The sequence below is a fragment of the Homo sapiens genome, chromosome 9, assembly GCF_000001405.40.
Source record: "Homo sapiens chromosome 9, GRCh38.p14 Primary Assembly".
Classification (NCBI taxonomy): Eukaryota; Metazoa; Chordata; class Mammalia; order Primates; family Hominidae; genus Homo; species Homo sapiens.
Genome location: NC_000009.12, coordinates 77,162,376 through 77,711,655, shown reverse-complemented (window position 1 = coordinate 77,711,655; position 549,280 = coordinate 77,162,376). Strand labels below are relative to the sequence as shown.

General features: G+C 39.3%; 2 protein-coding genes, 3 long non-coding RNA genes and 2 pseudogenes across 9 annotated transcripts, besides 17 other annotated features; 3 read left to right on the top strand and 4 right to left on the bottom strand.

The window, feature by feature from the left end:
• Positions 1,922 to 1,971: an enhancer, noted in NCBI's record as "active region_28484". NCBI's record gives its function as "activates an Ori minimal core promoter by ATAC-STARR-seq in GM12878 lymphoblastoid cells {active_cell/tissue: GM12878}" and the evidence as "EXISTENCE:reporter gene assay evidence [ECO:0000049][PMID:35858748]".
• Positions 3,629 to 3,923: an enhancer, noted in NCBI's record as "tiled region #6496; HepG2 Activating non-DNase unmatched - State 9:DNaseU". NCBI's record gives its function as "activates a minimal TATA promoter and a strong SV40 promoter by Sharpr-MPRA in HepG2 cells {active_cell/tissue: HepG2}" and the evidence as "EXISTENCE:reporter gene assay evidence [ECO:0000049][PMID:27701403]".
• On the top strand, positions 63,334 to 288,577 carry GNA14 (G protein subunit alpha 14). Of its 2 annotated transcripts, NM_004297.4 has the most exons (7): positions 63,334 to 63,986; positions 182,403 to 182,587; positions 277,134 to 277,288; positions 280,207 to 280,335; positions 282,620 to 282,749; positions 285,941 to 286,094; positions 287,487 to 288,577. In NM_004297.4, the coding sequence occupies exons 1-7, from the start codon at positions 63,863 to 63,865 to the stop codon at positions 287,675 to 287,677; spliced, it is 1,068 nt and encodes a 355-aa protein (NP_004288.1). In that variant the 5' UTR covers positions 63,334 to 63,862; the 3' UTR covers positions 287,678 to 288,577. The 2 variants fall into 2 exon arrangements, with proteins under 2 accessions (NP_004288.1, XP_047280066.1); XM_047424110.1 differs by lacking the exons at positions 63,334 to 63,986; positions 182,403 to 182,587 and adding an exon at positions 258,978 to 264,352.
• Positions 76,347 to 76,453, top strand: RNU6-1303P (RNA, U6 small nuclear 1303, pseudogene; annotated as a pseudogene).
• Positions 123,266 to 124,171: an enhancer, noted in NCBI's record as "H3K27ac-H3K4me1 hESC enhancer chr9:80202401-80203306 (GRCh37/hg19 assembly coordinates)". NCBI's record gives its function as "activates a minimal SCP1, AML or CMV promoter by ChIP-STARR-seq in naive H9 embryonic stem cells {active_cell/tissue: H9 hESC(naive)}" and the evidence as "EXISTENCE:reporter gene assay evidence [ECO:0000049][PMID:30033119]".
• Positions 125,500 to 126,391: an enhancer, noted in NCBI's record as "OCT4-NANOG-H3K27ac hESC enhancer chr9:80200181-80201072 (GRCh37/hg19 assembly coordinates)". NCBI's record gives its function as "activates a minimal SCP1, AML or CMV promoter by ChIP-STARR-seq in primed H9 embryonic stem cells {active_cell/tissue: H9 hESC(primed)}" and the evidence as "EXISTENCE:reporter gene assay evidence [ECO:0000049][PMID:30033119]".
• On the bottom strand, positions 130,730 to 131,492 carry NUTF2P3 (nuclear transport factor 2 pseudogene 3; annotated as a pseudogene).
• Positions 135,576 to 135,776: a silencer, noted in NCBI's record as "peak7272 fragment used in MPRA reporter construct". NCBI's record gives its function as "represses an SCP1 promoter by STARR-seq MPRAs in K562 erythroleukemia cells {active_cell/tissue: K562}" and the evidence as "EXISTENCE:reporter gene assay evidence [ECO:0000049][PMID:32103011]".
• Positions 176,890 to 177,402: an enhancer, noted in NCBI's record as "OCT4-NANOG-H3K27ac-H3K4me1 hESC enhancer chr9:80149170-80149682 (GRCh37/hg19 assembly coordinates)". NCBI's record gives its function as "activates a minimal SCP1, AML or CMV promoter by ChIP-STARR-seq in naive H9 embryonic stem cells {active_cell/tissue: H9 hESC(naive)}" and the evidence as "EXISTENCE:reporter gene assay evidence [ECO:0000049][PMID:30033119]".
• Positions 184,894 to 264,007, bottom strand: GNA14-AS1 (GNA14 antisense RNA 1). Its single transcript, NR_121184.1, has 5 exons — positions 263,975 to 264,007; positions 255,134 to 255,361; positions 194,112 to 194,213; positions 193,557 to 193,634; positions 184,894 to 185,155 (listed from the first exon to the last, which is right to left on the bottom strand). It is a non-coding gene; the product is annotated as a GNA14 antisense RNA 1 (long non-coding RNA).
• On the bottom strand, positions 242,786 to 254,573 carry LOC124902185 (uncharacterized). The gene is made up of 2 exons (XR_007061598.1): positions 254,491 to 254,573; positions 242,786 to 243,081 (listed from the first exon to the last, which is right to left on the bottom strand). It is a non-coding gene; the product is annotated as an uncharacterized LOC124902185 (long non-coding RNA).
• Positions 256,143 to 256,262: an enhancer, noted in NCBI's record as "active region_28483". NCBI's record gives its function as "activates an Ori minimal core promoter by ATAC-STARR-seq in GM12878 lymphoblastoid cells {active_cell/tissue: GM12878}" and the evidence as "EXISTENCE:reporter gene assay evidence [ECO:0000049][PMID:35858748]".
• VPS13A (vacuolar protein sorting 13 homolog A) lies at positions 290,119 to 534,122 on the bottom strand. Of its 4 annotated transcripts, NM_033305.3 has the most exons (72): positions 533,852 to 534,122; positions 511,668 to 511,711; positions 510,249 to 510,291; positions 506,248 to 506,343; positions 505,577 to 505,678; positions 502,124 to 502,233; positions 500,981 to 501,040; positions 498,628 to 498,687; positions 498,342 to 498,422; positions 497,270 to 497,327; positions 491,575 to 491,702; positions 491,273 to 491,379; positions 490,300 to 490,471; positions 485,668 to 485,730; positions 485,058 to 485,190; positions 484,171 to 484,265; positions 483,392 to 483,534; positions 473,465 to 473,654; positions 473,270 to 473,384; positions 464,261 to 464,397; positions 461,427 to 461,559; positions 459,304 to 459,421; positions 451,432 to 451,570; positions 438,292 to 438,376; positions 436,004 to 436,158; positions 435,435 to 435,591; positions 431,418 to 431,497; positions 429,730 to 429,789; positions 429,382 to 429,535; positions 428,185 to 428,301; positions 428,006 to 428,109; positions 418,148 to 418,315; positions 415,810 to 416,114; positions 408,594 to 408,741; positions 403,558 to 403,711; positions 397,537 to 397,664; positions 396,992 to 397,161; positions 396,186 to 396,403; positions 395,250 to 395,482; positions 393,958 to 394,050; positions 393,065 to 393,421; positions 391,983 to 392,084; positions 390,329 to 390,487; positions 389,910 to 390,165; positions 388,429 to 388,589; positions 379,543 to 379,646; positions 374,119 to 374,401; positions 371,745 to 372,140; positions 371,374 to 371,478; positions 371,106 to 371,252; positions 367,375 to 367,503; positions 366,514 to 366,647; positions 360,210 to 360,339; positions 358,015 to 358,247; positions 354,789 to 354,942; positions 353,818 to 353,964; positions 353,218 to 353,299; positions 352,254 to 352,323; positions 351,015 to 351,120; positions 346,083 to 346,196; positions 344,784 to 344,929; positions 343,520 to 343,601; positions 342,244 to 342,357; positions 341,324 to 341,399; positions 341,078 to 341,241; positions 340,721 to 340,766; positions 340,507 to 340,630; positions 329,569 to 329,680; positions 308,335 to 308,420; positions 305,669 to 305,792; positions 304,049 to 304,123; positions 290,119 to 295,700 (listed from the first exon to the last, which is right to left on the bottom strand). In NM_033305.3, exons 1-72 carry the CDS (start codon positions 533,949 to 533,951, stop codon positions 295,650 to 295,652), a joined length of 9,525 nt encoding a protein of 3,174 aa, NP_150648.2. In that variant the 5' UTR covers positions 533,952 to 534,122; the 3' UTR covers positions 290,119 to 295,649. The 4 variants fall into 4 exon arrangements, with proteins under 4 accessions (NP_150648.2, NP_001018047.1, NP_056001.1 ...); NM_001018037.2 differs by lacking the exon at positions 428,185 to 428,301; NM_015186.4 differs by lacking the exons at positions 290,119 to 295,700; positions 304,049 to 304,123; positions 305,669 to 305,792; positions 308,335 to 308,420 and adding an exon at positions 326,465 to 327,071.
• Positions 419,629 to 419,923: a silencer, noted in NCBI's record as "tiled region #5552; HepG2 Repressive non-DNase unmatched - State 15:Elon". NCBI's record gives its function as "represses a minimal TATA promoter and a strong SV40 promoter by Sharpr-MPRA in HepG2 cells {active_cell/tissue: HepG2}" and the evidence as "EXISTENCE:reporter gene assay evidence [ECO:0000049][PMID:27701403]".
• Positions 442,504 to 443,503: an enhancer, noted in NCBI's record as "H3K27ac-H3K4me1 hESC enhancer chr9:79883069-79884068 (GRCh37/hg19 assembly coordinates)". NCBI's record gives its function as "activates a minimal SCP1, AML or CMV promoter by ChIP-STARR-seq in primed H9 embryonic stem cells {active_cell/tissue: H9 hESC(primed)}" and the evidence as "EXISTENCE:reporter gene assay evidence [ECO:0000049][PMID:30033119]".
• Positions 443,504 to 444,504: an enhancer, noted in NCBI's record as "H3K27ac-H3K4me1 hESC enhancer chr9:79882068-79883068 (GRCh37/hg19 assembly coordinates)". NCBI's record gives its function as "activates a minimal SCP1, AML or CMV promoter by ChIP-STARR-seq in primed H9 embryonic stem cells {active_cell/tissue: H9 hESC(primed)}" and the evidence as "EXISTENCE:reporter gene assay evidence [ECO:0000049][PMID:30033119]".
• Positions 532,957 to 533,126: a silencer, noted in NCBI's record as "fragment chr9:79793446-79793615 (GRCh37/hg19 assembly coordinates)". NCBI's record gives its function as "represses an EF-1alpha promoter that drives an FKBP-Casp9 reporter gene in an ReSE screen in K562 erythroleukemia cells {active_cell/tissue: K562}" and the evidence as "EXISTENCE:reporter gene assay evidence [ECO:0000049][PMID:32094911]".
• On the top strand, positions 533,739 to 534,900 carry VPS13A-AS1 (VPS13A antisense RNA 1). The gene is made up of 2 exons (NR_026668.2): positions 533,739 to 534,029; positions 534,750 to 534,900. It is a non-coding gene; the product is annotated as a VPS13A antisense RNA 1 (long non-coding RNA).
• Positions 534,109 to 534,403: an enhancer, noted in NCBI's record as "tiled region #12012; K562 Activating DNase matched - State 4:PromP". NCBI's record gives its function as "activates a minimal TATA promoter and a strong SV40 promoter by Sharpr-MPRA in K562 cells {active_cell/tissue: K562}" and the evidence as "EXISTENCE:reporter gene assay evidence [ECO:0000049][PMID:27701403]".
• Positions 534,109 to 534,403: a silencer, noted in NCBI's record as "tiled region #12012; HepG2 Repressive DNase unmatched - State 1:Tss". NCBI's record gives its function as "represses a minimal TATA promoter and a strong SV40 promoter by Sharpr-MPRA in HepG2 cells {active_cell/tissue: HepG2}" and the evidence as "EXISTENCE:reporter gene assay evidence [ECO:0000049][PMID:27701403]".
• Positions 534,109 to 534,494: a biological region, named in NCBI's record as "Sharpr-MPRA regulatory region 12012".
• Positions 534,165 to 534,494: a silencer, noted in NCBI's record as "silent region_19965". NCBI's record gives its function as "represses an Ori minimal core promoter by ATAC-STARR-seq in GM12878 lymphoblastoid cells {active_cell/tissue: GM12878}" and the evidence as "EXISTENCE:reporter gene assay evidence [ECO:0000049][PMID:35858748]".
• Positions 540,289 to 540,583: a silencer, noted in NCBI's record as "tiled region #10899; K562 Repressive non-DNase unmatched - State 23:Low". NCBI's record gives its function as "represses a minimal TATA promoter and a strong SV40 promoter by Sharpr-MPRA in K562 cells {active_cell/tissue: K562}" and the evidence as "EXISTENCE:reporter gene assay evidence [ECO:0000049][PMID:27701403]".
• Positions 540,289 to 540,583: an enhancer, noted in NCBI's record as "tiled region #10899; HepG2 Activating DNase matched - State 8:EnhW". NCBI's record gives its function as "activates a minimal TATA promoter and a strong SV40 promoter by Sharpr-MPRA in HepG2 cells {active_cell/tissue: HepG2}" and the evidence as "EXISTENCE:reporter gene assay evidence [ECO:0000049][PMID:27701403]".

The following is a 549,280-nucleotide window of genomic DNA, read 5'->3' as shown; positions in this document are numbered from 1 at the left end:
CCCCAGTAGCTGGGACTACAGGCATGCACCACCTCACCCAACTAATAGTAACTTTTAATTGTTGAAGAAAAGTGACTTAGACATTTTTATTTTACTTTCATCTGTTAAGAGGGACCCTGTACTCCCTTCCTCCACCTGCCCAGCACTGTCTATTGACTCCCAGGATGAGCATCCACACCAGCCCTGAGTAATTGATTCCAGATGCTCAGATCGGCTGCCTCCTGGGAGACACCCATGGACTTTTGTTCTTGCTCCTCAGGCCAGAGGATGGTGCTGACATAGAGGCAGAAAGGAAAGAGGAAAGAATCTTCCATCAGAGAATTGGCACATATGGTGACATTTAATCATTGGGAGAAAATCAGAGAAGAGAGAACATATATTTAAAACTATCACAAAAGTAAAGGAGCATTTTCTGGGCCATGTTCTGAGAAAGAGCATCTGCCTTCAGAGAAGGAGGGGGAGGGGAGGAGGGGAAGGGGAAGGGAGAGGAGGGGAAGGGGAAGGAGGAGGGGGAGGAGAAAGAGTAGGAGGGGGAGAAGGAAGGGGAGGGGAACAAGGGGGACAGGGAGGAGGAGGGGGGATGGGGAGGGGAAGGAGGAGGGGGAGGGGAGAGGGAGGAGGAGGAGGAGGGAGAAGAAGGAAGAAGAAAAACTTTCTCCAATTTTTTATGGCTGGTAAAAGATGTCCTTAGGAAAAATAAGGAGACTATGTTGCAAAGCTTCATGAAACGAGACTTTAGAAACAGCTCTTTAGAATGAGAAGCTCTCTGCCAATGCAAAAAAAAACTATTAGGACACTATTTTGTTAGTACTAATGTCTGAATATATTGTTCTAAAATATGCTGGAATGTACTGAAATTGTATTTAACTGTCTAATTTATTAACTAAGTTCTTTGACTAGATGGTGAAGGAATGACTTTTTGAGTGGGGATTGCATGTTTGCATATTTTGAGATGGTCCACAACTAAATAAAATTGTATTCAAACCCAAATGCTGCCCTCGAGAGAAACTATTTTCCTAGATCCTAACCTATTGGGATTTTATCAGAGCCTAATCAACCTATGGGAAAGGAAATACCCAACTGCAGCTCTCTCTAGCTTTCCCCATGGGAGAAGGGAAATACCAAATACCAGTCTCCTCCAGCCGTCTTGTCCCATGTAAGGCAGGAAAAAACTGAGAGCCACTTGTGAAATTCACAGCCCAGGGGCACAGGCTCATTACAAGACTGAGGCTTAATCACAGGACTGTAGAATATTTTCCCTCCCTCAGACCTTACCACTAATTACTGAAGGCCTATTTACTGGATTTCTCTTCATCCACTACATCATATCCAGCTTTAAAAATTACAAGGCATACTAAAAGGCAAAACAAAACAAACAAACAAAAAAAACGCAGTTTGAAGAGACATAGCAAGCATCAGATCCAGAATCATATATGGCAGGGATGCTGGAATTCTTACAGCAGGAATTTAAAACATTTATTATTAATATGCTAAGGGCTCTAATGGAAAAAGTAGACAACCTGCAAGAACAAATGGGCAATGAAAGCATAAAGGAAGAAATTCTAAGAAAAAAGAAAAGGAATAATAGAAATCAAAAACACTGTAATAGAAATTAAGTATGCCTTTGATGGCTTCGTTAGTAGACTGGACATGGCTGAGGAAAGAATCTTTAAGCCTGAAGATATGTCAGTAGAAACTTCCAAAACTGAAAAGCAGAGAGAGAAGAAAAAAAAAAAAAACACTAAAAAACAAAACAAAGGGTTTCATTTTGGGGTGATAAAAATCCTTAAACTCAGATAGTAGTGACTTCTGCTTTCTGGTCTGGCATATAAGGAGCTTGGCAGTTACAACTCCACCCTAAGAAGAACTAAAAAGCGGAACAAACTGAAAAACCAATAACTCTTCTTAGATCCCTCAGAGAAGTGAAGTCACAGGGTAAACCATTGTCCTCAAACTGGAGAGACAGGCAAATACAGAGAATCACTACTTATGGAAGCAGAAACCCAGGAGAAAAAGCCTCTACCAAAACCAGTGCCAGGATGCAAAAACCTAAACAGTAATTGATGCATTTTGGAAGGTTCAATGTGTACAACTCTGAGAGTTGAAACTCCAGACTACCCAGTCATGGGAGACACTCATACTTTGGCGAGTTTTAATTCCAGGAGCTCAAGCAGGCTCTCACAGTGATTATCAGGGGAAAATCCCCTCATGCTTCTGGTAGAAGGAGGGGGAAATGAAGCATTTTGAAATATGCCAGACCATCCTGTTTGTCTTAACAAGGCCTGTCCTCAAGAGAAACTTTTTTTTTTTTTTTGAGACGAAGTCTTGCTCTGTCACCCAGGCTGGAGTGCAGTGGCGCGATCTCGGCTTACTGCAAGCTCCGCCTCCCAGGTTCACGCCATTCTCCTGCCTCAGCCTCCTGAGTAGCTGGGACTACAGGCACCCACCACCATGCCCGGCTAATTTTTTGTGTGTGTGTGTATGTTTAGTAGAGGCAAGGTTTCACCGTGTTAGCCAGGATGGTCTCGATCTCCTGACCTCGTGATCCACCCAACTCAGCCTCCCAAAGTGTTGGGATTACAGGTGTGAGCCATCACGCCCAACCAAGAGAAACTTTTTATCAGAGCCTAAACTATTCAGATTTTACCAGAGTCTAACCAACCTGGAGAAAGGGAAATACCTAACTGCAGCACACACTGGCCATCCTGTCCTGCTGAAGGACGGGAAGAAGATTGAGAAGCATGTGTAAAGTTCAGAGTCCAGAGGTACAGACTCTCTGTAAGACTGACACTTAATCATAGGAACATAAAAAGCCTCCTTTTCCCCCATGTTACTAAAGGCCTCTATGCAGCAGTTCCTTTCATCTACTGCATCATGAACAGATATCAAGAAAAAAATTACAAGGCATACTAGAAGGAAAAAAACACACAGTATGAAGTGACAGAGCAAGCAAGATGAGACTCAAATATGTCAGGGATGTTGGAATTTTCAGAGTAGAAATTTAAAACAACTATGACTAATATGCTAAGGGCTCTAGTGGATACACAGTAGAGAATGTGTGAGAACAGATGGGAAATGTAGGCACAGAGACTGAAATTCCAAGAAAGCATGAAAAGAAAATGATAGAGATAAAAAACACTTTAACAGAAATAAAGAATGCCTTTGAGTAGTAGGCTAGACATAGACGAGGAAAAAGATGCAGAGTTTGAGAATATCTCAATAGAAACTTCTGAAACTGAAAAGAAAAAAAAAAGACTAAGAAAAAAAGAACAGAATATCCTAGAACTGTGGGGCAACTACAAAAGTTATAATAGGTATAATGGGGATACCACAAGGAGAATAAAGAGAGAAAGAAATAGAAGAAGTTTTTGAAGTAATGAATGATACTTCCCCATTTTCTGCAAATTAATGTTAGACACCAAACCACAGATCTAACAAGCTCAGAGAACACCAAGCAGGATGAATGCCAAAAAACACCCCACAACTACACATATACATATGATATTCAAACTGTGAAAAATCAAAGGTAAAGAAAAAATCTTGAAAGAATCTAGAGGAAAAAAAAGATGTTACCTACAGAGTAGCAATAATTGTCCCTTAGTCTGAATCTTCTGCAGAATGACTTGTGTTTCATAAATAGCTCAAGACTTTCAAAAGCAGATACTTGAAATCATGAGTTCTCCAAGAAATAGATGTGTTTTGAGAAAATAAATGATGTGGACAGCAAACTATGCGAAGCACATTCTTTAAGCATTAGTGCAGTCGAGTGATGATGAAACACCAAATGGACCAAGTGCACACTGACTTCTACCTATTGGCTTCCTGCCCCACCATGACACAGGCCTTGCTTTCAGCTAAGCCTGCAAGCTGCTCTTGTAACCCTAACCTTCCTGATGTCAATTATCCAGTAAAATAATACTCAAGTGGATATCAAAATTAATACCTTCCTTTCGTGGACATATTGTTTCTACCCTGTATTGTCTCTCGGAATCAGTCATCCTGAATACAAATATTAAAGATTTTGTTCCTCAGTCATTCCCCTAGTTCACACAGCCAACAATCTAACTCTTTGGCAGGGAAATCTTAGCCCAGTGAACTAAATTTTTCCAAATTTCTCCACTTCCTACTGAGCAGAAAGTTGGAATTTTTATGATTGCAAATTTTGCACTGAACATGTGTTCAACAAATGCGACTCAAATATCAACTTCCCAAACCGAGTTCTATCTAGGGGGCATATGAAGGTTGGGGAAAAGGTAAAAGGAGCCTGGGACATACTTACGGTGATGGCAAGGGGTCATTCTTCATCCTAACTCCTCTGTTTTCTAAAGAAAGCCAGCCAGCATAGACAGAGAACCCCTACATAGCACTGGGGAATTAGGGGGTGGAAAGCAGAAAGACCACTGGGGAACCTGGAAACTAGACGTAGATATGTTTGTTTCCTGTCCAAAACAAATCTTTTCCCATATTTGTTTCACATAGATTATATCTTCAAAGGCATGATCCTCTCCTCTTGTGAATGCAAAATTTAGGAAGATTAAATGTGTTTGTGGTTAAAATTGTTTCTTATAACCAATTCTGAGGCATTTAGAAAACTTGAGGGAACTCTGTGATCCCTTGAGTCCACAGATAGCAGAATAGACCCTCTGGGATGAACCAAGGGTTCTTGTGAGTTTTAGGAACAGACCTTATGTCATATATCACTTTTCTCTGCCAGCCAAGCTGGTACAAATCCTACATATGACTTTGCATCATGATAACAGGAAGAAGTCACATTTCTGGCAAATTCAGTTATACAGAACACAGTCTCAAATTTAAAAGAAAAATCACTGAAGCCATAAGACAAATCACAAAGGAAATGCACTAAAGCTTGAGTTTTTAGGGTTCTCAATCCTATTGACTCTTACTCTACATACAATCTAACATGCCTAATTGCATGGTGAAGAACTTTGACTGCTGTCACGCCATGCAAGATTGGATTCCTGGCTTTGCTTCTAATTAATCACCAACCAGGGTAAGTATGTGCAGCCTCTCTAAACCTCTACTTAACTGTAAAATGGGGATGATCATGGTGCCAACATCTTAAGATCAAATGAGATATAAGAAAAGACGTGTTTAGTACAGTGTGTGGCCCATGGTAATTGCTTAATAAATATTTCCAGTTATTATTATAGCTAAAGAAATGGAGAAGAAAAATTATAAAAGAACTAAAAGGCCACAGCAGACTGAGGCATTTATTACTGCAGGAGTATCCTCTCATAGTCCTGTGATCACTGATGTAATTAATGTATTGGCACAAAAGATGATAATCAGCTTCCATGAGGAGAATCAGGGTTATTAAGAAAAACTTAGATGATCCTCAAGACAACTTTTTTAAGATGATAGAAATGTTAGAAAATTTCTTCAATGTATTATTTTTCTTATCAAAAAATAAACTCAATTATAATAAAATAAAACATCCTTGAAGTTTAATAAAAATCTACTTAATTAGGTATTTGTTTCTGGGAAGATGGAATATCCAACTTTTTCCCTATTCTCAACAAGGACAACTAAAAACACTGCACCTTATATACAGAATAAACAGAAGAATCTGAGAGGTGGAGAGAAAGCAGACTGCCTAGACGTCAGGCCCTGAGAAATGATGCAGTGCTGAATTCCCTGAATTTCTTTTTGCTCCATATAACCCAGGCTTGGAGCTAAAGAAGCTGGCAACCCAGAAACACCAACCCAGATTTTAAAAGCCCTAACAAAAGTTGGTTCTCTCTAGCTAAAGGACCAAGAAAGGGGAAGCTAGCAAACTTTAGACAGTAACTTCTCTACTTCAGCCAAACACCCTAGACAAACTGTGGCCCAGCTCCCACTCATGCCAGCAGATGTCAAGTGGGAATCCCAGATTTCCACCCTCATGAGGCTGTGATGAGGTGCCCCAACATCCCTGGTAAGGTGGCATCAGAGAGGCCAAGTAGGGAGCTAAGACTCTTATCCTTGCTGGCTGGTAATAAGTCCTTTCCAACCCTCACAAGTTCAGTGGAAAGCACATGGTGGGTTTAGACCGCCATCTCCACCCAGAGTAACAAAATGCCACTCCCTCTCCCTGCAAAGGAGGTATCAGAGGAGGAACCCTGGAGAGTCGGGACTTTCATTGTTGTCCAACAGTAATGAGGATACACCCAACAGATTGTCAGTTATGATCATATGGGGAGTCAGAATTCCCACTTTTGACCAGCAGTAAAGAGAAGTCTGCATCCTTGGGTGTCAACAAAGGAGCAGCAGAGAACCTGGACTTCTACCTGCGCCTGGAAGGAGAAGATGGTACCTCCTTACCCTGACAGAGTTGTGTGGGATCCAGTTAACACTGATTTAGATAAGATCCAAAGTTGCCTAGCAAAATATGAACCTGTCCAGATTACACTTAAAAATCATTCACAGTTCATGTCCTTTGCAGGGACATGGATGAAGCTGGAAACCATCATTCTCAGCAAACTAACACAGGAACAGAAAACCAAACACTGCATGGTCTCACTCATAAGTGGGAGTTGAACAATAAGAACACATGGACACAGGGAGGGGAACATCACACATCAGGGCCTGTTGGGGGCTAGGGGGCTAGGGGAGGGAGAACATTAGGAGAAATGCCTAATGTAGATGACAGGCTGATGGGTGCAGCAAACCACCATGGCACATACATACATATGTAAAAAATCTGCACGTTCTCCACATGTATCCCAGAACTTAAAGTATAATAATAATAATAATAATAATAATAAAGAAATGGTCAAAGCAAGAAAAGAACTAAAAAAAAAAAGCACTCATCATGCTAAGAACTAGGAAGATACCAAAATAATTAAAAAATAACAATCAAAAAATGCGAACACCAAGATGCTAGAGATATTATGATCATCTGACAACAATTTTATTTTATCTATTTTTTGGGGGGTGCTTTCATGTGTTTTAAATTTTAAGTTCCAGGACACATGTGCAGGATGTGCAGGTTTGTTACATAGGTAAATGTGTGCCATGGTGGTTTGCTGCACCTATCAACCCATCACCTACGTATTAAGCCTCGCATGCATTTGCTATTTATCCTGATGCTCTCCTTCCCCCTACTCCTCCAACAGGCCCCGGTGTGTGTTGTTACTCTCACTGTGTCCATGTGTCTGACTAAAATTTTAAAGCAATAAAAACGAAAATGCTCAGTGAGCAATTATGAACCTGCTTGAAACGAATGAAAAGATCAAGTCTCAGGAATAAAATTAAATGTCTTAGTAAATAAATATAAAATATATGGAACAAATAAAAATTTTACAACTGAAAACTATGAGAAATGAACTAAATAATGTAATGGACGAACTCAACAGCAGAATTAAAGGGGTGGAGGAAAGAATAAAGGAACTGGAAGAAAGAGCAATGGTAATAACCAATCTGAACAACAAAAAGAAGACAGACTGGAAAAAAAAGAACAGAGCCTCAAGGGCCTATGGGGATATACAAAAGACCTAACATTTATGTCATTAAAGTCCTAGAAGGAGAGGAGAAAGAGAGTGGGACTGAAAAAGTATTCAAAGAAATAATGGGTGAAAACTTCCCATGTTTGGAAACAGACATAATCATACAGATTAAAGAAGTTCAGTGAACCCCAAAAATGACAAACCCAAAGAAACATATGCCAAGACACATCATAACTAAACTTCTAAAAACTAAAGACAGAGAAAATCTTGAAAACAGCCAAAGAGCTCCCCCTCCCCTCCCCTCTCCCTCTCCCGTCTCCCTCTCCCTCGTCTCCCTCATCTCCCTCTCCGTCTCCCTCTCCCTCTCCCTCACTTTGCACGGTCCTCGTCTCCCCTTTGCACGGTCTCCCTCTGATGCCTAGCCGAGACTGGACTGTACTGCCGCCATCTTGGCTCACTGCAGCCTCCCTGCCTGATTCTCCTGCCTCAGCCTGCGGAGTGCCTGGGATTGCAGGCGGGCGCCGCCACACCTGACTGGCTTTTGATTTTTTGGTGGAGACGGGGTTTCGCCTTGTTGGCCGGGCTGGTCTCCAGCTCCTGACCGCGAGTGGTCTGCCAGCCTCGGCCTCCCGAGGTGCCGGGATTGCAGATGGAGTCTCGCTCACTCAGTGCTCAATGTTGCCCAGGCTGGAGTGCAGTGTCGTGATCTCCGATCGCTACAACCTCCACCTCCCAGCCACCTGCCTTGGCCTCCGAAAGTGCTGAGATTGCAGCCTCTGCCCGCCACCACCCCGTATAGGAAGTGAGGAGCGTCTCTGCCTGGCCGCCCATCGTCTGGGATGTGAGGAGCCCCTCTGCCTGGCCGCCCAATCCGGGAAGTGAGGAGCGCCTCTTCCCGGCCGCCACCCAGTCTAGGAAGTGAGGAGGGTCTCTGCCTGGCTGCCCATCGTCTGGGATGTGAGGAGCCCCTCTGCCTGGCCGCCCAGTCTGGGAAGTGAGGAGCGCCTCTTCCTGGCCGTCATCCCATCTAGGAAGTGAGGAGCGTCTCTGCCCGGCCGCCCATCATCTGGGATGTGGGGAGCACCTCTGCCCCGCCACCCCATCTGAGATGTGAAGAGTGCCTCTGCCCGGCCGTGACCCCGTCTGGGAACTTAGGAGTGTCTCTGCCTGGCCGCCACCCCGTCTGGGAGGTGAGGAGCGTCTCTGACTGGCCATCCCATCTGAGAAGTGAGGAGCCCCTCCGCCCGGCAGCCACCCCGTCTGGGAAGTGAGGAGCGTCTCCGCCCGGCAGCCACCCCGTCCGGGAGATTGGGGGCAGCCCCCGCCCGGCCAGCCGCCCCGTCCGGGAGCTGGGGGGCAGTCCCCGCCCGGCCAGCCGCCCCGTCCGGGAGCTGGGGGGCAGTCCCCACCCGGCTGCCGCCCCATCTGGGAGGTGGGGGGCGCCTCTGCCCTGCCGCCCGGTCTGGGAAGTGGGGAACCCCTCTGCCCGGCTGCCACCCCGTCTGGGAGGTGGGGGGCCCCTCTGCCCGGCAGCACCGACTGGGAAGTGAGGAGGCCCTCTGCCCGGCCACCACCCCGTCTGGGAGGTGTACCCAGCTGCTCACTGAGAACGGGCCATGATGACAATGGCAGTTTTGTCGAATAGAAAAGGGGGAAATGTGGGGAAAAGAAAGAGAGATCAGATTGTTATTGTGTCTGTGTAGAAAGAAGTAGACATAGGAGACTCCATTTTGTTCTGTACTAGGAAAAATTCTTCTGCCTTGGGATGCTGTTAATCTATAACCTTACCCCCAACCCCGTGCTCTCTGAAACATGTGCTGCGTCCACTAAGGGTTAAATGGATTAAGGGCGGTGCAAGTTGTGCTTTGTTAAACAGATGCTTAAAGGCAGCATACTGGTTAAGAGTCATCACCACTCCCTAATCTCAACTACCCAGGTACACAAACACTGCGGAAGGCAGCAGGACCCTCTGCCTAGGAAAACCAGAGACATTTGTTCACATGTTTATCTTCTGACCTTCCCTCCACTATTGTCCTATGACCCTGCCAAATCCCCCTCTCCAAGAAACACCCAAGAATGATCAATAAATACTAAAAAAAAAAAAAAACAAAAAACTGCCAAAGAAAAATGATACCTTACCTATAGGGGAAAAACACTTATATTGACCCTGGATTTCTCATCAGAAACCATGGAAGCCAGAGAGAATTAGCACATTATTTTTCAATTGCCAAAGTAAATGTCAATTCAGAATCCTGTATCCAGTGAAAATATCCTTTAGGAATGAAGGCAAAATTCAGACATTCTCAGATGAGGAAACACTAAGAGTGTCCATCAGCAACAGACCTGCCCGAAAATAATGTATAAAGGACGTTGTCTAGACAGAAAGAATGTCAAAGAGAAGGTTTAAAAGAAGGAATCTTGGGACATCAGGAAGAAAGAAAGAATATGGTAAGCAAAAAATAGAAATAAATAAAATACTTTTCTTCACCACTTCAGGTTTTTAATGTTTCTTTGATGGTGAAGCAAAAATTATAACATTGTTTCATCTTGGTTCTAAATGGATCTAGAGGAAATATTTAAGATAACTGTATTTTAAATGAGGAAGAGTAAAGGGATATAATGGAAGGTATGGTTTCTATACTTCATTCAAACTGTAAACTGACAACATCAATAGAATGGGATAAATTATACACACACACCCGCACACACCCACACACATACACACACACACACACAGACACACATCCACACATAGACACACACACACATCCACACACACAAACAGTGCCACCTACAGCAACCACTGAAAAAGCTATTCAAAGAGATATACTAAAAAACACTATAGACAAATAAAAATGTAATTCTAAAACATGCTCAAGTAATCCATAAGAATGCAAAGGAAAGTCCAGGTCCAGTGGCTCATGCCTGTAATCCCAGCACTTTGGGAGGCTGAGGCAGGCAGATCACTTGAGGTCACAAGTTTGACACCAGTCTGGCCAACATGGTGAAATCCCATCTCTACTAAAAATACAAAAATTAGCCAGGCATGGTGATGGGCACCTGAAATTCCAGCTACTGGGGAGGCTGAGGCAGGGGAATCAATTGAACCCGGGAGGCAGAGATTGCAGTGAGCTGAGATCACACCACTGCACTCCAGCCTGGGTGACAAAGCGAGACTCCATCAAAAAAAAGAATGCAGAGAAATAAAAACCAAAGAGAATAAACAGAAAACAAACAAACAATAAATGGCACACTTAAACCCTAACATATCAATAATTATATTAAATGTAAATAGTCTAAATATACCAAGGAAAAAAACAGATACTGGCAGAGTGGATTAAAAAGCATGACCCAACCATATATTCTCTACAAGAAACACATTTCAAACATAATGATGTAGACAAGTTAAAAGTTAAAAGATGGAAAAAGATACACTATGCAAACATTAATCAGAGGAAAGCAGGAGTAACTGTATTAACATTAGACTAAGTAGACTTCACAGCAAAGAAAATTACTATAGACATATAGGGACACAATATAATGATAAAGGCACAGTTCGCTAAGAAGACATAGCAGTCCTAAATGTGTATGTACCAAACAAACTGCAAAATATGTGAGGCAAAAACAGAACTGAAAGGAGAAATGGGCAAATCTGCAAGTATAACTGGAGATATCAAAAACCTTCTCTCAACAATTGGTACAAAAACTAGACAGAAAATCGGCCGGGCATGGTGGCTCACGCCTGTCACTTGAGGTCAGGAGTTCAAGACCAGCCTGGCCAACACAATGAAACCGTCTCCACTGAAAATACAAAAATTAGCTGGGCATGGTGGTGCGTGCCTGCAATCCCAGCTTCTCGAAGGCTGAGGCAGGAGAATCGCTTTGAGACAGGAAAATCACCTTAATCCAGAAGGCAGAGGTTGCGGTGAGCCAAGATTGCGCCATTACACTCTAGCCTGGGTAACAGAGCAGCGTCAAGACTCTGTCTCAAAACAAAAAAAAAAACAAAACTAGACAAAAAATCAGCTAAGATGTATAAGAAATCAACAATACCTATCAACAATAGGATCTTAACAGTTTAACATTTATAGAATATTTCACCCAATGACAGTAGAACACATTCTTTTCCAAGTATCTACAGAATATATACCAAGATAGACCATATTCTGGGCAACAAAACAAATCTCAACACATTTAAAAGAACCAAAATCACATAGAGTGCATTCTTGAACTGCAATGGAATCAAAATAGAAATCAATAACAGAAAGTAACAGGAAAACTTCTAGGAAATTAATGAGCGTACTTCTAAATAATCCATGGGTCAAAGGGGAAGCCACAAAGAAAATTTCAAAATACATTGCATTGAGTGAAAATAGAAATATAGCCTATCGAAATGCATGAGTTCTGAAAGTAAAATTCGTAACATTAAACACATACCTTAGAAAACAGGAAAAGTCTCAAGTCAATGATTTAACCTTCCACCTTAAGTGCTGAGGAGTAAAAAAGAGCCAAAGAAACCCAAAGTAAGCAGAAGGATGGAAATAATGATGATTAAAAGCAGAAAAAAATTAAATTGAAGATAGAAACACAAGAGAGAAAAATCAACGAAACAAAGAACTGGTTCCCTGAAAAGACTAATAAAATCAACAAACCTGCAACCAGGATAAGCTAGACAGTAATATTAGACATAAATAAATAAATAAGAATTTAAAAAAAAAAATCAAACCTCTAGCAAAACAAAAGAGAGAGAGAGAGAACGAGAAGACAGAGATTACCAATATCAGGGGTGAGACTGGGAATATCACTACAGACATCAAAATATAATAAGGCAGAGGAGGGGTGGAACCAGATGGCCAAATAGAAGGCTCCACTGATCATCCCTCTACACAAGAACACCAAATTTAACAACTATCTACATTTTTAAAAAGCCTTCTTAAGAACAACAACAAAAAAATCAGGTGGGCACTCACATCACCTGATTTTAACTTCATATCACTGAAAAAGGCACTGAATGGGGGAGGAAAGACAGTCTTGAATTGCCAATGTCACTCCTCCCTTACCCCCTGGTAGCAGCCATGTGGCATGGAGAATCTGTGCACTTGGGAGAGGGAGAGCATGGCAATTGTGAGACTTGGCATTGAACTCAGTGCTGCCCTGTCACAGTGGAAAGCAAAATCAGGCTAAACTCAGCTGATGCCCGCCCAGAGGGAGCATTTACACCAGCCCTAGCCAGAGGAGAACTGCCCACTCCAACAGTTGGAACTTGAGTTTCGGCAAGCCTCACCACCATGGGCTAAAGCGCTCTGGGTCCCTAAATAAACTTAAAACGCAGTTTAGGCCTTTTAAGGAGTACTGCAACTCCTAGGCAAGTGCTGGTGCTGAGTTGGGCTTGGAGACAGTGAACTTGGAGGGCCATACAATTTACTGAGACACAAGCTGGGGCAGCTAAGGGAGTGCTTGTGCCACTCCTCCCACAGCCCCAGGCAGCACAGCTTGTGGTTCTAAAATGGACCCCTTCCTTCTGCTTGAGAAGAGAAGAGGGACAAAGAGGTCTTCGTCTTGCATCATAGATACCAGCTCAGCCACAGTAGGATAGGGCACCAGGCAGAGTAATGAAGACCCCATTCCAGGCCCTAGCTCCCAGATGACATTTCTAGACATATCTAGGGCCAGAGGGAACCTGCTGCCTTGAAGGGAAGGACCCAGTCCTAGAAGGATCCATCACTTACTGACTAAAGAGCCCTTAGGCCTGGAGAAATCTACCTGGTGTTCTATTCTGGTGTGGCTGAGATGGCACTCAAACCATGAGATGTGATTCCCAGGTAGTACACCGTGGGCCTTGGGTGGGACTCTTGAGACATGCTGACTTCAAGTGAGATTCAGAGCATTCCCAGTTGTGGTGGCTATGATGAGAGACTCCTTCTGCTTGAGAAAAGCAGAGAGAAAGAAAAGGAGACTTTGTCTTGCACTCTAGCTACCACGTCAGCCACAGGGAAGTAGAGCAGCAAGTGGGCTCTTGGAGGTTTCCAATTCCAGGCCTTGGCTCTTGAACATGATTTCTGGACCTGCCCAGGGCCAGAGGGAAGCCCACTGCCCTGAAAGTAAGTCCCAGGCCTGGCAGCATTCGCCACAAGCTAACTGAAGAGCCTTTGGGAGTTTAACTGAACATTGTTGGTAGCTTGGCAGTACTACTCCCTGTGGGCCTACGGTGGTGGTGGCTACAGGGTGAGGCTCCTCTACCTGTAGAAAAGGGAGGAAAGAGTGGGAAAGACTGCATCTCATGGTTTGAGTGCCATCTCAGCCACAGTAGAATGGAATAGCAGGTAGATTTCTAAGGTTGTTGACTCCAGTTCCTGGATCCTGGATAACATCTCCGGACCTGCCTGTTGGCCTGTGAGAACTTGCTGCCCTGAAAGGAAGAACACAAGCCTGGCTGACTTCACCACCTGCTGACTGTAGAGCCCTAGGGCCTTGAGCAAACCTAGGCAGTAGCCAGGTAGTGCTTTAGTGGGCCTTGGGCAAGACCCAGTGCTGTGCTGGCTTCAAGTCTGACCCAGCACATTCCCAGTGGTGGTGGCCATGGGGTGCTTTTCTCACCCCATCCCCAGCTCCAAGCAGCACAGCACAAAGAGACTGTATTTGTTTGGGAGAAAGTAAGGGAAGAGAACAAGAGTCTCTGCCTGGTAATCCAGAGAATTCTTCCAGATCTTATCCAAGACCACAAAGACAGTGCCTCTACAAGTCTGCAAGAACCACAGTGTTACTAGGCTTGAGGTGCCCCTTAATACACATATAGCTTACATCAAAACCTAAGTCCTTTCAAATACCTGACAAACATTCCCAAGAAGGATGGATACAAACAAGCCCAGACTGTGAAGATTACAATAAATAGCTAACTTGTCAATGTCTAGACACCAACAAACATCCTCAAGCATCACTATCATCCAGGAAAACATGACATCACCAAATGAACTAAACAAGTCACCAGGGACCAATCCTGGAGAAACAGAGATATGTGATCTTTCAGACACAGAATTCAAAATAGCCGTTTTGAGGAAACTCAGAGAAAGAAATTCAAGATCACACAGAGAAGAAATGCAGAATTCCATCAGATAAATTTAACAAAGAAACTGACATTATTAAAAAGAATCAAGCAGAAATTCTGGACTTGAAAAATGCAGTAGAGATATTGAAAAATGCATCAGAATATCTTAGTAGCATAATTGATCAAGCAGAAGAAAGAATAAGTGAGCTTCAAGACAGGCTATTTGAAAATACATAGAGAGAGGAGACAAAAGAATAAAGAATAGAAAAGAATGGAGCATGCCTGCAAGATTTCGAAAAAGCATAAAAGGGGGCAAATCTAAGAGTTATTGGCCTTAAAGTGAGGTAGAAAAAAAAGATAGGAATACAAAGTTTATTAATAATGGAGAACTTGCAAAACCTAGAGAAAGATATCAATATCCAAGCACAAACAGTTTTACACTAAGCAGATTTAACCCAAAGAAGACTACCTCAAGGCATTTAATAATCAAACTCCCAAAGGTCAAAGATAAAGAAAGAATCCTAAAAGCATCAAGAGAAAAGAAGCACATAACATACAATGGAGCTCCAATATGCCTGGCGGCAGACTTTTTAGAGAAAACCTCACAGGCCAGGAGAGAATGGAATGACATATTTAAAGTTCTGAAAGAAGAAAACTTTTACCCTAGAATAGTATATCTGGCAAAAATATCCATCAAACATGAAGGAGAAATAAAGACTTTCCTAGACAAACAGAAGCTGAGGGATTTCATCAATACCAGTCCTACAAGAAATGCAAATGGAGGTACTTCAATCAAAAAGGAAAGGACATTAAGAGCAATAGGAAATCATCTGAAGGTATAAAACTCACTGGTGATAGTAAGTACACAGAAAAACAGAATATCATAATACTGTAACTGTGGTGTGTAAACTACTGTTATCTTAAGTAGAAAGACTAAAAGATGAAACAATAAAAAATAATAACTACAAAAACTTTTCAAGACATAGACGATGCAATAAGATATAACTAAAAACAACAAAAAGTTTCTAAAGTAGGGGGGATGAAGTTAAAGTGTAGTTTTTACCAATTTTCTTTTTGCTTGTTTGTTTATGCAAGCAGTGTTAAGTTTTTATCAGCTTAAAAATAATGGGTTATAAAATAGTATTTGCAATCCTAATAGTAACCTCAAATCAAAAAACATACAATAGATACACAAAAAATAAAAAGCAAGAAACTAAGTCATACCACCAGAGAAAATCCCCTTCACTAAAAGGAAGACAGGAAGGAAGAAAAGAAGGAAGAGAAGACCATGAAACAACCAGAAAATAAATAACAAAATAGCAGAAGTAAGCCCTTACTTTTCGATAATAATATTGAATGTAAATGGACTAAACTCTCCAATCAAAGAGAGATTTGCTGAATGGATTTTTTTTTTAAAAGGACTCAGTGATTTATTGTCTAAAAGAAACACACTGCACTCATAATGACACCGACAGACTGTAAGTAAAGGGATAGAAAAGCTATTCAATGCCAATGGAAACAAAAAAAAGAGTAGGAGTAGTTATATGAGACAAAATAGATTTCAAGAAAAAAACTATAAGAAGAGACAAAGAAGGTCATATAATGATAAAGGGGTCAATTCAGCAAGAGGATATAATTGTAAATATATATGTACCCAACACTGGAGCACCCAGATATAGAAAGCAAATGTTACTACAGCTAAAGACTGAAAAGCCTTTCCTCTAAGATCTAGAACATGACAAAGATGCACACTGTCACCGCTGTTATTCAACATAGTACTGGAAGTTTCAGTAAAGAAAAGCCCCAGACCCAATGGCTTCACAGCTGAATTTACCAAACCTTTAAATGAGAACTAACACAAATTCTACTCAAACTATTCTGAAAAATATAGGGGGAGGGAATACTCCCAAACTCATTCTATGAGGCCAGTATTATCCTGATACCAAAACCAGAAAAAGATACATCTAAAAAAGAAAACTACAGGCCAATATCTCTGATGAATATTGATGAAAAATTCTCAATGAAACATCAGCAAACTAAATTCACAACACATGAAAAAGATCATTCATCATGACCAAGTGGGACTAATTCCTGGGATGCAAAGACAATTCAACATATGCAAAGCAATCTGATATATCATCTCAACAAAATGAAGGACAAAAACCTTATGATCATCTCAAATGATACTGAAAAAGCATTTGATAAAATTCAACATCCTTTCATAATAAAAAAACACTGTCAGAAACTGAATATAGAAGAAATTACCTCAACATAATAAATGCCATATGTGACACATCCACAGCTAGCATCATAATGAGAGATCAACACTGAAAGGCTTACCTCTAAGATTTGTATTAAGATAAAGATGTCCATTTTCACCAATGTTATTCAACATAGTGCTGGAAGTTCTAGCTAAAGCAATCAGACAAGAGAAAAAAATAAAGGACATTAGAATTGGAAAGGAAGAAGTAAGATTATCCTTGTTCAAAGATACTATGTTGGAAAAATATAAAGACTCCACAAAAAACTATTAGAACTGATCAAAAAATTCAGTAAAGTTGCAGGATCAACATACAAAAATCAGTAGCATTTTTATATGCCAATAGCAACAATCTGAAAAAGAAATCAAGAAAGTAATCCCACTTACACTAGCTACAAATAAAATACCTACGAATTAACTTAACCAAAGGAGCAAAAGATCTCTACGATGAAAACTATAAAACATTGATGCAAAAAATTGAAGAAGACACAAAAAATGAAAAGATATTTCATATTCATGGATTGGAAGAATCAATTTTGTTAAAATGTCAATACCACTCAACCAATCTACAGATTCAATGCAATTTCAAGTACCAATGACATTCTTCACAGAAATAGACAAAAACAACAGTAAAATTTATGTGGAACCACAAAAGACCCAGAAGAACCAAAGCCCTCCTAAGCAAAAAGAACAAAACTGTAGGAATCATATTACCTGACTTTAAATTACACTACTGGGCTGTAGTAACCAAAACAGCATGATACTGGCATAAAAATAGGTACATAGACCAGTGGAACAGAAGATATAACCCAGAAATAAACCCATACATCTACAATACACTCATTTTTGACAAATGTGTTAAGAACATAGCACCTTTTATTGAATAAAGGGCAGTTTCTTCAACAAATGGTGCTGGGAAAACTGGGTATCCATATGCAGAAGAATTAAAGTAGACCTCTATCTCTCATCATATACAAAAAGCTAATCAAAACAGATTAAAGACTTAAATCTAAGTCCTCAAACTATGAAGTTACTAAATGAAAACACTGGGGAACCTCAGGACATTGGAGTGGACAAAGATTTCTTGAGTAGTACCCCATAAGCACAGGTCACCAAAGCAAAAATGGAAAAATGGGATCACATCAAGTTAAAAAGCTTCTGCACAGCAAAGGAAACAATCAACAAAGTGAAGAGACAACCCACAGAACGGGCGAAAATATTTGCAAACTATCCGTCTGCCAGGGTATTAATAACCAGAATATATAAGAAGCTCAAACAAGTCTATAGGAAACAATCTAGTAATCTCATTTTTTTAATGGGCAAAAAATGTGAGTAGACATTTCTCAAAAGAAGACATACAAATGGCAAACAGATATATGAAAGGTGCTCAGCATCATTGATCATCAGGTCAAAACTACAATGAGACAGCATCTCACCCCAGTTCAAATGTCTTTTATCCAAAAGATAGGCAATAATAAATGCTGACAAGGATGTGGAGAAAAGAGAACCTTCATACACTGTTGGTAGGAATGTAAATTAGTACAACCACCATGGAGAACAGTTTGGAGGTTCCTCAAAAAACTAAAAATACGGTACCATATGATCCAGCAATTCTACTCCTAGGTATATACCCAAAGGAAAGAAAATCAGTATATGGAAGAGATCTGCACTCCCATGTTTATTGCAGCACTATTCACAATAACTAAGATTTGGAAGCAACCTAAGTGCCCATCAATAGATGAATGGATAAAGAAAATGCAGTACATATACACAACGGGGTACTATTCCGCCATAAAAAAGAATAAGATTCTGTCATTTGCAACCTCATGGTTGGAACTGGAAGTTATCATGTTAAGCAAAATAAGCCAGGCACAGAAAAACAAACTTCACTGATTCTCACTTACTTGTGAAAGCTAAAAATTAAAACAATTGAACTCATGGAGACAGAGAGTAGAATGATGGTTACCATAGTCTAGGAAGGGTAGTGGGGGTGGGTGGGAGGGAAGTGGGGATGGTTAATGGGTACAAAATAACAGTTAGAAAGACTGAATAAGTTCTAGTATTTTCTAGCACAACAGAGTGACTATAGTCAAAAATAATTTAATTGTTTATTTCAAAATAACTAAAGAAGCGTAATTGGATTGTTTGTAACATAAGGATAAATGCTTGAGGTGAAGGATACCCCATTAGTCCTGATGTGATTATTATGCATTGCATGCTTGTATCAAAATATTTCATGTAACTCATATATACATCATATTTGGTTTGGCTCTGTGTCCCCATCCAAATCTCATCTTGTAGCTCCCATAATTCCCATGGGTTGTAGGAGGGACCTGGTGGAAGATAATTGAATCACAGGGGTTGGTGTTTCCCATCTGTTCTCGTGATAGTGAGTAAGTCTCATGAGATCTGATGGTTTTAAAAACAAGAAATTCCCTGCATGAGCTCTCTTTTTGCCTCCTGCCATCCATGTAAGAGCTGACTTGCTCCTCCTTGCCTTCCACCATGGTTGTGAGGCCTCTTCAGCCATGTGGAATTGTTAAGTCCATTAAACCTCTCTTTCTTTTGTAAATTGCCCAATCTAAGGGATGTCTTTATCAGCAGTATGAAAATGGACTAATACAGTAAATCGGTAGCAGTAGAGTGGGGCACTGCTGTGGATACCCAAAGATGTGAAAGCAATTTTGGAACTGGGTAACAGGCAGGGGTTGGAAGAGTTTGGAGGCTTGGAAGAAGAAAAGAAAATGTGGGACAGTTTGGAACTTCCTAGAGACTTGTTGAATGGCTTTGCCCAAAATACTGATAGCAATATGGACAATAAGGTCCAGGCTGAGGTGGTCTCAGATGGAATTGAGAAACTTGTTGGGAACTGGAGCAAAGATGACTCTTATTATGTTTTAGCAAAGAGATTGGCAGCATTTTGTCCCTGCCCTAGAGATTTGTGGAACTTTGAACTTGAGAGAGATGATTTACGGTATCTGATGGAAGAAATTTCTAAGCAGCAAAGCATTCAAGAGGTGACTTGGGGCCAGGCATGGTGGCTCACACGTGTAATCCCAGCACTTTGGAAGGCCGAGGTGGGAGGATCATGAGGTCAGGAGATCGAGACCATCCTGGCTAACACAGTGAAACCCCATCTCTACAAAAAACACACACAAAAAAATTAGCCGGGCGCAGTGGTGGGTGTCCGTAATCCCAGCTACTCGGGAGGCTGAGGCAGGAGAATGGCGTGAACCCAGGAGGTGGAGCTTGCAGTGAGCTGAGATCACGCCACTGCACTCCAGCCTGGGCAACAGAGCGAGACTCTGTCTCAAAAAAAAAATAAATAAATAAAATAAAAATAAAAAAAAAAAGAGGTAACTTGAGTCTTTTTAAAGGCATTCAGTTTTATAAGGGAAGTGGAGCATAAACGTTCAGAAAATTTGCAGTCTGACAATGTGATAGAAAAGAAAATCCCATTTTCTGAGGAGAAATTCAAGCTGTGTGCAGAAATTTGCATAAGTAATAAGGAGTAGAATGTTAATCCCCAAGACAATGGGGAAAATGTCTCCAGGGCCATGTCAGAGGTCTTCACAGTAGCCCCTCCCATCACAGGCCCAAAAGTCTAGAAGGAAAAAAAGATTTCATGGGCCAGGTCCAGGGTCCTCGTGCTGTGTGCAGTGTAGGGACTTGGTGACCTACATCCCAGCCACTCCAGCTGTGGCTGAAAGGGGCCAATGTAGACCTTGGGCTATGGCTTCAGAGGGTGCAAGCCCCAAGCCTTGGCAGCTTCCACATGTGTTAAGCCTGTGAATGCACAGAAGTCAAGAACTGGGGTTTGGGAACCTACACCTAGATTTCAGAGGATGTATGAAAACGCCTGGATGCCCAGGCAGAGGTTTGCTGCAGGGAAAGGGCCCTCATGGAGAACCTCTGCTAGGGCAGTGCAGGAGGGAAATGTGGAATTTGAGCCCCCATACAGAGTCCCTACTGGGGCACCACCTAGTGGAGCTGTGAGAAGAGGACCACCGTCTCCAGACCCCAGAATGGTAGATCCGCTGACAGCTTGCCCCATGTGCCCAGAAAAGCCACAGACACTCAACACCAGTCCATAAAGGCAGCCAGGAAAGAGGCTGTATCCTGCAAAGCCACAGGGGCAGAGCTGCCCAAGACCATGGGAGCCCACCTCTTGCATCAGCATGACCTGGATGTGAGACATGGAGTCAAAGGAGATCATTTAGAAGCTTTAAGATTTGATTACCCTGCTGGATTTTGGACTTGCATGGGGCCTTGTAGCCCCTTTGTTTTGGCCAATTTCTCCCATTTGGAATGCCTGTATTTATCCAATGCCTGTACGCTCATTGTATGTAGGAAGTAACTAACTTGCTTTTGATTTTACAGGCTCATAGGCGGAAGGGACTTGCCTTGTCTCAGATGAGACTTTTGACTGTGGACTTTTGAGTTAATGCTGAAATGAGTTAAGACTCTGGGGGACTGTGAGAAAGGCATGATTGGTTTTGAAATGTGAAGACACGTGATTTGTGAGGGGCCAAGGGTGGAATTATATGGTTTGGCTCTGTGTCCACACCCAAGTTTCATTTTGTAGCTCCCATACAATTCCCACATGTTGTGGGAGGGACCCAGTGGGAGATAATTGAATCATGGAGGCGGGTCTTTCCCATGCTTTTCTCATGATAGTGAATAAGTCCCACAAGATCTGATGGTTTCTGAAATGAGAGTTTCCCCTGCACAAGCTGTCTCTTTGCTGGCTGCCATCCATGTAAGACATGACTTCCTCCTCCTTGCCTTCCACTATGATTGTCAGGCCTCCCCAGCCATGTGGAACTATAAGTCCATTAAACCTCTCTTTTCTAAATTGCCCAGTCTCAGGTATGTCTTTATCAGCAGTGTAAAAATGGACTAATAAAATACACTTACTACATACCCACAAAAATTAAAAATAAAAAAATTATTTAAACATACACACACACATAAAATAAGGCAATACTTTGAATAATGCTACACATATAAATTCGACCTCTTAGATAAAATGGATCACTTTCTCAAGAACCACAAATTACCACCACTCATTCAATACAAAACAGAGAATTTAAATAGCTCTATAACTAGTAAGGAAATTGAAATTCATAATTTAAAAACTCTCTAAAAAATATCTCACCCCAGATTGTTTCACTGGGCAATTCTCCATATATTTAAGGAGGAATTAACCCAATTCTTTACAATCTCTTGCAGAAAACAGAAGAGCATGTCCCAATTCAATATAAGAAGGTATTATTACCTTGATACTAAAATCAAAGACAGCACAAAAAAGAAAACTACAGAACAATAACCTTCATGAATATAAATGCAAAAATTCTTAATGAAATACTGGTAAATGGAAATCAGCAATATTTTAAAAAATCATTCATTATGACCCAGTAATGATCCCAGTTTATTCCAGGGACACAAACTAGATTCATTATTTAGAAGTCAATCAGTCTAATATACCCTATTTATAGGTTAAAAAAGAAAAATTACCAGCTCATATCAATAAATTCAATAAAAGCACTTGACAAAATTGAGGATTCACTCATGATAACAGCTCTCAGACAAATAAGAAGAGAGGACAATTTCCTCAACTTGATAAAAAGTAGCTATAGGGCTGGCACGGTAGCTCACACCTGTAATCCCAGCACTTTGGGAGGCCGAGGTGGGTGGATCACGAGGTCAAGAGATTGAGACCATCCTGGCCAACATGCCGAAACCCCGTCTCTACTAAAAATACAAAAATTAGCTGGGCGTGGTGGCACACGCCTGTAGTCCCAGCTACTCGGGAGGCTGAGGCAGGAGAATCACTTGAACCTGGGAGGTATAGGTTGCAGTGAGCCAAAATCGTGCCATTGCACTCCAGCCTGGCAACAGAGCAAGACTCCATCTAAAAAAAAAAATAGCTGTAAAAACCTACAGCTAATATTTTACCTGCCCTCGAACATTGGGAAAAAAGCAAAGATGTCCACTCTTACCACTTTTACTCAACATATCCTGGAAGCTGGGTGTGGTGGCTCTTGCCTATCATATTAGCACTTTGGAAGGCCAAAGTGGGCAGATTGCTTGAGCTCAGGAGTTCAAGATAAGCCTGGGCAACATGGCAAAAACCAATCTCTATAAAAAATATAAAAATTAGCCAGGCATGGTGGCCTGCGCCTGTAGTCCCAGCTACTTGGGAGGCTGAGGTGGGAGGTGGTTTGAGCTTGGGAGGTGGAAGTTGCAGTGAACTGAGATCTCGCCACTGTACTCCAGCCTGGGTGACAAAGGTAGACACTGTCTCAAACAAAACATAGTACTGGAAATTTTAACCAATGCATTGCAAAAAGGAAATAGACAATAAAGTAAAAAAGAGGTATACAGACAATAAATTAAAAAAGAAAACTGTCAATATTTGCAGATGATATCATTTCTATGTATCCCAAAGTATCTACCAAAAACCTCATAGAACTAATTAGTTCACTGAATTCTCAGTATTTGAAAGTCAACAGGGGGGTGGAGCCAAGATGGCCGAATAGGAACAGCTCCAGTCTACAGCTCCCAGCATGAGCGATGCAGAAGACGATGCATTTCCAACTGAGGTACCAGGTTCATCTCACTGGGGAGTGTCGGAAAGTGGGTGCAGGACAGTGGGTGCAGCGCACCGAGCGTGAGCTGAAGCAGGGCAAGGCATTGCCTCACCCAGGAAGTGCAAGGGGTCAGGGAATTCCCTTTCCTTGTCAAAGAAAGGGGTGACAGACAGAACCTGGAAAATCGGGTCACTCCCACCTTAATATTGCGCTTTTCCAACAGTCTTACAAACAGCACATCAGGAGATTATATCCCACGCCTGGCTCAGAGGGTCCTATGACCACAGAGCCTCGCTCACTGCTAGCACAGCAGTCTGAGATCAAACTGCAAGGTGGCAGCAAGGTTGGGGGAGGGGTGCCCGCCATTGCCGAGGCTTGAGTAGGTAAACAAAGCAGCCGCAGCCGGGAAGCTCGAACTGGGTGGAGCCCACCGCAGCTCAAGGAGACCTGCCTGCCTCTGTAGACTCCACCTCTGGGGGCAGGACATTGCCAAACAAAAGGCAGCAGAATCCTCTGCAGACTTAAATGTCTCTGTCTGACAGCTTTGAAGAGAGTAGTGGTTCTCCCAGCACGCAGCTGGAGATCTGAGAATGGACAGACTGCCTCCTCAAGTGGGTCCCTGACCCCCAAGTAGCCTAGCAAGACTAATAAAGAAGAAAAGAGGGAAGAATCAAATAGATGCAATAAAAAATGATAAAGGGGATATCACCACCTATCCCACAGAAATACAAACTACCATCAGAGAATGCTATAAACACCTCTATGCAAATAAACTAGAAAATCTAGAAGAAATGGATAAATTCCTCAACACATACACCCTCCCAAGACTAAACCAGGAAGAAGTTGAATCTCTGAATAGACCAATAACAGGCTTTGAAATTGAGGCAATAATTAATAGCTTACCAACCAAAAAAAGTCCAGGACCAGATGGATTCACAGCCGAATTCTACCAGAGGTATAAGGAGGAGCTGGTACCATTCCTTCTGAAACTATTCCCATCAATAGAAAAAGAGGGAATCCTCTCTAACTCATTTTACGAGGCCAGCATCATCCTGATACCAAAGCCTGGCAGAGACACAACAAAAAAAGAGAATTTTAGACTAATATCCCTGATGAACATCAGTGCAAAAATCCTCAATAAAATACTGGCAAACCGAATCCAGCAACACATCAAAAAGCTTATCCACCATGATCAAGTGGGTTTCATCCCTGGGATGCAAGGCTGGTTCAACATACGCAAATCAATAAACATAATCCAGCATATAAACAGAACCAATGACAAAAACCATATGATTATCTCAATAGATGCAGAAAAGTCCTTTGACAAAATTCAACAACCCTTCATGCTAAAAACTCTAAATAAGGTATTGATGGGATGTATCTCAAAATAATAAGAGCTATCTATGACAAACCCACAGCCAATATCATACCGAATGGGCAAAAACTGGAAGCATTCCCTTTGAAAACTGGCACAAGACAGGGATGCCCTCTCTCACCACTCCTATTCAACATAGTGTTGGAAGTTCTGGCCAGGGCAATCAGGCAGGAGAAGGAAATAAAGGGTATTCAATTAGGAAAAGAGGAAGTCAAATTGTCCCTGTTTGCAGATGACATGATTGTATATCTAGAAAACCCCATCGTCTTAGCCCAAAATCTCCTTAAGCTGATAGGCAACTTCAGCAAAGTCTCAGGATACAAAATCAATGTACAAAAATCACAAGCATTCTTATACACCAATAACAGACAAACAGAGAGCCAAATTGTGAGTGAACTTCCATTCACAATTGCTTCAAAGAGAATAAAATACCTAGGAATCCAACTTACAAGGGATGTGAAGGACCTCTTCAAGGAGAACTAAAAACCATTGCTCAATGAAATAAAAGAGGATACAAACAAATGGAAGAATGTTCCATGCTCATGGGTAGGAAGAATCAATATCATGAAAATAACCATACTGCCCAAGGTGATTTATAGATTCAATGCCATCCCCATCAAGCTACCAATGGCATTCTTCACAGAATTGGAAAAAACTACTTTAAAGTTCATATGGAACCAAAAAAGATCCCATATTGCCAAGTCAATCCTAACCCAAAAGAACAAAGCTGGAGGCATCATGCTACCTGACTTCAAACTATACTACAAGGCTACAGTAACCAAAAGAGCATGGTACTGGTACCAAAACACAGATATAGAGCAATGGAACAGAATAGAGCCTTCAGAAATAATGCCACACATCTACAACCATCTGATCTTTGACAAACCTGACAAAAACAAGAAATGGGGAAAGGATTCCCTATTTAATAAATGGTGCTGGGAAAACTGGCTAGCCATATGTAGAAAGCTGAAACTGGATCCCTTCCTTAAACCTTACACAAAAAGTAATTCAAGATGGATTAAAGACTTACATGTTAGACCTAAAACCATAAAAACCCTAGAAGAAAACCTAGGCAATACCATTCAGGACATAGGCATGGGCAAGGACTTCATGTCTAAAACACCAAAAGCAATGGCGACAAAAGCCAAAATTGACAAATGGGATCTAATTAAACTAAAGAGCTTCTGCACAGCAAAAGAAACAACCATCAGAGTGAACAGGCAGCCCACAGAATGGGAGAAAATTTTTACAATCTACTCATCTGACAAAGGGCTAATATCCAGAATCTACAATGAACTCCAACAAATTTACAAGAAAAAAACAACCCCATCAAAAAGTGGGTGAAGGATATGAACAGACACTTCTCAAAAGAAGACATTTATGCAGCCAAAAGACATATGAAAAAATGCTCATCATCACTGGCCATCAGAGAAATGCAAATCAAAACCACAATGAGATACCATCTCACACCAGTTAGAATGGCGATCATTAAAAAGTCAGGAAACAACAGGTGCTGGAGAGGAGGTGGAGAAATAGGAACACTTTTACACTGTTGGTGGGACTGTAAACTAGTTCAACCATTGTGGAAGTCAGTGTGGCGATTCCTCAGGGATCTAGAGCTAGAAATACCATTTGACCCAGCAATCCCATTACTGGGTATATACCCAAAGGATTATAAATCATGCTGCCATACAGACACATGCACACGTATGTTTATTGTGGCACTATTCACAATAGCAAAGACTTGGAACGAAGCCAAATGTCCAAAAATGATAGACTGGATTAAGAAAATGTGGCACATATACACCATGGAATACTATACAGCCATAAAAAATGATGAGTTCCTGTCCTTTTAGGGGCATGGATGAAGCTGGAAACCATCATTCTCAGCAAATTATCACAAGGACAAAAAACGAAACACTGCATGTTGTCACTCATAGGTGGGAATTGAACAGTGAGAACACATGGACACAGGAAGGGGAACATCACACACCAGGGCCTGTTGTGGGGTTGGGGGAGGGGGGAGGGATAGCATTAGGAGATATACCTAATGTTAAATGACGAGTTACTGGGTGCAGCACACCAACATGGCACATATATACATAAGTAACAAACCTGCACGTTGTGCACATGTACCCTAAAACTTAAAGTATAATAAAAAAAAAGAAAGTCAACAGTATTTCTATATACTAGCAATGGACACCAACATTTAAAATACCACTTATAATTGAGAGACAGAAAGAAAACTATTTAGGTGTAAACCTAACAAAAAATGTGCCGGACTTATATGCAGGAAACTACAAAATTCTGGTAAAAGAAATAAAAGAAGATCTAAATAAACGGAGAGACATACAACATTCATAAGTTGGAAGACTTAACATAGTAAAGATGTCAATTCTTCTGAAAGTGATATGCAGATTTAACATAATTCCTATCAAAATTCTAGTTAAACTTTTTGGGTAGATATAAAGATTATTCTATATGGATTGACAAAATAGCAAAGAAAAGGCAAAGAAAATGAAATAGCTTAAATAATTTTGAAAAAGAAAAAATAAAAATAAAGAATCAGTCTACCAGATTTCAAGACTTATCATACAGTTGCAGTAATTAAGATTACATGTTATTCGTGAAGGAACAGACACATAGATCAATGGAACAGAGTAGAAAATCCAGAAATAGACCCACACAAATGCACACCACTAATTTTTTACAAAGATGCAAAAGAAATTCAATGAAGGAAAGATAGTCTTTTCAACAAATGGTGCTGAAGCAATTGGCTATCCATAGGCAAAAAAATAAACCCCCACCTATAAGTCTCATACCTTATACTAAAATTAACTCGAAATGAACCACAGACTTACACGTAAAACTATGAAATGTTTCAAAAATAACACAGGATAAAATCTGCAAGATCTCTACAAAGACTTCTTAAGCTTGACACCCAAAAACATGACCCATTAAAGAAAAAATTGATAAATTCGACTTCATCAAGTCTTCACTTTCAGAAAGATTATGTTAAGGAGATGAAAAGACTGGGAGAAAATATTTACAAGCAACATATCTCACAAAGTATCTAGAATGTTTTTAAAATCTCAAAACTCAACAGTAAAAATGCAAACAAAAATCCTATTAGCAAATGGCCAAAAGACATTGTTATGGTTTGTTTGTATTGCCACCCAAATCTCATCTTAAATTGTAGCTCCCGTAATACCCACGTGTCGTGGGAGGAACCTGATAGGAGGTAATTGAATCATGCAGGCAGGTTTTCCTGTCCTGTTCCCATGATAGTTAATAAGTCTCATGAGATCTGATGGTTTTATAAAGGGCAGTTCCCCTGCACACGCTCTCTGGTCTGCCACCATGTAAGATGTGCCTTTGCTCCTCCTTGCCTTCTGCCATGATTGTGAGGCCTCTCAAGCCATCTGGAACTGTGAGTCCGTTAAACCTCTTTTTCTTTTTCTATTTCTTTTCTGGTTTTTTTTTTGTTTGTTTTTGTCTTTTTTTGTTGTTTTTTTTTTTTTTGAGACAGAGTTTTGCTCTTGTTGCCCAGGCTGGAGTGCAATGGTGCAATCTCAGCTCACTGCCACATTTGCCTCCCAGGTTCAAGCAATTCTCCTGCCTCAGCCTCCTGAGTAGCTGGGATTACAGGTGCCCGTCCCCACATCCAGCTAATTTTTTTGTATTTTTAGTAGAGACGGGGTTTCACCATGTTGGCCAGGCTGGTCTTAAACTCCTGACCTCACGTGATCCACCTGCCTCGGCCTCCCAAATTGCTGGATTACAGGCCTGAGCCACCATTCCCAGCCTAAACCTCTTTTTCTTAACAAATTACGCAGTCTCAGGAATTTGTTCATAGCAGTATGAAAATGGACTAATACAGACATGAAGAGATATTTCACCAAAGAAGATTTATAGGACACAAAATAAACATGTGAAAAGATGCTCAACTTCAATAGCTATTAGGGAAATGCAAATTAAAATCACAATGAGACAGCACTCTACAGCCATTAGAATGGCTAAAATAAAAAAATTGCAGCCGGGCGCGGTGGCTCACGCCTGTAATCCCAGCACTTTGGGAGGCCGAGGCGGGCGGATCACGAGGTCAGGAGATCGAGACCATCCCGACTAAAACGGTGAAACCCCGTCTCTACTAAAAATACAAAAAATTAGCCGGGCGTAGTGGCGGGCGCCTGTAGTCCCAGCTACTTGGGAGGCTGAGGCAGGAGAATGGCGTGAACCCGGGAGGCGGAGCTTGCAGTGAGCCGAGATCCCGCCACTGCACTCCAGCCTGGGCGACAGAGCGAGACTCCGTCTCAAAAAAAAAAAAAAAAAAAAAAAATTGCCAACTCCGAAGGCTAGGGGAAATGTGGAGGAACTGGAACACTCCTACATTGCTGGTGGCAATGTAAAATGGTACAGCAGCCAATCTGGAAGACAGTTTGGCAATTCCTTAGAAAACTAAACATGTAACTACCATACTACCCAGAAATTGCACTCCTGAGCATTTATCCTAGAGAAATGAAAATGTAGGTTCACACAAAAATGTGTTGATAGTAGGTTTATATTATTAGAATGCTTTATAAGATGTTTATAGCAGCTTTATTTGTAAAAGCCCCAAACTGGAAACAACTCAATGTCTCTTCTTATGAGTGAATGGTTAAACAAACTGTGGTATAACCATACCATGGGATATCAATCAGCAATAAGAAGGAATGAACTGCTAATATATGCAACAAACTGGATGAAACCCCTGAAAATTATGCTGAGTGAAAAAAGCCAATCTCAAAAGGTTACATATGGTATGATTCCACTTATGCTGCTCTCTGTGAGAACAGCTTTGTGATTGCCAGGGGTTACCAAGAGAGTAGGAGTGGCAGGTAGCAGATGTAACCTTAGAAAGGCAACATGAGGGAACCTTAAGGTGATGGATGTATTCTGTGTCTAGACTGTGTCAATGTCAGTATCCAGGTTGTGATATTGTACTAGAAATGTGCAAGAAGTTACCACTGGGGAAAACTGCATAAAAGGTACAGGGGATTTATTTGTAGTCTTTTTTCTTTTTCTTTTTTGAAATGGAGTCTCACTCTGTCGCCCACACTGGAGTGCAGTGGCGTGATCTTGGCTCACTGCAACCTCTGCCTCCTGAGTTCAAGCGATTCTCCTGTCTCAGCCTCTTGAGTAGTTGGGATTACAGGCAAGCACTACCACCTCCGGCTAAGTTTTGCATTTTTAGTAGAGACAAGGTTTCACTATGTTGGTCAGGCTGGTCTCGAACCCCTGACCTCAGGTGACCCGGCCACCTCGGCCTCCCAAAGTGCTGGGATTACAGGCATGAGCCACCATGCTTGGCGTCTTTATTTCTTAGAACTGTGGGTGAATCTGATTATTTCAAAATAAAAATTTTATTAAAAATACTGATTTTTTTGAGAGCCTCTTGATAATTCAAGGCAGTGCTGTCCAATAGACATGGTCACAGATTGAACCTTTATACTTTCTAGCTAGCAAAGTCAAAATAAAAAGGTGAAATTATAATTATACTGTTTAGCCCAATATATCCAAAAAATTATCTCAACATGAAACCAGTATAAAAATTATTAGTGAGATATTTTACATTCTGTCTTAGCTCAGGGTGGTATAACAAAAATACCATAAACTGGGTGGTTTAAACAGCAAACATTTATTTCTTACACTTCTGGAGGCTAAGAAGTCCAAGATCAAGGTGCCAGCAGATTCTGTGTCTGGTGAGGGCTCTCTCCCTGGTTTGCAGAAGGCCAGCTCCTTGCTGTGCCTTCACACGGCAAAGCGACCACATTCTAGTCTTTTTCTCTTCTTATAAGGACACTAATCCCAGCATGGTGGCTCCACCATCTAAACCCAATCACCTCCCAAAAGCCACACTTCCTTTTTGAGGTATTATGGGTATTATGGGACAGTATTCAACATATGAATTTTGACGGGATACTAACATGCAGTCCAGAACAACTTTTTGTTTGCCGTACAAAATCATCGACATCTGCTGTGTACTTTATACTTGCTGCACATCTCTATTTGGACTAGCTAAATGTGAAGTGTGGCTAGTAGTTACTATGTTGGGCAGTGCAGCTTAAAGGGATGCATTTGTGTTATGGGGAAGTTTCATCATCTCTGCAAATCAGGATGCCAAAAGAGCAAGCTGTTATAGAACCTGGAAAATCCCCAGAAATATTTCTCCTTGCCATGGGGGCTTGAGTGGGAAGGAGGAAAAAAAACGGATCTCAGCTGTCTAAGGAAGAACAGGCATCCTCGACTTAAATTTTCCTCTCAGAATTTCTACCGTGGGAGCAGTGGCCTGGGGGTTGCATTATTACTCAACCTATAAACTAAGTACATCTTCCAAGAACATTTATTTTTTTCACCCTGGTCTAAATCCAGTGGGTCTTCATTACTGGGCAAAAAGATTTTTTAAATCCTTCACAGGGTAAGAGAATTCATAAAGGGGCATCTTTACCCTCAAAGCCATCATTTTGATTTTTGATACCTAGGGAAAGGTACCATTACGCTTGCTCTCTTCAGTGGCCCCCATCTGATAGGAGAGGGCAAGGATCTCCTTTTGTTGCAGCGGCCTCCCCAGAGTGACTATGTTTCTGCAACCACAGTTGTGAATTTGTTCAAATGTCTTTTCCCAGGCAGGGAAGTGCTGCTCGCTGGCATAGAGGTGAGATGAACAGAGCACTTGCTCTGATTCATAGCTGTCCAATTGCAGAGGCATGAAGTTGTCTTAGAGCCCAGGGCAAAGGTGGCTCTTGCACAAACCTGACCATTTTGATCCAGTGGTACATCAGGTCCTATCTTCAGCAGACAAAGTGCATAAAAGAGCTGCCACCTTTGATTACGGTCTTTCTGAGTGTCAGGGATGGACTCCTGATGTATCAGTCACGTATTTAACAGACTGACCCTCAGGATAAAGTGCTGCTTCTAATGTCTTTTCATTATAGTCTAAGCTACTGTGTGGAGTGTCAATGCATTACTTTAGAGACTGCTGAAAAAGAACTCCTTTCATAGAATTCTAGGAGATAACGTGACATAGTGGATAAGACCACAGAAGGACTTTACAGCCCAAATGCCTTGGTTTGATTCCAGGCATTGCGATCTTGGCCAGTTATTTATTTATTTAGAGACTGAATTTTGCTCTTGTCTCCCGGGCTGGAGTGTGACAGCGTGATCTCGGCTCACTGCAACCTCTGCCTCCTGGGTTCAAATGATTCTCCTGCTTCAGCCTCCCAAGTAGCTGGGACTACAGGCACCCCACCACCACACCCAGCTGATTTTTCCATTTTTAGTATAGGTGGGGTTTCATCATGTTGGCCAGGCTGGTCTCGAACTCCTGACCTCAGGTGATCCACCTGCCTCGGCCTCCCAAATTGCTGGGGTTACAGGCGTGAGCCACCATGCCCAGCCTTAGCAAGCTATTTAATGTCTCTCTCCCTCAGTAACTTCATCTGTAAAATGGGCATAATAATAGCACTACCTCATAAGGTTGTTCTGAGCACTAAATGACTTGATATATTAAAGTACTTGGAATGGTGCCATGGCACACAATGAAGACTATATTGGCTAAGATTTTATTATATACTCAGAGTAGGGCAGAGGAAGTGACATTTTCCCATGTTTCCCAATCTCCTGCCTTACCCAACAGCCATTGCTTAGTGATCATTTCTGTCACTATCACTAGAAGAAAATCTAGTCCAGGAAATACTTGCTCTGTCTTACCGCATGCAAGTCAGAGTAAGATATCTTAAGACTTGGGGACAAGCAGAGAGAGCCATCATCTGGTGGGTGGATTTCTGGGGCTGATCCAAAAGGCACGTCTTAAGACAAAGCCAAATTCAATATTGTGACCATTTTATGTAAATGTCTACTCATTGTAAAGGGCTTGCCAGAGAGGAAGATTTCAGGTAGCCATCAGTTAGACAGGCACTGGCATGATCTGCTGGGAGAAGAGAGGAGCAGAGCCAGAGAATCTCTGCACCCATGAGCTGCTGCCTGCTCTACCATTCCTTTGTGTACCCTGAACCTTGGGAGGAGTGGTGGATGCACCTTAAGGTGACCCCCAACTGGGCATACCTTTGGAGAACCCCCTTACCTTAAATGCTGATAAAACCCATGGCTTGCTTCTAACCAACAGAATATAGCAAGAGTGAAGGGATGTCACTCCCAGGATTATGTTACTGTTCTGCTGGTTTTGAAGAAGTTAAGTGGCATATTGTGGGCCACCTGGCAAAGAATTATGAGCAGATTCTAGATACTGAGAGCGGGCTCTATCCAAAAGTAAGTGAAAAGCCAGGGCCCACAGTCATATAGCTTCAAGGAAATAAACTTTTTCCAGAATGAGCTTGAAAGCAGATTTTTTTCCCCTAATCAAGCCTCCAGAGGAGAACCAGACCTGCTGACATCCTTGATTTTCAGCTTTATAAGCCTCTGAGCAACACTTTGGAAGGCCAAGGCAGGCAGATCACCTGAGGTCAGGAGTTGGAGACCAGCCCGGCCAACGTGGTGAAACCCCATGTCTACTGAAATAAAAAATTAGCCAGGCATGATGGCATGTGCCTGTAATCCCAGTTACTTGGGAGGCTGCAGCAGGAGAATTGCATGAGCTCAGGAGGCGGAGGTTGTAGTGAGCCGAGGTCGCTCCATTACACTCCAGCCTGGGCGACAAGAGGGAAACTCTAACTCAAACAAACAGACAAAAAGACTCTAAGCAAAAGACCCAATTAAGCAATGTCCTGATCCCCAGAAACCGTGAGCTAATAAATCTGTTCTCTTAAAGCACTAGTATGTGGTAATTTGTTGCACAGCAATAGAAAACAAATACAGATGGGGATGGAATTAAGATAAATCAAAACACAGAATCTACATGGATTCCAGGGGCTACAGCCTCACATGTTACCAGTTTTAAAGCCCATAGAAAAGGTTAATCTTCCTCTCTCACTAGAGTCCCCCAGTAAAAGTCTCACTGCTTCTCTCTGGTTTTGATCCGGTCACATTCTCATCCGTAAACCAGTGGTATAGGCCAATGTAATGTGGTACCTGACTGGCAAAGGCTGAATCACATGCCCACTACAGAGCTGGAAGTAGAATTAACTCCACTTGAAACGCAAAGACTGAGAGTGAGGGAGGAGGCATTCCCTGGGGGAAGCGATGGTAGACTGTTTTCAAAGATGAAGGGGAAATATTCCTCTCCAGCTCCCCTGCAATGTGACTTTGCTGCTCCTCCCATTCAAAGGTAGAGTTTATTTTCCCTCCCCTTTTATCTGGGCTGGTCTTGTAAGTTGCTGGGTTAATCCAGGTTGTCTGAGAAACAGTTGCCAAGGCAAGACTAAACGTGCAAGGATTTTATTAGACCCTGTGTGAAAGAAACTAAGAGGCAAATTTGTGAGAGCCAGGCTACACACGGTGGCTAATGCCTGGAATCCCAGTACTTTGGGAGGCTGAGGCAGGTGGATCACTCAGCACTTTGGGAGGCTGAGGCAGGTGGATCACTTGAGGCCAGGAGTTCGAGACCAGCCTGGCCAACATGGCAAAACCCTGTCTCTACTAAAAATACAAAAATTACCTGGCGTGCACCTGTAATCACAGCTACTGGGGAGGCTGAGGTAGGAGAATCACTTGAACCCAGGAGGTGGAGGTTGCGGTGAGCCGAGATCACGCCACTGCACTCCAGCTTATATAACAGAGTGAGGCTCTGTCACAAAAAAACAAAAACAAAAACAAAAACAAAAAACACAAAGAAAAAGAAAAAAATGGAGACTCATCAGGCCATGATGCAAGTTTGATCCTGAGCGAAGGCGAGAGAAAGGAAAAGAAAGTTGGGCAGAAGTGTCTAAGAAAAATTTACCAAAACCGTTGGGGAAGCCTTGAGCCAAAATTGGCCAAAAAAGGAGTCCCATGCCTCCCAGGAAAAGATCTACCTCAGTATCCAGTCTGTGGCCTCCGCACAAACTTAAGAATGAACTTCAAAGCACAGTAGCTGGGACCCTCAATCAACTACATGTCCTGTAGTGGGAGGTCTGTGAGATGCATTCTATCGGCCACCATACTTGCTTTGATCAACAAAATGCAGCAGAAGTGAAGTTACATGATTTCCAAGGTGTGTCCTTAAGAGAATTTATGGCTCCACTTTTCTTCTCTTGGAATGCTCACCTGAACTGCCATTCAAGGAAGCTGGTGTAGCTGCTAAAGATGCCATGCCATGTGGATAGGCATTGAGGCCACCCAGCCAATAGCCAACACCAACTGTAGATGTGTGACTGAGGCTGTCTTGTGTCTTTAAGCCCAGCTGAATGCAACCATGTGAGTGAACCCAGGCAAAGTCAGCAGAGGAATCACCCAACCAAACCACAGAATCATGAGAAATAATAGTCATTTTTTTAAACCACTAAGTTTTGGGGCAATTTCTTATGTAGCAATAGTTAATTGAGACAAAAATAGAGGTGGTCATTACTTAGATGTCCCAACCTCAGTCCATGGCCAATATGGCACTACTGCGTATAAATACTAACAAAGAGAATCAGCAGTGCAAGAAGGGACAAGGCCTTGTTTTTGACAGCAGCACTAAGAAACTTTAGAGAGAAAAGCCTGGTCAGCCTTAAGAATCTGGGGATAGGCTACGTCTATCATTCTTTCAATGGGCCCATACTAGGTTTATCTAGAGCCATGGTTCTCAACTTTGCATACATATTGGGAACATCTTGAAAACACACTGAGGAAATCAGCCTGGGCTGTGGCCTGGTCATTCAGGTGTTTTAAATCTTCCCAAAATAATTTTAAAAGTGCTGCCAAGGTTGAGAACCACTAACTTAAATGCTTCTTTGACCTTTTTATATTTTCTACCAACTCATCTTTTGAGACTAAGTGACAGCCAATATGTGGGATCTCAGAGACCTTGTTGACATCTACTGACCTGCTCCTTACTCCTTCTCTGCCACTCTGAGGGTGCTGCCAAGGCTTCTTTCTTGGTCCCCACTTCTTGCTGTGAACATTGAACAAAATTTCCTTCCTTCATTATCCAAGGGCCCTGCGTGGATGCCTGTATTGATTGGCTTGAGTGTTGATCCACTTTAGGTGGCATTTAAAAAAAGGCCACGTTCACTCCATGTGGGAATTTGGTGATCAATCACACAATCAAATGAAATATGATGCCCCCTTCTGTGGCCAGTCTTGATTTTTTCGACCTTAGGCAAATCACCTCACTTTTCTTAGTTGCAGTTTCTTCACCTCTAAAATAAAAAGCACTGTATCATTCTGTAATTCCACTAGTTTCCTATATTTATCATCTGGTATCTTTTATTTGGTACTTGTTTTAGTTTCTATGATAGAAAAGAAAACAATATTAAAATGCCAATTTGCTTGGCTTTATGGGAATAGCAGACAATGAAAAGCTATTCGTATGAAAATTCTATATGGATATTAAACATATTCCTGTTTGGATTTATTGTCAACCTCAGTGAACAAGTGGCAATTTAAAATGTTTGTTCAGTGCCAGGAGAAGATATGGAAACATAATCATGTGGAAAGTTTGTTTGAAACACTCTGTTCTCAGAATCCCTCCACTGTCGATTTGCAAATAATTTCACTCCCGAAAGAGCCATGGGTCTATATTCTTATGCCTATTTATCTACATCGAAAGCAGCTTTCGTTTAGCTCATTGAAACATGTAATCCCAGGGGATAAACAACACGGTACATGTTAAGTATCTATAGTGTTTTCAAGAAGTCATGCTCACATGGAAACATACTAGAGAGTAAGTAATGAAGTGTAAGTATGAATGGTCTCTCTGGAAAGATCCACTATACTGAATAGTTTCTGATTGTCATCAAGTGGCGGAGAGCGCTGTTATTCAATGATATCAAATATTTCAAACTTCCTAGCTCCCATCCTCCCCTACCCCCCGCCCACCCCGATGCCACTCCTCAAATCTTTGGCTGAGCAACTATGCTGCAACAAACTTTTTTTTTTATTATTTATTTTTGAGACAGAGTTTCCCTCTTGTTGCCCAGGCTGGAGTGCAATGGCGTGATCTCGGCTCACTGCAACCTCCACCTCCCGGGTTCAAGCCATTCTCCAGCCTCAGCCTCCCCAGTAGCTGGAACTACAGGGGTGCGCCACCACGCCCGGCTAATTTTGTATTTTTAGTAGAGACAGGGCTTCACCATGTTGGTCAGGCTGGTCTCGAACTCCTGACCTCAAGTGATCCACCCGCCTTAGCCTCCCAAAGTGCTGAGATTATAGGCGTGAGCCACCACGCCCGGCCATAAGCTTTCTTTATTCAGTAACTAGTGAGTGGCTTGCATCTGAGAGGCTTCCCTATTGGTGGACACTGGCTGGGTCTTTCTGCCCTCTTCTGGGTCACTAAGGTAGATACTTTAAAAAAAAGATAGCTCCTGAATTTCTCTGTTCAAGTCCATTTTTTCTCCTGGCTCAGCTCACTCTCTCTCAGAGGATGCTACATTGCTATTGCTGGCAGCAGTGAGGCAAGGAAAGACTGAAGGCATGCACAGGAAACGAGCTTGTCCTCAAAAAACCGAAATGTCTGAAAATCAACACACAGAGGAATGAAAATGCTGATGCTGAAAGGGTCAAGTGGGTTTCTCAACCCTGGCAAATAACTATATAGGGTTAAAGAGTTTCTGGTGCATTTTGGCAGGGGGTTTCACTCCTTAAATGTGTTTGGTGGTTGAAGTTCAAGAAAGAATGGTTGAAACATAGTCCAAATAGTCATTGTCAAGTTTATGTAACAGGAAAAAAGGACCAGCTGAGATCCGTCTATGAAGTGTAATTGGAAATCTGCTGAGAGAGAGAGAGAGAGAGAGAGAGAACTGTATTGCCAAATATGGGGAGAGTTAAGACAGTTTTTACTTTCTGCCAAATAGTATCTGTTACATTCTGTAAATCCAAGTCTCCATTATGAAAGAAAAAAAAAAAAGAACCAGTACATTTAAATGTACACTGCAGGGGAAACTTTCCAGTGATTTCCAATTCAGCTAGTCTTTGAAGTACTGGAGAAAACTCTGAGGGTCTTCAATGTAGGCAGAGGCTGGACAAAGTGTTCAATTAAAAAAGGCCTTAGAACACAATTTTATCCAGACTGGGTACCCAGAGCCATGAGCTCAGGTGACCCACAAGTCTGCAGTCTGGCTTCCAGATGAAAACACTAGACAAGTGAACTGAGTTTTAAAAACTGGTAGGCATTGGGGTGGGGAAGGGGGTTTTATCATTCCATCCCCTTAGTCTCTAGTTACCCACAAGGAAAGCCTTTGATAAAGTAGTTGCAGCAGACACAACGAATAACTGCTTCACCAAGACATGTATTTCAGAAAACAAGACATTTCTATTTTCAGTAAGCAGTCTTTACTGTACATACAATAACTAACACATTGTCAAAGAATTAGCCATGTTTTTAAGCCCAAGCTTTTGGGATCAGATAGGTCTGAATTTGATCCCCAGCAATACAACCTCCTAGGTAGCTGTGTAATGTTGACCAAGTGCTATAATGCCTTGGAGCCTCAGTTTCTTCATCTGTAGAATGAGATAATTAATAACACTTATATAACAGTATTGTTGGGAGAATTAAATACAGTTCTCCTTCGGTGTCCTTAAGAGTTTGGTTCTAGGACTGCTCCCCCACCCCCACCCCATGGATACCAAGATCTATAGATGCCCGAGTCCCTGATATAAAATGGTGTAGTATTTTCATATCACCTATGGGCATTCTCTTGTATACTTTCAAATCATCTCTAGATTATTTATAACCCCTAATACAATGTAAATTCTCTCTAAATAGTTGTTATTCTGTTTTTTCTTTTATTTCTATTACTTTTATTGTTGTATTGTTATTTATTTTTCAAATAATTTCCATCTGCAATGGATTGAATCCATCAACGTGGAACCCTTAGATACAGAGGGCTGACTGTAATATAATGCATGTAAAGATGTTAGTGTCACGACTGGCACATTGTTGATATTAAATAAGAGTTATCTGTGTTTTCTCTTAACATGAGAAGGTAGAGTTACAAAATAGAGAACAGTAATGGTTTTTTAGAACAGTCCTATGCTTTGTGTTTTTTAGAAGAGTTTTGTTGAGGTATCATTTACATAGCATAAAATTTACTTGCTGAAAGTGCACAGTTCAGTTGTTTTTAGCATTTACTGCACTTAGCATTTACAGAGTTGTACAACCATCACCATAATCTAATCTTAGAAAATTTGATCACTCCCCAAAGAAACCCATATCTATTAAATGTCATTTCTCATTCTCCCACCCCCAGCCCCTGGCAAGCATGAATCTACTTTCTGTCCCTCTGGATTTGCTGATTCTGGACTTTTCATGTAAATGGAATCATACGATATGTGGTCTTTTGTGACTGGTGCTACACCTACTCCTCAACTTATTTTTACATGAAAAATACAAAGTGGAAATCAAAAGGATTCTCTGTTAGATTATCTCATAGGTTGAATTTTAAAGGATTCACACAGGATTTGAGAAGGGAATGGTTAAATGCCAGACGACTTTTCAGCAGCCATTAAGCAAATAAATCATGCAGTTTGATTACATTAATGCATAACAGCTTTTCCTTGTTCATTTATTTTCTCTGGATCCCATTCTCAGTATTCGGCTCCATCATGAAAAAGCTCCTTCCAGCCCTGAGAGTATCCTTGACTCTGGCCAAGGCCTGACACGTGTTTCTACAGCAAAGCCTGTGGTTGCACTGCATGGGCCCCTCTTTGAGGCTGTGCACCTAGTAGGGATGCAGGAGACCTGGTCCAGCCTTCTGCCACCAGCCTTAGGTGTTGAGGGAATCAAAGGAGATCACAAATCTGAAGAGTTCTGGAAAATCCTCATATGTCAGTCAGGATTCTTGGGGTCAAGTGTGCCAGAGCACAATTGTCTCACTCAAGTTTCCAATGGGAAACAGATTGCTCTCACATGGATTAACCAAGGAGAGTGCAATCAAGGGATTACTTTTTTTTTTTTAAGTGTGGGAAAATCAGAACCACCCTTAAACCATGCCTATTACCTGGGTCCCACTCTAGCTACCTTCCTCACTGAGAGCGAGAAGTCATAGGGTCAATGGGATAAAGACCATGCTTCAAACACCCATGCCTTCAACTTTCCTGTCCACCTCCAGGGTTCATTCCCTGGTTCCTGAGGGTGGAGGGCACCACAAGTGTGTGACTCCCCTGCACCCTGACTCCAGGGCAGAGGATGGACAAGGGATGCTGTCTGTAAAGAATGTGCAGACTGTGAGCCCCCATGGTGCAGGATGGAGCTGGAGTGGAATGAGCAGGTGGGTAAGCCAAGGGCTTAGGAGCCTCCATTTATACTCTTGCTTTGGGCCTACCAACCTTAGGGGTGGACCTAGATGAGATAATGGTAAACTAAGAAGAGATGGTACAGTACCCCAGGCTAGCAATACAGGAGCAGTTATCAACCTGGAGCCTGAAGCGCCGAGGAAAGAGGGTAGCTTCCAGAACCTAGCTATAAGAGCAGACCACCAACATGTGCTCCAGTCTTTGGTTCAGGACCAGAACCAACCCCAGAGGAGCCACAAGGAGGGAGCCAGAGTTATTCAGGCCTCCTTCATTCTTCTCCAGCTCATTGAAATCTTGACAGAGATCTCCAGTGGCCAATCCTAACCAGAAGCATGAGGGCAAAGGAATATAGGAAAGCACTCCACAAAGGCCAACTCCCACAAAGCGTAGGGGAGGAGTGGAGCCTGGATCTGGAGCATTAAATACAAAGCATCAACCACTCCATTCAAAAAAGGAAATTTATTATATGAATGCAGGAGCTAAGTCATCATTTGTCCAGGAGCCAAAATGTACATCAGCACTGAAAAAACCATTGGTACCAACTCTTTCTGGATGTTTAGCTTCACTCTCTGTCTCTTTCTCTCCTTCCCTCTCTCCCGACTAAGTTTCTCTCCTTGACCAAACTCTACTCAGACTTCCCTGAACTCTCTTCTCAACTAAGCCCTGATTTTAGGCTTCTGTGTTTATCTCTGCATTGTCCAATTTTAGCAAGAGTCCTGCTAAGTCATTTTAACCAGAATCCCCCACCCTCTATATCTGAACAGGCTCCTCATCCCCCACCACCCACTAGGTGATGTGTGAGCACCCTGACCTGTCTTCAGCAAGAATCCTGTTAAGTCAGTTCAGCAAGAATGCCTCCTTACCCCTGATGTTTCCTCTTAGTAAGTTTCCATCCACTGACCCTCTACCCTTTTCTTTGGCTATAAATCCCCACTTTTCCTTGTTGAATTCTCAGTTGAGCCCAATCTCTCTCCCCAACTGCAGAACCCCCTGCAGTGGTCCCTACACTTATAGTGATGGCCCTGAATAGTATGCCTTACCATTTTTCCTTTAACATTCCCTCCCCAAGTCAGATGTTTGCATTTCTTATGTCCAATGATGAAATGCATTTTCCTCTCAGCTCCTAAATTGACATATTGCAGTTCTAGGTCATTCCAAGGACTGACACCTTTGCCTTGGTCGCAACTCCAAATTCTTGGAAAAGGGAAACTGCTTACCTCAGTCTGTATCAAGTGCTTACTCCTAATGCAGTCACCTCTGTTCAGGAATGTGGGATCTCATAGTCCAAATAGGGCTGAATGTGGATCCCGTGATGTTTCAAATCTACCATGCTGCTTACATCTCAGTTCACTAAAGAAGCAGTATATATGACCTATAAACGTAGGGAAACAGGTACAGCTTACATATAATCAACTCACACAAATTAAAACAACTAGATACCACTTTCCACCAAATAGGTTGGTAAAGATTTTAAAGTCTGATAGTGCCCAGGGCCAGTGGCAGGGGTGGGAGAGATCACACGTGACTCAAGAAGTGTAAATTGGTTCAACCTTTCAGGAGGGCGACCTGGCAACATTTTTCAGAAATTTAAATGTAAATACTACCTCACTTATCAGTTCAGCAAACAGGACTATACCTAGAGGAAATAATCAGTCAAATATATAAAAATATATGTACAGGTTTTAACTTCCATGTTTATTTTAGAAATAACCAACAATGGACTTTTTAAAAAAATTTTGTTGCAGTTAATAGAGTAAAATAATATACAGCTGTAAGAATGATTACGTTATATTTGGGTGTTGGGTACACTAGAAGCCCAATCCCCACCATTATACAACACAGCCATGTAGCAAACATGCCCATGTACCTGCTAATCTAAAATGTTTTTTTAAAATCATCCATTAACAAAGGATTATGTTAATATATATTTAATATAGAAAGACATCTACAACATATCATTGAGAAAATCTAATTTAAAAGTTTTTTGAATAAATCATTCTGCTTTTCTTTCCTTTTAAAAAGTGGTTTTGTTTTTGTTTTGAGATGGAGTCTCGCTCTGTCGCCCAGGCTAGAGTGCAGTGGCGCAGTCTTGGCTCACTACAACCTCCACCTACCGGGTTCAATCAATTCTCCTACCACAGCCTCCCGAGTAGCTGGGATTTTTTAATTAAAATTAGCCTGGCTAATTTTCGCATTTTTAGTAGAGATGGAGTGTTGTCATTTTGGCCAAGCTGGTCTCAAACTCCTAGCCTCAAGTGATCCGCCCGCCTCGGCCTCCCAAACTGCTGGGATTACAGGCATGAGCCACAGTGCATGGCCAAAAGTGTTTCTTATTGTAGTAACATACACACACACACACACACACACACACACACACACACACACACAAAACTTAAGATTTGCCATTGTAACTACTTTTCTTTGTACAATTCAATGGCATTAATTACATTCATAATGTTGTGCAACTATCATTCTATTTCCAAAACTTTTTCATGTTAGACAGAAACTCTGTACTCATTAAACAATAACTCTGCATTTCTCTCTCTCCCCAACCCAACCTATGGTAACCTCTAATGTACTTTCTTCCTCTATGAATTTGCCTATTTTAGGTATTTCATATATGTGAAATCATGTAATATTTGTCCTTCTGTGTAGTGTCTGGCTTATTTCATTTAGAATAATATTTTCAAGGTTCATCCGTGTTGTAACATGTATCAGTCAGGGTTCTTCAGGCAGACAGACCAATAGTAGGTAGGTAGGTAGACAGATAGATAGATATAGATGATAGATAGATAGATTGATCGATCGATAAAGTCCATGATAGGCCTTCTGTTAAGCTGGAGAACCAGTAGCATGACTCAGTCCAAGTCTGAAAGCCTCAGAACCAGGGAAGCTGCTGATACAAGTCTCAGAGTCCAAAGGCCAGAGAACTGATGTCCAAGGGCAGGAAAAGAAGGGTGTCTCAGCTTCAGAAGAGAGAGAGAACAAATTCACCCCTCCTCTGCCTTTTTGTTCTATCTGGGCCACGAGCTGATTAATTGGTGACTGCCCACACTGAGGGCAGATCTTCCTTACTTAGCCTCCTGATGCAAATGCCAGTCTCTTGGAAACATTCTCACAGACACATCCCAAAATAATGCTTTACCAGCTATCTGAGTATCCCTTAATCCAGTCAAGTTGACACCTAAAGTTAACCATTATATAACATACATCAGAACTTCACTCCTTTTTATGGCAGAATAATATTCCATTGTATGGATAGACCACATTTTGTTTATCCCTTCATTTTTTGATGGTCACTTGGGTTGTTTCCCTCTTTTGGCTATTGTGAATAATGCAGCAATGAACACTGGTGTACACATAACCATTTGAGCTCCTGCTTTCAATTATTTGGGGTAAACACCTAGGAATGGAATTGCTGGGTCATGTGGCAATTCTATGTTCAACTTTTTGAGGAACTGCTAAATTGTTTTCCGTAGCAGTTGCTCTGTTTTACATCCTCACCAGCAATGTATGAGGGCTCCAATTTCTCCACATCCTTGCCAACCCTTGTCATTTTCCTTTAATATTTTTATATATTTTTTAATATAGCCATATTAGTAGATGTAAAGTGATATTTCATTGAGGTTTTTACTTACATTTCCCTAATGACTAATAATGTTGAGCACTATTTTTTGTGTGCTTATTGGCAATTTATATATTTTCTTTGGAGAAATGCTTATTCAAGTCCTTTGTCCATTTTTAAATCTTAATTGGGTTGTTTGCCTTTTTGTTGCTGGGTTGCAGGAGTTTTTTTAAATATATTCTGGATATTAAACTCATCAGACCTATTATTTACAAATATTTTCTCCCATTCTGTAGGTTGCCTTTCACTTTCTTAATAGTGTCCTTTAATGCACAAAAGCCTTCAGTTTTGATGAAGTCCCATTTATCTATGTTCTTTTGCTATCACAGCTAAGAGATCACTGCCTAATCCAGGCCATGAAGGTTTACCCTTATGCTTTCTTCTAGAATTTTATAGTTTAAGTCCCCCTATTTAAGTCATTAACTCATTTTGATTTAATTTTTATATGTAGTTGTGAAGTAAGCCTAGTTTTCACCATTTTAAATGGTTTTATAAGTGCCTACATAATATACTCAGTTTTGCCTCTTGACACATGCGGTCTAAAATATTTATCATCTGGCCCCTTACAGGAAAACTTTGCCAATCTCTGTGGCCAGGTGCAGTCCTTGCAAATAGAGTGCTTAATAAATGTTTAACAGATAGATTCATTCAGCAAATATTTATGAACCTTCTACTGAATACAAGGCACTTACCAAAGTATTATGGGGAGAGGCAGAGGTTTCAAAATTAAATGAGAACTCATTAAAGCCCTTATTGAACTTACTACATCTAAGCAGCAATTAATTATACCTAGCTGAAAAGAAGCCAAATATTGAGGATTGAAAATTCTTCTGTACAAAAGGTCAGTCTTGAATAGTGACAAAAACTGAGACATAAGAACTATCTCAATTCTTTTCAGAGTAAGATGCATAATAAATTTGGAAAGATGCATGCCATGATGTGCACACACATGCACACAAACACATCTCCTTTTCTTTGGTCAATTCTAAAGAAATGAATAGAGATCATGAGCCACTAACGGCAACAGCAACTGCTGTCACAGGAGCAGGAAAAGCATTTGCAACATAGAGTGAGTTTTCGTTCACCCCTTTTTGCTAATACAGGTTGGCTTGCATAGGCAGCAAGGAGTGTTCACGATCTGTGGATCCAAGAATTTAAATTAAAATGCTCTTGCGGCAAGAATCTGTCATCCTCATGACAGACCTCCAGAAGAGACCCAGTTGTCCCTGTTTACAAATGGAGAAGGAATACTTTTTATATTTCAGCCTCTCTTAGTGGAAAAAATTATAAAACAATGCAAAATTGAGACAGAATCTCAATTTTTCTCTCTTTTTACTTTGGACTCTGTATGAGTGGCTCCCCAAAATCTCTGTCAAGAAATTCCCCCCTTTTTTTAAAGACAGAATCTTGCTCTGCGATCAAGGCTGGAGTGCAGTGGCACAATCATAGCTCACTGCAGCCTCGACCTCCTAGGCTCTAGTGATCCCCCCACCTCAGTCTCCTGAGTAGCTAGGACTACAGGTGTGTGCCACCACACCCAGCTAATTTTTAAAAAAGTTTTATTTTTGTAGAAATGGGGATCTCACTATGTTGCCCAGGCTGGTCTCAAACTCCTGGCCTCAAGCAATCCTTCCTCCCACCTCGGCCTCCCAAAGTGCTAGGTTTATAGGCATGAGCCACCACACCTACCCAAGAAATCCTTTGGATAGTGTATCAGTTGGGGATTGAGTCTGACTACAAGGAACAGATACTGAATTCAACAATAACTTAAACTGAAGGCTTCATTTTACCTGTGTAAGTGAGGTCTGGACGTAGGCAGTTGGGAGCTTCTTTGGACTCCTTCTGTACAGCTATCCTCAGCGTGTGGTTTGATGCTTCAGGGTCACAAAAAGCTCGTCCATCTCCACATGTCTATGTACCAAGAAGAAGGAAGGGGAAGGGCAAAACTCTCACATGCACCTGAATCACCTGAGAATCTCGTTAAAATGCAGATTCTGATTCAATAAATCTGCAGTTTTGTATTTCTAAGGTCTGCTGACCACACTTTGAAGAGTAGTGCCAGGTGCATCTGTGCTGTTTTCTAGAACCTCCCCCACCCCGTGACCTTTATTTCCAACTTATTAGCTAGACTCTGTCACATGGCACCTCCTAATTCAAAAAAGATTGAAAATGTAGCTTTGTAGTTAAATACAAATTGGGGACTTCTAAGTTGGGAAAAAGAGAAAATGGATATTGTATCCTAAGAGTGTTTGCTGCAAGTAACCATTTGATTTGGAAAACACAGTGCCGGACACCCATCCTCTAGTTACTGTCTTAAATTGGTACTTGACAAACTCTCACCTGCACCTGAATCACCTGAGAATCTCGTTAAAATGCAGATTTTGAGTTAATAAACCTGCAGTTTTATATTTCTAAGGTCTGCTGACCACACTTTGAATAGTAAATACTTCAATCACTGGATCTTCTAATCAATCAGAAAAGAAATCAGCTGATTTGTTTTTGATAACCCCCCGCCCCCCACCCTTTTTTTTTTTTTTTTTTTTTTTTTTTTTTTTTTTTTTGAGACAGAGTCTTGTTCTGTTGCCCATGCTGGAGTGCAGTGGCGTGCTCTCGGCTCACTGCAACCTCCACCTCCCAGGTTCAAGCGATTCTCCTGCCTCAGCCTCCCGAGCAGCTAGGATTACAAGCGTGTGCCACCATGCCCGGCTAATTTTTGTATTTTTAGTAGAGATGGGGTTTCACCATGTTGGCCAAGCTGGTCTGGAACTCCTGACCTCAGGTGATCCACCTCAGCCTTCCAAAGTGCTGGGATTACAGGCATGAGCCACTGCACCTGGCCTTTGATACATCTTAATGTGTGATTTTAAATTTTAATCACATGGTAAAATAAAGAGCCCAAATAACCCTTAATATTCTTGTAAATATTTAAAAACTGGAATCAAATACTGAAAAACCATCAAATAAATAGAAACTGTGGGATATTGTACAAGTGGCCTGAATGTGTCAAAAAAAAAAATCAATGGCATGAGAAACAACAAAAGGCAGGAGGACTGTTCTAGATTAGACTGAGAACCAAATCCAGTGCACAAACCCTGATCATATCCTAGATTAAAATAATAAACAGCCATAAAAAATATTTTTGAGACAACTTGGTGTATTTGAATATGGATTGTACGTTATATTATGGAATTTTACATTTCTCAGTGTAATAATAATATCGTGTGTTTATAAGAGAATGCACTTATTTTAGGCAGTGTTGGTTGAATTATTTAGAGGAGAAGAGCCGTGATGTTTGCAACTTACTTTCAAATCATTTAGTGAATTCATATTTTCAGAGAGTAAAAAGATAAAGCAGATATGGGGGAAAGTTAACAACTGGTGAATCTAGGTAAAGAGTTTACAACTGTTCATTATATCATTATTGCAAATTATCCGTATGTTTGAAAAACCTCCAAATAAAAAGTAGGGAAAACCTTCATCATAGAGTTACAGCACATAGAGCTGAGAAACTGATTTTTTCTTTATTTTTTTAGAAGTATTTTGAGAAATGACCGTTACCGAGGAAGAGTGTTACACACGAGCATACTCATTAATAAAATGTCTCTAATAGAGAAAATACTCTCTATTGCAGAGAGCTCCCCTTCTCCATGATCCCTAAGCCTGTGGGGCACATCACAGCACTATTAGGCTGTGTCCTTTTAAGTGTATTGATAGACCCATCTCCCTGACAGGACTGGAAGTTCCATCAGAAAAGAGTTCAAGTCCTACCCATCTCTCTGACCCCAGCTGCAGATTCTAATAAACATTTGTGAAAGATGGAAAGAAGGTATGATTGATAGACAGCAGTTGCCAGGGTAGTTTGGAAGACAGCCTTAAAACCAAACTCAGTATTTGAAACCAGAAATAATCCTGGACTTGGTTGCATGCCACCGGAGAAGAGCTTGTGCCCGCCTGGCCGGCTCAGCTGCTTTTATGCTCAGTGGGGTCATTAAACTTGTCAGACTTGTTTGCACTGGCAAGCAGGTCATTGGAGCCAGTTCCTCATAAGGCACTTAGCGACTTCAGGGTCCCATTGCAGTGCATTACACACAAAATGAGCAAAAAGCCAAAGAAAATAAAGACAGTGGCCAGAGGGAAACTACGTCACTCTTTTAAATAATCATCCAAACAGAAACAAAAATCACTGACACTGAAAAGCCATCTTTTAGTTTAATTATGTAATCATTCACCAAGATCTCTTTGCTCTCCAAATTTTACCAAGCAAGCACTAGAATGTTCGACCTTATTAGCAGGATCCTTATTTCTTCTATTTTTTTCAGATTCAACTAAATAATCTTGATACAGGTACAGGTTTTTCTGACAAGTTGGCTCTCAATAATCAACTGATGCCATATCAAAGAGAGACAGCTTATAAAAAGAACAGGTTCAGGAGAACTTTAACATAAAGATTCTTCTATGTCCTCACAAAATTTGGTAAGTTTGCTGCATCTAAATAGTTTATGAATACAAGCATTTTTAAAAAAAAAAACCTATTTGACCACAGATCCTTAAGTAGTAACTGAAGACACAATCAAGATCATCTGGGAAGGAAAGACGATTTGGCAGAATGTCAGACCAAAACAGGATCCCCACGTTGCTGAAAAGACCCATTTGCTCATTTATATTAAGTGTAACTACTGCCTGGTCCATGTTCAGCTTATTCTTGTGACAAACTAGGAAGAATCTGATGGCCATTTACCATTATCCTTTCTTGCAGAAGTTGATAAAGTAGGTATTGAAATATCAGGGCACTGTAAAATAATCATAACTAGACCTCAAGGTATTATATTTTTCCTATCACTAACACTTACTTCTTCATTTCTCATAGGTGAGGTTCATTAGCCATGGTTTTTATGTTTTTTTTTTTTTTTGAGATGGAGTCTCCCTCTGTTGCTCAGGCTGGAGAGTGCAATGGCACAATCTCGGCTCACTGCAGCCTCCACCTCTGGTGTTCAAGCGATTCTCCTGCCTCAGCCTCCTGAGTACCTGGGATTACAGGCACCCACCACCATGCCTGGCTAATTTTGTATTTTTAATAGAGACGGGGTTTCACCATGTTGGCCAGGCTGGTCTCGAACTCCTGACCTCAGGTGATCCACCCGCCTTGGCCTCCCAAAATGCTGGGATTACAAGCGTGAGCCACATGCCTAGCCTAAGCCATGATTCTTTTGATTGCAAGTGACAGAAACTCAATCTACACTGGCTTAAACAAACAAGGAAATTTCTTGGCTCAGTTAACTGGGAATATGGGGTTCATATCAGGGGACCAAATCAGGACATGACTGTCTTCCTCACTCTGCTTCTCTTTGCTTGTATCTTTGCTGGTGCCACACTCAGGTAGAACTGTTCCATGTATTTGCAAAGATGACCATGAGCAGCCCCAGGTTATTTTATATTTTAAACTAGACATCCTAAAGAAAGGAGGACACAGGCTGGGCGCGGTGGCTCACGCCTGTAATCCCAGCACTTTGGGAGGCCGAGGCAGGTAATCACCTGAGGTCGGGAGTTCGAGACCACCTGACCAACATGGAGAAACCCCATCTCTATTAAAAATACAAGTTAGCCGGGCATGGTGGTGCATGCCTGTAATCCCAGCTACTCGGGAGGCTGAGGCAGGAGAATCACTTGAACCGGGAGGCACACAGGCAGAGTGTTATCTGCTGATGAGGGCATCAGCATCACCTGGGAATTTCTAGAAATGCAAAACTTTGGGCCCTACCTAGGGTAACCAAACATCTGTGCTTGCCAGGGGGGCTGGGCTTCTGATGCTAAAACTGAAAAAATCCTAGGTAAACTGAGATTTGTTGGTCACCACGGGCTGCAGACCTGCTGACTCAGAATCTCTGGAGTCCAGCTCAGAAATCCGTGCTTTGACCAGCTTTTCAGGTGATTCTCAGACATCATTTCCGAGTTCTTGTTTTAGAGGAGAACACAGTTCAAGCAAAGGCTTGGAGCAAGGAGAGTTGTCTTAAACCGCTCAGCCTTGCTCCTCATTCTCGACAGCTGCCTCCTGGTTTCCTGTTGCAGTGGGAAACAAAACTAGGGCAGTGGGTGTCTTGTAGTGGAGGCCTCTGCCTCTGGTTGGGTGAAGAGGGCAGAGGGATGAGAAAATTCTGCTGCTACTTTTCACCTCAGTTTATCTGCCTCAGCCCCCACGACAGCCTGGGGGTGGGGGAGAGACTACCTTGGAGGAGAGTGTCGAGAGAGAGAGGATGGGAGGAAGGGAGCAAAAATGGAGCAGCCTTCGGGCCTTGCTCAGCCTGTTTGTCCCCAGCCTGTTGTTTGCCCTGCTGCTTTGAGGCAGAACTCAATTCCTTCAGCATCATAGAAACAACATTATAAGCAACCTTAAGGCCATGCCTCCCCTTTTGTGATAGGTTGACTTCAACCCAGTGTTGGGACTCAGAAACTGATACCCCAAAATATGGTGCTTTGTACACGCTCAACTGAAAAAGGAGCCTCAAGCTCTCTCTGACCACCACCCCGTCCCCCACCGTTTTCCCAAAGCATAGGATTCTCTGAAGTTCCTTATCTGCTTCAAGTCCAGGTTGAACAAAGAAGAAAACAATTACCCTTGGTCCCTTCCCAGAGTTTTCGTTAACTGAACCCATCTCACAGGAAGGAAAACTAAAGTCTGTCAACAAACCTGAACGGACTTCTGTCACAAACCATTGTCCACTCTGTGGGCCCAACAGACTTTGTCCCAGACCATTATATGTTCTTCAAGCCCATTAAGTTCTCCCTGATAATCATTTATTGCCCCTCAATGGAATTCCTGTTCTCTCCCTTCTCATAATCTGTTTTGTCAGGACCCAAGCCCCCATTCTTTCTATAACCTCAAGCTAGGATATAAGCTTCTGGACCCCATTAGGGAATGAGGTCTTCATTCTAAAGGTGCCCATGTCACATAAAACTATGATCAAATGAATTTACATGACTTTTCTCCAATTAATCTGCCTTTTGTGAGCTGATTTTTCAGTGAAACTTCAGAAGCGGAGGGGAAGTTCCCTTGGTCTCAACAACAGAAAGAAAAAACTTGCTTTTCCTCTCTCCACATTCTTCTTAAGAATCTCAAGTTGGCTTAGTCCAGGGTTCCTCAACCTCAGCACTACCGACATTTAGGGCTGGACAACCCTTGGTTGTGTGTGTGTGTGTGTGCGGTGGGGAGTTGTCCTATGCGTTGTAGGATGTTTAGCAACAACCCTGGCCTCTACTCCTTAAATGCCAGCAGCACTCTCTTCCCTAGTTGTAAAAACCAAAAATGTCTCCAGGTGTTGCCGAATATCCCCTGAGGGGCGTTTGAGACCCACTGCCAAACTTCCCTGCCTGCAGGAGAAAGAGTATGGCTCTACTTGCCCAGCACAAAGGGTTTTTAAGACTTTGTTTTGGGTGTAATATTTTCAGGCCAATAACCTCCGATGTGCAATATATGTTACTTTATGTTTTACATCCAAACGGAATTTCCTTCCCAAGACTCCTTTCCCAAACAAGTCAGTGGAGGGTAAACTCTGTCAAATCAGATCTTTCTCAGTCAATTCATGGTCTTGTATGACTTTACTTTTCCCTAAGCTCCAAGGGAAGGAAGAGGGTGGAGGGCTGAGTGAGATGTGGCCCAGGGTTGTCATCTGTCTATGCTGGTTTCTACATGTGGTCCTTCTTTTAACTGCTCTTGGTTCATTGCATCTTTTCGCTATGGCATCTACTAAGAGGCCCCAATTCCTTTCCATTTCTAAGTACTGTGTTTCACCCTTCTGTGCCCTACTAAGTCCCCACAGGCTTGCCTCAAAGCCTTTGCCGCTCCGCTGCCTACCCCTCTCCCTCTCTCACGGGAGCTATGTCAACATATTAGATGGTCCCCGGCTGGGCCCCAGAGCCTTAGGAAGTTAGTTTTCCTTCCCCTACTTGTTCCAAATTGCAACTGTGTTCTGCTCTTGTCAGTTCTATTCTATGCCATTCCATTCCTTTCATACCACAATAAATCTCTTGACTTGCTCAGGCCAATAGGATGACCCCTGGCCACATATGACTGTCAAGCACCTGAAATGTGACTCGCCAAAAGGAGATGGCTGATGGCATAAAATACACGCTGGAGCTGGATTTTTATTTATTTTTATTTTTATTTTTTGAGACGGAGTTTCACTCTTGTTGCCCAGGCTGGAGTGCAATGGCACAATCTTGGCTCACCGCAACCTCCGCCTCCCAGGTTCAAGCAATTCTCCTGCTTCAGCCTCCCGAGTAGCTGGGATTACAGGCATGTGCCACCGCGCCTGGCTAATTTTGTATTTTTAGTAGAGACAGGGTTTCTCCATATTGGTCAGCCTGGTCTCAAACTCCCGACCTCAGGTGATCTGCCCATCTCGGCCTCCCAAAGTGCTGGGATTACAGGCATGAGCCACTAAAGCCAGCCAGAGTTGGATGTTTAATATAAATAGAAGATTCATTAGAAGTGTTAATTTTGTTGTTGTGGTTTGGAGACAGGGTCTTGCTTTGTCCCCAGGTTGGAATGCAGTGGCATGATCCTGGCTCACTGCAGCCTTGACCTCCCAGGTTTAAACATCCTCTTGCTTCAGCCTCCTGAGTAGCTGTGACTACAGGCACACTGCACCATGCCTGGCTAATTTTTGTATTTTTTTTTTTTGTAGAGACAGGGTTTCACCATGTTGCCCAGGCTGGTCTTGAACTCCTGGGCTCATGCAGTCTGCCCACCTTGGCCTCCCAAAGCGAGGGGATTACAGGCGTGTGCCACTGAACATGACCAGGAATATTAATTTTGAACAAATAATAATATTTGGGATATATTGGGTTAAATAAAATAGATTTAAAATAGATTGCTAAAATTAATTTCACCCTTCAGGGGCGAACATACCATCCCAGCCTGGTCAGAGTATTCTTTTCCCTTGGCCATAATGAATCAGTTCAAGGAGGGAGCTTTGTTAATTACGGTCAGTCTTAGAATTTTTGCTTGAATGTTGGGAAGGGGAAGTTATCTTTCTACGGAGGTTGCCAGCAGATATGAATAAGCATGGAGCTTCTGGCAGCCATCTTGCCGTCAGGCTGGGAGAGACCCACCTGAGATGTGAGTTCAGAGGAAAGCCCACCCAAAACACGGAGAGAGATGGCTTCCCTATTAGTCCATGAGACAGGAAATGGAAGTTGCTAGTCTTTTACAGCTTCCCTGTTAATCCATGAGACAGGAAATGGAAGTTGCTAGTCTTTTATGGCTTCCCTGTTAATCCATGAGACAGGAAATGGAAGTTGCTAGTCTTTTACAGCTTCCCTATTAATCCATGATACAGGAAATGGAAGTTGCTAGTCTTCTAAGGCCTGGACTTGGGAACAGACACAGCATCATTTCCACTATAGTCCATCAGCCAAAACAGCCACATAGCTTGCCCAGTTTCAAGAGGAGGAAACATATGCCTCACCTCAAAAAGGAAGGAGTATCCAAGAATTTCTGGCCATCTTTAATCCACCACAATGACATAAAAAGGTGGGGCAAGTGGACTTCTATGTGTCTAATGGGCCATCAAGGGGTGACTCAGACACTTACGAAGATAGAAGGCAACTGTGTGTGTGTACTTTTCAGCTCTACGTTTCCAACTGGCATTTACTAAGCTTATAGATTTTAAAATCATAAAAGAAAATTTTGAATGTCTATAGTGTTTAGGAGAGGAGAGCTTGGAGTATCCTCTGATGTGTGCTTCATTCATAATGACCTTTTAAAAACTGCTTATTTGACTCACACACTTAAAACCAACAAACCAACATTTATTTCCAACAGGACTCAATGGGCCCAGACAGGCCATGCTAGGTGTCGATGCACTTTTCTTCCCCTGCTGGGAAGCCTCAGAACATGATTTCCGGCTGTTGTCGCTCCTGGACAGTCGGAATTATTCCAAATGACTGCACAGTGTGGACTCTTCCTTCTTCTCCCACGGTACAGTGGAATCATGAATGTATTCCTTGTGTTGAAAATGAAGTTTTTGGGCCGGGCGCGGCGGCTCACGCCTGTAATCCCAGCACTTTGGGAGGCCGAGGCGGGCGGATCATGAGGTCAGGAGATCGAGACCATCCTGGCTAACATGGTGAAACCCCGTCTCTACTAAAAAATACAAAAAAAATTAGCCGGGCGTGGTGGTGGGCACCTGTAGTCCCAGCTACTCGGGAGGCTGAGGCAGGAGAATGGCGTGAACCCGGGAGGCGGAGCTTCCAGTGAGCCGAGTTCACGCCACTGCATTCCAGCCTGGGCGACAGAGCGAGACTCCGTCTCAAAAAAAAAAACCAGAAAATGAAGTTTTTGATGTGATGATAAGAGTAATACAAAAATAATACTACCTATACCTACTGAGTGTTGACTAGCTCCGGGCAAGGAGATAGAGGCTTTAGATATATACACTCTATCTTGTAATCTTCACAATTACCCATTTATTAATTCAAAAATGTCTATGGAGCACTAGAGGGGTGCCTTCCTTTTTTTTTTTTTTTTTTTTTTTTGGAAACAGAGTCTCACCCTGTCGCCCAGGCTGGAGTACAATGGTGTGATCTCGGCTCACTGCAACCTCCACCTCCTGGGTTCAAGCGATTCTCCTGCCTCAGCCTCCTGAGTAGCTGGGATTACAGGCATGTGCTACCATACCTGGCTAATTTTTTGTATCTTTAGTAGAGAAGGGGTTTCACCATGTTGGCCATGCTGGTCTCAAACTCCTGACCTCGTGATCCGCCTGCCTCGGCCTCCCAAACTGCTGAGATTACAGGCGTGAGCCACTGTGCTTGGCCAAGGGGTACCTTCTGAAATCTCTTGAGCACATGGATTCTGCAGAGCTTAAAACCAAGACCATCCCTGAACTTCTCAGTCCCAAGAACCAATAAATTCCATTTTTAACTTAAGTCAGTTTATACTCAGTCTCTGTTACTTGCAATCAATGTATCCTGGGAAACCCAGGCAGAGTCTTATCCCCACAAACCAGGGTTGTCAGGGATTTTTTTTCCTGGCTATTATATAATATAGTGTAAAACAGATAAATAGAAAAATCACAAATCCCATATTAGTAACTTTTCTGAGACTTAACTTACTGTTGAGAATTGGTCCTGAACAGTTTGGTGGTACAATTTTAGGATCATGTGGCCTCCCCTGATCTAGGCCCTAGGGATACAGTTGTCAATAACATAATCACAGTCCTTCCTCTAATGAAAATTACCTTATTTTTCTGGTGGAGGATGATAAAGAAAGAAGGAGGAAAACAAGAGGAATCAGATAGTGACAAACGCTACAATGAAAATACAGAAGTATTTTCTGGATAATAATATCGATTTGATGAGGAATGACTACTTTAGGCCAAGTGGTCAGGGGAGCCCACACCTGGGAAGTCACCAATAAGTCACATTTATGTTGAGACCTACATGACAAATAAAAACCAAACATTTCACCATCTAGAGAAAGTGTGATTCAGGCAGCCAAGCAGGTAGTGTAAAGGTCCTGAGGGGTATTCAAAGAAAAAAGGTTCAAGTGTGATTGGAGTGCCTTTGAATGAGAGGGAGAGTATTGGGATATGAAGCTAGACAGGTAGGCAACAGCCCTATCATGTATGGCCTCACAGTCTAGAATAAGGAGGGTTTTGTTTTTAATTCTCTGATGAAATCTATAGGATAATTTTTTTTAATTTTAATTTTAATTTTTGGAGACAGGGTCTTGCTCTGTTACCCAGGCTGGAGTGCAGTGGTGTGATCACAGCTCACTGCAGCCTTGATCTCCCGGGCTCAAGTGATCCTCCCACCTCAGCCTCCAGAGTAGCTGGAACTACAGGTGCACATCAGCACACCTGGCTAATTAAAAAAAAAAATTTGGAAGAGACACGTTCTCACATATCACCCAGGCTGGCCTCGAACTCCTGGGCTAAAGGGATCCTCCTGCCTCAGCCTCCTAAAATGCTGGGATTACAGATGCTTGGCCTATAGGTGAATTTTAATCTAGGTAATTATGGGCTGTGTTTGGGGATTTTCAAAGCTCATTCTGGCTGTCCTGTCCTGTGATGGGTAGATTTTAGAGGGTCAAAACAAAAATATTGTTTTAGTCCAGGTCAGACATGCTGGTGGCTTTTTCAGAAGTGGTGGCAGCAAAAACAGGAATGAACATACCTGAGAAGCCACATATGACATAGCAAGAGACAACTGAGGAACCCTCAAAACTAAAATGTGTATTACATCCCCAGAGTTGCTCAGTGCAAAAGCTGCATGCAGTGGTTCCAAAATAAATTCAGGATGCTGTTTAAAGGAAAAGTCCATAATTGCTAGATGAGGTGGGGAGGTGAGGTAGAGAGGCAATTGATTAGATGTTGAGAGGCAATTGATTAGATTGCTGAGATGGAAAAGCAAGCAGAAAGATAAGTTTTAGAAAACAAATGCAGAGTTTTGCTTTGCACTTGTTCATTGAGGTGTCCATTAGACATCTAAGGCAACATGTCAAAAAGATAATTGAAGTTAGGGTTAAAGTTAAGATTTGAAATTGAGGGAAGAAGTCATTATTAAGTGATATTGTTTATCATGGAAGAGTAAATGTCTGAACACACCTAAGAGTCTGTAACACTGAGAGGTGATATGTCCTATCAGACATCAAAACATTCCAGAAAACCCCTGCTTTAAGATAGTATTAAGGCCAGGCATGGTGGCTCACGCCTCTAATCCCAGCACTTTGGGAGGCCGAGGCGGGCAGATCACCTGAGGTCAGGAGGTCAAGACCAGCCTGGCCAACATGGTGAAACCCCGTCTCTACTAAAAATATATATTAAACAAAAACTAGGCGGGCATGGTGGTAGACGCCTGTAATCCCAGCTACTCGGGCGGCTGAGGCAGGAGAATTGCTTGAACCCAGGAGACGGAGGTTGCAGTGAGCCCACACAGTGCCACTGCACTCCAGCCTCGGCGACAGAGTGAGACTCTGTCTCAAAAAAAAAAAAAAAAAAGCAAGCTAGTATTGATAGAAGACCAGATAATACCTCAGTGGCACTGTATAGGCTCAAGGAAATGTATCTCAGTCAGTATGAAAATGTAATATATGGCAAAAATTGAAATTTAATTCATCAGGAAAAAGGATGGAATGTTCAATAAATGATGTTGGCACAACTGGTTACCCATCTGGAAGAAAATAAAATTTGTTTTATACGTTCTATAAAAATGAACAGATTAAGTAATTAAATGTGAAAAACAAAATAATAAAGGTGCTTGCGGCCGGGAGCGGTAGCTCACACCTGTAATCCCAGCATTTTGGGAGGCCAAGGCGGGTGGATCACCTGAGGTTGGGGGTTCAAGACCAGCCTGACCAACATGAAGAAACTCCGTCTCTACTAAAAATACAAAAAATTAGACGGGCGTGGTGGTGCATGCCTGTAATCCCAGCTACTCGGAAGGCTGAGGCAGGAGAATTGCTTGAACCTGGGAGGTGGAGGTTATGGTGAGCCGAGATCGTGCCACTGCACTCCAGCCTGGGCAATAAGAATGAAACTTCGTCTCAAAAAATAAGTGCTTTCAAGAAAATCTATGATACTGCTTGTACAACCTAGAAATAGGGAGATCTTCTTTTAAAGACTGAAACTCTTGAAGCGATGCAAGAAAATAGAGGTATTTGGATACGTAAAAAATCTTTTATCTGGCAAAGATTTCATTAAAAATGATAAAGGACAAACAATATATTGGAAAGTCTGTAATTCAGATGACAAACAGTTGATTTGTAATGTTGAAGATCTCTTTCAGATTGTCAAGAAAAAGACAAATGATCCAATTTTTAAAATGAGCAAAGGATATGAATAGACAATTCATGGGGTAGCGTATACAAATGCTGACAAGCACATGAAGAGATGAACAAATTCATAGGTAGTCAGGGGAATGCAAAGTAAAGAAACACTTTATTGTTATTTTATTTTCTTCAGGCTGCCAAAAGTAATGAGCGAAAATATTTATTGCTGGTGGGGATATAGGGAGATGGGTGCTCATATTTGTGGCAGAAATGGGATTGCTTCAGTCTTTTGGAAGGGAATCTGGCCACATCTATTAAAATGAAAAATGTATTTATCCTTCAACCCAGCAGTCTCTTTCCTGGGAATCTATCTTACAGAAATAAAAACGCTAGCATATGAGGATTTATGTACAAAGATGCTTTTAGAGCTTTGTTTTTAGTGGCCCCAAACTGGAAACAAAAATGAGTACCTTTCAAAGGGAAAAGTTGAATAATATATGGTCCTTTCACATCATCTAGTATTATGTAGTCATTAAAAAGAATAAATCAGAGGTAAAACTGTTTACTTAGATTTCACAAAGTATTCTTGGATGAGAAAAACAAAATATAGAGTTCGTGTAATGTAGCTTCGTTTTAAAACTAATGATGACAAACTTACTCTGTGTATATTTACACGTCTATGAAATTATTTACTCTTATATAGGATTATCAGAGCACAAAGAAGTGAAGAATACATCCTAGGTTATTAACATGGGATCATTCAAGAAGAGAGTGATGTAAATGGAGGGGGAAATTTAAGCAAAAAGGAAAAGAAAACAAGCCAAATAATCACCTCCAAACTTCACATTTTAAAGAGTTTGATTTCTTCTTGAGATTCCCCAACTTCAATGAAAAGTCACATTCAAAAACAAACAATATCAATTCCTGCCTACTCACAGTCATGTGTGTTTGAAGGCAGACTTCATTGTCTATCATCCCAGCGTTTTCGGTAACAGTTATATAATAAACAATTTCTGGTCTTCAGACAGAGAATATTGTAGAGCAACATGTTGACATGTTGATTGCCTTAAAAAAAATAGATGTTGAGTGCAAGCAACCACTAGCATCAGTATTACACATCCATCTAAATATCCATCAGTTGGGAACAATAGATACTGGGGACTCCAATAGTGGGGAGTGGGGGCAGGGGAAAGGGGTGAAAAACTACCTATTAGTTACTGTGTTCACTAATGGGGTGACAGGTTCAATTAAAGGCCAAACCTCAGCATCACAAAATATACCCATGTAACTAACGTGCACATGTACCCACTGAATCTAAAATTTTTTTAAAAACAATCAATCAATCAATCATTATCCATCATTGCTCCATCAACTCTCACCTACCAAACTAGAGCCAATGGGTGGGATGGGGAGTAGAAGTGACGGGGAAGAAGGATTGAAAACATTTTAGAGAACACATTGAACTCAAACTGAAAAAAAAAGAACATATTGGATTCAGAAAAATGAATTAGAAAATTTGGAATCATTTACACTAACACATTCAGGAGATGGACAAGCAGACTCCCACTGATGACTGAGCTGCTTAAGAGTTGATACACGTACAATTAAAACTAAAGTTTTTCTCACTGAACTCTGGGTATTTGGCTTAAAAATAAAATAAAACTAAAGATGTGGTGGCTTATGCCTGTAATCCCAGTACTTCAGGAGGCTGAGGCAGGGGGACTCTATGAGGCCAGGAGTTCAAGACCAGCCCGGGTAATATAGTGAGACCCTGCGTTTACAAAATATAAGAATAAAAAAATAGCTGGACATGGTGGCATGGGCTTGTAGTCCTAGCTATTTGGGAGGCTGAGGTGGGAGAACTGCTTGAGCCTAGGAGTTCAAGGCTGCAGTGAGCCATAATCACGCCATTGCACTCCAGCTTGAGTGACAGACACTCTGGCTCTTAAAAAAAAAAAAGTTAAAAAACATTTTATTAAATAATAATACATACAGCAACCTTGATATTGGCTCTTTATATTTTATTCTTAAGAAAAAATATTGGCCACACCCTAGGAATGTGTCACAACTGCAGTTTGAAAAATGCTGACATAGAGCAGCAAAGGTACATTAGTATTAGTGCTTTGTGAACTTCCTCAAGGTCCTATTTTTACTCTATGTTACTTGTTAAGTTCAGAGACAATACACTTGTGAAAGTGAACTGCATCTTTCCAGCCCTCTATTTGCACATTTCCTTGGCATTCTGAATTAGAAACAGGGCAGTCATTCTCTCTAAGGGGGCCAGTGGCAGGTGAGGGCAGCTCATATATACAAGTTCTTCCTAAGTTATACATTCATTTGTTTTGTACTTGCTTATTGGTTTTCACTGTCTTCCACCACAAGAACCTTCTTTTCTTGCATCTCAGACTAATTCTTCTTGGTTTCAGTATTTAAGGTTAGTCAACTGAAACTTGCTAATTTAGGAATACCAGGATAAGTAAGAAAAACTCTTTACCTGTGAGTAACTCATAGATTAGAAGAAACAGACGGGTGTAATAGAGTGAGATGTTGACAGTGTTCCAGCAGTAGGGAAAGATGGATGTAACTGACAAGGGCTGGAGTTGCTTCCTCAGAAGAGATGTAATTGAAAAAGAAATTACCTAATTTTGCCTAGGGTAAGAGATGGTATTCCTGGAAGATGGAACAGCATGCACCGAGGCATGGAGGCAGGAGGTAGGGAGAACAGAAAATTCCATTTGTCTAGAGTTCCAGGAGAGTGATGGAAGATGAGGCTGCTGTGCATATCTGTAGGCCTGGGGAGCGCCCTCAGGTGACTCTGTGCTCTCACTGTTCTCTGGAAGGAAGCAGGAAGGGGTAGGTTCAGATTTCAGGGTCTCAGTTTTACTTCTTTCTACTAGACTATAGCTCTACCGAAAGTCTGGAATTGTCTTATTACCTGAATCCTCACTGCCTGGTACAGGGGCTGGTATGGACCTAGTGGACATTCAGAGGGATATCAGACAATTAGCTCACCCCTGTAGCCCCACACTTGGTGGATATCTGAAACTCAGGTCCAGTCTGCGCTCTCGTCTTCAAGATGAATAAAATAAAATTGCAGCTTTTTTGAAATAACTTAGGAAAATAAATATTCTCTTTTATTGAGAACTCTTCTCAAAACTACCCCTTCCTGGAAAGATGTTTCCAATGAATTAATATCTTAAAATTATTATCATTTTACCTTCCAGATTCTACAGATAAGGAAAACAGAGATGAATAAAACATAGAAGTATAAAAATGATTGACTTGTGATATCCCAGTTTTCTGTTTCTTACCAGTGGCTGATGCTCAATAACAACTTTAGGTTTTTGATTATTTTTAAATAAATTTATTTTGGATAAGTGTGAATGTCATCAAAGAAATAATGCATGTTAGAGTTGGGTGATCCTTTTGAGCTTATTCTGGCTTATCCCTCTCATCTTATAGTTAAGGAAAGTGGAGCCTAAATAATTTTATGCAAGCTGCCCCAAATTTTTTCTTTCTTTTTTTTTTTTTTTGAGACGGAGTTTGGCTCTTGTTGCCCAGGCTGGAGTGCAATGGTGTGATCTTGGCTCACCACAACCTCTGCCTTCCGGATTCAAGCAATTCTCCTGCCTCAGCCTCCCGAGTAGCTGGGATTACAGGCATGTGCCACCACACCCAACTAATTTTGTATTTTTAGTAGAGATGGGGTTTCTCCATGTTGGTCAGGCTGGCTGGTCTCGAACTCCCAACCTCAGGTGATCTGCCCGCCTCGGCCTCCCAAAGTGCTGGGATTACAGACGTGAGCCACTGCACCCAGCCCAAATTTTCTAATGAACAATGAAAATCAACCAAACAGCCATGACTCACAGCAAGCTACCTTTTTGATGTGTGTCCCTTCAGTCTCTTAAAAATGTGTATGCGTATTCTTATACTAAAATCTTATCATACTCTTTATATTTTTGGATCTTGCCTTTTTCATTCAATATATTTTGAGGATTTTCTCCAAATTTATTCACATGTTTACTACTCGCATATCCACATATTTAATGGCTCCAAAACATCTCATTGTATGGATAAACCATGATTTAAGTGATCTCTTCCCTGTTGTTAGGTATTTAGGTTGTGAGTTTTTGTTGTTGTATTGGCAATAAAACCTTTGCATCAGTCATGAGGCTTCTTTCTAGTTATTTCTTAAGGGAGAAATTACTGGTTTGGCCGAAGGGGACGGACATGTTTAAGGCTTCAGATATATACTGCCAAGCTGACTAGCCCAGGAAAGTTGTACAGATTTGCCCTAATCAATATGTTTCATAACTGTTTTTGAAATCTTGCCAACTTTAAACCTAATAGGTCAGTATCAGTAATTCCCGTTAACGTAAGAGTTCAAATTTGCCCTAGTTTTAATCATTTAAAAATTTTTTATAATTTTTAAATGATAACAATTATGATGCAACCATGACTTTGAGAAGCCAAGAGATCTTATTCTCAAATTGTAAATGAATCCGTAAGAGCTAAGAGAGAAGAAACAGGCTATTAAATGGCCAAAGATCAAATCTGAAATGTCCAGGAGTTTTCCTGTAGGGGTCACTGTTACTGTCAATTTATGCCTGCAAGAAAACTAAAATAGTCACACATTAAAGCATGTATGCACATTTTTAATGTCTGATTCCTCTACATTTCTTAAACTGTAAAATAATAAGAACATGCAGCCAGATAGCATCGCGATACCAACTTCTTTATATAATGACACGTACCATTCCACTCAATGTGCTCCTCAGTTTGAATTTATAAAATATATGCTACTCAAATGAAAGGCACTTATGCCTGCTCTTAGTAGAGGAAGCGCTAGCTAATTGCCTAACGCCCCATTAGCATATGGCCTATACTGACTTGAGAAGGAAAGAACGTTCATTGCTGTGGCCAATAGGATCCCCTCTCCCCACCTTCCCTTTTCTGCATCAAAATCTACACAGACAAAAGTCAGATGTTGTAATATGCATTTTATCGTGTCACTTAAGTACTAAGAGGTGCTTTTAAAGTTTTTATTAATGCTGCTCAAACTTGACCCCGACGGTCCAGGATACAGGCCAAGGTGTCAGTGCGGACACAATCGCAAGGCGGCTGTTAGGCTTCAGGGCTGGGCAGGAAACTTGCCAGGTGCTACTAGGAACGTATCAGCCCTTTCTACAAAGCAGGTGTCTTTCCCATCATAAAATGCAAAGCAATCAGCCGTTCCCTTTCTCCCCAGCCCCCTCGTCCGGAGACCGAGAGGATATTTACCCTGGGCTCTTGCAGTTCTCTTATAACTGAACCCAGCGGCGGCTCCTTCTCCGAGCTCAGAGCCAGCAGGCTCAGGCCCAGCCACACTTTACAGGCAAATTGCCGAGCTGACCAAGGGCTTTGGCCAAGCCCGAGCTGGGCCGGGGCGTCCGGGAAGCGGAAGGAGCCAGTCTAGGAAATCCGGGTGTGCGTGGTGGTGAAGCTGGTGGGCAAGCTTCCACTTCAGGTCCGGGGCTTTGTGTCCCGCAACAGACGCTTGGCGCCGCTCCTCTTCCAGCCTGCTGCCGCCTTCTCCGAGCGAGTGAGTTGGCGAAACTCACTCACCTGTCGGAACCCGGTGCCTGGCGGCCAGACGCGCAGATTACAGCAAACCTTGGCCGGGACGCCCCAGCCAGGGAGGCAAGTGTGGGAGCTGCTCCTAGAGGTGCCAGCTCCCACCCCCAGCTCCGCGCCCCCTGCTCGTCCCCTTTCACTTCCAGGCGCCTTCGGCTTGGGGTGCCCAGAAGGGCAAGTCCAGCAGACGCCAGGGCTGCAGGTTCAAGATGCTCCGCCTCCTCCTGCCACTTAGAGCCACAAACGCTAGCGGGAACCTTTCCACTCAGTCTTAGTCTGCGGTCACTGCTGAGGTTTTCAGAACTTTCCAGGCAAAGGCCAGCCAGGTCCTTTGCCTCCAACCCACTCCGCGCCTACCTCCCGCCTGGGGACACCCCTAGGCCCAGGAGATCCTACTCTCCCCCGAGCACCGACGTTCCAACTCGTCTGCGCCCCCGACTGCTGTCCGGCTCCTGTGCCAAGGGGCGCGCGCATCTTCCCGGGGCCAGCAACGCTCCCAACTTCTCGACTCGCCCTCCTCCTCCCCAGAGCGAGAGTGGGGCGGGCTGAGCCCGGATCCGGGGTGCACTCGAGCGTTCCCAGCGCTCGGCATTCACCCCGCCTCAGAGCCGACTTTCGAAGGGGGATTGAGCCTCGGAGGTCCAGGCGTCTTACTCCAAAGCTCAAGTCGGCCCCCGTCTTTTCTTTCCACACCCCTGTGCCCGTCGCATGCTGGCCGGGTGAGCGGCCGGGCCGAGGATTCGGGTGCCCGGGGCCGCGTCGCCCCGTCGGGTACTGAGCTGAGCGCACCATGGCCGGCTGCTGCTGCCTGTCCGCGGAGGAGAAGGAGTCGCAGCGCATCAGCGCGGAGATCGAGCGACAGCTTCGTCGGGACAAGAAGGACGCGCGCCGTGAGCTTAAGCTGCTGCTGCTGGGTGAGTGGCTGCGTCTCCGACTCCAGTGAGCCGGGCGTTTTTCTTCCGAGCCCTCCCGGCCTCTCCACTGGCACCCGCGCGGCCCTGGAGCCCAGCGGGGTGCAGGGCGGCTTCGTCCTTCTCCCCCTCGGAGCTCACGGATGCCAGCAACTTGGGGCCTTAGGTGCCTGTTCTTTCCATCTCTGGCTGGGCGACTTGCAAAAGCAACACCTTCCCCTGCCCCAAAACAGGATAGGGACCTGTAACACTTAACCTCTTGACCGCTGTACCTTATGTGTTCCGGTGTGCCCCTCTCCTCAAAACCCCGTCCACTCCTCCGCCCGCAGCACACCCAGCTTGGGGTCTGTGGTGACCCACATCTTGGGTTCAGCGCTAGCTCTGACCCGTACGCTTTCAGTTCTAGATGAAGCATCTTGAGAATTTACCATGTGCCAGATCGTGCTAAGTTCTTAAGGGCATCACCACCTGGTGATGCGGGCAGGTGATATCGCTATTCTAGAGAATTAAAACATGGAGGCCTGGAGAACTGACCAACTTGCCCTGATTGAGAAAAGGCAAAGCCGATGCTAGGTCAGCTGTGGGGGTGAAGCCCATGCCGTTGCTGCTCCTCTGACCGTGAGCTCCTATGCCTGCCTCCCATGGGGGTCCCTCAGGCCTTTGTGTTTGCAGCGGACCCAAACCTCCCTTGCCCAGCTTGACTCAGTGTGTCCACGTCCTAGGATTCAGCTTGGCTGCCCTGGTGCCTCTGGCAGGTCTTCATCCAGCTCTTTTGGTGTCTCTGCAAAGGTCTGGGTAGGACATCCACTTTCAAACACAGAAAGAACACAGTTTAAGGTTTGCCCAAGTTATGCCATGAGGCAAGGATCCCATCTCAGACTTTCTAGAACGCTGTCAACACATTTGCTGTTTGAGGAATATTTTACCTTTTCTACCTTTCAGACCATGATATCAGCTGTCAATTTTTTTCTAGATAGCCACAAAGATTTCAACTTTTTTTCTTTCACCCCTTTTGAACAGGAATCTTCTCTTATACCATCTATTTATTCATCTTTATTCCTTGTATAGGAATCACCCTCCCAGAAAGCTTCAAGGAAAGAAAAAGTTGATCTAGTTAGTGTAATATAGAGAAGGCTCTCAGCCAGTATGGCCTTCAGACCTGGGCGGAAGAACCCCCTTATCCTTATCCCCTGGGTTTAAAGGGCCCAGTCTGGCCTTCTGGGGGTTGGGGGGGGGTGTGCCCCTCCCCACAGAGCTGGAAGTCTGTAGGTCCAAAGGGGCTTGCTACCCAGAGACCATGCTGCCCCCTCCCTCCCAAGACCTGGATGGAATGAATACCCAGCCCAAAGGGACCCATACCAGCTTCTAAGGCCTGAGCCCTAGAAAAGAAGGCAGACCTGATCCCTGGAGAGCTCACAAAGGGGCAGCTGTTTGCTGGGGCGTAAAAGTGCTTGGAAATGTGGGCTGGGTAGGAGTGGAGGGAGTCCCCGTGGGTGCCCAAGAGGCCCCCCTAGGAGAGAGGGAGCTTGGGTGGGGAAGGGAAGGGGCTCTGTTCATTGGCCAGGTCTGCTATTTCTGTGTCTGACCCATAACTTTGAAAAGTCTGAAAATTCTAAATTGTCCCTGGCCTTCTAGGCTGTTATAAAGCTACCTTTGTCAAGGGAGGAGGAATACGTGAGAATTTGCTAGCTTGATTAACACTAGAAAATAACTATGGGTGCGGGGCTTTGTACTTTTGCCCTGAACCCCACAAACCAGAGGGGTTTAGTTGCGTATGTAACTTTTTTCTTTATAAGGGCAGGCTGAACCCTATTTCATTTTGCAATGCTTTGATTTGTGTCAATGTATGAAGTACAGTGTCCAGAATATACCAGGAGCTTGACAAATGCTGGCTCTTTGTATGAAAAATTGTGTAGTCAGCTGAGCTGTACTGTATTGGTAATAAGCCTGTTTGATGTAAAATTCTCGCATTTACCCACAAACTAGGGGAGAAATGTTTGTAGGTAAATTGTTTGCTCTGAAAGTCACATTAATCAGGGTGACCCGAGGGTCTTCTTTATCTTCCCAGGCCATTGCTCCAACCCTCCTCCTACCACCTTGAGGCACTGTCTGACCTCTGGAAACTCCCATTTTCATCTTGCGGAGTTGTGACTAGCATATCCCCTTAGTGAAAACTTTCCTGTGAAAAATAGTTTCTAAACCACACAGAGCCGTTCAGAACTCCAAGGATGGACTTCAAAACCTCTGATTTATTTCAATCTGTAAAGTCCTGGGGCATAGCTCCATTTCTTCTCAAGGAAGAGCCAATGACTCAGAAGTGACAGGAATTAGGGGAGGATGTGCACCATTTTGTCTGAAGTCATGCAATTCGAGTGAAAAATTCACCCATCTCTCTAGTGGGTAGATTAGAGCATCCACTGCTCAGGTGCCTCAGTTAAAAACCTCACTTTGCAAATGGGAGTTTGGAATCCTTTTGTGGAGTATGGGATGACCCCCAAAGACACCATCTCTTTCACAATGAAGCATGCTTTTGCAAAAAAATGATGTGAGGATGTTTCTGAAGTGCAGTATCCTGTTTCTGCTTAATAAAAGCACAGGTCAGTGTCTACTAGGGAAAGATAAAAGCTGTTGTTTGGTTAAGGCTAATAATTGCAAGATGTTGGTGTGACACTTTCTCATCAGAAAGAGATGGAGAAAATAAAGGAGATGGTTGAATTTAGTAGAAAGAAATTTCTTATCAGTTCCTTGCATAAAAGTAGGACAAAAAAGTTCTGATAAGAACATTGGTGAGTACTGATCAGCATAGGGAGAAAGTGTCAGGACAATAGCTATTAAATAAGGGAAAATGATGTTTTATTGATTTTCCTGTTAAATGCAGATTGGTGAAGTGTGGCTTGTTAATTGGGTTGAGTGTTTTAATTCTGGATGCAGACCTTACCTTGGAGCTCTCTGGAAGGAAGAGGAATTGAGCATTTAACAGATATGGCTGAATTAGTTTGCTAGGGCTGCCATAACAAAATACCACAGACTGGGAGGCTTCAACAAAGGAAATTAATTTTCTCACAGTTATGGAGCTGGAAGTCCAAGAGCAAGGTGTTGGCTTGGCAGGTTTGGTTTTTCCGGAGGCCTCTCTCCTTGGCTTGCAGACAGCTGCCTTCTCACTGTGGCCTCACATGGCCTTTCTTCTGGGCATGCACATTCCTGTGTCTTTTTTTTTTTTTTTTTTTTTTTTTTTGACACTCTTTAGGTTGGAGTTCAGTAATACAGTCACGGCTTCCTACGGCCTTGACCTCCTGGGCTCAAGCATCCTCCCACCTCAGCCTCCCTAGTAGTTGGGACTATAGGCGTGAGCCACCATGCTGGGCTTATTTTTATTTTTCTTGGTTTTTGTTGCCTAGGCTGGTCTCAAATGATCGCTGGGCTCAAACGATCCCTCTGCCTCAACCTCCCAAAGTGTCGGGATTACAGGCATGAGCCACTGTGTCGTGCCACTTCCTCTTCTTATAAGGATACCAGTTCCTATTTTATTAGGGCCCCACTCATTTTATCCTAATCACCTCTTTAAAGACATTATCTTCAAATACAGTTACATTCTGAGGTACTAGTGGTTGGGATTTCAACATAAAAACTTTGGCGGGAGGACTAAATTCAGCCAGAAACACTGGTGTAGAGATGAAAAATGTAGATTCTTAGCCCAGTCTGCCTGGGTTTGAACCCTAGCCCTACAGTGTCTTAGCTGTGGACTAAATTCTCTGGGCTTTGGATGGCAGTGAGTGCTCAGTATCAGCTATCATCACTCTGTTTTTTGAGTATTTTCAGGCCCTAGAGAGGTGTCATTTTCCATTTTAGTTGACCAACTGTGGGTTGCATAGAAGTTTGTATAAACTGTTGTGGTAGTGCTTTAACAGAAATGTTTTACTTTGAGTTTCCCTTAGTGTTTTCTGAGCCATAAACTGATTTAAAATTCCTCTTCCTGCTTACACCAAAAAGTTGAAAATCTGGTCCCAAAAAGTTTTATTGGATTGGTTATAACAAAATCCCATTTCAGAATTAGCCATCATGTTCCTGGGCAGGAAGTCCATTCCAGAAAATGGTGCAAATAGTGTGAGTTTTAAGGTAGAAAGTGACAACACCGATTGGGTGCGGTGGCTCACCCATGTAATCGCAGCACTTTGGGAGGCTGAGGCGGGCGGATCACCTGAGGTCAGGAGTTCAAGACCAGCCTGACAAACATGGAGAAACACTGTCTCTACTAAAAATACAAAATTAGCCGGGTGTGGTGGCACATGCTTGTAATCCCAGCTTCTCAGGAGGTTGAGGCAAGATAATCGCTTGAACCTGGGAGGTGGAGGTTGCAGTGAGCTGAGATAGCACCATTGCACTCCAGCCTGGGTGACAAGAGTGAAACTCTGTCTCAAAAAAAAAAAAAAAATGACAACACCTTCCCACTCTGAAGAAGAAAAGGAATGAAATGGTAAATATGCCCACGTTCCTTTATCTGAGCTTAGTTCAATGCAACAGCCTTTTCCAAGGTGCCAGCCACAGTGCAGGGATTCCTTCCCAAGGGCTGAGTTGGAGAAGGACAGTTCACAAATAGCTGTTATGAGGAAGATGGTCATAAAAGCTTAACAGAGATTAAGAGGTAGAACAGGCAGAGCGTAAAGGGGGAGCCTCTGGAGGAGGCATCATCTGAGTGGGCCTTGAACTATGGTGAGGGTAAGATGCAAACAATTGTCTGCGCATGGGGGCTTGGGTGAGACATGCACAAACTCTCCTCACCATCTAGGGAAATTTCTGAGGACAGTAAATGGTGTTCTTAGGATCTGGGATCATATGAAGGATCCCTTGGGGACCAGATTTCATTGAGTTTTGTGTTTGATTTTATTTTTGTTTGTTTGTTTTTTGAGACAGAGTCATGCTCTGTTGCTCAGGCTGGAGTGTAATGGCACGATCATGGCTCACTGCAACCTCTGCCTCCCAGGTTCAAGTGATTCTCCTGCCTCAGCCTCACAAGTAGCTGGAATTACAGGCATCCACTACCACGCCCAGCTAATTTTCATATATTTTTTAGTAGAGACAGGGTTTCACCATGTTGGCCAGGCTGGTCTCAAACTCCTGACCTCAAGTGATCTGCCTGCCTCAGCCTCCCAAAGTGCTGGGATTACATGCATGAGCCACCGTACCTGGCCTGTGTTTTATTTTAACCAGTTATGTGAGTATTGTGTTCACTCTAAAATAGACATTAAAATAAAAATGCTTGCTTTTTTGCCATAATATGCTTCAGAAAGGAGGATTGTGTGGTTTTGTCTGTGGCTTCTGTTCATCCTGGCTGGAGCAAACCAATCTCACTAGATAGTTTGCTTCCATCTATAACACAGCAGTTCCTGAGGCCTTTCAAGAGGCAAATGCACGTACCTCTTCTTCTGTCTACCCTTAAATGAATACAGAACCTTTTGAAATACTGGACTTTTACCCTCTGTACCTTTTGCAAATCATCTTTATTGAATACAGTAAGTCACCAGGCTTAAGTGTACACTTTGAGTTTTGACAAATGTATGATCACAATCTATAAACACTTCCATCATCCTGGAAAGTTCCCTGTGCCTTTGCAGTCAATCTCCTGCTCCAAATCTTTTTTTTTGTTTGTTTACTTTTTATTTGGAACCGATTTAAAATTTACAAAGAATTTGCAAGAATAAGAATAGCACAAACAACATAGGTATGCCCTTTTCCCTTGGCAGTGTTTGAGGGTAAGTTAAATGTATTGTGGCCTTTTTTTCCCTAAACTCTTAAGCGTGTTTTTCTAAAAATAGGGATAATCTCTTACATAAGCGCAGTACACTTATGAAAGGTCTGTACATTTCACTTTGATGCAATATTTGTGTCCAATCTATTATCCATATCCCAGTTTTGTTGGTTCACCCAATAACGTCCTTAGTGGTGTTCCCCCACCTCCAGTACAGGGTCCAGAGGAGGCTCAGGGATTGCATTTGGTTCTCATATCCTTTTAGTTTCTTTAATCTGGAACTTTTCCACAAAGTCATTGCTTCTACGACACTGAATTTTTGAAAAATACAGTCCCCTCTCCCTTTTTTTTTAACAGACGGTTTCTCATTTGGGATTTAACTGGTGATTTTCTTACGATTAGCGATCCCCACTGTGCTTTTCTGGCTGGAACACTGGATACGTGCTGTTGTGTCCTTCTCGGGGGTGGCATCTGGAGGCACACCATGTCCATCTGCTCCTCTGTGGTGGTGATAACTCTGATGGCCTGGTTAAGATATTGTCTGTTTTATCCACTGTATCATAATTTTGTGGAGAGACACTTTATAAGGCTAGTAAATACCCTGCTTCTTATCAAGATTTAGGAGTCATTGATGGTTTCCAGTTGATCCAATCTATAACATGGTATCTGCAGAATGATTTTCCAACTCCAGCACTCTCCACATTTACCAGTTGGCATTTGACATTCTACTGCAACAGCCTTACCTTTGCCCTTCCTTCCTTCCTTCCTTCCTTCCTTCCTTCCTTCCTTCCTTCCTTCCTTCCTTCCTTCCTTCCTTCCTTCCTTCCCCCCCCTCCCCTCCCCTCCCCTCCCCTCCCCTCCCCTCCTTCCTTCCTTCCCATGCAAATTCGTGAATACCTAGGTTTTTTTCCCTCAATGATTTTTTACTTCATTACTGTTCTTAATCATTTTGGTGCTCAAATCATACCCGACTTGTGCAATGAGATCCCCTTCAAGCTGGCTCCTGTGTCACTGTGACATGCCTCTGTCTGTTGTTTTTTTTTTTTTTTTTTTTTGAGCATTTTATTGTTTTCTGGCATAACATGCCCCAGGCTCGTCTTGTACCAATTCTTCCCCAGCTGGGGAAGAAATCAGCTGTTTCTCAGAGGGGCTCTGCTTCCTTTTATTGGAGAACTGGATCTTTTAAAAAAAATCTTTAAGCCACTTGAAACAAAGATATCAAGTCCCTAATTCAGATCAATTACTAGTACAGTATCCAAGTACCTAAAGAATCAAGGTGCTAAGTCATGTCATTAGAGGATGAAATTTTTGAGGCTTTAATAAGTCTTAAGCTGTGGGCAGATATAAAGTGGAAAAATCTGACAGTGGAGTTTGGCAAAAAGCAATGCAAATAAAGTCTTAATCTTCAAATGGTCTTTTTTTCTTTTTCTTTTTAAAAGATGCCTTCTAGTCTGTCATCTTTTGCTTTCTCATTTCCCATGATACTTAAACCACAAAGGGAAAAATACCACTGTAACAACTCCCATGTGTAGGGCTATATGAAGGGAGTTCATGATATTGGGAAGTCAGAGAGGGATTTTCAGTGAATTATTGGAGCAAAGCTATGATGATACTAAAGATGGTTGAAATTCAAAGAGGAGACAATCATTTATCGGAAGGACTGTCACCAGGGCATCTCATGGAATTCAAAGAGGATTTGAATAATAAATGAGAAAGAGCAAGTGCCAGGGCAGTTGGGTTAGGGGACTCAAGGCACAGCCATCAACAGGACTTGACCCCATCCCCTTCCAAGCTTGAGAGCCCTCTCTGCAGACCTTTATAGCCAGGTTGTGGCATCAGGGTGCACTCCTGGATCAATCAGTTCTGGCCAGGGGACATGTATCATGGACATGACTGTCACCTGAGTGCAGATGGCCGGGGACTGGGATCCCTGTGAGCCAGGTAGCCACAGCTACAACTACTGTTAGAGGAAGAAAATATACTAGCGGAAATCCAAGGGCTCTAAAGTTGGAAGGGACCACAAAAGCCTCTGCAAGAGCCCTCACATTCATTATGAAGATTGGCTCTCTGCTGATGGGTAAATTAGCCATGCTGGCCAAGATTCTTGATTGTTGACCATGTAAGCAGAGTAATAATTTATTAGAGTGGAAGCAGGAAATAGAATTAATGGAAATTGGAGAGGAGGCTCCGCAAAAGGGCAGGATTTAAGGGACTCTGGACATAGCAAATGCTAGTACCAGACAAGACTGTCAAGGACACAGTCAGTGGACTCCACCACCCTGCCAGTCGCTGCTGCTGCTGCTGCTAGACACTTATATTCACAGCAGAGCTGCAAATCACCTGTGACCATCTTCTGCACCCTGGTGTCACTTTTCAAAACCTCCATCTGTCTGATTGTGCTCATCTACCAGGTTGTTGGGGGGAGGCAGTGTGACACAGCGGTTAGCATGTTCTTTGGAGCCAGCCTTGCTGGGTTTAAAATATAGGCTTTTCCACTGATAAGCTGTGTGCATCCTGGAATGTACATTAGTTTCTTCATCTGTTAAAGGGGAATAACAACCCAATGAGGCACGTACTATTATGAGGATTAAATGAGTTGTCATTTTTAGAGCGTTTAGAATAGTGCCTGGCACATAGTCAGTGCTATTTATTTTAGGTGCTTGTTAAATAAAATTCTGCCAGCCTTAGCTTTCTACCATAGGGAAAGGGGGTGGGCTGCTGCCTCCTACCTTTCTTGAAACTCTTCCCCCAGAAGGTAAGTGCTCAGATGCTGGGCAGCGCCAAATTACAAAGATCTACAACAAAAATGTGATATTTTCCATAAAATAACTTTTCCTAAATGGATTGGTAAAGGCAAACTCAAAAACTAAAATGTAAGCTTTCAGACAGTGGAATCATGAAAAGAAAAGGAGGCAGATGTCTTTAAATATTAAGGTGTATTTAATATTGCTCTAGTTAATTTCTTGAATTTGTTTTTTAAAATCATGCCTTTATTCTACAGGGCTATGAAAATTTCACACATGTATCCTATTATCCCAGGAAATTGCCACAGCCCATCTGCCAGCATTGTCTCTGGTGTTAAACATTTGCCAAATCTCACCACTTCTTCCCCTATCCAAAGCTGCAATTCACCTGCGTTATTGCAGTGTCCTCTTGATTTCCCATCTCCCACATTTGCCCTTCTTTGGTCCATTTAAAAACTTAGATTTATATTATTACCTTACTTAAATTCAGTGTCTTTTACTTACACTTGGAATAAATGCCAAATGCTTTCCTACCTCTCGGAATGTACACAGGGTCATTCTCCCACTGGTTTGCTGGGCTGAAGCCAAACTCACCTTTGTGTTTTTCAAACACAACATTTGTTACCTCTGGGTCTTTAAGCTTGCTTTTTTTCCTGCCTGGAACATTCTTTTCTGTTCCCCACTCTTGTTCCACATACATGGCTGTTTCTTCCTTATCTTCACGTCTCAGCTCAAAAGTTCATCTCTTGACAAGGCCTTTCCAGATCACACTACCTGAAATTATCCTTGCACCATTTACTCTTAGTTGCCTGGTTCTATAACTTGGCTTTATTTCTTCATAGCTGTTATCTTGGAATTGACCTGATATTCTTATTTGCTTACTTGTTGACTTGTCTGCCCCCAAATAGATTGCAAGCTCTGTGAGAGTGGGGCTGTGCTATCTTGTTCCTGTATCCTGGCACCTGAACCAGTTTTGTGCCTGGTGCAATGTTTTAATAATGACTGGATGGTACAGTGTGAGCACTGAAAGCCAGAATGATACTTGACCAATCTGAAATGAGATAGGCTAGTTGACTATCAAATATGAAATATTCTTCCATGAATACATGTTGATATACCCATGTTACAGATAGAACAAGCAAGTGCTCATGATTATTCAGAGAGAGAGTCGTTAATTACTTCACTATAAGACTACATTTGATATTTAATATATTGATCTTCCAGTATTTTTTCAGAATAAACTTTTGCATATAAAACCAGAGAGTAGCAATAAAAGCTAAAGTTTTCTAGAATATGAACACAAAAGAAAAGTATTACCTATGTGATATGCCTGCTCCTGGTACTCTCTGTATTAACAACAAAAACAATTTTTCTTTTCATGGTTTACTAAAGCCTTGGCCTCCTGGGCTCAAGCAATCCTTCCACCTCAGCCTGCCGAGTAGCTGGGACTACAGGCATGCTACCACACCCGGCTAGGTTTTAAATATTTCTTTGGAGATGGGGTCTTGCTATTGCCCAGGCTGGTTTTGAACTCCTGGCCTCAAGCGATCCTCCTACCTCAGCCTTCAGAGTCATTGGAATCACAGGCATGAGCCACTGCACCCAGCTCAACAACTTTAACAATAGAATAGATAACAAGTTAAAATATACTTTTTAATTTAAGAAAATTATAGGGTTGCTGATAAGATATAGAAATTCCTTCCATATGTGGTTTGAATTGTGCAAAATTTAAATTTTCTCTGAAGTTGATGGGTGAGATGAGGTCAACATCTTCTCAATGGCCACTGCAGGTTTTAGGGCCAGATCTCTGTTTTTTTCCCTTTTCAGTGTGTGCTTCTTAGGTTTAAAGAGTCTATTATAACGAGAGTCAAGGTAAAGGAGACAGTGATATTCTTGGAATTGTGGAACAAAAAAGGAAATTAATAGCAAAGAACAGTGAAAAGTGGTAAGACTTTGGAAGCTGAAAGTTCAAGCCAGCAGAAATCTGATTAGTTCATGACCCAGTACCTCTTAATGGAAACTATTTTTTTCTTCAAGAAGTTAGTACTCCAGGAGCTGTAAACATCACCAGTAAATGTATGTTTTACCTTGGCAAGAATCGTTTCAAAAAGTAGCAAATGTTCATGTTTGCATAGATCCTTGTACTTGCATGTACTCTTCAAAAAACTGTGCTCCTAAAAACTGCAATGATCTTATGGCTAATAACCATTAGGTAGTTATGCTTCTATTAATGGACTTAGGAGTGCTGAGGAACCATATTCTAGTAAGAGCCATCATATATCAGTCTTCTCGTTGAAAATTCACTCTCCATGGAACATTGGCTTGTGCTGCGGTTTGAATGTTTGTCTCTTTCAAATCTCATGTTGAAAATTTGATCCCCAGTGTTGGAGGTGGGACCTGCTGCGAGGTGTTTAGGTCGTCGGGTCAGATCCCTCAAGAATAGATTAGTGCCCTCCCTTGGGAGTGAGTTCTCACTGTATTCTTGAGAGAGCTGGTTGTTCAGAAGAGCCTGGCACTTCCCCACCTCTCTTGCTTCCTCTCTTACCACATTATCTCTACACACACCAGCTCTCCTTCACCTTCCCCCAAGAGTGGAAGCAGCCCAAGGCCCTCATCAGATGCAGATGCCTAGTTTTGAGCTTTCTAGCCATGAGATTCATGAGCCAAATAAACCTCTTTTCTTTATAAATTACCCAGCCTCAGGTATTCCTTTATAACACAGAATGGATTAAGATGGCTGATATTTCCATCCAAAGAGTAATACTCCTGTTGTCAAGTTTGCTTTTTAAAAATTGACTGACAAATTCTAATATTTTGTGCTTTTTTAATGAATGAGAGAAAAAAGTAAAATGTATGTTTTATTGTTTTGCCTGAAAGCCATCTTCTGTATTGATGATCAGTTGTCAGTTATTATTAGATGGATTATCCATGCCATTTCTCTCTTGAATCTGCCATAAATAAGACCTTCCTTTCTGAGTAACCCATCCCAGAATATTTGCTTCTGTTGCTCAGCTACTGTGTAATTGAAAAATATGTTAATTATATTACTAATAAAAATCAAATGAAGGTGATTAATCTTTTGTAGAATTATCTTCTAATCCATTTAGTGGTAAGCCATTAGTAGTCTTCATCAACACCACTCAAAATGCACCTGTGTTTAGAAACCTTTATAGCAATTTAACATTGCTGTGGCATCAAAGAGTATTTTTATTGAAGACTGATACATTTATGAAATACAACTGATGGAAAATTTTAAAAATTGGTTCCTTCCTACAGTGTTTGAGAAACACAAGTACAAACTTTGATCCTATGGATGGGGTGGCAAAGGTCCAGAGGAGTGAAGGGACTCAGCAGATGTCACGGGGCCAGGTGATTAGTAGCTAATTGGCAGAAGGGCCCAGAGTTAGTCTGAGTCTTCATGTTGAATTTCCTAGTTTCTAAGGCAACATTGATTATGAGATATGCCATTGATTTGAAAACAGCCTTTCAGAAAAGCAAATGCCACCATAGTAAATATACACATCAATGCAAAGGCATTTCACCCTCAAAAATGTTAATTTATATGGACATAAGCCTTGGACTCAAGGATATAGGTAATTTACTTTTCTCTCTTTTTTCCTTACCAGATAGTACAAATTTAAAACAAAGCAAAACTATTCAAATACTATGTCAAAACTAGTTATTGACATAGTATTTGATTTTATGAAATCAATTTAAGTGCTAAAATTAGACTAGAAAAGAAACCTCTGTGTATTGCCATCAGCCCACTGGTTTCTGTTTCAAGTGGTCTTATATGCGATCTTGAAAATAGTTACTTCTTGGAATAGCATGCTGTCATTTATACAGAAGGCTTAAAAACATAATAGTGACCATGCACTCACTTCAGCAGCACATATACTAAAATTGGAGTGATACACAGAAGATTAGCATGGCCCCTATGCAAGGATGACATGCAGATTCATGAAGCATTCCATATTTTTTGATTTTTGGGACTCAGGGAAAATGGTGGGGGAGGGGGTGAAGGCTAGAAGACTACACGTTGGGTCCAGTGTACACTGTTTGGGTGATGGGTGCGCCAGAACCTCAGAAATCACCACTTCAGAACTTACTTGGGTAACCAAACACCACCTGTTCCCCAAAAAAACCTATTGAAATAAATGAAATAATAATAGTGACCAAACGTGTGTGGGAACTCCAATGTATGATATTATATGCTCCAATGTCTGAATAACTGTGGATTGACTACATCCTGGCAATTTGATGAGTGTTGAAGAGTTTCACATGAGACCTTGAACTCCATGAGATCTCTGCTCACTATTGAACCCACAATGCTAAGTGCAGAACTTAGCTCAAATACTGGTTGAATGAAGATATGTCTCTCTCTTTATAGTGGTTTACATGAAATACCAGCTGAGTAGTATAAAGAATTCCTTACAGTAGCTGAAAGTCTTTTTTGTTTGTGATTGTCTAAGAAGGTTCATAAAAGGAACACAGGCCTGGGCTGGGCCTTGAAGAAAGGAAAATTGGAGAATTCCAGAATTGATTTTTTTTGGATAAGTGGTATAAGGATATGAAAATTGAGCCTGGATTCCAGGAATAAGATGAGATTTGGAAAATAATACTTCTCGTATTCTGCCTGCCTGCCTGCCTTTTTGCCTCCTCCCTCCCTCCCTCTGTCCCTCACTCCCTTCCTTCCTTCCTTCCTTCCTTCCCTCCTTCCTTTCCTTTCCTTTCGCTTCCTTCCTTCCTTTTTTTTTTTTTTTTTCTTTTTGAGACAGGGTCTCACTCTGTTGCCTAGGCTGGAGTGCAGTGGTGTGATCAACTTCTGTCTCAAACTTCTGGGTTCAAGGGATCCTCTCACTTCAGCCTCCTGAGTAGCTGGGACTGCAGGTGCATCAGTATGCCCAGCTTATTTATTTATTTATTGTAGATACAAGGTGTCCCTGTGTTGCCCAGGCTGGTCTTGAACTCCTGCTCTCAAGCAATCCTCCTGCCTCAGCCTCCCATAGCACAGAAGATTATAGGCATGAACCAGCCCATTTTCTTGTATTTTCATAAAGACTTTTCCTAGTAACTATACATGGTAAGATTTTGATATGTAACCAAAACTACAGTTGAGAAATTTGTAAATTGTTCTTTTCTGTTGCTTTACTTTGAAACAGTTGGCTCACCAGAATCGAGTCTTTTTTTATTCTTTTTCTGTCATACCTAATGCTAATAATGGAAAAGGCAATATTAAAGCAGTGACGTTTATACATTCAGTCATTATTCTGGGTACTTTAATCAGTGATTTCATTTATTTCTCACCATGTTTGAGGTAGAGGTAGTATCCTCTCCATTCTACAGATGGGAAAATTGAGGCCTATCCTATGGCAAGATTGACTGGCCAGAGTGGGGCCAGGGTTTGAATCCAGGTGGTCTGATGCCAGAGCCTTGGTTCTTAATCACAGTTCTGCTTTTGCCTCCTAGAGCCAGACAGCTCACCAAAATCTACCCCATGGGGGCAAATATCTGCTGTGCCCGCTTCTTGCCATCCTCTCTGCCACCCCCATCTCTATCTGAATTGCTAAATTTATCTATCATTCCCTAGCCCCAAATTCACTATTCACTCTGCCAGCCAGAGTGACCTTTTAAAAATGTAAATTGGATTGTTGTTTTTCTGCTTAGAACATTTCTATGTCTTGGGTGCAAATTTAAATCTGTGCATGGCCTGTGAGACCCTTTATCTGTCCCCTAATGACCCTCTGCCATTATTCCCCATGATTACTTAGTTCTGGCCACAGAACCATATTTTAGAATCTTCAACGGGCCAGACTCATCCTTCTTAGGCCTCTGCACATGCCAATCTGTCTGCCTACAACACTCTTTTCTGCTGGTCTTCTAGTGAACTGATACTCATTTTGAGAATGCATCTTAAATATCTCTTCCTCCTGGAAGCCTTTGCTGACACCCCAGTCCAAATTAAGTTCCTCAGAATATTTCTCCCATAGCACCTTCTACATTTCTTTTTAAAAATAGTGCTTTTCCTAGTTTGAAATTGTACTTATCATCCTCCTTCTCCGCTAGCCTCTAAATTTTATGAGTGTAGAGACTATTGTAACATGAGAATCCTCAGCAACTTGTATAGTGCCTGGGTGTTTCATAACATTTGCTAAATGGAGAAATACATTACTTTTACAGGATCTTTGGGGTATTTTTCTGTCTGGAAACCTCTGTGGCTGGTGGCACCTTTGCCTGAGTTTTGCTAAGGCCCATTGAGCTTGTTTTGCTCACTTGGCCTGGCAAGCTGTGCTTGGCTCACATTACCAGCCTGAGTCCCACACCTGCCAAGGGAGAGTCAGGCATGGAATAGTGAGGGGTGTGTGAGCGAGCATGGGGTCCGGCCACTGTGCAGAGTCAGACATGCCTTTTGCTGTAGCAGGGTGGGCAGCTCCAGGTGCCAGCAAAGGCACCGGCTCTCTGTGAGGCTGCGGCCAGACCAGGCACGCCACAAGCAGCTTCCACTGCTGGCACTGGGGAACATGGTGGCATCCAGAAGCTTGGAGACTCCAGGAACCTTAGGGCCCCAAAGGGAGTCACAGCCCTGGCTTAGGGGACGCCTAGGTCTGGGGTCCTCAAAGGGCCACAGCTCTTCTCTCCTCTTTGTCCACAATGTGGCAAGCAAGGGGCATATTTCAGCCCTGTTTGTGTTACAGCTCTTTTAGCCCCTACAGGGCCACAGAGGGGAGGAAGTGTGCACCGATTGGTCCATGGGTGGCCATGGGTAGGCCTGGAAAAGGCACCACAAGTTCCCACTCTGGTCCATGGGACTGGCAGCCCAGCCAACAGCCTTCAGGCCCTCACTAGGGACCCACCTCCTGTCCAGGAGCCTGTCTGCCTCCAGCTGCTGTTCATGGCACCCATGGCACCCAGGATGCCCATGTGCCAAGAGGTGCCTGTGGCCCAGCACCAAGCTTCCCTCAGTGCCCCCCTTGGCTTCCCATGGCCCCAACTTTGCTCTGAGATTGGAGTGGGTGCCAACAGCAGGGAGAAGCCAGGCAGCAGAAGCAGGCACTTCCAAGCCTGCAAGGGCAGTGGGGGCCTTCCTGGGCTGCCAAGGGTATAGGGGTGCCTGGGTCTGCAGCTGTGGTTTTGGCAGCTGCAGCGGTGGCCAGCAGGGTAGGGCTCCTGCCTGCTCCTGAGCCCTGAGAGCACAGGGATGCCTGGGTCTGCAGCTGCAGTTTGGGCGGCTGCTGCAGCACCCAGGCAGCTTCCACCCCAACTCAGAAGGGGCGAGGATCCTGCTTGTGCCTGCCTCTTACCAGCTCCATGGAACATGCAGCCCCAGCCACGCTTTCCTGCTGCAGCCGGCATGATGGCAGCGGCTGCTCCAGATGGCCCGCCACTGCCATCATTACCATTTAGTATCAACATTATTGCATAAAGAAAGAATACTTGAACTTCAAATAGTAGAAGGGCCTAATGGAAGATAACACTTTAAATTGAATAAACTTAAATGTATGATGAACTCATGCTCATTATGTGTTTTTGTTTTATTTTACTTTTTGCTAATGAAAACTTCACTAGATACTGACATTGTACTGTGGGCCAATGTTCTAGAGCCACTGATTTATTGTATGCATCTTATGTGCTTCCTAAACTTTCAGATTTTCTTTATGCACATATGTGAATAGATGCTCTTGATGGTTTTTTACTTTTTTTTTTTTTTTTTTTTTACATAAAAAGTGGCATATTTGTGGCAGAGACTGCTAGCAGTCTCCTGAATACAGATTCTCTGTAATACAAGATGTTTTATCTGGGCACATGGATACCCAGCTAAATACTATAGTTCTTAGCTTAGCTGCTGCTAATTGTGGCCATGTGATGATGGGATGTAAACTGAAGTGATGTAGCAATTTCTGAGTGATGACCTGAAAAGGAAAGGAGGCTTTCTTCCCTTCTAGAGGAAGATGTAACCTGACGGTAGGAGCTGCAGCAGCCATATTTTACCATAAGATGGAAGTAAGGTGTTAAGGGTGAAAAAGCAACATGATAGGAAGGGTCTATGACTCTGAGACCATGAAGGTGTCATATTAGCCTTGAACTATAAATGATTAGACCCTTTTTAAATGGCAGCTAACCTGATATCCTAACTAATAAAATAATATACGCTGTTTTGCTCTTAGCCTCTTGATACTCAACAATATATCTGGGAATTCTTTCCAAATTTTTTGCAATCCTAAGGCAGAAAAAAATAGACTCTAATGTTGGGGGAAGGGTATAGGATGATGCTGTGGGCCAGCTGGTGAGCAGTGCTCTGTTGATGTCTCTCATCCTCCCATCTTCATCAGTACTGTAAGGGGATACAACTGTTTTCTCTGCTGCTGAGTTTTCAAATATTTGATAGGGTCTTTCTGTGTGCAAAGAGACATTTGTAGCTGCATGTTTTAGTTGATACTGACTTTATTAGAGCGGAATATAAGCTAAAAAAAACTAGTTTTTCTAAGGCTTTAATGCTCATTTTAATTTTTATAAATCTAGTTTTTTGCATATAAAAATTAAAGGGATGTTTCTTAATCCTTTGATTAGGTTTCAATTTACTGTTTGCTTCACTTATTAATTCAGTTAATTAAATTATTACATTTTCTTTAAACATTTTTAAACCTATTTACACATTTTAAAAACCCAAGTATCCTCAAATATTTCAAACCTCCGAAAAAGCTGTCAAGCAAAATCTAAGCAGTTAAGTGATTCTGGTAGATCGATTAAATAAATCTTACTCTCTTGGCCAGGCATGGTGGCTCATGTCTGTAGTCCTAGCACTTGAGGAGGCCAGGACGGGAGGATTGCTGGAGACCAGGAGTCTGAGACCAGTTTGGGAAGCATGGAGAAACCGCATCTCTACAAAAAGTGTAAAAATTAGCTGGGCATGGTAGCACACATTTGTAGTCCCAGCTACTCGGGAGGCTGAAGTGGGAGGATAACTTGAGCCCAGGAAGTTGAAGCTGCAATGAGCCTCGACATATTGCTAATCAAGCCACTGCACTCCAACCTAGGTGACAGAGTAAAACTCTGTCAAAAAAAAAAAAAACAAAAAACAAACCCCACAAAACCATACTCTCTTAATTCTAAACATTCTAATATTGTTTCTAAATGTAATCAAATCAAATAATCACATTTATTACTGTTAAATCATAAACTAATCACAACTCTGATAGATTATTTAATATCAGATTTAAATACCATAAATAAGGACAAGATTTTAAAAATTCAGTGCTGACTCATGTTTACTTATTTTAAAGTTTGTCTTGAGAGTATTCTTTTTTTTATACTTTAAGTTCTGGGATACATGTGCAGAACGTGCAGGTTTGTTACATAGGTATACACGTGCCATGGTGGTTTGCTGCACCCATCAACCCGTCATCTACATTAGGTATTTCTTCTAATGCTATCACTTCCTTAGCTCCCTACCCCCTGACAGAACCCGGTATGTGATGTTCCCCTCACTGTGTCCATGTGTTATCATTATTCAGTTCCCACTTATGAGTGAGAACATGCGATGTTTGGTTTTCTGTTCTTGTGTTAGTTTGCTGAGAATGATGGTTTCCAGCTTCATCCATGTCCCTGCAAAGGACATAAACTGATCCTTTTTATGGCTACATAGTATTCCATGGTGTATATGTACCACATTTTCTTTATCCAGTCTATCATTGGTGGGCATTTGGGTTGGTTCCAAGTCTTTGCTGTTGTGAATAGTTGCTGCAATAAACATACATGTGCATGTGTCTTTATAGTAGAATGATTTATAATCCTTTGGGTATATACCCAGTAATGGGATTGCTGGGTCAAATGGTATTTGTGGTTTTAGACCCTTGAGGAGTCGCTACACTGTCTTCCACAATGGTTGAACTAATTTACACTCCCAACAACAGTGTAAAAGCGTTCCTATTTCTCCACATCCTCTCTAGCATCTGTTGTTTCCTGACTTTTTAATGATCGCCATTCTAACTGGCGTGAGAGGGTATCTCATTGTGGTTTTGATTTGCATTTCTCTAATGACCAGTGGTGATGAGCTTTTTTTCACATGTTTGTTGGCCACATAAATACCTTGAGAGGTGTCTGTTCATATCCTGTGGCCACTTTTTGATGGGGTTTTTTTTTCTTGTAAATTCGTTTAAATTCCTTGTAGATTCTGGATATGAACCCTTTGTCAGATGGATAGATTGCAAAAATTTTCTCCCATTCTGTAGGTTGCCTGTTCACTCTGATGATAGTTTCTTTTGTTGTGCAGAAGCTCTTTAGTTTAATTTGATCCCATTTGTCAATTTTGGCTTTTGTTGCCATTGCTTTTGGTGCTTTAGTCATGAAGTCTTTGCCTATGTCTGTGTCCTACATGGTATTGCCTAGGTTTTCTTCTAGGGTTTTTATGGTTTTAGGTCTTATGTTTAAGTCTATAATCCATCTTGAGTTAATTTTTGTGTAAGGGGTAAGGAAGGGGTCCAGTTTCAGTTTTCTGCATATGGCTAGCCAGTTTTCCCAACACTATTTATTAAATATGGAATTCTTTCCCCATTGCTTGTTTTTGTCGGGTTGGTCAAGGATCAGATGGCTCTAGATGTGTAGTGTTAGTCCTGAGGCTTCTGTTCTGTTCCATTGATCTATATATCTGTTTTGGTACCAGTACCATGCTGTTTTGGTTACTGTAGCCTTGTAGTATAGTTTGAAGTCAGGTAGTATGCTGCCTCCAGCTTTGTTCTTTTTGCTTAGGATTGTATTGGCTATATGGGCTCTTTTTTGCTTCCATGTGAAATTTAAAGTAGTTTTTTCTAATTCTGTGAAGAAAGTCAATGGTAGCTTGATGGGGATAGCATTGAATCTATAAATTACTTTGAGCAGTATGACCATTTTCACATTATTGGTTCTATCCGTGAGCATGAAATGTCCTTCCATTTGTTTGTGTCCTCTCTTATTTCCTTGAGCAGTGGTTTGTAGTTCTCTTGAAGAGGTCCTTCACATCCCTTAAAAGTTGGATTCCTAGGTATTTTATTCTCTTTGTAGCAATTGTGAATGGGAGTTCACTCATGATTTGGTTTTCTGTGTGTCTATTATTGGTATATAGGAATGCTTGTGATTTTTGCACATTGATTTTGTATCCTGAGACTTTGCTGAAGTTGCTTATCAGCTTAAGGAGATTTTGGGCTGAGGCACTGGGGTTTTCTAAATATAAAATCATGTCATCTGCAAACAGGGCCAATTTGACTTCCTGTCTTCCTATTTGAATACCCTTTTTTTCTTTCTCTTGCCTGATTGCTCTGGCTAGATCTTCCAATACTATGTTGAATAGGGGTGGTGAGAGAGGGTATCCTTGTCTTGGCCAGTTTTCAAAAGGAATGCTTCCAGCTTTTGCCCATTCAGTATGATATTGGCTGTGGGTTTGTCATAAATAGCTCTTATTATTTTGAGATACGTTCCATCAATACCTAGTTTATTGAGAGTTTTTAGCATGAATGGGTGTTGAGTTTTATTGAAGGCCTTTTCTGCATCTATTGAGATAATCGTGGTTTTTGGGCGTTGGTTCTGTTTACGTGATGGATTACATTTATTAATTTGCGTATGTTGAACCAGCCTGGCATCCCAGGGATGAAGCTGACTTGATTGTGGTGGATAAGCTTTTTGATGTGCTGCTGGATTCAGTTTGCCAGTATTTTATTGAGGATTTTCGCATTGATGTTCATCAGGTGCCTGAATTTCAGGTGGCCTGAAATTTTCTTTTTTTGTTGTGTCTCTGCCAGGTTTTGGTATCAGGATAATGCTGGCCACCTAAAACGAGGTAGGGAAGAGTCCCTCTTTTTCTGTTGTTTGGAATAGTTTCAGAAGGAATGGTACCAGCTCCTTTTTGTACCTCTGGTAGAATTTGGCTGTGAATCCATCTGTTCCTGGCCTTTTTTTGGTTCATAGGCTATTAATTACTGCCTCAATTTCAGAACCTGTTATTAGTCTATTCAGGGATTCACCTTCTTCCTGGTTTAGTCTTGGGAGGGTGTATGTGTCCAGGAATTTATGAATTTCTTCTAGATTTTCTAGTTTATTTATGTAAAGGTGTTTATAGTATTCTCTGATGGTAGTTTGTATTTCTGTGGGATCAGTAGTGATATCCTCTTTATCATTTTTGTGTGTCTATTTGAGTCTTCTCTCTTTTCTTCTTTATTTGTCTTGTTAGTGGTCTATCTATTTTGTTAATCTTTTCAGAAAACCAGCTCCTGCGTTCATTGATTTTTTAAAGGGTTGTTCGTGTCTCTATCTTCTTCAGTTCTGCTCTGATCTTAGCTGTTTCTTGTCTTCTGCTAGCTTTTCAGTTTGTTAGCTCTTGCTTCTCTAGTTCTTTTCATTGTGATGTTAGGGTGTTGATTTTAGATCTTTCCCACTTTCTCCTGTGGGCATTTAGTGCTATAAATTTACTTCTAAACACTGCTTTAGCTGTATCCCAGAGATTCTGGTACATTGTGTGTACTCATTGCTTTCAAATAACTTATTTATTTCTGCTTTAATTTCATTATTTACCTAGTAGTCATTCAGGAGCAGGTTGTTCAGTTTCCTTGCAGTTTTATGATTTTGAGTGAGTTTCTTAATCCTGAGTTCTAATTTGATTGCACTGTGGTCTGAGAGACTGTTTGTTATTATTTCAGTTCTTTTGCATTTGCTGAGGAGGTGTTTTACTTCCAATGATGCGGTCAATTTTAAACTAAGTGCAATGTGGTGCCGAGAAGAATGTATATTCTGTTGATTTGGGGTGGAGAGTTCTGTAGATGTCTATTAGGTCCGCTTTGTCCAGGGCTGAGTTCAAGTCCTGAATATCCTTGTTAATTTTCTGTCTCATTGATCTAATATTGACAATGGGGTGTTAAAGTCTCCCACTATTATTGTGTGGGAGTCTAAGTCTCTTTGTAGGTCTCTAAGAACTTGCTTTGTGAATCTGGGTGCTCCTCTATTGGGTGCATATATATTTAGGATAGTTAGCTCTTCTTTTTGCATTGATCCCTTTACCATTATGTAATGCCCTTATTTGTCTCTTTTGATCTTCGTTGATTTAAAGTCTGTTTTATCAGAGACTAGGATTGCAAACCCTGCTTCTTTTTTTTTTTCTTTCCATTTGCTTGGTAAATATTCCTCCATCCCTTTATTTTGAGCCTATGTGTGTCTTTGCACATGAGATGGGTCTCCTGAATACAGCACACCAAGGGGTCTTGGCTCTTTATCCAATTGGTCAGTCTGTGTCTTTTAATTGGGGCATTTAGCCCATTTACATTTAAGGTTAATATTGTTATGTGTGAATTTTATCCTGTCATTATGATGCTAGCTGGTTATTTTGCACATTAGTTGATTCAGTTTCTTAATAGTGTCGTTATTCTTTACAATTTGATATGTTTTTGCAGTGGTTGGTACTGGTTTTTCCTTTCCATATTTAGTGCTTCCTTCAGGAGCTCTTCTAAGGCAGGCCTGGTGGTGACAGAATCTCTCAGCATTTGCTTGTCTGTAAAGGATTTTATTTCTCCTTTGCTTATGAAGCTTAGTTTGGCTGGATATGAAATTCTGGGTTGAAAATTCTTTTCTTTAAAAATGTTGAATATTGGTCCCCACTCTCTTTTGGCTTATAGAGTTTCTGCTGAAAGATCAGCTGTTAGTCTGATGGGCTTCCCTTTGTGGGTAACCCGACCTTTCTCTCTGGCTGCCCTTAACATTTTTTTCTTCATTTCAACCTGACAACTATCTGTCTTGGGGTTGCTCTTCTTGAGTATCTTTGTTGTGTTCTCTGTATTTCCTGAATTTGAATGTTGGCCTGTCTTGCTAGGTGGGGGAAGTTCTCCTGGATAATATCCTGAAGACTGTTTTCCAATTTGGTTCCATTCTCCCCGTCACTTTTAGGTACACCAATCAAATGTAGGTTTGGTCTTTTCACATAGTCTCATATTTCTTGGAGGCTTTATTCATTCCTTTTCATTCTTTTTTTGTCTTCATGCTTTATTTCGTTAAGTTGATCTTCAATCTCTGATACCCTTTCTTCTGCTTGATCGATTCCGCTATTGATACTTGTGTATGCTTCACGAAGTTCTTGTTCTGTGTTCTTCAGCTCCATCAGGTCATTTATGTTCTTCTCTAAACTGTTTATTCTAGTTAGCAATTCGTATAGCCTTTTTTTCAAGGTTCTTAGGTTCTTTGCATTGGGTTAGGACTTGCTCTTTTAGCTCGGAGGAGTTTGTTATTACCCACCTTCTGAAGCCTACTTCGGTCAATTCGTCAAATTCATTCTCCATCCAATTTTGTTCCCTTGCTGGCAAGGAGTTGTGATCCTTTGGAAGAGAAGAGTCATTCTGGTTTTTGGAATTTTCAGCCTTTTTGTGCTGATTTTTCCTCATCTTCATGAATTTATGTACCTTTGGTCTTTGATGTTGGTGACCTTTGGATGGGGTTTCTGAGTGGACATGCTATTCCTTTCTGTTTGTTAGTTTTCTTTCTAACAGTCAGGCCCCTCTGCTGCAGGTCTGCTGGAGTTTGCTGGAGGTCCACTCCAGACCCAGTTTGCCTGGGTATCACCAGCGGAGGCGGCAGAACATCAAAGATTGCAGCTTCTTCTTTCCTCTGGAAGCTTCTTCCCAGAGGGGCATCTGCTAGATGCCAGCTGGAGCTCTCCTGTATGAGGTGTCTGTCGACCCCCGCTGGGAGGTGTCTCCCAGTCAAGAGGCATGGGAGTCAGGGACCCACTTGAGGAGGCAGTCTGTCTCTTAGCAGAGCTGGAGCATTGTGCTGGGAGATCTGCTGTCCTCTTCAGAGCTGGCAGGCAGGAACATTTAAGTTTGCTGAAGCTGCACCCACAGCTGCCCCTTCCCCCAGGTGCTCTGTCCCAGGGAGATGGGAGTTTTACCTATAAGCCCCTGACTGGTGCTTCTGCCTTTCTTTCAGAGATGCCCTGTCCAGAGAGGAGGAATCTAGACAGGCAGTCTGGCCACAGCGGCTTTGCAGTGCTGTGGGGGGATCTGCTCTGTTGGAACTTCCCTGCTGCTTTGTTTACACTGTGAGGGGGAAACCCTCTACTCAAACCTCAGTAATGGCGGATGCCCCTCCCTCCCAGCAAGCTTGAGTGTCCCAGGTCGACCTCAGACTGCTGTGCTAGTGGCGAGAATTTCAAGCCAGTGGAACGTAGCTTGCTGGGCCCCATGAGGGTGGGATCCTCTGAGTTAGACCACTTGGCTCCCTGGCTTCAGCCCCTTTTCCAGGGGAGTGAACGGTTCTGTGCCGCTGGCGTTCCAGGCACCACTGGGGTATGGAAAAAAACTCCTGCATTTAGCTCAGTGTCTGCCCAAACAGCAGCCCAGTTTTGTGCTTCAAATCCATGGCGCTGGTGGTGTAGGCACCCGAGGGAATCTCCTGGTCTGCGGGTTCCGAAGACCGTCGGAAAAGTGTAGTATTGGGGCCAGAATGCACCGTTCCTCATGGCACAGTCCCTCAGGGCTTCCCTTGGCTAGGGTAGGGAGTTCCCCAACTCCTTGCTTCCCAGGTGAGGCAACGCCCCACCCTGCTTTGGCTCACTCTCCGTGCGTTGCACCCACTCTAACCAATCCCAATGAGATGAGCCAGGTACCTTAGTTTGAAATGCAGAAATCACCTGCCTTCTGCATTGATCTCACTGGGAGCTGCAGACAGGAGCTGTTCCTATTCAGCCATCTTGCCAGCCACTGTGAGAGTATTATTAATATGTGTTTGATTTACTTATTCTTATTCTTTCTCCTTTATGGGGCTTACAAAAATTCAACCCAATTAGGAAGAGATTTACAATCTCAGCCCAAGATTTAGGATGATTCTTCAAGTTCACACATTTTCTTACAGCCCAAAGTGTCACTTATTTTTTTTATTCCAGTTTTTACCATTTCAAATTTTTTTTTCTTTTTCTTTCCTTTTTTTTTTTTTTTTTTTTTTTTTTTTTTTTTTTTTGAGACAGCGTCTCACTCTTTTGCCCATGCTGGAGTGCAGTGGTGCCATCTTGGTTCACTGCAACCTCTGCCTCCCCGGGTTCAAGCAATTCTTCTGCCCTCAGCCTCCTGAGTAGCTGGAACTACAGGCGCATGCCACCACACCTGGCTAATTTTTCTATTTTTAGTAGAGTCAGGGTTTCACCATGTTGGCCAGGCTGGTCTTAAACTACTGACCTCAGGTGATCCGCTCATCTTGGCCTCCCAAAGTGCTGGGATTACAGTCATGAGCCACCTGTGCCCCACCTGAAACTGAAAAAAAAATTTTTCTTTTTTTTTTTTTTTGAGACAGAGTCTCACTCTGTCACCCAGGATGGAGTGTAGTGGTTCTATCTCAGCTCACTGTAAGCTCTGCCTCCTGGGTTCACACCATTCTCCTGCCTCAGCCTCCCAAGCATTTGGGACTACAGGCACCCGCCACCACGCCTGGCTATTTTTCTTTTTTTTGTATTTTTAGTAGAGACGGGGTTTTCACCATGTTAGCCAGGATGGTCTCAATCTCCTGACTTCGTGATCTGCCTGCCTCAGCCTCCCAAAGTGCTGGGATTACAGGCATGAATGTTTTTGTATTTTTAGTAGAGACGAGGTTTCAACATTTTAGCCAGGATGATCTCGATCTCCTGACTCTGTGATCCGCCCAACTCGGCCTCCCAAAGTGCTGGGATTACAAGCATGAGCCACCCTGCCTGGCCGAAAAAAATTTCTTTAATCATCTAATTTAGTGATTCAATTCTGTACCCACACCCATCTACAATGGCAACTGGTTTCTTCATTGTCTAACTTGTGTTGAAGGGGTTCTACACTTTCTAAGTTCTTTTAGCTGCCTCACGACCAATATTTCTTATTCTTTTGCTGTTCCTTAAATTTGAAGAAGAAAATTAGATCTCAGTTTCAAGAGGTGAGAGATATGAGCTCATTTCTTCTTGTTGTTGTTGTTAATTTCAAAGACTGTGTGCACATGAGGTCATTTCTTAAAGCTTGTCCATATTCTGATTTGCATGTTCTGTATTCAAACTCATCAGTCTAATATTGTTTACACAAGTTTCTTTTCTTTCATTTAAACATTTAAGCTATTTAAGAGTAAATTAGGCCTGGCGCAGTGGCTTGTGCCTGTAATCCCAGAACTTTGGGATGCTGAGGTGGGAGAATTGCTTGAGGCAAGGGATTCAAGATTGCGGTGAGCTATGATCATGCCATTGCACTCCAGCCTGGGCAACAGAGTGAGACCCTGTCTTAATAAAAAGAAAATGAATTAACGAACAATATGAAATAGAGCAAATGAAATATAAAGCACTAGTCATAAACAATAGGCCTATCAAAAACTCCACCAGCTGGCAGCCTTCAAAACAAATATTTGTGTTTAAATGCGGCTTCTTTGTTCTAAAATGCCTAAAAGTCGACGAAATCATCCCTTTTAATATCTCTCTGCTTTTTATTTGTTGATATGGAATTGTAGATGGTCTACAGGTAGCTCATGTGTCAGAAAACTGCTTGAGCTTCCCCTAACCATCTTCAAATTGCCATTGGTTTAGGGTAATGATGAAGTCTCTCTCTTACCTAATAATTTAATTTGTGTCTATATTAACGGGTGGGGCAGGTGGAGGAAATGAGAAAGAGGTTTTGGTTTGTTTTACGTAAGCCAACCAGGATAAGAGTGGACACTAAACATAGGGTCTATCAATTAGGCATGGTCTGGTGAAGCCAATTTATTCTGTGTGTGTGCACTTGCATGCACACTTACCCATACACACCACCAGATAATTTGAAATTAGCACTTAAATGGCCATTTGAATTTGTTATTAGGCTAATCAAACCTATTCTATCTACAATGTAATTATATCTTGGTGCAAACCAGAAAATGACCAAAAATTTATCCAAAAAAATTATCTTCATTTGTTTAAAGTGTTCATTTTGAGCATCTGAAATTTCTGTTTAAAGTCATCTTTGCTGGGTGCAGTGACTCGCACCTGTAATCACAGCACGTTGGGAGGCTGAGGCAGGCAGATTGCTTGAGTCCAGGAGTTTGAGACCAGCCTGGTCAACGTGGCAAAACTCCATCTCTACAAAAAGTATAAAAATTGACTGAACATGGTGGCATGCTCCTGTGGTCCCAGCTACATGGGAAGCTGAGGTGGGAGGGTCACTTGAGCCTGGGAGGTGGAGACTGCAGTGAGCTGAGATCGTGCCACTGTACTCCAGCCTGGGTGATAGGAGTGAGACCCTGTCTCAAAATAAATAAATAAAAAATAAAGTCATTTTAAAAAATTTTATTTAAAGAGAATCATGTTGGCCAAACAGAAAGGGATTTTTTTTTTTTTTTTTTTTTTTTTGAGACAAGATTCTCCCTCTGTTGCCCAGGCTGGAGTGCAGTGGTGTGATCTTGGCTCACTGCAACCTCCACCTCGCGCGTTCAAACAAATTCTCCTGCCTCAGCCTCCAGAGTAGCTGGGACTACAGGTGTGCACCACCATGTCTGGTTAATTTTTGTATTTTTAGTAGAGACAGGGTTTCGCCATGCTGGCCAGGCTGGTCTCGAACTCCTGACCTCGTGATCCACCTGCCTCGACCTCCCAAGGTGCTGGGATTACAGGCACGAGCCACCACGCCCAGCAATGGATTTGTTTCTAATTATTAGGATGATTAGGAAAACTTAATATGTTAATTATATTATGATATTTGCTAGAGCTCTAATTAGAAATATTGTTTCTAATTTGTATTTTGTCCGGAATTCTAAGCATTCCTTATTATACTTGCTGCATCATCTGTTTGATGAATTGCTTTTCCCTTTAATACTTTTAAACTTTCAATCACCTGAAAAAGCTGGATGTTATCTAAAGCCTTGTGGATGAGTTGCCAGAAATCTTTGGTATAAATCCCAGTATGGCTTCTAATGTGCATGGTGACCTTCAACAAGTCACAGAGTCACAGAGGCTCCTCATCAGTAAAATGAAAAGGCTGGATTTGGCAATCTCTAAATCCTTCCAGCCCTGAGTTTCCGTGTTAACTCTTCAACAATAGTGGAAAGCTTAGTTACCTTGATCATTCAAGGCAGATAGACTCTGTGTGTGTGTGTGTGCACGTGTGTGTGTGTGCACACACACGTAATGTGCCTCCAGTGTAACTGAGGAAATAATATCTAGTTGCTGTTTGACTTGGTGACAAACGGTAGAAATAGATTTCTTTATATTTCTTTGTTCTCTGTGTTTGAATTTTTATGTAGCAAGAGGCTTTACATGTGCAGTAATTCCAGTGTATCAAAACAGGTTTGTCAGGGACAGAAATGAATTGGTAGTCTGACTGGTACTTCTAATTGCAGAATTATCTAGTAGCATAAAAATGGCTCATGGACTGACACATTTGTCACTAGCTAAAAATTTAGCTTCAATTCAATGTACTTTAAAATATAGGAGCATTTAATAGTAACAATAGCAATAACATTATGTAGTGCTGACTATAGGCCAGACACCATTCTGAGGGTTTTATATCTATCAGTTCATTTCATCCTTGCAAGTTGTTGTGGTATGCACTATACTTTGTCCATTTTACTGATGAGGAAACTGAGCTAAAGAAAGATGAAATGAGCTGCCCCATATCACACAGTACTAAATGCGGAGCTGGGTTCCAGGGATTTCTTGCTCTTACTGTTCCCTACTGCTGCCCTTGGTAAATATCTCATTCGGCCAGGCATGGTGGCTCATACCTGTAATCCCAGCACTTTGGGAGGCTGAGCAGGGTGGATCACTTGAGATCAGGAGTTTGAGACCAGCCTGGCTAACATGCTGAAATCTTGTCTATACTAAAAATACAAAATTAGCTGGATGACACGCGCCTGTAGTCTCAGCTACTCAGGAGGCTGAGGCAGGACAATCACTTGAACCCAGGAGGCGGAGGTTGCAGTGAACTGAGATTGCTCCATTGCACTCCAGCCTGGGCAAAAAGAGCGAAACTCTGTCTCAAAACAAACAAAACAAACTCGTTATAGGAATGCCTGGCTGGGTTGACGTCTGAGTGGAGGCAAGGGTCTGGTATGTGCTCTTGTATCTTCTCTTACAGTTCAGTGGAACTTTGAACAAGTCATGTAATCTCTCCAAACCAGGGCTGTCCAATGGAAATAGAATGTGAGATGCAAATGTGAGCCACACATGTAATTTTAAACTTCCCAGTAGCCATATTTGAATAAAGTAAAATGAAATATGTAAAATTATTGTTAATATATGTCTTAAGTATATTATTTAAATATATTCAAGGCCGGGCGCGGTGGCTCACGCCTGTAATCCCAGCACTTTGGGAGGCCGAGGCGGGCGGATCACGAGGTCAGGAGATCGAGACCATCCCGGCTAAAACGGTGAAACCCCGTCTCTACTAAAAATACAAAAAATTAGCCGGGCGTAGTGGCGGGCGCCTGTAGTCCCAGGTACTTGGGAGGCTGAGGCAGGAGAATGGCGTGAACCCGGGAGGCGGAGCTTGCAGTGAGCCGAGATCCCGCCACTGCACTCCAGCCTGGGCGACAGAGCGAGACTCCGTCTCAAAAAAAAAAAAAAAAAAAAAAAAAAAAAAATATATATATATATATATATATATATATATATATATATATTCAAATGTAATCATCCAGCATATAATCAACAATGAAAATTTTCAGTGAGATACCTTATATTCATTCACTATCCACATTTTAAGTACACAATGGCTCCACGTAACTACTGGGTACCATATTAGACAGCACAGCACCGAACCCTGGAGAGCTACTGTAAAATGAGACCATAGCAATGGATCATCACTAAAACCTTAGATCTGAAATTCTAGAAATCTATCATGAGAAGCACCTGTGCTCCTTAAGTAGTTTACCTTTATGAGATCACTTGTTTCTTACCTGCTTCAGTAGCACGGAGAAAACATTTTAAGATACTAATTCAACAATGAAATGATCCTTTAAGAATCACAAAGGCAAAGCAGTGTCAAGAGAATGTGTGCTATGAGAGAAGATTTTCAGAAAGCAGCCATGCTTTAGTGGGTTTTGTTGTTGTTGTTGTTTTTTAAATCAATTAGTCCTTCAAATATCTGAGAGCTTTCTGTGGGCTAGGTCCTATTCTAGGCCTCAGGTACTTAGAAGAGAACAAAGGCCCTGGTCTTATGGTGTCTTTACTGTGATTTAACAGTAAATAGACATGAAGGATGCCTTTGGGTTAGGTAAGTACTATGAATAAAGCAGAGTAAGAGATTAGAGAGTGGAGGCTGGAGACCTGGGAACTGGTGGGCCTAATTTTGCCAGGAGTAATTCTCTGAAGGGTGACAATGGAGGGGAGACTGGATTAAGAGATGGTATAAACTATATGAAGACCCAGGGAACAATGTACCAGGAAGTGACTGGGCATTCTAGGCTGGGGAGACAGCCTGAGGTGGAAATGGGCTTGGTGGGTTTGAGGAAGAACAGGAACGCATTGTGTTTGGAGTTGAGCAAGAGAGAGAGTGATAGGCAGCATGGCTGGGAAGTAGGAGTTTGGATTTTAATTTAAGTGTTAGGGGAGGCCAAGAAGAGTCATGATTGGCGTGGAGAAGTGATTTGATGGTCTTTTTAAAAAGAAAGCTCTGATTGCTGGACAGATAACATGTGGTAATGGTGGAGGCAGGAAGACCAGTTGAGATGTTATGGAATGTCCAGGTGACCTGTCATGGTGACTTGGACTAGCATAAAAGTGAAGGGGGTTGATCAAATTGGTTAGATTTGATATACGTTCTGAAGGTAGAGTTGATTGGATGTATTGGTAGATGGCCCAGGAGTATGCAAGGATGTCATCAGGATGACTCCCAGGTTTTTGGCTCAGGCAACTGGGTCCTTGGTAGTGTCACTTACTGAGATGGGTGAGAGAGGTTGGAGAATGGATTTGGTGGAGTGAGGGGGTGGAGGTAGACAGTCAACAAACAGTTCTGTTTTTAGACATTTTCAGGTTGCTACATCTTTATAATTGTGAATATCCCATTCACAATTATAACCACATTGTGGCTAGAGGCCGAGCGCAGTGGCTCACGCCTGTAATCCCAACACTTTGGGAGGCCAAGGTGGGTGGATTGTGAGATCAGGAGATCGAGACCATCCTGGCTAACATGGTGAAACCCTGTCTCTACTAAAAATACAAAAAAATTAACCGGTCGTGGTGGTGGGTGCCTGTAGTCCCAGCGACTCAGGAGGCTGAAGCAGGAGAATGGCGTGAACCCGGGAGGCGGAGCTTGCAGTGAGCCAAGATCGTGCCACCACACTCCAGCCTGGGCGACAGAGTGAGACTCTGCCTCAAAAATAAAAAATAAAATAAAAATTGTGGCTAGAGGGATTTAACATCTTTATCTAACACATTTGGAGAAGGGACTTTGCCCTAACACAGAGAGCTGGAGGTGGAGTTATTGTTTCATCAAGGCATGGACTCAGGATAAGGATGAGGCCTTTTTGATGCTTTTCTTTGGATAGTGATGTTAGTGACAGAAGCAGGAATTATGACGTAGAGTAAATAAAAACTTTACTGCTAAGAGGTCCTGTTTCTGTGCTTAGGAAAGAGCTGTTTCCAAAGTTTGTAATCACCTGCTGAGCATCAGCATGCCTGTACCTCGTGTGTAATACTGAAATATTCCTATGTCTCTTGGTAAATACCCACTGCCCCTGAGTGCCCCCATCTTCCTGCTGCTGACTTAGCCATCAGAGCCTTGCTTCTGGTGGTACTCCTGACCTCCCTCTACTCAGCACATAATAAGTAGTGCCTTGCACAGCAGTTAGCTTCCTTGGCTTCGTTCCAGCCATTACAGTGGAACAGTATCCGTTCTGATTAGTCAGTGCCCATGCCATGCCATTAGCATTGCCAAATCTTTTGAGTATCACCAATGGTTCTACCCATGGGTAGGGTCACGCCTAAGCAATGTGAAGTTGGAAAGAGTAATCTTAATGAACCAGCCACTTCCAAATAGTCAAGAATGTTGATGTCCTTGATCTCTTGAATGAATTTTAGGTTTCCATTCTGCTTTACCATTCTGTGAATACTGCACAATGTGTGCTATGGTAGCCAGTGTCTGGGTTGACAAGGCCTCTCATGGTTTACTTGTATCCCAACATAAATGCGATAGATTGGGCATTCCTCATCCTATCCTATTGCAAAGAACTCTGAGATTTCAGACAAACCCTGCATGTATAGCATGAACTGTGGGTGAAGACCAAGATATGAAGTATTTCAGTGACCATAATGCAACAACAACAACAACAACAAAAATCTTGCTCTTTCCCTTTGACTCTATGTTATCTACTTTGGGATTTCTCCAAAAAAAAAACCCCAAAAAACAAAAAAACAAAAACCAAAAGAACTGATGATTCTGTTGGACTTGGAAGGTTCGCATGCAAAGTGAAGTGTTGGATATGGTAAAATTCTTCACTGATTATTTAAACGTGTGTGTGTGTGTGTGTGTGTGTGTGTGTGTGTGTGTGTGTGTGTGTGTATTTCATTTTCAACCACCAGCAGTGGGTTGGGATGGTCTAAGTACAGAAATGTGTATGATGATAAACATGTTGATGAAAAGACAAAAAGCTTTTGGTCTTGGGTGGGGAGGAGTGTGAGTTTGGACCCTGCTTGGTCATTCTGCTCTGATGGAGGTTCCCATCTCCTTGGTGATCTGCAGCAGAAGGAAGTACATGCTGAATGTTGGGTAAGGGGAGAGCAGAAAGTGCTGTCTCCTGCAGTCTGAGCTTGAACAAGTTTTTCTGGAGGTGATGGGAACTCCTCAGGACTTTGCCAAATAGGTGGCACTGACCTGATCAGAAGAAAGAAGGTGTTTCAGATATTCCATATTGTAAATAAATGTCCCTGACTATTGGTTTACCTTTAGTGGCTAAAAAAAAAAGCATTGTCTCCTGAAACCCCAATTTGGGATAATTTCTGGGAGGCACTAGGAGAGTCTCTTCTCTGAGAAATTGATGGCTAATTTGGAGACTGAAGGAATCAAGTGGCTGGTTAGTTACATTTCTTCCTGTGTAAAAGCTCCATGACAGTGCTGCTGTTACATTTGTTTCAACAACTAAACCATGTGCCTTGATTCCACAGGCAATGGAGAACTTTCTCTCTGTGCCAAGAACTGTGGGTAAAGAGAAAAGCAAGACTGACAAACATAAGTGGATTTTCAGTGAAATTAGACTTTTAAACCCCCTGGTCTTTCCAAGTTCATAACCCTTTAGGAGGCAAGCTGGCTTCTACTGCCTTAAATATGTTTGGCATTTACAGTAAATTATGACTGTGGGAGTATTTGCAATCTACCACCCCTGACGATTTCTTTGAGGAAAAGATTCTTTCTCACTGGGTCAGCCCGTGGGCTCTTCATGGGGAGAATCTAGGCAGTGGATGATGCAGAGAGAATGCTAATGAACTGAGGGAAGCCAAGTTGATCTATTAATATAATACACAGCTGAAGTGGGGAAGAAGGAAGGCAGAACAGCCATGAGACTGCATGGCAGGGAGCTTTTTTGGAGGGAGTGTTGAGACTAGGAGAGTTTCGGGGAGCATTTTCTCTCTGTGTGGAAGATATTAGGAGGGTCAGGGATAAAGAGAATATTTTGAGGATGCATTGTGAAAACGAAGAATCCATCTCCTTGTTGGCGTTTCATAGACTGAGAAAGGATTGGAGAATTAAGTACATGTTCATTGCCTCACTGTGCTTATTTGAATTAATACAGTGGCAAAATTATGCAGCATGGGGCCCCAGGATTTATTGAGAAAACACTGAAAACACTAAAATGGGGTACTGTCAGATACCCCAAAAACTTGAGGATCCAGGGTGGTTAGGCTGACCCTGTGTGACAGAGACAATGAGATGGAAGGAGTATGTGTCTAGTTTTGGTCACTGGGATGTGGGTGGAAGTGATATGTACCATTTCTGGGACTGGCCTATAATAAATCTCCTATTCTCAGTCCTCTTTGTCTCTGTCTAGAGTCATCTTTGAGGCCTTTGGTTAGAGAAGGCAGAGCTACAAGAGAAAAATGCCTGTGCTCTGAATCGCTGCATGGAGGAAAGCTGGCCAACCATGAACATGTACATTGAACTCCATGTACAGGAGGGAAAAATAAGTTTTAATTGTGTTAAATCACTGAGATCTTGGGAATTATTTGTTACTGCAACAGAGCCCAGCATATTCTGACTAATACATTCTATTTCCAAACAAGAAGTATAGTGGTAACCTCTCTGCCACTCTGACTAACTACACTACTAGCTGCTGTTTCTTCCCTTACATTTGGGAGAAACAGCTGCTAATCCTTAATGAACATGTTCCTCTCATTTCCAACAGGAGTAAAACTTTGGCAAGGAAGAGGAGAGAAAGTAGTGGGAGCCACTTAGTGGTAAATCATTAGCACATCGCACATTATGGTGGGATTTTCCTGCATCAGTTCATGTTCCACAAGATTAGCTCATGAATAAATGAGTCTTTTTAAAAACCACTTTATTGATTGACATGTATGATTGACGCATAGAAAGCTGTACATATTTAACAAATACAACTTAACAAGTTTGGAGAAAAGTAGATACCTGTGTAACCATTATCACCATCAAGGCCAAAAACATTCTTCCCCTCCCCAAATTTCCTCCTGCCCCTTTTGTTATTATTAGAGATAACACACTTAAGATCTACGCTGTTAGCAAATTTTAAGGATACAATGTATTATTGTTAGTTATAGGCACCATGCCGTATAGTCTCCAGAATTTATTTATCTTGCATAACTGAAACTTCGTATCCTTTAACTGTCATTTCTTTATTTCCCCATTGTCCTACTCCCTGGCAACTGCCATTCTACTCTCTGCTTCCAAGAGTTTGAACTCTTTTAGATTCTACATCTAAGTGTGATCACAAATTTAGTGTTAAGTTTGTGAGTGTAGAGAAGCATATTATGGAATAAAAGTTTTGTGTGTCTCTTAAAATTTATATGTTAAAACTTTAATTCTCAATGTGATAGTATTTGGAGGTGGGGCCTTTAGGAGGTAAATAGGTTAGATAACGTCATGGAGATGGGGCCCTGGTCCAATGGAATGAGTGTCTTTCTCTGTCTGGCTTATTTCACTTAGCATAACGTTCTCCAAGTCCATCCAGTTGTGCAAAATGGCAGGATTTCCTTCTTTTTAAAGGCTGAATAATATTCCATGTGTGTTTATGTCACATTTTCTTTATCCATTCATCTGTCAATGGACATTTATCCATAACTTGGCTATTACGAATAATGCTGCAATGGGAGCATTATACGTGGAGTGCAGGGATCTCATTCAGATCCTGCTTTCATTTCCTTTGGATAAATACCCAGAAGTTGGATTTCTGGATCTTATACTTGTTCTATTTTTAAATTTTTTAACTGCCAAGTCCAATATTTTTTAATATTTTGAGAAACCTCCATACTGTTTTCCACAAAGACTATACAAATTTACATTCCCATGAACAGTGTACTAGATTTCCCTTTTCTCCACATCCTCATCAATACTTGTCATCTTTTTTTTTTTTTTAAATAATAGCCATTGTAACAGGTATGAGGTAATATCTCACTGTGGTTTGATTTGCATTCTTTTGATGATTAGTGATATTGAGCAGGAGTGAACTTTGTCTTTCTTTTGCTCTTGTGTCTTTGTTTACATTTTAGGTTTTAGTATTTGCTTTTTGTTTTTATTTACTTATTTAAACGTTTTGCCTGATTGTAGACTCACAGAGCATGAGAGCCCTGAGAGAAGTGTTTGGCCTGACAAGATACAGATTAAGTTTGGAGCTACTTTCCCTGCAGGCTTGGTAGGAATGATGTCTGGAAAAGGATCTTAGAGGAGAACTTTTCCCATGCCTGTGGCACCTTGGCTACCTTGTAGCTTTAATGTTTGGTGAGGACTTTGATTTTAGTTCTTTGAGTGGGTGTAATCTTACTTTTTCTTTCTTGTCAGAGGCAAAATAGTGGATTGGGTTAGAGCTTAGTTTTTGGTGTCTACTTTCCAGCTGCTACTCACTGTTTGACCCTTGATGAGTAACTTAATTTCTTTGGGACTACATTTATTTCCTTATTTGTAAAACCAAATAATAGATGTAGATCTTTAGCCTAGTTTCTAGTATATTATAACCACTCAATAATAACTATTTTATCAATATTGTTATTATTAGTGACAATATTATTATTTCCTGTCTAGTTTCTTTGATGTTAATGCTTCTTAAATTGTGCATTGCTTTTGGGTCTTAGTACTTTACATTTTGGGGGCAACTGAAGTTTAGGAACTTCTAGATCATGAGAGCACTCAGAGTGTATTTGTGTCCACAATGGTAAGTCAGTGTAGAAACCCAAAAGCTAAATGTATTTTGGCTCACTCAGAATAGCCTCTTCCATTTTTAACTTCAGCATCAGGGTATGGTGGGTGCGAGAATGGGAAGTTACTCAAACCCACCAACAGCAGAAAAATGAGTTATTTTCATTGCCTTGGCTTTGCTTCTTTCTTTTTCTCTGATGATCATACGTGTAAGAAAAAGGCTGGAAAGGGGACAATACAAAGGGAGGAGATTTAAAGCTATTGTCTGAACTCTCTGCTTTCCACCTTCATGGCTATTGTTGGGAGGTAATTCCTTATGGGCATCTCATGTTTCTTGTGTCTTGCAAGTGAGGCTCTAAATGTTCTTCTTAGGGACTCTCCTTTCAAAGATGTTGGGATAGCAAACAGTCTTGGAAGACAGAGGCAATGTCTTTCTCCAGAGTAAAGGACAGACATGCTTACTGCCCACTATAAAAGATTTAGTTTCCTATGTTCAGAGTTCCCCTCCTGTAACACAAGCATTGAGCATTCAGGCATCCATCTGGGCCTGCCCATGTAGCTCCCTTGGGATGCTGGAGCAGGAGAACTGATGCAAATATGTAGATACTCATGTTACTTTCTATGCAATGAATAATAAAGCCCTCTGTCTCATGCCTTCTACCAGCATCTATAGCATGCTAACATGGGAGCTTGCAAGTAAGGTAAAATCTCCAACCCTTCTTAGTTCTTGATAGCCACTATCTTGGCTACCAGTCTTCTAGCTGCCTTAAAACCACTTGAGAATAGGGTAATGTAAAACAAATGTAACTAGAATGAAGCTCAGACTAGATCCAGTCTCAGAGTGTGTCCTTACCTACTTACTTCCTATCTTTCTACCCCTCCTCCTTTCCTATTCATTCTGCATTATTAAAACCCCAATTTGGCAAGGACAAAATCATCTTTGAAGTGCAAGGGAGGAGAAAAACTTAAGGAGTGAAACCAGAGTCCCCTTTCACACAAATGAGAGAGGAAAAGTTGCTGACATTCATTTGTTAATCCTCTCTGTCCCATTATAAGCAAGATCCAGTCTTCTTACATCTTACAGATATTTGCAATAGGTGATTCTTGTTCTTCTCTGTTCTAGTCTGTAATATTATAACAGAAATATGTATCAGAAATAGCTTATTTGGTTGCTATCATTTGATCAAACTCATAGATATTGGCATTAATATATAAATGGCTTATTTAGCTTTAAGTTTGTGAGTGTAGAGACGCATATTATGGAATAAAAGTTTGTATCTCTCTTAAAATTTATATGTTAAAACTCTAATTCTCAATGTGATGATATTTGGAAGTGGGGCCTTTAGGAGGTAAATAGGTTAGATGAAGTCATGGAGATGAGGCCATGGTCCAATGGAATTAGTGCTCTTATAAAAAGAGACAACAGAGATTTTGCCTCTGTCTCTTCAACATTTAAGGTGTAGGGGCAGAAGGAACTTTCCACCCCATGAAGATTTAATAATTTGATTCTGTAAAACAAACTGACAATAGACAGATTAACAAGAGAAAAGGCAAACATATTTGTTAATGTGCAAGCACACAGGAGCCACACAAAATAGGAAACTCAAAAGGACCAGAAGGCTAAAGTTTAACTATTCTATAGGGGAGAGGGAGGTGGGGGATGTAGGTAATTTTAGAGGAAGAATACATGATTTTTAGGGGAAATAAATGAACCCAAAGAACAGACAACAGCTTAGGACAAAGTTCCTCTGGGAAGGTGAGGGGTGGAACTAAACTGTAAACAAAGTTTGTGTTATTATTCAGATAAAGCCTCTCAGGTAATAAAAGTTGTTTTGGAGCAGCCTCCAGAAGAATAGGTAGTAGCCAGTCTGGGTGTGGTGTTGACTTTTAATATCTTCTGCAGTGATTAATCTTCCCTGGTTGTTTGATGAGCTTCCTAAAGAGGTGGATCAAGACAATTGCAATCCTTCTGGAAAATCTTCCCTTGGTCAGATACATGAACCTCCCTGCATTTCAAAAAGGAAAGAGGTGGTGGCGGGCTGGATCAGGAGAAGATCAGAGAGAGACTTTGATTCTGAGGCTTTTAAATCACATTTGTTCAAAGCGCTCAGCATGCCAAAGGGCCATATTTTGAGGATTTTTTTCTGAACCCCAACAGAGGATACAGCAATAAGGCGTGATGGCTGCCTGAAAAATCAGGATGTGTTTTCTCCCCAGGAATCAAATCAACCAGCACCTTGATCTTGGACTTCTCAGCCTCCAAACTGTGGGAAATAAATTTCTATTGTCTAAGCCACCTAGACTGGTATTTTGTTAGGAGTATTTTACTTTGGTACCAAGGATGGTGTGCTGCCATAAGCAAATATCTAAAAATGTGGAAGTGGCTTTGAAACTGGATAATGGGTAGAGCATGGAAGAGTTTTGAGGTGTGTGCTAGAAATATGGATGTTAAAGGCAATTTTGGTGAGGGCTTAGAAAGAAAGGGGAGAGCTGGAGAGAAAACCACCATCTTTGTAGAGAATACTTAAGTAATCATGAATGCAATGCTGGTAGAAATATGGACATTAAAAGCGGTTCTGGTGAGGTCTCAGAAGGAAATGAGAAACAGGTTATTAGAAACTGGAGGAAACTGCTACTTTATTATAAAGTGACAGAGCACTAGATTGCATTGTGTTTGTGTTCCAGTGCAGGCAGTGAAGTTGATATTTAGCTGAGGAAATGTCTAAGCAAAGTATTGAAGGAGTACCTTGGTTCTTCCTGACTGCTTCTAGTAAAATGGAGAAAAGAGAAATGAATTTAAGAAGGAATTCCTATGCAAAAAGGAACCAGAACTTGAAGATTTGGCAAATTCTTAGGCTATCCATATTGCAAAGAATGAGAAAGATTATTCTGAAAAGAACACTAAGGGTGTGGCTGAACACTATTTGATAAGGAGATAGTATGGATGTGAATGAAGGATTTGATCAGCTATTTCAACAGAAGCCGGGAATGGGGATGGGATTATACCAAGAGAAATGTTGCCAGCTGGGACTAAAGGGGGCAGAAATAAACAGGAGTGACTGAAAGAAGGATGTTGGGCCATCGCCAAGGTGCTATGGGGAAATTAAAGTAACAAAATTAGAAAAAATTATTAAAAAGCAAAAAAAAAAAAAAACAGGATATTGGGCTTCGTACATTGTCAGGATAGGATGATGGGGCCATTTGGCTGTGAACATGCTTTATCTTTCAAGAAAAGGGAAGAATAATCCCAAAGGCAATTTGGAGAGCATCAGAGCTGCCACTCTTACCACAGGTCAAGGGGGCAGGGCTGGTTCCTCATCTGTTTCAAAGGGTTGGGTGGCCATTCTAGTTTTTGCTGGCCAGGATGCCTCTGCCCATGACTTCATTCTCCCTTAGAGAATCACATGGGGTGGGCCTTTCCAGAGAGCCAGGAGACTGGGCTCTCACAGGGAAGAACTCATTCCAGATTTAACTCCAAAGTCTCATCTAAATACCATCTAAATTAGGTATAGGTGATACTCAAGGTACGATTCATCCTGAAGCAAAATTCCTCTCCATCTGTGAACCTGTGAAATCAAATTATGCACATTCAAAATCCATTGATGATGCAGGCATAGGTTATATAGATATTCTCATTCTAAAAGGGAGAAATCAGAAAAAAGAGATGACATGTTCCAAGCAAGTCCAAAACCTAGCAAGGAAAATTCGATTAGATGCTAAGGCTTAAGAATAATCTTCTTTGGTTCAGTACTCTGCCTTCTGTCCCCATTAAGGTAGCAGCATCATGCCCTTGGCTCTGGGGCCGTCTTGCCCCCAAGGCTTTTTGTGAGAGCCCCACCACCTTTGCATTCAAGATGGACATGAATTTTGGGAGCCCAGAGGAAGAATATTATGGCCTGAATGTTCCCCCTACCCCAAATTCAGATGTTTTGAAGCCTTAACCCTCAATGTAATGTTAGGAGATGGGGCCTTTAGGAAGTAATTAGGGTTAAGTGAGGTCAGGAGGGTGCGGTCCCAGTCCAATGAGATTAGCACCCTTATGAGAAAAGACACTAGAGTTTTTTTTTCTCTCTCTCCACCATGTGAGGACACAGTAAGAAGGCCAGTGCCTGCAAGCCAGGAATCAGGCCCTAACCAGGAACTAAATTGTTGGCGAAAATCTTGATCTTGGACTTACTAGCCTTCAGAACTGTGAGAAATAAATTTCTGTTGTTAAGCCACCCAGCCCTAAGAAACAAATACAGAGCAGCAAGTAGGTATGAAAAGACATTCAGCACTTAAAGAAGTTTGCAAAGTTCTTAGAGTTGGTTTCCTTGGAAACCTTGTTGGTATTACAGCCTTTCTTTATTGCACCGATGTTCAAGTGTGTGAGATGCAGATGAAGGTTATCTGCAGAGGACACATATAATGTTAGACCTAGCATGCCCTCCTTGAGAACCTTACTACAGCCACTCCAACTCCCATACACACTTGAATCTTCTGACTCAAACAGTGGTTCCATCAAGCCTCTCTTCCTGTGTACTGACTTATGGTGGCTTCTTCTTTTAGGATTCATCAGCAATCACTTATTCTGATTTCTTACATATGCCTTCTCAGCATGTCACTTGGCATCTCTCGTCTGTGTGAGCCAGTGATTAACTTGAAATTCTCTTACTCTAATTCTGTGGTAACTGTTCTATTTATTATTACAGACTGTTGAAGCTCCCAGAAAATCTCCAATCATTTTGTGCAAATCCATTATTTTACAGATAAGAAGAGAAAAATGTCTTAATCAGCTTGGGCTGCTGTAACAGAATACCGTAGACTGGGTGGCTTAAATAACAAGCGTTTATTTCTCATAGTTTCAGAGGCTGGGAAGTCTGAGATCAGAGTGCCACCATATTCGGGTTCTGGTGAGGGCCCTCTCCCTGGCTTGCATTGCCTGCATTTTACTGTGTCCCCACTTGGCAGAGAGAAATTCTGGTGTCTCTTCCTGTTCTTATAATAAGATAAATCCCAACCTGGCGTCTGCATCCTCATGACCTCATCTAAACCTAATTACCTCCCAAAGGCCTCACCATCTTATATCATTGCACTATGGGTTAGGGTTTCAACACATGACCTTTGGGAGGGACATAAACATTCCGCTCATAACAGAGAGCTTAAGGAGGTTGAAGATGTTGAGGCTTACACCTTTTTTTCCTTTCACAACAATCCACAAAACTGCTTCCCCAGGAACCCCAAATAAGGAAACCCTTTACAACCCATTTGGTGGCAGCATTCTGAAAGAATTCCCTTCTGAGCCTTTGATAAGTTGCACTGAGCATTACCAGTATGCATGAGACATAGCATCTAAACACAGATTTCAGTTTTTATATTCCTTTTACTTCTTTTAGTGATAATGGCCATTCACTTCCTGAAAAGAGAGGGCTATGAATATTAAGAAGAATCCAAGAGGGTGAGATTCTGGTTTTGTATAATCATAGGAAAATATTCATTAACTAATTCCAAAAATAACAACCAACTTAATGAGTTTGTAGGGAGAAATGTTGCTTGACTTTAAGGAGATTTGGAAATACTTACACTTAAAAGATGAGAAAGAAGGAGTAAGAATGAGGCTTCTTTTCCTAGTAACTGGAAACATAACCTTCTTAGAATTTATTTTTTGGTAGGAGATGGCTTTTTTCTTTCCCTTTTGGAAAACAATAACTTTTAATTGCTGATAATTTCTCCTGGGTCAAGGCTTTAAAAGGACAGAATAGTTTTCTTCCTTCTGCTAGAGTAATAAAGCACTTAAAATGTTTCTGTTTCATTTCACGGCTGCCCACTGAAGAATCTAGTCCATCTTGTTCTGGTAAACATTTCCTGAACCACTTCATTGTTTGAGTTTTTTCCCTCCATTAACAGGAAAGGGAGATATCTCTCAACAGAATATATGAAACTTATCAGGAATTACCCTCTGCCAATGGATAGTCTCTTACCTAGTTTTGTTTTGGAGTGGAAAAATAATGCTGCTTATAATAGGATCTTAGAACTCGAAAGGAATTTAGAAATCATAGAATTCAACTTCATAATTTCAAGCTGAGGTAACTGAGACTAAGGGGCGAAACTTGCTAACTAGAAAAGATTCAGTACTAGAACTAAAGTTCTTTGGCTTTCAGCTCAGTGCTGTTTCTGGCCTATAATACTGGTCTCCTTTCTAGTTGGATAGGTCTTTGTCGGCTATATTTCTCTTTCTGTGCCTGGCTTATTTCACTTAACATAAGGTCCTCCTGGCTCATCCATGTTGTCACAGATGACAGGATTTCCTTCTTTTTAAAGACTGAGTAGTATTTCACTGTGTTAATGAACCACATTTTCTTTATCCTTTCACATGAAAGTCTTATGACCTGGTTTAGAGGAGGGTCAGGAAATCTTTCCTGGGTTGTATGACCTGTTTGGGGGAGAAAAGTGGGAGGAAGGTGAGAGTGACCTTCCTGCCTCTGTCATTTTCTCAAATGCCAATGTGCCATATTGTAGGATAGCACATCCTGAACCCCATCACCGGGGTGGCTGGGATGTCATCTCTGTATAGAAATCTTATTCCAAGCACTTACGTGTTGAAGTAAAGAGCCCATGTTTGCATCTTTCCACCCAAGGATTGGTCATCTCTGGTCAAGACCTGAGGTCCAGGATGAGCTCTTTCCCACAGAAACTTTGACAAATGTGTGGACAATAAAGAAGCACTGCTTCCCTCATTCACCATAGCTCAGCTGGATTTATAGATTTAAATCTTTTAACGAAAAAGTTCATGTTGAGGTATTTAGATACTTTTTAGAGGGTTAAATACCAAGTTACAGTGACATTTAAACCGAGTGTCTAGAACATGAAGGCAAAGAGTCTGCTATTCGGAGGTAAATTTTATCAGTGTTTGAAAGGTGAAGCATTTGCTCATGAAATGTTGAATGAATTTCTGTGACATGGCACGAGGGTGGTAAGAAAAAGTGGAAACTCAAAGATGTATTTTTGCTTCATCCACCAGAGGACTGGAATGTTGGGGGATGCTGAATCAGTGAGCAAAGCAGAAAGAATGATAGAATCATTGGTAGCATCTTCGGGGTTTACGTAGTGCTTTTGTCTAGTTTGGTCCTTGCAACAACCCCATAGGTGGTCAGGTATTGTTTCTGTTCTACATGTGCAGAAACCCAGATACATTGAGCCAATGGTGGAGCCATGACTTGATCTCAGGCCTCTGGGCTCTGGATTATGTGATTTTGCTTCCATGTCATTCTGCTTCTTTGGTAAGGACTGAAAGGTGGATGGTCAGGATTACCAGGTGCTTAGCAATGAGAAGCCAGCCAGAGGAATTTATCTTACTGTGTTTTCAGACAGTATCCATGGAAATGTGGACTTGAGTGATGAGCCTGTCCATTGCTCATGTGGCCAGGTTCACTTAGAGGATTAGTGACAGCATGTGTAAGGAACGTGACCAACACTGAATCCCACCCTACTCTGCTGACTTCAGACTTCCACTTAGGGCTTTACCAAAGTGAGAGAGACTAAACTTCAGCCTTTGATGCTTGACATTTTTATAGGTTCTGGAAACCTCTATCTCTACCGGATAGTTGATTTTCTCTAAATACAAAGCACAGGACTGTCAGTCTGTGAGACCTTGTCTTATTTGGCTGTGGTTTTGGGTGTAGCAGAACAGAGCATTGCAAATTTGTTGACTGAAGTGTTTTTAGCAGCAGAGAAGGATGAAAGAGGAACACCTGGGCAGGAGCTCAAGCAATGGCATCTCAGCCGAAATAGCTCTGAAGTCTTATATTTACAAAAATTTGTGGGAATTTTACATTATGCTGTAAAATATTTATTACCATATTAAAAGTAATGTTCCAGATTAATTGCAATGAGTGATAGTGACTCTCTAGACTTTTCTCAGAGGTGTTTTTTTTTTTTTTTTTTTTTTTTTGTTTTTTTTTTTTGAGATGGAGTCTTACTCTGTCTCCCAGGCTGGAGTGCAGTGGTGCAATCTTGGCTCACTGCAAGCTCCACCTCCCAGGTTCACACCATTCTCCCGCCTCAGCCTCCCGCCACCACGCCTGGCTAATTATTTTTTGTATTTTTAGTGGAGACGGGGTTTCACCATGTTAGCCAGGATAGTCTCAATCTCCTGACCTCGTGATCTGCCCTCCTCGGCCTCCCAAAGTGCTGGGATTACAGGCGTGAGCCACTGTGCCCGGCCTCTCAGAGGTTTTGACTCCCGTGACACATTGCTGGCTGCCCTTGGATTCCTCTTCTCAGTTTAAGAATTTCTGATTCTTAACTCGTCTCAGTTTAAGAATGCTCTTCCTAAACTCACTTGATTTTCATTCCATTTCCTCTTTCAGGAGAGCTACCTACTCCTGCAAATGATGTCTCTTTCTATGTAGAGTAGAAAGAATAGAATTTCTATTGTTACACAAATATGCATTGTTTTCCCAATATGAAAATACTGGAACTCTTCATTCCTAAAACATGTAAGGTCAGAGAGCTTTATTCTAAAGCTTTATTCAAAGTTCCAGGCTTACCCTGGAACTTGAGCTCCTCCTGACCCTTGATGCCAGATAAAATGTGTGGTTGGGGGGTTTGCATCAGTGGCTCTTAGGCATTTACAGCCATCAGACCAAACATTTCACACACAAAAGCTATCACAATGGCTAAGAGAAAGGGCATTGGTTTTGGAACAGTAGGAGATGATCTCTGGTTTTAATATAAACATAATTGTTCATGAAAGAAGAATATGAGTACACCCATGCAGCAGTCATCATTTTGAGCCAGCCAACTGTGTGAAGAGCTTTGTGGGCCAAACTTTGGGAGCCACTAATTTGTTGGAAGCCTGGTACAACCAGATGTTTGCCCTACTTTAATGAAGACAAAAAAGAGTTGGCAGCAAGGAAATGTAATCTAGGGCATTTATGAGTTGGGTGGCAGATTAAATGTGTACAGTACAGGCTACATACTTTGTGGGGCCAGTGCAAAATGAAAATGTAGGGTCCTTGGGCAAAAGTTATAGAGAATTTCAAGACAGTAACAGCAGAGCATTAAACAAAGCACAGGGCCTTTCAAAGCATGAAGCCCTGTGCAATTGCACAGATCACATGCCCATGAGGCCGGCCCTGATAAAGTTTCTTAAATTGGGAAAGTTGTGGGTGTAGTTTGAGTGTGAAGGAAAAAAAAAACAAAACCATTAATACAAAGGTAATAAATGAGAAAAAAGGAAAGGCGAATCCCATGAGGAACAAGGTTGCTTTGTAAGTGAAGTGTGGAAAAGCCATGGTCTATGCTGGAGAGGAGGAGAGAGGAGAATGCTACAGGCTGGAGAGAATGACCCAGAGATCTGATGTTACAAACCAGGTCTCTCCCAGGGGTGGGTCGGGAGGGCTAGTGGGTAATATTCTAGTTGACAGAATAACATCCATATAAGGCACAAAATTGATTGGTTAAATAATTGTAGGATTCTGTTTTACACCGTTCATTGAAACCCATTGGTAGTTGCATTTGCTATGCGGTCAGAAAATGGTGAACAAGTTATTACTATTTGTTTTGTTCGTCTTGGGAAAAGAATTTAGTCTATAGTGTGGAGGAGTTTCAGAGAATTCACCTCTGAATTCATGGATAGTGATTCCAATGTCTTTTTAAAAGATGGAAACTTGAACCTCAGTGAAATATAAAGGCTATGAGCATAATTCAAGCTTTACGGCAGTCAGCAATCAAACACAGTACTCATTTATTCATTCTGGCAATATCATTCATGGTGCAAAAGGCCAGTTTCAAATATAAACAGGACCAGGCAGGGAAGACGTATGTGTGAGGACAATGAGGACCAATGGTGACTAAGGCAAGCCAGAGAGAATGGGGCCTGTTGAAAAATGCTCAGAATCAAATAATTGTAAAACATGATGCAGGACTGAGCACAGTCTGTCTGGAGATTAGGTTTAATTGGCTATCAGTTTGCATCCCCTGATAGATGAGTCACTGGGAAAAAGCAGACCCATTGGTGGCCCTGGAAAGCATTGAAGTAAAACATTGTTACCAAGAGTGGAGGGCTTAAGAGACAAACAGTATCATCCAATGAATGAAACCCTTCCAACTAAGAGCCCGGCACCAGTGGGCTTCCGTCAGATGGGACTGCCCACTGCCCGGGACCTATGTTGTCCCAGACAACAAGGTAGCTTATGTATTCTTTCTCCAATAGGCCAGTTTGGTGAGCTACGAGGGTTTAATGACTAATTAGGAAATTATTTTACTGCTCTTCCTAAACTCACTTGATTTTCATTCCATTTCCTGTTTCAGGAGAGCTACCTACTCCTGCAAATGATGTCTCTTTCTATGCAGAGTAGAAAGAATAGAATTTCTATTGTTACACAAATATGCATTGTTTTCCCAATATGAAAATACTGGAACTCTTCATTCCTAAAACATATAAGGTCAGAGAGCTTTATTCAAATAACGTGTGTTCTATTAGCGTAAATGAGGTTTATATCTGTGAACGCTGATGTTAGTGTCTGATTAATCTTGAGTAAAAGATTCTTTCTTTCACTTCTCTTTCCTAGCCAAAGAACACTAGATCTTTTTGCTCCTTAGTTCAGCTAAATCTCGGTTTTTGTGTCACGACCAGGAAAAGTTAGGCACACAGACACATTGAAGGGTGAGGGGAATGGAATTTATTGGGCAAAAGGAAAAAAGAAAACAAAAAAACAAAAACAACAACAAAAAAACGTCTCAGCAAAGCAAGAGGGGTTCCTGCCAAGGGCTCCCACCTCACAGATTGAATACCAGGCCACCACACACGAGCTGAAGAGCCCACGCTCCTCCCCCTGCACAAGGCGCGAACTTCCCGTAGCTCCACCTTCTTTTTTCCCAGTGCGCAGGCGCATCGGAGATTCTCGGACGACCCTTTCCTTATCCGCCTCCTGTGTCTATCATTTTCTTCACTCCTAATCTGTTTATTGCTTTGTTTTGTTTTTGAGATGGAGTTTCACTGTTGTTGCCTGGGCTGGAGTGCAATGGCGCGATCTTGGCGCACTGCAACCTCCGCCTCCCGGGTTCAAGCGATTCTCCTGCCTCAGCCTCCCCAGTAGCTGGGATTACAAGCACACGCCACCATGCCCTGCTAATTTTTGTTTTTTTTAGTAGAGACAGGGTTTTGCCATGTTGGCCAGGCTGGTCTCGAACTCCTGACCTCAGATGATCCAACCACATCGGCCTCCCAAAGTGCTGGGATTACAGGCGTGAGCCACTGCGTCCGGCCCTAATCTGTTTTTCACACTCTCATTCCTCATCTTGCTCTCTGGTCTACCCTGAGTTTCTTAAAGGAAACTGACCGAGTATGGTTTTGCCAACGCCGGGGTGCCATGTGACACACATTAGAGAGTTTGTATCTTTTGGGCCTGTGCAGGAAAGACTGGAGACTACAAGTTTCCCACCTGTGCCAAGGAGAATACTCATTCATACCTGTGTACGCCAGGTAGCAGTTAAAGGAGAAATCAATTGCTCTCACAGTTTCACAAGAAAAAATGGTTTAAAAAATTGTCTTTACTGATGAAAGCTCTTTCTTGAACTCTATTGTCAAAATAGGGACGTGACCGTCTTTAAAAATAGCTGGTTTGGGAAAAAAATTACTGGTGCGAATTGCACGGAAGAAAAGGGGTGTACTTTGGCTTTCCTCTCTCCTTTAACTGCACTATCAGAATCAAATCTGGGCTTCCAATACATTTTTAACCAGAGAGTTGTGAAAAGGCCCTCAAACAAGGACATTCATGCTGTTTATAGCTGGCTTTTGTTATTATTATTAATTTATTTTAGTTGACAAACAAAAATCAATATATGGTGTACAAATGATGTTTTAAAGTATGTATGCATTGTGGAATGGCTAAATCAAGCTAATTATACATGCAGATCACTGACTTTTAATAGAAAAAGGAAATATTGTTACCTTGCTTTTAAAATTGAGATACTTTATGATGTCAGTGCATACTCTATAGTTACAATTTTTTGTTTTGCTAGATTTTAAAATTTAATTGTCATTATTCCTGTCACTAGCCACCTCATCCTGGGAGACGGACACCTATAATCTTAAACCTCAATGTAACTTGGTGTGATGGAGAACGGAAGGGATGTCTCACTAGGAGAAATGCCATAGATTGAAGGAGGCCCGACGGCATGTCAGCGCGCTGCCCAGCACACCCTCCCAATGCATCTGTACTTGACCAAGCCATTCCCGGAAGCAGATCATGGCAGGCTCCCCGGGGCTGGCATATGCTTATCCTAAATTACAAAACTGGCATTTGCCTCTACTCAGCCCTGTTTTCTGTATGACTATCAAATTGTTTACTGACAAAGTCACAATGAGCTTTCATACTCCCTTTGTGGGAACTGGAAAAAGGTTACTGCTCAGAATAAATCCACTGGGCCGGGTTCAGTCCTCATTTACTACCCTCTGTGTAGCAGGAACGGCCCATTATCCCTTACAGGGATGCTCAGAATCCCAGCAGAGGGGCCTTGCCATTCTCCTTCCCCCTATTCAAAAATTCTCCGTTCTGTGGCTTTTTCTTCCAGGGTCTTTATTTTACCGAATGACCTAATAACTTGATGAATAAATTCAAACAACAAAGATGTTAATAGCAGTGCTTGTTCCAGCTATGCTATTATATTGCCAATGTTGTCATCATCGTCTAGAGTACTGTTTCCTTACTTTACATCTGGTAACAATCTCATCCATTTTGCCAAACTGAACTCTAATATCAATTACTCTGAAAAATTTCCTGACCCTTCCAAGTGAGTAAGTTATTTCCCTCTCTGAATGCTTGTAGTAGAGTGTTTATATATTTTCATATTTCTTACATTGCTTAATAAATATTTACATGTCAGTCTCCCCTGATGTCCTGTAACCCTTTGAGATCAGAGGCAGTGGTGTTCTTGTTTATATCTCCAGCTCATGGTTTATTATTTAGACATAATAGGTGCTCAACAAATAAATAATGACTGGATCATGGTATTGAATGAACTGGTCAATCAAACTTAGTACTTACCATGGTGTTTTTCCCTTAATTGGGGGCTCCTAAAGACGACTCTTTAAAGCAGCTGATTGGAGTGTAGACAGCTGGAAGGACAGCACCCTCTTGGCTCTTTTCCCAGAAACCAGCTGCTATTTTGCCTTCCAGTCAGGGTTAGATCAGGAATTACTAAGAACTCTGTGAAGAATGGCTTGGCCCTAGTTCCCTGCTTTTTACTTGAGTTTCCGGAGCATTGGGAATCTCCACATATATGCCAGTAAATCCTCTGGTTTTCTGGATTTGAGGGAAAGTTGCGTCTTATGTTTTCTCTGATGTGTTCATGAGCAGAGGGCACTGTCTTTGAGGCAGAATACCAGGTGCTGTAATAGATACAAAGGAGTACCCCAAACCTGCTCTGAGGAGGTAATTTATAACTGGAGAGAGAAATGTGTAACGTGATAAACTACATGAGGGGTCAGAAATCACTGCAGACTTTGGTGATTAGAGAAGTCTTCATGGGAGTGGATTTGGAGCTGGACCTGGAATGATAAATTGGATTTCTATTTGTTCATTCAATTGACAAATATTTGTCTAGTGTACCCCATTCTTCCCTAGGTATGGGAATACAAAGAGTGCTCACTCAGAAGTATACTAGTGTGAGCTCCAAACTTTTTGGGTGATAGAACCCCTAAAAGTAATAGAGTTCTTTGCCCAGCCCCATAACTTACTGCCAAATTAGCACAAAAAGTCTAAATGGACTAAGGAACATACCAGCAAGGTTTTAGTATAGATGAAAGGAAAGAGGTTCCATATGTTGACAAAAAAGTTTTTTGCTTTTTCTGTTGTTGTTTTTGAGACGGAGACTTGCTCTGTTGCCCAGGCTGGAATGCAGTGGAATAATCTCTGCTCACTGCAACCTCCACCTCCCAGGTTCAAGCTATTCTCCTGTCTCAGCATGCACCACCACGCCCAGCTAATTTTTGTATTTTTTTTATGGAGATGGGGTTTCACCATGTTGGCCAGGCTGGTCTCGAACTCCTGACCTCAAGTGATCTCGCCTCAGCCTCCCAAAGTGCTGGGATGGATTATAGGCGTTAGCCACCATGCCCGGCCTAAAAGTTTTTTAATAGAAAATTTTACTGGAGAAATTTTATGGGAGAGTTTTATCAAATAGCTTATTTTTCTGTCTTCTTGGAAAAGATTCTATTCATTTAGTGCAAAAGTAATTGCGGGTTTTGCCACTTTTTTTAAAGTATGGCAAAAACCGCAATTACTTTTGCACCAACCTAATACCAAGACGAGCACTGAAGATAGAACCATAGGCAAGACCGATATTTTAAAAGCTTATTGAAGAAAATGGGTCAGAAAAAGAATCATTTGAATTGGGGCAGAAGCTGTTCATCAAGTTCCTCAACATGATTGAGCATGGTGTCTGGTTTTGTTTTCAAAACTCAGTTTTGTCTTTAACGTTATACTGTGTCCACTCAAGGCTGATGAATTACAGCCCTTTTTGCTAAATTTGTTCATCATTTCTCCAGAGACTCAGGCTATGAGACGAAAAGGGTTTTACATGGTACAAATGCAACATCTCTAGAAGGAACTAAAAGGGCAAGACGTTTGGTTTGTCAGAGCAGTTCTGATGGGTCAAGTTAGGTCCTGAGGAATGTTGTTTGTTGGGAGTGCTGCCAATAGCTGTAACATTGTTCAACAAACTCCACCAGGCTTGACATTCAAGACTTGAAATAAGATAGTAAAATGCCCAAGTTTCTGTGAACCCAGAAAATCTAAGACAGGTCTCAGTTAATTTAGAAAGTTTATTTTGCCAAGCTTGAGGATGTGTACCCATGACACAGCCTCAGGAGGTCCTGTTGACATGTGCCCAAGGTGTCAGAGCACAGTTTGGTTTTATACATTCTAGGGAGACATGAGACATCAATCAACAAATGTAAGGTGAACACTGGTTCCGTCTGGAAAGGTGTGACAACTCGAAGCAAAGGTGGGACAGTTTGAAGTGGGGAGGGGCTTCCAGGTCATAGGTAGACAAAACACAAATGGTTGCATTCTTCTGAGTTTCTGATTAGCCTCTCCAAATGAGGCAATCAGATATGCATTTATCTCAGTGAGCAGAGGGGTGACTGAATAGAATGGGAGGCAGCTTGGCCCTAAGCAGTTCCCAGCTTGACTTTTCCCTATAGCTGAGAGATTTGGGGGCCCAAGATTTATTTTCTTTTCACACTTCCTTTTTCTCCTTTTTGGATCATTTTGGGATCGGTATAATCTCTTCTTCCTATTCCTTTCCCCGCATGTCGCCACCTGACATATGCCCCCAACAAGCATATAGTCTATGCCATATCACACCACAGCATCAGAGGCACTTATTATGGGATGCAGGAGGGAGGTGTAGGCGAGGAGGCGTAGGGTACAGCAAGAACCTTTGTTAAAAGGGAGTTTTTGTGATTTCTCAGACCTGTTTCTAATCCTAGGTAAAACAACAAAAATCAGTTGTGCAATACAATGTTATATGCAACAAGTTTCTTTTCAGAAACAAAAAAAATCACTGTAAAACACTGTCATCCTTTGAAAGTTGTTATAATCAGCTCAATGAACATGGCTTAATTTCAGTCACTCAGAAAATTATATCTTTTTGTTAATCTCAATATTTACGTTTCTGCTTGATGCAGTCAATGACATTTGTTTATTGACCTCTATAAATGATGAGCTTAGGTGTAACTGGCATTCAGAGAGAAGGCTGTCATATTGCAGAAAAATATGAAGTGGCCTTTATTTTTATGTTCAGAAGCATGTGTGATGCCAGATGTTTTTTATACGCAGTGCACTTAGAAATGCATTTGTGAACTCTAGACCTGCAGGGGAGATACCAGCTCCCTCCCTGCAGGTCTGAGGGAGCCCCAGTGTGCCATCTCTATTCTCCTTATCCTGGGAGACAAATGTAGCCCTGTGCTTGGGCAATCTTCCAAAGGACTCATATCTTGTTTTTGCTTTTAAAAAAAATTAGCCCAGTCCATGAAGAGGTGCTTGTTTTTTGAAAACATCCCTAACTGCCTTGAGTGCGTCTTATCTCTCTCTCTCTTGAGAGAATACAATGGTTGCAATTTGAATTCTGCTATGGTAAAATTCATTTCCTGCCTGTGGTGCTGCCCAGATTTACTTTATCCTATTCACATGCCTGTCAAGTGATAGCGTGGGTTAGTTGAGAGTAGCAGGAAGGGAAAGGAAATGAGAAGCGCAATGTTTTATAATCACACAATCAGCATCTTGCTTCGAGAACAACAGTTCGGAAGGGAGTAGTATGATGGGCTGGATAAAAACGGGCTTTGAGGCCAAAACCCACTGGTGCCCCTTCCTAACTCTGTGGGAAGGGCTCAGAGAAGTTAAATAACCTCCGGTTTCCTCTTCTACAGGATGAGGTGTGTGTATGTTGCACTCAGCACAGCAGCCCTCAATAAATGGTGGTTCTCAGTATTCACAAAGAGCTGGAAAGAAATATTGAAGGCATTTGTCATGAAGAATCATCTTCTGTGCTCACGAAGCTATGATGGCCTCTTTGGTGTTGAGCAGGCACATTCCCATTTATAATTTATCCACCTAGTCTCCTCAATTCCTTGATGACCTAAGCCAAGGAATAAATCCAAACATTAACTTAACAAATATTCACCAAGCATCAGCTCTGTACTGCTGGACTGTGCCAAGTGATGTGGAGAATGCAAATATAAAAGATGTGGCAACAGCAGCAAATAGTCTAAGATGAGCTTGAGACATGGCAAACAGCTCCACCCTATAGCATTCTGTAACCAGTGCCAAGCAAGGGGTGGAAAGTGCGACTGTTTGGAAGTGGTCAGAGATGGTTTCTTGTAAAAGGTGAAATGAGCGAGGCAACAGGAAAGGCTTCATTTAATTCCCCACATTTTACACAAAATACTGCTCACTTATTTCCTGTTCCCAAGGGCCCACAGTGTTCCTAGACAACATGAGTCTCTCCTTGCTTGAAACAAAAACAGGTGTTTAGAGTGAGCATGGACTTATTCAATGTGGGCTGCTCTCCCATGCACACGGAGAAGGCCCTATCATTGCCCAGAAACTTGAGCAAATCTGGTAGGGCCAAGGCCAAGTCTAATGTCTTCCACTCTAAGAAAGAGTTTCTAGTTATAAACTCAGGAGAGGGCTTCTCATTATGCTTGATAAATCCTTCAAGTCCTTTCACCTTTTAGAGACAACAGCCAAACCATTACACTTTCAAATTGAGCGTGGGGCCCCTTTCACAATGGAGAGAGACTAGGAAAAAGGACATTTTTCCAACTGACAAGCTTGATAGCTTCGAGTGTCACCTCAGCTCAAGTTCTTCAGAACTCAGCAGACTACCTGTAAATACTTGACACTTTGGGTGTAAAACTCATTTTGATTTGTTTTTGGTGCTTGTTCTATTTAGGGCCAGCTGGAGACCACAGCAGTAGATAGTTCATGGAAACTTGCCTTTTCCTTCCACACTCGGAGCCGATGTGGAGTGGCTGGAGAGTGCTGGTGGGCTTTTGAAGTGTCTGCCCTGGCAGAAAAGGCAGAGGCAGACCTGGTCTCCATCTTGACTAGAAATGCTGACTATCTGGAAAAACAAGAGCCTAGATTTAAAGAATGGGCCTGCCCCAGCCTCTGAATTCCCAGTTCTATACTCAAGACTTTTTGACTCTGTTGCTCCACTGTGTTGCTGCTGACTTATTTCCTTATCCCTGTAACTGTTTTCAATTTATTCACTCTGTGCCACGATGGAGTTTCACCCCTCCCTGCCCAGCCATATCACCTCCCCTATGCTACAGAGAATCCAGCAGATGAGGCCTTGCTTGTGAACTGGCTTCTTAGATTCTGATACATTAGGCAAAAAGGAAGCAGTTCTACAAAGCACTTTCTAAATGGTGAACCATTCATTGTACAATATAAGGCAGCTCCAGTATGATCAGACTCTCGTGTGCTCACTAGGAGGGAAGAGTAAAAAGAACACTTTCAAGCAAGCTTTTAAAACTACATGCACATTTGACTTCTACTTGTTTTTCTTTCAGCCTTGCTCTGCATTGCCAATGTGTCCTTGGACAGCATAGCTGAAAAGGAGAATGTGTTGGAAAGACAGCGATGGTGATTCTTTGCAGGATGTGTTGTGACAGCCCTGATCAGAGCTTAGATGGTGCAAATTGACAGGTTGCTGTCAGGCTCCAAGCTCACAGCAGCTGGCTGCCCTGCCCCCAGGAGGCCTTGCATCTCCTTCAGCCTTCAAAAGTCAGGGGCGGTGGCTCACACCTGTAATTCCAGCACTTTGGGAGGCTGAGGTGAGTGGATCACCTGAGATCAGGAGTTCGAGACCAGCCTGGCCAACATGATGAAACCTCATCTCTACTAAAAATATAAAATTAGCCTGGCGTGGTAGTGCACGCCTGTAATCCCAGTTACTTGGGAGGCTTGAACCTGGGAGGTAGAGGTTGCAGTGAGCCAAGATCACACCACTGCACTCCAGCCTGGACAATAGAGTGAGACTCCGTTTCAAAAAAAAAAAGGAATGTTAGGGAGGGTATTTTGATCATGCAGACTACAGCTTCAGCTTTTACCTCTGTAATTGGAGGTAATAACACTGCCTTGCTACTCATGGTTCTTGTGTGATTCTAAGGGAATAACATCTCTGACAACACACAGAACAAAATTAAGTGCTAACCAAGTGTAGAGTTATAACACATCTCTTATTAGAGTATCAAGAATTGTTTTTCCTGCATATGAATCTAGGACAAAGTTTGAAATTGAGCATTAGGCTATTATAAGTGCAACTCCTTCTCCCCCACAGTAGACCTTCCCCCTGCCCTCTACCCCAGCTCCCTTAATGCCTTTTTCTAGGAATAATTGATCATTGAAACAGCCCAGCCCAGGAAGAAAAGCCTGCATACTTTGTGAGCTGTGACTTTCCCATGATTACATACCTGTTTTTTTGTTCAGTTAAAAGTGTTAATCAAATGCCTGCTTGTATTTGGTGCTAAACCAGGCACAGTCCAGTTATGAGTTCTGTGTCAAGTGGTTTGTCCTTCAGGAAGGGCAATAAAGCAAGAAGATAAAGGATCCTACAGCAAGGAGACCAGTGACATATGGAGCTAAAAAAGAGGAAGGAAAAGTACTTATAACACAGAAAAATCAAGAAAGAATTTATGAAGGGTTGAAGATCTGTAAGAATTAGATCAGAGATTACAAACTCGAATGTTTAGAGAGGAAGCAGGGAATAACTTCATGAGTCATTCAGGCTGGTGTGGTGCTATAGGGAGTGGTGGTGACTGGGGTAAACTGGAGAAAGCTTGTCTCCCCCAAAGGGGTGGCCACTACCCCGGCAAATTTAATGTTACTCCCTGGGAACATAGACCCAAAGGGACCAGATCTTACACAGATCTTTTATACTATGAGAATCTAGAAATCTACTTTTCAGTGAAATCTGCCAATTTCTGACAACTAATAAAAGCAAGCCTTATCTCTTAGAGCAAGTTAACATGGTCATTCACTGTCCTTCACTTATGCCATCAGGGTTAACACATGCGCGTGTAAGCACACACACACACCACACAATTACACAGTTATTAGTTCACAACCTCCTACTTAGATGTTAGGAATGGATTCAAGCACCCCAGGCTGACAGAAGAAAGTGCTGGACATGGCCAGGCACGGTGGCTCACGCCTGTAATCCCAGAACTTTGGGAGGCTGAGGCGGGCGGATCACGAGGTCAGGAGATCGAGACCACTGTGAAACCCCGTCTCTATTAAAAATACAAAAAATTAGCCGAGCATGGTGGTGGGCGCCTGTAGTCCCAGCTACTTGGGAGGCTGAGGCAGGAGAATGGCATGAACCCGGGAAGCGGAGCTTGCAGTGAGCTGAGATCGCGCCACTGCACTCCAGCCTAGGTGACAGAGCGAGACTCCATCTCAAAAAAAAAAAAAACCAAAAAACAAAAAACGGTGCTGGACATGAACAAGAAACTCAAGTGGTTCACAGAGAGCTAGGCTGTTGGGTGCATGAGAAGTATTATGGGAAATCTATCTAGAAAGCAGGTCAGAGGATCTTGAGTGCCAGACGGGATGTTTAAAATTATCCTGTTAGAATGGAGAGCTGATAAAGGTTTTTGAGCAGGGAGTGGATTTACCAGATAGAACAATAATCTGGACTAATCTAAGAGACATGTTTGATCAAAGAGAGCCACGCACTATGCTACCATATGACATACTACTGTACTGAATGTTTTCCATAAACTATGCTTCTCACCCTAACAAACCAAGGTAGAGGTAGGTATTGTTAATTATCTTCATTTGACGCCTGAGGAAATTGAGTCTAATGGGAGTCCCCTAGGATCATACAGCTAGAGAGGGAGGGACCAGAATTTGAGTCTAGGGACATTTGATTCTAAGGCCTGGATAGTTGGCCCCTCTGGTGCCCAGATTTAAAAGAGGGAGAGAGAATGAGAGAAAAATCTATTCTTTTTTAAAAATCCTAGTACTCTATCTTCCTGTAACTTCACACCAGATACTCAAAGATTTGTGGACAAGGATGGAGCCTTCAACTCAACCAGGACAACTTGATATTAAGAAGCAATTTGATGTAGGCTGGGTGTGGTGGCTCATGCCTGTAATCCCAGCACTTTGGGAGGCCTATGTAGTAGGGAAAACACCTGCTGTAGGAAGGGTATGATCAGGATGATTCTACTCGGAAACAGCGTGTGATCGTCCTGAAAATGCAGTATTTCAGTGCACTGTCTGCCTTCCTGGAGGGCAAGAGGAAATTAACCTGGACATTCACTGTCTATCACTAAAAATGAGATGACTTTAAGTTTGCCGAGTCTTTCAAGGTTGTGACCCGTGGTTCTTTATTCCTATAGAAGAACGTGGAATCTTTTGCCCCCCAAAAGAGGTCTGTTGTATTATTTATGCTCTGGCCTGTGGTAATAGCAATTTTAAAATAAAAATATGTCTAATGTGTGTGACATGTCATCCTTACCTATTTGGATGCTTGGCCTGTGCTTTTCTAAGGGTTTAAGAGCCACTTCAATTCTAGAATTTCTTAATTCTCTGAAAATTTGCTCATGTGTGGGATGCTTATATTAATAAGTAATAGTATCTTCCTAATAACTTTGTCATAATCTTATTTTTTTTTTTTAATGTGTGACCTAAGTATTACCTTTGTTTGTCCCATGAGTGAACGGGTCTTCAAAAAGGTTACTTCTCTTGCCCTGTGCTACACTACATCTGCCCTTCATTCTGAAGCAGACACTGGTTCACATGGCTTGGACAAGAGTGAGCAGATGTGGGGGACAGCAGGAAAGAATACAAGAAATCAGGGCTGTCCTGGAATATGTGGGACACCTGGTAGCCATGCCATGCCATTTTCCCAGCAGATAAGCAAAGAGGAAGAATAATTCTGTGGCACATAGAAAATGTGAAATTATGCTCACCACGTATGTCTGTAGGTTGATTGTGCTGGTTTTGTTGTGAATCTTACCTGTACTCCCTCAAGAATGTGAACACATCAGTCCCCTTCAGTGCAAAGCCCTAGCCTAGAAACTTAATTTTACAGGAGGAAATTTCTTAGGACTTGATCACAAAGGTTAGGAAAATGATGGGGAGTTTTGCTGAGCTTAAAACTGACTTGGGGCCGGGTGCGGTGGCTCATGCCTGTAATCCCAGCACTTTGGGAGGCCGAGGGGGGTGGATCACTGAAGTCAGGACTTCAAGACCAGCCTGGCCAATGTGGTTGATACCCCATCTCTACTAAAAATGCAAAAATTAGCTGGACGTGGTGGCAGGCACCTGTAGTTCCAGTTACTCGGGAGGCTGAGGCAGGAGAATCACTTGAACCTGGGAGGCCGAGGTTGCAGTGAGCCGATATTGCGCCACTGCACTCCAGCCTGGGTGACAGAGCAAGACTCTATCTCAAAACAAAACAAAAACCTGACTTTGTACTGGTTTCCTTATCCTTTTAGGGGAGAAGAGGCATTGATTTTACTCATATTTGATGTTTCCCTGATTATAAAAGACGTAGTTTATAGTGTGTTGTTTTAGGAAGTCAAGGTCTTGGTATGGAAGGCAGTGACTCTGGATGGTCATAATTAAAATCCAGTGTTGCCATCCAAATGACAATGTGCTTTTGCAGGCAACTCTGGCTATCATGGTTGCTTTAGGCAACCTGCGGTTTACCCACTGTGTACTGACTACAGGCCATAGCCCGAGGGTGGAGGAAAAAGGCAATATCCAGCTACTCTCAGAGGTTTCTCCACCCTGGATGAGCAAACAACCCTCTCCCCTTTCAACAAACACAGTACCTGTAAAGACAGGGCTGACTCATACGATGGCTTTTGAGAATGAAATATAAGTGATATCTGAACCCTAAGGTGATATATTAAACAAAGAGTGTTCTCCGCTCTTCCAGGAACCATGACTTCCAAAAACAAACAAACAAAAAAACAAAACAAAAAAAGAAAACCGAGCTCACTCCATTTTGCATGAATAAAATTTCTAGGTCAAAGTCAAAGGAATTGGTAACACTGACAGTTTGGTTGACGCAGAAAGTCAAATAGCTTCCTCCTTAAGAGGCTCTGGGAAATGAAGTGGCCTGGCCCATCAGAGCTAGAAATGACCCTGCAAGTGAGCATTTATTTCCTTGTCAGGCCAGTTTGGCTTGCAAGAAATGCACCTGTGAAAACCAATGCCAGGTTTTGGTAAACTGGTCCTAAAAGTTACTGAGCTATAATAGATTCCTGGGGCATACAAAAGTGCTGTGATTCCAAGTTTGATTTTTAAAAATACATTGAAGGGTCTGTATGAAATGGAATATAAATAAAGATGGCTTTGAATGCTAATGTCTAAAGCAAACAAACAGTTCTTTTTAGCTGTGCTGGCCCATGGCTTTTAAAAATGTGGCTAGCATGTGAACCCCCAATGTGTCCCAGGCACTTTTAGACAGTGGCAAAAGCAGGTTCCTTCTTTTGAAGAATTTTCTGCGACTGCATGTGTTCAGAGCAACACAGTAAGCACCCAGTATATATTTGTGGAACAGAGAAAGCTGTTAATTCTCTCTGGGAACATCAGAAGGACTTCCTGGGGCTAAGGTGACCTCTGACTCAGATTCAGGTTTGACAGTAGGAGAGTGTCACCTGACAAAGAAGGGGGATTAGCAACTTTTATGCTATGTGTGCTAACCTGCCTTCTAACTTAGATTTTTATATGAAATATATTTTCCTGCTTCCTTGCTCCTCTCTGTTCAGTCTTATCCCTGCTTCTATATCCTCTGATTAAAGGCTTTAAACTTTCCTTCTCTTCTCACCCCGTGACTCATTCAGCTGTCAGACACTTCCTAAGCATCTGCTCTCCAGGCTTCCTTGCTCCTGGGGAAAGCATTGTGCTAAATGTGAAATTCCTGCAGATTTCCTTAGTCATTCTCCATCAGGATCAAGAAATCACCAAGTCCTGCTTGTTACTTTCACATTCTTCATTCAAAATACAGTGCTGAAAAACAGGAAGTATTTTATCAATTAATGTTCTGTGGTTGCAAGCAACAGACACTGGCTAACTGAAGGAAGAAAAGGAGTTCACTGAAGGGGTGTCAGGGTGTGGTGGATGGAGTGATAGCCCCCCAAAGATGTCCCCCTCTGAATCCCTGAAAACTGTGAATATGTTACTTGACATGGCAAAAGGGACTTTGCAGATGGGATTAGGATCTTGAAATCGGGAGAGTGTTCTTGACTATTCAGGTAGAACCAATGTAATACAAGGGTCCTTATAATAAGGGATGCAGGAGGGCCAGAGTCAGAGAAGACGATGTGATGACTGAAGCAGACATCACTGAGACAGGAATTTGAAGTCACTGCTGGCTTTGAAGATAGAGGAAGGGGCCAAAGCCAAGGAAGGCAGATGGCCTTTAGTAGCCAGAAAAAGGCATGGAATGAAGCCTCCCTTAGAGCCTCCAGAAGGAACAGAGCCCTCCAACCCCTAGGTTTTAGGATTTTTGAAATCCAGAACTATGAGAGAATAAATTCGTGTGTGTATACGTGTGCTTGTGTGCATGTGTTTCAATTGCAGTGAAATTCACTGAATAAAAGCAACCATTTTAAAGCAAACAATTCAGCGGCATTTAGTACATTCACAGTACTATGCAAACACTCTATCTAGGACCAAAACATTTTCATCAGCCCAGAAAGAAACTCCATACATACTAGGCATTCGCTCCCCATCCCTTTGTCCCACCTCCCCCAGATAACCACCAATCTGTGTTCTTTCATACTACGGATATTTCATAGAAATCCAATCTTATGTGACTTTTGCGTCTTCTGGCTTCTTTTGCTTGGCAAATATTTTAAAGTTCACCCATGTTGTAGCATGTGCCAGTACCTCATTCCTTTTATGGCTGAATAATATTCCATTGTATATAAATACCACAATAACTTTAGCTATTCATCAACTGATAGATATTTGGGCTGTTTCTACATTTTGGCTATTGTGAATAGTGCTGCTATGAACATGTGAGTATAGATACTAATATGAGTTCCTGCTTTCAGTATTGGGGGTATATATGCTTAGAAGTGGAATTGCTGGGTCATGTGGTAATTCTATGTTTAACTTTTTGAGAAACTGCCAAACTATTTTCCATAACAGCTGAACCATTTTACATTCCCACCAAATAACTGGAATGCATAAGGTTTCCAATTCTCCACATCCTCATCAACACTTGTTCTTTTCTTTTCTTTTTTTTTTAAGTATAGCTATCCAAATGATAACAGGAGCTAGAAAGAAATTATTTAGTCAGATAGTGAAGGTAAGAGAGTCCTTAGTAAGATTTTCCTTTAATAAAAAGCAGCCCCCAAATCATTTATTTTCTATTAAAAAAAAAAAAAAAACCAGCCTGTAAAATCGAGCTGCAGACATATAGGTAAGCAAGTTGGAAGCTTGCACGGGTGAATGCCTGCAGCTGTGCCAATAGGAAAGTGCTACCTGGGGGACCAGGCGTGTTCAACATGGAGGTTCCATCTTCCTTTTTCGGTCAACTACGGGTACCGTAAAGGAACAGGCAACATGGCGCTGGCCAGGTAGAGAACCTATCTGCATAATAAAAGGTTAGGGTGGGGTGGCCAGCTTCTTCACGCACTATGTAAATGACACACCTGGTCCAACCAATTTTTGGGCCCTATGTAAATCAGACACCGCCGCCTCAAGCTCATCTGTGCACTTTGCCACGGACTAGAAGGCCCACTTGGCCGCCCCTCTGTGTGCAGGAGAGAGAGCTGTTCTCTTTCTTTCGCCTATTAAGCCTCTGCTCTTAAACTTACTTCTTGAGTGTCCGTGTCCTTGATTCCCTTGGTGTGGGACAACAAACCTCGGGTATTTACCCCAGACAACTATGCCACTTTATTAGTGGGAGTGAAGTAGCACCTCACTCTGAATTGTATTTTCATTTCTCTAATGACTAATGATGTCAAGCATTTTTTCATATGCTTGTTGACTATATATCTTTATTGAGGAAATTTCCATTTTTTGACCTTTTTTAAAAAATTGGGCTGGTTATCTTTTTGTTGTTGTGAGAGATCTTTATATAGTATGGATATGTATGAAAAAAGAGCTCTTTATATATTTTGGATGCTAGACCCCTAATTGGTGCTCTTTTAAGCCACTGAGTTTGTGGTAATTTGTTATAACCAATTTGTGGGAAGGATGCTCTGGGGTTCTGGATGCCAGGGGTAAGTGATGTATCTGTTCCAGTTTCTTTCAATTCTTGTGTCCTGATTTCAGAGGGGAGCGCGGCTGTTGTAGCCTGGGGAGTGTTTGGCGAACACTCAGGTCAGAACAAGGCAAGCCACTTGATTGTTAGCACCACTAAGACTGCCTGGAAAATAAATAGAAATACTGTTACAGACAGAAGGGCAAACATTCTGGGAAGGCAAAAACAATAATACATTACAGGCATAAGAAGGTAATACTAAATAATAATAAATGAAATCTAACAACATAAAGGTCTAAAAACCTCCCGCAGCCCAAGAGGGAATTCTGGAATTATAAATGAGGAAGATGTAGCAGGGGACAAGCACCAATAAAAACATTTAGGGGATTTATTGGATAGACGTCACAGGCAATATTAGTAGAGGTATACTATCTGAGAAAAGGGAGGTGAGAATCCTGTGCTGCTCTGTGCTGGTCATACCACACTTTAGGTGAGGAATTCCACTTTGTGCTCCATACCTACAGAGGCATATAGGCAAAGCAGGTCACATTCAGAGATGAGAGCCAGGAGGCTGGAATCATGCCATTGGAGTAATGGTCAGAGAAATGGTCACAAGGGTGTTGGGGGAAGTCCAGTTATGGGGAGCTACCCAGGAAAAGCATGGTAAAGAAAGGTAAGGTTTGTTATGCAGCTTTAAGTTGTGCCTTCTTCATTGATAAGAGACTATAGTGAGTCATCCTTCTCTTCCTGGTACCGAGAGGGAGACACCCTTACAAATGGAGATTTTCTTTGTAGATATAAATTTCCCTTACAAAAGGAAACTTCAACTCTGTGTTTGGAACTTCTGTGTCTGTAGTTTCTCAAAATAATCAGCTCAAAATAATTCTTATGCCTAAAAGGAATATTTTGGGATGGGATATTCTGGTCTCCTATGGTCATATTTTGGGGTGGCATATTCTGGTCTCATACGCACTCTTCCCTCTTTAAGATTCTGTGATCCCTCTGTCAGAGGCGTGTGAACCAGAACAACTCCATCTTGAATAGGAGCTGGGTGAAATGAGGCTGAAACCTACTGGGCTGCATTTCCAGATGGTTCGGCATTCTAAGTCACAGAATGAGATAGGAGATTGGCACAAGATACAGGTCATAAAGACCTTGCTGATAAAACAAGTTGCAGTAAAGAAGCCGGCTAAATCCCACCAAAACCAAGATAGCCATGAGTGACCTCTGATTGTCCTCATGGCTACACTCCCACCGGCTCCATGACAGTTTACAAATGCCATGGCAACATCAGGAAGTTACCCTATATGGTCTGAAAAGGGGAGGCATGGATAACTCACCCCTTATTTAGTATATAATCAAGAAATAACCATAAAAATTGGCAACCAGCAGCCCTTGAGTCTGCTCTGTCTATGGAGTAGCCATTCTTTCATTCCTTTACTTTCTTAATAAACTTGCTTTCACTTTACTCTACGGACTCACCCTGAATTCTTTCTTGCATGAGATCCAAGAACCCTTTCCTGGGGTCTGGATCTGGACCACTTTCCTGTAACACCTCCCTGCCCCTTGGCATCATCTGAGTTTGGGCTTGCTGGCTCTTCCTGCTACCACTTCAGCTGAAATATTGGTTGGGGTGGTGGGGGGTGGGGGGTAAGTCACAGGACTGGAGACAGGATGGGTTGGGAGGGTAGAGGCTAGGGATGTTTATTCTCTGGTGAAAGGAAAGGCAAGCTAGTGGTATAGAACAGTGGTCTCCAAACTTTGATTGCACACCCCATCAGTAAAATAATGTTTGCATATGTACTCTTCAAATTGGGGATTATTACTTTAAAATCATAAGCATATACTATTTTCAGATGCAATATACTATCAAGGTCATCATTAAAGATGACTATAAGCCTATATTCCAAATAATCTTTATTATCATTTTGAACTGCTAGACCACCTTTGAATGGTAGAGGTAGATTCTTAATGTTACCTTTCGCAGTTTCTTGGCACTGTTTAGGCAGTAAACTGAATGGGAATGAACAAGTGAGTCCACTGCTGTCTACTGCTCTGAGTTGCAGAATTTTATTTTTGCCCTTGTCTCAGTATTCCTTTTCACACATTCTCTGTTGGGAGGTCATCTGACAGACCAAGTGAGGTTAGCTGTGTTTGTTGAGATTTTATATTTTTAGACAAATATAACCTAAAATTCAGATACTTTATTCCTGCAGATCAATGGAGCATCGTGTTTGTCCCTTGGGTGACATCTTTTGGGTCCACTAGTGGAGGAGTAGGACCTTGCTACTCCAGCAGTGGTCCTCCGAGCTGAGGCAATGGCTTTGGCTGGGGGTGTGTTAGAAATGCTGACTTGCAGACCACACCCCAGATGTACTGAGTCAGACTCTGCATTTTTAACAAGATCCCCAGGTGGTATGCACAGAAAAGTTTTAGAAACATTAGTTTAGGGGCTGATCAAGGATTTTTTGGAGTGGGGGAGTCGGTTAGAGGGCTGAAAGCTTGGAGAAGAGATGATGGGGATCTCATCTCAAGCTTGTAGACACAGGAGTTAGGCTGTTCAGTGTCTCTCACACATACACTCAGAAGTAGGTCAGTAAAGAGTCAAACAGAAATCATCTGAAAAGAGTTTTAAAAAGTCCCAACCTCTTAATCAAGGAGAACATAAAACGAGTAAAATTCCAAACAGTTTTACTGGAACTTCATGAACTTCCAGAGAAATCCTTTGTTTTGGAATCTAGAGTCAGAGGAGTCCAGATTCCTTGAATTGGGGTTTTCTGTTGCCAGAGCTTTTCCACATTTCCCAGCTGCTTGCTATTTATCTGCCTTTTTAGCTGAAGCTCTCATGACCTCGGGTGTAAATTTAATGCTTTCTTGTCTTCCTTGATTGTTTTCTTCTCTGTTCCCAGCCCCTTATATCCGAACTCAGTCTTTAATGTCTGGCTTGCATTTCCTGATCAGATTCACAAAACAAAGACTGCGTTATCTCATTTGTTGGGGGAGAATTAGCCCAATTAGAGATAGGGTGAAGTTCTTGTGCCTATCCCAAGACCTCTGAGCTTTGCACCAGTGAGTGCTGCTGGGAAGTGTCTGAGCACTGCCTTCTGTTATATTTGCAGTTTGACCGACAATTTCAGATGCTAGCACTGCATTCATCACTGGGGATCTTGATTTAACATAGCTGGGTACAGGTGTGAAAATCAAGCCTTGCCAGTCAGAGTGAGGTTTCCATTAATCAGTCAATGGTTTTTGAGTGTCTCCTGAAGACTTCCCAGTTCCCTGAGCAGAGAAAGATGAGCAAGACCAGGCCCTTGACTTTACAGAGCTCAATGTCTTGTGGCAAATACAGATATACAGACCTATGTTAGGCAAGCACAGATACGTAGGCAACAACAGGAGGTGTTGCACAATGTATCTGTGATTGCCTGCTATCAGTCTGTATATCAGACCGATGACAGGAGGTGTCAAGTCATATGACTGGAACAAATGATTAAATCTTGTGGCAGCTGGGATGAGGGAGTGAAGGGGGTTGTGTTTGAAAAGTTCAGAAATATTTATCTGGTGGACTGGAGAGAAGTGAAAAAAATTCAGATAGATATAACCACTTATGCAAAATGGGCATGCAAATTGTCGTTGAGTGATGGCAAACTGTAAGTTCAAAGTAATGGACAAGATCTCAGGGGAGGCAGGTGGACAGCAGTTAAGGAGATTGGACTCTATCCTGGCGGTCAGTGTTTCTCAAGCAGGGTTTACCTGCCTGGTGGAAAGCAGTAGGGGAGGGGGAGAGGTTGGTAAAGTTGTAGAGGATAGGGATGAAGGTGGAAGGCTAGTGAGTTACACCACAGAAAGGAAAGCACACCACTGAGGGCCCACTGAAGTTGTGAACTTATAACTGAGTAGCAGCACAAACCTAAAATATTCTGCAGTTCCTTTGGGGTTTTCTTGTGCCAAGTGGGATCAATCCAGGATTGGAAGCGTTCTTGCCTTGGGTGGACAAATACTGGGAGGTGAAAGTAAAGTGTTGCTGAAAGGGCATTACAATGATAGGACACATGATCCAGGTTGTGGATGAAAGAAAATGAAAATGGAGAAAAAATAATTTGTGAAACAATGGAGGCTCCAAGGAGCCCAGGGTGTTTATGAGCTTCAGGGAGCTGGATTGAGCTGAAGTTGTGATTGAAGAGAAGGGTGTTACAATTTAAGAGTTGAGAATAGGAAGCTTCCTGTTGATGTCACGGTTCTGAGGTTCCAGATTTTTCATGCACCTCTTCCTCTGTGAATCAAGCTTGGCCCGTCCTCCCTGTATTTATTTAAGGTGGCAGAGGAGAGCCACCAACAGATGAAGTTGGATGATGAGAGATGATGAGAAGCATCCACAGGAATGTGGACTGGATGATTGTTTCTTCTGGGCATTCAGCTACCCTGGGTCCTAAGGATTCTGTGACTGGGCCAAACTTGAGATACAACTTCAGTGACCTGCCTTGTTTATCAAGCATTTACTTCCTAAAAGGATCCGATTGGGGTAATTTTACCAATGTCCGAACCAGAGTCTTTTGCACCAAAATTCCCTTGAAAGTTGACCTCCCTTATGTCCGGCCACTGTGTAGTTGTCTCGGACTTGGATCTGAATCCAGGGCAATCATGTGTGGCAGAAAACATGTCATAGCAGTTTGGATGTGCCAGGTACATTGACTCACGTTATCTTTACAACCACATGATGTAGGTACTATGGTTATCTTCATTTTACATATGAGGAAACCAGGGCACAGAGAGGTTAGAAGATTTGCCCATAGCTAGGAAATGGTGGTGCCAGGAGGTCTGGCTATGGACTCTATGCTGTCAACCTGTTAGCTCCCTCTGAAAAGAACTGATTCCAAACATAATTCTTACAAGATGGCAGCAAGCTTCATGGTTTCCTCTTGCAGCCTGTCTCAGCCTAGCACATAACTAAGGTTTCATGTGGTCCCGGTAAATGGGACTCCTTCCACTCCCACATCTCCCTGCCCGTAAACACACCCTGCAAAAAGTCTATGAGAACTGCAGATAGATCTAGTTATCTTTAGGGTGACCAAGTCATTTATAATTCAAACTGAGATAGTCTGAGTAAAGGTGGGTACTATTGTGTGTGTGTGTGTGTGTGTGTGTGTGTGTGTGTGCCTTTATTGTATCTTTAAGCATTGAAACTTCTGAAGAAATCAATGGGCAGTGAGGCAGCTGCTTTTTCCTTCACTTCTTTGGGTTACTAGAGCAACTCGTCAGTAGATTCTTTTAAAAGATTACCTTTTGTATTACTTGCATGCACATGTATTACTGAGGCATGCACTGGTACAATACAGACTTCTCTCATCAGGTGCAACTAGTCTAGCATCCAAACATCATGCACAACACCTTGGTGGCAGCAGCACACTGTGCACACTCCCATCGTGGCCCTGCTCATTTGTGTATGATATTTGGAGCATCTGGAGGAGTACGAATAGTATTGGGAAGAGGTGTGAGGAGGAAACAGTGTGAGTGCCTGGCTGAGAGGAGGTCAGCCGAAGTGAGCAGGGCAAGCCTGAACATGTCATTGGTGCAAACCCAAGCTTCACTGATATTCTTTAATAGGAACATCTGGTGGAACCCGATGATGGGGTCTTCATCTACCTTAAGCTCACCCACAACCATGCTGATGATGCAGCTATCTGGTGTGGGCTAATTGTCCTGTGCCTGTGATGCTGTACTGGATTTTCTGGAACAGAAGGCTAGACAACTTCTCCACAATGGCAGCTTTCCCCTGTCATTGCTGTCCTTCCCACCTAAGGCATGACGCGTCAATGTAAATTGTACCTATTCGGGTTGTATCTTTATCAAATAACTGGTAGTAATGTTGAATGAAGCTGGATTCAGTTTGCTTCCAAATCAGCTTATCTCCCATTCTGGAGCATCACCTGGCCTTGCAGAGACCCAAGGGGCTGGCACTATGGCGGCAGTGGCAGCAACAACCCAGTGTGGTTTGTGACCCAAGTGGGCACTATTGAGAGTTATGCTTGCATAATGGGCACAAACTAGGACTGTTCTAGACAAACCAGGACATACAGTCACCCTGGTTATGTGCTATATATTAAATGAGAGTGGAAGGAAGCTACAAGTGGGCCGGGAATATTTCCAACCCACCTAAAAATTGCCAGAAGAAGGCAAAAATTCCCAAAACCCTGGCTCATAATAGGTTCTTAATAGATTTTGAATGAATAAATGACTAGATTCAAGTGTGCTCCCAAGAGGAATGTGGAGAAGGATAGAAATGAATCAACTAGCAAGGGGATTGGTGGCAAGGAAGGGGCATCACTGGAAAGTGTAAAAACTCACTCTTACAATAGCAGTAATTTCTGTCCAAGCACTTCACAATTGAACAAATTAGGACTTGCCATTGACTTAAATAAATGAGTCAGCAGACCTAAGGGAAACGAAATCGATCCCATTTTTGCATCTTGGTGAGACTGTCGTTGAAATGTCTATATGGGGGGAAATGTAGAGTCTATTTGGCATGCCTATAGAAAGTAACCTTAAATGGCTGAAGGAAGAACAATGGGTCTGTGAAAAGCCCAAGACCAGGGACTTGCAGACATCAAGATTTCCTTTGAATTTGCAAAGTTAACATCACTTTATAAAACTGGAGCAACTAGATTTTGGGGAAATTAAAAGAATGTGCCTCAAGGTCATTGACTGATCATGAAACCAGAACCAGTATCAGCTCGGACAAGCAGCTGGTCTCTGGTTCCAAATCTTTGTCTATTGTTGGGGAAGGGCAGGACTTGAGGCAACCCCTTCCCTACACATACGCGCCCTGCAGAGAGCATTTATTCCCAGTAGCCTGTGGGTATGGGTGTTTGTTGGCAATGTCTTCTCATCTGAAGACAGTTGTCAACTCCACCTGCTCTGCTCCTTCACATTCAGTTGTGCCCAGCCTTAGAGTGAAGGCCCCTTATTTGTTCCCAGTGCCTGAGGGCCAGTCACATGCTCCAGTATTCCAACTTTATAGGTGTGACATAGGGTGGGACTGATGCCCTAGATCTCAGAGATCCTGGGTAGAGACATCCTCATCCCATCTCGGGCAGCTCACTGCCAGCCTCCCATGGCTAAATGGCCTGGAGAATAGAGCAGAGGCAGTGGCCCAGCAGTTGCCCAGATGTCATAGCCAGCATCACCTTATAGTCCGAGATAAGGGCCACAGCATTGGTTAGGCCCACAAGTCTGTGTTTTGGATGCCCATCAAGTGGAAGGCCTTATCATTAATGAAGACTGGATCTCAGTATTCTAGGTGCACTTACAGTCTCTGCCCCTCTTACCCAGCTGGTTCATTCCCTTTTCCAGTAATGAATCCTCTTTGTATTTGAAGCCTACCTCTTCATAGGGACAAAATTTGTGCGGAAATGAGGTTTCAACCAAACTACAATATGGGAAGTATGAGGTTAAGGTTTTAAGTGGGATAAATGTTTCAAGGACAGTCTCTAAACCAAGGCTATGAAAAGATTTGCATGAAAATATTTTCTGTATCTTCATTCAATTTTTTAAATTTTATGAGTTTTAAGACATATGGTGCTCATCTATATCTCAAGGTTGTAGCAACCTGTGACTAAACATGTCCTTTTCTAGTTCCAGATTGATATTTTTCAATATTGTATCTATTCCAATAGTTGACTCATATTGGAAGCACAATATCAAACAAGCTCTAAACAAGTTTTTCAAGCAATATAAAACTGTCATTGGCCCTAGATATAATAGAGTTTTCTAGAGTTATGTGAGAGACTGAAATCACAGGGCCACTGATGCAGGGCAGGCCCAATGATCCTCAGATAAAAGGCAAGCAAGACTTAATCTTTTAGTTTGTTTGTTTTTGTTTTGTTTGAGACGGAGTCTCACTCCATCACCAGGCTGGAGTGTAATGGCACGATCTCGGCTCACTACAACCTCCGCATACCAGGTTCAAGCGATTCTCCTGCCTCAGCCTTCTGAGTAGCTGGGACTACGGGTGTGTGCCACCACGCCCAGCTAATTTTTGTATTTTTTTAGTAGAGACGGAGTTTCACCATTTCACCATGTTGGCTAGGATGGTCTCGATCTCTTGACCTCGTGATCTGCCCGCCTCAGCCTCCCAAGGTGCTAGTATTACAGGCATGAGCCACCGCGCCTGGCCAAGACTTAATCTTGTTGCCATGATCATTCATGGTTTCACTCCACGACCCTTGACCTATTGTCTGTGGGTTCTGATGATGAGTATCTTCATACTGCAGTAATACTAACTCTTAAATGGTGAGATAGGAGTATTTATGATTTCTTTGTTCACTTCCTTAAAAAAAAACATGACTACTGGGAGAAGAAGTTTTGAGGCCATTTGATGGGAAGAGCAATTCCAAAGTACCTCCTGCAACTCCTTCTGTCATCCTCCTTCTCGATTCTACAGAGCCCTCATTGAAAGTGGTCAGTAAACAGGAAGATTCTCAGAGTGTTTAATCTGCAGATGGGGAATATCAGAAGTTTAAGGAGGCTGTGCTAAAATGATTCTCCATGTGTTGATGGTAAACTGTCTCTTGAAAGTCTCTTTGGTGAACAGAAGTCATGTCTCACTGATGACAGTGCTAGAGGGAGGGCTGCCCCACCCTTGTAGGATGATCAGATGTGTTTGTTTTTGAAAGCATCTTGACCTGAATCCACTAAGACTTGAGTTTATGAGACCCACTTGTTAAATATCGATATAGATGGAGGATAAAGCCAGTTCTGAGAGCTGAACTCTATTTTATTGTTATACTAACCAAATTGGTAAAGCTCTGAACTTTCATTTAGGGGAACATAGGATTGATCTGGAATTCATTCTTTAGAATGTACAGTATGTAAGAAAATACAGGGCAGTAACTTACTCTCCTTTCCCCCAAAGCAGTAAATTCAGGTGTCCAAGCTCATTTAGCTTGGTTGTAAGTAAAATGAATTCTTGAGTAATTTTAATTTGGGATGAGAGACTTTTTTCCCCACAAACTCTTCTGTGGATCTGCATATTAGCAAGCACCTCTGGTGTCTAGCCTAAAGCCCTTAATTTTTAATTGCTTGCAGAAAATAGGAGTATAACTGTTTCAAAGGGTGTTTCCATGTGTTTTATTAGATTTCTGTGCATGCACATACTACTACCTCATGGAAAATGCTAGAGGTTAGCAAGGAAGAGGCATAAATTTCTGAGCTATTTGCTGATAAGGTGGGGTTCAAATATTTGACATTTTCAGGTTAGCATATGAGGCTCATATTTTCATAATGTCGTATGTCATTTACCCTGGAAAATATTTGCTGTGTTTCTGATAACACTCATAAATTGGGAAAGGTGTATAGCATTCTTTTTTTTTTTAACCTTTTAACCGTTTGTTACCAAGTCATTGCTGGATGAATCATGGAACATAGAGCATCTCCGTAAAATTTGAGGAAATGAGTATAGGTTTTCAGACCTAAAATAATAAATTACTGACTGGGCAACTTAATTGTGATAATGATGTAAGGAATGTGGAGGGAAAGGTGGGAAACATTAACCTCTTGGCCATATCTAATCATTAGAGTTCCCTGACACCATGTTAACCCATTTTTTATGAAGCTACACAAATGCATCAACTGAAACTCTTCAGTGGTAGTATTGTTATATAGCATAAGATGAAGATGTTACTCTTGAAATAGGCTTTTCCTCAAAAAAGTCACTCTATCTTCTTAGAAAAACAAAACTATAAACACTATGCTTTCGATTTTTTAGATGGGATGTAAAAATTTAGATGTTTTTAAAAATTATTCAGTATTCGGTACACTATCATCAGCTAAAAATAAAAATATGTGGATTTATCAAGAGCTCAAGTCATAACTATCTTTATTTTTGCCCTATCCGATCACTGGACAAACAGCAAATTACCCTCTCTTTCAACGTCTTTCTCTTCTCCCTGACCCTCCCTCACCATATCCCTCAATCTCTCTCCCTTAACAAGCCATGATATTGAACTGAAAATCCATAGGAATATAGTTCTATGATTAGCAGTATATTTATGTCTCTTAATTTAAAAACATGCAACCATAGAAGATTTTATATGTTAATATTATAAACAATAATAAATGCTCACCATGGTTACTAATAAATTCATTGCAACAACATTTCAGCACCATGGATAGCACCAGCGGTGCAGCTTCTACCCCCTTCTCCTGAAACCCCTTTTTGGTCATGCCACCTCTGGTCTGGTGAGGAGGTTTAGGGATGGCTGTGTTGACACAAAATGGCAGTTCTTATACTTGTCTTCTTGTTAAAATCACATGAAGAACTTCAAATATCCCCAAGTTCAGCCCCCGACAACTCAATCAATTAAATCAGAATATCTGAGGTGGGTCTTAGGCACTAATACTTTTTAAAGGTTTTCAGACTTAAAACCAATAGAAAATGGTAATTTGTAGGAGATGAGATGGATTTACGTCTAAAATAGAACTTGTCAACCTTAACTGCCTTTAAGAATTACCCAGCTTGTTTAAAAACAAAATCATTGTCTGGGCCTGTCTTCAGACATTATAACTCAATTGGCCTGAAATAGGAGACCGATATCAGTAGTTTAAAAAAAATCTTCAAGTAATTTTTAATTTACAAGCGTTAATAAACATTTACTATCAAGTAAGACCTGGAAGTAAATTTTTTTCATGTGGAAAGTTTAGGTAAATTTGATATCTCAATAAGAACCTTTCATTCTAGAAGGAAGTAATGTGTAATGTCTAGTTTTCTTTCTTTTTTTTGAGATGGAGTTTCACTCTTGTTGCCCAGGCTGGAGTGCAGTGGCGCGATCTCAGCTCACTGCAACGTCCGCCTTCCAGGTTCAAGCTGTTCTCCTGCCTCCGCTTCTGAGTAGCTGGGATTACAGGCATGTGCCACCATGCTCGGCTAATAATGTCTAGTTTTCATGACATTGGAGTTGAAATTGAGAAACTTGTATTCTAGCCAGATATGAAGTCAAATGGGGCCATACCAGCTACCTTCCGCTCCTTGTCTGGGTCAAAGCCCCAACTCTGGAAACTGAGTAAGGGTATGAAGCGTGAAATCATTATCTTGTGTCTCCAGCTGTACTTAGCAATTTCAAACTATCCTCTAGAAAAGTTTCCTTGGCAACCTTATTTACTTCCCCCCTACAGGGTAGACATCTGGCTGATTTACTCTTCTACAGAAAGTTGGGTGTGAGGCAGCTAACAGTTAGTGCTCGCCAAGTTTTCCCACTTCCCTTGCACTTATTTTAGAGCCATGTGACTCCAAGGAGAGAGTGTCATCTGGGACAAGGCACATAAGACTCCCCTGTTTCTCTTCTTTTGTTGTAGCAATGTTGGAGGCCACATGTCACAGATAGCATAGCTGCAGCATGGAGGAAGGTTGCCTGCCTGACTGAGTGCAAATAAGCAAGAAAAATATTATATTAAGCTACTGAGATTCCAGAGCTTGCCTGATGTGATGGCTACTGTTAATTATACCTAATGAGCCTCTCAAAGATGAACAAATATTCCTGACAGTGTCAGTTGATGAGAATCCTTGTTTCTACCCATTTTAAGTGAAAAAAGAAATGTATTTACATTAATCCTCATATTCCTACACATTTAAAATGCAAGGAGAAACAGTATATGTAATATATGAATTTCAAGTTGCAGAAATATTTTTTATTCCATTGGTCATCATTAGCTATAAACTACTGTCTGTATTTAATCACCCCTCCAGACCCATGGCAGTCCGGGAAGGAAGGAAACACAAATCTTGATTGCATTTGAAATTACCACACAAACAACTTCTTTAATTTTGAAGTAAACCACTGAAAGTAATGATCTCTCTAGACTTTACTTTGCCTTTTTCTTCACACTTGAAATACCGTCAAGGTGCAGCTTGATTGTCCTGTTGCTGAGACTGCTTTCAGTGTCATGCTCTTGCTTATATTCAGTGGCAGCTTGCCTCACTGTGTTTCCTGTAGGTCCTCTCTCTTTTTTGCTTAATTTTAATTTTAGAGACAGGCTCTTGCTATGTTGCCCAGGCTGGTCTTGAACTCCTGGCCTCAAGCGATCCTTTCTCCTCAACTTCCCACAGTACTGGAATTACAGATGCATGGCATGATACCCATATCTTTTTTTAAACATAAATTTTGTTGTGGCTATTTGAGGTTTACAAAGTGAGGTTATGGGGTGTATAGAGATACATAGATACTTGTAGATACATATGAATAATACAATGGTTACTCTTTTTCTAAGCTCCTTATATGCCACCTTCTCTCCTGACCCTCTTCTTCTCTAAGGTGGAGTTAGTCACATGCCAACACTAAAGTTTCCCCCAACCTCTGGTCTAATAACCACAGAGAAGCAGACAGAAGTTATAAAAACAAAGGGTAGTGCTTAAGCAGTACAAAAGTCTAATTGCGTTTGGCCACTGTCTTTGAACTTTGTGATGATTCTTGACCCTTGTCTAGCATCCTAGTCCATGGTTAGAGATTTTGGTGCAAGATTTCCCCTCAGTGTATTGCTCATCCTTTGCCTTCCCTCCTTCCACTGTCACACCATCATGAAGCCTGCAGATGCCCTGGAGAAAATTAGCCAGCTTATCTCTTGAGCGCAGATCAGTTGTGTCCTAGTGGAAGCTGAAACCTAGATTTTTATTTATTTATTTATTTATTATTTTTAAATTTTTATTTATTTATTTTTTTGAGACGGAATGTCACTTTGTTGCCCAGGCTGGAGTGCAGTGGTGCAGTCTCGGCTCACTGCAACCTCCGCCTCCTGGGTTCAAGCGATTCTCCTGCCTCAGCTTCCTGAGTAGCTGGGATTACAGGTGCCTGCCACCATGTCTGGCTAATTTTTGTATTTTTAGTAGAGACAGGGTTTCACTATGTTGGCCAGGCTGGTCTCAAACTCCTGACCTCGGGTGATCCACCTGCCTCAGCCTCCCAGAGTGTTAGGATTACACGCGTGAGCCACCGCACCCTGCCTGAAACCTAGATCTTTACTTTTAATGCTCCCCTCTCCTGCAACCCAACATCTTTGATGCAGAAAAATTAACAGATTATTCTCTGAAAGCATTCAAGGATTGATAAAAGTAACTTTCAAGCAGAGTATTAAAGTGACCTATAATCTCATTTTAGCTGAGGTAATATCACTAAATATTTAGCGTCGACAGTATATTGTTGGCTTATTAGTCATAGTTTATTTCTGCAAATCCTAATCAGCTAGTTCTATTGACCTGTGCTATCTACCTGTAATATTATCTCCATGAAGCCACAATGGAACATTTAGTAAATTATTGCTATAACTCATTAAACTATAACCCCAAAGCATTCAGAGCATCCTAATTGGATCTGGCCTGACCTGATTTAAAAATGTACAGAGTCCCCAGGAGGCACACAGACACCAAGTTTTTGCAAGATTTTCAAGGCATAGGATGATGTTTAGGCTCATTATTGCTTAATATATTTAATTTCTTTGATAGACTTGATTACCTTGGCTAATTCAAACTAATTTGTTGTATTTGTTGCTAGTTAATTTTAGTTTCTAATTGCAGATTGTGAGTCTGACATAAATATTTTTAAAAACTGGATCACAGGTCACAGATCAGTTTATTACACATTGAAACAAAGCTTCTCTTCTAAAATACCTTTTGGGGCCAATTTGGAATTTGTGTCTTTTTATGTATTCTATAAAACTATGATGGATATATGATATTTCCTTTCATTTTATGAAAGAAAGGAGAAAAAAGAAATGTCTAAAGGTAGGACTGACCCAAGAAAGGAAGAATGGAAGATTTGTCTGGATAAGTTTTTGGATATTATTTCTCAGTCTACATAATTCCATTGATGCATTTTATAATTCTTCTTCCCTACGTGTTAGGTCTCTGTTTCTTTCCTTAGATCTTTTCTTGGAAAACACTTTTGTTGTCACTGTGATTGCCCTTCTTTTAGTTCCTTATAACTCACAGGCCAAAAAATCATCCACTGTCAATAAAGACAAACTTGTAATTTGCAAGATTACTTGACTTTTCTTCTTAACCTGGGAATTTTTCATGGGCCTTTCTATTCACCCTGTTCAGAGTTCTCCCCAAATCCTTGGTCTCAGCCACCACTCTCTTTCAGTTGCTCCTCAATTGAAATCGCTAGAAACCAACATTTACACAATGTAAATACACTGAAGTGAAAACACAGATTCTCTTATGAGCAGCCAGTTGGTGGAAAAAAAAAGATGAAATTAATTTTAGTAATATATGTTTATTTAACCCAATATATCAAAAAAATTATCATTTCAACATACACTTAATATAAAAATTAATGAGATATTTTACACTCTTAAAAATAATAAGTCCTTAAATGCCTGTGTATTCACAGCACTTAACCTTTTTTTTTTTTTTTGAAGGCAGAGGTTTGCTCTTGTTGCCCAGGCTGGAGTCAAGCGATTCTCCTGCCTCAGCCTCTCGAGTAGCTGGTATTACAGGCATATGCCACCAAGCTTGGCTAATTTTGTATTTTTAGTAGAGACAGGGTTTCTCCATGTTGGTCAGGCTGGTCTTGAACTCCTGACCTCATGTGATCTGCCCGCCTCGGCTTCCCAAAGCACTTCCCTTTTTAATGATAAGTTTTTGAAATCTGGTGTGTATTTACAGTACTTCCCAAACCAAACTAGCCACATTTCAAGTGCTCAACAGCCACATGTGGTTAGTAGGCACCATATTGGATGACATAGTCTTAGAGCATTGATTTAAGATATTCTTCCATACACTACAAATAAGACCCTCTTAAATCCCACTTATCCCAAAATATCTTCAAGATTTCCTCTGTCAAAATTTAACTCCAACCCCTCCACAGTACTTAGAAAAATTCCTCTTATTGAGAACTTATCTCAGCCTTACTTGTGTTCAAATATTTATATATTTATCTGTCTCAGAGATTATGAACTCATAGAAGGTACATATTATCCTTTGCTCATCTTTGAACAATAGCATAAGAGTGTGGAGGAAAATTGGATTTTGACAGATAACTGACTCAGGTTTAAATGCTACTACTAGCACCATGCAGTTGTGGTAGCTATACAATTCTAGCCCATTTTTTGAACCTCAGTTTTCTCATCTATAAAATAATACCTCTATCATAGAGTACATGAGCATTAAGTAAGGTATGCCTAGCACTTAGTTGGGTCTCAGTAAATAACTTATTATATTGAATGTAAAAGGGCAATTTACTCTATTAAATATGCACATAGATTATAAGTTGTACTCTTATTTCAGAAACATTAAAATTTGAGAGCTCAGATATTTCCAGTGGGAATGTAAAATGATACATCGACTTTAGAAAACACTGTGGTAATTCCACAAAAGGTTAAACATGGAGCTACCATACGACCCAGCAAGGTTACTCCTAGGTATACACCTAAAGAATTGAAACATATATCCACACAAAACTTGTACATGAATGTGCATAGCAGCATTATCCATAGTAGCCAAAGAGTGGAAACAACCCAAATGTCTATAATCTGATGAAAAAATAAACAAAATGTGTGGAATAGCCATAATAGAATATTATTTGGCAATAAAAAATGAAGTACTGATGCACGCTACCAGATAAATAAACCTAAAAAAATTATGTGAATAAAGGAAGCCAGTTATGCATGCAAAAAACACATATATTGCATGATTCCACATATGAAATGCCCAGAATAGGCAAATCTAAAGAGACAAAGTAGATTAGTGTTGCCTGGGCTGCAGTGGTGGGGGCAAGGAGTCACTGCTAATGGGTAAAAAGTTTCTTTTGGGGTTTCTTTCTTTAAAACATGATAAGATGTTCTAAAATGAGATTGTGGTGATGCTTGCACAACTCAGTAAATATATTAAAAACCATTGAATTGTACACATTAAATGGGTAAACTTGATAGTATGTTGATTATATTTCAATAAAGCTGTTAAAATTGGGGGAAATGGTGTTAGAATTAAGTTAATATATATTTATTTGTTTAGTTTAAAGTTAACTTCCTCCAACAAACAATAATGACAAAAATTAATCGAAATACAATTCTTGGTCCTAAAATGTGTGGACATTTTCGCTTCCATGATTTTTGCGTGGTGGCTCATGCCTGTAATCCCAGCACTTTGGGAGGCCGAGGCAAGCGGATCACGAGGTCAAGAGTTCGAGATCAGACTGACCAACACAGTGAAACCCCGTCTCTACTAAAAATACAAAAATTAGCCAGACATGGTGGCACACGCCTGTAATCCCAGCTGTTGGGGAGGCTGAGGCAGGAGAATTGCTTGAAACTGGAAGGCAGAGGTTGCAGTGAGCCAAGATTGTGCCACAGCACTCCTGCCTGGGTGAAAGAGCGAAACTCCGTCTTAAAAAAAAAAAAAAGAAAGAAAGGAAAAGAAAAACATATCCCTACTACCCTCCTCCAAGAGGAGATGGCTCTCTCTTTCACTTTACAGGGGCAGACACAGCCCCTGAAATATTGAACCCGGGGGAGAAACCAAAGCCCCCACATAGCCTGGGCTCTTTCTTCTTTCCACCTTAATTCCTCCCTGGAGCAGCCCCTGTTGGTGGAACTCACTATACCGAGTGGTCTCCTGTGGAGTTGTCTCCCTCTGACCGTTTTGTAAGCTCCTGGGGAGCAGGAGCTGTGTCCATCTTGTTCACAGCCATTTCACAGTTCCCAACACATAGTAGGTCCTCGGGAAACTTGTTGGGCAGGACAGTTCTGGCCCCTCCAGCACTGGAGAGGAGTAGCTGCAGCACATCCAGCAGTATTTTCCTTCTTGAGTTACCAAGTTTGGCCAAATGCCAATGATCTCTCTGCCTATACTGCTGTGCTAATAGGACTGCATCCCCCTGCCCCCCTTGCTAGTTACCATGTCACAACCAGGATCAAGGGAAGAGCATGCTTGAAACATATATTAATAGCAAGAGTAAGTTCAACACACCTTCTGCGGGGAGGGAACCTTTTTTTCCCAACCCCATTTAAAAAAAAAAAAGGCAAAAGAGATTCATGAGGCTGGAGATTCAGTTTAAAATGCATCTGGGGTGGCGGAGCTCTTTAACAGAATAAGAGAAGGCACATATGGGACTTGGGTTTCTCATCAAAGCTGGGCTAAATAGAAAGCTCTTTCTGCCTGGGCATTGAAAAACTTGTCTGATTTGGAGATCCACCTGAAAATATCGAGTAGCAGAGACACCTGCTGATCTCAGACGTGGCATGACAGTCTCTTTCCAAATTGCATCCCATTAGGGGTTTCTGAAGTGCGACTTTACTGTCTCAATTGTATCTTTGCTCCCTCCACAAGACCAGCTGAAGGGGGTTTGCTGAAGGCAGCCCCATCTCCTCTGCAGCCTGCTCCTCAGCTCTGTGGTTGATGAGCAGGACTAACCCAGGGAGTGCCCCCCTGTAAATTCCGAGAGACTTCACCATCCCTGTACCACCTTGTGCACCCAGGAAAGCCCAGTCAGCCTTTCCTCCTCAGGTTAACTGTTGTGAGGGGCTCTGCCGTCCCCACCAGCAGATTCCATGCCACAGATTTGCCAGATCCGAATTTGCATTTCTGAATCAAAATTTGGATTTAACTTGTATACTTTTTTACCTGGGTAACTTTTTTAATAGTTAACATTCTTTCTTTCTTTCTTTCTTTTTTTTTTTTTTGAGATGGAGTCTCTCTCTGTCACCCAGGCTGGAGTGCAGTGGCATGATCCCTGCTCACTGCAACCTCCACCTCCTGGGTTCAAATGATTCTCCTACCTCAGCCTCCCGAGTAGCTGGGATTACAGGCATGTGCCACCACCCCTGGCTAATTTTGTATTTTTAGTAGAGGGAGATTCTACATTCCCACTGGAAATATCTGAGCCCCCAAATTTTTGGTTTCACCATGTTGGCCAAGCTGGTCTTGAACTCCTGACCTCAAGTGATCCCCCCACCTCGGCCTCACAAAGTGCTGGGATTACAGGTATGAGCCACTGCCCCTGGCCAGTTAACATTCTTTAAGCAGTATTTGAGCTATGCTAGGTGAGCCAGGACCTGCTCTGGGAGCTGCAGGTAAAGTGATAAACAAGAAAGACTACTCTGTCTCAGGGAGCTTACCACCCACCCCACCTCTTTCTTTCTAGTCTTCCTTCCTCCTCCTCTTCCTCCCTACCTCTGTAAAACAAATTATTTAGAATCTTTTGGGCCAAACATAGGCAAGTCAATAAATATCATTTTAGAACAAGATACGGTGAACATTATCACAAACTTTTGCTGGCCATAATGGAATACTTGTTTTTTTGTTTTTGAGACGGAGTCTCTCTCTGTCACCCAGGCTGGAGTACAGTGGTGCAATCTTGGCTCACTGCAACCTCCGCCTCCTGGGCTCAAGCGATTCTCCTGTCTCAGCCTCCTGAGTAGCTGGGACTACAGGCGTGCACCACCACGCCTGGCTAATTTTTGAATTTTTAGTAGAGACGGGGTTTTGCCATGTTGGCCAGGCTGGTCTTGAACTCCTGACCTCAGGTGATCCATCCACCTCGGCCTCCCAAAGTGCTGGGATTACAGGCGTGAGCCACCACACCCAGCCGGAATATCTTTACCCTGGAAAACTGCCCCACAAGCATTTTTTTTAAAACTTGTGGAAGAAAATGGTGACTAGTTAGAATTAACTGTAATTATTTGTAGCTCTCATCTTATTTTGCCTGCTATACTGCATACTGAGAATGAATTCAGGATTCAAATTCACTCCAGGATGATAGTTAAAGTTAGTTCTTTATTGGAAGTTCACAGCAGAGGAGACTGATAAGGGTTAGAATTTACCTAAAGAGGTTATGGCTGTAGAGTATCTTATATTGATATGTCATTAAAAAACCTTGGAACATGAATCATGTTAGTGAAAATTTGCATTTTTGTGAACATGGAAATTGAAAATTGGAGTAGGTCAATAATCTTGCTTCCTAAAGACTAGGTAAAATGTAAATATATGGGAGCAATACATTTTATATTAAGTGTACCTCTGGATTTGCATAACAGATTTAGATATATAATGTATTTCTACTTGCTGATTTGTTTGGCAGGATCATCTCTAAATAATAAATATGCAGTATGTTTGAGAACAGATACTGGGCCCAGGCACATGACTTGTGTTATCAGTTAGTACACATGAAGGTTATTCCAAGGGCAGTATTTTTGGGAAAATAGAGCTTTGGGGCCCTGGGTATATGGCAAATACAAATAATTATTATTATTTTTAATTAGCGTAGCATTTGAGACTATTGAAGTTCACTCTCCTGAGATTCAAATTTTGGCCACAGTTGAAAAGCAGAGAGATATACTGGTCAGTTAGTTTATAAATTAACAATTCCAGGACCCAAAGTGAGTTATGTTCTGGGATCATAAAAGACATTTCATAAAAGGGTGAGGGTAGATTAAAACTTCCAAATATTACTTAAAACTCTAGGACTTAGAGTTGTATTGTCATTCCTGTTGGTGGTTGTACAAACTTATAATATTTAGTGGACATATTGAAGCCTTTCAAACTCTTCTAGCTGGATTTATTTATTTGTTCTTTAAAGATTAATTTGAATATTCTCTTGTCCTGTTGATGGGAGACAACACTGGCATATCCACTCTGAAGGGCAGTTTGGTGTTGTGTATGAACATTTCAAAAGCACAGGCAATTCCATGACTTAAGATCTACCTTTAAGAAGCACTCCTGGTTGGGTGCAGTGGCTCACGCCTATAATCCCTGCACTTTGGGAGGCTGAGGCGGGCAGATCACTTGAGGCCAGGGGTTTGAGACCAGCTTGACCAACATGGCGAGACCCTGTTTCTACTAAAAATACAAAAATTAGCCAGGCATGGTGGCACACGCCTGTAATCCCAGCTACTCAGGAGGCTGAGGCTCAAGAATTGCCTGAACCTGGGAGGCAGAGGTTGCAGTGAGCCAAGACTGCACCACCACACTCCAGTCTGGGTGACAGAGTGAGACCCTGTCTCAGAAAAAAAAAAAAAAAAAAAAAAAAAGAAGCACTCCCACTTGTGGACAAGGATTTATGCTTAACTGGGTTTCTCAACCTCAACCTCAGCACCGGTGATATTTGGGGCCAGCCAGTTCTTTGCTTTGAGAGACTGTCCTGTGCATTGCCAGATGTTTAACAGCAACCCTGGCCTCCACTCAGTGCCAGTTACCCCTCTAAGTTGTGGCCAGAGTGTTTCTTTGCCAGATAGCATCCCATTGAGAACAACTGATGTATAGTAGTGTCCACTGTGGCACTTTTTTTCTTCTGATTTCAGATGAACTGTAAGAAGCCTAAATGCCCATTATTTGGAGCAGACTCATTCAATAGAAATACAATGTTAGCCACATCAGTAATTTCATATTTTCTAATCGTTGCATTTAAAAAGTAAAAAGTGCTGGGCACGGTGGCTCACGCCTCTAATCCCAGCACTTTGAGAGGCCAAGGCAGAAGGATCACTCGAGGCAGGGAGTTTGAGACCAGCCTGGCCAACATAGTGAAATCCCATCTCTACTAAGAATGCAAAAATTAGGCAGGCATGGCGGCGCATGCCTGTAATCCCAGCTACTTGGGAGGCTGAGGCACAAGAATCACTTGAACCCAGGAGGCAGAGGTTGCAGTGAGCCGAGATTGTGCCACTGCACTCCAGACTGGGCAACAGAGTGAGACTCTGTCTCAAAAATAAAGTTTAAAAAAAGGTAAAAAGAAACAGGTGAAATTGATTTAAATATATTTTATTTGACCCAATATATGAAACATATTATTGCTTCAACATGTAATCAATATAAAACATTATTAATAAGGCATTTTACATTATTTTCCCCCTAGTATTAAGTTTTCAAAATCTGGTCTGTATTTTACACTCTGGCACATCTCAATTCATACCAGTCTCATTCAAATACTCAGTAACCACGTTTAGCTGGTGGCTACTATACTGGACAGCAGAGATTTACAGGAATGGCATTTTAAAAGAAATACTTTGATTCAGAAGAAATACTTTCAAGTACTACATGTATACAAATGCCATATAGTAGTTGAAAGTAATAAAACAGAGAACTACAACATGGAAAGCACTCAGAGGCATACTGTTAAGTGAAAACAGCAGCAGAACAATATGCACAGTAGGAAACATGTTAAAATTATTTTGAAAAATGAAATGTATTTGTATTTTCATAGATGTGTATATTCACCAGTATATCTGTGAATACGTATGTATGTAAATGAACAGAATGAGTCCTGGAAGAACGCCCCTGGACTGGAAGCAGGGCAGGTGGCCAAAGAAGGATTTAATTGTAATATCTTAACTTTTTTTTTTTTTAATAGACAGATTCTTGCTTCGTCACCCAGGCTGGAGTGCAGTGGTACAATCTCAGCTCACTGCAATCTCTGCCTCTTGGGTTCAAGCGATTCTCACGCCTCAGCCTCCCAAGTAGCTGGGATTACAGGCACACACCACCATGCCCAGCTAATATTTGTATTTTTAGTAGAGACAGGGTTTTGTCATATTGGCCAGGCTGGTCTTGAACTCCTGACGTCAAGTGATCTGCCCGCCTCCGCCTCCCAAAGGGAGGACTGGGACTCCAAGCATGAGCCACCATGCCCAGCCATAATATTTTAACTTTTTAAATAAAAAGAAATGTATTCATATATAACTTGTATAATAAATGCTTTTAAAAAGTGAGCTCATTAGGTCTAGCCATCCTGGTAGTCTCTGGGTATCAATGGTTCTCATCCTGGGCAGTGCCTCAGAACCACCAGGGAAGCTTTTTTAAAGTATGCAGCCTGACACTGCACTCCAGCCTGGGCGACAGAGAGATCCCTTGTCTCTTAAAAATAAGTTTTTTTTTTTTTTTTTTAAATTGTGCTGCCTGGACTTTTCTGCAGATCAATTGAATCAAAATCTCTGGAGACTTCCATCTTAAGCTCTTCAGATGATTCCAAAGTGTGGCCAGGATTGAGAACCACATGTGGAGAAAGGAATAGACTGTGTCCTTCAAACAATTACCAGTAGACTCCCAAAGAGAATTTGATAAGGATCCGGTGGAAGGTCCTTTGAGGCATATTATCTGGTGAGAGTTTTCTGTTGTTGACTAAGGGAAGATCCATATTTTAAAGTTAAAATAGATCAAACGAGCTGAGGGATGGAGTCGACATCTTTTTGCAAAAATGGTGGTGTACCAGACAAGACTTCCTAATCCATTGCCATCCAACTTTATGACAAGTTTAGTCAAGAGAGCTTGTAAAAGTAGTGCTGGTCTTCTGGATAAACTCTGACAAACAAACATGTAATGCTTCAAGACCCCAAATTGCGCTCCATAGGAAGTTGTCTAACAGGGAGTCCAAAAAAGGATTCTAGACTTAAAAAGTTATTCTCTTAGATTCTTGGGTTCATTGTTACCATTTGAAAGCATGAGATTAACTGTCCTTGGTATTTAGAAAGCAACACTTCAATTGAACTGAAAGGAAAAAAAAATCTTGTTTAAAAAAACAGCAGCCCAGTTTCTCCTATTTCTATGTTCTGCTTGAATTCATGGCAATTACAGTGTTAGTGCCATCTGAGGTGAAGCCAACATAATTTTCTTTTACATGATAAGCCCTATGAAGAATCAGGCATATTTTATACTTGACCTAGGGTCAATATTGGTTCGGAATGCAGTTCTCTTACATTTCTCCATCATTGACCTCTGTACTTAAAAATGAAACAAATCAGTGTTTGGCAAGACTTACAGCCATTATCTGTGTTTTCCTAAGCTTTGAAAATAACCAGAAATTGCCTGATTCAGTGAATGCTTCATTCATTTGTCCTGGAGTTTAAAGACCCACTCTCTTGTCACCATGGAAACAGATTCAGATCCTAAGGCAAAAGATTCAGTACCTCCCTCCTAATGATAATATACAGCATGAGCTCTGAAGAGAAAAATGGATCTGCCTTAGGTTTCATTGTTGAGCTGATGGTGTTCCCTGGCTTGATGAATCTCTTTCTCATTTGGTTTTAGCTCCTGGGTTTACATTTGCTGTGCAGCAGTGCATGGTGAGGGGTTTTGAGCCTTTAATCCCCTGCCACTGAATTACATTTGTGTGAACAACACAAATGCCAGACTGGTTTTATACAGACTCTAAAGTTGCTGGAAATTTAATAACGGGTACCTATGTTTGCTCCCAGAAATTGAGAAATCTGATATTGGGATCTAATGCTGGCTGGGGCTGGAATAAACTAATGAAGACCTATAGGAGGCCCCATGATCTGAAGATGATCTATTCAGGAAAAGACCACTTACAGTGAGTTGGCTTGGAATGGGACCCAGCATTTCATAGTAAATACTAGGGATCAGGGTAGAGGATGACTTAATTGGAATTTCATTTTGAAAAATAAAACAAAATTTTAAACATAAAGTTATTTGATCTTACATGTTCAAACTTTTAGGTTATCATATCAAGAAGGTTGAAAATACAGGCTAAATCAAGTATGAAACAAGTATTAATTTTTTTGTTGTAAATTTTCCAGCAAAATTCAGTAACTAATAGGTGCTTTCCAGCCCATGGGACTTTTACCACGTATGAATAGACCCATTTTCAATCATTGAAACCACTTCCTCTTTACCACATAGATTACTGAATCAGCCTCCCTTTTTCATCACATAGATTACTGGATCAGCCTCCCATTTTCATGTTACTTTCTACTTCCTAAAATAAATCCCCTACTCTAGCTTGGTGGCTCTCCTTCATGTCCCTTTCCTGCCCCATACATGATCATTTTTTTGGGTTCTGTCCCTGTAAGTGTTCTCCAAATACCCTCCTTGCTCTCAATCCTCATTCCTCATCTACGTTAGCTGTTCCATCCCTGTTAAGACGTTGCAGACGCTACTTTCTTTCTCCCCAGACTTTCCATAGCACTGAGCTGTTCTGCTCAAACATGATCATACACTGCTTCCTAACTTTATTTAAATCACAGATGATTATATGCTTTGCTGACTCATATAATTTCCATGAGAGAAGGGCTGGTATATCTTCAGGCCTCGAGTACAAAGGCATTCATGCTACCCATCTGAGTATCCCATTGTTAAGATGTGTGAAAGTGATTCCTGAGTTTTCTTAATCCGTATTGTGAACCTATCATATTCCTTTCAGACTTTGACACTTCAAAGAAAGTCAGTGGTAGATTTTTTGGGCTTTATCCCCAAAAAGGGAGAAAGTGAAGTGAAGCAAAAGAGGAGAGATTTCCTAAGACCGTTTTTAATACCTTATTTGACTGGTAGAAACTAGATGGCCAGGAAAAGAGGAAATGGAGATTTTGTGTGTTGATGTAGTAATTAGTCAGCTGAAGGAAAATGTCATCAATTTCTAGCTTCCTAGGTTTTGCACTAACTAACAAAATTTACCCTCTTAGCCATTTTTAAGTGTATAATTCAGTGGCATCAAGTGCATTTACAGTGTTGTGAAACCATCACTACTGTCCATTTCCAGAAATTTTTTTGTCATTCCAAGGAGCAACTCATTAAATCCATTAAATAAGAACTCTCCATTCCCCTCATATAATATTTGCCCTTTTGTGTCTGGCTTATTTCATTTAGCAAATATTTTCAAGGTTCATCCATACTGTAGCATCTGTGAGCATTTCCTTCCTTTTTAAGGCTGGATGAAATTCTATTGTATGTATATACCACATTGTGCTTATCTAGTCATCTGTTAATGGATAAAAACAATGAAACTATGAAACCCTGACATTACTTGCATGGCATTTTATAGTGGCTTTTCTGATTCTCACTCTTCTTCTTTTTTAAAATATTTCTTATCCTTTATTCGGCCTCTAAAGATGGATTTGTTCATTTGAGGGAACAAATTAGTTTGATTGGTTTGGGAAGGTATTTTGACCCACAGAATGGGATAGATTAAAACCAGGTGTGATAGATAAACTTAGCCACACGCCATCCTTATTTCCTGGTTCAGCCTTGTAGGGGTCTGTAGAGGTCTAGAGGGGACAATTTAATGCATTTTAATAGGTACCTGGTGACACCTTAATTGTGAAGCCTGATTCAATTCCTATATAAAAGCCTTTTAAAAAATTCTGACCTAAGTTAGTGTTTGTAGTGAAAACACTGGGACTGTTCAAACATTTGAGAATTATGATTATGGCCAAGAGACTTGTCTGAAGAGGACGGTCTTATGTGGTCTACATTTCCATTTAGCTAGATGTCAGCTAGAAAAGTGAAGCTTAAGAAGTCAGGAGGAATGGGTCTATTCTTTTGAAAAAAGTTAAGGAGACTTTTGTTTGGATGAAAATATAAAGGACTCTTTTTTTTTTCCACCATTCCCTTAACTTGGAGGAAATAGAAAATAAGTAACTCCTCATTTAAGGCATAAGGTGAGGCATTAGGCATTGTCTTTCTGCAAAGTTCTGTGCTTTGGCTACTCAAGATAGAAAGGAAGCTAGCTGAATCCATTGTTGAAGTAGCTGTTGGAACCAGGGTAAGGTGATATTACCTTGAATAAAATTGGTGAGGAAAGTTAAAACATCCTCCCTTTAAGACAGGGGAGCAGGCTAGGCACAGTGTCTCACACCTGTAATCCCAGCATTTTGGGAGGCCAAGGCAGGCAAACTGCCTGAGCTCAGGAGTTCAAGACCAGCCTGGGCAACATGGGAAAACCCAATCTCTACAAAAAAAACCAACCAAACAAACAAACAAAAAACAACATAATTAGCCAGGCACCTGTGTCGTGCACCTGTGGTCCCAGCTACCTGGGAGGCTGAGGTGGGAGGATCACTTAAGCCTGGGAGGCAGAGGCTGCAGTGAGCTGAGATCGTGCCACTGCACTCCAGCCTTGGTGACAGAGTAAGACTCCACCTCAAAAAAAAAAAAAAAAAAAAGACTGGAGAGGAAAAAAAATTAATTAAACTATTAAGTAATTAATTTTGTCTTAAGTAGTTTATTTCTGCTTTAACGTATAAAACTTATATACTTTCCTTAAATATAGTGTGGCTTATTGTTACTTATATTCATAGAGTTTTTAAAAAACGAAAGTGTGAAAAATTTATAGCCCTTTCCCAGTAATTCGCAAACCTGAATAATTGAATAACCATGGAAATTTCTAGGGGCAAGCTCTGGCATCACATAGTTTTTTTAAAGCTCGCTAGGTAATTCTCATGGGTAGCCATGGGTGAGGATTACATACCTAATATTTTGAGAATCAACTTCTGGTCTAAAGCCAATGGTGTATGTCGCATAACAAGGGTATACTCACCACCGCCTGGTTGAAGTATTTTCTATCTGTAGGTTTAGCTCAACAGTTTATAAGCTGAGCTTGAAAATGTGAACCTATTAAGCCATGACTGCACCTCCAAAGAAAAGGATGGAAGGACCATTTGTTTATGTGGCACTATTCATTAGGTAAATTGGGAAAGGGGAATGCACATATATCAGGTTGTTTCTTAAATGGTGCTTTCTTTGTGAATAAACCTGAAGGGGAGAAATGGCCAAGGAAATTGTTTTTGTTGGACTAACCACTTCTTTCACTTTACCAAGCTCAGATCTAAAGAACATCTTCCCTTAATGCCAGCTTGCACATATTTGCACACCCATGCTTGCCATCACTCTGTGACATGCACTTTCTTTTCTGCATGCCCTGTGGTAAGCTGTGCCCTTCTCCTGGAGCATGCCCTCTTCATCTTCTCCATCAAAGTGTCAGGGTGTAGACACCCTGGCCCTTCTTCCCTATGTCCTCTGGCCCAGAAGGGATGCCCCGTCCTTTGTCTTCAGCTCCCCCAGTCCTTTATCTCACTTGCACCTTTATTGTCTGAGCTTCCCCATATTTGGCAAGCACAGTGAGCTACTTCCCAGCCAGAGCCCTCCCAGGAGCTGTGCTGGTTGTCAAAGGTGGAGCTTGGGACCAAGCTCCAAGGAGATGCCTCTGGGAAGTTGGTCTCCTTCTGAGCAGTTGGACTTTGAACAGTTAATTGATGGGAATCAGGAAGCAAGAGGCATTTCTTAATAGTAATAAGAAATTTGTGGTGTCACAGGTAAGAATCCAGAGAAAAGATAGGTCCTCTGGTTTATGTCAAAGTGGTGAGAGCAACAGGCTTTAAATCATCCTCAAAAGGAAGATGCTCAAAAGGAAGAGGAAAAACAAAGCCAGCCAACGATGGAGAAGACCTAAATATTTAGCCCCATCCTGCTTAGGTTCTCAGGAGGAGGTTTTTTGTTTGTTTGTTTTTTGTTTTTTTTTTTGTTTTTTGTTTTTTAACACCTTTTTTCAGTAATGGTACTTGCTAGAAGAGATACAACTCTGAATCAGGTGTTTCGAAATTGCTTCTTTAGAATACGGAAGTAAACAAAGGCAGTAGCAGTCTTTCTTGGAAAATCATTATTATCTGTCATACTTTTTCAGAGGCTTCTTCTGACTTTATACAGAAGGCAGGCCCCAGTCTCTACCCCACCCTAGCCTTTTATGGGAAGAATGGCACACAGTGACACATGGGTCCAAGGTGTCTTCATCATACCTAATGGAGAACCTCATCTGGTTTCTACCATTCCCTAGATACATTTTCTAGAAGTGATTTTGCTGTCATTGTGGTTAGATGTACGATCTGGGAGCCCCGTAAATCTCCCTCCTTTAGAAGTCTGGCTTTGCTGTGTCATATGGGGTGTCTGAGCAGCTGGGTATACAGATCTAAGACTACTACTCAAACTTTGAAATGCTTTAAAAGAGTGATTTTCAAAAATGTATGTATATTATTATGAAAAATCTTCAAAATAAAGGTTTGAAGCAATAGTATAATGAACTCCCCCTCTCTGCCATCTAAACTTAGTAACTGTCAACATTTTGCCATATTTGCTTATCTATTTGTCTGTCTGTCTGTCTATCTATCTATCTGATCTATCTGTTCTGTTTTGCTGGACAATGTGAAAGTGCAGATTTCATGGCAAGGCACCTCCAAATGCTTCTTTGTTAAGAACCCTTCTATATGAGCAAAATACATTGTCACATCTAAGAATATTAATAACATTTCCATTATATATTTTCTGATCTATATTTAAATATCCTCTATTGTCTTAAGAATTATTTTTTAAATATGTTTATGTTTTCCAACTGAATCCCCAGAAAGCTGGGAGACTGAGACAGATTTCAGAGGACAGGGTCCCATTTGTAAAAATGGGGCTGGGGTTCTTCCAGGGTTGTGGTTCTAAATGGCTATGAGGCCTGAGGAAAGGCTCATTTAGCCATTCTGAACTTGTTGGCAAAATGAAGGGGTTGGGTAAGATAATCCCTAAGGGCTGCTCAGATTCCCTCTTTAAAAATATGGTCATAAATAGCTAATATAAAAACATTATGCGAATGATCCCGTTTTTTGAGAAAGTGTCTTTTTCCTCTTCATTCTTGATTAGGGATTGTCTAGTCATGAATGCTAAAGGTTACTTAATCTTCTATGGTGTCATTTGCTCCCATGAAGTAATCATCTATTAACCACCGCACTCCTTGTTCCACTGGAGCAGAACAGCTTTACACTTAGCTTTCTTCCTTATAGCATTTATTCAGACCATCTCTTGTTTTTCTATCATATTTTTGTTAGTTATTGAAAAGATAGTTTCATACTCTGCCAGAAAGTTTCCCAAGCGTGGGCCATTCATATCCCCAGCTAACCAGTATGTTGTTCTTAATGAAATATTGTTCGAGTAATCAGAATGAGAGTGCACAGCAAAATGTCTGTACTTGTCCTAGAACATAAAAATACTGGAAAAAGCAAGGTGGTCTTCACTGATTTCACTGCATTCTGGTTACTTTCCCACTGGATCATAATTGCTCGTAGGAATAATAAATTTGGGATATGTGTCTGGCTCTGGCAATTCACCATAGCCTCACGGAGTCAGCTGCTTCTCTCTCCTAATCTTTTTCTTTCCATTTTCCTCTCTTGTCCCTTTCTCTTTCTCCCATTCTCCCTTCTTTCTCATTCACTTATTCATTAATTCATTTATTCCGTATATGCATGTAGTGCATGCCTCCTTGGTGTCAGCCCAGGGCAAGGCTGCTGTGGAGGGGCACCCTTAGACCCCCGGGTTTGTTCTTATTTTGGCCATAGTTCACTTCAAAATGAAGGGCTGCAAGAAGGTCATTGCCTGGCTGAGAATGATTTCTTCTTAACCGTGGTAACCCATGCTGTGTGGGGTGGAAAAATGTCTTTTCTTGTATAAATGTGTTTCCTGTTTGTACTGATTTTGTAACTTCTAAATGTAAAATTATTAGTATCTTTAAAGTGCCAGAGGCTCTCAAAGAAGTTGTCCCCAAAAAGAAAGTGCATCCTCCCCAAACGGCTGAAGTTGTACCTGCCAAAGATACATTCTTAACTGTGCCTTAACTCTAACCCCATGCTAGGTTACCATGATTAAGAAGAAAAGGGGCTGTGGGATGTGTGTGTGTCTGGGGGTGGTGGTAGGGCACATTAGTGAGTGGCACAAGGCAATTTCCAAGCAAGCTTCTGATTTGGGAAACCTGGGGTTGATTAGGAGTGAGAGAGGAGGGGGAGAACTCTGAGCACACAGTTGTGAGTGGCCTGGGCTGTGAGGAAGAGGAAAGCTGGGTTCTGGGACTTGCTGACTCAAACATGGAGACGTATTGTGATGCCCTGGTGGTGGCCTGGAATGATTCAGCTTTATAATGAATGCATTTTATTCCTTTCTAAAACATTTGATCCAGTAAGTTGAAACTCAAAAAGCCTTTTCCAGGTTCAGTGGTCAGGAATGGATTGCTTTCATCAGTATCATGTCATGGCCCCTCTTTTTCCCTCATGATCTCTGCCCCCACCCCATTAGCATCTACCTCCATATATCTGCCATGATGTGTTTGAATTCACTCTCCATATCTTTTGTAGATATGCAACTGTGAACGCATTTTATGTGTGCTTTATTTTTATTATTTGAAATGGAGTCTCACATTGTCGCCCAGACTGTAGTGCAATGGAGGGATCTTGGCTCACTGCAACCTCCGCCTCCTGAGTTCAAGCGATTCTCCCATCTCAGCCTCCTGAGTAGCTGGGACTACAGGCACCCACCATCATGCCCGGCTAATTTTTGTATTTTTGTAGAGATGGGGTTTCACCATGTTGGCCAAGCTGATTTTGAACTCCTGACCTCAGGTGATCTGCCCACCTCGGCCTCCCAAACTGTTGAGATTACAGGCATGAGCCACTGTGCCCGGCCTTATGTGTGCTTTCAAATAAATGTTGAAGCAAATGGTATTATGAGACTCATTAGGCAACCTATATTCAGGTATTTATTTTTTCACTCAGCACTGCTTTCTAAGATCCATCTATGCTGTTATGCTATAGATTCAGTACACTCCTTTTCATTGCTGTAAAATATTTCCTCCAACAAATACACATTTTGTTCAGGCATTTGGGCAACACCCAGTTATTCACGGTTACTAATGGTGCAGTGGACATCGTCGTGCATGTTACCTTGTGGAAATGAGGCCATGCCACTTTTTTCTCCAACTCTTTAGTTTTGACATTTTTTAAACCTGCAGGAAAGTTGAAAGAACACAACAATCATCTGCTTGCCTTTTACCTAAATTATCCAAGAATGTAATCTTACCATATATGCTTTTTCTCTAGATAGACACACACTCAGGCATATATGTGGGGATGTTTTTCTTTTTTTGTGATTGGGTCTCACTCTGTCACCCAGGTTGGAGTGCAGTGGTGCAGTCTCGGTTCATTGCAACTTAGGCCTCCCAGGCTCAAGCGTTACTCCCACCTTAGCCTCATGAGTAGCTGGGAATGGCCCATGCCACCACGCCCAGCTAATTTTTTGTACTTTTGGTAGAGACCGAGTTTCGCCATGTTGGTCAGGCTGGTTTTGAACTCCTGAGCTCAAATGATCCACCCGCCTCAGCCTCCCAAAGTGCTGGGATTACAGGCATGAGTCACTGTACCCAGCCATGTGTGTTTATTTTTTACTGAAACTTTTAAAGTGTTAGACTTTACTCCCTAAGTATTCCTTCACTGATTTGCTGATAATCATTCTCTTATGTAACCACAATAAAATTATCATATCTAATAAAACCACAGTAATTCCATAGTATCATCTAATAACCAATCTAAAATGTGCATATTTTCATTTTAAAAAAAAATACTGCCAAATTCTCTTCAAAGCATCTGCACTAACTTATTGTTCCAACGGCAATGCATGGAACTTTCTGTTTCCTCACACATCCACCAACGTTTTGTTATCTGACTTTAGTTTTTGCTAGTCAGATGGAGGAAAAGTATCATTTTTACATTTGCATTTAAAAAAAGAAAACTCAGCCACAAAAACATGCAATTCTAGCACAGGATTTTGTCTTTAATTGTCACAGTAGAAATGAGATCCCCATTTGGCTTCCAGCACAGGGTAATAAACTCCATGTCTGTGAGCAATTTGGAGCAGACAGGAGATGTTTTTCTGAAGATTTAGAAAGGAATTACAGTGCAGCTCAGTTCTTCATTTTTATAAACATAGACCTTTGTCAGAGAATGTTTTGACACAGTTATCTTGGGGATCCAAAATTGTTTGGATGAAGTATTAATAGTATTTTTAAATTTATATAAAGTGGATGACTTTAGTATCAAAATAGCCAACAGAATATGAATCCCTCGCATTGAAAATGAGAGGAAACAGAACAGACAGCATCCCTGTTCTTGCTAACAGTCAAACTGATACTAAAACTTTAAAAAAACTTTTAACAAAAATTCTTAGGTTTGAACTTTGACAACTAATAGGCATGACATGCTCATAACCAAGAGGGGATAGAATTGTGTTTACTTTCTTGTGCATAAATAATGAAACACTGTTCGCCTACCACCCAGTGATTACCACCATTAAGTTTTGGTGACTATAATTCCAACTTACAGATGTGTGTATATGTGTGTGCAAGCTTAAAAATAATCCAAATCATCTTCACCTGAAAGTAACAGAGACACTTTTAAAGGCTTGCTGTGGGCTGAGCACTGGCTGAGTGCTTGCAGTGTTACCATTCCCGTTTCCCAGATGAGGCCAATTGAGAGCCTGTTCATGGTGAGGCAGCAGGTAAGTGGCAGACTTGGAATTTGAGCACAGGTACCCCTCTTAACCTTTACTGTACTCCCTCCTGGCCTAGTAGGTTTTATTCATTACTTTCTCATTTACTGTACTGTAGACGGCATTTCATGTCAGTAAATATTCATCTGCATTGATTTTCTCAGCCATATATTTCCATTGTGGAGAGTCAACATAACTAATTGGTCTCCTATCACTACGCATTTATTTTTTTTCTCATTTTTGTTATTGTGGATCACACTGTGATTACTTTCCCATTACATAGGTATTTGGCCACTTGTCCAATGATTTCTTTAGATTATATATCCTAGAATTGGAATTTTTGGGTGACATAACATCCCACTTTGAATGATGGTGATGCAAGCTGTCATATAATTCTTCATCTTGCTGTGCACACAAATAAGTGGGAATGGGTGTCTGTTTTCTCATATGCCCATTAACACTGGATTTTTTTTGTCAATTTGCCCCTCTTGCAAACAAAATATGGTATGGCATGATTTTCATTTGCACTCCATGATAATGAGGCCAAATAGTTTTCATATGCCTACTTGTATTCTCTTCTTGTGAATTGCCTTTATGTACTTTCCCTGCTTTTTTTTTCTATTGGTGCTGTTTTAAAAAAAACTGATCATTGAAGTTTTTTGCATATAAATCATTGACTCACCTGGGATTGATTTTGATGTGCCATATAGGTCTGATCTTGTTTCCATGTGGTTAAGATCTAGTCCCAGCACTACTCTGAGATGCCATTTATGAAGATGGTAGGTGTAGTGTAGTGCCTGCCACACATGGTTTCTCCATAAACATTCCTTCCCTTACTCTCTCCCTGTCTCTTGCATAGTCTTAGGGAGAGGTACTAAGGAAGGAGCCCGGGTATATCCAAGAACTGGGCTGGGGGAGTAGAAAAGAACAAGGCTAATTATTGAGATTTCACCCTTCCATGAATGATCAATATTTATGAAGCTCCTCTGAGAGACATATGAGAATAATTAGCTTCCATAAGGCTAGTTTGGGACTTTGATGTGCCTTTTTTCCTGGGATGTGTTTTTCCAGCAGGTCATGTCACCATTAGGTAAATGGAGTGATCCTCATTCATATTGTCATGATGATGCAGTAGATGCAGTTTTCAGAAAACCCTCATTGAGTTATGTTCACTTTTCTCCTGGCAGCCTGCAGTACAGTGTTCTGTTGGTTGGCACAGTTTCTGCTGCTTAACGCTGGATGGAAAATAAGTTAGAATCTGATAGTTATGGGCATTTCAATTAAGATGCTTAATAGCACTAATTGTATTTGGCTATAAGAACCCAAAAATGCTTGGGCATTAAAAAGAAACTAAGGTGAAATAATAATGATATTAAAATTTATCCTTGTTTCTCTGATGTTGTGAAGGCTACAACGGTAGGTCCTTCTGGAAGAGGTTGCCCTTGCTCCCTTGCTGAGTGAATTGGGTCTTTGGTAACATTTGTTTCCTTTATTATGTCAGAGTAATCATTCTTGGTGAGGTGATCTTGAAATTCTTAAAAGAGCAGAATGCAATTGTTATAAATAATATATCATAACAAAAATGAGAATCAAATTCACCAGTTGGTGTAACTTGGGACATATCACAGAATGTAGGACCAAGAAAAGTTTCAGTTTTCAATTCTGTTAGGAAAGCTCATCAGCAAATCCATTCTTTCCAGAAACCAAAGCTATAAAAACCCAAGAAATGCTCGGAGCATGTTATCTCTCATTATTTTCATTTCCAGATTATTTTCTCAGATTTGTTCATCTCTCAGCCTCTCAAAGCCTCCACTGTCCTTCACTTTTCACCACCAACTCCCCACCAAAAGAAAAACCAAACAAATAATCCCCCAGAATCTGGATATTATAGATTCAATTTTATTTTAGAACTTTTGGGAATAATTGATTGTTTGTGTTGAATTTCTTTCTTTCTTTTTCTTTTTTTTTTTTTTTTTTTTGAGATGGAGTTTCTCTCCTGCTGCAAAGGCTTGATCTTGGCTCACTGCAACCTCTGCCTCCCGGGTTCAAGTGATTCTCCTGCCTCAGCCTCCCAAATAGCTGGGATTACCAGTGCCCACCACCACACCTGGCTAATTTTGGTATTTTTAATAGAGACAGGATTTCACCACGTTGGCCAGGCTGGTCTCGAACTCCTGACCTCAGGTGATCCGCCTGACTCGGCCTCCCAAAGTACTGGGATTACAGGCATGAGCTACCGCGCCTGGCCAAATTTCTTTATATTAAGGCTGTATTTGCAAATACTGGCCTTCTAAAATCACTGAAGATGATTTCTACCAAATGAGCCATGAAGAATGAAAAGGATTTTTTTTTAAAAAAAGCAAAGAACATGGCCCTAACTCTTTTTCTTATTGTTTCTTGTTGCCCAAAGATGCTGCTCAGATCTAGTAGGAGAATAATCCTTCCTATTTTTCACTATATTTCTTCCTAGGGGCTGGAATTGACCAGACTTTAGGAGCAGGGAAGGGTCCCATGAAAGAGGGCTTCAGCTTCAGTCTGGAGGCAGCTTCAGAACTTGATGACCTAGTGATTTGGGGTCACTTGAAGGGGGGGTGGGTGAGTGTCTGCGCATGTATATGATGAGGTCCTGCTTTTTCTAGTCCCTTGACTAGTTTTGTGCCTGCTGCAAGATGTACTTCATGGTGGCCAAGGGGCAGGCTGGCGTGGATGGGGATGAGTTTATGCCAGTGGTTGACCACATAAAGGAAGTCTAAAGACCCTGCTTATCTGCAGGACAGAGTTTGAGTTGTCAGCATTAGTAGATGAGTAGAAATTGAAGATTCAAAATTTGAAAAAGGATGAGGAGGGAGAGGAGGAAAAGAACAGCTAAAGAATGTATAATATATCAAACTGTGTCAAAGCATGCTAGCCAAAGATGCTTGATTTGCATTGCTTGTTGATTTGCAGGCACATACATTCTGTATAAAGTATAATGAAAATTTTCAGCTAATCTGCCAAAAAGGTTGAAAATTTTCCCTTTCAACCTATGATGGAAAACAATTCAGCAATGTATGTTTTGAGGGCAGGGGTAGGGGAAGACCAAGCAGACTGCCTGAAGATATTCCTCATCAGGAAAATCAGAGTTGTATTTTCAATTCCATACTGAATTTAAAACAGGAACTGGGCCCACAATAGCATAACAGTAAGGAAAAATCTGATGTCTGATTTTGAGACCTAGCGTAGCTAAATTTCCAGTGTGTGAGAGTGAATACGAAGGTGACCATCTTAATTTGCACACTTTACCCTGTGAATAATTTTGTTGCCCCTGTGGACAACCTGACCTTAACAAAGCCTTGTCAAGCCCATCTCATTTCCACCTCCCATTTGATTCTCTTTGAACTTCCATGTGTAAACAATGGTTGGATTATAGAATAGATAAAGTGAGATTTAACAGCTGCTTTGAAGATAGTTTAAATGTACTTTTAATTAGTATTGTTGAATTGATTTCATGCTGTAGCTCCTAACTTGACTGTATTTTATGATAATGAGTGTGTTTTGAACCTAGATGTGCACTGCGATGGTATTTCAGGGTGGATATTGATATGTATGTGACCACATGACATTACTCCCAATTGTCCTGGGTATTATATCTGCTCCAGAAACTGGCTAACTCAGAGGAATCTTAGCACCTTTAGCTAATAATATGTACCAATTGTACATGCTTGCAAAGTTTCTTTCACTTCTTAAAAACTCTGGGTGAAGGTGAAGGCTTTCTCTGTATTTAGTCTACCATTCTTTTAGCAAACAAATCGAAGTGAGATCTTTCTTTACTGAGTAGATCTATACCAAAATATACCGAGGCTGAAAGAGCATATCCTGGATAAAAGTTGGAAATGAGAAAATATTGCCATTGATAGTTACTGCTTCAACCCCTGAGTGCATGTTGAGCCAGGGAGGCACCGTACATTTGCAGGGCACAGACAGGGTTACCAATGGAAACCCCTGGCTGGTGTTCCCTTCTCTCTACCCCCTCCCACCCACAGTGCAAAAGACTTTATGTGCACCCTGGCTAGAACATCCAGGCTTTGTCAACACCCCCTTGCAAACATCTGTCCCCTGGCTACCTTCAGATTTAGTGACATGTACACCAGTGACATGTTCACCCCCAAGACGATGGACTGGGGAGGGCCCATGCAAGCCCTAGAAGTGGGTTTGGGATCATTTGGGTGGAGAAAATTATAGAGTCCCAAGCGCTTGCAACGAGGATGTGAAGCTGGGGAGAGGACATGGGCTACAAATAGGCACGGTCCCTTGGGCCTGTGTCCTCATTGCTCCCTTGGGTGGGGAGAAGATGAAAGAGGGCCGAAATGAGGTCCTCCAAAGTTGGGGCTCTTTTCCCCAACTCTTAGGGTGGCGCCAAGAGCCCCAGAATAGGAGAGCCATTGTAGGACATTGTCCCACTGGGCCTTTCATTTTCTGCCAGCAAGCATTTGAATGTCTGTTCTGTGCAGATTGTCAGGCTAGGTGTTGTGGGAGGATACAAAATACAAAGCTATTTTTAATCTAGTTGTGGGGGAGACCAAAGCTGGACTGAGAAACATTTCAAAACAACTGAATAATAAGGGAAAATGGCTGGCCCTTCAGTGACAAGTGCGGGAATTTTGGGTGACATGGAGTCAAGTGATAGTTCTAGCTTGAAAAGGAGGGCTGGTTTCAGGGCCACAGGGTGTTAGAATTCATGGAGTTCATGGGTGGCAAACTTAAGCTTTCAGAGCTCCAACAGGTACCGTAAATGTGCGAATGGATCTGGTATCAGACCACAAGGATGAGGGAGAGCACTTGGGAGGGCTTGTGTTGAACTAGAGACTACATGTCCTATCGAAAGACTTTCTTGGCTGGGCACGGTGGCTCACGCCTGTAATCCCGGCACTTTGGGAGGCCGAGGTGGGCGGGATCATAAGGTCAGGAGATCAAGACCATCCTGGCCAACATGGTGAAACCCTGTCTCTGCTAAAAATCCAAAAATTAGCTGGGTGTGGTGGCACGTGCCTGTAATCCCAGCTACTCGGGAGGCTGAGGCAATCGCTTGAACCCAGGAGACGGAGGTTGCAGTGGGCCTAGATTGTGCCATTGCACTCCAGCCTGGCAATAGAGCAAGACTCTGTCTTAGAAAAAAAAAGAAAAAAAAAAAGAAAGGCTTTCTCATTAAATAGTAAAGAGTTGAACCACGTACTTACCATATTAAATGGGAAGGGATCTCTGGGTCCACACTTCTGGGGTGGTTGAGGAAGAAGTTAAAGTGATGCTGCCACATGGGTGCAGAAGCTTAATAATATGATCGTTTATGCACATTTACTCCTAATCAAACAACTTGGTTAAAGAAGTTGCTGCATGTAGAAAATAATGTGAGGGGAAAAGTTGTAAAGAAGAAGCTCTTTAACATACTGCTTAACACTGGATGGCGGGTAAGACAAATGAGAACAATGAAGAGACCCTTTCATGTTAGAGGCTAAAAAAATTTGCTATATGTGGAAAATGTGCATGAATCCCTATTATTCTTTTCATTTCTGTAAAAGTCCTCCTAGAGGAACTTTATTATGTCCAATTTAAGAGTGTTGACCCTGTGATCACTGCTCCCAAACAGGCCCTGTGCTGGGTTGAATCGTGCGCCCCCACTCCAATTCGTGATGAATTTGGAACCTGTGAATGTGACCTTATTTGGAAATAGGGTCTCTGTAGATGTAATCAAGTCAAGCTGTGCTCATAGTGGATTTGAGTGGGCCCCAAATTAATTGTGGCTGGTGTCTTTAAGAAGACTGAAAATGGGACACAGACACACCAGAGTAAAGAGGACCATGTGAAGGCAAAGGCACAGGTTGGAGTTACACTGCCACAAGCAAAGAACATCAAGCATTGCCCACAACCACCAGGAGCTGGGAGAGGAGCATGGAGCAGAGTCCCTCTCAGCAGCTCCGTGAGAGGATGTGTTTCCTGGGTTTTAAGCCAGCCAGTATGAGGTACTTTGTTACAGCAGCCTAAGAAACTGATTCAGGCACCTTTTCCAACTTTCTCCTTATTAATAGAAATGCCACTAAGTTCACCAATGTCTCAAAGATTATGATTCCCATCTCCGACCTTGTCTTCCAAATGCATTGAGTTTTCCAAACCATTGCATTTGCTTCTTCCTCTCCATTTCCGCAGGTATCACCCTTATCACTTATCATAATAATGAATGTTTGAATACTGCTTTCTACAATTAATGTGATTTTCATTCTCACAACAAATGATGATGTGTTATACTCATTTATATTATACTCATTTACTTGATGTATTATACTTATTTATTTATTAATTATACTCATTTACTTGATGAGGAAGCTGAGGGTCAAAGGGTTTAAGTAATTTGTTTAAGGTCATCCAGTTAACTAGCATGCTAGAAATCTGGGATTCCAGCAAGGATAGGCTCTTTAGTGCCAAGAAAAAAAATAATAAATCCAAAAGGGACTGCCTTGTTGTAAGTATTGTGCCATCCTGCCTTTTCCATCATTTTAATGAAAAAACCACAGGACACATCTGTATCACTGGGGTAAAATGAAAGGAAGCTGCAGATTGTTCTCTTTTGCTTCCTTACGCCTTGGAGGCATAACTTTCGTTATTACGACAGCAAAGGCATCCCACTAATTGATAGAACAAAAATAGAGCTAATTTTACCTCTTTTTTTCTTGTAACAACGGAATTCCTTTTTATATATTTAATTACAGCCTTTGAAGATACATCAAATAGGATTTTGGTGGAAAGATATTTTTCCCCTAAGTAGGTCACTGGAGATATAATTAACACAGATAATAGCTATCTCATCTACAGATTGCATTTTAGTTGAAATGACCTTTTTCACTGTGTTTCCCCACTGTCTGAAACAAAGCAGACAGTTGGGTTATGTTGTTCGCTGGTTTTATAGCAAGGGCAAAAAGTACATCCTCCCAATGTAAGAAACACATCTAACTCCCACAATTTTCTTACTGAAAATCTGAGTTATTTTTTAAGATAGAGGTTGTATGAAAAGGAAAAGCTGGTTGCTTATGGATTTTCTTATAAAGCCTCCCCCACACCCAATAAGACAGAGTTATATGTAGGATGACCATATACATTATTGTCTGGACCAGGATACTCTGGAGAATGCAAAGGATGCTATCGATAATTACCTCAGGACAGTGGTTATAAACCGAGGCTGCCCTGGGCAACCAGAAGATATGGTCATCCTGGCTATTTTAACCCATCCTGGAGAGAGGAATCCAGCCTGTTTTTGAATACATCTCCCCACAAATAGAGAGACATCTTGATGAGTGGGGCTGGAGGTGATTACTCGTCATGAATCATTAGGTTGCCCCTTGGAAATTAAATGTAGATATTTAAGGAACTTTTTTTGGCTACCAGTAAGAGATACATTGAAAAATTCTCACCCAAATGTTTTGGTCTTAGTCATGGAGAGTTTGGGGCTCAAAGGGCTTTTGGCCTAGAGGCAAGAAATCTGGGGGATTGACCTTTCCCACAGGAGTGTAAACTCAAGCCTAGATAGTGCCCAGCTAGGCGATCAATGGATGCTTACTAAAGAATGATTGGAATGACTCTAAGCACATCCTGATTCACAGCTGTGCGCCAGAAAAGAAATTTTTCTCTTTCAGAGAGAGATGTCATAATGAAGACCTCTTGATGAGAACTCAAAAAGTTGAGTAGGCACAAACTTATTTGTTGATTTGGACACCGAGAGGAGATTTACAAGGGGAGGGTATATTTCATTTATATTGGGAGAGGCCGCTCTGAATTAAATGCTAAGAAAAAGCCCAAGGCTATATGGTGATTAGATAAGGAGTGCGGATTAGATAATTCTTTTTTTTTTTTTTTTTTTTTTTTGAGATGGAGCTCGCTCTGTCACCCAGGCTGGAGTGCAGTGGCATGATCTCGGCTCACTGCAACCTCTGCCTCCCTGGTTCAAGTGATTCTCCTGCCTCAGCCTCCCATGTAACTGGGATTACAGGCACCCGCCACCACGCCCGGCTATTTTTTGTATATTTAGTTAGAGACGGGGTTTCGCTGTGTTGGCCAGGCTGGTCTCGAACTCCTGACCTCAGGTGATCCACCTGCCTCGGCCTCCTGAAGTGTGTGTTAGATAATTCTTAAATTATTCAGACATTTCTTGAGCATTTACTCTTACAGCTGGTGTTGTCAGGTGCTGGGGTTCAAAAGGGAGAAGATAGTTGCTGATTGCAGGGAACTCATAGACTAATGAGAAGACATATAAAGATCATGGCAAATGCAACGATAATGGTATGTAAAGATATAGTAGTAACAGGGAGAAGAGAATGAGACCTTCTTCTTGGAACCTTAGGAGAATTTATGGGAAAAGTAATGCGGAACAGTGTGAGGATGAGTTGGACACTCTGACCAGGGAATCAGCAGGTCTACAGGGATAGATAAAAGAAGGTGAAAATGGTAAGGCCTGTTTTAAGTGGTTGATGTTATGTTTCCAATATCCTGCTGTTACTGAGTTTTAAGTAGTTGATGTTATGTTTCCAATATCCTGCTGTTACTTTGACCACGCATTCATAAACTGGACCTTTCAAGAGCAAATTTGCATATTTTCTTTCACAGTGGTGGGCTAAAAAATAATGTATACCTATTTGCATATATATTTCCATCTGAATTTCATATTCTGACAGAATTCTGAGAAGGACTTCAAGAGAATGACTTCTTAGCTTTCCAAGGTGAACGGTAGTGCATTATATTTTTAAAGACCTACAGTATTGGAATTCCCATGTTTTCATTTTTAACTTGATTCTGTATTTAATTGCACTGGTAGCTCCTCTTATTTAACTAGCATTTGTTTTAAATTTATCTTTAGAAGTGGAGGAGGAAAGGATAGGAAGGTGGTTTAGGTACTGTAGTTACTGGTGTTTCAGCAAAATGTTGTAGTGCTTCAAGATGGTTCCTTCATCTTTGTGCCTGCCTTATTGAGGCTTAAGGATTTTAAGTCTATTGTCTCTTTTTAGAGCTTCTTTTTTTTCCTTTAAGTAATTTTTGTCTTTACCCTTTCTTTTTCAACATAAGCAAAACCAAACTTTTGGACAATCATAATTGTGCAAGGAGAAATTCTGACTTCAGGCTCATTCTTGTGTTAACTGCTGTAGTGTTAGATTACTTCTCATACTCTTTTTAAAGGCTGAGAGTCCAAAGTCTTATCACGGCCCTGGTGTTGTGATTTCTTGGTGAATGTTTCTGCAAGAATGAGGAAAATGTTAATTTTCAGAAGCAGCAGTGAGTTTTAGAGATTCTAAAACCATTAATGAATATGCTTACAATTTGCCTTTTTAAGAAAGTAAAACAATTATGAGTCATTCTCTTAGAGATGACAGTGAGCTCATGAACCCATGAACCTTCTTTTTTTTTTTTTTTTTTTTGAGATGCAGTGACGTGATCTTGGCTCACTACAACCTCTGCCTCCAGGTTCAAGTGATTCTCGTGCTTTAGCCTCCTTAGTAGCTGGGTCTACAGGCACATGCTACCATGCCTGGCTAATTTTTGTATTTTTAGTAGATACAGGGTTTCTCCATGTTGGCCAGGCTGGTCTTGAACTCCTGACCTCAAGTGATCTGCCTGCCTTGGCCTCCCAAAGTGCTGGGATTACAGGCGTGAGACACCATGCCCAACCTACTGACCCTTCTTACAAATGAAATGAGTTGTACTTCTAAGAGAATCACTAATATTTTATCTACAAGCCACAGAGTTTATTTGAAGAGATTTTTTTTCCTTTATACTTTGTGTGGTTTGTTTTTAGGGAAAAGTAATTGATGTCGAGAGGGTTTTCCAAAACAGAATTTTGTCCCTAATAAGCATTTGATTCTTAAGATTCTCTGTATTTTGTTACATTTCTGGAATCTTATACATATGAGCTATTGACATAAAATGAGCACAATTGTGTAACTCTTTATGGGAGCAACAGTTATAATGTTTTGGCACATCTCAAAGATGTCTAGATTATGTGACTACATACAGAAGATTAAATCAATGCCAATCATTTCCTAAAGTAAGGCATTTAACAGTAAGAGAAATATTTGTATTGATTTTTTTAGGAATACCATATTTATAATAAGTTATACAAATTTGATTGTATGAATAGCTCAAATTAGAGTAAAAATTAGCCTTGTAGCCTCACTGCATTTGAACTTTTAAATGCACTTATGGGAAGGAGGCAAGATGACCAACTAGATGCAGCTAGTACACACCTCTTCCATGGAGAGGAACCAAAATAGCAAGTAGATATTCACACTTTAAATACATCGTGGAAGAGAGAACACTGGCATTCAACAGAGAAGTGACGGGAAGCACCAAAAGCAAAGAAGGAGAGGGAAGCAAGGTAGCCTGCTTGGCCAGGATTGGCTGGGAGCTGGAAGAAGCTCCCAAACATGGGGAAAAGGTAAATGAGTGATCCCCTCAGGGCTCCACATTCCTGCAAGGGATTTCTACCAGCGAGAGGCGCTTAACCCTTGCAGGCCTTGAGACTCTCATAGAGAGCTACCTAGAGATTGTGCAGTGACATTGCTCCAAAGGGAGCTCATGCTTAGTCCCACGGGCTCCTGAGACCTGAGCAGCTACAATATGGCACCATTCTGAGAGCTCAACTGGCAAAGGACTGCATTCCCTGGAGCTGATGCCACTGCAGCTGTGGTAGACCAAAGAGGAACAGAGGAGGTCAGGCCCTTTCACACATCTTGAGGACAAATCCCACTGCAGCTGCAGCTGTTGTGGGACTAAGACGTGAGAAACCCATAAGCCCCACAGCTGCCTGCCTATGCCGTTCCCATTGAGAATGACCCTGCCCTCCCTGGTGGCATGCCCACAGTGGGCACCAGCCTGAAAGCACAATCCTCAAAGGACTATGTCCTGCCCTTAGGCCAACACCACTTCTGCTGCTGCCAGGCCAAGAAGGAAGAGGAGAGGCCAGGCACTATCACATGCCCCAAAGACAAATAGCATTGCTGCTGCTGCAGGCTTCTGTGGGACCAAGGTGCCAGCAAACTGTGAGTTTCACAGTTCCCTAAGCAGCTCCCACTGAGTGGCCTCATCCTCTTTGGAGGCAGGCCTGAAGTGCACTGCTGCCCCCACCTGAACATTGTGCCAGTGGCCTGTGGACTGGTTGGCCTCTGCCTGTCAGCACCATCACCTGAACTCACTACCAGAGGCCCTGAGGACACGTCCACCAACCTAGTTCCCTTCCCCCATTACTTCAGCCTGCCATCAGGGGCCTGGGATCAGCGAACACAGTCCAACACCATTGACATTTGAGCACTCCTCCCAGGGTCTGAGGTTGGGCTCACCCAACCTGCTGATACCACCACAGCTGGCACCCACCTGCACAAGCCACCTGAAGGCCAGGGGACTGGCACTCCTAGACTTTTGCAGACACCAGGAACAACAGCATGGACCATTTGGGTCCCACTGGGCTGCCCCATCACTGCTACTGCCATTGCCCACATCATACCTGCTGCCCAGTGGTCTGAGAACCTGCCCACATGCCTGGCCCACTGCTGCCACCACCAGCATGTGAGCAAGCCAACTGGAAGCCCTAGAATTGGCAAACCTAGACCCACTAACACCAGAGCCAACATATACTGTGGGTTTAAGTACAGGCATGTTCAGCTCACTGCTCCCACCACTAAGGCCTGCAGACTGGCCATCTGGCATCTTAGTCCCCAGTAAAACTTCACCACAGACTTACTAATAACTGCACCCTAAGCCACTGAGGAAATCACAGACACCATTGACACTGTTTACAGCTGAAGAAATCATATAAGGACTAACTGCATGCACCCAAAATCAAAGCCATAGTGCCATATATATATATCTCGTCACAAAAAAGTAGATGTACATATCTTATATCTTCAGGAAAAAGTCCTCCCCTATGAAAACAAATTCAAAAACTTGGACTGTTACACCAGATATCAACGTAAAAACACAGGAAACAGGAAAAAGCAAGGTAATAGGACACCTCCAAAGGAACACAATAATTCTCCAGAAACAGATCCCAATCAAAGAGAAATTCACAAAATCTCAAAGATTTCAAAATACTGATTTTAAAGAAGCTCAGTGAGATACAAGAGAATTCTGAAAAACAGAGGAGGAGAAAAACAATTCAGGATATGAATGAGAAATTTCCCAAAAAGAGATACTTTTAAAAAGAATAAAACAGAGATTCTGGAATTAGAGAGTTTATTAAATGAAATATGAAATACGTTTGAAAGCTTTAACAGTAGACTTGCTCAAGTAGAAGAAAGAATCTCAACTTGAATACAGATCTTTTAATGTAATCAAATCAGACAAAAATAAAGAAAAAAAGAAAAAAGAAAGTGCAAAGCCTTTGTGACATTTGGGACAACATACATAAAGCAACCAAAATTTAAATTATCAGTGTCCTCAAGGATAGAGAGAGAATGAAAATGTTAGAAAACATATTTAATGAAATAATAGATGAAAACTTTCCATGTTTAGAAAAGACTTAGACATCCAGATACAGGGGGCTCAAAGATGCTCAAACAGATACAATGCAAAAAGGTCTTCTCCACAGCATATTATAGTCAAACTGTCTAAAGTTAATGACAATGAGAGGATTCTAACAACAGCACAAGAAAAGTTTATAGTCACCTATAAAGGAACCCCTATCTGACTAACAGCAGACTTCTCATTAGAAACCTTACAGGCCAGAAAAGAATGGGATGGCATGTGAAAAGTACTGAATGAAAAAAGGTTGCACCCAAGGATACTATATCCAGCAAAATTACTCTTCATAAATAAAGAAAAAATAAAGTATTTCTCAGACAAGCAAATGCTGAGAGAATTTATGACCACTAGACCGGCTGGCCCTACAAGAAAGGCACAAAGAAGTCCTAAACCTGGAAGTGAAGTGAAAGGACAACATTTACCACCATGAAAACACACGAGAATATAAAACCCATTGGTTAACCAAACACACAAATGAGGAAGAGAAAGGACTCAAGTGATACTACTACATAAAATTACCAAACCACAATGACAAACAAGAGAAAAAGAAATGAACAAAGGAACCAGAAAACAACTAACTTTATGACAAAAACAAAACTTCACATATCAATAATAACCTTGAATATAAACGGATTAAATCATCCACTTAAAAGATGTAGATTGGATGAATGAATAAAGGAACATGATCTAACTATATGCTGCCTACAAGAAACCCACTTTACTTGCAAAGATACACATAAACTCACAATAAAGGGATAGAAAAAGATATTACATGCAAGCAGAAACCAAAAGCAAGCAGGAGTAACTATACTTATGTCAGGTAAAACAGACTTCAAAAGACAAAAAATGTCAGTGTGTAATAATAAGAGGATCAATCCAGCAAGAGGAAATAACAACTTTAAATATATATGCTCCCAAAACTGGAGCACTCAGATTCATAAGCAAATATTACTGTATCTAAAGAGAGAGATAGACTCCAGTACAATAATAGTAGGGGACTTCAACACTCCACTCTCGTCGTTAGACAGACCATGAAGACAGAAAATCAACAAAGAAACATTGGATTCAATCTGGACTTTAGACCAAATTGACCAAACAGACATTTAGAAAACATTTTATCCAGCAACTATAGAATATACATTCTTCTTATCAGCACATGGAACATTCTTTATAATAGACCATGTTTTAGGCCACAAAACAAGCCTCAACACATTTTAAAAAATCAAAATTATACTGTTATTTTCTCAGACCACAATGGAATAAAACTAGGGATCAATACCAAGAGGAACTTTGGAAACTATAAAAAATACATGGAAATTAAACAACATACTACTGAATCATTATTTGGTCAATGAAGAAATTAAGATGGAAATTTAAAACATTTTTGAAACAAATGAAAATGGAAACACAATCTACCAAAACCTGTGGGATACAGAGAAGGGAGTGTTCAGAGGGAAGTTTATAGCAATAAATGTCTACATCAACAACAAATAGCCTAATGATGCATCCCAAGGAACTAAAATACAAGAACAAACCAAACCCAACATTAGTAAAAGGAAAGAAATAATAAAGATCAGAGCAAAACTAAATGAAGCAGAGACTAAAAAAAGTACAAAAGATCAATGAAATGAAAAGTTGGTTATTTGAAAAGATAAACAAAATTGATAAACCACTAGCTAGACTAACCAAGAAGAGAGAAAACCCAAATAAACATAATCAGAAATCAAAAAGGAGACAGAAGTACAAAAGATCATCAGAGATTATTATGAACAACTATACACTGATAAGCTGAAAACCTAGAGGAAATGGATAAATTCCTGTAAATATACAACCAACCAACCAAGCTTGAATCAGGAAGAAATAGAAAACCTAAACCAATCAATTACAACTACTGGGATTGAATCAGTAATAAAAATGTCTCCCAACAAAGAAAAAGCAGGACCAAATGGATTCACAGCCAAACTCTACCAAATGTATAATGAAGAACTAATACCAATCTTCCTGAAACTATTCCAAAAGATTGAAGAGGAGGGAACTCTCCCTAACTCATTCTACAAGGTCAGCATTACCCTGATACCAAAACCAGGCAAGGACACAACAGAAAAAGAAAACAACAGGCGAATATCCCTGATGAACATAGGTGCAAAAAGTCTTCGACTAAATACTAGCAAACCAAATCCAACAGCACATCATGAACATAATGCACCATGACCAACTAGAATTTATACCAGGGATACAAGAATGGTCCAACATATGCAAATCAATAAACGTGATATATCACATCAATAGAATGAAGAACAAAAACTATGTTATTACCTCCATAAATGGAGAAAGAGCATTTGACAAAATTCAACATACCTTCATGATAAAAACTCAACAAACTAGAAATAGAAGGAACATACATACCTTGAAATAATAAAGCTATGAAAACCTCACAGCTGACATCATACTGAACTGGGACAAGGTGAAGCTCTTTCTTCTAAGGTATGGAACAAGACAAGGATGCCCACTTTCACCACTCCTATTCAACATAGTACTGGAAGTCCTAGCCAGAGCAGTCAGGCAAAAGAGAGAAATCAAAGGCATCCAAATTGGAAAAGAGGAAGTCAAATTGTACCTCTTTGTGGGTGATATAAGCTTATTTTTTCCTGAGTGTGCCTGAAGGAGACACATTTTATTAGACATTTGAAATGTTATAATCTATAAACAAGATATGATTTCATACCTAGGAAAACCTAAAGACCACCAAAATAAACTCCTAGATTTGATAAATACATTCCCTAAAGTTATAGGACACAAAATCAACATACAAAAATTAGTACCATATCTATACACCAATTGTGAACCAGCTGAAAAAGAAATCAAGAAAGCAATGCTATTTACAATAGCTATAAAGAAATAAAATACCTAGGAATAAATTTAATCAGTGAGGTGAAAGATCTCTGCAAGGAAAACTACAAAATGCTACTGAAATAAATTGAAAAGGAAACAAATGGAATTAGACATCCATGCTCATGGATTGGAAGAATTAACATAATTAAAATGACCATATTTCCAAAAGTAATCCACAGGTTTAATGCAATCCTTATCAGAATACCAACATCATATTTCACGGCATGAGAAAAAAAAATCCCAAGTTTCATGTGGAAGCAAAAAAGAGCCTGAATAGCCAAAGCAAAGCAATCCTGAGCAAAAAGAACAGGTCAGAAGCGATGCCTCACACCTGTAATCCCAACATGTTTGGAGGCCAAGGCAGGAGGATCACTTGAGGTCAGGATTTCAAGACCACCCTGGACAACACAGTGAAATGCTGTCTCTATAAAAAAATTTTAAAAAATTAGCTGGGTGTGGTGGCACACACCTGTAGTCCCAGCTACTTGGGAGACTGAGACAGGAGGATCACTTGAGCCCAGGAATTTGTGGCTGCAGTAAGCTAAGATTGTACCTCTGCACTCTGGGCTGGGCAACAGAATGAAACCTTGTCTCTTTAAGGGAAAAAAAAAAAAAAGAAGCTTCTGTACAGCAAAGGAAATAGTCAACAGAGTGAATAAAACAACTTGTTGAATGGGAGAAAATATTTGCAAACTATTGATCAACAAGGGATTAATATCCAGAATATACAAGGAACTCAAATAACTCAACAACTTAAATAATGCCATTAAAAAGTGGGCTAAGAATATGAATATGAATGTTTTTAAAAGAAGGCATACAAATGGCCAACAGGTATGTGAAAAAATGTTCAACATCACTGATTGTCAGGAAATGCAAATCAAAACCATAGTGAGATACTACCATTCCCTAGTTAGAATAGCTACTACTAAAAGACAAAAAATGACATGCTGGCAAGGATGCAGAGAAAAGGGAACTCATACACTGTTGGTGGGAATGTAAACTAATATAACCACTATGGAAAACAGTATGGAGAATTCTCCAACAACTCAAAATAGATTACCATACAATCCAGCAATCTACTACTAGGTATTAATCCAAAGAAAAAAGAAATCTGTATATCACAGGAATACCTGCGCTTGCATGTTTATCACAGCCCTATTCACAATAGCAAAGATAAGGAATCAACCTAAGTGTCCATTGATGGACAGATGGATAAAGAAAGTGTGGTATATATACATAGTGGGATACTATTCAGCCATAGAAAAAGAACGAAATCATGTCATTTGCAGCAACATGGATGTAAATGGAGGTCATTATGTTAAGTGGGATAAGCCAGGCAAAACAAGGCAGGTACTGCATGTTCTCACTCATAGGTGGGAGATAAAACACTTGGTCTTGTGGAGCCGAGAATAGAATAATAAATACCAAAGGCCAGGAAGGGGGTGTGGTTGGGAGGGGAGGATGAAGGGAGGTTGATTAGTGGGTACAAGCATACAGTTAGATAGAAGAAATAAGCTCAATATTTGATAGCAAAGTAGAGTGACCATAATTAGCAACAGTGTATTGTATACTCAAAGTAGCTAGAAGAGAGGACTTGAAATGTTACTGACACAGAGACATGATAAATACTCAAGGTGATGGATACCCCAAATACCCTGGCTTGATTTTATGCATGTAACAGATATTCATAGGTACCCCATAAATATGTAAAATACTTTGTATCCATAAAAAAGATGCATGCAGATGTAAAAAAAAATGCACATATGGCAAATAGGAGAAATATATTATTTTTGATATCTCAAATTAGAAAAATAATTATTCAAAAATTCTCTGTGATTAAAACTTGTTAGCATGACCCATTGACTTTGTCTGATATAAGAGGTACTCTCACAAATCAAGTTAGGACTTGAAAATTCTTTATCAAAATGAGACCCAAAGATGATAGAAAGTAGCAGGAAATATTTGGAATTGCTGCTCTTCTTGGTTAGGCAATAAAGATGGTTTTGCAGATTAACGAATCAAGAGACTAATAAGGCAGGGCACGGTGTCTTACACCTGTAATCCAGCACTTTGGGAGGTCAAGGTGGGCAGATAGCTTGAGACCAGAAGTTCGAGACCAGCCTGGCCAACGTGGTGAAACCCCGTCTCTACTAAAAATACAAAAATTAGCCAGGTGTGGTGGCGCATGCTTGTAATCCCAGCTGCTTGGGAGGCTGAGGCAGAAGAATTGCTTGAACCTGGGAAGCGGAGGTTGCAGTAAACCAAGATCGTGTGACTGCACTCCAGCCTGCGCGACAGAGCGAGACTCTTGTCTCTCTCACACACACACAAAAAAAACCTAACAAAAATAATACAACATATTTTGAATTCTGCTCCGTTGTTCTGCTGTTGTTTTTTAATCTTAAACTGTGTATTGAGCCTCGTCACTTAGTTTCTTTCAACTCTCCTTTTTTATTTTGAAAGCCTTGTATTAATCTCTTTTGTTGAGACAGCAGCCATGAACCCTGTCTCCAATTGTTTCCAGTTCTCTGTTGCCTAGAATTATTGCTACTTCTCCTTTTATGGTGAAAAATAGCACCTCCTCTATTTGCGAGAACAGAAGCTGGGAGAGTGACCTGGCTGTGATGGTGATGTAGGGGCTGGACAGAAACTAGCAGGAGTAACTTGAAGAAGTGAATCTTATCGGCACTTTAAAAATGTTTTCCCCCGGAAATTGAAAAACAGAGCTCCAGAGGGGTATTTTATTCATGCAGAAATAAAATTGGAACTTGCTTGGAAAAAAAAAAAAAACAAAACAACTAAACTGAATGTAATGCAATAGCTTGAGCATTCCAGTCCCAGGCATATTCTATTAGCACAGGTTCCCCTTTGAAGGGCCCCAGAGAAGTGTTTCCCAACCAGCCTGTGGACCGGGTGCATCCAAACCCCTGGAATACTGGTGAAAAATGTATATTTTCAAATCTGTCAAAATTATTAGACCTGACAAGGGGCCCAAGAATCTGCATTTTTAATGAGCATCGTCTCCCTCATTGGATGCTGTCCTGCACTTAGGTAGGGAGTCATTTGGAATTTCTCTCAGCATTAGCTGATTCTCTCATAAATCAGTATCTTTTTTGTTTTTTGTTTTTGTTTTCCTAGACAGAGTCTCGCATGTCGCCCAGGCTGGAGTGCAATGGCGCGATCTCGGCTCAGCTCAGTGCAACCTCTGCCTCCCGGGTTCATGCCATTCTCCTGCCTCAGCCTCACGAGTAGCTGGGACTACAGGCGCCCGCCACCACACCCGGCTAATTTTTTGTATTTTTAGTAGAGACGGGGTTTCACCGTGTTAGCCAGGATGGTCTTGATCTCCTGACTTCGTGATCCTCCCGCCTCCGCCTCCGCCTCCCAAAGTGCTGGGATTACAGGCGTGAGCCACCGCACCCAGCCCATAAATCAGTATTTTAAACAAGCCCCAGGGTTGCAGTACACACAGGTGCAGAAACTCCTGCTGCATGGGTAGCTACTGCCCAAGGTCAGCCATGAGTTCTCTGGGGCCAAGCAGAGTGCCCCCAAGGGCCTGGCACCGTCCTCTGGGCAGGCCTCTTTGCTGCTGAGAAACGCTCCTTCCTAAAGATTACAAAAGGAATTTTCTTAAGTCCTTTATCCCCCCATTAAAAAGCCCTGAAATGGAACCTGAGCCTCCCAGTGTGCTGGCACCTGGCCTCAAGTGTCTTCATCAGAGCGCCTGCTCACTGGTGAGGTTGCTTTGCATACACAACAGACTCATCCACTCTGAGCGGGAAATCCACCTCCTTGTTGCTTTTCAAAACAGAAGCCATCCTGACTGTCTACAGCCAATAAACACCCATTCATGAATATTTTATTAGGCTCTTACTCTGCTCTTTTAGGCTCCAAAGATATCAGGAAACGAGAAAAAAAAAGATCCCTGTCCTTAGAGAGCCAACCTGCTGGTCACATCCGTTATGCGCATGTCTGTCTTCCGCCTGTTGGGCACATAGATGATTTAGACAGCATGAGCAACATCCAGAACTGTGTGCTCATTCTTGTTCTGACTTCTTTTGTTCTATTTACATTGTCTCATGCAAAACTGAGCTACAAACAGTGGCTTCTCACGATGGTTTCAGAACACATCACAATTGGGAGATGGTGCTTCCTATCTGGGAAGCTTTATCAGCCTGCTTTGGCTCTCTGGGAGGCAGTCTTTCTGAATTTTATGTAAACATTAGAACAATTGGCTTTCTGTTTTGATGTCCTTGGACTATCACTTGGGAAAGATTTATGTTGCTTTGGCCTCTGTTTCCTCCTGGCTCCTAAAGGCCTTTTGTACTTATATGAGTTTCAATCCTTGGTTATTTTGTATTGGGATGAGGTTCATGGGTAGAATTTCGGAAGACTCGAGAGAGAAGAGTGGAGGAATCTCCTTTAAAGATGAAAAGTAAACGGGTAAATTTCACATAAGAAATGATAATTCATGTGTATTATTTTCCAAAATGTGGTTCCCAGATCACTGGTGATAGACAGGATGTTTTTATTTGAAATATTGCTGAAGTCATTTGTTATATTTAGTTTGATCGTGGCAAATAATACTGGTCTTTCACTTGTGACAGGTTTTTTCATTACAAGTTTATTGAAATAATAAAGCTAAATATTAAATAATCACACAGGTGACATATGCGTATGAGAAAAATCACAAGGTTGGTACACAGATAATTGAGGTTTGGGAAATGCTAGTTGAGTGGAAGGCCAGGAGCAAGCGTCTTGTAGGAAAACTCCCAACCTGCAAGGTCAAAGGCTCACAGCTGTCACTCACAGTAAACAGGAAGCTTGTGGAGGTGAGCTTTATAGAAAAGAAATTATCTGTATGTGCCAACTAGCAAGGTCTCTATGTTCAAGTTAACCAGTAATTGAGTGTCCGCCCTGGAAAAGGAAATATCTCAAGTTTAGGGGGAGAGGGGAGGCAGAGGATCCAAGGCAAAGCTGTATAGCAGGAGATTTGGGAGATTATGGGAGTCTTAGACCAGGAGCAGTTTTATCCCCTGCTGAGAGGTCAGAGAGGATCCACGCAGAGAAAGGGACGTTAAGTCTTCTAGTGAATGTATTACTGGCCAGGGTGCCTTCCCCAGAAGCTTGCCGCTGATTTTATGACAAAGGACAGTTGCAGTTGGATGATGGTGAGCAACTATCTCAAATATATCAGGCGCCAGGCCAGCCATGGTGGCTCACGCCTGTAATCCTTGCATTTTGAGAGGCTGAGGCAGGAGGATGGCCTGAGCTCAGAAGTTTGAGACCAGCCTGGGCAACATGGCGAAACCCTGTCTCTACTAAAAATACAAAAATTAGCCAGGTGTGGTGGCACACGCCTCTAATCCCAGCTACTGGGGAGGCTGAGGCACGAGAATTGCTTGAACCCAGAGGCGGAGGTTACATGCAGTGAGCTGAGATCATGTCACTGCACTCCAGTCTGAGCAACAGAGCAAGACTCTGTCTCCAAAATATATATATATGGTGCTGAAAGTTTAAAAGTACTTATTACCATTGTTGGATTTTATTTTCAAATATGAAAACAGAAAAACTAAATGGAGAAGAGCCGTTTCCCCTAATTATATTTGAAACAGAGTCTAGAGACGGAATTGTAATTTTATTCTCTCTTTTACTCTGTGACTTTTTGGATTGGGTCCAGGATTGCAAGCCCTCTGGACTGTGACCCCTCCACCCCTAGCCTCATTACATCTAAGTGAATCCCTTTGGAACCAGACACCAAAATTCACCTTTCAGTTAAAAGACCTCCCACTCCTTGTAAACCAAAAAGCTGCTGCCAGGGTGAGGGTTCCTGTTGTCTTCACTGTGTGTAGCCGTTCAGGCTGCAGAGGACCCTCCACCAGCACATGCATTTTGTGGGGGTGCGGGTGAGAAATTCCTCACAAAGAGATAAAAAAACAAGGCAGAGCGGACGCATGCTACTGAAACAAACCACATATTCTAATAGGTAGTTAGGTAGGATGTAGGATCTAAGTCACCGAGTCCTCCAGTCACCAATAATTTTCACTCTAAAAATCATACCCTTTGGATTTTTCTTTTGCTTTTTGTGAATAAATGAACAGTCATATACTTGATGTCTGAGTGTTGAGTTTCTGTTTAGAACAAGTGAGGAAACTCAACTGAGATCCTTAGCTTGAGTTAAACTGGTCCCTGTGGTCCTGGTCACTGCTGTCATTATAAGACAGATTGATGCCATCATCTACCTTCCCCTGCATTCACCTGCTGCTGGGACCATCTTATTTATAGCAGATCTCTGCAGGCTGAAAGCTAAAGTTCCAGGGATTGAAATCTCTGTACCAGGTGAAGACTGCACGTAAGCTGATGGGAGCGATGGATGAGACCATGTACTTGGGGGAAATAAGCAGTGTAAAAACCAGCTCATAACTAGGGGTGCTATCCTGGGACGTGCATACACCAACATAAACCTGCATTTGGACCCAGGCCACGACACTTCCAAACTGAGTGACCTTGGACAACCAATTTAATCTTTCTGATTTTCCATTTCCCTTCTGGAAAAAAAAAATACACTAGCTGGGTGATGCTGAGGCTTAAATGAGAGTGGAGGATCTCCGCAAGGTGAGTCTCTTTGCTCTCTCAGCCCTCGGTGCTGTGTGTCTTTCAGTCTCTCTTCTTTGCCTTTACTCTGCCCTCTTTTGCTCCGCATTTGGTTTTTTAATTCTTTGAACAACCACAATTTAAAACTAAAGAATATTTTAAAATATGGGTATTTATTGAATACATCTATATCTTCTCTTGTATGAACCCTTAAAATCACTTCTAACGTTTTCTTTTTGAAATACTCCATGTCTGAAATAAAAAATGGGTGGCTTTTAAAAAATGTTTGTGTGTTTGGGGCTGGTGGTGGGGTTAGCTTTAACTATTAATAACATTGTAAGTGAATGGCTCTTATTAGCAAAAAGATTCTCTTAGTGTAGATTTTTGGGTGTGTCTTGAGTGATTTTTCTGGCTTCAGGACCAAAACCACAGCCTGTCTTGAGGTGATTACATAATCTCTGCATTCACATCAGCTTCACAATGTGTAAATGTAGCCATATTAATGTTCGCTTGGGGTAATCTAGCACTGGATTGTAGCTCAACTCTGCCGGGTGGAATAAGAGACCGACGTGGCAGTATCATAGTCACATGCAGGGACTCCAAGATGCTGCAGGAGTAGAGAGCTAATCTGACTTGGGACTTTGAATCAAGCTTGGACAGTATAAGGTCTTTCTACAGGTCCTCACTTCTCATATAGGGTTTGTGCAGCCAAGAGTCATTATGAAATGGTGGCTCCCAGGGGCACGTGGTCTCATCACAGTTTATCCTTGTTCAATTCATGTCTCGTTTTTCTGAGGTTGTCCATGATATAAGACCTATGGGGGAAAGCTGCTGACTTCTCATGTTTGTTCCATTCAATCCTTCATTGACCATTTCTTTGGGTGCTTTCTATAAAGCAGGCACATTGTTCGTGGTGCCCAAATGTGTGAATCTCGGGCCCTGCCTTTACTGGATGAAAGGTATGGTGAGAGATATATTTGCAAGCAAGCATTTAGGCGATGTGCTGCTTCTGGGTATCCAAGGCACTTTGAGGGCCTAAAGCAGGCAGGGCTAACTGTTGGTGGCATGCAGGGGAAGGAAATCCTTTCTAGGATATGTGATGTCTGTGGTGAACATTGAAGGCCAAGGCATTGACACCTGACTTCCAGCCCCAATTCTGCATCTGCACCCAACCTTGGCTTGTCCCCTGACTAATTACCAGTTTTCTGGTCTCTGAGATGGGAGGACAGTGTCTACCTATCCTGTCTCTGGAGGCTGAAACAAGGCCAGTGAGACTGTGTGTGAGGACACTCCCCCATCTGGGGGTTCTCCCATGTGCCCCAGCAGCCTGAGCCTGCAAGACAGTGGGTTGGCTGAGGTTTGAGGTTCAGTGTGTGACTGTGAACTTTGTGTTTGTCCCCTTTAGATCAGACCAAGACATTTTTCTCTAATAATTGAGTTGGTCATTGTAGTTCAATTCTGAGTAAATCCCAGTTCTTTCTCTTGCCGACTGGGAGCTTGCAGAGATTATTTAACCAATTAGAATCTTAGGTTTCTTATCTGTAAAATGAAGATGATAATTGTATTCGTCTGTTTTCACATTGCTATGAAGAAATCCCTGAGACTGGGTAATTTATAAAGAAAAGAGGTTGAATTGGCTCACGTTTCCACAAGCTGTACAGGAAGCATGATGCTGACATCTGCTCGGCTTCTGGGGAGGCCTCAGGAAACTTACAATCATGGTGGAAGGTAAAGGGGGAGCAGGAACTTCATGTGGCCAGAGCAGGAGCAAGAGAGAGTGAGGAGGGAGGGGTGCCATACACTTTTAAACAACCAGATCTTGCAAGAACTCTCATGAGAACAGCACCAAGGTGAGGGTGCTAAACCATTCATGAGAAACCACCCCCATGATCGAGTCATCTCCCACCAGGCCCCACCTCCAACACTGGGGATTACAATTCAATGTGAGATTTGGGTAGGGACACAGGTCTGACCTGTATCAGCAATAGCATATATTTCATCAAGTGTGTGTGGTTGTGAGGAGCCATGAATAGGACACATCATGTTCCAAACATGGTAAAGGGGTGCCATATGATAAATTATCTTTATCAAAGAAAATATTAGCAAATATTTTAATTGTTGTCTAAATTGCTATCACTTATACTGCAACTTTTACTACCTTTTCAAATAAACTCTCAATCTAATATGAATGTAGAGTTTTGATGTCATTTTTCACATATGTTGTATCTGGACCTCTAATGCACATTTAAGAACAATAGGGATGGCTTCATACTGTAACACGTTCCTTGGCCGCCATGTGCAAGTGTTGTGAGTTTTGAGGACCTCCTGAACTGCGTGTTGAGACATGAAAAGAAGCAAGCACATAGACATTTGGCACCTCTGGGAAATGGTGCTTTCTTGTGCAGGGATGAAGAATATTTGTGTATCTGAAAGGAAGGAGTTGACTGATTCATGAGCCTTTTTCTCTCCTCCAAGTGTTCCTATGGCTCAAACCCTCCCTGCACCCTGACGCAGCCCTATCACTGCCACTGCCATCTTCGCAGTGACAAAGCTTTCAAATGCTTAGGTCTTTCAGACATGGTTGCCTGTTTTTCAAGGACTTAGGGCAAGGATGTGGGGAAGCATTTCCCTGGACTGAGGATGGCACTTGCGTGAGGCTTGGGCTGGCACTGCTCTGTAACCGAAAACTGCATAACCATTTGGCAGTCCCTTCCAAATCCAACCCATCAGCCTATTAATTGGGATGTGGATTAATACTGCCAGGAGGTCCTCTGTTTCTTCGTGTGTTCCTTTGGAAGTCTGCTGACAGCGTTTTCCACTTGTTTTGTCTTATAGGAACTGGTGAAAGTGGGAAAAGCACCTTTATCAAGCAGATGAGAATTATCCATGGGTCTGGTTACAGCGACGAAGACAGAAAGGGGTTCACGAAGCTGGTTTACCAAAACATATTCACCGCCATGCAAGCCATGATCAGAGCGATGGACACGCTAAGGATACAGTATGTGTGTGAACAGAATAAGGTAACGTGCTTAGGGAGTGCTTGCCCTATTTGTGAATGTATGCCTGCCCACTCTGGTTAGCACAAAGATTCCCTCAGTGCTTTGGTCAGATGCCAGAAGAAGCTCTTGTTCCCTGGGGTGTGGGGATCACTGAGAGGAGTTTAAGGAATTTAGTTAGCCCCCGGTCTTCTTTCTGCAGGACTTCTCTCATGGTGGTAGCGTGAGGCTACCCAGTGTGCAGGGATTCCAAAGTTTGGGCTGTTATTTAGGTTCCTTATTTCCGGCGCTGAGAAAAGGAAGTCATACATTTTCTCTTTCCGCTAAGAGACCCAGTTAATTTCTTCATTGGAGCAATGGGGACATTGGGTTTACAGTGGCCAGCGTTTCAAGAATTCCCAGTCTCAGGAAATGTTTTCACTAATTGCTGCAGACTACTCAGAGAATTCAGTGGGTTTTGTTTGTTTGTTCTGGGAGTTCACCCTTCTTGGGAACTAAGTGATGGCTCGTGAGCACAATGCTAATGGCCCAGCCAGCAATGTGCTCCCATAAAGTGCTGGTGTCAAGCTGCCATTTGCTTTCCCCTCACCACCAGTTACTTAAAATACAAATCTGCTGAAAACCAGAGGAAAATAATGAGGCGGGAAAGAGAGAGGAAGAGGAAGTAAAATTTTATATGGTATATTGGAATGCAAATCCAGAGGAGAATAATACTATGTCTGAGTTCATTAAGCAACTAGATTAGAAATAAGAGTTTATTTAAAATAATTGATACCAAATTACAACATGACATGATGATAAAGAGAAAAATTCTGTGTCAGATGGGTCTCTCGTGGATCTGTGAAGAAGGAATTTAGCTAGTAAAATGCCAGAATTGCATGGGCTTTAGTATGGACCCCTAAGGACAACTTTATTATGAACTTGTGGCACCTATACTCATATATATATGATTAAAAAAAGTTTTAAAGCAATCAGTTTAAATTTCTATGGGATTACATAGGAAAACACAGTAGGCACCAAATTTCAGACTTGCCTTTACCTCATCTCTACAATCTATGTCTTTACTATCATTTCCTTGCAGTCCTGAAGAAATGAAGGAACACATCTTGCCTACAATTTCACCCTGTAACAGAGTCATGCTAAAACTTGCGTGGGGTGGGCTGGGCACGGTGGCTTATGCCTGTAATCCCAGCACTTTGGGAGGCCAAGGCAGGGGGATCACCTGAGGTCAGGAGTTCGAGACCAGCCTGGCCAACATAGTGAAACCCCGTCTCTACTAAAATTGCAAAACATTAGCTGGGTGTGGTGGCAGGCACCTGTAATACCACCTACTAGGGAAGCTGAGGCAGGAGAATCACTTGAACCTGGGAGGTGGAGGTTGCAGTAAGCCAAGATTGTACCATTGCACTCCAGCCTGGGCAACAAGAGCGAAACTCCGTCTCAAAAAACAAAACAAAACAAAAAAATTGTGTGGGGTGAATTAGCCTACAGCAAGGGTATCCAATCTTTTGGCTTTCCTGGGCCACATTGGAAGAATTGTTTTGAGCCACACATTAAACACACTAACGCTAACAATAGCTGATGAGCTTAAAAAAAATTGCAAAAAATCTCATTCTGTTTTAAGAAAGCTTATGAATTTGCATTGGGCTGCATTTAAAACTGTCCTGGGCTGCACTGTGGCCCACGGGCCATGGGTTGGACAAGCTTGGCCTATGGTATATCTGGTGTGAAGTAAGGTGAGAGGCACACACTGAGCCACTAGGAGATTCTAGAAGTGACTGAGATGATTCCTTTATACATTGCTGTATCTTTTTGAAAAGGTACAGTTCTTTTTTTACTTACCCTTTCTAATGTACTCTAAAAATTAGGCTTTCTGTGGAGATTTAAGATGACTTCAGTGAAGAGGCAGGAATGTTCTTGGGGGGTGATTTCAGTTCATCTGTTTTTCCCCTGTTGTAAAATACATTTTGTTTACCAGTCATGGTGAGGTGACTGGGCAAAGCTTGGAATTCAAGGATGGGTTTGTAAACAGACCCACTGAGGAGAAAAGGCTCCTGTGTAAGCCACTTCTGCTTACGTTGGCAGCAGCGTTTGTAAAACCTAATCAGCTTAGTTATCAAAGCTTCTAGGTTTTTGCTTTTGTTTTGTTTTTCCTCATGAGCTTCTAGAGTACTCAGTTTATATTTTAAACAAAGTGGTTTTATGTGGTTTGACATCTACCACTGTCTCCTTTTCTCTTGACCTTAATTATTTTGTCTAGGCCATCTCCGTTTGCCCCCTAATCTGTGTTAGTTTCCTAGGGCTGTTATAACAAAGTACTTAAGATTGGATGGCCTAAGACAGAATTTATTGTTTTTACAGTTTGTCATGCTAAAGGGCCAAAACCAAGGTTGATTGGTTCTAACTGGAGGCTCTGAGAGAATCTGTTGTCGGCTTCTTCCCCAGCTTCTGGTGGTGGCTGGAAATCCTTGCCGTCCGTTGGCTTGTAGATGCTTGCCTCCAGCCTCTGCCTCTGCCTTCGCCTGGCTTCTTCCCTGTGTCTGCGTGTCCACAGCACTGTCCTCTCTGGTTCTGTGTCCAAATTTCCCTTTTCTTACAAGGACACCAGTCGCTGGATTAGGGTCGACCCTAATCCGGTATGACCTTATCTTGCTTGCATCTACAGAGACTCTCTTTCCAAATAAGGTTTCACTCTGAAGTTTTGGGTCAGCATGAGCTTTGGGGGAACACAATTCAACCCCTCTGGCTCCCCAAGATTCATGTCCATCCCATGTACAACATACATCTACTCCATCCCGACATCCCTAAAAGTCAACCCATTCCAGCATCAACTCTAAGACCCAATTCTAATCCAAATATCAACTCAAAAAGTCCCAAATCAGGCCAGGCACAGTGGGTTGTGCCTGTAACCCAGTACTTTGGGAGGCCGAGGCAGGCAGCCATCTCTTGAGCCCAGGGTTTTGAGATCAGCCTGGGTAACATGGTGAAACCCCATCTCCAAAAAAAAAAAAAAAAATACAAAAATTAGCCGGGTGTGATGGTGCACACTTGTAATCCCAGCTACTTGGGAGGCTGAGGTGGGAGGATCCATTGAGTCTGTGAGGTGGAGGTTGCAGTGAGCTCAGATGGTGCCTCTGCACTCCAGCCAGGGGACAAAGTGAAACTCCGTTTTTTTTTTTTTTTAAAAAAAGTCCCAAATCTCATTGTCTAAATTAGGTATGGGTGAGATTCTGGGTACAAACCATCCTGGGGCACGGCCGGGTGCGGTGGCTCACGCCTGTAATCCCAGTACTTTGGGAGGCCGAGGCAGGCATATTACAAGGTCAGGAGATCGAGATCATCCTGGCTAACGCGGTGAAACCCCGTCTCTACTAAAAATAAAAAAAATTAGCCGGGCGTGTTGGCGGGTACCTGTAGTCCCAGCTACTCGGGAGGCTGAGGTAGGAGAATGGCGTGAACCTGGGAGGCAGAGCTTGCAGTGAGCGGAGATCATGCCACTGCACTCCAGCCTGGGCAACAGAGCGAGACTCCATCTCAAAAAAAAAAAAAAAAGAACAAACCATCCCTGGGCAGGATTCTTCTCCATCCATGACTGTGAAACTAGGATACAAGTCCATTGTACCTCCCGTCTCCTCCTCTCTTGCCATGTCTGGCTCAAGTATCTCAATTCCTGTTGCATAAACTTTCTCAAACTGACACCTGGGATGAACTGAATGCTAAAATGGCTTAAGGAGAGGCAGAAGGTCGAATGGAAAGAACCCTGGATTGGCTCTAAAAAATCTGGGCTTTGCTCATGGTTCTACTGTGGGTCTAGGGCTGGAGTCTGCAAACTTTTCTGTAAAGGGCCAGGGAGTCAATATTTGTGGGCTATATGGTCTCTGTTGGAACTACCCAGTTCTGCTGTTGTAGTGCAGAAAGCAGACATAGGCAATATCTAATAAGTAAACGAATAAGTGTGGCTCAATTATAAACTCTACGTACAGAATGTATAATAAGAATAGTAAGTTAAGAATACAGTTGAGAATAGTAAGAACTATTTTTGACTCATGGGCCATGTAAAAAATCCACAGTCCATGAGTGGATTTAATCAGTTGGTGTACTTTGCTGACCCTGGTCCTGGGGAAGCCGTACCATCTCTGTTTTTCCATTTTCTTACCTGTTAAATGAGACATGCTCTGTCTACTTCATAAGCCACTATGAGCAAAAGGAAGTGATTTACAAATTAAATGACCCTCGAGAAACACAAGGTTATTATTGGGGCAGGTTCAAAAATCAGAAATAAGCTCATTTTTTTTATTACTTGTTTAGGTCATTTTCATCAATTTCTTCTCTATCATTTTCCTGTGGCTGTTATTTCTAATAATTTTTTCTCAGAGCTAGTCTTGATTCCAAACATGAAACTGTGACAAAGTACCATGCTTAGGTCATAAAATGATAAACTGATTAGTGATTCAGTCGTATTCAGTGATGGTTTAGGAGGCATGCTATATGTTATCTTCTTTACAAAGTATCGTATGACTTGAAACAATTGGTTAGTTATGTCAGGGAAGAATAAAACTTCAGCTTTTATTTTCACAGTGGTGCAGTCTTCTCATTACTTATTGCTGAGTATTTATTTCTCTATTATCTGCTGTTTTTTCTGTTTGTTTCTGTTTCTTTCAGAGCTGGGAACATTTTCTTATGTATGTAGAAGAGAATTTAAAGTGGTTTTAGAGGGTTTTATTTTAAATGTTAGTGAGATTATTGCTCAGCTAGGCTGTTGAAAGTCTTTGCCTATTACTTGACAGGCCACTTATTAAAGGAAATTTATCGGAAATTTAGTTCCGCATTTGTTTTTTAACTAACATGTTTTTTCAATTAAGATACAGCCTTGAAGATTTTTTCTTATACCTTGCCTGCTTATTTTATTAAAAAGAAATGATTCATATGTATTTGCTCACTCTGTTGATAAACCTTAATTTTTATGAATGTCTCTCAAGAGTGTTTTATGGGAGCAATTTGAATTTATGACTTCTTGAATAAATATTACAAAGGCATTTGCTCAGTGGCAGGGTTCCTAAGTCTGAGTTAGCTTATAACTCATGTTTACTTGTGATGATTTCACAGAAGCCAGAAAAGCATCATAATTTTTGCTGTTTGCAGTCTCTTGAACTTGGGAAGTTCTCATTCTAGGCCTGTCCTACAGTGAAGGAAAAAAATATGAACCCCTTAAAGGTTCTGCAGAATCTGCTTGCATGATGTAGATACAGAATTTCCCAAGGGCAAAGGTCAGCCCTACCTGACATCTCAAAAACACGTTAGTTCCATGTTCAGTCATCTTGAGAAAAAAAGAAGGCCTACAGGCTCTTCACAGCTGACCCTAGCTCCTTCGCTGCCCCTCTGCTCTGCTTAGAGGAGCGCCAAACTACACTGGGGTCATGTTGTATTTGCACGGGACTTAAATTTAATTGTAAGGGCAATCATGACAAGAACCAAAACAGATTTTTTAAAGAAGATTTAATAGTTGATATGGTTTGGATGTGTGCCTGTGCCCAAATCTCATGTTGAATTGTAATCCCCAGTGTTGGAGGTGGGGCCTGTTGGGAGGTGATTGGATCCTGAGGGTGGTTTCTCATGAATGGTTTAGCACCATCCGGTTGGTGCTGTCCTCATGACAGTGAGTGAGTTCTCGTGAATTCTGGTTGTTTGAAAGCGTGTGGCACCTCCTCCCTCCCCAGCCTTGTTCCTGCTCTGGCCATGTGATGTGCCTGCTCCCCCTTCACCTTCGGCCATGATTGTAAGTTTCCTGAGGCCTCCCCAGAAGCCGAGCAGATGCCAGCACCCTGCTTCCTGTACAGCCTCCAGAACCATGAGCCAATTAAACGTATTTTCTTTATAAATTGCCCAGTGTCAGGTATTTCTGTTTAGCAATGCAAGAATGGACAAATACAATAATTAAACGGTAAGGGGATTATTTTGCCTGCCATTCCACTCCAAGTATCTAATTTAGAAGGCAATGTTTCTAGAAGTGTGAGGACTGGATTTGTCTTCAGAAAGCATTTTACTCTTCCATTAGAAGCTTTTGCTGCATTCAAAATCCAGTTGAGTCTATGCACTTGAGCTGTCCAGTCAACCACCACTCTTAAAAGGTTGAATGTTTTTATTTGAATCGACTCACAAGGCCTCTGCGAATTTTGTTTGAAGTTTTTGCAGGTCCTACACTTGGGTAAGTGGATGCCTTTATCACTCAGTCCCTTGGAGTTCCTCCTCTTCCTACTGCTGGGTTTATCAGGCACTAGAACATCCCAAACAATGATTCTCAGTCTTGGTTGCACATTGGAATCACCTGTGGGGCTGCTACGCCAATGCCAAGAGTATCACCCCCACAGGCTCAGAGTTAATGCTCTGGAAGGCAGCCAGAGCATGTGGATTGAGTTTTAGGTCCCTCCCAGGTGATTCTGATTGGGCAGCCAGGGTCGAGAACCACTGATAAATATGTGTCTTAACATAATTTGAAGGGGTTCAATTTGGATTCTGCTTTTCTGTCAACCTTTCCATAGCAGGAAGGGAGATTTCTGGTAATCTTTTCCATGGAGTGACCTAATTAATCTCCACCCAAAGGTAAATGGTGCGGGCAGCATTGACAGTGTCTGTTGTGTTCAGCCGAACTGGGCTGCCTTGGTTAGATTAGCCTTGACAGAATCTCCAGGTGACAAACACAGCAAATGCTGTTTGTTTCCTTTGAGTCTTTCAGGAACAGAGCACAGCCTCATGCCCAGAGTTCCAGCTCTGAGATGCGGATGGGGGCAGAGGAAGAAGCTGCAGCGCATTCTCTCAAGGTCTCATCAATGGCGCCTTCTTGCCTGCCTTCTCCTACTGTTGCTACATAGAAAGCGTAATTTCCTTCTGATGGATAAGACAATCAGAGATGCAGATTGTATTAATAACAGGTTGAAAGCGTAGGCTTTGTTTATAATAAAAATAGCATATGGGCCATGCCTGTAATCCCAGCACTTTGGGGGGCCGAGGCAGGAAGATCGCCTGAGGTCAGGAATTCGAGACCAGCCTGGCCAACATGGTGAAGCCCTGTCTCTATTAAAAATATATATAAAAATTAGCCGGGCGTGGTGGCGCATGCCTGTAGTCCCAGCTACTCTGGAGGCTGAGGCAGGAGAATCGCTTGAATCTGGGAGACAGAGGTTGCAGTGAGCCAAGATCGCGCCATTGCACCCCAGCCTGGGTGACAGAGTGAGACTCCATCTCAAAAAAAATATGTACCATATGATTTTGCTTGTGAGTAAATAAAGACATTATATTAGGAAATTAGTTTGTATTTTTACTAATCATTAATACATATTTTGATTTACTGAGATAATTCATCAAGTATAAAACATAAGCATCAAACATCTAACTTCATATTTAAGCAATCAAGTGTAGTATTTTGGGGGCGGGATCATAGGAGAGTATATTTCTAACACCAGAAAGCCCTTCGATAAGGTCTCACATTTATGCATAAATAACTCCTCCAGCTCCACTTTCCATTCTCAGAAAGTGGAAGGCTGAATTTCCAGGAGAATTTCTTAAGGATGCCTGTGAAGAAATCAGTCAGAGTTCAGTGAAAATGGTTAATTTCTGTCACTTTTTTATTGGAGAGTTTTTCGGGGCTGGGAGTATTTTAAGAGCCTCTTATGTTCTACTTTTTAAAACATCTGTTTAAATAAATTTTTCTGTCCCACTTCCTCATCCAATTTGAAAAATTCAGATTCTGCACGAACCTTTGGGAACACAGAGGCCAATGTTCCAACTTTGGCCGTAGCCCAAGGTTGCTGGTTCTCTGGTGAATGTTAAACTCAGGCCCTGCTTCCCATGTCCTGGTGGGTGTTAAAAATCACATGGTCCATTTTTCTCCTTACCAAGTACTCTGTTGAGCTCTACCTGTTGTCACAACAACAACAACAAACAACAAATTCTCCACCAAAATTCTAGGCAGGAGCTTTTCCATTTATCCCAACAGTTTTCTGATTAATCAGTGTTTACTTTAGTGTGAAAACTGCTGTAATCAGAGCTTGAAATATAAGAGTTTGGAAAATGGGAAAGAATAAGATGGGAAAGAAACTGAACTTTCTTCTTGATTGCCGTCACAATTAAAACACCCACTACCCTTTAAGCCTGAACTGGGATATGAGGAAGTTTGGGAGCCAATGATGAGTAATAACATTGATTTGACCATTCCTTCCCCTACCTCAGAACTGAGTATGCACCTACAAAATCCAAAGAAATGCTTTTAAAACCTAATGAAAAAGGGAGATCCTGTAAAGTTACAAACAATCCAGAAACTAGTGAGGCCATCATTCTATTTGAACACTTATGCATCCGTCCAACACATGTGAAATATTTTTCTGAGTCTTTTAAATTGCAAGCACAGGAGTCTGAGGCAGGAGAATCTCTTGAACCCCGGAGGCGGAGGTTGCAGTAAGCCAAGATGTTGCCATTGCACTCCAGCCTGGGCAACAGAGCAAGACTCCATCTCAAATAAATAAATAAATAAATAAGTATTCAACTTTATATTGCTATCCTAAAATATAAAGGGGAACATTTGAAACACTCTCATAATTCACGTCTTTTGTGAATGTTAGAATCATTATCAGTGATGCTAGGAACATGCTCGTTAGATCCGAAGTCCTTCAGAATTTGCTTTCCCATAGCAGAGCTGTGCCCCAGTTCTCTGGCGATAAAAAGGCGACAGAGGTGTGTCTGTGCTGTTCTTCTTTCAGAATTGCATTTTCTGAACATCCAGTTACTTCACTGATCAATGAATGCCTCAAACATGTACCAAGAGATAAATTCCCCTTTTGGGGTTGTTTTGGAGTCCTGCCAAGGGATTCAGGTGTTCATCTGGTATTAGTGAATTCAGGGGCCGATTTGCTTATTAACTGATTAATAAGCTCTGCAATAGTATCCTAGGCAAACTATTCTAGAAAGCATCCCCTCTGTATTAAAAGTTTTAAAAAAAATAAATTTAAGGGGTGAAAATGCAGTTTTATTGCATGGCTATGTTGCATAGTGGTGAAGTCTGGGCTTTTCTTTTTTTATTTTTACTTTCTTGAGATGGAGTCTCACTCTGTTGCCCAGGCTGGAGCATAGTGGCGCCATCTCAGCTCACTAGAACCTCCGCCTCCAGGTTCAAGTGATTCTCCTGCCTCAGTCCCCCGAGTAGCTGGGATTACAGGCATATACCACCATGCCTGGCTAATTTTTGTATTTTTAGTAGAGATACGGTTTCGCCATGTTGGCCAGGCTGGTCTCGAACTCCTGATCTCAGGTGTGCACCCACCTCAGCCTCCCAAAGTGCTGGGACTACAGGTGTGAGTTACCATGTCTGGTCTGGGCTTTCAGTGTAACCATCACCAAGTAGTGTACATTGTACCCATTAAGTAATCTCTCCTCCCTCACCACCTCCCACCCTACGTAGTCTCCAGTGTCTCTTATTTCATACTCTGTGTCCATGTGTATACATTGTTTAGCTCCCACTTATAAGTGAGAACATGAATTATTTAACTTTGTTTAAAAGCTTTTTTTAAAAAAAATTGGTGGTAGGGAAGGGGACATGTGTTTTAAACGGAATACATTAACTAATCCGATATAAACAAATTGTTAAAAGGTTTTTGGCTTTGGTTTTGTTTTAATTTTTTTTTCTTCTTTTGAGGCAGAGTCTCGCCGTGTCACCCAGGCTGGAGTGTAGTGGCGCAATCTCGGCTCACTGCAACCTCCACCTCCCAGGTTCAAGTGATTCTACTGCCTCAGCCTCCCGAATAGCTGGGAATACAGGCACCCGCCACCACGCCCAGCTAATTTTTGTATTTTTAGTAGAGATGAGGTTTCACCATGTTGGCCAGGCTGCTCTTGAACTTCTGACCTCAGGTGACCCACCCGCCTCGGCCTCCCATAATGTTGAGATTACAGGTATGAGCCACCTTGTCCGGCCTCTGTTTTTGTTTTATCAGTAAACCTGCCTTTAGAGTGAAAAGCATATTCATTAGAAGCTAAGACAGTTTGCTTTTATAACTGATGCTTCTTTTTGACAGCCACAATGTTTTCAGGGAGCTTTGTGACATTGTATCTTGTGTACTTGACCTTGATTTCTGACACCAAAACCCTGTCAGGTTTAATTTAAGATGATCTAAAACTGATGTAAAATATCTTTTATGTTTAACTGCGTATTTTATCTAAATCAAATTTTAAAATAATGGCACTTTCTCTTTTTAAAAAAATGGCATCTGTAATTAGAAGTAAAGATATGGGCTGGTTTGTGTAACTTGGCCCTTTATATGACCTGGTTAGGAAGTTATTTGCTTCTGTGTGTGGGTACACAATTCATTAAAGATAAGAAGATGACTGATTTTTCTAAATTTTCTTTTAAGAAAACACCACTAGTGTTCTAATCATTTGCATAGTTAAGTTGTGGTTGATTGTAAAAAGGTTGATGATAACAGGAATAACTCTGCATGTATTTTGAGTGCCTCTAAGTTAGCTGCCTTCCTTTTATCCTGAAGGCAGTAGAAGTGGTTGAAAGATGGCATGTGGGAGACCATTATGACAGACCAGTGGCAGCCCCTAGTTCTCCCCAAGGCTCTGAACTCCCGATCCCACCCACTGTATCTCTGCTTTGTGTTGATCTAGAATGTCTTCCCAGGTAAGTTGTGTAGAGACTTGCCTTTGCTTTGGGGTTTTATCATCATGATGGTCATTATTTGGATTCACTGATGTGTGGAGCCCTCCACAATGTTAGTAATTACTCCAAATGAGAAAGTTTTTCTTCCAAAGGTCAAGTTAGCTCTTGGTATACTAGAAAGGGACAACAGCTGGCTTGAAGTGAAATTCCTGCCCTGTCATTTTTATCCTCAACAGTTTTGGGTGGCTCCCCAAAACTCTCAGTGTTTTTATTCCCTTCCTCCATTGAGGGCTATGTTGGCTCCTGGTGATATTACAAAATTTAAACGTGTGAGTAACCTACCTTCAGAAGTGAAAAATCACATTCTGCTGTGTCCTGAACAGGCTACCTTTTTCACCAAAGCTTCTTTTATTGGGCTTCCTAGTTAATAAGACACTGCATTAAGTACAATGTTATACATAATATGTCAATATAAGCTGTTTTACTTCATATAATACAAGAGTTCTTTTCAGACATATTAAAAAAGTATGAGGATATGGCCAGGCATGGTGGCTCACACTTGTAATCCTAATGCTTTGGGAGGCTGAGGCAGGTGGATTGCTTCAGCCCAGGAGTTCAAGACCAGCCTGGGCAGCATGGCAATATCCTGTTTCTACAAAAAATATAAAAATTATCTGAGTGTGGTGTGCATCTGTAGTCCCAGCTACTCAAGTGGCTGAGATGGGAGAATCACCTGAGCCTGGGGATGTCGAGGCTGCAGTGAGCCATGATTACACCACTGCACTCCAGCCTGGGTGACAGAGTGATACTCTGTCTCAAAAAAAAAAAAAAAAAAAAAAAAAAAAAAAAAAGAAAAGTACCAGGATAAGCACCAGAAATACACATACATACACATACACAGACTTGCAGTGAAGAACCTGTGTCCTCCAATGTGTGTGGCTTCCAGGTGCGTCCTCACCCTCTTCCTGCTGATGATACCTCTTTTTTGGCACTTTATACCTATTTTTGAAACAATGAATTAATGGGTGGCCCCTCGCTCCCTATTTTTGAAACAATGAATTAATGGGTGGCCCCTCGCTCCCTATTTTTGAAACAATGAATTAATGGGTGGCCCCTTGCTCCCTATTTTTGAATGAATGAATGAATGAATGAGCGGCCCCTCCCTGAAACGTGGGCATCCGCATCTCCTGCACTCCTACACATCTCCACACCATAAGAACAAGCATCTATGGGCAGGAAAGTCCTCACAGAGAGCTCAGGTCGGAAGGGCAGGAAGATGAGGAAGAATTCCCATGATATTTTTCAGGTTGCTTGATTTCTGTTAAATTTGGCGATGAGAGGGTTAAATGATTGGAGGACGATTTTCCCTAACCAACGTGCCATTTCTGTGATTCCTCCACTCTCTCACTAGCAGAGAAAGGTCCAAACTGCACCAGGCACTTGGCTGGCTCTGGCTGTTCACACGTCTGAGTCCAGCCAACAGTGGGCTCTGTGTTAAGGGAAATCAAGAGCCTGTTCTTTTCAACCACGATCCTCACTTTCCCATCTTTAAGAGACAGGTTGTCATTATTGTTGTAAGAGATGTTTTGATTTTATATATTTGGCCAGAGATTACTCTTGTCACTGTCCACAAAGGTGTAACTTGATGTCCTTCCTAACCCCCATGCCAGGTCAAGACCTGTGTTACATTCCCCTGCCCCCTACCGCCCCCCACCCCCAATGGGGTCTCACTCTTTTGCCCAGGCTGGAGTGCAGTGGTGCCATCTCAGCTTACTGCAACCTCCGCCTCCTAGATTCAAGTGATTCTCCCACCTTAGCTTCCCGAGTAGCCAGGACTACAGGTGCACACCACCACACCCATCTAATTTTTGTATTTTTAGTGGAGATGTGGTTTCACCATGTTGGCCAGGCTGGTCTCGAACTCCTGGCCTCAAGTGATCAGCTGCCTTGGCCTCCCAAAGTGCTGGGATTACAGGTGTGAGCCACCATGCCCGGCTGACCTGTGTTACTTTGATTATGAACACCCATCTATGACAGTTTTGCTTCCCTGCCTCCAAGTGAGTGGTATCTCTGCCACTAGAGGTTGATATGAATGACTGATAATGCCAAATAATAATTTTCACCTAGGAAACTTAGACAAGGAGACCTAACCCATAGCAATAGTAGACATTTGATAAATATTTGTTATACGAATGAAATGAATAGCACAAGCTAAGAGTGCTTTCTAAAGATTGGGCCCAAGAGAAGACAAAATGGGCAACTAGTCTGATATTACAAAGCTTCGAGGATTTAATGGTCCATTGCCTTGTGAAGGAGATCCTTGAGTAAAGGTTTCCTGGAGACCTCTAAGTCTTCAGTGACTCTCTGCTTGCGGGTCATGTACCACCTGCCCCTGTTAGTTCCCATCTCTCCCCATAGTGTGAAACTCTGTTACATGGCTGTCTCTTCCTGCTCTGGGTTTTTTTTTTTTTTTTTTTTTTTGTGAGACAGGGTCTTGCTGCGTTGCCTGGGTTGAGTGCAGTGGCATGATCATGGCTCACTGCAACCTCGACCTCCCAGGCTTAAGCAATCCTCCCACTTCAGCCTCCTAACTGGGACTACAGGTGCACACCCCCAGGCCTGGCTAATTTTTTATTTTTTTGTAAAGATGGGGTCTCCCTATGTTGCCCAGGCTGGTCTTGAACTCCTAGACACAAGTGATCCTCCTACCTTGGCCTTCCAAAGTGTTGGGATTACTGACGTGAGCCACAGAAACTGGCACCAGCTCACTCTTGAATTCCTCAAGAGCAATGCTGTATTCCTGTCTGTTTCCTCCAGCTCTCAGACAAAGGCAATGCATAAACAAACAAACAAATACCTTTTGAATTCCAGATGAACACCATTAGAAATCTCAAGTTATTATAACATAGTTTTGGCATTTTAAGGGCGGGGAACCCAATAGCAGATCAACAGCCTCTCTTTTACTATTTTTGCAAGCCTTGTGGTTTTTGGCAGCAGTGGCTGCCCGGCTCTGCCGCATGCTCATTCAGCTTCAACCACAGTGACCTCCTTTCTTTTGGTCCCTGTATTCACAATGCTCCTTCAAGCCCAGGACTTTTCCACATGCTCCTCTCTCTGCTTCCCTTTCCTCTTTGCCTGCCCACGTCTTTCTTGTCCTCCACTAGAATGGAAGATCTATGAAGGCCAAGGTCTATGCCTACTTTTCCCCACCTTTGTAGCTGCAGTGCCTGACATAGATGCAGGCCAGTTTGCCAAAAGCCTATCCACTGAAGAACTCATTCCTGGGGCAAAGGAATGTGATTTTTTTATGAGCCCATGCAGTTGACCTTAAGGCCACATTCTGGCCTTTCTTGAACGTGTCTCTCGCAGTGTCCAGCCTCATTTCCTCTCCCTATTGGATTGTGGTTTCCTGCTTCTCCCAGGCCTCACTGTCATCTCACATCCTCCATCTGCCTGAACGTCCTGAAACTGATTTCCTTTGTACTCATAAATAGCTAACTTCATTTATTTGTCTTAAATAAGAAATCTGGGCTGGGCGCAGTGGCTCATGCCTGTAATCCCAGCACTTTGGGAGGCCGAGGTGGGCGGATCACAAGGACAGGAGATCGAGACTATCCTGGCTAACACGGTGAAACCCCGTCTCCACTAAAAATACAAAAAATTAGCCGGGCGTGGTGGCAGACGCCTGTAGTCCCAGCTACTTGGGAGGCTGAGGCAGGAGAATGGCGTGAACCCGGGAGGCGGAGCTTGCAGTGAGCCGAGATCGCACCACTGCACTCTAGCCTGGGGGACAGAGTGAGACTCTGTCTCAAAAAAAAAAAAAAAAAAAAAAATCTGATATTATAGAAGACTTTCTTTGACACCTTCTTTTTCCACCCACCCACCCTTGGGTTAGATACTCTTTCCAGTGTACCTGTAATGCCCAGTATCCTTCGTATTACATTATAATTCTTAATTTATGCATCTCTCCCACTTCAGACCAAGAGTTCTTTGATGGGGAATCATGTCGGGTTTACCTCTGCATCCCTTCGGGCTCAATAAACGTGAAGTCAATGATATTAAGACGCTGTGTGAAGACAATATTATGAACCCAAAGGTATCTGAGAGATTCATCTAGGTGGTAGTATCCACAACCTCAGAGGACGTGCTCAGCTGTTCTCCCATGGGATAGAATTTTGCCTCCTTGACTATGGGACTGTGATATCGGGCAAAAAGCAACAGGGGTCCACATGGCCATGTTTGTCTTTTTCCAAAGAAATATTTGGCCATTGGAAATATTGCTTCTGAGTTGCAAGATAACCAAAAAGCCTGGCATGGGGCCCTAAACTTAGTTTGGGAAGCTTGGGATTGGCCATGCTTAGCTCTTGGGATGTGTTTGTTGAGCTGCAAATGTACCCTTCCAGGAAAAGTTAAGTCTGTGACAATGACTTCTCAAGCAGAGACACCAGACAGCTGTTTTAGAATCCCTGAGGGCCAAAAAAAAAAAGTGCTGAAGGGAACAATGGCTTGCTTATGAACTAGGAGAGATATTCAATAGATAATACCCTTTTCATCAACCAAGTTTTAAAGAAATTGAGGATAAGACCAAACAGCAAACAATAAGGTGACCAAAATGTATTGTGGTTAATGCTGAAGTATAGAGAGCATGGCTCATAACTGGAGTGAGGACTTGTCCTAAACCCAGAATGTGGTGGACTTAGCTATAAGGTCATCATGTGTTCGGGAAGACTCAGGCCTCACCCAGCAGGGCAGTCCTGTAATGACCTGGAAGAGTGGTGCGAAAGAGAGGAAGGGGCAGAGGCCAGGAGTGTCATGCAATTGCTGTGCCTCCTCACGGAATTATTGAGTGTGTCCCCTGTGTCATAGACCCATCACAGTTGTCTCTTCCAGTACTTCGTGAGCTCCCTAAGGGCAGGGACTGTGTATACTTCTGGGCGCTAAAATGAGTGTGAATCCATGTCAGGCACTCTGTGCCAGTCTTTATTGGAAATATATGATTTTATCTTAAATAGTTCTTCAATGTAGGTACTATCACTTGCCCTGACTTTAGAGATACAGGCACTAAGGTTTGTGGAGGTAAATAACTTTCCCAAGATCACACAAGTAGCAGATGTCAGAGTGGGAAACTGAGCCCAGGAGGCCTGACGTCCCAGGCAGAGCTGCTAACTATTGTTCTGTATGCTTCTTGATGGGTGATTCAAGGCCTTGTGTAGTGTTAGGGTATCATTTAATGATCTGATTATGAAAGTGCTAAATGAGGTGATTGGGGGATTCTCTGTCTTGGATTCTCTATTCCTGGCCTTTTATAAATTCCTTTGTCCCTGGCTGGGATCCAGCTGGCTTACACAACTGTCAGTGTAATCTCTATCAATATTTACACAAGGGGTCATGCCATCAAAGAAACTAGAGAAATATCAGGATTAGTGCTTTCACTGGATAAAGTTTGAGGATTGAAGAACCTTCTGTTGAGTGGATTTGAAATAGTTGCATGGAAAATATTTTTTTATTTTCCTTGAAGAGAAGTAAACAAGCCAGAGATTATTTCAAATTTATTTTGCTAATTGAAACAAAGCATGACAGTGACCTTCGAACCAGTGCCAGTAAAAATCAAATAAAATCTGGATAGTATATTCTGAGAGTGGTCTAAATGGGATGCCTTTTAGCGGGGGTTTGTTCAAATGCTTAAATTTTTAAAAAGAACGAGGTAAAGCTATGTTTATTGATATAAAAAGATTATCAATCTATAACAGGCATGAGAGAAGTGAGGTATAGAAAGAAGTTGATGTGTTTATGAATATCCCTTTGTGTGTGTATGAGATACCTTTGATAAAGAATACATAAATAGTTACAGATATGTTATTTTCTCAAGAAATAAGAAACTGTAAAAATGATTACCTTTGAATGGAGTGGGAAAAGATAATTTCCCTGTTAATTTTTCTGTTCAATTTACTTTTTAAAATGTGGATAGAGATTATTTCTGCAGAATAAGATTATCTCTGCAGAGGTAAGTCATCTTAATTTTCTTCTTTTTACTTCTGTTTATTAAAACATTAAACATAAAAAACCCAAATGCTACATTTTAATTAAAAATAAATATTAGCAGTTTAAAATTAAGATATGAGTAGTAACTTTGAGAAGAGTGACTAAAACTCCTCTAGTCCCTTTAACACTGACTTCAAATCCACATGAAGTTATCCTGGGGGTGTGGAGTGTATAATTTATGTTATTACAGATTTTTGTTAAATAAATCGTATGTTTGTGTTCTGGAAATATTTTTGTGTACATGCCTGTGCTTCTGGGTCTGGATTTGTATGGTTGGAAGGAAACACTGGGCAAAGTGAGGGGGACAGTGGGGGACAGTGGGGGCCAAGCAGGCAGTGGGGGCTCTGTCACCTCGAGCCATTTCCTTCTTAGAAAGCTTGAGGGAGGCTCCAAGGTAGGGCCGGGAGGCAGCCAATACGGAGCCCATGGCGGCACAGGCATGAGGTTATTCATTCATCAAACAGTTATCGAGGGTCTACCTTCTGCCTTTGGGGAGTATCTGTAACATTTTGTGCCAAATTAGAGGCCTTCTGGTTGACTGGACCCTTAAAACACAAGTTCCAAGTTCATTTTGATTGCTTCTCCAGGCCTCCATGTAAATTACATTAGTCACATCAGCAGCTCACTGAGGCTGCAGGAATAGGCCATTTTGTTGACAGAGGCAGACATGGAGGTGGGGATAGATGTGGAGGAGGAGAGAGTGGGGCCAGAAGACAGGCCTCTGGTGAGTGAGGGCTGTGAGGGCGTGTGGTCTGTGCCCACTTGGGATTCTGCCTGGATTATGTTACAGATTTCAACTCCTTTCGCCTGCAAGCTGTTCAGACTCCCAGATTTGCTCATGAGTTTGGTTTCATTCAGATGCGAAAAACACAAGAGGAAAAAGGGGGATGCGTACATTGTCTCTCCTATCTTTGCAGGACACACACATGTGTTACGCTTCCCATTCTCCAACTCAGTGAGGAATAGGCCTCATCCCTAGAGCCTTTAATTGCAGGAAGCTGAAGAATGGGACCCATAGGGAGCAGAGCTGTCCTCTGTTTTCTATGCAGGTTTAGGAACCCTTTGACTGACACTCTTGGAGTCTAAGAGCAAGGTGTATCCCAGGGAGCAAAGTGGGAATTGAAATTGTACCTTTATGGCTAATTAGCTGTGTAACCCAGAAGAACTTGACCAGATGATCTTTAGCTTCTGAACTATAGGGGGAATGGAGGAGCTGTCTTAGAATTGGAGAATAATAAAATGAGGACATTCTGGGATTTCATAAGATGATGGTCACTTTGGGAAGGTTCTCTTAACCTCTACTCCCCTCTGTATTAAAAAAAAATAAAAACTTTTTTTTTTTTTTGGAATGGGAAAATGCATGGTGCCCTATAATCCAGGGGCTTGAGATCCAACTCTAACTGGGCAACTCTAATATGGAGAGAAACTGGTGCCTCCCTCACTTAGCTAGTTCTGAGAGCATCTCTCCTCCCCCACCAAGGGCTGGGCTGCTTCATCACTTATCAAATCATCTTAGACTCATAAATGTCTCCAGGCAACCAGCGTCTTCCCTCTTTTCCCCTTTCTCTGCATGGAAACTTTCCAACCTAACTCCCTACACATCTGTTCTGGGAGCTGCCTCCTAATTATATCCTAGGGGCCTGATACGAAAAGGGCCAAAGGGAACATTCCATCACTTCTCCCAGGGGCATCTTGGGTCGGGGGTGGAGGCTTGCTCCTTGGTGAGATGGCCAGAGGCCATTAACTGGGAACCAAACCTAACTGCCACAGTACCCATCTGAGGGCAGGAAGGACTGTGGGGTACTCCCATCATGTTCAGGCTCATCTGTTTAATGCTTCTTCCTTAATATTGAAATAGAGTCCTCACTGCAACTCATCTCTACTAAAAAATACAAAAATTAGCCGGGCATGGTGGCGGGTGCCTTTAATTCCAGCTACTCAGGAGCTGAGGTGGGAGAATCGCTTGAACCCAGGAGGTGGAGGTTGCAGTGAGCCGAGATTGCACCACTGCAGTCCAGCCTGGGTGACAGAGCAAGACTGTCTCAAAAATAATAAAATAAAGTGTGCAACGTCCATATACTGGAATATTATTCAATAATAAGCGCTGACACAAGCTACAACATGCATGAACCTTGGAAACCTGTGTTAAATGAAAGAAGCCAGTCACATAAGACCAGATATTGTATAGTCCCATTGATCTGAAATTTCCAGAACAGGCAAATCAATAGAGAGAAAAAGAAGACTGGTGAGTGTCTAGAGCTGGGGGAGTTGGAAGGCAATGAGGGTTGACTGCTAATGGATATATGGTTTCTTCTGAGGATGATTGAAAATGCTCTAAAAATTATTTTGATGGTTGCACAGCCCTGTGAATATACTAAAAATAATTGAATTGTAGACTTTAAATTGTAAATACGAAAAGTGAATTCTATCACAAGAAAACTGTTATTAAAAAACAAAGACTACTACGTAGTGATGTGTCGTTCCCACTAGACACTTTAAGAGGCATTTTATGCCAGTTTGCCCCACTGTTGTTGACGCTAAGTTTTGATCACTGGGATAATTTGGTTTCCACTGGATCTTGTCATTGCATTAGGTTGGTGCAAAAGTAATTGCCGTTTTTGTCATTACTTTCAATGACAAAAACCGCGATTACTTTCTCACCAACCTATACAAGAATCTTTGTCTTGTGATTAATAAGTAATATGAAGGGTGACATTCACCACTCTCTGCACATCCTGTTCTCCACCCATTAGCATCCACTGGTGATCCTTGCCAGTAAGATCTATTACATAAATGGGTACAATATAGTAATTTTAAAAATGATCAGATTTTTTACATTTATCTAGTAATTTTCTGGAGGGAACGTATTCCTTCTCCCTCTTTTTAGAAAACTCACTGGGTCTCAAAAAATTAAACATAGCATTATCACTTTTGGGTGTAAACCCAAAATAATTTGGAAACAGGGTCTCAAAGAGCTTTTTACATACCCATGTTCATAGCAACATTATTCACAATAGCCAAATGGTGTAAACAACCCACATGCCCGTCAGTGGATGAATGGGTAAACAAAATGTGGTATATACATGCAATGGAATATGATTCGGCCTCAAAAAGAAATGAAATTCTGACACATACCACAGCATGGATGAACTTTGAAAGTATGCTCAGTGATGTAAGCCAGACAGAAAAAGGCAAATATTATATGATTCCCCTTATATGAGGTACCTAGTGTAGTTAAATTCATAGAGACAGAAAGTAGAATGGTGGATGGCAGGGACTGAGCGTGGGGAGGGGCCAATGGGGAGTTCTTACCAAATGAGTACAGAGTTTCAGTTTGCAGTGATGAAAAAGTTCTGGAGAGGGATGGTGGTGATGGTTGCATGACAACGTGAATGTATTAATGCCCTAAACTGTACACTTAAAAATAGTTAAACTTTATGTTAGGTATTTTTTACTGCAAAAAAAATACCCTCACTAAGTTCTTATTTCTTCCTTTTCATTTTAGTATGTTACCAGAAATTATACTCCTTGATGCTGGAAATTGGCCAATAGGAGCCCCTTCAAGCTACTTCTGCATCCCTCCTTATCCTCCCAGTATATTCTTGTTTTCTGGCACAAGATGTTTAAGGTCAACTTTTATTTTCCCTGACCCAGTCTTGGACACAGCCATTTCTCCAAGGAGGCCTGGTTCTTCTACAGGGGAACTGTAGTCAGAAACAAGATCTGGTTGCTTGGGGAGCTTGTTGCCATGTATTTGGTTGTTACATGCTTCTCACCCTATCAATGAACAGAGCTGGGGAAACATAAACATACACTCACGCACACATATATACACGTACTGTGGTAGTGACTAGCCCCATGTGGCTGTTCAGAAATAAGATTTCCAGCAAGACATATACACAAACATGCATGCATACAAATGCATGCAGACATTTTAATCAGTCGTCTCCAATTTTAATCCAACACCACCTTTGTCCACCCCACCTCATCACAGTCCATATTTCTCTTCTTCCATCGTGACAGCTCTGGTTCTCAAGCATCTCAACATATTTGCTCATTTGTTCTGTCCTTCACTAAATAAAACAACTCGTGTGATATATCATACCAATGCCACAAATCATTTTTTTAAATGAAAGGAACAAAATTTACTTTTTCCGACACTTAGCAGGTCTAAATGCATTTTCTAGATGTATTTTCTTTCTTAGTGGGTAGAAAGGGTGGGATTGAGGCAATGGTGGAAGTAGTGACTGCAGTAGAGAATTAAGAAATACAGAGGGGATGATAGAGAATGAGAGAGAGCAGGGAAGCGGACAGAGTAGTGGAGAGTTTCTTCAACATTGAAAACTTTCACATGACTAAACCCACTAATAAGAGTGAGCTGAGGCCAGGCACAGTGGCTCACGCCTGTAATCCCAGCACTTTGGGAGGCCGAGGCGGGTGGATCACCTGAGGTCAGGAGTTTGAGACCAGCCTGGCCAATATGATAACACTTTCTCTACTGAAAATATAAAAAGTTAGCTGGGCATGGTGGTGGGCGCAGTGATGAGTGCCTGTAATCCCAGCTACTCGGGAGGCTGAGGTAAGAGAATTGCTTAGGAGGTGGAGATTGCAGTGAGCCAAGATTGCACCACTGGACTCCAGTGGACTCTGTCAGTTGGGTGACAGAGCAAGACTACATCTTGAAAAAAAGAGTGAGCTGGACAAGAGGTAGAAATTAGGAAAAGAGGAGCCGTTAAAAACAAACGGCTGTTTTTCTGATTATTGGAGTAATGCTTTGTGTGTTTATTTAAGAAATAGCATACAAGGTTAGACTCAATGAAAACAGAGGGAAATACAGCTGTTTTTTTATGAATTCCAATAAGATTTGTGATGCTCGGGGGTTCAGTTGCTGTTCTTGGCTTTGACGGTGACATTTTCTCAGCCATGGCATTGGATCCAGCATCCATGCTCTACATGTTTGTTCTTAAAAATGAGGATTGATTGATTTATTTTTAAAAGGTTTTCCTGCCTTTGGAAGGGAACCAAGTATCTTTCAAGTTGGGGAAATAACTTCCTTTTGAGACCTGACCTCTTCCTCACCCCAACGAGCCATTTGGACTTTTATGTAGGAATTGGGTAAGCATATTGAAGCAAGAGATTCTTTCTCTTCATTATTTAACTCCCAAACAAGCTGAGTATTTTCCTGCTCTGAAGTGTTCTGACTTTTAAAAGAGATGGTGAGATGGAGGCAAAGGCATGTTGAAATTAGTGTCCTAAAACCTAGGCTGTAGTTGTGGCCTGAAGACTTACTAGCTGTGTGACTAGAGATATCTTGTGGCTCTGAACTTACTTTCAACTGGGAAATGTGGATAAAATCTGCTATGTTCTTTATCCCTTTAGAATTTTTATCCTGTACACTTCCAAATAAGATTTCCAGTGACTTATAAGAGGCAAGATATCTCAAACCATTCTGATAATGTGAGGATAAGTGATTAAGAGTCCTGGGATAGGTGGAGGAAATTAATGGTATCAGAAACCCAAATGAAAGGTAGTTGCTGCAAATGAGCACTAATTTGTTTTCTAACTCTTTGCTGTCCAATATGGTAGTGACTAGCCCCATGTGGCTGTTCAGTCTTTGAAATGTGGATGGTTTGAATCAAGATGTGCTGTGAGTGTGAAATACACACTGGATTTCAAAGACTTAGTATAAATAACATAAAATATCTCATGAAATTTTTTTTTTTCGAGATGGAGTCTCGCTCTGTTGACAGGGTGGAGTGTAGTGGCCTGATCTCGGCTCACTGCAACCTCCGCCTCCTGGGTTCAAGCAGTTCTCCTGCTTCAGCCTCCCAAGTAGCTGGGACTACAGACATGTGCCACCAAGCCCAGCTAATTTTTGTATTTTTAGTAGAGATGTGGTTTCACCACACTGGCCAGAATGACCTCGATCTCTTGACCTCATGATCTGCCCACCTCGGTCTCCCAAAGTGCTGGGATTACAGGCATGAGCCACTGCGCCCGGCCTCTCATGAATAATTTTTTACATTGATTGCATGTTGAAATGATGATGTTTTGGATCTATTGACTTAAAATATTTTATTAAAATTAGTTTCTCATTTCTTTTTTTTTTTTTTTTTAAGAGACAGGGTCTCACTCTGTTGGTTAAGCTGGAGTGCGGTGGTGTGATCATAACCCACTGCAACCTCAACCTCCTGAGCTCAAGCAATCCTCCCACCTCAGCCTCCCAAGTAGGTAGTACTACAGGCATGCACCACCATGCCTGGCTAATTTTATTTGTTGATTTAATTATTTTTTTTTTGTAGAGGATGGGGTCTCTCTGTGTGGTCCAGACTAATCTTGAACTCCTGGCCTCAAGTGATCCTCCCACCTCGGCCTTCCAAAGTGCTGAGCTTACTTACAGGCATGAGCCACCATACCCAGCCTCTTTTTACATTTTTAATGGCTACTAAAAAGTTTTAAATTTCATAAGTGGCTCTCATATTTCTATCAGATAGTGCTGGTCTAACCTATTTTCACCCAAGGCCCCCTGCCAACCAAAAAAAGGAAAATATATTTATCATGCACCTGTTACCTGATTAAAAGAAGGGTGCTGTCCCATGCATTTATATAGAGTCACATACTTCAAAGCTTTATATAAAAATAAGGCAGAAATGATGGTGCCTTGCTACAGCTGTAGTCCTTCCTCTCTGCTGGAAAACCACATCTTGGTTTATGTCCTTCTTTGTCACATCGGAAAATTTCTGAAATTTCTGACTAGCAAACAGCATGCGACTCAAAATCTGCTAATTAATTCCTCCTTAGTTCGTTCATTCATTCACCCATGCATTTATTCATTTCCTGAGTTTTGTTCAGACACTGCTGTGTCCTCAAGAACAAAAATGAATTACGACTCATCCTGCCATGAAGGACTTCCAGTCTGCAGGGAAATGGAGGAGAGAGTCAGCCACATAGACTGGTAATTTACAATACAGCACCATGAATACCAGTCTGGAGCACTGTGCAAAGTGTAACCGGGAAGGGAGAAAGGCAACTAATTCTGGCTTGACTTTGTGGTAATTCATAATTTGATTATTCATGCCGTTATTCAAAGAGCCTTTGCCAAGTTTATTTAAAGAGATTGAAAGATAACAAATGCAGACATTAAAAATAGTTTCTTATTCAGCCTATGCTTTCAAAAGTGCTGTATTATAAATATATATTATTTATTCACCAGGCTGTTTCTACTTAGGCTCTCAAATTTAGTCTGTCCACTAAACTGTATCCTTGGCCAGACTTACTCTCTGTAAAAGCAGATATGGGTTATTTATTCATCAGTTCTCCAGTTGAAATTCATATCTCTAATTCTACATTCTCCCAGGCAAGGGGGAGTACAAATGATTAGGGACTTTCAACTTTGGAAGATGCAGTGAATTACAATTTAAAGTCAACTAGAGGCCGGGCACGGTGGCTCATATGCCTGTAATCCCAGCACTTTGGGAGGCCGAGGCGGGTGGATCATGAGGTCAGGAGATTGAGACCATCCTGCCCAACGTGATGAAACCCCGTCTCTACTAAAAATACAAAAATTATCCAGGTGTGGTGGTGCACACCTGTAGTCCCAGCTACTCAGGAGGCTGAGGCAGGAGAATCGCTTGAACCCAGGAGGCAGAGGTTGCAGTGAACTGAGATCATGCCACTGCACTCCAGCCTGGGCAACAGAGCAAGACTCTGTCTCCAAAAAAAAAAAAAAAAAAAAAAAAGTCGGCCAGACTTCTAGAACCATGGCTCAACAGAGTCCATGGCTTCCCCAACGGAGGATGCAGCCAGTTGGAATGAATGTGGACTTGTTTCTCTCTCTCTCTCTCTCTCTCTTTTTTTTTTTTTAAAGAAAGGGAGATCATATTTTTTCAGGCCATTTCTTTTGGTGAGGAACAGGCTGATAACTGGGTTATGGTAATGAGTCTTCTAGGAGCTTTTCCTTCTTCAAACATTTCTGGCTTTTGGCCTTCAGAAGAGTGTCCTGGGTGGTGTTATGAGCTTGCCCTGCAGGCTAAATCCCTGTAGACAGCAGATTCCCTATGAGAGCAGGTCTTGTGAAATGAAGATCTGGTTTGTATAGTCTCAAGCAAGAGATCAAATATTTAAGGCTTAGAAAAAAAGATCGCGTTTATAAGGGCCCTTGAAAAGAATTTCTGATGGAAGTTGGTGAAAAAGATTTGTTTCCATTACTCATAGCTTAAGTTGGCTATGATGGCAGTTATTTAAATTCTCACTGCTGAGATGGAAACTTAACAAAAGTAGGCGATAAAGCCTGTTGGAATAGGTAATTTGGGGACAGTATAAGTAGAGAGGTGATAGGGTCTCACTGGAGGCCACTTTGCTTCCCTGTTTTTAAACACATTCCATCTGTTGCATTCTTCCTTAGAATCCTGAAATTTGGGGTCAGGCACCGTGGCTCACACCTGCAATCCTAGCACTTTGGAGGCTGAGGCAGGTGGATCACTTGAGGTCAGGAGTTCAAAACCAGCCTGGCCAACATGGTGAAACCCCATCTCTACTACAAATATATTACGGTGAAACCCCGTTTCTAGTGAAAATACAAAAAAATTAGCTGGGTGTGGTGGCAGGCACCTGTAATCCTAGCTATTCAGGAGGGTGAGGCTTGAACTCGGTGGGTGGAGGCTGCAGTGAGCCGAGATCACACCACTGCACTCCAGCCTGGGCCACAGAGCAAGAGCAAGACTCTGTCTCAAAAAAAAAAAAAAAATCCTGAAATTTGATGTAAATTTCTTTGTGTACTTAGGTATTAGTTGTATTTCCATAGAGCATTTGAGCATTTTTAGAAATCAGTGCAAGCACAGGGCTCACATTCATGCAAAGGAATGGGAAGTTTGGGGAGGGAGAGAAATGAACATCACGTAGTTTCTGAAGTCATTTTTCATTTAGCAAGTTCCTCCATACTTCTATGGGAAGCTCAGTTGAAGTTTTTGAAATCACTGGCATTTGTACATCATTGGTTCATTATGAAAGCATTTATTGGGTGCCTCTCTCATCTAGGATCTTTACCTTTTACATCTTTATCTCTTCCTCAAATACCTTGAGGATCAGCCCATAAAGACTGATGTGCATTACAACTGCCCTGCAGTGGGCACCGTTGATCACCCATGAGGACTGGTGTTCAGAACAGGTCATGTCCTATTTGAGAATTAAAAAGATATGGGAACCCCCATTTCTGGAAACATAGAGTAGGCATACTTTTCCAGATTCCTTCTGCTAAGTACAACTAAAAATCCTTGACATTATATTTAAAACACACATAAGAAGACTCTGAAGGGTGGAAAGAATAAGGAAGATGAGCAGGGACCTCAGGGCCCAAGGAAGGACACGGTGTTGAGTTGCCTGGGTTTCCTTATTGCCTCATATATTCCAGACTCTGAGCTAAAGATGCCAGTGACTGGAAACAGCAAGGGGCACAGACAAAAAAGCTCCAACAAAGGCCTGCTCCCTGAGACCGAAGCACCAAGAAAGGACAAGCTAGAAGACAGACAAAGTTTAAGCAATAGCCACCCTGCTTTAGCCAAACACCAAGAAAAACACTGTGGCCCCACCCACACCCATGCCAGCAAAGACTCAGCAAAGACTCAGAGGGAAGTCTAGCCTCCCACTCTCACCCAACCCCCCTTCTTGGGCAGTGTCAGAGAAAGCTGAGACTCACATTCCCACGAAGAGGTACCAAGAGATCTCTCCCTCTCCTGCTGGGTTGCTGTCACAGGAGGCCTAGTGGAGAGGCAGGACTTTCAGCACTGGACAACATTAACAAGGCCACCCCAACCGTGGCACAGGGAAAGATCACATGGGGAGCAGCAATGAGGCTCTCCTACCTCTCCCAGCAGGGAGGTCTCAGTGGAGGCCAGGGGGAACCAGATCTCCCAACCGTCACCCAGCAGGATCGAGGAGCCCCTGTAGTATAGCAAGGTGGCTCCCCTCCCCGACTTCCCCTGCCAGAGCAGGGTCAGAGTAAGACCACTAAAACAGAATAAGATTCAGTCTCATAATATTCAAAATGTCTGAGTCAATGGAAAGTGACTATACCAAGTATCAGGAAGATCTCAAACTGAATGACAAGGACAATCGAGATATGCCAGTCACAAGGTGGCAGGGATGTTAGTATTGTCTGACAAAGATTTTAAAGCTGCCATGATAATGTTTCAATGAGCAATTATAAACAGGTTAGAAACAGGAAAAAATAGTCTCAACAAAGAAATAAGACATATAGAGAGGAACAAAATGGAAATTTTAGAATTAAAAAATATAACCAAAACAATATACTCAATGGATTGGCTGAGCAACAGAACATAGAGAGACAGAGAAAGAATCAGTGAGCTGGAAGACAGATTAGAAATTATCCAATCTGGGCTGGGCACGGTGGCTCACGCCTGTAATCCCAGCACTTTGGGAGGCTGAGGCAGGTGGATCACGAAGTCAAGAGATCGACCATCCTGGCCAACATGGTGAAACCCCATCTCTACTAAAAATACATAAACTAGCTGGGTGTGGTGGTGTGTGCTTGTAGTCCCAAATACTCGGGAGGCTGAGGCAGGAGAATGGGGTGAACCCGGGAGGCGGAGCTTGCAGTGAGCCGAGATCATGCCACTGCACTCCAACCCGGGTGACAGAGCAAGACTCCATCTCAAAAAAAAAAAAAAAGAAATTATCCAATCTGAACAACAAAGAAAAAGTCAACTTTAAGATTATATCAAAAGGACGGAAAGACAAGCTACAAACTTGGAGAAAATATTTCCAAGCCATATATCCAACAAAGAGCTAGATCTATATTTTTAAAATTTCAAAAAAATCAGTTATAAAAAACTGATCCAATTAGAAAATGGCCAAAAGACATGAAGAGGCATTTCGGTGAAGAAGATATACAGATGGCAAATCCATGAAATGATCCTCAATATCATTCATTAGCTATTAGGAAAATGAAAATTAAAATCACAATGAGGTATTACTCTATACCTATCAGAATGATTAAAAGAAAAAACAATGACAACACCAAATGCTGGGGGTAATGTGGAGGAACTAAACCATTCATGTTGCTGGCAGGAATGTAAAATGGTACAGCCACTCTGGGAGACAGTTGGCAGTTTCTTATATTAAGAGTGCAGCTGGGCGTGGTGGCTCACACCTGTAATCCCAGCACTTTGGGAGGCTGAGGCAGGTGGATCACTTGAGATCAGGAGTTTGAAACCAGCCTGGCCAACATGGTGAAACCCCATCTCTACTAAAAATATAAAAATTAGCTGAGTGTGGTGGCGCATGCCTGTAGTCCCAGTTATTTGGGAGGCTGAGGCAGGAGAATTACTTCAACCCGGGAGGCGGAGGTTGCAGTGAGCCAAGATTGTGCCACTGCACTCCAGCCTGGTGACAGAGCGAGATTCTGTCTCAAAAAAAAAAAAAGAGTTCAACTACCATACAACCCAGCTACTCCTGGCCATTTGTCCCAGAGAAGTAAAAACTATATTCACACAAAAACCTGTACACAAATGTTTATAGCCACTTTATTTGTAATAGCCAAAAACTGGGAACACCTTGAGTATCTTATGCCTTTGTTACCACTCAGCAATAAATGAGAATAAACTATTTACACATGCAACAACCTGGATGAATCTTCAGAGACTTATGCTAAGTGAATAAAGCCAATCCCACAAGGTTACATACTATATGATTTCATTTGTATATATTTGGAACAGCAAAATTACAGAAAGGGAGAATAGATTAGTGGTTGCCAGGAGTTAAGGACTCAGTGGGGATGGGGATGGGAGGGAAGTGGTTATGGCTGTAGAGCAACATGAAGGATTCTGTGGTGGCAGAAATGTTCTATATCTTGACTGTACTCATGTCAATGTCCTGGTTTTGATGTTGTAATGTAGCTTGGTAGTATGTTACCATTGGAGGAAATTGGGTAAATGTTATACAAGATCTCTCTGTACTATTTTTTTACAACCTCATGTGAATCTTCAATTATATCAAAGAGTTAAAATTTAAAAATAGTTATATATTCTTTGCCTAGGTAAGTTCATTCCCAAAATTTCACCTTATTGGCCGGGCACAGTGGCTCACGCCTGTAATCCCAGCACTCTGGGAGGCTGAGGCAGGTGGATCCCCTGAGGTCAGAAGTTCAAGACCAGCCTGATCACTATGGTCAAACCCCGTCTCTACTGAAAAAAAGTAGCCAGGAGTGGTGGTGCATGCCTGTAATCCCAGCTACTTGGGAGGCTGAGGCACGAGAATTGCTTGAACCCAGGAGGTGGAGGTTGCAGTGAGCTGAGATCGTGCCATTGCACTCCAGCCTGAGCAACAAGAGTGAAACTCCGTTTCAAAAAAAAAAAAAGAAAAGAAATTATCAGAAATTTGCACCAAGATCCCAAATCCTAAATATTTAACAGGGGAAGGTTAAATTATGAAACTCCCATGTGTTTAAATGCTATATAGTCCTCAGAAAGAATCATATTTCAGGGTATTCATTTTACTGTTTTTATCCTTATTTATTTATTTATTTATTTATTTTTTGAGACAGTCTTGCCCTGTCACCTAGGCTGGAGTGCAGTGGCATGATCTCGGCCCACTGCAACCTCTGCCTTCCAGGTTCTAGCGATTCTCCTGCCTCAGCCTCCTGAGTAGCTGGGACTACAGGAGCGCGCCACCATGCCCGGCTAATTTTTGTATTTTTAGTAGAGACGGGGTTTCCCATGTTGGCCAGGCTAGTCTTGAACTCCTGGCCTCAGCTGATCCACCCCCCTCAGCCTCCCAAAATGCTGGGATTACAGGCATGAGCCACTGTGCCCGGCCATTCTTTTAAATGTTTATATATGCTATGTGGCCTTTTTGTATGTATACCTAACTTTACAGTAGATAAAGAAGCCAAAATTTTGAAGTCTTTTTATAATATGCTAAGATGTACACAATGTAGATGGAAAAGGTACCATATTCAATTCTTTGCAATATGGTCATCAGTTTTTTTTTTTTTTGAAGCAATTTGTAAACTATGAAGTACTAAAGATTTACCAACAGTGATGAATCTGGTGGCAGTAAAGTTCCCATATTTCTTAATCATTCTGCTGTTATTTTCCAGAATTCTACAGTGAACTTTCATAATCAGGAAAAATGAAATGAGCTTTTGAGATCAAGAAGAATTACAAATGTTAGTTAAATAAACAGTGGTTTGAAGGGGGTGCTTAAAGGTGGCAAGGCTAAAGGGTTATGAGGAACCACATGGCTAAATTACTTAGCCTTTCCTTAATACCATCTTACGTTTCTAATGTTTGTGGAATTCTCCACATAGTAGCATTTTTCCCATTGTTCTCCCAAATCTGGAACATGCTTGACATTGGCTCCCCACCCCACATATCAGGCCAAGTGTCAGAAAATTCCACTCATGTAATTCCTCACAGCTGTTAGCATTTCTTAACCAGTGTGTGGATTTAGCTGGATACTTTTATGCCCAGGAACCTTTATAGAATGGAAAGGTGAAGGAGTACAGAGGCAGACACCCACTGCCTGGGGTGTAGGTTTTTTCATCACATTACCCAAACACCCACACCCCGCAAAGCCAGGAGGGCTGGAGAAGCCCATCGGTGGCTCCGAAAATGGTCATCACACAGTGGGTAAAGCCAAACTCATGGCATCCTCAGCGGGGGGAGATCTGGGGGCTAGAAGATCAAAATCAAGACCGACTGATTGGATGGCGTTCTCTCAAGAGCCATGAACTACTAATGAAAATCTTGTCTAAGTGCGTCCTGTGCCCACTGTGTGCCAGGCATCATGTTGAGCACTAGAATGCACATTAAATCACACAATCCCTACTATAACCCTAGGAGATGGCTCTTAGGAGCCATCCATCCATTCACTATGTAGTATATTGAGTAGCTCCTACGGGCTTGGCCCTATTCAAAGCATGTTATTAAATTAGTGAATAAAACAGACCCAAATTCTTGCCCTGGTGCAGCTTGTTTTCTTTTTCTTTTTTTTCTTTTTTTTTTTTTTTGAGACAGACTTTTGCTCTTGTTGCCCAGACTGGAGTGCAATGGTGCGATCTCGGCTCACTGCAACTTCTGCCTCCTGGGTTCAAGTGATTCTCCCACCTCAGCCTCCCAAGTAGCTGGGATTACAGGCCTGCACCATCACCCCCGACTAATTTTGTATTTTTAGCAGAGGCGGAGTTTCTCCATTTTGGTCAGGCTAGTCTTGAACTCCTGACCTCAGGTGATCCACCCACCTTGGCTTCCCAAAGTGCTGGGATTACAGGCGTGAGCCACTGAGCCCGACACAGCTTGTTTTCATTTGGGTTAATTTACAGATGAGAAACTAAGAAACAAAGAGGTCAGTTAATTTGCAGTGACAAGCAAATGGCAGTGCCTGGATTTGACCCTAGATAGCTCAATTTTAGAGGCTGAGGACTCAGTCACTATCATAGGAGTATTTCCAGATGCAGCAATATAAGCATTAATGCTAAGATGGGGTAGTACTGGCTACTAATGTCATTTATGCTAATTCGTGTTGCCAAATGAGAATTACACCTGGTAGCTGTTTGTATGTCATAAAGTCATAAAGTTTTTAGGTCATAAAGTCATATGGTCATAAAGTACATATGTATATAAATATGTATATGCATATGTATATAAATATGTATATGCATATGTATATAAATATGTTAGCTCATAAATATATTTATGTTTGGTCAGCTTAATTCATTCAGTATTTATTGAACACCTGTTACATGTCAGGAACGTGGTCTCCACGCTCAGGAAGTTCACAGATAAGTGGAAAAGGCATCAGTCAGTAATTATTACATAGTTGTAAAATGCGCCAATAGTGGTCAGCTCAAGGTGCCAAGGAGGAACAGGGAAGGCACACAGACTCAGCCCTGCTAGGTCTGAAGCTCAGGGATGTGGTGTCTTCATTTTATAGGTAAATCAAAGGTGTCCATGAGACTCAGTGTCCTGAGTGGTCACATTGCTAGGATCTAGAGGAATTATGGCTGGAAACAGGATATCTGACTGTTGGTCTAGTGTGGTCACCATCTCCCCAGAGATGCAATGTCTGGAGTGTCCATTTCCGGCCCAGATCAGCTTCTACACAAATGGAAGAGCCAGAAGGCAGATCACATCTAGCTCTTTGTTTTCTTCACCTTTTGGGTTCTAGCTGGAGTTGGGGACAAGGCCAGTAGGCTTTGTGACTCATACCACCTGCACTCCAGTGGAGTCCTGGGTGGAGAATTCTTCTAAGGTATGGAAAGGACAAATGGTCTCCGAGCACCTCTGCCGTGGAGGGGAGTGAGAAGTAGAGGATACAGATTCCAAATCAGAAAAACAAGTGCCCTTCTCAAGACAGTGATTACATTACCTCTGGAGGGAAAGAGGAATACGAGATGGAGGGTGGTGGAGGAAACTTCTATGTGATCTACAGACCTAAAGCAAATACTGTTCAATGTTGTTATCTGACAAAGCAGGATAATGGGTACAAAAGCATTTGTTATATTCTTCTGTATACCTTTGTGTTTGTTCGAAATATTCCATTAAAAACACAAAGCATACCATGAGTGAAGCATAAAATTTGATTGATCCCAACCTCCAGTAAGCACTTTACTGATTTTCAATAACCTTGACCTTTCCTGAAGAGGTACATTGTTAATCTAAGGTCGAGTTCAAATGTCACTTCCTCCATGCAGACATCTCTGATTCTCCCTCTTGGCTGAAAGAATGTACCTAGGAATTCCTGCCATACAGATTAGTGCTTCTTTCTTGGCAGATCCAGATCACAGCTCTCCTGTTTCATTGTCTTGTTTAACTGTGCGCACCTGGCAACCCACAGCCCTGGACCTTGCAGTTAGATGGGAGAGCCCTCTCCCTTCCCTCAGCCACTCCTATATCTGGGCTACAGAAGGTGCTTGTGCCATCTGAGGAGTTTATGCTGTCCTTAAAACTTTGTGGATCTTGAGTCTGAATAAACAGGGCATTGTAGGGCAAAGCTCTTCTTGAAGGTACTTAGTAACAAGGAGTTAAAGAATTCCTATTTTATGTCCTGTGAAAACTTGGCTCTTGTACTTGAGGCTTGAGATGAATCAGTCAAGGTGGAAGTAACCTGGGTAGTGTTAATACTTCCCCCACATGGGCAGATTACATTAAAATTTCCTAAAAGACAATTGTTTCAGAAACAGTACTTTTCCACTATCATTATCTGAAATGTCATTATTTGCCAAAGGAAGGAAAAACAGTAAATTCCTTCCCTATTTACTCATCTTCAGAGAATACAGTAAAAGTTTCCAAGGACAATGTAGACAGACTACCTCCCCCGGTGCATCTCCCAGTGTGGAACTTGTCACGGACATCACTCCTGCTTCTCTTGGGATCCATTCCTTACAAGCAAGTCTAGGGCCTCCCTGGGATCATACACACTCTCCATTCCTCTCATGAAACATTATCCTCTCTGGGAAGAAAGCCGACCAATTAAGGAACATGATTTTACTTGTTTAATAGAGCAAGTAGCCTTTCTTTAGTGTTTGGCTAGGTTAGCTCAGAACAACTTGTTTTTAAAGAAACAGAGCATTAAAAAACAATGGAAGCCCTTAGTATACACTTTTTCCTTCTCATTTGCTTCCTTCTGTAAACTATGTGTGTAGTGAATTTCTCAGGGTTCCTGAAGGCGTGGAGCATTCTGGTTTCTTACTTATTATAAAATGTTTTAAGCATACAGTAAACTTTAGAGAATGTAATCAATAACCTTTGTACCTATCACTCAATTTTGTCAAAACCATTTATCCATATTTGCTATATAGTCAAGGTAATATTAATTGCTGTCACAAAAGTCCATACATCTCAGCGCTGCAACACAAGAGAAGTTCATTTCTTATTCGTAGAATGTCCATGTACCTGGTCTGGCAGCTTTCCACCAAATGGTCACTCAGGGATCCAGGCGACATTCTTTTTTGTGCGTCTGCCCATATTCAACATGTTATCTCCAACTTACCATGGCTAAGAGGGCTAATTAGCCAAGAAGAAACTCCCAGCACCAACTCTATACTAAGGTAGATGAGAAAAATTCATCATTAGCTAGTTAGCTACTAACTAGCTACATTTCAGGGCTTTTTTTTTTGGAAAAAGAGGTTTTTTCCCCCACAACTCCTCTAAGGCAGCCCATTCGCTGTGTAGCAGCCTGGCATCTTACAGAGTTCTTCCTTTGGTCTAATCTAAGTTAGAGATCTATTTCTTCGTGTTTGCTCTTGAAATGATGCAAGAGTTTCCAATATTCATAAAACTCTTGGCCAGGCATGGTGGCTCATGCCTGTAATCTCAGCACTTTGGGAGGCTGAGGTGGGTGGATCACCTGAGGTCAGGAGTTCAAGACCAGTCTGGCCAACATGGCAAAACCCTGTCTTCACTAAAAATACAAAAATTAGCTGAGTGTGGTGGTGCACACCAGTAATCTCAGTTACTCGGGAGGCTGAGGCAGGAGAATCACTTGAACCCTGGAGACAGAGGTTGCAGTGAGCCAGGATCACACTACTGCACTCCAGCCTGGGCAGCAAAGCGAGACTCCATCTCAAAAAACAAAACAAAACAAAACAAAACAAAACAAAACAAAACAAAAACCCCACAACTCTTTGCATATTTGAAGGCCCTTTCTTCTCTCATTGGTTTTCACCTTTAAAATTAAATACTTACAGCTCAATATTTCCTTGTAGATATGAATTTCCAACTCTTTTAAAACAATTTCCCAAGATGTATTCCTCATGTGGGATTTAACTAAATGTTAAATATAAAATGGCCAAATATGTATAAGAAATACAGTGTTAAACAAAGTCAAACTGGTCTTTTTTCTCAGGACACTTCAGTACCCTTAATACACTAACATGCTTTGTGAGTTTCTGGAAGTCATTTCTGCAGTGTTTCCCAATTTTTTTTTTCAATCACAATACATTTTCTTTACTTACTTTAAAAGACAGCAATGTTCCACATTTCAATAATATTTGAGAAAGTTTCAAAACCCTCTAATAACCATTAAGTGAAAATAAATTTATTGAAGATTAATAATGACCACAAAATACTATGAAATCATTACTGATGCCTTTTGCATTAATAATATTTGGAGCATAGATGGAGAAAATATGGAACAGAATATGGACATTTGAAACTATATTTTGGCCGGGCACGGTGGCTCACACCTGTAATAGCACTTTGGGAGGCTGGGGTGGGCAGATTGCCTGAGCTTAGGAGTTCGAGACCAGCATGGGCAACGTGGTGAAACCCCGTCTCTACTAAAGATTAAAAAAAATTAGCCGGGCATGGTGGTGTGTGCCTGTAATCCAAGCTACTTGGGAGGCTGAGTCACGAGAATCACTTCAACCCGGGAGGCGGAGGTTGCTGTGAGCCAAGATTGTGCCACTGCACTTCAGCCTGGGTGACAGAGTGAGACTCTGTCAAAAACAAAAAACAAAAACAATGATATTTTATCCAGACTTTATCTTTTTGTTAAATCTTGTGCACTCTAGAAGATATATTCAAGATGGTTGTAAAGATAATTCAGCTAAAGTCATACTTCAAAGATGTTAAAAAGCCCTCCACCAATGATAGGGCATTGCAAATCCTTCCATCCCATCCGTTTACAAAATTAAAACAAATAATAACCCAAAGAGCTTTTCTCAGAAAAAGATTCAGTTAAAAAAAGAGAACATTGTCACAGAATTAATAGTAACCAGAATAAGAAATCAGTATAATCAAGAAAGATACATAATTATTCAACATAATTTGATATGGATAGATCAATATAACTCACTCAATAAGTGGACACTATTGTGAGGGGAGTGGGTAACATGATCCACAGTCCTGTTCATAAACTCATATATAATTTATTTCAATCAAACTGTAAAGTAAAAGCACTATTAACGTTATAACATTTTACAGTAATGTAAAAAGCAAATCACTGTTGGTACTTTATGATCAGAGTACACAGTACAGACAAAATAGGCACCTTCATTGTAATTTTTTAAAATACATAAAAGCACATTAACAAAAAAGGAAGATAAGCAGCACCTAAAGCCTTTGACATTTGTAACTAAATGCCCGTATCCAAATGGTCTAGCTGGAGAAGTTTCACTAAGGAGGCACAAAAAAGGAGCCGTTTTTGACCTAACATTTTCATTCTAGTAGAGATAAGACTTTGTGTGGGCTTACAGTCCTTCACCTGATGGTGAGTAGCATACCAATCCTTCAAATGTCCTATGCCCCACGGTGCCCCCATACCCACACCACCACTGTTAGTGAGTGCCAGGACTGCTGGCTCCACTGCTGCCATGTTCCTCTGAGCATCTCCCAAATATATATATATATATATATTTTTTTTTTTTTTTTTTTTTTTTCCTGAGACGGAGTCTTGCTCTGTCACCCAGGCTGGAGTGCAGTGGCATGATCTCAGCTCACTGCAACCTCCGCCTCCCAGGTTCAAGCAATTCTCCTGCCTCAGCCTCCCGAGTAGCTGGGATTACAGGTGTCTGCCACCATGCCCGGCTAATTTTTGTATTTTTAGCTGAGATGGGGTTCATTATGTTGGCCAGGCTGGTTTCCAACTCCTGACCTCAAGTGATCTGCCTGCCTTGGCCTCCCAAAGTGCTGGGATTACAGGCGTGAGCCACAGTGCCTGGCCCCAAGTATTTTTGGTAATAGATTTTTCCTGTAAAGAAGGATTGGTAGAGGGTTCTGGGAAATGCATGTTAAGATGCTATACATTGCGTTAGGGTTTTCTATTTCTTCGTATTTCATTCTTGGTAGGTTGGATGTGTCCAGGAATGTATCCTTTTTTTCTAGGTTTTCCAATTTGTTGGAGTGTAGCTGTTTGTAATAGTCTCTAATGATTCTTTGCATTTCCGGGATGTCAGTTGTTACGTCTCCTTTTTTGTTTCAGATTTTATTTATTTGCATCTTCTCTCTCTCTTTTTTTCTTAATCTTGCTAAAGGTTTGCCAATTTTATCTTTCAAACAAATCAACTTTTCATTATGCTGACCTGTATTTTTTATAAATAAATTGTATTTATTTTTATAAATAAAATTTATTTATTTATATTCTGATCTCCATTATTTCTTTCTTTCTACTAATTTTGGGTTTGGCTTTTCTGTTGCTTTGAGGTGCATCACTAGGTTGTTTATGCGAAGTCTTTCTAGTTTTTTAATATAGTCATTTATTGCTATAGATGTGCTTCTTAGTACTGCTTTTGCTGTATCACATAGATTTTGGTATGTTGTATTTCCATTTTCATTTGTTTTAAGAAATTTTTAAATTTCCTTCTTAATTTCTTCATTGACCCATTGGTCATTCAGGAGCGTATTGTTTAATATCCAAATATTTGTGGATTTTGTGAGGTTCTTCCTGTTATCAGTTCCTAGTTTTATTCCATCATGGTCAGAAAAGATGCTTTATATGATTTTTACTCTTTTGTTGAGAGTTGTTTTATAGCCTAAGACATGGTTTATTCTGGAAAATGTTCCATTTGCTGATGAAAAGAATGTGTATTCTACAGCAGTTGGGTGAAATGTTCTGTAAATGTCAGTTAGGCCTATTTGGTCTAATGTGTAGTTTAACTCCCATGTTTCTTTGTTGATTTTCTGTCTGCATGATCTGTCCATTACTGAGAGTGGGATGTTGAAGTACGCTACCAGTATTGTATTGCAATCTGTCTCTCCCTTTAGATTGATTAATGTTTGCTTTAAATGCTTGGGAGTTCCAATGTTGGATGGATAGATATTTATATAATTGTTATATCCTCTTGCCAAATTGACCCCTTTATCATTATGTAATTAATTATTTGTCTCTTTTTACAGTCTTTGATTTGTAGTCTATTTTATCTGATACAAGTATAGCTACTCCTGCTCTTTTTCAGTTTTCATTTGCATAGAATTTCTTTACCCATTCCTTTACTTTCCATCTCTGTGTGTCTTTATAAGTAAAGCAGGTTTTTGTAGGCAGCATATAGTTGGGTTTTGTTTCTTTATCCATTAAGCCACTCTGTGCCTTTTAATTGGAGAACTTAGTCAATTTACACCACAACTACAGTATTATTCTGCATTTGTCCATGTACTTAATTTTATCAGTGGATTTTATACCTTCAAATGTTTCCTTTTTGCATGTTAGCATTTTAAAATTTCTGACTGAAGAACTTCTTTTAGCATTTCTTATGAGTCTGGTGAATTCTCTCAGCTTTTGTTTGAAAGACTTTATCTTTCTTTCATATTTAAAAGATAGCTTTGATAGATACAGTATTCTTGGATGGCAGAGTTTTATTTTTCCAACAATTTGAAAATGTCATTCGACTTCCTCCTGGACTGTATGGTTTCCATTGAGAAGTCTGTTGCCAGAAAAAATGTGGCTCCTTTATATTTTATTTGCTTCTTTTCTCTTGCTGCTTTTAGGATTCTCTCCTTGTGAGACGTGACAGCGTGCTGGCAGTCCTCACAGCCCTTGCTCGCTCTCGGCGCCTCCTCTGCCTGGGCTACCACTTCAGCGGCACTTGAGGAGCCCTTCAGCCCACCACTGCACTGTGGGAGCCCCTTTCTGGGCTGGCCAAGGCCAGAGCTGGCTCCCTCAGCTTGCAGGGAGGTGTGGAGGGAGAGGCGTGAGCAGGAACCGGGGCTGTGTGAGGCGCTTGCAGGCCAGCTGGGGTTCCGGGTGGGCGTGGGCTTGGCAGGCCCCGCACTCGGAGCGGCCGGCCGGCCCTGCTGGCCTGGGCAGTGAGGGGCTTAGCACCCAGGCCAGTGGCTGCGGAGGGTGTACTGGGTCCCCCAGCAGTGCCAGCCCACCCGCGCTGTGTTCAATTTCTCACCAGGCCTTAGCTGCCTTCCCGCGAGGCAGGCCTCGGGACTGCAGCCCGCCATGCCTGAGCCTTCCCTTGCCTCCATGGGTTCCTGTGCAGCCTGAGCCTCCCCGACGAATGCTGCCCCCTGCTCCATGGTGCCCAGTCCCATCCACCGCCCAAGGGCTGAGGAGTGCGAGCGCATGGCACGGGACAGGCAGGCAGCTCCACCTGCAACCCCAGTGTGGGATCCACTAGGTGAAGCCAGCTGGGCTCCTGAGTCTGGTAGGGACGTGGAGAGTCTTTATATCTAGCTCAGGGATTGTAAACACAGCAATCAGCACCCTGTGTTTAGCTCAAGGTTTATGAATGCACCATTTGACACTCTGTATCTAGCTGCTCTGGTGGGGACGTGGAGAACCTTTATGTCTAGCTCAGGGATTGTAAATACACCAATCAGCACCCTGTGTTTAGCTCAAGGTTTGTGAGTGCACCAATCGACACTCTGTATCTAGCTGCTCTGGTGGGGACGTGGAGAACCTTTGTATCTAGCTCAGGGATTGTAAACGCACCAATCAGCGCCCTGAGAAAACAGGCTGCTCGGCTCTACCAATCAGCAGGATGTGGGCGGGGCCAGATAAGAATAAAAACAGGCTGCCAGTGGCAACCTGCTCCGGTCCCCTTCCACATTGTGGAAGCTTTGTTCTTTCAGTCTTTGCAATAAATCTTGCTACTGCTCACTCTTTGGGTCCACGCTGCTTTTATGAGCTGTAACACTCACCACGAAGATCTGCAGCTTCAGTCCTGAGCCCAGCGAGACCACGAGCCCACCGGGAGAAATGAACAACTCCAGACGCGCTGCCTTAAGAGCTGTAACACTCACCGCGAAGGTCTGCAGCTTCACTCCTGAGCCAGCGAGACCACAAACCCACCAGAAGGAAGAAACTCCGAACACATCTGAACATCAGAAGGGACAGACTCCAGGTGCACCACCTTAAGAGCTGTAACACTCACCACGAGGGTCCGCGGCTTCATTCTTGAAGTCAGTGGAACCAAGAACCCACCAATTCCGGACACACTTGTCCTTTGCTTTTGAAAGTTTGATTATTTTATGCCTTGGGGTCGTCTTACTTGGGTTGAATCTGTTTGGTGTTCACTGATCTTCCTGTTCTGATATTTATCTCTTTCTCAAGTTTTGGAGTTTTCTGTTATTTTTTTAAATAAGCTTTGTACCCCTTCCTCTTGCACAACTTCCTCTTGAACACCAATAATTCTTAGATTCTGTCTTTTGTGGTAATTTTGTATCTTGTAGGTGACCTTTATTTCTTTTCATTATTTTCTTTTTTTTCCCTCTAACTGTGTATTTTCACACCGCCTGTCTTTGGGCTCATTCATTCTTTCCTCTGCTTGATTCATTCTGTTGTTGAGAGCTTTTAATGAGTCTTTCAGTTCTGCAGATGTATTGCTCAGTTCCATGATTTGATTGATTCTTTATTATTTTAATCTCTGTGTTCAATTTATCTGATAAACTTCTGAATTGCTTCTCTATTATCTTAGAGATCACTGAGTGTCTTTAAAACTGCCATTTTGAATTCTTGGTCAGACGGTTTGTATATTGCCATCTCATTAGGGTCAGTTGCAGACTCCTTGCTTTGTCAATTTCAGGAGGCCATGGTTTCCTGTTTGCTGTTGTTTCATGTGATGTATGTCTGTTTCTTTGCACTGAAGGATTAGTTATTAATTCCAGTCTTCTCTGTCTGGCTTGTTCTGTTTTTTTTTTTTTTTTTTTTTTTTTAATTAGGTGTGTTTGCTTAAAGAGTCTTTGTAACTTACTATTTATTTTATTTTTCCTCACACTAAAACACTGCCTCCTTTTTGGCACTAGAGGGTGCCTTGAGCCCAAGCTTTTCTCAATTCTAGTAAAAACCAGAGTGCTGCCCATCTGAATGGGTGAGGTCCCAAATGGGATTCTTAGTAGTATGGGAAGGCTCACTAGGTGTTTGTGCCCAGAGGACCTGTGGAATGTACCTCCTACAGAGTGATGCTGCTGAACACTCTGATTTAACATCAGCTTTGGCTGAGTTACAGAGCAGAGTTTCCATGGTGGTGGATGGAAGTCTTGCCTCCCTGCTTTGTTTCTGGCTGTCCTCAGTGATATTTATCTTTTCAGGCGCTCATGATGCTTCCCATGGATTGAGGGAAGGACAGGTCTCCTGCCAGGGAACCCAAGAAGGTGGGGAGGCTAGTTATCCACCTTGATTTTACTCTTTCCAGTGTAGAAACCCTGAGTCAGGCAGAAATTTTCCATGCACTTGGTGCCGGGTAGATTGGAGACAGCAGAATCAAGGATATGGAAGTTCAGTTATCTTACCACCTCCTCACAGTTTTTTAAATTTCTCTGTGCCCCTAGGAAATATATCCTCCTCATATGTGAGTTCTAAGATATTGCTGGCTTTGTATTTTTTGTTCTCTCAGGTGGAGTGAAGGCAGCTTGCTTCTACACTGCTATTTTGGCCTGTACATTGCTTTAAGTGTTTTTTTTTCTCCCTGAATCTTCCACATTATCAATGACCTTTTTAGATGATGGTCCTGGTATCAAATGTGATGTCAACTGGGTTTTTCAGCTGTGTATAAACTGGCTCCAGTGCCCAACGTGGTATGTTTGGCACATTGTTGTTCCTAATAACAACTCTGTGAGACAGTGAGATCTGAGCGAGATGGTGAGACCTGGATGTGTCTACTGAAACTCTAAAAAGAGACTAGATCATGCTCAGGATGGCTTCAGTGGTAGGTACTTCTAATTCCTTCAAAATCTGTAATTCATAAATGGTTAATATTCTTACTGCTATTTACCCACAATTCTTAATGAACCAAAACATCCTAGTTTTCAGCTGTGAATGTGGTGTGTGTATGTGTGTGTTACATATGACTTGTGTTGGGTTAGGACTCAGTAGTGCCTATCTGTGTTTTCAGTATAACTAAAACAGCAACATGGTTCTCCTGTTTACATTTTTATGTCTCTTGGATTTAGCTTTATCATTTATAAAGTGCTTTTACATACTGGCTTATTTGGCAATTACAAAAATACCATAAGATAGCATTCCTATTTTATAGATAAGGAAGAGGAGATGGCAAAATGTCAATTGACTAGTTAAAGCTCCCTCAACTGCTTACTTTTTTATTTTTAATCAAAGTAACACTGGTACATAATATTTTTAAAAATTCTGTACAGCAATTCCCCTTCTCCATGGTCTCACTTTCTTGGTTTCAGTTACCCATAGTCAACTGCAGTCCAAAAATAATGGAAAATTCCAGAAAGAAACGACTTTAAATTGCACACCATTCTGAGTAGCATGATGTAATCTCATACTGTCCAGCTCCATCCTACCTGGGCCATGAATCATCCCTTCATCCAGTGTATTCATGCTGTATATGCTCTCTGCCTACTAGTCACTTAGTAGCTGTTTCAGTCATCAGATGAAAAAACATAATACAAGCATACCTCATTCTATGCTGCTTCACTTTATTGCAATTTATATATATTGCCTTTTTTTTTTTTTTAACAAATTGAAGGTTTGTGGTAACACTACATTGAGCAAGTCTATTGGGTTCATTTTTCCAACAGCATATGCTCACTTCATGTCTCTGGAAAGTTTTGATAATTCTCCCAATATTTCAAACCTTTTCACTATTATTATATCCATTATGATGATCTGTGGTCAGAGATCTATTATCTTCCTAATGTAATTATTTGGGGGCACCACAAACATGCCCATGTAAGAAGACAGTCAATAAACATTGTGTATATATGTTCTGACTGCTCCATCCACTGGCCAATCCTCATCTATCTCCCTCTCCTTAAAGCCTCCCTATTACCTGAAACACAGTAGTATTGAAATTAGGCCAATTAATAATCCTACAATGGTCTCAAAATGTTCAAGTGAAAAGAGGAGTCACACATCTCTCACTTTAAATCAAAAGCTAGAAATGATTAAGCTTAGTGAGGAAGGCATGTAAAAAGCTGAGACAGCCAAAAGCTAGGCCTCTTGCACCAAATAGCCAAGTTGTAAATGCAAAAGAAAAGTTCTTCAAAGAAATTGGAAGTGCTACTCTAGTGAATACACAAATGATAAGAAAGTGAAATAGACTTATTGCTGATATGGAGAAAGTTTTAGTGGTCTGGATAGAAGATCAAACAGCTGTAACATTGCCTTGGCCAAAATTGAATCCAGAGCCAGGCCCTAACTCTCTTCGATTCTATGAAAGCTGAGAGGTAAGGAAGCTGCACAATAAAAGCTGGAAGTGAGAAGAGGTTGGTTCATGAGGATTATGGAAAGAAGCCATCTCTGTAACATAACAGTGCAAGGTGAAACAGCAGGTGCTGATGGAGAAGCTGCAGCAAGTTATCCAAAATATCTAGCTAAGATGATTGATGAAAGTGGCTACACCAAACCACAGATTTTCAATATAGATGAAACAGCCTTCTATTGGAAGAAGACAACATCCAGGACTTTCATAGCAAGAGAGAAGTCAATGCCTGGGTTCAGTGCTTCAAAGGACAGGCTGACTCTCTTGTTAGGGGTTAATGCAGCTGGAGACATTAAGTTGGAACTAATGCCAATTTACCATTCTAAAACCCTAGGGCCCTTAAGAATTGCACAAAATCTACTCTACCTGTGCTCTATAAATGGAACAACAAAGCCTGGATGACAGCCCATCTGTAGACAGAATGATTTACTGAATATTTTAAGCCTACTGTGGAGACCTACTGCTTAGCAAAAAAGATTCCTTTCAAAATATTACTACTCATTGACAATGCACCTGGTCACCTAAGCGCTCTGATGGAGATGTACAAGGAGATTAATGTGTTTTTTTTTAAATGGTTGCTAACAAAACATTGTTCTGAAGCCCATGGATCAAGGAGTAATTTTGACTTCCAAGTCTTATTATTTACAAAATGCATTTTTTAAGGCTATAGCTGTCATAGATAGTGACTTCTCTGATTGATCTGGGCAAAGTAAATTGAAAGCCTTCTGGGAAGGATTCACCATTCTAGATACCATGAAGAACATTTGTAATTCCTGAGAGGAAGTCAAATTATTAACAGGTGTTAGGCATAAGTTGATTCCAACTCTCATGGATGACTTTGAAGGTTCAGGACTTTGGTGGAGGAAGTAATTACAGATGTGGTAGGAGTATAAGAGAACTGGAATTAGAAGTGGAGCCTGAAGATGTAACTGAATTGCTGCAATCTCATTATAAAACTTGAAAAAATGAGGAGTTCCTTCTTATGGATGAGCAAAGAAAGTGATTTCTTGAGATGGAAACTACTCCTGTGGAGATGCTGTGAACATTTTTGAAATGACAACAAAAGATTTAGAGTATTATATAAGTTTAGTTGATAAAATAGTGGCAGGATTTGAGAGGATTAACTCAAATTCTACTGTAGGTAAAATGCTATCAAACAGCATCACATGACACGAAGTCTTTTATGAAAGGAAGAGTCAATCAATGCGGCAAACTTCATTGCTGCCTTAAGAAATTGCTCACAATCACCTCAACCTTTAGCAACCACCATCCTGAGCAGCCATCAACATAAGGAAAGATCCTCTGTGAGCAAAAAGATTATAACTTGCTGTATGCTCAGATGATCATTAGCATTTTTAAAAAATAAAATATTTTTCAAGTAAGGTACGTACAGTGTTTTTTTAGATATAATGCTATTGCACACTTAATAGACTACAATAGAGTATAAACCTAACTTTTGTATGTACTAGGAAACCAAAATTTGTGTGACTCATTTTATTGAAATTTTTACTTCATTACAGTGGCCTGGAACCAAATTCATAATGTCTCTGAGGTATGCCAGTATATATAGGGCTTGGTACTATCCATGGTTTTGGGTGTCCACTGAAGGTCTTGGAATATACCCTCCATGGATAAAGGGGACAACTGTACTACAAGATATAAAATGAAAAAGAGCAGTCCCCTGCCTCATCCCTGATTCATACTACCACAAAGTGTAGTACTCTTACTTTCTAATGGAAACAATTTTATATCCCTGCCTACAGCACCCACACCCACCCACCCACACTTGTATTCCTTACATTGTTATATAACAATTTGTGATGAAATCGTTTATCACTTATGATTATATAAATATTGTTCACAGTTGAGCCATTTCTAACCATGATCACAATTCTCTTTTTGAACACGTTTTAATTTTTTCCAAGAAGGTTGTTTTATGTGCCCATTAGTAGTTTATTCCTAAACTTTGAGGCAGAATTATAAAACTCCTCTTAAGACAAACTGTATTTATAAATTCCATTTTTTCTCTTGGATATGTTTCACTTTAAGCTCTTCATCCTCCTACTCTGAGCTAGATTGATTGTTCTTTTAATTGACTGCAAGTTCTGATTATGACACTTCCCTTTACCTCTTTACTGTGTTCCAGTTGTTATTTCTTCTTCTTTCTGATTCTGTGTTTACCTGGAGCACATCCTTTCATGTTCTCCAAAGAAAAGGGGCATGGGAGAGAAATTGTTTTGTATTCTTGAATGTCTTAAATGTCTTATTCTGCCCTTAGACTTGATCAATATTTGTCTGGGTATTGAATTCTAGTTTGAAAGTCATTCTCACTCTGATTTTGAAAGCATTACTATCTTTTATTTTGTGTTTGTTTTTTGAAAAATCTAATGTCATTCTAATTCTACATTCCTTATATATTCTCTTTTTCTCAAAGAATGTCATACCTTCATTTTATCCCTACGGTTATTGAGGTGGGTTATTTCCCATTCATTATGCTGGGTCCTCCAGAGCTCTTTCAGTCCAAAGATTTATGTGCTTTAGTTCTGGGAATTTTCATATAAGACTCCTTTAAAGGAGGCCAGCCTGCCTCTGTAGGCTCCACCTCTGGGGGCAGGGCACAGACAAACAAAAAGACAGCAGTAACCTCTGCAGACTTAAATGTCCCTGTGTGACAGCTTTGAAGAGAGTAGTGGTTCTCCCAGCATGCAGCTGGAGATCTGAGAACGGGCAGACTGCCTCCTCAAGTGGATCCCTGACCCCTGAGCAGCCTAACTGGGAGGCACCCCCTATTACGGGCAGACTGACACCTCACACGGCCGGGTACTCCTCTGACACAAAACTTCCAGAGGAACGATCAGGCAGCAGCATTTGCAGGTCACCCATATCCGCTGTTCTACAGCCACCGCTGTTCGGCAGCCACTGCTCCTGATGCCCAGGCAAACAGGGTCTGGAGTGGACCTCTAACAAACTCCAACAGACCTGCAGCTGAGCGTCCTGTCTGTTAGAAGGAAAACTAACAAACAGAAAGGACATCCACACCAAAAACCCATCTGTACGTCACCATCATCAAAGACCAAAAGTAGATAAAACCACAAAGATGGGGAAAAAACAGAGCAGAAAAACTGGAAACTCTAAAAAGCAGAGCACCTCTCCTCCTCCAAAGGAACGCAGCTCCTCCCAGCAATGGAACAAAGCTGCACGGAGAATGACTTTGATGAGTTGAGAGAAGAAGGCTTCAGACGATCAAACTACTCTGAGCTACAGAAGGAAATTCAAACCAATGGCAAAGAAGTTAAAAACTTTGAAAAAAAATTAGACGAATGGATAACTAGAATAACCAATGCAGAGAAGTCCTTAAAGGACCTGATGGAGCTGAAAGCCAAGGCTCAAGAACGACGTGAAGGATGCAGAAGCCTCAGGAGCTGATGCAATCAATTGGAAAAAAGGGTATCAGTGATGGAAGACGAAATGAATGAAATGAAGCAAGAAGAGAAGTTTAGAGAAAAAAGAATAAAAAGAAATGAACAAAGCCTCCAAGAAATATGGGACTATGTGAAAAGACCAAATCTAGGTCTGATTGGTGTACCTGAAAGTGACAGGGAGAATGGAACCAAGTTGGAAAACACTCTGCAGGATATTATCCAGGAGAACTTCCCCAATCTAGCAAGGCAGGCCAACATTCAGATTCAGGAAATACAGAGAACTCCACAAAGATACTCTTCAAGACGAGCAACTCCAAGACACTTAATTGTCAGATTCACCAAAGTTGAAAGGAAGGAAAAAATGTTAAGGGCAGCCAGAGAGAAAGGTCGGGTTACCCACAAAGGGAAGCCCATCAGACTAAGAGAGATCTCTCGACAGAAACTCTACAAGCCAGAAGAGAGTGGGGACCAATATTCAACATTCTTAAAGAAAAGAATTTTCAACCCAGAATTCTTTTCTTTTATCCAGCCAAACTAAGCTTCATAAGTGAAGGAGAAATAAAATCCTTTACAGACAAGCAAATGCTGAGAGATTTTGTCACCACCAGGCCTGCCCTAAAAGAGCTCCTGAAGGAAGCACTAAACATGGAAAGGAACAACTGGTACCAGCCACTGCAAAAACATGCCAAAATGTAAAGACGATCAAGGCTAGGAAGAAACTGCATCAACTAATGAGCAAAATAACCAACTAACATCATAATGACAGGACCAAATTCACACATAACAGTATTAACTTTAAATGTAAATGGGCTAAATGCTCCAATTAAAAGACACAGACTGGCAAATTGGATAAAGAGTCAAGACCCATCAGTGTGCTGTATTCAGGAAACCCATCTCACATGCAGGGACATACATAGGCTCAAAAAAAAAGGATGGAGGAAGATCTACCAAGCAAATGGAAAACAGAAAAAGGCAGGAGTTGCAATCCTAGTCTCTGATAAAACAGACTTTAAACCAACAAAGATGAAAAGAGACAAAGAAGGCCATTACATAATGGTAAAGGGATCAATTCAACAAGAAGAGCTAACTATCCTAAATATATATGCACCCAATACAGGAGCACCCAGATTCATAAAGCAAGTCCTGAGTGACCTACAAAGAGACTTAGACTTCCACACAATAATAATGGGAGACTTTAACACCCCACTGTCAACATTAGACAGATCAATGAGACAGAAAGTTAACAAGGATACCCAGGAATTGAACTCACCTCTGCACCAAGCAGACCTAATAGACATCTACAGAACTCTCCACCCCAAATCAACAGAATATACATTTTTTTCAGCACCACACCACAATTATTCCAAAATTGACCACAGAGTTGGAAGTAAAGCACTCCTCAGCAAATGTAAAAGAACAGAAATTATAACAAACTGTCTCTCAGACCATAGTGCAATCAAACTAGAACTCAGGATTAAGAAACTCACTTAAAACCGCTCAACTACAAGGAAACTGAACAACCTGCTCCTGAGTGACTACTGGATACATAACAAAATGAAGGCAGAAATAAAGATGTTCTTTGAAACCAATGAGAACAAAGACACAACACACCAGAATCTCTGGGACACATTCAAAGCAGTGAGTAGAGGGAAATTTATAGCACTAAATGCCCACAAGAGAAAGCAGGAAAGATCCAAAATTGACACCCTAACATCACAATTAAAAGAACTAGAAAAGCAAGAACAAACACATTCAAAAGCTAGCAGAAGGCAAGAAATAACTAAAATCAGAGCAGAACTGAAGGAAATAGAGACACAAAAAACCCTTCAAAAAATTAATGAATCCAGGAGCTGATTTTTTGAAAAGATCAACAAAATTGATAGACCACTAGCAAGACTAATAAAGAAGAAAAGAGAGAAGAATCAAATAGACGCAATAAAAAAATGATAAAGGGAATATCACCACTGATCCCACAGAAATACAAACTACCATCAGAGAATACTACAAACACCTCTATGCAAATAAACTAGAAAATCTAGAAGAAATGGATAAATTCCTCAACACATACACCCTCCCAAGACTAAACCAGGAGGAAGTTGAATCTCTGAATAGACCAATAACAGACTCTGAAATTGTGGCAATAATCAATAGCTTACCAACCAAAAAAAGCCAGGACCAGATGGATTCACAGCCGAATTCTACCAGATGTACAAGGAGGAGCTGGTACCATTCCTTCTGAAACTATTCCCATCAATAGAAAAAGAGGGAACCCTCCCTAACTCATTTTATGAGGCCAGCATCATCCTGATACCAAAGCCTGGCAGAGACACAACCAAAAAGAATTTTAGATGAATATCCTTGATGAACATTGATGCAAAAATCCTCAATAAAATACTGGCAAACCGAATCCAGCAGCACATCAAAAAGCTTATCCACCATGATCAAGTGGGCTTCATCCCTGGGATGCAAGGCTGGTTCAGCATATGCAAATCAATAAACATAATCCAGCATATAAACAGAACCAAAGACAAAAACCACATGATTATCTCAATAGATGCAGAAAAGGCCTTAGACAAAATTCAACAACCCTTCATGCTAAAAACTCTCAATAAACTAGGTTGTGATCGGACATATCTCAAAATAATAAGAGCTATCTATGACAAACCCACAGCCAATATCATACTGAATGGGCAAAAACTGGAAGCATTCCCTTTGAAAACTGGCACAAGACAGGGATGCCCTCTCTCACCACTCCTATTCAATATAGTGTTGGAAGTTCTGGCCAGGGCAATCAGGCAGGAGAAGGAAATAAAGGGTATGCAATTTGGAAAAGAGGAAGTCAAATTGTCCCTGTTTGCAGATGACATGATTGTATACCTAGAAAACCCCATCATTTCAGCCCAAAATCTCCTTAAGCTGATAAGCAACTTCAGCAAAGTCTCAGGATACAAAATCAATGTACAAAAATCACAAGCATTCTTATACACCAATAACAGACAAACAGAGAGCCAAATCATGAGTGAACTCCCATTCACAATTGCTTCAAAGAGAATAAAATACCTAGGAATCCAACTTACAAGGGATGTGAAGGACATCTTCAAGGAGAACCACAAACCACTGCTCAATGAAATAAAAGAGAATACAAACAAATGGAAGAACATTCCATGTTCATGAGTAGGAAGAATCAGTGTCGTGAAAATGGCCATACTGCCCAAGGTCGTGAAAATGGCCATACTGCCCAAGGTAATTTATAGATTCAATGCCATCCCCATCAAGCTACCAATGACTTTCTTCAAAGAATTGGATAAAACTACTTTAAAGTTCATATGGAACCAAAAAAGAGCCCGCATCACCAAGTCAATCCTAAGCCAAAAGAACAAAGCTGGAGGCATCATGCTACCTGACTTCAAACTATACTACAAGGCTACAGTAACCAAAACAGCATGGTACTGGTACCAAAACAGAGATATAGATCAATGGAACAGAACAGAGCCCTCAGAAATAATGCCGCATATCTACAACCATCTGATCTTTGACAAACCTGACAAAAACAAGCAATGGGGAAAGGATTTCCTGTTTAACAAATGGTGCTGGGAAAACTGGCTCGCCATATGTAGAAAGCTGAAACTGGATCCCTTCCTTACACCTTATACAAAAATTAATTCAACATGGATTAAAGACTTAAATGTTAGACCTAAAACCATAAAAACCCTAGAAGAAAACCTAGGCAGTACCATTCAGGACATAGGCATGGGCAAGGACTTCATGTCTAAAACACCAAAAGCAATGGCAACAAAAGCCAAAATTGACAAATGGGATCTAATTAAAGAGCTTCTGCACAGCAAAAGAAACTACCATCAGAGTGAACAGGCAACCTACAGAATGGGAGAAAATTTTCTCAACCTACTCATCTGACAAAGGGCTAATATCCAGAATCTACAATGAACTCCAACAAATTTACAAGAAAAAAACAAACAACCCCATCAAAAATGGGCAAAGGATATGAACAGACACTTCTCAAAAAAAGACATTAATGCAGCCAAAAGACACATAAAAAAATGCTCATCATCACTGGCCATCAGAGAAATGCAAATCAAAACCACAATGAGATACCATCTCACACCAGTTAGAATGGCAATCATTAAAAAGTCAGGAAACAACAGGTGCTGGAGAGGATGTGGAGAAATAGGAACACTTTTATACTGTTGGTGGGACTCTAAACTAGTTCAACCATTGTGGAAGTCAGTGTGGCGATTCCTCAGGGATCTAGAACTAGAAATACCATTTGACCCAGCCATCCCATTACTGGGTATATACCCAAAGGATTATAAATCATGCTGCTATAAAGACACATGCACATGTATGTTTATTGCGGCACTATTCACAATAGCAAAGACTTGGAACCAACCCAAATGTCCAACAACGATAGACTGGATTAAGAAAATGTGGCACATATACTCCATGGAATACTATGCAGCCATAAAAAATGTTGAGTTCATGTCCTTTGTAGGGACATGGATGAAATTGGAAATCATCATTCTCAGTAAACTATCACAAGGACAAAAAACCAAACACCGCATGTTCTCACTCATAGGTGGGAATTGAACAATGCGAACACATGGACACAGGAAGGGGAACATCACACTCCGGGGACTGTTGTGGGGTGGGGGGAGGAGGGAGGGATAGCATTAGGAGATATACCTAATGCTAAATGACGAGTTAATGGGTGCAGCACACCAACATGGCACATATATAAATATGTAAAAACCCTGCACATTATGCATATGTACCCTAAAACTTAAAGTTTAAAAAAAAAAAAGACACCTTTAAAAAGGTCTCTCATTCTGTTTTCTGTGTTCTTGCTTTCTAAACTCCCATCAGATCGCTATTACACTGCCTGGATAGTTCTTTAATTTTCTTATTATTTTATTTCAATTTCTGCATTTTTCTCTTTTTATTCTGTTGAAGGAATTTCTTCAATTTTCCTCACCTGTCTTTTGAACTTTTAAAATGTTCTCTTTGTTCTCCAATTCTTCCTTTTTTATGGGACTCTGTTCTTGTTTCCAAGATTTTTCTCTGATTCTTGGAGATAATAATTATAAGTTTTATAACATTCTTCTTCTGTTTTCTACAGTGTCACTGCTTCCCTCAAATAGCTTCATTTTCTTCGTATCTTCCTTTCTGTTTTATTTTGGAGAATGTCTTTAACTGCCTGCTAACTTTGACTGTTCCTTCTTTCTTAGAAGCAAGGCACTATAAAAGAGGATAGGAAGTTCTGTGCTATGGGTGGGTGATTAGATGGTGGCCTATTATGAGACTTCAAATGCCTGTAATTATTAGTTAGGCTTTTTCTCCTGAGCAGGTCTGTTTTTGAGGAATGTTCTGATTTCAACTCTGGCTGCCATATTCTCAGCAGGGGAATGGGGCTGGAGGGCTCAGGATTCAGTACATGGACTTTTACTTAACATATCTGTTTTCTTTCTTTTTTTCCTTTTCTTTTTCTGAGACATGATCTTGCTGTGTCACCCAGGCTGGAATGCAGTTGCAGGATCTCAGTTCACTGCAACCTCTGCCTTCTGGGCTCAAGCAATCCTCCCACCACAGCCTCCTGAGTACTGGTGCACGCCAGCACACCCGGCTAATTTTTGTATTTTTAGTAGAGACAGGGTTTCGCCATGTTGCCTCGGCTCGTCTCGAGCTCCTGGCCTCAAGCAATCCACCTGCCTCAGCCTCCGAAAGTGCTGGGATTACACGTGAGAGCTACCGTGCCTGGCCCATACCTGGTTTCAAAATGCACCTTCCTCCTTAAACTATACTTGGTGCCTGTATGTCTTCTGGCTGAGGGAGCAAATTACAGAATCCTGACAAGGTGGAATGATTGTGAAGGGTGGAAACTCAGCTGTTACTCATGCAGTCTTTCCCTGAGCCAACCCCACTGCCTTGAGGAACACCACCACCTTTCTAAATGGTGGGCCTTTAACCCAGAAGGAGCCTTGAAATGTTCCCAGGTATGAACCCACTGACTTCTTTTGGGTTTCTCCCCAAGAGATACAAGGTTTCAGCTTTCTCTCCTGTTAAGTGCTATGTACTCACTCATCTGCATCTCTTTTCCATTTTCTCAAATTTTCTTGTTACTCCTCCACAATAGTTCCAATTCATTTTATCCTTTTCAGTTTATAGGACTTGCCTTTAAACAAACAAACTACTATCCTATCATTTTATTAAGCCTTCAGGAGAGAGCATATGTGTTGAAGTCACCAGTTGTAAGAGGCAGTATGGCCCTTATTCTTTTCACACTGCCTCCCTGACACAGATAATCTTCAATTATACAGCAAATGTTTCTATATGTGGACCCTCTACACTCCTGTGTGGGAGCTTTACGATTCTGTGTGTGAACTGGTATTCTGATTTTGTTCATTCAGAAGACAACAATGAGCCAGCTGCTCTGCTGTGCTCTGTGGCCTCCCCAGAGATGAAGATGTCATTTCCTGCTCTCAGGGCGCCTCCCCCTCATTACCTAGAGATGGCGATGCTGGGTTTTCAGTACTCTGATATTCTGTGCTATTTTAACGTACCAAGAGAGGCAATCTTGTTGGTGTGATTTTGTCATTTCAGTATTTTAGAAAATCTAAAATCTGAATCATTTCCCCAGGAAGTTGGGTGCTACTTTAAGGACTAGATTCTTTCATTTCTAAAGCATTCTGACCACATCCCTCCCCTGTTTAAACCCATCTAAGCTAAGTTATTGTTGTTGTTTGAATTCCAATTTCCCAAATTACTTATAATGCAGAGCATCTCTTTTTGCATTTCTTAGTCACATGTATTTCTGCCAAGCCAATTTAGTCATCAGAAGTCTAAGCTCAAGGGCACACTTAGGCCTGCTCCTGCTGTGTCCTACCTACTGAGGTGACAATTTTAGGGGGCTAAGGGGATATGCCCACCATGCCTGCATCCCTCTATCTTTGGGTACCCCAGAACCCCAACACCCCAACCCACAGCATCGAGCAGCTTCTAGAGCCCACGTAGGTCTCCTTTCCAGATATGTCTGTTGAACAAGGGCAGCATATGCTCTCCTAGGTGCACGGGGTTTGTGCAGAGACCCAAGAATGCATGTCCGGTCCCCTTAAATTTTGTGCCCTAGATGATTGCTTATCTCAACCTGATCTTTCCCTGGGAGGATGCTCTAGAAAGAACGAAGAGGAGTGGTGAGATTTAGAGGAGAGGGGAGCAAGGAGGGAAGGAAGGGTCCATGCTCAGTTCTCAGACCCTCCTCTGGAGCCAGACCACTTACTGCCTTCACAGCCAGATTCCCCCAGCTCTCTCTACTGTTTTACCGAAGGACCAGAGCCATTCTCCTAGGGCCTAAGCCCCACATTCATCCCCAGGATACATTTTAGGTAATGTACAATAACTACTCAAGGACAGGTGTTGTCATTTTGCTTTAATGTCACAAGCCCTGTCATCCAACTAAGCCTTTTCAAGTTCTGATCCTAGTGACCATGTTTTCTTAACCATAGCAACTATTTCTGCTTGTCATTATATACCCACAGCCTGACTGTGGGCGTAGGTGATTACCAGTTGAACAAATTCCCTTGTATAGCCACACTGGAGAAGAGGGTTTATATCAATAGTTTGTCTTCCATGTCAGACCTGTTCTCATTGTGGCATTCCATTATTATGTGAATTTCCATCACTGAGTGACGGAAGCAATATAGATGAGTTGTCTCTTCATTGCCTCTGGGCTTGTTTCAACACAAACAGCTGCCAGCCAACTTGGGTGTGGATCACAAAATTTTATGTCCCCCATAAAAGAAACACTGGACCCATTAAGCCATCATGCTCCTATTTCCATGACCTCCCAGTCCTAGGTGACAACTAATCCGGTTTATGTCTCTATGAATTTGACCATTCTGGACATTTCATATAAATGGAATCATGTAATATGTGGCCATTCGTGACTGGATTTTTTCACTTAGCATAATGTTCTTAAGGCTTATCTACTTTGTAACCTGTATCAGTAATTCATTTACTTTTAATTGCCAAATCATATTTCAATGTGATCCAACAGTCATGTTTTGTTTATCCATACATCAGTATGGGTATTGTGTTGTTTCCACTTTTTGGCTATTATGAATAATGCTGCAGTGAAAATTCATGAACAGGTTTTTGTGTAGACATTTGTCTTCAGTTCTCTTGGGTATATGCCTAGGAGTGGAACTGCTGGGCCATTTAGTAATTATGCTTAACTAGGTGAGGAAATGTCAAACTATTTTTCAAAGTGGCCACATGATTTTATAGTCTCACCCATGTATGAGGGTTACAGTTTCTCCACATCCTCACCAGTGCTTGTTATTGTCTATCTTTTTGGTGACAGTAATCCCATTGTGTGTTGCTGGTATCGCTTTGTGGTTTTGATTTGTGTTTCCTGGATGGATAATGAGGCTTGTCATGGATAACAAGTGCTTGTCAGCCATTTGTGTATCTTCTTTGTAGAAATGCCTAATCAAATTTTTTTCATTTTAAAATTGCATTCTTATTCTTTTCTTACTGAGTTGTAAGCGTTCTTCATTCTGAATAGAAGTCCCTTATTAAATACATGATTTACAAACATTTTCTCCCATTCTATGTGTTGTCTTTTTACTTTTTTGACAAGTGTTCCTTAAAGTATAAAAGTTTTTAATTTTGATGTAGTCCAACTTATCGGTTTTTTCTTTTGTTGCTTCCCTTTTGGTGTCATATCTCATAATCCACTGCCTAACCAAAGGTCAAAAAGATTTATGCCTATGTTACTTCTAAGAGTTTTATAGTTTTAGCTCTTCAGTTTAGATAAATGATCTATTTTGAGTTAATTTTTGTATATTTTATGAGGTAGGGATCCAGTTTCATTCTTTTGCATGTGAATATCCAGTTGCCCCAGTACAATTCAATGGAACAATCTTTTCCCATTGAATTAGCTTGGCACCTTTGTAATAAAATCAGTTGACTATAAATTTGAGGGCTTATTTCTGGACTCTCAATTCCATTATCCTAAATGTCTATCCTTATGCCAGTACCACACTGTTTTGATTACAATAGCTTTGTAGTAAGTTTTAAAATCAGGGAGCGTGAGTCTCCCAACTTTGTCCTTCTTTTTCAAGGTTTTGAAAAAACCTTGTTTTGGCTATTCTGGTTTTCTTACATTCCCATATGGATTTTAACATTAGCTTGTCAATTTCTGCCAAAAAAAAAAAAAAAAAAATCCAGGTGAAATTTTAATAGAGATTGTATTGAATATGTAGATCAGGTTGGGGAGTGTTACCATCTTAACAATATTAAGTCTCCAGATTCATGAATGTGGGATGTTTTTCCATTCATTTATATCTTCTTTAATTTCCTTTGTTTTTGTATTTGTTTTGAGACAGGGTCAGGCTCTGTCACTCAGGCTTGAGTGCAGTGGCATGATCTTGATTCACTGCAACCTTCACCTCCTGGATTAAACCATCCTCCCACTTTAGCCTCCCAAGTAGCTGGGACTACAGGGGCACACCACCACACCCAGCTAATTTTTGTATTTTTTGTAGAGATGGGTTTTTTCCATGTTGCCCAGGCTGGTCTTGAAGTTCTGAGCTCAAGCCATCTGCCTGCCTTAGCCTCCCAAAGTATTGGGATTACAGGCATGAGCAATTGTGCTCATGCACAGTCTTCTTTAATTTCTTCCAACAATTGTTTGTAGTTTTCATTGTACAAGTTTTGTACTTCTTTTGTGTTAAGTTTATTCCCAAGTATTTTATTCCTCTTTGATGCTGTTCTAAATGGAATTGTTTTCTTAATTTCATTTTTGGAATGTTGATTACTAGTTGTTTTAGTCAGTTCAGGCTGCTATAGCAAAATGCCATTAACTGGGTGACTTATACAACAGACATTTATTTTTCACAGTTCTGGAGGCTGGGAAGTCCAAGATCAAGTTACCAGAAGATTCTGTTCTTAGTGAGGGCCCTCTTCCTGGCTTGCAGATGGTTCACATGACCTCTTCTTTGTGTGTGGGCTTGGAGGAGAGAGAGAGAGAGAGAGAGAGAGAGAGATCATGTCATGTCTCTTCCTCTTATAAGGAAACTAATCCCATCGTGACGGCACCACTCTCATGACTTCATCTAAACCTAACTGCCTCTCGAAGGCTTACCTCCAAAAGCATCACATTAGGGCTTAGGGCTTCAACATTTTAATTTTAGGGTGACACAATAACAGTAGTGTATAAAACTACAATTGATTCTTACATTGATCTTGTATCCTGTGTCTTTGCTGAGCTTATTTATTAGCTCTAATATTTCAAAAATGTATTTCTTAGGATTTTCTATATGCTGGACCACAAATTCTGCAGATAGAGATCATTTTAATTCTTCCCTTTTTCTCTGGATGCCTTTTATTTCTTTTTATTGCCTAATTGTCCTGGCTAGAACCTCCAGGACATTTCTTTTTGGAAGATGAGGGCTCAGAAATGCAGTTTTCCATCATATCATTGAGTCCATGCCATGAAAGATTCAGGGAACAGAGAGGAGTTTTTTGAAAGTGATAGCATCATGGTTCCGCTTAATACACCTTCCCCTGATGACATGTTAAAACATCTTAGCAAAGAAAGTGCTGATATGCTGTCGTCCATTTTCCAAAGTATGACACTTTATCAGAAGTCGTAGTGCACAGATTTCCAAGGGTATTTTATCTCTAAATCATTTTGGGGGCTTAGTGACAGAGCTGGTGCAAAGCTGTATGGAGTTGGTTTTACTTGGACAAGCACTGCCAGATTCAGCACTTTGTCAAATTTCAGAAAAAGACAAATATAACTCCAAGAGAATTAGCCTGTAGTAATATTGTTATTAATGTGGTGATTCCATGGGGAAACAGACTCCAAACAACCCCAATAGGCTGCTTCTTACTTACTGATGCAGTTAATACATATTTTATCTTTTGTATATTTGTTTATACCTGCTCATAATAATGTTCTGGGTGTGTACCTTCTGCTCCCCTTATATTTGAGGACAAACAAACAGCTTTTTATGACCTTTATAAGTCCTTAAACACCAGGTGTGGTATTATGCATAGACTGTGTGGATAGTTCATCCTGACTCCTGCATGACTGTAGTGAGTGACTTTGATGATTGCTTTCCAGTCTCAGGCCTAGCACTAACTTTTCTCCTGCGTTCTCAACTACCCTTCTGAATATCTCCCGTAAAACGTATCACAGGCACCCCAAACACATGTAGCAAGCTCCTCACCCACTGTCCCTGCTCAGATTGCTCTTCCTCTGTGATTTTCACCTTCTCATAATGATGCTGTTATCTTTCTTATCAGTCTTTCAAGTTTATTTAATGTTGGTACCTTCCTCTCCCATGCTTCCTTTATCCAGTCTTTAATGGGTCATGTTGCCCCTCTCAAATTTGCTCACACTTCCCAGCCCCTGCATTCTTGGGCTGTCCACCCACATAAAGTGCCCAGATTTTAGGGAGGCCCCTATTCATCAGTTTCTTCAATGTTAATTTGTTGCAAGACCAACCTTCAAGCACTGTCCTGATCTCATCACTCCCCTGCCCATACAACCTCAGTAGCTCCACATTACTTTTAAAATTGAGCCCAGATTCCATAGCATGCAAAGTTCTCCTTAATTGGCCCCAGCGTTTCTTTTCCATGTAATTTCCTGGTAGGGCTGAACCTAATACCTTCCAGTATTGTCCCTTCACATTCTTACTCCCAGATCTTTGCTTATCCATCCCTCCAGTTTTGAACGCCCAACCCATCTCAGCATTCATCCTATTGCTCTCTTAACTCATCTCAAAGGTGATTGATATGGTTTGACTCTGTGTCCCCACCCAAATCTCATATTGAATTGTAACTCCCAATGTTGGGGAGGGACCTGGTGGGAGGTGACTGGATCATGGGGGCAGATTTCCCCCTTGCTGTTCTTGTGAAAGTGAGTGAATTCTCCTGAGATCTGATGGTTTAAAAGTGTGTGGCACTTCTCCCTTGGCTCTCTCTTTCTCTCCTGCTGCCATGGTAAAACGTGCTTGCTTCCCCTTCTCTTTCTGCCATGATTGTAAGTCTCCTGAAGCCTCCCAGCCATGCTTCTTGTACAGCCTGTGGAATTATGAGTCAATTCAACCTCTTTTCTTTACAAATTACCCAGTCTCATGTAGTTCTTCATAGTTATGTGAGAACAGTGACCTTCTCTTTGAAACCTTTCCTGATCTCTCCAATTATAGTATTCTAATGTACTTTCTAATCCTCTGTAGCACTTTAGCTATAGCTTTCATAGGCATTCACCACTTTCTGTGTTATAAATTAGTTGTGTTTGTGGATATGTTAATACCCCAATCTGCTATAAGCTCTTTGAAAGGAAACAGATGTTGACTGAATCCATGACAGAGTATTCTACCGTCACCATGGTTCACATTGCTACTGGATTGGATCAGAGCCTGATCATTTCTCACCTGTGCTGTTATAGTCACCTTTATTTATCTTCCAGCCTCCTATTCTTCTCTTCCTATTGTTTTCTAATTGGAGATACTCTCCAAAGCACCTGATGGGTGCTGCTTTTCCTGGTATGACCTGGTGTCAGCCCATGTCCTGAGGACTCCATCCAGATTTCTTAGCCCCACAGGCCACTGTCTCTCCACCCCAGTCCTCCCCACCCAGAGGTTCAGTGAACATCCTGAACATGCCATGACTATTCTGTACCCGTGAGCATTCTCCGCCTCCAGAGGATGGGGAGGTTACTGGATGCCCTGATAACTCCTTGCTGTCCAAAACAGAAGTATTTCATCTTTAAGCATATTCTGTACTCCTCCTTTTCCCTGATGTCACTATGAGTCCAAGCAGATCTGCTTCCTCAGCATCACTCATACGGCCTTCCAAACATACCAAGGTACAGTTTTGCTTTTTTACAAAATTATGTATGCACGTGTCCATCATTCCCAAAGGAGCAGAGGCTTTCTTTTTATCTTTACAACATCAGCATCTAGTCACCTGATAGGTATTCAATACAGGTTTGAATGAGTGAAAACAAAACCCAGGAATGCTGAAAACTGATGAGTGAACCAGAACCAACCATGCCAAGACTGTCTCTTTATAGCCTTCTGTGAAAGAAAAATTGTCCAAACCTGGTCTGCAGCAGAGCTTTCTGTATGATGTAATGCACAGTCTCTTTCTGGGAAGTAATTCACATTCCTGATTAAATGCTTGGGCGATTTTTTGATACTCCTATATGATTAAGAACTTCTGGGAAGTTAGGGTTGTCCACCCAACTGACTGATTAATCATAATCTTTAACCAGACTTTTTTTTTTTTTGGTTGTCAGTCTTTTCTTGCAGAGAGTATAAAACTTTGATATGTGCTTGTAAGCAATTTGTCTTAATTAATTTTAGGGTGACACAAACAATAACAGTAGTGTATAAAACTACAATTGATTCTTACATTAATTTGTCTGGAAAGTTCTTTTTTTTTTTTTTTTTTTTTTTAACACAGTTTATCCTAGGACTAATTCTGGGCCCTCCCTCTTGCAAAACAATTTATATATGAATGCAATACTTCATTTATTCTCTCTCTTCACCCCACCCTCCTCTCCCAGCTTTCCTTGTCCCTAAGATAGGGCACATGCTAAGTCTGGATGGATGAATGATAGGTCTCATAAGAAGGAAGAGAGGGAACTGATAGTACTTATGGGGGTGAGAGCCTCATGCAGCTCTATATTATAAAAGAGGAAATGAGGAGGTAAAGCATCCTACAGGGACCTGAGACTAACAGGTTGGCAGGGTACAAATCATGCAGCACCTTGTGGACGTGCTAAGGAATGTAGATCTTATACACACATCAAAAGATGAAACTGACTTTAGCTAAGGGCTGCTGAAATTCACAAAAATGTGCTGCATGTGTTGAGAGTTTTAAGAACAGCATTCTTAATGGTTGAGATGGGCTAGGATATGCTGGAGAAGCAAGCAATACTCAAGTCTCAGTGACCTAGAACAACTAAGATTTATTTCTTGCTCACGCAACATGTCCAGCCAGAGGGGTGAGGGCTGTGCTTCACACAGTTACCGTGCAGGACCTGGGATAACAAAGATGTTCCCATTTTATGATCGTCACAAGGCTCCAGGATTTGTTGCAACAGAGAAGAGAAGATAGAGAAGCACGCAGCAGCAATTAAATGATGCTGCTTGGAAGTGACAGACTTCTCACATTATGTCGACCAAATCAGATCACAGTCACACCAACTTCAAGAAGCACAGGGGAAGATAATAGTCCCACATTCCTGGAAAGAGAGAAAGTCTTGAAATATTAATAAATATTAGAAATGTCTACTCTATATAGCAAACACAACACAAGGGACAGGATGGCCACTTCAGATCTTGAAGGATGTTTTAGACAGTGACCAAAAAGAGAATTAAATCGACCTGTGTATGTCTGATTAAAAGGAAAGATTTCAGACCTTCAGAATGGCAGTGTGAGGGTTTTGGTAGACCCTCTCTCCAGTGAAACAGCCATTTAACTGGTAAAAATTATAAACAACTATTCGAAGCCTCTAGAAATTGTCCTAAAAGCATACAGCAAATGGAAAAACATTTATTCAAGAAAATCTACTATATGCCAGTAAGAGCATTAAGAGTTGGTAGCATTTGAGCCATGACTCATTCTCATGCCCCTGCCCCCATGTCCATGTGATAGAAGCTCTATCCAGGAAGATGTGGCCAAGAAGATGGGGGCTGCTTCTCTCCACTCCCCAGCTCCTAGTCTAGGACCCCTCTGAGAGGGGCACGCTGCCAGTGTATCTCATACCCTCTAGCCCTGAGTTGTGGAAGTGCTATTTTAGGCAAGTGTGGCTGAGAAGATCTTTTCCCCACTTAGAGCTTACTTGTGGGTCAAGGGCTTTGATTCAGACATAGATAGGTCAAGACAAATCTGGGGCCCCTGAGTGTGCTTTAATGGATGAAAATTTTATGCCAAGAGGGGGCAAGAAAAGAAAACCAAGTACTATTAACTTTTTCCCTCCCCCACCCTAACACACAGTACCCACTTGTAGAGCATAAGTTTCACTGCAGAAGTGGGCCACTGTCCCTGCTCCCAGCTCTGGTGTAGTGGCATGGGTGTTCTATCTAAAGGGAGATGCAGGTTGTCAGAAGAATGGGAATGGAGAGCTCCATTGCACTTGACTAGTCTTAAAAAAAAAAAAAAAAAAGGAGAGCTCCGCAGTTCTGCCAGAGGAGTAACTTTATTGGAAAGCAGCATGAAGCATTTCTTGCCTAAGTTCATTCACAGTAGACATGTTGGTGGTGAGCAATTAAGGGGTGGGGGCTGGTAGCTCCATGAATCTAGTAGCCACATGCAACATGGCAGATTGGAAAGAGACAGCCCAGAATACCCTTCCTGAGATGATGTTCACCCCAAGGGCTCCAGAAGCGTGGTGTACACAAGGCTGTATTCACTCAGGAACAATCAGAGAGGGTCATGGGTTAGACTGGAAAGCATTCTCCAAGCCACATAGATCTATCAGTAACATGTAGATTTATTGGAAGACTTTGGGAGAAGACTCAAAGGGCATAAGCATGACCTCAGAGCAAAACCCCAGCTCAGCAAGCTACTCTGACCCAGAGGTGACTCCTAGGAATCCGGACTTTAAAAAATTACACTCATCCTGGTGATCTGAACAGCTGGGCACCTGCCCCACTCTGCACCCCCTCAGGAGTGCCCAGAAAGAGACGCTCTTTAACTAGTAACTCTGAGCTACTAGTCCCTGGCTGAACATGGAGCAAAACTGTAAACTCCCTGAAATGTGAAAGCAGTCTCCAAGACACACACACACACACACACACACACACACACACACACCGAGTGGTAAAAGGCAAAAAAACCCTAACTGGCTGAGAGGGCTTAAGCACAACCTTTGACCAAAAAGTGGTTTATGCTGACTCAGGGGCCAGCCTCTAGGAAGTGAAGGGGAGAAACACCCAAGCAGAGACTTCAGAGGCTCCATGTGGTCGGGAAAATAGACATCACAGAGTTAGTCACACAGAGTCCCTAAACGAACAAACAAATGACCAAACAACAAACTCAGACGGGAGGGAGAAGAGGGAGGGAAGGATCAGTACACAGAGTTGCTACCATGTATTATCTAAAGTGTCCAGCTCTCAAAAGAAAGCTCTAAGTCATGCAAACAAATAACAAAGTGTGACCTATGCACAGGAAAGGGAAACAAACAAACAAACAAACAAAAAACAGGCTTGGAAGGCCCCAGAGGTTGAACTTTGCAAACAAAAACTTCAAAGCAGCTATTATGAATATATTCAAAGAACTAAAGAAAACCATGTTTAAAGAATTAAGCAACAGAATGACAACAATGACTGAATACATAGAAATAGAAATTATAAAAATGAACCAAATGGAAATTTTGAAGTTGAAGTGTACAACCCTGAACTTAAAAACTTGCTAGAAAGGCTCCGTAGTAGATTTGAGCTAACAGAGGAAAAAATCGGTGTGAACTTAAAGAGAGATAACGAGAGATTATGCATTCTAAAGAACAGAAAGAAGAAAGAAAAGGAAGCATGGTCTCAGATCAACATGGGGCACCATTTAGCACCCCAATATTTGCATATGGAATGCAGGACAAGACCAGAGAAAGGAATAGAAAAAAATATTCTGTCATAATGGCTGAAAACCTGCCAGATTTGATGAAAAACACTAATCGAAGCATCCAAGGACCTCCATGAAATCTAAGTGGGATCAATGCAAAGAAAGCCATATGCATTCACCCAGACACATTATAGTCGAACTGTTGAAAGTCAAAGTGAAAGAGAAATCTTGAAAGAGGCAAGAGATAAACTACTCATTATGCACAAGGGAACCCTGATCAAATTAATAGCAGAATTCCCACTGGAAAAATAGAAGCCAGAGGCAATGAAAAAAGTCAATCAACAATCTTATATTACCCAGCCTGGTGGCACATGCCTGTAATCTCAGCATTTTGGGAGGCCAAGGTGGGAGGACTGCTTGAGCCCAGGAGGTCAAGACCAGCCTGGGCAACACGGCAAGACCCCGTCTGTATAAAACATTTTAACAATTGGCCTGGTGTGGTGGCATGCACCCGTGTTCCCACCTACTTGGGAGGCTGAGGTGGGAGGATTGCTTGAGCTTAGAAGGCTGAGGCCTCAAAAAAAAAAATCCTATATCAAGCAAAGGTAGAAAGCTATGTTTTGAAAATGAAGGCAACTCTCATACATTGGTGATGGTGGGAATAAAAAATGGGGCAACTGCTTTAGAATAGTTTGTCAGTCCTTTCAAAAACTTCAACATAGAATTACGCAGCAATTCTACTCCTAGGCGTATACCCAAAAGAAATGAAAACACACAGCCGCACAAAAACTTGTATATGAATGCTCATAGCCAAAAAGTGTAAAAAAGTCCAAATGGCCTCAACGAAGGAGGAGATAAATAAATGTGGTATTTTCCTACAATGGAATATTATTTGGCAATAAAAAGAGATGAAGTACATGCCCTACAGCAGGGAGGAACCTGGAAAACATTAAGCTAAGGGAAAGAAGCCAATCCCAATGGATTCCATATTGTGTGGTGTCCGACATAGAAAACATCCAGAATAGGCAAATTCATAGAGACAGAGGTTGTCTTATTGGCTGCCCAGGGCTAGGAAAAGGGGGAGTAAATGGGGAGTATCTGGCTGCTATCACACAGTACCACAAATTAGGTGGCTTAAAACAACAGAAATGTATTCTTTCATAGTTCTGGAAGCTAGAAGTCCAAAATCAAGGTGTTGGCAGAGCCATCCTCCCTCCAAAGCCTATAGGAGAGGCTTCTTCCCTCCCTCTTTCAACTTCTGGCATCCCAGGAGTTTCCTGGCTTGTGGCCATGTAACCCCCAATCTCTGCCTCCATCTTCCCTCTGTGTCTGTGTCTGGCTTCACACGGCATTCTCCTCTCTGTGTGTCCATGTCCAAGTTTCCCTCTTCTTAAAAAAACACTGCTTGTATTAGAATAAGGCCTACCCAAGTGACCTCATCTTAACTTGATTACATCTGAAAAGATCCTATTTCCAAATAAGGTCACATTCACCAGTACTGGGGATTCAGATTTCAACATATCTTTTAGCAGGGATGTAATTCAACCCATAGAATCCTAATAGGTACGGCGGTTTTCTGGAGGGGTGATTAAAATGTTCTAACATTGATCATAATGATGGTGGCATGACTCGTTGGATATTCTAAAAACCATTGACTTGTGTGTTTTGAATGGATGAATTGTGTGGTATGGGAATTGTATCTCAAAAAAAATGTTTTTAAAAATGAAATAGAAATAAGAATATCCCTAGATTAAGAAAGAAAAAAATGGACTTTGTGGCTAGAAGCCCATCTTAAAAAGAAATACTTAAAGATGGTCTTCACGTTAAAAGTTAGTGACGCTAAAAGGTAATTCAAATCCACATTTAAACACACACACACACACACACACACACACACACACACACACATATACACACACACACACACATATATATACACACACTCTCACATACACACATGGCCGGGCATGGTGGCTCATGCCTGTAATCCCAGGACTTTGGGAGCCTGAGGTGGGTGGATTGCCTGAGGCCAGGAGTTCAAGACCAGCTTGGACAACATGGCAAGACCCCATCTCTACAAAACATATAAAAATTAGCCGGACTTGGTGGCAAGGACCTATAGTCCCAGCTGTTCTGGAGGCTGAGGTAGGGCAATGACTTGAGCCCAGGAGGCTGAGGTTGCAGTGACCTGAGATTACACCACTCCACTCCAACCTGGGCAACAAAGCGAGACCCTGTCTCAAAAAAACAAAAACAACAACAACAAACCAGTTCCAGCTAAGGTAATTATGTAAGTAATGATAAAAGGCAGTATAACTATATATTTCTCTTTCTTTTCTTTGCTGATATAAAAAGCAATTACATAAGAGAGAGGAATCCATACATGCACTTTTACCCACATAAAGCCAGACAGCCCCAGGATTCTTTCTAAATTTCAGCCATCAGCCTGGTTCTGTCCAACTTCCAAGCTGCTCTCCTATCCCAATATTTCCTGTCCTTGGTGGGGGTTCCTGGGGTATTGACCTATTGAACCTGGCATGATTCTGCCACCAGCCACTCCTGAAATGGAAGCCAAATAATTATTTTTGAGGCATTTCTCATTGCTGCTGATACTGGTTGAGAAACTACATGTGTTCTTTGCTGAAGAAACAAAAACACTTATCTGAAAGTTAATCACACTTTCTAAATGACAGAAATGTTTGGCTGAAGTTAAAAACTAAAGGTTAAGGATAAAGGTCCATTTTCTTAGATTTAATCCCCTTGGCCTTGGTCCTACCCCGGGCTGGGAGATTTTTAAAAGCAAAGGTTAGCATCTGTCTGAGAACTGACTGGTCCACATATAATACAACATTGGTTTTTTTCTTTTTTTAAGTGACATCCACTGATTCCAAGCTTTTTATGAGCAGCTCTGGTTCTTGGCTGTCTTGAGTAGAGAATTATTATTGGCATTGCCTGAAGTGTGTCAGCTGTTTGAGATGCACTGTTGCCGCATCTGATTGTGATGGCGACTCCTAGTATCTTTCCTCATCCAGAGAGCAAAGGAGGTCTACTTACTGGTGTGGGAGTTTTTACAGTCCCACATTCCACTGTCACTTTTGCTCTGAAATCCAATGGGGATGCAGTAGGACTCTGTATTTGGAAATGGTGCCCTTCGCATTCGCAGCAGAGGATCAAGATCAGAGCTTAGTGATCTGACACCCCCTCTCCTAATCTGTGCTGCCAACCCAAGTTGTTTATTACCCTCGAGTTGTTTATTACCCTTGGGTTGGAGACATCTTAGAAGAGAGAACTCCAGTGGGTTACTCCTCTGCTGGAGAGGCACGGAGCCCCACAGGGAAGACTAAGTGCAGCAGATCTAGTGGAGGAACTTGGTGACTGGGCATCTGGGGACCCTGGGGAGAAGTTTAAAGCTGCCAGTTCTCCCTGAACCCGAAAAGGTGAGGCAGGGATGGTGGTGAGGGAGATGACAGAGTCAGGGATCGAGGGGCAGAAAGGATAAGCTGAGTCATTCCTTTTCCCACCCCCCCACCCCCCGCCCCGAGATGGAGTCTTGCTCTGTCACCCAGGCTGGAGTGCAGTGGCTCTGTCTCAGCTCACTGCAACCTCCACCTCCCAGGTTGAAGTGATTCTCCTGCCTCAGCCTCCCGAGTAGCCGGGATTACAGGCACCCACCACCATGCCCAGCATCTAATTTTTGTATTTTTAGTAGAGATAGGGTTTCACCAGTTTGGCCAGGCTGGTCTTGAACTCCTGACCTCGTGTCCACCCGCCTCAGCCTCCCAAAGTGCTGGGATTACAGGCATGAGCCACTGCGCCCAGCCTGAGCTAAGTTATTTCTAACCAAAGTTGGGAGAATGCAGAAAGGACCAGGAAAGGGGGAGCATACCGTCAGCCTCCCAGGCAAGAGCCACTGGGCCTGTGACCACAGCAGGATTCCCCCCTCACTGGTATTCCAGCAACCTGCCCTGAGCCCCGGGGAGCTCCCAGAGGAAAAGAACTGCCTGTCTGAGAGTCACAGCTGCCCGAGTCTGGCTGAACACATGCCCAGGGACAAAGAGCTGCGGGGCAAAGACTGGTGAACATCTGATGAAAATGTCGTGTTTCCGGATAAAATTTACTTCTCGGTAGTCAAGAGAAGCCTTAATCATGCTGCTGAGCTCACGTTCGTACCTAGAAGATCTTGTCTATGCAGGCTGGACAAGTGGTCTCAGCCTAAAAGCCCTCAGTAGCAACCATGTGATTTAACACACCTACCTCTTGCCTTGACCCCTAATAGCGGTTTCTCAACAACAACAAAAAAGCGTGTAGAAAGCAATTATATAAAAGAGAGGAATCCATACATTCTTAAAGTGCACAATAAGGCATGTGCTTATTATATATTGTGTGCCAAGAATTAAAAAGCACACAATATATATGTTCTTTGGCTTTTACTCTTGCTCAGGAGAATATCAGAAAGCACTGGGCCTTTTTTAGGGAAAGACGGTTTGCTGGGATACTATTATTCAAGAAATTCTAACAGTAAACGCATGCTGATTTAAGAGAAGCATGTTTGGGGGGTATATATTGCCAATACCTTAAAATAAAAGTGAGTATAAAGCTATAAGGACTGTATCCATGATGATTTACTTCCTAATTGATCCTTATGATATAGGATCATGGTATAGGATCCCCGTGTTGTCATTTACCCCTTCTGATAAAGATGGTGAGCGAGGCTAAGAAAATGAGTTTGGAATAAAAAATGGAATCCCACCCAATTGCTTACAAGCTGTGTGACATCAGGCAAGTTGCCCAAGCTTTCTGAGCCCCGTTTTTTACTTTTTAGAATATAATAATTTTGTTCTAGAGGGATGTTTTAAGAATCACCGTTGAGGCCCAAGCCCATGTTTTATTCCAGAGCTTCTCAATGTTAATAATGCAAATGAACTACCCGGGATCTTGCTAAGGCGCAGCTTCAGAGTCATTATCTGGGGTGGGAGCCGAGATTCTGCATTGTTAGCAAACTCTCTTGCTCCCATGCTGGTGTGCTGTGGCTGGTCTGAGGAGCTCACTTTGGACAGCCAAGTTTTGCAGCACTCACAGCGCGGATGCCACCCCCTGCAGCCCTCCGCGGGGGCCTGGTGAGAGCCTGCTGGGGACCCACCTGGGACTCATGAAGGCCCATCATTCAGTGACTGATCAGCATGAGTGAAGGCTGGATATCTGCCACTTATCACAGCTAATGGAACTGTCTCCCTTAGATAAATTGAGTTAGAGAACAGCTTTAGGGTTAACAAACTAACTTTATACTTTATTTTCTGAGCCCTTGACGTCTGTGATCCCACTGGGTTGATTTGGTTTGGTTTTTCGGTGAGACCTGTAAGGGAGAGGTGCTATAAATAAATCCAATTTACAAAAAAACAAAGTCAACGACACTGGACCTGGCCCCTGCTCTTCCATCCACGCCCCACAGCCTGTGATGGTGATAATGCACTTCGTTCTTTTCATTCTTGGGCACACCCTTTCCATCCCCCATAGCCGAGGCGTAGTCAGGGGGCAGGTCTGGCTAAAGATGCTTTTTTGGCCCCTTCATTTCTTTCTCTTTGCTTCCTGCGTACTCGTCCCCACAGCCCTTTCTTTCCTAGGAGCTCCCGTGAGGACCTGCAGGGATTCTAGTCCATCACAGTTGCTTGCAGACGCCCTCCCAGCCAAGGCTCAGTCATTGGTCCCCGTCTGTCCAGAGTTTTGCCAGTTGGTTTATGAATTAATTTCCTGGGGCTGTCTTAACAAACTGAGTGGCTTAGAACAACAGAACTTTATTCTCTCAGAGGTCAGGAGGCCAGCAGTCAGAAATCAAGGTGTCGGCAGGGCTGGTTCCCCCTGGAGCCTCCAAGGGAGAATCTTTTCCATGCCTCTCTCCCAGCTGCTGCTGGTGGCCGGCAACCCTTGGTGTTCCTCGGCTTGCGGACACAACACTGCAATCTCAGCTTCCATCCTCACGTCGGCCTCTGCCCTGTGTCTCCCTCTGTCCTCTTCTGTCTCTTACAGGCACTCTCATTGGATTTGGGGTCCATCCTAATCCAACGTGACCTCATCTCAATCCGTACTTCAATGACATCAGTGAAGACCCTCTTTCCAAGTAAGGTTAAATTCCGAGGTTCCAGGAGGAGATAATTTGATGGAGACACGATTCAGCTCACTAGAGTTTGGAAGAATTTTTCTGATGGGAGGTTTGGAGGATGGGAGAAAAAGAACAGGGAGACCAAAGCAGAGAGGGAAATGAACTTGTCCGTGAGAAATGCAGGGAGCTATAGGGGATCCACGAGACCCATTGGTGCCCGCACAAGGACACAAACCAGTCTCCTCTGCCCGGCCACAGTGGGGTAGCGGGATGGGCAGGGCACAGAATGCCTGGCAGAGGGTGGGCGAGAGATGCCAGGAGGATATAAGGCACTTTCTAGGCCCCGTGGGCTGTGAGAAAGCCTTGTACCTGGAAGTCAGGGGAGTCTGGGGTCAAATAAGGACACATTATTAGGCTTGGCTGCTGAGAAGCTCATTTGACATTTGGAAAATAAAAAATGAAATTGTTGAGGGATCAGGCATTGCTAATAGCTTATAAGTAGCAGAAATTATAGGCCCAGCCTCCCCTGCAAGTGGGACTGACAGTGGAGAGCTCAGGAAAGAGCTTGCGGGTGGGACCTTGGAGATGAGGACCTGAGAGCAGTGGGGTCTCCTGAGGCAAGAGGCGGTGCCTGGGGCCGTATGTTGGGGAGGAAGTTGCAAAGAGACATCCTGGGTCTGCACACTGCCCAGGAAAGAGCACATGGAAGCAGACAGGAGGCGAGGCCAGGCGTCATTTTGCTTGGATTACCCAGGCAGGAGGGCACTGGAGAAGACTTTGAGGTGAGGGCAGGCTGGGCTTGGGCTGAGCTGCAGGCAATCTTACAGTAAGACAATCCCCCTGCTCCTTATGTTTAATTGTGGTAAAATATACCTAACATAACATTTGCTATTTTAGCCTTTTTTCTTTTTTTTCTTTTTTTTCCCTGAGACTGGGTCTCACTCTGTCGCCCAGGCTGGAGGGCAGTGATGTGATCTCAGCTCACTGCAACCTCCACCTCCCGGGTTCAAGTGACTCTTGTGCCTCAGCCTCCTGAGTAGCTGGGATTACAGGCGCGTGCCACCACACCCAGCCACTTTAGCCATTTTTAAGTGTACAATTCAGTGGCATTAAGTACATTCTCATTGTTGCGCATGTCCCTTACTTTTTTATCATGAGCAAGGGATGGAGGGCGATGACTTATTGTTGGTGACAGAGTGCCATGAGGAGGTGGGGCTAGAGTCTTGGGCAAGGGGGAGAAGAGGACAACCCCCCCCCCTCCAGCTTGTGATAAAAGGAGCTTAGGTTCTGCAGAGAGGTGGACTTTGTGGAACTCTGGAAAGCACAGTAGAGATACTGTTCAGGAATAAATGGGCCCTGATTTCTGCTGTGTCCCCTCGGGATGTAGCCCTGCTAATGCCAAATTTGCTTTGAAAGCCAGAGAAAAGCCCTCGATGTTGATAAACAATCTGTGATACAAAAGTGCACAGATTTCTTTAGTATCTTTACTCTAGGAAAACAGTACAGTAAATTGAGAAGAGACTTCAGTGCAAGTTCTCTTCAAATACGTGGGGCATCCTTATACTAAAAAAGCGTTTGTTGTTTATCCGAAATCCAAATTTAACTGATGTCCTGTATTTTTATTTGGCAACCATATTCTGATGAGACTTTGATATCTGGGCTAACTAAATCCGGAACTTTCGCTAACTGTGCCCTACTGTGATGGGGTCTTCTCACCAGTCACTAATCCATCAGAAACCCACTGCAGGTTCAGGCGCGCGTGGCCAGCGCATTCCTAGTCCGCCACACTGCTACCCAGACAGAACATCCACTGCTTCCACATTCTCCCCAGGCTGCAAAGAGTTCCCAGGAGACTTTCTTTTCCCCCCTCAAAGCTGTGCACTTGGGCCTGGTTTCACCTGCAGAGAAGTGGGTAATGGCTGATAGAGGAAGAAGCGGGTCCCTAAGACAGTCGCCTCTGCTCCACAGTGCCATCTAGAGGAAAGACAGGACATACGCTCTGAGAAGCGCAAGGCTGGGGTGTTAATAAGCAGGCCCTTGGGAAATCTGGAGTGCCCTGTTCCCCTCATTATGATCCCGATCCCAGGCAGAAATGCCTGTGGGCTATCACTACAAAAGGAAAACAACCAAAAATGCATCCAGGATTAAAACCACCGTTTCAAAAGCACATCATTAAAGCAAGCTGTGACCCAGATGTTTGTTTTGGTGTGCTTAAGAGTTTTTCAAGCAATTGAAAAGAGTGGAAAAAGTGAAACACCAAGAAAAAAGAAAAAGAAAAAAAAAAGCAGAGCAAGGAATGTTGTTGGATGATTCTCTGTGAGCCAAGGAGGACCTTTTTATTTAAAAATCTGTAAGCTTTGGTGTTGAGGGAGAACTACTACAAAACTAGACTTGAATTATCATTGGAGCAGGATTTTGAAAATTTATTAAGAGTAGCAGGCTGGGCGGCGTGAGGGTGTCTATAGCCCGGATGAAGGTGCTTATGAAGTAAAAGGCATGTCAATGGGAAATGTGGTCGCTGGAAACATGTAGTTAAATTCAGTGCAAAGAGTAGGACAACCTCACATGTGTCCTTGTGTGCAAGGGAAATCAGCTGCCCTCTTGGCTGCTTTCTCACACTCCGGTAGGGCATTGCCGGTCCATCACACAGAGCTGTCTATAAGACACTGATGGAGTACTATGGAAAGCTTACGGGCATACACAATTGGGCTTAGTCCCTTTACCACTCATTCACTTTATAATTGCAGGAAGCAACTTAAGTTCTCTTGTCAATTTTTATGTACTTCAAAGAACTACTAATAAAATTCGAATTTATAGAACATAGACCCCCAAGGGGCATTTTGTGTTGGTGATAATATTCTACTAACTTGAAAAGTTGCAGCAAAGATGCGCCTTCCACTAAACTCTAACTCAGTCTCTTTCTTTTTCTCTCTCCTTGTCTCTCTCTTTCTCTCTCGCTCCCACTTTCTCAAAGGGTCAGAATGCCTGGGTTCTTACCTTCATATTAGCTCTGAAACAGACTTCAAGATAAAACCTAGCTACGTCGTTCTGGCTGAAACTTTGTAAGTGTTAGGTATAAAGTAAGCACCCTGGGTCTTGCTTCTGTTAATGGGCTTGCAATTGTGGAAGCTGCCACTACGTGGCGTCGTGAGTCACAGTGAATCCTAGTGAGTCACAGGCATGAAACCTAAGTCCTGGCTGTCCCTAGTCAAGGCTATTTATGGTCCTAGGTAAGTACGTAAACTCGTCAGCTGTGTTTATTTTTTTTCATAAACATCACATTGATATTGATATGGATGTAAACCTCTGACAATAATTATTAGCTGATTTATTTTTTAAATATTGTATTTATTTTTACTATAATATTTTCCAATAACTATATTATATTTATTGTATAAATAATATCCTTTGGAGTAGGGTTAAAGAATGTGGGCTGGCATCAGCGATGTACCTTCAGAATGTGTCTTATCAACTCTAGTTTTTCATACTCTGTTTTAGAAAGAACATACGTTACTCCTCAGTTCCACGGTGAATATTAGCAAGTCTTCCATATGGAAACAGTCACATCGTGCTTTTGGGTCTTGGTGTCAGATATTCTCTTACACCTGTTTATAACTTACCAAGGAAAATGCTTACTTACTTGTTTCCAAGCCCTTCTTCTATTTCTGGAACTTCGTTTTCTACTTTCAAGCGGGGTTTAGCTATTACCAAGTTCTGTACTTCAGAGAAGTTTGTTTTACATTGTAGAAGAGCACTTGCCAGGCAAGATGTGCAGAAAACTATTCCTCTGGGCTTTACAACATGTGTAATGGTCTCTTTCTAGTCTGGAGAGTTGCACAGGCAGCCAACTGTCCCCACTCTTTCCTTCCTTTAAAATGTAAATGTATTTAAATCAATAGGGTGTGATGGTTAACAGCCTAGGCTCTGTTGGTCAGGCACGCTTGGAATTGAATGGTTGTTCTGGTACTACTTCTTATCTTCTCTAGGCCTCATCTGTTTCCTTATCTATTAAATAAGGGTATTAAAGTATCTTATTTCCTGGAGTGGTTGTAAAGATCATATATGATCATGCTTATACTAGGTGGTCACAATAATGGCTCAGTTTAGATTAGCTATTATTATTATTTTATTTCATTTTTATGTATACCCTATTTCCTTATACAACACATTAGAGGCTACTTATAAGACTGTCTACCTTAAAATAGTAATCAGTGCCAGAAAAGTTTTTGAATTAAAATGAAAGAGTGAGGCTGGGCAGGGGCCTGTGGGGGAATGAAACACAGGTATTGTAAGATACAAGTACTCATAAACTTCTACTCAGTTACTTAGACTTAGCCACATATTTGTTTCTGAGCTTCCCACTAGCTAAAGTGAAAAGAGAATCAGGTTCACTCATGCGATTCCTATGGACCACAAGGCAAAACCTACCAGTCTCTCAGCGAAGCATAAGGGGTCTTGGTTCTTAACTCCAAGAATATATATTCCTTATGTGGGGCATCATGTGAACAGAGACAGTAACCCTAACAATAACCCTATATGAGGTATCGTAGACACTTTAAAAATATAAGCCGAGGGAAAAGTAAGAGGTAGTTTTGCTCCCCAGAGAACTGGGAACAAGACCATGTGCTGGGCAGAATTCTGAGATTCACGCCCCCTGGTGTACACGTCCTGCATAATCTCTTCCCCTTTGGGTGTGGGCAGGACAGTGTTGGCTGTCACTCCCACGATTAGATTATGGGATATACAAAGTGAAGTCCCGATGTAATGAAGTCCCTAATCAGTGGCTTTAAGTAATCAAAAGGAGATAATCCTGGGTGTTCTGACCTAATCAGCCCATTAAAGAAGATCTAGAGTTCAAGGAGAGTCTCTGCTAGCCTTGAAGAAGGATACTGCCATGCTGTGAGAGAGCCACATGGCCAGGAACTGAGGGCAGCCTCTAGGAGCTGAGAGAGACCTTCAGGTGACAGCTGATGAGACAACAGGGACCTCAGTCCTACAGTCCTGAGGACCTGGATCCTGCCATCAGCCTGAATGAGCTTGGATGAGAGCACAGCCAGCAAACATCTTGATTTCAGCCTTGTGAGACCTTGCACAGAGAACCCAGTTATACCATTGCCTGGACTTCCGACCTACAGAAACTTTGAGATCATCAAAAGGTATTGTTTCAAGCTGCTGAGTTTGTGGCAATTTGTTACACAGCAATAGAAAACTAATGCAAACCATATGGCTGGAATCCACAGCCTTTGAATAGATTCAGAAATAAAATCCAGAACATCTAGGGCATTTCCCAAACTAAACATTCATGGGAGATGCTAATATATGTGTCACATTAAAAGCAAAACAACTTTTTTCGTTGACCCTGACTGTTCGCATTAGAAAGGCCTTTGCTCTACTGGTGGGGCAGAGAGTCAGGTTTCTGGGTTGTAAGCAACAGAAATAAACTGACTCACATTTGCAGAAGAGAGTTTATGGAAAGGCTATAGTGAGGTCATGGAATCAAGGAGCAGGCTAAAGAAACAGTCTCAGAATGGACAGGAACCTGAAAACTCCAGGGGTCTCACTTCCAAAAAAAAAAAAAAAAAAAATCCTGATGGCCAGTTGCCACCAAAATAAAAGAATTTCATCTGTTCCTTTTCCCCGTCCCCACTATTATCAGATAACTCCCCTCAAGGTTCAACAGCTCAGCAAAGTCTGAGTGGCCTGGCACTTAGCCACAGGAGAGCAGGAGACCTGAATTAACAGGTGTGCCAAGATGCACACAGCGAGCGAAAGGTTATCCTCCCAAGCTCAGTTGTAACCCGAAGGAGAGAGAATGGATAATGGGCCACCCAAAAACAAAGGGGGTTCACAGAAGTAGATCAGACTGACAAGTTTAGGGGTAGAATCTGAGACTTCCTCCTTTATGTCTTAGTGTTAGAGGAAAGGGGAAGTCACTTTTGTAAGAAACGGTGAAGACTTTGGAACCACCAAATCCAAAGCTTCAGGAGAAGTAGAAAGAGGGGAGCCGGGGGTGTGGGGTGGAACTACGCAGGTAGTGGAAGGCTGGGCAATGCGGTTCTTCCTTGTGAAATCCAAGATTTTGAAGAGATCGGATGCTGCACGGAGCGGGCGAGGAGCCTGAGCTTTGTGCCTGTGCAAATGAGAAGAGATACTGAATCATGAAGCTTTCACTTCTGAGCATTAGCAGAAACTGCAGCAAGACTTCTGACTTTTACAAGCTATGGAATCGGCTGGAGTCTGAGCAGTTTTATCCTGTGAGAAAATGGATCCCCAGTTGCCATTGAACTATATGTATTTGGCAAGTAGTGTATCGTAAAGCTGCTCTTTGGAAACTCATAATAAAACTAGCATATCAAAAGCTCTGTGCTGTGTTCGGGCCTCCCCACTCCATGTTGCTGTATTTGTTGTGGTGGCTGCAGGCTTATGATTGCTCAGGTTTGCTCAGTTCCATAAATTCTCACTAAATGCTGCATTTGTTGAAGGAATCCTGTTGTAGCTTCAGGGCTGTTCTTGCTGTTGTTTTTAAGCCATACACATGTGGATTATCTTTCTAAGTGACTGAATGGTTAAGAGTTTGGTGCGCATAGTTACACATTTTCATGAACTGTTGCATTTTGTTAATGCATATTGCTCCTTGACTTCATTGTATTTTGTCAGTATTTATTGAATGTAAAGATTTTCAGGTAAGATTCATTTATTCATTCAAAGAATATTGATGTGCGAACCACCATTCTAGGCACGTGGGAGTACATTAATGAAGAAAAGAGACTAATATCTGTCTTAGTCTATTCAGGCTGCTATAACAGAATACCTTAGGCTGGGTAATTTATAAAGAGTAGCGTTTACTGCTCACAGTTCTGGGGATTGGGAAGTCTGCAGAAGTCTAAGATGAAGGCACTAGCAGATGTGCTGTCTGGTGAGAGTCTGCTCCTCAGAGATGGCATCTTCTTGGTGTCTTCGCATGGCGGAAGGGACACACAAGCTCCCTCAGGCCTCTTTTTATTTTTATTTTTTATTTTTTCAGGAACAGGGTCTTGCTCTGTCACCCAGGCTAGAGTGCAGTGGTGCAATCATGGCTCACTGTAACCTCGAACTCTTGGGCTGACGCCATCCTCCTGCCTCAGCCTCTCAAGTAGCTGGGACTGCAGGTACACACACCACCCGGCTGGTTACTTGTTTGTTTATTTGTTTTTAGGGATGAGGGAATGTCGCTATGTTGTCCAGGCTGGTCTTGAACTCCTGGCGTCAAGCAGTCCTCCTGCCTCAGCCTCCTGTGTCCTTGGGCTTACAGGCATGAACCAATGTGCCCAGCTCAGACCTCTTTTAAAAGGGCACAAAGTCATTCATGAGGACTCCACCTTCATGACCTAGTCCCCACTCAGAAGCCCCACTCCTTAATACCTCCACGTTGGGGATGAGAGTTCAACGTATGGATTTTGGAGAGACACAAACTTTCAGACCACAGCAGATCCCTGCCCTAAGGGGTACATGTACCACACAGACACACACACAAACACAAACACACACACCGCACACATATACATACACACACATACACATACACACCACACACACACATACACATGCACATACACACACACACACACACACACTTGTGTGCAGTTCTGCAGTTAACTAGAAAACTTGGGTAACTTTTTCAGACTTTGTCCTAAACTAATTTGATCAAGGAACTTTTTTTTAAGGATATGTACCACGTTTTGTAGAGTAGTGTTTTGTTTAATGTACCACTCTGGAAAATGCTTATAAAGGCATCGCTGGACTGAATGTACTTCAGGAAAATCATCCATAGATACCATTTGTTTCAAAATTTGGTAAGAGTTAGGCGGCAGAGAGACTAAATTCTCCACCAAGATCTGGAGTGCAGATATTCTTTGTTGCTACTTAAAGGCAAATCTGTCTGCCTCACACGTCACATGAGTAGGGGTGACTTTGGTGAATCCTAAGGCTGTACTGGAGCTTGTCACTTGGCTACACGTCTATCTCAGACCTGCTGACAGGACCAGTGTATTTCTACGGGGTTCTGGATCAAGCAGTCCAGCCTCTTACTGGATCGTGTCTCTCAAGTCAGCCTCTGTGGAGTTATATCCGCTTCCCCTGGGATGCGGTGTGAGACCAGCACATAGTGAGCATGGACATCACTAGATTGAGTGAAATGTTCCTGGGCTGTGGGGACTTCACGAGACCACATCTAATTTTTGCACAAATATCTGTCACTCACCACCTACCTGTGCTCGTCTGGTTGCTCGGTTGGGATTTTTTGACAGGAAATAGGAGACTTGGTTAAATGTCTGTGTAACTTTGAGATGCTTGAGGAGAGAGACACTTTGCACTGACCCCAACAGGTTTCCTTATGCACCTGATTACAACAAAGAATCTCGGGTTCTTGCTTGGGAGAGTGGCTGAGCAGCTTTGCTGCACGTTGGCTTGTCCACCCAAGCTGGAAAAACCTGTGGTCCAGAGTCCCAGGGTGACTAATGAACATGTGTGTGACAAGGGAGAAAAAAGTTTGGGGCAATATTATCTTTTGGGGATAACTGCCTTTGAGGCTGTCTTCCTGGTTATTTTGAGGATGTGTGATTCACAGAAGAGAGACGGACCTACACATTGGTCATCCTCAAGATTTTCAGGGCCATCCTAGAATAGCCTCACCCTGGATCCCAGGAACAGACCTCTTTATCAATAGTGGCATTCCTTTACATCCTCAGCTAAGTATAGTTACAATGATTGCTTTAGAGCACTCTAAAAAGAGTGACTACAGTGGCTGTGTTTGCCTTTATACTTTGAAAAAAGAATGTCCACAACAACAAATATTTATGAAGCTTTATAATTAAAAAATACGTTCTTTAGCTAGAGACTGCTAATGTTGAAAAGACCACCCCCACCTCCCCTCCTCATTTTACCAATGAGGAAACTGAGGGCTTAGGGTCAGATAAATTCATCGAAAGCTCCCTACTAGGGGATGAGCTGAGATTATATCTTGAGTCCTCTTGAAGGAAGCTAGTCTGACACACGTATGTTCCCCATAGGGCCGTCACATTCTTATGGTCACACTATACTCAGATGCCGTATTAGTCTGTTCTCATGCTGCTATAAGGACAAACCCAAGACTGGGTAATTTATAGAGGAGAGAGGTTTAATGGACTCACAGTTCCATGTGGCTGGGGAGGCCTCACAATCATGGTGGAAGGGGAAGAAGGAGCAAAGGCATGTCTTACATGGCAGCAGGCAAGACAGTGTGTGCAGGGGAAATGCCCTTTATAAAACCGTCAGATCTTGTGAGCCTTATTCACTATCAAGAGAACAGCACGGGAAAAACCCACCCCCATGATTCAATTACTTCCCATCAGTTCCCTCCCACGACACATGGGGATTAAGGGAGCTACAGTTCAAGATGTGATTAGGGTGAGGACACAGCCAAACCATATCAAGTGCTATCTTAGCAAAATCGCCACCAAAAAAAGGATGAAAATTACACGGGCCACTAGATAGACCATAGGAAGAATAATTTTAACAGCACCAGAGCTTGTTCGATCTCAGATGGAAACATTTGCATCAGGTGACTTAGATTTTTTTTGCTGCTCTGTACACGTTGGAGAATGACTGTGAAAGTGCCGTCAGTTTGATTTGGAGGTGACAAGTAGCTTTTAGCAAGTAGGTGAATTCACAAATATGGAATCATGAATGATGAGAATCGGCAAGATTTCTTCATTCCTTTGATGCGGCATGTAAGCCCCCAGGCACTTAAGAAGGTCAGAGGGAGATGGATGAAGATGAGGATTACGGTCTCTGCCCTTTATTAAGAGCCTCCTGTGCATGGGTAAGGCTGAGCACTTGATGTTTTGCTGGGGCTGACCACAAGCCCCAGGGAACAGAAGTGTGTAGTCACAGGCAGAGCCAGCCCCCTCATCTTGCTTTGGTGTATCCCATTTTGTAAATCAAGAGTCAAGACCATGACCATGAAGAATTCAGAGTGGAGACAGAAAAGGGCAATTTATTTAGTCCCACCAGCCGGCAACCAGAATGCCAAAGCTCCAGAATCCTGCAGCCCTGGGACAAATGCCCTGAGGATGCATAAGCCCACGGAATCCCAGAATTCCAAATGTCCTTCGGCCCAGGTCCAGCTTCCAGTCTGTCCGGTACCATGAACTACCGCCAATTCCTCATGTTCTCTTTGTTTCTAAGGTTCTTGTCTGAGCAGGGAGGCGGTAGGGGTCTGAGTCACTGTGAGGCACACACAGGGAATGTCTAGAAGGAGGCCTGGGCCTAAGGAGGGGTTCTCAAGAGGGAGATTATGCTCTGGCGTTTTGCCATCAAAGAACTTTATTTCCTAATGTTTATTCTTCAGCTCAGCCTCGGCTATACCTGCCTAGCTGGTGTTAAACTAATGAATCTAACATTCCCTTCCCTTTGCATTGGGGTTTGAGTATGAAACCTGTTTGACAGGGAATTGGGGGAGAATTTGTTTGGATTTGCCTTGACGAGGCCTTTTTCAAAGATTGGGGAGGCCACTGGTTTCTCTTAAAAGTCAGCAGCGCCCCAGGGAGAATGTAGGGACTGTCCTTCCACAGTTGTCTTGGATTTCAGGCTCTCTAGAAACGTCTGGCCACTGGTTGATTGACATGGCATAGACTTTGTAAAAACAAACAATACGATATTGAACCTCAGGGGAACTAGCACTTGATAACATGGCTTGCTTAAGGAAGTTATAAAGAAGAAAAAAGAAATGGGGAAAATTCTGTTAATGGGAATCAGAACAATTCTAAGATTTTCCACTGGGTGGCATTTTATTTAATGTTACTACATACAGTCACGCATCACTTAACAAAGGGATACCCTCTGAGAAATGTAAAGTTAGGTGATTTCATCATTGTGTGAACATCATGGAGTGCACTTACACAAACCTATATGGTTTAGCCTACTACACACCTGGGCTACCAGGTCTAGGTACCTGGGTTACCTATTGCTCCTAAGGTACAAACCTGTGCCACATGTTGCTGTACTGAACACTGTAGGCAGTTGTAACACAATGGTATTTTTGTATCTAACTGTATCTTAACATAGAAAAGATACAGTAAAAATGCTGCATTATAATCTTACATCCTATCATACCATTATCGTATATGCAGCCTGCTGTTGGCTGAAATGTCATTATGCAGTGGATGGCTATACATGCTTCCAGTTGGGGCAGGTCCACAATCTAAATTATTTCTGGGAATTGCCGTTTAAGACTTCTGAAGAGTGGGGAAATTTGCTTAGGTGGGATTCTCTTGCTTTTTACACTAATTAAATACATTTTTAAAAAGTTCCTTTTCCACACTCTGCACACTTCTTACCATCATTCTTAAAAAGACTAGAAGTTTGAGCATAAAGACAATATTTTTTTCATAGTTGCATACGTCTACCTCGAATAATGCCTGGCAAAGAGTTTATGGGTGCTGCATACACGCATGCCTGATGAATGAATGAATTAGGAATTACGGCTGCAGCAGTACGCTACTTGTATGCATTTAATTCGAATTATCAGACTATATAGATGCTCCTAGACTTATGATGGGATCATGTCCTGATAAACCCATCATAAATTAAATGGAAAATATCAAAAGTCAAAAATGCATCTAATTTACCTAAACTGCCAAACAGAATAGCTTAGCCTGGCCTGCTAAATGCGCTCAGAACACATTAGCCTACAGCTGGGCAAAATCATCTAACACAAAACCTGTTTTATAATAAAGAATTGAATATCTCATGTAATTTATCGAACACCGACCTGAAAATGAAAACCAGAATGATTCGATACTCAAAATATGGTTTCTACTGAATGGTTACTGCTTTCACACCATCGTAAGTCAGAAAATCGTTCAGTCAAACCATCATGAGTTGGGGACTGTTTGTAGCAGGGTCAGCAAACATTTTCTGTAAATGGCTAGATAGTACGTGATTTAGCCTTGGTGGACCATACTGGTTTTGTCTCAACAGCTTGATGCTGCTGTTGCAGGTTTGAAAGCAGGCAGATCATATCACAAGGCATAGCTGTCTTCCCATAGAACTTTATTAGCAAAAACAGGCAGTCTGCTGGATGTGGCCCATCAGCTGCAGTTTACCCTGATCTACATGAAAGCATACACTGGCATCATACAAATGTTAGAAACCAATGTAGTAAAAGATAAAGAGATTTCAAGACTCTGTGAGTGGTAGACAGCATGCTCTCCATTCACCAAATCCCATTCCACCTTCCACCTGAACACATGGGAAAACCACATTTCCCAGCCTCCCTTGCACTTAGCGGGAGCCTTGTGACTAAATCTGGCCAATGAGCTGTGTCCAGAGGCAAAGTCCACCATGTCCAGACCTGGCCCATAAGACTTCCTGAACACTGCTCCATGCTCTCTTCCCTCCCCTGCAGACTGGGTGCAAATAATCTAGTGAAGGACTCCAGGGCCCTTCAAGTTGGTGTACTCACTTGCTGGAGTGAGCCTGGATCCCTGAATAACTCTGTGGAGGAGAGTCCTCCCCACCCCTACTATGACCTCATAATGGACTGTGAAGGGTTGTAAAATACACCTGTGCTGTTAAGGCACTGAAATTCAGGGGTCATTAGCCTGTCCTCTCTAATAATACCATGTCTGGGCTCAGATCTGGATAAAGGAAAGAAACTGAAAAAGAAATAGAATTCTCTCCAGGGCTAACAGCCTCCTGTCTGGTGTACCTGCACTTTTTGATTGGGGAAGAGAGGAACGAGGAGGTCTTAGTGCTCGCAGTCTTAGAAAGTTTATGTATAAGAAGCAGTACTGTAGTTTGGGTCTGAGAAACGGGACCTTGAAGAGAGAGTCACTGTGAGGTAGGGTGGCAGAAAGGGATATATAACAGATAAGTAGCTTTTACAGAAATTGTACATTGAGGCTGGGCATGGTGGCTCACGCCTGTAATCCCAGCACTTTGAGAGGACGAGGTCAGCGATCATTTGAGGTCAGGAGTTGGAGACCAGCCTGGCTAACATGGTGAAACCCCATCTCTACTCGGCGTGGTGGTGTGTGCCTGTAATCCCAGCTACTCGGGAGGCTGAGGCAGGAGAATTGCTTGAACCCGGGAGGCAGAGGTTGCAGTGAGCCGAGATTGTGCCATTGCACTCCAGCCTGGGCAACAGAATGAAACTCCGTCTCAAAAAAAAAAAAAAATTGTACATGAACTGCACCAAAACTTGTAGCCAGGATTTATACTTGGTGTGATAGTTCATCTCTGTACTGGTTAAAATGGATTTCTTTAAGCTAGCCTAGAACCTCCCATGCTAACATCATTTATCTCTCTCTCTTTGGCTGTATAAAGTAAAATTTACTAAAGTTAAAACAGTCAACCAGTACCACAACCTCAGTGGCTTAGCAAAATGAAGTTGATTTTGTAGTCACATCCGTGTCAATCCAGTATAAGTTGGTGGGGGTGTGGCACTTGGGCTCTGCTCCACAGTCATTCAAAATCCAGATCCCCATCACCTTGAGCATCTCCCCCCACCCCTTCTCCTTCACTCTCCCTCACCTGAGAAATGGGAAAAGAAAGATGGAGGGGGATTGCATGGGAGGTTTTGGAGGTCAGGCCCAGTCATGGCATGCATTGCTTCAGCCTGAATTCCCTCACTCAGAACTCAGTTACACGGGTCCACCTCACTGCCAGGAAGGCTGAGAGACACAGCATGACTCGCGAGCCCAGGAAGAAAGCAAAATAGGATGTACTGGACCCGCGGCCATCCTGGCTTAGTGGGAAAATACTTTGAGCTCCCAATAACCAAGTGTACAAGTAAGTTTCTGAAACCAACCTGTTCTTAAATTGAAGCCTTGCTGGTGTTTTGTTGAATTACTGCAAGCCTTTGGTAATGCTTCCTTGTCTGGAAGGGCCGTGAAAATAACCCAACACCAGAAAGAGAATGAGATTTCTCACAGCTGATTGTGCCACTGCAGGAAGCCCACAGGTGGGGCAAAGCATTTGTTACTTCTCTGTGGAGGGGTCTTTTGGTCTGAGAGCTCCCGTGAGCCCTGCCGCTCTGGTCACTCACGTTTTCTGCCCTCTGCCTTTCCCTGCAGAGTCCCCGCCTTTTCCCCAGCAGGGCCCTGGTCACTGGAAAATTGGGAGTAAACCCTGTCGTCCTCCCAGCAGCAGGCTCCGCAGATTCTGAAGATAGGCACAGACAAAAGAGATATTCCTCTTGCTAAGTTGGACTGTCAGTGATAAAACAATTTTTATGTGCTAAAGAACTAAGAGAACTCTGTCAACTAGAGGAGGAAGGGAAGGAACAAGACAGTGAACAAGATGGTGACAGGGACAGAAAACTCTATCTTCCCACATAACATGACCACGTTTAATGGCCCCTGGGCACGTACAATTAACTGGCCCAAACAAATATATATTTTTTAAAGATGGGGTCTCGCTGTTGCCCAGGCTGGAGTGCAGTGGTGTGATCATAGCTCACTCCAGCCTCCGACTCCTAGGTTCAAGTGATCCTTCTGCCTCAGTCGCCAAGTAGCTGAGACTACAGGCGCGTACCACCATGCCTGGCAAATATTTTTTTCTTTTCCTTTCTTTTTTTTTTTTTTTTTTTTTCTTCTTAGAGACAGGTCTCACTTTGCGGCCCAGGGTGGTCTTGGACTTCTGGCTTCAAATGATCCTTCAGCCTTGACCTCCTAACATGTTGGGATTACAGGCATGAGCCACCTTGCTGGGCCCCAAAACCCTTCTCTGAGAAGCAGCTCCACTGGCCGAATACACGCATTCCTTGTTTGGAGGGTGTTGAGGGAGTTGGGCTACCAGATGCTGTTTGGAAAATTTCACTTGACTGTGTTCTACTGAGGGTTTAGGCACTTTCCAGAGCATCTTAGGGAAAGACTTGTTATGTGAAATGCGATGTAGCAAAGGCTGGTCTGGTCCCTTTCTCGTACCCCCGCTCCATACACAGAGCAATCTTTGGCAAGCACAGGCAGGAAGCCATGTTCGTGGCAGCGAAAAGGGAAGATGTAGCCCCTTCTCCTTCCCCGCCATCAGGCCACCTCTAGTGGGAAGTACTAGTTGGCTCATCCCTTCACTCCTCCCCAGTTGAAATGTTTCCCTTCCTTTGAGCTCAGCATTCGTGTGGGGCTCTGTTGTCATTCCTACTCAAAAGGATAGCTGTAATTCTGAAATCCTCAAGGTTAGGGCCTATTTCTATTCCCAGCAGGCAGCCCTGGATCTGGCATGGAGCAGGGGCAGGACGCTGTGCACTGAGTGGTGAACGAGTCTGCCTGCTGGTGCCCAGCTGAGTGTGGGACATTTAGGGCACCCCAACTGAACCCTAAGCTACCTCCCCCTGGACCTAAGGTGATCAGGGATTTTGTCTGTACATAGGATTGAGTGGACTGTAATGGAAGCTCTTGTGTGTCAGGGAGTCTGAGGTGCACGGAGTGCTGGGGAATGATGGGCTTATGATGGGGACTGAACCGTGTTGGCTGCTGGAGCTGTGAAGAAGACACTGGAAGGCTATTGCTGCTGCATGTCTGAGGGGGCCTGAGGCTGCTACAGGTCAGCAGGCTGGCAGTTAAGGAGAAAACGGGGATGCAAAGCAGGGAAGAGCAAGGGCAGGCTGGAACCTGCAAAGACAAAGCAGAACCCACGAAAACCAAGTGGATTCTGGGGGGATGAAGTGGAACCTGCACAGGTGTCACCATCCTGACAGTGCAGGTAACTTGTGGAAGAAGCTGGCACCCTTGGCCACAGATCTGTACATGTGCCTGCCCCAGGATGTGGAGAAGCTGACCCATGATGTGGAGAAGCTGAAGGAGAAGATCCAGGCAGGAGTTAAATGTGCTGAGGGCACCTGTGAGGTTGACCAGAAGATCAGCTGGGCTGTTTTTAAGCAGAAGCAGGCCTCTGACCTTCAGACCCGGAAAGTGGATGCGTCCTTCTGCCTTGCAAGTCTCTTTCCATTTCTTCTGTGGCCAGCCCTAACCCAGAACCAAACATGGTGGGGCATTCTGGGAAACGTCAGTAGGTTCAGCTAAGCCAGCACGGTGCAAGGCCACACATACCATCTCTCAACTGCATTATTCACACTCATGTAGCTACAGGGGTTTAAGTATTTTATCATAGGAGCCTTTGGAAAGAGCCTTTTTAGTGAAACACACTGAAGTTTGTTTTTTTCAGAGACAAGGTCTTGCTCTGTTGCTCAGGCTGGAGGGCAGTAGCACAATCATAGCTTACTCTAGCCTCCAACACCTGGGTTCAAATGATCCTCCCGCCACAGCCTCCAGAGTAGCTGGGGCTACAGGCACGCATCACCATGCTCAGCTAATTTATTTTTATTATTTTATTTTTAGAGATGTGGGTCTTGTTTTTTTGCCTACGCTGGTCTCGAACTTCTGGCTTTAAGTGATCCTCTCACTTTGGCCTCCCAAATTGCTGGGATTAATTACAGTGCCCAGCCCCGACTGAAGTTTTGACTGGTAAGAAAAGATAAAGTAACGAACTTGGCCCCTCATGCCAACACTTATTGTGGCCAGTAAATTCTGTTATTTATTTTTGTTGTTGGAGAAAAGAGGAAGGGAAAGAGAAGGACGAAGATTGTAGTAGAAATAAAGATTTCTGTTGAATCTTGAATTGGGTTTAAAAAGCTTCCTTCTATTCTGAGTGTGTGGGAGATTGAAGTCTAGGTGGCTTTAGCCCAGTGTTTAATATTGAAATGTCTGCAGAGTGGGTGCAGTGAGCTTGCAGGTGCAGGAGGTGGGGAAGTGAGTCCCTGCTGAGCTTAGAGTTTCTAGAGAAGATGAAAATTGATCAAAAGAAGCTGGAAATCCATTTTTTTACGTGAAGTCTTAGTAATTAAATATTCTAGATATGCTTTTAAAAGTATTTTTATAAATATTCTAGGTGTGCTTTTAAAAAGTATATATTCTACAGTTATTTTGAATGCATCAAAATGTATCTGTAAATTCAAATTTGCTGATCATAATGTTTGAATTGTCTATATTTTTCCTGAGTTTTTTGTTTACACTATCAGTGAGAGAGGTATGTTCAAATCTCTATATGGTGAAGATTTGTCCATTTCTCCACTTCCATCTGTGAAATTTTGCTCCATAGATTTTGATCCTATGTTAATAGCTACATAAAACTTTAGAGCTGCTATATTTTTCCAAATCTTTATGTCATTTGAAATATCCCTCTCTTCTAGCTCTAGCTATGCTTTTCACCTTGAAGTCTGCTTTTGTCTTAGTAGAGAGACTCCAGTTTCCTCTGGGTTAGTGTTTGCATGGCAGATCTTTTGCCATCTTTTTATTTGTCATCTGTCTTTGCAGTTGTCCCATCTTCTTATGCTTGATTATTTTGGGTGGTGCCCTGGACACATATTTGAAAACATAATTTGAGGATGAGGAAGATGTTATCTCCCAAACTCCAAAAGGGAGTTTCCTTTTCTTCTGCCAGGTGTCTGGAGGTACTTGATATCTGAGATTGTCATGATTCCAAGCTGAGTTGCAAACCCCTCAAGGCTGCCCTATGGAATCCTAACACAGAGCCAAAGGGTGTATGAGGGCCTTTTGCTCTTGCAGAGTCTTAGACCTCAATCCTTGTCACTCTGGCCCTGTGATGTTGGAAAAAGAGCTGCTTAACCATCAACTGTCCCTTCCAGAGTCGACAGAAGCCCCAGGAGTAAAACATCCCATTGCAGGGCTCATCTGCTTGGGCACTGTCTTCCCCTATATGGTGGCTTAGCAGTTATTAACTATTGCATCATTGCATTAGCTTTCTTTCTTTTTTTGAGACATAGTCTCACTCTGTTGCCCAGGCTGGAGTGCAATTGTGTGATCTCAGCTCACTGCAACCTCCACCTCCCAGGTTCAAGTGATTCTCCTGCCTCAGCCTCCCGAGTAGCTAGGATTATAGGCATGCATCACACGCCCATCTAATTTTTTGTATTTTTAGTAGAGACGGGGTTTTGCAATGTTGGTCAGTCGGGTCTCGAACTCCTGGCCTCAAGTGATCCGTGTGCCTTAGCTTCGCAGACTTCTGGGATTATAGGCATGAGCCACTGCACCAGGCCTGCATTAGCTTTCTACTACTTTCAAGCATATTTGCAAAATATTTTGTCTGCTATTTCTAGCTGCCCTTAGTGGGAGAGTTGATTCAAGTTTCCTAGTCATCCTCCTTTACCTGAAGCAGAAGTTCCTTGTTTATTTTCTATAGGAAAAACTCCTTTCTCTGGCATAGTTAACTAGCATTTTCTTTATGATTTCATGTTTTGCTTCAAAAGCTGATGGTTATGGAATATTGAAATTTTACTTCATAATTTTTAATAGAACACATAGTGTAATTCTGGACACATTAAACACAGTATAATTCTGTAGTTGTTAAAGAGGGGTGATTTTACAGAAGTTGGAAATACTATGCTACAAAGAGTTCTCATATTTAATAATATATTTTATCTTAATCTCACTGATTTTTACAAAGCTTATAGATATCAAAGCTTATAGAGGGGTGCTTTTACAAAAGTTGGAAATACTATGCTACAAAGAGTTCTCATATTTAATAATATATTTTATCTTAATCTCACTTATTTTTACAAAGCTTGCACATCACAGTAGACACTTGAAATAGTAAGTTTTTATTATCTATAATAAGTGTATTAGTCCGTTCTCACATTGCTATAAAGACATACTGGAGACTGGGTAATTTATAAAGGAAAGAGGTTTAATTGACTCACAGGTCCACATGGCTGAGGAGGCCTCAGGAAACTTACAACCGTGGCAGAAGGGGAAGCAGGCACCTTCTTCACAGGCAGCAGCAGAAAGTGTGCGCATGTGAAGAGGGAACTGTCAAGCACTTAGGAAACCATCACATCTCATGAGAACTCACTCACTATCACGAGAACAGCATGGGAGAAACCGCCCCCATCATCCAATCACCTCCCACCAGGTCCCTCCCTTGACATGTGGGGATTACGGGAATTACAATTCAGGATGACATTTGGGTGGGGACACAGAGCCAAACCATATCAATACGTTAGCAAATATTAATTTTAACGAAAATATTAAGACAGGAGCAATTTGCTCAAGAGATCTATTGTATATCATGATGACTAAGTTAATAATAATATATAGTATATTTGAAAATTGCAGGCTGGGCGCGGTGGCTCACGCCTGTAGTCCCAGCACTTTGGGAAGCTGAGGTGGGCGGATCACTTGAGGTCAGGAGTTCAGGACCAGCCTGGCCAACATAGTGAAACCCCATCTCTACTAAAAATACAAAAATTAGCCGGGCATGGTGGTGGGCACCTGTAATCCCAGCTACTCAGGGGGACGAGGCAGGAGAATTGCTTGAACCCAGGAAGTGGAGGTTGCAGTGAACCGAGATTGCGCCACTGCACTCCAGCCTGGGGACAGAGCAAGACTGCATCTCAAAAAAAGAAAAAAGAAACAAAGGAAATTGCTAAGGGAGTAGATTTTAAGTGTTCTCACTACAAAACAATAAGCATGTGAGGTAATACAAATGTTAAACAGCTTGATTTAGCCACTCTACAATGTATACATATATCAAAACACCAAATTGTAAGCCATAAATATATACAATTTTGTCAATTAAAATATAAGTAAATAGAAATTAAAAATATAAAATTTAACCAAAATGCTTAATGATCTGACAAAGGAACAAGGACTCTAGCTTAATTGGGAAAGTCAGTCTTGAACAGAGAGCTCGGAGCCCTGCTGTCCTGGGGCATTCATAGGGCAGGAAGCACCCCCGTGGGGAGGATCTGGTGGAGACGGGGCTGCCCGCTGGGCTCTGGGTCCCAGCCAGAGGGCCTCACCACACTCGGCAGGGACTGTCACCGGCAGCCACGGATCCCTGCGTGAAACCGGCAGGGCGCCACTTCATCAGCAGCTCCTTTTACTGTTAGCCTGGGAATTTCTGAATGAAACACACATGGAGGACATCTGTTTTCCAGGTTTCCCTGTCAGAGCAGTGAATATGGTGATTTTGTTTGAGAAAGGAAAAAGAGAAAGCCAGATATGAGCTCACTTTTGAGAGCCTGGTCATGTTTCTGTATCACTGAGTTTGCTCCTATAATATTTACTCCTTTGAGAGTGATATTTTTTTCAATTAAATGAATGTGTTAGGCAATTTCAACTCATGATGTTTCTCTAGCCTAGGACTCTCCGTGAACCACAGACAGACCCATTTTATCCATCTGCCTTTTAGACATCTCCACTTAGATGCTGGCCACCTCAGACTCAGCACATGCCCCACCCAAGTCACATCTCCCCTAACCCTTGTCCTCTTCCGACTCTTTGTCCTCTCTTTCCCTGAGATGAAGCAAGCCTTAAATGCTTTCCCCACAGCGCATGAGGGTCCCTTGTGCTCAGAGTGCAGGTGCCATAGAGGTTGTTTGAACAGGCCCATCAAAGTACCCAGACACCTGTGGATGAGCTGCTTGCCAAACCAGAGAGAACTATGCACAAAACTCCACTCTTTTGGGTCATCATCATTATTATTATTTTTGAAACAGTATCTCACTCTTTCACTCAGGCCGAAGTGCGGTGGCACGATCTTGGCTCGCTGCAGCCTTGACCTCCCAGGCTCAAGCAATCCTCCCACCTCAGCCTCCTGAGTAGCTGGAACTACAGGCACAACTACCATGCCCAGATAATTTTTGTATTTTTTGTAGAGATGGGGTCTCACCATGTTGCCCAGCTGGACTTGAATTCCTAGGCTCAAGCGATCCTCCCACCTTGGCCTCCCAAAGTGGTGGGAAAACAGGCGTGAGCCACTGCACCCAGCCAACTCCACTCTTGTAATACACAGACATTGTTAAGGATCTACAGAAAGTCATTCATTTCATATTCCATAGTCCAATTAAAAACTGTATTTAAATAAAGGTAACAGGGTACTCCCTTCCTCATTCCTCCCTGTCCTTCCTAATACTTGTCCCTGGAACGTTCTCTGGGGCCTCAGCTGCCACTCTCTCCACCAGCCATCCTCATAATGTCTTGACTAAAGAACAGACCCTTGCTGGGCCATTCTCATTCAGAGGGACAAAAATGACTTCTCTGACCAAGAACTTTTCCAGATAAATGGAGACTAAAGGAATATAATCACTATATGCAACAGGTGATCCTACATTGGGCTCCAGACCAGATAAAGGACATTCCTGGAACAACTGGCAAACTTTGGATGAGGCCTGAAGATGAGTAATTTTTAATAATGAATAATAATGTTGTGTCCACGCCTATTTCCTGATGCTGATCATTATACTGTGATTATGCACGATGATGTCCTTGTTTTTAGGAAGTCACACTAAGTCTCTAGAGATAAGGTGGCATCGTGCCTGCAACTTACTCAAACATTTCAAGAAAAATGTAACTGTGTGTGTTGGCCCACATGGGTTTGAAGTGTGTGTGTGTTTGCACACACATGGAGGGAGAAAGGATGAATGATAAATCAAAGTAGTTAATTGTTCACATTTGACCAATCTTGAAAGGCATAGAAGAAGTCTTTGTACCATTTTCCCCACATCTTTGCAAGTCTTATATTATTTCACAGTAAAAGGTTTTTTTTAAAAAAAAAAATCGGCTAGGCGTGGTGGCTTATGCCTGTAATCCCAGCACTTTGGGAGGCTGAGGTGGGTGGATCACTTGAAGTCAGGAGTTCAAGATCAGCCTGTCCAACATGTTGAAACCCCGTCTGTACTAAAAACACAAAAATTAGCCAGGGGTGGTGGCGGGTGCCTGTAATCCCAGCTACTCGGGAGGCTGAGGCAGGAGAATTGCTTGAACCCGGTGGGGCGGAGATTGCATTGAGCTGAGATCGCGCCGTTGTGCTCCAGCGTGGGAGACAGAGTGAAACTATGTCTTTAAAAAAAAAAAAATCTTAACAGGTAGGAAAACTAACCAGGTAGTGACCTCCGAACTTGAAGTACTTCTGGTCCTCTCAGGTGCAGTCTGCTCCGAATTCAAGTTCTACTGTTGGGTTTCCAAAGAGGCTGAGCTCTCTGCTTCTTTCAAGCCAGATTCTCCAAATTCCCCTCACCCGGCTAAACAGACAATATGTCTTCCTCTCCTGGTGAGGTCTCCCGGTGACCTGAGAGGTCATATCTATATCTACTCCCCATTTTTCATGTAGAAGCTTGCTTTCCTCTTTGATATCTCACTAGGTTCCACTTTTTCTCTCTACTAAAAGAGCCAAAGGCTGGGTTTATCCATGGCAACGTGTATCAGTCAGGATCTGTGCAGTAGGTCATGCCGCACTAACAACTGCCCCTGAAGTTCAGCTTACTTAACTTTGTGGATGATAACTTTTGAGTTGATTGCTCACTCGTGCCACATATCCAGCATGGCAAGTGAGGGCATATCTGTGTTCATTGTAGTCACTTAGGAGCTCTGGGTGATGGAGGCGCCATCTTGTCTCATGCTTCCAAAATCACCACAGCAGATGAAAATGAGTGTGGTGCATTACTCACTGACTCTTTATAAGTTTCTTTCTTTCTTTCCTTCCTTCCTTTTTTCTTTCTTTCTTTTTCCCTTCCTTTCCTTTGCTTTGCTTCCCTTCCCTTCCCTTCCTCTCTCTCTCTCTCTCTTTCTCTCTCTCTTTCTCTTTCTTATACAGGGTCTCATTCTGTTGCCCATGCTGGTGTGCAGTAGCTGTGTCTCACTGCAACCTCTGCCTCCTGGGTTCAAGCAATACTCCTGCCTCAGCCTCCCGAGTAGCTGGGATGACAGGCATGCACCACCAAACCCAGCTAATTTTTAATGTTTTTGGTAGAGACAGGGTTTCACCATGTTGGACATGCTGGTCTTAAACTCCTGGCCTCAGTTGATCCGCCTCCCTCGGCCTCCCAAAGTGCTGGGATTACAGGCGTGAGCCACTGCACTTGGCCGTAATGTTTATTTTCAAAAGAGACAAGTGATTTCCGCTCACATTTCATTCACCCTGAAGTTCATTCCTACATTTTGTTTGTGAGAAGGAGAGATAGAAATGCATTTGTTACAGCCCTGATGATTGTCGCAGCACTAAAGCTCAGCCGTTAACCTGATTTTGACAGTGAAACTTAGCATAGCAGCAAAAGAGGCATGCCCACAAGAAGCAAGGATGCTGAGGGCCACCAGGGCCCAAGTTGGAATTACAGATTGGCCAAGCGTTGCCTGAGCATCTCCTCCTCTGAGAGGAGGCCCTGACCTGCTCCGTGTGTGCTCCCACTGTGACCTGCACGGGCTTCCGTCTTCCCACCCTAGTATGCTTTCACTCTTATTTTGTCATAATTTTCTGTCTTGTTAGGTAGGTGGATTTTACATGCACCACAGATGTTTACTGAATGCGCCTATCCATAGAAGACACCTATTATTTGCAATAGAAGGCACTGCACTAGGTTCTGGGATATAAGAACAAATAAGACATTGGTTCTGCCCTCATGACATTTCCTGGCCTGCCATGAAGACAGAGAGGAAAACAGACATTTTACATTGAGAGAGTAGAGCTCAGCACAACTGACCTATTTGGGAAAGCAAGAGCGTGGCGAGAGGAGGGGAGGACATGGGAGAGAGCTGTTCTGCACCACACTGGATAAACACTGTCCAGGTTCTCCATCCATCATTCTCGCCAGCCAAGAATAGGGTCCGTGACATGCAGCATGCCAGTGGTGGGATTAGAAGTCAGGGTTTAGAGGCTACTGATGTGTCCTGTTTTTGCAAACAAGAAATACTTATTAGACATCTGCTACAATAGTAAAGGCTAATTCTACTTACATATAAGTAACACTTTATAATTCAGGTACCCCTGGAAATCATGGCTCGTTTTACAAATGAGGACACTGAGGCAGGTAACTTGTTGGGGTCCTTAAAAGTCCCAACTACACTGTTTAGAACTCAGGGTCCTGATTCCCAGGCCAGCGCACTTTCCAGTAATCCATCCTGCCTGGACCTTGTTTGAGATCCTACCTGCCTGAAGGTCCTACAGTCTCCAGGAAGAGTTTACATTCACTTTCCTGACAGGTGTGGGGAAAAGTCACATCGATTCATTCACAGTCCTTGGTTAGGATGAGCCAGGTGGATGTGTAAGATCCTCCTTTTCTCTGGCTTGCTGTTGGATAATTATAAGGATGAACAACGCACAATAAAAGTGACTTTTCAGGAGGTACCGTCTACACTTGAGATCCCAGCTACCAAGCAGATGGTTTGCTGACTCACAGCTGCTGCTGTAGCCAGCCCTGCTTGGTGATGTAACTGCTGTGGGATGCAGAAATATGGGAGGGGGAATAAGAGCCTGGGGTCCTGCTTCTCTTGCCAGGATTCACTTGTCTGCTACAACTTGCAGCCAAGGAAAGGATGCTGAGTCTCTGGGGCCAACACGGGGAAATGTTGTGGCTGCAGGCCAACCTTATCTTTTCCATTTTCTGAGGTTTGGAAAGATTTCTGGCTCATGCTAGCCTCCCATTGATTAAATGAGATAATGTATGTAGAGGCCTTGGCACATAGTACATAGCCAATAAATGGTAACCGCTGTAATAGTAATAATTACAGTAATAATGGCCTTAATTACTGTAGTAATAGAGCAATAATTATTTAATAATCATAGTAATAATAAATATGGTAATATAATAATCAGTGGTGTGGGGAGAGTAGTGCATTGGGAGGGAGGCTCCCAGTGGGAAAGAGTTGTATCAGTGATGCAAGAAAATGAAAAGCAGACTGTGTGAGAATGCGCTGTACTTGCCCTACAATTTTGCTGGCAAGCTAAAACTGCTCTAAAAAGTAAAGTCAATTATTATTAATATATTTTTTTTTTTGGAGACAGAGTCTCGCTCTGTCACCCAGGCTGGAGTGCCTTGGCACCATCTCGGCTCACTGCAACCTCCACCTTCTGGGTTCAAGCGATTCTCCTGCCTCAGCCTCCTGAGTAGCTGGGATTACAGGCACGCGCCGCCATGCCCAGCTAATTTTTGTGTTTTTAGTAGAGATGGGGTTTCACCATGTTGGCCAGGCTGGTCTTGAACTTTTGACCTTGTGATCGGCCCGCCTCGGCCTCCCAAAGTGCTGGGATTACAGGCATGAACCACCGCAGCTGGCCAGTGTTTTTTTTTTTTTTTTTTTTTTAAATGAAAGAACAAAATCCCAGACTGATGATAAGTTGTTATTGTGTTTCACTTCTCTAAAGACAAGGCGCCTCCTTATTGCCTGTACCAGGTGGACCAGTTTCTACCACCCAAACCTTGGTGTGCCATTTTTAAATGGCCTCATTGGCTATGCAGATACTCAAATGAGTCATATGTTAATGAAGAAGTAAAGTTTGCTGGTAGGATGAAAGCTCCAGTGACTCTTTATTCACCACTGGGTGTTGTTGAATGCTGGCGAAACTGGCCCAGGACATGGCTGGGCACAGAAGCTGCAGGTCTTGGGCTGCTGGTGGCTCTCTCCACGGAGCTAAGCAGCCACCTCATCTCCACTCAGCATGGCTGCAGTGGGTGTCTTGGCTGTGAGCGGCCCCTGGGAGGGTGCCCACCACGCCCCATGCCTAGTGAGAGCTCTCCAAATCCACAGACCAGGGCAAGACTTGTACCGACATTGCCAATGGGTTGGCTTCCTTTCCTTTGCCTGATGCAAGGTTCTCTTTCCTTTGAGTAGGAAAATGCCCAGATAATCAGAGAAGTGGAAGTGGACAAGGTCTCCATGCTCTCCAGGGAGCAGGTGGAGGCCATCAAGCAGCTCTGGCAAGATCCAGGCATCCAGGAGTGTTACGACAGGAGGAGGGAGTACCAGCTGTCGGACTCTGCCAAATAGTGAGTACAGAGCCCACCCTGGCCGCCCGCGGTGCTTTCAGGCAAGCTCGGCCACACTTCAAAGAAGTTTCTCGCTGAACGCTGCTGAAATGCGGTGCACAGTGGCAGCGCTACTTGCCTTTGCTTTCCCATATCCCTCCTGACCTCTTAGTGCCATCTCTCACCACCTCCTAAAGCCCTCGGTCACTCTGTGGATCGCAGACCTCTCTTCCTGCCGACACCCGCCTGCTCTTGCTGTGTTCTAAGCCTGTCGTTTTCAATGAGAGACTCAAATCAAATCTGAGGTCCCTTAAGTGGGACTGATCTCCTTAGGAGTGCTGAAATTATCTGATTTAAACAAGAAATACCCTTGCTTTTGGCTTCTACTTTCCTCCTCTCTATATCCCTCTGCCTTTCTGGTTTCCCCATCAGAAGACAGCAGGTCCAATTGCGCTAAAATCTAAAGTCAAGTTTAGAGCAGCGGGGCCGTGGACCCATCAGCTGCTGATCTGGTGCTGTCCTCTAGTGGCACAGATAGGAGGCTGCGCTCGCAGCACACACAGGAAGCTCAATCCTTTGTTTATTGGCTGCCTGCGAAGGCCTACACACTGTATTTTGGATCCATACAGCTCAATTTTTAATTCATTAATCCTTGAAGGTAAAAAGATTTCTATTTAGATGTCCCAGCATGCAAACTGTCCCATAGAGATGACAGATTTTCACTTTCTTGGGCATTTCCTGTTCACATCTGTAATCCCAGGGACTTGGGAGGCAGAGGTGGGAGGATCGCTTGAAACCAGGAATTCGAGACTAGCCTGGGCAGCAGAGCAAGACCTCGTCTCTGCAAAAATTACAAAAATTAGCTGGGCAGCTGCTCGGGAGGCTGAGGCGGGAGGATGTCTTGAGCCTAGGAGGTTGAGGTTGCAATGAGCCATGATTACACTCCTGCAGTACAGCCTGAGTGACAGAGTGAGACTCTGTCTCAAAAAAAAAGAAAATGTAAATAAATAAATAAATAATAATATCCCGGGGCAATGCCTCCTCAGTCTGGTCACCGGGTAAATAGTTTGATATGGGTCCTTCTTAAAGTGGCAATAACTCCTGCTTCTGCAGCTCAGCTCTTTCACACCTGTCCCGTATCATCTTCCATCCTCTGAGGGCTCAGAAATCCCTTCCCCAGACGTACCTCCTTCCCTTTGGGTGCCACTGTCACCCTCTGAGCAGGCATTGAGCTGGACAAGGCATTGGGCAGGAAAGAAAGCCAGAAGTGTCACCTCCTGTGGTTTCAATGGGCTTCCTTTGGTGTTTATCCCGGGCTGAGAATTGAATGTCATTAATCCAGGTTGGCACAACCAATCTAAGTACAGGAATGTTTAGATGCAAAAAAGCATCAAGGCAGGAAAATACAGAAACCCCACTGAGGTGTTAGATCAGCATAGAGAGGTGGAAGAAAGAAAGAGTGCCATGGAGGAGGGCTTGCCTTTGACAGCTCGAGGAGCCAGGAACAGGTACGACGTTCCTGAGCCATACCTGAGGTGGCCTGAGTTACCTGCCTCTGTGAAGGCCTGGGGATTGGCTAGGGCTCTTGATGTAGATCCATTTGGAAAAGATCCACCAGACCTGCTACAGAATTCAGTGTAACCCTGAAAACCATGGGGGCAAGGCCACTGACATGGACGAGGGGCGTGGCTAGGGTGGTGAGAGCTGTCACAGAGAAAACAGCCTCTCCTAAACCCAGTCGCCCAACCTTCCAAACCGGCAGGACTCAAGGCACTTGCACGTTTTCTCCATCTGGGCCAGCGGTTTTCAACCCCTCAGCTAGAGATGTCTGCTGATTGGACAATGTGATGAGTGCTTGTGATGCGCCAGGCACTGTGGTAAGGGCTGCAGGTATTATACAACCAGTGCTCTCTGCTCTCAGGGAATATACAGTCTGGTGGAGCAACTCAGGTGTAAATCAAATAATTACACATCAAAGTACAGCAAAAACAGTGATAAGCCCTGGGACTGTATCTGGGCAGAGAGGTGGGTTGTGGAAGGCTGCCCCAGAGCTTTGCTTCTGGAGCTGAAGGCATACGGTGAACAGGGTTTGCCTGTGACCTCTTGGTTAGCCTGCATGCGGACCTGCTCAGCCCCTGATGCGGTGCTGGGACAGGGCAGGGCCGACCTCAGCATGCAGCGGGCTCTGCATCTACAACTCTTTTGTTAGCGAGGGCCTGAGTTACAGTTATTTTACCTAAAAGTGTCTTTTAGAAAGGCCTTAAAGTTTTTTTTTTTTTTAAAGGATTCTCTTATTTTACTACAGAAAAAAAAAATATGTTTTAAGCTCAGGGCTTCAATATATGGCCAAAAATAAGTTAAGGCAAGTTTTGGGTTATTTTAGGAGATGTAGTTTCCCAGTGTCTTCAAGAGGAAAACTTGTTCTTGTTGCTGTTGTTTTGAATTTCTCCTCGGCCTGTTTTACGCCTGTGTATTTTCTTAGAAACTATTTAATTCATTGAGCAAAGCTTTAGAGAACAGCATCTCCATTATATAATGCTCTTGGACAAGGGTGAGTGGGAGGGAGAAGGGGCTCTGGAGGGAGGATGACAGATGGGGTGTTGGAGAGAGCCATTTCCAACATCCTGGTCCTTCCAGCCCCACTGTCTCCCTCGCTGGTCAAATAGAAGCGATAGAGCTTAGAACCCAGGAGGAAGAGACGGAGTGCTCTGCAGATGTCCCAGAAGGCGCATGGAAGTCCTTCTGACCCATATTGTCTTCAAAACAGTCGTAGGAAGGATGGAGAAGCCTGGCCTGGCACTGGCTCTCAGGAAAGTCATTGATGGAATTCGTGTGTCTGTGTGGGGCTCACTGTGAGTGGGGGGTGACTTCCTTTGAGTAGGATGGACATTTCCCCCTGCTCTAAAAGGAGAGTCAGTTCCTCGTTCTCTAATATACAGTTACCTGACTGACATTGACCGCATCGCCACACCATCATTCGTGCCTACCCAACAAGATGTGCTTCGCGTCCGAGTGCCCACCACCGGCATCATTGAGTATCCATTTGACTTGGAAAACATCATCTTTCGGTAAGTCTGTCTCCCTGATGTACCATGAAGAATCTGCCCAGGCTTGGAAGTCCCCAGGTGGATTCTTAAACGTGTTATTCCTAAGCAGGGATTATATCTCTTAGGACAGAGTGACCCTCTCTGCCAAGGGTATTTAGAATTGTGGTAGGTAGGTCTCAACCCTGGAATGGAGAGGAAGTCACCTTCCTGTTACCCTTGGAGAAAAAGGGTTTCCTTACTGGAAACTGGAATGATTCTTATGTGTAACACACACTCATACACACACACACACACACACACACACACACACACACACAAATGTATACTTCTGTATCCCACAAATTGAATGTAGTGATTATCGATGTCTTTTCCTTAAAGATGAATCATATTTCCTTTCTCCTCTATTTCCTTCTCCAAGATTTATCCTTAGAAAATTAAGGATACAAAAAATGTGTATGAAAACTGTGAAGAATAATATGTACAAACTAACAGCTGTGTAAAAATGTATGCATTTCCACTTACAAATATAGGAAATACTTTTAGGATGACTTAGTGAATCTTCACTGCATTTAGTTATGGTAAAAAATGAATAATAATATAGGGCATATATGTAGCACTGCACATTTCAAAGCACTTTTATATCCACTGTTTCCCTTGTTCCTCCTAACAATTATCACACACGATTTTCTAGTTGAGACAACACATCAGTCCTCCCACATCCGGGTCCTGTCTGATCCCCAGTTATAGCTCAGTGCTTCTCTCTCCAGAATTGCTGTGTTTGGGAAGCCCTCAGGTCCAGCCCCTCAAACATGTCCCCCATCTATATTAGCATATCCCTGATTTTAATAGTAGCCCTCTGTGCCTGTGTGCCCATGAATTTCTCTAAACCTTTTCACAATTAACTGCTTTTTGCAATGTCCAAAACCTCTCAGACTCCCAAGGATTTTGTTTATTCGTTTTGTTTTAAAAAATACTTTTATTTCTTCTAAGTTTATCCTTCTTGGACTGCGATGAATGGGTTTTGCATTACTTTCTAGAGGCTGGTGAATGGGTTTAACATCATCCACCAGTGAAATCTATTACTTTACAACTCAGAGCACCTCTCCCAGTGGGATATTTCTGGCTGAAAAATTCCGATCTTTGAAATTGAGGCTTTTATAGAATGGCTTCTTCAAGCTCAACCTTTTGACAATTGCAATGTCCTGTTTCAAGATCGGTTCCCTGCTGTGATAGCCAGCCATGAACATGTCATTGTGGGAGTGGCTGCACCTCCAGGACATGGTTCAAGAACAGTATTGAATTTTTCATTTTCCTTCCTGCACTTTTCCAGACAACAGTTCTGGGTGGTTGGCCTGTGGACCACCTAACCACAATGACCCAGTGCCTTCAGGGACTGGTGTGTGTGTGTGGTGGGGTGGTGATGTAGGGGTGGGTGGGGGTTACTTGGCAGCTGTATCTGGTCCATTATGTATTTTCTTTGGCTCACTTGGTGTTACTAAAAAAACGTTTGAGCTAACACATTGGATACCTTGTTTCTCCTGAAAAGGCAGAGACTGTGGTCATGGCAAGCCTGCGTCTTGTTCTGCAGAGCTTGGCTGCAGGTACGCGGCAGGCTTCCCTGTAGACAGGGCCCCCGGCTGTTGTGCCATGTATGTTTTGTACTTTGGGGAGCCCACTTGGCTCATTCCCATAAACTGCCTGATTCTTGTAGCATTTGAGCTCATGATCCCTGGGCTAGGAGTTGCTGAAATTTTTCCCAAAGACACAGATATAGAGGCTTTGGATTTCTGTACTGGACAGAGGACACTTGTAGGTTTTTATAGGGAACAAGAGGTGGCATCCAGGGAATGCAGAAAGGATTTACAGGTAAGTTAGAGGAGCCACAAAAACAGAATAGGCTCGGGTCCTGAAGCCAGCCTGGGAGACCCGGAAGACAGCTGGCCGCTGCGTCCCTCTTGAGTCTGGTATCCAGGGACTCTACAGTGGTTGTCACAGAACCCAAGTGAACGTTTGCGTTTTCTGTCTGGACACTGGTTAGCTTCCTAACCGGCAGGCTCCCTGAGTCACCTCTGCATGTCTTCAGAAATGTCATTTACATTCTCTCCCTTCTTTGCTAGGAAACATCCAGTGGTCCCTCATTGCTTAAAGCAGCAGCATCAAACATTTTAAAACTTAGAACCTCTTTTCTCTCTTAGAAATTACTGAGGACTCCAAGAGCACTGGTTTCCATGCTATAATTCATGTCCTTTTTCCCCGAAGTGTCATGTATTCCAACCTTTGAAGGATCTGTGTTTCTACACAACAGGATGGTGGATGTTGGTGGCCAACGATCGGAAAGACGGAAGTGGATTCACTGCTTTGAGAGTGTCACCTCCATTATTTTCTTGGTTGCTCTGAGTGAATATGACCAGGTCCTGGCTGAGTGTGACAACGAGGTATGCTGGGCGGGAAGTTTGGGTAGCTGTGGAAGCCAGAGCCTATTCTGTGGTTTCTAAGAAGGCAGCCGGGTCAGGAAATAGACCCTCGTCATTAGGTCAAACAGTCTTGCTACTCAAAGTGTGACCTGTGGACCAGCAGCACAGGCATCACCTGCATGGCTTGTTAGAAATGCAGTCTTACTGAATCAACCCCGACCAACTACATCAGCATCTGCATTTTAACAAGAACCCAGGTAATTCAAATACATATGAAAGGCTGAGAATCACGGGCCTGGAACCTGGGTTCTAAACTTGAATGCACACTGGAGTTTGCTGAGGGACTTAACAAAAACCTGGTGCCTGAGTCCAACCCCAGAGATTCTGAATGAATTGGTGGTGAATGGGGCCTGAGTGGGGGGATTTTTAAAAAGCACCCCAGGTGAATCCACTGTGCTGCTAAGGTCGGAACCTATTCAAAAGCCTAGGTTCTCATCCTTGGTGGCACAGTGGAATCTCTTGGCGAGGTTTTTAAAAATGCCATCTCTTGGCTGGGCACGGTGGCTCACGCCTGTAATCCCAGCACTTTGGGAGGCCGAGGCAGGTGGATCACGAGGTCAGGAGATCGAGACCATCCTGGCTAACGTGGTGAAACCCCGTCTCTACTAAAAAATACAAAAAATTAGCCGGGCGTGGTGGTGGGCGCCTGTAGTCCCAGCTATTCAGGAGGCTGAGGCAGGAGAATGGCGTGAACCCGGGAGGCGGAGCTTGCAGTGAGCCGAGATCGCACCACTGCACTCCAGCCTGGGCAACAGAGCGAGACTCCATCTCAAAAAAAAAAAAAGAAAAAAAAAAAGAAAAAATGCCATCTCTTGGACTGAACACTAAAAATTCATATTTACTGGGTTTAGGTTGAGGCTTCTTTTGAGAGCCCACCAGGGATTCTACTGCACAACCAATGCCGAGCAGCACTATCTCTAAAACACTTTACCTGGGCACAGGCTTCCTAACCTCCATAGGCCCATGGTGCTCCCAAATTAGATCCCTAGTGGAACTGGGGTGGGCAGTGGTGCTAGATGCTTGGAGCTGTTCTGGGGCTGTCTGGGATTGCATCTGCCTTCACGTCTCCTGGGAGGGACTCCCTCAGGGCAGCTGGGATGGATCCAGCCTGGTCAGGCATGCGTTGTCCCCTCAGAGTGGCCATAGCACTGGCTGCTTCCAATTCCATCAGTGGGAGCTGCCCTGAGAGTGAAGAGGACCCTCACAGCCACTTCTCTGTCAGGTTGGGGACAGTATCGGTGGAACACTCATGTCCTCCTCGTCATCTTTTCCCCTGAACTTGCATTAAGACCTCTTGACCTTTTAAAAAATGTCTTTTGTTTCCAAGGCGTGAAAGTAAATCAATAAAGGACTCAGTCCAGGATTAGGCAATAACTGAACAAATTGTATCTTGTATTTCTTGAGAGCACACTTTTCTCTGAGGAGCATAGCTTATATTACCTAATTAGTGGAGGATTAACCCATTTAATTGTGTCATTGTGCAAAGAACGGAAATGCTGGCTGTCGCCCAGCCCTCTCAGTTGGAGATTTTTTTTTTTTTTTTAAAGGCAAGACATTCAGTTATCAATATAAAAAAAATAGCTGCAAATTTGTTTCAGGAATTATTTGTGACGTTCCTCAGGAAACTCAAACGATTAGTAAGGTGCACAAGGGACCAGTATCTCAGCCCAAAGTGCTTAGAAATTAAACATTTTCTCTTCTAAAAATCACAAAATATTTGGAGAAAAATTAAGTGGTTGCCACTCCAGACTTTCCCCTCCTGGTTGTAGATATGTATTATATCCACTCTGTATACTGTCTGGGAAGTTTTCATATATTTTATTTCCTTGGAGATCATTATCATTCAGATCATAATAATTTTAAAGCTTTAATACATTCCAGATCGTAATTCCCCCAATGCGTACTGAGTGGCAGAACAAACCTGGGTGTCTGGAAGTTGTGGGGAAAGAGTGATTTATGGCGTGTCCCTCTTGAGTGTGTGTGCTGAGCTTGGATGTTTTTCACTGTGATCCCTTCCCTCCCTACAGGGAAGTTCTTGTTTCTTTCCTCTTAGAAATACTTGAGAAAGAGCAGAATGCTATCTAGAACAATTATTGTCACAGATAAGATTTGTTTGTGCCCTGTCTGTTCTCAGTAAATTAGGAGCATTTAATATCTTCTTGCCAATGTCTAACATTTAGAAATTATCACTGTCTTTCTACACAACCTTCCCCAGGTCCCACTATTACATGGGCTTGGGAAAGTTATTTGAATGTTCTAAACAAGGCCAGGCGCGGTGGCTCATGCCTGTAATCCCAGCACTTTGGGAGGCCGAGGCGGGCGGATCGCGAGGTCAGGAGATTGAGACCATCCTGGCTAACACGGTGAAACCCCGTCTCTATTAAAAATACAAAAAATTAGCCGGGTGTGGTGGTATGCACCTGTGGTCCCAGCCACTCGGGAGGCTGAGGCAGGAGAATCACTTGAATGCAGGAGCTGGAGGTTGTAGTGAGCCGAGATCGCGCCACTGTACTCCAGCCTGGGCGACACAGCGAGACTCCATCTCAGAAAGGAAAAAAAAAAAAGTTCTGAACAACAGTATGGTCACCCATCAAACGGGCCACTGCTCTGCTTGTAAAGTGTGGCACAGGGTGGGTTCCCAGTAGCAGTGCGTCCTGTCTCTGCCAACTTCTAGCATTCCTAGGGCCAGTGGCCTTGCTGGAAGAGCCTTGTCACTTGACTGCTGAGGCCCAGTCTGGAAGCCCATAACCAACTGAGGTGGCCGTGTCAGGTCTGAAGCTGGCACTTCCCCACTTAGTAATCCCAACGATCACATGACACAGGAAACTTGTGAAACGTGGGTAGGAACCTTCCTTTTCCAAGCTGCACCAAAGCCTTTCTTACTTCGTTCCATGTGAGTTTTGGGCTGGAGAAGAGCTGGGATGCTACAGGAGAGGGGACCCAGAAGGGGATGGTTAGTAAGAGGCTTGGGGAGGGGCAAACAGAAGCAGGAGGCCTGTAGCCTGGGGCCCCACATGCTCACCAGCTTCAGCAGACAGTGGCCCAGAGACTGCGGCGGGGCAAGGGAAGAGATGGATGGACTGGCAATGCGCCATGTTGTTTCCAAAATATTTCCTTTCTACTTCATCCCAAGTCCCTTGTTTTTCACTTAGAATCGCATGGAAGAGAGCAAAGCCTTATTTAAAACCATCATCACCTACCCCTGGTTTCTGAATTCGTCTGTGATTTTATTCTTGAACAAGAAGGATCTTTTGGAAGAGAAAATCATGTACTCTCATCTAATTAGCTATTTCCCAGAATACACAGGTAAGTGTCTATCTTGTGGACAGTGTTTTCTGTGCTGATCTCGTCCACCTCCCGGGCATCAGTCTAGAGTTATCACGGCTCAAAGGGGCCTCCCTGGTCTGCCTGCAATAGCCTCTCCCCCTATTCCCACCTTCAAACAGAAGCTCTAGTTGCACCATTGTTGTGTTTTCACCACAGCACCTCCACATGTGCTTCCCTCAGTGCTTGGAATACCCTTACCAACTCCTTTCGCTGCCTCCATGTTGTTCTCCAAAACCCAGCAAAGGCCTCCCCTTCTCTGGGAGCCTTTCTGGCTTCCCCTGCCCATCTGGTCTGCAGGAAGGGTGCCTCCTCCTTTCTGCTCCCTCAGCAGCCTAACCCCTGCTTGCTCTCTTGGCCACATCATGCTATGTCATATCCTCTGCTCACTCAGCTCTCTTCCCAGTCGGCTCCATGAGGGTAGAGACTCTGCTTGATTTATCTGTGCATTCCTCATGCCAGTCAGAGCACCTGGTGCTTCTTATGTGTATGTTAGAGTGTGGCATCCCTTTTCCCAGACACATGGTGGACTCACATAACCTGTCCAAGGTAGGAGAGTCTCATGCCCTGTTGCTAATTGTTTCTGGTACAGGAGGTCTCAAACCTTAAGTTTGACACTGATATTTAGTGGATTCATGTTTTAGCACTCTTCTTTCCCCTTTTACTAACCATACTGGCTGTGTAGTGTAGCACCCTCGAGCTTTAAAATCAGCCTGATGTTAGTTCCCACATTCTTCCTTTTATCTCTCCTAGACCAGAGCTGTCTGTCCATATGTGTTAGCCAGGATTACTTCTCTTCAATAGTGGTCCAAATCAGACAAATTGGGTCACTATGTTTAAACAAATCACTGTAAAGTACAATTTTTAGATACCAGAGGACATTTTAAAATATGACTATTTTATGGGTTCATGATGAGATACCATAAAAATAATGCTCCAGGTAAACCGTTCCCTGGAAATAAAGATGGATCAAAGCAGGATCTCAAATAAGAACAAGAATACATTAAAAAATGGTTCTTGGGGCCAGGCACGGTGGCTCACGCCTGTAATCCCAGCACTTTGGGAGGCCAAGGCAGGTGGATCACCTAAGGTCAGGAGTTCGAGACCAGTCTGGCCAACATGGTAAAACCCCGTTTCTACTAAAAATACAAAAATTAGCTGTGTGTGGTGGTACGCATCTGTAATCCCAGCTACTTGGGAGGCTGAGGCAGGAGAATTGCTTGAACCCCAGAAGCAGAGGTTGCAGTGAGCTGAGACCGTGCCACTGCACTCCAGCCTGGGCTACAGAGCGAGACTCTGTCTCAAAAAAAAGGTTCTTGGGAGGACATGGTGTTAAGTCTGTGTCTTTATTCCTGTAATTGCACTTGTGACTAGGACCGAAACAGGATGTCAGAGCTGCCAGAGACTTTATCCTGAAGCTTTACCAAGATCAGAATCCTGACAAAGAGAAAGTCATCTACTCTCACTTCACATGTGCTACAGATACAGACAATATTCGCTTTGTGTTTGCTGCTGTCAAAGACACAATTCTACAGCTAAACCTAAGGGAATTCAACCTTGTCTAAAAGCTGCTGCCCACTCCTCCCCTATAACAGAAGATGTGATTTGCAAACTCCTTGTTTTATTTGCAAGTGCTTCTGACATCACCAGAGCCAGCCCCATGCCAGGAACTAAGGATGTCATGTAGATCGTGGGGACAGAGATGGGTGATGGAACTTGGAAGATATTTGAGTTTACCAACATACTTTAAAAGTCCTTACATCCCAAATTGTGTTTATAATTATTTTCTTGACTTTTGGCTATAAGATTTTGTGTAATTTTTGAATTTGGTGTTTTCTAGAATTTTTAAAAGCCACTTTGATTTAGTTTTAAATATGTTTAAAAATAGCGATTAAAATTATGTAAGCAAGGAGCCTGTTAGTTTATAGATCATGCCTTCAAACCTCTAGAGTTAATTTGGGTGACTTTTTTAAAAATAAGAATGTTAATGGGTTTGAAGCTTTTTATTAAACCTTGTAATTTAGAGACATTTTTAATTGTGTTTCTCACCTCATGCTGAAGGGTGACTCCTTTAACATGCCACCAAAGATTTTTTTTAAACACTTGGTTCTTTTTGTGTGTTAACTTTCTAAGCCAAATTAATGGATATATAAGTATATCTAATTTAGCTTTGCCACAGTTTGATCACCAAGAAGCCAAAGCTGACATAGAGTAAATGGGCTCTAGATAGCATATATGTTTTATTGGTGAAAAATGTGTGTGTGTGCACGTGTGTGTGTGTGTACATTTTTACCCCCAATGTATATGACCAGATCTTAAAAATGTATGAAATGGCTAGAAGTCCACATTGTTTGACAAATGTTACGTAACCCTGCCAAAGTTCTGATGGCCACCACAGATTTGCTGTTTGAATTATGTATGCTGTGCCTTTCTGAGGAGGCTAAGAATATACCATTCTGCTATTAGCACTGGGTTATGTTGTGTTTCTTAGAGCTCATGGTTGACTGATGGTTCTGCTCCTAAACAGAAAAATGCTGTGGCCTTAATAGTAACTCGGAAACTTTCCTAAGATTCCTCCTTTCAAGGCAAGTCTGCGCATCATCGTGTCATGCTGCAGTTCCCTCAGTAGCTGGCTGGGTCAAGCAGAAGGAGAATCCTCTGGGAATTAAGAGTGCTCCACACTAAAGGCCAAGATGGTTTTGTGCATGTGTGCACACATGTGTGTGCACACACACATACACCATTTGGGGACGTAAGGTATGAAATATCTGTCTCAAATCAGTCTATAAAATGCACCTCGGTTGGCTACATATGTTATGGAACCATGTGTCCCCATTCTGTGGGAACAATTCCAATTGCTGAAAAAGACTGAAATTATTCTGATATGCAGCAATTCTACAATAGCAACATCTAGCTTTAAAAATATGAATCCTCACTCAAGAGATAAATGCAATAGCAACAGCTTTTGTGGAAGTTCACAAATTGATGTTAAAATTTATCTAGAACAGTAAAGTCCAGAAATAGCCGAGACAGTTTTGCGTGAGAACAGAGAGAGGGGAATGGAGCTCTTTAGGATATCTAGAAGCACAAAGAAAATACAAGACAATTCCCCTCCCCACCAACGATGGGCTAAAGGCTATGGACTGGGTTTCACTAGCCAATTAACATAAAAAGGGTTCAACAGAATCCAGTCATCTGGGAAATTAAACCATGAAGAATTCCATTTCTTATTTTAAGCACTTTCTTGCATTGAGTTTTTGTTAATTTATAGTTGGCTGACTACTTAAAGCATATAAGAAAATGATGGCTTTCCATATCCTGGTTGTGGGAGGGCTGTTAAATAAGTCATTCAAAGGGTGGTAACAATATTTTCTTAAGGCATGGAAAGGCTAGACTCTCAATGTCAGAGGTGAATTAATTACCTCTGCCAATACTGATTCTGCTGGTAGAAAATTCTCTCCTGGCCCTTCATTCAATATTCTCATTACTTACTGGGGAAATGAGTCATGCGGAGTTTTCTAAGGTTAAGAGACAGAATGTCGGTGGTTAAGAATTCACTAGGTCGAGACAATCCTGGCCAACATGGTGAAACCCCATCTCTACTAAAAAAAAAAAAATACAAAAATTAGCTGGGCGTGGTGGCACACACCTGTAGTCCCAGCGACTCGGGAGGCTGAGGCAGGAAGATCACTTGAACCTGGGAGGTGAACGTTGCAGTGAGCCGAGATCGTGCCACTGCACTGCAGCCTGGTGACAGAGCAATACTGTCTGTCTCAAAAAAAAAAAAAAAAAGAGAATTTACTAGGTACTATACCACCCCAAGCTTTTAGTCAGCAATGATCATGCTGGGCTGGAATGTCGCCTGCTTTGACTGAAAAATCAGGACCTTGGGCAATCTGTTATTCACATTTGTTTCAGCCCCAAAGAGGGTGGAATTTATATAGGCAAGGGAAGGGTATTAATAATGTTTCTAGTTCTATCAAAAAACTAAAAACAGAAGCAGACCAAAGATCAGAAATCTTTATTTGACAAAGGTATACATGGTGAAAATGGGCAGTCATCTTACCATGCAATCCAAATCTACCAATACCAAGAAATGCTTATTGTTAAGAAAAAAAATCATTAGTGAGCATGGCCAACCAATTTTTAGAGAGAGGAATAAAAGAATAAGATTAGTTTCAAAAGGAAGAACTTCACTGTAAATATCTGTGTTTATAAATTATCTTAGAATACACAAAACCAAGGCAGAGGCTGTGTAACAGGCAACTGAGCCAAGCACACATAAAAGAGGGATGAGGAACAGAAAAGTGTAGGAAATCCTGCAGCGATGCAGAAATAGATATTTTTAAAATTATCATAATCAATGACCGTATTTTCATCAAAGAAAGAATAAGCATTCCAAAGCAGCACAGGCTATTTCATCAATTTAAAAAACTAGCAAGAGAAAGTATTTTTAAAGTGCACTTTTCCTGAAAAATTCATTTTTATATGTAATACACAGTCACATACAGAGATAATTATTTCTAAAATTCTGTAACAGTTTATCTGACCTTGTAACAAGTTCCAGATACCATTCCTAATAGTTTGTGTGGATATTAAATCATTGATACTGAAAATATTTCAGTGTAATCTATGCTACATTTTTACTTGAATGTTTTTCAGCCTAAGAACTGGGAACTTTTGAGTAACAAACTGAACACCGGAGGTATGACGGCATAACAGGAAATGTTGGGATTTTCCAACATGTTCTATTTTAATTATACTTCTGATTATTTGATATCTCATTATACCAATCTCACAGGGTTTCTTGTTACAAGGACTTCATTAGAAGGAATACATTATTAACATATCAGAGTAACACTAAATGAATAGTTCAATGACAGACAGGGATTTTCTATCATAGCAGTGTGATATCTATCATCATAGCAGGTGTTAAACTATAATATAAATTAATTTGTATTTGTATAAAGTAATAAAAACTTTAAAAATATACCCATATCAACCTAAAAAATTGAAGTTATATTTCTTGTATAGCTTTTTGGGTAACCAAAATAATTTTTTTTTTGAAAATGCCATAATGCTTTAAAAAAAGAACTAATCTGTAATTCTAAAGTAAAAAATTTTTTAAATGACATGGAAAAATTTACAAAAGAGGAAATATAAAGTAGAAAAAGGTTTCAATAAAAGAAACATGAGTGAGGTTTGTAATAGAGTAGGATTCTGCATCTTCTCAATGTGCTGGCCTTGCTTTTTGGATAGTCCTGAAACAAATACTACTTTAGACCAATTATGACAGTGGGAGAAAAGTTTGCTGTAACAGCCAGAGTGGCCAAAAATTGACAGTACAGATTACAAGAATCAAAATTTTAACCGACAAATCCTAGCTTGATTAGGTTGCCATTAACAATAAGGTATAATTTCAAAAGTATACTTCAAAGGACTAAGGAGGGTGAATGGGTTTCCTTTTAGAGTTGCGCTATACTGAAAAGCACCAAAAAAAATCAGATTGACTAAGTCTGTATTGAGTCCTGCATACAGAATGTAAGTTATTTACATTTTCTACTTGGATCTTAAAGAAATGAGGAAATCCACTGTTTTTAGTAAAAAGTCATTGATATTTGCATAGCACCCCCCAGACACTGAATATTTTGGCCCTACCAGAATGTGCCCTACGTATTAGCTCCCCATTTTTAAAGGCCTTTGCCACCTGTATGGTGAATCAGCCAAAAGGTAGATGGTGCAGATTCAACGGACTCAAAAGGACAATGTATGTCCCCAGTTCTATTATAGTAAAATGCTTAGTGGTAAAGAGGTTAAAATACATCTAGGTAAACAAAAGACTATGGCCTTTTTTGGGTGCTGTGTGTGGATCTAATTTTTCTATGCTTTTTCTGGTCCCACTGAATCATGTGAGGTTGCCCGATACACAGCAGAGAAGAAAAATATTTTAGAAACCAAGAGTGATTCCATCTTCTCACTCAAAAGAAGAAGTGCTAAGCATCTCTAGACTTCCTGAGTTGTGGATCTGCTGCTCCTTATCTAAGGTCAGGCTCCACACAATCCAGACTCTTCCAACAATCACTGGATGGCCGGTGCCTCCTGCAGCAGTCTTTCAAGCTTTCTTTTTTTAAATTGCATTTCATAACAGGAAACACTTTATATTGTGACCCAGTATACACAGTAAATAGAATATTTAGCTGAAACAGTATTTCAGGAACCAATACTTAACCATTTTATATGCTCTATTGTTCCTCTATTTTTTATTATTTCACGTTTAAAATATACTGGTCTTGAGCTGTTAAGTTGATTTCATGACCCACTAATGAGTTAGGACTTACAGTGTGGAAAAACAGCATCCCTGAGGATTTGGGTTGATCCTGACAAAAGGTAACAAGCAATGCCCTGGAAGCCGAAAAGATTCCTCTGAACTGTGTTGGCTGAGCCATGAAAGCATCCACTGTCAATGTATTTGGTACACACTTTGAGCTTCTACAGGCAAACTAATCAAGTATTTTGTCCCAATCTTTTTAATACAGAGGCCTACATGAGGGGGCACTTGGCATAGCCTGAAGGATCAACTAATACTGGCAAGTGATAACTGAATAATTTAGGTGCAGGAAATTCAGCACTGTGTAGAGTCCTTTTAATTTAATCTTTCTTTTTACCAGAGAGTAATACGATGCTACTATGTGGGATGTTTCTAAGAGATGAGCTAGGTGCATAGATATTCAATGGAACAATATTACCGCTATTACTATTGGAAGAAATGAGAGAGATAATTATGATAGAAAATATCACGTAAGTAAGTGTAAGAAAGATTTATTCACTTGGAGGCCACAGGATAGTTGCCTCCAAATGGACTAGGATTGTGGAGGAGAGGGGTAGGTAAGAACTGTCTACAGGTGGTAATGATTGTTTAGGGTCCAGATAACAACAACTCAGCCACACTAAACTGACCTTGGGATTTTTGTGAACACTAAAGGAAAAGCAGCAAATATGTATACTCTAAAAGGGAAGACACTGGAGAACTGTATGTGCCTTTTGGCTCAGAGAGTATTTTGCAAATGTGAAGAAATCACAAGCTGCTTTTGATCACAAGTACCAGAAATCAAAGTCACTCTTTCTGATTATGATTTTCTGGTGGAGAGTTGGCAGGGAACAGGCACTCTGCCTTAGTCCTCACACAATTATCATAGACCAGAAGACATGCTGTGCTGGAATTAAGGGCCTAGTAATATAGTTAGTTAGCAAATAATACATGGAAGGGGCACAAGACTCAACACCTCTCATTCCATAGCCACTACCAAACAACTAAGACAAGCTTAAATTTCTCCAGCAGAGAGCCATTTCTTGTAGTTAAATGTAATTTAGGGCAGATGGTTTTCAAATACAAGAAGATTCTTATTCTAACCTTCAAGAAAAATGGGCTACAGAATCAAACAAAAACTGTAAATTGTAAAATGTGATGCTAAAAACACTGACTCATTATCTAGTGATCTACTGATTTCTTAGTGTTTTTGTTTAGATGAAGACAATCTTCTAAAACAACAAATGATATGATGTAGCTCTTAAAACTGTGGGTCCCTCTAGTCTAGAGACAAGGAAGTGATGGGAGGAGGTGATGAGTAAACGAGTGGCAGGGAAAGGAGAGATTTCACGGTTCTTATGGCAAGGGAACAGGAAAGACAGGCACTATCCTTTCCATGTGGATTAGTCACAAGACCCACTCCTGCTGGCTGCCAGAGGGCACCAGAAGAATTTCTATGTTTACTATTTATGTAAGGCTTTTCTACTTCACGACACTACACCCAGGGAGGCAGGGGACTGTAATTTTTCTGAGAATGGTGAAATCATAACATTGGGTAATGAAGTATTTCGTTTTGGATGAGGACAGTCTGATGCAAGCTTTCTGACTACCTCTACTGTTAAGTTTAATTCTGACAAAAGCAAAACTGGAGGAGCTTAGCGACAGAGAAAATAAGCACTTTTTTTTTTTTTTAAACAAAGGTCAACATGGAAACACACTTTCATGTGATTTTAAACTTGTGGTTTGATTCAATTTAAGTTCAGCAAAGAAAAAAGCATTTTGGGGGAAACTACTGAGAATAAACAATGTGTTTTAGTAATCAGAGAGAAATCAATAGCATTTAGTAGATTTGGTCAGCAAGAAATACAATTACAATATAGCATGCTGTTTATTTTAGCTTTTACAACAAAGCGAGGGTTTAAGGAGCCTGAGAAGAATTTCACAACTATTGACTATACAGAGTCTTCAATTCCAAAAACAGTTAATAGTAACTTGGTGGCACATACAACATGCATTGAATACTCTGTATTATTCAGTAACTAAATAGGATCCTGCATCATTCTCTTCACAGTTCACAATCATACATTCATTCTCTTTTACCTGAAACAGTCCATTAATATTAAGGTGCAAAGATCTTGGACAAAAACCAAGAAAGAAAACCTCATGTCCTTATTTTTACTAATGTATAGCTGATGATTTCTGTGATGAGCTGTAAATTTAAAAGCGTGACTCTCATTTGAATAACTGTAGAGTAAGCAAACCAGAAATTCTCAATCTATTGGCAACGGGACAGGTTATTGGGTTAGATTTTAGGGTACATAAACTTTATATGAGAGGGACTGTCTGTTGGAAGCATAATACACTATCTAAGATGTTGGGAATTGTGTTTATTCCATGTTAACAGTGAATGGAAAGTAGGCATTGTTAAGGCTTTAAAAATTCTCCTTTGATATTAGCAGTCTATTAAAAACATGACTTGGGTAAACCAAGTAGATCTCATGAAATAGGCTTGAGGAAATATTTCAAAGGCCCTAAAGTTCTGAAACAGACTTCCTTTTTTGAGTAGGATACTTATTTCTTTAAGGTTTCTTAAGGGGAGGCTTCAATCTATGTTATAAATTATATTTTAAAAGATTGTTTTTAATAATGCTATGCATTTTAAGTACAATTCAAACCTATCCTTTATATTAAAAAGGAAAATAATATCAAAATATTTATCTGGCAAAAGAACTTCATGATTCTGAAGAAACCACCACCAAAGTTCTCTTGATACCACTGAGGCAATGTTTGATTTCTTACCCATCACTCAGGGAGTTTGAAATAAGCATGACAGAAGTACAAAATGTGAACTAGAAACATTAAACTTGGCTCCATGTGGAGATGAATTATGGGCAGCCTCTCCACCATTACAGAGAAAAAGATGGAGCAAATACTTAAGATTCATAATTTTGTCTTCTTTTACAAAATAATTAGAATTATAAATAGATGCATGATTCAATTTAGAAAACCGGGTAATTGCTGAAGAATTAAAATATTTTAATCACATAGCTGTTTTACCTGATTCTGGTTTTGTTTTTTTGTTTTTGTTTTTTTGTTTGTTTTTGTTTTTTAGCATCCAGAATACAGGGTACTTGAAATCATTTCTGTAATATGCTTCCCAAACAGGTTTTGGAAGGTAGTCTAGGAGCTGTAATCACTTATTGCTGTGTGTCTTCAGGCAGTGTTCTCTGTCAGAGGCTCGGAGAAGGTTCTCTTGCTTCTTGTAGCTTTGTGAGGATCCACTGCGGTGGGAAAATAAATGAACATTTGCTTACTTCAGTGAACTTGTAATGAAACAAAATGTAATGAATGGAGATCTAGAAGTTAGCTTTATAGTTTAGTTAGGTGTAATACTGACAGCCAATACATAAAATTCATCCTGCAAAAGAGATCATTCACTTCAATGGCCCAGATGGCTCAGGGACAATAGTACTTGGTTTAATAGTAGGAATGCAGTTCTTCTAAGGTCTTTGGATGTTCATCTTCAGAATTAAGTGAAATGAGCCAGCCTGAAAGAAAAAAATTCCTTCCAATCTGTGCTGATTTTGTATCATGAACTTCCATAAATCCAGATACAGGATTCTACTAATGGAGTAGAAATACTTACACACAATTCCAGAGAGGGTAGTAGAAGCAACATTCTTGAGCATTTTAGGTGCTCTCACAATATATTTTCTATTCTAAAATAATTTGAAATTACAAAAATAAAATGTAAATGTAATACACAACCTTTCTACCAGTAATGTCTATTATTATTGGGCATGGATGACAGATAAAAGCCACGGAGGTGATACAGGGCTTATTCTAATATATAAAGATTTCACAGAGATGTTTGTACCTCTTTAACTTAAAAGAGCCTAGTAAGAATAGCCCTAAGATAGGGAGACAAAGATAACTGAATCCAGTAGCCTTCTCTGGATGTTCCTGGCCAAGCAGGAGGATTAAAAACAAACCTTCTGGGATAAAGTCAGTCACATGGTGAAGGAATTAAAAGAAAACTTTATTGCAGGTAAATTGAAACAGGTGGTACTGTCCTTCAGTGACATGAAAGAAGGTGGCCTAAAAGTCATGCTTATCTGTCTCCCTGTTCCAGGTGACAAGCATATGAAGACTGGTAACTTTATTCCTCTTTCTTTGTAACTTGCTCCTTTTGTGTTTTCCACTATTAGTGTGTCAGTGTCGCCTTATATCAGAATGTCTAGATAGAAAATTGCATAGGACATGTTAACTGGTCCAAGGTATGTGTATGAGACAGTGGGAGAGGCCCCTAGTTTGGGTTCAGATGTGACAGGTGAACTGGTAAACAGTCACCACAGCCAGGATCAACGCAGAGTGTTGTATGAGTGCAGGAGGCCAGGGATCTCTTCTGAGTCTGGCCAGGAGGCCCAGGGATCAAGTATAGGAGAAATGTCCTCTTACTCTAAGTTTTTATTATTATTATTATTATTATTATTATTAATTATACTTCAAGTTTTAGGGTACATGTGCACAACGTGCAGGTTAGTTACATATGTATATATGTGCCATGTTGGTGTGCTGCACCCATCAACTCGTCATTTAACATTAGGTATATCTCCTAATGCTATCCCTCCTCCCTCCCCCCATCCCATAACAGGCCCTGGTGTGTGATGTTCCCCTTCCTGTGTCCATGTGTTCTCATTGTTCAATTCCCACCTATGAGTGAGAACATGCAGTGTTTGGTTTTTTGTCCTTGTGATAGTTTGCTGAGAATGATGGTTTCCAGCTTCATCCATGTCCCTACAAAGGACATGAACTCATTATTTTTTATGGCTGTATAGTATTCCATGGTGTATATGTGCCACATTTTCTTAATCCAGTCTATCATTGTTGGACATTTGGGTTGGTTCCAAGTCTTTGCTATTGTGAATAGTGCCGCAATAAACATATGTGTGCATGTGTCTTTATAGCAGCATGATTTATAATCCTTTGGGTATATACCCAGTAATGGGATGGCTAAGTCAAATGGTATTTCTAGTTCAAGATCCCTGAGGAATCGCCACACTGACTTCCACAATGGTTGAACTAGTTTACACTCCCACCAACAGTATAAAAGTGTTCCTATTTCTCCACATCCTCTCCAGCACCTGTTGTTTCCTGACTTTTTAATGATCACCATTCTAACTGGTGTGAGATGGTATCTCATTGTGGTTTGGATTTGCATTTCTCTGATGGCCAGTGATGTGAGCATTTTTTCATGTGTCTTCTGGCTGCATAAATGTCTTCTTTTGAGAAGTGTCTGTTCATATCCTTCACCCACTTTTTGATGGGGCTGTTTTTTTCTTGTAGATTTGTTTGAGTTCATTGTAGATTCTGGATATTGGCCCTTTGTCAGATGAGTAGATTGCAAAAATTTTCTCCCATCCTGTAGGTTGCCTGTTCAATCTGATGGTAGCTTCTTTTGCTGTGCAGAAGCTCTCTTTAGTTTAATTAGATCCCATTTGTCAATTTTGGCTTTTGTTGCCATTGCTTTTGGTGTTTTAGACATGAAGTCCTTGCCCATGCCTATGTCCTGAATGGTATTGCCTAAGTTTTCTTCTAGGGTTTTTATGGTTTTAGGTCTAACATTTAAGTCTTTAATCCATGTTGAATTAATTTTTGTATAAGGTGTAAGGAAGGGATCCAGTTTCAGCTTTCTACATATGGCTAGCTAGTTTTCCCAGCACCATTTATTAAATAGGGAATCCTTTCCCCATTTCTTGTTTTTGTCAGGTTTGTCAAAGATCAGATGGTCGTAGATATGCGGCGTTATTTCTGAGGGCTCTGTTCTGTTCCATTGGTCTATATCTCTGTTTTGGTACCAGTACCATGCTGTTTTGGTTACTGTAGCCTTGTAGTATAGTTTGAAGTCAGGTAGCGTGATGCCTCCAACTTTGTTCTTTTGGCTTAGGATTGACTTGGCGATGTGGGCTCTTTTTTGGTTCCATATGAACTTTAGTTTTTTCCAATTCTGTGAAGAAAGTCATTGGTAGCTTGATGGGGATGGCATTGAATCTATAAATTACCTTGGGCAGTATGGGCATTTTCATGATATTGATTCTTCCTATCCATGAGCATGGAATGTTCTTCCATTTGTTTGTATCCTCTTTTATTTCACTGAGCAGTGGTTTGTAGTTCTCCTTGAAGAGGTCCTTCACATCCCTTGTAAGTTGGATTCCTATGTATTTTGTTCTCTTTGAAGCAATTGTGAATGGGAGTTCACTCATGATTTGGCTCTCTGTCTGTTATTGGTGTATAAGAATGCTTGTGATTTTTGCACATTGATTTTGTATCCTGAGACTTTGCTGAAGTTGCCTATCAGCTTAAGGAGATTTGGGGCTGAGACGATGGGGTTTTCTAGATATACAATCATGTCATCTGCAAACAGGGACAATTTGACTTTCTCTTTTCCTAATTGAATACCCTTTATTTCCTTCTCCTGCCTGATTGCCCTGGCCAGAACTTCCAACACTATGTTGAATAGGAGTGGTGAGAGAGGGCATCCCTGTCTTGTGCCAGTTTTCAAAGGGAATGCTTCCAGTTTTTGCCCATTCGGTATGATATTGGCTGTGGGTTTGTCATAGATAGCTCTTATTATTTTGAGATACATCCCATCAATACCTAATTAATTTATTGAGAGTTTTTAGGATGAAGGGTTGTTGAATTTCGTCAAAGGCCTTTTCTGCATGTATTGCGATAATCATATGGTTTTTGTCATTGGTTCTGTTTATATGCTGGATTATGTTTATTGATTTGCATATGTTGAACCAGCCTTGCATCCCAGGGATGAAGCCCACTTGATCATGGTAGATAAGCTTTTTGATGTGCTGCTGGATTCGGTTTGCCAGTAATTTATTGAGGATTTTTGCATCAATGTTCATCAGGGATATTGGTCTAAAATTCTCTTTTTTTGTTGTGTCTCTGCCAGGCTTTGGTATCAGGATGATGCTGGCTTCATAAAATGAGTTAGGGAGGATTCCCTCTTTTTCTATTGATTGGAATAGTTTCAGAAGGAATGGTACCAGCTCCTCCTTATACCTCTGGTAGAATTCGGCTGTGAATCCATCTGGTCCTGGACTTTTTTTGGTTGGTAAGCTATTAATTATTGCCTCAATTTCAGAGCCTGTTATTGGTCTCTTCAGAGACTCAACTTCTTCCTGCTTTAGTCTTGGGAGGGTGTATGTGTTGAGGAATTTATCCATTTCTTCTAGATTTTCTAGTTTATTTGCATAGAGGTGTTTATAGCATTCTCTGATGGTAGTTTGTATTTCTGTGGGATCGGTGGTGGTATCCCCTTTATCATTTTTTATTGCATCTATTTGATTCTTCCCTCTTTTCTTCTTTATTAGACTTGCTGGCGGTCCATCAATTTTGTTGATATTTTCAAAAAACCAGCTCCTGGATTCATTTTTTGAAGGGTTTTTTGTGTCTATTTCCTTCAGTTCTGCTCTGATCTTAGTCATTTCTTGCCTTCTGCTAGCTTTTGAATGTGTTTGCTCTTGCTTCTCTAGTTCCTTTTTTTTTTTTTTTTTTTTTTTTTGAGATGGAGTTTTGCTGTTGCCTAGGCTGGAGTGCAGTGGCGCCATCTCGGCTGATTGCAAGCTCCGCCTCCCAGGTTCATGCCATTCTCCTGCCTCAGCCTCCCGCGTAGCTGGGACTACAGGCGCCCGCCACCTCGCCCGGCTAATTTTTTGTATTTTTAGTAGAGACGGGGTTTCACCATGTTAGCCAGGATGGTGTCGATCTCCTGACCTCGTGATCCGCCTGCCTCGGCCTCCCAAAGTGCTGGGATTACAGGCGTGAGCCACTGTGCCCGGCCTAGTTCTTTTAATTGTGATGTTAGGGTGTCAATTTTAGATTTTTCCTGCTTTCTCTTGTGGACATTTAGTGCTATAAATTTCCCTCTACACACTGCTTTGAATGTGTCCCAGAGATTCTGCTATGTTGTGTCTTTGTTCTCGTTGGTTTCAAAGAACATCTTTATTTCTGCCTTCATTTCGTTATGTACCCAGTAGTCATTCAGGAGCAGGTTGTTCAGTTTCCATGTAGTTGAGTGGTTTTAAGTGAGTTTCTTAATCCTGAGTTCTAGTTTGATTGCACTATGGTCTGAGAGAGAGTTTGTTATAATTTCTGTTCTTTTACATTTGCTGAGGAGTGCTTTACTTCCAACTAAGTGGTCAATTTTGGAATAAGTGCAGTGTGGTGCTGAAAAGAATGTATATTCTGTTGATTTGGGGTGGAGAGTTCTGTAGATGTCTATTAGGTCTGCTTGGTGCAGAGCTGAGTTCAATTCCTGGATATCCTTGTTAACTTTGTCTCGTTGATCTAATGTTGACAGTGGGGTGTTAAAGTCTCCCATTATTATTGTGTGGGAGTCTAAGTCTCTTTGTAGGTCTCTAAGGACTTGCTTTATGAATCTGGGTGCTCCTGTATTGGGTGCATATATATTTAGGATAGTTAGCTCTTCTTGTTGAATTGATCCCTTTACCATTATGTAATGGCCTTCTTTGTCTCTTTTGATCTTTGTTGGTTTAAAGTCTGTTTTATCAGAGACTAGGATTGCAACTCCTGCCTTTTTTTGTTTTCCATTTGCTTGGTAGATCTTCCTCCATCCCTTTATTTTGAGCCTATGTGTGTCTCTGCATGTGAGGTGGGTTTCCTGAATACAGCACACTGATGGGTCTTGACTCTATCCAATTTGCCAGTCTGTGTCTTTTAATTGGAATATTTAGCCCATTTACATTTAAGGTTAATATTGTTATGTGTGAATTTGATCCTGTCATTATGATGTTAGCTGGTTATTTTGCTCGTTAGTTGATGCAGTTTCTTCCTAGCCTTGATGGTCTTTACAATTTGGCATGTTTTTGCAGTGGCTGGTACCGGTTGTTCCTTTCCATGTCTAGTGCTTCCTTCAGGAGCTCTTTTAGGGCAGGCCTGGTGGTGACAAAATCTCTCAGCATTTGCCTTTCTGTAAAGGATTTTATTTCTCCTTCACTTATGGAGCTTAGTTTGGCTGGATATGAAATTCTGGGTTGAAAATTCTTTTCTTTAAGAATGCTGAATATTGGCCCCCACTCTCTTCTGGCTTGTAGAGTTTCTGCTGAGAGATCAGCTATTAGTCTGATGGGCTTCCCTTTGTGGGTAACCTGACCTTTCTCTCTGGCTGCCCTTAACATTTTTTCCTTCATTCCAACTTTGGTGAATCTGACAATTAAGTGTCTTGGAGTTGCTCTTCTTGAGGAGTATCTTTGTGGCATTCTCTGTATTTCCTGAATTTGAATGTTGGCCTGCCTTGCTAGATTGGGGAAGTTCTCCTGGATAATATCCTGCAGAGTGTTTTCCAACTTGGTTCCATTCTCCCCATCACTTTCAGGTATGACAATCAGACGTAGATTTGGTCTTTTCACATAGTCCCATATTTCTTGGAGGCTTTGTTGATTTCTATTCTTTTTTCTCTAAACTTCTCTTCTCGCTTCATTTCATTCATTTCATCTTCCATCACTGATACCCTTTCTTCCAGTTGATCGCATCAGTTACTGAGGCTTGTGCATTCGTCACTTAGTTCTCGTGCCTTGGTTTTCAGCTCCATCAGGTCCTTTAAGGACTTCTCTGCATTGGTGATTCTAGTTAGCCATTCATCTAATTTTTTTTCAAGGTTTTTAACTTCCTTGCCATGGATTCGAACTTCCTCCTTTAGCTTGGTGTAGTTTGATCATCTGAAGCCTTCTTCTCTCAACTTGTCAAAGTCATTCTCCATCCAGCTTTGTTCCATTGCTGGTGAGGAGCTGCGTTCCTTTGGAGGAGGAGAGGTACTCTGATTTTTAGAGTTTCCAGATTTTCTGCTCTGTTTTTTCCCCATCTTTGTGGTTTTATCTACCTTTGGTCTTTGATGATGGTGATGTACAGATGGGGCTTTGGTGTGGATGTCCTTTCTGTTTATTAGTTTTCCTTCTAACAAACAGTCAGGACCCTCAGCTGCAGGTCTGTTGGAGTTTGCTGGAGGTCCACTCCAGACCTGTTTGCGTGGGTATCAGCAGCGGAGGCTGCAGAACAGCAGATATTGGTGAACAGCAGATGTTGCTGCCTGATTGTTCCTCTGGAAGTTTTGTTTCAGAGGAGTACCTGGCCGTGTGAGGTGTCAGTCTGCCCCTACTTGGGGGGTGCCTCCCAGTTAGGCTCCTTGGGGGTCAGGGACCCACTTGAGGAGGCAGTCTGTCCATTCTCAGATGTCCAGCTGTGTGCTGGGAGAACCACTACTCTCTTCAAGGCTGTCAGACAGGGACATTTAAGTCTGCAGAGGATTCTGCTGCCTTTTGTTTGGCTGTGCCCTGCCCCCAGAGGTGGAGTCTACAGAGGCAGGCAGGCCTCCTTGAGCTGTGGTGGGCTCCACCCAGTTCGAGCTTCCCAGCTGCTTTGTTTAGCTACTCAAGCCTGGGCAATGGCGGGCGCCCCTCCCCCAGCCTCTCTGCTGCCTTGCACTTTGATCTCAGACTGACTGCTGTGCTAGCAATGAGCAAGGCTCCGTGGGCGTAGGACCCTCCGAGCCAGGCATGGGATATAATCTCCTGGTGTGCCGGTTGCTAAGACCGTTGGAAAAGCACAGTATTAGGGTGGGAGTGACCCGATTTTCCAGGTGCCATCTGTCACCCTTTTCTTTGACTAGGAAAGGGAATTCCCTGACCCCTTGCACTTCCTGGGTGAGGTGATGCCTCGCCCTACTTTGGCTCACGCTCGGTGCGCTGCACCCACTGTCCTGCACCCACTTTCCGACACTCCCCAGTGACATGAACCCAGTACCTCAGCTGGAAATGCAGAAATGACCCATCTTCTGTGTCGCTCACACTAGGAGCTGTAGACTGGAGCTTTTCCTATTCTGCCATCTTGGCTCCACCCTCTTACTGTAAGTTTCATGATATAATGAGTACAACTCAACATTCTGAATAGCACTTCAGTTGTGATCAATGAGGTCAGACAGTCAATTCATAGTCTTCATTTTCTTGACAGTGCACATCCTTGTGATTGATTGCCATAATCCCTAAAGTACACACCATGCTTTTCAGTTCACACCATTCTCATCTTGAGGAAACTGTGCTTAGTTGACCTTCTGCAAGATTCTATAGTCAAGAAGGACAAAATCAGTATTCAAACTTGGATTTTCTGTTGGGCTTGGCTCCCTTTGGTCTGTGTCAGCTATGGCAACTTTTTAAAAAATCACGGTAGCTATGCAGTAGAAAAATCAACAATGTGGGGCTACACTTTCCTGTTGGAGCTGATGGATTAACACTAAAACAAAATAATTAATTTTTGTTTGTTGACTTTTTTATTAAAAAAAATTAATTAGAGTTAGCATTTAAAATAAGATGGAGCAATCTGGTTTGAAAAGCAAGTAGGTATGCCGAATTGAATCTGGTAGAAAAAAAAGTCTGGGGTAAATATTATCTGGTTACATATACTTTTAAAACCTGCCAAAACACAAAAGCAAAACAAACAAACAAAAACCCCCAAACAAAACTTATCTGCATTAAAAAATAGTCCACTTACATGATTTTGAAGTGAGCAGCTCCTATTTAAATAAAAGATTTATTATATTTACCCTGGCATCCTCTGGGGTCTTGAAGTTAATTATTTTTCCAAACTCTCTGGCATGAAATACAGACTTCACTCGTTCCTATAAACAGAATATGTAAATTCATTAAAAAGATAATCTGGTTGTAAAAATCCATAAAGAAATGCCACAAAGCTTTATTACTGTATGCCTAAAGTGTCCCTCTTATACAAATCATGCACCTTAAAAAAGACAAGAATGAGGAAGCAAGAAGAATCAAAACCAATAGAAAAAAAGACTACATTCTATTAATAACACAACCATTATCACTAAACCTAAGTTAAAAAGCTTAAGGTGATATTTTAATTGCTAATGCCATAAAGAGTCGACATAAAGGATGGGAAGGAGGTAAGTTGGGGAGTAGTGCCACTGTTTTTCGTCTCCAAATAATTTCTTACACAGTTGTTATCTGGCCATAGAATCATGAGTGAGTCCAGGTTAAAAATATATGCACATGTGTGTGTATGCATACGTACATAAACACATACATATATTGTATGTGCATGTGTGCGTGCATGTATGTACTTCTGCCATTTTAAACCAGTCATACAGTAAGAATATAGTTTAGAATCAAAGAGAGATCAGGTTGTGTCCTAGATGATTTTCCTCCACTATTTATGCTCCGTTGGTATTATGTTTAGTATTGGTAGTGGGGAGTGGGACTGTCTCAGAGCAGATATTAAGCATATCAGGGGCAAACAGAAGTGAAACTATTGAGGACAAGGATGATGTTTTCCTCTGTACATATGGGTGAGGTCATAGAGGGCAAAGTAAAGGTTTTACTAGTCAAACATGTTCTATAAGTAATTCAACTATCCATGCAAATACAGACACTAGAAGAATTACATTCTTTCTTCTAATTAAAAAAAAAAAAGATGAGGCTGGGTCCAGTGGCTCACGTCTATAATCACAGTACTTTGGGAGGCTGAGGCAGGCAGATTGCTTGAGCCCAGGAATTCAAGACCAGACTGGCCAACCTGGTGAAACACCGTCTGTACTAAAAATACAAAAATTAGTCGGCATGGTGGCACATGCCTGTAATCCCAGCTACTCAGGAGGCTGAGGCAGGAGAATCACTTGAACCTGGGAGGTGGAGGTTGCAGTGATCCAAGAGCGCCACTGCACTCCAGCTTGGGCGACAGGGCAAGACTCTGTCTCAAAAAAGAAAAAAAGAATGATTGCAGAATTGTAGATATAAGGTCTCATGAAAAGGGGGAAGGGGAAGAAATCAAAGAGATAAGAGAATGTATTAATGTTAGAAAGGGAAAATATATTTAAAAAGCCAGGAAAGCAGTATGGACTGCAGCACAGGCTAATAGCCACTATCCATTATTTCATATGTGGGAAGGTGGGGCTCTGTTACTGAATATACAGCAAGGGCCCAGGAATGTTATTGTCAGTGCAATAGCACAGAAAGCACAGTTTTTCTTGGCCTAGTTTTTTTTTTTTTTTCCTTTAAGCCTGGGTAAGATAGCAGGTATAAGGGAAAACCACACCAGGACAAAGTGACATCTATAAAAGAGGTAGAGCATTATACAAATAAAAAGGACTACTTCAAAGCATTATTTTCAGTTCCAAGTTTTCAAAAAATAAATCTATTCAACATACCTTTGCTTCAATGCGCAATCTTCTCCCATGAACAATGAATGGCTCTTTGGTAAATTCATCAAAACTATACTGCCACTCACACGTGAGTTGTCCAAATGTTCCCTTTGTTACAAACAATACACCACTGCAAAAAGAAAAACAAAAAAAGAATTCGCTTTAAAATTGAGGCACTTATATCCAATAACAACAGGATACGAATGAATCGCAAGTGCAAATGCAATATTCATCAACATAGACTATATTCTATATTCTTAATGAATTTAAAAGAACTGGAACCATAAAGTGTGTCCTCAGATCATAACAGAACTAAACTAGAAACCCAAACAAAAAGATAACAATAGTATTTCCAAATGCTTAAAAGTAACACTTCCAAATAATCCAGGGGTCAAAGAATCTCAAAGGAAATTAGAAAATATTTTGAACAGAATAAGAATGAAAATACACCATAAAATTTGTGGGATGCAGCTAACATAATGCTCAATGGGAAATTTATAACACAACATATTTATATTAGAAAAACTGAAGCACTTCTTACAAAATCAAATATGTAAGGCACTTCATAAGAAACAGGGTACATTTACAGAACCAACTATCAGCCAATATTTGGAGGAACTTTCATATAATTAACGCCTTAGAATAAATACTTTCATTTCTAAGGCTCCATGTAACGTATTTCCCAACTACATCAGAAAAAAGCTTTTCTAACCATGTTGAACAGAATCATCATGCTGAGGGCCTCAGGATGTTCACAGGTAAAATCAAGTCCCATTACTGCCAATTTTAGAGGAAGACTTCAAAAAGCATCATTCTAATTTTTAAATAAATTCTTGTTTTCCCATTTTGAAGAAAGAAACCAAGAAATGAAAATACCTTCTGTCTATAAGAAGTCTATTTAATCCTTCCTTCAAATGTCTTTCTTCTTAATTTTTCTTTCTGATTGAAACATCAATTGTAGGTGCAACCAGAGGTTTGTATTAGATTGAGTTAAAAAAAAAAAGGTCTGACTCCTGGCTAGGATGGAAAAGGAGAGAGCTAGCCAGGATTTATATCTATCTCTCACTTCCATCTTCTGTCCCTGCTCCCCTCTTTTACCAGTCCTGGATTACAGGAGCTGATGGAGCAAACCTAGTGGTGCCCCAGGACATCTCCAACCATGTGAAAAATCACAGACAGGCTGGCCAATGTAGCAGCTATTCCCAGTCCTGATTCAAAGATCCTTTATCCTCAAACCCGAAACTTGGAAAGGGAATCTCAAGTATAACCATCACGTTTTATTCAACTACAACTAATTCACTTCCCTTATTCTGTCAAGGCACCATGGCCTCATCTAAAGAGGTCCACTGTGTTGAGAAAAAAGATAACTTTTAAAATGTTGCAAGATTTGGAACCAAACTTTGCAACTGATTTTGCTTAATGCTGATTAGTTACCTTTCCTTTAGTCAATGGGAAAGTGAGTTACTAAAAACATGATGGAAAATTTTTATGAGCAAAAATGATCGCTGAAGCAATGTCTGTAATTAATTACAAAAGTCTAGAAACAAGTTACATGTAAATTCGTACATACTCCTAAATAAATATTAGGCAGGAATTTACAAATTAAGACAGCTGTCCATACGTTGACATGTAATAATCTTCAAAATATAGATCTCAAGTGAAAAATTAAAACTAAGTACATAATGGTATATATAAGAGAATTTCATCTACATTAAAATGTGTGTGTATGTCTACCTGTAGAGGCATAGAATATTTCAAGAAGGATACAAAGGAAACAAGTAAAAAATGGGCTGCCTCTTGGAAGGGAACAGAGGGACCAGTATCTGGGGTGGAATGAAGACTTACTTTTTACAGGTATAACTTCTAATATTGTGGAAGTTTTCCACTTGGTGTTACTTTTTAAATAAGAAAATTAAAATAGGGCTATACATTTTAGATTCAGAAATTGAGATTACAACATTAAAAGTGACTGCTTAGTAGTCACCTTGAACCAACACAATGCTCATATAACTTTACCTTTCATAAGTGAACAAAACCATAGATTGACAATTCATTTCTATTTAGCTCTAACTTCTCCCTGCTAGCCGTATTTTCACTCTCCACCACCCAGAGACTGCCATCTTACTAATGCACTTGCTCATTTTTTCCCTAGTTTAACAATGACTTCTGCACACTTGCCCCTCTGAGGCTATGCCCCTGTGTATTTTTACATGTACCCCTCCACTGTCTACTTGAAGAAGTCGCTGGAGTATCCACCTAAAATTTTATCTGCTTCTACTAGTATATCCACTTACGTCAATCTATATATATTCTAACAAACAGATACTACCAGAGGACTGCTGACTTCTGGGATAACCTAAAATTGTACACTTCTTCAGAGAGGAGAAAGCTTACTTTTAAGAGGATAGCTTTATGGAATTTCTGCATCCAGTTAAATTAGTTGAAACAAATACTAAAATATTTATGTCTGTGCATGACTGTGTTTATCTGTATGCATGCACAAAGCTATGCAGGAAATTTATGTAATGTTTAGCGAGTTAGGCTTGTGGAGCAAGAAGACCCAAGAATCAGTGTGACTATATGGAACAAAAGGTGAATAACAAATCTTCACCTCATGAGTCGCTGTCAGTTAACCCCTTATAAAATTACGTAAGAGAAAGAAAGCAAGTTACCGTCTGGTTATCATTAGCATATCTGTCTTATTGATCATGACATGGGTAAAATATTTGTATTTTGCAAATCTTCCATTTTCCATGACCTAAAAGAAAAAAGTGAGAGACAATGAGAAAATTGATAGTATTTCCTACTGTAATGCAAACAATGCCTTATAGTCCTCTAAAAACCATTTCTCAATGGGGCAAACCATTAACATAGAGAAAACATTTAATTATTTGTAAAATCATTGCTGTTTCCTTTTTAAAAGCATCTACTTGCACTACTTTATTTAACATTACTCAGTTGCAGCAATGCCAGCCTTTAATGCTAGACTTTTAGAAGCTGATGTTATCTTACAAAGTTTAAATTCAATCTAATGAGGTATTTAACTATTACAGTGACTTTATATTGGAAAACACATTAGTATTTAATAATATTTGTACAAAAACACATGTAAATACTAACACAAATCTAAACATATGCATCACATAAATTACTTATTAGCTTCTGCCTTGCGCTAGAAATTTCGTATGTAACAAATATGCTTTTCTTTGTCAATCTCACAACTTAGTAAAAAATAAAGAGCAGAGAGTTTCTGGACAAACAGGGACCCCAAGGCTTACTTAGCCTTTGAATCAATCTTTATTTTCAAGACTGTTGAAACACTGTCTATCCATGACACTGTTTATTAACAATTGTTTGCTTCAAGAAATGTAAATATAACCATATGAACAAAATAAGATTTACCATTTTAAATTCCATTTTCAGTAATATTTGCTCTGAGGATGGACGTACTTCAGCTATTTAAAGTACATAGCAGGCTAGCCTACTGTTTTTACAGGCAAGGCAAGCAATGTAATTATGACTAAGTTCCCTCAAGAAGAGGCATGTTATGAATTTAGCCAAATGTGAAAAATCATAAAGAAATCCAAAAGAGGATATAAAGGTTTTAGAAAATTGTGTTCCATGAAACTGTACCAAAAAACTAAAATTATTTAGCTTAGAAGAAAGCTAAGAAGTGACTTCATGATGATCTTCGTATAGAAAATTGATAGTTTTCATTTTTATCTGAGAAAGAAGTTAAAAAACTAAAATAGCAGGATGACTCATACAGATTAATTGCATGGAAGAAGTTCCTAACTTCAATGATTATAAAATATTGAGGAAAAGAATATCTTTACTATTTACTGTAGTAGGTAGGGCAAATAAACACAAACACTTTGTAATACAAATGAAAAAGGGACATACATACAGATTCAGAAAAAAATAATATGAATTACAGTAGTTCTCCCTTATCTGCAGGGGGATATGTTCCTAGACCTCCAGTGGGTGCCTGAAACCACAGACAGCACTGAGCCCTACATATATTCTATGGTTTTTCCTATATACACACACCTATGATAAAGTTTAATTTATCAATTAGGCACAGTAAGAGATTAACAATAACCAATAATAAAATAGAACAATTATACTGTAATAAAAGGTATGTGAAGGTTTATTTCTGAAATTTTCCATTTAATATTTTCAAACCATGGTTGGCCATGGGTAACTGAAACTGCAGAAAGCAACTGTGGAAATGACAGGACTACTGTATTAGATAATTTATAAATTATGCAAATAATTTTGAAAACTTAGATGAAAAGAACTGTTTTAAGAAATATTAAGAGGAAGAAGCATCATGAGTAGAAATTATTTGTGGATGACAGTACATCTGGAAAATCCAAGCACACAAAACCCAGTAATCAATTTGGAAATGGAAGAGAAAGAAATCCCGTTTACAAGGGTAATAAAAAGATAAATATTTACATGTAAGTTTAATAAATACTGTGCAGAATATAGGTGATAAAAGCCATACCACTCTATTCAGGGGAGTAAAAGAAATTTTGGAAATGGAAATCCATATCTTATTCTTGGATATAAAAATTTATCATAATAAAGATGTTATTGACTCCCTCCCAATTTTTACACACACACACACACACACACACACACACACACACACACACACAACTTCATGTGATCCCAAGATGGTGGTTTTTGGAGCATGGGGTAGGAGGTAAGAAGTGATTTGTCAAAATTATACTAAAATGTAGCTAGGAAAAATATGTGGTAATATCCAGTAAATTATGAAAGAAGAATGAGAAGAACTACTCTGGAAGACATTAATGCAATTTATAAAGCTGCAGTAGTGAAATAGTTTGGTGGTGGTAAAGTATATGCAGACATATCAAAGGAAAGAATACAGATTACAGAAACTGACCACTATGCATATACGACATTATAAAATCCTATCCAATTACGGAAATTTATTAAATGAAGACAGCACTTCAAATTAGTGGGTAAACACATGTATTATCAAATAAATGGCGTTTTAAGTAACTCACTGGCTAAAGCTGTATCCTTCTCTCTATATACCCTATCAATTCTACATGGATCAATGATTTAAGTATAGAAAATAACTATAAAAGTACTATAAAAAGTAACATTTTAATAACTTTTTTTTTTTTTTTTCAGACAGAGTCTCGCTCTGTTGCCCAGGCTGGAGTGCAGTGATGCGATCTCGGCTCACTGCAAACTCTGCCTCCTGGGTTCATGCCATTCTCCTGCCTCAGCCTCCCAAGTAGCTGGGACTACAGGCACCCATCACCACGCCCGGCTAATTTTTTTTTTGTATTTTTAGTAGAGACGGGGTTTCACCATGTTAGCCAGGATCTTGATCTCCTGACCTCCTGATCTGCCCGCCTCTGCCTCCCAAAGTGCTGGGATTACAGGCATGAGCCACCGCGCCCGGCCCATTTTAATAATCTTGAAGTGGGAAAGGCCAAAATATAACAGAGTCCATAAAACACAACATAAAAAATTGTTAAGTACATAGAACTTAACCACTACTGAATGGCAAAACGATAAGCAAATAAACAGTAATAAAGTAAAATAACAGAAAAATCAAAGGACAATTTGGGAAAATATTTGTCAATACAGAGATATAGAGTCATTTTCAAAATATAGACAATTCTAGCAATTTGAAGAAACCGACAGAAAAAAATGAGTAAAGCAGTAGAAAAATGTGTGAAGAATATGAAAAGGTAGTTCAGCAAAAAAAAAAAAAAAAAAAAAATCTGACTGATAAACATGAGAAAATATTCACTATAACTCAAAATTAGGAAAATGCAAATCAATTAAACATACCCTCTGAGTCAGCAATTACACTGCTAGAATTTATCTTAGGCAAAAGTATGCCAAAATATACATATAAGAATCTTCACAGCAATATTGTATTAAAAGCACAAAATCTAAATATTCATTAAAAGGGTACTGGTTAAATAAATTCATGTACAGCCATACAATGGAGCATTATGAAGTCATAAAAAACCTGTGCATACTGACATAGAGAGATGTATAAGATATAGTAAATAAAATTATATTACAAGAGAATGTATAGAATGAAAAGTAGAAATGCATACATGTACATATATTTGTACGTACATGTATCTGTGCATATAAGCAGTTAAACCAGTTTCAACATGTAGAAACTTCTGGAAGGTACACATCAATCTATTAACAGCACTGATCACTGGGCTTCTGAAGCATAATGGTGGAGGCAGAAGTTAAGCTTTTATTTTTAATTTTACATTCTTTTATTCTGTTTCAGTTTTTTGATATCTGAAAAGAAACTGGCTTTCAAAGATTCATTTTCTTTTGTTCCATATGGCGAAGTTTAAAAATGAAGAATACAAATGTTGATCTCAAGAATGCCACTGCTAATAGAATTCAAGAGCCTACATACACCATTAATAGATCGTAACCTTCCAATAGTTTAAAAGCTATGGTTTATTCCAAGTACCTAACTTTTATTTCCATATTATGCTAAGTTTGGGCATTGTAATTAAGCCTACCTCTCATCACTTTCTACTTTCCAGACCCAACTTAAATCAAATCTAATCTGTGCATATAAGCAGTTAAACCAGTTTCAACAGTCACAACAGCATCTGGTATAAGTAAGAGCTAAAAGAATCCAGAGAAAGTAATTCATATAATGCTTTCCATCCAAAACCTTAAATGTAACACACTTGATAGATGAATGAGCTTTATGGTCATAGTAGTCTGTTTTGAAACGTAATCAACCGTATCCTTTGTTTTTTTTTTTTTTTTTTTTTTTTATTTTTTTTTTTTTATTATACTCTAAGTTTTAGGGTACATGTGCACATTGTGCAGGTTAGTTACATATGTATACATGTGCCATGCTGGTGCGCTGCACCCACTAATGTGTCATCTAGCATTAGGTATATCTCCCAATGCTATCCCTCCCCCCTCCCCCGACCCCACCACAGTCCCCAGAGTGTGATATTCCCCTTCCTGTGTCCATGTGATCTCATTGTTCAATTCCCACCTATGAGTGAGAATATGTGGTGTTTGGTTTTTTGTTCTTGCGATAGTTTACTGAGAATGATGGTTTCCAATTTCATCCATGTCCCTACAAAGGATATGAACTCATCATTTTTTATGGCTGCCAACCGTATCCTTTGTTATTAGAGTGACTGTATTTGAATAAACGTCAAAGCGTCAAAGATAACTCATCGCACAGCAAAATCTTGCTGGTCAGTCTCCATTATAAACATGAGAATACGGAATAAGAACATTATAAACAGAATCCAAAACTTTCAAACTGAATCCACAGAAGTTAATGGGAGAGAACGTCACGCTGTAAAAAGTCTACAAATGTCACGTTGTAGTCACAAATTCCTGCCTGACTTTATGAATGCATTATATAAGAAGCTTTAGACTACTCAAAACATCATTTTTGGGGGGAAAAAACCCCAGAATTTTGGAACCGAAAAACTCCTGTTGCTCATCCAAACCAATCTCTTCCTTTTACACACAAAGAAACTGAGGATCAGTAAGTGTCTAATGAATCTTCTAAATCTAAATTTTCACCATCTTGTGTAATTAGGTAAGAGTACATCTAAGTGACTTGCTTGGGGTTAGTTGCAAAACTGGGCTCAGAAAACTGGATTCTTCACTTCTAATTCCAGTGCGTTTCACTATACCAAACATATCATGATGTTTCTTCCTCATGGTATCAGTCATACTTTCCTCATGGTACCTCAAAAAATGTCTTTGATATCCCTGGATACTGATAGTTGCTGAGGTAGGCTGCTAATTTTTTCCAGGTCAACAGTATTCAAATAATTTAGTGTCAAAAATCCTATCTTCCTCCATCCCAAACAGATGCTAGGTATAAATGGTTCTATTAAAATAATTTGTGATAGCCTTTAAAATAAATGAAGAATTAGCAAAATCAGGGTTTGGGAATCATCATGTAGGGCCTTTACATAAAGACCAAGATTTGGCTGAACTATGAAGGAATTAACAATGCCAGTACTTTAGACATGTTAGCCTCATTTATATGCTTAAATGTTAAAGGAAAAACATTTTTTTCGCCTTATTCATTAAAAGTATATATATAAATTACCTATCATAGTTTAAGAATTACTAAAAGAAACAGAAACACAATGGAAACTGCATTCATTATATACAATTGTCAGAATCTATAGGTAATAATTAAAATACATGGTTACTGGTAAACAGGTCCTTTTGCATTTAGAAAAGATGAGTACATAAACCATACTTTATTAGACATAAATAAATTCAAACCAAATTAATGATACATTTGGAAACACAAAGAAAGTGGAACTTGAAGGACAGAGCCATGGTAACAGAGACACTTCTAACACTCTCAAATCATCCAAATGTTATGAAGAAACAGAATCCCTTAACAAAAATACTTCTGAAAAATAATGCAAAATATGAAAAGATTAAAAATAGGAATAAATCACTAAAATAAAAGGCTTTAAGTCCCAACCAAAGAATGTGTTAATCATTAATAGGAAATATATTTAAGAAAATTGGTTAAAGGACAAGAACATGTTGTTCGGCAAAACAAAAAACCAAAATCTAATCAATATCTGACTCATGTGGAAGACAAGTGTTGCAAAGAGGTATGAACGTTTAAAAAAAAATAGCAAAAATGGGGGATTAAAAACATGAAATTCAGCCAGACACGGTGGCTCACACCTGTAATCCCAGCACTTTGGGAGGCCGAGGCGGGCGGATCCCAAGGCCAGGAGTTTGAGACCAGCCTGGCCAACACGGTGAGACCCCGTCTCCACTAAAAATACAAAAAATTAACTGGTTGTGGTGGCAGGAGCCTGTAATCCCAGCTACTTGGGAGGCTGAGGCAAGGAGAATCACTTGAACCTAGGAGGCAGAGGTTGCAGTGAGCTGAGATCACACCATTGCACTCCAGCCTGGGCAACAGAGCGAGACTCCGTCTCAAAAACAAAAAACCATGAAATTCATCTAAATGAAAGATAAAAATGAATACTATCAAGCAAGAAAATATATAGATAACAAATGGTTTTATAGACTGGTTAATTTGAGGGTTCCGGAGATGAGTGGGAAAGAGGAAGCATTTATGAATAGATTCTACTTAAAATTTAAGCTTATTTCTAAAACCAACAAAATTCAGGAAGTTAATTGTAAAATGGTAAATACTGCCATTTTAAAACTATTTAAGAAGTAAATAGACAAACTGTTCAAAACAATCTTATCTTTAGAGAAAACTTAATAAGTATAACTTCCTTAGAGTTTTATGATGAATTTTTAGGGATAAAGAAAGTTTTACTAATTCACTTCAAACCTCAGACTCGAGTGCCATGGCCAGGAAAAAGAAGGTATTCAAGCAAACTTCACAATCAAATATAGTAGAAATTTATTACCTCAAAACTTAATGATTTCATATTCTTGAATGAGAATAAATGTAAACAAGAATAAAGAAGTGACAGGTAGCTTACCTTGTCTGAGGTAAGTTGGTTTTAAAAAAATAAAATCTTACTGACTATATGGTCAAATCTGAAGAGCAACCAGCACTTATTTTATCCCTCATAACTTCATCCTCTCCCATGCTAATATGCTATCTTGACTGTCAGCAAAACCATAGGTATAGGCTATACTGACAGCTTAGACAGGGCAGGAAAGCTGAGCATAACCTTTGACATAAAATCAAGTGTAAGAAACTACTATATCTTAAGAGATACGAATTGTTGTCATCAACTGGTACAACCAAAAGCCTGGAGAAGGAAAATAACTATGCTCATCAAATAGTTATATGTACTGACAACAGCAGACCATCAATTAACGTACTTAATATATTCTAGGAGAAGAGCCAGAGTGAGAGCATCAAGGGTAATGTAGGTGCACAGTAACAAAAGTCTCACTAAAGTTCAGCAGAACCTCTAATGGATCAACATTTACGGGTCCATCATACTACATATCCCTGAAAGCAGCAGTAACATTTCTTTTAAAATACTGTATAATTCAGAGCAGTTCAAATCACTGAGGTTTTACTGTTTCAACTGCTTGCCAATTAGCATGTGTGGAAAACTGTCATGGTGTTTTAACTACTCTGTTAACCTTGAAAGGAAAAAAAGATTCTTTTTTAAATTCTTAAAATCTATTCTTTTAAATTCTTAAAATCTACTCTTAAATAGAATAGATTTTGTCTTGCCAAAGAGGACAAAAATGAGGAATTTATATAATGATGACTAAGAACTTGCATAAACTGGTATTCATCTGGAATAATAAAAATATAATGAGTTATTATTAGGCACCATGCTAATAATTACAGGCATATCTAATTTTATTATACTCCATTTTATTGTATTTCCCAGATATTGTGTTTTTTACAAATTGAAGGTTTATGGCAACTCTGCATCAAGCAAGTCTACAGGCACCATTTGTCCAACAGCACATGCTCATTTCGTGTCTCTAAGTCACATTTTGTTAATTCTTACAATATTTCAAACTTTTTTTATCATTATTATATCTGTTATGGTGATCTGTGATCACTGATCTTTGATACTGCTATTTTATAGTCCTTTTTGAGGTGCCATAAACTACAGCCATAGAGAGTGAACTTAATCTATAAATGTGTGTTCTGACTGCCCCACTGATTGGACGTTTCCCAAATCCTCTCCCTCTCCTTGAGCCTCCCTATTACGTGAGAAACAACAATATTGAAATTAGGCCAATTAACAGCCCTACAATGACCTCTAAGTGTTCAAGTGAAATGAAGAGTTATATGTCTATCACTTTAAATCAAAAGCTAGAAACGACCAAGCTTAGTGAGAAAGACATGTCAAAAGCTGAGTTAGACTGAAAGGTAGTACCTCTTGTACCAAACAGCCAATCTTGAATGCAAAGGAAAAATTCTTGAAGGAAAGTATTATGAAAGTGTTACTCCAGTGAACACAAGAATTATAAGAAAGCAAAACAGCCTGATTGCTGATATGGAGAACGTTTTAGTGGTCTGGATAGAAGATAAACCAGCCACAACATTTCTTCAAGCCAAAGCCTAATCCAGAGCAAGGCCCTAACTATCTTCAATTATATGAAGGCTGAGAGAGGTGAGGAAGCTGCAGAAGAAAAGGTGAAGCTAGCAGAGATTGGTTCATGAGGTTTAAGGAAAGAATTCACCTCCATAGCATAAAAGCACAAGGTGAAGGGGCAAGTGCTGATGCAGAAGCTACAGCAAGTTAGCCAGAAGATCTAGCTAAGATCACTGATGACAGTGGCTACACTAAACTACAGATTTTCAATGTAGATGAGATAGACTTCTATTGAAAGATGCTATCCAGGACTTTCATAGCTAGAGAGAAGTAAATGCCTGGCTTTAAAGCTTCAAAAGACAGTCGGATTCTCTTGTTAGGGGCTAGTGCAGCTGGTGACTTTATTTAATTTCTTTAGAGACATGGTCTTGCTGTTTTGCTCAACCTGGACTTGAAGTTCTGGGTTCAAGGGATCCTCTTGCCTCAGTCTCCCAAATAGCTGGGACAACAGGTGGCTGCCGCCATGCCTGGTGCAGCTGGTGACTTTAAGTTGAAGCCAAGACTCCATTCCAAAAATCCTAGAGCCCTGGCCACATGAGGCATCTCACGTGTATAATTCCAGCACTTTGGGAGGCCATGGTGGGCGGATCGCTTGAGCACAAGAGTTCAAGACTAGCTTGGGCAACATGGTGAAACCCCATCTCTACAGAAAAAAAAAAAAAATTAGCCAGATGTGGTGGCACATGCCTGTAGTCTCAGCTACTCAAGAGGCTGAGGTGGGAGAATCAACTAAGCCTGGGAGTTCGAGGCTGCAATAAGCCAAGGCCATATCACTGCACTCCAGCCTGGGTGACAGAGTGAGACTCTTATCTCAAAAGAAAAAAAAGTGCCGGGTGTGGTGGCTCATGCCTGTAATCCTAGCACTTTGGGACGCCGAGGTGGGTGGATCACCTGAGGTCAGGAGATCGTCCCCAGCCTGGCCAACATGGTGAAACCCCATCTCTACTAAAAATATGAAAATTAGCCCATGTTGTGGCAGGCGCCTGTAATCCCAGCTACTCAGGAGGCCGAGACAGGAGAATTGCTTGAACCCAGGAGGCGGAGGTTGCAGTGAGCCGAGACTGCACCATTGCAGGCTACCTGGGTGACAGAGCGAGACTCCGTCTCAAAAAAAAGAAAAAGAAAAAATCCTAGAGTCCTTAAGAATTACTTAAAGTTTACTAAATATTTTAAGCCCACTGTTGAGACCTATCGCTCAGAAAAATATTACTGCTCATTGACCATGCACCTAGTCACTCGGGCTCAAGAGCTCTGATGAAGATGTACGAGATTAATGTCATTTTCATGCCTGCTAACACAACCATCCATTCTACAGCCCCCATGGATCAAACAGTAATTTCAACTTTCAAGTCTTATTATTTAAGAAATACATTTTGTTGGGCTGCCACAGGGAGTGATTCTTCTGATGGATCTGGTCAAAGTAAATTGAAAACTTATGGAAAGGATTCACTATTCTAGATGCCATTAAAAACATCTGTGATTAATAAGACGAGGTCAAAATATCAATAGTAACAGGAGTTTGTCTGGAAAAAGTGGATTGCAACCATCATGGATGACTTTGAGGGTTCAAGACTTCAGCGGAGGAAGTAATTGCAGATATGGTGCAAATAGCAAGGGGATTAGAAGTGGAGCATGAAGAGGTAACTGAATTGTTACAATCCTATGATAAAACTTGAACAAAGGAGAAATTGCTTCTTATGGATAAGCAAAGAAAATGGTTTCTCCAGATGGAATCTATTATCGGGGAAGATTCTATGATTGTTTAAATGACAACAAAGGATTTAGATTATTCCATAAAAATAACTGATAAAGCAGCAGTAGGGTTTGAGAGGACTGATTCCAATTTTGAAAGAAGTTCTATTGAGGGTAAAATGCTATCAAACAGCATCACATACTACAGATAAATCTTTCGTGAAAGGAAGAGTCAATCAATGTGGGAAACTTCATTTTAAGATATTACCACAGCTATCCCAACCTTCAGCAATCCCTATCCTAATCAGTCAGCAACCATCAACACCAGGCATGCAAAAAGATGGACTCACTGAAGGCTTCAGATGATCAGGATTTTTTTTTTTTTTTAGCAATTATGTATTTTTAAATTAAGGTGTGTATATATATAGTTTTATATAGTTATATATAGTTTTATATAGTTATATATAGTTTTATATAGTGTATATATAGTTTTTTAACGACGTGATTGTACATAATAGTCTACATTATAAACATAATTTTTATATGCACTGGAGAACAAATATATGCGTGTGACTTGCTTTGTTGCCATATTCGCTTTATTCTGGTGGTCTGGAACTGAACGTGCAGTATCTCTGAGGTATGGCTGTACATACATTACCTCATTTGTTCTAACCCTAGCAACAACACCAAGATAAGCACTACAATTATCTCTCTTTTACAACCTGGAAACTGACGTCAGATAAGCATAATAAAAAATAATAACTCTAGTAAAAGGAAAAAGGCTACAATTGAACTCAGGTTTACTTGGCTCCAGAGTCCAGGCCCTTAGGCACAGGGTATTGCTATATCTCAAAATAATTTTTATTAACAAAACGAGTTAGCACAGAAGAACTATATATATTCCAGTAGACTCAGTGGGATCTCATTTTAACCGTTCATTGGTATATGGATTTAGATATCTCACAAACTGTTATCATGTCTCTTGCAATGCTTCAAGTTCATATAATACCTAGGGATCACTGTCTCTGTGGAAGATGGGTCATATTTTAGGTGTCTCTGATTCCTAATGTTCTTTACAGCCTTGCATATACCGGCTAAACAACAAACAGGAATGAGAGTGTGAAGATCCGACATTACAGGGTTGGCCTCTAACGTGGCATGTGTTTTATGCCCCATCACCAGAACAATAAAGCTCATTACAATTATAAACTCATGAGAGATGAGCAGGAACCTTCAATACTCTCTTCAGGGCTGTAACTCTACTATCTACAAGAGTGTCTGAACACATAATGAACAGAACTGAATTTGTTTGTAGAACAAATGAATACATGGCATTAATTCTTTTCTTTGTATTCATATAAACTATGCTACCAAATAAAGCCAGCAAAAATTCAATTTTATATATCTATATCTATCCATATATTTTATTCTTTTGGCAACTTATTCCATAAAGATTAACTTTACATGAAATGTTCAATCTCCCATATTTGTATTCCAACACTGCATCTTCATAAGATCTCTAACTCAAACTACTTAGACTTGAAGTACCACAGAAATGTCTAAATCTATATTTCTTTATAGTGCTTCCGTAGGGTTCTTTACAGTGATAAATTTTCACTGAAAAATTACCATTACAATTCATTAGAGTCATCATTAGAAGTGACTAGGATATCAATTTCATTTGAATTTAAAACAAAAGATTCTTAACTGACAAAAACAAAACACCAAAAAACATGGTGCTTCCTTTAATAGATGGCATTAAATTGTGTTTTTGGATGAGTGAAAAGAGGCCTCTAATCTGATTTTGCATGATAACTTTCATTCGGCAAGTGAATGTATCCTTTCACAGGACATTTGGCTAATAAAAAATAGACTTTTCATAATGTATACTAGTTTTCTAACAATGTTATTGTTACAGCATGCACGTACACACACACAAATATTTCTGAATGAGCTTTACTACACTCACCTTATGCTGAGAATCTTTGTGTCCAAGGTAACTAGGGAAAGTTACTAGGTAGAGCTCTATCACATCAGTAGAGAAATCATGAGTTGAGTCCTGTATCAGAATTTAGCAACTTTGCTTAATTAAGGCTGAAGACCTTCTAGCTAATACTTACTGCACTTTTAGCTGTATTGACAGATCTTTGATTAAAAAGATGTAAGACTCAAATTGAACGTACCTGGGCTTAACATTTGAGGATTTCTTTTAATGTTATAATGTATTGAATTTTCTATTACAGTAGCATTTATCCTTTCTTAATATATTTACAAATTTAAGGGATGCAATGATGACAAACTGAAAGATCTAGAAATCAAATTAGTCTCATTTAAGTTCCTGAATTAAAAAAGAGAATTAGGCCAGACGCAGTGGCTCATGTCTATAATCCCAGCTACTTGGGAGGCTGAGGTGGGAGGATCACTTGAGCCTAGGAGTTCAAGGCTGCAGTGAGCTATGATTGCACCACTGCATTCCAGCTTGGGCGAGAGAGTGAGACCTTGTCTCAACAACAAACAACAACAACAACAACAACAACAAAAAGAGAGGGACGGGGTGGGGGGAGGGGTGGCGGGCGGTGGGAAATGAATAAATTTTACACTTGAGATGAAAGAAAAAACCTGAACCTCCACGAAGTGGAATCATCACCACCAGAGGAAGACATAATTTATTTCAAAATCTTATTCTAAAATTATTTTTATATAACACTGGAAGGTTCTAAGTGGGGTTCCTTACTCTATTTTGGACTCTACTGGTCCAAAATATAGTGGTACACACTATTAAATGTTCAACATTTGGGCCTTTGGAAATAATGTGACAGTCTCTCCAAGAGATTCCTGCTAAACTAGTAAGGTATGATAATTGTATCCAAAAATCCATGGAAATCTTTTCCATGAAATCTGCTTTATTTGAGATGCTAAGAATTCTAATTTGCCTGGATAACACAATTTGGCTCTCTTCAGTGTTCTCATCCCATTCAGAAGTATCCTTCTGGAGAGGAAGAGCTATAAAATGAAGAGTGAAGTCCAATAGCCTTTGTCTCCTAGTTCTTGTCCACTTACTCAAATTTTCAGATGAAGCCAGGAAGTGTTCGGCACTACTCTGGTGATCTGACTGCTATAGTAAGACCTTTCTTCCAGATTAGTAGTCATTCTCCTCCTGAAGTAAAGGGAAAGACCACGTCGGCTGACGGCAGTTATCTTCCAATTGCTATTAAGGCAGTGTTTGAAGCTAATTATAAACATCTGTAATTTCTGAAAGAAAAGAAATATACAAGACACAAAAACAGCCTCCCTTCTGTAACAACTTACATGACGGCAGTTATAGAATCCCTGTAAAAGATTCAAAGACAACATAGATAAATTCAAAAATACCTGAAATGTTTAAGAACACACTATACTACACCCACAGGACAACAACTCAGCTGTCAACATTCAGACACAATGAAGGACACAGGAATCATACACACACATACCCATGCAAACACATTTTAAAAGATTTACTTAAAGGGAAGAAATGTTTTTAAAAAAGTATAGAGTCAAAAGGTAGAAATGTTTAACGAAAAAGAAAAAAGCTTCTACATCAGGTATACAAACAAAAAGCCGAGAGCAATGGATCACGTCTGAAATCCCAACACTTTGGGAGGCTGAAGCGGTAGGATCGCTTGAGCTCAGTTCAAGACCAGCCCGGGCCACATAGCAAGACCCTGTCTCTACGAAAAAATTTAAAAAATTAGCCTGGCATAGTGGTGCATGCCTGTAGTCCCAGCTACTTGGGAGGGTGGAGCAGGAGGACTACTTCAGTCCATAGTTTGAGGATACAGTGAGCTTATTCAAGCCACTGCACTCCAGCATGGGCAATGGAGTGAAACTCTGTCTCAAAAAAAAAAAAAAAAAGAGTTCTGCTTACTCTTTATGTGCTCCATAAATAAAGACTAGGTTTCCCAATTACGGATATTTCTGAGTGGTATGCTTTTTTAATCTTTAGAAGTTAATAATGCTGCTTATAAAAATACGTAGTAAAACATAAAATGGCAATTTATACTTTTGAGTCATAACCAGGTGAATAAAAAATTTAAAAAGGAAATATACCATAAATGGTGGGGAGACAGGATAATTGTTTCCTTTTCTATAGTTTCCTGCTTTTCTCTAATGAGCATACTTCAATGTAGAAAATAATCTATTTAATGTAGAAAATAACTAATGTTGAAAAATTTCGTATCTTTATAAAATACTAAAGTTGTCAACTGAGAATCAATGTCAGCAAATGGATCCACAGGTTTTTAGCTTTTTCCCTAGAAATGCAGGTCTGTAAAATTTTTAATTCATAGAAATGCCAAGTTTTATTGAATATACTCAGAAAACCTTTGTAGACATAATGTAGTTAACAGGTTACTGATAAATGATAATTTATAGTAGAAAAATATAACATGCCCAATTACGACAAACTGGGTATACTTAGCTAAATCTCTGACTATCCTGGTTGCTTTTAAAAAACAAAAACAATGCCTATAATATTTTCAGTGCTCATGTATTTGAGGATCTCTAAGATCCAGAAGAATAGCATAATACAATTCAGGAGAAATCTTTACAAGTTCATTGCTTAAAACATGTGTAAGCAATGAAGAAGATTCATCAAAAGCCAGTTTTATAACACTGTTAAACGTGTGTTTTAAAATTGATATTTGGAGGTAGACTGTTGCTATATATCGGTTGATATGGAATAATTGCTAAATAAATTTATCATACTTATTGAGAATGATAAATATTCTGCCACGTTAAAACAAACCGGACAATAAATCCCTATGAAAATCATAAATTATTCTAATTAGTTCTCTTAACACAGACCTATTTGAAATTATTTGTTTTACTTTCCTTTGATGGACTTTCTACGTTTTGTATAATGCTGGCTGTACTCACTGTACTTTATGAACTCACAAATTCACTCACTAATATTAATGATTAAATTAACAGTGTAAGCATTCTTAATTGATCTCCATTTATTCCAAAGGTGCTGGAATAAATTGACATTTTCACATATCCATCATCATTATTATTTGAGCTAAATAATGTGTGTACACTTAACATCACCTGATTTTGATCCATAAGACCCTTTACTATTTTGCAAGGAAATCTAAGAGACAAAAAGCTGAAATTTGAAGATGCAGTAGAAAATACGCAGTAACAGCTGGGATGGTTGTTTCTGGTCCTTCTCCCATCACCACAAAAAAGCTGAATGCAAAATTTCATTACAAGACTTAAATCAGACAAACTAGTAGCTACTATAGCAGTCATTTATAATCTTGAGACACAGAAACAACAGTATTTTTCACATTGAATATTGATGTCATAAGTATGCAGTGGCTCCAGGTGTACACTTAAATAACATGAACTTAAAATCAACATTCAACACTGCATCAGTGATATGTGTTTTGAATAGTTTCAAAAACAAATTTATAAAATACTGATTATTTTAAATAAGGAAACAAAATTTGACTTCCTTTTCTATAATACTGAAAATTGGCAATATTATTCTGAATTTACATTTGTTTTATTTATATCCCATGTGAGTACTAATTAATTTCATTTACAGGCTTAGATTATTTATCTATGGTTATGAGTGTCCACAATTACAGATTTTTACAAATTTTTCTTCCTGCCCGTTTTCAATATGTTATTCAAGCGTCAGGTAGACACAAAGGAAAATAAGGAATCTCCAGGTAATCACTCCTTCAGGGAAGTGAACCTTCCTTCCCATTTTCTATACATAAGCAATGATCGTGCAGAAATCTGGAACATAAATGAAGTTAAAGCATATGGAAAGGTGTGGCATTACATAATTTTCAAACAGCTTTCTCACTAGACTTTCCTGTTAGATACTACCATTTTAAAAGTTCTAGTTAATTATAGAACCATTGATAAACAAGAGTTCATCTTATTAAAATCCAAATATAAATTCATTTTCTATATATTTGATAAGAAATAAGAATATATTTTTGCCTAGATCCTCTATCTCCATCAAGAGAACAATGGTGTAAAACAAAAGAGCAATTCTGTCTTTTTTTTTTGCTTTTACTAGAGAAAAATTCAAGTTTTTTTTCAAAACTGGAACACAATTAATACCTGTCCTCAAGAGGTTTGAAAAGATAATTTCACTGTGGCAGAAAAACAAGGGCAATTACACTGTCAAAGAGCAGATCTCGGCTGGGTGCGGTGGCTCACGCCTGTAATCCCAGCACCTTGGGAGGCCGAGGCAGGCGGATCACGAGGTCAGATCGAGACCATCCTGGCTAACACGGTGAAACCCCATCTCTACTAAAAACACAAAAAATTAGCCGGGTGTGGTGGCAGGAGCCTGTAGTCCCAGCTACTCAGGAGGCTGAGGCAGGAGAATGGCGTGAACCCAGGAGGTGGAGTTTGCAGTCAGCCGAGATCGCGCCACTGCACTCCAGCCTGGGCGACAGAACGAGACTCCATCTCAAAAAAAAAAAATTAAAAAAAAAAAATAAAGAGCACATCTCATCTCTAAGGGCTAAAAACTGAAGAATGATGAAACTCTAAGACCACACAAGCAATGTTTACTAGTTACTAGCATATTATTTAAAATATTTTTACTGAAGAAATTTTAAATAAATGTAATCCTACCTCCAATTTTCTTTTCATGAAAATGGTAAATCACTGCTAAGATAACCACAACTTTTTTTTTTTCCGATAAATTCTTAAGGAATGAAAGGTTAAGATCATCTTTATGAATCCCATTCCATGAAATTAAGTGTCACAGGCCAAGCACAGTAAATTTGGGAAATGTCTTGCAAACAAGTAGTTTCCACAGTCTCTTTTACAAAGGCCTTGTGACTAGCAAAGTTGGAATGTAAGAAGCCAATGAAGAAACTTCCAGACTCTTCCTTCCTTAAGCATATACAAAATACAAAAATAGGCAGTATTCTTTCTAGATTTTAGAAGGAGCAGTAAGTTTTGTTTGATTTTGGCCAAGGGTGAGAGAGGAGTGGGTGCACAACAAATACAAAGTTGGTTTCCAATAAAGCAATGACTATTTTAATGGTCACTATTTGTATGTACTTATTCTAAAAAGATAAAAATACTGTGATTAAAACAATAATTGAATTTTTTGATGTTTACATAACAGTTTTTTAAAACAACTTTATGATGTTTACATATTAGTAAGTTTGTTTTCAAACAAATTTTACATACATAACCTTGATTTCTATTTAATTTGAATGAATTCTGCATAGGAAGAAATTTCAAAAAAGCTGATTTTTTTCAGTTTTTTTTGCAGTAATCTCAATATTTTCAAATTTAAAGTAGTCACTTTCAAAAAACATAGAGAATGATTTATAGAAATAAAACTTGATAAACCTAAGAATTAGAGGAGACTCAGAAATCATGTGCTGAATCAGTTAAATTAAATCACCTGTTGCTTATACTGAGCTTCTGCTGTAGTCAAGATAAATATTCCTTTGTTGATCCAAAAGCACAGCAGTCATAGGGATTAAACATTCTAACTACCAAAGATCATATACTTTTTAGAGAATTTTTTAAAGTACGTCTGATATGTTAGAGAAATAGGACAGTTTCATCTATGTTGAAATTTTTTTAAAAACCTTTATTACACAAAACATAAAATAGATTTACTAATGGATCTTTCAGAGATATATGTAACATTTTCCCTAATATTACACAGAAAAAATATATATAGTTATGTTTACGATAGAAGTTTCCAAATATTCTGAATTCATAATAGAAATATAGTAGATGCATATACAAATTAATAAGTGAATATAATGACTATTAAAACCAACTTTGTTCATTGTTTCACAAAAAATATGTGAAACAAAACGGTAAAAAGTAAAGCAAAGACATAAAAGAACGGTCTTTTTCATTCTCAGACTATAAATTATTTTACTATCTACTCTTCCATGAGAGGCCATGACTGTTTTTTATAATAGCAGTTCAATCTATATGATTTGGGGATAGAACAACAAATTCACACTCCTTTAGATTACATATGTTTATTATTATTAAAAGAAATTTGACAAAAATATCTTTAAAATGATAAATATAAAACATTAAATGGCTATTACTATTTTCTTCCTTTTTTTTTACACAGTGGCATTACATTAAAGCCCAGAAAATTTACAGAGACCATTAAAAAAAGGCATTTTGCTAACAAATAAGAAGGCAATTTAAAATAAAACCAGTGAACATCAAAATTATATTTAAGTCTAACTTGAACTCTTAAAGACAAACTATGCAATACAAAGCTATAAAATATATAAAAGCAAATCTATAATATGTTGGATGCCCTCCCTACTTTGGATGTAAGATACATTTTTTTCTGTGCTTAAATAATACAATTATTTTGCTTTATGAAAATGTGTAGGAAAACATTTTAAAAGAAAATGTGTTTTACCTCCCTATAAATGGACATATGGGCATTATGGTATAAGTCATACAAAACATGTTAATGAAACATTCCAAGTAAAATAAAGAACATATGAATTTTAATGGTTTAGATCTGACTCATCATCATCATCATCATCATCATCATCATCACTACTGCTACTGTGAGTCATAATCCACTCCCTGTAGAATTGAATTTTCTGTAAGCATGGCAAAGGAAAAAAGAAGCACAAAGGTTAGTAGAGTATGGCAAATTGCTTGAAAACATGTAAGATTATGAAATGTTCAAAGAGTGAGAATAATTTTAAAGCAGATTTTTTCAGCTATGACTCAGACTGTAATTATGGATATAATATTCCATAACTTAATAGACCTAAGACAATTCCACTAGTTGGTACAAACTCAATGTATAAATTGGTTTGATGATATCAATAAGGTATTTTGTGAATATATTAAAATTACCATTCTATTTCTCTAATAGGCAACTTTGACCAGCAGGAAACACTGTAATAATGTGCTACCTTCTAGATAGAAAGGTACACAATAAAAGAATGTATTTTATATTTAATTATTATATGAGTGTATATAATTTAGTGAATACATCTTTTTTAGAAAATAAGAAAATAACATGAGAAACATTTGAAAGTATCAAATATTTTAAGGCACCTTCATTATATCACTTACATAAAATCTAGGCAGATGAGATGGATTTTAAATCCAGTTTATGTGTCATCTAATTATTTTCCACAGTACTGGTATTTACATATTTTTTAAGTGTTTGCTAATAATACACTAGAGCTTTGATTAAAAAAAAAAAAACAAAACCCACCACCATCAAAACAACAATCCACTTTTTATACCTGTAAGAAAAAAATGCTAACTGCAACATCCCAAGGTACTTGGTGAATCCCTACAAATATTTCAGCTAATACTGTGTAAATGCTTGCTGAAAAACAAGTAATGGCTGACAAGTGCTGTGGTTTTTAGTCATTTAAATAGCTCTTTTAGTGATTAATGATGAGACTGACCTATTAAAAATAAATATGTATCTTTAAAAGTACACAGTCAAAAGTCATGTTTTTACATCTCAAAGTTTAAAGCTTCAGAAAACAATGAGAAGCTTCACTAAAATCAAATTATCAACCATGAGAAATTATTGGTATCTCATGGCTTCCTTGTGGGTATCATAACGTGCTCACTTATAATGAGGATATATTCCTAAACTCTCCTCAACACTCATCCTTACTTCGTACTATATTTGATTTTTAGTCTAGTAAAATGTTAGTAACTTGTTAAATGCGTTCTAACAAGGGAAGGCAGGTATTGGGTAGAAATACATGTTTTGACTGTATCAGCCATGGGTGACTTCTGCAAATTTACTATCTTCCAAAGAACGATACACTGTCATTGTAGAGACTGCACAATCTGTCCATTAGAGCACAACCTCTTAATAGATTACCAGTTCTATCCCAATATACAATGATTTTGATGCTTCAAAAACATTTTAAATACAGTATAAAATCACTTAACTAAATATTGCATATTAACTCTATGGTTACATTTTTGTATATTAGAAGCCTCAGAGAAAGAGTTAGAAGTATATTTTATGCAATACTATATGCCCTGCAATAGGTAAAATACTGAAGTTTAAATCTTTACTCTGATCACATTAAATATCACAATATTTAAAATATTAAAGCCATAAAGGAAGCTTCATATTCCAACAGTTTATTGCTACCATGAGTATCTGCAAGCCTACATAACATAATGATTCCTTGTTTGTTTTCAAACAAATGATTTAATTTAGTATTCCACCTCTAAACCACAGAAACAACATGACACTGGTATAGCCTATATATGATTACTAGTTACCTACAGCATAATCCAGGTTTTAAAAAGTCGAATTTACCAAGTAAGAAAGTTGTCTAAGCAGATTCTAACTTCAAACTGTCTATTGTTCCAGATGCTACTTTGTATTATTAAAAGATACTGGTTTGCATGTGAACTGCTTATCAAATCCCACAAGTTTTATAAAGACTACACTAGAATAAAGCAGGAAGAGGGTCATGGCCATTTAAGCATTTTCAAAGGCAAAGCACAAGAATCCAAGAGTAATTCACAATAGCAGTGTTCCTGAGTTTTGCTTTTCCTTCTTCATGTGTAATTGGATATAAGGATTATATATCTGGTATAAAAGCTACCAGTGGTTTAATAACCCCACAACAGAAATGGTTTAATTGGTTAAGTAAGTACCACCAATGACGAGGATACATAAGGTACAAAGGCTTCCAACAAATCTAGCAAATCCAGTGCAGAACTAAGAACACCCTATAAAAAAACCAGATTCATTAAAATTCCTATTAAAAGTTACCAATACAAAAGGTTTTCTTTGTATTCAAAATACTGAAACAGCTGTACGTAGTTTGTAAATTTTAAGACTAAAATCTACTGTTGGCTTTCACTTGCAAAGTCATGCATTAACTTTTCATATCAAACTTTTTGATGCCTGTAAAAAAGAAAAAAAAATCTTATAGTAAATAAATGTACTTTAAAATCTAAGTAAATATAAGAAACTTATAAGTGGAATTAAGCAAAATAGATAAAAGCCCAAATAATTTAATATATATTAAATGGCTACTTAAAAAAAATCTAACTTGACTAAATTAATCTTAATTTATAAGATAGCTCTTAATTTACCTGTAACATTTGATTTCCAGTCCCATCCCTCAACCTGTACGGTCTGATAACTCCATCTTCATTGAAGAACCGAGGAGGTCGCAGACTCTCCACTTCAGAAGTCTCTGTAGCTCTAGAGGAAAAAAAATATAACTTTATTTTAAAAATTATTCAAAAACTTGTAAATAAACTATAAAATGCAATTACTAAAAACAATCTTATTTCAGATTAAAAATATTACAACATTCTCTAATTTTAAATTGTTTTTGTAACATAAACAGTGTAAGTTCTCTAGAAAAATACAGAACTATAGAGAAGTTTAAGTCTCTAGAACTTTCTTTGTGATAATAATCACAATATTAGCAATTGTTGCTTTTTCTTTTCCTATTACGTTGTCTAGTTTCTTTAGTATAATGCTATAAACAAAAAGGGATTGCAAGCATCCTTGTCTCATTCCTGACCCTACGGAAAGCTTCTAAGAGTTTTCTGTGAAGTATAGTTATCAGCAACTTTTTTTTTTTAAAGCACCCCTTAACAAGTCAAGAAAGTTCATTGCTACTTTTAGTTTACCAACAGTTCTTTTTTGTTACTGTTTTTGAAAATCTTAAATAGGCAATGAATTTTAAATAAGAATTTCTTTTCTGGCATTGTTTTGATCACATGGTATATTTTCCTTAATCTATTAATGTTATAAATCACATTATATAGTTTTCTAATATTCAAATACTCTCACAGTCCTCACATTCTTACTGGGCTTGATGTGTATTACTGTAAACACATACCCCAATCCTGGGCAGCATACACTGCTCTACAAAAAAATAAAAAAACTAGTCAGACATGGTGGTATGCAGCAGAAGTCCCAGACACTCAGAAGGCTGAGGTGGGAGGATAGTTTGAGCCCCATGCCACTGCACTCCAATCAGGATGCCAGAGTGAGACCCTGTCTAAAAACAAACAAAAAACCAAAAAACACATACCACATACGGCTAAATTGTGTATGGTAGTATTATATTTAACATTTTTGCTTATTTGGTCATAAGTGACCACTCAATTTGTTCACTCAACAAGTATCACATATTCAACAAATATTTATTAAGAGGTCCCCAACCCATGGGACTTGAACCAGTACCGGTCCATAGCCTGTTAGGAACTGAGTCGTGCAGCAGGAGGTGAGTAGTGGCAAGCAAGTTTCACTGCCTGAGCTCCACCTCCTGTCATATCAGCAGCGGCATCAGATTCTCATAAGAAGGCGAACCCTATTGTCAACTGCACATGCAAGGGATCTAGGTAGCACACTCCTTATGAGAATATAACTAAAGCCTGATGATCTGAGGTGGAACAGTTCCATCCTGAAATTATCCCTCCTGTCTGGTCTGTGGAAAAATTGTCTTCCATGAAACCAGACCTTGATGCCTAAAAGGCTGGGGACCGCTAACATAATGTATACACATGCATGGGCATATACATATGAATAAATTCTCCAACTGAAAACAGAATAGGGCCGGGTGTGGTGGCTCATGTCTGTAATCCCAGCACTTTGGGAGCCCGAGGCGGGCGGATCATGAGGTCAGGAGTTCGAGATCAGCCTGGCCAATATGGTGAAACCCTGTCTCTACTAAAAATACAAAAATTAGCCGGGCGTGGTGGCATGTGCATGTAGTCCCAGTACTTGGGAGGCTGAGGCAGAAGAATCACTTGAACCTGGGAGGTGGAGGTTGCAGTGAGCCGAGATCATGCCACTGCACTCCAGCCTGGGCGACACAGCGAGACTCCATCTCAAAAAATAAATACATAAGTAAAAAAATAAAAACAGAATAGATAAAAAAAATATGATCTAACAATATACTATCCACAGGAGACCTGATTTAGAGTCAAAGACACAAACTGGTTGCAACTAAAAAGGAGAAAATATATGCAAAGTGAACAGTAACTAAAAGAAAGCTAAAGTGGCCATGCTAATGTCAGAAAAAAACAGCCTTTAAAAAAATTCTTATTAGACACAAAGAAGGGCATTTTATAAGGAAAAAAGGGTCAATCCATCAAAAAGATAAAAAATTATAAACATATAAGCAGCTAATAAAAGAAGCCCCAAATACACAAAACAAAAACTAAGAATTTAAAAGACAAAAAGGCAATACCACCATAATAGTTGAAGATTTCAGCAACCTACTTTCAAAAATGGATACCAACTAGATAAAAGATCAGCAAGGAAAAAAGAGAACTTGAATAACACTATAATCCACTAGACCCAACAGATGTCTATAGAACGTTCAAACCAACAACAACAGAATATATATTCTTCTCAAGTGCAACGGAACATTATTCAGTATTAGCTATCTATTAGGTCATAAAACATGTCTCAATAATATAAAATTACTGTTTGCTTCTTGGCCTTTTGGCTAACATTGAATGTAAATATAAAACTACTGAAAATAGGCCAGGCGTGGTGGCTCATGCCTGTAATCCCAGCACTTTGCGAGGCCGAGGTGGTCAGATCACTTGAGGTCAGGAGTTCAAGACAAGCCTGGCCAACATGGTGAAACCCCATCTCTACTAAAAATACAAAAATGGCCGGGCGTGGTGGCTCATTCCTGCAATCCCAGCACTTCGGGAGGCCAAGGCGGGCAGATCACCTGAGGTCGGAAGTTCGAGATCAGCCTGACCAACATGGAGAAACCCTGTCTCTACTAAAAATACAAAATTAGCCGGGTGTGGTGGCACATGCCTGTAATCCCAGTTACTAGGGAGGCTGAGGCAGGAGAATAGCTTGAACTTGGGAGGCGGAGGTTGCGGTGAGCTGAGATAGCGCCATTGCACTCCAGCCTGGGCAACAAGAGTGAAACTCTGTCTCAAAAAAAAAAAAAAAAAATTAGCTGGGTATGGTGGTGTGTGCCTGTAATCCCAGCTACTCAGGAGGCTGAGGCAGGGGAATCTCTTGAACCTGGGAGGCAGAGGTTGCAGTGAGCCAAAATCACGCCACTGCTCCAGCCTGGGTGACAAGAGTGAGACTCTATCTCACAAAAAAAAAAAAAAAAAAAAAAAAGGACTGAAAATATACAAGTATGATACCTGACCACATGGAAGAAAACTAGAAATGTGTAAATAAGAGAAATTTATGAAATTTACAAGTGTGTGGAAATTAAAACATAGAAGCATAAATAACAAAATGTCAAAGAAAAAAATCACAAAAGAAATTCACTACTTTGAAACAAATAAAAGCAAAAATACAACACACCAAAACTTATAAGATGCAGCAAAGACAGTGCTCAGAGGGAAATTTATAGATGTGAATGTCTACATTAAAAAAGAAGGTCTGAAATCAATAATATAACTTCACAAGTTGAGAAAGTAGAAAAAGCAAACTAATCCCAAAGCTAGCAGAAGGAAGAAAATAATAAAAATTAGAGCAGAGATAAAAGAAATAGAGAATAGAAAAAATAGAATCAATGAAACTAAAAACTGGTTCTTTGAAAAGGACAACAAAAATGACACGCCATCACTAAACTGACCAAGAAAAAAAAGAAGACCCAAATTATGAATAACAGGAATTAAAGAGGGAACACTACTACCAATCTTATGGAAACAAAAAATAATTATAAGGGAATACTAGGAATAAATACTATATAAGGGAAAAATAATTATATGAGAATACTAGTAAATATTTACTATGATCAATAAATATATATCAACAAATTAGAACATCTAGATGAATTGAACAAATTCCTATAAAAACTACTGACAATGACTCAAGAAACAGCCTAACTAGACCTTTACCAAGTAAAGAGAGTGAATTTGTCATTTTAAAACTCACCAGAAATAAAAGTAAGAATCAGACGGTTTCACTGATCAATTCTCCAAATTTTTTTTTTAATTAACATCAACGCTCCACAAAGTCTTCCAAAAATTTGAAGAGGAGGGAACACTTCCTAAATCATTCTGTGAGGACAATATTACCCTGATACCCATACCAGGCAAAGACATCACAAGAAAACCACAGACCAATATCCCTTATAAATATACATGCAAAAATCCTCAACAAAATACTATCAAACCAAATCCAGTAAAATATAAAAACGATTACACATTATGTCCAAATGGGATTTATCCCAGGTATGCAATATTAGTTTAAGATCTGACTCAATTAATGTAATATACTACATTAGTGAAACAAAGGAAAAACCAACTATCAACTTAATTATACAGAAAAAGCGTTTCATAAAATCTAACATGTTTTCATGATAAAGACACAAAAACCTATAGCTAACATCACATTTAATGGTGAACATCTGAAAGCTTTCCCCCTAAGATTAAAAGCAATATAGGCATGTCTATTCTCTCAGCACTTCTACTTCACATTGTACTAGAGGTTCTAGCCAGGACAACTAGGCAAGAAAAAAAGCATCCAGATCAGAAAGGAAGAAGTAAAGTTACCTCAGTTCTCAGATGATATACTCTTACATATAGAAAACCCAAAAGAATCCACAAAACCATTAGAGCTAATAAACAAGTTCAGTAAGATTGCAGAAACTCAAATATAAAGAAAAACAGTTGTATTCAACACACCAGCAATAAACAATCCAACAATAAAATTAAGAAAACAATTCCATTTAAAACAGCATACCAGCACTTTGGGAGGCCGAGGCGGGTGGATCATGAGGTCAGGAGATCGGGACCATCCTGGCTAACAAGGTGAAACCCCGTCTCTACTAAAAATACAAAAAATTAGCCGGGCGCGGTGGCGGGCGCCTGTAGTCCCAGCTACTTGGGAGGCTGAGGCAGGAGAATGGCGTGAACCCGGGAAGCGGAGCTTGCAGTGAGCCGAGATTGCGCCACTGCAGTCCGCAGTCTGGCCTGGGCGACAGAGCGAGACTCCGTCTCAAAAAAAAAAAAAAAAAAAAAAAAAAACAGCATCAAAAATACTTAGGAATAAGTTTTTAAAAAGAAGTATAAGACTCGTACATTACAAACTATAAAACATTATTGAAAGCAATTCAAGAAGACCTAAATAAATGGAAAGACGTTGCATTTTCACAGGTTAAAAGATAATACTGTTAAGATGGCTACACTCCCCAAATTGAACTACAGATTCAATGCCATCTGCATCAAAATCCTAGCTACCTTTTTTGTAGAAATTGACAAACTGACCCTAAAATTTTTTAGGTAACTTAATGACCATTTCTTTTTAGCCTCCTTTTCTGGGTCTTCCTCATTTCCCCAACTTCTAAGAGTTGGTGTGCCTGAAAGCCAAGTCCTTGGACCTTATTTTTCTCTTTTCAGTCTCATTCCCTTGGTGATCTCATCCAATCTCATGGTTTCAAATACCTTATTATAGGCTCACAAATCTTGAATTTTTACCTCTAGCTTGGACCTTTCTCTATACTTCAAACTCCTCTACTCAACAATAACGTGATGTCTCCATTTGGATGTCTAAGAGATATTTTAAGCTTAATATATTCAAAAGGAAATGTCTAATACCCTTTCCCTAAAAAGAACGACAACCTCACCCTTCCAGTACTACACATAAAAACTTTAGAATTATTCTTCACGATTCTCTTTCTTTCATATCCTGCATCCAATTTATCAACTAATGCTATTGCCACTATCTTTAAAATACATGCAGGACATAATCTCTAGTACTCTAATAGTCGAATCACCATTGTCACTCACTTGGATTACTGCAAAAGCCTTTTAAGTGTTGTTTCTGCCCTAATCCCCTGTGGTTACGCCTCAATGCAGCAGCCAGCTCACATCATTTCTCTGGCTTGAAACCTTTCAATGGCCTCTCATCTTAAGCAAAAGCCTAAGTCCTTACAGGGGCTTGCCGAGTTCTACGAGATGTGATTCCCCGCATGTTCCCTGGTAACATCTTCTTCAACTTTCCCCGTTCCTCACTCTACTCCAGGCAAACTAGTCTTGCTGTTTCTCAAATAGGCCAAGCACATTCTTGCATCAGGGCTTTTTAACTGCTGTTCCTTCTGCCTGGGACATTCTTCTCACATGGCTCACCCTTTACTTCTTTCAGGTCTCTCCTCAAATATAATCTTATGAGTTAAGCATCCCTGATCACTGAATATGTAAAATAGCAACCCTCCTCCCTACCATTTTGCATCTCCTTACCTCCTTTAATCTGCTTTATTTTTCTTCATGGCATTTTTCACCATTTAGCATATCATATATTTATCAGTTACTTATTTTTGTCTATTACTCTCCCACTAGAATGTAAGCTGTATGAACACAGGACCATTGCCAATTGTGTTCATTGCTGGTCCCTCAAGTGATTAGAGAAGTGTCTAGATCATAGACAATGCTCCCTAAAATGTGCTGAATAATTATTTATGTTTGTATTAGGTAGCTTGTTAACTCTATTCAGATAATTATTTACTTACTTTTATTTTGTCTTCCTGATCTATCAATTATTGAGAAAAATATTAAGTTCTTCCACCTTTGTTGTACATTTGAAAAGTTCTTACAGTTTTGTCAAGTTGTGCTTTTAAAAATTAAGGCTATTTTATGAACTGAGTAGAAGTTTGAAATTGTTACTATCTTCCTACTTAGTTCTTTTTATCATTACCTAATTACCTTATTTATCCCAAATAATGCTTTTATTGCCTTAATGTCTGTTTCACCTAATATTAGTAAATACATCCTCTTTACAAATAGGACAATATTTAATGCCAATCATTCTCTCCCCAAATTGCATTTTATTATGTTTTAATAATGTTTCCAATGTTGCTTTCATGTAGCTCAATTAGATTTATCCAATTTATATTTTTATCTTTGAATCTTGTAACCCATTCCTCCTTTTACTTTCAGTGTCTTTTTTCACAGGTACATCCTTCAATAGTTCTTAGTCTTTATTATTTTTTCTAAAAATGTTTCATTGTGCCCTCAATCCCTAAAGGTAATATACCTGGGTACAGAATTATAAGGTTTTAGATAAACAGAAGGTAATTCTAGCAGCTTTTGAAAGAAGCCTTCATATGTTTCAAATTCCTTACGTTTCATTGACTTTTGAGCTTCTCTGATGACTACGACTCAACACATTATATTTATGAAACTTAAAGTTACAGGTAGAGGAGAATGATTCCTTTTTCCCCCACCTTAATTCTAAATGCCGAAACCAGAAACACCCAATTATGGTAACCAGTATGAAATACTGGCTTAAGAGGAATAGCTCATATGATGACAATACATATCCCTATAGAGCAGAAAGCAAGAGAAAACACAAAGGAAAAAGATTAGGAAGACAGCCACCCACCTAACTTTCTAAGATGGGTCTAATTAACATTAATTTTATCATCTGTTATATGTGTTACAAATTTCTAAGACACAGGTAACAATAAAGAAACTACTAAATTTCACCCTTACACTAAATTTCATTTGGAGTAAAAAACAATGTGTATTAAAATTACCTGCATAAAGGAAGAGAAAGGATATGCATATACACTAGTATCCGCTTATCCACAGTTCTGCTTTCTGCAGTGTCAGTTATCCACAGTCAACTGTGGTCCAAAAATATTAAATGGAAAATTCCAGAAATAAACAATCCCTACATTTTAAATTGCATGCCATTCTGAGTAGTATGATAAAATTTCTTGCCACCCTGCTTTGTCCTTCCTGGGATATGAATCATCCCTCTGTCCAGCATATCCATGCTTTATACATCACCAGTCCATTAGTGACATAGTAGCTGTCTCAGTTATCATCCTGACTATTGCGGTATTACAGTGCTTGTGTTCAAGTAACGTTTATTTTACTTTCATTACAGTATATTGTTATAATTGTCTTATTTTATTATTATTGTTAATATCTTACTGAGCCTAATTTAAAATTAAACTTCATCACGGATATGTATGTACAGGAGAAAACACAGTATATATAGGGCTAAGTACTGTCCAAGGTTTCAGGCATCCACTGCAGATCCCTGCAGATCAAGAGGGACTACTATAACAACTTATAACAAAATAAGATAATAAAGGAAGGGTGAAGACAAACTGAGTTTGAACCAAGAAATACAAAATGCCATTCTTCATTTCATAAAAAGGATACAGATTATATTTGCTAATTTTATAATTGATATATAGCATTAATGTATTTAAACTAAGATAACTGAAAAGCTTGCTTAACTTGCCAAACTGCTCCTGCAAGCCTGCTAGGAATGAATGAAAAATAAAGGGGAACTTCATAAAGTTGAAACAATGCAATGGCAGCAACTTAAAAAATATCAAAATGAGTTTTTTGGCTGCATAAATGTCTTCTTTTGAGAAGTGTCTGTTCATGTCCTTCGCCCACTTTTTGATGGGGTTGTTTGTTTTTTTCTTGTAAATTTGTTTGAGTTCATTGTAGATTCTGGATATTAGCCCTTTGTCAGATGAGTAGGTTGCGAAAATTTTCTCCCATTTTGTAGGTTGCCTGTCCACTCTGATGGTAGTTTCTTTTGCTGTGCAGAAGCTCTTTAGTTTAATTAGATCCCATTTGTCAATTTTGGCTTTTGTTGCCATTGTTTTTGGTGTTTTGGACATGAAGTCCTTGCCCATGCCTATGTCCTGAATGGTAATGCCTAGGTTTTCTTCTAGGGTTTTTATGGTTTTAGGTCTAACGTTTAAGTCTTTAATCCATCTTGAATTGATTTTTGTATAAGGTGTAAGGAAGGGATCCAGTTTCAGCTTTCTACATATGGCTAGCTAGTTTTCCCAGCACCATTTATTAAATAGGGAATCCTTTCCCCATTGCTTGTTTTTGTCAGGTTTGTCAAAGATCAGATAGTTGTAGATATGCGGCGTTATTTCTGAGGGCTCTGTTCTGTTCCATTGATGTATATCTCTGTTTTGGTACCAGTACCATGCTCTTTTGGTTACTGTAGCCTTGTAGTATAGTTTGAAGTCAGGTAGTGTGATGCCTCCAGCTTCGTTCTTTTGGCTTAGGATTGCCTTGGCGATGCGGGCTCTTTTTTGGTTCCATATGAACTTTAAAGTAGTTTTTTCCAATTCTGTGAAGAAAGTCATTGGTAGCTTGATGGGGATAGCACTGAATCTGTAAATTACCTTGGGCAGTATGGCCATTTTCACGATATTGATTCTTCCTACCCATGAGCATGGAATGTTCTTCCATTCGTTTGTATCCTCTTTTATTTCCTTGAGCAGTGGTTTGTAGTTCTCCTTGAAGAGGTCCTTCACATCCCTTGTAAGTTGGATTCCTAGGTATTTTATTCTCTTTGAAGCAATTGTGAATGGGAGTTCACTTATGATTTGGCTCTCTGTTTGTCTGTTGTTGGTGTATAAGAATGCTTGTGATTTTTGTACATTGATTTTGTATCCTAAGACTTTGCTGAAGTTGCTTCTTAGCTTAAGGAGATTTTGGGCTGAGACAGTGGGGTTTTCTAGATATACAATCATGTCGTCTGCAAACAGGGACAATTTGACTTCCTCTTTTCCTAACTGAATACCCTTTATTTCCTTCTCCTGCCTAATTGCCCTGGCCAGAACTTCCGACACTATGTTGAATAGGAGTGGTGAGAGAGGGCATCCCTGTCTTGTGCCAGTTTTCAAAGGGAATGCTTCCAGTTTTTGCCCATTTAGTATGATATTGGCTGTGGGTTTGTCATAGATAGCTCTTATTATTTTGAAATACGTCCCATCAATACCTAATTTATTGAGAGTTTTTAGCATGAAGGGTTGTTGAATTTTGTCAAAAATGCTAATCATCACTGGCCATCCGAGAAATGCAAATCAAAACCACTATGAGATACCATCTCACACCAGTTAGAATGGCAATCATTAAAAAGTCAGGAAACAACAGGTGCTGGAGAGGATGTGGAGAAATAGGAAAACTTTTACACTGTTGGTGGGACTGTAAACTAGTTCAACCATTGTGGAAGTCAGTGTGGCGATTCCTCAGGGATCTAGAACTGGAAATACCATTTGACCCAGCCATCCCATTACTGGGTATATACCCAAAGGACTATAAATCATGCTGCTATAAAGACACACGCACACGTATGTTTATTGCGGCATTATTCACAATAGCAAAGACTTGGAACCAACCCAAATGTCCAACAATGATAGACTGGATTAAGAAAACGTGGCACATATACACCATGGAATACTATGCAGCCATAAAAAATGATGAGTTCATGTCCTTTGTAGGGACATGGATGAAATTGGAAATCATCATTCTCAGTAAACTATCGCAAGAACAAAAAACCAAACACCGCATATTCTCACTCATAGGTGGGAACTGAACAATGAGATCACATGGACACAGGAAGGGGAATATCACAGGTGGGGTGGGGGGAGGGGGGAGGGGGGAGGGATAGCATTGGGAGATATACCTAATGCTAGATGACGAGTTAGTGGGTGCAGCGCACCAGCATGGCACATGTATACATATGTAACTAACCTGCGCAATGTGCACATGTACCCTAAAACTTAAAGTATAATAATAAAAAAAAAAAATCAAAATGAATTAGGAAGACCATATGCAACCTGCCATATTGTAGTGCTGGTAACTGCTATGGTTTGAATGTGTCCCTCCAAGAGCATGTGTTGGAAACTTTATCCCCAGCCAGGAGGTGGGGCCTAATTAGAGGTAATTAGGCCATGAGGATCTGCCCCCATGAATGCATTAATACTGTTGCTGTGGGAGTGGGTTCCTTATAAAAGGGTGACTTTGGTTCCCTTTTTTCTTCTCTTGCCCTCTTTTTGTCCTTCTGCCATGGGATGACACCGCAAAAAGGCCCTAGCCAGATGTTGCCTCTCAATCTTGGACTTCTTAACTTTCAGAACCGTGAGCCAATAAATTTCTGTTCATTATAAATTACCCAGTCTGTGGTATTATGTGGTATGTTATAGCAGCACAAAACAAAGACAATAACTAAATGCCTGAAGCCAAAGAGCAGATAAATTCCATTTCTCATGGCTTCAGCATTTTAACTCATATCTTACACCAAAGAGGATTTACCTTTTTATTCCCTGAAATGTACTGCTAGCCATGTCTATGATGCCTCCAGTTGGCCTTGCTACCGCTCCTACTAAACCTTTCCCAACACCTTTAAAGAAACCAGCTGCTCCTCCTTTTTGAGCTCCTGGAAAGAAAAAAGAGTTTTTGACAATTGCATCCAAGAATGAAAACAGAATCAACTTAGAAAGACTTGCAAAGGAACTACTATACTTGCCTTTGATTGGTTTTGTAACAATTCCTGTTATGCCACTAACAAATCCCTAGAAGGAAAACACAACTGAAAATTTACAATACTTTTTTATGATGCCTAGAAGAACCAAGTTTGGATTACACAAAAAATACAGAGTTCTGCTTTTTATATAGCATAAGAATTAACAGATCTCCTAAGTATTTTATTTAAACAGAATGTTTTAGAGGCTACTGACATGTTTTATATGCTACCACCCACTGCTCTTAAAATATCCAAATAATAATTTAAGGAGTGAGAATCATGTCTATTTCCTTATTCGCAAATGTAGGTTTGTTTAAAAGATATTTCCCAAAATCTTCACAACCCTGTGAAATTTCTTACAGAAACTAAGCCTTTTCCTCCACGAGTGATGCCTTCTCTAAAACCAGCTGGTTGCTTATTCATGGCTTCTCTTCTCTTCTGTTGGTAGTCTTCATCCATGGTCATAGCTGCTACCCCCTTAGCCATAGCACCGGTGATTTTGGAGGCAGCACCAGCCAATCCACCTGACAGAAATTATCTTTAGTAAAAGTAATGATGCCATTACTTTCTAGCACAAAAATACTTGGTAGATATTCTGTTTCTTACCAACAGCTCCACCAACTAGTGCCTTAAGTCCTAGTGCCATTCCTTCCACAAACTCTTCAGGACCCTGGATGGCTCCCTAAAGGGCCAAATAGTAAATAAATGAGTGAGTGAGTTATATTCACTTTTAAAGATGAGCTTACGGATATATACGACGAAAGAGGTAGTAACAAAAATGGATAATGTTGTCCCAGAGGAAGTAATATCAGCAAAAAGTTTCACATTAAAAGAATTCCTAGGGATATTTCTGGACGCTGAAAGTGTGAAGGATATAATGTTAGACGCTGACCCTTAGAAAGGAGTACGGCAACTCACCAAAGTACAGAAAGGTGCTTGGTCCATATTGTAAGTTTATGAGCAAAATGCAAGCACAGTTCAAACTACTCTTGATAAGTCTTTAATAAAAATTTCAAATAAACACTTTAAAATTCTTAATGCTTTTAATGTTTTTAATTACAATGTGCAAAATTAATGTTAACTTTATTTTTTATTTCCCTATACATTTATACGTGGAAGTAGGAGTCTTTTGGGAAAAAGTTTTAAAGGACATAGAACAATCATAATTTTTCCCACTGATTTTTAAGATTGCTTGGCCAGGTGTCAGTTTGCATGATTATTTTTATAGTTCCACACTACTGTGCAAAGCAAGATGTGGTGATCTTCTTTCTACTTTATCCACCTTTTATATTCCAAGAGAACACTTACAATTCAGCGTAGCTTAACAAAATCTTAAGTTTAAATTTTGAGGAAAAGGGTAAAAATGTCCCCCAAAACCTCTTACCATTGTTTGCTGCAAAATGATGTCCTTTTGTGTGTGTTCCAAAATCTGTTTGCACTTATTAACTCAACTTAACAATAGAAAAGTATTATCTATTCAAAAGTATTAGTGACATATTGCACAACCACAAAAATAACTATTTTACCTGGTAAGGTTCATAAAAAAATGCTTCTACACCTTCAGAAAATTCTCTAATTAAGCCAAATGGATTTCCCAAAACATCAAGTCCAAGAATGAGTACATACATCTGCTTAATGGCCTAAAAATAAAATATGAACATTAATCAATTCAGATAATTAGATCTATTTTTTCTTATACATTATTTAAAACACACGCCCAGTTTTCTCAGGCCAACACCTTTAATGCCAATTTCAACTCCTAAACCATCTCATTTTATTAATCACTACTCTTTTTTTTCTTTTTCTTTTTGAGACAGTCCTGCTCTGTTGCCCAGGCTGGAATGCGGTGGCGCCATCTCGGCTCACTGCAACCTCTGCCTCACGGGTTCAAGCAATTATTGTGCCTCCTCCTCCCAAGCTGGGACTACAGGCATGCACCACCATGCCTGGCTAATTTTTGTGATTTTAGTAGAGATGGGGTTTCGCCATGTTGGCCAGGGTGGTCTCGAACTCCTGGCCTCAAGTGATCCACCAGCCTCAGCCTCCCAAAGTGTTGGGATTACAGGCGTTAGCCACCATGCCAGGCTTATTGATCGCTATTCTTAGCTTTTAAAAAGTAATTTGGTATTATAGTATTAAAAATAATATGACATTATATTCATGTAAAGCTCTAGAATATTTAAAATACTTTCACTTTTACAATTATCTGTGACCACTGTCATTACCACCACCGTTTTATAGATTGGAGAAACATATAAGTCAGATGATACTCAGGGTCACATAGTGGGTATATGGCAAAAGTGGGAGAAATCCAAATCTCCTGAGTCATGCTCAGTGATCTGTCATACCACAGCTATATCAGATACTCTAAGTTATATCCTAAAACCCAAGAGTCTCTCTAGAAGTGGAAAAACATCTGTTAAAAAAATACATCTGGCTGACTTAACAACTAGTTACACTAAAAATATCCCGTGTTCATCAGTTAGTTACTAATAGTTTCCATGAACCCATTTTTTAATTAAGTGTGATAAATTAGTTAATATTTTATTTAAAGATTTATTTATTTCCAGTCCTGCTGATCCACAAAAAATTTCTCTCAGTGGCTAAAAAATATAAGGACAAAAAATTCAAATAGTGATTGAGCTTAATTTCTTTTTATAATTCTGAGGAAAATACCCATGCTTTAATAATTTGAAAATGGCTATTTAGTTCCTCAATAGTTCCACATTATATATGTATAGACACAAAAGGTTTTACCAGTCTGTATCACTCTGTCCCTCTGTAATATAATCTTAGACAAACCTGTTTTGAATAGTGTCTTATGACTTCAGACTGTAGATCGGATGTTGTATGGAACTGATAGTTGAGTTCAAAAAATGCAAGCCTGAAAAAAGCGTAAAAATATATTGTCTGTACATGTGTATGAAGAAAGTATTTTTAATATTAATGAGTGGCTTTATTTTCTTTAGAATCTTTTCTCCAAACCTTTCCTTCTAGTACATTTTCCCATGCCAATCAGGAAATTTACTTTTTACATACATCTCTGCATATCCTAATCAAAGAACCTTCTAAGAATCTGATAAAAGACATGGATCTTATCTTCAGACAAGTCACCAGTACACATAAATTTTCATGTAAATTCGAGAGTTCTGAGATCCTGTGAATCCCATTCATGTACCACTAGAACTTTATTTCCCAATTCTGTCCTATCATGGCCCACATAGAAAATGTCTGACACACTGATAAAGAGGTTGCTCACGAATGGCCAGGTTCAGCTGCAGCAGGTTTTGCCTGCTTACTTATAACTCCATTCACAGAATATATACTAAGATTAGCTTACTTATAACCCATCCATAGCATATACCTGATACAGTAACTGAAAAGCTCTATGCTTCTTGTTGCTAAGTAGAATACTATTTCTGCTAACATCATACCTGTGTACTTTTATTTGACACTTACCTAACTTCAGGTTCAGTGTTACCTCGTGTTGGACTTATTGATTCTTACGACTGTTCTTAATAATCAATTCTAGATGCTACTTGAAAGGGTTATTCTCTTCTAAAGTCTCAACTCAGACATTCTGAATCTCTTTGGTCAGATACTCTATAAGCTTCATTATGACTCATATTAAAATATAAATTCCTGATTACAACACTTAAAGTTGATCCTTTCATTTCCCCTATTATCGCATTCATTCTGTTCTAGTTGCAAATGCTTTGAAGAGTCTTATTCCTATTAGCTTCAAATCCATACATTTCAGGCACCATATCTTTGGGCATACACATCCTATCCTTCCCTAAGCCAGAAAGATCTTTTAAAATGTGAAACTTGCATGGCCTATGACTCTTTTTCTTAAGGAAATTGTTTAATAATTCTGTAATTTAGCAATTAGGGGTTAGCAAATCATACGTTGGTGTTATTCAGATTGCACTTCACTTGAATGCAAAAACCTCATTTTGCCTATGATCTGCAACGTACTTCACACACTTTTTCATTTACGAAATTTTTAGGGACATATAAAATAGAAATATTTCCATCAATTTACAGATTTGAATACTAAACATACTTAAAAACTACATCTTGTACATCTGTCAGTGTGGCACCAATACTCTTCAGCAAAAGATTTAAAGAATGAACTGGAATCAGTCCTCCATTTTGTTTTGAATCTTTAGCTTCTTCTCTGCCGGAACTCAGTGAAACACTTAAATGTAACTAAAAAGATAAAGAGATAAATATTTAAAAGTATTTTCTTCATATTGACAATTTTAACTCTTAAAAAATCAGTTTAATTTTAAATTCACTACACCATAAATAAGATTTCAAAGTTATCTGGATTATGTTAAAATCACTAAGTAGAAATATGAAGAAATTTAAAATCTAACATAGCTCTATTTAAATCTTCAATTCAACAATTTAAGATAGCATGATATTTAATCCTATCCCATTCTTTTGGCAAACCTAAGAAAATATTAATTTTTATATATTTGTTAATAACATTAAAAATCTAAAAGTTGAAGCTGTTGAAAATGACTCAAATACATATGGTCCCCAACTTATATGACTTATGTTTCACTTATGATTTTTCAACTTTACAATGCTGCAAAAGCAATACACCTTCAGTGGAAACTGTACTTTGAATTTTGATTCAAAATTCTTTATAATAACTTTATTAGAAAATAGGCATTGTGTTAGATGATTTTGCCCAGCTGTTTTGAGCATGTTTAAGACAGGCTAGGCTAAGCTTTAATGTTCAGTAGGTTAGGTGTATTCAATGCATTTCTGACTTACAAGATTTTCAACTCATGATGGCTTTACTGAGATGTAACTCTGTCATAAGCTGAAAGGTATTTGTATCTCCAAAAGTATATGTTTCAATTATTTCAGAAGTTAATAGCCAGTTAAAAAACACTTTTGTATTGTATTGCATATATACTCTACATATATGGTTGTTTAGTAATTTTCTTCTATTATTGTATAATTAGCTTATAGGAATTTTGCACTAAAAACTAACTTAGATTTGATACCATTCAGTCTTCAGTTCTTAAGGCTACTTTATAAATTACTTTAAAACTAATACACAAATCATCATATGCAAAATTTTGAAAATTGTCACCTAACAGCTTAACAGAAAATCAAGGTAAAATAATGTTAGGTCAAATTATAAACATAAATACATGCTATAGGTGGCTCCACATGATAAAAAGTTATTTAAAAATAAATAAAAATGTAAAAGGGTAATTCCTTTGTTACTTAGTTTAATTGTATATTTACAGATTTTATATATTACTGAAGAACACAATATAAATGCTACATCAATTTGCTATTACCTAGATTATCAAGGACAATAAAAATGACTTTCTCCTACCTTGATAGGAGATATATGAAAATATTCATAGAGGCTGACTTGTGATTGATCTACTAATGAGGCTGTTTTATATTCTTCTTTGAAAGCTTCTATATCTTTATGAAAAAGCTCAACCTATAAAAGGAACACAAAATATTAAAACTAAAGGGACCTACCTGCATGAGATATTTAAGCAAATAGAAGACACACTGCCAAAACTCTTCTATAAGATCCAGACTCAACATTGCTTATGATTGCCTCAGAAGGGAAAGTAACATCTCTATCTATAGGACAGTTCTGTCTGCCACTGACAAACCAACAAGCATTATCTTCTATATTTCTATCCAAACCATTAAAAGACACTAAGCTTTTCTCCATGTGACTATAAATCTTATCCCAAAATGACATTAATCCATACCATCAACACTCTCTTGGGTATATTTGTTTCTTTAAACATAATCATACAGTCAACTTGTATTTTGTAGTCTACTTGTAATTGCTTTAATGCATCCTACACAGATCAGTAATATAATAAAATAAAGAAGGTGTTGAAAACAATTTTGCATTAATTGATTGGTGGTTTCATTCTTGATATTCATCAATACTTCTCCTTTAAATGCTCAGACGGAAGTAACTTCTATGTGTTGAAAAATGAGCCCCAAGATTCACATTTTAACATATTCATAAAAACATAAGAAATGATAGCCTTATAAAAAGTATATTTAGAAATCAATTTCTGAAATGACAGTGGGAAGCTCTTCAAACCAGCACCCCAGCTAAACTGATAAAATTTAAACAACAACAACAACAAATTTAAGGCCTCTAGGAATGGTTTTAAGGTCATAAGCAAATGAAGAAACATCTATTTAAGAAAACCTAAAGAATTTGGTAAGAAAAGCGAATCCGTGGTGTTTTAACAAAGGCCATTCCCTCTGTCCCCTCTCCCAGACTAATGAGCCAGAATTCTACTCTAGACTAGTATACCCAAGAACACAGAGCTCCTTCTTGGCCCAGTCCTCAATTGGAGGACTTCCTTCCTGGGAAGAACAGGACGTCAGCATTTCTCATCCTGTTCCCAGCTACCTGCTGCTGAGGTTAAGTTATGGTTGAGTGCAACTGTGAGGCGGGGGCTTCCTTTATGGGTTTTTTTTTGTTTGTTTGTTTTTTTCGAGACGGAGTCTCGCTCTGGTCACCTAGGCTGGAGTGCAGTGGCGCGATCTCGGCTCACTGCAACTTGTGCCTCCTGGGTTCAAGCAATTCTCCTGCCTCAGCCTCCTGAGTAGCTGGGATTACAGGCACCTGCCAACACGCCTGGCTAATTTTTGTATTTTTAGTAGAGATGGGGTTTCACTATGTTGCCAGGGTGGTCTCGAACTCCTGACCTCAAGTGATCTACCCACCTTGGCCTCCCAAAGTGCTGGGATTACAGGCGTGAGCCACCGTACTTGGCAGGGCTTCCTTTCTCTGTCCAGCCTCTGTGCAGGGTAAAAAAGCTCTGCCTTGGGTACAGTACCACTGAGAATACTAGAGTTCTGATCACTCTTGCCCAGGCCTGTAATGTGGTGGTTCCATGCCAGCAAAGGCAAGCTGAGATCATCTCAGGCCACTGCCCCTCTTACCCCACCACACATAGTGCTCAGCTCCTAAACTGGGGTGTTACTCAAATAGAAGGGTGTCACAACTGTTCCCACCGCCAGCTTCAGAGGCCTGGTTTAGGGATTTTTGCTGATGGGGAAAGTAGGTTTTAAAACAGGTAACTATTAATCTCTTCCCAAAGGAACTAATTTCACTTATAACATATAGTGCAGTTCGAGCCTAAGGGCTCTCAGAAACAGCAGATGTGGTGAAAGACAACTAAAAGGAAAGTCATTGATTTACAGAAGATACTGGCTAACCTGTAGACCTAATAGTTTGCAGGAGAAAATCAGAGAAAGTGACAAATAGGAGTTTTCCTGAGGTCAGAACAAAAAAACACAGAAACATGGTGAAACCCTGTCTCTACTAAAATTACAAAAATTAGCTGGGCATTTTGGCACACGCCTGTAATCCCAGCTACTCGGGAGGGAGGCTGAAAAACGAGAATTGCACAAACCCACGAGGCGGAGGTTGTAGTGAGCTGAGATTGCTTTTGCAGCATTGCACTCCAGCCTGGGAGACAGAGCGAGCCTAGGTCTCAAAAAAAAAAAAAAATAAAAAAAAAAAAATTAATGTAATAAAACATATCAGTAGAACAAAACCCAAAAAGTGTACAATCATTTCCATAGATGCAGAAAAAGAATGACAAAATATATAATCATGATTAAAAACACTCAACCAACTAAGAAAAGAACTTCCTCAACCTGAAAAAGGATGTCTAGGAAAAACCCAGGGTCAATATCATACTCAAAGACTGAAAATTTACCCTCCAAGATCAGAGGCAAAAGAAGAATGTCTGCTCTTGGCACTTCTGTTTAATGTGTCACCAATTTCTAGACACAACAACTAGGGAAGAAGAAGAAACAAAGGCATTCAGATCAGAAAGAATGAAGTAAAACTACCTCTCCTCTCAGATGACACGATCTTATGTATAGAAATCCCAAAAGAATATACGGAACAACAAATAGAGCTAACAATTCAGTAGGGGTGCAAAATACAAGATCAGTATAAAAAAATCAACTGCATTTTTATACAGTAGCAATGAACAATCCAAAAATGGAATTAAAAAATCAATTTTATTCATAATACTATAAGAAGAATATAATACATAGGAATAAATTTAATGAAAAATGTGTAAAACTTACACTCTGAAAAACAACAAAACATTGTTAAAAAAAATTAAAAATCTACATAAATGGATAAACATGTCATGTGCAAGGACTGAAAGACCTAATACTGTTAGGATGGCAATACTTCCCAAATTGATTTACAGATTCAATGCAGTCTCTATCAGATGTCCAGCTGACTTCTTTGAAGAACCTGACAAGTTGATTCTAAAATTCATATGAAATTTCAAAGGACTCAGAACAGCCAAACCCATCTTGAAAAAGAAGGACAAAGTAGGAAGATACATATGTCCCAATTTCAAAACTTAATACAAAACAATAACTAAGACAGTGTGCAATGCACAAGGGCAGATGCACAGATCGACGGAATAAAATCACATGTGTGTTGTTAACTGATTTTCAACTAGGGTGTCAAGACCATTCAAAGAACAAATAGTCTTTTAAAGAAATGGTAATAGGACAACTGGATAGCAACATGCCAAAGAATAATTTGGATCCTTATACATCATATACAAAAATGAACTAAAAATTGATCAAAGACCTAATCATAAGAGCTAGATCTTTAAAATTCGTAAAACGTAAGATATTCATGACCTTGGATTTGGCTAAGGATTCTTAGAAATGACACCAAAAGCATGAGCAACAAAATAAAAAATAATTTGAACTTCATTAACTTTAACTTTTGATTTTCAATAGACAACATCAAGAAAGTGAAAAAGCAACACACAGAATGAGAGAAAATATTTGAAAATTATGTATCTGATAAGAGACCTGTATCGAGAATATGCAAATAACTTTTATAAGAAAAAAGACAAATAACTCATTAAATAATAAGCAAAGGATCTGAATGGACATTTCTTCACATAAGATATGCAAATTAACTACTTAACATATTAAAGGATAATCAACATATCAAAGATGCTCAACATCATTAGTCATCAGGTAATTACATGTCAAAACCACAATGACAAACTATTTCACATTCACCCATTATGATTGCTAGAATCAAAGACAGATAGTAACAAGTGTTGGGGATAATATGGAAAAATCAGAGCCCTCATATGCTCTGGTAAGAATGTAAAATGGTGGAGGCACTTTGCACAACTGCCTAACAGTCCCAAATGATTAAATATAAGGTTACTATGTGATTGAGCAATTCCACTTCTAATAAAATTTTATTTCTTTTGGCTATATACCTAGGATTGGAATTGCTTAATCACATGGTGATTAAGTTTAAATAGTTTAAGACTTTTAATAAAGTTTTTGTCCAATAAAAACTTGTACACCAGTATTCATTACATTATCCATAAAAGCCAAAATGTGTAAACAACCCAAACGTCCATTAACAGATATATGGATAAACAAAATGTGGCCCATCCATATAATGGAATATCACTTAACCATAAAAAGGAATGAAGTACTGATACATGCTACAACATAGATGCACCTTGAAAGCATTATTCTAAGTCAAAGAAGCCCTTCACAAAAGACTACACAGTGTATGATTCTATTTGTATGAAATATTCAGAATAGGCAAACCTAAAGACACAAAGTGTATCAGTGGCTGCACAGGCAGTTCCTTTTGGGGATGATGAAAATGTTCCGGAATTAGAGAGTGATGATGATTGTACAACTTTGTGAATACATTAAAAGTCATTGAACCCTATCTTTTAAATGGGTGAAATGTATGGTATGTGATCTATACCTCAATAGACTGTTACTAATTTGCTCTTTCTCCATCCATGAATCTATGAGGGCAAGTGAAAAACAGACTATATCTGACCCACTTTATAACTATGATTTTATGGTCTTCCAGTCACCCAGATGATACCACCTTTTAATTTTCCTATCCTTTCTCCCATTAAATATCCTGGACATACCCTAAATTTCTAAATTATTAAAGTGAAAGCAAAGCCAAAGTAATCCAGGAAAATAAAAGAGGAAAAAAGTGATGTGAACATGACAAATTATCCTTTTCTCCCTGCTATTCACCCCAAGCCTTTCCTCCTGTTTGCTAATTTTCTATCATCAGAAAATAAGATTTCTAAAAAGGTATGTACCACAAGAGAGTAATAAAATTTATTTAATTGTATTTTTAAAATGCAACAAAGTCATTTTAATACCTTTAAAAATTTATAATAATATCTTTTCCCTAATCCTTTCCATCAAATGTTATTATTTTAAGTCTTACCTCTGTATTTTCAGTCACCTCAGCTTCTGTCATAAGGTCTGTTAAAGCATAGATAAACCCAAGATCTAACCTGAGATCCATTTCTTGAATCAATACTTTGAAATACCTGTATTACAAAGTAGAAAACATTTTTTAAAAATCATCAATTAACAACTGTATTACAAAAATTAGATGAGAAAAAAGTATGAGATCAATATTAGAACTTTGAAACTTAGGACTATTTAGTTGACTAAATTTTAAAAAATCATGGAACACTGTTAATAACAGCAACAAAGTCAAAATATGAAAATGGCCATAAAGAGGAACCAGATAAGTAAACTGTCATACAGAGTCATAAAACAGAATATTATATATTAGTGATAATGAATAAACTATGGCTACATACAACAAAATGAATAAATTTTAATAAAAATGTTGAATGAACAAAAGCAAGTCCCAACATCTATTTCCGGCCTGAAACAATTTTCTAAAAATTAGAAAAAAATTAAAACTAAAAGGCATAATGTTTAGGTACACATGAACAATAAAACTATATTTTAAACAGCAAGGAAATAAAGATAGGTTATCTTGGTGACAAGGTAAGGGAAATTAGACAGGAGATTATTACATAGATGTTTCAGTCCATCTTCTGTTTCTTGGAATGGGTAGTGAGTGAAGACGAAAATATTATTGTTTTCCTTTTTCAAAACAATATATGATTATAGACAACCCCAAACAAAAAACAAATACAAGTACAAGAGAATAATAAAATATCCAAAATCCAGAAACAATGATTATAAATACCTAGATGTATTTCATCCAGAGCCGCCTTTTTTTTTTTTTTTTTGAGACAGTCTTGCTCTGTCACCCAGGCTGGAGTGCAGTGGTGTGATCTCAGCTAACTGCAAGCTCTGCCTCCTGGGTTCAAGCGATTCTCGTGCCTCAGCCTCCTGAGTAGTTGGGACTCTGGGCACGTGCCACCACGCCTGGCTAATTTTTGTATTTTTAGTAGAGTTGGGGTTTCACCGTGTTGGCCAGGTTGGTCTCGAACTCCCGACCTCAAGTGATCAGCCTGTCTAGGTCTCCCAAAGTGCTGGCATTACAGGCGTGAGCCACAACATTATATTTTTTTATTTGACGTTTATAATTAATATTTTATGCTTAAATCTTTGACTTGTCCAACATTTAAAGAGTACAAACAATTCATATATTTAAATCAAACATTAAATAAATATACAAGAAATGTATTAAGACACTTACTTAATACGTGATATCTGGGAATGTCCTGCAGATCTCATGACAATACTGACATCTGTAAAGGGCTTTGGTGCTGTAAAGGTTATAAATATAATTACTCCCATGATGCTTTAAGCAAAAGCTAGGCATTTTCTTCCAATATACACCACAATGGAAAATTAAATCATTTACTAAATAATAAATATCAGTTAAAATTACTGATATTGGCAAAATCTACTACAATCTTAATTTCAGACTCTAGCATTGTTTTTAAAACTATCTATAGTTACTCTGAAGATAACTAATTCTACAATTAGCAGTTTAGAAGTATGCATTAGAATCATCAGGGAAACTTTGTGAAAACAGATTCTGGGGACTTGCTCCAGACCTCTAGGTGGAAGGGCTTACGCATTATACTGGCCAAAAAGCTTCTGAGCGAGTTATAAAGAGTACTCCCCCCAGGATAGTTTAGAAGAAGTGGTGTGGGGTGGAGGTGGGAAAGCAAGGGGAGAAGAAAGTTAAGTAGGGTAGTGAGGAGGGAAGAGAAAGTAGGGGGAAGAGGGATATGCAGGAAACAAGAAAGGCAAAGGGAAAGAAAAGGGTAGAAAGGACTTGTCCGTTATTCTTATTTGGAGAACATAGGACAGTTTCTGCTGTTAGAAAACACTCTAGATTTGAACTTCCTTATTGTTCATTCAAAGGCTTTAAAGGTTTTTAAATCGCAGGTTTACAGATTATCTGCTTTTTAAATTAGTATTTCTAAAAATTTCAATATATGTTTCTAATCAATCTTTTCTTCAAGATTCACTCAAAATCTTATCAAAGTTAGTTGTGTATAGTACTTGCTGGTCCTTTTTCAAGCAGTTTAATTTTCCAATTATCCTATAAAAATTAAACCCAAGAATGGTTTCACTTCATATTTTTATAGTAAAGTAAATCAAATAGCTAATACAACTGCTTTTATGGAAATCTAAAAATAAAAACAAACCTGAATCCATGGTGACCGACTTTGGAGGTTTAACAGGATAAAACACAAAGGGAAATACAGCACCATGTATCTGATTTTGGATCTAAGAAAATAAAAACACATCAGTATATTAATATGTCAATTATACAACCTGACCAGAATAACAGGATTTGAGGAACAAAAAGAATCAAAAAGTCTAGCGGTGACCAAGCACGGTGGCTCACGCCTGTAATCCCAGCACTTTGGGAGGCCGAGGCGGGTGGATCATCTGGGGTCAGGAGTTTGAGACCAGCCTGGCCCACATGGTGAAACCCCGTCTCTACTAAAAATACAAAAATTAGGTGGCCATGGTGGTGGGCACCTGTAATCCCAGCTACTCAGGAGGCTGAGGCAGCAGAATCGCTTGAACCTGGGAGGCAGGGTTTGCAGTGAGCTGAGATTCCGCCACTGCACTCTAGCCTGGGCGACAGAGGGAGACTCTGTCTCAAAAAAAAAAAAAAAAAAAAAGGCTAGCACAACATTGAAACTGAATACTAGATAAAGCAGACCATGGGAATAGATCTGGTTTCTTATTGCATTCCTTTAGAATACAATTTTGCCTATATTTTCAGAAAGACTTACCTGTATTCTGTAAATCTGAATTCTAAATGATGATTGATGTGCAGATGTGTTATATTCCACTTTTAATGCTGGAAGATAATTTCTTCGTAGAGCTATTACATGCGGCTGCAGAATTTTCATGTTATGACCAGTAGGGGTTAGGCGAACCTGAAAAATATGTCCCCCCAAATGAAAAAATTAATTTATCTATAAATGACTAGAATTAGAAATTAATGCCAAAAACTTTTTAAAACAGTAAGCTACATATTTGTATTAGTTTAGATTTAGATCTTAATATCCCATGTCCATAAAATTCACATATTCATATAATTCTTACAAAGCTTCACTGCATTACTTTTTACATAAATGTACTAAAATTTACCACAATAAAAATGAATAAAGGAAAAATAAAATATTTAAAGAAAGTACAGTGAAAAAATAAAACATTTTTAAGTTTCCTGCTAACCCAAAGAACAGATCATTAGCATCTAGTATCTTAAAAGAAAGTTTTCTTTTCTTTTTTTTTTTTTTTTTTTTTTTTTTGAGACAGAGTCTTGCTGTCAGCCAGGCTGGAGCGCAGTGGGGCCATCTTGGTTCACTGCAACCTCCACCTCCTGGGTTCAAGGCATTCTCATGCCTCAGCCTCCTGAATAGCGGGGATTACAGGCGCCTGCCACCATGCCTGGCTAATTTTTGTATTTTTAGCAGAGACAGGGTTTGCCATGTTGGCCAGGCTGGTCTCGAACTCCTGACCTCAAGTAATCCGCCTGCCTCAGCCTCCCAAAGTGCTGGGATTACAGGTGTGAACCACTGCGCCCAGCCTGATTTCTTAATATAGATAAACACCTCTTTAAAACATTTTATACAAGGTATGTATGACAGGATTATTTTGTTTTATAAGGAAGCCAAACTTTCCTTAAATTTCACTAGTGATTCACCAAACTACGACAGGCAAAAAATTAAAACTTCACATCAGTACTTAAAAATATTACCGGAACATTAGTGTCCAACTGAATAACCTTATCTTCTGAAGGAGAAGATTCAGTATATTCCTTAAATTCTCTCTCTAACTTCTCAGTGTGCTTTACACTCATTGGCTTCCATCTTGCCTTCTTCTTGGGCTTTGTTTCCCAAACCACATCAGAACTTATTTAAGAAAGCAAAAATCATAGTATTTAATACTAAGTTATTAACATTTATTTTAACTGGTTTATTACATGAATTACAATACCTTCACTAAAATTTCAGAACAGCCTCAATTACAAGTGAGCATATTACAAATTTAAAAACATGAATTCATTCAACTACTACCTATTAAGCTACTACTGAGGCACTATTCTAGGTGTTACAGCCGTTATCAGTGAACATCTCTGTCATTCTGGAGCTTCATTTTAGTGGGGGAGTGAAAATAAATAGTAAACAAAATAAATTAGTAAAATTTAATATGTAGGAGGTGAAAATGCTTTTGAAAGAAGAAAATGTAGACAAGGCAAGGGGGATCCGGAGAACTGCAATATGTAAAGTGGTGGGGTCTTCAATATTAGAGTGGTCAATGGGGGATTCATTGAGAAAGTGAGATTTTGGCAACCTTAAATGAGCTGAGAGAATTATCCAGCAGACAAGAGGAGGAAAACATTTCAGGTAGAGAGGCCAGCTAAAGCAGGAGGCACACTTGCAGTATATGAAGAAGAGCAAGGAGGCTGGCATGTCAGGAACACATTAGGAATAGAAAATAAAGTAAGACTTATAGTGGGGGGCCAAATAATGTAAAGCATTGTAGACCACTGTAGACTCTGAGTTTTATTCTGAGTGAGATGAGATACCACTGATCGGTTATAAGACAACTAACAACATAATCTGACTTACATTTCGTTAAGAATACACTCTGTGTTGAAGTGGATGGAAAGAAAAAAGAGTGGAGTCAAGATTAGAAGCAGGAAAACTTGTTAGTGTACTACAGTAAGCCAGTTGAAAAATGGTGATGGCCCTGATGAGGCTATTAACAGTGAGATACTAGAAAAGTGGTCAGATCTATGTGCACTTTGAAGGTAGAACCAGCACAGATCTTCTTGATGAATTAGGTCTGGGGTGTAAGATAAAGAGAGGAATCGAAGACAATTTCAATATTTTTGGGCTGCATAACTAGAAGGAGCTATTTTTTATTAACTCTGATTGGAAAGCTGGAGTTTTGGTAGAAGGAGGAAATAAAAGGTTTAGTGTACACATATGAAGTTTAAGAAGTCTCTTAGATATCTGAATAGAGATTTTGCATGCACAGTTGGATATATGAAGTCTTAAGGTCAGATGACAGGTGTGACAGAAGACATACCTAAGAGAGAAATTCTGGGCAGTATTTGAAATCATAAAACTGAAATCCACAAGAGAAAAGGACCAGGTCTAAGAGCCTCAAGGCATTTAGCCAATGTAAGCAGTTGAGAGAAGACAAGGAACCAATGAATGAGACTGGATAGGAAGAAAAACCAAGATGGTGAGGTATTCTGGAAGTCACGTGAAAGAAACTACATCAAGGAGGGATCTGTGTTAAATGTTATTAAGTAAAGACCGATAATTCTACACTGGATATGGCATTATGGAGGTCACTGGTAATGCTGACAAAACCAGTTTCATGGTGTGTTGAAAGCAAAACCCTGTTTGGAGTGGTTAAAGAGAAAATGGATGAAAAATAGTTGGAGAACACAGGATATGTTAAGTTCCTTTGAAACAGACAGTACATTTGAGGTGTTTGGTTATAAATGCAAAGAAAGAAATGAGCAACAGGTAGCAAGGAAAGTAGGCTCAAGAGAATTTTTTATGTTGAGAGAAGTAACACTGAAACAATTCAGTAGAGACCCAAAAGCTGTTGACTTAGGAGAGATGAAGAAGAGGACTGCTGGAACAATGTCCTCAAGTAGGTAAGAGGAAATGAAGTACAGTGCAAAAGTAGAGAAAAATCTGTTTAAACAGGAGCACATATATCTACTGTAAACTGTTGAGAGTATGTCAGTACAGCAAGTAGTATGCAAACGCTGGTAGATAGCAAGCTGTGATATTGGGGGGTGAGATGGGTCTCTGGAAGTTTGCTTTTGATGGGTTCAATTTTTTCAGTGAAGTGGAATGCAAGGTAGTAAGCTGACACAATGGGGGTTTAAGGGGAGACAAGTATAAAATAGTTATCTAGGATATAGAGTGCGCCACTGCAATTTCTTGCTCTGCTAACTCTGCTTTCTCACTTTCATATGTTACTTTCATATGTTACTTAAATATTTAAGTTGTTTAATTTTATTAAAGCATTCTATTTGTTTATTCCTTATAGAACTTATATTCATTTAAGAAACAGAAAGGTAGAGACCATGTATTATTCATCTTTGCATTAACATCACTTAGCTTAGAAGATAACATATAATAGGTCTAAAGGTCTTAAAAATCTATGGTGTATTTGATCTATTTAAATAGTAAAAACATTTTTTGAGAATAAAAATTCTTAAGAATATAGATTTTAATATTCCTTTTAAAATGGCATTGATTCAATTCAATAAGAGGTCAGGGACACGTATAGATTAATGTACATAGAAAACTAAATTTACATCTGTATCATATACCTTTATATATATTCAAGAATTTAATTCAAGAAAAGGATTAAAATTACATTATCCTGGTTATACAGAAGAAATATTCTCACATTAAGCACTAATATATGTAAATTAAAACAACTGTTTATGAATAGGAATAATAAGGACATAAGGGAGAGATAAAAGATTTAATGGTGATGTCTTATACGAGAAATGATAAATACAGTGATCACCTTATTAGATCTTATTAGATCTTAAAGTGCCAAGGTCAAATTAGAAAGTGATTGTCTATGTTAATCCTCCAACAGCTACAGCATATGTACCCTGAACTGTGCTAGATGGTAATGGAAAATGAACTAAGCATTTTGTATGATATGCAAAACATACTTTTGGCAAGTTGAATAAATATAACTTTTTAGATAAGTGGAAGGATTAACATAATAAGGAGTTTATAAATTTGATTTCTGCCATATCTTTATTTCAAAAGGCAAAAAATTCCCTCAAGCACATTTAAAACTAGCACTACCACAGTATCAATGAATAGTCAAAGCACAAAACTGAAACTAAATCATTTGAGATTTTACAATAACAATTTCTTAACAATTAGAAACTGATCATTTAAATGTATCCAAAATTTAATGCATCTAACCTTGTAATGCCTATATAGGCTACTTCTTGCTTCGTGTAATTGTTGACAAGAGAAATTCCAACATCTTGTAATGCCACTGCAATTTCTTGCTCTGCTAACTCTGCTTTCTCACTTTCATATGTTACTTTAAATACCCTTGGATCTTCAGTGAATAAAATAATGCGTTGTAAACCTTCAAAGAATGAAACTAAATATATTGTCTTTTCCCCCAAATCTATAGGCATCATCATATCCTAGAATAAAACCACCAAAAAAAAAAAAAAACCAAAAAATTAGAATTTGGTCCCAAAGAACATGAAATTTAGATTTCACATTTATAAAATGAGACTATTAATGGCACCTACTTCATGGGGTTAGTGGCAACTAAATGAATTAATATTTGTAGAATACTTGCAAATTTACATTATTGAAATCATTTGATGTTATCTGTTATAAAATTATTACTCATAAAGACAGGCCAATTGTTTACTTTTTTAATTTAAACATTTTAATAAAATTGAACCTTCCCACGTAGGCTAATCTGTAACACAAAGTATTTTTTTCTGCTTTATTCTAAGACTACAGCAATGTGATATGTATTAAAAGTTGTTTCAGTTTGAAATTCACATTTCCTTTCATAGCTGAATCAAACAGGATAAAAAATATCTTGTATCTCAATTGTATGTTCTACAAAGCATGTATATTCATCATGAGGCTATTTCTGCAGGAATCTCACATAAATGTGCTGATATCAGGGTTTTGAGGGTCAATGACAAGATAAACATAGCAAATTCTCATAATTAATATTCAGCCATTAATTTCTAGTTAATATTCTGATTTTCAGAAAATTTTACTATATAGTATACCTTCACGTTGCAATATACAGAAATTAAAAACTGTGAGTTGTTACCATAAAATAATTATCTGGGGATACTTACCTTACTTGTAATACTTTCTAAGTATATATATGTATATCACTAAAACCACATTGAGAATCAAGAAGACTAACTTATTTCACTGAAGTCTTTCTAATATTTTACAGTGAATGTCTGATTTATCTTTATAAGCTTCAAACTATCACTATGATATAAATATGCAAAGTACTAATCAACAGATCAAATGAATAAGACTTTTTATATCAAAGTACAATTTTTTTTCCTGAATAAATCTAATAGTAATGAATTTTTAAAACTGAAAGGCCACTTATAGGCAATCCTCTTAAATACAATGTAAACAATACCCACAGCAGACTCCTCAACAGCAGCACTGAAAGACAATGAGAAAATACCACCTACTGATAAGCAGGAAGAAAAAATCACCAGTGGTAAGAAAAAAAAACATCAGGAGTCAAATTAAGATGAATCTTGAAGGATTAAAAACTTTTAAAAATTTTCTGAAAGTATTTAAAATGTTACCAGAAAATATATGTGCATAACTTTATCATCATAGCTTGCCACTCAGAAATAAGTTTGTTTTAGTTCACTCAGTGGATCCTTAAATGTTCCTTACAGAAGCTAAATCTACCTAGTATGATTGTCAATGCAGAGAACATATTTGTTTTTCAGGTGAATGCTGAAAGCACTTCTCTAAACACAACTTTATTCTTTATAACACAGTAGAAGCAAATGATGTAAACAAAATAAGACTACTTTTGGTTTTAAACATTTTTGGTTAAGTAAATACTTGAATACTATTTTGAAGACGTTTGGCAGTTTTTCAGAAGTGTGGCCACAAAAAGTCCTTAAAACTAGGAAGGCTGAAAATCAAATACTGTTGTTTTTTGTTTGTTTTTTTTGAGACGGAGTCTTGCTCTGTCGCCAGGCTGGAGTGCAGTGGCGTGATCTTGGCTCACTGCAATCGCTGCCTCCCGGGTTCAAGCGATTCTTCTGCCTCAGCCTCCTTAGTAGCTAGGACTACAGGCACCCGCCACCATGCGAGGCTAATTTTTGTATTTTTAGTAGAGACGGAGTTTCACCATATTGGCCAGGCTGGTCACAAACTCCTGACCTGGTGATCCGCCTGCCTTGGCCTCCCAAAGTGAATTTTGTATTTTTAGGAGAGACAGGGTTTCACCTTATTGGCCAGGCTGATCTCCAACTCATGGCCCACCTCAGCCTCCCAAAAGTGCTGGGATTACAGGCGTGAGCCACCGCACCCGGCCCAAATACCTTTTTTAAAAAAGGCTGCTGGGAACACCATAATAACCCAATACTTACATCCTTCTGTGTTACTTCACCATGGCTTTTTCTACATCTCCACTTCAGCCTTCTAGAGCCCACCGGATCAGCCCATGTATAAAACACGGCTTTACCAGGAGGGAGGGAATCTTCTATTTCACTGAGAGAACTGACACAGTAGCAAAAATACGCGTTAAATTAAATGCAAGTACACGAAGAGATTAAAAAAAAACTAAAATAATACTTCATTAATTCTTAGTTCACTGAGATCTGTGATCGTTCTGATTAAAACAAGGCTGAAATTCTTACCTTATACAATTAAAAAAGGGTTCACTAATGAATATTTCTCATTATTTTCCCACTTAGAAAATACATGTTCTACTTAGGAAATAAAGGTCTTCAAGTCTTTAAAACTGTTTTGTCAATTTTTTAATACAAATTAATTATGGAAAATTATTCCAACTATTTTACCCTATTTATACCAATTCTAAGATAATTTAATTGGTAACTCTTTCCTAAGTATTGGTCTTACTAGAGCAAAAACAAAGTAACTAAATTATTCTTTAAAATCACAAAACATGAAATACACATCTAAGAAATTCAGTTGACTCACAAAAAGATGCTCAGAAAGAAAAAAACATTACAAAAGTTATAAACCAAACAAGTAATAAAATATAGCTCTTCTGAGTAGAAGAAGGAATTAACTCTGCAGATTTAAAAGACTTCACTGGGTATCAGACATAAATGAAAACAGTATCATTCTAGACATATCTTTGTAAGAAAATAGGGGGGAAAAAACCCTAACACATATCTAGGAAAATCATAGTCACTCGCAAGAAAATAAAAATGTTACTCTCACAGTTCAATGATGTTTAATATCAAAAAACAATGGCACAATACCTATACAATTTTGAGAAAAACGTTATCACTTAAAATTTTATGTCAAATTGTCATAAATTTGTAAGAATAAGACATTTCGAACAAGCAATAGCATAACACTATCCACAAATCTTTACTAAAAAAATAACTCAGACTTTTTCCAACCAAGCTAGAGATGAACTCAGAACAACATTTTAACAACTAGGATATAGAAATATTGAGGAACCTGTAGTGAACAATTAAACCAGTTTAAGAAAGTCATTTTTTTGTTAAAACATTAAAATCAATGCAAATACCAAAAGGGCCTTGAATGAAATAATACATATTTTGAAAAGCTAACCATTTTATATTAATCTGTTTGAAAACATACCAAATTATATTCACAAGAAAGTAAGAATTTGGAAAGAGGTTGAAGAAAAGGTAAAAAAGCATTACAATTTTTTATGGGTAAGCTAGCAGATACTGTTTCAATCTTAAAATTGATTTTAAATGTATCGAAACCTTCAATAACAAAAAAGGAATTATCCATAACCGAAACAGAATATGTATTTTCCAAAAAATCATTAGAAGACAATATACTACAAAAAAATATGGTAAGGAATTATAAACTAGTTATTACAATGATTACAAATGGGTTGAGGATCGTTATTAGAAGATAAACTGGGCTGGGCGCGGTGGTTCATGCCTGTAATCCCAGCACTTTCGGAGGTCGAGGCAGGTGGATCACCTGAGGTCAGCAGTTTGAGACCAGCCTGGCCAACATGGTGAAACCCTGTCTCTACTATAAATATGAAAATTAGCCGGGCATAGTGGCGCGCACCTGTAATCCCAGCTATTCAGGAGGCTGAGGCAGTAGAATCGCTTGAACCTGGGAGGCAGAGGTTTCAGTGAGCTGAGATCGCGCCTCTGCACTCCAGCCTGGGCAAAACAACAAAATTCCATCTCAAAAAACAAATAAACAACAACAAAAAAAGAAGATAAACTGATTCTAAAATTATAAAAGTTGAAATAAAAATTCTGAACAATTAAGTATTTATTTAATTGTAGAGCATCTAAATGATAGAATATCACGCATTCAGTAAAAATCATGCTTTGCAGGGACACAAAGAAGGAACAACTGACATCGGGAACCTATTTGGGGGTGGAGAGTAAAAGGAGGGTGAGAATCGAAAAACTACCTATTGGGTATCATGCTTATTACCTGGGTAATGAAACAATCTGTATACCAAAACCCCGTGACATGCAATTTACCCATGTAACAAACCTGCACATGTAACCCCTGAACCTATAATAAAAGTTAGAAAGAAAAAAAAATTGTGCTTTGAAGCAAATTGATATGCTCACAATAGCTGTCAAATGTGAGAGATACATAAGGAAGGAAGAAAGGGAGGGAGGGAGAGAACAAAGGAGGGAGGAAAGGAAAGGAAAAGCAATGAACCAAAATGTTGACAGTATTTGGATTACAGGGATTATGGTCCTCTTTCACATTTTTTCTGTAGTATTTTTTAAAACAGTAATTTAACAACTATTACTTTTATATGCAGGAAATAACATCCATATTTTTTTAAAAGCCAAGAGAAGGAAATGTGGAGGAGAAAACAAAATCATACTCTTCATTTTTCCATGAAAAAAAAAATCAAATGTAAATGTGTTGATTATCAAATAAATTTGGTTTAAAAATATTTAAAAATGCTCTTAATTCATACAAATTTTAATCTGTTTAATTCATTGCAGAGTATTCCTTATGCAAAAACGTACTGGACTACCTGGGACAGGCAATGAAAATTCCAAGAAAAGGGAAACTAACCATAGTCCTCAGACTATTCACTATCTGTGTGTACATGTCTCAAACTCACAAGAAAGTAACACAATGTGACGAATGCTGCAATCTACATATGTAAAGGTGCTATCAAAAACTGGGGTACATAGATTAAGGTGGCAAGGGAAGGGATCACATAGAATGGCATTTTTCTTTTTTTTTTTCCTAAATTTAAGTTCCAGAATACACGTGCAGAACGTGCAGATTTGTTACATAGGTAAATGTATTCCATGGTGGTTTGCTGCACCTACCAACCTACACCTAAGTATTAAGCCCCACATGCATTAGCTATTTATCCTGATGTTCTCCCTGCCACCATGCCCCCAACAGGCCCCAGTGTGCGTTGTTCCCCTCCCTGTGTCCATGTGTTCTCATTGTTCAGCTCCCACTTATAAGCAGGGACATGCGGTGTTTGGTTTTCTGTTCTTGTTGCTGAGGATAATAGCTTCTAGCTCCATCCATGTCCTTGCAAAGGAATGATCTCGTTCCTTTTTACGGCTGCATAGTATCCATGGTGTATATGTACCACATTTTCTTCATCCAGTCTATCGTTGATGGGCATTTGGGTTGATTCCATGTCTTTGCTATTGTGAATAGTGCTGCGGTGAACATGTGTGTGCATCTATCTTTATAAGAGAATGATTTCTATTCCTTTGAGTACATACCCAGGAAGGGGACTGCTGGGTCAAATGGTATTTTGGGTTCTAGGTCTTTGAGGAATCACCACACTGTCTTCCACAATGGTTGAACTAATTAACACTTCCAGCAACAGTGTAAAAGCGTTCCTATTTCTCCACAGCCTTGCCATCATCTGTTGTTTCTTGATTTTTTAATAATTACAGAATGGCATTTTTCTAGCTGAAAGAAACACCTATTCAGGTAAAAACACATGGAAAGACCCAGAGCATTCAGGAAAAAAAAAAACTTCACTTTGTATAGGGTAAGATTTAGGCCACGGAAAGATAAATGTTTAGAAAGGCAGCCTAGAAGTATATTTTTAAAGAAATGGGTAAAAAAAGAAAAACTTTAAACTAGAGAGATATGATTATATTTCTTATTTTAGAAAACTCATTCTAGTGGAAAATGGGAGATTTACTAAAGATAAGACTAGATATATAGAGATAGATAAAAAATCTACTCAAATGTAGTTAGGCATGGTGGCACATGCCTGTAAACCCAGCTACTTGGAAGGCTGAGGCATGAGAATCACTTGAGCCTGGAAGGTGGAGGCTGCAGTGAGCCTGGATCGCACCACTGCACTCCAGCCTGGGCAACAGATTGAGACACTGTCTCAAAACAAAACAAAAAAGAAAAATCTACTCAAATAAAACAAAACAACGCATAAAAATCTACTCAAATAGATAAGAAATGGAGGGTTACTGAACTAGGATAATGGCAGGGGAGATTACATAAGAAGGGAATATTTATTTAAAAGTTTAAATTTAACAAACAAATGGAAACACATCTCATGCTCATGGATGGTAGATTCAATATTATGAAAATGACCATACTGCCATAAGCAATCTACAGATTCAATGCAATTCCCATAAAAATACCATCAACATTCTTCACAGAACTAGAAAAAAAATCCTGAAATTTATATGGAACCATAAAAGGAGCCCTCATAGCCAAAGCAATACTAAGCAAAAAGAACAAACCTGGGGGCATCACGTTATCCTACTTCAAAGTATACTACAATGCCTATAGTCACCAAAACAGCATGGTACTGGTATAAAAATAGGCATGCAGACCAATGGAACAGAATAGAGAAACCAGAAATAAAGCCAAATACTTACAGCCAATTATCTTCAACAAAACAAACAAAAACATGAAGTAGGGAAAGGACACCTTATTCTAGTGAAGGGACTAGATGTGAAGAGACCAGTCTGGCCAGGGCCTAAGATAGAGTTGACTTAATGGTTTACAGACAAGGCTGGTTCTTCACTCTTGTTCTTTTAGCTCTTTTGTTTCCAGATTCTTTTGTCCAGTCTTCTTTCTGGTACTTTGACTATCTCCTATTCAAATGGTACTGGGATCGTGGGCAAGCCACATGTAGAAGAATAAAATTGGATTCTCATCTCTCACCTTATACAAAAATCAACTCAAGATCGATCAAAGACTTAAATGTAGAACCTGAAACCATAAAAATTCTAGAAGATAATACTGGAAAAACTCTTCTAGACACTGGCTTTGGCAAAGAGTTCATGACCAAGAACCCAAAAGCAAATGCAACAAAATAAAAATAGATGGGACCTAATTAAACTAAAAAGCTACTGCACAGCAAAAGGAATAATCAGCAGAGTAAAGAGACAACGCACAGAATGGGAGAAAATATTTGCAAACTATGCATCCGACAAAGGACTAATATCCAGAATCTGTAAGGATCTCAAACAAATCAGCAAGAAAACAAAAACAAAAACACAATAATCCCATCAAAAGTGGGCTAAGGACATGAATAGACAATTCTCAAAAGAAGATATACAAGTGGCCAAGAAACATATAAAAAGAAGCTCAGCATCACTAATTATGAGGGAAATGCAAATTAAAACCACAATGAGATACCACCTTACTCCTGCAAAAATGATCATAATTTAAATTAAAAAAAAATAGATGTTAACATGGATGTGGTGAAAAGGGAACACTTTCACACTGCTGGTGGGAATGTAAACTAGTACAAACACTATGAAAAACAGTATGGAGATTCCTTAAAGAACTAAAAGCAGAACTATCATTTGATCCAGCAATCCCAGTACTGGGTATCTTCTCAAAGGAAGAGAAGTCATTATATTAAAAAGACACTTGCACACATGTTTAGAAACAACTTATTATTTTTATAATATGGATAATTAAAAAAAACAGGCATCCCTCTTTCTTAACATCTTAAATAGATGAGAGAATGCTACCCCAAACGAGTTTTAGGTACTTGCTAGTCCAGCCCTGTGGTCCCTACTCAATGTCTGTTTGATTTTAATCAATGATTAGAAGTTGTACAGTTAGCAGTGGAAGGAAAGTGGAAGTGCAATGATAAATATGTGCTTGTTGAAAAGTAACAGGTGAAAAGAAAGAAAGAAAGGAAACAAAATAAATTCAAGACAGCCTGGAACTACTAAGTAGAGGATCAGAAACTTGCATAACCTGTAGTGGCACTAAGAAGATATAACAGCAAATAAAATGAATAATGTTGAAGAGTAGTCCTAAACCATGAAGATTCAATTATAGCCTTTAAGGAAGCAGTCCTTTCCCCAAGACAGCTCAACAAGAGGGTACCTACTGTTTGAAAAAAAAATCTGAAATTTTACATATTTACACTATATTAAACACATGAAAAAATTCAAAAATAGACAAAATTCAGAGACTCCTAACAAACTCTGACAGACTCCTCATCAGAGTCAACAATGAACAAGCTTTTGCCACACTTGCTTCAGCTCTTCCATTTTTCTTTCTTTGAAGCATTTCAAAATAAATTGTAGACATCAAGTCAGTTTTACCCCTACATGCTTCAAGTACATTTTTTAATGGAACACTGTTTTACACAGCTACAATGCTATTATCAGTGTTTATACTCTTAAGAAATTATCAAAAAAAACTGTGCCTCATCATCTAGACTTACACCATCAAGAGTTACTGTATTTGTGATAATCTTACCTTTGATTGTATTGAACAAGTTCATTCTTTGTGTGATTTATTAAGAGGAATGTAGCTGCTCCATCATGATAATCTAAAAATGTAATAACTGTAGAATGCTCGGCCAAATTCACTTCTGCTATAATACCTCCAAGCTAGAAGAAAGAAAAAGAAAACATTTTAATGTAATCATTTTCCCAAGAATATTAACTAATAACATTTAAGAACAGACTATTCATAACTTGATAATTTAATTTTTGGGATGACTGAGAAAACAATTCAGAATTTTGTACTGCATTTCTGGAAATCTATAATCTCAATCACTGTATTACAGATAGGTGACATTCCAGATGTGGTATATTCTAGTATTCCAGGCATTCCAACTAACTTTTTTTTTTTTTTCTTGAGACGGAGTCTTGCTCTGTCGCCTAGGCTGGAGTGCAGTGGCGCGATCTCGGCTCACTGCAAGCTCCACCTCCCGGGTTCACACCATTCTCCTGCCTCAGCCTCCCGAGTAGCTGGGACTACAGGCACCCGCCACCACGCCCGGCTAATTTTTTCTATTTCTTTAGTAGAGACAGGGTTTCACCGTGTTAGCCAGGATGGTCTCAATCTCCTGACCTCCTGATCCGCCTGCCTCGGCCTCCCAAAGTGCTGGTGTTACAGGCGTGAGCCACCGCACCCGGCCCCAACTAACTTTTTATTTAACAATTAAATTATCTTAGATCTCTGTTTCCTTCTACAAAAAGAAATGTTTGTTCGTTTTTGGGGAAAGGGGAAAAATCAACAGAAGTAATTATTTGATACAAAAAATAAATACAATACTAGTCAGTATATTTTAGCTTTCCTAATGACACATGCAAAAAAGAAAAAAAAACTTACCTCGTTATCTAGACGCAATAGAATACAATTTTCCTGCTTGTTAAAATATATCCTTTTGGGAGGATCTTCACTCCTTTCGACTTGAATAAGAAGTTTACTAGAAGCATACTCAGGCCAAAAGGGGATACACTAAAATATACATTATATATGTTTATAAAAATAAACAGATTTCACCATAAATATATAAATCATCTTAATATTCCCATCAGAATAGACTTAAACTATAAAAAAACCTGTTTTAACACTGCTCTAGTTATTGGGTTGTTTAAACAGCTGTAAACTTTCAACTTGAAGATGGATTGTCACTTGTCAGCACTATGCATTCAAGAAGCAGTGGATAGCAAATTGAAGAGCTATGGTAAGTGAACTGCTGGCGAGAAAAGAGACTTTAATGTGGTCATGATCTTACAGAGAAGGGTTGAAAAATCAGCAAGAAACCTGAGCTGAGAACTGGGACACAGATGATCAGGCTTAAAACAAGTGTACATTCAGTTACTAAAAATCAAAATCAGGTATGAACATTATCTGGAAATTAGGCAGAAATCAAAGTACGCAAAACAAGTATTAAATCTAGCATCTGGTTGTCAAATAAGGGTAAAAAAGTAAAAGTAGTATTCAAAGTTCAGAGTAGGAAAGAAGCTCAGAATTGTACGAAATAACTTCAACGTGAGTGATCTGGAAACCAAACTAAAAGAATAGGAGATAGTCAAGGTACTACAGAGAAGACTGGACAAAAGAATCTGGAAACAGAGCTAAAAGAAAAAGAATGAAGAACCAGCCTTGTCTGTAAGCTATTAAGTCAACTCCATCTTAGGCCCTGACCAGACTGATCCCTTCATATATTTCAGTGAGACTGCTCATGTGTGATACCTGATCATCATCACATGACTTGAGGACAATGTAGCAGAACCTGGTTGTTAGAGCTAAGTGTCTTAGCTTGTTAAAGACAGTTTTATTCAACCATAAAATGGAATTAATGGAACTAGATATGAGACATGCTTAGGAATATAACCTGACTTTGCGCACAGCCAGGGCACTGCAGTCTTAAGGATTCAAGCAACCCTGTCCCAAAGCTTTTATCCATGTCTGCATTCCTAGCCCAGGCACTTCATTCGGAAGCTCTTTATGAGAGCTTTTTGGCAGAGGCCTTCCTTGAGAGCTCCTGCAGGACCTCTTTATCGGGGGAAAGGGAGCGCCTGAGCTGAGAACTGGAACACAGATGATCAGTTTAAAACAAGGGTATAGTCACTTCACAAAAAGTGAAGACACTTTTTGTCTACTCTCAGTGCTCAGCATATTTCCATTCCTAGCTCCTCCGCTTTGTCCTACTCCATCCCCCAGGTCCATAAAACTGCCGGACACTTTGTTCAAGGTTTCCTAGACGGTGAGACAATCCCCATGTTTGTGCTGATCCACCTAACCCTTGTCCAGTGCCATTCCAGCACAGGTGGTAATTGTGCTTTCTCTGATTTAGCCTCCTGCTTACACAGGTTGAGTATCCCCTATTCGAGATGCTTGGTACCAGAAGTGTTTCACATTCTGGACTTCTTTTGGATTTTGGAATATTTGCATATATATGATGAGATATCTTGGGGATGGTATCTAACTCTAAACATAAAATTCATTTATGTTTCACATACACCTTATACACATAGCCCAAAAGTAATTTTATACAATATTTAAATAATTTTGTGCATGAAACAAAACTTGTACATATTGGACCATCAGAAAGAGAATGTGTCACTATCTCAACCACCCATGTTGACAATCTGTGGTTGTGTGGCATCACCATCATTTCTGACTCTCAATTTGTGTTACCAATAAACAATCATTTTCTTACACTTATTCACACATAAGTACTTAACAGTAAAAAAAAAAAAATGACAGTTAAGAAAGTGAAAAACATAAAGTGTCAGGTGTAGAATTTTTCACTTGTGGCATCATGGTGGCACTTGAAAAGTTCTGGATTTTGGAATATTTCGAATTTTGGAGCATTTTTGATTTCGTATTTTCAGATTAAGGATGCTCAATCTGTACTATCACAGTAAGTGATTAAAGGTTTGACTGTTACTTTCATTGTGGTTTGTGTTAATCAGCTATTCCGACACCTGGCAGCTCAGCTCTCTCCTCCTCAGCTGAGCTCTCGACAATTGCTAACTTTCTCATTTCCTCGAAGGCACTGTTCAAATGTCACTCCAATGAGTCCCATCCTAACTACCTTACATAAAATTAGAGACCACCCCTGGCTCTTGAACTCTCAATGTCCCTTATCCTACATCAGACTTTCCCACATTAGACTTGTCACTTTGAAACATACTATATACTAATTGATTACGGTATTATTAATGTTTCCCCTTATACCCACTAAAACGTAAACTACATAAAGATGGGCTTTAACTACTGTGGCTTTAACTATTATATTGCAAGTCACATAAAAAATAAACAATATTTGTTGAAAGAATGAATATACTTGAAAAAAGGTGAAATTTCTGGGAATAAGAACTATAATTATTCAAATACTCAGTTGAAGACTTAAATAGTAGTTCAGACACAGCAAAAGCAAAAAAAAAAAAAAAAAAAAAAAAAAAAAGGAAAGATGTCCATGTAGAACTTACTCAGAATGAAGCAAAGAGAGTTGGAAAATATAAAAGAGCTATTAAGAGACATGGAGGATAGAGTATGAATGTCCAACATGTCTGATTTAACGGCTTAGATGGAAAAAAACGGAAGAATGGAGGAGAGGCAATATTTAAAGAAACAATAGTAGCAAATTTTACAGAAAGCATGAAATACATTAATCCACAGATCTAGGGGTAAAGCACCTCAAGAAGGGTAAATAAAAAGTAAACCACATATAGACATATAGCAGTGTGACTGCAGAACATCAAAGACAAAGAGAAGACTGAAGGCAGCCAGAGAGATTTTTCTTTCTTTTTTTTCTTTTTTGCAATTGCAAGATTTAATACAGTGAAAACAGAGCTCCCATAAATGGGAGGGGACCTAAAGGGGGTTGCCGTTGCCCCCTGGAACGCCTGGGTTTATATCCCGATCATTGTCCCTCCCGCCAGAGAGATTTTTCTAGAGACACTGATGGTATTTACCTTCAAAACCAGCTCTAAAAGAAATTCTAAAGAATATACTTCAAGAATAATCCCAACAAGGACGGTTTTGTATGCAAAAAGGAATAATGAATAGAAACAGCAAAAACTTCTCTAATCCTAACTTTTAGAATAAAAGTTCTTCAAAAATAAAATATTCCATCAACCTCTGTCAGTCATTCAGAAAACTCTTATTCAAAGATTTAATGATGGCACAAAATCAAAATTTCACTTCTAAGTTACTACTCTCCTCAAATAACTTGAAGAAGAGTCTGGCTTACCCTACTCTCTGAAAGCATTCCTAATAGCTTCCTAGAGAGAATAAGTAATTTCCTTCTCTTTGGTGCATTTACATCTTATCTAGTCTTTGGCTGCTTTATTTAACCAAAGTGGTTAGTAATTGTTAAACGTCTACCTCCCTTAACAAGCTGGGCATTCCTAGTTACCTAATTATTAAAAATTGAACCTTCCCATCTATCTAGAGCAGGGCACAAATATTCAATAAAGATTCATGAAACTAAAACAAAATTGGAGTAAGGGGAGAGTTAAAACATTACATGGTGACTTTAGGTATCTAACTTCAAGGAGAAAATAGAATCCAAAGAGGTATATTTTTGAAATTCATCTACCCACCTGCTCCAAATCAAGAGAGAGCCATTTATCATTTCCTTCTTCAGCCACTGATATATGGTATTTGCTTTTGTTTTTAATCATATAAAAAGGGGTAAATGTCACAATTCTAGTAATGTTAAAACTGCTCAGGTCTATAGTGACACCAACCTAAGAAAAAAAAATTAACAGCTCAAAAACTGTTATGTATAACATCTTTATAAAATTTAATTAAGTAGTTAATAGAAACATTTAAAATAAAAGTTTCTTGATAAGCATAGAATGAACTCACTTGATAGTCCATTTTCAGGCCTTTACATTTAACAGCTCCATGACTACCAACAGTATCAATTGAAAACTGATTGGACAACTCACTATCAGTTACCATAAGTTGAACCTAGGAAAAAAATATTCCAAATACATCACAATTTAGGTACCTTTAAAAATTCCTGCTTAAACTGATAAATTACTTTTTAGCATAAACAAAATATTATATTGTTAATGCACTAAACCTTTATAATATTAAATTCTAATCTTTTTGGCCTCAAATATTTAACAAGTTATTTCTATCCAAGTTTCATAATATTTATTACTCAGAACTTTAAAAACTAAAAAGTGACAAGTAGCTAAAGACAAGGGAAAAACAGAATAAACATCGCATACCTTATTGTTATTAAAAAAGTGATTTGGCTGAAAAGAAAAGAGAACTGGCTTTTTATAATTAGGTGGATGCTTTCGATGAATTCCGTCTGCTTTGTACTGTAACATGCGGCCAGTTTTATTGACCATCCAATAAGGACTATGAAATGCCACAACTGTCTGACCAGTATTGTAAGTCATATGGACAGCAATATCTAAATCAGTCTTTTCCATTTCTGTAACACAAGTAAAACTGACAAAACTAATGTCTTGCTGATTAGGCTTTATGTGATATTCACTTTTCCAATCGTGATTGAGATAGTCAAGTAATTTTAAATGTAGCCTGGCTTTACCCAACTGTGCAGTACAAATCTGGGCTGAATGTCCTTCACTTAGAGTAAAAACCGAATTTTCAATTCCCTGTAATAAAAAAAAAAAAAACAAAACAAAATTTAAAATGTTGCAGAATAATATGCCTCAAAATTCTATTTATGTATTCCAAATGCTGCAAAAAATGCTTTTGAAATACCTATCAGAACAAGTCAGAAGACTTACATTCAAGTTCTAACTTTGTCAACTGTGTAAACCTCTACACGGTATTTAATCTGAGATTTGAGCTACTGTATTTGTAAAATGGTCTAAATGACTTACTTCAAAGGACAAACTGTGAAGATTAAATAACATAATGGGAAACTCCCCTGGAAATTATAAACATAAAACACTATAATTGGTAAAACAACGACAAAAAGACAATCTTAACCACTCGTGATTTTTATTTTGAAAACTACAAAACAACGTAAAATGTGGGCAAAAACTGATGGTAATCCAAAATAAGTAATCCCTACTACCTCCACAATCCCTCATCACCCATTTCCAATCACTGTTTATATTATTACGTCATATGTATCTCTCCAAACTGCTCATTTCCCTCGACCCTCCCTTCTATTATCTTAGTTCATGTCACTATATGACGTCTCAGTTTAAGAGTCCCCTAACCGCTCTTGTCCCCTCTAGTCCCTTCCCCACACCATGGCTCAATTGTCTTTCTAAAAACTGATCACACCCTTTGGAAACTGGCAGACAGAATGTGATCACTAACAGCATCCAATTAAAAGTTCTATGAGAACAGAAATATAAATTGACAGTACATCTGAATATCTCACCAGTTTTTCCAGCATCTCTATCCTATTCTTTTCCTATTATTATAATATAGGAATCTCTTCATCTCATGATTTTAAATTAATTAAAGCAAAAGTAAGGAGTTCTTGATTCTTTACAAGTTAAATAATATTCCACAAAATAACAATGGTGGTGGTAGTGCTAGAGTGATAAATAAATGGCAACCCTGTGTCTGGGAGGCACTGTACCAAATCCTTTACATACACAATCTAATTTGATTTCCCCCATGTCTTAACCAAGCAAATTTTATTATTATTCTCATTTTACAGACCACAGCAAAAGATTTAGAAAAGCAATAAAGCCTGCTTAAGAACATACAGCTAGCAAATGACAGAGCTAGGATGCAATTTCAAATCTACCTGACAGCAAAGTACAAATTCTTAACCACTATGATAATTTGTTATTCAATATGGAAATACACATTTAAAACCATAAATATGTTAACTTTTTCCTCCAAAAGAGACATGTATCAGAAAAGTGTAAACGGCTGGGTGTACTGGCTCATGCCTGTAATTCCAGCACTTTGGGAGGCCGAAGCGGGAGGATCACTTGAGCCCAAGAGTTCAAGACAAGCCATAGTGAGTCCCTGTCCCTACAAAATTAAAAATTAAAAAATATTATCCAGGCATGGCATGCACCTGTAGTCCCAGCTACTCGGGGGGCTGAGGTGGAAGGATCACTTGAGCCTAGAAGTTTGAGACTACAGTGAGCTATGATCGCATCATTGCACTCCAGTCTGAGCAACAGAGAGAAACCTAGTCTCAAAAAAATTTTTTTAAAAAGCAAATGGTAATTCTAAAAGTAAAATAAACCTATAATAGATGACAATGAAGAACTACTTTCTTCCATTTGATAAGCACTGCAAATGAAATATTTACATAAAATCTTAAGATGTATGGATTCCTATAACAACAGGAAGAAACCACACAGAGTATGAAAGAAAAAAAGCAACTTCACAAAGTATACAATCTTTTAAGAAAATCAGCACTAAAAGAATACAACATAATGTAGCATGCTTTTTTGTCACTGAAGTCTAGTTCTTAAATGTTATTTCAATAATAATTCTCATACTTGTTGCAAAAGAATATCTGCATTACCTATTCTTTACTAGTATTCTAATTTTTATTAGATCTTTAAAATAGTTTTTATTGATCTTAATCTTAAAAAACTGAAACTACAAAATCAAAAACAGGAAGGCACTAAATCAGTTTGCCGATACCTCTATATAATAAGCAATTTTGTAAGGAAGAAGATTTCGGAGCAGGATAGGTGGCCACAAATGCATTATGTATGGTAAATCCCAACCATCTTCTGAATACACTGATAGAGATGTTAAATTATCTTTTTCTGGAACAATATTAATGAGAAATGATTCCTTAGAAGGGTTTTTAGATCTACATTTCTTCTTTAGAAGAGCACCATCATTTTTTATAATCTCTTCAAAGTCAATTCCTTCACACATTTGATAGTTCTCATCTTCTGGCTTCAGAAAAATGAATGATCTGCATGAGATTAAATGATACAGTTTAAAATGTTTTAAAGGAAAACATATTAAACTATATAATTACAGCTTTAGAATAACAAACTTACCTCCTTTCATAATATTGTAGTACATTTTTATATTTTCATATACTTTTTACGATATAAGTAAGATAGATAAGGCCAGGCGCGGTGGCTCATGCCTGTAATCCCAGCACTTTGGGAGGCCGAGACGGGCGTATCACGAGGTCAGGAGATTGAGACCATCCTGGCTAAGACGGTGAAACCCCGTCTCTACTAAAAATACAAAAAAATTAGCCGGGCATGGTGATGGGCGCCTGTAGTCCCAGCTACTCAGGAGGCTGAGGCAGGAGAATGGAGAGAACCCGGGAGGCAGAGCTTACAGTGAGCCGAGATTGCGCCACTGCACTCCAGCCTGGGCGACAGAGCCTCAAAAAAAAAAAAAAAAAAAAAAGATAGATAAATAGATATCATCTTAACTTTCTGGAAGCTCATCAAGTTGTTTGACTTTTAAGAGGAGAATATTTTTCTTACAAACTTACTATCTTAAAAGTACACTTATAAATGGTTTCATATAAAAATACATGAATCGTATCAGTTATATATGCAAAGAAAACCACATAGAATCATCTGTGACTTGCATATATAACTGAAAGAATTTGGCTTTTCTGGATACATGGGCCTAAAAGGAAATAAATGCCATGACTGAATTCATAAACTAAAAAAAATTACTATTGAAAAAATAATCGCAAGCTTTCCAACATTAATCAAATGAAAGTTTTCAATCAATATTTAATGTTATTAAAACGTAGTCAATAGATGCGGAACAGTGCTGTTTTTTTTTAAACATCAGTATGATATTTTACTTTATTATTTTTTTTTCTGCTTTAGTGTTTTTGTTTTAATTATACTTTAGGTTCTGGGATACATATGCAGAAAGTGCAGGTTTGTTACAGAGGTATACACATGCCATAGTGGTTTGCTGCAGCCATCAATCGATCATCTACATTAGGTATTTCTCCTAATGCTCTCCCTCCCCTAGCGCCTCACCCCACAACAGGCCCCAGGGAGTGATGTTCCCCTCCCTGTGTCCATGTGTTCTCCTTGTTCAACTCCCACTTATGAGTGAGAACATGCGGTGTTTGGTTTTTTGTTCCTGTGCTAGTTTGCTGAGAATGGTTTCCAGCTTCACCCATGTCCCTGCAAAGGACATGAACTCATTCTTTTCTATGGCTGCGTAGTATTTCATGCTGTATACGTGCCACATTTCCTTTATCCAGTCTATCATTGATGGGCATTTGGGTTGGTTCCAAGTCTTTGCTATTGTGAACAGTGCTGCAATAAACATATGTGTGTATCTGTCTTTATAGTACAATGATTTATTATAGTTCTTTGGGTATATACCCAGTAATGGGATTGCTGGGTCAAATGGTATTTCTGGTTCTAGATCCTTGAGGAATCACCACATTGTCTTCCACAATGCTTGAACTAATTTACACTACCACCAAAAGTGTAAAAGCATTCCTATTTCTCCACATCCTCTCCAACATCTGTTGTGTCCTGACTTTTTAACGATTGCCATTCTAACTGGCGTGAGATGGTATCTTGTTGTTGTTTTGATTTGCATTTCTCTAATGACCAGTAATGATGAGCTTTTTTTCATACATTTGTTGGCCACATAAATGTCTTCTTTTGAGAAGTGTCTATTCATATCCTTCACCTACTTTTTGATGGGTTGTTTTTTTCTTGTAAATTTTTTTCAGTTCTTTGTAGATTCTGGATATTAGTCCTTTGTCAGATGGATAGACTGCAAAAATTTCTCCCCATTCTGCAGGTTACCTGTTCCCTCTGATGATAGTTTCTTTTGCTGTGCAGAAGCTCTTTAGTTTAATTAGATCCCATTTGTCAATTTTGGATTTTTTTGCCATTGCAGAAGAGTAGTTTTAAGAAAATGGTGACAAAATTATTGGTTGTCACATGGTTAATCTTTATATTTGAATATTACATTGTTTACATTTCAGCAATATTTTATACTTAATTTTTGAACCCACACTGTAGCCAAGAATAAACATTTCATAAATATTTTTATATTTGTAAAACTAATTAGCTATAGTTATGAGACAACACTGTCCTTTATAGATGAACAATGGTCAAAACTATCTTCAACCCTGATTATTTTCCTAAGCTCTACTCCTAAAATGTCAAATATCTATGATGTATTTCTGTAGTAATTTCTGATGGCACCTTAAATTTGCTAGACTGAACACTGAACCCACTCTACCCACTTTTCTGCATGTCCTTTTTCAGTGACTTCCAGCTACTGGCACCCTGGACTGTGAAACAATTAGACTTCCTTCTTACCTGACTGAAGCATATAAATTATTTGTCAAAACAGTTAACAGATATAGCCTATTCTACTTCTACATTCCTTCTATAATTTTCATTCTATTTTCCACTCTTACTTCTAATACTTAAAGACAAAACCTTAATTTTTTCCAAATTAAACTAATCGTAATACACTTATCCAGTTTATCAAAACATTTATTGGACCTATTATGTACCAACAAGAAGGCAAAATTGAAAACAAACAAATGAGTAAGATCATAATCAGGTGGGAAATGTTAAAATGTTAAAAGATAACTACTGCATTGTGATAGGTACCAAAAAACATATGTTTAGAGTAGACTGAGGGCAGAGTGGTTGGCTCTTTCTAGACAGACTGCAAGGTATTTGCCAAGTGACAATTTTCCCAAAAAGGGTGTTCTGAAGAGAAAATCTGAGTAAGAGAAATATAAAACGTCAAAGGAAAGTTCAAGGAATGAATAAGGAAAACAGGAAAGAAAGATAATCAATGACAGGAGGTTTTAAATGAGAAGATATGGTAGTGTGAATGGTCTTGAAACAGAACATCAAATTATCTGAGACAAGAAGAAAAAAACAGATCAAACTAATAGATGGAGATAAAATTTATAAAAATGGAGCAAGAAAATGAGGGAGCAACCATCTAACTGTGAACTTATCTTTCAAATTTTATCTTCCAACATGCACTCTACATTCCAACAAATTCCCAACTATTCCTTTTAACACTATGCTTTCATGCTTCCTTATCTTTGTTCATGCATGCCTTCCTCTTAGATAGCCTTTTCCTTCTAATCTCCATATTACTATATTACAGATGTTACCGTACTTCATGTATCTTGCCCAGGAGTCAGTCATTAATCCCTTTTATGTTTTCCACAGTTTTTGGCAACTCTAACACTTTCTATAACTCTCTATAACCCACTGTTTCCTACTTTATACATTTATGTAATATATCCATCTTTTGATGGCAATAGCCACATGCAATTCATCTTGGTATTGAGTGTCTCACCCACAGAAAACCTTGATAAATATTTGTTAAATGAATAAAAGAATCAGTATATTTAAATTCTACTTAAATATTTTAATAAAATATAAATTGTTTTCCTGTGTTTATCTGCATCTATATTTATCTGTATCATTAATCTAAGAATAGAAATAGAATAGAGAAAGATAGCCATTTGTTAATTTAAAACCTCACATCTTAAATATAAGTGCACCTATACTGAAGTACTAGATTAAAAGAATACCTAGATTATGAGTTCGAGACCAGCCTGACCAAAATGGACAAACCCTGTCTCTGCTAAAAATACAAAATTAGCTGCGCATGGTGGCACATGCCTGTAATCCCAGCTACTTAGGAGGCTGAGGCAGGAGACTCGCTTGAACCTGGGAGCTGAGATCCCGCCATTGCACTCCAGCCTGGGCAACAAGAGCGAAACTCCATCTCAAAAAAAAAAAAAAAAAAAAAATGCCTAATGAGAAATCCAAGCTGGTTAGTCACTAATAATTCTACTTAAGATGAAGTACTTAGTCAGTAACAATTCTCATTAAGATGAATTAATCACTACTAATTCTCATTAAGATGGATTAACTATCATGTAACAAATTAATATTCAGCCTTGGAAAAAGTATAAAGGTACTGTTTTCTCTACTATGGACAGAGATACAAAATATATAGCAGAAATGTATTAAAAAGTAGAATATCATTAACTTTTATTATCCAAGAAGAAAATGAAAGTTCTTCACAGAAATTTTTAAATATATCTTACATGCCATATTTAATCTAGTCTTGTAACCCACCCCAAATCCTCTCTAGAGCAAGGTCAGATACTGTAAATGACTATTTTGTTGTTCTCTCAACAATACAATTCTTTCCCTCAGCAAGTCTGAACTAAGCAATAAAACACTCTTTAGGTTTAGCAGGTCGATCTATGTGAAAATAGGTGCCTAAAACTGCTAGATTGTCTTCGGAGCATTGAGGATCCCATTCTGAACTTCTGGACAAGAGAACAGGTAAGCACTGTTTGCAGTTTTGCCTCTGTCCTTCTGTAGCATTGAGGTAAGTACCTATTTCTAGTGTGTATTCTAAAATGGTATTTAAACAAACTACAATGCTTAATTCTGAGAACAGTTTTATTCTCCAATAAGGTTCAATTTCCACATAAGAGATTATTTTCAATTCCAGATTACATATCTTGACTAATACTTACTTGTTATGATATAAAATCTATAAGACTAGCTCATATTTTGTTATAATTTTAATATTTTCTTAAAACATATTGTATCAAATTTAATTACTTTAAAAATTTAAAATTAATATAGTATATACTTCTATTTATATTACAACTCCAACCCTGAACAATGAACAAATATGAAAAGAAAAGGATAAAATATTGTTTACTAAAGGAATTTCAAAAAAATTGTATTATAAAACCTTTGAGAAGTACAAATTACTTCATAATAGTATATATAAATTCAGAAACCACCAGGCATGATCTATTAGACATTTTTAAAACTCATAATCATATGACTATGCTTATGACGGTTATATTGCAATCAAAATATAATTATATTTAAGAGAAAAGCATATATAGTGTGCTTGGTATAAGTTATTACAATAAATTAAATAATACTTCTTTTTTAAGATCTAAGTGCACTGAAACCTAAATACGTTAGATAAGCTATTAGCAGGATGGATTTGATCAAAGTTATCCATGTGAAATCAGAAACTAAAAATTCTACAAGAGATTTTAGAGTAAATAAAATGATAAAGACAAAATACCGGTAAGATCCTAATGGTATGTTGAATTCATTTTCAGGTGAGGCAGTTCCCAATAAGGTATCCCCTTCGTAAACAGACAGTGGGACTGAAAAATGATTTCTTATCTGGGAAAGAAAAACAAATAATATTTAGTATCATTAATCTAAGAATCTAAAGATGTGTAAAAAAAATATGTCCATGTAACTATCTTAACAAAGGAACTATCAGGCAATATTCATCTTGCTTATATAAATTAGAAAAGAAACAAACATATTATTTATCCTAAAACATACAAGAAAAATCTCTATAGTTTTATATAATAGGAATCTCAAAAACAGACTTTAAGCATCCTACAGGGGAATAAGATAATATCTTTTTGATTTTAGGATAGGGACTAATTTGTTTAAAGATAAGTTTTTGTTTAGATAAAAATAGTAGAAAAAAATTCACAGAAAAAAATCAAAATTTTAAATATTTATATGATAAAAGTGACAATCTACAGGCTGGGAAATATCTGTAATATACTTGACAAAGGGTTTATAACCACCACACTCAAAAAGCCTAAAAATCATTAAAAAAGTTGCAATCAAGAGGAAAACAGGAACAGAATGTAAACATGATTCACAGAATGGAAAAACTGACCAATAAACAGATGAAAAGATACTTGACATTCCTAGTAATCAAGAAAATACAAATTATATTCATGGAGTATCTTTTAATACCAACAAACTGCAAAAAAAATCAGAAGTATGGTGATATCAACAGTTGAAAATGATGTGAACAGGAACTCACATACACTACTGGTAGAATGTAAATTGATAAAATAACTTTGAAGAATAATTCAGCAAAAACTTAGTAAAAATGAAAATGTACTTTCTTCTTAGGAATTCTGCTCCTAGTTCCATACCTAGAGAAATGTTTACACATGTGTATTCATTCAGGTTCACTACATTCATTCAAGACACTGATGTTCACCACACCACTTTCATTATAAAAAAAAATGAAAATGAAAACAATCTCAATAATAGAAAAATAAGAAAATTTTCTTCAAATCCATATAATCATGTAACATCATTAAAATAATGACCTATATATCAGTATATGGTTACACTTCGAATATCTGAATGAAAACAGAACATAGCAAAACAAGGTGAACAGTGTAACATTTCTGTAAGACACTAAAAACACAAGTATATATTTTCTGGACAGGAATAATAGTTTTTAAAATATGGTACTGGAAATATACACAACGTATCACCAAATTGATATTACCTCAAGGAAGAAGGAAGGAGGGAATGTGGACTAAGAGGGAAACAAAACAGCTGACTTCAACTTCATGTATTTTTTTTTTTAATTTGAGGGAAACATTTTTAAATGTCTATATTTTTTAAATTCCATGGTGTGGATGGAGACATCTGTATTACAATAAACTTCAAAGTCCACTATCAAACCAATAACCAACATCCAGAGCATTCCACAACAGACATTAACTGCAAGTTTTCCAACATATTTTCTGATTATAAATATAATTCCAAATAAACTTCACATTCAACTTATCACTGATGTAAATGGAGCCTATTAAGAAACACATGCTTCTAAATGGTGCCTGTTTGGAATGTGAAGTTAGTTACCAAAGTCTGATATTGCTTCCTTTGTTTTCCCTTTCAAATTTAGTGCGGAAAAAGTTGGTTGGAAGCTGAGAATAACTAGTAGTTGAAATTTCAAGGAAAGATCAAAAGTCTGGAAAACGGAATGAGCATAAGCTTGAAAAGTCTAAGGGAGCAGAGGAAAAGGAAGCATCCGTCTGTATAAAAGTGGGTGGGCGCAGTGGCTCACACCTATTATAATTCCAGCACTTTGGGAGGCTGATGCAGGAGGATCACTTGACCTCAGGAGTTCAAGAGCAGCCTAGGCAATATAGTGAGACCCTGTCTCTACAAAATATTAAAAGATTAGCCAGGTATGGTGGTGCAGACATGTAGTCCGAGCTACTGCAGAGGCTGAGGTGAGAGGATTATTGAGCCTGGGAGGTCAAGGTTGCAGTGAGCACTGATCATGCCACTGCACTCCTGGGCGATAGAGCAAGACCCTGTGTCTCAAAAACTACAAAGGTAAGAAAGAAACAGAAGCGTGTTGCAGGTAAGCTGGTAAGCTATCCTGCTGGAACAATTCCTAAAGTTTATGACTACACAACAGCAATATGATAGCAGGATGAACATAGATGTTAAACTGAAAAAAACCTGAGATAAATACTGGCAGTGCTGATTACTAGCTGTGTAACTGTGGGCAAATTTTATTTTGAATAATACCATTTCTCCTGACTATCAAAAGTAGTAAATTCATATATACACATACCTTGTTTTATAATGTTTTGCTTTATTGTGAATTGCAGATATTTCATTTTTTACAAATTAAAGGTTTGTGGCAACCCTGCATCAAGCAAGTCTATTGGTGCCATTTTTCTAACAGCATGTGCTCACTAAGTGCCTCACTGTCATATTTTGGTAACTCTCACAATATTTCAATCTTTTCATTTTAACTATATGTGTTATAATCAATAAATGTGTGTGTTCTCACTGCTCCACAAATTGGACATTCTCCCCACTTTCTCCCTCTTCTTCGGACCTCCCTATTCTCTGAAACACAACAATACTGAAATTAGGACAATTAATAACCCTCCAATGGCCTCTTTCAAATAAAAAGAAGAGGCACATGTCTGTCACTTTTAAATCAAAAGCAAAAGCTAGAAATGATTAATGTTAAGAAGTGCATGTCAAAACCAGAGATAGGCTAAAAGGTAGGCCTCTTGCATCAAACAGCCAAGTTGTGAATGCAAAGGAAAAGTTTTTGAATAAAATTAAAAGTCCTAACCCAGTGAACACACAAATGATAAGAAAGTGAAACAGCCTTATTGCTGACAGGAAGAATACTCTAGTGGTCTGGATATGATACAGTTTGGCTAGGTCCCCCACCCAAATCTCATCTTGAATTGTAATCCCCACAATCCCCATGTGTCAAGGGAGAAACCAGGTGGAGGTAACTGGATCATGGGGACAGTTTCCTGCATGCTGTTCTCGTGATGGTGAATGAGTTCTCACGAGATCTGATGGTCTTGTAAGTGTGTGGTAGTTCTTCCTGCATTCACTTCTCCTTCCTGCTGCCTTGTGAAGAAAGTGCCTTGCTTCCCATTTGCCTTCTGCCATGATTGTAAGTTTCCTGAGGTCTCTCCAGCCATGCTGCACTATGAGTTAATTAAACCTCTTTCCTTTATAAATTACTAAGTCCTGGGCAGTTCTTTACAGCAGTATGAAAACGGCCTAATACAGGATAGAAGATCAAACCAGCTATAACATTCTCCTAAGATAGGCCCTAACTCTCTTCAATTGTATGAAGGCTGAGAGACATGAGCAAGTTGCAGAAAAAAAGTTGGAAGCAGACGTTTGTTCACGAGGTTTAAGGGAAGAAACCACCTGCATAACACACAAGTGCAAGATGAAGTGGCAAGTGGCTGCAGCAAGTTATCCAGAAGGTCTAGCTAAGATCATTGATGAAGATGGCTACACTAAACAACAGATTTCCAAACTAGACAAAACAGCCTTCTGTTGCAAGAAGATGACATTTAGGACTCTCATAGCTAGAGAAGGGAAGTCAATGCTTAGCTTCAAAGCTTCGAAGGACAGTCTGAATCTCTTCTTAAAGGGATAATGAAGCTAGTGACCTGAAGTTAGCCAATGTTCTTTTACCATTATGAAAATCCCAGGGCCTTTAAGAATATGCTAACTCTACTCTGTGCTCTATAAATGGAAAAACAAAGACTGACTTTGAAAGCACATCTGTTTACAGCATGGTTCACTGAATTTTTAAAGCCCACTACTGAGACCTATTCTCAGGGAAAAAAAATCCTTTCAAAATGCTACTGCTCATTGGCCATGCACATTGTCACTGGAGTTCTGATGGAGATGTACAGGAGCTTAATGTTGCTTTCATGCCTGCTAACACAACATCTATTCTGTAGCAAATTGATCAAGGAGTAATTTCAACTTCTTAATATTATATGTAACATTGTATATTTGACTTAAATAATATTAGTCTCATTATTTAAGAAATACATTTTTTAAGGCAACAGCTCCCATAGATAGTGATTCCTCTGATGGATCTGGGCAAAGTAAATTGAAAACCTTCTGGAAAGGATTCATCATCTAGACGCCATTAATAACATTTGTGATACATGAGAACAGGTCAAAATATCAAAATTAACAGCTGGTTCCAACCCTCATGGACGACTTTGAGGAATTCAGGACTTCAATGGAGCAAGTCACTGCAGATATGGTGGATATAGCAAGAGAACTAGAATTAGAATTGGAGCCTGAAGAGGTGACTGAATTGTTGCAATTTTCTTTAGAGAGAAAAGTATGAAGATTATCTCATCCAGTAAGTAGCAAATAATGGTCAGGCAAAAATGTATTATTCTGATTAATATATAATAATAATAATAATAATATCAGAAAACCTCCAAATACTCATATTTATCTTTGGAATAGATAATAACAAGTTGTTTAGTAAAACAATTATCTTATAATCTTTCTATATCTTACCAAAATCTACTTTAAAAACTTCATAGCAGCATATAAAACATGAGAACTAAGAATTTCATAAATGAATAATCTTAACTGTACTATATTTTTAATTCTAGAAAAACTATTTGCTCTATACATTTGAAGCAACAGAAATATTTCTACACATAGTACCTGTAAGAAATTCAAAATTCATGTTCAACTATTTAAATGGCAAAATAATCAGCAGTAATGAGTGCAGCTGTTAGTCACCTTTTAAAATAGTTAACTAAATAAAAAGTGAAAGAGAAGGGATATCTGTTTTCAGCCATGCTAGAATAACGGGGACCAGATATAGCTTCCCACCCTAATCAACTAAAAAGCAGGAAGAAAAACAACAAACATCAAACCACAGTTTCCGATACGGGGCAAGAGGCGGCACAAGGGAAAAACAAAAACAAAAAAACTACATAAGCCCTATGACTACCCAGCTTGCTGTCTGGAGAGTGAGTTTCTAGTCTGCTGTGTGAGGAGCAGGCAGCCAAGTTGAAGAGACAAGATCTGAAAATCTGGGGAAGCCAACGTGACTGAAATTCACAGCATGTTGTACTTGAGGGGAGAGACCTGCATGGAGAGGCAAGAGCTGTACGGACAGAATTCTGGAAAACTGAGTGTCCCCTCCCTGTCAAAACTTCAGCTGAGTAATGATCAGGACATGTGTAGATTATCTAAGGCTCAGTAAAGATCCGTCTAAAAGAAACAGGAAGAATGAAGTCTGGTTCTGATATATACAGTAGTTTTAGGTAACCAATAAAAAATTATCAGGTACATTAAAGGAATGAAAAAATTACCATAATGAAAAGAAACATCAATAAAACAAACCAGAAATGACATGTAATAGAATTGGTAGACAAGGACATTAAAACATTTATTAAAATTATATCCAATATCACTAAAAAGTTAGAAGACTAAGGATGTTAAAAAGAGACAATGGAAAATAAAAAAACAAAAAAATCCAGACTACTATTGAGAAAAATATATCAGATGGGGTCAATAGCAGATTGGCCACTGAAAAAGAGAAGGGAAATTGAAGACACAGCAAGAGAAACTATGAAAAAAGAAACGAGGAAAAAGCTAAAAGTAAAAATGAACAGAGCATTACTGAGCTGTGGGGCAAGTTCAAACACCCTAACGTATATCTAACTGGTACCTAAAGGAGAGAAGAGAGGGCAAAGACAGAAAAAATTTTAGAAACAATGGCAAAAAGTTTTCTAAAGTTGATCAAAACTATAAATCCACATTTTTAAGGTCAGTAAACCCCAAATACAAGGAACATAAAAAAAACTACAGTAAGATTCATCATAACCAAATTGCTCAAAACCAATGATAAAGAAAAAAAATCTCAAAAGCTGCTGAAGAAAAGATTGACACATTTTGTAGAAAAGCAAATATAGGAAAAAAAGCAGACTTCTGATCAGAAACAATGCAATACAGCAGACAGCAGAACAACATTTTTAAAGTATGGGGGGAAAAACCCTGCCAATCTAGATTTCTATGCCCAGTGAAAATATCTGTAATACATATATGTGAAAAAACTGAAAGAATTCATCACCAGCAGATCCACACTGTGAGATTACTGAAAGAAGAAAAAGTGATAATAAATATCAAATACAGTTTGTATTTTAAACCTATTTAAAACATAAATAATTCATTTAAGAAAAATAGTAACTTGTATTATGGGGTGGCTAGCATACATAGACACAAAAATGTATGAACATAATTATACGAATGTGGGAGATGAGAAGTGGAAGTATACTGGTCTAAAGTTTTGATTCTGTATGTGAAGGGGCAAAATACTACTTGAAGGTAGACTAATACAATATGTATGTAATAAAGCCCTAAAGTATCAACAACAACAACAAAAAGACAAGGAAGTATAAAGAGATACAGCCAATAAGCCAACAAGGAAATAAAATGAATCCATAACAAAAATGCTCAATTAATAAAAAAAAAGAGAAAACAAAGGGAAGATGGAAGCAAAGAACAAATGAGACAAATAGAAAAAAAAAATAGCAAGTTTAAGCCCAACCATATCAACAACAACTTTAAATATAAGTGGTTTAATTATCCCTGTTAAAAGGCACAGATTTTCAGATTATGTTAAAAAAAAAAAAAAAAAACAAGGTCTAACTACATGGTGGCTACAGAAACCCCACGTTAAATATACTTTAATGCATGGGTCCCCAGCCCTTGAGCCATGGGCTGTACCGGTCTGTGGCCTGTTAAGAAGTGGGCTGCACGGCAGGAAGCAAGCAGCAGGCTTGAGAGCATTACCACCTGAGCTCTGCCTCCTGTCAGATCAGCCAGAGCATTAGATTCTCATAGGAGCGTGAACTGCGCATGCAAGGGATCTAGGTTGCATGCTCCTTATGAGAATTTAACTAATGCCTGATGATCTGTGGTTAAATCCAGGTACTGTGAGTACTTGCCTGATTTTTGGTTCTTATGAAGGTGTTTTTTCTGTGTAGATAGTTGTTAACTTGGTGTCCCTGCAGGGGATGGGAACACACATGGGTGGAGCTTTCTATTCCTAAGAAAGGAATCCTGAGACTATATGCCCCAGCCCCCCACCCGTGGAAAAATTGTCTTCCATGAAACAGGTCCCTGGTGTCAAAAAGGTTGGGTACTGCTGCTTTAATGAGTTAAAAAGTTAAACAATGAGAGGCGGAGCAAGATGGGAGAATAGGTGTGGTGGTGTGCACCTACAGTCCTTGCTGCTCGGGAGGTTGAGATAGGAGGATTGCTTAAACCCAGGAGATGCGGCTCCAGTGAGCCATGATGGCACCACTGCCCTCCAGCCTGGACACAGAGCAAGATTCAAGAAAAGAAAGACAGAAAGACAGACATTGAAACTCTAGACCAATATCCCTCATGAATATAAATGCAAAATCCAACAATATACTAAAAGGTTAGTAAGACGTCATGATTATGTGAGATTAATCCTAGGAATGCAAGGTTGATCTAATATTTAAAAAGAATCAGTGAATGTAATTCATCATACTAACAAATTAAAAAATATATCCTCCTCTTGTACAGAAAAAGCATCTGACAAAATCCAAAATCAACTCTGATAAAAACTCTCAGCACACTAGGAATAGAAGGGAACGTTTACAACCTAAGAAAAGGCATCTACAAAACAACACAAATCATGTTTAAAGGTGAAAGAATGGACAAGGCAAAAACATGCTCTCACCACTTCTACTCGAATTGTATTCTAGCCAGTGTGATAGGCAATATAAACAAGATAAAATAAAACACATCCAGATTGAAAAAGAAAAAGTAAAAATGTCTTCATTTGCAGCTATCATAACTATCTAAATCTACACAAATCTACTAGAATATGTAAGTCTAGTTAAATCTGCAAGTAGAGGTTAATATAACCTGTATTTCTAAATACTATCAATGAGTAATCAGAATTTAAAAATTAAAGGACAAGCCAATTTTATCCAGATTTTTTATAAAATTGATAATCTGATTCTCAAATTTATATAAAAATGAGAAGGACCTAAAATCCTCTGGAAAAAAAATCCATATGGTGAAAAAAAAAGCAAAACCTCAATTCTTAACTTCACACTGTATACAAAGGTTCACTCAAAATGGCTATGCGGCATATACATATAATAGATTACTACTGAGCAACAACAAGTAACTGCATGTAATAACATGGATACACATAAGTTGACACATACATACAAAATTTTTCTGAATGAAAGTCAAACTCCATCTGTACTGTATTCCACTTATGTAAAATCCTAGGCCATATAACTAATGTACAATGAGGACAGATCAGTGGATGCCTGGGAATGGGAAAGTGGGGAAACAGAAAATTTTTCTAAGAAATAAATATGTTCATTACCGTGACTGTGATGACAGTTTCAAAGGTGCATTTTTGTGTCAAAAGTCATCAACTTTAAATATATGCAGTTTATTGTACATACCTCAATAAAGCTGTAAAATTTTTTTATTTCTCTAAAAATTATCTAATCAAATAGAAAGGATATAAATACATTACAAAGACCTAAAGCAAAACACTGATGACTATTTATAAAAAATACCGTAAGAAGATTTTACAAAATATTCCTATTAAAAAATTATAAGAAGTATATTGAACAAATTCCTACCACCCGTCATAACCAAGTAGCGCAACTGGTGGTAGTGAGTCTTCTTTTTGATATCAGCTGTATTACTGTTACGGTTTATATTCTTTCAGTAATAATTTGTTGTTGTTGTTTTTAATTTTATTAGCACACAGATATGCATAACAGGACATCCCCCAAAATTGATCATTTCATACCTGCACTGGGGAGCGAATTGTGACCTTCTTACTTCCTTCTACTGTATCAATTTGACAAACAATAGATCTTTCAACGCCAGACTCTCTGTGTCTTACAGTGTACAGACGTCGTCCCACTTTTGTTAAAGGAATCTTATCAGCAGTAGAATGGTTAACAGGTGCTAAATTAAGTAAGTATGTTTAAAAGTTTTTATTATAATTCATTACATATTAATTTTACATATGTTACATATTAGAAATTTCAGATGATTCTTAAACTTATAAATAATAGTCACTAGAGTCTTTGGATATAGTCCATAAAAGGGATATTTTAAGAAGCCAGCATATATTTCCACAGCATTAATTAAAAAACTCCCATTCAGGAGTTTAACCCAAGACAACAATAGCAAACGTTTCAAAAATGAGTAATGAGAGCAAGTACTATAAAATACAAGAATACTGATCTCTGGTTTGCTGTCAGAATAACCAGAGCATAATACCTTTTGGTAGACATTGGTAAATATCAAGGTGACTACAATTTTTGTTTTTAATTTTTCCAACAACTTGTGTCACTTTTCCTTTATATCTTGGACTTGATTAAATAAAATTTTATATATATTTACCTAAAACACATGTTGTATTGGGGATAAAATTACTTACTTGCATAAATTTCATTTACCATCCCATCCATAAAAATGTTAAAAAAAAAGACGTAAAATTTATAAGAACATTAATTACAACGCTATGACAACACCTGAAACACCTGTTACATGTTATTTTCTAACTAGAAACACAAGCTATTTTAGTAGCCTACCCCCCTATGTCTAATTAATCTTTTAAATGATGCCCTCCTCAATAATTACTTAAATGCCAGAGTATCAAAAAGTGGTGTAGGTGAGGCTCTGGGACTATTTAACTTCACAATGACTACATATTATGATACTTTAAGAATGTATATATTTCACCTCCAATAAAAATGAAAAACTTTTGGGAAGCAGAAAAGACAAAGGAAAAAACCTTCATCTCAACAGGCAGAACATAAAAAAAAAAAAACCATTTATAAATCCTAAAGCCATTAAAAATTGCCATCTGCATGAATTCACACTTAGAATTCTTTCAGTTGCAAAACTGGTGGAATACTATCAACGGATACCAAATGTGAATAAAAGAACCCCCACAAACATCTAAACATCCACGGTCTATAAAAGCAGAATGAGGGCGAGATCTAATATTTTTCCTCCCAACAACAAAGCAGTAAATTGCCATGCTCTAAATAATGCAGAGGATAAAGAAAGAGTTTGGAATACAAAGTTTTAGTAACAATAGTAACCAAGACACTGCAAAGACAAAAAACAGTTCTTGACCTATTAGAAAGGATATTTTAAAAAAACAAAAACAAAAACAAAAAAAACCTTGCTAAGATTCTACAAAAGAGTAAAATAACATGTAAATTGTAATTTAAAACAAAATAGCCCCAGGAAGGTAATTTTTCAACTACTTACTAAGAAGAATGAAGAAGAGTTTGCTGCTTAGGCTGGTCATTGCATTGAAATGATCATTGTCCTTGGTTCGGATATAATCCATACTTAAACTTTCTCCATTTTTCAATACATATGATTTTGCCATAGGAATGTTGAGTACACTAAAAGAATCACTTGGCGAAACAGAAATAGTAAGTCCAAGGGAATTTAAAATCATAAATGGTGCTAGATCCTTTACGAAGTCAGCTGAAGATCCAGTGGCAGCTTCTGTAAATGCCTAATAAGAAAGAGTTATGCTAAATAAAATGAAATGTGTAAAATTAAATGACAAGGAGAACAGTAAAGGACAAATGACAACTAAGTTATTAAACTTCTTATTCAACAGACAGATCAATCAGACAAGTATCTCAATATTTAAAGTTTCAAATTTCTTTTCTTACCTTGACTAAATTGTTTAACATTACAAGACCACATTTGGATAATGTAATGTTTAATTGGTCTTTTGAATGGAAACTGATGACAGTTTTATATTCTGGCACTTTGTAGTTTTCTTCTTCAGGATCTGACTCAACAATGGCCATTTTTGCTTTCTTTTTCATCTAAAATGATAAATCATAGAAATATAAGGAAAAATTCTAAGAACACAACATAACTAGACAAATCCCAATACCAACATTAGAAAGGTCAGTACATTTTATCTTTTCTAATTTCAGTAAGTTCTATTGCCTTATTGAAATTACTTGGACATCAGCCAACTAAGGTCATAAAGGACAGAAGTATTAGAGAAAATAAATCATGTCATCATCAGTGATAGTAAAATGGCAGACACAATTTAGAAGGAAAAATAAAAACCTAAAATTACTATGTGTACCCGGGATCTGAATATAAAAGCACATACTTCAAAGCAACATAAAAACTCAGACAGAAAAAAGTAACTTAATGTATTGGTCATGCTAATAATAAAGAACAGAAACCTAGAGACTTACAAAGGCAGACAATAGTAGCAGAACAGTGTTATAAACCTAGAGCTCATAAGAATCAATACCCTTTACCATTTTTTAGGAGTCACAGATCTGCTGACCATGTGTATTCTAACCTAAAAACCACCAAGGAATTCCTTTTCATATCCTTCATCTAAAATATCTGGAAAATAAAATTAAGTGATCTAATATGAAAAGAGCTCAACATGCTAAGCTAGTCACCTCTGTTGTTACTTTAACTGGCTTTAAGCCACTGAAAATCTGTCTGCAGGTTGACCAAGTCATTATTAGGTAGGAAACACGTGAGTAATTCTGCAGTCTCTTGCTTCAGAAGCAAAATTTCATCCACCTAAAGGCCCCGATTCTCATGATTATATAAATCCACAATATATTTCAAACAAATAATATACATTCCTGCACACATGCAAACATCCAAAGGATGAAGGAAACTCAGGATAGACAACAACCTACAAGATGATGACACAGGCATTATAGCATAGTGGTTTAGAGTGGATTTAACGCCTCTGCAGCTGGATTTGCATCCCATCTTTTCCACTTTGTAGCTATTATTACTTCAAGAAGTCTCTTAACCTCCCTGGTCTCAGTCCCTTCACATGTTAAATAAAAACTGTATCTACCTCCAAGAGTTGTTGTAAGGATTAAAATATTTAGAACAATGTCTAAACTGTGTTCTAAATTATGTTCTAAATTGTTCTAAATTATGTAACAAGTAACATAATACTTGTTACATAATTGTATTAGAAGCATAGGCAACATTGGCCTTAGATTTGAAAATTATATTCAGAGGGCAAACAAGGAAGCATGTGGGCAAGGCTCATGATGAGACAACCTGAACCTTGTTGTGATTAAAATAAAGTGTCGAGTGTGGTATAAACATTCTCAATTTTGGAAAATTTTTTCAGTCTTCAAATATACGTTGATGAGGGAATGTTAATAAAGGGGGAGGCTATACATGTGCAGAAGTAGGTGGTATACGGGAAATCTCTGTTCCTTCTTCTCAATTTTGCTGTGAACCTAAATCTGTTCTTAAAAAAATAAAGTCTTTTAAAATACATATATATATATATACACACATAGACATATATAGATATACCTTGATACCAAGATTCCATGGTCTAAAATCCTCAGTCTGATCAATTTCTAAGGGTTCAAGCAAAGGCTCCCATACACCAAACATTTCATTATAATAATGCACCTACAGAGAGAATTTTTTAAATTAAAAATGATCTTCCATCCTGTTTCCCACCATGTTTTTTAGCCCTGTTATTTCTTCTATATAAAAACCAGTCTACATGCCATTCAGTAGCTTCCTATAAGCACTCCCTCAGCATTTTCCTCACCTGGCTAACTTCATAGTACATATTCGCTCTTCACAATTTAGTCCAGATAAAACCCCTTTTTAAGCATCTTTCCTTGATTCTACATTACATAAAAGTATAAGGCATATATTTCTAATTCTTCATATTTCTATTAGAAGAGATTATTATCCACATATTCAGAAATTCTGTCTATATCCTTAAAAAAAAAAGGGTATTCAACTTTAACTCTTTTCTTTTCTTTTTTTTTTTTTTGAGTCTGGGTCTCACTTTGAACCCCAGGCTGGAGTGCAGTGGTAAGATCTCAGCTCACCACAGCCTCGACTTCCCAGGTATTCTCAAGTGATCGTCCACCTCAGTCTCTCGAATAACTAAGACTACAGGTGTGAGCCACCACCACTGGCTAATTTTTTGTATTTTTAGTAGAGACAAGGTTTCACCATGTTGCCCAGGCTGATCTTGAACTCCTGGGCTCAAGCGATCCTTCTGCTTTGGCCTCCCAACGTGCTGGGATTACAGGTGAGCCACTGGGCCTGGCCTCAATTTAACTCTTTAAAAAAAATATTCTGAATCTAATCAACAACTGTCGAATAATATATTATCTTTAAGTTGATAAAATCAGTTGAAATATAAACTTAATGTGGACATGTACTTTAAAAGTAAAAGGAATGTATACATAAAAGCAATTATTCAAGGGCAAAATTTGAAAACTTTTTTCTAAAAGTTTTTGACCCAATATCATATTTACAATAAGCTTAAATAGCTACACAAGATTCCATAATATTCCATATGTATCATTATCTGTCATAATATTCCATACGTATCATTATCTGTTATAAAACTGGAAAAATATGCTTACTTCTAGCTCAAGCTGACAGTGCAGATTTATTAGGGAACTCCAGTTTTTGCCTTCCCCTGAAAAACGTGACTTTGCCAGAAGCATAGGTACTGTTCTATGACCAATTCCAGCCTCAAGAACTATAAAAATAGAATCAATGTTCATTTTTATCATCTCGCCTTTGGGTACCAATTCAGTTGTGGGAGCTATTTTTTCAGTTTCATTTGATTCTTCAAGAAACCACATTTTTAAAGTCTTTGTATCCTTCTTTTCCCATAAATGTGCAGTAGAAGAAGCCGTTTCTTCTGGGATGGTTTCCTTAGTTGTATACAGTGCTGAAGTTATGGTAATCATAGTATTTATAATAACTGGTGAAACCTAAATGGAAAAAAATTAATAAGTCTATACAAAACACTTTCAAACATACTACGTCAAGAAATATTAAATATATATTATGAGAAATTAAATACTGAATTAACATTACTACCACAAAATAGAAGATACAATTTATTGTTTATAAAATTTTTTAAATTACCATAATTCTTGTTATGTGTTTACATGAATCTTGCAGATATTTACATGAATCTTGCAGATATTATTCCATGAATTACATGATATTATTAATATACATGAATTGCAGATATTATTAAACTGATGAAGTATAAAGTAATTTCAATAATATTTATTAGGGATATTAGATGTTAACCACACAAATGTAAATAATAAAATATAGAATAACATTCATAAAATGTGTATTAAATAATATTACTTTGTAAATATCTCATAAAAACGTATTTTCAAAAACACACCTATTTTGTTTGCATAACAATTAAAAGACTTGCTATAATAACTTTCTAGGCTTTACTACTTTTTTTAAGTGCACTAAATATTCAAATGATTATATTTTAATTTACCTTTAGTGTCAGGGATTTTACTGACATATCGATCACTTGTGGATCTGTACCTTTCTGAGTAGTTTGATAAAACAAGTCACAGGGCTGCAAAACCTATGAGAGAAAAATCAATACCACTAAATTAATGTTTAAATATAAAAATATTTCTATTTAAAGACTTTCCTAGTAATAGGTATGTCAAATAAACAAGTTAATAAAAACAACTATTTAAAAAGTGACTTAATAATACACTCCTTAATTATCCCATATAAAGGACATCTAGAACCTAATATCTGTTCTATTCTTCCACAGTAATAGAAGTTTTATCTGAGCACAAGGTAGCTCAGAAAAAAATACCACAGTCTCCAACCTTTACTGAAGTAAAGTGTGGTCATACAGCTATATTCAAGCCAAAAAAGATGTGAATAGAAGAAATATATATTTAAAACTTCTAAGTCAAAAACTAAGAGAGAATTGGTATACCCTCCATTTTCTATTCTCTCTCTTTGCTTAGTGGAGGGCCAACTGTCTTGCAAATTTGGGCAACAGTTTATCTTATATCCTAATATATATGTATTCATTGTATCAAAATTACATCTTATATTTCTATGGTGACAATGTTTAGAACATTTATGCTTCTATAGATGCATACCAAGCATCAGGAAAAAAATACAAAGAAACAAACAAAAACTTATGCTTCTATTACTCCTTCAGAAGCTCAAATATTTTTGTAAGTATTCGCTGGAAGTCAGCCAGTTAACTTGAAAAGATGTCTGTAAAGGAATGAATTTTAAGTAGAGTTATGAAGAGGAGGAAGGCCAAGAGGTTACTAGAGAGTAAAATATCAATGTGAAGTATGTCAAAGCAAATGGCTGAAGGTTCAAATGAAGTTACATGGAGACAAGGAAAAACTCATTATTTGAGCAAAAACATCCAAACGGGAGAAAAAAGTTGAAACAATAAAATTGAAACAACACAGCAAACAACTGGCAGAAAGTCTTAAAAGTCCAAAGAGCAATTTGGAATTGACATGGTTAGAAAGTCAAAGTAGATCTTAACTGAAAACTGTCAAGATGAACCCAACTTCTTAGTGACAATATTCCCACAAATACTAACAATAATGAGCAGCATCTGGAAGAATGAAAGAGTTTCAAAGCTGGTAAATAATATTCTAAATTAAGCTCTCTAAGCAGAGAGAAAGACATTTTACAGAGCAAGGTTGGAAAGCATGTAGGTAGTTTTTGTTTCCTAAAATGGTATACACTACATCCAAAATAGTTACAATTAAGCAGATGATCAAATAGTTAACTCACAGTAGTGATTTTGCCTTTTCTCTTGACTGGAAGAAACGGGCAGGCTCTCACTTGGAGATCTTTAATGGCAGCAGTCATTGTACTATTTTCAAGGTTACCTTTATAGCAAATTTCACATTGTGTTGTAATGACTAAAGCAGGAGCATCATTTTTTGTCATGTCAGCTACAAACACAATTTCAGGATTTTTAATAATAACATTAATTTCCCACTTCACTGATTCCTGTGTAGGTACTAAAACAAATAAAAATAGATTAAAATATTTGCTATATATTATGAATAATTTATTATTTATAAGAAAATATTAAAATGAAATAATAGTAAAAAGTAAAACAAAAGAATCTTAGATCCCAAAGGAATCAACTACAACCCTTAGTAAAGACTTGAAGAAGCTATAGGCATAAGAACATTTTTAAATGAGGGGAAATCTCCACTATTTAATTGGAAAGCCTAGAAACTAATCTAGTTTCTAACTCTCAACTTGATACTCTTTCTACTATACCACAGTAAATCACATATTATAAAAAGATAATAGAGAAACCGTACGTTAAAAGCTAGGAATAAATACAACAAAAATAAATGAGTGCTTTAAATTGAAATATTATCTTAATTGTGAAAAGGTATGGTTGGTTCATTATTTGCTCTGCTTGTTTTTTTCCACTAGACAAATTCCTTCAAATTACTGCCTGAAGAGAAGTACAATTACTTATTCTAACATAGGTTTCATAATTTTTAAATGCAATATATACTGACACCTTTAAAAAATGCAAACTATACATCCTCCAAGAAAACACATTAAGGTTTTCCTTCTACTCTGAAAAATAAAATTTTAATTTCTTAAAGCATTTACTTTGATGATCTAAAAGGCTAATCAAGGTTAAGTCCTGTTGTAGCACTTCAATAAAACAAATATTAAATATTTTAGCCAATAACTAACCTTCTTCCTTAGCAGTCCATGTTTGCACACTGGTTTCTACAGCAGTGCCTGTGGTGTAGGCCTCAAGAAAGACATTTGCAACAGTCTGCAGAAATTCTACGCTTGCACAAATATACATTTCTTGAAAGACCGCATCAGTCACACAACCATCTCTGACTTTCCTGTACTTTATATCCATCATGTCTTTTTTGTCAAAACCAACTGTCAGTCCTATCATTCTGGAAAACACAATAACAACAATTCCTATGTATGAGTAACTTAGAAGTAATCAAACATATGAGTAAAACTCAAAGACCTCTTATCTCTTTTACTGACAAAAAAAAGCATTCTGAAGTCATGTCTCTTGGGAAGATCCATAAAGTGTTCCAAATAACAAACTTACAAACTTCTGGAACACAAATGTATCATAAATGAGGAAGTGTATGTTCAATAAATTATAAGAGTTTGAATCTCAGGATATTTTTTCTTTTCAATTTTTTATGTACTTCCCATTGCAATTAGCATGGATTAACAATAACTTATATTAGATTTATATTAGAGAATGTAATTTAAAGAATGTAAAAACCAATTTAATTGCACTGATTATTTCTAGTTACTCAACCAATCTATCAATTATCCAGTAAGAATAGTACATAACAGAACCAGGACATTTTAAATGTTAACCGAGTACTACGAGCTGACTGAATTGAAGCTTTAAAGAACCTAGGATGCACTCAGAAAATGAACGTGCAATTCTGGAGATGAATTCTGTAAAATATATCAACGATTTCTCAAGTAAAACCTTAGAACATCATTACAATACATACCGAGGAGTTGCTTTCTTGACATGAGGTCTTTTATCATCTAAAATACAGTTTTTTAATGAGAAGGAAGAAAATGTTGAGCCATCTGTATACATTTTTAAAGTACTTATAATATTCTCCAATTTAAATTCAGCAAGTTTCAGAGAAGGATCACGAACATCTGTAAAGGAAGCCTATGAAAGGAGAAACCAACACAAAATTACAAAGAAACACAAGTCTAAAGTGTATTTCATGATATGAACTACTACAAATTATTGCCTCTGCTTATAACAAACATCAAAATTCTGTCTCCGAAGGGCTCTAATGAAAGGCTAAAAATATATACATATCACTTTAATTTTACAATTTATTTTTCACATTAGCTATATGATAGATAACTCATTTAAAAGGGAAATAGTTATAATTATTATTAAAGTAAAAAGATCATTTTTCTCAGAGGGACAGATACTACAAAATAAATGTTAAATATTAACATTTGTTACTTTAAAAACATCAACCTATGCAAATTTCACATGTGAAAATACATTTTCTTTTCTTCCTGGACTTACCTGTTTAGGACCTGGACTATACAGCACCATGGTGAGATCATCAGTTTTGAAGCTTATGTTTAGTGTTGTCTTAACTAGTAAGGCACGTGAATGTACTTCTACCACAGCAGCTGTCACCACAGTTGCTCCTTGAAAAAATTAAAGTTATTTAATAAAAGAAAATATCATGAAAAGTAGCTCATTAAAATACCCTTGAAATAGATTTAATAGAATTATTAAACAGGTATAGTAAAATGACATTCAAGAAAATAAAATATTAGAAAATTCAGATGTAAAACTCAGTAACTTCTGGCTTAGGACTCTTTCCATAATAATTTGGGAATATTAATTGAACACTTGGTGTTTCTATTTCCTCTTGATGCTTCTGTTCCTACTTCTGTTCTGTTCCAAGGAAAAATAGAACTAATCACTGAGTATGTTTGGAGATTAAGTAAAATAGCACATGTAAAATGCATATTACAGTAACTGGCACATAATTCAGTATTCAAATTTTACTTTAAAAAACTAAAACCAAGAGACATTTTTAAAATTTTTCTACTAATCAGAAGAATTCAAAATTTGTTTTCTACATTTGAATTTTGAATCAAGGCATTATATGCACATATTAAATGAGCTTAAAATGAAAACGCAGCACTTTCTAATTCTCATTATATCTAACTTCAGAGAAAAGTACCATTATGCCAGGTAATGTATTTTCAATTGTGATAAAAATTTACATACAATGAAATACATGTATCTTATATGAACTATTTGATGAAATTTGATAAGTGTATATTTCCACATAGTCACTACTTCAATTAAGATACTGAACACTTATATCCCTCCAGAAAGTTCCCTCTTAACACTTGCTAGCCAATTCCCAACCTCTCTACCATTCTAATTTCAATCATCATAGACGAATTTTGTATATTTTTTAAATTCCATATAAATGGAGTAATACAGATTGTACTATTTTGTGTGTGGCTTCTTTCAGTCAAAATAATGTTTCTGAGATTCAACCATGTTGCTGCATGTACAAGTAGTTCACTCTTATAGCTAGTCATGCACTCTATGGAATGAAATAGTTTATCCTCCTATTGATGAACATTTGAGTTGTTTCCAGATTTGGGCTACTATAAATAAGTCTGCTATACGTATTCCTAAATGAGTCATTTTGTGTATATATGCACTTATTTTGGGGTGGGGTGGGAGTAGATACCTAGGTCTGGAATTGCTCTGTTAAAGGTAGGTACATATTAACTTTCAAATTCTTTGCCAAAGTGGTAATACTATTTCACATTCCTATCAGTCGTATGTGAGAATTGCAGCTGTTCCACATTCTTGTCAACCTTTGATGTTGTCAGTCTTCTACAACTTATCTCATCTGGTGAACTGTGAAGTTTTCCTGATAAATAATTATATGAACGGCTGGGCATGGTGGCTCACACCTGTAATCCCAGCACTTTGGGAGGCCAAGGCAGGCGGATCACGAGGTCAGGCGATCGAGACCATCCTGGCTAACCCGTCTCTACTAAAAGTACAAAAAATTAGCCAGGCATGGTGGCGGGCACCTGTAATCCCAGCTACTTGGGAGGCTGAGGCAGGAGAATGGTGTGAACCCGGGAGGCGGAGCTTGCAGTGAGCTGAGACCACACCACTGCACTCCAGCCTGGGTGACAAAGCGAGACTCCATCTCAAAAAAGAAAAAAAAAAAAAATTATATGAACAAGTTTTCATGTGTTCACTGCCCATTTACATAGCATCCTCTCTCAAGTATCCAAATCTTTTGGTCATTATTTTGCTTTTAAAAAGTTGCTATTAATTTATAAAAGTGCTAATGTACTCTGGATAAAAGATACATACATCAAGTCTGAGGCTTGGGTTTCTCCTATCTTGTTACTGTATCTTTAATGAACAGAAATCTAAAATTTTGAAAAAATATACATTTAAACATTTTCTCTGTTTTTCTTTTGTTGGATTCTATTATTTTTATTACTGTCTTCTTTTCATTTACTTTGGGTTTAATTTCCTATTCTTTTTCTAGTTTCTGGTGGTAGAAGATTTAATCTTTGATTTTAAAACTTATTCATTTCTAATATCTTACTCTACAGTTACAAATTTCTTTCACCACTGTTTTAGTTGCATTCCACAAATTCTGATATATTTTATTTTCATGATCATTCAGTTCAAACAACTTCTTAATTTCCCTTGTCATTTCTTTTTGATCTATGGGTTATTTAGAAATTGTTCAAGCTTTTTCACATCCTATTGTTACTACCTTCTAATTTAATCCAATGTGGTCAGAAAATTTAATGGTCCACAAAATGGTGCATCTTTGTAAACATTCCAGGAAGTGTTTAAAAACAAAAAGGTATTCTGCAACTGAGTGTAACATTGTATTACATTAATTATGTCAATTTTGTTGACTGTGTTCAAATCTTCTATATTCTTTCCGATTTTTTTGTTCATATCTTATCATTTACCAAGAGTGGTGTGTTCAAATCCCCAACTATGATTCTGTATATGTGTATTTTCTTCTTTAGTTCTGTCAATTTTGCTGCATATATTTTAAAGTTCTGTTATTAGGTATACACACATTTAGGATTGTTGCATCTTCTTTGTGAATTGACACTTTTATCATTATTTAAAAAAAACCAGGCCTTGTAATGAGACATTTAGGAGAAAGATGAACCCTAACTGGATATTTTCATGGTCTTAAGGAAGCACTGCTAATATTTAGGGTGATGATGTTACTATATTTAAAAAGTAATGTCCTTATTGCTTATGGAAAAATAGCAATTAATGGTATAGTATCTGGGATTTGCTTTAAAATAATCTTATGGGCTGGAGGAAGAAGGGGGAAGAGCAGAGTGTGGGCAGTAACAAAGTAGCCATATGATATTAATTAGTGAAAGTGGGCCAGGCATGGTGGCTCACGCCTGTAATCCCAGCACTTTGGGAGACCGAGGCAGGGGGATCACGAGGTCAGGAGATCGAGACCATCCTGGGTAACACAGTGAAACCCCATCTCTACTAAAAATACAAAAAAGTAGCTGGGTGTGGTGGTGGGCACCTGTAGTCCCAGCTACTCAGGAGGCTGAGGCAGGAGAATGGCGTGAACCCGGGAGGCAGAGCTTGCAGTAGCCGAGATTGCACCACTACACTCCAGCCTGGGTGACATAGCGAGACTCTGTCTCAAAAAAAAAAAAAATTAGTGAAAGTGGGTGATGAGTACATGTGGGTTCATTACCTTATTCCTTCTACTTTGGTATATGTGTAAAAATTTCCAGAAGAAAACGATTAAAATGACATATTCAAACATCTATTTCTTGTTACATCAATTGCAGACATTTTCTCTCACTCTTTAAGGCTTTACTATTTGTTTCCCCTGATCCATCTTCCTCTTTACAGCTTTGGTTAGTAATGTCTTTACTTCTAAGTTATCATAGTTCATAACATTTACTTTTTTATTTACATAAGAAGTATTCCATGTGTTGTTTAACTATGACCATGTAGTATTTTTCAATGAGATTTACAGTAATACTGCCTCTGCTGCTACACTGTCACGATGAGTGCATCTCTGAAAAATAAGAGGTTCTCTTCTCACATTCTAACAATGGCTCAAAATTATGCAAAATTTAGTCCACTTCACTTCTGCACCATGGTATAGAAATTTCTTTCTTAAGCGCAGAAAACACTTTCCTGTCTGTATCAGTTATATAATATAGCTAACTCTGTATCCTACATACTATGTGGAATTCATGCTATTTTTCTTCTATAAGACATTCTTCCATATGGCTTTTTTTTTCTTTCCTTAAAGCATTCTCATTTACTTTTTAATGAAAGCCAGTTAATTTCTAGCCTATTCACATAGATAATTTGGAGATTCCTTTTCAGTGCACTCCTGAGTAGGCCTAGGTTTTTTTAACCCCATATTTTTCTGTTTCCTAGATTTCCTGACTTTCTGAAATACACTTTCAAACTAATTTCTTTTACGAATGGGTATGAAGAAGTCTAAGAAAACTGAGTCACAGGAAATCTGAGAATTATTTTCTTTTCACATTTTGGGTGATGGCTTGGCTGTGTATAGAATCTGAGCTTCAAAAACCACTTTCCTTAGAATTCTGAATAGATTCCTCCATTGTCTTCTACCATCCAGGGATTCTATTTCATCATGTTTTATTGATGATAAATAAAAAACAACAAAAATCAATCATGCAATCATTTTTTTTCTAAGTCCCTGACAGGCAGCCTTTTTTTTTTCTGAAACTTCAGAAAATCTTAGCTTTACCATTCTGACATCTCATGAAAATGTGTTTGTATGTGGAATCTTAGTTTACCCAATCTGCTGGAAACTCAGTAGATTCATTATAGCTAAGAGCTTCCTTCAATATTTACTTAGGTCTGGACAGTTTACAGCAGCTCACCCTTACCTGCACTTTCAATTACCTGTGGTCAGGTCAACTGGTGTCTGAAAATATTAAGATACTTGGAGAGACAGACCACATTCACGTAACTTTTATGACAGTATATTGTTATAATTGTTCTATTTTATTAGTTGTTCAACTCTTACTGTGCCTAATTTATAAATTCATCTTTATGATACATATGTATGTATAGGAAAAAATATAGTTTGGGTACTATCCAAACATAGGTTTGGTAATACCCAAAGTTTCAGGCATCGACGGGTCTTGGAACATATTCCCTGCAGATAAAAGGAGAGTACTATACTTCTTTAAAGAATTGCCTTCCATTTCCTCAATTATTTCTTCTGTAACACTCATTCTGGAATTGGACCTTCTGAACTAAAACATCACTCTTAAGTTTTATCACATTTTCCATCCCTGTGCTTTTTTATTCTCCGTCCTGGGAGATTGCCTCAACCAAATATTCCAACTCAATACTTCTAATTACATGTTCAGTGTTTTTGTTTCAAATTTTCAGCAATAATATTTGGATTTCCAGCAACTCTCCTATCCTTGGGTGAGCTGGTGGTGGTGGGATCCATTTCTTATATTATCTTCTCAAAATCCTCTTAGAATGTCAGAGCTTCTTTTTTGTTTGTCTACTTCCTTTTCTGTCACCTCAATTGTCTGTTTCCTTCAGAAAACATGATTCTATTTATCTTAATTTCATTCATGCTTGGGGTTTTTACAATTTTCTTCATATCTGACCATTCATATTTAACAATAAAGGACTAGTTTGATTATTCCAGCTAGTAAGGGTGGGGTTTCCTACAATGCTGTAAATGTAAAGCTGGTTTTCTGTTAGGATTCTCCCTGAGTAAAAATGCTGTGTAACACCTCAGGGCTTTGCAAAGGTGAGTCTTGTGAACTAGTAGGTTTCATTTTGAGGTAGGTAGGTCTGAGGATCCCCTATAATGCCAGAATGAGAACTTTATGCTTATGCAGCAATGTCATCCCAGCACTAACTGACCCTCTGTATGCGCTGGTGCTGAGCTCAGAAACCAGCCACATTCCACAGAGCACACTGGATCCAACATTAGATGAAGGCTCTTTCTAAGTTCTGCTTCCTTCTACTCTGTTCCATCCATCTCCCAAATATTTGTTAAACTCCACCATCTACTAATGATCATCCTCTCTTTGCACCTCTAATACTTTGATATTCCTAATATCAATATAAAAGATTCATTTGGGATATATGCCACACTAGGGATAGGGAGAAGATGGGGGAAAGGGAGAAAAATGGAAAATGAGGAGCTACAGGGAAGTCAGGAAAACATGAATATATACTGAGGAATTTTGTTACAACAGAACTAGGAACTTTCATTCAAAGAAAAAAAATCAACACAACGACTAATAACATAGACAATTTAGAGATGTCTGAATGGAATTAGCTGATTAGAAACAGATTTACAAATCTTATTTTGCCCAAACTAAACAAAAAGAAGGAAAGAAAGAAGGAAAGGAGGGAGAAAGAGGGGAGGAAGGAGGGAAAAGACAGAAGGAAGGGGAGGGAAGAAGATAGAAGAAAAAAGAGAGAAAGAGGAAAGCAGAAAGAAATTTGAAGTTAAAAACATACCTCCTGAATGGTGTGAAGCATTAGTAGTAACTCCACTAGTGGCACTGTATTGGTCTTTTGTTACAGCAGGTGAGGCACTACCATCTTTTTCATACCATATATTGCCATGCAATGTTTTAAAAATAGTTGTTATATCTTCTTGACTAAGAATGAACTGTTAAAAAAAAAAGATTTGTTCTTTTTAGCACTGCTACTTCATTGCAGAATTTAACTGCAGTTAAAATTCTCAGAGGAGAAAAATGAAAGACTGTTTCAATCCTCTACCACACCAATTAAACATTTTTACAAACTGAATATTCAGTTTTCTAAATGACCATGTGCTCTTTAGTAGCTTGTGAAATATAGAACTAAATTAGGTGTTAATACCAATGAAGTTATGAATAAAGAACTATTTGTTATTAATGTACCAAATAATATAGTAATTTTAAACCTTTAAAATGAACTTTCAGTAGTTATCTGTCTACTTTGGATTTTTTTGGTTAGTAAGCACCTCATTTTACAAATGTAGAATAAAAAATGATACATTTGGTTTACCAAAAATTTTAGAGTTCACAATGTGTTTTACATGAACTATTTTATTTGAACCTCGAAAAAGTCCTAGGTCTATGGAATATGATCCTGAAATGTATTTATTTAGTTAGGTAGTTAGTGAATGGGTCTCATTCTGTCACCCAGGCTGGCATGCAGTGGTGCAATCCTAGCTCACTGCAGCCTCAAACTCCTGGGCTCAACCTCTGACCTCAGCCTCCCAAGAAACTGGGATTACAATCATGTACCAACATGCCCAGCTAATGCAATCCTGATATTTATATTTATAAGACACTGAAGCTAAATGGTTAATATGCTTAGGTCCACACATAAACTAGGAACTAACTCAAAGAGCTAATAATTTCAGGCCAGGTGTGATGGGTCACGCCTGTAAGCCCAGCACTCTGGGAGGCTGAGGCAGGCAGATCACTTGAGGCCAGGAGTTAAGAGAACAGCCCAGCCAACACGGTGAAACCCCGACTCTACCGAAAATACAAAAATTAGCCAGGCATAGTGCACACCTGTAATCCCAGCTACTCAGGTGGCTGAAGCAGGAGAATTGTTTGAACCTGGGAAGCAGAGAGTGCAGTGAGCCGAGATCGCGCCACTGCCCTCCAGCCTGGGCAACAGAGACTCTGTCTCAAAAAAAAAAAAAAAAAATAAAGAGCCAATTTCAAATCCTAGCTGTTACAAATTTAGTCCCAAATCAACAGCATAAGACCTGCCTTAATAGCTGTGATGGTTAATTTTGTATGTCACTTTGGCTCAGTCACAGTACCTAGGTATGTGGTCAAACATAAAATGTTTCCGTGAAAATATTTTTTAGATGAAATTAATATTTAAATCTCTAGACTCTAGGTAAATCAGATTACACTCCATAATGTAGGTGGACCTCATCCAATTGCTTTGTATTGAAGTTGGAGGCCTTCAATAAAAAAAGACTGACCTCCTCTAAGCAAGAATTCTGCCAGCAGACTGCCTTCAGACTCGAGCTCCAACACTACCTCTTCCCTGGATATCCTTCCTGCTGGCCTACCCTGTAGACTGACTTTGAACTTGGTGGCATCCGCAATCATGTACACCAATTCCTTAAAATAAGTCTCTCCCTTTTCCCTCTCTTTACACACACACACACACACACACACACACACACACAAACACACACACACTCTCTCTCTCTCTCTCTGGAGAACCCTAACACAACAGAAATAATGTAAAAAAGATCTTTGAGTTTGGCTCACTTCTAAGTTTGTCAAAACAACAAAAAGAATTTTTAGCTGTTATGACCCCAAGGAGATAATTTGAATCCCACAATATTTAACAAGTTTTACTTGTAACCAAGCTTTCTTTGACTGCATTTCAAAGATGACACACTAATTTAGTGTTTTAAAATTAAGTCCATGTGTACCTTATACATACTACTAATGTTTGGGGTTTTTTTTAAGCTTTCATTCCTTCATTCTTTATTCATGACACTTAGTTTGTAACTATGTAGCAGACACTGCAAAAAGAGTTCATATAATAAGATGAAAATAAATATTACAACTTCTAAACCATGTCTTCCAGTTAGTATCTGTCTATCGCATGCACCTCAAATACTGATTATTAATTGGCACTCTTCCTTCACTTTTGCCAGGAGCTCAGTGGAGGAAGTTCAAAGAACTGTAAGGATCCTGGGGCTGCTGATCTGCAGTATCTACATGTCAGGACAGGCTGTGTATGCAACCACTGAAAATCTGACAAGTCAGAAATCACAAGCTGCTCCACTTGGTCTGGATGCATTAGACTAAATGATTTCACAACCAATTCTAGCCTCTCCCTGGCACAGAAGATGAGGCCCAGGAGAGAACAAATATCTGGGCTCTGGGGTGAGCTGCAACAGCAGCTAACCAACTACTCAGGTGAATTAGAGTAAGGGAAGCCCCAACTTTACCCTAGAGGGTTGGCCTCAAAAGGCAGCTGGGCACTTGCAGATTGTTGGCAGCATCACCAGGACATTCTGTATGGATTCTACCTGGGAAGAGCATGAGAAAGCAGTGTCTTTGCTGCCCCACACAAATATGCCTAATAACTGGGCCCAGTGGGATAGCAACTGCCCCAGCATGTTGGGTGGAACATAATATTTATGTTTTATAAGTTTCTATATGTTTTATGAGTTTCTATCTGTTATCTTACCAATATAAATAGACTTCAAATATTTATCTTAAAAAGATAACTTCCATCTCCTACCCTGTAAGTTAAAGCAGCCATTATTATCTTACACACTAAGATTTTCATAATGCCATCATGTTTTATGCTCTGAATATACGTTTGACTTAAAAGTCTGAAATCTCGGCCAGGCGTGATGGCTCACGCCTGTAATCCCAGCACTTTGGGAGGCCAAGGGGGGTGGATCACGAGGTCAGGAGATCAAGACCATCCTGGCTAACACGGTGAAATCCCGTCTCTACTACAAACACAAAAAATTAGCCGGGCGCGGTGGCGGATGCCTGTAGTCCCAGCTATTCGGGAGGCTGAGGCAGGAGAATGGCGTGAACCCCAGAGGCGGAGCTTGCAGTGAGCTGAGATTGCACCACTGCACTCCAGCCTGGGCAACAGAGCGAGACTCCATCTCAAAAAAAAAAAAAAGAAAAAAAGTCTGAAATCTCTAAAATGATGGTTTTCTCATAATCAATAAAATTTTTACAGAAAGAAATAGAAAGGGAAACTGTGAGGTGGGGAGAAGGATTTGTTAAGTAGGTTTCTTAAAGAAACCTCCCAGAGCATATGTTGCTATCACTTCAGCAAAGCCTATGACACACTTTTGACTTTCATCCAGTCAAGGGAAAAAAATATGAACTTGTGGGCAGTTCCATGAGAGATCTTTGAAGCAATGTCAACCAATAAGAAAGTAAAACTAAGGTGGTGACACATTTGCCATTTTCATTTTCAACTTATGAATTCTTCTAATACTTTCTCTTCCTTTGTATAGATTATTTCATATATTTCCATGGCTTTAAATGCCATCTATATGCTGGTGACACCAAAATTAGTATTTCTAACCTAGATCTTTCCAATAAATTCTATATTAATATATCTAATTGACTACAGCACCATGCCTATTATTTGTGTCCTTCATTGTAGGGAAAAGAAAGAGAGATCAGACTGTTACTGTGCCTATGTAGAAAGGGAAGACATAAGAGACTCCATTTTGAAAAAGACCTGTACTTTAAACAATTACTTTGCAGAGATGTTGTTAATTTGTAGCTTTGCCCCAGCCACTTTGACCCAGCCACTTTGACCCAACCTGGAGCTCACAAAAACATGTGTTGTATGAAATCAAGGTTTAAGGGATCTAGGGCTGTGCAGGACGTGCCTTGTTAACAAAATGTTTACAAGCAGTATACTTGGTAAAAGTCATTGCCATTCTCTAGTCTCAATAAACCTGGGGCACAATGCACTGTGGAAAGCCGCAGGGACCTCTGCCCTTGAAAGCCGGGTATTGTCCAAGGTTTCTCCCCATATGATAGTCTGAAATATGGCCTCGTGGGATGAGAAAGACCTGACCGTCCCCCAGTCCGACACTCGTAAAGGGTCTGTGCTGAGGTGGATTAGTAAAAGAGGAAAGCCTCTTGCAGTTGAGATAGAGGAAGGCCACTGTCTCCTGCCTGCCCCTGGTAACTGAATGTCTCGGTATAAAACCCAATTGTACATTTGTTCAATTCTGAGATAGGAGAAAAACCGCCCTATGGTGGGAGGCGAGACATGTTTGCAGTAATGCTGCTTTGTTATTCTTTACTCCACTGAGATGTTTGGGTGGAGAGAAACATAAATCTGGCTTACGTGCACGTCCACTCATGGTACCTTCCCTTGAACTTAATTATGACATAGATTCTTTTGCTCACACGTTTTTTGCTGACCTTCTCCTTATTACCACCCTGCTTTCCTACTACATTCCTTTTTGCTGAAATAATGAAAATAATAATCAATAAAAACTGACGGAACTCAGAGGCCGGTGCCAGTGCAGGTCCTTGGTGTGCTGAGTGCTGGTCCCCTGGGTCCACTGTTGTTTCTCTATACTTTGTCTCTGTGTCTTATTTCTTTTCTCAGTCTCTCATCCCACCCGACTAGAAATACCCACAGGTGTGGAGGTGCAGGCCACCCCTTCACTTCATTAAATTTACCACAATTTATAACTATTTTAATTATGTGTCTGATTACTTTTTTACTATCTAACTACTACTATACCTTCCAGATCACCATCACCACCAACCCCTGCATTAGACTGGCAAGTTCCATGAAGTCAGAGACAATGTCATTGCTTCCTTGCCACTTTATCTCCAGTAATATTTGTTAAAAGAATAAATCAAGACCATTTTAAAATGAATTCTAGTTTAATATAATCACTATTTCAATTCTGACCAAGGTGATTATGTATATACAAATTCCACTCAAATGATGCCTTATGTCCCCAAGCAGTATTTTTCAACAAGCAAAACAAAAATTGATAAGTATCCAAAAAAAGTTACCTCCATTGGTTTCAGCTGAGCATTTACATTAAAACAAGGAACTTCCTGGTACCACTCCCAGCATAAATTTCGTTCAACCACAACCTCAAGATTTAATGGCAGGAGTAGATCCAGTACTTCCTGGTATGCATCATTAATAAATCGAGATCTATAAGTAGAGATAACATTCTTTTAAATTGTTTCATATACATTCAGGTAGTTAAAAAAAGATTAACTTAAATTTATCCTTTTATATGCAAATAGCAGAAATCAATAATTTGTTGGGTATAAAGGGAAAATATCTATCAGACTTTTTTTTTATCTGTCAAAATGAGTTGAGTGATGTTCTATCCCACTAGAAACCTGGGTGACTTACACTGAGCTGAGTGTTCTATATTATACAGAAATAGAGCTACGCACAGTAGCTTACACCTGTAATCCCAGCACTTTTGAGAGGCTGAGGCGGGCAGATCACTTGAGGTTAGGAGTTTGAGACCAGCCTGGCCAACATGGTGAAACCCCATCTCTACTAAAAATACAAAAATTAGCTGGCCGTGGTGGCATGCGCCTGTAGTCCCAGCTTCTTAGGAGGCTGAGGTGGGAGAATTGCTTGAACCTGGGAGGTGGAGGTTGCAGTGAGCCGAGATCGCACCACTGCACTCCAGCCTGGTCAACAGAGCAAGACTCTGTCTCCAAAAAAAAAAAAAAAAAAAAAGGGGAAAAATATGTATTTTTCGATACAATTTTGGAATATGGTAAAAAGTGCAAAAGTATATAAGTTGTAAGTTGTATAGTAAACCATTAAAATAAGAATTATCTCTATGTAGGCCAGGAGTGGTGGCTCATGCTTGTAATCCCAGCACTTTGGGAGGCCAAAGCGGGTGGATCACCTGAGGTCAGGAGTTCGAGATCAGCCTGGCCAACATGGTGAAATCCCATCTCTACTAAAAATACAAAAAGTAACCAGGCGTGGTGGTGGGCACCTGTAATCCCAGCTACTTGAGAGGCTGAGGCAGAAGAATCACTTGAACCCAGGAGGCGGAGGTTGCATTGAACCAAGATCATGCCATTGCTCTCCAGCCTGGGCAACAAGAGTAAAACACTGTCTCGGGAAAAAAAAAAAAAATATCTCTATGTAATTTGTAAACAAACATTATATAAGACATCATTATAAAAACATTTTAACTCACTGATTTAGGTAAGTAACAGAATATCACATATTCCCTTACTTTATAAAAAATAAGTAGCACCATATGCAATTTTTATTTCTATGAGTTAAAATAGCTGAATACATACAATTTAAATTGAACTATATTTGCCTTTCCAAGCACTTATAAAGGTAAGACTGATGCTCAGGAATGAAGAAAAATGTAGGTCAATTGAACCCCTTCAAGTAACAATGTGACCATAGAAGCCTCCCATTGTACCTCAAAGTGACAATCTCAAAGTGTTACTCCTCAATAATGTACTTATATTTTAATTAGCAGCAAATCCTTAAACTAAGATATAACACCATGACTGTAGAATTTTGGCAATCATTTAATCAATAGGAGAGAAATATGAGAGTTCATCAGGGATCTCCCAAAATGCCTTGTACCAAGCCATTTAATGAATGAATGATAGAGTGACACCAAACTTACATATGCCTGCATGCTTGCAGTCTCCGCTTAATGGTAATAGGTTAAGGAATCTAAAAGCCCCATAGGGAATGCTGCACACATAGGTTTTCTTTTCTTTTTTTCAGTTAGGCTAGGATGCATATATAATTTTAATAGCCATATCAGAATAAATGGCTATACTAGTATTTTAATTAACCTTCTATGATTAAAATTTCATATTTTCCAATTCTTCACCATAATAAATACTTGTATTTTATATATCTATATCTATATCTTCATCTATATATCTTTGAGTAAATTTCTGTCCTTTGGACAAACTATGAGAAAGAAAACTGTTATGTCAAAAGATTACTTTCTCTGGAAAAACTTTTCTTATCAGTACTACCCAATATATGGATAAAATACACCTTTCCTACGTGCTCCCACATGCACCTTATACTTTTTCCATCACTGCATTTAATATATTGCATTTTAATAGTTTATTATGTCCTCTATATTTTTAATTAGAATGAAAGCTTCATGAGGGCAGGAACTATGTTCATCTTATTCTTTGCTTTTTGTCAGTACTTAGATGATTGGCATGTGCCATATAATGAATAAATATTTGCTAAATTGCAGTCAAGTTGGATTAATGTATAAAGAACCTAGTCACAAACATGAATTCCTATTTTTCTTTATGCACTTTCTAAGAAGTTGTAACTAAACTGCATTTTCTGGGGTTTGGTTTGTTTTTTTGAGACAGTCTCATTTTGTCATCCAGGCCGGAATGCAGTGGCATTAACACAGGTCACTGCAGTCTCAATCTTCCAGGCTCAAGTGATTCTCCTGCCTCAGTCCCATAAGTATCTGGGATGACAGGCATATGCCACCACACACAGCTAATTTTTGTATTTTTTGTGGAGATGGGGTTTCACCGTGTTTCCCAGGCTGGTCTCAGACTCCTGAGCTCAAGCAATCTGCCATCCTCAACCTCCCAAAGTGCTGGGTTTACAGGCGTAAGCCAACGTGCCCAGCAACTGCATTTTCAATTATCAATTATTTTAAAATTATTTCAGGAAAAACTGGCTACACTCTATAACTGAGTAATTCTATTTCTAGGAACTCATCCTCAGGAAATGAATTATCCCAAAGAAATGAGTAGACAATTACAAAAGTACTGATGTAATAAAGATATCAATCATCAATATAGTGTTATTTATAATAGCAAAACTGTATATATATTAGAATCAAATTTCTAACAAAAGGCAGATTTAGATTTTCTAAAAACAGGAATATTTGGAAAAATTTATGCACTCAAAATAATGACATGAAAACTTACAGCATATTATTAAGAAAAAAGCTATTTACAGCACAAAACAATATAATTCTAATTTTTTTTATACTAGTTCTGGGATACATGTGCAGAATGTGCAGGTTTGTTACATTGTTACACATGTGGCATGGTGGTTTGCTGCACCCATCAACCCGTCATCTAGATTTTAAGCTCCACATACATTAATTATTTGTCCTAATGCTATCCTTCCCCTTGCCTCCCACCCCAACAGGCCCCGCTGTGTGATGTTCCCCCTCCTGTGTCCATATGTTCTCACTGTTCAACTCCCACTTATGAGTGAGAACATGTGGTGGTATTTGGTTTTCTGTTCCCGTGTTAGTTTGTTGAGAATGATGGTTTCCAGCTTCATCCATGTCCCAACAAAGGACATGAACTCATTCTTTTTTATGGCTGCATAGCATTCCATGGTGTATATGTGCCACATTTTCTTTATTCATGCTGTCATTGATGAGCATTTGGGTTGGTTCCAAGCATTTGCTATTGTGAACAGTATTGCAATAAACATACGTGTGCATGTGTCTTTACAGGAGAATGATTCATAATCCGTTGGGTATATACCCAATAATGGGATGGCTGGGTCAAATGGTATTTCTGGTTCTAGATCCTTGAGGAATCGCCACACTGTTTTCCACAATGGTTGCACTAATTTACACGCACACCAACAGTGTAAAAGTGTTCCTATTTCTCCACATCCTCTCCAGCATCTGTTGTTTCCTGACTTTTTAATGATTGCCATTCTAACTGGTGTGAGATGGTATCTCACTGTGGTAAATGGCCATACTGCCCAAAGTAATTTATAGATTCAATGCTATTCACATCAAGCTACCACTGACTTTCTTCACAGAATTAGAAAAAACTACTTCAAATTTCATATGGAACCAAAAAAGAGCCCGTATAGCCAAGACAATCCTAAGCAAAAAGAACAAAGCTGGAGGCATCACACTACCTGACTTCAAACTATACTACAAGGCTACAGTAACCAAAACAGCATAGTACTGTTACCAAAACGGATATATAGACCAATGGAAAAGAACAGAGGCCTCAGAAATAACACCACGCATCTACAACCATCTGATCTTTGACAAACCTGAAAAAACAAGCAATGGGGAAAGGATTCCCTATTTAATAAATAGTGTTGGGAAAACTGGCTAGCCATTTGCAGAAAACTGAAACTGGACCCCTTCCTCACAAGCATGGCAGAAAGTAAAGGAGACACAGCGGCACATCTTACACAGCGGCAGGCAAAAAGAGGATGAGAGCCAAGTCAAAGGGGTTTCCCCTTTTAAAACCATCAGAGTTCGTGAGACTTATTAACTATCATGAGAACAGTATGGGGGAACCACCCTCATGATTCAATTATCTCCCACCAGGTCCCTCCCACAACATGTGGGAATTATGGGAGCTGCAATTCAAGATGAGATTTGGGTGGGGACATGGCCAAACTATATCACCTCTCTATTATCCATCAACATGATTCTCAATCATTAAAATCCTGTTCCACTACCTTCGGTCACACTTGCTTGGCAAAAAATTCAGTTTTGTCTCAATCCAACTGACTGTTGGATTCCAAATACAAAATACCAAGTACTGCATGAAAAAAAAATGATACACTATTAATTCATGGTTAACAATATCAGCAGGACCCTCACTGCTGCCTCAAATACATTTTCCTGGCTTCTCATCTCTCTGTCTGCTCCTACTTCGTCTCTTTTGAGGGTTCCTCTTTCTGTCAATTATTTAAACACTGGTATTCCTCAGCATTCTTCTTCATATGTCCCACTCTACAAGCTTTCTTTGTGACTGTGCTCATTCCAAAGGCTTCAGTGACTAGCACAAATTATTACTAAGAACTCCTAAACCTAGAAGTCTAAACAACATCACCTATGTGCATCACCTAGGCACATATATTCCACTGCCTTCTGGATTTCTTTCAAGATCTCTCCATGTAGAAGTCATGCAACCACTTTCAGGCTACTTTGCCCATTAGAGAAATAATTACTATCTCTATTCTACTGGGTTTTTCTGCATTGTTCTGTCTTATCTCAGTGAAGTGTATCATCATCAAACGCTGATTTCCAAGCCTGTAACCTAAAGTGAATTTTAATTTCTCTTCTCCTTTAACTCCCACACCCATTCAACCATCAGTTACTATAAATTCTGGTTAGCTCTCCACTACTTCACTCCCTTACCTTAGACTAAGTCACCTATAATTCTTATGTGAATTACTGCAATAGTTACCAAATTATCCTTCCAACCTCTAGTTTTGTCTCCTTTTGACCTAATTTCTAGAACCTTTTCAAAATGTGATCCCATTTTATGCACCAGCCCACTATATTTATTAAACAGTACCTACCACAACAACCCAATGAGGTAGGGATTACTTATTAATCCCTTATAAAGATTGCTCACTATTATATTTCTTATTCTTAGCACAATGCCTGGGATAGATTTGGTGCTTAATAAATGCTCAAGTGACAGAAATTTCTCCTTCCATCTAGGATGGAGTAACATGAATGGTTTAACACTCCTGCTTGAAACAACCCTGCCCCCCCAAAAAAAAGACAGACAAAATTGACTTAAAAATAGTTTTCAAGACACAAGACATCAAAAATGGATAGTGATTCCAAAGAGTTGGAAAAAAAAATGAGGTGAGCCCTACGATTGTCCCAGTTTACTATTGTTTTACCATAATTAACAGGCCATGGTACAGGGAGGGGGGACCCAGGGGAAGGCCAGGAAAGCCCCAGAGTAGAGAAGATAAGAGCTGAGAGTCCAAGAGAAACCAAGGTAGCTAGTTTATATGATAAAATACCAGAGAGAAGAGAGCTACACAGACTTATAGAGTAACTTAAAATTCATAGCACAATATTATAAAGTACTCCAATTTATAGCACGTCATATATTAGAAAAGAAGAAATGTTTCAAATCAATAATCTTAGCTATCACCTAAAAAAACTTATAAAAAGAGCAAAATTGAACCTAAAGTAAGCAGAATAATAAATATTGAATCAGAAATCAATGAATGAGAAAACAAAAAAAGAAAAAAAAATAAAACCAAAAACTGCTTAAGATCAATAAAACGGATAAATCGCTAACCAGATTGATCAGTACAAAGGCAGAAATTATAAATATCAGGAATGAGGGAGGACACATCATTACAGATATTAATAAATAAGGAGCATTATGAAAATCTTTATGCCATTAAATTTTACAACTTAGATGAAATGGATAAATTCTTTTAAGAAATTAGGGAGGATCGCTCAAGAAAAAATAACTTGAATAGCCCCAAATTTATTAAAGAAATGAAAACTATCATTTAAAAATCTCCCACAAGCAAACTCTAAGACGAGATGGCTTCGCTGGTAAATTCTACCTAATACTTAAGGAAGAAGTAATACAACTGTACATAAACTGTCAGAAATGTATGCATATCAAAACTTATAAAATGGTATAACATTAAAGATATGCAACTTATTCTGTGTCAATTATGTCTCAATAAAGCTGCTTTAAAAATATACAATTGATCAAAGAAAGCACAGGAGGGAAAGACAGACTCATAGGAAGCTAAAGAGAAGTAGAGAATGGGAGTTAGTTAAGTAAAAAATGAGACAAAAATAAGGTGAAGAGACAAGCAAGAGAATTATATCAAAGAAAAATGACAGAAAGAAGGAAGAGGGCAGTTGAGAAGTATAAATAGAGAAGGATTCAAGTTGGAAAATAGGGCATAAATTCAGAATGGGCAATTAGAAATAGCACAGAAACACAGAGGACACAGTATAAAAGCTCTCGAACTATTTGAACATTTGGTTATCCGCCTAATTCCTAACCCTATGCTTAACGAATACAGGTTAACGAATAAGGTTGTATGCTACTGCATGTTCGTTTAAATTACAGCATCAGAGCCACAGCAACAACCGACAGAGAAGATAAGATGATAATGTATTTGCAAAGTGAATAAACATATTACATTAGAAATTCCTCATTTTTTCCATAGCCATGTAATTTATAATGAACCACAAAAAAGCACAAATATACTTCCTCAGATAATAAATTTTATAGTTTTCCTAATTACCTAAGGAGAAATTTTCAAACACTTTCTAGGTTTTTTAAAATGCAAAGACTATAATTGATTTTGCCAAAATATACTTAAGGAAGAGAGAATCACTAAGTTATGTATAATTAATAAAATAAAATCTCACTGTAAACAGACTACTCAAGACATCAAAGTCTTTAAAAAGTTAGAAAAATATTGCATTCCACACAAATATACTTGTGAAAAGCTTACCTGTATAGTCGCATTTCACTCAGCTTTATTGTTATCAAATCAATAACAGGTGGGGGAGAGCTCTGGCTCTCTGTTATCATATGAAAGGTATTTGTCATTGTAATTAGTCCAAAATCAGCAACAAAAACATTTTCAGAAACTGGAGACTGCGGGATGACCACAACTGGGGCTTTGATGTTAATATCCAGTGCCATTCTGGAACTCCTTTGTGCGAGTTCTTTTACACCAGTAGCAGCCATTCCAGCTGCCTGAACAGTTGCCTCAGCCAAGGCTTGTTTAGCTGCCTGAAAATTATCTATAAAAGCCTGTAAGATAACAGAATTATATTCTTAAGGTTATTAATAAATACGACTTATTAAATATATATTGATATTTATGGTTTTACCTCCATTTAAAAAAAAACTTTTACTTGATACAACCAAGCATTATTTATTCAAAATCTTACTGTCTATATTAAATCTTAATTTTCTGCCACAAAAACTGAGAAACACAAAGACACAGATAAAATAAAAATCTAGTCCTCAGAACAAAGCTAAATGGGATCACTGGAATGTCTTACAGATATCTACTTCCCTTATCTCACTTTCCCTAATGAAAAACAACCCTATTTCTCTATACAACCTCAGTGGACAGAGAGCTTATTTATATTTGTAAGGTAAATAAATAAATAAAATATGTTTAAGAAGTTTCAAAATAATTTTCCAATTTCCAAATTCCAAAAAAAAACTTCAATGACATAAAATATAATTATCTATATTTATACTCTTATACCTAATTTTCATGTTCAAAGAAAAAATTAACATTTTAGTAATTTCTAAGTATAAGTACAAGAGGGCTCAAGTGACATGATTTTTTTGGTTATAAAAATAAATTAGCTACTTAAGAGGCTGAGGTAGTAGGATAACATGGGGCCAGTAGTTCTAGACCAGTTTGGGCAATACAGCGAGATCGTGTCTTAAAAAAAAAATTAAAAATAAAAAATTAGCAGGGCCTGTTGTCCCTACTAATTTAATCTACTTGGGAGGCTGAGATGGGATTTGCTTGTGCCCATGAGTTTGAGGCTGCAGTGAGCTAGGAGCACGCCACTGCACTCCAGTCTGGGCTGCAGAGCAAGAACCCAACTCTAATTTTTTTTAAAAGAGAAGAAATTCAACAAGGAATACTTGTTTATCTTTACATTTTTGTGTACAAAATGATGTTATGGCTTAAAAGATCACAAAACAGCAACATTATATGGAATTAACTTAGAATTTTGAAATAACAAAAGAGGGCTCCACATTCCCAAATACATTCAAATGAACACGCAAATACTTTTCTTGCTTATAAGAATTGCCACACTTGGCCTATTTATTCCACTACAGCCTTAGATTTGATTACCTAGTTCATACACTAAAACACTGAGACAGCATTTTAAAAGAATGAATAGTGATGTTATGGAGATAGGTGTGACACCCACAGGAAAAAATATCAGCTGACAGCAAGGGAAAAACAAAAACCGAAACAAAATGAAACAAGAAAAGCCGAAATAAGAACCGAAATGCCTTAGGGTGGAGTCATATAGGGGTTAAATCTAACTCCTTAAAGTCCCTGATATTCACAGAATGACAATGCAATCGAAAATATGATTTTCTTGGGCCAGACATAATGCCTGTAATCTCAGCGCTTTGGGAGGCCAAAGCAGGAGGATCACTTGAGGCCAGGAGTTCAAGACCAGACTGGGCAACAGAGTAAGACCCCATCTCTATAAAAACTTGAAGAAAAAAAAAATTAGCTTGGTGGTATGTGCATGGTGATATGTGCCTGTAGTCTCAGCTACTCAGGAGGTTGGGGCGGGAGGATCACTTGAATCCAGGAGTTCAAGGTTACAATGAGCTACGATCATGCCACTACACTCCAGCCTGGGTGACAGAGCAAGACCTTGTCTCTAGAAAATTAAAATAACCTTTTCTTAATGATGACTTCAGACCAAAACAAACTTCAATTATATATTCAGTATTTTTAAATTATAGTTGCAAGTCAGGTAAAACGAAGACTTAAGCCAATGACATATAAAACGAAGGTTCTAATTAATATATAACATATTTATGATATATAATGCACATAAACTTAATGTTACTATATGAAATATATATTTCAATTAATTAGAATATTCCTATGTCAAAACGATGTTATATAAATAAGGAACTACACATTTATTATGTATAATAAATGGTACCCAGAAGATTTAAAAAATCAGAAAAAATCTCAAGCAAGGAATTCTTACTAGTCTTCATCCATATTTGACATATAGCAATTTCCAATTAGTATAAAATAAATAATAATTTAATAAAATACTTACCAATATAGAATATAGAAATTTCGTGACAAAAACTACTTCAATGCAACCAACTATTAAATTAACCTGAATGTCAACCACATTCATATCTGTGTATGCAGAACCAGCAGTTGCATCCATGTAAGAAACCATTTTGAAGCTGAAAACTTCTTTTCCAGTGATATAAACAGCCTTAATAAGAGAAAATTTAATTATCACAATCCATTTTTGAAATGATGTATTTTCAGTACAAAAATAAAACAGTAAAAAATAACAAAACATAGTTAGAAAATCTCCCAAGTATTCACAAGCCAAGTACAAATGAGGCAACAATTCTACTGTAACTGGTTTATTGGAACCTACACTACAAACTTTTACAAATTGGTGGTGGCAATTTCCTTTGTGGGTCATAAAATCAAGGTAGTAGGTGTGGCTCCAGCTTTTTTTCTTTTTTTTTTAATGGAGAAGAGGAAATATCTGAATATGCATTTTCATTTTGCAAGTATACTTTCGTAATGAGAGTAACCATGTATTTCTTGATTGACTGACAAAAATTTGAAAAACACTGTATATCTACACCTTACTGAAATCTATTCCTGATTTGAGGTATGTGAATAGATTTTTCTGGATTCTTCAAAGGAGTCTCCTCCTATTGCTATACTTCTGTTCCTTATCAGATTGTAAAGGGCCATCTTAATTGCCAACCAGAAATTACCTACAGTGGTTAAAAATCTCAAGCTCTGCAATAACAGTTAAAAATGGTGGCGACAACAGGAGATGTAAAATGTTAAAAAAAATTTTGGAAGAGGGACAGAGCACTAAGCTCATAACTTTCTCAATTCTCCTAAATGCTAGAAGCAAGCAAGAACAGGGAGCTGAAGAGCCATCAACAAGCAAATCAGTTACAACTACAGAACAAAGAATCCTCCAGAACCAGAGGTATAAGTGACCTCCGAAGGCTGAGGTACAAGACAGGGCTGAAAAGAAGTCTACAGTCCTGCTTCTGCCTAGGGTGCACAAAGCTGGAGTGAGGGCCCCTCCAAACCTTAAGAAAAGGAAAAAAAACCCGATAAACTATGATATCATAACTTTCTTAAAACCATTAGCAATCTGAGGTCACAGGACAACAAAGATCCCTAAAAATCTAAGGACAAACAGGTACCTTCAGGGAGAGAGAGAAAATAAGCACCAGCTCACTTGTGGTAGAGAGGAGAAAGAGATGTCAGATACTATACAATATAGGTAAGAATAATTCAGCTAAAATGATAAAGGATAAGTGTGGACTAATGTGAGATGCAGAATCCCTGAGAGCCACACACGTGAGGAGCTCTTGAGAAAGACGGGAGATGGGTGCAAGTGGGAAACAAGAGAAGGCTTTCCTTGGTATGACCCTGGAAAAGGTGAGGAGCCTCCACTGCAGAAAAGGCCCAAAGCACCACCAAGATTATCAACTACTCAAAACAATAGCCATAAGAAACTAGGGGAAGGGCAGTAAACCTTGTTTCCCTCAGGGCACAGGTGAAGATACAGTATCCTAGGGACAAGAATAAAATAAAACTCTAGGGGAAGAACAAGAACTCTCCTGGGGCCAGATGATTAGAGGTCTCCCTCTGCTGGGGAAGGGAAGGATAGTCAATCCCACATAGGAAATACGAGAGATATCAATCAGATGCCATGAGGAGGAGGGGCAGGATGGCCAAGAATACTCCATTTCTGAGACTCACAGAAACAGCCCTGGCTAGGAGTGAAAATGGACAAGAACACTAACAAGCCTATCCAAACCACCTTGCCTTCTCCCCAAATACATCAAGCTCACAAGCACTAAGAAACAAGCAGCAGGAGCCTCTAACATCTAGGAAAGAGCTAAGAATGTGGAAAGAGAATTTTCTGAGGTACAAGAGTAGAAGAAAGGTCAAAGGCTCAGCACGGAGCAAAATCTGAGCAACACAGCCTCCAGCCACCCTAAGCACAAGGTACAACTAAAGGAAACTGAAGCAGTAATGTAGTGAAGGAAATCGTATTAATCTGGAATTCAAACCAACCTAAGCTCAACCCCCCACCCCAAGCTAATAGCTTAGCAGAAAAGAGGCATCCCCGTTTCCAGACATAAATACTATGATATTTACCTCAGTCTCTATTATGCTATGCATCTGTGGTCCCCAGCCTTTTTGGTAACAGGGAGCTGTTTTGTGGAAGACAATTTTTCCACAAAAGTGGGGCTGGGGGGTTGGAGGGTGGGGAGATGGCTTGGGGATTAAATTGTTCCACTTCAGAGCATCAGGCTTTAGATTCTCACAAGGAGCATGCAACCTAGATCCTGCGTATGCACAGTTCACAATAGGGTTCACCCTACTATGAGAATCTAATGCCCCCACTGATCTGACAGGAGGCGGAGCTCAGGCAATAATGCTCCCTCGCCCACCACTCAACTCCTGCTGTCCGGCCCAGTTCCTAACAGGTCACAGACCGGTACCGTTCTACAGCCCGGGGGTTGGGGACTCCTGCTATGCATGATATGATGTCTGACATTCGATCAATAATTATGAGATGCCCTATAAAAGCAAGGGAAAAAATTCAAGCAAATAATAAAGGAATCAACAGAATCAGACTCATCTATAACATCAATGTTGAAACTAAAATTTTTAATTTTAATTACTATGATTAATATGGTAAAGGCTTCTAGTGGAACATATGCATGAATAGATGGTGAATATTATTATAGCAGAGAAAATGGAAAAAAGAAGAGTCAAAGGGATATATTAAAGATTAAAAAACATGGTAACATAAATGAAAATACCTTCAGTGGGTTTGTCAGTACACTCATCAGAGCCAAGGACAAAATCAGTAGATTTGAAAATAGGTCAAGATAAATTATTTGAATTAAAAGGCACTAAGAAAACAATGGGGAAAAAACTTGAACAGAACATCCAAAGGCTGTGGGACTATAAACAGAAATCCAGCAAGAATTTCAGGAATTCAAGAAGAGGAACAGGGAAAAAGTGGAGGAGGAGAAAACAGGGGAGCCAGGGGGTGGGGGAGAGAAAGGGAGACAGAGGCAAAGAAACTATTTGAAGAAAAAAATGAAAAATATTGAAAGACAGATCCATCCAAGTAGCTCAGAAAAGCCCAAACAGGACAAATATCAAAACACAATTAAACTCATCTAGTCACACCATATATAAATCCTGAAAGCAGTCAAAAAAGATGACCAATTATGTACAGAGGAACAAAAATAAGAAATGTCATAGATTTCTCATCAAAAGTATGTGTAACAAAGAACAATGAAATCACATCTTTTAACAGTTGGAAAGGGGGAAAACACAACCCAGCAAAAATGTCACTCAGAAAAATTAGGGTGAAATAAAGGTTTTTCCCAGCTCCCTTCTCATCTATACCCAAAAAACTGAGAGAAGTCATTACTGGCAGACCTGCATTATAAAAAATGAGAAAGTGCCAGATGCGGTGGCTCACGCCTGTAATCCCAGCACTCTGGGGGGCCTAGGTGGGTGAATCACCTGAGGTCAAAGAGTTCAAGACCAGCCTGGCCAACATGGTGAAACCCCATCTCTACTAAAAATACAAAAATTAGCCAGGTGTGGTGGCACACATCTGTAATCTCAGCTATTTGGGAGGCTGAGGCAGAAGAATCACTTGAACCCCGGAGGCAGAGGTTGCAGTGAGCTGAGATTGCACCACTGCACTCCAGCCTGGGCGACAGAGCAAGACTCTGTCTCAAAAAAAAAAAAAAGAAATGAGAAAGTATTTCAGAGAGAAATACAAACAATAGACAGAAACTACATGAAGTAGTTACAGAAAGAGTTGCAATGAAGAAAAATATAAAACATCTTTAGAAAACTAATTGCTCCAAAGAAAACTGACTAAACCAAATTCAATAGGTACACATTGTGAGTTTTCAACATGCACCAAAGTAAAGCAAATTATGATGATACCAAGAAAGATAGGAAATGGGAATTGGAAGCATGGTATTGTAAGATTCTTACACTATATGTACAACAATAAAATATTATTGGAAGATAGACTATGATTAAAGATATATACATTGTAAACCCTAGAGAAACCATAAAATAAATGATAATTAATCAAAAATCAGGCCAAAAGGAGGAATACAATAGGATAAACAAAATTAGAGAACAGAAAACAATTAGAGATATCAGATTACAATCCAATCATATCAATAATTAGTTTTATAAAATAGTCTAAACACAAATTAAAAGCCAAGAGATTGTCAGATTAGATAAAAAAGAAAGATCTAAATATACACTGACTGTAAGAAACCCATTTTAAGCCAGATGTGGTGGCATGCACATATAATCCCAGCTACTTACTACTTAGGCTGAGGCGAGCTTAAACACAGGAGTTCAAGACCACCCTGGGCAACACAGTGAGACTTTGCATCAAAAAACAGAAACCCACTTTAAACAAGAAAACATCCATTAAAAGCTAAAGGACAGAAAAAGATAGACCATTCAAACCTAACCGAAGAAACCTGGAATGGCTATATTACTACCAAAGTAGACTTCAGAACAAGCACAGTTACCACAGATAAAAAGACACATCACATAATCACAAAAGGGGCATAAAATTCATACACATTTATATGTACCTAACAAGAGATCTCCAAAACATACAAAGCAAAAAACTTAAAGAACTGAAAGGAGAAACAGGCAAATCAATGGTTATAATCAGAGGCTTCAACACAACCAGTAAACAGAAAATCAGTAGCCTGAATAATTCTATCCACCAACCTACTTGCCCAAATGGAACATTCAACCCAGCAAAACACATATTAATTTCAAGTACACTTGAAACATTCACCAAGATTAATCATATATGTTCTGGGCCATAAAACAAACATCAACAAATTTAAACGAACTGAAACGGTTTCTCCCCTGACCATAATGAATTTAAACTAGAAATCAGTAACAGAAAGGGATCTGAAAATCTCAAAATATTTAGAAGTTAAATAACATATTTCTAAATAAACAATGGGTAAAAGAAAGTCAGAAGAGAAATTAGAAAATACTTTGAATTGAATGAAAATAAAAATATGACATATCAAAACTTACAGGAAGCAGCTAAAGCAGTGCTTAAAGGAAAATTTATAGCAGCAAATGCTTACAACAGAAAGACATTCTCAAATCAATAATTTAAACTTCCACCTTAAGAAGAGCATATTAAATCCAAAGCAGGCAGAAGGAAGGAATCTTAAAAGAGCATAAATAAATAAAATTAAAAACAGAGAACATTCAATTGAAACAAATGCCAGTTCTTTCAAAGTATCAATAAAATCGATACATCGTTAACCAGGCTGATCAAGACATAAAAAGACAAAAATTATAATCTCACATGCTAAGAAAAAAAAACGTGAAAGACTACATAACTGCATGATTCCATTTATTTGATACTTTGGAAACTGCAAAACTACAGGAACGAAAAACAGTGCAGTGATTCTAAGGTGCTAGGATGGGGAGAAGGGCTAACCTCAAAGGGCAGTAGTGAATATTTAGGGTTGACAGACCCATTGTATATGCTGAAGGTAAGTTACACAACAGTATATGTTCGTCAAAACTCACAGAATTATAACTAAAAGAGGTAAGTTTTACTATAGGTAAATTGTCTCAATAAATCTTACTTTAAAAAGTAAAAACTAAACCAAAACAGAAACTAATAAATAATTCTACCCAAAGGTTACTGAGGGCCCTAAAACCTCCCAGAATATAGCAAGCACCTTCCTGCTACAAGGCTTTTATAGTTGCTCTTTCCTCCACCTGGAAAGCTCTTTCAACAGGGCTCAAATCCACAGCTCAGATTTCTGTCAAATGTTTCTACTGTAAAAAAGCATTTCTTGATAATCCTAATACGCCACGTGAATTATTACCTGTCACATTACCCTGCTTTCTTGGTTTTCAAAGCACATATCACTCTCTAATATTGTTTTATATTACTGATTAACTACTATTTATTCCACGTGGAGAAGGGCTTTTTATCTTTTGCTGACTATAGTATCTCAAATAGGCCAGGCGCTGTGGCTCAGCTCATGTCTGTAATCACAGCACTTTGGGAGACCGAGGCAGGTAGATCGCCTGAGCTCAGGAGTTTGAGGGCAGCCTGAGCAAAATGTTGAAACCCCATCTCTACAAAAATCAGCTGGGCCTGGTGGCACACACCTGCAGTCCTAGCTACTCAGGAGGCTGAGGTGGGAGGATCACCTGGGCCAGGGAAGGTCGAGGCTGCAGTGAGCTGTGATTGTGTGATTGGAGACAGAGAGAGAGAGAGAGAGAGAGAGAATTTTATGTATATATAAAATATATTATTATATAATATATATAATTAGTTTTTTCTTAATTTATTTACCAGTATTTATACATATATAATTTACATATATATTAATGTATAAATTGTATCTATATAATTATATAAATACTGGTAAATTAGTTTAGAATAAACCGAATAGCCTCTGCATGTCACATGAGTAGGACTATATGACTGTTCCTCTCCGAGTTCAACAGAACAGATTTGCTCGACAGAGTTTAGAGCAGAAAGGCTGTGGTCTAGGAGACTTCAGGTACAGAAAGACGGTTAATAAAACACCATGTTAAAAAGTGGTTATTTTAAGCAAAAATCTATAAACTAAATGATGAGGCCTCCACTTCTTTCAACCAATTGGCTTCTGGAATGTAGGCTGCCAGGCTTATACTTAATAGTATTTTTCTCAACGGAAACTAACTAGCCTAAGAACAAGAGATACTCTCAATCTGAGAACCCATAAAATTGCTAGACCAGTTCCTGACCATCAACTGTGATGTCTACCTGTCCAAAGTCCCTACATAAAGCTTCAAATTAGCTCTGAATGTCTGGGGAAAATGGCAAAGTTCTTAGAAGCGAAAGAAAGTCAAACTGTCATCAGAACTGTCAACACCAATACTAGGCCATAAGACATGGAGTAATATGTTTTAAGATCATCTAGAAAAGAAAATTCAAGGCAAGAATTTAAAATCCAGTCAAACTACCCTGCAAATATAAATAAGGATTATTGTTCCTATGAGCCCTGCCTAAGAAATCTACTGGAGAATAAACTTTTGAAAAGCCAAAATGATTGGTGATACCAGCATAAAGACTGGTGAACTCTCCCATTTAATAAATGAAGAAACGTCCCTACTGCCTCCAGACTTCCTGTCAGCCTCCCTGGTGGGCACCCCTCGAGGGTGTTTTGTTGTGTTGCCTCCCCGATGTCCCATCTGACCAACATGCCTGCAAGCTAGAAAGTGGCTATTTTGGCTTATGGCCACTCTCCAGACACAGACTTCAAGACCAAATTACAGGAAATAACAACAAATAGCTTCTAACATAAAAAAAAGAAAATATTCCAAGACAGTGCAAAACAGAAAAGAAAAAAAAGACAGCTACACACTATGTGCCTCCTATGAAAACACACACTACCAACTATGAAGTATCTTGCCAACCCCTACTCCCAAACCCTGAATCTCACTGTGCCCTGAGATTTAAATACCGATTTAAGGAAACACAGGATACAGTAACATGTTAAATAGCATGAAAACATAATCAGCAAGATACAGGCTATGGAAAATTGTACAGAATAAATAAGATAGCAACAAATGGCTAACACAAGGGCAGAGAAGAAACTAAAGGAAATTCATAAACTATAACAGACTTAAGTGGTATATCAATCAAATGCAGTGTGTGGATCTCCTTTGGATACTGAATGCCATATGGAAAATAAAATAAAGTGAATCCCAGACTCAACTATACACAAAAAATATTTGCACTGATAATTCCATCAAACATTTAAGGAATAATGCAAATTCTATACAAATTTTTCAGAAAACAGGAAGAAAGCATTTCCCAACTCATTTCATGAAGCAAGTGTTGGCCTAATAACAAGGCCAGAAAAGTTGAGAATAATTAGAAAGACTTGTGTACCCATCACCAAGAATTAAGCATTAAAAATTGGATTTTTTTAAGCCTTTACTTTCAAAATATTTTTTATGAAGAAGATATCAGAAACTAATTTACTATGATATGTTTTTCATGAGACTATCAGGTCAGCAAGAATCCTTTTTACCTTATGGCATATATAAATAAAAACAGTATTTGTCCAATGGTGCTACAGTAAATGGAGGATGCTGCTCCAAGACAGAGTCAAACAAATGGTCTGGGGGCTCCCACCCTTAAAGTTGAGGGCCTCAATGTCTCAGTACACTTAAAACTGGCACAATAATATATATCGCTGTACAAGGCTTATGAAACTGATTCATAATCAGGTCTGATTTCATAAGGGCAAAAACCTTATGCCTCTCTGGTTCTTTGACACGTGGAAAGTTACTAAACAAGGCAGTTTGTTTAAAAACCATGTACAATGGAATCAAAGAAACAGGGAAAGGGAAATGAAAATCGTGCAAGAAGACAAGGAGAAAGATTTTTTTTATTTTGTAACTTTCTGTAAACTGAATTTTTAACCTTGTAGATATATTAAAAATAAAATTACAGGCCGGGCACAGTGGCTCATGCTTGTAATACCAGCATTTTGGGAGGCCGGGACAGGCAGACCACTTGAGGCCAGGAGTTTGAGATGAGCCTGGCCAAACACAGTGAAACCCTGTCTCTACTAAAAATATAAAAATTAGTTGGGTGTGGTTGTGCGCACCTGTAATCCCAGCCACTCACGAGGCTGAGGCACGAGAATCACTGAAACCCAGGAGGTGGAGGTTTCAGTGAGCCAAGACTGCGCCACTGCACTCCAGCCTGGGTGATAGAGCAAGACTGTCTCAAAAAAAATAAAAAAATAAAATAAAATAAAATTACAGAGAAAAAAATCAATGGGTTGGATCATGCTCTCAGTTCTGTATAACTTTTCGTAGATACTTTATTTCTGTGAGCTTTACTTTCTAGATAGGGAAAATAAAATGGATAACCTATTTCTTAAATACTCTGATACTTATGATTTTTAAAATAAAAGCAATAGAAGCAAATAAAACCACGGCTTCTGGAAAATTTCTTGTTCCTTATTGCTATGAGTCACTTCTTTTTGATGTTGGAACTGTTTTTCTATCCCACTAAATAAGCCATAACAAGAAGATATTAGAAATAAGAATTTTTTAAACATAAAAATCAGTTCATCACTACAGTATTACTGGCAAAATCTATTTATCTATTTCCTTTCTTCTCAACATATTCCAAATGCTGACTTCCTGACTCAACAAGTACTTCAGTTTTTCCTGATCCTACTATCTGATATTCCTTTAACCTCCTTAAATACATAATCCTGCCTGCTTCAGGTAGGATGTTGCCTGTTCAACTCTGCAGCAGGAACCTCACTGTTTTATAACCAGTAACAAATTACCTAACCTTCAACAACTAATCATCCAGTTCAAAGGACTCTCTTATCATTATTACAACAACGATACTAGTGATCGCTGATGACAATAAGCTTTATAAAAAATCTCACTTCCTCAGACTTCAGACCCTCAAATGTATCTAAAATGCATTACAAGATTCAGAGTACATGAACCAAAAAAAAAAAAAAAAAGTGAAAAAGGTATTTACTAGGTTCTCTCCCAAAACTTTGTTCCTGCAGCATTATTCGTACTTATCTCATTTATGAGATACTGTAATCCTCATTTTACAAATAAAGAAACAGAGTCCAAGATTAGGTAACCTGCTAATGGTCACACAGCTACTAAGGAGTAGAGCTAAGAACCCAATTATGCCTGACTCCAAAACCCATGCACATAATAAGCCATACTACTAAATTCTGACAAATGTCCAAATGATACCTATGACCACTCTTAAAGGACAATCCTATTTAATGATGTACTATTATTTAATTAAAAGAATTCTTACCTTTTTGTATATAGCTGTTATATCAGAATCTAAAACAATTATATTCCTTAGCTTTGCGTTTATTTCAGTTTCTGAAGGCCTCATAATCATCTCAGAATCAAGCCCTAAGGGAACAAAAGAATGACTGCCTTTTCTTTCATTTAATGTCTTTTAATTTGCTTTTTGTGAAATTTTATTACCTTCAATCTTAATTTCAGAAATGTTACATTTCTGATCTTGAATAAAGATCTGTAAACACGATAATTCTGCTAAAATCTGCAAAGTAATGATATCTTCATTTGTGGATAGTTTTAAAGCTGCAAAAAAAAATTCATATTATAAAACATGAGGAAAAACATTTAGTAGTTACCTCACTATACTTATAAAGTAACTGAAATATCACCACAAATAGTGATATCAGAGAAAACCTGATCTGCAATTCAGTTGAAAGCAAGGTATGATATTCCCTACTGAATTGAAAATTCTAAAAAACAATAAAATCTAACAAAAACAAAAGCAAATAGACAACACTGTTTCAAGAAGAAACTAAACATTTGAAACTAAAACACTGTAGCTATAAATTTCAAAATTTTTTGAGAACCAATAATTACTAGGTGATACTTGTCATTATCAAAATTGCAACTTTTCACTGCTTCGAAAGTACTATACTCTGATTTTAAAATATGCTCTGATACTCTTTTTTGTTTTTTTTTTTCGAAACAGAGTCTCTCTCTGTTACCCAGGATGGAGTGCAGTGGTGCAATTGTAGCTCAAAGATCGCTGCAACCTTGAATTCCTGGGCTCCAGTGATTCTAATGTGTCAGCCTCCCAAGTAAACTGGGTCTACAGACAAACACCACCATGCCCAACTAATTTTTAAAATTTTGTTGGAGACAGGGTCTTGCTATGTTGCCCAGGCTAGTTTTGAACTCCTGGCCTCAAGTGATCCTTGAGCCTCAATCCCCACAGCGCTCACCTCCCTGGGTCACTGGGATCACAGGCATAAGCCACCGCACCCAGCTGACAATACTCAAATTTTGTTAGTCATATTTGTCTAATCTAAAATAATGTCATGAAATGCATAAATTTTAATTTAAATCTAATCCTCCTACTGGGAGGTGGAAGAAAAAAAATTTTTTAATCTAATACTCCTACTATATAATCTTAAACTAAAAACAATTATTATATACGATAAACAAAAGCAACATTTTCTTCGCCAGTAGTTTCCTTTATTTTCTAAAATTATCCTGGCATATAATGAATCCTTCTAGATATTAACCTAGGCAACAGAATTCTGAAGCCAATATTTGAAGTTAATAATAAAGTCAGGGTCTAGATTTATTGACCTACATGGTTAAAAAAAAAAAAAGTTGATGCTAAATTTTTAAAAAACATACCTAATTTTTTAATGACATCTCCTTTGTCTTCAGTCTCTGTAGTGGACACTGGGGCTGATTTTTCCTCTGATTGCGGAAGGATATTATGAAGATAATTTATTGTATTCAGAAGTGCTTCAGTGTGTAAATGAATATCCAAAGAGGAAAAATTTACCTAAAGAACAAAGCTGATTTTAGTGATAGGTCAATAAATATTTGCTTGCCAGCTCTCTACAAGGCACTATGCTTTGTGGCATAAAGGATATAATTTATAATATTTTCTTATCTTTAAGGATCTTACAATTCCAGTTAGAAAATAATTTCCATAAGAAATAGTACATAATTAAAAAATAAATTATCTACTCATACCTTAATCAATTGTAAAACATTGTTATAGGTACTTTTCAAGTCGGGTACATTCTTTTCAGCCTATCCAAAGAGAAAACAAATCTGTTAGAACACGTTAGGAAGACATACATATACAATCACATTATAGTCCTAATACACATTTATATAATTTTCCAGCTGTTCATATACATATATATATATATATATACACATATACACACACATATAATTACCTAAATAAGCAACCGCTTCACCAGAACAAAAGAAAATGTAAGTATTGGACTCTCTGGCACATAGCAAGTATTCAATAAATGTTACGTACTATCATTCTTATTATTAAGAGAGGAAATGTTGGATATTATCAAGTGTGGAGAATAATCATTCGGTCATCAACAACTCTGTACGGTTCTTCCTAATTCTTCCTGTATTTAAAAACAAAATTTGTGACAGAATTGTCCACCAAGTATCCAAATACTCTGTGTTTTCTTTTTCTTTTTAAAAAATTTAATATTTTTGATTGACAAATCATAATTATATACACTTATGGAGGACAATGTGATGTTTTGATATATGTACACAATGTTAAATGATTAAATTAAGCTAACTAACATATCTGTCACCTCGCTTTCCTATCTTTCTTTGTGGTGAGACATTTGAAATTCACTTTCTTGGTTGTTTTAAAATAAACAACACATTATTATTGATTACAGTTCCCCTGCTGTATACAGATCTCAAAAATTATTCTTCCTGTCTATCTGGAACTTTGTACCATTTGATTGACAACTCTCTATTCCCTCTCCTTCCCTCCCTCCCATCCCTGCTACCCTCTGGTAACCATCACTGTGCTCTCTACTTCTATAAGTTCAGTTTTATTAGATTCCACACATAAAGAAGATCATGAGGTATTTGTCTTTCCGTGCTTGGCTTATTTTGCTTAGCATAATGTCCTCCACATTCATCTATGTCGACATAAGTGACAGGATTCCCCCCCTTTTTTAAAGCTGAATAGTGTTTCATTTTGTATATATACCACATTTTCTTTATCCATTTTCTTTAGGTCTAGAATACTTTTGCTACATAAAAGCTATATAATGCATATACAACAAAAATCTTAAGACATCTAGTCAATAATGGATAGCAAAAATGGTTTTAAAGTGATTAAATGCTTTCTGCATTATTCTTATTATAAAGTAATTATTAAAATAGTCTGACGCAGAAACACGGAAGTCAGCAGAAACATGGAAAAATTAGAAATAGACCATAGTACATAGAAAAGCTTAACAAACGATAAAATGAATATCATAAATCAATAAAAAAGGAATGGAGTTATTGACCCTAGGAATATCAAGTAACTTCACAAAACAGTGGAAAAGAAAGTGAAAGCATCATCTTGTATCACATAAAACAATACACTCTAACAAGACTAAAAAGTGTGTTTCTTTCTCAGTACCCCTGTTGGGAGAAAAAAAAAATCAAACTCCAGGTCATTTCTACTTAGAACACAATCTTCTTATTTTGCTATATGAAGTATTTATAAATCACAACTATTTAATACAAGATGACAAAATAAAAAAAACCTTAGTATTAGGAGTTACAAAGAGATTATGTTACAGTGAAGATTAAATAAACTGAATAATACCAAACTTACAAAACTTAACATTTCAGCAGCATACTTACCATATTAAGCAGATATAAATGAAACTGCTTACCTTTACATATTCCAGCGTTAACAGGTCTTCCATTGTGTTATCCAGGGTTGTAACCAAATAAACTGGTTTCTTGTTTTCATCTAAAAATAATTTTTTAAAAATTATCTTTTCATCGGAAAGGTAACTGAAAATAAATGCAAGCAATCTTATTAATTATGTAATTGCAAAAGAAGGCTTTCCTATATGAGTTCTGGACCTTGGATTCTACCTCACCCAAGTCAAGTTACTTCTTTGTTCTTTAAACTCTAAAAATTTAATTTCTCCTCACAATTCCCTTACCTCCTCATGTGCCACAACACTGAAGTCTCATACCCTTCTAAACCTAGATAGGAGGTAAGGTAAGAAAAAACAGGAATCAACTAAAGAGAAACTAGAATGGTTTTTAGGAACAATGAAAGGGCAGGAAGAGAATTCTGGCCCTGGATCACTGAAATAACTAAAAAGGAAATCATCAGAGTCCTTGAAAACCCAGCTGTTCAGAAGACAGACCGGGAATGAGATGAAACATTAAGTTTTCTGTATATTAGTTTAGATTAAAATAAACCCTATTACCATGTAATCAGTCTTTATTAGTTATACTGATATGGACAGCAGACAGGGAAATACTGGGTAGAAGAGGGCAGTTCCCCAGCAAAGGCCCCACCCTCAAGCCTAAAAACTGGAGGCCCTAAACGAGAACAAGCATTTCTGTTTTTGCACCTGAAAAGTTGCCTTTTGGCCCACCATACCCACCATCCTGTGCCCATATAAGCCCAAGGCCTTAGTGGGCACAGATACAAGCAGCTGAGCATTGAGAAGAGCAGAGGAAAAGAGTGGTGGAGAGTGGCAGAGAGTGGCAGGGCAGCATGGCAGAAAAAGAGAGAAGAGGAAGGACGTGGACGTCCGGACGCTGGGGTAGTTCAACTAGGGGCTGTCAGTGAAGAGTCCATCTGCTGGGTGGCCCAACCTCAGGGGAAGACCACCTTCCCACTCCATCCCCCACTTCCGGCTCTCCATCCGTCTTGCTGAGAGCCACCTCCACCACTCAATAAAACCTTGCACTCATCCTTCCAGCCCACATGTCATCCAATTCTTCTGGTACACTGGGCAAGAACTCAGGCAGTCACAATGGCCCCCTGCCCTTGCGATAAGGAAGACGGTCTATCGAGGTGATTAACAAAAGCTGTCTGCAGATGGCAAAGTTGAAAGAGCATACTGTAACACATGCCCCTTGGGCTTCAGGGGTTGTAGACACCTACCCCTAGATGCTGTCCTGGGGCCGGAGCCCAAAAGCACTCCCCACAGCCTCTGCACCTGCCCATCTGCATGCTCCCTCTAGGGAAATACACACCCCTGTGGCATGTCCTGCGAGGGGAATAAAGGAACTCTCCCATTTTAATATTACTGCTTCTGCTCAAAATGTGCTATACTAAGAAAACCAGTGTAGAAGAGAATTTATAGAAAGCTTTTAAAACTCTCATCACCAAATGACTTACGGTTGCTAGAAAATTAGTATCTAAAGACTGGAAGAAAGGACTACAAACTAATCCTACAATTCCTGAGAAAAAAATGCCACAAATTGCACAGAGTTCTCCAAACCTAATGCTTAGCACATAAACCTGTTTTCTACTCCAAGTGCTAGCCACACTTGAAGCCTTAAAAAAGTTCCCACTTTGTTTACACATTTATTCATTCATTGAACCATTTACTGATCATTTACTTTGTGCAAGAAACTGCTATTCACTCCCTCTGAGAAAACAGAAACAAAAATATTACAGAAATAAGCGCAATAATAATTGTATACTCTTTTTTCTGTTTGCAAGGGTTTTTTAATCCTTTGTTCTTGGCAAAGCAAACATAAGAATAAACATAAAACTTAATAAGTGTGGCCAGGCGCGGTGGCTCACGCCTGTAATCCCAGCACTTTGGGAGGCCAAGGCGGGCGGATCACGAGGTCAGGAGATTGAGACTATGGTGAAACCCCGTCTCTACTAAAAATACAAAAAAAAAAAAAAAAAAAAATTAGCTGGGCGTGGTGGCGGGCGCCTGTAGTCCCAGCTACTCAGGAGGCTGAGGCAGGAGAATGGCATGAACCCAGGAGGTGGAGCTTGCAGTGAGCCGAGATCATGCCACTGCACTCCAGCCTGGGCAACAGAGCGAGACTCCATCTCAAAAAATAAAAATAAATAAAACTAATAATAATAAAAAAAACTTAGTAACTGCTATAAAGTTCCTGGGTTACTAGGGAACACTGTCACGTTGGTTTACTTTTCTTTCCAATTACTAGAGCAAACTGTTTCTTGATGATTTAGCAATCATGTTCCTTGGTATTTACCCAGTGAAACTGAAAATTTATGTCTACACAAAAACTTGCATTCAAATGTTCACAGCAGCTTTATTAACAATTGCCAAACCGTGGAAGCAACCAAGATATCCTTCAGTACATGAATGGATAAATAAACTGTGGTGCATCCAGACAAGAGAATATCATTCATTGCTAAAAAAGAAATGGGCTGCCCAGTTATGAAAAGACATGGAGGTAACTTCAGCATATATTACTAAGTGAAAGAAGCCAATCTGAAAAGGATATATATGATTCCAATTATGTGACATGCTGGTAAAACTATGGAGACACTAAAAGGATCACCAGTTGCCAGGGGTTAAGTGGGAGGGAGGGACAAATAGGTGGAGCACAGAGGATTTTTAGGGCAGTGAAACTACTCCACATGAGAAGGTAATGGTAGATGCATGTCATTATACATGTCCAAACAGAAGGTATAACAGCAACAGTGAACCTTAATGTAAATTGTGGACTCTTGGTAATTACGATGTGTCAGTGTAGGTTCATCAGTTGTAACAAATGTACCACTCTAGTGGAGGATGTTGATAATGAAAAAGGCTATGCAGGTGTGGGTACAAGGAGTATATGGGAAATCTCTGTACCTTCTGCTCAATTGTCCCATGATCTAAAACTGCTCTAAAAAATAGTCTATTTAAAAAATTTTATTTCCACCTCTGCTCATACATAATATTATTATGCTACAAAGGAGTTTAATAAAATGAAACTGGTGTCCTAATAATTGCCTCTACTATTCACAATTATCTTTCAAGGAAAAATCCAAAAAATGTAAATGAAGAAATATAAATACAACCCTCCTAATTACCTAACATAGGAAACAGAATAGTTTCTTAGGGATCATATATCCATTACGAACACAAAAGGTTTGCAGTAAGGAGAATACTGCCCTCTGCCCCCAACAAAGATACCTACGCTCTAATCCCCCGGAATCTGAGAATATGTTAACTCATATGGCAAAAGGGCCTTGGAAAATGGGATTAAGGTTAAGGTTAAAGGTATATTATCCTGAATTATAGAGGTGTGTCCAATCTAATCACTGGAGTTTTAAGAGTGGAAGCAAAACACAGAAGAGGAGGTTAGAGATATGGCAACATGAGGAGGATCTGATGCCTTATTGTGGTTAGCAGCTACGTGCAAAAAAGCAACTGAGGCCTAAGGGCAGCCATCCGCTAACAGGCAACAAGGAAACATAGACTTAAACCATGTGTAAATGAATTTTGTCAACACCTGACTGAACAATGAAATGGACCCTCCTCTAGAGCCTCCTAAAAGGAAGTCCTACTGACACCTTGAGTTTTGCCCAGTGAGACTTGTGTCAGACTTCTGTCATACAGAACTCTAAGATAATAAATTTGTGTTGTTTTTAAGCACTAAGTTTGTGGTAAATTGTTATAGCAACAATAGAAAACTAATTAAGTGTTCCAATACTCAGTTAAGTAGATTTAAAATTCAACCATTATCATCTGATTTTCCATAATGAATAAAATTATCTTCATTTTATCTCCGGTGTGCCCCCCACATTACCAACTATAAAAGTTAAAGATTAACTCAAAAAGGAATGGTTCTCTGAGAATATTTCAGCAAATGTACTGATTCAGAGCCTAAAGAATTGAAAACTCTCTAGCAGGTAGTCAAACAATGAAATTAATTTATTTATTTTAAAAAATAGAGATTCTTACCCAAGTATTCTGGGCATTTTAAGCAGAACTCTTTCAAAAAGGCATTTGCTTTCAAATCGTATGTTCTAATCTCAATTTCTGCACCCAATCCTAAAACAAGAATTTCTACCACAGATAGTTCACAATCTCCAACAAGGTGATAAAACTCGATCAAAACCTGGAGAAGAAAGAAAAAAGAAATTACCACTACATAAAACAAAAACATGTTTATGTGCATAGTGGTTACATGTGAATATATGAGGTATACATACAATTGATATATTATTATTTAAAATTTAGGAGAGATTTTATACCCACACAGACATACAATACACACACAACATAAATAATCGTTTTCACAAAAACATGTACTGAATAAATTTAAATCCTTCACTCTTGATTAAGGAAGTTAATCTTATTTAAAAAAAAAAGGGGGGGGCGGGGAGTGACCAAGAATCACACAGCAAGTCTGGAATTACTTTAATTAGGGTGAAAAAGATAGTGCTTCTTAACAATGAGACTATATAGTAAGCTGTAAATATAGAAACAGCAAACAAATTAAGCCATGTTAATTTTACCGTAGTACCTACCTTTGGTACTTCAAATCTTATTTTAAATGTAGTCATATTTACTGAACAATCCTGCTTTTGTAACTTTCTGGTTCGAATACTTTTAACTCCAGTTGGAAACTGAAGAGGTTCTTCCAAGGGACTACATGGTGCATCAAAAAATTCCTCCTCTGAATCTACATTTCACAGAACATTATTTAAGTCAATAATTAAAATGATCAATTTAACAGTATTTCAATAGAAATAAATATGAACACTAAAACACTAAGGCTCTCTTTTAAATATCAAATATTAACATGAGAACCGAAATAAACAGAAAATAATATAGACATTACTGTACTTTTTTATTGTCCATTTTAAACAAAGGGATACTCTACTTTTAAATAACATTCTTGGTTATAAAGAAGCATGGAACATTATTAAGATGTAATCTTTAGCTTAAGAAGCCCATCTTTTGAAATAGTCTATTTTAAAATTGCTTAAATTTTACAGGAAATGCCAATGCCGATGATTATACACACCATGAATACTCAAAGTAATATGTTAATATGCTCACTCTACCTGGATAGTGTAACAGGACTTAGGTATAAACTCTGCAATATTAGCAGCAGAGTCTGAATGAAGTAAACTGAGATCAAGCACTACTTTGTATACATATATATACACAAATATAGGTATATGTACATATACGTTGATATGTAATACACATCAGCATACACATATGCTGATATTAAAAAGGACTGAAAAAGCATTAGATAACTTAGTAAAACCATTAAAACTAGGTTTAAATGAAACAATCAGAAGTATATCCCTAATAAACTAAGACTGAAGTTAAAGTAGATGATCTCACAAACAACTTCTCTCTGGTGACTATAAATAAAGAAAAATTGTTCTCTAAGAAACCAAGAATCGACATGGCAGTTTCTGTTATTTAACATTTATCAATTTTTAAAGTCTTAAAAATATAGACATACACCTTTTCTAATACGGTCATTAAAAAGCACATATTTGGTATCAGAATAGTTATATATTTTTATATGTAAATGTAGATAATTATTGATGATTTTCCTTTAATAATTATATTTTTAAAAATGTTTTAAATATACTATAGCAAAATTTTCCAAATAACTAAAAAACACATTAGAAATTAAGACATCTGTGAAGTTTTGTGGTGTTTTTTAACTCACAGCCAAATAAAGATAATTAACTTATTAGTGGTCCCTGTCATTTTTTTTTTTTTTTTTTTTGATTCGGACTCTCGCTCTGTCACCAGGCTGGAGCACAGTGGCACGATCTCTGCTCACTGCAACCTCCGCCTCCTGGGTTCAGGCGATTCTCCTGCCTCAGCTTCCCGAGTCGCCGGGACTACAGGTGTGCAGCACCACTCCCAGCTAATTTTTGTACTTTTAGTAGAGGTGGGGTTTCACCATGTTGGCCAGAATGGTCTCGATCTCTTGACCTCATGATCCGCCCGCCTTGGCCTCCCAAAGTGCTGGGATTACAGGCATGAGCCACTGCGCCTGGCTGGTCCTTGTCATTTTCTGTTCAACTTTATACCAAAAAAATCCCATTGCAAAAGCAACTTTAAGGAATTGTGCTATTTAAAATAAATTTTAGTTAAAATTTCCTGAAAATATACAAATATCTGCTATTGCCTTAAATTTCTTATATGACTACAGAAGACCAAAATACGCCACTCGAAAACATGTCTTTTTGGCATAAGGATTACACTGAGTCAATTATTTTAAGAAACAGCAGACACAGGAAAAGCTCTGAAGACAGATCCTAAGTTTCCCTTTTCTAAGGGAAATTAACATTTATAAGAGAAATCTACCTTGTAAAGGTATCTTCCTTTCTGTACCAGGGAAGATGACTCTTACTCCCAAGACATTCTTATCAACGGAGAAAACACTGACATATCTGCGTAACAAACTTTACCCTTGTGTACCATACTTTTTCTGGTCGCCTTCCCATATACCTTGCCTCCCCAGCAACCCCTATCCCTGAAGCCCAAAACCTCTTTTCCTTTGTTTAAGCCCAAACTGGTATATAAACCCAAATTTTAATCACCACCTTGAGTTACTCATTCCTGAGCTTCTTGCATGTACCCATGAAATATGAATGCTAGTAAATCTGCTTGTTTTCTCATGTTAATCTGTCTTCCATTCATAGAGCCTCAGTCAAGAACCTAGATTTTAAAAGGAAAAGATATTTTCCTTCCTCTGTGTGGTCCTTTGAGAAAAATATGCCTCAAAACAGAAATTATTTTAATAAAATAAGAAAAATATCCTTAAGCAGTTTCATTTTACCATCTTCAGAAACAGATGGAAGTTCCAAGAGAGGAATTATTTTCTGTGAAATCTGTGATGTTCCCAAAGAAGTAGATGTTTGAATCTGAAAGAAAAGTAATTCAATGTTGATTAGCACAAAAATGTTTATTCACCGCTTATTCAAAAAATGTTTATTCAAAGTTCTACAACAGTTTTGACAAAAAGCTATCCAATTTGAATTAACTGAGAAGATAATCAGGTTTAAATTAGAAAAATACATTATAAAACGCAGATTTTAAAGAAGTAGTTTTACAATTTTAAGGCTAAATAAAAATTGTAGAACTGTTTTAATAATGTCCTTGATGACAGGCTTTGAGTAGAAACAGATCTTATATTTTAAGTCAACATAGTATTAAATCAGGACATCTGTGAGGAACACACAAGTCACAATACTTAAAGCCTCTAGAATTGAGGAACTTACTTTTATTTTTGATCTCTGAAAGGTATTTCAGGAAATTTACTTTTTTACAGTTTGGAGAAATACAGCATATATAAAAACAAATTTTGCAGTTTAAAAAAATAATAATAAAAGACACATCTGAATTTTCCAACCCAGCCAAGCAATAAAACATTACCACATCCTGACCTAGAAGCATCTTCTTATGTGTTCCTCCCGGATCTCATTCCTCCTTGTCACGTTCCCTACCTCTCATCATGATCTTGCTTTTATTTAGTTGTTTGTACTAAAGCACCTATGAATGATTATCTAAATAATGCATCGTTTACCCCTGCCTCTTTCCAAACTGTAGCATATATGACATACATTTTCCTGTGACTTCCTTTACAAAACAATGTTTAAATTTTAACCACACTGATAGTTAACTGAATTTTACTGTGATATTGTATTGCACTGATGAAGAAACCACTACTTATTTGTCCACTATACTGTTGGTGAGTATCTGTGTTGCTTATAGATTTTTGCTTTTGCTTGTAGCACTACTATAAACATCCTTGATATGCCCATAGGTGCTTGTGGATAAAACTTTCCCAAACAGTAAAATTATATATGTTCACCTTATTGAGCACTATCAAACCATTTTCAAAAGTGGTGATAAGACATTACACTAACACCAGCAGCACAGTTTCTATCTCTCCATATCCTCACAATGCTTAGGGTGTTCAAAGATTTCAAATTATATCAGTCTCATTGGCCATGTCATCCTAGTTTTAATTACAATTTCACAAATGCATAACGGTTACATATCATATCAAACACAAATAGCTTCCTTGGTTATTTGTGTTTGCCATTCTGTGAAATTCTGCTCATTTTGGAAGCAGCAGCAGCATTTTTTTTAAGCACATTATAATCTACTACACGAAGTACATAAACTCTAAAGTTCAATACATTTTCAGAAAGTAAACACACTCAACCTACCAACCACCCAGGTCCAGTATGAAACATTACAAGCAACTCATAAGCCTCCCTTAAGCTCCTTGCAATCATTAGGCATCCTCCCAAAAGTAACAACTATGTTACCTTAATTTCAACTTTTAATGTTTTGAAATTTTTGTATCTTACATTTATTAGTGAAACTGGGCTATTATTTTCCTCTTTTATAATGTAGTTGTTAGGTTTTAGAATACAAGTTTTGTTAAGTTCTTAAATGAATTGCCAAGTAATCCTGCGTTCTATTCCCTAAAATGCCCTGGAGTTTTGAGGGAAGCTCCCCCTACACTCAATCACTGCCCATCACTGCTACATGTATTAGTATTTTTTTTCCTGAGTAGTAGTCTACTGTATGAATATACTATTTTTCCTTATCCATTCACTTCTGGATAGACAATTGGGTTTTATGCAACTTTTTACTATTATGAATAACCCTACTGTGAGTATTCTAGTTCAAGTCTTTTGGTAGGCATGTGACTTCATTTCTCTTGGGTAAAAACCTAGGAGTAGAATTCCCAAGTCATATGGTAAGTATATACTTAACCTTATTTTTAAAAACTACCAAACTAAATTACAAAGGGTTATGCTATTTTCAAGTTTCACAAGTAACATATGAGAGTTTTAAATCCTTGTCATGGCAACACCTTGACATGGTATTGCCATTCTTCTTATTTTTAGCCATTCTAACCATTGTGTAGTAGTATTTCTATGTGGCTTTGATTTGCATTTTTCTGGTGAGTAATAAAGTCGAACATCTTTTCATGCTACCTGTTTAGTCATTTATTATTGAGCTGTTAGTCTTCTCATATATTCTAGATACAAGTCTGGACTTGTAAAAATATTTTTGCAACTATTTTTCCCAAGTGGATGGTTAGATGGTTTGCCTTTTCACCTTTTTTAACAATGTCTTCCAAACAGCAGAAAAATTTAATTTTTATAAAGTCCAATTTATTTATTTTTTTCTCCTGTTATATTTGCGCTTTTTATATCCTAAGGTATCTTTACCTACTGCAAGGATTCAAAATTTTAACCTACATTTTTTGTTCCAGAAATTACACTTGTGGACTTTATATTTAGGTCTATGCTTCAAGTTAAATTCCGCATATAAGATAAGGGTTGAAATTAATTTACTTTCCACATGGAAATCCGGTTGTTTCAGAACCATATGTTGAAAAGGTGATCCTTCCCCCACTTAGCTAGGCTGGCATCTTTGTAATAAATCAAACACATATTAACCACATATTGTACAATTTTTTTTTTGTTTTTGAGACAGATTCTCCTTCTGTCACCCAGGCTGGAGTGTAGTGGCACAATCTCGGCTCACTGCAACCTCCGCCTCCCAGGTTCAAGTGATTGTTGTGCCACAGCCTTCTGAGTAGCTGGGACTACAGGTGTGCACCACCACACCCAGCTAATTTTTATATTTTTAGTAGAGACGGGATTTCATCGTGTTGGCCAGGCTGGTCTTGAACTCCTGGCCTCAAGTGATTTGACCAGCTGCAATGAGAAATAAGACGATGCCTTCAACATTTTACTTAGAAATCTCCACAGCTAAATATCCAACTTCATCACTAGAACATAATTTAACCAAGATCTTTGCCACTTTATAACAAGGACCACATTCCCTTCAATGTCAAATAACATGTTCCTCATTTCCACTTGAGGTCTCAACAGAAACAGCTTGAACGTCCATATTTTATATCAATAATTTATTAAACGATAGAATCTAGGTTTTTTTCTAACATGTGCCTCAAAATTCTTCCAGTCTCTGCCCATTACCCAGTTCTAAAGCCACTTCAACATTTCTAAGTGCTTGTTAAGCAACAACTCACTGCTTGGTACCAAAACGTATATGAGATTGCCAGAGCTGCCATAACAAAATAGCATAGACTGGGTGACTTTAACAACAGAAATCTATGTTCTCACAGTTCTGGAGGCCACCTCTATCGTTAACTTGCAGATGACCTCCTTTCTGTGTCCTCACATGGGCTTTCCTCAGTGTGCATGCATCTCTGGTGTCTCTGTGAGACCAAATTTCCTTTTCTTATAAAGACACCAGTCAAACTGGATTAGCGCCCACCCTAGTGGTCTCATTTTAACTTAATCACTGCTGTAAAGAACCTATCTGTAAATACAGTCACAATGTGAAATAGCAGAATTAGGGTTCAATATATAAATTTTGAAGGGCACAATTCAGCCCATACACTATGTACAAATTTAACAACATATATTAGCAAACGGATGCTTAAGCTACAAATAACCAATTTTTAAAAACTTAAAAAGACCTAAGCAAATGGAGAGATATACCATGTTAATGAACTGAAAGACTCAATACTGCTAAAATGTTAATTCTCCCAAATTAATGATACAATTTCTATCCAAATCTCAGCCAGAATTTTTGTGGAAATTGATAAGTTGATTCTAAAAGGCAAAGGAATCAGTCGAAAACATTTTGGAAATACAAAAAGTTGGAGGACTAACCTTTCTGGATTTCAAGACATGAAGTTATAGTATAATTAAGACAGTATGATATCAACAAAAGGACAGAAACAGATGGAAATGATAGACACAGAAATCACTGGAAGAGTCTGAAATAGACTTACACATATATAGTCAACTCAATAGTAAAAGAATAGTCTTTTTAACAAACAAAATGGAAATAACTAAGTGCAGATGTAAAACTAGAAAGAGGATCCCATCACAAGCACCATATAGAAAAATTAAATGGATGAGAGACCTAAGTATAAAACCTAACTCTAAAAAATTTCTAGAAAAAAACATAGGGAAAAATCTTCTTGACCTTAAATTAGGCAAAAATTGCAGAGATGTGATACAAAAAGCTCAATATCTAGAGAAAATATTGCTAAAGTCAATTGTATCAAAATTAAACTTTTGCCCTCCAAAAGACAATTAAAGAAACAAAAAAACTCACCAACAGACTAGGAAAAGAATACAACAAAACACTAAAGTATTCAGGAGTAATGGGACATTAACTCACTTTCTTTTTTTTTTTTTTTGAGATGGAGTATCGCTCTGTCGCCCAGGCTGGAGTGCAGTGGCGCAATCTTGGCTCACTGCAACCTCCACCTCCAGAGTTCAAGTGATTCTCCTACCTCAGCCTCCTGAGCAGTTGGGATTACAGATGCCCACCACCATGCCTGGCTAATTTTTATATTTTTAGTACAGACGGGGTTCCACCATGTTGGCCAGGCTGGTCTCGAACTCCTAACCTCAAGTGATCTGCCTGCCTCGGGCTCCCTAAGTGCTGGGATTACAGATGTGAGCCACCACGCCCAGGTAGTAACATACTCTCTAACAGACTGGGGATAAAACTTCTCTACACTGGTGGCTGGCAAGATGGCTGAATATGAACAACTCCAACCTGCAGCTCCAGGCAATATCAATGCAGAAGGCCAGTGATTTCCGCATTTCCAACTGAGGTACCCGGCTCATCTCAGTGGGACTGGTTAGACAGTAGATGCAACCAACGGAGGGCGAGCTGAAGCAGAGTGGGGCTTTGCCTCACCCCGGAAGCACAAAGGGATCAGGGAACTCCCTCCCATAGCCAAAGGAAGCCCTGAAGGACTGTGCCATGAGGAACGGTGCACTCCAGCCCAGATACTACACTTTTCCCACAGTCTTCGCAACCGGCAGACCAGGAGATTCCCTCGGGTGCCTACACCAACAGGGCCCAGGGTTTCAAGAACAAAACTGGGCAACCATTTGGGCAAACATCAAGCTAGCTGAAGGAGCTTTCTTTCATACCCCAGTGGCACCTGGAATGCCAGCAAGATGAACCTTTCACTCCCTTGGAAAGGGGGCTGAAGCCAGTCTTGCTCAGCGGATCCCACTCCCATGGAGCCCAGCAAGCTAAGATCCACTGGCTTGAAATTCTTACTGCCAGCACAGCAGTCTGAAGTCAACCTGGGATGCTTGGTGGGGGGAGCGGGAATCACCACTGCTGAGGCTTGAAAAGGCAGCTTTTCCCTCACAGTGTAAACAAAGTTGCCTGGAAGTTCAAATTGGGCGGAGCCCACTGCAGCTCAGCAAAGCCACTGTAGCCAGACTGCCTCTCTAGACTCCTCCACTTTGGACAGGGCATCTCTGAAAGAAAGGTAGCAGCCCAGTCAGGGGCTTATAGATAAAACTCCCATCTCCCTGGGACGGAGCACCTGGGGGAAGGGGCGGCTGTGGGTGCAGCTTCAGCAGACTTAAACATTCCTGCTTGCTGGCTCTGAAGAGAGCAGTGGATCTCCCAGCAAAGCACTCAAACTCTGCTAAGAGACAGACTGCCTTCTCAAGTGGGGCCCTGACCCCCATGCCTCCTGACTGGGAGACACCTCCCAGCAGGGGTCGACAGACACCTCATACAGGAGAGCTCTGGCTGGCATCTGGCATGTGCCCCTCTGGGACGAAGCTTCCAGAGGAAGGAACAGGCAGCAATCTTTGCTGTTCTGCAGCCTCCGCTGGTGATACCCAGGGAAACAGGGTCTGCAGTGGACCTCCAACAAACTCCAGCAGACCTGCAGCAAAGGGGTCTGACTGTTAGAAGGAAAACTAACATACAGAAAGGAACAGCATGAACATCAACAAAAAGGACGTCCACACAGAAACCCCATCCGAAGGTCACCAACTTCAAAGACTCAAGGTAGATAAATCCACAAAGATTAGGGAAAAACCAGTGCAGAAAGGCTAAAATTCCAAAAACCAGAATGCCTCTTCTCCTCCAAAGGATCACAACTCCTTGCCAGCAAGGGAACAAAACTGGATGGAGAATGAGTTTGCAGAATTGACAGAAACAGGCTTCAGAAGGTGGGTAATAACAAACTCCTCTGAGCTAAAGCAGTATGTTCTAACCCAATGCAATGAACCTAAGAGTGTTGAAAAAAGGTTAGAGGAAATGCTAACTAGAATAACCAATTTAGAGAAGAACATAAATGACCTGATGGAGTGGGAAAACACAGCATGAGAACTTCGTGAAGCATATACAAGTATCAATAGCCAAATCGATCAAGCGGAAGAAAGGATATCAGAGATTGAAGATCAACTTAGTGAAATAAAGCATGAAGACAAGATTAGAGAAAAAAGAATGAAAACGAACAAACAAAGCTTCCAAGAAATATGGGACTATGTGCAAAGACCAAACCTACATTTGACTGGTGTACCTGAAAGTGACGGGGACAATAGAACCAAGTTGGAAAACACTCTTCAGGATATTATCCAGGAGAACTTCCCCAACCTAGCAAGATAGGCCAACATTCAAATTCAGGAAATACAGAGAACACTACTAAGACATTCCTCAATAAGAGCAACCCCAAGACACATAATCGTCAGATTCACCAAGGTTGAAATGAAAGAAAAAATGTTAAGGGCAGCCACAGAGAAACGTCAGGTTACCCACAAAGGGAAGACCATCAGACTAACAGCAGAGCTCTCTGCAGAAACCCTACAAGCCAGAAGAGAGTGGGCGCCAATATTCAACATTCTTAAAGAATAAAGCAAGTTCTTAAGAGACCTACAAAGAGACTTAGACTCCCACACAACAACAGCAGGAGACTTTAACACCCCACTGTCAATATTAGACAGATCAAGAAGACAGAAAACTAACAAGGATATTCAGAACTTGAACTCAGCTCTGGACCAAGTGGACCTAATAGACATCTACAGAACTCTCCACCCCCAAATCAACAGAATATACATTCTTCTCAGAACCACATCACATTTATTCTAAAATTGATCACATAATTGAAGGTAAAACAAGCTTCAGCAAATGCAAAAGAATGGCAGTCATAACAAACAGTCTCTCAGACCACAGTGCAATCCAGTTAGAACTCAGGATTAAGAAACTCACTCAAAACCGCACAACTACATGGAAACTGAACAACCTGCTCCTGAATGACTACTGGGTAAATAATGAAATTAAGGCAGAAGTAAGTTCTTTGAAACCAATGAGAACAAAGACACAACCAGAATCTCTGGGACACAGCTAAAGCAGTGTTTAGAGGAAAATTTATAGCACTAAAATCCCCACAGGAGAAAGCGGGAAAGATCTAAAATCAACACCCTAACATCACAATTAAAGAACCAGAGAAGCAAGAGCAAGAGGAAACAAATTCAAAAGGTAGCAGAAGACAAGAAATAACTAAGATCAGAGCAGAAATGAAGGAGATAGAGACACGAAAAACCCTTCAAAAATATCAGTGAATCCAGGTGCTGGTTTTTTGAAAAGATTAACAAAATACATAGACTGCTAGCCAGACTAATAAAGAAAAGAGAAGAATCAAACAGACACAATAAAAAATGCTAAAGAGGATATCACCACTGATTCCACAGAACTACAAACTACTATCAGAGAATACTATAAACACCTCTACACAAATAAACTACAAAAATCTAGAAGAAATGGATAAATTCCTGGACACATACACCCTCTCAAGACTAAATCAGGAAGAAGTCGAATCCCTGAATAGACCAATAACAAGTTCCGAAATTGAGGCAGTAATTAATAGCCTATCAACCAAAAAAAGCCCACGACCAGATAGATTCAAAGCCGAATTCTACCAGAGGCACAAAGAGGAGGTGGTACCAGTCCTTCTGAAACTATCCCAAACAATAGAAAAAGAGGGACTTCTCCCTAACTCATTTTATGAAGCCAGCCTCATCCTGCTACCAAAACATGGCAGAGACACACACAAAAAAGAGAATTTCAGGCTAATATCCCTGATGAACGTCAATGTGAAAATCCTCAATAAACTACTGGCAAACCAAATCCAGCAGCACATCAAAAAGCTTATCCATCACAATCAAGTTGGCTTCATCTCTGAGATGCAAGGCTGGTTCAACATATGCAAATCAATAAACGTAATCCATCACATAAACTGAACCAGTGACAAAAACCACACGATTACCTCAATAGATGCGGAAAAGGCCTTCGATAAAATTCAACACCCTTCATGCTAAAAACTCTCAATAAACTAGGTATTGATGGAATGTATCTCAAAATACTAACAGCTATTTATGACAAAGCAACAAACAATATCATACTGAATGGGCAAAAACTGGAAGCATTCCCTTTGAAAACTGGCACAAGACAAGAATGCCCTCTCTCACCACTCCTATTCAACATAGTATTGGAAGTTCTGGCCAGGGAAATCAGGCAAGAGAAAGAAATAAAGGGTATTCAAATAGGAAGAAAGGAAATCAAATCGTCTCTGTTTGCAGATGACATGACTGTATATTTAGAAAACCCCAATGCCTCAGCCCAAAATCTCCTTAAGCTCATAAGCAACTTCAGCAAGGTCTCAGGATACAAAATCAATCTGCAAAAATCACAAGCATTCCTATACACCAATAATAGACAAACAGAGAGCCAAATAATCAGTGAACTCCCATTCACAATTGCTTCAAAGAGAATAAAATAACCTAGGAATCCAACTTACAAGGGATGTGAAGGACCTCTTCAAGGAGAACTACAAAACACTGCTCAAAGAAATAAGAGAGGACACAAACAAATGGAAAGACATTCCATGCTCACTGATAGGAAGAATCAATATTGTGAAAATGGCCATACTGCCCAAGGTAATTTATAGATTCAAGGCTATCCCCATTAAGTTATCATTGACTTTCTTCACAGAATTCAAAAAAACTACTTTAAAGTTCATATGGAACCAAAAAAGAGCCCGTATAGCCAAGACAATCCTAAGCAAAAAGAACAAAGCTGGAGGCATCACGCTACCTGACTTCAAACTATACTACAAGCCTACGGTAACCAAAACAGCAATGGTACTGGTACCAAAACAGAGATATAGACCAATGGAACAGAACAGGGGCCTCAGAAATAACACCACACATCTAGAACCATCTGATCTTTGACAAATCTGACAAAAACAAGCAATGGGGGAAAGATTCCCTATTTAAAGACAAATCTGACAAAAACAAGCAATGGGGGAAAGATTCCCTATTTAATAAATGGTGTTGGGAAAACTGGCTAGCCATATGCAGAAAACTGAAACTGGACCACTTCCTTAGACCTTATGCAAAAATTAATTCAAGATGGATTAAAGACTTAAATGTAAGACCTAAAACCATAAAAACTCTAGAAGGAAACCTAGGCAATACCATTCAGGATACAGGAATGGGCAAAGACTAAATGACTAAAACACCAAAAGCAATGGCAACAAAAGCCAAAATTGACAAATGGGATCTAATTAAACTAATGAGCTTCTGCACAGCAAAAGAAATTATCATCAGAGTGAGCAGGCAACCTAAAGAATGGGAGAAAATTTTTGCAATCTATCCATCTGACAAAGGACTAAAATCCAGAATCTACAAAGAACTGAAAAAAATTTACAAGTAAGAAACCAACAACCCCATCAAAAAGTAGGCGAAGGATATGAACAGACACTTCTCAAAAGAAGACATTTATGCGGCCAACAAACATATGAAAAAAAGCTCATCATCACTGGTTATTAGAGAAATGCAAATCAAAACAACAATGAGATACCATCTCATGCCAGTTAGAATGTCGGTCATTAAAAAGTTGGGAAAAGGGGCCGGGCTCAGTGGCTCACACCTGTAATCCCAGCACTTTGGGAGGCAGAGGCAGGCAGATCACGAGGTCAGGAGATTGAGACCATCCTGGCTAAAATGGTGAAACCCCATCTCTACTAAAAATACAAAAAAATTAGCTGGGCGTGGTGGTGAGCACCTGTAGTCCCAGCTACTCGGGAGGCTGAGGCAGGAGAATGGCGTGAACCCAGGAGGTGGAGCTTGCAGTGAGCCAAGATCGCACCACTGCACTCCAGGCTGGGCGACAAAGCGAGACTCCGTCTCAAAAAAAAAAAAAAAAAGTTGGGAAACAACAGATGCTAGAGATGATGTTGCAAAACAGGAACACTTTTACACTGCTGGTGGGAGTGTAAATTAGTTCCAGCATTGTGGAAGACAGTGTGGCAATTCCTCAAGGATCTAGAACCAGAAATACCATTTGACCCAGCAATCCCATTACTGGGTACATACCCAAAGGATTATAAATCATCCTACTATAAAGACACATGCACATGTATGTTCAATGCAGCACTGTTCACAATAGCAAAGACTTAGAACCAACCCAAATGCCCATCAATGATAGACTGGATAAAGAAAATGCTGCACATATATACCATAGACTACTATGCAGCCATAAAAAAGGATGAGTTCATGTCCTTTGCAAGGACATGGATGAAGCTGGAAACCATCATTCTCAGCAAACTAACACAGGAACATAAAACCAAACACTGCATGTTCTCACTCATAAGTGGGAGTTGAACAAGGAGAACACATGAACACAGGGAGGGGAACATCACACACTGGGGCCTGTCGAGGGGTCGGGGGCTAGGGGAGGGATAGCTTTAGGAGAAATACCTAATGTAGATGACGGGTTGATGGGTGCAGCAAACCACCATGGCACGTGTATACCTATGTAACAAACCTGCATGTTCTGCACATGTATCCCAGAACTTAAAATATAATAATAAAAAAAAACCTTCTTTACACTATTTTTGGAATGTTTCAAGTTTGAAACTACTTCAAAAGAAAAGCATTTAAACATGAGTAAAGAACCCCCTGTTACCCCCGAAAATGGAGGGAAATGTGAATATATTTTTTTTCTTTCTGAAATTCTCTTGGAAAGGGAAAAGTCACATAATACAAAGTCCAGAAATCATGAAGGAAAAAAAAATTGACTATGTAAAAAATAAAACGCTTCTGCCTGGCAAAAATAAATTTACATATGAGATAAAAAACAACCAAACAATAAAATGAGGAAAAAACAGTAATTTTAAATGACAAGCAGGTTACTTCCTTAATTAGACAACCATAACCCAATAGAAAAAAGACATGAACAGCAGTTTCCAAAAACAGAAATTAAAATAGTAAACTTAGGAAAGTATGTTCTACTTATTTAAAAAAGCATATCAAAACCAGAAGACATTTTTTTCACTTCGAATAAAATTTTAACATTTGCTAATACTCAGTAATGAAAGCAGAGAAAGATATTCATTCACTGTTAGCAAACTATAAGTTAAGCAAATCTGGGCTGGGCACAGTGGCTCACGCCTGTAATCCCAGTACTTGGGAGCCCAGTGCAGGCAGATCACTTGAGGTCAGGATTTTAAGACCAGCCTGGCCAACATGGTGAAACTCCATCTCGGCTAAAAATACAAAAATCAGCTAAGTGTAGTGGCACGCACTTGTAGTCCCAGCTACTTGGGAGGCTGAGATGGGACAACCGCTTGAACCTGGGAGACGGAGGTTGCAGTGAGCCAAGGTTGTGCCACTGTACTCCAGCCCGAGCAAAAGAGGGAGACTTCGTCCCAAAAAAAAAAAAATTTTTTTTTTTTTGGCAAAATAATCAAAATTTAAAATTCACATCCTCTTTTACTCAACAATTCCATTTCTAGGAATTTATCCTATGAATAAAAGTATAAGCAAATATATATATACACACATATATATGTATATATATGAGGAAGTTCAAAGCAGTATTTTTCATAACTGTAAACACTCATAATGTGAATATCCATCAAAAGAAGATATATTAAGCAAAAGATGGTATATGCAGAAAATGAAATACTATATCACCATAAACAAATGAGGTAGATCTGTATGTGCTAACATAAAAATTTATCTAAGGCATATATGATAATAATGGTGAAAATAATACAGATTCAGAATAGTGTGTATAATGATTTCATTTAATTTTAAAAATAAAAGAATACAGGCCGGGCACGGTGGTTCACGCCTGTAATCCCAGCACTTTGGAAGGCCGAGGCGGGTGGATCACAAGGTCAGGAGTTCAAGACCAGCCTGGCCAAGATGGTGAAACCCTGTCTCTACTAAAAATGCAAAAAAAAATTAGCTGGCGTGGTGGCGGGCGCCTGTAATCCCAGCCACTCAGGAGGCTGAGGCAGAGAACTGCTTGAACCCAAGAGACAGAGGTTGCAGTGAGCCGAGATTGCGCCACTGCACTCCACCTTGGGTGACAGAGATAGGCTCTGTTTCAAAAAAAAAAAATGAATATATACATGTATGTATACACACACATACTACATACACACACACATGCATGTTCTTGTGCATGTGTGTACTAGTATATGCCACAAAAATTTTTTTAAAAACTAGAGAAGCAGTAGTTAACAGTGTTATTGCTCAGGAGAGGGATTGGAGGCTGCAGAAATTAGAAAAGTAGATTTATTATTTTATATCTTTCTTAACTATTTATACTTTTTACCATTTCAATTTCTCTCTCAACATGTAATTTTCTGGCTGGGCGTGGTGGCTCACGTCTGTAAGCCCAGCACTTTGGGAGGCCGAGGCGGGCAGATCACAAGACCAGGAGACCGAGACCATCCTGGCTAACACGGTGAAACCCCGTCTCTGCTAAAAATACAAAAAATTAGCCGGGCGTGGTGGCGGGCGCCTGTAGTCCCAGATACTCGGGAGGCTGAGGCAGGAGAATGGCGTGAGCCTGGGAGGCGGAGCTTGCAGTGAGCAGAGATCACGCCACTGCACTCCAGCCTGGTGACAGAGCGAGACTCCATCTCAAAAAAAAAAAAAAAAAAAAAAAGTAATTTTCTTAATGTCTATTCAAAACAAATTGCAAATTGTCTTATATAAAATTCCTGTGATTGTTTGAAATACTATTTGTGGACTTTCTTAATTCATGCTTATATTAATTTTGAAAGTAACATTACCTGGAATGATTTGACAGGGGCAGATACTTCAGTTACTGGTTCAGGTTTTGGAATGCTTTCAATCAATTCCATAATCCCTTGTAGTTTTTTATCTGAGATTCGTAAAGAAATAAGAGGTAACTTTCCATAAATCTTGAATCTGTTTTGAAAAGATAAAAATAAGTAATTATAAAGGAATTATTCTGATTTAAGTGCACTAATTAAAAAGACTGTTCTCAAATTATCTGAATCAAATGTGATTTTAAACACTAAAAATCTCTATTCCAATTTCCGTCTTACCGTATTAACCAGTTTCATTAGATGGGCTAAACTCATTATTTTTCAGAGGTTTATGTTCTTATTTCATGTAATGTCCTTCTACTGTTTGCTATATACAATTGACAATTACTACTAATCAAGTGTTTCTCATGTGACAGGCACTGAGGAAAGCACTTTACATGCATTATTGTAAACAGTCCTCACAATCTATGAGGCAGACAACCTATTTTTGCTCTCTATTTAAGTTCCTATATGTACATGCTTCCTATGAGAAAACTAAGGTTTGGCAGTGCAAATAGCCTGCTCATGAGACTATGTATCAAAGATCATTGAGCAAAACCACATCAGAGTGCTTTATTATTCTTTTAATTGCCTTGACAGTCTCCTTTGAGAGAGACAGAAAGTTAGTTTTCACTATCAGAGAGAGAGAGAGAAAGTTTTCACTCCCCATTTTTATCCCTGCATTTTCCCTAAAAATTACTTTTTCCACGTACGCACACTGATTACTTACGTTATCTTTCTAAAAATGTACTGGAGTCCTACAGAAAATTACAAGCTTTCTTTTATTTCCAATACCTTAAATATTTGTAATTAATCACAAGCGTAGTAGTAGTTTAACTTTGTTAAACATTATGAATCGGTTCTCTTAATGCACTTAAACTTTTTTTCACTTTCTTGAAAAATCTGCAAGTTGCGCAGTCTAAAGATGCTGGGTACCAAAACAGTATCTACCAAATAGCAAGCATCCTTTTATTTGCCTTCAACTTAACGCAGCTCAACTTTCAAGGGAATGTTCCTGACACCTGTGGAGTTTCAGGATTTGACATATCATATCCACTTTATACTGCTCACAATATTATAAAATAGAAACCAAATAACTTCTAAGATTTCATCTTTCTAAGTTAAGTCATTGTCATTTCTGCCCTGTACCCTTATAATCAGCTATTTTAATTCCTGCTATGCTGTACATATTCCCTGCATCACAAGACATAAATTCTTCCTAAGCATATACTGACAGAGCAAGTCCAAACCAAGATAAAAGCTGCCCTTTTCTTCCCTCAGAGAAATATCACCTACTTTTTCTGGTACCCTGTAACTTCCAAGATTATAGCATACTTACCAAGAAGAAAAGTACTTAAACTATGCTAAAAAAAATCAATTCTTAGTCATATGCTTACAACAAGAAATCGCACAGATCTTTAATCTTTATCACAGAATGAAAAACTTTACAAGAAACAGTAGAAAAGAGTAAACAAGCAGCAGACATAATTTGGGAGAAATGAAAAGAATTAAGCCTTTTCTCTTTAAATTGAACCATATCTAAAGCTGGATTTGAAAAAAAACAAGGGAATGCGTAGCATGGTTTTCTTTCCTTCTGTCTCTTAAACCAAATTCTAGCCATTCCTCTGCCTCAAGACTCTCAGTGCATGCTTTGATTTTCTAAGAAAAGAAAATCTAGGAGAGTAAGATTTAGGGCCCTGGACAATATTTGTTAGTAGATAGAGTCACTATGAGGTAAAGGTCAACAAAAAAGAGTGTGGGTCTCTCCCTTTTACATGTTAAGTATAATAAGTATTAAAAACAATGTCCACCCCATGTACCATATAGGAAAAGGCCAGAGTCTCTCTAATTCCCTCTATTCTTCCTAGTACACTTTAACTAGGCATGAAGCCTTCTCATGTTGCCTTGCTAGTAGCAACTCTCCTGGAAGTGTTTGGTAGATGTTAGATGAGAAAAGCCTTTGGTTAAATTTTAAAATAGATCTGTGCCTGAGGTCTGAATATTTGTAAGGGAGAAAAAAGGTGCTGTTACAAGGAAGAAGTTAAATGACTACCTACAGTCTAAAACTATTTAGAAATAAATAATCTAAATGGCCCAGTCTAGTTCAACAGACTTCTCTACTTAGGATCTCAGGCACATAGCTTCAGCTAACAATGAAATATAATAATCCCAGTAAATGTAAATACATGGATGAGTATAAAGCAAATGTTATTAGAATTTTGGTTTATAACTCTACTATTTATTTTCTACATAAGTTAAAAGACAAATGCATAAGAAATAATTACAATTCTTTGTTAATGGGTATAGAATACATAAAAATATAATCTGGGACATCAATAAGATAAACTGGAGGGGGCAAAACAGGAAACAAGTAGAGTTTTTGCATGCAATTGAAGCTAACTTGGTATCAGTTTTATTTTTCACTTTTTAAAATTTTTGTCACCCAAGCTGGAGTGCAGTGACATAATCATAACCCACCGTAGCCTCAACCTCCTGGGCTCAAGCTATCCTCCCACCTTAACTTCCCAAGTAGCTAGGACTATAGGCATGCACCATTATGCCCAGCTAATTTTATTTAATTATTTATTTACTTATTGTAGAGACAGGGTCTTACTACATTGGCCAGGCTGGTCTCAAACTCCTTGCCTCAAGCAATCCTACCACCTCGGCCTCTCAAAGTGCTGGGATTACAGGTATAAGACTATGCAACCTGCCTCAATCTTAAATAGGCTGTTATAGCCTGGGCAACATAGCAAGACCCATCTCTACAAAAAAATTTAAAAATTAGCTGAGTGTAGTGACGTGTGCCTGTAGTCCCAGCTACTCAGGAGGACAAGGCAGGAGGATCACTTGAGCACAGGAGTTCAATGCTGCAGTGAGCTACAACCACAACACTGTTCTCTAGCCTAGGTGACAGAACAAGACCCTGTCTAAAAAAATAAAGAAATAATAAATAAATAGACTGTTATAACTTGAGGATATTATACACAATCTCTATGGTAACCACAAAGAAAATACTTGTAGAATATACAAAACTGGAAATGAGAGAGGAATCAAAGCATGTCACACACAAAAATCCACTGAACACAAAGGGCACCATTAAAGGAGGAAATGAGGGATCAAAAAAGCTGTAAGACATACAGAAAGCAAATAACAATATGACAAAAGTAAGTCCTCCCCATCTGTATTTACTTTAAATGTAAATATATTTTTTCTCAATTAAAAACTTCAAGTGACAAAATGGATTAAAAAACAGGATGCAACTACATACTGTCTACAAGAGATCACGTTAACTCATAGAAAACACACAGGTTAAAAGTGAAAAAAAAAATGAAGAAAGACATTCCATGCAAATAATCACCAAAAGAGAGCAGGGATGCCTGTAACAAAAACAGCCAAAATAGACTGCAAATCAAAAACTGTTACAAGCAATAAAGAAGGACATTACATAATGATAATGAAAGTATAACTTCACCAAGAAGACATAACAATTATAAACATATATGTGCCAAACATCAGAGTTCAAAAATATATAAAGCAAGCACTGACACAATTAAGAAGAAGAAACAGACAGTTCCTTGATAATAATAGGAGACTTCAATATCTCACTGTCAATACTGAATAGAAACACCAGGCAGTAGATTAATAAGGAAACAGGGGACTGGACCAATAAAATTGACCAACTGGACTAAAATGACATATATAGAACACTCCATCCAGGAAAATAGACATTTTTCTCAAGTGCATATGAAACATTCTCCAGGACAGATTATACGTCAGGTAAAAAACCAAGCGTCAAAAAATGTTAAAAAAGTGAAATCATAAGAAGTATCTTTTCCAATAATGATGAAATGAGTCTAGAATGCAAGAGTAGAAGGAAAAAGTGTAGAAGTCACAAGTGTATAGAAATTTAAAAACAGATGGTTAAACAAGCAATGAGATCAAAGAAATCACAAGGGAAATTAGAAAATAACTCAAGACAAATGAAAATGAAAATACAACATACCAAAATTCATAGGATGCAGCAAAAGTCTGCCAAAAGCGGACTTTATAGCTGTAAACACCTACATTAATAAAGAAGAAAGACCTAAAATCAATAGCCTAACTTTACACCTTAAGGAACTAGAAAAAGAACAGCAAACTAAACCTAAAGCTACCCGAAATAAAAAAAATAACAAAGATGAAAGCAGAAATAAATAAAATATAGAAAAACAATAGAGAAAAAAATCAACAAAAATGTGAGTTGGTTCTTCAAAATGATCGAGATTGAAAACCTTTAGTTAGACTGAGAAAAAAACAGAAAAGACTCAATTTAAATCAGAAATGAAAGTGGTAACATTACTACTCATTTTACAAAACAAAAAGGGCTGTTAAGAGAGAGACAATTACAAACAATTTTACACCAACAAATGGATAACCTTAAATGAAACAAATTCCAAGAAACACAAATCTACCAACACTGAATTATGAAGAAACAAAATCTGGATAAACTACTATGGAGACTGAATCAGTAATCAAAAACCTCCCAATAAAGAAAACCTCCCACGATCTGATCGCTTCAATAGTGAATTCTACCAAACAATCAAAAACTGAAGAGGCAGGAATACTTTCTAATCCATTCTATAAAGACAGCATTACCCTGATACCAAAGCCAGACAAAGATACTAGAAGAAAAGAAATCTGTAGTCCAATATATCTGAAAAATATTAATGCAAAACCCAAAAGCACAAGCAAACCTAAATCAATAGCCCATTACATGGTTTATATATCATTTACTCTTGGAATTTATTCCTAGAATAAGAGGATTTATTCCTGGAATAAAAGGATTTTTTGCTGGACTCAAGAAATATGATTTAATATATAGAGAGCAATTAAGGTAACATACCCCATTAACAGAATGAAGGAAAAAAATCATCTTGATCATTTTTTACATGATCACATGATCATCTCAAAGCACAGAAAGGATTTGAAAAAATTCAACACGTTTTCATAATAAAAAGTTAGCAAACTAGGAACAGAAGGAAACTACCTCAACATAATAAAGGTCATCCATAAAAACCCCACAGCTGACATCATACTCAATGGTGAAATACTGAAAGCTTTTCCTCTGGGCTCAGGATTAAGGTGAGGATGCCAACCTAAACTACTTCTATTCAAGAGAGTGCTAAAAAATTCTAGACAGACCAATTAGGCAAGAAAGAGAAATAAAAGGCACCCATATCAGAAAGGGAAAAAAATTAACTCCATACACAGATGATAGGATCTTATATGTGGAAAATCTTAAATCTGTTAGAACTTTAGAATCCTAAAACTTAGAATTGTAAACAAATTCACAAGTTGCAGGATATAAAAATCAGTTAAGTTCCCACATACTAACAATAAACAATCCCCCCAAAATTTTTAAATTCATTTACAATAGCATCACAAAGAATAAACTTAAGAAATGAGGCAAGAGACTTTAGTACTGAGACCTAGAAAATGTTGCTGAAATCAAAGACACAAATAAATAGAAAGATATTCCATGTTCATGGACTATAACAGTCAATATTATTAAGATGTCAATACTATTCAAAGGGATCTACAGATTTGATACACTCTTTGTTAGAATCTCTATAACATTTTTTACAAGAAAAGAAAACATGCTAAGATTCATATGGAATACCAAAGGATCCCGAATAGCCAAGACAATCGAAAGAACAAAGTTAAATAACTCACATCTCCTGATTTCAAAACTTCCTATAAAGCTACAGTAATCTAAATAGTGTGGTACAGGAAAATAAAGACATAGAGACCAATGGAATAAAACAGAAAGCCCAAAAATAAGCTCTTGCATATATGGATAAATGATTTTCAACTAGGGTACCAAGGCCATTCAATGAGAAAAGGACAGTCTTTTCAACAAATTGTATAGAGGAAATGAGATATTTGCATGCAAAAGAATAAGGCCGGGAGCAGTGGCTCACGCCTGTAATCCCAGCACTTTGGGAGGCCGAGGCGGGCGGATCACGAGGTCAGGAGATCAAGACCATCCTGGCTGGCACGGTGAAACCCCATCTCTACTAAAAATACAAAAAATTAGCCAGGCGTGGTGGCGGGCGCCTGTAGTCCCAGCTACTCGGGAGGCTGAGGCAGGAGAATGGTGTGAACCCTGGGGGGCGGAGCCTGCAGTGAGCCGAGATCATGCCACTGCACTCCAGCCTGGGCGACAGCGAGACTCTGTCTCAAAAAAAAAAAAAAAAAAAAAAAAAAGAATAAAGGCCGGTCCTTATCCTATATGTCACATACAAAAATTAACTCAATGGATCAAAGATCTAAATAAAAGAAGCTAAAACTATAAAACTCTTTAAGGTAAACAAAGAAGAAAAGCTTTATGACATTGGATTTTGTAATAATTTCTTGGATATGACACCAAAAGCATAGGCAACTAAGATAAACTGGACAATAAAAATTTTAAACTTTTAGACATCAAAGGCCACAATCAACAGAGTGATAAGGAAACACAGAGTGAGAAAAAATATTTGCAAATCATATATCTGATAAAGAGTTAATATCCAAAATATATTTTAAAACTCTCACAACTCAGCCGGGTGCGGCAGCTCATGCCTGTAATCCCAGCACTTTGGGAGGCTGAGGCGGGTGGATCACAAGGTCAGGAGATCAAGCCCACCCTGGCTAACACGGTGAAATCCCATCCCTACCAAAAACCCAAAAAATTAGCTGGGCGTGGTGGCATGCGCTTGTAGTCCCAGCTACTCAGGAGGCTGAGGCAGGAGAATCACTTGAACCCAGGAGGTGGAGGTAGCAGTGAGCCAAGATCATGCCACTGCACTCCAGCCTGGGTGACAGAGGGAGACTCCATCTCGAAAAACAGAAAAAAATAAATAACCAGATTAAAAGATGGGCAAAGATCTTGAATATGTATTTCTCCAAATAAATACATGAATGGTCAACAAACACAAGAACAGATGTTCAACATCACTAAGCATTAGAAAAATGACATCACTTCACACCTATTAGGATGACTATTAAAATAAAAAAACAGAAAATACCAAGTGTTGTAGAGGCAGTGAAGAAATTGAAACTCTTGTGCTGGTAGGAAAGTAAAATGGTGTAACTGCTATAAAAAACAGCACAGCACTCCTCTAAAACTTAAACACTGAACTATAATATGATCCAGCAATTCTACTTCTGAGTATACACCCAAAAATACTGAAATCAGGGACTTAAGCAGATATTTGTACACAGCAGCATTATTACAACAGCCAAACAGCATTAACAACACAAATGTTCATTGAAGGATGAATAAATAAAAACATAGTATATACAACATATAAGGAATATTAATCAGCCTTAAAAATACATGAAATTCTGACATATGCTCCAACATGGATGAATCTTGAAGACATTATGCTAAGTGAAGAAACCCAGGCACACAAAATCTGATTTTCTATGATTCCACTTATATGAGGCACCTAAAATAGTCAAATTCATAAAGACAGAAGATATAATGGTTGTTGTCAGGGGCTGGGTGCAGGGTGAAATGGGGTGTTATTGTTTAATTGAGTACAGAGTTTCAGTTTGGAAGAGAAACAGTTCTGGAAATGAATGGTGGTGATGGTTGCATAACAACATGCGTGAACCTAATGACAATGAACTATACTCTTAAAAATTATCAAAATGGTAAATTTTATATACATTTTACCACACACACAAGGAAGAGTCAGTTATATACATTTCACCACACACACAAGGAAGAGTCAGTTAAGTATGGTATTTCCCTAGCTACAGAATTACCCAGAAAATCCATATTCACATGAAACAAACAGTACATACTTGGGCATCCTTACATCCATGAAAACCATGGCCTTAGACAGTTCCAAATTGAAGTGCATGGGTACCAAAATATGCTGGGTAGATACACTGAGTTTTCGTGCTTCTCTCCAATTATCACCTAAGTACAGAAAATAGTTCATATTTAACGTAACTATAACACACAAAACCTAAAATAACTATTAATACTTCATAGTCACACATTCCATTATATGAGGAAATTTCCCCACATCTAGGTAATCTTAATGTCACATTCTCAGGTACATACAATCAGTAGGTTATCAAATCTACTGCGCATCCACTGACAATCACTACACCAACCACATACCTTACCCAAAAAAGTAACATGGCAGTAAAGCAATAATGCAAAAGGTAGTAAAAAGTGAGGTTCTTTAACAGTAACTAATAAAAGCTACCATTTATTCAAGATTTATAATTTCTACTCTTCTAGGTAATGTTTAAATGTTAATTCTCAAAATTCTGTATAATAATCCCACTTTAGAAAACTGAGACTCAAAAGAATTTATAATTTGCCTATGATCAATCTGCTAGTGATAAAACTGAAATTCACATCCAAGTCTACTTGGATGTTGTTGATTGGCAACAATCACTGCAGAGTTACGAGCCTAAATGTTCCATAAGGGAATGGTTAAATAACTGAGACCATAGCCATATAGCATAATATAGACAATAAAAACCATGAGTTCAAGTGACCAAAATATTACTGGTAAAAGAAAAAATACCTGGATATAAAACTATATAAATCATGTAAAAAAAATACATTCACAAATACCTCCAATATAAACACCAAACAAGCACATCCCATATATTCACAGGTACACACACTGAAAAACATACTAAAAGGATGTGCAACAAAATATCAATAGTGTTCCTGCCTAAGCAGTAACATAAAGGTTTATCTTTTTGGTTTCTCAGTTGTTCAGATTTTCTGAAATAGGTATAATCAGAAAGAAATAACTTTAAAAATTCATAACAAGATTAATGGGATCTCAGTCATATAATGCATTTTCATATATACTATCTCATTTGAACATAATAATTCTATGAGTCAGATAAAATCCCAGTCAAGGAAAACCAAACCCAGTAATTTATTCCCTGAAAAAGAATTTGTGGAATTCTGAAAATAACGTACTTCTGCCACCCACTATACCTTTGGGTTTCCTCCACCACAATTAGAATATGATAAAAATACAAACTACATTCACTATCCTGAAGCAAATATAATTGAAGAAATAAAATGTTTCAGTCCTATACAAATTAACAATTTTGATAACAACTACTTTGGATTCTCATTGTTTCTCCTTTTATTGGTTAGCTCAGGTAATTAAAATCTGACTGCATACAAACACTTAGATCTCTACATATGGATCTCTTCAACAGATCAAATTTTACTGAATTATCTGCATGTTCACTAACACTCTAGGGATTCAAAAGCAGTATGACAGAACGAAAAGAAAGCTGAACGAGTCTGGGGTCTCTCCCTAACTACTTAAATGGCTCTTGGCAAGTGAATTTCTGGCTTTGACTTCATCTTCAAAACTAGCTCTAAATCAGACTCCTGACTGGTATACCACAGTGAATGAGATACAAGTATGTCTAGGAGAGTGACCCTCGTCTTTGTATGGCTGTCCATGACTGTCAGAGCCCCTAGGCTGCTTACTTCTGGCCCTGAGCAATGTCTTCTGGTTATCCAACTGTGTAGTAATACCAATATCATTTTCAATATGGGCCAACTTTGGTCAAAGGCTGGAAAACATTGGTACAGATCAGGATTTCTCGACCTCAGCACTACTGATATTTATTATGAGGGACTGGCCTGAACATCGTAGGATGCTTAGTAGTATCCCTCACCTTTACCCACTAGATGCTAGGAGTGCCACTCATGCTCTACCTGTGACAACCAAAGATGTCTCCAGATATTGACAAATGTCTCTTGGGGGGGCAAGACTGCTCCTGGTAAGAACAGCTAGACAATATTTACTATCATTTCTAATTCAAAAATATAGACGTTCTAACACATTTAAGAGGAAGGTCTTCAAAGTGTCTAAAAACCTAATTAATCACTTCAACAAAATCAATCAACAAATAATGCATTTTATACTCACCAACTCTACTGTAAAGCAGCTGTACACTTGTAAGTTGAATATCAAATGAATCATAAGCTCTATCCATTATCTCTTTAAGATTGGCCTCACCTTGTTTCACATCTGGTAATTCAGAACGACTTTTACTCGTCACCTTCAAGTTAATTTTAATAGTTTAGACTATGCAAAATACTTCAAAATGTAAGTATAAAGTGTTTAATTTTTAGACTTATAAAATGTTAATAGGAGAGGATAAATTCACAAGTAAGCATACATAATAAGGCTATTAGAAAGGTCCTCATCGATGAGATATATAATAATAAGGAGAGCGATAAAGTAAATTTTTACATATTAGGATATATTTCCCATTTACTTGCATTAAAAGAAACCAAGATGGTCCTGAAGAATAATATGTCTACAAATTTTTTAAATGTGATAAGAGGCCTTCTGATTAAGAGCAAGATCAAGAGACAAATTTAGCTTATAAAATGTTTCTATGGCATGATGACAAATACTGACATGGCTGTACAATAAGAAGTAAAAGAGTCCAGAATTAAATAGGATAGCTGAATTTTAGTTCCAACTCTGCCATTTATGCAACTCCAGGCAAGTTATATTTGTATCTCTCCTTTATTGGCATACTGTGCGCATTACTTTTTTCACTTAAACATCCTGGAGATGACTCCACAATAGTACATAAAGATCTTACTCATAAAAATACATGTGTGTACACATACATTTTTTAACTTTTTTTCCCTCTATATAGCTCATGTGAAGTAAACACTCAAAAAAAGATTATCTCTGTTTGAAAAGTAATAAATTTTAGGTAACAGGTTAAGCAAATTGCCTAAAGTCACAAAATTAGATATCCTTACTCCTAACCTTATGCTCTATTATACCACACTGCCCTTGAAACAACTGAATAAAATTCAAATATGAATAATAAGCTGTATAAATTTTATTATAAATATATACCCAGTGGGCGTTTACACAATTAACAAATGCAGAATTTTTAAAAATAGGATAAGGGAAGATGTCAGTATCAAGGACAGGCACGTATTTTTGTTAAGTGGCCAGAAAAAGCATTCTAATATTATCCACCTCTCTTGGTTCTTTAAATTGTGATAGATATTCCTCTACATTTAATGATTTACAGCAACGCTGTCCAGTAGAACTTCTACAATAATGGAAATGTTCTATATCAATGCTGTCAAATACAGGCCAGGCGCGGTGGCTCACACCTGTAATCCCAACACTTTGGGAGGTCAATGCCAGCAGATAACTTGAGGTCAGGGGCTCAAGACCAGCCTGACCAGCATGGTGAAACCCCATCTCTACTAAAAATACAAAAACTGTCTGGGCTTGATGGCACACGCCTGAAATCCCAGCTACTTGGGAGGCTGAGGCAGAAGAATCACTTGAACTCGGGAGGCAGAGGTTGCAGTGAGCTGAAATCACGCCACCGCACTCCAGCCTGGACAATAGAGTGAGACTATGTCTCAAAAACAAAAACAAAAAATACAGTAGCCACTAGCCACTTCTGACTATTAAACTCTTAAATGTGGCTAATATGACTAAGAAACTGAATTAATTTTAATTCTAATTAATTTAAATAACCCCATGTGGCTGGGAAGTGGGTACTATAGTGAAGAGCACAGATCTAGAATACCGCCAAAAAAATGTATTCTCTACTGAAAATTTGGAAAGAAAAAAGTATATAATTAGAAAAAAAGGGTCAGGCATGGTGGCTCACGCCTGTAATCCCAGCACTTTGGGAGGCCGAGGTGGGCAGATCACTAGGTCAGGAGATCGAGACCATCCTGGCTAACATGGTGAAACCCAGTCTCTACTAAAAATCACAAAAAAAATTAGCCGGGCGTGGTGGCGGGGGCCTGGAGTCCCAGCTACTCGGGAGGCTGGGGCAGGAGAATGGCATGAACCCAGGAGGCGGAGCTTGCAGTGAGCCGAGATCGTGCCACTGCACTCCAGCCTGGGCCACAGAGCCAGACTCTGTCTCAAAAAAAAAAAAGAAAGAAAAAAAGGGAAATGACTTAGGTAAACAGAAGAAGGCCATTTCTCAATTTAGAATTATTAAATACAAATATTAAAATGTCAATATATATATAGTTTTATGCACAAAAAATTTCAGAAAGATGAAGACGTATTTGATTGTTTCCACAATTCTCTATCATTCTATATACTTTAAGTAATCAAGTAATAGGTCTAAATTGAGAAAGAAATAAGCTTCTCAAGCACAACTCTCAAATACTACAAATATAAATCTTAGATTCGGGCCAGGCGCGGTGGCTCACGCCAGTAATCCCAGCACTTAGGGAAGCCAATGCAAGTGGATCACTTCAGTACAGGCATTCGAGACCAGTCTGCAACATAGTGAAATTCCGTCTCTACTAAAAATACAAAAATTAGGTGGGCGTGGTGGCGGGCACATGTAATCCCAGATACTCAGGAGGCTGAGGCCTGAGAATCACTTGAACCTAGGAGGCAGAGGTTGCAGTGAGCCAAGGTCGCAGTACTGTATTCCAGCCTGGGCGACAGAGTGAGACTCTGTCTCAAATCAATCAGTCAATCAATCAATCAATCAATCAGTCAATCAAGCTTAGATTCAAACCTGCCCTGCAGAGTTTAATTGGTCATTTTGCTTTCATAAGTGTAGGAAAACTACCTAATTGAGACTTCACTTTATTTAACAGAAAGGGAGATTTCTCAAATCTTACTTATCTACCACAAATCTAGGAAAAAAAGCAATAAATCAAACTGTTTAAAAAACAAAATACATTTAAAACAAAGAAACACCCCAAATGCTGTATCATAAATCAAATATTATTAGTATATACCTTTAGATGACCAAGGTCCAAAAGAAGCAGATTTGATGTAGGACTAAAAATTCCATCTTGTGGGACAATAATATATGAAGCCTTCAAATTAATTTTGAGATCAAGAACTTTCTGTGTTTCAATAATATACAGTAGACCTGGAAAAATGTAAATCTTTTCTATGAATACTTTTCACAAATTACTCGAGAAATACAGAATCACTAAATATATGAACTGATAAAACAATCTTAATGTAAAATTAGTATTAATTTTAAAATGACCTCAGCAAAATACTTCCAATATAAAATTTAAAATACCTGCCAATGCATGTACTCCTATTTAAATATAGCTGAGTACAAAATTGGAGTGATTCTTCCAAAAAAAATTTTTAACCTATAAACTCAATTTGGGTAAAATTGGGAAGATACAGACCAAAAAAAAAGTTTCAGTGGCATAAAATATTTACTCACAACAACTCTTAGAATCTACATAGATACTTCTCAATTCATAAACTTCATAAGCTACATTTACCATACTGAACAATAACACTTGATCTTAATATTATTCTGAGAATATAAAAAATCCTGGATTATCAAATCATCTTCAATAAAATCATATGCAAACCAGAAAAGGCAACAAACCAGAGTTTTCCATTCCCTAGGTCCTTCATTCACTTGGAGTTTTTTAGTCTAATAAATTTAATTCATTCACTTGCATGTGATTAGTATACCAAATTCATCTATTTTATGTCCCTAAGTCCAGTATCAGCATCAGCTTTTAAATCTAAACAAATTATTTTCTATGAGATGTGAACCCTTTCTTAAAGAAAAAATTATATGAGCAGCCATCAAATCAGTTAGAGTAAATGAAAGATATTTGACTTAAAAAGTTTAAAAAGATCTGACACTCAAACAAAAAGGCACATTTTTTCACACACACACACACACACAAAATGTAGGCAGGTCAGTATATTTGAATATAACCTTTAAAGTTAAGAATTTATTATTAAAGAATACATGTTCAAATTAAAGAATATGTCAACAATTTTAATGTACTTAAAATTACAAATAAAATACATATACAATTATAAAGCTTAAAAGCAGACATTGAGCAAGTGTCAAGTGCCAACACATAATCAGCTTGATATACAAGCCAACAGAAAGAAAATGAATAAATTAAAAGTAATTAAAATACCTTCTGTTTTAAATATCTATTTAAATTAAAATAGAAAATAAATAACCTAAGCCTGTGCTACAGTTTGGGATTTTAGCCCTCCAAAACTCATGCTGACACCTGATTTTTAATGCTGGAGGTGGGACCCTAATAAGACCTGTCTGGGTCATGGGGGCAGAGTCCTCACAAATGGCTTGATGTTGTCCTCATGGTAATGAGTGAGTTCTCGCTCTTTTAGTTAGAGCTTGTTGTTTAAAAGAGCCTGGCACCTCCTTCCTTTCTCTTGCCATGTAATCTCTGCACATGTGGGCTCCCCAACTCTTTCTGCCATGAGTGGAAGCATTCTGAAACCCTCACCAAAAGCAGATGCTGGAGTCATGCTTCTTGTACAGCCTGTAGAACCATGAAACAAATAAACCTCTTTTCTTCACAAATTACGCTGCCTCCAGTAGTCTTTATAAAAATAACACTAATAAATTACATCTGGGACAGCTCTTCCTTGAAATATGAGAAACTGTTATCAAAACTGTGTCATCTTTAAGGGATTCCAACGGCCTTGCACAGGTAGCCCAAGCAAGACTCTAGTAGAGAGAGGAAGAAAAAACCCTGGCATTTCCCATAGCCTGTAAGAAGCAAATTCAAGTGAAATCTCTTAAAATGAGGATGGAAGGTGAGGTGAGATAGAGGTTTGAAAACAGACTGACAGATCATCAAAAATTCTGAAGACCATCCAATTAGCCTGAAACTTAAGAGCAGAATTGACTCAAACAGTTATTCATTCTTTTTCCCCAAATGATTTGGATTCAAACACAGATGGCATGATTTTACTAAAGTAACAAGAAGCATCCAGAAGGGTCAATCTGACATTCAAGATTCTCCAGAGACTATCTGTTAAGCATTTCTCTATCTTCATTTCCATCTCTAGTCTAAGGATTCCTCAAGTATTCTGGCTTCTACAAATCTAAGTTCTGGTACTCCCTGGAAGTCCTACCACAAGCCTTAGTTTCAACAAAGCCTTTCTTGATACCAGGACACAATGATTTCTCTAAGTTGTTTTTAATGGAAGGGAGTGGGGAGTATTTTATTTTGACCTTAGGTTGATTGGGTCTCTCCCCTATTTTCCATTGCACTTACAACAAAATCCTAACTGCTTAATATGACTTTCATATTTGCATAATCAAGAGTATGCATCTTTAACATCCCTCCACTCTCCCCTCACTCATTACATTAGAACCAATTCAGCTTTCTACAACTTCCAAATTCACCCAATTGTTTGCTAAGTTAAGCTCTTCACAGTGGACCATCACCTTGAAGGCTCTTTCTTATACCCTTTAGCAGTGTGGATCCTACATATATATCTGATCTTAATGTTGAATTTTCAGAGATCTTCTCTGACACTACCACCAAGACTAAATTGGGGCATCTATCCATTCTCATTTCTTTCACAGCATTTGGGCTGATTATAGAATTGTTTCCTCACTCAGCTCCAAATTCACCCACTTGTCTGCTCTGTGAAAGTAGATCTGAGTTGCTTAAATGATTTTCCTTTGCCAACTAGCACTGAAATAGATAAAGAACACAGGAGAGACACTGCAGGAGAAAAGAGCTGGCTTCCTGGTTCCAGTACACTCATTTAGCAATATCCTGTAACACTGTGCCTTTCTCCAACACAATGCATAATGTGCACATAACAGCACTCAAAAGCCAGTATTCTGCCCCTAGAACCCTCCTCAGGTGGTTTCACAGCAGAACGAGGGCAGTGAGACATTGCCCCATGAATATTTTTCCTTTTTACCTCAGAGGATGGATTTCCAGAAAGTTTTAGAGAGCAGATTACCAGAAAGACACAAGAATGGCTTTTCTACCATTCAATGACTCACAGAGGTTCCTTCTCCCAACAAAGTGTGGATTTCAATTCTCAGGGAAGAGAGAGACCTCTTCCTAGGGAACGCTGTCTCAGTTCTATATTCCTCATAACTACTCTTCTTAAATATATGTATTTTTGGAGACAGCATCTCACTCTGTCACTTAGGCTGGAATGTAGGAGTTGCTATCATAGCTCACTGCAGCCCTGACCTCCCGGGCTCAAGCAATCCTCCAGTCTCAGCCTGCCAAGTAGCTGGGACGATAGGTACACGTCACCAAACCTGACTAATTTTGTAATTTTTTGTAGAGACAAGGTCTCACTATGTTGTCCAGGCTGGTCTCCAACTCCTGACCTCAAGTGTTCCTCCCCGCTCGGCCACCAAAACCTCTGGGATTACAACTATGAGCCATGGCGCTTGGCCTCTTGTTACATTCTTTAAAGTTACTCTTTGGAGTAACAAAACAGTCCCTCATTACAGTTAATAATTCATTACATTAAACATACCTATCAAAATTACTGTGTGGTTTTTCTTTCCTGATTGGACCCATACAGCATTAATCAAAAATTTCCAGTATATTGCTCTTAGTTTTATATTTGTCCTATCCATAAGAGTATAACATCTATCAATAGGCAAGAACTACATCCATTCTGATCATTGCTATGTTCCCTAAAACCTAGCATAGTGTCTGACATATAGATTAGGCTCTTGATATATATTTAAATGAGTAAATAAATGAAATAACTGAAAGAAAATGATTCACTATGATCCTATCAGAGAACCTTGTACTCTGAAAGAAGAGTTTTAGCAAACGACCACATCTGTTTTCCTGCCAGAGACAAAGGATAACTAGTTGAGCAGGCTCTGTAAGCTCATGCCATAGTTGACAACAAAAAGACCTGAAAGACCTTGAGTTCTTAGAAAGGAAGGGGAAAATAACAAGCTGAGCATCCCTAATCTGAAAATCCAAAATCAAAACGCTCCAGGATCTAAAACTTTTTCAGCACCACAATAACATGATCCTCAAAGATCATATTCACAGAAAATGCTGCTTAGAATACTCTGAATTTCCTATTTCCCAATTAAGGATGTTCAACAAGTAAGTAAAATGCAAATATTCCAATATCCGAAGAAATCTGAAATCTGAAACATTTCTGATCCCAAACATTTCTGCTAAGGGATACTCAACCTATAATACAAGAAAGAAACCAGGATGTTAATAGAGGAGAATGTAACAAAATAAAAGGAAGAAAGGAGGAATATGAGGGAAGGAAAGAACCTAAGTAACCAGAATCATTATAATATATATGAGTCTCTTCACAAATAGGTAAATTTTAACTTTCTAGAAAAAATCCAAAATATATTAAATTTTAAAAATTAAGTGCAAAAACCTATCATAGAAGCTTTCCATTTTTTTTCATAGAATTAGCATTTTTATACTATTGGTATAGAAAAGAAAACAAAGTTGGAAGAACAGACTTCAAATTTTAAAGGTTATTATGTACAGAAGGTAAAATACTGAAGACTTCCACTTTCTAAAACATATTTCTGTAACATGTGAACTTTATATTGTGGATATTTACTGTTTGGTAATTTTTTTAAGTAATAAAAGTTGAGGTAAATAAATCTTAGAGATAAAAAATCTCAAAATCTGAATGTCTATAGTGGATTTCCAATATGATTAATTTGTATTTAACTATGAGTTTCTATCAATCAAGAAAAACTGACTAGAAGTAGCCTGATCTTATGCTTTGGTTTCTACTCAGTATATAATATACCAATATACAGAATGTAAACTAGGAATGGAATTCCCAGATTTTAACAAAGAATACAGGAATAAATGCAAACCCTACAGTTTCTAGAGGTAAGGTATTCATGTACAATCTAATTTAAAACTATTCAGATATAAAAATAGTAGAGAAAAATGAGCAAAAGCCAGAGAAGACACATATATTTTGAAGAATATAACACACACTTTTCTGTGAAAAAAGAAAAATTAATAATGAATCAAGATGCCTATTATAATATTGCCTAACAAAAGACAACTAGTTAGACATTTCCTGAAGGTCTTATCAAAATGTGATTTCTTGACTCATCTAAATTATTTTATCTTAGGAAAGAGAACAAAGGAAAATGACAGATAGTATATCTCATATCTACCAATAAGGATAAAGTGAATATAATAAAAATGGCAAGAGAAAAATCATAATTTCATGCCAGGTTTTATAGCCACCAAAATGGGACAAATTCTGAGTTCAATTAGAAGTGTACTCCCAGGCTTAACAAAACCAGAATTTTAAAACTTTGACAATGAAATTGGATCTTACTCCAAAGATAATTTCAGCCTCTCAGAACACAGGAAACAGAAGACAAAGATGGAGAGTCTTGCAAGAGTTCTCCTCACAAATCTGAAATCTTAAAGGACACTCACTCAAAGAAAGAATAATTGTGAAGTAAAACCTTCCTCTCCCTAAAACACTCTCACAGGGGGATGCAAACAAAGGCTGTGAGAAAAATTAGGAGAAAAAGGTAATACCTCTGTGAATGATAAGTATGATATATTCCTCAAGGAGGTATGTAGCCCAAGAATTCTTTGGCAGTCCAGAACATCTTAAGCAATTAATTTAGCTATGCCACCAACATACCCAAGGTACCTGGCAGAAGAAATATAAATCTTCCCGAAATGAAGGCCCACTTATCTCAGGCTTCAGAGAATTCTCCCAAATAATATTCTAAGGAAAATGAGCAGATTACAATTAAAAATTACCAAGCATAAAAAGACACACGTTACCATAAGTAAGTACCAACAAAAACAAAAGACAGAAGATAGGAAAAACAGAACCACAAAAGTCTTCATATAACGGACTATCTGAAGAGAGAGAATTAACTGGTGAGACAGAATATAAAATACTGTACTTATGATCTCTGAAAAAAAAAAAAAAGACAAGTGTAAAGATATCCGTGGGAAATACAAAACCAAAAAAGAATGACAACACAGATTTTAAATTTAACAAAACAGAATTCCTAAAGGGAAAAATATAATCACTGAAATTAAACTTAATGAAGAGATTTGATACCACATTGGGCATGGCTACAGAAGGACTCAGTAAATGAGAAGATAAATTAGAAGAAATTACCCAGCATGTAACACAGAGAAGAAACAGATGGAAAGAAAGCAGGATACAGAAGTTAAGGAGAATGGAAGATGGAGTAAGAAAGGCTAAAATTCATTTAGCCAGAATTCCAGAAGAGAATATATGTAAAGAGTTAGTGGCTAAGAATTTTCCAGATAGATTTTCTAGAACTCATTAAAAATCCCAGTACTCAGATTCATGAAATCCAGTGAATCCCAAAAAGGATATATAAAGCAAATCTATAGCTGGATACACCAAATTGCGACAACAGAATACAAAAGATAAAAAGTTCTTATATGTAAAAGAAAAGGGTAGATAATGTACAAAAAAAAACAGCAGACACACTGACACCTGAATTCTCAACATCAGTAATGAAAACCTAAAGACAGAATGCCCTCTTCAATGTGTTAAGGAGAAAATGAACATCAACCTTTAATTCTACATACAGTAGTATCATGTCAAGCTAATATGCAACGGGCATGGTGGCTCATGCCTGTAATCCCAGCACTTTGGGAGGCTGAGATGGATCACCTGAGGACAGAAGTTCGAGACCAGCCTGGCCAACATGGTGAAACCCCATCTCTAGTAAAAATACAAAAATTAGCTGGGTGTGGTGGCATACCCCTGTAATCCAAGCTACTCAGAAGGCTGAGGCAAAAAAATTGCTTGAACCTGGGAGGCAGAGGTTGCAGCGAGCCGAGATTATGCCACCGCACCCCCAGCCTGGCTGACAGAACAAGACACTGTCAAAAAAAAAAAAAAAAAACAAAAACATAACAAAAACAAACCACAGATTTGCCACCAGCAGATTCTTACAAGAGAAAATATTTACAAGGGAAGTTTACAAATGAACTTCCAGGCCAGGTCCGATGGCTCACACCTGTAATCCCAGCACTTTGGGAGGTCGAGGAGGATAGATCATCTGAGGTCAGGAGTTTGAGACCAGCCTGGCCAACACAGTGAAACCCCATCTCTATTAAAAATTTTTTTAAAAATTAGCCAGGCGTTGTGGTGGGTGCCTGTAATCCCAGCTACTCGGGAGGCTGAGGCAGGAGAATCGCTTGAACCCAGGAGGCAGAGGTTGAAAAAAAAAAAAAATGAACTTCCAACAGAAAGAAAATAAAATCAAATAAAAAGTGTAAGCTATAAGAGAAATGAAGAGCAAAGAAGGTAGTAAATGCACAAGTAATTGTAAACTACCATGAACTATATACATACAGTACAATAAAGTATTTTTAAGTAAAAAAAATAGTATATGGGGATGGTATATAAAGTTCAAGAGTACTAAAGTCCATATAATGACTAGGAGAATATAAAATTTTTCATTAAATTTATATTTTTACAAAAATGTATACTGTAATTTATAAAATAAAAAGAGATAGAGAATATTTAACTTCCCAATAGTAGATTGTAGGGAAGGGGGAAGAAAGGTATCCTAGAATTTATCCAAAGGAAGGCAAGAAAAATAAAACAAGGAAAACCAAATTCAAAAGCACAAAATAGGATGTTAGACATAAGCCTAAATAAATTAATTAAATGCAAAAAGTAGATATAAATAAAAAATAAGGACCATAAATCTAGATTGGAAAAAATCCTATTACATGTTGTTGACATGACACATCTGAAAACACAGGGAAAAAGTAAAAATATAAGAAAAAATATATACCAGGTAAATTCTAACGAAAAGAAACTTTGTACTTCATACTGACATCAGATCAAAAATAAAATAAAATAAAAAAGTACAAAGGGAAAAAAATTAAAGCATTAAAGATGTGGTTTATAGGAGGAAAAATAATTTACTCCTGCATGTACTTAATGACAGTCTTAAAATTTATTTTTTTTTTAATTTTTATTATTATTACTTTTGGTGTGTGTGGCAGGGTGTTGCTCTGTCGCCAGGCTGGTGAAACCTGGTCTCTATTAAAACCCCGTCTCTATTATGATTTTGCCATGTTGGCCAGGCTGGTCTCAAACTCTGACCTCAGGTGATCCACCCGCCTCGGCTTCCCAAAGTGCTGGGATCAAAGGTGTGAGCCACCGCGCCCAGCCAAATTTATTTTTTTAAACAAACTGACAGATCTATTAGAAATAGAAAAATCTACATTGATAATGAGGCATTTTTCATGTATTTCTCTTAATAACTGTTAGAACAAGGTGACAAAAGGGGAAAAAAAAAATCCAGTAAGGATACAAAAAATTTGAAGTAAAGGATTAACAATCCATACCTAATGAATAGGTATAGATATGAAAAGACAGCCTTTTCAGCATATGAGGAACATTTTTTTTAATATCATACATTGAGCTAGAAAACAAGTCCCAACCAATTACAAAGCATTAAAATCATACAGATAATCTCTATGGTCAACTATTTAATTAAAAAGTTCAATCTGTAATCTTAAACTTTCCCACAAAGAAATCTCCAAAACCAAGTGGTTTTACCATTAAGCTCTGCCAAATATTTAAGGAAGAAATCGTACCCGACCTTATTCAAACTCTCCTAGAGAATAAAAAAGGATAGAACTTTTTTCCCTGAGGCTGATATATCAAAATCTGGAACGCATTCTAAGAAAGGAAAACGAGAGGCCAGTTTTTGTCATAAATAGAGGTCCAAGTATCCTAAGCAAAATTTTGCAACTAACTTAAATGTGGTTACTAGGTATGAACTTTCTGAGTGTAAAAAATGATTATGGTTTTATCTGCCTTTAAACATAAAAGTACTAAATTAGTTTCTGTTAAACTAAAACCAGTCTAGAAATATAATAAATTTAAAATAAACTTTACTAAAAACATTCTACCATAAATAAAAGTTTAATATAGGATACAGTATTTAATTCACCAACATTAATATTGGCATTTACCTGTTGCTGTCTTACTGCGAAATTCTTCCAGTTTTGTCAAAGTTGCTGCAGTGAGCTGTGCTAGATGTACCTCTTTTGGAGGTCTGAAGAATTCCACTATACTATTCACTGTCCTCTGTTAAAATAAACATCATTAACACAAACTCAAAGCAAACTAAATTATATTAAAACTTAGTAATTTAAAAAAATGCTTACTGCATCATATATGATTTCTAAAGGTTCAGCTTCTATGATACACCTCTGAGAAACAGTTTCATCTAATGGATTTATCTCAAATGTAATTTGGAAAAGTGACATTGCATCATCCAATGAAGACAGGAGGCGGGGTTTTTCTGAATTATCTGGTAAGCCAGTAATATGAAATGAATCTATTTTAGTTTCAAATCTGCATTAAAAAAAAAAGAAAAAAGTCAGCGATCAGTAAAATTGTGAAGGATTTTAAAAATTGAAAATGATTTAAAAAATTAATGAAGACAACTTCACTTTGCATTTCTGACTCCAGTCCATTCCCATCAAAGAAGACATACAATGATTCCTCTAAATTGACATAGATTAATTCACAAAGAATCCTATTTGTGTTGACTTATATGTAAAAAAGTTATGATAAGCTAAAATTAAAATGACAGTAAATCTACAATGCTTAATGTAAAACTGAAAAGTTTTGCATATTTAACACAAGTCTATAAACATGTTTTCTTCTAAAAATAAAAATAAACATTTAAAGGCCAGACATGTGGCTCACACCCGTAATCCCAGCATTTTGGGAGGTCAAGACAGGTGGATAACTTGAGGTCAAGAGTTCGAGACCAAACTGGCCAACGTGGTGAAACCCTGTCTCAACTAAAAATACAAAAGTTAGCCAGGTGTGGGGGCATGAGCCTGTAGTCCCAGCTACTCGGGAGGCTGAGGCAGGAAAATCGCTTGAACCAGGGAGGTGGAGGTTGCAGTGAGCCGAGATCATGCCACTGCCCTCCAGCTTGGGTGACAGAGTGAGACTCTGTCTCAAAAAAATAAAACAATTTAATAAACATTTAAAAACCAAGGATGAGGCAGGACTTCGAGAATGACTATGTGAGGAGCTCAGCAACTCTTCTCCCCAGCAAACCAAACAGGGAAAGAACTGGTGAAAATTATAAAATCTCTGGAAATCAATCTAAGGGCATACAGCAAACAGAAAAACTTTTATTCAAAAAAATCTAGGCTGGGCTCGGTGGCTCACGCCTGTAATCCCAGCACTTTGGGAGGCTGAGGCAGGCGGATCACGAGGTCAAGAGATCGAGACCATCCTGGCCAACATGGTGAAACTCTGTCTTTACTAAAAATACAAAAATTAGCTGGGTGTGGTGGTACATGCCTGTAATCCCAGCTACTCGGGAGCCTGAGGCAGGAGAATCTCTGGAACTCAGGAGGTGGAGTGAGCTGAGATTGTGCCACTGCACTCCAGCCTGGCGACAGAGTGGCATTCCATCTCAAAACAAACAAAAAAATCTACTAAAACTTGATAAGAACAGGGAGAGCCTGTGGCATCTGAGCTATGATCATTTCCCACCTCTAATCCCCACACCACGTTACAGAAAATCTACATTAATATGGGCGCAGCTAAGAAGATATCGTCACATGGCATTCTCCTCTTTATGTCTGTCTGCAAATTGTCTTCTCTAGTCTGTCTTATTTTCTGAGTCTGTGTTCAAATTTCTCTTTCCTTTGAAGAGCACACATCATTCAATTAGAGCAAACACTAATACAGCATGAACTCATTTTAACTTGATTACATCTGCAAAGGCTATTTCCAAATAAGGCTATATTTGCAGGTACTGGGAATTAGAAATTGACAATGTTTTGGATGATACAATTCTACCCACTACAGTAGGTAAACAAATGGAAAACTACATCCTTCAACAATCAACAACAACTAACCATGGAGAGGGGGGACATCTAATTTCCACAGTTACCACATTATACCACTCAAAACATCAAGTTTTAAACAAAAATGTACAAAGCTTACACAGAAAAGGGAAGACTAGCATTATGTTCACTAAGCCATCATGTTAAATAAGCTTACACTCAAAGACTAAAGAAAACCAGGAAAATAACATTTGAGCACAGAATATAAATCGACAGAAATTATTAAAAAGAACCAAACAGAAATTTTGAAGGTGAAAAGTACAACAGCCAATATGAAAACTTCACTACAGATGTTCCTTGACTTATAATGGGGTTATGTCCCAATAAAATCATTGTAAGTTGAATATGTCATAAGTTTAAAATGCATTTGACACACCTAGCCTACCAAGCATCATAGCCTAGCCTAGCCTACCCTAAATGTACTCAGAATAGTTATATTAGTCTACGTTGGGAAAAATCATCTAACACAAGGCCTATTTTACAATAAAATGTTAAATAGCTTATGTAATTTATTCAGTACTGTACTGAAAAGTGAAAAACAAAGGTTGTATGGATACTCAAAGTAAGATTTCTACTAAATATGGATCACTTTCGCACCATTCTAAAATCAAAAAAATCATAAGCTGAACAATCATGATTTGGGAACCATCTGCAGAGAGGTTTCACAGAGGATCTAAGCAGCCCAAAGAAAGAATCATCAAACTTGAATACAGGACAACTGAAATTATTGAGTCTGTGGAGCATAAAGAATAATGAAGAACAATGAACAGTGCCTAAAGTGGGAGACCATCAAGTGGAACAACATATGCACTACGGGACTCTCCGAAGGACATGAGAAAAAGAAAAAGACATTAAAAATACTGGGAGAAATAATGGCCAAAAACTTCTCAAATTTGATAAAGAACACAAATTTATACATCCAAGAAGCTCAAAGACCTCCAATTAGGATAAACTCAGAGACTCACACAGCAACATATTATAATCCAACTGTCAAAAGCTAAAACAAGGAAAATCTTGAAAGCAGCAAGAGAGAAGCAACTCATCACATAACAAGATATGTAATAGATTAACAGCTAATTTCTCCTCAGAAACCATGCAGTCCAAAAGGCAGCAAGATCATGTACTTAAAGCACTAAATGAAAAAAAATGTCAACCAAGAAATCTATATATGACAAAACTATCCTTCTAAAATGAAGGAAAAATGAACACATTTCCAGATGAACAAAAACTGAGTCTGTCTGTCATTAGTAGACCTGCCCTACAAGAAAGGTTAAAGGAAGTCCTAAAGACTGCAATGACAGGATATTAGATAGTAATTTGCAGCCATACAAATAAATAAAGAACTGTTGTAATTGTAACTACATAAGCAAATAAGAAAGCCAGTAATATTGCATTTTTGGTTTTTAACTCCTCTTTTTAATTCCTCTATGATTTAAAGACAAACACATAAAAACAAATATAAACCTAGACTAATGAACACAAGTATGTAAAGCAGTAATTTGTGAAAATGATAACGTAAAGATGAAGAATGGAGCTGCATAAGAGTAGAGTTTTTATACACTATTAAAGTTAAGTTAGTGTCAATTCAAATTTGACTGTCTTAAATTTGGACTGTTAATTGTAATCCCTATATAGTAGCCCTCAACAAAATGACTAAAATATGTTTGGAAAAAGAAATGAGGAAGAAATAAAAATATATCCCCCAAAAAATTAACAAACACTAAGAAGACAGTACTGAGGAACTGAGGGTACAGAAGGTATAAGACATACAATAAACAAATAGCAAAATGGCAGAACTTCTTGCCTACCAGTAAACATGTTAAATGTAAATGAAATTAAACTCATCAAAGGAAAGATAGAGACTGGCAGAATGGATGAAAAAAACATGATACAACAATACAGATGCTCCTCAACTTATGACTAATTATTTCCCAATAAACCCATCGAAAATATTCCAAGTCAAAAATGTATTTAATATACTTAGCCTAAGTCAGGGACCATAGGCATACTGCCTAAAAGAGACTCATTTTACATCCAAAGACACATATGGGTTGAAAGTGAAAGGATGAAAAAATATACTGCATGCAACTCATAACCAAGAGAGAGCTGGGTGGTTATACTAACATATAAAATAATCTTTAGCCAGGTATGGTGGCTCACACCTTTAATTCCAGCTACTCAGGAGGCTGTGGTGGGAAGATCACTTGAGCCCAGGAGTTCAAGGCTGCAGTGAGGCTATAACTACACCACTGCACTCAAGCCTGGGTGGCAAAGCAAGACCCTGTATCTAAATTAATAATTAATTAATTAACTTAAATATCTTTCAATAGAAAACTGTGACAAGAAGAAAAGGTCATTATAGTTTGATTAAAAGGCTCAATTCATCAAAGATACAACAATTATAAACATTTATACACCAAAGTCCTCAAAATATATGAATCACACCTTGACAGAATTAAAGGGAGAAATAGCTCACAATAACACTTAGAAATTTCAATCTCCCACTTCCATTAAATGAGGAATATTTAGGCAGAGGAACAATAAAGTAACAGAGAACCTAAACAACATTATAAACCAACTACATGTAACAGACAAATATGGACTACTCTACCCAACAACAGCAAAATACATTCTTCTCAAGTGCAAGCACATGGAACATTCTCCAGGATAGACCAAATGTTAGGTCACAAAGCAAATCTCAACAAGTTTAATAATACACCAAGCATCTTCTCCAACCACAATGGAATCAAATTAGAACTCAATAGAAGAAAAACTGAAAAATTCACAATTATGTGGAAATTAAACACTCTTAAACAAGCAACAGGTTAAAAAAAAAACCACAAGAGAAATCAGAAAATACGTTGAAATGGATGCGAATCAAACACAATATTACAAAACATACAGGATGTATCCAAAGCAGTTCTCACAGGGAAATTTTTGTTTGCAAATGCCTACATTAAAAAAGAAAGATTATCAAATCAATAACCTCACTTTACACTTTAAAGAACTAAAAAGAGAAGAGCAAATTAAACCCAAAGCTCACAGTATGAATAAAATAATACATGTCAGAGTGGAGACAAATGAAATACAGAAAACAAAAACACCAGAGAGAATGAAAAAAAATCAAAGTTGCCACTTTGAAAAGGTTAACATATTTAACAAACCTTTACCTAAAATAAGAAAAAAAACACTAAAGATGCAAATATCTATAACTAGAAATCAAAGTGGAGGCATTATGACACACCATAGAGGAATAAAAAGTACTACAAAAGAGTACTGCAAAAAACAGTACCAACAAAATAGATAAATGAACAAATTCCTAGAAATATATAAATTACAAAAACTGCCTCGAGAAGAAATAGAAAATCAGATAACTAATAGGAAGTAAAACTTTTCTATAACCTTAAAAACCTATAGTAAACTTTACTGTAACCTACAGATCCTACTTATAAACCTATAAACTATCAGTAAAACTTTACTATAAACTTTAGTATAGTAAAACTTACTATAACCTTTTAAACTTACTTATAGTAAAACCTATAACTAGTAAGGAGTAAATCAGTAACCAAAAACTCTCAACAAAGAAGAATTCAGCTGATATGGTTTGGCTGTGTCCCCACCCAAATCTCATCTTGAATTGTAGCTCCCATAATTCCCCCATGTCGTGGGAGAGACCTGATGGGAGGTAACTGGATCAAGAGGGTAGGTTTTTCCAGTGCTGTTCTCATGATAGTGAATAAGTCTCATGAGGTCTGATGGTTTTATAAAGGGAGCTCCCCTGCACAAGCTCTCTCTTGCCTGCCTCCATATAAGATATGACTTTGCTCCTCATTTGCTTTCTGCCATGATTGTGAGGCCACCCCAGCCATACCGAACTATGAGTCAATTAAACCTCTCTCCTTTATAAATTACCCAGTCTCAGGTATCTCTTTATTAGGAGCATAAGAACAGACTAATACAAGGACCAAATGGCTTCACTAGTGAATTCTACAAAATATTTAAAGAAGGATTAATAACAATCCTTCTGAAACTCTTCATAAAAACAGAAAAAGCATCTATTTAGCATTTATTTAAATGGAAAGATATCCCATGTTCACAGAAGACTTAATATTGTTATTATGGCAATACTACCAAAAGCAATCTACATACTGAATGCAATCCCTATCAAATTTCAAAGAGACACTTTCCAGAAATGGAAAAGTGAATCCTCAAATTCATAAGGTCTTGTAAGCAACCCTTGAACAGCTAAAACATTCTTGAAAGAGCAGAACAAAATAGGGAAGACACTTCCCAATTTCAAAACTTACTAAAAATCTGCAGTAATCAAAACAGTACGATATTGGTATAATGATAATCACAGTGAAAGTCTAGAATAAAAATGAGATAGAATTGAGAGTCCAAAAATAAAGCCATACATACATCTATGGCTAATTGATTTTCAACAATGGTACCAGGAGTGTTCATTGAGGAAAGAATAGTGTCTTCAACAAGTGTGAGGGGACACCGGGATATCCACATGCAAATGAAATGAGCTGTACCAATTCCTTATGCCATTTACAAAAATTAACTCAATACAGGTCATAAACGTATATGTAAGCGACAGAAGTATAAAACTCTTAGAAGAAAATACTGGAGTAGACGTTCACAACCTTGGCTTAGGTGAACCTTCTGAGATAAGACATCAAAAGCATGAACAACAAAATATAAGACCGGATGAAGTGAGCTTCAAAATTAAAAACTTCCGTACACCAAAGGACAGTATCAATGAAGTGAAATCACAAAATAAAGAATAGAAGGAAATATTTGCAAATCATGTACCGGTGACAGTTTAGTATCCAGAATACAAAAGAATTCTTACACCTCAACAACAAATGAAAAATAACTCAATTAAAAAAAAGACCCAATGAACTTATACAAAGGGCCAATATCCACATGAAAAGATGCTGAACATCATTAGTCATTAAGGGAATTCAAATCAAAACCACAATATGATACTAAACACCCATAAGGATGGCTATAATTTAAAATAAAAAAACAAAATAACAAGTGTTGGGAATGATATGGAAAAAATATGAATCCACGTACATTGCTGGTGGGATTGTAAAATGATGCAGACCACACCTAACTCACATCTAACATCATAATGGTGAAAGGATGAACACTTCCTTCGAAGAACAGAAACAAGAAGAGAAGCCCACTCTCATAATCTCTATTTAAAATACTACTGGAGGTTCTAGCCGGGGCAATTAGGCAAGAAAACAAAAGAAAGGGCATCCACATCGGAATGGAAGAAGTAAAACTATATTTGCAGATTATATGATCATGTATATAAAAAATCCTAAGGAATCAACTAAAAAAACTCATTGAACTAATGAAACAAGTTCATCAAGGTTGCAGGGTACAAGTGCAGTATACAAAACTCAATTGTATTTCTATACACATAATAATCCAAAATGAAATTAAGAAAACAATTCCATTTATATCATCAAAAACAATAAAATACTTGCAAATAAATTTAACCTAAGAGGTGTACTGTATCTGAAAACTGTAAAACGTTGTTCAAATTTTAAAAATCTAAATAAATGAAAAGATATCCAATGTGCATGGATTGGAAGACTTAATATTGTTTAGATAAGTAGCTGAATAATTTGTGCTGAATAATTTGTTCAGTACACCCAAAATTGATCCACAAAATTCAACACAATCTTTATCAAATCTGAGCTTATTTTTTTGCATAAATGGACAACATAATCTTAAAATTTATACAGAAGTTTAAGGAAATCAGGACAGCTAAAACAAAAAAACAAAACTGGAAGAGTCATACTTCCTGATTACAAGTTCTACTATAAAGCCACCATAATTAAGACAGTAGGGTACTGGCATAAGGCTAGACATATAGAACAATGGGATTAGAATTAAGAGTCTAGAAATCCTTACATTTATGATCAACTTATAAATTTTGACAAGCCTGCCAAGATCATTCAATGGGAAAAAATAGTTTTTTCAACAAATGGTGCTAGGACAACTGAATAATCTCATGAAAAAGAATGAAGCTGAATCCCCCACCTCACACCACACACTAACATTAACTCAAAATGGATTCTAACCCTACATATAAGAGGAAATAGCATAAAATTCTTATAAGAATATATAGGAGTATATATTTGTACCACTGGAGTAGGCAAAGATTTCTGAGTTATAATGAAAAGCATGTGTAGCAAAAAAAATATAAATTTGACTTCACCATTAAGAAAAATAAAAAGAAAACACAGTGAGAGAAAATAACTGAAAATTGTTTATCTAATAAGAGATTTGTATCAAGAATATATAAAGAACTCTTGCAAATCGATAATAAAAAGACAACCCAACATAAAATAGGAAAAAAAATCTAATAGACATTTCTCCAAAGAAGATATGCACGTGAAATGGCCAATAAGCACAAAGAAAAAAAGCTCAAAATCCTTAGCCATCAGGAAAATGCAAATCAAAACCACAGTGAGATACCATTTCATACTCACTAGAATGGCTGTAATCAAAAGAACAGATAATAACAAGTGTTGATGAAGATATGAAGAAATTGGAAACATCATATACTGTTCATGGAAATGTAAAATGGTGAGGCTGCTTTGGGAAACAGTCTGGTAGTTCCTCAAAAGGTTAAATAGTATTAGCATATGAGACAGCAATTCCACCCCAGGTGTCTACCCAAGAAAATTAAAACCCACCTCCAAACAAAATATTACTCATGAATACTCATAGCTGCAATACTCAGAAGAGCCAAAAAGAAGGAACAACCTAAATATCCTCAACAGTTAAATGGATAAACAAAACGTGATGCGTCCATAATAGAGATTACTAGGCAATAAAAAGGAATGTACTAATTCATGCTACAACAGGATGAACCTTGAAAACATCATGCTAAGTGAAAAATGCCAAACAGAAAAGACCAGATATTGTATGACTACATTCATATGAACTGTCCAAAATGGACAAATCCTTTCAAATAGAAAGTAAATTAGTTGTTGCCAGGGGCTGGGTAAGGGGGCACTTGGGAGTGACTGCTAATGATTACAGGGTTTCTTTGGGAGTTGTTAACATATTCTCGAATGAGCCAGGCTCACACCTGTAATTCCAGCACTTCGGGAGGCTGAGGCTGGCGAACTGCTTTGAGCCAACAAGCTCCAGACCAGCCTGGGCAACATGGTGAAACCCCATCTCTACAAAAATTCTAAAAATTAGCAAGGTGTTGGTGGCTCGCGCCTGTAGTCACGGCTACTCAGGAGGCTGAAGCTGGAGGTTAGCCTGAGCCCAGGAAGCAGAGACTGCAGTGAGCCAAGACCCTACCACCATACTCCAGCCTGGGCAACAGAGTGAAACCCTGTCTCAAAAAAAATAAATAAAATAAAATAAAGTTCTAGAATTAGATAGTAGTTGATAAGGTTTGGCTCTGTGTCCCGACCCAAATCTCATCTTGAATTGTACTCCCATAATTCCCACGTGTTGTGGGAGGGACCTGGTGGGAGATAATTTGAATCATGGGGGTGGCTTCCCCATACTGTTCTCATGGTAGTGAATAAGTCTCATGAGATCTGATGGTTTTTAGCAGGGGTTTCCGCTTTTGTATCTTCCTCATTTTCTCTTGCTGCCACCAGGGAAGAGGTGCCTTTCGCCTCCCCTGACAATTCTGAGGCCTCCCCAGCCATGTGGAGCTGTTGGTCCAATTAAACCTCTTTTTCTTCCCAGTCTTGGGTAAGTCTTCATTAACAGCATGAAAATGGACTAATACAGTGCTGGTGGTTGTACAGCTTCGTAAATATACCAATGTGAAATTACTATATAATATAGTTGTGAAAAATCAATGAACCACACACTTTAAATGAATTGTAGGGTATGTGAATTACATCTCAAAGCTACTTTAAAAAAAATAAAACTAAAAACTCTCAGATAAAAACCACATTGTTAATGCTGTTTCTTTTTGTGTAGTGTAGTTGCTGATCATTTTTGTATTATTCTTTAATGCCCTATGTTTCACTGGAATGTGGTTTTCTATTGAACATGTATTATCTTAACAATTAAAAAAAAAACCTTTTTCCTGAAACCACAAAAGGATATATGAAACTATAGTGCTCTTTACAAAAGACTAAGATTGTGACCTAATGTCTAAGAACACAGTGAAGTTTTTTCATATATGATAAAAAAAGATAAATTAATACTTACTTTATTGCTTGTGCTCCTGGTCTTTGCACAATTAAGGTGCTAAATTCTTCTATTACAATATCTACCAGCTCAGGTTTTTGATGATTTTCTCTTAGAACAATAGACATACTTTTCAAGTGGACAAAAAACTTCAAGGCTTCAAACTAAGGTATATTCAGAAGAATAAAATGAAAACATATATATATATATAAGCATAACAAATATTCTTATAGTACATTCATTTCAAAAACCACCAAATATTTTAAGGACATTTTATTTCTTCAAGAATCATCACATTGACCCCAAAAAAAGAGACAATATTTATCCCTACCTTAGAAATTAAAATAAATGCAATTACAGACCCAGAAAAAAGATCACAGAACAAGTCAGTAACATATATTTTTGAAAGGATTAAAAATGGACATATGTAACATTAAATTCCAAAGCATAAGGTCAGGAGCAGTGGTTCATGCCTATAATCCCAGCACTTTGGGAAGTCGAGGCAGGCGGATTGCTTGAGCTCAGAAGTTCAAAACCAGCCTGAGCAACATGGCGAAACCCCATCTCTATCAAAAAAAAAAAACAAAAAAAAAACCACAAAAATTAGCTAGCATGAGGGTGCATGCCTGTGGCTCCAGCTATTCGAGAGGCTGAGGTGGGAGGATTGCTTGAGGCCAGGTTAAGGCTGGCAGCAGAGATCACACCACTGCAGTCCAGCCTGGGCAACAGAGTGAGACCCTGTCTCTAAACAAATAAATAAATAAATATATTCTAAGGTATAAGGCAAGAAAACATCTTACTGTTTTTAGTAAAGTTGGATCAACTGCTGTTTCACTATAGCCAATTGCTTCATAGAGTAAAGCTTTTTCTTCAGGTGTCAACATTTCTTCAAGAGCTACAAATCAGAAAGAAGTGCTTTATGTTCTTAAATAAAAACAATAAAATTAACACAATGTATCTGCCTTTAATAAACAGAATGTGAAATTTACTTTCTTGAACGCTCTTAAGAAATTATAAACACTGAATGTTTGAATGGGGCTGGCAATTTTACAAGTAATTATCCAAAATATAAATTGCTAAATATGTAAGTTTAGCAACATTAATTTATAATATTTGTATTAAGCAAGAGCTCAAAAACGGCTAACTATATTAGACAATAGCACTGTGCTAATCAACACATTTAGTATAAAAAGTAGGTAGTATTAACATTGTAATTTCCTCCCATGTTATAGATGATAAAACTGAAGTTTAGTGCACTTAAATAACTTGCCAGAGACACACTGCTAATAAGTGATAGATCTAAAACATATACCTAAGTCTCTAAACCTCCAAAGCTATACTCTTAAGCTGTTAGTTAAAAATCAAAAATCTTTCCAAGAAACAACTTCAATAAAAATTTACAATGGAGAACACTTTGGAATTTTTATTTATTTATTACTGTGCTATATGCATTCACTAAATCTCTGGGCATAAAGCTCTTTTTGTAAGCACTAGCATGATTTTTAAATTATTTTTTATTTTTAAACTAATACACATTTTCAATGTTTTAATAGTTTTATTTGTAATAACTTTATATATAATTAAATAAATATATTTCAATGTCTATTTACTTTAATTAGGCAAAAAATGGCAAAACTTTATTTTGACACCCAGTGATTAACTATGCTGTAAAATGAAATGGACATACTTTCAGGTTGAACATCTGGTTGCTGTTCATTAGTATTTTGTTCTGACCAAGACCATAGCCAGCTAAACCACCCTTTATTATCCTCTGGATCTTTTACTCCTTCTTTGTAAATTTTGTATCCAGCTTTCTTTACCTAAAATGAATAAATTTTCAAATAAATGACACATTATCCTTTATTTAGCAACTGAAACAAATATAAGCAAGACATTCTGAGAACTTATCCTCTTGAGCAAAATGAATGTAAACAATATACACATTAATAACAGAACACAGAAACTGCAACATTAGTCGAACATAAGAATTTAGGAGTACCACATAGTTTTTCCACCATCTTATAAGAAATGATGATTGAAAAAAAATAAATTGGCTTTTACCTTCATAACTGAATATTTGAAAAGCCCAAATATTTAGAAAGATTTTTTCCCATAGAAATCTGTCTGATTTAAATGGATGTGCCAAAAAATATTAAATAATTTTCTTATAATACTAAAAAGCAAATTGAACCACTTTTTGGAAACAATATGTTACAGTATAAGATTAATAATATCACATCTGTCATATCTATATGGAATTCAGAATTATTTTTACTAATTGAAAAGCCAAGAATTACCTCAACTTCTGCCGTCTGTCTAGCTATAGTTATATTAAAGACATCCAAGGTTTTTTCCAACTCCTGAAAAATATAAACAAAAATGTGTTAACTTTACAAAAATAACTTTACATAATTAACTTAAGCACATAATCTATCAAATGGCTGCACTAAAGAAAAGATATAATAGGAAGCAAACAACAGAACATTCATCAATATAATACATATGTTAAATTCTGGGAAGCAATGCTTGAACATATATCAGCATGGAAATTAGTAAATTAGAGAGTAATTTTTTGAAAAATGAAATAATACATATTCTGCATAAAGAGTTCCAAACTCTTCAAGTTATAAACACATATTAAAATATGTACATGCATTGTTTAAAATGATTTTATTTGGGTTTAAACTACAGATAAGGGTAAACATATTAGTTACATTTTCAACTAAAAATATAATTACAAGGCCAAGCACAGTGGCTCATGCCTGTAACCCCAACACTCTGGGAGGCTGAGGCAGGCGAATCACTTGAACTCAGGAGTTCCAGACCAGCCTGGGCAACACTGCAAAACCTCTACAAAACATATACAAATTAGCTAGGCATGGTGGCACATGCCTGTAGTCCGAGCTACTTAAGAGGCTGAGATGAGAGGACAGCTTAAGTCTGAGGGGTCATGGTGCCACTGCACTCCAACCTGAGTGACAAAGCAAGACTCTGTCTCAAAAAAAATCTATACAAAGATATATAATCGTAAATCCTTCATATTATGTGTACAGCCTGTATGTTATCATTAAGATACAGGCATACCTCAGAGATACTGCAGATTCAGTTCCAGATCACCACAGTATGGCAAGTGTCAGACAAATGTTTTGGTTTTCCAGTGCATATAAAAGTTATGTTCCTACTACATTATAGTCTATTAAGGGTGCAATGGCATTGTCTTAAGAAAACAACATAAATACCTTAATTTTAAAATACTTCATTGCTAAAAAATGCTAACAATCATCTGAGCCATCAACGAGTTGTAATATTTTGCTGATGGAGGATCTTGCCTCGATGTTGATAGCTGCTGACTCATCAGGGTGGTGATTGCTGAAGGTTGGGGTGGCTATTGCAATCTCTTAACTGAAGTTTGCCACATCAATTGACTCTTCTTTTCACAACTGATTTATCTGTAGCGTACAACGCTGTTTGATAGCATTTTACTTACAGAATTTCCTTCAAAATTGAAGTCAATCCTCTCAAACAGCAGTGCTGCTTTATCAACTAATTTTATGTAAATTTCTAATTGTCATTTCAACAATGTTCTCATCTTCACCAGGAGTATATTTCATCTCAAGAAACCACTTTCTTTGCTCTTCTATAAGAAGCAGCTCCTCATTGGTTAAAGTTTTATCATGAGATTGTAGCAATTTAGTCACATGTTCAGGCTCCACTTCTAGTTCTCTTCGTATTTCCACCACATCTGCAGTGACTTTCTCCACTGAAATCTTGAACCTCTCAAGGTCTTCCATGAGGGTTGGAATCAACTTCCAAACACCTGTCAATGTTCATATTTTGACCTCCACCCATGATTCACAAATATTCTTAATGGCATATAGAATGGCAAATCCTTTCCAGAGGGTTTTCAATTTACTTTGCCCAGATCCATCAGAGGAATGATAGCTGCCTACTTCATAAGGCAGCTATCATCTTACAAAATGTACTTCTTAAATAATAAGACTTGAAAGTTAAAATTACTCTTCAATCCATGGGTGGCAGAACAGATGTGGTGTTAGCAGGCATGAAAACAACATTCATCTCTTTGTATATCTCTATCAGAGCTTTTGGTGACTAGGTGCATTGTCTATTAGCAATAATATTTTGAAAAAAATCTTTTTTTACTGAGCAGTAGGTCTGAGCTTGGGTTTAAAATGTTGTAAACAGATATGTTGTCATCCAGGCTTTGCTGTTCCGTGTATAGAGCATAGCCAGAGTAGAGTTAGCATATTCTTAAGGGCCCTAAGAGTTTCAGAATGGCAAAGAATCACTGGCTTCAACCTGAAATCACTAGCTACGTCAGCATCTAGCAAGAGAGTCAGCCTGTCCTTTGAAGCTTTGAGGCCAGATATTAACTTTTTCACTCTAGCTAGGAGAGTTCAGATGGCATCCTCTCTCAGTAAAAGGCTGTTACATCTACACTGAAAATCTGTTTAGTATAGCCACCTTCATCAATGATCTTAGCTAGATCTTCAGGATCACTTGCTGCAGCTTCTCCATCAGCACTTTCTTCTTTGCCTTATACTTTTGTTATAGAGACAGCTTCTTCCCTTAAACTTCAAGAACCAATCTCTGCTATCTTCAAACTTTTCTTCTGCAGCTTCCTCACCTCTCTCAGTCTTTATAGTATTGAAGAGAATATGTTTAGGGCCTTGCACTGGATAAGGCTTAGAGGAATGCTGTAGCTGATTTCATCTATCTAGACCACTAGAACACTCTCCACATCAGTAATCAGGCTGTTTTACTTTCTTATCATTCATGTGTTCCCTGGAATAGCACTTTCAATTTCCTTCAGGACTCAGCTAACCATTGGGCACAAGCAGCCTAGCTTTTGGCCTATCTCTGCTTTCAACATGCCTTTCTCACTAAGCTTAATTATTTCCAACTTTCAATTTAAAGTGAGAGACGTATGATTCTTCCTTATATTTGAACACTTAGAGGCCTTTGTAGGGCTATTAATCGGCCTAATTTCAATATTTTATCTCATGGAATAAGGAGGCCCAAGCAGAGGGAGTCAGGAAAACAGCCAGTCAGCAGAACAGTCAGAACACGCACAACATTTATTAAGTTTGCTGTGTTAGAATAAAAACTTCAGCCGAAGTACATTTAAAAGATTTAATTAAGCAATGAACAATTTGCAAATTGGGCAGCCTCCAGAGCCAGAAGAGGCTCAGAGACTCTGGTGTAGCCACACGGTGGAAGATTTATGGACAGAAAAAGGAAACTGACATAGAGAAAATGGAAGTGAGGTACAGAAACAGCTGGTTTGGTTATAGCTTAGTGTTCACCTTATTTGAACACGGTTTGAACAACTGGCCACATGTGATTGGCCAAAACTTGGTGATTGGCACAAGAGTAGACTAGAGTCTGTTTATACTTCCATTTAAGCTATAGTTTATGGCGTACAAAGAAACCTTTTGGCCAAACTTAAAATATGTAAGGAGGCAGCTTTAGTCTAAACTTAATTTAACAGCTGTCTTATATGGATGCAGTTTGTGGCACCCCAAAACAGTTACAACAGTAACAGCAAAGATCACTGATCATAGATCATCATAACAGATATAATAATAATGAAACAGTTTCAAATATTGTGGGAATTACCAAAATGTGACACATAGACAGGAATAAATGCTATTGGAAAAATGGTGCCGACAGATTTGCTAGACACAGTGTTGCCACAAACCTTCAATTTGTAAAAAACACAATGTCTGCAAAGCACAATAAAGTGAAGTATGCCTGTATTTCAAGTAGACCCAGATACACTTAAAACTTGTTTTTAATACTTAACACTTTTCATAGTTGTCATAGCTATTGAAATAAGCTGAGATTAGCTAAATCTTTCATCACAGCTATCTTGACATACCCATAATTACTTTTGAGAATTTCATGATCAAACTATGTTTCCCCCAAGAGAAGTAACTACAACCCATTATTATTTCAGAATAACTTATTCAGGGTTCTCCTATCCAGACTTGGAGGACTCAGGTTATGATTCAAGACTAAGACAACCTGAACCCATCCCCCAAAGACTCTAAGCCCAGGCATTCCTAACAGCCCTAGGTCTTCAGAAAGTCTCCCACATTGAAAATAAAAGTAAAAGTCAATCTAATCTATAAATTAGAAATTCATTCTGGATTCAGAATGTTTACATTAACTTCAAGAGACTAACTCCCCTTAATCTCTCTAAGCTATAGTTCATCAATTTGTAAAAGAGTCCCTCTTGAAATATGTCATAATGCTAAAAGACAAGATTAATACAAAAATAATATCTCAAGATAGATAATTAAATGTAAAACTACTGGTAGAGACTAGAGATACCACAAAAATTAAGAGAAAAAGGGCTCTGTATAAGCAGAAAATTCAGAGACATTCATGCAAGCACTAAGACTTAAGTAGAACTTCAGGGATGAGTAGAATTGAGTAGGTAGAGAGATAAAGGCAGGTAGCATTTATGAGCATAGGCGTGGCTAAAAGAATGAGCATTAAATATACAGAGTACAGGAAACATTAAATTAGTGCATGGTCAGATTGTAACATAGGGAAAATGTAGTGGTGACACATAAAAGGCTTTGAAACCAACACAGAGAAGTTGGAATCAATGTAGCAAACACTATTTAGACTTTTGAGGTTAAAAATGACATAATCATACTATTTGCATGAACCCAAATTCCTTCCGATTGAGAATAATCTCGAATTTCAAAAGCTCACTGGAGAATTTCAACAAATCTTGTATTATTCAGCTGAAGTTAAGAACAGAAGCACAAAAAAGTCTAAGTAAAAGAGATGAAAAGGTCAATAAAAATTGGAATGAAAGGTAGGGAGTATCAGTCACTGAAGACCAATAAGGAGCTATGTAGTATAAAACACTCAACAATTTCATTTTAAATGCTAACCTCCAAAGACACGAGAAGTTCACCAGGTGGCTTCTTACTTGTTAACTTTTTTTTATACAGTTCTTTATATTGCTTCACTTTTTGCCTATGTTTTCTAATATGCTTCCATGACCACATCCATAACCTGGGGCAAACATTTACTTCAAGAACGCCATGTATAGCATAAGCCCACCTAGTTAAAAAAAGAAAAACATTTAACACCCTCAAATCAACAGTATGAAACATTACTGACATTGCTTCTACTCTAACAACATACATAACTATAATACAAAGATTAGGAAAATGATATATTATCTGAGTACTTCCTTTTTACCCAACTCCATTTGCATTAATAATCCATTCAATATTAATCTTTCCTCTTTCTTAAGTGAAAATAAGCAAAATCACTCCATTTTGTTAAATATAGTTCTACACAAGAACTGTTAAGGCATTAATTGGCAAATAACATTTAGTCATCTGAATAATAACTGAAATAGTCAACTGAAAGAGTAATTGTAACTTCTAGAAACTAGGGAATAGCTTAAAAACTGGAATAACAAGACTTTTGAGTTTTAAAATGGGATTATCCTGCATAGACTCCGTAACATTTTTAGCTTTTAAAATACAGGTTTAATAATATTGGTTCAGTGTATCTGATAGGGAAGCTGAGGTGGGGGTTGGGGAGAGACAATGCAAGAAAACAAACCAGGATTTGTTTTTGTAATAATTCTAAATATACTGACCCGTCCATAGTAAATGAAAACTATGGTATTCGAGCATCTCGAGTTGTAAACTGTGTTAGCAAGAATCCCTTAAATCAGTTTCATTAACTCAATAAGCTAAAGCAGCTACATATATTTCTAGCTATAAATCAATTATGGTTTGTATCAGACCTTAAAAATGGTATATCTTAAAGATTATTCTTGAAGTCGAGAAATTTATTTTTATGTTGTATTTTTAAAATCTAAAAAAAAAAAAAAATCAAGGCATTTACCATTCTCTGGCATGGTGGTGAAGAGGCACATCAGGTTTGAACTTCCTATATGGCAGATTTTGTGCCATCATATCAACTGATTCAAGAAGCTCCATAATACTGAAATACTAAAGAATGGAAAATTAAAGCTCTTAAATGTATCACATTTTTTTGTTCAATTGCTGAAGATAAAAGTTACATTACTGACTTTTTAGGGAAATGCTACCATATAACATCATGAATTTTAGTGAAACATTTAAAATCTTAGTTTTGCTTTTATCAAACAATAATTCACAATTGAAAATTATATTAAAGAAAATCACCTGTGGTTTATTAAATTCAATTGCTATGTTATGTAACTCAATTTCCAAGTTTATTTTGGGGGCAGAAAAGTCAAAATCAGATCGGCGATTCATCACAAGTTTGGCATTAGCAGATATGGGACGAAATACTGAAAAATAATAAAAATGGAAAAAAAACTGAGTTATATTTCCAAAGTCTCAAGGCAATAAAGTGATGAAGTTGAAAACACTGATTTCCATTTATTTTATACCCCTTCTACAGTTCCCAGATGTTCACACTGCCATGGTTCAGTCAGATGAACCATGTGTGGAGAAGATTCTTTATCTTTTTCCTACTTAAAATTCACTGTCTTCCATAAATACAATAAAGGCAAATTGAACTCCCCCTCAAAATACCAATATGATACTTAAAAGCAGAAACATTTTAAGAAAAAAAAAATCAAAAAAATAGTTTTAATACAAGTACACAGTTTTACAGAATGAATGAACATTAGAAATGCTAAGAGGATTAACACTGGTTTCCATTATATAATTATAATTTCTGAATTTCTGATCAATTTCTCTAGATCCATCTGTGTTCTTCCTTTTAATTGGTAAAAGGAGAGAGATGAAGAGTGAAAGTTTGCTCTGGATTACCTGCTTGGCTGAACCCATAATCTAAGATAAATTCCTCTCAACTCTTTGTGTTTGGTGCCAAAAAGAATAAGAACAATTCAGAGGAAGACCAGTAATAGCAGAATCTAGACAAAGATCCATCATTAAATTATAAGCTAATCTGTATATAAAGATGATATATTCCTTTTATTTTAATCATTGATATGGACTAACATTTAATTTCTTAAACATTAAACATTCAAGAATATGTTCATTTGAATATAAATAAATGCTTAAAGATCTTGTTCTTTCTTCTGTATTTCTTCTTACATTGAAAAAAAAAAGCAGAAGAAATAAATAAATTTAGTGGCTGGTGACAGAAGCTACCCTGGACCTACAATTCACTGATCCTCCAACCTTTCTCTGCCCTTCACCTCTGCTTCACATCCTCAGTCCATCCCCACCTTACTGAAGTTCCACCATCAGTTATTTTAATCATTCCTTTGCATAGACTCCTTAACTTCTCACTTCGTCAGTGTGGAGTAACCAACTTAACTCCACAGTGCCCCTAAGGAGCTGAACACGGCCGGGGGTAAAAACATACTGCTGGGTCTCACTTTAGTGTCATAAATCTCAAGTGCATCCTTAATGCTGCTGAGCAATTACACAACAGTCCTTCAGTCCAGGAATCATCCAAATCCATGCTACAGCCTATTTTTGTATAGCCAGTGAGCCAAAGATGATTCATACACTTTTAGAGTTGTTTAAAAGAAACAAAGAGGAATGTGTCAGGAACTGTATATGGCCTGCAAAATGTAAAATATTTAACTTACTACATGTCCCTTTCCAAAAAAAAAAAAAAAAGGCAATGTTCTCAAAGTATGAGAACCTTATTGAACCCTAGTCTATCTGAGTGGTTCTCAAACTTTAGTATTCATTAGAATCACCTGGAGAGATTATTAAAATATCAAACTGTAGAATGGGAGAAAATATCTGCAAACTATCCATCAATCATACAGGGGACTAATATCCAGAGTTTACAAGAAACTCAAACAGCAACAACAAAAAACTCAACTCCATTAAAAAGTGGGCAAAGGGCTGGGTGCAGTGGCTCACGCCTGTAATCCCAGCACTTTGGGAGGCCGAGGCAGGCAGATCATGAGGTCAGAAGATTGAGACCATCCTGGCTAACACAGTGAAACCCCATCTGTATTTAAAGTACAAAAAATTAGCTGGGCATGGTGGCAGGTGCCTGTAGTCCCAGCTACTCGGGAGTCTGAGACAGGAGAATGGCATGAACCCGTGAGGTGGAGCTTACAGTGAGCCAAGATTGCGCCACTGCACTCCAGCCCGGGAGACAGAGCAAGACTCTGTCTCCAAAAAAAAAAAAAAAAAAGTGGGCAAAGAACATAAATATTTTTCAAAAGAAGATATGCAAATGGCCAACATGTGTATGAAAAACTGCTCAACATCACTCATCATCCGAGAAATGAAAATTAAAACTATAATGTCTTTTTTATTAAAAAGACAAAAAATGACACATGTTGGTGAGGATGTGGAGAAAAGGGATTACTGTTGGTGGGAATGTAAATCAGTACAACCTCTGTGGAAAACAGTATGGATACTTCACAAAGAACTAAAAACAGAACTACTATTCAATCCAGCAATTCCATTACTGGGTATCTACCCGAAAGAAAAGAAACCATTCTATCCAAAAAAAAAAAAGAAAAAAAAAGCGCTTGTATGTTTACCACAGCACTATTCACAATAGCAAAGATATGGTATCAACCAAAGTGTCCATCAACAGGTAACCGGACAATGTGGTACATGAACATCATGGAATACTTTTCAGCCAAAAAAAGAAGAAAATCACATTTTTTGCAGCAACATGGATGGAACTGGAGGCCATTATCTTAAGTGAAACAATGCAGAAACAGAACAACAAATACTGCATGTTCTCACTTGTAAGTGGGAGCTAAATAATGTGTATATATGGACATAGAGCATGGAATGACAGTCACTGGAGACTCAGAAAGGTAGAGAAATGGGAGAGGGGTGGATGATAAGAAATTACTTAATGGGGACAATGTACATTATTCAGGTGATGGAAACACTGAAAGCCTAGACTTCACTACTATGCAATATATCCATGTAAGGATTGTACTCCACAATTTTATACAAATAAAAAATTAAATACAAAAACATCAAATGCTGAGCTTCACCTCCAGAGGTTCTTATTCAGGAGGTCTGGGAAAGGCCCTAGAAATCTGCATTTCTAAATGATGTTGCTAGTTTGAACCATACTTTGAGAATACTGCCCTCGTCATTTCACTCTCTCACTCCCCTAGCATTCCTATTTCATACCCTCTTTTCCCTCCAAAAACCTCCAACATCTCATGTAATGGTTAATATTGACTGTCAACTCAATTGTATTGAAAGATGCAACTTCTGTTCCTGGGTGTGTCTGATGGTGTTGCCAAAGAAGATTAACATTTGAGTCAGTGGACTGGGAAGGGCAGACCCACCCTCAATCTGGGTGGGCACAATCTAATCAGCTGCCAGCATGGCCAGAATAAAAGCAGGCAGATGAACATGGAAAGACCAGAGTGGCTTAGCCTCTGAGCCTACATCTTTCTCCTGTGCTGGATGCTTCCTGCCCTCAAACATTCAAATTCTTCTTCTCAAACTCCAAATTCTTCAGCTTTGGGACTCAGACTGGCTTCCTTGCTCCTCAGCTTGCAGATGGCCTATTTAAGGGATCTCACCTTGTGATCATGTGAGTCAATACTCCTTAATAAACTCATCTTTAAATATACACCTGTCCTATTAGTTCTGTCCCTCTAGAGAACCCTAACATACCTCAGATACATATTTTTTAATTGAAGAGCTCAGAAGAGAATTTACATCAACTCTTATCACCATATCTACTCATCTACTCAGTATAAGGACTTCTCTCACAACTAAACTCTATCATATAAATTAACTATGCTCCTATATGCAGCAAAGCTCTTCACTTGCGTACTAGACACCATTCTCTTTCACCTACATCAATCCAGAAACTGTCCCCCGTTTCTCCTGCATCGTCAATTTGTCATGTTCTACTGGATCATTCCCATCTCAGCCTAAAAACAAGCTGTCATCTCCCTGATTAAATATAAACACAAACAAAAAGAAACCCTTCATTCCCCCTTCGCTCTCCAACAGGTATGCCAGTTATCAATTTTTTACTTCTGAGCTCCAAACTTCTCCTTCATAGCCTGCTCTGAAAAATGATTTGGGGATCTTTAAATATGTTTCCTTTGAAGGCAGAGAATGTAGAGAAAAAAAATTTTTTTTTCTTTTTCCAGCTGGCGTAATGTTAAGCTTTATCAGTAGAGGACACTGGAGAGACACTGCAGGAGGAAAGAGTTATGCTGCCTGGTTCCAGTATGTTCATTCAATAGACTCCTGCAAGAACACGGCTTCTCCCACACCCAGCTCCTACAGAACCGGTAGCTTCTGCAGTGTCTGGTTCCTCCAGCACGGAGTTCTTCAGCACCGGCCTTATGCAGTACATGGCAGCTAGATGCAGCCAGATGCCAGCAACTTCCCCCAGCACCTTGCTAAGGCAGTTTTGTACTGGAGTGCATTCAGAGAGACACCCCTCCATGAGGCTCCCTAAAAGTAATTTCCAGAAAGTTCCAGAGAGTGAAGTACCAACAGGTTTTGCTGGCACAGCACCACAGATAATTTCCTGCCATTCAATAAGCCACGCTATGTCCTCCAACAAGGTCTACAACTCAGTCCTGAAGGAGGGGGACCCTCTCTTTTGGGCACCCCGTCTTAGCCCTAGGGTAGGGGATGTTTCTTCTGTCTATATCTTTAGCATTTTTATGAGACAGTCCCTTGTTACTCCAGTCTCCTCTTATAGTTGGTAATTCTTTATATTAAATTTGTCCTCTTCAAATTACTCAGTACTTTCTCTCTCCTCACTGAACTCTGATACAACAAAAATGACTTCAGGGCAAAGGAGAAATAAGTCGAATTTACGATTATGGATTTGAAAATCATAAACACATATGACAGATAACTCATCTGTTCTGAATATTTCCTATGAGAAGAGAATCAAGAAAATGAAACTAAATTCAAACCAATAAAAATAATTATTTTAAGAGTGGGCACAAAAAGAAGAATCACTTGAGTAGTCATGAAGGTGTATAATATAGACAGAAAAGTATCACTGAGCCAAGAAAGGAAATACTTTCAGGAAGGATATTCTATGGTTAATGACATCAGGCATGCAAATTCAATAATTAAGTTATCCATCACCAACTTTTATTAAGTGCCCTTATCATAGAAAAAACAGCACTTTTTTTTGTTTGTTTTTGTAGAGACGGAGTCTCACTCTGTCACCCAGGCTGGAGTGCAGTGGCGTGATCTTGGCTCATTGCAACCTCTACCTCCCAGGTTCCCAGGTGGCTCATGCCTGTAATCCTAGCATTTTGGAAGGCCGAGGCGGGCAGATTGCCTGAACTCAGGAGTTGGAGACCAGCCTGGGCAACATGGTGAAACCCCGTCTCTACTAAAATACGAAAGAGATTAGCCAGGTGTGGCAGTGTGTGCCCATAGTCCCAGCTACTTGGGAAACTGAGAAACAGCACTGATTTTTTTCTTTCTGTTTTAGTAATTCATTTCCGATTGTAAAAGTAATGGATGCTCATTTTGGAAAATTAGGAAAACATAGAAAAGTATAAATTAAAAAAATTTTAAATGCAGCGTGATCTTACTATTTCGAAAAAGGCTGTACTAGCTAGCCTTATTAAATTTTACTTGCCATTTTGAAATGTCTTCATAAATATTACCCTAATTGTTACTGAATAATCCTTAGAGGTTTATCATAATTTATTAACATCTTTTGTTGGACATTTTCCCCTATAGTTTTGAAATATAGTCAAAAGCTTCATAACAATAAAATACGTTACTAAAAAATATAATATTATTTGCTTTTGTATATACATTATAAATACATTTAACTATATAGAAGGAAATTTAACAGGAACTAGCACAGTGATAGCAACAATGCTAATTTAAAATTTATACCAATTACTTTAACTACTTTTTTTATCTTATAAAATGTACTTACCAAAATCATAACCTTCTGGAACAATATTTTCATTGACAATGCCATTCTTCAAGTCGTCCTATTAAAAGACAAATTGCTTTTATTTATATTCATGCCAATATGTCTTTTTTTGAGATGGAGTCTCCCCCTGTCACCCAGGCTGGAGGGCAGTGGTGCAATCTCAGCTCACTGCAACCCCTGTCTCATGGACTCATGCGATTCTCCTGCCTCAGCCTCCCGAGTGGCTGGGATTACAGACGTGCCCCACCGTGCCTGGCTAATTTTTGTATTTTTAGTAGAGACAGGGTTTTAACATGTTGGCTATGCTGGTCTTGAACTCTTGACCTCAAGTGATCCACCCGCCTCGGCCTCCCAAAGTGCTGGGATTACAGGTGTGAGCCACCACGCCTAGCCATATTCATGCCAATATGTCTTTATCCTAAAAAATCCTATTATCTGCAAAAGAAAAATGTTTAAAAGCAATTTTAAAAACCAATTCAAACTTAGAACTTAGCTATGGCAAAATATTAAAGTAGTTAAACAACATCTCACCAAACTAATCTTATAAAAGAATGTTCTAGGAGCTATTTAGATTTGCAGGTATCATTGGGTGCAGTGGCTCACACCTGTAATCCCAACACTTTGGAAGGCTGAGTTGGGAGGATTGCTTGAGGCCAGGAGTTTGAGACAAATTTGGGCAACAAAAAGTGAGACCTTGTCTCTACAAAAAAATTTAAAAATTAGCTGGGCATGGTGGCGTGTGCCTATAGTCCTCGCTACTCAAGAGGCTGAGGCAGGAAGGATGATTGCTTGAGCCCAAGAGTTAGAAGCTGCAGTGAGCTATAATCGTGCCACTGCATTTCAGCCTGGGCAACAGAGCAAGACCTTGTCTCAAAAAAAAAAAAAAAAAGATATGGGGGTATGTATTCATGTTTGTGTATAGTTACACACATCTTCACCTGTATCTGTAAATTCTGCTAATAGATTGTGCCTAGGAAAAAATACTGACTACAGTATATTAGATAAATGACAATGAATTAAACCTCATGCAAAATATGATACCAACAAATACATACAGAAAAAATTTACTTACCAAGGAGTTATCATAATCACTAAGATAAAACATCTGAGACTTCACATTCCAATAGGCAAACAGGTTATCCAATCGGATTAACTGAAAATAAAATTTATTAGATGTCTCATTTTCTTTGAAGAATTTTTATCATACACTATTTTCAGAAGTCTCAAATAATTAAGTGAGCCATATCACAGAGTTAAACAAATAAGCAAAATTCACATACATCCTTATCTATATATTATCATTTGGCTTTCCAAAATTCTCTTAAGTCCATGAGTTGACAAACACAGTATTTATTTACCTTACGAACCAGTTTCTCAGTTTCATCATGTAAACATGGAACCCAGTATTGATCAGTTGTCTGAAAAGGAAAAAAAACAATGGCAGTAAAAAGGTCATTCCATTTGAAACAGCAGAGTAATAAATCATTATCTACCATACCCTAGACCAATGTCCCTTTCATGAAAATGCCTTTAAAGACATATCACTCCATCAAAAAATACTAACTGACCACAGTAAAGTGTCTGCTTTCAAGGAAGGAGCTCATTGCGGGTCAGAAAAGCAAACAAAGAAACAGGCAACTTCCAACAGGTAAGTGCCACAGCAGAAGTTAAATACTCATTTAACTTCTAAAACTCATAACTCATTTAACTTATAAAAGAATGTTCTAGGAGCTATTTAGATTTGCAGGTATCATTGGGTGCAGTGGCTCACACCTGTAATCCCAACACTTTGGAAGGCTGAGTTGGGAGGATTGCTTGAGGCCAGGAGTTTGAGACAAATTTGGGCAACAAAAAGTGAGACCTTGTCTCTACAAAAAAAATGCCCTCTCATTTCATTGAGAGGGCATGGCAGGAGCATCCAATTCAGGGGTGTGATGGATAAAGAGATGTTATATATAACCTAATATATAACATGTAACTAAAAATTATTGATTCTAAGGTCGACAGGGAATATGATTCACAACAGGCAGAGCCCAAAAGTACACAAATATATGGCACATTCAGGCAACTGAAGTAGCTCAGTATGCAGGAGAATATAATGCAAAACAGACAGAGAAAAAAAGTAAAACCAGGTATATTGCCTGGGGTCGGTTTAAAAAGGGTTTATAAGTTGTTTAAGGATAAAACTAAGAGCAATGAAAAGCCACTGAGAGGAATAAAGTGATCAGATCTTTATTTCAGAAAGATGGTTTTCGTTTCTATGTGGAGACGAACTGAATGGATAATTAGAATAGTAGCTCTCAAAGTTTAGCATGCATTAGGATCACCTAGAGCAGTGGTCCCCAACCTTTTTGGCACCAACGACCAGTTTCATAGGAGATAACTTTTCCATCAGGGGCACAACCTAGATCCCTGAGATGCGCAGTTCACAATAAGGTTCGCTAGGATCCTACGAGAATCGAATGCCACCTCTGATCTGACAGAGCTCAGGCGGTAATGCTCACTCCCAGGCCTTACCTCCTGTTCTGTGGCCCAGGAACCCTGACCTAGAGGGCTTTGTAAAACACAGATTGCTGCAACCAAATCCTAGAGTTTCTAACTGAACAGGTCTAGGCTGGCAGACAAGTTTCCAAAGGTGATGATTAGTAACTACTGTTATCACGGTTACCAAAGATCTTCACATTGCCCAATCCAATGGCTAATTCTCCATTCTTATTTTTCAACTTAATGAGAGTATTTGAGTAACTTTTTGGAGGGCATTTTTTCTTTTTTCGTTGCAGTGGGGCCACATTTTAAAAAGAAACTGTGGAGTCTCTCTGAGCCTGCTCTGGCTTGGGAGGCTGCCCAATTTAAAAATAATAATAAAATTAAAAAGAAATCTTACACAAAACCCAATAGATACAACAAATAAAATCATGCAATGAAATACACAGCAGTTAAACTGAATGAATTTTGTTACATGTGGTAACACAGATAAATGTCAACAACACTGGAAAGTGCAAAAAGGAACTCATAAAAGAGTCATATAAAACGCGTAAACTTTTATAATCCTACATTTTTAATAGATATATTATATAAAAGTTTTAAAATTTAGGATACTTATCTCTGGGGAAGGACGGGTGGGTGGAAGTAGAAAACAAAAGGGATTCAAACTTTATCCAAAACAGCTTATTCCTATAAAAATATTTAAGACTTTAAGCAAATAGGCTATTTTAATAGGCTCTTAATTTAACAGCCATCCATTCTGGAGGCAAGCATATGTTTCAAAATTCTCTACATGTTCTTATATTTTTAAAATTCCTCAATTTCAAAAATTAAACAGGAAAACACTATGCTACAATATTAATAATGATATTGAGAAAAACTGAAGATTTTTGTTTTTCAAGGCTTATCGAAGTTTCAGATATGAACATTTATTACTTGTATTTGGTACTTACTCATTACAAACTTGGAAATGGATTTCTTAAAGTAAGCAAAAGCATCTAACATCATAATTACCAATAATAATAGGACCTCATATTTCTGAATTTGATTTTCAACCATTTTTTGAAATGTGAATCTACATACCCTCGATTCCAATCCAATGAAGACCCTTTGTGCACCCGTTCTACATAGACACCTATTTCTGATGCTGGCATATACAAATAGTAGCAGTTTAATAGACTATATTGCACATTAAATATGGTTAAGATTCTTTTATAAACAAAATACCTGCATGCTCAGATTTTGAAGGGAAATACCAAATGACAGCGGTTTGTCCCGATTTGTGATCTAAAGAGGAAAGAAAGTAAAATTTATTCAGATTTTTAGTAGTTGGATAAAATCCACTTTATAGAAAAAACTGTCAATGTGCAGCGGCTCCCATCTGTAATCCCAGCACTCTGGAAGGCCAAGGCAGGAGGACTGCTTGAGCTCTGGAGACCAGCCTGGGTAACACAGTGAGATCCTGCCTCTACAAAAAAAAATGTTAAGAAAATTAGCCAGGCCTGGTGGGGTGCAACTGTAGTCCCAGCTACTGCAGGGTGGGTGGGTGGGGGTGAGGTGGGAGGATCACTTGAGCAAGGAATGTCAAGGTTGCAATGAGTCATGATCGGGCAACTGCACTCCAGCCTGGCGACAGTGTGAGGCCTTGTCTTGGGAAGGGGAGGCAAGGGGAGGGGAGGGGAGAGAAGAGGAGAAGAGAAAGAAAGAGAGAAAGAGAAAGAGAGAGAGAGAGAGAGAGAGAGGGAGGTGGGGGGAGGAAGGGAGGGAGGGATAACTTTTTGGGAAGTAACTTATTTCAAACATTCAGAAACATTTTATTACTTTCCAGAAAAACTTTCATTCCTATATTTTTCCTAAAACAAATTAGAATACTAATTATTAATGTATTCGTGTTACACAGGAATATTATACTGCATGTTTTCCAGTTTACAAAAAAAATTATTAAAAAAGACTAACAAAATAGGATTATAAAGCAAATAATTATCTGGTTAAGAGAAAACAAATGACCTATTCAGGATCAAGGAATTATTTAAGGCTAGCTCCACTAATTGCTAGACCAGTACTCCATCCAGGAGGTAAATATAGCATACTTTAAAGTATTTTAAAAATACATAACTGCTAAATTCATAATTCCCAAGGCATTTCCTTCATGATCTAATGTCTGAACATTTTGGGAAAGTGTAAAATCAAGCACTCAACACTAAGGACTGCAAATTACAACTATAATTATAGAAAAGAAGGATCACATCATCTTTAGCTCTGTAACCTTTTGGGATTTAACAGATTGGCCATTAAAAAGTAGGTGTCATTAAATAGTAAAATAACTTACATATAAATATAAAAACAAATATCACATATTAAAATACTTACATCATCTTCATAACGAATATGGATACTGGAAATTTTCACCTGAAGATTTTTTATGATCTGTGTAACTAATTTTTCTGCAAAAGTGTCCTGTTTTTCCGGCAGATGTTGTTCTACAATTGCAAATATTCCTTTTTTAAAATTGAATGAAAAATATACTCTATAAATATCCACATACTGAAGTAACATGCTTACGTTGCCTTGCTGAAATATACATATATATGTAAATAGAACACTAATAGCTTGCTTTCCAAAAGTCTTTCAAAAGCAAGTAAACATTTTTCAAAAGCTAGTTTATTGTGCCATGAGACTAAAGCAGACCATGTAGAATTTACTGGCATTAAATTTTATAATTTCTGTTAACCTATGCCTGAGTACAAAAATATATTTAAAAATGAAGATTATTGGGTAAGAATTACAATAGACTTAAATGAGAAAATCCACTAACAGCAGCAAAGCAGAAATCTCTCTCAAAATTAGTGATACCACCATTAAGTTGCCTGTGTATAGATGTGTAAAACAGTTGAATATCCTCCTCCCCCAGTAAATACAAAATAGGAAATAAGATCTTCTTTCTTCTTTTGAACAAGGATGAAAGAAGTTCATCAACTATTTCATGTTCAGAAAACAGCATTAACTATCTCAAGTTCCATTACTTTCCAAAGAAATAGAAAGAATCAAGAATTGGAGGGGCAAGGTGGCTCACACCTGTAATCCCAGCACTCTGGGAGGCCAAGGTGGGCAGATCATCTGAGGTCAGGAGTTTTAGACCAACCTGGCCACTATGGCGAAACCCCGTCTCTATTAAAAATATAAAAATTAGGCAGGTATGGTGGTCCATGCCTGTAGTCCCAGCTACTTGGGAGGCTGAGGCAGGAGAATCGTTTGAACCAGAGAGGTGGAGGCTGCAGTGAGCCGAGATCACACCACTGCATTCCATCCTGGGAGACAAAGTGAGACTTTGTCTCAAAAAAAAAGAAAAACCAAGAATAAAGAAGAATAAAGAATTGAGGTTCCTAATTTTTTTGAAATATGCCTTTGATAATCATAGTTATTATCCTTTTTCTCCCCTTAAAAATGCCAATGAAAGCTATATTCTTTATTTCTAATTCTGTTCCTCTTTTCATATTTCTACTCCTATATAGAAATAATACATATAAATCTATCTTTTCCTCTAATTGCCTATTACTCTCAAATTCAGCTGGCCCAGGAGGCCTTAGATAAAGGAAAGCTGAAGATACTAATCATATGTACCTCAAATACACCAGAGTTAAATGAATATATATACATATAAATAGATTATAGAATTAAGTAGACAACAGAATACAAGCTCTTTAAAGACAGAGGATCATATTTTAATCTTTGACTCTCACCACTACCTAATAAAATCTTTTCTTTTATAAATTCATTTAGTCATTCGATTAAATGTTGTCTTTCTTTCTCTACCCACTACTTCCTCCTGACTTCCTTATGCAGCTCAGATTCCATGATATGTTATTTTACCAACACCTTAAATCCCTTTGCTCTTTTTTTGCATATTACTGTCAATAAAGTACCAATCCTGAATAAAACCAACTATCCATTTTACATGAAAAGCATATCAATGCCTATATCTTGCAGGGTAATGAAACAAAACACAAGATGAGTTTAAAACAAACAACAACAACAACAAAAATCCAAGTCACAGAACCCTGGAAAGACACAGGAACTGGAAACCCCACCAAACAAAAAATAGCAAACATGGAACACAGTGGAGAGAGAGGAAGATAACACAAGAACTGATTTAAATCTGTATAAGGAGCAGTTAAGTTAGGTCCCCTTCTCTCCCAGCCCAATATCCAAGCAACATCCCTTTCCCACCCTAGTGAGAACACAAGGGTTTATTTTAGAGAAAATGGCCCTAATAGGATCCAAATTTTGTACATGGGAGAACAGGGAGGTTAACTAAAAGCCTACAAAATAAACAGTCATACTTAAAGCCACTTTATTTATATATAAATAAAACATTTATATATAGCCATGATACTATTAACAATGAATTCTGATTTAACCAAAAATGTGACAGAACTATATAGAGAAGATGAAAAAATAGGGTCAATCTTCATAGTACATCATAAAAGGATGTGTGTGTAATATATATATTACACGTTATATATTATATATGTCATATATATGCCAATGAAACACGAGATGAGTTTAAAATATGTAATGTCATTAATTATATGTTATAAAATATGTTATGTTATAGATAATATGCATGTTATGTTACATATAACACGTTTTATATATATATATATATATATATATATATATATATATATAATATCTAAATAAATCAAGACACAGAGGTTTGAGCACCATATTTAGTAATATAGGTGCGGGCCTGGGCCAGGAACAGTTGGTTTTTTTTTTTAATCCGGACACTATAATACTGCTTAACTTTTAAAGCTATGTATATATATTATCTTGATAAAATAAAAATAATTTTTAAAAAGAAAAGGCCTAAGAGACTTAGGAAAGAGGACTGGAGGTAAGGATAAATGACTACACATAATATAAAGTAACTGTTACAGAGAAAAAACAGAATTACAAGAGATATTGCCAAGAATTACATGTTAAATCTCTATTAATGTTTGCCAACAAGTAAAACATTATTGAAGCTTATTATTTTTTATTAAAAGAAAATCAATGCATTTCAGAGACAGTGAAGTCAGTAAACTTTTTAATTTTAAGATGTTTAACTATTAAATGAATGACAGAGGAGAAGAACATAAACAGATGACTAGGTTAAGAAAATGACTTCATGTTTCAAGATAAAGAACAGCGTATTTACATGCCAAGGCAAAAAACCCACTAGGTGAGAGTTTAAAAAGTAGCTGGCAGTAAGGATCAGAGAACAGGTGAAAAGGAATTAGATTTCTTCAGGACACCGCTTCCAATAATGAAAAAGAGGTTGCAGTAATGGAACATATTGTCTAAGTTTAATTGGAAAATATGTGAAGCCAGAGGGTAAATAAACAGATAGAGGCAAATAGAAATATGTCAAGAAACTAAGTATCTCCAAAAGGGTGAAGAATTGATATAAAAGGAATACAAAAGCAAAGGCTAGAAAATTAAGAAAATATGCTTGATAAAATTAATTGCTATCATTAAAAACTGACCTTACCTAGTATGTATATGTGTGTGTGTGTATATATATATATATAAAAAATATGTAAACCTAATAATAATAATAAGCTAGACATATTATTTGCCTTAAGATAAATTTCCATAAGGTAAAATTCCTGTACACATAACAAAGCATACAAACCACATTAAAATTCCCCATGCAATGAGATTCTATCATATTTCTGAAATAATCTCAGCATCTCCAGAGAAAAATAATATTCAATTATGATAAATATTTAGGTCTTTTCTACTTCTCTTATTAGCATTGTTATTTACTGTTTTCTTTACCTTGATCAACTACTTTTTGTTTTGCTTCTTCTATTCTTTTCAGTTCCTGTTGCTTTGCTTCCATGAGTTGTTTCTCTTCTTTTAAAGGATCATATTTTATTCCTATAGGAAGATTAAAAAGGAAGAATCATAACTACCTTAAATTTAAATATAGTCATTCCAAAAAAATCCTTACAAATAATCATTAATTGGCCGGGCGCGGTGGCTCATGCCTGTAATCCCAGCACTTTGGGAGGCCAAGCTGGGCGAATCATGAGGTCAGGAGTTCGAAACCAGCCTGGCCAACACGGTGAAACCCCATCTCTACTAAAGATACAAAAGCTAGCTGGGCGTGGTGGCAGGCGCCTATAATCCCAGCTACTCAGGAGGCTGAGGCAGGAGAATCGCTTGAACCCAGGAGGCAGAGGTTGCAGTGAGCTGAGATGGTGCCACTGCACTCCAGCCCAGGTGACAGTGCGAGACTCCATCTTAAAAAAAAATAATAATAAATAAATAATAAATAATTCAAAGTTGCCAAAAATGTAGAGTAAAAACCAATTTAATTTGAATTAACAAATATCAAATTTAAATATTAAAATCTCAAAAAAATTCCAAAAGTATTTTGAATATAAATATTTTTCCATCCATAAAAAAGAATAACTTAAATTATAATTTTTTTAAATTTAACTTACTAGAAGAAGGCACTATAAGTAAATAAATTTCTTCCAATACGGCTTCAACAGGTTGAGTATAAAGGTTTTTCCATGGAATTATAAGTTTAAGATTACCTACATTTTTTTGGGAAAAAAAAAAAGGACAAAAAATATTACTCCTTCAACCTGCATTTATGGTTAGTCTATTTTCTGTCAGGCATTGAAGAGATAATAAAGTGGCCTTTGTCCTTAAGCGTTTAATCACTTTATTGAAAGCTATTTTACAACTACAAACAACAAGTGTTTGTTGTAATGATTTGAAATTATTGTATTTATATCAGTACTGTTGGAAAACCTAGATTATATTCGAAATATACAAGTTTCTATTTACAGTTCTCTGTACCATAAACAAAACAATGTTCTTCTTCCCTTAATCAACAATCCTTAATATCATAACTTTGAATTTCCCCAGTTCTTACTCTAAACCTATATTTTTTAATGCTTTAAGATGGTAGATTAGGCCAGGCGCAGTGGCTAACACCTGGAATCCTAGCACTTTGGGAAGCTAAGGCAGGTGGATCGCTTGAACCCAGGAGTTCAAGACCAGCCTAGGCAACATGGCAAAACCCTGTCTCTATGAATAAAAACTAAAAAAATTAGCCAGGCGTGACAGTATGTGCCTGTAGTCCCAGCTACCTGGGAGGCTGAGGTGGGAGGATCTTGAGCCCAGGAGGTCAGGACTACAGTGAGCCATGATCATGCTACTGCCCTCCAGCCTGGGTGACAGAGTGAGACCTTTACCTCCCCGCAATGAAAGGTAGATTGTATACTTTAAATAAGTGTGTGTATGTATATTTTTCATTATGTATATGTGTGTTACATACGTATGTATGTATGTATAGTAATTCACATATACACATATGGTAATAATCATACATATAAACTATATATATGAAAACTACACATAAAGTAATAATAAAATATTCTGGGTAATATTTGAAAATTATGCAAACTAATGAAAACATCCTAAGAAAATCAAACAGCAAAGAATTTTTTTTTTAAGCGTAAGGGTTCTTGAACTACAAAAACACTATGTATGGGGTTTCTTATACTACTCACTCTAGTTTTGTATCTTGAGAATATTTTCGTAATAGAGAGTTTTAAAATATTTTAGAATTGTTTAAATGGTATGAGTGTCTAGATTTATACAGCTGCCATAATTGTGTAAGGAATAGATTATTAAATATACTATGTTGCTAAAACTGGTTAGTGATTGGGAAATTTTTTTAAATCCACTTAGATCCATCTCATGATATTTTATAAACTCCATGTGTAGAAAACTTCAAACTGAGAAAAAGATTTCATCATATAATATCACTTCAGAGAAAAATGAACTATCTGATTTCTTTTTTATATTTTTTGTAGAGTCACAGTCTCACTATTTTGCCCAGGCTGGTCTCAAACTCCTGGCCTCAAGCAATCCTCTTGCCTCTGCCTCCCAAAGTACCGGGATTACAGGTATCAGCTACCCTGCCCGGCCTCTAAACTATCTGATTTCTAAAAGAGGAATAACTTTCTAAGTTTTTAAACCAGAGAACATGGGGATCATTTCAAATTTCTGTACAGACCAAAAATATAACCAAAATGAAATAATAAGATTGTGAAAAAACTGTAACAAATTTGACACGGTTAATTTATTTATAAATGTACCAACAGACTGCTTAAAATACATACAGTAATACTTCAAAAAAAGTAAATGAACAAAAGGACAAAGAGCAATTACAAAACTGTAAAAATAATAAACACATATTAACAGTGTGCCATTTTCACCACAAATGTTTTTTTAAAAAATCCAAACTTGACCAGGCGCAGTGGCTCACATCTGTAACCCCAGCATTTTGGGTGGCTGTGGTAGGAGGATCCCTTGAGTCCAGGAGTTCAAGACAAGCCTGGGCAACATGGCAAAACCCTGTCTCTACAAAAACTACAAAAATTAGCCAGGCATGGCGGCGTACACCTGTAGTCCCAGCTACTCGGGGACTGAGGTGGGAGGGTTACTTGAGCCAGGAAGGCATAGGTTGCAATGAGCCAAGATCGCACCACTGTACTCCAGCCTGGGCAACAGAGCAAGATGCTGTCTCAAAAACCAAACAAACAAACAAACCTTTTCTTCCTTCCCTTATAAAATGTAGACTCCTAGTAGAAAATTTGGCAAATTTCAAAAAAATACACAGATGTAATTCCAAAAACCTTCCACAGAAGACAACCTCTTTTATAATATGTACATGTGTATTTATATTTGATATATCTATAATTCTGCATTCTAAACGAGGGAAATTTTGAAAGATCAATACCCAATAATAGCAAGGGGACATACATTCCTATAAAACTGATTGTACTACTGTATCATTCATTTGGAAACATGTATTACTTTCATACAATAAATTGTGCCCCTACTATATATACCAAGTAATGTGCTAAGTGGTGAGGATACATTAAAAATTAAACCCACTTCTTCTCAAGAAACTCGATGTCTACTAGAAGGGGGAAAAAACAGTGATATTTTTAAAAGACAGGTGCTACGACAGAGGTACACAACACCTTAAATGACTCTCAAAATTATCTTGGGTTTAGTTCAGTGTACTTTCTACTATCTTATATTATCACTAAAAATTACCTTATCATTTTTAAACAAGATTAGGCAAGAAAAGAGAAGGCGGGCAGATTCTAAAGAAAATAGTCTATCTACTCTCCTGATATATTTTTTGACTGTTCTTGAATTGAGGTTAAATTTACATACACTGAAATACGACAATCATCACTGTAAAATTCAATGACCTTTGGTAAAAGTTTAAAAGTTATATAAAAATATGTATTGTAATACTTCTGTACCAATGGAAAAATAAAATTATTCTACAATATCCAAATATGCATTCACTGGATTATTATGGTACAGAATAAATGAGATCAAATCAACTCAGATTATGAGAAATCCTTTTTATACGCTAATGAAAAAATATAAAACTGTAAAAATAGCATAATTACAAGTATTTCAATACATATAAACTTGTAAGTATTTAAAATGTACACATGTAAATAATCAGAAATATGAAAAAATTAAAATGTTAGGTAGATAAAAATGGGTGACATTCTCCCCCTCTTACAGTAAACAGTCTTTAAAAGGTAGGAGTGGGGAGGATAGAATTCTACTGTCAGTAACATATGATGATGAAAGTTTTCTATGGTATGTGGTCTAATACCAACCATAAGTACACATAATTATGAAGACCTTTATCATGTAATCTAGGTAACCTTTCAGAATACTTTGTTCCCCAAGTGACAACAGTATAGCTTCAATAACAATGTATACATCCTACCACAAAACTATCTATATAACAAAAATATCTCCAAGTCCCAACTAAAGACACTATTATCTTGCACAATATTTAAACCAGTAAAACTGTAACACAAGAAACATGACAGATAAGTTTTTATTAAAGATGTTAAAACCTCAAATTCCAATCATTTACTGCTCAACCAATATATTTAAGATATAAACAGTAAACACTGGTAAAAATAATACCAAACAAGAAAAAGCACAGTATTTTCTGAAACCATACAAAAACTTGCAGAGCAGAAATTAGTTTTCAAATCGGCCCCTAGTCACAGGGCCTGGATGATGCAGAACCTATTCTTTACACAATATATCCAATGTTAATCAAAATATAGCAGTGGTAACTAGACAGAAACCTAGGAAACTGAAACAGTTAAGCTCTCCCTTAGAGGTAATCCTTTGAATTAACTCAATTTACCACCTAAAGAGATATGTAATGTATTAGGATATCAAATACTAGGCAAGGGATATATGTATCGGACAATATTTTTAAGTTGCACAACAAAGCTCTACTGAGACAAAAACACATGATTATTTTTAATTGATGCTCAGAAACATGAAAAATATCACATAATAGATATATTAGGCAAATTATTCTGGCTGCATGTCCAGGAAGGAGGATATCCCAATAATGAATATGGCTTACCTATGTGACCAACTTTAACTTTAAATGGTACATCCAGTTGACTCTACAGAAAAAATTTATATATACACAAAACATTAGTAGATATAGAGTTTAACAACATAAATGAATACTCTTTACTTCCAAAAATTATTTCAAGGGATTTTTTAATAAACTTACACATTTCCTTATCATCAACATTTATTTAAATATATAAACATATAACTGCAATATTACTATCAAATCCATAAAATCCAGGGAAGCTGCTCTTTTAATAATAATTGGGGATAAAGGTCTACAGTAAAAATGACCAGAAAATCTACTCATATCAAATCATTACCAATTTTATATTATTTTAAGAAAAAGAAGTGGCAATTACAATGTCATTTTATGCTTTTAGGGAGATTAAAACTCTATTTTGCAAAATACGCGTTTTGTAAAAAATAAACTTTCAAAACGTTCTCCCCATTCAAAGAATAGCCTTTTAAATAAATGGTGCTAGGAAAACTAGATATCCACTCGCAAAAACATGAAACTGAACCCTTATCCTATACCATATACAAAAATTACCTCAAAATGGATCTAAGATCTAAACCTAAGAGCTAAAACTATACAACTCTTAGAAGAAAACATAAGGGAAAATCTTCACGACATTAGATTCGGTAAAGACTTCTTGAATATGACAATAAAAGCACAAGCAATTAAAAAAATGAACTAGTCTTTATCAGATTAAAAACTTTTCAGCTGCTCAGGAGGCTGAAAGGGGAAGACAGCTTGAGCCTAGGAGCTGAGGCCTACAGTAAGCTATGATCACACCACTGCACTGCAGCCTGGGGTGACACAGCATGAGCCTGTCTTAAAAAAAAAATCAGAAAACAAGTTAAAAATTTGAAATAAAAACATCTGTATTTTTTGTATGTTTGTTTTTGTTTTGTTTTGTTTTGAGACAGAGTCTCACTCTGTCACCCAGGCTGGAGTGCAGTAGCACGATCTCCATTTACTACAGCCTCCACCTCCTGGGTTCAAGCGATTCTCCTGCCTCATCCTCCCTGGCAGCTGGGATTACTGGCGTCCACCACCATGCCTGGCGAAGCTTTTTGCATTTTTAGTAGAGATGGGGTTTCACCATGTTGGCCAGGCTAGTCTCGAACTACTGACCTCAAATAATCCACCTGCCTTGACCTCCCAAAGTGCTGGGATTACAGGCATGAGCCACCATGCCCAGCCTAAAACAATATGTATTTTTAAATAGAAAAAAAATCACACTGTCCATTTGTGCTTTCAGGGAGATTAAAACTCCATTTAGCAAAATTTACATTTTGCAAAAATTATTTACAAAAAACTTTCTCAAATTTAAATAATTTAAGGTGACAAACTGAATCAGGAAGAATTATACATAATTAAATGCAATAACTTTACAAATTTTTCATAGTCAAAACCTACCAGGGCATTTTCTTTAATTTGAAGATTCTTGAGGGCCACAGCTCCTAAAAAAGATTAAAAAAAAGATTCAAACAATCAAATATTTTTCATTTTAAAAAGTTAATATGTATGCTTCATTCCTGTCATAATCAGGAAAAATATATAAATAATGTGCATAACAGATAATATAATCTGCCTATAATCTTATTATCTCACCTTCATTCTTCTACATAGTCTAACAGAGTATGCTTGACCAAATCTTCACTAATTGTATCTTTTGACCTCTGCAATTGTAGCTCAATGTTAATATATACAAACATTTTAATCAGAATTATACAAATGAGTCTAACAAAGTAGCATGATACAAGATCAACATGCAAAAAGTAAACTACATTTAAATATACTTGCAATAAACCATTGAGAAAAAATTATTTAATGCAAAATCAGTAAGCCCCAAGATACGTAAATAAAAACTTCCCAATTCAAAGCCAATAAAAAAAGAAAATGAGAAAAATAATAGAACAGAATGTCTAAGAACTATAGGACAATTGCAAAAGCTGTAACATACAGGTAATGGGATTAATGAAAGTTTAAAATACACTGCTATAACATTAGGATGTTACATGTAACCCCATCGTAACCACAAAGAAAATACCTTTAGAACATACACAAAAGTCATCCAGGCATGGTGGCAGGCACCCGTAGTCCCAGCTACTTGAGGAGGCTGAGGTGGGAGGATCACACAAGCCTAGAAGTCCAGCCTGGGCAACACAGCGAGACCTCATTGCTATCTTGATGTTAATATTAATTATGTTATTAGTTAATTAAACACAAAATGAATCAAAGTTGCTATAAAAAATTAACTAAACCAAAGGAAAGGCACTAAGGGGTAAAACAGAAAGAAGAAATGCTGTAAGACACATAGAAAGTAATTAGCAAAATGGCAATATTAAGTCCTTCCCTATCTGTAACTACTTCAAATATAAATGGCTTAACTCTCCTACAAAAAGACAGATTGGCAGAATGGATTAAAATAAACAGGATCCCAGCCGGGAGCGGTGGTTCACGCCTGTAATCCTGGCACTTCGAGAGGCTGAGGCAGGTGGATCACCTGAAGTCAGCAGTTCGAGACCAGCCTGACCAAAATGGTGAAATCCCATCTCTACTAAAAGTACAAAATTAGCCGGTCGTGATGGTGCATGCCTGTAATCCCAGCTACTTGGGAGACTAAGGCAGGAGAATTGCTTGAACCCAGGAGGCGGAGGTTGCAGTGAGCCGACATCACGCCACTGCACTCCAGCCTGGGCAACAGAGTGAGACTCCATCTCAAAATAAATAAATAGAGAGAAAGAGAGAGAGACAAAAAAAATAAAAGTACGTGGTCTACAAGAAACTCACTTTGGCTCTAAGGACACTCATAGGTCAAAAGCAAAAAGATTTAAAAAAAAGTAAGCCCATGCAAAAATAACCAAAAGAGCAAAGATACCTGGGCATCACTAATCCAAAACTCCAAAATCGGAAACTTTCTGAGTGCAGACATAATACCACAAGTGGATGATGAAGATAAAGATGATGATGTTACCAATGCAAAAAGGTACCTATAGACCACATGGTACATGGTGAAAATGTGTGATGGGCTTATTAAAGGACTGGAGCAGCAGGCATTCATAACAGAACAATAAATTATGACAGTTTATAAAATCAGAGACTTCTCAGACAAAAAAGAGTTAGTGAGGCAGATGGTTCTGGAGGAAACATTTTTAAAAGCCATCTAGCAAAATGCCTCCTCATCCCCTGAGGATCCAATTCCGGGCCCCTCAACTGCTTCTAATGTTTCTTCTCACTTGAAAAAAAAAATAAATAAATACAGTACATTCTACAGTTACCTTTTAATCAAAACACAGCATTGTAGGTGGAGACTGAGAGCCTGCCTGCCACTGTTTGTTGCTGCTGCTGTTTAACAGTGGATACATATATTCCCAGTGATGCTACTGTGCTGCTTACTCACCCTGAACACACTGTATTTTCACTGAATTAATGGTACCTCATATGTCTTACTGTTAACAACTTACGTGTGAATAAATGTGAGAAAATTATTGCTGATCAGCATATAAATTCAGTCAAGAATAACGATGATGCCAAACAACCACAGATTGTCCACATGGGCAGCTGAGACAGTGACGCCTTTCCTTTCTGATGGTTGAAGGTACACAAGCTTTGTTTCATGCAGAAAATTATTTAAAATATTGTATAAAATTATCTTTGGGCTATGTGTACAAGGTATATTTGAAACATAAATGAATTTTGTGTTAGACTTGGGTCTCATCTCCAAGATATCTCATTATGTATATGTACGTATTCTAAAATCTGAAGAAAAAAAAAATCCAAAATCCATATCACTTCTGATTCCAAGCATTTCAGATAAGGCATATTCAACCTATACTAATATTAGACATATAAACTTTAAGTCAAAATCTGTTACAAAAAACAAAGAAGGGCATTATATAATGATAAAACCGACACTTCACTAAAAAGATGTAACAATTATAAACATGTATGCACCAAACATGAGACCAGCAAAACATATGAAGCAAACACTGACAGAATTGAGGAGAGAAACAGATAGCACTACATTAGCAGTAGAAGGCTTCAATACCCCACTTTCAGTAATGGACAGAACAACCACACAGAAGATTAATAAGGAAATATAGGACTTAATACTATTGACCAACTGGACCAAAAGACACATACAGAACACTCCACCCACCAACAGCAGAATACACATTTTTCTCAGGTGCACATGGGACATTCTCCAGGATATATGTGAGGTCATAAAACAAGTGTCAAAATTTTTGTAAAGAGAAAAGAAAACATACAAATGGTCAACAGGTATATATATGAGAAAAGGCTCAGCATCACCCATCATCAGATAAATAAAAATCAAAACCACAAGAAGATATTACCTCAACCTATTAGACTGGCTATCATCAAAAAGACAAAAAAATAAATGCTGGTGTGACTGTGGAGAAAGGGAAACTCTTACACACTGTTTTTGGGAGTATAAATTAGTACAGCCATTATAAAACACACTATGGAAGTTCTTCAAAAAATTTAAAAATAAAATTACCATATGATCCATCATTCCCACTAATGTATAAATATCCCAAAGAAATGAAATCAGTTTGTTGAAGAGAAACCTGGACTTTATGTTTATTGCAGCACTTTTCACAAAAGCCAAGATATGAAATCAAGTGTCTACAAACAGATGCACTGCTAAAGAAAATGTGGTATATATATACACAGTGAAATACTATTCCCCATTTAAAAAAAAAAACAAAACAAAACAATATAATCTTGTCCTTTGCAGCAACACAGACGCACCTGGAAGGCATAATGCTAAGGGAAATAAGCCAGGCACAGAAAGACAAATACTGCATGATTTCACGTGTGAAATCTAAAAAAGTTGACATCTCATAGAAGTAGTGTATAGAATAGTGGTTGCCAGAGGCTGGGGAATACTGGCGAGAGGGGAAATAGGTAAAGATTGGTCAATGAGAATAAAGTTACAGTAAGATGGGAAGAATAAGTTCTGGTGTTCTATTGCACAGCAGAGTGACTATGGTTAACAATACTGTATTGCATGTTTTAACATAGCTAGAAGAAAGATTTTGAATGTCCTCACCACAAGGAAATGATGAATGTATAAGGTGATGGATATTCTAAATACCAATTTGATTTTTATACAATGTATACATGTATTGAAACATCACCCTGTACCTAATAAATATGCACAATACATGTCAATTAAAAACAAAATTGTAAAATTATAAAAGATTGACGTTATGCAAGGTATCTTTTCTAGTAACAATAAATAAATAAAATAAATAAGGAAATAACAGATGGAAACAGAACAATGAACAAATATATGAAAATTAAGCACTCTTAAATAAGAAACGGGTCAAAAAGGTAACCCCAAGAAAAATTAGAAAATATCGAGATGAAAATAAAAAGACTGTACCATCATAATTAGTATGATACAGCAAAAGCAGCGCTAGAAGGAACATAAAGCTGTAACTGTTTATGTTTAAAAAGAAGAAACATCCCAAATCACCACCTAAATTTATTCCTTAAGGAAATAGGGAAAAAAACAAAACAAAATGCAAACCTAGCAGAAGGGAGAAAATAATAAAGATCAGAGCAAAGATAAGTGAAAGAGAATGGAAAAAAAATAAAAATAAAAATAAAGCATTCGTTTTCTTTTTTTTTCTTTTTTGAGACGGAGTCTCGCTGTGTCGCCCAGGCTGGAGCGCAGTGGCACGATCTCAGCTCACTGCAACCTCCGCCTCCTGGGATCAAGTGATTCTCCTGCCTCAGCCTCCTGAGTAGCTGGGATTACAGGGGCCCACCACCATGCCCAGCTAATTTTTGTATTTTTAGTAGAGACGGGGTTTTGTCATGTTGGCCAAGCTGGTCTCGAACTGCTGACCTCAAGTGATCCACCCGCCTCAGCCTCCCAGAACGCTGGGATTACAGGCGTGAGCCACTGCACCGGGACACCGACTGTTAGTTTTCTAAAAAGATCAATAGGTTGGGCAAGGTGGCTCACGCCTGTAATCCCAGCACTTTGGGAGGCCGAAGCAGGCAGATCACGAGGTCAGGAGATGGAGACCATCCTGGCTAACATGGTGAAACTCGGTCTCTACTAAAAATACAAAAAAATTAGCCAGGTGTTGTGGCGGGCACCTGCAGTACCAGCTACTCGGGAGGCTGAGGCAGCAGAATGGCGTGAACCCGGGAAGCGGAGTTTCCAGTGAGCCGAGATTGCGCCACTGCACTCCAGCCTGTGTGACAGGCTTATACCATATTCAAAAATTAACTCAAAATGGATCCAAGAGCTAAATGTAAAACTGAAAACTATAAAACTTAGAATAAAGCATAGGGAGAAAGTTCTGTGACACTGCATTTTGCAATGATTTCTTGGATATAACACCAAAAGCATAGGCAACAAAAGAAAAAAAATAGGTGAATTGGACTTCGTCAAATGTTAAAACTTTTATTCCTCACATGACACTATATACAGTGAACAGACAACAGAGAGGAGTCAGGGTGGCCAAGTAGACACAGAGTCAGGAAGAGCTTCCACCACCAAGAGACCAGGCCATCAAGAAGACCAGCACACTCTGAGCAGATCTTTGGAAGGAAGGCACTGAGAGTGAACAGAAGGAGGATGCGGATCCTGGGCTGAAGGAGGAGAAAGCTGGGAACCTTACAGGGAGCTCCCCTAGCACCATGACTCATTCTGACCCCAAATGCTCCTGGGGAAAGGATGAGTTAAACAGGCATGGAGTAGCCTGTTCTTGTCATGGACCTCTAGAATCCTAGCTGAAGGAGGCTCCATGACCCCTACAGACATTTGAGGTTGCAAAGACAGCTGCTTGGGAAGTTGGCAGAAACAGGACTCCAGTCTGCACGGAGCCCAGAAGGCCTGGTGTGGGAATGGCTGCAGTGGAGCATGGCCAGGTATGTCCATCTCCCAAAGCTCACCACACACCTCTAGGTAGCTTTGGTCTTTGCTGACTATTGGACCTAGACAGAACAGAACTATCTTGCCCATGGCACAGGGCTTGTCAGATTTGAGCGCCCCCCCCAACCCCCATCCCTGGTTGCCTGTTCCACAGTCCCTGCCTGGCCACATCCAATTGCAATGGACGCTGATGCCCAACCGCAGCACTTCCCGACAGCCACCACTATAGCTCCTTTGCTGGCAAGCCCCAGGTAACCACCAGAGAGCACCTGCACATGGGCCTCCACCAGCATCCACCCACGCACAGCTTCCCCGCACTGTTTTGCCAGGACACCGTCACCCACAGCCTCCCCCGACGGCTTTTCCAATGTATATGCAGGCCTTACCACCCTACTGTCACCACCCCAACCAAGCACTTTTGCCGGCCCCACCATCAGAGTGTTGTTGCCCAGCAGACCGGGAACACCTTGGCCCCACCAGTGCAATGGGTGCTTAACCTCGAGGAGACAGAGAACAAAGTCATGTGCCTAGTCCTAACACCCCAGGGTTATAGCATGCATGCCAGGAGTGCTGAGCTGAGCCTTGGTACCCAGAAATCATCAAGAAACTATGCCAGTCGACTAAACTCAACTTATATCAAGGTCAAACCCTTGGGGCATCCAAGAATATAAAAGCAAAAAGCCTCATTCAAAGGATAGCAACTGGAGAGATTAAAGGAACATCAGCCCACAAAGATGAGAAAGAATCAGGGCAAGAATTCTAGCAACTCTATAAGCCTGAGTGTCTTCTTACCTTAAAATGACTGCAGTAGCTCCCCAGCAATGGTTCTTATTTTATATATTTATTTTTTTGAAGAGAGAGTTTTGCCCTGTCGCCCAGGCTGGAGTGCAGTGGCATGATCTCGGCTCACTGCAACCTCCACCTTCCGGGTTCAAGTGATTCTCCTGCCTCAGCTTCCTGGGTAACTAGGATTACAGGTGCCCACCACCACACCCAGCTAATTTCTATATTTTAATTAGAGACAGGGTTTCACCATGTTGGCCAGGCTGGTCTTGAACACCTGACCTCAAGTGATCCGCCCGCCTCAGCCTCCCAAAGTGCTGGGATTACAGGTGTGAGCCACTGTACCCAGCCTAGTGATGGTTCTTAATCACACTGAAATGATGGGCATAAAACTCAGAAGATACCGAAATTCGGGAGAAAGTTGAAACCCAATCCACGGAATTTAAGGACTCCAGTAAAATGAGTCAAGAGCTGAAAAATGAAATAGTCATTTTAAGAAACAACCAAACTGATCTGACAGAGCTAAAAAACTCACTACAAGAACTTCACAATATCACTGGAAGTATTAACAGCAGAACAGATTAAGCTGAGGAGGGAATCTCAAGAACTTGAAGACTGGTTCTTCAGTATCAACTCAGACAAAAATAAAGGAAAAATAACTTTTCAATGGAAAAAAATCTCCCAAAAACATGAGATTATGTGAAGAGATCAAATCTACAACTCACTGTTGTCCCTGAAAGAGAGGGAGAGAAAACAAGCAACTTGGAAACATATTTGAGGATACTGTCCACAAAAATTTCCCCATCCTAGCTAGAGAGGTTGACATGCAAATTCAGGAAATTCATAGAACCCCTGCAAGATACTATACAAGATGACCATCCCCAAGACACATAATCATCAGATTCTCCAAGGTCAATGTGAAAGAAAAAAATAATAAAGGGAGCTAGAGAGAAGGGGTAGGTCTACTACAAAGGGAATCCCATCAGGCTAGCACCAGACCTTTCAGCAGAAATCCTACAAGCCAGAAGAAATTGGGGGCCTAATTCAGCATCCTTAAAGAAAAGAAATTCCAACCAAGAATTTCATATCTAACCAAACTAAACTTCATAAGTGAATCAGAAATAAAATATTTTCAGACAAGTAAATGCTAAGGGAACTCATTACCACCAGACTTGCCTTTTAAGAGGTCCTTAAGGGAGTACTAACCATGGAAATGAAAGACCATTACCGGCTACCACAGAAACACACTTAAGTACAGAGACCACTAACTCTATAAAGCAACTATACAATCAAGTCTGCATACCAACCAGCTAACAACACGATAACAGGATGAAATCAGCACATAACAATATTCATCTTGAATGTAAACAGGCTAAACATCCCACTTCAAAGGCACAGAATGGCAATTCATATGAAGAACCAAGAACCAATTGTATGTTGTCTTTATGAGACCCATTTCATATGCAATGCCACCCATAGGCTCAAAGTAAAGGAATGGAGAAAGATCTATCAAGCAAGTAAAACAAAAAAGGGCAGGCATGGGTAACTTATTTCAGACAAAACAGACTTGAAACCAACAACAATCAAAAAGGACAAAGAAGGGCATTACAAAACAATAAAAGGTTGAATTCAACAAGAAGACTTAACTATCCTAAATACGTATATACCCAACACTGGAGCACCTAGATTCAAAAAAGAAGCTCTCAGAGACCTACAGAGACTTGCACAACCACACAATAATAGTGGGAGACTTCAAAAACCCACTGACAGTATTAGACAGACCTAAAGTCAACACTTCACCAAATGGACCTAACAGAGTTCTACAGAACACCTCACCCAACAAAAACAGAATATACGTTATTCTCATATGCACATGGCACGTATCTAAAACCAACCACATGCTCAACCATAAAGCAATTCTCAACAAATTAAAAATCCCACAATCATACCAACCATGTTCTCAAGATGACAGTGCAATAAAAATAGGTAACAATACCAAGAAGATCTCTCAAAACCATACAATTCCATGGAAATTAAACCACTCCTGAATGACTTTTGGGTAAACAACGAAATCTTAATTTCACTGAAATCCAGAAATTCTTTGGGCCAGGCACGGTGGCTCATGCCTGTAATCCCAGTACTTTGCAAGGCTTAGGTGGGGGGATCACTTGAGCCCAGGAGTTCAAGACCAGCCTGGCCAACATGGTGAAACATTGTCTTTACAAAAAATACAAAAAAAATTAGCCAGGTGTAGGAGTGCACACCTGCAGTCCCAGCTACTCAGGAGGCTGAGAGGTGGGAGGACTGCTTGAGCCTGGAAGGTGGAGGCTGCAGTGAGCCGTGTTCATGCCACTCCACTTCAGCCTCGGCAACAGGGCAAGAACCTGTCTCAAAAAAAAAAAAAAAAGAAGAAGAAAAAGAAAAGAAAAGAAAGGAATTATTTGAAACTAATGAAAACAAAGATACAATATACCAGAATCTCTGGGACATAGCTAATGTAGTCTTAAGAGGAAAGTTTATAGTGCTAAATGCCCACATCAAAATGTTAGAAAGATATAAAGTTAACAACTAACATCATGCCTAGAGGAACTAGAAAAATGAGCAAATCAACCCCAAAGCTAGCCACAGAAAAGAAATAACCAAAATTAGAGTTGAACTGAACAAAAAAAATACAAAAGATGGTTCCTTGAAAGAATAAATAAGATAGATTGCCAGCCAGACTAACAAAGAAAAAAAAAGAGAGAGAGGAGATCCAAATAAACACAATTAGAAATGGCAAAGGGGACATTACCACCGACCCAGAGAAATACAAAAAATCCTTAGAGGCTATTATGAACATCTCTATGCACACTAACTAGAAAATCTACAAGAAATGGATGAATTCCTGGAAACATACAACCTCCCAAGATTGAACCTGGAAGAAACTGAATACCTCAACAGAGCAATAATGAGTTCTGAAATTGTATAAAAAGTCTACCAACCAGAAAAAGCCCTGGACCAGATGGATTCATAACCAAATTCTACCGGACATATAAAGAAGAGCTGGTACCAATCCTATTGAAACTATTCCAAAAAATTGAGAAGGAGGGACTCCTCCCTAACTCATTTTATTTTATGAAGCCAGCATCATTCTGATAACAAAACCTGGCAGAGACATAACAAAAACAGGAAACTTCAGGCCTATATCCCTGATTAACATAAATGCAAAAATCTTCAACAAAATGGTAAACCAAATCCAGCAGCACATCTACCATGATCAAGTAGACTTTATTCCTGGTATGCAAAGTTGGTTCAATATACACAAATCAATAAGTGTGATTCATTACTAAACAGAACTAAAAACAAAAACCACATGATCATCTTTTCAGATTCAGGACTTTTGATAAAATTCAACATCCCTTCATGTTAAAAACCCTCAAAAGACTAAGCATCAAAGGAATATACCTGGAAATAATAAGAGCCATCTATGAAAAACCCACAGCTAACATCACACTGAATGAGCAAAATCTGGAAGTATTCCCCTTGAGAACCAGGACAACACAAGGATACCCACTTACTCCTATTCAACATAGTTCTGGAAGTCTTAGCCAGAGCAATCAGGAAAGAGAAAGAAATAAAAGACATCCAAATAGGAAGAGAGGAAGTCAAATCATCCCTGTTTGCAGACGGTATGATTCTATACCTAGAAAACTCCATAGTCTCTGCCCAAAGGTTCCTAGAACTAATAACTTCAACCAACTTTCAGGATACAAAATCAATGTACAAAAATCAGTAGTATTTCTATATACCAATAACATCCAAGCTGAGAGCCAAATCAAGAATTCAATCCCATTCACAATCGCCACAAAAAGAATAAAATGCCTAGGAATAGAGCTAATCAGAGAGGTAAAAGATCTCTACAATGAGAATTGCAAAACACTGCTCAAAGAAATCAGAGACAACACAAACAAATGGAAAAACATTCCATGCTCATAGACAGGAAGAATCAAAATTGTTAAAATGTCCATACTGCCCAAAGCAATCTACAGCTTCAATGCTATTCCTATCAAACTGCCAATGTTATTTCTCACAGAATTAGAAAAAACTATTTTAAAATTCATACTGGCCCAAAAAAGTAGCCTGAATAGCCAAAGCAACCCTAAACCAAAAGAATAAAGCCTGAGGCATCACACTACCTGACTTCAACCTATACTAAAAGGCTACAATAACCAAAACAACATGGCACTGATACAAAAACAGACATGTAGACCAATGGAACAGGTCAAGAGCCCAGAAATAAAGCCAGACACCTACAACCATCTGATTTTAACAAAACTGACAAGCAATGGGAAAAGGACTCCCTATTCAATAAATGGTGTGGAGATAACGGCCAGCCACATGCAGAAGACTGAAACTGGATCCTACCTTTCACCATATACAACAATCAACTCAAGATAGATTAAAGACTTAAATGTAAAACCTAAAACTATAAAAACCCTAGAAGAAAACTTAGGGAATACCATGCTGGACATAAGCCCTGACAAAGATTTCATGATGAAAATTCCAGAACTACAAAAAAAAAAAAAAAAAAGGCAAGTGGGACCTAATTAAACTAAAGAGCTCTTGCACAGCAAATGAAACTGTCCACAGAGTAAACAGACAATCTACAAAATGGGAGAAAACATTTGCAAGCTATACATCCAACAAAGATCTAATTATCCAGAATCGATAAGGAACTTAAACAAACAAGCAGAAAACTAACAACCCCATTTAAAAAATGGGCAATGGACATGAGCAGACACCTCTCAAAAGACACATGCGGCCAAGAAACATGGAAAAAAAAAACTCAACATCACTAATCATTAGAGGATTAATGATTAGTGAGATACGATCCTACACCAGTCAGAATGGCTATTATTAAAAAGTCAAAAATAACAGATGCTGGTGAGGCTGCAGAGAAAAGGGAACACTTACACACTGCTGGTGGGAATGTAAATTAGTTCAGCCACTTTGGAATGCAGTCTGGAGATTTAAGAACTAAGAACTACCAAAGAATTAAGAACTACCATTAGAACCAGCAATCCCATTACTGGGTATATACCCAAAGGACCATAAACTGTCCTACCATAAGGACACATGCATGCGTATGTGCATCACAGCACCACTTCACAATAGCAAAGACATGGAATCAACATAGATGTCTGTCAACAGTGGACTGGATAAAGAAAATGCAGTATATGTTCACCATGGACTACCACACAGCCATGAAAAGGAGCAAAATCATGCCCTTTGCAGCAACATGGATGCCACTGGAGAGCATTATCCTAAGCGAGTTATCACAGAAAAAGAAAACCAAATACTGCATATTCTCACAAGACGGAGTTAAAACTTGAGTACTGTGTTAGTCCATTGTTGTGTTGCTATAAAGAAATACCTGAGCCTGGGTAATTTACAAAGAAAAGAGGTTTAATTGGCTCATGGTTCTGCAAGCTGTACAGGAAGCATGGCACCAGCATCTATCTGCCCAGCTGCTGGGGAGGACGCAGGAAGCTTTCAATCATGGCAGAAGGCAAAAGCGGAGCCAGAACATCACATGGTCACAGCAGGAGCAAGAGGGGGAGTGCATAGGGAGGTGCCACACACTTAACCAGATCTTGCAAGAACTATTGCAAGGACAGCACCAAGCCATGAAAGATCCACCCCTATGACCCAACTGCCTCCCACCAGTCCCCACCTCCAACAATGGGGATTACAATTAAATATGAGACTTGGTGGGGACATGTATTCAAACTCTATCCAGTACACATGGACACAAAGAAGGAAACAACAAACACCAAGGCCTACTTGAGGGTGGAGGGTGTGGGGAGGGTGAGGATCAAAAAACTATCTATCGGGTACTATGCTCTCTACCTGGGTGACAAAATAATTTATACATCAAACCCCAGTGACACACAATTAACCCACACAACAAACCCACACATGTACCCCATGAACCTAAAATAAAAGTTAGCAGGGAAAAAAAGGAAGAAAAGGTAACACACAAAATGGGAAATATTTGCAAATCATATATCTGATAAGCAGCTAACATTGTGTGTGTGTGTGTGTGTGTGTGTGTATGTTTGTATGTAAACTCTTACAACTCAAAAAACAAACAACCTGATTAAAAGATGGACAAAGGACTTAAATAGATGTTTCTCCAATTAAGATATACAAATGGTCAATAAGCCCATGAAAAGATGTTCAACATTACTAATTAGAGAAATGTAAATGAAAACTACAAGATACCACCTCATATCCATTAGGATAACTACTATCAAAAAAAGAGAAAATAAATGTTGGTGAGGATGTGGAGAAATGGTGACCTTTGTACACTGTTGGTAGGAATGTAAAATGGTGCAGTCACTATAGAAAGTAGTATGATAATTCCTCAAAAAAATTGATAATGGAATTACTATATGATCCAGTAATTCTGCTTCTGGGTATGTAACCCAAAAATCTGACAGCACAGACTGAACTTCAAAGAAAAATATCCACATTCATAACACCATTATTCACAACAGCCAAAAGGTGGAAGCTGCCCAACTATTCATCAACAGATGAATGGAGAAACAAAATGCAGTATATACATACAATGGGATACTATTTAGCTTGAAAAATTATTGAAATGCTGACATTTCCTACAACACGGATGCACCTTGAGGACATTATGCCAAGTAAAAGAAACCAATAACAAATGGCAAATACTGTATAATTCCACTTATACTTCAAGTATTCGAATTTACAGACATCAAAAGTAGAATAACGGTTACTGGGGTCTGGGAAGACGGTGGAATGGGTAGTCATTGCTTAACGGGTAAGTGGTTCAGTTTTGCAAGATGAAGAATTCAGGAGATGAATAATGGTGAAGTCAGGAGATGAATGGTGGTGATGGTTGCACAATGTAAGTGTACTTAATGACATGAAGTGTACACTTAAAATGGTTAAGATAGGCCGGGTGTGGTGGGTCACACCTGTAATCCCAGCACTTTGGGAGGCCGAGGCGGGCAGATTACTAGGTCAAGAGATCAAGACCATTCTGGTCAACATAGTGAAACCCCATTTCTACTAAAAATACAAAAATTAGCTGGGCATGGTGGCATGCATCTGTAGTCCCAGCTACTTAGGAGGCTGAGGCAGGAGAATCGCTTGAACCCAGGAGGCAGAGGTTGCAGTAAGCAGAGACTGCGCCACTGCACTCCAGGCTGGGCAACACAGCAGGACTCCATCTCAAAAATTAAAAAAAACAAATAAATAAAGGAGTTCTTCAGAAAGAAGGAAAATGATTTAAACCAAAAACTCAGATTCACAGGAGCATTAGAGAATTAAGAGATGAAGGTAAATTAAGTCTTTTCTTCCTTATTCTTAAATTAATAGAAAAATGTCTAAAATACTAATAGCAGCAATGCATTGGATTATTACAGCTTATAGGTAAGTGAAATTAATGACAACAATGTTACAATGGGCAGAAGGGAGGAATCTGTATACTGTATTGTAAGATAGAGTATTACATATACTACCTCCATTTTCCATGAAGTAGTATAGTGGGATTTTTGTTTTTGTGTTTTTTGAGACAGAGTTTCGCACTGTCGCCCAGGCTAGAGTGAAGTGGCACAATCTCGGCTCACTGCCTCCCAGTTCAAGAGATTCTCATACCTCAGCCTCCTGAGTAGCTGAGACTACAGGCGCACATTACCATGCTCAGCAAATTTTTTGTATTTCTAGTAGAGATGGGGTTTCACCATGTTGACCAGGCAGGTCTCGTACTCTTAACCTTAAATGATCCGCCAGCCTCAGTCCCCCAAAATGCTGGAATTACAGGCGTGAGCCACTATACCTGACCTATAATGTTATTTGGACGTGGACTTGGACTAGTTTTAAGTGAACAGCACAAACTGTAATACAACCACTTAAATAAATTGTTTAAGAAGCATAATTGGTATGCTAAGACAGGAGAAAAAAATTAAATCATATCACATGATCAATTAAAACCAGAGAGGGCAAAAGAGGAGGGGAAGACTGTTTAAAAAGGAAACAAGTATAACAAAACAGAAAACAGCTATAAATATGATAAGACACTGTCAAAGGAAAATAAAGGTTTTTCTCTCTACTCTCATATTCGACACAGAACCCTTAGATAACCAGATATGTGAAGTTTTTCCCCCAATCCCTAAACAATTCTCCAACAGACACTAACTATAATTCAATTAAATAATGACACTATCTACCTAGAAAGGGTGTCATATCGAGCCGGGCGCAGTAGCTCACGCCTGTAATCCCAGCACTTTGGGAGGCCAAGGCAGGTGGATCACAAGGTCAAGAGATCAAGACCATCCTGGTCAACATGGTGAAACTCCGTCTCTACTAAAAATACAAAAAGTAGCCTGGTGTGGTGACAGGCGCCTGTAGTCCCAGCTACTCGGGAGGCTGAGGCAGGAGAATCACTTGAACCCGGGAGGCGGAGGTTGCAGTGAGCCAAAATTGCGCCACCGCACTCCAGCCTGGCGACAGAGCGAGACTCTGTCTCAAAAAAAAAAAAAGAGATAATGTCATATCCCACATGGTAAGGGCTCAGTTCCATAAGACTGCCCCTCACTTCAGATGTCAGTCACAAGTCGCAGGCTGTGATCTGTGCTTCTGATTGACCAGCTATAAATCAGGGTTCGCACCTGATTTTATTTGGTTTGATAATTTGCTGGGATAACTCACAAAACTCAGGGAAATACTTATATTTAACAGTTTATCATAAAGGATATTACAAAGGATACAGATAAAGAGATGGACAGAGCAAAGTAAGGTGGTGGGGAGCTTCCATGCCCTCCCTGTTGTGGACTTTGGTATCTGCACAGGTCTTGGAACTAAACCCCTGGAGATACTGAGTGCTAAACATACACGTCATGACCAAATGGGATTTATTCTAGGTATGCAAGGCTAGTTCAACATTCAAAGATCAATTAATGTAATGTATCACACCAACAGATTAAAAAAGAAAAAAATCCTGTGATAATAGTAATAGATGCAGAAAAAAACATTTGACAAAATCCAGCATTCTTTTGTTTTTGTTTTTTTGAGACGGAGTCTTGCTCTGTCACCTAGGCTGGAGTGCAGTAGCACGATCTCGGCTCACTGCAACCTCCGCCTCCCATGTTCAAGCGATTCTCGTGTCTCAGCCTCCCAAGTAGCTGGGACTACAGGTGCCCGCCACCACACCCAGCTAATTTTTGTATTTTTAGTAGAGACAGGGTCTCACCATGTTGGCCAGGCTGGGCTCGAACTCCTGGCCTCAACTGATCTGGCCACCTCAGCTTCCCAAAGTGCTAAAATTACAGGCATGAGCCATCATGCCTGGCTCCAACATTCTTGAAGGAAAAGAAAACACTCTCAGCAAAGCAGAATAGATGTGTATGTATGACAGAAAGAAAAAAATTAGAGTATTTGTTGCCTCTGAAGATGAGGGTAGGAATAAATTAGGAAAGGTCAGGAAAAAGACTTTCTGGGGTGATGGTCATGTTCTATATCTTGACTGGGTTTGAGTTACATGTGTGTATGTATTTGTCAAAACTCAGTCAATGTACACTTAAGATTTGTATATTTTCTTCTACATAAATTTTACCTCAAAAGGAAAAAAACTAAGCAAATATTGCACTCTAATGATACACATGCTGAAGTATTTAGGAGGAAATGAGCTCATCTCTACAACTTATTCTGAAATACATTTAATAATATGAATTGCTGCATGGATAGAGAGATGGACAGATGGACAGGTATGTGACAAAACATGTGTGGTTAAATATTAATGGTATTCCATTATATGGATATGCCAGTTTGTTTATCCATTCACCTGTTGGTGGATACTTGGACTGTTTCCCATTTGGGGCTATTAAAAATAAAGCTGCTATGCACATCTGTGTGCAAATCTTTGTATGAACATATGCTTTCATTTCTCTTGGGTAAACATGTAGAAGCACAATGGCTTGATAACATGGTTGATGTATGTTTAACTTTTTAAGAAATTGCCAAACTGTTTTCCCAAGTTGTTTAACATTTTACATCCCCAGGAGACATATTAACAGAGTTCCAGTTTTTGCACATCCTCACCACCACTTGCTATGGTCAGCAATAAAAAGGAATAAATTATTGATTGTACTACCACATGGATGAATCTCAAAATAATTATGCTGAAATAAGCCAGACTGAAAGAATACAAACTGTACAATCCCATTTATCCAAGTCTAGAAAACTCAAGCTAATATGCAGTAACAGAAAGCAAATCAGCAAAAACCTGGGGACAAGAAGGGTATAAGGGACAAGGAGGGTTAGAAGATACGGTTTACAAAAAGGCACAAGGAAACTTCTAGGTATGACAGATATGTTCATTATCATGTGATGATTGTTACCTGCATGCACATATATGCTAAAACTTATCAAATTGTAGACTTTAACGTGTATTTTACTGCATGTTAATTATACGTCAATAAAGCTGTTAATACATAATATTAATGACAGAATCTAGATAATGGGTATATGGAGAGGCACTGTAAAATCTCCTAACACTTTTTATAATAAAATGTTTCATAGTCTTTAAAGTTTTATTAAAGTATCTTAGAACATAAATATAAAAATAATACATAAGGAATTAGAATTGGTCATTAACACCAGACTGTAAGAATCATTTGTTTGGCTCCCTAGTGTATTCTGGGCACAGAAGAATGACTCCTTAAAAATCGAAAACTGTATCCTAACTGAATCTTCATCTTTTGTACTGCTTCTGGTATCATGGCGGTATCCAGCTAAGTGGCCACTAAACACATGATTCTATTATAAAGGGAAAACTGGGAGATTAACATTTCAAAAACAGAATACGTATGTTAGTTAATAGACAAGAAATCTGAACTTCTAATGTTACATAAAGATGTCAGGCATTATCAAAAAAAAATTACAAATTTGTCCAAGTATTGTGATTTCGGAGAAAACAAAATAGAGACAAAGGAGGCTAACTTAAGAAGGGGCTATGAAGTACAGGTACTTCCTGTGTTACAAATGATAATTCTATCACACAAGCCACTTTTACTACTGCTTTTGTCTATTTAAAATTCTAATACTTTTCCCCTTAATGTTCTCTTAAAATGTACCCAACTGTGCATCAAGTCCCCAGTGTCATTTGTTTAAAAAAATATTTTCATGTCCTACTCCAGATAAATAATTTATAATCTCTGGGGGCAGGTTCTGTATTCATAATAAGCACCTATGGCTGATTCTGATGCAGCCTAGCTCTTAAAGAAAATATGTGAAATGGCCGGACGCAGTGGCTCACACCTGTAATCCCAGCACTTTGGGAGGCCAAGGCAGGTGGATCACTTGAGGTCAGGCGTTCGAGACCAGCCTGGTTGACGTGGTGAAATGCCGTCCCTACTAAAAATACAAAAATTAGCCATGCATGATGGTGGGCACCTTTAATCCCAGCTACTCGGGAGGCTGAGGCAGGAGACTCACTTGAGGCCGTGAGACAGAGGTTGCAGTGAGCCGAGATCGCGTCACTGCACTCCCACCCGGGTGACAGAACGAGACTCCGTCTCAAAAAGAAAAGAAAAAGAAAAAGAAAATTGCTGGAGAAAGTTGGGAAGATAAATTTCAGATGAGTCTATGAAATATTACCACCTCTCTAACTAGATGATATATGGGAAGGGAGAATTATAAATAGAAGTGTATAAAAAGTATACCTTACCAACATCAAAATTTGCCAAGAGTCAGTCCTGGAATGAAGCTCAATTCCTTTTTCATCCCCTGTAAGACAGAGTCTTCTAGCAGTGAGTCTACTTACTGTATTGAACCCAGTACAGTAGCACTCTTCTGCTGCATTATAGTTAAACAGGTTTTTGGAAAAGTCCTCATTCATATATAAGAATGCTTCCATGGGAAAAATGCATTCTGATTTCCAAAGAATCCATCTCAGCAACAAATTTTCAGAGCACCATCCATTATTAGCAATGACTGAATACTAATTGATACTATTATAGTAACATGCTAATATTGAAATTTGCTGGATTATTTCAGAAGCCTAGCAAAAGCACACATTTACAACTACCAATAGGTCCTTCACGTTAGACCATAAAATATTATCTTAAAATTTTCCTATGCAGCATCCAGTTTCTTTTTTTTTTTTTTTTTTTTTGAGGCAGGGTCTCGCTCTGTTGGCCAGGCTAGAGGGCAATGGTGTGATCTCAGCTCACTGCAACCTATGCCTCCCAGCTTCAAGTGATTCTCCTGCCTCAGTCTCCTGAGTAGCTGGGATTACAGGCGAGCGCCACAGTACCCAGCTAATTTTTGTATCTTATTTTTTTCGTAGAGATGAGGTTTCACCACATTGGCCAGGCTGGTCTGAAGTGATCCACCCTCCCCAGTCTCCCAAAGTGCTGGGATTACAGGCATGAGCCACTATGCCTGGCCACCTAGTTTCTATTACAGAAATTTTCAAACAATGTTTTTAAAAAATCCTCCAAATTTATCAAATTACTACTTTTGAAATTCTCAAAGAATATTTTAAAAAAATACTCCAGCTATTATTTAAAGTTTCATTTATCAAAACATAACCAATTTCTATAAATAAAACACTGACATGTTATTTTATTTTATTTTGAGACAGAGTCTCGCTGTCTGTTGCCTAGGTTGGAATGCAGTGGCATGATCAGAGCTCACTGTAATCTCAAACTCCTATGCTCAAGCAATCTTCCCGCCTCAGCCTTCCAAAGTGCTGGGATTACAGGAATGAGCACCACACCTGGACAATGACTTGTTATTTTTTAAATTATTTGTTAAAGACTAAAGTTAGAGGGATCACATTACCTGATTTCTAGACTAACTACAAAGACACAGTTATCAAGACAGTGTAGTATTGGTGAAATGATAGACACACAGATTGAGACAGACTAAAGCCACACAATATTAAGTCTACTGATTTTTTTTTTACGAAATGCAAAGATAATTCAATAGAGAAAGGATCCTCTTTCTTAGCAAGTGGTGCTAAACAATTGGATATTTGCATCCACATGCAAACAAATGAACCTCAACCTTCAACACATATCACACACCTTATACAAAAAGAAATCCAAAACCTAAAACTACAAAACTTCCTTAAGAAAACACAGGAGAACATCTTTGACTTTGGGTTGGGAAAAGATTTCTTAGATATGAATACCAAAAGCCATGATTCATAAAAGAAATGTTTTATAAACTGGGCTTTTCCCAAAATCAAAAATGTATGCTCTGCAAAAGACAAAATGGGAAAAGACTGAGAAAGTATTTTCAAATTACATATCTGATGAAGAAATTGTATCCTTAATATTTAAAGAACTCTCAAAACTCAACCATAAGAAAACAAACACTCTGGAAAAAGAGTTTGGCTGTTCCTCAAAAGGTTACACAAAGTCAGCATATGACCCAGCAATTCCACTTCTAGGTATATATCCAAGAGAATTTAAAACATACATCCACAAAAAAACTTGTACATGAATGTTCAGTGGCATTATTCATAATATCCAAAAGGTGGATGTTTAGGAATAATCTAAACATCCAGCAACTGGTGAGTATAGATAAATAAATTGTGGTCTATGAATATAATGGAATATTATTCAACCCTAAGAGCAAATGAAATAGTCATACATCCTTCAACATGGAGGAACCTTGAAAATACATTAGGTTAAAGAAGCCAGAAACAAAAGGCCACATATCATATAATTCCATTTAAATGAAATGTCCAGAATTACCAAATCCATAAAGACAGAAAGATTAGTGGTTGCCAGAGGTGGAGTAGTGAGAAGGGAGGAAATTGGGAGTCACTCCTAATGGACATACGATTTAATTTTGGGGTGCTGAAATATTCCGGAATGAGAGAGTGGTGATGGTTGTACAATTTTGTGACTATACTAAAAAACACTGAATTGTACATTTTAAAAGAGTGAAATTTATGGTATATGAAATAAATCTCAAAAAAAAAAAAAAAACGTACAACCCAATTTAAAACCACTCTTAGGTATTTATCCAAGAGAAATAACAATTATGTTCACACAAACACCCGTACGTGAATGTTTATGACGGCTTTATTTATAACCTCCAAAAACTGAAATATTCTTCAACCAGCAAACAGATAAATACTTACAGTCAGGCGGGCGCAGTGGCTCACGCCTGTAATCCCAGCACTTTGGGAGGCAGAGGCAGGCGGATTACTTGAGGTCAGGAGTTTGAGACCAGCCTGGCCAACATTGCAAAACCCCCTCTCTACTAAAAATTAGCCGGGCGTGGTGGCGGGGTGAGATCAACTGCAAAGGAGCAGCTGAGAGAATTCGGGAGGCTTGATGAACCTTTTATGTGCCATTATTGTGGTGGTGCATACATGCCTCTTAGCATTTGTCAAGACAGAACTGTATCACAAGAGTGAATTTTACTGCATGTAAATTTTAAACAAATAAATAAGTTGATTAATCACACTCTAGACAAACCTCCACCCTGAATGTGGAAGCAAGACTCCACTACAGATCAAAGTTCACCTCAAGTATTCTTAAGGCTTCCTTCTGAGGTACATGGGAGACAAATTTTATTTTCACTTTGCAACTAAGAAGCAGCATAAACAGACTGCAAGTTTCTTGTACTAATCAAACAGGCTGAGCAGCTATCACTATATCCCTAGCTTTTGTAGTCCACTCACTCTCCATCATGATACTAGGTCCCCACGGTAGTAACATTCTTTAAAATCAAACTAAACTACCTGTTTACATTATCTCATAAACGAGAAGAGTCAAGGTAAGTATTTTAGAAGAAGACTGGAAGTGTGTGCACAGACAAGAATAAATTACTTTAAATATATATTTAAACACACACACTTCACACACAAAATTAACCCTCACTTTGGCCTGGGAAATTCATTTCACAAAGGAGTCTAATTTCTAGCGGGTGTTTAAAATAAACAAGCGCATAATGCAAAAACAGATGGAAACACTAAAAATGAGGCTCTCACTAAGGCAGAATACCACACTAAACGGACACAAGGAAAGCTCGGTCCTTCACCACCTAGGCAGCGTAGGGCCCTGTTCAGCCCGGTCTTTTGCAGGTCTGAGACGTTGCACCGCACGCCCTGGTTTTTCTTTAAAATTCGGCAATTCACTCTGACCCACATATCCTAAAGTCTTGAAAATGTTACACATTCCTAGGTCAGGCTGTTAACTGCAACCACACAAGCAACTGTTTGAGTTACTTTGCACTTGAGTTTCCTTTTTGTTATCCGCCGAACCCAGGCGAGAGAGAGCCGGCGTCCGGGTCCTAGGGCCGGAAGGGGGAGAGCAGAAAGCACCACGGGTGAAGCCAGGAATTGAGGCTGGGGAAGCAAGGAAGCGGGCGTCCCCGGTCACAGCGCCCTGCCTTCACGTGCGAGGCAGCATGCAACACGCGGGGGATTTCTGGGGCCTTCGTCATAAACCCAGGGGGGCAAAGGACAGGGATGGGACCCAGCCCAGGAAGGCGTCGTCTCGCCTCCTCGCCCCGCGCGGCTAAAGCCGGACCGTGCGGGGCCAGGGGTAGAGAACGGCCCCTCGCCGGGACTTGAACGCCAGACCCACGGAGCCCACGGCAAGTCCGCTCCGCTCGGAAAATATAGACCTTTTCATCCCGCACTCATGACCCTCTCCTTTCCCCCAAAATATAAACAACTCGAGGGCGGAGGCCAGGGAACTGCCGCCCGGCTTTACGTAACTTGACCCACAGGCGGGCGGCGGCAGGTGGCTGCACCCGGCGAGCAAGGTGCTCGAAGCCCCGAGAACGCAGGACGCCGCTCGGGCAGCGAGACGGCCGGGAAGCACGAGAGGCCGGGGAGCGGCGGCGGCGGCCTCCTTACCTTTCCAGATGCCCAGAGAGAGCTGGGACGTGTCCAAGTCCACCACATAGTCCCCCAAGAACCGGTTCAACACGTCCACGACCACCGACTCGAAAACCATGTTCCTCAGCCGTGGTGGGCACGGCAGCCGGCCCGTGCGCTCCTCCTCCCGCCGCCTTCCCCACGCCCCTCCCTCGAGGTAATTCGGTTCACCGGCTCCGGGGCGGCTTCAGCTGCGGCGCCCCCGCTGGCCCAACGCGCAGCCCTAGCGAGCCCAGCGAGAGACGGAGGCGGTCGCTCTCACGACGCGTGCGCAAGTCTGCGCGCGGCTGGAGGCGGAGCGCGGCGCAGACCTGGGCGCGCAGCCCTGAGAGGGAGGAAAGGCGGCTGCGCGGCCGCGGCTCTGGAGGGTGCCCTTTTCGCGCCGAGCCCGGCTCCTCTTTCCTGTCGGCCCCGCCTCCTCCCCATCGCCTGGCAACGGGACACCGGTCTGGAGCTACCGGATTTTTTCCGACCCCGCCCCCTCCTGCAGATCAGCGTCCCCAGCGGCCCCCCAGGGCGGGGCGGTTACGCCCGACGGGAACGCCCCTCCCCCTAGAAGGTGGTGGCCGCTTCCACGCGTATGACAGGGCTCGCCCCTGAGTAAGGGTGGGCGGATCCCAGCCCCGTCGCCAGAAGCTTCAAGGGGGCTGTCCCAGGGAGCATCTCCCCTCATCATTACAGGGTGGGAGGGTCCAGCCAGCCTGGGTGTCTTGGTGCCTGTAACCTCCCCGCCTGGTCCTCCGACCGCCTGGCTCTCAGGAGGAGTTAACTTCCTGCTGCGAGTCGAGGATGGAGTTACATAGTCCCTGCCCTGCATCTGAGATGAGCACCCATTTTTGGTCAAGTCATTTATACGGAGCTGTCTTTCATTCCAAAGAGTAACACGCTTCCCTGCAGATAAGAGTTGGAGTCAGCCGGTCTGGAAACTGCTGAACACCCTCCAAGAAATACTGGGAGTGCTGGACCCTTGACCCCTATGCCTCCACCGAACCACTGACCTAAAATAAATTACAATTACAGATCTTTCGACCTGTTTGGTCTTACTTAGAAGTAATCCCAAAGGCCTGAGGTCACAGAGATGCTAAATGTGAGGTTTAGAGAACTGTAATTAATCATCTGCAGGACCGAAAAAGTGTACATTGAGCGTTTTCTCTTTACACGTTAAATGAATAATGATGGATTTCTATTAATTCCTGTGTCATTTTACTACTTTTTGTGCATAGTCACCGACTTTTCAAAATTAAATGTTTAGGGTGTGCCTTTGCAAGTAGAATGCCTGACAAAAACTGTAAGTTTTTACCTGAGTTTATGAATGTTTTTCATATAATTTTATATTTGAAGGACCTTTATGAGGTCTCCAACCTCCTAGTCTTAAATATAATGAAGCTGAAGTGTTAGGGATGTGTGCAAGGTCATACAACCAATGTTCTGTGGAAGAACTGGAACTTGGCCCTTCTGATTGGCTACCACCCCACCTGCTTCTCTCTCATTCAGCTAACAGTCTGCTTCAGAATACCTGCACGGAGAAACGAATAGAGGCTAAAATGCCTAGGAAGGGGAAGAGCTCTACATAATGAGGCATTTTGCCATTGCACTATTAATAAGAAGCCAGATACACAGTAGCTGCAAAATTCCGCTGTTATATCTAGCGCTGCAAATTCAAAGTTACAAGAATTTCCAGAACTCCAAAAATCCATCTTAAGTATCTTGCAAACGTTTTCATATTAGTTTTCTACGATCTAGGAAAATTTTGTGGAAGTGAGGAAGGGGAAGGGATGTTGCTGAAAAGTTAGAGGTATAAGCATAAAGCAATGAAAAAAAATTCTGCTGAGGAAGAGTTAGAAATAAGTGGATGCATATTGTAACCGAATTCTTATCTAGTGTTAGATGTATATGAACATGCTTTGTAAATACTAAAAGACAACATTTTGCATTCAGTCTTTGCATTGCTTAATCCATCTAAGGAAGTTTGTAAGCAAAAATATATTAACATCATCATGTAAAAGGTATGCTCATTAAACCATTAAACCAAATTTCTGTTGTACCTTGAAAAATAAGCCCAATGACTACCATAAAAACTCGAGTTTCAAATTAGGAAGTATGTCAGTGTATGTTATTCTTTCTCTAGATCACAATTAAAATGCTATACTTCATTGTTTGATCAAATGGAAAAACAAAAGAGGGGGAGAGCATCTGAATGACCCCAAACTGCAATATCATCTAACTTTACAATAAATCTCTAACTTTGCAAGTAGGACTTGCAGTTTTATGTATACCTTCCATGCCACAGCTCTTCGTCTTTAAAGTTTTGGTGTACTGGTAGTAATCTTGGAATTTTTTTTTCTCCTAATCTTAATTCTTTTGTCCACAAGTAAATGTCATTGGTGGGCTGCTTGTCCTTATCATTCCCCATGGGCATTGTGGTAGCAGGCTAGATGGCCAGATAACAAAGCTGTTGAAGCAGACCACAAAGCTGTTGAAGCAGAAGATGTCCTGGAGGAACAAGTGTAGAAGATGGCCGTTTTATAGGTATGGGACTTTTACTGATCTAACTTCACAGAGCCCTGTGCTCCATCTGTTTATGCTTTAAAAATTTTAAACAATAAAAAGTTATTTGGAGCCTGGCATGGTAGCACATGCCTGTAGTCCCAGCTACTCCAAGGGTGAGAGGATCCCTTGAGCCCAGGAGTTTGGGGCTGCAGTAAACTATGATGGTGCCACTGCATTCCAGCCTGGGTGACACAGTGAAAAAAAAAAAAAAATTCTTTAGACCATGTGTTCCAATCCTTAATAAAAAGAGAAAAATTCACTGGAAGGGGAATACAAGCAAAAAGGTAAAAACCTTATAAGAATCTTACTTAAGGCCAGGCACAGTGGCTCATGCCTGTAATCCCAGCACTTTGGGAGACCGAGGCAGGTGGATCACCTGAAGTCAGGAGTTCGAGACCAACCTGGTCAACATGGCGAAACCCCGTCTCTACTAAAAATACAAAAAAAAAAAAAAATTAGCCAGGCATGGTGGCACACACCTGTAATCCCAGCTAGTCAGGAGGCTGAGGCAGGAGAATCGCTTGAACCCAGGAGGCAGAGGTTGCAGTGAGCCAAGATCACACCATTGCACTCCAGCCTGGGCAACAAGAGCAAAACTCCATCTCAGAAAAAAAAAAAAAAAGAATCTTACTTAAGCAGGGCAGGGGAAAATGTAAATTGTCACAATATTTCTAAAAGGCAGTTCCTAAACATTTACAAACTGACATAGTACATATGTGTATATATATCAGCGTACATACATATATATACGTACATGTGTATATGACGAACTCAGCAATCCCACTTCCACAGATTTACTCTAAGAAAATAATTATAAAAATCCAAAAAATTATTCCCACAAGAACTTTTTTTTTTTTTTTTTTTTTTTTTTTTTTTTTCAGAAAGAGTCTCGCTCTTGTCACCCAGGCTGGAGTGCAATGGTGCGATCTTGGCTCACTGCACCCTCCGCTCCCAGGAGGGTTTAAGCGATTCTCCTGCCTCAGCCTCCAAGTAGCTGGCATTACAGTCGGGTGCCACCACACCCGGCTAATTTTTGTATTTTTCAGTAGAGACAGGGTTTCGCCATGTTGGCCAGGCTGGTCTCCAGCTCCTGACCTCAAGTGATCCACCCATCTCGGCCTCCCAAAGTGCTGGGATTACAGGCTTGAGCCACCAAGCCCAGCCAAGAACACTATTTAAAGCATTGTTTATAATAGCAAAAAGAAATGGAAACGACCGAAATATCCATTAACAGGGAAGCTGGTTAAGTAAACATACACACGTAGTGGGTTACTATACAGGCATTAAGATGATAATGAAAGTCTATACTAGTGTGGAAGGATGTCGATAATATATGCTCATGAGAAACAAGGTGCAGAATAGTATCCCACTAATTATACAAATTGGTGAGTTTTTAAGTGTGCAGAGCATTTACATACAGAAAGAAATCTAGAAGTATGCTCACCAAATATTAACAGTGGTTATCTCTATATGGTGAGACTTTTGGCAATGTGTATTTTTTCTGTTCTTTCAAGTTTAATTTTTTTGTAGTGAGCATGTATTATTTTGCCCTTCTAAACTGGTGAAGAAGATGTATCAGAAATGCTATTATGTTGTATGTTATCTTATAACTCTCTGGGAAAACTATGTATGCACATTGATGAATTGCTGTGAGCGGGTTCTGAACCTTATCGGATAATTGATAGACATGGATGTGAACTCTCAAAAGCCTACCAAAAGACATGAGCAGACATTTCCTGAAGAGTATATACAGATGGAAACAAGCGCATGAAAACATGTGCAACATCATTAGCCATTGGGGAAATGAAAAGTAAAACCACAATGAGATATCAGAATATCTTATCATATTATATCTATCAGAATGGTTGGAAAAAATAGTGACAATACCAAGGCTGGTTAGGATACTGAGAAACTGGATCATTTATTCACTGGAGGTGGGGTTGTGAAATAGTTAAGCGCTCTGGAGAACAATTTGGCAGTTGCCACAAGAACTAAACATGCACTTACTATATGACCCAGCAATTGCACTCCTGGACATTTATCCCAGAAAAATGAAACCTTATAGATCACACAAAAACCTGTACATGAATAGCCAAAACTTGGAAACAGCCCACATTTTTTTCAACTGGTGAATGTTTAAACAAACTGTGGTACATCCACACTGTGGAATACTCAGCAATAAAAAAAGGTGAACTATGGATACATGCAACAACTTGGATGGATCTCAGGGGAATTATGCGAGTGAAAACATGTATTATTATATTTGTGAAACACTCTTGAAGTAACAAATTTATAGAGATGGAAAACAAATTAGTTGTTGCCAAAGGTTAAGTATAAGTAGGATGGATAGGTGCGGCTACATATGGATAGCAGGAAGGAGCCTTATGTTTATGACACACTTCTGTATCTCGATTGTGGCAGTGGTTATATAAAATTGCATTAAACTACACACACACGTAAGTGCATATAAAAGTGGAGAAATCTGAATAATCTCCATGGATAGTACCAATATCTTTATTTTCTTATTGTGATATTGCATTATAGTTATATAAGATGTCACCATTGGGGAAAACTGGGGTGAAGGGTATATGGGACCCCCCCTATAGATTTTTTTGCAACAACTCTCTATCAAAGTATAATTATTTTTAAAATAATTTTTGAAGGGTTTGCTGAGTCAAAGTCAACTAGGAGATGCCCCAGAGAATGAGATAAGCCTGAGAGTTAACAGCTCCTACATAATAATTTAATATCCCTGCACGGGGTGCCTGGTAAAAATATTCAAGAAAGAAAAGTATCTGAATGTGGTGACTTACCAGCATGTATTGAAATATCAATTATGCTGTGATCCCGGTAAAATACTTGAAAGAGGGATGTACAATAAGGGACTCTCAAGCAACTTCCTCTGACTCTAAATACTTAAAACACCTGAGCTCTTCCCAGAAAAAGAGGGTACCAAATACTGATGTCCACCAGTGCTTTTGATCTCAGATTTTAACATGGCTGATATTAAAAGCTGATTCCTTGTGATTCAGCTCTGTGCTCAGATATCACCTAATCATAGAGGTGATGTCTTCCCTGACCTCTCAGTCTCTAGTGGCCAGCAGTTATGCTCTGCCATATCACTTTAGCAGCACCTTAATCTAGCTGGCATTTTTTCCAACACTTGCAGAATCAGCATTACCTCACTATCTCAAAACAGTCAGAACCAACTTCATTGTTCCCCATCCTTAGAAGTTTGCTTCTCAGAACTCAGAGGCACAAGGGCCAGTCAAGCATCCCCTCGCCTCAGAAGTCTGAGTTTCAGTTTGAGGGCCCCTCTTCTAAATTTCCAAGTCTGTCCCTTTGCTCACTGAACCCTTGGGGTTGTATCTGGTTTTTGCAGTAACTGCCTCCTCAGTACCTTAGAATTCTCTCTTTACCTTTTCACTACTTAATTACTTATCTAGTTAACAATTCTGTACGTACCTATATCTATAGAAAGGGGAGTTGGGGCCTGCAGCTGAGTCTGTGCAAGGGAGATGTTTGGCTGAGAGAGGGAAGCCATGTAATCAAAGGGAGTAAATACAAATTATGACTGAGGAGGGAAGCCAGGCTCAGGGCCAGAGAGCTGCTTAAGTGTCAGGACAGGCAGCAACTGCTAGTCTATAAATAGGTAATGAGCCCAAGGGTCAAAGGTTTGGATAATCAAGAACAGGTCAATCAGTGCAGTATGAAGTAGGTCCAGGAGAAGGATGGAGAGGTGGGGCTGTGCATGTGGCGTGCTGAGAGTTTGTTCTTAATTGCCCTGTGGCACAGGGGCAGTGGGCTTAGATAGCTCACTCTGAACTGAATCCACTGATACCACTGCCCCTCCTTGTTTGTTCAGCCCAACCTCTCCATTTGTGAGCCAATATTGATTTAGACAGGATGTGAAAGACCTCCCAGAATGAACTCTCTTCCTCTCTGGACTTCCAAATATTGACCATGATCTTGATTTCCTGCCTCTGATTTCTTTCCCTCCTTTGTGAACCATTGACTGAACTAGAAGCTCTGTGTTCCATGTGTGTGTTGCTATTTCTGTTAAGCCCTTCCCCAGAGCCTGGACCACATGTCAATGTGCAGTTCTAAGGACAGCCACTGTCACTCTGCCTCACCTACCCTCCCCTACTTATCTGTTAATGCAAGTAAAATAAAACATACAGGTAGGAAGCACTGACCAGGATGGAGTGGGGTGGGAAAGTCCCGGAGTTAAAGAGCAGTGAAAGTCCATTATGGAGATTTAGGCAGGAGGTAATTATAGATCTCAACTAGGCCAATGCAATTCAAATGAATAGAAATACATTGATGTGATGGAGGTCATAAACGTGGAATTTATAGCCTTCGAAATTGATTAACTGTGGTAAATGAGGTAAATATAATAATTCCAAGATTGTGTCATTTATAGCAACTGAAACATGAAAACAAGACATTGGTTTTATAGGAGATGATAAAGAATTTTAGTTTTAGGTTCCATGAGATTTGAAATCTAGGGGAAAATATTTGGGACAGAGTGTAAATAGTAATTCAGGAGGAAATGTCTAGTGTTAGTTAGAAATTAAGGAATGGGGTTCCAGTGAGAGTCTAGAATAAGAGATGAAGGCTTGGGACTCCCTACACAGAAGCAACCGTTGATACTCAATGGATGGATGACACTTTGGAGTAAAGAATTATAAAGAAAAGCAGAAGAATGAGGACTGAACTGTGAAGAAACCATCTCATTTAGGGAGGAACAAAATGAACTTGAGAAAAGAGACCTACAACAAAAGCCAGTATACCTGGAGTGGGCTGACATAGAAATCCAAGAGGACTTATAGGAAGAAAGGGAGGTCAGCAGTAACAAAAGTGTAGGGATGTCAAGAAAGATAGAAACTCAGAAAATGGCCGGGCACGGTGGCTCACACCTGTAATCCCAACACTTTGGGAGGCCAAGGCAGGCAGATCACCTGAGGTCAGGAGTTGGAGACCAGCCTGACCAACATGGAGAAACCTCATCTCTACTAAAAATACAAAATTAGCCGGACATGGTGGCACAAGCCTATAATCTTAGCTACTCGGGAGGCTGAGGCAGGAGAATCGCTTGAACCTGGGAGGCAGAGGGTGCAGTGAGCCAAGATTGCGCCATTGTACTCCAGCCTGGACAACAAGAGCGAAACTCTGTCTCAAAAAAAAAAAAAAAAAAAAAAACCCTCAGGAAAAAAAAAGTGAATTTAGCTATTACTGAGTGTAAGCAAGTTCTTTTGATTCACCTAAGAGATGTCTACCCAGGGTCATTTAAAAAGTCACAAATAGAGAATATATTTCAATAACAAAAAAGGTTACTACCAAATTTGAACCTCATGTTTACACTTTTATTTAGAAAATTAAGTTGACATCAACACTTACCAAGTACTTAAATGCACACTGTTCCTTCAATATTAGTAGAGAGATTCACTGTCAATGGAGATGCATTAGCTTGATAAATGTACACAGTATTTTTTGTATTTCTATGATATCTAAACTATTCTTGTTCTAGTATATGCTTTTATCATCACAATATAACATAATTCCCAGTAAGAATCTTAACTAATTCATAAGTAAACAAAGCACTCACTTTCAAATATCCTATTTTCTGACTGTTTTAATCACATTTTAGCATTCTTTTTTTTTTTTTTTTTTTTTTTTTTGAGATGGAGTCTCGCCCTGTCGCCCAGGCTGGAGTGGAGTGGCACGGTCTCAGCTCACAGCAGCCTCCACCTCACAGGTTCCAGCAATTCTTCTGCCTCAGCCTCCTGGGTAGATGGGATTACAGGCATATGCCACCATGCCCAGGTACTTTTTGTATTTTTAATAGAGACGGGGTTTCACCATGTTAGCCATGCTGGTCTTGAACTCCTGACCTCAGTTGATCTGCCTGCCTCAGCCTCCCAAATTGTTAGGATTACAGGCGTGAGCCACTGTGCCCGGCCAGCATTTTTTTTTCTTTTTTTGGAGACGGAGTCTTGCTCTGTTGCCCAGGTTGGAGTGCAGTGGTGTGATCTCGACTCACTGCAACTTCCACCTCCCAGGTTCAAGCGATTCTCCTGCCTTGGCCTCCTGAGTAGCTGGTATTACAGATGTGCACCACCACACCTGGCTACTTTTTGTATTTTTAGTAGAGACGGGGTTTCACCATGTTGGTCAGGATGGTCTTGAACTCCTGAGGTCATGATCTGCTTGCCTCGGCCTCCCAAAGTGCTGGGATTACAGGCATGAGCCACTGTGCCCGGCCAGCATTCTTTATTTAATAACTATTTGCCTGGAAATATGCTAGTCTATAAAGAGCTGTTTTATGAACTATATATAAAACTGTTTTCTAAGTTTATGCACTTATATAAATCCTGGTAAGACATACCATTGCTGACCTAATAAACATATATGTGAGGTTGTAAGAAAACAACAAATCCCTTGTTCCCTAGTATATATACACGTGCACACACAGACATGTGCTGTAGAAGTTGTAATATGATCCAGCACTTATCAATAAATAATATTTTCTACATCATGGAGAGCTAGCTTAAGTACTTTATATAGAGAGAATTTACATACAGTATCACAGATAGAGGACAGATATGTAATTACAGAAAAGGCTATTGGTACAATTAAGCCTCATGTATAACACTAGTACGTTTCTTTTTCTTTTTTTTTTGAGACGAAGTCTTGCTCTGTCGCCCAGGCTGGAGTGCAGTGGCGCGATCTCGGCTCACTGCAAGCTGCGCCTCCCAGGTTCACACCATTCTCCTGCCTCAGCCTCCCGAGTGGCTGGAACTACAGGCGCCTGCCACCATGCCTGGCTAATTTTTTGTATTTTTTAGTAGAGACGGGGTTTCACCATGTTAGCCAGGATGGTCTCTATCTCCTGACCTTGTGACTCACCCACCTCAGCCTCCCAAAGTGCTGGGATTACAGGCGTGAGCCACCGCACCCGGCCCTAACAGCAGTATGTTTCTAATTAAATTATTTAGTTCAATTCAACAATTACTTACTAAGTTAAACCTGATAATGTCTAAAGTTTTCCGATGCTCATATTTTATAAAACCTTACTTCCCAAAGAGCATGGACATAATGTTCCCAGAATCTCTTCTTTGAAAGAAGTCATGGTGTTTTTCCACTGCTAAGAAGACTAGGCCAGGTGTGGTGGCTCACACCTGTATCCTAGCACTTTGGGAGGCCTAGGCAGGCGGATCAGCTGGAGGTCAGGAGTTTGAGACCAGCCTAGTCAACATGGTGAAACCCCCGTCTCTACTAAAAACGCAAAAATTAGCCATACGGGGTGGCGGGCGCCTGTAATCCCAGCTACTCGGGAGGCTGAGGCAGGAGAAGGGTGTTAACCCGGGAGGCGGAGCTTGCAGTGAGCCGAGATCGCGCCACTGCACTCCAGCCTGGGCGACAGACCGAGACTCCGTCTTAAAAAAAAAAAAAAAAAAAAAAAAAAAAAAAAGATGGAAAAAAAGAAGAAGAGTAGTCTCTGTCAATTATCACATTTATATTCTTCGTAGATTATACACTCTGCTTTTTATATCCAAGGAAATTCTGAGTCAGATGCACCAGTTCGGTTTCATTAATGTTAAATTAGCTGATTCCAGCATCAGTCAGAGATTGAAATGTCTTCAACTTTCCCTTCCAGAAGGTTAAAAGAGCGCCATCTAGTGGATTTTTAAATATAAAATCCTTCCAAATCTGTATTCAAATTGAACTACTGTAATCATCGGTTTTAAAAGAAAACTTTCATTTTAAATGACAGTGATTATAAATCAATTATATATTTTATAAAATGAATCCTAAACATCCTTTCAACTAAACTTCAGATTTGAAAATCAAACTTAGTAATGTTAGCTTATGACATTTTTAACCACATATTTTTACTACTGAATTGGTTTCTCTTCTATTTGAATGTTAATTATGGCATACTAAAGATTTTCTTGCTTTTCATATCCTTTTAAGAAAGACTCAGTTGATTGCAGCTTTGTGGTATTGAAAACAAGTTTGGCTTTGTTTTTTTCTCAACATTATACTGTTAATGGACCAATTCTTAAACAAAGAAGGTTTAATTCTACTCACTGGCTATGTCAGACATTTGAGCTGGTCTATGAGGAAGTATAGAATTTGAATTTGTCCTTTAGTGTCCGTGGTCAATACAAACTGTTTGATTTTTTCTCTAATTGCATAAAATTCATCAATGCATTTGGAATGAAAAGAACAACATGAGGACTGCCTCAGCCTTAACTACTGACACCTCATCATCAGACTAGCGGGCCTGTAGACAATGTGAGTAGTAAAATTAAGTCGGCGTCTCTATGCAATCCTGCAAATGCATTTAAAAAATGGATAGCAATGGTCAGGCAACCATATGGGTTGATGGGAATACAAGTTCATAACTTCCAGCTAGATTGTCTTTTCACTCTTGTTTATTCTCTTCATTATTTTTCTATTTTGTTCCTTTTAGCTTGTATTCCTCAAATTCCCCCAAATGATCCCTCTTCACATTGAGATCGCTCTTCAAATACCTCCTAATTGAAGCAGCTTTCCTTAACTATATTCTCAAAAATAACACTATCCCTGTATCCCTCCTCTACTCCTTAGTATTCTTTTTCTACTCTGCTTATTTCTTACAGTACTTATCACTACTTATTTGCTTGTTTTCTGTCTCCCTCTGTAATAATTTCACCATTGATTCCATTATTTTACCTCTCTCTGTATCTGGTCATTTAACTTTGCAGCATTCCCCTATTGTGAGGGGGGCATTCCGCCTCATTCTTTGATTCTGCGTTCGTTCATGTGACTTGCTTAGGCCAATAACACATTAGCTGCTGTGATGCAAACAGAGCTTGGAAAGCACCTGCACAGTTAGTCTTTCTGTCTCCCTCTGGGCCATTGCAATGGAAACATGCCTGGCCTAGGCTGCTAGGCAATGAATGATACGTGGAGCAGTGCCAAGTCACCAAGATTGCCCCAGTCTCTTTGATTGGCCTAACCTGCCCCTTATGTTTTTCTTTTCTTTTCTTTTCTTTTTTTTTTTTTTGAGACGGAGTCTCACTCTGTCGCCCAGGCTGGAGTGCAGTGGCACAATCTCGGCTCACTGCAAGCTCCGCCTCCCGGGTTCACGCCATTCTCCTGCCTCAGCCTCCCAAGTAGCTGGGACTACAGGTGCCCGCCACCACGCCTGGCTAATTTTTTATATTTTTAGTAGAGACGGGGTTCCACTGTGGTCTCGATCTCCTGACCTCATGATCCGCCCGCCTCGGCCTCCCAAAGTGCCCTTATGTTTTAAGAATTCTAATAATGAGGTTTGTTTTTTTTTTAAAGGACACTGCATTTGGAGGTGGTTTGTTATATAGCAATAACTAGTTAGTACACCCTCTCATAGAATACAAACTCCCTGAGTGCCAGGAGTTTGTATTTTCTTTATTGCTACATCCCTAGCACCAAGCACCGTGCCTGAAGTAGATATATGTTGAATAAACAAATCGGATGAGGCAGGTAAGCCATATATTAGAGCTTAAGTAATAACTTTTCTGACCATCTGTCTTTTTATAGGGATAGATTCTTTAACATGGAGAGAAATGGGTAGGCTACTTATCCAACAGGCAATTCTCCAAAAATATTTTTTTTATCTCATTCAAGCTTTTGATAAGTATTAAGGAGTAGTGAGTTCAAGGTTACATATTTTACCAAGTGTTTTAAGTGTAACTATTTAAAGTGTGCAGCAAATTGCTGTAATGATCAACTCTAATGAGATGGCATTACAACTGGCTTCCTTTTTAGGATCACTGAGTAGCTCAACAATGAAATATATGAAAGCCAGTTCACCTCCATATAGAGGTGGGCTCAGGTATACCTTGTGACCAACAGGTCAGTTTGAGGTAGTTCTGAATTCAAGATGATGAGTAAGTTAGACATCAAAGTTCTGTGTCAAAGAGCATGGCTACAATATTTTTTAGATTGAAATTAAGAGAAAAAAATGTTGCCTTAGTCAATTTTCTGCAGCTATAACAGAATACCACAGATTGGGTAATTTATAAAGAACAGAAGATTATTTGGCTCACAGTTCTAGAGGCTGAGAAGTCCAAGAGCAAGGCACCAATGTCTGATGAAGGTCAACCCATGGCAGAAAGCATCACGTAGCGAGTCCACCAGACAGAAAGATAAAATAAAGATAAATAAAATAAAAAATAAAATAAACTAAAATAGGGTCCGCATTTAATCCTTTTGTCTGGAGCCCTCTCTCAAGGTAACCTACCCACTCTCTCAATAATAGCATTAATCCATTCATGAGAGCTCTGCCCTCATGACCCAGTCACCACTCAAAGGTCTCACCTCTCAGTCTGTCACAAATGGCAATTAAATTTCAACATGAGTTTCAAACGGGATATTCAAACCATAGCAGAGGTATTACCAAATTGTCACACAAGTTGTTTTTTTAAAATGTAGTAAAAAGTACTGACTAGGCACAGTAGCTCACGGATGTAATCCCAGCACTTTAGGAGGCCAAGGCAGATGGATGGCTTGAGGCCAGGAGTTCGAGGACAGCCTGGCCAACCTGGCAAGACCCTGTCTTTACTACTAAAAATACAAAAATTAGCCAGGTGTGGTGGCACATACCTGTAATCCCAGATACTTGGGAGGATGAGGCACAAGAATCACTTGAGTCTGGGAGGTGAAGGTTGCAGTGAGCCGAGGTCACGCCACTGCACTCCATCCTGGGCGATTGACTGAGACTCTGTCTCAAAAAAAAAAAAAAAAAAAAAGAAAAGAAAAGAAAAGAAATTTAATTGTCATTGTAACAGCGTTAGGAGGTGGGGCTGCCTTTAAGAGGTTATTAGGCCATGAAGGCTCCACCTTCATGAGTAGGTTTAATGCTTTAATAAAAAGTCTTTCAGTTGGGCTCTCTCTCTCTCATATGCCCTCTCACCTTCCACCATAAGTTGACACAAGAAGCAGACCCTCACCAGATGCTAGTACCTTGATATTGGACTTTCCAGCCTTCAAAACTGTGAGCCAATAAATTTGTGTTCATTATAAATTACCCAGTCTGTGGTATTCTGTTATTGCAGCATGAAATGAACTAAGGCACCACCCAACGATGATTAGCTTAGAGAAGTGTTGCTCAACTAGGAGTGATTTTGCTCCTCATGGGACATTTGCCAATGTCTTCAGACATTCGACGGAGGCCAGACATGCTGTTAAACATTCCACAATGCACAGGAAATCCTCCTACAACAAATAATTAACCAGCTCCAAATGTTAATAGATTGAGGTCGAGAAGCCCTGGCTTAAAATCTAATAATTATGTAAAACAAGGGAATACATTTTACTTAACTTGAATTAGGGGACAACAATTCTTAAAATTGGATATTTAGTCTCTCTCAGTAGCTGGGATTACAGGCCCATGCCACCATGCCTGGCTAATTTTTGTATTTTTAGTAGAGACGGCGTTTCGCCATGTTGGCCAGGCTGGTCTCAAACTCCTGGCCTCAAATGATCTGCCTACCTCAGCTTCCCAAAGTGCTGGGATTACAGGCATGAGCCACAGCTCCGGGCCTGAAAACAAGATTTCAAAGTTGTGATGTTATTAAAATACAGGATACCCTTAAAGTTTACTCTTTCAAATTTTTAAAAGAACTCAGCAGAAAGATGTGCAATTGATTTGAATAGACAATTCGTGAGAGAAATAAATACCTAATAAATGTATAAGAATATGTCGTTTCCAGCTAATAAAATATATCCAAATAAAAAACAAGAAAGTGCTTCTCACCTATAAAATTGACAAAGATTTAAAAAATTGGTAGCACCCAGAGTTCTGAAGGAAATGGTAAATGGGAAACTTCCAACCCTACTGATAGCAGAAGAAATTGGTATAATTTTTCTGGATGTCCATTCGACAGTATTTGTAAATAGCTTTTGGATTGTGCTTAACCTTGAGCCAAGTAGTCTATTTTTAGTAAATTATTTTAAAGAAAAATAATCATTTATTGAATTCTACTTCTGAGCCAGGCTCTGTAGTGCCACTTTATAGACATAAGTATTTAATCCTTACAACAACTTTGCAAGCAGATATTATTACCAACTGTTACAATTGAGGAAACTAATGCACAGAAAGTTTTAGCAATAAGCCAGAGATCAAACTACTGGAATAGTTTATACACAAGTCTGCCTTATTTTTAGGAAAAATGGACATATGTGCAAATCTGTAGGAATGAGGATGTTTACTGCATAGTGTATAATAAAGAAAAGTAGAAAATAAAGCTCATTATCCATTAATAGAGGAATTATTATGCAAATTGCATTCATTCAAATGATCATATACATTTTGAAAGAAAATGTATTTAGAATATCTTAAGTTCAAAAGGTTGGTTAAAAATAAAAGAGTGTTAACAGCCAATTTTTTTTTTTTTTTTCGAGACGGAATTTAGCTCTGTTCCCCAGGCTGGAGTGCAATGGTGTGATCTCGGCTCACTGCAACCTCTGCCTCCTGGGTTCAAGTGATTCTCGTTCCTCAGCCTCCTAAGTAGCTGGGCTACAGGCATGTGCCACCATGCACAACTATCTTTTGTATTTTTAGTAGAGACAGGGTTTCACCATGTCGGCCAGGCTGATCTCAAACTCCTGACCTCAAGTGATCTGTCTCCCTTGGCCTCCCGAAGTGCTGGGATTACAGGAGTAAGCCAATACATCCAGCCAACAGCCAACTTTTTTTGAGTCCTTGCTATGTGCTGAGAGTTCCAGATATTTGTTCAACTTGGTGGGCATTTGCATAGAAAATAGTCTGGAAGAACTTACACTAGGATGTAATAGTATTGTCTTCAGGTGGTGAAATCAGGGATA

What these genes read in the sequence shown, in the direction of transcription:
- GNA14 (NM_004297.4), top strand. Translation starts at nt 63,863, where the DNA reads ATGGCCGGCTGCTGCTGCCTGTCCGCGGAGGAGAAGGAGTCGCAGCGC. An exon ending in CTGTCGGACTCTGCCAAATA is followed by an intron (nt 277,289 to 280,206) that starts GTGAGTACAGAG and finishes TCTAATATACAG; the next exon opens with TTACCTGACTGACATTGACC. An exon ending in CTATTTCCCAGAATACACAG is followed by an intron (nt 286,095 to 287,486) that starts GTAAGTGTCTAT and finishes ACTTGTGACTAG; the next exon opens with GACCGAAACAGGATGTCAGA.
- VPS13A (NM_033305.3), bottom strand. Translation starts at nt 533,951, where the DNA reads ATGGTTTTCGAGTCGGTGGTCGTGGACGTGTTGAACCGGTTCTTGGGG. An exon ending in ACCAGATGTTCAACCTGAAA is followed by an intron (nt 484,266 to 485,057) that starts GTATGTCCATTT and finishes TCTGATTTGTAG; the next exon opens with CTCTTGAAGAAATGTTGACA. An exon ending in ATACCATTAGGATCTTACCG is followed by an intron (nt 374,402 to 379,542) that starts GTATTTTGTCTT and finishes AATCTCATGCAG; the next exon opens with ATCATTCATTTTTCTGAAGC.